This window comes from Chiloscyllium plagiosum, unplaced genomic scaffold, assembly GCF_037043375.1.
Source record: "Chiloscyllium plagiosum isolate Xiang-an unplaced genomic scaffold, Cpla_swu_hap1 HiC_scaffold_7, whole genome shotgun sequence".
Lineage (NCBI taxonomy): Eukaryota > Metazoa > Chordata > Chondrichthyes > Orectolobiformes > Hemiscylliidae > Chiloscyllium > Chiloscyllium plagiosum.
The window spans coordinates 58,544,722-59,121,437 of record NW_028270145.1 but is presented as its reverse complement, the minus strand read 5'-3'; the positions used below and the strand labels follow the sequence as shown (position 1 = coordinate 59,121,437).

Here is a 576,716-nt window from a genome sequence, read left to right as displayed (position 1 = left end):
CAGACTAGAGACTGTCATGCGGAGGTAAGTCACAGACTGGAGACTGTCACGGGGTGGTGAGTCCCAGACTACAGACTGCCACAGGGAGTTCAGTCCCAGACAAGAGACTGTCATGCAGAGGTAAATCCCAGACTAGAGACTTTCATGGGGAGATAATTTCCAGACTAGAGACTGTCGCAGGGAGGTAAGTCCCAGACTAGAGACTATCGAAGGGAGGTAAGTCCCAGACTAGAGACTGTCGCGGGGAGGTAAGTCCCAGACTAGAGACTGTCGCGGGGAGGTAAATCCCAGACTCGAGACTGTCGCGGGGAGGTAAGTCCGAGACTAGAGACTGTCACATGGAGGTAAGTCCCAGACTATAGACCGTCGCGGGGAGGTAAGTCCCAGACTAGAGACTGTCGCGGGGATGTCAGTCCCAGACTAGAGACTGTCACAGGGTGGTAAGTCCCAGACTAGAGACTGTCGCGGGGAGTTAAGTCCCAGACTGGAGACTGTTGCGGGGTGATAAGTCCCAGACTAGAGACTGTCACAGGGAGGTAAAATCCAGACTAGAGACTGTCACGGGGAGGTAAGTCCCAGACTAGAGACTGTCGCGGGGAGGTAAGTCCCAGACTAGAGACTGTCACAGGGAGGTAAGTCCCTGACGAGAGACTGCCACGTGGAGTTCAGTCCCAGACTAGAGACTGTCGCGGGGAGGTAAGTCCCAGACTAGAGACTGTCGCGGGGAGGTAAGTCCCAGACTAGAGACTGTCGCAGGGAGGTAAGTCCCAGACTAGAGACTGTCACGGGGAGGTAAGTCCCAGACAAGAGACTGTCACAGGGAGGTAAGTCCCAGACTAGAGACTGTCGCGGGGAGGTAAGTCCCAGACTATCGACTGTCGCGGGGAGGTAAGTCTCAGACTAGAGACTGTCGCAGGGAGGTAAGTCCCAGACTAGAGACTGTCACAGGGAGGTAAGTCCCTGACGAGAGACTGCCACAGGGAGTTCAGTCCCAGACTAGTGACTGTCGCGGGGAGGTAAGTCCCAGACTAGAGACTGTCACAGGGAGGTAAGTCCCTGACGAGAGACTGCCACAGGGAGTTCAGTCCCAGACTAGAGACTGTCGCGGGGAGGTAAGTCCCAGACTAGAGACTGTCATGCGGAGGTAAGTCACTGACTGGAGACTGTCAAGGGGAGGTAAGTCCCAGACGAGAGACTGCCACAGGGAGTTCAGTCCCAGACTAGAGACTGTCGCGGGGAGGGAAGTCCCAGACTAGAGACTGTCATGCGGAGGTAAGTCCCAGACTAGAGACTGTCATGCGGAGGTAAGTCACAGACTGGAGACTGTCACGGGGTGGTGAGTCCCAGACTAAAGACTGCCACGGGGAGTTCAGTCCCAGACGAGAGACTGTCATGCAGAGGTGAGTCCCAGACTAGAGACTGTCGCGGGGAGGTAAGTCCCAGACGAGAGACTGTCGCAGGGAGGTAAGTCCCAGACTAGAGACTGTCGCGGGGAGGTAAGTCCCAGAGGAGAGACTGTCGCGGGGAGGTAAGTCCCAGACTATCGACTGTCGCGGGGAGGTAAGTCTCAGACTAGAGACTGTCATGCGGAGGTAAGTCACAGACTGGAGACTGTCACGGGGTGGTGAGTCCCAGACTAGAGACTGTCATGCGGAGGTAAGTCACAGACTGGAGACTGTCACGGGGTGGTGAGTCCCAGACTAGAGACTGTCGCAGGGAGGTAAGTCCCAGACTAGAGACTTAGGCGGGGAGGTAAGTCCCAGACTAGAGACTGTCGCAGGGAGGTAAGTCCCAGACTAGAGACTGTAGCGGGGAGGTAAGTCCCAGACTAGAGACTGTCGCGGGGAGGTAAGTCCCAGACTAGAGACTGACGCGGGGAGGTAAGTCCCAGACTAGAGACTGTCACAGGGAGGTAAAATCCAGACTAGAAACTGTCACGGGGAGGTAAGTCCCAGACTAGAGACTGTCACAGGGAGGTAAAATCCAGACTAGAGACTGTCACGGGGAGGTAAGTCCCAGACTAGAGACTGTCGCAGGGAGGAAGGTCCCAGACTAGAGACTGTCGCGGGGAGGTAAGTCTCAGACTAGAGACTGTCGCAGGGAGGTAAGTCCCAGACTAGAGACTGTCGCGGGGAGGTAAGTCCCAGACTAGAGAATGTCGCAGGGAGGTAAGTCCCAGACTAGAGACTGTCGCAGGGAGGTAAGTCCCAGACTAGAGACTGTCGCGGGGAGGTAAGTCCCAGACTAGAGACTGTCGCAGGGAGGTAAGTCCCAGACTAGAGACTGTCGCGGGGAGGTAAGTCCCAGACTAGAGACTGTCGCAGGGAGGTAAGTCCCAGACTAGAGACTGTCGCGGGGAGGTAAGTCCCAGACTAGAGACTGTCGCGGGGAGGTAAGTCCCAGACTAGAGACTGTCGCGGGGAGGTAAGTCCCAGACTAGAGACTGTCACAGGGAGGTAAGTCCCAGACTAGAGACTGTCGCGGGGAGGTAAGTCACAGACTAGAGACTGTCGCAGGGAGGGAAGTCCCAGACTAGAGACTGTCGCAGGGAGGTAAGTAACAGACTAGAGACTGTCGCGGGGAGGTAAGTCCCATACTAGAGACTGTCGTGGGGAGGTAAGTCCCAGACTAGAGACTGTCACAGGGAGGTAAAATCCAGACTAGAGACTGTCACGGGGAGGTAAGTCCCAGACGAGAGACTGTCGCAGGGAGGTAAGTCCCAGACTAGAGACTGTCACAGGGAGGTAAAATCCAGACTAGAGACTGTCACGGGGAGGTAAGTCCCAGACTAGAGACTGTCGCAGGGAGGTAAGTCCCAGACTAGAGACTGTCACGGGGAGGTAAGTCCCAGACTAGAGACTGTCGCGGGGAGGTAAATCCCAGACTAGAGACTGTCGCGGGGAGGTAAGTCCCAGACTAGAGACTGTCGCGGGGAGGTACGTCCCAGACTAGAGACTGTCGCAGGGAGGTAAGTCCCAGACTAGAGACTGTCGCGGGAAGGTAAGTCCCAGACTAGAGACTGTCACAGGGAGGTAAGCCCCAGACTAGAGACTGTCGCGGGGAGGTAAGTACCAGAGGAGAGACTGTCGCGGGGAGGTAAGTCCCAGACTATCGACTGTCGCGGGGAGGTAAGTCCCAGACTAGAGACTGTCATGCGGAGGTAAGTCACAGACTGGAGACTGTCACGGAGTGGTGAGTCCCAGACTAGAGACTGTCATGCGGAGGTAAGTCACAGACTGGAGACTGTCACGGGGTGGTGAGTCCCAGACTAGAGACTGTCGCAGGGAGGTAAGTCCCAGACTAGAGACTGTCGCGGGGAGGTAAGTCCCAGACTAGAGACTGTCGCAGGGAGGTAAGTCCCAGACTAGAGACTGTCGCGGGGAGGTAAGTCCCAAACTAGAGACTGTCGCGGGGAGGTAAGTCCCAGACTAGAGACTGTCACAGGGAGGCAAAATCCAGACTAGAGACTGTCACGGGGAGGTAAGTCCCAGACGAGAGACTGTCGCAGGGAGGAAAGTCCTAGACTAGAGACTGTCGCGGGGAGGTAAGTCTCAGACTAGAGACTGTCATGCGGAGGTAAGTCACAGACTGGAGACTGTCGCGGGGAGGTAAGTCCCAGACTAGAGACTGTCGCGGGGAGGTAAGTCCCAGACTAGAGACTGTCGCGGGGAGGTAAGTCCCAGACTAGAGACTGTCACAGGGAGGTAAGTCCCAGACTAGAGACTGTCGCGGGGAGGTAAGTCACAGACTAGAGACTGTCGCAGGGAGGGAAGTCCCAGACTAGAGACTGTCGCAGGGAGGTAAGTAACAGACTAGAGACTGTCGCGGGGAGGTAAGTCCCAGACTAGAGACTGTCACAGGGAGGTAAAATCCAGACTAGAGACTGTCACGGGGAGGTAAGTCCCAGACGAGAGACTGTCGCAGGGAGGTAAGTCCCAGACTAGAGACTGTCACAGGGAGGTAAAATCCAGACTAGAGACTGTCACGGGGAGGTAAGTCCCAGACGAGAGACTGTCGCAGGGAGGTAAGTCCCAGACTAGAGACTGTCACAGGGAGGTAAAATCCAGACTAGAGACTGTCACGGGGAGGTAAGTCCCAGACTAGAGACTGTCGCAGGGAGGTAAGTCCCAGACTAGAGACTGTCGCAGGGAGGTAAGTCCCAGACTAGAGACTGTCACGGGGAGGTAAGTCCCAGACTAGAGACTGTCGCGGGGAGGTAAATCCCAGACTAGAGACTGTCGCGGGGAGGTAAGTCCCAGACTAGAGACTGTCGCGGGGAGGTACGTCCCAGACTAGAGACTGTCGCAGGGAGGTAAGTCCCAGACTAGAGACTGTCGCAGGGAGGTAAGTCCCAGACTAGAGACTGTCACGGGGAGGTAAGTCCCAGACTAGAGACTGTCGCAGGGAGGTAAATCCCAGACTAGAGACTGTCGCGGGGAGGTAAGTCCCAGACTAGAGACTGTCGCGGGGAGGTACGTCCCAGACTAGAGACTGTCGCAGGGAGGTAAGTCCCAGACTAGAGACTGTCGCGGGAAGGTAAGTCCCAGACTAGAGACTGTCACAGGGAGGTAAGCCCCAAACTAGAGACTGTCGCGGGGAGGTAAGTACCAGAGGAGAGACTGTCGCGGGGAGGTAAGTCCCAGACTATCGACTGTCGCGGGGAGGTAAGTCCCAGACTAGAGACTGTCATGCGGAGGTAAGTCACAGACTGGAGACTGTCACGGAGTGGTGAGTCCCAGACTAGAGACTGTCATGCGGAGGTAAGTCACAGACTGGAGACTGTCACGGGGTGGTGAGTCCCAGACTAGAGACTGTCGCAGGGAGGTAAGTCCCAGACTAGAGACTGTCGCGGGGAGGTAAGTCCCAGACTAGAGACTGTCGCAGGGAGGTAAGTCCCAGACTAGAGACTGTCGCGGGGAGGTAAGTCCCAAACTAGAGACTGTCGCGGGGAGGTAAGTCCCAGACTAGAGACTGTCACAGGGAGGTAAAATCCAGACTAGAGACTGTCACGGGGAGGTAAGTCCCAGACGAGAGACTGTCGCAGGGAGGAAAGTCCTAGACTAGAGACTGTCGCGGGGAGGTAAGTCTCAGACTAGAGACTGTCGCAGGGAGGTAAGTCCCAGACTAGAGACTGTCGCGGGGAGGTAAGTCCCAGACAAGAGAATGTCGCAGGGAGGTAAGTCCCAGACTAGAGACTGTTGCAGGGAGGTAAGTCCCAGACTAGAGACTGTCGCAGGGAGGTAAGTCCCAGACAAGAGACTGTCGCAGGGAGGTAAGTTCCAGACTAGAGACTGTCGCGGGGAGGTAAGTCCCAGACTAGAGACTGTCGCGGGGAGGTAAGTCCCAGACAAGAGACTGTCGCAGGGAGGTAAGTTCCAGACTAGAGACTGTCGCGGGGAGGTAAGTCCCAGACTAGAGACTGTCGCGGGGAGGTAAGTCCCAGACTAGAGACTGTCACGGGGAGTTAAGTCCCAGACTAGAGACTGTCGCGGGGAGGTAAGTCCCAGACGAGAGACTGTCGCAGGGAGGTAAAATCCAGACTAGAGACTGTCACGGGGAGGTAAGTCCCAGACTTGAGACTGTCGCGGGGAGGTAAGTCCCAGACTAGAGACTGTCACAGGGAGGTAAAATCCAGACTAGAGACTGTCACGGGGAGGTAAGTCCCAGACGAGAGACTGTCGCAGGGAGGTAAGTCCCAGACTAGAGACTGTCACAGGGAGGTAAAATCCAGACTAGAGACTGTCACGGGGAGGTAAGTCCCAGACTAGAGACTGTCGCAGGGAGGTAATTCCCAGACTAGAGACTGTCACGGGGAGGTAAGTCCCAGACTAGAGACTGTCACGGGGAGGTAAGTCCCAGACTAGAGACTGTCGCAGGGAGGTAATTCCCAGACTAGAGACTGTCACGGGGAGGTAAGTCCCAGACTAGAGACTGTCACGGGGAGGTAAGTCCAAGATTAGAGACTGTCACAGGGAGGTAAGCCCCAAACTAGAGACTGTCGCGGGGAGGTAAGTACCAGAGGAGAGACTGTCGCGGGGAGGTAAGTCCCAGACTATCGACTGTCGCGGGGAGGTAAGTCCCAGACTAGAGACTGTCATGCGGAGGTAAGTCACAGACTGGAGACTGTCACGGAGTGGTGAGTCCCAGACTAGAGACTGTCATGCGGAGGTAAGTCACAGACTGGAGACTGTCACGGGGTGGTGAGTCCCAGACTAGAGACTGTCGCAGGGAGGTAAGTCCCAGACTAGAGACTGTCGCGGGGAGGTAAGTCCCAGACTAGAGACTGTCGCAGGGAGGTAAGTCCCAGACTAGAGACTGTCGCGGGGAGGTAAGTCCCAAACTAGAGACTGTCGCGGGGAGGTAAGTCCCAGACTAGAGACTGTCACAGGGAGGTAAAATCCAGACTAGAGACTGTCACGGGGAGGTAAGTCCCAGACGAGAGACTGTCGCAGGGAGGAAAGTCCTAGACTAGAGACTGTCGCGGGGAGGTAAGTCTCAGACTAGAGACTGTCGCAGGGAGGTAAGTCCCAGACTAGAGACTGTCGCGGGGAGGTAAGTCCCAGACTAGAGAATGTCGCAGGGAGGTAAGTCCCAGACTAGAGACTGTTGCAGGGAGGTAAGTCCCAGACTAGAGACTGTCGCAGGGAGGTAAGTCCCAGACAAGAGACTGTCGCAGGGAGGTAAGTTCCAGACTAGAGACTGTCGCGGGGAGGTAAGTCCCAGACTAGAGACTGTCGCTGGGAGGTAAGTTCCAGACTAGAGACTGTCGCGGGGAGGTAAGTCCCAGACTAGAGACTGTCGCAGGGAGGTAAGTTCCAGACTAGAGACTGTCGCGGGGAGGTAAGTCCCAGACTAGAGACTGTCGCGGGGAGGTAAGTCCCAGACAAGAGACTGTCGCAGGGAGGTAAGTTCCAGACTAGAGACTGTCGCGGGGAGGTAAGTCCCAGACTAGAGACTGTCGCGGGGAGGTAAGTCCCAGACTAGAGACTGTCACGGGGAGTTAAGTCCCAGACTAGAGACTGTCGCGGGGAGGTAAGTCCCAGACGAGAGACTGTCGCAGGGAGGTAAAATCCAGACTAGAGACTGTCACGGGGAGGTAAGTCCCAGACTTGAGACTGTCGCGGGGAGGTAAGTCCCAGACTAGAGACTGTCACAGGGAGGTAAAATCCAGACTAGAGACTGTCACGGGGAGGTAAGTCCCAGACGAGAGACTGTCGCAGGGAGGTAAGTCCCAGACTAGAGACTGTCACAGGGAGGTAAAATCCAGACTAGAGACTGTCACGGGGAGGTAAGTCCCAGACTAGAGACTGTCGCAGGGAGGTAATTCCCAGACTAGAGACTGTCACGGGGAGGTAAGTCCCAGACTAGAGACTGTCACGGGGAGGTAAGTCCAAGATTAGAGACTGTCGCAGGGAGGTAAGTCCCAGACTAGAGACTGTCGCGGGGAGGGAAGTCCCAGACGAGAGACTGTCGCAGGGAGGTAAGTCCCAGACTAGAGACTGTCGCGGGGAGGTAAGTCACAGACTAGAGACTGTCAAAGGGAGGTAAGTCCCAGACTAGAGACTGTCGCGGGGAGGTAAGTCCCAGACTAGAGACTGTCGCGGGGAGGTAAGTCCCAGACTAGAGACTGTCGCGGGGAGGTAAGTCCCAGACTAGAGACTGTCGCGGGGAGGTAAGTCCCAGACTAGAGACTGTCACGGGGAGGTAAGTCCAAGATTAGAGACTGTCGCAGGGAGGTAAGTCCCAGACTAGAGACTGTCGCGGGGAGGGAAGTCCCAGACGAGAGACTGTCGCAGGGAGGTAAGTCCCAGACTAGAGACTGTCGCGGGGAGGTAAGTCTCAGACTAGAGACTGTCGCAGGGAGGTAAGTCCCAGACTAGAGACTGTCGCGGGGAGGTAAGTCCCAGACTAGAGAATGTCGCAGGGAGGTAAGTCCCAGACTAGAGACTGTCGCAGGGAGGTAAGTCCCAGACTAGAGACTGTCGCAGGGAGGTAAGTCCCAGACTAGAGACATTCGCGGGAAGGTAAGTCCCAGACTAGAGACTGTCGCGGGGAGGTAAGTCCCAGACTAGAGACTGTCGCGGGGAGGTAAGTCCCAGACTAGAGACTGTTGCAGGGAGGTAAGTCCCAGACTGGAGACTGTCGCAGGGAGGTAAGTCCCAGACTAGAGACTGTCGAGGGAATGTAAGTCCCAGACTAGAGACTGTCGCGGGGAGGTAAGTCCCAGACTCGAGACTGTCACGGGGATGTGAGTCCCAGACTAGAGACTGTCACGGGGATATGAGTCCCAGACTAGAGACTGTGGCGGGAAGGTAAGTCCCAGACTAGAGACTGTCGCGAGGAGGTAAGTCCCAGACTAGAGACTGTCACGGGGATGTGAGTCCCAGACTATAGACTGTGGCAGGAAGGTAAGTCCCAGACTAGAGACTGTGGCGGGAAGGTAAGTCCCAGACTAGAGACTGTCGCGAGGAGGTATGTCCCAGACTAGAGACTGTCGCGGGGAGGTAAGTCCCAGACTAGAGACTGTCGCGGGGAGGTAAGTCCCAGACTAGAGACTGTCACGGGGAGGTAAGTTCCAGACTAGAGACTGTCACGGGAAGCTAAGTCCCAGACTAGAGACTGTCGCGGGGAAGTAAGTCCCAGACTAGAGACTGTGGCGGGAAGGTAAGTCCCAGACTAGAGACTGTCGCAGGGTGGAAAGTCCCAGACTAGAGACTGTCGCGGGGAGGTAAGTCCCAGACTAGAGACTGTCACGGAAAGGTAAGTCCCAGACTAGAGACTGTCGCGGGGCGGTAAGTCCCAGACTAGAGACTGTCGCGGGAAGGTAAGTCCCAGACTAGAGACTGTCGTGGGGAGGTAAGTCCCTGACTAGAGACTGTCACGGGGAGGTAAGTCCCAGACGAGAGAATGTCATGCGGCGGTAAGTCCCAGACTAGAGACTGTCGCAGGGAGGTAAGTCCCTAACTGGAGACTGTCGCAGGGAGGTAAGTCACTGACTAGAGACTGTCGCAGGGAGGTAAGTCCCTAACTGGAGACTGTCGCAGGGAGGTAAGTCACTGACTAGAGACTGTCGCGGGTAGGTAAATCCCAGACTAGAGACTGTGGCGGGAAGGTAAGTCCCAGACTAGAGACTGTCGCAGGGAGGTGAGTCCCTAACTGGAGACAGTCGCAGGGAGGTAAGTCACTGACTAGAGACTGTCGCGGGTTGGTAAATCCCAGACTAGAGACTGTGGCGGGAAGGTAAGTCCCAGACTAGAGACTGTCATGCGGAGGAAAGTCCCAGACTAGAGACTGTCACAGGGAGGTAAGTCCCAGACTTGAGACTGTCGCAGGGAGGTAAGTCCCAGACTAGAGACTGTCGCAGGAAGGTAAGTCCCAGACTAGAGACTGTCGCGGGAAGGTAAGTCCCAGTCTAGAGACTGTCACGGGGAGGTAAGTCCCAGACTAGAGACTGTCGCGGGGATGTAAGTCCCAGACTAGAGACTGTCGCGGGAAGGTAAGTCCCAGACTAGAGACTGTCGCGGGGAGATAAGTCCCTGACTAGAGACTGTCACGGGTAGGTAAGTCCCAGACTAGAGACTGTCACGGGGAGGTAAGTCCCAGACTAGAGACTGTCACGGAGAGGTAAGTCCCAGTCTAGACACTGTCACAGGGAGGTAAGTCCCAGACTAGAGACTGGCGCGGGGAGGTAAGTCCCAGACTAGAGACTGTCACGGGGAGGTAAGTCCCAGACTAGAGACTGTCGCAGGGAGGTAAGTCCCAGACTAGAGACTGTCCCAGGGAGGTAAGTCCCAGACTAGAGACTGTCGCGGGAAGGTAAGTCCCAGACTAGAGACAGTCACGGGGAGGTAAGTCCCAGACTAGAGACTGTCGCGGGGAGGTAAGTCCCAGACTAGAGACTGTTGCGGGGAGGTAAGTCCCAGACTGGAGACGGTCGCAGGGAGGTAAGTCCCAAACTAGAGACTGTCGCGGGAAGGTAAGTCCCAGACTAGAGACTGTCGCGGGAAGGTAAGTCCCAGACTAGAGACTGTCGCGGGGAGGTAAGTCCCAGACGAAAGACTGTCGCAGGGAGGTAAGTCCCAGACTAGAGACTGTCGCGGGGAGGTAAGTCCCAGACTAAAGACTGTCGCAGGGAGGTAAGTCCCAGACTAGAGACTGTCGCGGGGAGGTAAGTCCCAGAGTAGTGACTGTCGCGGGGAGGTAAGTCCCAGACTAGAGACTGTTGCAGGGAGGTAAGTCCCAGACTAGAGACTGTCGCAGGGAGGTAAGTCCCACACTAGAGACTGTCGCGGGAATGTAAGTCCCAGACTTGAGACTGTCGCGGGGAGGTAAATCCCAGACTAGAGACTGTCACGGGGATGTGAGTCCCACACGAGAGACTGTCGCGGGAATGTAAGTCCCAGACTTGAGACTGTCGCGGGGAGGTAAATCCCAGACTAGAGACTGTCACGGGGATGTAAGTCCCAGACTAGAGACTGTGGCGGGAAGGTAAGTCCCAGACTAGAGACTGTCGCGAGGAGGTAAGTCCCAGACTAGAGACTGTCACGGGGATGTGAGTCCCAGACTATAGACTGTGGCAGGAAGGTAAGTCCCAGACTGGAGACTGTGGCGGGAAGGTAAGTCCCAGACGAGAGACTGTCGCGAGGAGGTAAGTCCCAGACTAGAGACTGTCGCGGGGAGGTAAATCCCAGACTAGAGACTGTCACGGGGATGTAAGTCCCAGACTAGAGACTGTGGCGGGAAGGTAAGTCCCAGACTAGAGACTGTCGCGAGGAGGTAAGTCCCAGACTAGAGACTGTCACGGGGATGTGAGTCCCAGACTATAGACTGTGGCAGGAAGGTAAGTCCCAGACTGGAGACTGTGGCGGGAAGGTAAGTCCCAGACGAGAGACTGTCGCGAGGAGGTAAGTCCCAGACTAGAGACTGTCGCGGGGAGCTAAGTCCCAGACTAGAGACTGTGGCGGGACGGTAAGTCCCAGACTAGAGACTGTCGCAGGGAGGTAAGTCCCAGACTAGAGACTGTCGCAGGGAGGTAAGTCCCAGACTAGAGACTGTCGCGGGGAGGTACGTCCCAGACTAGAGACTGTCACGGGGAGGTAAGTTCCAGACGAGAGACTGTCACGGGAAGCAAAGTCCCAGACTAGAGACTGTCGCGGGGAAGGTAAGTCCCAGACTAGAGACTGTCGCAGGGAGGTAAGTCCCAGACTAGAGACTGTCGCGGGGAGGTAAGTCCCAGACTAGAGACTGTCACGGAAAGGTAAGTCCCAGACTAGAGACTGTTCGGGGCGGTAAGTCCCAGACTAGAGACTGTCGCGGGAAGGTACGTCCCAGACTAGAGACAGTCGTGGGGAGGTAAGTCCCTGACTAGAGACTGTCGCGGGGAGGTAAGTCCCAGACTAGAGACTGTCATGCGGAGGTAAATCCCAGAATATAGACTGTCGCAGGGAGGTAAATCCCACACTGGAGACTGTTGCGGGGAGGTAAGTCCCAGACTAGAGACTGTCGCAGGGAGGTAAATCCCACACTCGAGACTGTTGCGGGGAGGTAAGTCCCAGACTAGAGACTGTCGCGAGGAGGTAAATCCCACACTAGAGGCTGTTGCGGGAAGGTAAGTCCCAGACTAGAGACTGTCGCAGGGAGGTAAGTCCCAGACTAGAGATTGTCGCGGGGAGGTAAATCCCACACTAGAGACTGTTGCGGGGATGTGAGTCCCAGAGTAGAGACTGTCGAAGGGAGGTAAATCCCACACTAGAGACTGTCGCAGGGAGGTAAGTCCCAGACTAGAGACTGTTGCAGGGAGGTAAGTCCCAGACTAGAGTCTGTCGCGGGGAGGTAAATCCCACACTAGAGACTGTTGCGGGGATGTGAGTCCCAGACTAGAGACTGTCGCAGGGAGGTAAGTCCCAGACTAGAGACTGTCGCAGGGAGGTAAATCCCACACTAGAGACTGTTGCGGGGATGTGAGTCCCAGACTAGAGACTGTCGCAGGGAGGTAAATCCCACACTAGAGACTGTCGCAGGGAGGTAAATCCCACACTAGAGACTGTTGTGGGGAGGTAAGTCCCAGACTAGAGACTGACGCAGGGAGGTAAGTCCCAGGCTAGAGACTGTCGCGGGGAGGTAAGTCCCAGACTAGAGACTGTTGCGGGGATGTGAATCCCAGACTAGAGACTGTCGCAGGGAGGTAAGTCCCAGACTAGAGACTGTCACGGAAAGGGAAGTCCCAGACTAGAGACTGTCGCGGGGCGGTAAGTCCCAGACGAGAGACTGTCGCGGGAAGGTACGTCCCAGACTAGAGACTGTCGTGGGGAGGTAAGTCCCTGACTAGAGACTGTCGCGGGGAGTTAAGTCCCAGACTAGAGACTGTCATGCGGAGGTAAGTCCCAGAATATAGACTGTCGCGGGGAGCTAAGTCCCATACTAGTGACAGTCGCGGGGAGGTATGTTCCAGACTAGAGACTGTCGCAGGCAGGTAAATCCCAGACTAGAGACTGTCGCAGGGAGGTAAGTCCCAGACTAGAGACTGTCACGGGAAGGTAAATTCCAGACTAGAGACTGTCGCGGGGAGTTAAGTCCCAGACTAGAGACTGTCACGGAAAGGTAAGTCCCAGACTAGAGACTGTCGCGGGGCGGTAAGTCCCAGACTAGAGACTGTCGCGGGAAGGTAAATTCCAGACTAGAGACTGTCGCGGGGAGTTAAGTCCCAGACTAGAGACTGTCACGGAAAGGTAAGTCCCAGACTAGAGACTGTCGCGGGGCGGTAAGTCCCAGACTAGAGACTGTCGCGGGGCGGTAAGTCCCATACTAGAGACTGTCGCGGGGAGGTAAGTCCCAGACTAGAGACTGTCGCAGGGAGGTAAGTCCCAGACTAGAGACTGTGGCGGGAAGGTAAATTCCAGACTAGAGACTGTCGCGGGGAGTTAAGTCCCAGACTAGAGACTGTCACGGAAAGGTAAGTCCCAGACTAGAGACTGTCGCGGGGCGGTAAGTCCCAGACTAGAGACTGTCGCGGGAAGGTAAGTCCCAGACTAGAGACTGTCGTGGGGAGGTAAGTCCCTAACTAGAGACTGTCGCAGGGAGGTAAGTCAGTGACTAGAGACTGTCGCGGGGAGGTAAGTCCCAGACTAGAGACTGTCGCAGGAAGGTAAGTCCCAGACTAGAGACTGTCGCAGGGAGGTAAGTCCCAGACTAGAGACTGTCGCAGGGAGGTAAGTCCCAGACTAGATACTGTTGCGGGAAGGTAAATCCCACACTAGAGACTGTTGCGGGAAGGTAAGTCCCGGACTAGAGACTGTCGCAGGGAGGTAAATCCCAGACTAGAGACTGTCGCGGGGAGGTAAGTCCCTGACTAGAGACTGTCGCGGGGAGGTAATTCCCAGACTAGAGACTGTCATGCGGAGGTAAGTCCCAGAATATAGACTGTCGCAGGGAGGTAAATCCCACACTGGAGACTGTTGCGGGGAGGTAAGTCCCAGAATAGAGACTGTCGCAGGGAGGTAAATCCCACACTGGAGACTGTTGCGGGGAGGTAAGTCCCAGACTAGAGACTGTCGCGGGGAGGTAAATCCCACACTAGAGACTGTTGCGGGAAGGTAAGTCCCAGACTAGAGACTGTCGCAGGGAGGTAAGTCCCAGACTAGAGACTGTCGCGGGGAGGTAAATCCCACACTAGAGACTGTTGCGGGGATGTGAGTCCCAGAGTAGAGACTGTCGCAGGGAGGTAAATCCCACACTAGAGACTGTTGCGGGGAGGTAAGTCCCAGACTAGAGACTGTCGCAGGGAGGTAAGTCCCAGCCTAGAGACTGTCGCGGGGAGGTAAGTCCCAGACTAGAGACTGTTGCGGGGATGTGAATCCCAGACTAGAGACTGTCGCAGGGAGGTAAGTCCCAGACTAGAGACTGTCGCAGGGAGGTAAATCCCACACTAGAGACTGTTGCGGGGAGGTAAGTCCCAGACTAGAGACTGTCGCAGGGAGGTAAGTCCCAGGCTAGAGACTGTCGCGGGGAGGTAAGTCCCAGACTAGAGACTGTTGCGGGAAGGTAAATCCCACACTAGAGACTGTTGCGGGAAGGTAAGTCCCAGACTAGAGACTGTCGCAGGGAGGTAAGTCCCAGACTAGACACTGTCGCAGGGAGGTAAGTCCCAGACCAGAGACTGTCGCGGGGAGGTAAATCCCAGACTAGAGACTGTCGCAGGGAGGTAAGTCCCAGACTAGAGACTGTCGCGGGGAGGTAAGTCCCAGACTAGAGACTGTTGCGGGACGGTAAATCCCACACTAGAGACTTTTGCGGCAAGGTAAGTCCCAAACTAGAGACTGTCGCAGGGAGGTAAGTCCCAGACTAGAGACTGTCGCGAGGAGGTAAGTCCCAGACGAGAGACTGTCGCGGGGAGGGAAGTCCCAGACTAGAGACTGTGGCGGGACGGTAAGTCCCAGACTAGAGACTGTCGCGGGGAGGTAAGTCCCAGACTAGAGACTGTCGCAGGGAGGTAAGTCCCAGACTAGAGACTGTGGCGGGAAGGTAAATTCCAGACTAGAGACTGTCGCGGGGAGTTAAGTCCCAGACTAGAGACTGTCACGGAAAGGTAAGTCCCAGACTAGAGACTGTCGCGGGGCGGTAAGTCCCAGACTAGAGACTGTCGCGGGAAGGTAAGTCCCAGACTAGAGACTGTCGTGGGGAGGTAAGTCCCTAACTAGAGACTGTCGCAGGGAGGTAAGTCAGTGACTAGAGACTGTCGCGGGGAGGTAAGTCCCAGACTAGAGACTGTCGCAGGGAGGTAAGTCCCAGACTAGAGACTGTCGCAGGGAGGTAAGTCCCAGACTAGAGACTGTCGCAGGGAGGTAAGTCCCAGACTAGATACTGTTGCGGGAAGGTAAATCCCACACTAGAGACTGTTGCGGGAAGGTAAGTCCCGGACTAGAGACTGTCGCAGGGAGGTAAATCCCAGACTAGAGACTGTCGCGGGGAGGTAAGTCCCTGACTAGAGACTGTCGCGGGGAGGTAATTCCCAGACTAGAGACTGTCATGCGGAGGTAAGTCCCAGAATATAGACTGTCGCAGGGAGGTAAATCCCACACTGGAGACTGTTGCGGGGAGGTAAGTCCCAGAATAGAGACTGTCGCAGGGAGGTAAATCCCACACTGGAGACTGTTGCGGGGAGGTAAGTCCCAGACTAGAGACTGTCGCGGGGAGGTAAATCCCACACTAGAGACTGTTGCGGGAAGGTAAGTCCCAGACTAGAGACTGTCGCAGGGAGGTAAGTCCCAGACTAGAGACTGTCGCGGGGAGGTAAATCCCACACTAGAGACTGTTGCGGGGATGTGAGTCCCAGAGTAGAGACTGTCGCAGGGAGGTAAATCCCACACTAGAGACTGTTGCGGGGAGGTAAGTCCCAGACTAGAGACTGTCGCAGGGAGGTAAGTCCCAGCCTAGAGACTGTCGCGGGGAGGTAAGTCCCAGACTAGAGACTGTTGCGGGGATGTGAATCCCAGACTAGAGACTGTCGCAGGGAGGTAAGTCCCAGACTAGAGACTGTCGCAGGGAGGTAAATCCCACACTAGAGACTGTTGCGGGGAGGTAAGTCCCAGACTAGAGACTGTCGCAGGGAGGTAAGTCCCAGGCTAGAGACTGTCGCGGGGAGGTAAGTCCCAGACTAGAGACTGTTGCGGGAAGGTAAATCCCACACTAGAGACTGTTGCGGGAAGGTAAGTCCCAGACTAGAGACTGTCGCAGGGAGGTAAGTCCCAGACTAGACACTGTCGCAGGGAGGTAAGTCCCAGACCAGAGACTGTCGCGGGGAGGTAAATCCCAGACTAGAGACTGTCGCAGGGAGGTAAGTCCCAGACTAGAGACTGTCGCGGGGAGGTAAGTCCCAGACTAGAGACTGTTGCGGGACGGTAAATCCCACACTAGAGACTTTTGCGGCAAGGTAAGTCCCAAACTAGAGACTGTCGCAGGGAGGTAAGTCCCAGACTAGAGACTGTCGCGAGGAGGTAAGTCCCAGACGAGAGACTGTCGCGGGGAGGGAAGTCCCAGACTAGAGACTGTGGCGGGACGGTAAGTCCCAGACTAGAGACTGTCGCAGGGAGGTAAGTCCCAGACTAGAGACTGTCGCAGGGAGGTAAGTCCCAGACTAGAGACTGTCGCGGAGAGGTAAGTCCCAGACTAGAGACTGTCACGGGGAGGTAAGTTCCAGACTAGAGACTGTCACGGGAAGCTAAGTCCCAGACTAGAGACTGTTGCAGGGAGGTAAGTCCCAGACTAGATACTGTTGCGGGAAGGTAAATCCCACACGAGAGACTGTTGCGGGAAGGTAAGTTCCAGACTAGAGACTGTCGCGGGGAGGTAAGTCCCAGACTAGACACTGTCATGCGGAGGTAAGTCCCAGAATATAGACTGTCGCAGGGAGGTAAATCCCACACTGGAGACTGTTGCGGGGAGGTAAGTCCCAGACTAGAGACTGTCGCAGGGAGGTAAATCCCACACTGGAGACTGTTGCGGGGAGGTAAGTCCCAGACTAGAGACTGTCGCGGGGAGGTAAATCCCACACTAGAGACTGTTGCGGGAAGGTAAGTCCCAGACTAGAGACTGTCGCAGGGAGGTAAGTCCCAGACTAGAGACTGTCGCGGGGAGGTAAATCCCACACTAGAGACTGTTGCGGGGATGTGAGTCCCAGAGTAGAGACTGTCGCAGGGACGTAAATCCCACACTAGAGACTGTCGCAGGGAGGTAAGTCCCAGACGAGAGACTGTTGCAGGGAGGTAAGTCCCAGACTAGAGACTGTCGCGGGGAGGTAAATCCCACACTAGAGACTGTTGCGGGGATGTGAGTCCCAGACTAGAGACTGTCGCAGGGAGGTAAGTCCCAGACTAGAGACTGTCGCAGGGAGGTAAATCCCACACTAGAGACTGTTGCGGGGATGTGAGTCCCAGACTAGAGACTGTCGCAGGGAGGTAAATCCCACACTAGAGACTGTCGCAGGGAGGTAAATCCCACACTAGAGACTGTTGCGGGGAGGTAAGTCCCAGACTAGAGACTGTCGCAGGGAGGTAAGTCCCAGGCTAGAGACTGTCGCGGGGAGGTAAGTCCCAGACTAGAGACTGTTGCGGGGATGTGAATCCCAGACTAGAGACTGTCGCAGGGAGGTAAGTCCCAGACTAGAGACTGTCGCAGGGAGGTAAATCCCACACTAGAGACTGTTGCGGGGAGGTAAGTCCCAGACTAGAGACTGTCGCAGGGAGGTAAGTCCCAGGCTAGAGACTGTCGCGGGGAGGTAAGTCCCAGACTAGAGAATGTTGCGGGAAGGTAAATCCCAGACTAGAGACTGTTGCGGGAAGGTAAGTCCCAGACTAGAGACTGTCGCAGGGAGGTAAGTCCCAGACTAGAGACTGTCGCGGGGAGGTAAATCCCACACTAGAGACTGTTGCGGGAAGATAAGTCCCAGGCTAGAGACTGTCGCGGGGAGGTAAGTCCCAGACTAGAGACTGTTGCGGGACGGTAAATCCCACACTAGAGACTTTTGCGGCAAGGTAAGTCCCAAACTAGAGACTGTCGCAGGGAGGTAAGTCCCAGACTAGAGACTGTCGCGAGGAGGTAAGTCCCAGACTAGAGTCTGTCGCAGGGAGGTAAGTCCCAGACTAGAGACTGTGGCGGGACGGTAAGTCCCAGACTAGAGACTGTCGCAGGGAGGTAAGTCCCAGACTAGAGACTGTCGCAGGGAGGTAAGTCCCAGACTAGAGCCTGTCGCGGGGAGGTAAGTCCCAGACTAGAGAATGTCACGGGGAGGTAAGTTCCAGACTAGAGACTGTCACGGGAAGCTAAGTCCCAGACTAGAGACTGTCGCGGGGAAGTAAGTCCCAGACTAGAGACTGTGGTGGGAAGGTATGTCCCAGACTAGAGACTGTCGCAGGGTGGTAAGTCCCAGACTAGAGACTGTCACGGAAAGGTAAGTCCCAGACTAGAGACTGTCGCGGGGCGGTAAGTCCCAGACTAGAGACTGTCGCGGGAAGGTACGTCCCAGACTAGAGACTGTCGCGGGGCGGTAAGTCCCAGACTAGAGACTGTCACGGGGAGGTAAGTCCCAGACTAGAGACTGTCACGGAAAGGTAAGTCCCAGACTAGAGACTGTCGCGGGGCGGTAAGTCCCAGACTAGAGACTGTCGCGGGAAGGTACGTCCCAGACTAGAGACTGTCGTGGGGAGGTAAGTCCCTGACTAGAGACTGTCGCGGGGAGGTAAGTCCCAGACTAGAGACTGTCATGCGGAGGTAAGTCCCAGAATATAGACTGTCGCAGGGAGGTAAGTCCCTAACTAGAGACTGTCGCAGGGAGGTAAGTCAGTGACTAGAGACTGTCGCGGGAAGGTAAGTCCCAGACTAGAGACTGTTGCGGGACGGTAAATCCCACACTAGAGACTGTTGCGGGGATGTGAGTCCCAGACTAGAGACTGTCGCAGGGAGGTAAATCCCACACTAGAGACAGTCGCAGGGAGGTAAATCCCACACTAGAGACTGTTGCGGGGAGGTAAGTCCCAGACTAGAGACTGTCGCAGGGAGGTAAGTCCCAGGCTAGAGACTGTCGCGGGGAGGTAAGTCCCAGACTAGAGACTGTTGCGGGGATGTGAATCCCAGACTAGAGACTGTCGCATGGAGGTAAGTCCCAGACTAGAGACTGTCGCAGGGAGGTAAATCCCACACTAGAGACTGTTGCGGGGAGGTAAGTCCCAGACTAGAGACTGTCGCAGGGAGGTAAGTCCCAGGCTAGAGACTGTCGCGGGGAGGTAAGTCCCAGACTAGAGACTGTGCGGGAAGGTAAATCCCACACTAGAGACTGTTGCGGGAAGGTAAGTCCCAGACTAGAGACTGTCGCAGGGAGGTAAGTCCCAGACTAGAGACTGTCGCAGGGAGGTAAGTCCCAGACTAGAGACTGTCGCGGGGAGGTAAATCCCACACTAGAGACTGTTGCGGGAAGGTAAGTCCCAGACTAGAGACTGTCGCGGGGAGGTAAGTCCCAGACTAGAGACTGTTGCGGGACGGTAAATCCCACACTAGAGACTTTTGCGGCAAGGTAAGTCCCAAACTAGAGACTGTCGCAGGGAGGTAAGTCCCAGACTAGAGACTGTCGCGAGGAGGTAAGTCCCAGACGAGAGACTGTCGCGGGGAGGGAAGTCCCAGACTAGAGACTGTGGCGGGACGGTAAGTCCCAGACTAGAGACTGTCGCAGGGATGTAAGTCCCAGACTAGAGACTGTCGCAGGGAGGTAAGTCCCAGACTAGAGACTGTCGCGGGGAGGTAAGTCCCAGACTAGAGACTGTCACGGGGAGGTAAGTTCCAGACTAGAGACTGTCACGGGAAGCTAAGTCCCAGACTAGAGACTGTCGCAGGGAGGTAAGTCCCAGACTAGATACTGTTGCGGGAAGGTAAATCCCACACTAGAGACTGTTGCGGGAAGGTAAGTCCCAGACTAGAGACTGTCGCAGGGAGGTAAGTCCCAGACTAGAGACTGTCGCGGGGAGGTAAGTCCCAGACTAGAGACTGTCGCGGGGAGGTAAGTCCCAGACTAGAGACTGTCGCGGGGAGGTAAATCCCACACTGGAGACTGTTGCGGGGAGGTAAGTCCCAGACTAGAGACTGTCGCGGGGAGGTAAATCCCACACTAGAGACTGTTGCGGGAAGGTAAGTCCCAGACTAGAGACTGTCGCAGGGAGGTAAGTCCCAGACTAGAGACTGTCGCGGGGAGGTAAATCCCACACTAGAGACTGTTGCGGGGATGTGAGTCCCAGAGTAGAGACTGTCGCAGGGAGGTAAATCCCACACTAGAGACTGTCGCAGGGAGGTAAGTCCCAGACGAGAGACTGTTGCAGGGAGGTAAGTCCCAGACTAGAGACTGTCGCGGGGAGGTATATCCCACACTAGAGACTGTTGCGGGGATGTGAGTCCCAGACTAGAGACTGTCGCAGGGAGGTAAGTCCCAGACTAGAGACTGTCGCAGGGAGGTAAATCCCACACTAGAAACTGTTGCGGGGATGTGAGTCCCAGACTAGAGACTGTCGCAGGGAGGTAAATCCCACACTAGAGACTGTCGCAGGGAGGTAAATCCCACACTAGAGACTGTTGCGGGGAGGTAAGTCCCAGACTAGAGACTGTCGCAGGGAGGTAAGTCCCAGGCTAGAGACTGTCGCGGGGAGGTAAGTCCCAGACTAGAGACTGTTGCGGGGATGTGAATCCCAGACTAGAGACTGTCGCAGGGAGGTAAGTCCCAGACTAGAGACTGTCGCAGGGAGGTAAATCCCACACTAGAGACTGTTGCGGGGAGGTAAGTCCCAGACTAGAGACTGTCGCAGGGAGGTAAGTCCCAGGCTAGAGACTGTCGCGGGGAGGTAAGTCCCAGACTAGAGACAGTTGCGGGAAGGTAAATCCCACACTAGAGACTGTTGCGGGAAGGTAAGTCCCAGACTAGAGACTGTCGCAGGGAGGTAAGTCCCAGACTAGAGACTGTCGCAGGGAGGTAAGTCCCAGACTAGAGACTGTCGCGGGGAGGTAAATCCCACACTAGAGACTGTTGCGGGAAGGTAAGTCCCAGGCTAGAGACTGTCGCGGGGAGGTGAGTCCCAGACTAGAGACTGTTGCGGGACGGTAAATCCCACACTAGAGACTTTTGCGGCAAGGTAAGTCCCAAACTAGAGACTGTCGCAGGGAGGTAAGTCCCAGACTAGCGACTGTCGCGAGGAGGTAAGTCCCAGACTAGAGACTGTCGCGGGGAGGTAAGTCCCAGACTAGAGACTGTGGCGGGACGGTAAGTCCCAGACTAGAGACTGTCGCAGGGAGGTAAGTCCCAGACTAGAGACTGTCGCAGGGAGGTAAGTCCCAGACTAGAGCCTGTCGCGGGGAGGTAAGTCCCAGACTAGAGAATGTCACGGGGAGGTAAGTTCCAGACTAGAGACTGTCACGGGAAGCTAAGTCCCAGACTAGAGACTGTCGCGGGGAAGTAAGTCCCAGACTAGAGACTGTGGCGGGTAGGTAAGTCCCAGACTAGAGACTGTCACAGGGTGGTAAGTCCCAGACTAGAGACTGTCGCGGGGAGGTAAGTCCCAGACTAGAGACTGTCACGGAAAGGTAAGTCCAAGACTAGAGACTGTCGCGGGGCGGTAAGTCCCAGACTAGAGACTGTCGCGGGAAGGTACGTCCCAGACTAGAGACTGTCGTGGGGAGGTAAGTCCCTGACTTGAGACTGTCGCGGGGAGGTAAGTCCCAGACTAGAGACTGTCATGCGGAGGTAAGTCCCAGAATATAGACTGTCGCAGGGAGGTAAGTCCCTAACTAGAGACTGTCGCAGGGAGGTAAGTCAGTGACTAGAGAATGTCGCGGGAAGGTAAGTCCCAGACTAGAGACTGTCGCAGGGAGGTAAGTCCCAGACTAGAGACTGTCGCAGGGAGGTAAGTCCCAGACTAGATACTGTTGCGGGAAGGTAAATCCCACAATAGAGACTGTTGCGGGAAGGTAAGTCCCAGACTAGAGACTGTCGCGGGGAGGTAAATCCCACACTAGAGACTGTTGCGGGGATGTGAGTCCCAGAGTAGAGACTGTCGCAGGGAGGTAAATCCCACACTAGAGACTGTCGCAGGGAGGGAAGTCCCAGACTAGAGACTGTCGCGGGGAAGTAAATCCCACACTAGAGACTGTTGCGGGGATGTGAGTCCCAGAGTAGAGACTGTCGCAGGGAGGTAAATCCCACACTAGAGACTGTCGCAGGGAGGGAAGTCCCAGACTAGAGACCTTTGCAGGGAGGTAAGTCCCAGACTAGAGACTGTCGCGGGGAGGTAAATCCCACACTAGAGACTGTTGCGGGGATGTGAGTCCCAGACTAGAGACTGTCGCAGGGAGGTCAGTCCCAGACTAGAGACTGTCGCAGGGAGGTAAATCCCACACTAGAGACTGTTGCGGGGATGTGAGTCCCAGACTAGAGACTGTCGCAGGGAGGTAAATCCCACACTAGAGACTGTTGCGGGGATGTGAGTCCCAGACTAGAGACTGTCGCAGGGAGGTAAGTCCCAGACTAGAGACTGTCGCGGGGAGGTAAATCCCACACTAGAGACTGTTGCGGGAAGGTAAGTCCCAGGCTAGAGACTGTCGCGGGGAGGTAAGTCCCAGACTAGAGACTGTTGCGGGAAGGTAAATCCCACACTAGAGACTGTTGCGGGAAGGTAAGTCCCAGACTAGAGACTGTCGCAGGGAGGTAAGTCCCAGACTAGAGACTGTCGCAGAGAGGTAAGTCCCAGACTAGAGACTGTCGCGGGGAGGTAAATCCCACACTAGAGAATGTTGCGGGAAGGTAAGTCCCAGACTAGAGACTGTCGCGGGGAGGTTAGTCCCAGACTAGAGACTGTCGCGGGACGGTAAATCCCACACTAGAGACTTTTGCGGCAAGGTAAGTCCCAAACTAGAGACTGTCGCAGGGAGGTAAGTCCCAGACTAGAGACTGTCGCGGGGAGGTAAGTCCCAGACTAGAGACTGTCGCGGGGAGGTAAGTCCCAGACTAGAGACTGTGGCGGGACGGTAAGTCCCAGACTAGAGACTGTCGCGGGGAGGTAAGTCCCAGACTAGAGACTGTCGCAGGGAGGTAAGTCCCAGACTAGAGACTGTCGCGGGGAGGTAAGTCCCAGACTAGAGACTGTCGCAGGGAGGTAAATCCCAGACTAGAGACTGTCGCAGGGAGGTAAGTCCCAGACTAGAGACTGTCGCTGGGAGCTAAGTCCCATACTAGAGACTGTCGCGGGGAGGTAAGTCCCAGACTAGAGACTGTCGCAGGGAGGTAAGTCCCAGACTAGAGACTGTGGCGGGAAGGTAAATCCCAGACTAGAGACTGTCGCGGGGAGGTAAGTCCCAGACTAGAGACTGTCACGGAAAGGTAAGTCCCAGACTAGAGACAGTCGCGGGGCGGTAAGTCCCAGACTAGAGACTGTCGCGGGAAGGTACGTCCCAGACTAGAGACTGTCGCAGGGAGGTAAGTCCCAGACTAGAGACTGTCGCAGGGAGGTAAATCCCACACTAGAGACTGTTGCGGGGATGTGAGTCCCAGACTAGAGGCTGTCGCAGGGAGGTAAATCCCACACTAGAGACTGTCGCAGGGAGGTAAGTCCCACACTAGAGACTGTTGCGGGGATGTGAATCCCAGACTAGAGACTGTCGCAGGGAGGTAAGTCCCAGACTAGAGACTGTCGCAGGGAGGTAAATCCCACACTAGAGACTGTTGCGGGGAGGTAAGTCCCAGACTAGAGACTGTCGCAGGGAGGTAAGTCCCAGGCTAGAGACTGTCGCGGGGAGGTAAGTCCCAGACTAGAGACTGTTGCGGGAAGGTAAATCCCACACTAGAGACTGTTGCGGGAAGGTAAGTCCCAGACTAGAGACTGTCGCAGGGAGGTAAGTCCCAGACTAGAGACTGTCGCGGGGAGGTAAGTCCCAGACTAGAGACTGTTGCAGGAAGATAAATCCGACACTAGAGACTGTTGCGGGAAGGTAAGTCCCAGACTAGAGACTGTCGCGGGGAGGTAAGTCCCAGACTAGAGACTGTTGCGGGAAGGTATGTTCCAGACTAGAGACAGTCGCAGGGAGGTAAATCCCAGACTAGAGACTGTCGCAGGGAGGTAAGTCCCAGACTAGAGACTGTCGCGGGGAGGTAAGTCCCAGACTAGAGACTGTGGCGGGACGGTAAGTCCCACACTAGAGACTGTCGCGGGGAGGTAAGTCCCAGACTAGAGACTGTCGCAGGGAGGTAAGTCCCAGACTAGAGACTGTCGCGGGGAGGTATGTTCCAGACTAGAGACTGTCGCAGGGAGGTAAATCCCAGACTAGAGACTGTCGCAGGGAGGTAAGTCCCAGACTAGAGACTGTCGCTGGGAGCTAAGTCCCATACTAGAGACTGTCGCGGGGAGGTAAGTCCCAGACTAGAGACTGTCGCAGGGAGGTAAGTCCCAGACTAGAGACTGTGGCGGGAAGGTAAATCCCAGACTAGAGACTGTCGCGGGGAGGTAAGTCCCAGACTAGAGACTGTCACGGAAAGGTAAGTCCCAGACTAGAGACTGTCGCGGGGCGGTAAGTCCCAGACTAGAGACTGTCGCGGGAAGGTACGTCCCAGACTAGAGACTGTCGCAGGGAGGTAAGTCCCAGACTAGAGACTGTCGCAGGGAGGTAAATCCCACACTAGAGACTGTTGCGGGGATGTGAGTCCCAGACTAGAGGCTGTCGCAGGGAGGTAAATCCCACACTAGAGACTGTCGCAGGGAGGTAAGTCCCACACTAGAGACTGTTGCGGGGATGTGAATCCCAGACTAGAGACTGTCGCAGGGAGGTAAGTCCCAGACTAGAGACTGTCGCAGGGAGGTAAATCCCACACTAGAGACTGTTGCGGGGAGGTAAGTCCCAGACTAGAGACTGTCGCAGGGAGGTAAGTCCCAGGCTAGAGACTGTCGCGGGGAGGTAAGTCCCAGACTAGAGACTGTTGCGGGAAGGTAAATCCCACACTAGAGACTGTTGCGGGAAGGTAAGTCCCAGACTAGAGACTGTCGCGGGGAGGTAAGTCCCAGACTAGAGACTGTTGCGGGAAGATAAATCCCACACTAGAGACTGTTGCGGGAAGGTAAGTCCCAGACTAGAGACTGTCGCGGGGAGGTAAGTCCCAGACTAGAGACTGTTGCGGGAAGGTAAATCCCACACTAGAGACTTTTGCGGCAAGGTAAGTCCCATACTAGAGACTGTCGCGGGGAGGTAAGTCCCAGACTAGAGACTGTCGCAGGGAGGTAAGTCCCAGACTAGTGACTTTTGCGGCAAGGTAAGTCCCATACTAGAGACTGTCGCGGGGAGGTAAGTCCCAGACTAGAGACTGTCGCGGGAAGGTACGTCCCAGACTAGAGACTGTCGTGGGGAGGTAAGTCCCTGACTTGAGACTGTCGCGGGGAGGTAAGTCCCAGACTAGAGACTGTCATGCGGAGGTAAGTCCCAGAATATAGACTGTCGCAGGGAGGTAAGTCCCTAACTAGAGACTGTCGCAGGGAGGTAAGTCCCAGACTAGAGACTGTCGCAGGGAGGTAAATCCCACACTAGAGACTGTTGCGGGGAGGTAAGTCCCAGACTAGAGACTGTCGCAGGGAGGTAAGTCCCAGGCTAGAGACTGTCACGGGGAGGTAAGTCCCAGACTAGAGACTGTTGCGGGAAGGTAAATCCCACACTAGAGACTGTTGCGGGAAGGTAAGTCCCAGACTAGAGACTGTCGCAGGGAGGTAAGTCCCAGACTAGAGACTGTCGCAGGGAGGTAAGTCCCAGACTAGAGACTGTCGCGGGGAGGTAAATCCCACACTAGAGACTGTTGCGGGAAGGTAAGTCCCAGGCTAGAGACTGTCGCGGGGAGGTAAGTCCCAGACTAGAGACTGTTGCGGGACGGTAAATCCCACACTAGAGACTTTTGCGGCAAGGTAAGTCCCAAACTAGAGACTGTCGCAGGGAGGTAGGTCCCAGACTAGAGACTGTCGCGAGGAGGTAAGTCCCAGACTAGAGACTGTCGCGGGGAGGTAAGTCCCAGACTAGAGACTGTGGCGGGACGGTAAGTCCCAGACTAGAGACTGTCGCAGGGAGGTAAGTCCCAGACTAGAGACTGTCGCAGGGAGGTAAGTCCCAGACTAGAGCCTGTCGCGGGGAGGTAAGTCCCAGACTAGAGAATGTCACGGGGAGGTAAGTTCCAGACTAGAGACTGTCACGGGAAGCTAAGTCCCAGACTAGAGACTGTCGCGGGAAGTAAGTCCCAGACTAGAGACTGTGGCGGGTAGGTAAGTCCCAGACTAGAGACTGTCACAGGGTGGTAAGTCCCAGACTAGAGACTGTCGCGGGGAGGTAAGTCCCAGACTAGAGACTGTCACGGAAAGGTAAGTCCCAGACTAGAGACTGTCGCGGGGCGGTAAGTCCCAGACTAGAGACTGTCGCGGGAAGGTACGTCCCAGACTAGAGACTGTCGTGGGGAGGTAAGTCCCTGACTTGAGACTGTCGCGGGGAGGTAAGTCCCAGACTAGAGACTGTCATGCGGAGGTAAGTCCCAGAATATAGACTGTCGCAGGGAGGTAAGTCCCTAACTAGAGACTGTCGCAGGGAGGTAAGTCAGTGACTAGAGAATGTCGCGGGAAGGTAAGTCCCAGACTAGAGACTGTCGCAGGGAGGTAAGTCCCAGACTAGAGACTGTCGCAGGGAGGTAAGTCCCAGACTAGATACTGTTGCGGGAAGGTAAATCCCACAATAGAGACTGTTGCGGGAAGGTAAGTCTCAGACTAGAAACTGTCGCAGGGAGGTAAGTCCCAGACTAGAGACTGTCGCGGGGAGGTAAATCCCACACTAGAGACTGTTGCGGGGATGTGAGTCCCAGAGTAGAGACTGTCGCAGGGAGGTAAATCCCACACTAGAGACTGTCGCAGGGAGGTAAGTCCCAGACTAGAGACCTTTGCAGGGAGGTAAGTCCCAGACTAGAGACTGTCGCGGGGAGGTAAATCCCACACTAGAGACTGTTGCGGGGATGTGAGTCCCAGACTAGAGACTGTCGCAGGGAGGTCAGTCCCAGACTAGAGACTGTCGCAGGGAGGTAAATCCCACACTAGAGACTGTTGCGCGGATGTGAGTCCCAGACTAGAGACTGTCGCAGGGAGGTAAATCCCACACTAGAGACTGTTGCGGGGATGTGAGTCCCAGACTAGAGACTGTCGCAGGGAGGTAAGTCCCAGACTAGAGACTGTCGCGGGGAGGTAAATCCCACACTAGAGACTGTTGCGGGAAGGTAAGTCCCAGGCTAGAGACTGTCGCGGGGAGGTAAGTCCCAGACTAGAGACTGTTGCGGGAAGGTAAATCCCACACTAGAGACTGTTGCGGGAAGGTAAGTCCCAGACTAGAGACTGTCGCAGGGAGGTAAGTCCCAGACTAGAGACTGTCGCAGGGAGGTAAGTCCCAGACTACAGACTGTCGCGGGGAGGTAAATCCCACACTAGAGAATGTTGCGGGAAGGTAAGTCCCAGACTAGAGACTGTCGCGGGGAGGTTAGTCCCAGACTAGAGACTGTCGCGGGACGGTAAATCCCACACTAGAGACTTTTGCGGCAAGGTAAGTCCCAAACTAGAGACTGTCGCAGGGAGGTAAGTCCCAGACTAGAGACTGTCGCGGGGAGGTAAGTCCCAGACTAGAGACTGTCGCGGGGAGGTAAGTCCCAGACTAGAGACTGTGGCGGGACGGTAAGTCCCAGACTAGAGACTGTCGCGGGGAGGTAAGTCCCAGACTAGAGACTGTCGCAGGGAGGTAAGTCCCAGACTAGAGCCTGTCGCGGGGAGGTAAGTCCCAGACTAGAGAATGTCACGGGGAGGTAAGTTCCAGACTAGAGACTGTCACGGGAAGCTAAGTCCCAGACTAGAGACTGTCGCGGGAAGTAAGTCCCAGACTAGAGACTGTGGCGGGTAGGTAAGTCCCAGACTAGAGACTGTCACAGGGTGGTAAGTCCCAGACTAGAGACTGTCGCGGGGAGGTAAGTCCCAGACTAGAGACTGTCACGGAAAGGTAAGTCCCAGACTAGAGACTGTCGCGGGGCGGTAAGTCCCAGACTAGAGACTGTCGCGGGAAGGTACGTCCCAGACTAGAGACTGTCGTGGGGAGGTAAGTCCCTGACTTGAGACTGTCGCGGGGAGGTAAGTCCCAGACTAGAGACTGTCATGCGGAGGTAAGTCCCAGAATATAGACTGTCGCAGGGAGGTAAGTCCCTAACTAGAGACTGTCGCAGGGAGGTAAGTCAGTGACTAGAGAATGTCGCGGGAAGGTAAGTCCGATACTAGAGACTGTCGCAGGGAGGTAAGTCCCAGACTAGAGACTGTCGCAGGGAGGTAAGTCCCAGACTAGATACTGTTGCGGGAAGGTAAATCCCACAATAGAGACTGTTGCGGGAAGGTAAGTCTCAGACTAGAAACTGTCGCAGGGAGGTAAGTCCCAGACTAGAGACTGTCGCGGGGAGGTAAATCCCACACTAGAGACTGTTGCGGGGATGTGAGTCCCAGAGTAGAGACTGTCGCAGGGAGGTAAATCCCACACTAGAGACTGTCGCAGGGAGGTAAGTCCCAGACTAGAGACCTTTGCAGGGAGGTAAGTCCCAGACTAGAGACTGTCGCGGGGAGGTAAATCCCACACTAGAGACTGTTGCGGGGATGTGAGTCCCAGACTAGAGACTGTCGCAGGGAGGTCAGTCCCACACTAGAGACTGTTGCGGGGATGTGAGTCCCAGACTAGAGACTGTCGCAGGGAGGTAAGTCCCAGACTAGAGACTGTCGCGGGGAGGTAAATCCCACACTAGAGACTGTTGCGGGAAGGTAAGTCCCAGGCTAGAGACTGTCGCGGGGAGGTAAGTCCCAGACTAGAGACTGTTGCGGGAAGGTAAATCCCACACTAGAGACTGTTGCGGGAAGGTAAGTCCCAGACTAGAGACTGTCGCAGGGAGGTAAGTCCCAGACTAGAGACTGTCGCAGGGAGGTAAGTCCCAGACTAGAGACTGTCGCGGGGAGGTAAATCCCACACTAGAGAATGTTGCGGGAAGGTAAGTCCCAGACTAGAGACTGTCGCGGGGAGGTTAGTCCCAGACTAGAGACTGTCGCGGGACGGTAAATCCCACACTAGAGACTTTTGCGGCAAGGTAAGTCCCAAACTAGAGACTGTCGCAGGGAGGTAAGTCCCAGACTAGAGACTGTCGCGGGGAGGTAAGTCCCAGACTAGAGACTGTCGCGGGGAGGTAAGTCCCAGACTAGAGACTGTGGCGGGACGGTAAGTCCCAGACTAGAGACTGTCGCGGGGAGGTAAGTCCCAGACTAGAGACTGTCGCAGGGAGGTAAGTCCCAGACTAGAGACTGTCGCGGGGAGGTATGTTCCAGACTAGAGACTGTCGCAGGGAGGTAAATCCCAGACTAGAGACTGTCGCAGGGAGGTAAGTCCCAGACTAGAGACTGTCGCTGGGAGCTAAGTCCCATACTAGAGACTGTCGCGGGGAGGTAAGTCCCAGACTAGAGACTGTCGCAGGGAGGTAAGTCCCAGACTAGAGACTGTCACGGAAAGGTAAGTCCCAGACTAGAGACTGTCGCGGGGCGGTAAGTCCCAGACTAGAGACTGTCGCGGGAAGGTACGTCCCAGACTAGAGACTGTCGCAGGGAGGTAAGTCCCAGACTAGAGACTGTCGCAGGGAGGTAAATCCCACACTAGAGACTGTTGCGGGGATGTGAGTCCCAGACTAGAGGCTGTCGCAGGGAGGTAAATCCCACACTAGAGACTGTCGCAGGGAGGTAAGTCCCACACTAGAGACTGTTGCGGGGATGTGAATCCCAGACTAGAGACTGTCGCAGGGAGGTAAGTCCCAGACTAGAGACTGTCGCAGGGAGGTAAATCCCACACTAGAGACTGTTGCGGGGAGGTAAGTCCCAGACTAGAGACTGTCGCAGGGAGGTAAGTCCCAGGCTAGAGACTGTCGCGGGGAGGTAAGTCCCAGACTAGAGACTGTTGCGGGAAGGTAAATCCCACACTAGAGACTGTTGCGGGAAGGTAAGTCCCAGACTAGAGACTGTCGCAGGGAGGTAAGTCCCAGACTAGAGACTGTCGCGGGGAGGTAAGTCCCAGACTAGAGACTGTTGCGGGAAGATAAATCCCACACTAGAGACTGTTGCGGGAAGGTAAGTCCCAGACTAGAGACTGTCGCGGGGAGGTAAGTCCCAGACTAGAGACTGTTGCGGGAAGGTAAATCCCACACTAGAGACTTTTGCGGCAAGGTAAGTCCCATACTAGAGACTGTCGCGGGGAGGTAAGTCCCAGACTAGAGACTGTCGCAGGGAGGTAAGTCCCAGACTAGAGACTGTCGCGGGGAGCTAAGTCCCATACTAGTGACTGTCGCGGGGAGGTATGTTCCAGACTAGAGACTGTCGCAGGGAGGTAAATCCCAGACTAGAGACTGTCGCAGGGAGGTAAGTCCCAGACTAGAGACTGTCGCGGGGAGCTAAGTCCCATACTAGAGACTGTCGCGGGGAGGTAAGTCCCAGACTAGAGACTGTCGCAGGGAGGTAAGTCCCAGACTAGAGACTGTGGCGGGAAGGTAAATCCCAGACTAGAGACTGTCGCGGGGAGCTAAGTCCCATACTAGAGACTGTCGCAGGGAGGTAAGTCCCAGACTAGAGACTGTCACGGGGAGGTAAATCCCAGACTAGAGACTGTCGCGGGGAGCTAAGTCCCATACTAGAGACTGTCGCGGGGAGGTAAGTCCCAGACTAGAGACTGTCACGGGGAGGTAAATCCCACAGTAGAGACTGTTGCAGGGATGTGAGTCCCAGACTAGGGATTGTCACGGGGAGGTAAATCCCACACGAGAGACTGTCGCGGGGATATGAGTCCCAGACTAGCGATTGTCACGGGGAGGGGAGTCCCAGACTAGAGACTGTCACGGGGAGGTAAGTCCCAGACTAGAGACTGTCACGAAGAGGTAAATCCCAGACTAGAGACTGTCACGAAGAGGTAAGTCCCAGACTAGAGACTGTCACGAGGAGGTAAGTCCCAGACAAGAGTCTGTCACGAGGAGGTAAGTCCCAGTCTAGAGGTCACGGACTGGAGGCAATGACTCCAGCTTAGAAACCTGGCGTGATCTCAAGATTTGACTTGGTGGTTTTGAGGCTCGTTGCTGAGATGGACTTGCCTGAAAAGGACTGTAATTCAAGTGCATTTTTTTTCGTTTTTATTGTTATGCTGGACTTTTAATTATTATTTTTTCACTCTTGTACTTAATATGGTTTCATAAGTGGTGACATTGTAGACTTTTCACTGCACTCATTTGAGTGCACGTGACAATACAGCTAATTCAATTCAAATCCATTCTGGGATGTTGGCTAAGACTGGGCGTCTGTCTGGTTAAGACAGGCAGACAAACCGTGGAAGGATGAAATGGCCGGTTGTTTTACTGCAGCTGTCCTGAATGATGATCTCGACTTGAAGACACCTGCTGAGGTCTCTTTCATTATGTGATCAGGCATATGACCCCTCAATGTAATAATGGGAGAGTCGACTCCATGCCCGCCCTGCCAGTCGGCTCACTATGCTCCATACCTGTGCATATATAATGAGCTGAGAATTGGGTAATTCTGCAAGAAACTTGACCCCGACTCAAAGAGAAGTGATGTTCACTTCCACACCCACAACTGAGCTCGGACTGCAATAATGCAGAATTTTTACCATAAACTGTAAGACCTGGAAACTGCAATGGGAAGTTTGTAACCCCTTCGTTAGACATCTTTCTTGCATCTTTCAAACAAAAAAATTCTGCTTGTTACTCTTAGATCACTTAATTTAATCATTGTTTGATCAGTACCAATTTTGTCCCAAATCCATTTCCAGAATCCTCGTGGATTTTGTCCATGGGAATCATCTTGCCTCTACTTTTCCGGGGAAGTGGATTACAAGTTAGAACAACCTACATTGGCAATATTCCTGACCCATCTGCTTGCACTGTCATATCTACATTTCATGACCCAAATGTAAATAACACCATCTATCAGACGATTCATGTTTGCACAGACTGCATTTCTCAAGCTGCAATAAGGTATGCAGCTGAATCATTCCCAGGTATGACAACGTCAGTGACTGTCCAGGTCTTAAAAAGTTGATTTCCTATGTCTCTGATGTCACTGAGAGCATCACTTCTTGTTAGTCCATTCGAATTATATAGACATGCAAAGAAACTGATCTACAGTGTCAGTGTAACTCGACTCAGTGACTAAGCTCAGAACCTGGCTCTGGCACATACTTACCCTTTTGTTGCAAAGCTTTCCAGACACTACCAGTGACCAGTATGAATCTGATTGCATTACCTTTTAAAAAAATCATTCAGTCCATGTTGATTTCGCTGGCCAGATCAGCAATTATTACCATGCAGCATTTCTTTGGCAAAAGGACCCACTGCATTTAACAAGATTTTGACCTGGAGCTGTTGTTGCTTGAAGTGGAGACCTGAGACAACTCTGTACCTGTGGCACTGCATCTTCCGTACCCAAATGCTGATACTGGGCTTTTGACTGCAGCCAGTCGGGACATGCAGCCAGTTTGAAATATGTCTCTTTTTACCTCGCGTTGGGTAAGTCTGTAACTAGGAGAAAGTGAGGACTGCAGATGCTGGAGATCAGAGCTTAAAAATATGTTGCTAGAAAAGCGCAGCAGGTCAGGCGGCATCAAAGGAACAGGAGAATCGACGTATCGGGCATAAACCCTTCTTCAGGAATCTGAGGGTTCCGTAGACAGGTGCTGAGGAAAGAGATGTGGCTGTGGTAGCGAGTCTGTTTGAGGACGTGGCTGAAGAGCTTCAGGGCAGAGGAGATGACCTGGGGGGTGCAGTGAGAGAGGGACTCACTGAGATCCTTGTAGAGGGAGGAGGAGAACTTCTTCAAGGAAGGCATCCTTGCAAGAGGATTCGCAGTAGGTTAAAATCAACTAGGAGAAAGTGAGGACTGCAGATGCTGGAGAAGAAGGGCTTATGCCCGAAACGTCGATTCTCCTGTTCCTTTGATGCTACCTGACCTGCTGCGCTTTTCCAGCAACACATTTGGCAGTGGCAATGGTGAATAGCATGGGCAGTGCAGAATAGCATGGGCAGTGGTGAAGAGCATGGGCTGTGGTGAATAGCATGGGCAGTGGAGAATAGCATGTGCAATGGTGAGTAGCATGGGTTGTGGTGAATAGCATGTGCAGTATTGAATAGCATGTGCAGTGGTGAATAGCATGGGCAGTGGAGAATAGCATGTGCCGTGGTGAATAGCATGGACAGTGGAGAATAGTATGTGCAGTGGTGAATATCATGGGGAGTGGTGAATAGCACGGGTGGTGGTGGATAGCATGTACAGTGGTGAATAGCTTGGGCAGTGGTGAATAGCATAGGTGGTGTTGGATAGCTTGTGCAGTAGTGAAGAGCATGGGCAATGGAGAGTAGCATGGGCAGTGGTGAGTAGCATGGAGAGTGGTGAATAGCATGGTTGTGCTGAATAGCTTGGGCAGTGGTGAATAGCATGGGCAGTACTGAATAACATAGTTAGTGGTGAATAGCATGGGCAGTGGAGAATTGCATGGGCAGTGGTGAATAGCATTGGCAGTCGTGAATAACATGGATAGTGGGGAATAGCATGCGAAGGGGTGAATAGCATGGACAGTGGTGAATAGCTTGGGCAGTGGAGAATAGCATGGGTAGTGGTGAATAGCATGGGGAGTGGTGAATAGCATGGGCAATGGTGAACAGCATGGGCAGTGCAGAATAGCATGGGCAGTGGTGAATAGCTTGGGCAGGGAAGAATAGCTTGGATAGTGGTGAATAACATGGGCAGTGGTGAATAGCATGTGTAGTGGCGAATAGCATGGGCAGTGATGTATAGCTTTGGGAGTGTGAATAGCATGGGTGGTGTTGGATAGCTTGGGCAGTGGTGAATAGCATTGGCAGTCGTGAATAACATGGTTAGTGGTGAATAGCACGGGCAGTGGAGAATTGCCTGGGCAGGGGAGAATAGCATGGGGAGTGGAGAATAGCATGGGCAGTGGTGAATAGCTTGGGCAGTGGAGAATAGCATGGGTAGTTGAGAATAGCAAGGGTAGTGGTGAATAGCATGGGCAGTGGAGAATAGCAAGTGCTGTGGCGAATAGTGTGGGTAGTGGTGAATAGCTTGGGCAGTGGTGAATAGCATGGGCAGTGGTGAATAGCATGGGTTGTGGTGAATAGCATGTGCAGTGGTGAGTAGCATGGGTTGTGGTGAATAGCATGTGCAGTGGTGAATAGCATGGGCAGTAGTGAATAGCATGGGCAGGGTGAATAGCTTGGGCAGTGGAGAATAGCATGGGAAGTTGAAAATAGCAAGGGTAGTGGTGAATAGCATGGGCAATAGTGAATGGCTTGCGCAGTGGTGAATAACATGGGCAGTGGAGAATAGCCAGTGCTGTGACGAATAGCATGGGTAGTGGTAAATAGCTTGGGCAGTGGTGAATAGCATGGGCAGTGGTGAATAGCATGGGCAATGGTGAATATCATGTGCAATGGTGAATAGCATGTGCAGTGGTGAGTAGCATGGGTTGTGGTGAATAGCATGTGCAGTGGTGAATAGCATGGGTGGTGGTGAATAGCATGGGTGGTGGTGAATAGCGTGTCCAGTGGTGAATAGCATGGGCAATGGTGAATAGTATGTGCAGTGGTGAATAACATGGGCAGTGATGAATAGCATGGGCGGAGCTCAATAGCATGGGTAGCGGTGATTAGCATGGGCAGTGGTGAAGAGCATGGGTGGTGGTGAATAACATGGGCAGTGATGAATCGCACGGATTGTGGTGAATAGCATGGGTAGTGGTGAATAGCTTGTGCAGTCGTGAATAGCTTGGGCAGTGGTGAATAGCATGGGCAGTGATGAATAACATGGGTAGTGGTGTAAAGCATGGGCAGTGGTGAATAGCATGGGCAGATGTGAATAGCTTGTGCAGTGGTGAATAGTTTGGGTGATGGTGAATAGCATGGGCAGTGGTGAATAGCATGGCCAGTAGTGAATAGCAAGGGTAGTGATGAAAAGCTTGTGCAGTGGTGAATAGCATGGGTATTGGTGAATTGCATGGGTAGTGGTGAATAGCATGGGTAGTGGTGAATAGCATGGCCAGTAGTGAATAGCATGGGTAGTGGTGAAAAGCTTGTGCAGTGGTGAATAGCATGGGTATTGGTGAATTGCATGGGTAGTGGTGAATAGCATGGGTAGTGGTGAATAGCATGGCCAGTAGTGAATAGCATGGGTAGTGGTGAATAGCTTGTGCAGTGCTAAAAAGCATGGGAATTTGTGAATCGCATGGGTAGTGGTGAATATCATGGGCAGTGGTGAATAGCATGGGTAGTGGTGAATAGCTTGTGCAGTGCTAAAAAGCATGGGAATTTGTGAATCGCATGGGTAGTGGTGAATAGCATGAGTAGTGGTGAATAGCATGGGTAGTAGTGAATAGCATGGGCAATGGTGAATAGCATGGGCAGGGTGAATAGCTTGGGAAGTGGTGAAAAGCATGGGCAGCGGAGAATAGCTTATGCAGTGGTGAATAGCATGGGCAGTGGTGAATAGCATAGGTAGTGGTGAATAGCATGGGCAATGGTGAATAGCATGGGCAGGGTGATGAGCTTGGGAACTGGTGAAAAGCATGGGCAGTGGTGAATAGCTTATGCAGTGGTGAATAGCATGGGCAGTGGTGAATATCATGGGTAGTGGTGAATAGCATGGGCAGTGGTGAATAGCATGGGCAGTGGTGAATAGCATGGGCAGTGGTGAATAGCATGGGCAGTGGTGAGTAGCATGTGTAGTGGTGAATAGCATGGGTAGTCGTGAATAGCATGGGTAGTCGTGAATAGCATGGGCAATGGTGAATAGCATGGGCATGGTGAATAGCTTGGGAAGTGGTGAAAAGCGTGGGCAGTGGTGAATAGCTTGTGCAGTGGTGAATAGCATGGGCAGTGGTGAATAGCATGGGTAGTGGTGAATAGCATGGGCAGTGGTGAATAGCATGGGCAGTGGTGAATAACATGGGTAGTGTTGATTTGGTTGTGCTGTGGTGAATCGCATGGGCAGTGGTGAATAACATGGGCAGTGGTGAATAGCATGCGCTGTGGTGAATAGCATGGGTAGTGGTGAATAACATGGGCCGTGCTGAATAACATGTGTGGTGGTGAATAGCATGGGCACTGGTGAATAGCTTTTGCCGTGGAGAATAACATGGGCAATGAATATAATGGGCAGTGGTGAATAGCATAGGCAGTGGTGAATAATTTGGGTAGTGATGAAGAGCTTGCGCAGTGGTGAATAGCTTGTGCAGTGGTGAATAGCATGGGCAGTGGTGAATAGCATGGGCAGTGGTGAATAGCATGGGTGGTAGTGCATAGCATGAGCAGTGGTGAATGGAATGGGCAATGGTGAATAATATGGGCAGTGGTGAATAACAGGGTAGTGTTGATTAGGTTGTGCAGTGTTGAATCGCATGGGCAGTGGTGAATAGCATGACAAGTGGTGAATAGCATGTGCAGTGGTGAATAGCGTGGGCAGTGGTGAATAGCATGGGTAGTGGTGAATAGCATGGGTAGAGGTGAATAGCTTATGCAGTGGTGAATAGCATGGGTAGTGGTGATTAGCATGGGCAGTGGTGATGAGCATAGGCAATGGTGAAGAGAATGGGTGGTGGTGAATAACATGGGCAGTGAAGAATAGCATGGGTTGTGGTGAATAGCATGGGTAGTGGTGAATACCTTGTGCAGTGGTGAATAGCTTGGGCAATGGTGAATAGCTGGGGCAGTGGTGAATAGCATGGGCAGTGGTGTATAGCATGGGCAGTGGTGAATAGCATGGACAGTGGTGAATAGCTTGTGCAGTGGTGAATAGCGTGGGCAGTGGTGAATAGCATGGGCAGTGGTGAATAGCATGGGTAGAGGTGAATAGCTTATGCAGTGGTGAATAGCTTGTGCAGTGGTGAATAGCATGGGCAGTGGTGAATAGCATGGGTAGAGGTGAATAGCTTATGCAGTGGTGAATAGCTTGTGCAGTGGTGAATAGCATGGGCAGTGGTGAATAGCATGGGCAGTGGTGAATAGCATGGGTAGAGGTGAATAGCTTATGCAGTGGTGAATAGCTTGTGCAGTGGTGAATAGCATGGGCCGTGGTGAATAGCATGGGCAGTGGTGAATAGCATGGGTAGAGGTGAATAGCTTAGGCTGTGTTGAATAGCTTGTGCAGTGGTGAATAGCATGGGCAGTGGTGAATAGCATGGGCAGTGTTGATTAGTTCGTGCAGTGGTGAATAGCTCAGGCAGTTGTGAATCGCATGCGCAGTGGTAAAAAGCATGGGCAGTGGTGAATAGCTTGTGCAGTGGTGAATAGCGTGGGCAGTGGTGAATAACATGGGTGGTAGTGCATAGCATGAGCAGTGGTGAATGGAATGGGCAATGGTGAATAATATGGGCAGTGGTGAATAACAGGGTAGTGTTGATTAGGTTGTGCAGTGCTGAATCGCATGGGCAGTGGTGAATAGCATGAGTAGTGGTGAATAGCATGTGCAGTGGTGAATAGCATGGGCAGTGGTGAATAGCATGGGTAGTGGTGAATAGCATGGGCAGTGGTGAATAGCATGGGTAGTGGTGAATAGCATGGGCAGTGGTAAATAGCATGGGTAGTGGTGAATAGCTTGGGTAGTGGTGAATAGTTCGTGCCGTGGTGAATAGCATGGTATAGTGGCGAATAGCATGGGTAGTGGTGAATAGCATGTGCAGTGGTGAATAGCTGGGTAGTGGGCAATACCATGGGCAATGGTGAATAGCATGTGCAGAGGTTAATAGCATGGGTAGTGGTGAGTAGCATGGGAAGTGGTGAATAACATGGGCAGTGGTAAATACCATGGGCGGTGCTGAATAGCATGGGTAGTGGTGATTAGCATGGGCAGTGGTGATGAGCATAGGCAATGGTGAAGAGAATGGGTGGGTGGTGAATAACATGGGCAGTGAAGAATAGCATGGGTTGTGGTGAATAGCATGGGTAGTGCTGAATACCTTGTGCAGTGGTGAATAGCTTGGGCAATGGTGAATAGCTGGGGCAGTGGTGAATAGCATGGGCAATGGTGAATAGCATGGGCAGTGGTGTATAGCATGGGCAGTGGTGAATAGCATGGACAGTGGTGAATAGCTTGTGCAGTGGTGAATAGCATGGGCAGTGGTGAATAGCATGGGCAGTGGTGAATAGCATGGGTAGAGGTGAATAGCTTATGCAGTGGTGAATAGCTTGTGCAGTGGTGAATAGCATGGGCAGTGGTGAATAGCATGGGCAGTGTTGATTAGTTCGTGCAGTGGTGAATAGCTCAGGCAGTTGTGAATCGCATGCACAGTGGTAAAAAGCATGGGCAGTGGTGAATAGCTTGTGAAGTGGTGAATAGCATGGGTGGTGGAGAATGGCATGGGTAGTGGTGAATAACATGGGCAGTGGTGAATAACGTGGGCAGGGGTGAATAACATGGGTAGTGTTGATTAGTTTGTTAAGTGGTGAATCGCATGGGCAGTGGTGAATAGCATGGGTAGTGGTGAATAGCATAGGCTGTGGTGAATAATTTGGGTAGTGATGAATAGCTTGCGCAGTGGTGAATAGCATGGGCAGTGGTGAGTAGCATGAGCAGTGGTGAATAGCATGGGTGGTGGTGAATAGCATGGGCAGTGGTGAATGGAATGGGCAGTGGTGAATAATATGGGCAGTGGTGAATAACAGGGTAGTGTTGATTAGGTTGTGCAGTTGTGAATCGCATGGGCAGTGGTGAATAGCATGGGTAGTGGTGAATAGCATGTGCAGTGGTGTATAGCGTGGGCAGTGGTGAATAGCATGGCTAGTGGTGAATAGCATGGGCAATAGTGAATGGCTTGCGCAGTGGTGAATAACATGGGCAGTGGAGAATAGCCAGTGCAGTGGCGAATAGCATGGGTCGTGGTAAATAGCTTGGGCAGTGGTGAATAGCATGGGCAGTGGTGAATAACATGGGCAATGGTGAATATCATGTGCAATGGTGAATAGCATGTGCAGTGGTGAGTAGCATGGGTTGTGGTGAATAGCATGTGCAGTGGTGAATAGCATGGGTGTGGGTGAATACCATGTGCAGTGGTGAATAGCATTGGCAGTGGAGAATAGCATGTGCCGTGGTGAATAGCATGGGCATTGGTGAATAGTATGTGCAGTGGTGAATAGCATGGGCAGTGGAGAATATCATATGCCGTGGTGAATAACATGGGCATTGGTGAATAATATGTGCAGTGTTGAATATCATGGGGAGTGGTGAATAGCATGGGCATTGGTGAATAATATGTGCAGTGTTGAATATCATGGGTGGTGGTGAATAGCATGGGTGGTGGTGAATAGCATGTCCAGTGGTGAATAGCATGGGCAATGGTGAATAGTATGTGCAGTGGTGAATAACATGGTATAATGGTGAATAGCTTGGGTAGTGGGGAAAAGGATGGGCAGTGGTGAATATCATGGGCAGTGGTGAATAGCATGGGCAGTGGTGAATAGCTTGTGCAGTTGGGAATAGCATGGCCAGTGGTGTATAGCATGGGTGGTGGTGAATAGCATTTGTCCTGGTGTACAGCATGGGCTGTGGTGAATAGCATGGGTAGTGGTCATTAGCATGGGCAGTGGTGAATAGCATGGGTAGTGGTCATTAGCATGGGCAGTTGTGAATAGCTTGGGTGGTGGTGAATAGCATGGGCAGTGGTGAATAGCATGTGCAGAGGTTAATAGCATGGGTAGTGGTGAATAGCATGGGAAGTGGTGATGAGCATAGGCAGTGGTGAAGAGAATGGGTGGTGGTGAATAACATGGGCAGTGAAGAATAGCATGAGTTGTGGTGAATAGCATGGGTAGTGGTGAATACCTTGTGCAGTGGTGAATTTCTTGGGCAATGGTGAATAGCTGGGGCAGTGGTGAATAGCATTGGCAGTGGTGTATAGCATGGGCAGTGGTGAATAGCATGGGCAGTGTTGATTAGTTCGTGCAGTGGTGAATAGCATGGGCAGTGGTGAATAGCATGGGTAGTGGTGAATATCATGTGCAATGGTGAATAGCATGTGCAGTGGTGAGTAGCATGGGTTGTGGTGAATAGCATGTGCAGTGGTGAATAGCATGGGCAGTGGAGAATAGCATGTGCCGTGGTGAATAGCATGGGCATTGGTGAATAATATGTGCAGTGTTGAATATCATGGGGAGTGGTGAATAGCATGGGTGGTGGTGAATAGCATGTCCAGTGGTGAATAGCATGGGCAATGGTGAATAGTATGGGCAGTGGTGAATAACATGGGCAGTGATGAATACCATGGGCGGAGCTCAATAGCATGGGTAGCGGTGATTAGCATGGGCAGTGGTGAATAGCATGGGCAGTGGTGAAGAGCATGGGTGGTGGTGAATAACATGGGCAGTGATGAATCGCACGGATTGTGGTGAATAGCATGGGTATTGGTGAATAGCTAGTGCAGTCGTGAATAGCTTGGGCAGTGGTGAATAGCATGGGCAGTGGTGAATAACATGGGTAGTGGTGTAAAGCATGGGCAGTGGTGAATTGCATGGGCAGATGTGAATAGATTGTGCAGTGGTGAATAGCATGGGCAGTGGGGAATAGCATGGATAGTGGCTAATAGCATGGCAGTGGTGAATAGTTTGGGTGGTGGTGAATAACATGGGTAGTGTTGATTTGGTATTGCAGTGGTGAATAGCATGGGCAATGGTGAATAGCATGGGCAGAGTGATGTGCTTGGGAAGTGGTGAAAAGCATGGGCAGTGGTGAATAGCTTATGCAGTGGTGAATAGCATGGGCAGTGGTGAATAGCATGGGTAGTGGTGAATAGCATGGGCAGTGGTGAATAGCACAGGCAGTGGTGAATAGCATGGGCAGTGGTGAATAACATGGGTAGTGTTGATTTGGTATTGCAGTGGTGAATCGCATGGGCAGTGGTGAATAACATGGGCAGTGGTGAATAGCATGGGCAGTGGTGAGTAGCATGTGTAGTGGTGAATAGCATGGGTAGTCGTGAATAGCATGGGCAATGGTGAATAGCATGGGCATGGTGAATAGCTTGTGCAGTCGTGAATAGCATGGGCAGTGGTGAATAGCATGGTCAGTAGTGAATAGCAAGGGTAGTGGTGAAAAGCTTGTGCAGTGGTGAACAGCATGGGTATTGGTGAATCGCATGGGTAGTGGTGAATATCATGGGCAGTGGTGAATAGCATGGGTAGTGGTGAATAGCTAGTGCAGTGCTAAATAGCATGGGAATTTGTGAATCGCATGGGTAGTGTTGAATAGCATGAGTAGTGGTGAATAGCATGGGTAGTAGTGAATAGCATGGGCTATGGTGAATAGCATGGGCAGGGTGAATAGCTTGGGAAGTGGTGAAAAGCATGGGCAGTGGTGAATAGCTTATGCAGTGGTGAATAGCATGGGCAGTGGTGAATAACATAGGTAGTGGTGACTAGCATGGGCAATGGTGAATAGCATGGGCAGAGTGATGTGCTTGGGAAGTGGTGAAAAGCATGGGCAGTGGTGAATAGCTTATGCAGTGGTGAATAGCATGGGCAGTGGTGAATAGCATGGGTAGTGGTGAATAGCATGGGCAGTGGTGAATAGCACGGGCAGTGGTGAATAGCATGGGCAGTGGTGAATAACATGGGTAGTGTTGACTTGGTATTGCAGTGGTGAATCGCATGGGCAGTGGTGAATAACATGGGCAGTGGTGAATAGCATGGGCAGTGGTGAGTAGCATGTGTAGTGGTGAATAGCATGGGTAGTCGTGAATAGCATGGGCAATGGTGAATAGCATGGGCATGGTGAATAGCTTGGGAAGTGGTGAAAAGCATGGGCAGTGGTGAATAGCTTGTGCAGTGGTGAATAGCATGGGCAGTGGTGAATAGCATGGGTAGTGGTGAATAGCATGGGCAGTGGTGAATAGCATGGGCAGTGGTGAATAACATGGGTAGTGTTGATTTGGTTGTGCTGTGGTGAATCGCATGGGCAGTGGTGAATAACATGGGCAGTTGTGAATAGCATGCGCTGTGGTGAATAGCATGGGTAGTGGTGAATAACATGGGCCGTGCTGAATAGCATGGGTAGTGGTGAATAACATGTGTGGTGGTGAATAGCATGGGCACTGGTGAATAGCTTTTGCCGTGGAGAATAACATGGGCAATGGTGAATAGCATGGGTAGTGGTGAATAGCTTGTGCACTGGTGAATAGCATGGGTAGTGGTGATTAGCATGGGCAGTGGTGAATTGAATAGTTAGTGTTGAATAGCATGGGCAGGGGTGAATAGCATGGGTAGTGTTGATTTGGTTGTGCAGTGGTGATTTGCATGGGCAGTGGTGAATAGTCTGGGCAGTGGTGAATAACATGGGCAGTGTTGAATAAATGGGTAGTGGTGATGAGGTTGTGCAGTGGTGAATCGCCGGGCAGAGGTGAATAACATGGCAGTGGTGAATAGCATGGGCAGTGGTGAATAGCATGGGTAGTGGTACATAGCATGGGTAGTGGTGAATAACCTGGGTGGTGGTGAATAGCATGGGTAGTGGTGAATATCTTGCCGATTGGATAATAACATGGGCAATGGGGAATAGCATGGGTAGTGATGAATAACATGGGTGGTGGTGAATAGCATGGGTAGTGGTGAATTGCTTGTGCAGTGGTGAATAACGTGGGCAGTGGTGAATAGCATGGGGAGTGTGAATATCATGGGTAGTGGTGAATAGCATGTGCAGTGGTGAATAGCTGGGTGGTGGGTAATACCATGGGCAGTGGTGAATAGCATGGTTAGTGGCGAATAGCATGGACAGTGGAGAATAACATAGTTAGTGGTGAATAGCATGGGCAGTGGAGAATTGCATGGGCAGTGGTGTATAGCTTTGGGAGTGTGAATAGCATGGGTGGTGGTGAATAGCTTGGGCAGTGGTGAATAGCATTGGCAGTCGTGAATAACATGGATAGTGGGGAATAGCATGCGAAGGGGTGAATAGCATGGACAGTGGTGAATAGCTTGGGCAGTGGAGAATAGCATGGGTAGTGGTGAATAGCATGGGCAGTGGTGAATAGCCTGGGCAGGGGAGAATAGCAAGTGTAGTGGTGAATAGCATGGGCAATGGTGAACAGCATGGGCAGTGCAGAATAGCATGGGCAGTGGTGAATAGCTTGGGCAGGGAAGAATAGCTTGGATAGTGGTGAATAGCATGGGCAGTGGTGAATAGCATGTGTAGTTGCGAATAGCATAGGCAGTGGTGAATAGCTTGGGCAGTAGTGAATAGCATGGGTGGTGTTGGATAGCTTGTGCAGTAGTGAATAGCATGGGCAATGGTGAATAGCTTGGGCAGTGGTGAATAGCTTGGGCAGTGGTGAATAGCATGGGGAGTGGTGAATAGCATGGTTGTGGTGAATAGCTTGGGCAGTGGTGAATAGCATGGGTGGTGGTGAATAGCTTGGGCAGTGGTGAATCGCTATGAGAGTGTTGAATAGCATGGGCAGTGGTGAGTAGCATGGAGAGTGGGGAATAGCATGGTTGTGCTGAATAGCTTGGGCAGTGGTGAATAGCATGGGCAGTGGTGAATAACATGGGTAGTGGTGTAAAGCATGGGCAGTGGTGAATAGCATGGGCAGATGTGAATAGATTGTGCAGTGGTGAATAGCATGGGCAGTGGGGAATAGCATGGGTAGTGGTGTAAAGCATGGGCAGTGGTGAATAGCATGGGCAGATGTGAATAGATTGTGCAGTGGTGAATAGCATGGGCAGTGGGGAATAGCATGGATAGTGGCTAATAGCATGGCAGTGGTGAATAGCTTGGGTGGTGGTGAATAGCATGGGCAGTGGTGAATAGCATGGGCAGTAGTGAATAGCAAGGGTAGTGGTGAATAGCTTGTGCAGTGGTGAATAGCATGGGCATTGGTGAATCACATGGGTAGTGGTGAATATCATGGGCAGTGGTGAATAGCATGGGTAGTGGTGAATAGCTTGTGCAGTGGGGAATAGCATGGGAATTTGTGAATCGCATGGGTAGTGGTGAATGGCATGGGTAGTGGTGAATTGCATGGGTAGTGGTGAATAGCATGGGTAGTAGTGAATAGCATGGGCAATGGTGATTAGCATGGGCAGGGTGAATAGCTTGGGCAGTGGAGAATAGCATGAAAAGTTGAAAATAGCAAGGGTAGTGGTGAATAGCATGGGCAATAGTGAATGGCTTGCGCAGTGGTGAATAACATGGGCAGTGGAGAATAGCCAGTGCTGTGGCGAATAGCATGGGTAGTGGTAAATAGCTTGGGCAGTGGTGAATAGCATGGGCAGTGGTGAATAGCATGGGCAATGGTGAATATCATGTGCAATGGTGAATAGCATGTGCAGTGGTGAATAGCATGGGTTGTGGTGAATAGCATGTGCAGTGGTGAATAGCATGGGTGGGGGTGAATAGCATGTGCAGTGGTGAATAGCATGGGCATTGGTGAATAATATGTGCAGTGTTGAATATCATGGGGAGTGGTGAATAGCATGGGTGGTGGTGAACAGCGGGTCCAGTGGTGAATAGCATGGGCAATGGTGAATAGTATGTGCAGTGGTGAATAACATGGGCAGTGATGAATAGCATGGGCGGAGCTCAATAGCATGGGTAGCAGTGATTAGCATGGGCAGTGGTGAATAGCATGGGCAGTGGTGAAGAGCATGGGTGGTGGTGAATAACATGGGCAGTGATGAATCGCACGGATTGTGGTGAATAGCATGGGTAGTGGTGAATAGCATGAGTAGTGGTGAATAGCATGGGTAGTAGTGAATAGCATGGGCAATGGTGATTAGCATGGGCAGGGTGAATAGCTTGGGCAGTGGAGAATAGCATGAAAAGTTGAAAATAGCAAGGGTAGTGGTGAATAGCATGGGCAATAGTGAATGGCTTGCGCAGTGGTGAATAACATGGGCAGTGGAGAATAGCCAGTGCTGTGGCGAATAGCATGGGTAGTGGTAAATAGCTTGGGCAGTGGTGAATAGCATGGGCAGTGGTGAATAGCATGGGCAATGGTGAATATCATGTGCAATGGTGAATAGCATGTGCAGTGGTGAGTAGCATGGGTTGTGGTGAATAGCATGTGCAGTGGTGAATAGCATGGGTGGGGGTGAATAGCATGTGCAATGGTGAATAGCATGGGCATTGGTGAATAATATGTGCAGTGTTGAATATAATGGGGAGTGGTGAATAGCATGGGTGGTGGTGAACAGCGGGTCCAGTGGTGAATAGTATGTGCAGTGGTGAATAACATGGGCAGTGATGAATAGCATGGGCGGAGCTCAATAGCATGGGTAGCGGTGATTAGCGTGGGCAGTGGTGAATAGCATGGGCAGTGGTGAAGAGCATGGGTGGTGGTGAATAACATGGGCAGTGATGAATCGCACGGATTGTGGTGAATAGCATGGGTAGTGGTGAATAGCTTGTGCAGTCGTGAATAGCTTGGGCAGTGGTGAATAGCATGGGCAGTGGTGAATAACATGGGTAGTGGTGTAAAGCATGGGCAGTGGTGAATAGCATGGGCAGATGTGAATAGCTTGTGCAGTGGTGAATAGCATGGGCAGTGGGGAATAGCATGGATAGTGGCTAATAGCATGGCAGTGGTGAATAGTTTGGGTGGTGGTGAATAGCATGGGCAGTGGTGAATAGCATGGTCAGTAGTGAATAGCAAGGGTAGTGGTGAAAAGCTTGTGCAGTGGTGAATAGCATGGGTATTGGTGAATTGCATTGGTAGTGGTGAATATCATGGGCAGTGGTGAATAGCATGGGTAGTGGTGAATAGCTTGTGCAGTGGTGAATAGCATGGGTATTGGTGAATTGCATGGGTAGTGGTGAATAGCATGAGTAGTGGTGAATAGCATGGGTAGTAGTGAATAGCATGGGCAATGGTGAATAGCATGGGCAGGGTGAATAGCTTGGGAAGTGGTGAAAAGCATGGGCAGTGGAGAATAGCTTATGCAGTGGTGAATAGCATGGGCAGTGGTGAATAGCATGGGCAGTGGTAAATAGCATGGGCAGTGGTGAATAACATGGGTACTGTTGATTTGGTATTGCAGTGGTGAATCGCATGGGCCGTGGTGAATAACATGGGCAGTGGTGAATAGCATGTGGAGTGGTGAATAGCATGGGTAGTCGTGAATAGCATGGGCAATGGTGAATAGCATGGGCATGGTGAATAGCTTGGGAAGTGGTGAAAAGCATGGGCAGTGGTGAATAGCTTGTGCAGTGGTGAATAGCATGGGCAGTGGTGAATAGCATGGGCAGTGGTGAATAGCATGGGCAGTGGTGAATAACATGGGTAGTGTTGATTTGGTTGTGCTGTGGTGAATCGCATGGGCAGTGGTGAATAACATGGGCAGTGGTGAATAGCATGCGCTGTGGTGAATAGCATGGGTAGTGGTGAATAACATGGGCCGTGCTGAATAGCATGGGTAGTGGTGAATAACATGTGTGGTGGTGAATAGCATGGGCAGTGGTGAATAACATGTGTGGTGGTGAATAGCATGGGCACTGGTGAATAGCTTTTGCCGTGGAGAATAACATGGGCAATGGTGAATAGCATGGGTAGTGGTGAATAGCTTGTGCACTGGTGAATAGCATGGGTAGTGGTGATTAGCATGGGCAGTGGTGAATTGAATAGTTAGTGTTGAATAGCATGGGCAGGGGTGAATAGCATGGGTAGTGTTGATTTGGTTGTGCAGTGGTGATTTGCATGGGCAGTGGTGAATAGTCTGGGCAGTGGTGAATAACATGGGCAGTGTTGAATAAATGGGTAGTGGTGATGAGGTTGTGCAGTGGTGAATCGCCGGGAAGAGGTGAATAACATGGCAGTGGTGAATAGCATGGGCAGTGGTGAATAGCATGGGTAGTGGTACATAGCATGGGTAGTGGTGAATAACCTGGGTGGTGGTGAATAGCATGGGTAGTGGTGAATATCTTGCCGATTGGATAATAACATGGGCAATGGTGAATAGCATGGGTAGTGATGAATAACATGGGTGGTGGTGAATAGCATGGGTAGTGGTGAATTGCTTGTGCAGTGGTGAATAACGTGGGCAGTGGTGAATAGCATGGGGAGTGTGAATATCATGGGTAGTGGTGAATAGCATGTGCAGTGGTGAATAGCTGTGTAGTGAGTAATACCATGGGCAGTGGTGAATAGCATGTGCAGAGGTTAATAGCATGGGTAGTCGTGAATAGCATGGGAAGTGGTGAATAGCATGGGCAGTGATAAATACCATGGGCAGTGGTGAGTAGCATGGGTAGTGGTGATTAGCATGGGCAGTGGTGATGAGCATAGGCAGTGGTGAAGAGAATGGGTGGTGGTGAATAACATGGGCAGTGATGAATAGCATGGGTTGTGGTGAATAGCATGGGTAGTGGTGAATACCTTGTGCAGTGGTGAATAGCTTCGGCAATGGTGAATAGCTGGGGCAGTGGTGAATAGCATGGTGGGTGAATAGCATGGTTAGTGGTGTATAGCATGGGCAGTGATGATTAGCATGGGCAGTGGTGAATAGCTTGTGCAGTGGTGAATAGCATGGGTAGTGGTGAATAGCATGGGTAGTGGTGAATACCATGGGCAGTGGTGAATAGCATGGGTAGAGGTGAATAGTTTATGCAGTGGTGAATAGCTTGTGCAATGGTGAATAGCATGGGCGGTGGTGAATAGCATGGGAATTGCTGATTAGTTCGTGCAGTGTTGAATAGCTCAGGTAGTTGTGAATCGCATGTGCAGTGTTAAAAAGCATGGGCAGTGGTGAATAGCTTGTGCAGTGATGAATAGCATGGGTGGTGGTGAATAGCATGGGCAGTGGTGAATAACATGGGTAGTGTTGATTAGGTAGTGCAGTGGTGAATCGCATGGGCAGTGGTGAATAGCATGTGCAGTGGTGAATATAATGGGCAGTGGTGAATAGCATGGGTAGTGGTGAATAGCATAGGCAGTGGTGAATAATTTGGGTAGTGATGAAGAGCTTGCGCAGTGGTGAATAGCTTGTGCAGTGGTGAATAGCATGGGCAGTGGTGAATAGCATGGGCAGTGGTGAATAGCATGGGCAGTGGTGAATAGCATGGGTGGTAGTGCATAGCATGAGCAGTGGTGAATGGAATGGGCAATGGTGAATAATATGGGCAGTGGTGAATAACAGGGTAGTGTTGATTAGGTTGTGCAGTGCTGAATCGCATGGGCAGTGGTGAATAGCATGAGTAGTGGTGAATAGCATGCGCAGTGGTGAATAGCGTGGGCAGTGGTGAATAGCATGGGCAGTGGTGAATACCATGGGCAATGGTGAATAGCATGGGCAGTGGTGAATAGCATGGGTGGTAGTGCATAGCATGAGCAGTGGTGAATGGAATGGGCAATGGTGAATAATATGGGCAGTGGTGAATAACAGGGTAGTGTTGATTAGGTTGTGCAGTGCTGAATCGCATGGGCAGTGGTGAATAGCATGAGTAGTGGTGAATAGCATGTGCAGTGGTGAATAGCGTGGGCAGTGGTGAATAGCATGGGTAGTGGTGAATAGCATAGGCAGTGGTAAATAGCATGGGTAGTGGTGAATAGCTTGGGTAGTGGTGAATAGTTCGTGCCGTGGTGAATAGCATGGTATAGTGGCAAATAGCATGGGTAGTGGTGAATAGCTTGTGCAGTGGTGAATAGCTGGGTAGTGGGTAATACCATGGGCAATGGTGAATAGCATGTGCAGAGGTTAATAGCATGGGTAGTGGTGAATAGCATGGGAAGTGGTGAATAACATGCGCAGTGATAAATACCATGGGCGGTGCTGAATAGCATGGGTAGTGGTGATTAGCATGGGCAGTGGTGATGAGCATCGGCAATGGTGAAGAGAATGGGTGGTGGTGAATAACATGGGCAGTGAAGAATAGCATGGGTTGTGGTGAATAGCATGGGTAGTGGTGAATACCTTGTGTAGTGGTGAATAGCTTGGGCAATGGTGAATAGCTGGGGCAGTGGTGAATAGCATGGGCAGTGGTGAATAGCATGGGCAGTGGTGTATAGCATGGGCAGTGGTGAATAGCATGGACAGTGGTGAATAACTTGTGCAGTGGTGAATAGCATGGGCAGTGGTGAATAGCATGGGCAGTGGTGAATAGCATGGGTAGAGGTGAATAGCTTATGCAGTGGTGAATAGCTTGTGCAGTGGTGAATAGCATGGGCAGTGGTGAATAGCATGGGTAGAGGTGAATAGCTTATGCAGTGGTGAATAGCTTGTGCAGTGGTGAATAGCATGGGCAGTGGTGAATAGCATGGGCAGTGTTGATTAGTTCGTGCAGTGGTGAATAGCTCAGGCAGTTGTGAATCGCATGCGCAGTGGTAAAAAGCATGGGCAGTGGTGAATAGCTTGTGCAGTGGTGAATAGCATGGGTGGTGGTGAATAGCATGGGTAGTGGTGAATTGCATGGGCAGTGGTGAATAACGTGGGCAGGGGTGAATAACATGGGTAGTGTTGATTAGTTTGTGAAGTGGTGAATCGCATGGGCAGTGGTGAATGGCATGGGTAGTGGTGAATAGCATAGGCTGTGGTGAATAATTTGGGTAGTGATGAATAGCTTGCGCAGTGGTGAATAGCTTGTGCAGTGGTGAAGAGCATGGGCAGTGGTGAGTAGCATGGGTGGTGGTGAATAGCATGGGCAGTGGTGAATGGAATGGGCAGTGGTGAATAATATGGGCAGTGGTGAATAACAGGGTAGTGTTGATTAGGTTGAGCAGTGGTGAATCGCATGGGCAGTGGTGAATAGCATGAGTAGTGGTGAATAGCATGTGCAGTGGTGAATAGCATGGGCAGTGGTGAGTAGCATGGGTAGTGGTGATTAGCATGGGCAGTGGTGATGAGCATAGGCAGTGGTGAAGAGAATGGGTGGTGGTGAATAACATGGGCAGTGATGAATAGCATGGGTTGTGGTGAATAGCATGGGTAGTGGTGAATACCTTGTGCAGTGGTGAATAGCTTGGGCAATGGTGAATAGCTGGGGCAGTGGTGAATAGCATGGTGGGTGAATAGCATGGTTAGTGGTGTATAGCATGGGCAGTGATGATTAGCATGGGCAGTGGTGAATAGCTTGTGCAGTGGTGAATAGCATGGGTAGTGGTGAATAGCATGGGTAGTGGTGAATACCATGGGCAGTGGTGAATAGCATGGGTAGAGGTGAATAGCTTATGCAGTGGTGAATAGCTTGTGCAATGGTGAATAGCATGGGCGGTGGTGAATAGCATGGGAATTGCTGATTAGTTCGTGCAGTGTTGAATAGCTCAGGTAGTTGTGAATCGCATGCACAGTGGTAAAAAGCATGGACAGTGGTGAATAGCTTGTGCAGTGATGAATAGCATGGGTGGTGGTGAATAGCATGGGCAGTGGTGAATCGCATGGGCAGTGGTGAATGACATGGGCAGTGGTGAATAACATGGGTAGTGTTGATTAGGTAGTGCAGTGGTGAATCGCATGGGCAGTGGTGAATAACATGGGCAGGGGTGAATAACATGGGTAGTGTTGATTAGGTAGTGCAGTGGTGAATCGCATGGGCAGTGGTGAATAACATGGGTAGTGTTGATTAGGTAGTGCAGTGGTGAATAGCTTGTGCAGTGATGAATAGCATGGGTGGTGGTGAATCGCATGGGCAGTGGTGAATAGCATGTGCAGTGGTGAATATAATGGGCAGTGGTGAATAGCATGGGTAGTGGTGAACAGCATAGGCAGTGGTGAATAACTTGGGTAGTGATGAAGAGCTTGCGCAGTGGTGAATAGCTTGTGCAGTGGTGAATAGCATGGGCAGTGGTGAATAGCATGGGCAGTGGTGAATAGCATGGGTGGTAGTGCATAGCATGAGCAGTGGTGAATGGAATGGGCAATGGTGAATAATATGGGCAGTGGTGAATAACAGGGTAGTGTTGATTAGGTTGTGCAGTGCTGAATCGCATGGGCAGTGGTGAATAGCATGAGTAGTGGTGAATAGCATGTGCAGTGGTGAATAGCGTGGGCAGTGGTGAATAGCATGGGCAGTGGCGAATAGCATGGGCAGTGGTGAATAGCATGGGTGGTAGTGCATAGCATGAGCAGTGGTGAATGGAATGGGCAATGGTGAATAATATGGGCAGTGGTGAATAACAGGGTAGTGTTGATTAGGTTGTGCAGTGCTGAATCGCATGGGCAGTGGTGAATAGCATGAGTAGTGGTGAATAGCATGTGCAGTGGTGATTAGCGTGGGCAGTGGTGAATAGCATGGGTAGTGGTGAATAGCATGGGCAGTGGTAAATAGCATGGGTAGTGGTGAATAGCTTGGGTAGTGGTGAATAGTTCGTGCCGTGGTGAATAGCATGGTATAGTGGCGAATAGCATGGGTAGTGGTGAATAGCATGTGCAGTGGTGAATAGCTGGGTAGTGGGTAATACCATGGGCAATGGTGAATAGCATGTGCAGAGGTTAATAGCATGGGTAGTGGTGAATAGCATGGGAAGTGGTGAATAACATGCGCAGTGATAAATACCATGGGCGGTGCTGAATAGCATGGGTAGTGGTGATTAGCATGGGCAGTGGTGATGAGCATAGGCAATGGTGAAGAGAATGGGTGGTGGTGAATAGCATGGGCAACGATGAATAGAATGGCAGTGGTGAATAGCATGGGCAGTGGTGGATAGCATGTGTAGTGGTGACTAGCTCGGGCAGCGGTGAACAGCTTGTGCAGTGGTGAATAGCTTGGGCAGTGGTGAATAGCATGAGTAGTGGTGAATAACATGGACAGTCATGAATAGCATGGGCAGTGGTGAATAGCATGGGGAGTGGTGAATAGCATGGGCAGTGGTGAATAGCATGTGTAGTGGTGAATAGCACGGGCAGTGAGGAATAGCATAGGCAGTGGTGAATATCAGGCGTAGTGGTTAATAGCATGGGCAGTGGTGAATAACATGGGCAGTGGTGAATGGCATGGGCAGTGGTGAATAGAATGCGCAGTGGTGAATAGCATGGGCTGTGATGAATAGCACGGGTAGTGCTGAATACAATGGGCAGTGGTGAATAGCATGGGTAGTGGTGAATAGCATGGGCAGTGGTGAATAGCATGGGCAGTGGTGAATTGCATGTGTAGTGGTGAATAGCACGGGCAGTGATGAATAGCATGGGCAGTGGTGAATATCATGGGTAGTGGTGAATAACATGGGCAGTGGTGAATAGCTTGGGCTGTGGTGAATAGTTTGGGTAGTGGTGAATCGCATGGGCAGTGGTGAATAGCATGGGCAGTGGACAATAGCATGGGTAGTGGTGAATAGCATGGGGCAGTGGTGAATAGCTTGTGCAGCGGTGAATAGCATGGGCAGTGGTGTATAGCATGGGAAGTCGTGAATAGCATGGGCATTGGTGAATAGCATGGGCAACGGTGAATAGTATGGCAGCAGGGAATAGCTTGTGCAGTGGTGAATAGCATGGGCAGTGGTGAATAGCATGAGTAGTGGTGAATAACATGGACAGTCATGAATAGCATGGGCAGTGGTGAATAGCATGGGATGTTGTGAATAGCATGGGCATTGGTGAATAGCATGGGTTGTGATGAATATCATGGGTAGTGGTGAATAGCATGGGTAGAGGTGAATAGCACGGGCAGTGGTGAATAGCATGGGCAACGATGAATAGAATGGCAGTGGTGAATAGCATGGGCAGTGGTGAATAGCATGTGTAGTGGTGACTAGCTCGGGCAGCGGTGAACAGCTTGTGCAGTGGTGAATAGCTTGGGCAGTGGTGAATAGCATGAGTAGTGGTGAATAACATGGACAGTCATGAATAGCATGGGCAGTGGTGAATAGCATGGGTAGTGGTGAATCGCATGGGTAGAGGTGAATAGCACGGGCAGTGGTGAATAGCATGGGCAGTGGTGAAGAGCATGGGCAGTGGTGAATAGCTTGGGCAGTGGTGAATAGCATGAGTAGTGGTGAATAACATGGACAGTCATGAATAGCATGGGCAGTGGTGAATAGCATGGGTAGTGGTGAATCGCATGGGTAGAGGTGAATAGCACGGGCAGTGGTGAATAGCATGGGCAGTGGTGAAGAGCATGGGCAGTGGTGAATAGCATGGGTAGTGGTGAATAGCATGGGCAGTGGTGAATAGCATGTGTAGTGGTGAATAGCACGGGCAGTGAGGAATAGCATAGGCAGTGGTGAATATCAGGCGTAGTGGTTAATAGCATGGGCAGTGGTGAATAACATGGGCAGTGGTGAATGGCATGGGCTGTGATGAATAGCACGGGTAGTGCTGAATACAATGGGCAGTGGTGAATAGCATGGGTAGTGGTGAATAGCATGGGCAGTGGTGAAAAGCATGGGCAGTGGTGAATTGCATGTGTAGTGGTGAATAGCACGGGCAGTGATGAATAGCATGGGCAGTGGTGAATATAATGGGTAGTGGTGAATAACATGGGCAGTGGTGAATAGCTTGGGCTGTGGTGAATAGTTTGGGTTGTGGTGAATCGCATGGGCAGTGGTGAATAGCTTGGGCAGTGGACAATAGCATGGGTAGTGGTGAATAGCATGGGGCAGTGGTGAATAGCTTGTGCAGCGGTGAATAGCATGGGCAGTGGTGTATAGCATGGGAAGTTGTGAATAGCATGGGCAGTGGTGAATAGCATGGGTAGTAGTGAATAGCATGGGCAGTGGTGAATAGCATGGGCAGTGTTGAATATCATGGGCAACGGTGAATAGAATGGCAGTGGTGAATAGCATGTGTAGTGGTGACTAGCTCGGGCAGTGGTGAACAGCTCGTGCAGTGGTGAATAGCATGGGCATTGGTGAATAGCATGGGTTGTGGTGAATATCATGGGTAGTGGGGAATAGCATGGGTAGAGGTGAATAGCATGGGCAGTGGTGAATAGCATGGGCAGTGGTGAATAGCATTGGCAGTGGTGTATAGCATGGGCAGTGGTGAATAGCATGGGCAGTGTTGATTAGTTCGTGCAGTGGTGAATAGCATGGGCAGTGGTGAATAGCATGGGTAGTGGTGAATAGCATGGGTAGAGGTGAATAGCTTATGCAGTGGTGAACAGCTTGTGCAGTGGTAAAAAGCATGGGCAGTGGTGAATAGCTTGTGCAGTGGTGAATAGCATGGGCAGTGGTGAATAGCATGGTATAATGGTGAATAGCTTGGGTCGTGTTGATTAGGTTGTGAAGTGGTGAATTGCATGGGCAGTGGTGAATAGCATGGGTAGTGGTGAATAGCATGGGTAGTGGTGAATAGCATGTGCAGTGGTGAATAGCATGAGTAGTGGTGAATAGCACGGGTAGTGGTGAATAGCATGTGCAGTGGTGAATAGCATGGGTAGTGGTGAATAGCTTGTGCAGTGGTGAATAGCATGGGTGGTGGTGAATAGCATGGGTAGTGGTGAATAGCATGTGCAGTGGTGAATAGCATGAGTAGTGGTGAATAGCACGGGTAGTGGTGAATAGCATGTGCAGTGGTGAATAGCATGGGCATTGGTGAATAGCATGTGTAGTGGTGAATAGCATAGGCAATGGTGAATAGCATGGGTAGTGATGAATAGCACGGGCAATGATGAATAGCATGGGCAGTAGTGAATATCATGGGTAGTTGTGAATAACATGGGTAGTGGTGAATAGCAGGTGTAGTGATGAACAACTTGTGCATTGGGTAGTGGTGAATACCATGGGCAGTGGTGAATAGCATGGGCAGTGGTGAATAGCATGGGTAGTGGTGAATACCATGAGTAGTGGTGAATAGCATGGGTAGCGGTGAATAGCTTGGGCAGTGGTGAATAGCTTGGGCAATGGTGAACAGCTGGGGCAGTGGTGAATAGCATGGGTAGTGGTGTATAGCATGTGCAGTGGTAAAAGGCATGGGCAATGGTGAATAGCATGGGCAGTGGTGAATAGCATGGGTAGCGTTGAATAGCATGGGATGTTGTGAATAGCATGGGCATTGGTGAATAGCATGGGTTGTGGTGAATATCATGGGCAGTGGTGAATAGCATGGGTAGTGGTGAATAGCATGGGCGGTGGTGAATAGCATGGGCAGTGTTGAATAGCATGGGCAACGGTGAATAGAATGGCAGTGGTGAATAGCATGTGTAGTGGTGACTAGCTCGGGCAGTGGTGAACCGCTTGTGCAGTGGTGAATAGCATGGGCATTGGTGAATAGCATGGGTTGTGGTGAATATCATGGGTAGTGGTGAATAGCATGGGTAGAGGTGAATAGCAGGGGCAGTAGTGAATAGCATGGGAAGTTGTGAATAGCATGGGCATTGGTGAATAGCATGGGTTGTGGTGAATAGCATGGGCAGTGGTGAATAGCATGGGCAGTGTTGAATAGCATGGGCAACGGTGAATAGAATGGCAGTGGTGAATAGCATGTGTAGTGGTGACTAGCTCGGGCAGTGGTGAACAGCTTGTGCAATGGTGAACAGCTGGGGCAGTGGTGAATAGCATGGGTAGTGGTGTATAGCATGTGTAGTGGTAAAAGGCATGGGCAATGGTGAATAGCATGGGCAGTGGTGAATAGTATGGGTAGCGTTGAATAGCATGGGCAGTGGTGAATAGCATGGGTAGTGTTGAATAGCTTGGGCTGTGGTGAATCGCATGGGCAGTGGTGAATAGCATGGGTGGTAGTGCATAGCATGAGCAGTGGTGAATGGAATGGGCAATGGTGAATAATATGGGCAGTGGTGAATAACAGGGTAGTGTTGATTAGGTTGTGCAGTGCTGAATCGCATGGGCAGTGGTGAATAGCATGAGTAGTGGTGAATAGCATGTGCAGTGGTGATTAGCGTGGGCAGTGGTGAATAGCATGGGTAGTGGTGAATAGCATGGGCAGTGGTAAATAGCATGGGTAGTGGTGAATAGCTTGGGTAGTGGTGAATAGTTCGTGCCGTGGTGAATAGCATGGTATAGTGGCGAATAGCATGGGTAGTGGTGAATAGCATGTGCAGTGGTGAATAGCTGGGTAGTGGGTAATACCATGGGCAATGGTGAATAGCATGTGCAGAGGTTAATAGCATGGGTAGTGGTGAATAGCATGGGAAGTGGTGAATAACATGCGCAGTGATAAATACCATGGGCGGTGCTGAATAGCATGGGTAGTGGTGATTAGCATGGGCAGTGGTGATGAGCATAGGCAATGGTGAAGAGAATGGGTGGTGGTGAATAGCATGGGCAACGATGAATAGAATGGCAGTGGTGAATAGCATGGGCAGTGGTGGATAGCATGTGTAGTGGTGACTAGCTCGGGCAGCGGTGAACAGCTTGTGCAGTGGTGAATAGCTTGGGCAGTGGTGAATAGCATGAGTAGTGGTGAATAACATGGACAGTCATGAATAGCATGGGCAGTGGTGAATAGCATGGGGAGTGGTGAATAGCATGGGCAGTGGTGAATAGCATGTGTAGTGGTGAATAGCACGGGCAGTGAGGAATAGCATAGGCAGTGGTGAATATCAGGCGTAGTGGTTAATAGCATGGGCAGTGGTGAATAACATGGGCAGTGGTGAATGGCATGGGCAGTGGTGAATAGAATGCGCAGTGGTGAATAGCATGGGCTGTGATGAATAGCACGGGTAGTGCTGAATACAATGGGCAGTGGTGAATAGCATGGGTAGTGGTGAATAGCATGGGCAGTGGTGAATAGCATGGGCAGTGGTGAATTGCATGTGTAGTGGTGAATAGCACGGGCAGTGATGAATAGCATGGGCAGTGGTGAATATCATGGGTAGTGGTGAATAACATGGGCAGTGGTGAATAGCTTGGGCTGTGGTGAATAGTTTGGGTAGTGGTGAATCGCATGGGCAGTGGTGAATAGCATGGGCAGTGGACAATAGCATGGGTAGTGGTGAATAGCATGGGGCAGTGGTGAATAGCTTGTGCAGCGGTGAATAGCATGGGCAGTGGTGTATAGCATGGGAAGTCGTGAATAGCATGGGCATTGGTGAATAGCATGGGCAACGGTGAATAGTATGGCAGCAGGGAATAGCTTGTGCAGTGGTGAATAGCATGGGCAGTGGTGAATAGCATGAGTAGTGGTGAATAACATGGACAGTCATGAATAGCATGGGCAGTGGTGAATAGCATGGGATGTTGTGAATAGCATGGGCATTGGTGAATAGCATGGGTTGTGATGAATATCATGGGTAGTGGTGAATAGCATGGGTAGAGGTGAATAGCACGGGCAGTGGTGAATAGCATGGGCAACGATGAATAGAATGGCAGTGGTGAATAGCATGGGCAGTGGTGAATAGCATGTGTAGTGGTGACTAGCTCGGGCAGCGGTGAACAGCTTGTGCAGTGGTGAATAGCTTGGGCAGTGGTGAATAGCATGAGTAGTGGTGAATAACATGGACAGTCATGAATAGCATGGGCAGTGGTGAATAGCATGGGTAGTGGTGAATCGCATGGGTAGAGGTGAATAGCACGGGCAGTGGTGAATAGCATGGGCAGTGGTGAAGAGCATGGGCAGTGGTGAATAGCTTGGGCAGTGGTGAATAGCATGAGTAGTGGTGAATAACATGGACAGTCATGAATAGCATGGGCAGTGGTGAATAGCATGGGTAGTGGTGAATCGCATGGGTAGAGGTGAATAGCACGGGCAGTGGTGAATAGCATGGGCAGTGGTGAAGAGCATGGGCAGTGGTGAATAGCATGGGTAGTGGTGAATAGCATGGGCAGTGGTGAATAGCATGTGTAGTGGTGAATAGCACGGGCAGTGAGGAATAGCATAGGCAGTGGTGAATATCAGGCGTAGTGGTTAATAGCATGGGCAGTGGTGAATAACATGGGCAGTGGTGAATGGCATGGGCTGTGATGAATAGCACGGGTAGTGCTGAATACAATGGGCAGTGGTGAATAGCATGGGTAGTGGTGAATAGCATGGGCAGTGGTGAAAAGCATGGGCAGTGGTGAATTGCATGTGTAGTGGTGAATAGCACGGGCAGTGATGAATAGCATGGGCAGTGGTGAATATAATGGGTAGTGGTGAATAACATGGGCAGTGGTGAATAGCTTGGGCTGTGGTGAATAGTTTGGGTTGTGGTGAATCGCATGGGCAGTGGTGAATAGCTTGGGCAGTGGACAATAGCATGGGTAGTGGTGAATAGCATGGGGCAGTGGTGAATAGCTTGTGCAGCGGTGAATAGCATGGGCAGTGGTGTATAGCATGGGAAGTTGTGAATAGCATGGGCAGTGGTGAATAGCATGGGTAGTAGTGAATAGCATGGGCAGTGGTGAATAGCATGGGCAGTGTTGAATATCATGGGCAACGGTGAATAGAATGGCAGTGGTGAATAGCATGTGTAGTGGTGACTAGCTCGGGCAGTGGTGAACAGCTCGTGCAGTGGTGAATAGCATGGGCATTGGTGAATAGCATGGGTTGTGGTGAATATCATGGGTAGTGGGGAATAGCATGGGTAGAGGTGAATAGCATGGGCAGTGGTGAATAGCATGGGCAGTGGTGAATAGCATTGGCAGTGGTGTATAGCATGGGCAGTGGTGAATAGCATGGGCAGTGTTGATTAGTTCGTGCAGTGGTGAATAGCATGGGCAGTGGTGAATAGCATGGGTAGTGGTGAATAGCATGGGTAGAGGTGAATAGCTTATGCAGTGGTGAACAGCTTGTGCAGTGGTAAAAAGCATGGGCAGTGGTGAATAGCTTGTGCAGTGGTGAATAGCATGGGCAGTGGTGAATAGCATGGTATAATGGTGAATAGCTTGGGTCGTGTTGATTAGGTTGTGAAGTGGTGAATTGCATGGGCAGTGGTGAATAGCATGGGTAGTGGTGAATAGCATGGGTAGTGGTGAATAGCATGTGCAGTGGTGAATAGCATGAGTAGTGGTGAATAGCACGGGTAGTGGTGAATAGCATGTGCAGTGGTGAATAGCATGGGTAGTGGTGAATAGCTTGTGCAGTGGTGAATAGCATGGGTGGTGGTGAATAGCATGGGTAGTGGTGAATAGCATGTGCAGTGGTGAATAGCATGAGTAGTGGTGAATAGCACGGGTAGTGGTGAATAGCATGTGCAGTGGTGAATAGCATGGGCATTGGTGAATAGCATGTGTAGTGGTGAATAGCATAGGCAATGGTGAATAGCATGGGTAGTGATGAATAGCACGGGCAATGATGAATAGCATGGGCAGTAGTGAATATCATGGGTAGTTGTGAATAACATGGGTAGTGGTGAATAGCAGGTGTAGTGATGAACAACTTGTGCATTGGGTAGTGGTGAATACCATGGGCAGTGGTGAATAGCATGGGCAGTGGTGAATAGCATGGGTAGTGGTGAATACCATGAGTAGTGGTGAATAGCATGGGTAGCGGTGAATAGCTTGGGCAGTGGTGAATAGCTTGGGCAATGGTGAACAGCTGGGGCAGTGGTGAATAGCATGGGTAGTGGTGTATAGCATGTGCAGTGGTAAAAGGCATGGGCAATGGTGAATAGCATGGGCAGTGGTGAATAGCATGGGTAGCGTTGAATAGCATGGGATGTTGTGAATAGCATGGGCATTGGTGAATAGCATGGGTTGTGGTGAATATCATGGGCAGTGGTGAATAGCATGGGTAGTGGTGAATAGCATGGGCGGTGGTGAATAGCATGGGCAGTGTTGAATAGCATGGGCAACGGTGAATAGAATGGCAGTGGTGAATAGCATGTGTAGTGGTGACTAGCTCGGGCAGTGGTGAACCGCTTGTGCAGTGGTGAATAGCATGGGCATTGGTGAATAGCATGGGTTGTGGTGAATATCATGGGTAGTGGTGAATAGCATGGGTAGAGGTGAATAGCAGGGGCAGTAGTGAATAGCATGGGAAGTTGTGAATAGCATGGGCATTGGTGAATAGCATGGGTTGTGGTGAATAGCATGGGCAGTGGTGAATAGCATGGGCAGTGTTGAATAGCATGGGCAACGGTGAATAGAATGGCAGTGGTGAATAGCATGTGTAGTGGTGACTAGCTCGGGCAGTGGTGAACAGCTTGTGCAATGGTGAACAGCTGGGGCAGTGGTGAATAGCATGGGTAGTGGTGTATAGCATGTGTAGTGGTAAAAGGCATGGGCAATGGTGAATAGCATGGGCAGTGGTGAATAGTATGGGTAGCGTTGAATAGCATGGGCAGTGGTGAATAGCATGGGTAGTGTTGAATAGCTTGGGCTGTGGTGAATCGCATGGGCAGTGGTGAATAACATGGGCAGTGGACAATAGCATGGGTAGTGGTGAATAGCATGGGCAGTGGTGAATAGCTTGTGCAGCGGTAAATAGCATGGGCAGTGGTGTATAGCATGGGAAGTTGTGGATAGCATGGGCATTGGTGAATAGCATGGGCAACGGTGAATAGAATGGCAGCGGTGAATAGCTTGTGCAGTGGTGAATAGCATGGGCAGTGATGAATAGCATGAGTAGTGGGGAATAACATGAACAGTCATAAATAGCATGGGCATTGGTGAATAGCATGGGAAGTTGTGAATAGCATGGGCATTGGTGAATAGCATGGGTTGTGGTGAATATCATGGGCAGTGGTGAATAGCATGGGTAGTGGTGAATAGCATGGGCAACGGTGAATAGAATGGCAGTGGTGAATAGCATGTGTAGTGGTGACTAGCTCGGGCAGTGGTGAACAGCTTGTGCAGTGGTGAATAGCATGGGCATTGGTGAATAGCATGGGTTGTGGTGAATATCATGGGTAGTGGGGAATAGCATGGGTAGAGGTGAATAGCATGGGCAGTGGTGAATAGCATGGGCAGTGGTGAATAGCATGGGCAACGATGAATAGAATGGCAGTGGTGAATAGCATGGGCAGTGGTGAATAGCATGTGTAGTGGTGACTAGCTCGGGCAGCGGTGAACAGCTTGTGCAGTGGTGAATAGCTTGGGCAGTGGTGAATAGCATGAGTAGTGGTGAATAACATGGACAGTCATGAATAGCATGGGCAGTGGTGAATAGCATGGGTAGTGGTGAATAGCATGGGCAGTGGTGAATAGCATGTGTAGTGTTGAATAGCACGGGCAGTGAGGAATAGCACAGGCAGTGGTGAATATCATGCGTAGTGGTGAATAGCATGGGCAGTGGTGAATAACATGGGCAGTGGTGAATGGCATGGGCAGTGGTGAATAGAATGCGCAGTGGTGAATAGCATGGGCTGTGATGAATAGCAAGGGTAGTGCTGAATACAATGGGCAGTGGTGAATAGCATGGGTAGTGGTGAATAGCATGGGCAGTGGTGAATAGCATGGGCAGTGGTGAATAGCATGGGTAGTGGTGAATAGCATGGGCAGTGGTGAATAGCATGGGCAGTGTTGAATAGCATGGGCAACGGTGAATAGAATGGCAGTGGTGAATAGCATGTGTAGTGGTGACTAGCTCGGGCAGTGGTGAACAGCTCGTGCAGTGGTGAATAGCATGGGCATTGGTGAATAGCATGGGCAGTGGTGAATATCATGGGTAGTGGTGAATAACATGGGCAGTGGTGAATAGCTTGGGCTGTGGTGAATAGTTTGGGTAGTGGTGAATTGCATGGGCAGTGGTGAATAGCATGTGTAGTGGTGAATAGCACGGGCAGTGAGGAATAGCATAGGCAGTGGTGAATATCATGCGCAGTGGTGAATTGCATGGGCAGTGGTGAATAACATGGGCAGTGGTGAATGGCATGGGCAGTGGTGAATAGAATGCGCAGTGGTGAATAGCATGGACTGTGATGAATAGCACGGGTAGTGCTGAATACAATGGGCAGTGGTGAATAGCATGGGTAGTGGTGAATAGCATGGGCAGTGGTGAATAGCATGGGCAGTGGTGAATTGCATGTGTAGTGGTGAATAGCACGGGCAGTGATGAATAGCATGGGCAGTGGTGAATATCATGGGTAGTGGTGAATAACATGGGCCGTGATGAATAGCTTGGGCTGTGGTGAATAGTTTGGGTAGTGGTGAATCGCAAGGGCAGTGGTGAATAGCATGGGCAGTGGACAATAGCATGGGTAGTGGTGAATAGCATGGGGCAGTGGTGAATAGCTTGTGCAGCGGTGAATACCATGGGCAGTGGTGTATAGCATGGGAAGTCGTGAATAGCATGGGCATTGATGAATAGCATGGGCAACGGTGAATAGAATGGCAGCGTTGAATAGCTTGTGCAGTGGTGAATAGCATGGGCAGTGGTGAATAGCATGAGTAGTGGGGAATAACATGGACCGTCATGAATAGCATGGGCAGTGGTGAACAGCATGGGAAGTTGTGAATAGCATGGGCATTGGTGAATAGCATGGGTTGTGGTGAATATCATGGGCAGTGGTGAATAGCATGGGTAGTGGTGAATAGCATGGGCGGTGGTGAATAGCATGGGCAGTGTTGAATAGCATGGGCAACGGTGAATAGAATGGCAGTGGTGAATAGCATGTGTAGTGGTGACTAGCTCGGGCAGTGGTGAACCGCTTGTGCAGTGGTGAATAGCATGGGCATTGGTGAATAGCATGGGTTGTGGTGAATATCATGGGTAGTGGTGAATAGCATGGGCATTGGTGAATAGCATGGGTTGTGGTGAATAGCATGGGCAGTGGTGAATAGCATGGGCAACGATGAATAGAATGGCAGTGGTGAATAGCATGGGCAGTGGTGAATAGCATGTGTAGTGGTGACTAGCTCGGGCAGCGGTGAACAGCTTGTGCAGTGGTGAATAGCTTGGGCAGTGGTGAATAGCATGAGTAGTGGTGAATAACATGGACAGTCATGAATAGCATGGGCAGTGGTGAATAGCATGGGTAGTGGTGAATAGCATGGGCAGTGGTGAAGAGCATGTGTAGTGGTGAATAGCACGGGCAGTGAGGAATAGCACAGGCAGTGGTGAATATCATGCGTAGTGGTGAATAGCATGGGCAGTGGTCAATGGCATGGGCAGTGGTGAATAGAATGCGCAGTGGTGAATAGCATGGGCTGTGATGAATAGCAAGGGTAGTGCTGAATACAATGGGCAGTGGTGAATAGCATGGGTAGTGGTGAATAGCATGGGCAGTGGTGAATAGCATGGGCAGTGGTGAATTGCATGTGTAGTGGTGAATAGCACAGGCAGTGATGAATAGCATGGGCAGTGGTGAATATCATGGGTAGTGGTGAATAACATGGGCAGTGGTGAATAGCTTGGGCTGTGGTGAATATTTTGGGTAGTGGTGAATAGAATGGCAGTGGTGAATAGCATGTGTAGTGGTGACTAGCTCGGGCAGTGGTGAACAGCTTGTGCAGTGGTGAATAGCATGGGCATTGGTGAATAGCATGGGTTGTGGTGAATATCATGGGTAGTGGGGAATAGCATGGGTAGAGGTGAATAGCATGGGCAGTGGTGAATAGCATGGGCAGTGGTGAATAGCATGGGCAACGATGAATAGAATGGCAGTGGTGAATAGCATGGGCAGTGGTGAATAGCATATCTGGTGGTGACTAGCTCGGGCAGCGGTGAACAGCTTGTGCAGTGGTGAATAGCTTGGGCAGTGGTGAATAGCATGAGTAGTGGTGAATAACATGGACAGTCATGAATAGCATGGGCAGTGGTGAATAGCATGGGTAGTGGTGAATATCATGGGCAGTGGTGAATAGCATGTGTAGTGTTGAATAGCACGGGCAGTGAGGAATAGCACAGGCAGTGGTGAATATCATGCGTAGTGGTGAATAGCATGGGCAGTGGTGAATAACATGGGCAGTGGTGAATGGCATGGGCAGTGGTGAATAGAATGCGCAGTGGTGAATAGCATGGGCTGTGATGAATAGCAAGGGTAGTGCTGAATACAATGGGCAGTGGTGAATAGCATGGGTAGTGGTGAATAGCATGGGCAGTGGTGAATAGCATGGGCAGTGGTGAATAGCATGGGTAGTGGTGAATAGCATGGGCAGTGGTGAATAGCATGGGCAGTGTTGAATAGCATGGGCAACGGTGAATAGAATGGCAGTGGTGAATAGCATGTGTAGTGGTGACTAGCTCGGGCAGTGGTGAACAGCTCGTGCAGTGGTGAATAGCATGGGCATTGGTGAATAGCATGGGCAGTGGTGAATATCATGGGTAGTGGTGAATAACATGGGCAGTGGTGAATAGCTTGGGCTGTGGTGAATAGTTTGGGTAGTGGTGAATTGCATGGGCAGTGGTGAATAGCATGTGTAGTGGTGAATAGCACGGGCAGTGAGGAATAGCATAGGCAGTGGTGAATATCATGCGCAGTGGTGAATTGCATGGGCAGTGGTGAATATCATGGGCAGTGGTGAATGGCATGGGCAGTGGTGAATAGAATGCGCAGTGGTGAATAGCATGGACTGTGATGAATAGCACGGGTAGTGCTGAATACAATGGGCAGTGGTGAATAGCATGGGTAGTGGTGAATAGCATGGGCAGTGGTGAATAGCATGGGCAGTGGTGAATTGCATGTGTAGTGGTGAATAGCACGGGCAGTGATGAATAGCATGGGCAGTGGTGAATATCATGGGTAGTGGTGAATAACATGGGCCGTAATGAATAGCTTGGGCTGTGGTGAATAGTTTGGGTAGTGGTGAATCGCAAGGGCAGTGGTGAATAGCATGGGCAGTGGACAATAGCATGGGTAGTGGTGAATAGCATGGGGCAGTGGTGAATAGCTTGTGCAGCGGTGAATACCATGGGCAGTGGTGTATAGCATGGGAAGTCGTGAATAGCATGGGCATTGATGAATAGCATGGGCAACGGTGAATAGAATGGCAGCGGTGAATAGCTTGTGCAGTGGTGAATAGCATGGGCAGTGGTGAATAGCATGAGTAGTGGGGAATAACATGGACAGTCATGAATAGCATGGGCAGTGGTGAATAGCATGGGAAGTTGTGAATAGCATGGGCATTGGTGAATAGCATGGGTTGTGGTGAATATCATGGGCAGTGGTGAATAGCATGGGTAGTGGTGAATAGCATGGGCGGTGGTGAATAGCATGGGCAGTGTTGAATAGCATGGGCAACGGTGAATAGAATGGCAGTGGTGAATAGCATGTGTAGTGGTGACTAGCTCGGGCAGTGGTGAACCGCTTGTGCAGTGGTGAATAGCATGGGCATTGGTGAATAGCATGGGTTGTGGTGAATATCATGGGTAGTGGTGAATAGCATGGGCATTGGTGAATAGCATGGGTTGTGGTGAATAGCATGGGCAGTGGTGAATAGCATGGGCAACGATGAATAGAATGGCAGTGGTGAATAGCATGGGCAGTGGTGAATAGCATGTGTAGTGGTGACTAGCTCGGGCAGCGGTGAACAGCTTGTGCAGTGGTGAATAGCTTGGGCAGTGGTGAATAGCATGAGTAGTGGTGAATAACATGGACAGTCATGAATAGCATGGGCAGTGGTGAATAGCATGGGTAGTGGTGAATAGCATGGGCAGTGAGGAATAGCACAGGCAGTGGTGAATATCATGCGTAGTGGTGAATAGCATGGGCAGTGGTCAATGGCATGGGCAGTGGTGAATAGAATGCGCAGTGGTGAATAGCATGGGCTGTGATGAATAGCAAGGGTAGTGCTGAATACAATGGGCAGTGGTGAATAGCATGGGTAGTGGTGAATAGCATGGGCAGTGGTGAATAGCATGGGCAGTGGTGAATTGCATGTGTAGTGGTGAATAGCACAGGCAGTGATGAATAGCATGGGCAGTGGTGAATATCATGGGTAGTGGTGAATAACATGGGCAGTGGTGAATAGCTTGGGCTGTGGTGAATAGTTTGGGTAGTGGTGAATCGCATGGGCAGTGGTGAATAGCATGTGTAGTGGTGAATAGCACGGGCAGTGAGGAATAGCATAGGCAGTGGTGAATATCATGCGCAGTGGTGAATTGCATGGGCAGTGGTGAATAACATGGGCAGTGGTGAATGGCATGGGCAGTGGTGAATAGAATGCGCAGTGGTGAATAGCATGGGCTGTGATGAATAGCACGGGTATTGCTGAATACAATGGGCAGTGGTGAATAGCATGGGTAGTGGTGAATAGCATGGGCAGTGGTGAATAGCATGGGCAGTGGTGAATATCATGGGTAGTGGTGAATAACATGGGCTGTGGTGAATAGCTTGGGCTGTGGTGAATAGTTTGGGTAGTGGTGAATCGCAAGGGCAGTGGTGAATAGCATGGGCAGTGGACAATAGCATTGGTAGTGGTGAATAGCATGGGGCAGTGGTGAATAGCTTGTGCAGCGGTGAATAGCATGGGCAGTGGTGTATAGCATGGGAAGTCGTGAATAGCATGGGCATTGATGAATAGCATGGGCAACGGTGAATAGAATGGCAGCGGTGAATAGCTTGTGCAGTGGTGAATAGCATGGGCAGTGGTGAATAGCATGAGTAGTGGGGAATAACATGGACAGTCATGAATAGCATGGGCAGTGGTGAATAGCATGGGAAGTTGTGAATAGCATGGGCATTGGTGAATAGCATGGGTTGTGGTGAATATCATGGGCAGTGGTGAATAGCATGGGTTGTGGTGAATATCATGGGCAGTGGTGAATAGCATGGGTAGTGTTGAATAGCATGGGATGCTGTGAATAGCATGGGCATTGGTGAATAGCATGGGTTGTGGTGAATATCATGGGCAGTGGTGAATAGCATGGGTAGTGGTGAATAGCATGGGCGGTGGTGAATAGCATGGGCAGTGTTGAATAGCATGGGCAACGGTGAATAGAATGGCAGTGGTGAATAGCATGTGTAGTGGTGACTAGCTCGGTCAGTGGTGAACAGCTTGTGCAGTGGTGAATAGCTTGGGCATTGATGAATAGCATGGGTTGTGGTGAATATCATGGGTAGTGGTGAATAGCATGGGTAGAGGTGAATAGCAGGGGCAGTAGTGAATAGCATGGGCAACGGTGAATAGCATGGGCAACGGTGAATAGAATGGCAGCGGTGAATAGCTTGTGCAGTGGTGAATAGCATGGGCAGTGGTGAATAGCATGGGCAGTGGTGAATAGCATGAGTAGTGGTGAATAACATGGACAGTCATGAATAGCATGGGCAAAGGTGAATAGCATGGGATGTTGTGAATAGCATGGGCATTGGTGAATAGCATGGGTTGTGATGAATATCATGGGTAGTGGTGAATAGCATGGGTAGAGGTGAATAGCACGGGCAGTGGTGAATAGCATGGGCAGTGGTGAATAGCATGGGCAACGATGAATAGAATGGCAGTGGTGAATAGCATGGGCAGTGGTGAATAGCATATCTGGTGGTGACTAGCTCGGGCAGCGGTGAACAGCTTGTGCAGTGGTGAACAGCTTGGGCAGTGGTGAATAGCATGAGTAGTGGTGAATAACATGGACAGTCATGAATAGCATGGGCAGTGGTGAATAGCATGGATAGTGGTGAATAGCATGGGCAGTGGTGAATAGCATGTGTAGTGGTGAATAGCACAGGCAGTGAGGAATAGCATAGGCAGTGGTGAATATCAGGCGTAGTGGTGAATAGCATGGGCAGTGGTGAATAACATGGGCAGTGGTGAATGGCATGGGCAGTGGTGAATAGAATGCGCAGTGGTGAATAGCATGGGCTGTGATGAATAGCACGGGTAGTGCTGAATACAATGGGCAGTGGTGAATAGCATGGGTAGTGGTGAATAGCATGGGCAGTGGTGAAAAGCATGGGCAGTGGTGAATTGCATGTGTAGTGGTGAATAGCACGGGCAGTGATGAATAGCATGGGCAGTGGTGAATATCATGGGTAGTGGTGAATAACATGGGCAGTGGTGAATAGCTTGGGCTGTGGTGAATAGTTTGGGTAGTGGTGAATCGCATGGGCAGTGGTGAATAGCATGGGCAGTGGACAATAGCATGGGTAGTGGTGAATAGCATGGGCAACGGTGAATAGAATGGCAGTGGTGAATAGCATGGGCAGTGGTGAATAGAATGTGTAGTGGTGACTAGCTCGGGCAGCGGTGAATAGCTTGTGCAGTGGTGAATAGCATGGGCAGTGGTGAATAGCATTGGCAGTCGTGAATAACATGGATAGTGGGGAATAGCATGCGAAGGGGTGAATAGCATGGACAGTGGTGAATAGCTTGGGCAGTGGAGAATAGCATGGGTAGTGGTGAATAGCATGGGCAGTGGTGAATAGCCTGGGCAGGGGAGAATAGCAAGTGTAGTGGTGAATAGCATGGGCAATGGTGAACAGCATGGGCAGTGCAGAATAGCATGGGCAGTGGTGAATAGCTTGGGCAGGGAAGAATAGCTTGGATAGTGGTGAATAGCATGGGCAGTGGTGAATAGCATGTGTAGTTGCGAATAGCATAGGCAGTGGTGAATAGCTTGGGCAGTAGTGAATAGCATGGGTGGTGTTGGATAGCTTGTGCAGTAGTGAATAGCATGGGCAATGGTGAATAGCTTGGGCAGTGGTGAATAGCTTGGGCAGTGGTGAATAGCATGGGGAGTGGTGAATAGCATGGTTGTGGTGAATAGCTTGGGCAGTGGTGAATAGCATGGGTGGTGGTGAATAGCTTGGGCAGTGGTGAATCGCTATGAGAGTGTTGAATAGCATGGGCAGTGGTGAGTAGCATGGAGAGTGGGGAATAGCATGGTTGTGCTGAATAGCTTGGGCAGTGGTGAATAGCATGGGCAGTGGTGAATAACATGGGTAGTGGTGTAAAGCATGGGCAGTGGTGAATAGCATGGGCAGATGTGAATAGATTGTGCAGTGGTGAATAGCATGGGCAGTGGGGAATAGCATGGATAGTGGCTAATAGCATGGCAGTGGTGAATAGCTTGGGTGGTGGTGAATAGCATGGGCAGTGGTGAATAGCATGGGCAGTAGTGAATAGCAAGGGTAGTGGTGAATAGCTTGTGCAGTGGTGAATAGCATGGGCATTGGTGAATCGCATGGGTAGTGGTGAATATCATGGGCAGTGGTGAATAGCATGGGTAGTGGTGAATAGCTTGTGCAGTGGTGAATAGCATGGGAATTTGTGAATCGCATGGGTAGTGGTGAATATCATGGGCAGTGGTGAATAGCATGGGTAGTGGTGAATAGCTTGTGCAGTGGGGAATAGCATGGGAATTTGTGAATCGCATGGGTAGTGGTGAATGGCATGGGTAGTGGTGAATTGCATGGGTAGTGGTGAATAGCATGAGTAGTGGTGAATAGCATGGGTAGTAGTGAATAGCATGGGCAATGGTGATTAGCATGGGCAGGGTGAATAGCTTGGGCAGTGGAGAATAGCATGAAAAGTTGAAAATAGCAAGGGTAGTGGTGAATAGCATGGGCAATAGTGAATGGCTTGCGCAGTGGTGAATAACATGGGCAGTGGAGAATAGCCAGTGCTGTGGCGAATAGCATGGGTAGTGGTAAATAGCTTGGGCAGTGGTGAATAGCATGGGCAGTGGTGAATAGCATGGGCAATGGTGAATATCATGTGCAATGGTGAATAGCATGTGCAGTGGTGAGTAGCATGGGTTGTGGTGAATAGCATGTGCAGTGGTGAATAGCATGGGTGGGGGTGAATAGCATGTGCAGTGGTGAATAGCATGGGCATTGATGAATAATATGTGCAGTGTTGAATATCATGGGGAGTGGTGAATAGCATGGGTGGTGGTGAACAGCGGGTCCAGTGGTGAATAGCATGGGCAATGGTGAATAGTATGTGCAGTGGTGAATAACATGGGCAGTGATGAATAGCATGGGCGGAGCTCAATAGCATGGGTAGCGGTGATTAGCATGGGCAGTGGTGAATAGCATGGGCAGTGGTGAAGAGCATGGGTGGTGGTGAATAACATGGGCAGTGATGAATCGCACGGATTGTGGTGAATAGCATGGGTAGTGGTGAATAGCTTGTGCAGTCGTGAATAGCTTGGGCAGTGGTGAATAGCATGGGCAGTGGTGAATAACATGGGTAGTGGTGTAAAGCATGGGCAGTGGTGAATAGCATGGGCAGATGTGAATAGCTTGTGCAGTGGTGAATAGCATGGGCAGTGGGGAATAGCATGGATAGTGGCTAATAGCATGGCAGTGGTGAATAGTTTGGGTGGTGGTGAATAGCATGGGCAGTGGTGAATAGCATGGTCAGTAGTGAATAGCAAGGGTAGTGGTGAAAAGCTTGTGCAGTGGTGAATAGCATGGGTATTGGTGAATTGCATGGGTAGTGGTGAATATCATGGGCAGTGGTGAATAGCATGGGTAGTGGTGAATAGCTTGTGCAGTGGTGAATAGCATGGGTATTGGTGAATTGCATGGGTAGTGGTGAATAGCATGAGTAGTGGTGAAAAGCATGGGTAGTAGTGAATAGCATGGGCAATGGTGAATAGCATGGGCAGGGTGAATAGCTTGGGAAGTGGTGAAAAGCATGGGCAGTGGAGAATAGCTTATGCAGTGGTGAATAGCATGGGCAGTGGTGAATAGCATGGGCAGTGGTGAATAGCATGGGCAGTGGTGAATAACATGGGTACTGTTGATTTGGTATTGCAGTGGTGAATCGCATGGGCCGTGGTGAATAACATGGGCAGTGGTGAATAGCATGGGCAGTGGTGAATAGCATGTGGAATGGTGAATAGCATGGGTAGTCGTGAATAGCATGGGCAATGGTGAATAGCATGGGCATGGTGAATAGCTTGGGAAGTGGTGAAAAGCATGGGCAGTGGTGAATAGCTTGTGCAGTGGTGAATAGCATGGGCAGTGGTGAATAGCATGGGCAGTGGTGAATAGCATGGGCAGTGGTGAATAACATGGGTAGTGTTGATTTGGTTGTGCTGTGGTGAATCGCATGGGCAGTGGTGAATAACATGGGCAGTGGTGAATAGCATGCGCTGTGGTGAATAGCATGGGTAGTGGTGAATAACATGGGCCGTGCTGAATAGCATGGGTAGTGGTGAATAACATGTGAGGTGGTGAATAGCATGGGCACTGGTGAATAGCTTTTGCCGTGGAGAATAACATGGGCAATGGTGAATAGCATGGGTAGTGGTGAATAGCTTGTGCACTGGTGAATAGCATGGGTAGTGGTGATTAGCATGGGCAGTGGTGAATTGAATAGTTAGTGTTGAATAGCATGGGCAGGGGTGAATAGCATGGGTTGTGTTGATTTGGTTGTGCAGTGGTGATTTGCATGGGCAGTGGTGAATAGTCTGGGCAGTGGTGAATAACATGGGCAGTGTTGAATAAATGGGTAGTGGTGATGAGGTTGTGCAGTGGTGAATCGCCGGGAAGAGGTGAATAACATGGCAGTGGTGAATAGCATGGGCAGTGGTGAATAGCATGGGTAGTGGTACATAGCATGGGTAGTGGTGAATAACCTGGGTGGTGGTGAATAGCATGGGTAGTGGTGAATATCTTGCCGATTGGATAATAACATGGGCAATGGGGAATAGCATGGGTAGTGATGAATAACATGGGTGGTGGTGAATAGCATGGGTAGTGGTGAATTGCTTGTGCAGTGGTGAATAGCATGGGAATTTGTGAATCGCATGGGTAGTGGTGAATATCATGGGTAGTGGTGAATAGCATGTGCAGTGGTGAATAGCTGTGTAGTGAGTAATACCATGGGCAGTGGTGAATAGCATGTGCAGAGGTTAATAGCATGGGTAGTCGTGAATAGCATGGGAAGTGGTGAATAGCATGGGCAGTGATAAATACCATGGGCAGTGGTGAATAGCATGGGTAGTGGTGATTAGCATGGGCAGTGGTGATGAGCATAGGCAGTGGTGAAGAGAATGGGTGGTGGTGAATAACATGGGCAGTGATGAATAGCATGGGTTGTGGTGAATAGCATGGGTAGTGGTGAATACCTTGTGCAGTGGTGAATAGCTTGGGCAATGGTGAATAGCTGGGGCAGTGGTGAATAGCATGGTGGGTGAATAGCATGGTTAGTGGTGTATAGCATGGGCAGTGATGATTAGCATGGGCAGTGGTGAATAGCTTGTGCAGTGGTGAATAGCATGGGTAGTGGTGAATAGCATGGGTAGTGGTGAATACCATGGGCAGTGGTGAATAGCATGGTTAGAGGTGAATAGCTTATGCAGTGGTGAATAGCTTGTGCAATGGTGAATAGCATGGGCGGTGGTGAATAGCATGGGAATTGCTGATTAGTTCGTGCATTGTTGAATAGCTCAGGTAGTTGTGAATCGCATGCGCAGTGGTAAAAAGCATGGGCAGTGGTGAATAGCTTGTGCAGTGATGAATAGCATGGGTGGTGGTGAATAGCATGGGCAGTGGTGAATCGCATGGGCAGTGGTGAATAACATGGGCAGTGGTGAATAAAATGGGTAGTGTTGATTAGGTAGTGCAGTGGTGAATTGCATGGGCGGTGGTGAATAGCATGTGCAGTGGTGAATATAATGGGCAGTGGTGAATAGCATGGGTAGTGGTGAATAGCATAGGCAGTGGTGAATAATTTGGGTAGTGATGAAGCGCTTGCGCAGTGGTGAATAGCATGGGCAGTGGTGAATAGCATGGGCAGTGGTGAATAGCATGGGCAGTGGTGAATAGCATGGGTGGTAGTGCATAGCATGAGCAGTGGTGAATGGAATGGGCAATGGTGAATAATATGGGCAGTGGTGAATAACAGGGTAGTGTTGATTAGGTTGTGCAGTGCTGAATCGCATGGGCAGTGGTGAATAGCATGAGTAGTGGTGAATAGCATGTGCAGTGGTGAATAGCGTGGGCAGTGGTGAATAGCATGGGCAGTGGTGAATAGCATGGGCAGTGGTGAATAGCATGGGCAGTGGTGAATAGCATGGGTGGTAGTGCATAGCATGAGCAGTGGTGAATGGAATGGGCAATGGTGAATAATATGGGCAGTGGTGAATAACAGGGTAGTGTTGATTAGGTTGTGCAGTGCTGAATCGCATGGGCAGTGGTGAATAGCATGAGTAGTGGTGAATAGCATGTGCAGTGGTGAATAGCGTGGGCAGTGGTGAATAGCATGGGTAGTGGTGAATAGCATGGGCAGTGGTAAATAGCATGGGTAGTGGTGAATAGCTTGGGTAGTGGTGAATAGTTCGTGCCATGGTGAATAGCATGGTATAGTGGCGAATAGCATGGGTAGTGGTGAATAGCATGTGCAGTGGTGAATAGCTGGGCAGTGGTGAATAGCATGAGTAGTGGTGAATAACATGGACAGTCATGAATAGCATGGGCAGTGGTGAATAGCATGGGTAGTGGTGAATAGCATGGGCAGTGGTGAATAGCATGAGTAGTGGTGAATAACATGGACAGTCATGAATAGCATGGGCAGTGGTGAATAGCATGGGTAGTGGTGAATAGCATGGATAGTGGTGAATACCTTGTGTAGTGGTGAATAGCTTGGGCAATGGTGAATAGCTGGGGCAGTGGTGAATAGCATGGGCAGTGGTGAATAGCATGGGCAGTGGTGTATAGCATGGGCAGTGGTGAATAGCATGGACAGTGGTGAATAACTTGTGCAGTGGTGAATAGCATGGGCCGTGGTGAATAGCATGGGCAGTGGTGAATAGCATGGGTAGAGGTGAATAGCTTATGCAGTGGTGAATAGCTTGTGCAGTGGTGAATAGCATGGGCAGTGGTGAATAGCATGGGTAGAGGTGAATAGCTTATGCAGTGGTGAATAGCTTGTGCAGTGGTGAATAGCATGGGCAGTGGTGATGAGCATAGGCAATGGTGAAGAGAATGGGTGGTGGTGAATAACATGGGCAGTGAAGAATAGCATGGGTTGTGGTGAATAGCATGGGTAGTGGTGAATACCTTGTGTAGTGGTGAATAGCTTGGGCAATGGTGAATAGCTGGGGCAGTGGTGAATAGCATGGGCAGTGGTGAATAGCATGGGCAGTGGTGTATAGCATGGGCAGTGGTGAATAGCATGGACAGTGGTGAATAACTTGTGCAGTGGTGAATAGCATGGGCCGTGGTGAATAGCATGGGCAGTGGTGAATAGCATGGGTAGAGGTGAATAGCTTATGCAGTGGTGAATAGCTTGTGCAGTGGTGAATAGCATGGGCAGTGGTGAATAGCATGGGTATAGGTGAATAGCTTATGCAGTGGTGAATAGCTTGTGCAGTGGTGAATAGCATGGGCAGTGGTGAATAGCATGGGCAGTGTTGATTAGTTCGTGCAGTGGTGAATAGCTCAGGCAGTTGTGAATCGCATGCGCAGTGGTAAAAAGCATGGGCAGTGGTGAATAGCTTGTGCAGTGGTGAATAGCATGGGTGGTGGTGAATAGCATTGGTAGTGGTGAATTGCATGGGCAGTGGTGAATAACGTGGGCAGGGGTGAATAACATGGGTAGTGTTGATTAGTTTGTGAAGTGGTGAATCGCATGGGCAGTGGTGAATAGCATGGGTAGTGGTGAATAGCATAGGCTGTGGTGAATAATTTGGGTAGTGATGAATAGCTTGCGCAGTGGTGAATAGCTTGTGCAGTGGTGAAGAGCATGGGCAGTGGTGAGTAGCATGGGCAGTGGTGAATAGCATGGGTGGTGGTGAATAGCATGGGCAGTGGTGAATGGAATGGGCAGTGGTGAATAATATGAGCAGTGGTGAATAACAGGGTAGTGTTGATTAGGTTGTGCAGTGCTGAATCGCATGGGCAGTGGTGAATAGCGTGAGTAGTGGTGAATAGCATGTGCAGTGGTGAATAGCATGGGCAGTGGTGAATAGCATGAGTAGTGGTGAATAGCATGTGCAGTGGTGAATAGCATGGGCAGTGGTGAATAGCATGGGTAGTGGTGATTAGCAGGGGCAGTGGTGATGAGCATAGGCAGTGGTGAAGAGAATGGGTGGTGGTGAATAACATGGGCAGTGATGAATAGCATGGGTTGTGGTGAATAGCATGGGTAGTGGTGAATACCTTGTGCAGTGGTGAATAGCTTGGGCAATGGTGAATAGCTGGGGCAGTGGTGAATAGCATGGTGAGTGAATAGCATGGTTAGTGGTGTATAGCATGGGCAGTGATGATTAGCATGGGCAGTGGTGAATAGCTTGTGCAGTGGTGAATAGCATGGGTAGTGGTGAATAGCATGGGTAGTGGTGAATACCATGGGCAGTGGTGAATAGCATGGGTAGAGGTGAATAGCTTATGCAGTGGTGAATAGCTTGTGCAATGGTGAATAGCATGGACGGTGGTGAATAGCATGGGAATTGCTGATTAGTTCGTGCAGTGTTGAATAGCTCAGGTAGTTGTGAATCGCATGCGCAGTGGTAAAAAGCATGGACAGTGGTGAATAGCTTGTGCAGTGATGAATAGCATGGGTGGTGGTGAATAGCATGGGCAGTGGTGAATCGCATGGGCAGTGGTGAATGACATGGGCAGTGGTGAATAACATGGGTAGTGTTGATTAGGTAGTGCAGTGGTGAATCGCATGGGCAGTGGTGAATAACATGGGCAGTGGTGAATAACATGGGTAGTGTTGATTAGGTAGTGCAGTGATGAATAGCTTGTGCAGTGATGAATAGCATGGGTGGTGGTGAATCGCATGGGCAGTGGTGAATAGCATGTGCAGTGGTGAATATAATGGGCAGTGGTGAATAGCATGGGTAGTGGTGAATAGCATAGGCAGTGGTGAATAATTTGGGTAGTGATGAAGAGCTTGCGCAGTGGTGAATAGCTTGTGCAGTGGTGAATAGCATGGGCAGTGGTGAATAGCATGGGCAGTGGTGAATAGCATGGGTGGTAGTGCATAGCATGAGCAGTGGTGAATGGAATGGGCAATGGTGAATAATATGGGCAGTGGTGAATAACAGGGTAGTGTTGATTAGGTTGTGCAGTGCTGAATCGCATGGGCAGTGGTGAATAGCGTGAGTAGTGGTGAATAGCATGTGCCTTGGTGAATAGCGTGGGCAGTGGTGAATAGCACGGGCAGTGGCGAATAGCATGGGCAGTGGTGAATAGCATGGGTGGTAGTGCATAGCATGAGCAGTGGTGAATGGAATGGGCAATGGTGAATAATATGGGCAGTGGTGAATAACAGGGTAGTGTTGATTAGGTTGTGCAGTGCTGAACGCATGGGCAGTGGTGAATAGCATGAGTAGTGGTGAATAGCATGTGCAGTGGTGATTAGCGTGGGCAGTGGTGAATAGCATGGGTAGTGGTGAATAGCATGGGCAGTGGTAAATAGCATGGGTAGTGGTGAATAGCTTGGGTAGTGGTGAATAGTTCGTGCCATGGTGAATAGCATGGTATAGTGGCGAATAGCATGGGTAGTGGTGAATAGCATGTGCAGTGGTGAATAGCTGGGTAGTGGGTAATACCATGGGCAATGGTGAATAGCATGTGCAGAGGTTAATAGCATGGGTAGTGGTGAATAGCATGGGAAGTGGTGAAAAACATGGGCAGTGATAAATACCATGGGCGGTGCTGAATAGCATGGGTAGTGGTGATTAGCATGGGCAGTGGTGATGAGCATAGGCAATGGTGAAGAGAATGGGTGGTGGTGAATAGCATGGGCAACGATGAATAGAATGGCAGTGGTGAATAGCATGGCCAGTGGTGAATAGCATGTGTAGTGGTGACTAGCTCGGGCAGCGGTGAACAGCTTGTGCAGTGGTGAATAGCTTGGGCAGTGGTGAATAGCATGAGTAGTGGCGAATAACATGGACAGTCATGAATAGCATGGGCAGTGGTGAATAGCATGGGTAGTGGTGAATAGCATGGGTAGTGGTGAATAGCATGTGTAGTGGTGAATAGCACGGGCAGTGAGGAATAGCATAGGCAGTGGTGAATATCAGGCGTAGTGGTTAATAGCATGGGCAGTGGTGAATAACATGGGCAGTGGTGAATGGCATGGGCAGTGGTGAATAGAATGCGCAGTGGTGAATAGCATGGGCTGTGATGAATAGCACGGGTAGTGCTGAATACAATGGGCAGTGGTGAATAGCATGGGTAGTGGTGAATAGCATGGGCAGTGGTGAATAGCATGGGCAGTGGTGAATTGCATGTGTAGTGGTGAATAGCACGGGCAGTGATGAATAGCATGGGCAGTGGTGAATATCATGGGTAGTGGTGAATAACATGGGCAGTGGTGAATAGCTTGGGCTGTGGTGAATAGTTTGGGTAGTGGTGAATCGCATGGGCAGTGGTGAATAGCAGGGCAGTGGACAATAGCATGGGTAGTGGTGAATAGCATGGGGCAGTGGTGAATAGCTTGTGCAGCGGTGAATAGCATGGGCAGTGGTGTATAGCATGGGAAGTTGTGAATAGCATGGGCATTGGTGAATAGCATGGGCAACGGTGAATAGTATGGCAGCAGGGAATAGCTTGTGCAGTGGTGAATAGCATGGGCAGTGGTGAATAGCATGAGTAGTGGTGAATAACATGGACAGTCATGAATAGCATGGGCAGTGGTGAATAGCATGGGATGTTGTGAATAGCATGGCATTGGTGAATAGCATGGGTTGTGATGAATATCATGGGTAGTGGTGAATAGCATGGGTAGAGGTGAATAGCACGGGCAGTGGTGAATAGCATGGGCAACGATGAATAGAATGGCAGTGGTGAATAGCATGGGCAGTGGTGAATAGCATGTGTATGGTGACTAGCTCGGGCAGCGGTGAACAGCTTGTGCAGTGGTGAATAGCTTGGGCAGTGGTGAATAGCATGAGTAGTGGTGAATAACATGGACAGTCATGAATAGCATGGGCAGTGGTGAATAGCATGGGTAGTGGTGAATAGCATGGGTAGAGGTGAATAGCACGGGCAGTGGTGAATAGCATGGGCAGTGGTGAATAGCATGGGCAGTGGTGAATAGCATGGGTAGTGGTGAATAGCATGGGCAGTGGTGAATAGCATGTGTAGTGGTGAATAGCACGGGTAGTGAGGAATAGCATAGGCAGTGGTGAATATCAGGCGTAGTGGTTAATAGCATGGGCAGTGGTGAATAACATGGGCAGTGGTGAATGGCATGGGCAGTGGTGAATAGAATGCGCAGTGGTGAATAGCATGGGCTGTGATGAATAGCACGGGTAGTGCTGAATACAATGGGCAGTGGTGAATAGCATGGGTAGTGGTGAATAGCATGGGCAGTGGTGAATAGCATGGGCAGTGGTGAATTGCATGTGTAGTGGTGAATAGCACGGGCAGTGATGAATAGCATGGGCAGTGGTGAATATCATGGGTAGTGGTGAATAACATGGGCAGTGGTGAATAGCTTGGGCTGTGGTGAATAGTTTGGGTAGTGGTGAATCGCATGGGCAGTGGTGAATAGCACGGGCAGTGGACAATAGCATGGGTAGTGGTGAATAGCATGGGGCAGTGGTGAATAGCTTGTGCAGCGGTGAATAGCATGAGCAGTGGTGTATAGCATGGGAAGTTGTGAATAGCATGGGCATTGGTGAATAGCATGGGCAACGGTGAATAGAATGGCAGTGGTGAATAGCATGGGCAGTGGTGAATAGCATGAGTAGTGGGGAATAACATGGACAGTCATGAAGAGCATGGGCAGTGGTGAATAGCATGGGAAGTTGTGAATAGCATGGGCATTGGTGAATAGCATGGGTTGTGGTGAATATCATGGGCAGTGGTGAATAGCATGGGTAGTGGTGAATAGCATGGGCAGTCGTGAATAGCATGGGCAGTGTTGAATAGCATGGGCAACGGTGAATAGAATGGCAGTGGTGAATAGCATGTGTCGTGGTGACTAGCTCGGGCAGTGGTGAACAGCTTGTGCAGTGGTGAATAGCATGGGCATTGGTGAATAGCATGGGTTGTGGTGAATATCATGGGTAGTGGGGAATAGCATGGGTAGAGGTGAATAGCATGGGCAGTGGTGAATAGCATGGGCAGTGGTGAATAGCATTGGCAGTGGTGTATAGCATGGGCAGTGGTGAATAGCATGGGCAGTGTTGATTAGTTCGTGCAGTGGTGAATAGCATGGGCAGTGGTGAATAGCATGGGTAGTGGTGAATAGCATGGGTAGAGGTGAATAGCTTATGCAGTGGTGAATAGCTTGTGCAGTGGTAAAAAGCATGGGCAGTGGTGAATAGCTTGTGCAGTGGTGAATAGCATGGGCAGTGGTGAATAGCATGGGCAGTGGTGAATAGCATGGGTAGTGGCGAATAGCATGTGCAGTGGTGAATAGCATGAGTAGTGGTGAATAGCACGGGTAGTGGTGAATAGCATGTGCAGTGGTGAATAGCATGGGTAGTGGTGAATAGCTTGTGCAGTGGTGAATAGCATGGGTGGTGGTGAATAGCATGTGCAGCGGTGAATAGCATGAGTCGTGGGGAATAACATGGACAGTCATAAATAGCATGGGCAGTGGTGAATAGCATGGGAAGTTGTGAATAGCATGGGCATTGGTGAATAGCATGGGTTGTGGTGAATATCATGGGCAGTGGTGAATAGCATGGGTAGTGGTGAATAGCATGGGCAACGGTGAATAGAATGGCAGTGGTGAATAGCATGTGTAGTGGTGACTAGCTCGGGCAGTGGTGAACAGCTTGTGCAGTGGTGAATAGCATGGGCATTGGTGAATAGCATGGGTTGTGGTGAATATCATGGGTAGTGGGGAATAGCATGGGTAGAGGTGAATAGCATGGGCAGTGGTGAATAGCATGGGCAGTGGTGAATAGCATGGGCAACGATGAATAGAATGGCAGTGGTGAATAGCATGGGCAGTGGTGAATAGCATGTGTAGTGGTGACTAGCTCGGGCAGCGGTGAACAGCTTGTGCAGTGGTGAATAGCTTGGGCAGTGGTGAATAGCATGAGTAGTGGTGAATAACATGGACAGTCATGAATAGCATGGGCAGTGGTGAATAGCATGGGTAGTGGTGAATAGCATGGCCAGTGGTGAATAGCATGTGGAGTGGTGAATAGCACGGGCAGTGAGGAATAGCACAGGCAGTGGTGAATATCATGCGTAGTGGTGAATAGCATGGGCAGTGGTGAATAACATGGGCAGTGGTGAATGGCATGGGCAGTGGTGAATAGAATGCGCAGTGGTGAATAGCATGGGCTGTGATGAATAGCAAGGGTAGTGCTGAATACAATGGGCAGTGGTGAATAGCATGGGTAGTGGTGAATAGCATGGGCAGTGGTGAATAGCATGGGCAGTGGTGAATAGCATGGGTAGTGGTGAATAGCATGGGCAGTGGTGAATAGCATGGGCAGTGTTGAATAGCATGGGCAACGGTGAATAGAATGGCAGTGGTGAATAGCATGTGTAGTGGTGACTAGCTCGGGCAGTGGTGAACAGCTCGTGCAGTGGTGAATAGCATGGGCATTGGTGAATAGCATGGGCAGTGGTGAATATCATGGGTAGTGGTGAATAACATGGGCAGTGGTGAATAGCTTGGGCTGTGGTGAATAGTTTGGGTAGTGGTGAATCGCATGGGCAGTGGTGAATAGCATGTGTAGTGGTGAATAGCACGGGCAGTGAGGAATAGCATAGGCAGTGGTGAATATCATGCGCAGTGGTGAATTGCATGGGCAGTGGTGAATAACATGGGCAGTGGTGAATGGCATGGGTAGTGGTGAATAGAATGCGCAGTGGTGAATAGCATGGGCTGTGATGAATAGCACGGGTAGTGCTGAATACAATGGGCAGTGGTGAATAGCATGGGTAGTGGTGAACAGCATGGGCAGTGGTGAATAGCATGGGCAGTGGTGAATTGCATGTGTAGTGGTGAATAGCACGGGCAGTGATGAATAGCATGGGCAGTGGTGAATATCATGGGTAGTGGTGAATAACATGGGCCGTGGTGAATAGCTTGGGCTGTGGTGAATATTTTGGGTAGTGGTGAATAGAATGGCAGTGGTGAATAGCATGGGCAGTGGACAATAGCATGGGTAGTGGTGAATAGCATGGGGCAGTGGTGAATAGCTTGTGCAGCGGTGAATAGCATGGGCAGTGGTGTATAGCATGAGTAGTGGGGAATAACATGGACAGTCATGAATAGCATGGGCAGTGGTGAATAGCATGTGAAGTCGTGAATAGCATGGGCATTGATGAATAGCATGGGCAACGGTGAATAGAATGGCAGCGGTGAATAGCTTGTGCAGTGGTGAATAGCATGGGCAGTGGTGAATAGCATGAGTAGTGGGGAATAACATGGACAGTCATGAATAGCATGGGCAGTGGTGAATAGCATGGGAAGTTGTGAATAGCATGGGCATTGGTGAATAGCATGGGTTGTGGTGAATATCATGGGCAGTGGTGAATAGCATGGGTAGTGGTGAATAGCATGGGCGGTGGTGAATAGCATGGGCAGTGTTGAATAGCATGGGCAGTGGTGAATAGCATGTGTAGTGGTGAATAGCATGTGTAGTGGTGACTAGCTCGGGCAGTGGTGAACCGCTTGTGCAGTGGTGAATAGCATGGGCATTGGTGAATAGCATGGGTTGTGGTGAATATCTTGGGTAGTGGTGAATAGCATGGGTAGAGGTGAATAGCAGGGGCAGTAGTGAATAGCATGGGAAGTTGTGAATAGCATGGGCATTGGTGAATAGCATGGTTTGTGGTGAATAGCATGGGCAGTGGTGAATAGCATGGGCAGTGTTGAATAGCATGGGCAACGGTGAATAGAATGGCAGTGGTGAATAGCATGTGTAGTGGTGACTAGCTCGGGCAGTGGTGAACAGCTTGTGCAGTGGTGAATAGCATGGGCATTGGTGAATAGCATGGGTTGTGGTGAATATCATGGGTAGTGGGGAATACCATGGGTAGAGGTGAATAGCATGGGCAGTGGTGAATAGCATGGGCAGTGGTGAATAGCATGGGCAACGATGAATAGAATGGCAGTGGTGAATAGCATGGGCAGTGGTGAATAGCATGTGTAGTGGTGACTAGCTCGGGCAGCGGTGAACAGATTGTGCAGTGGTGAATAGCTTGGGCAGTGGTGAATAGCATGAGTAGTGGTGAATAACATGGACAGTCATGAATAGCATGGGCAGTGGTGAATAGCATGGGTAGTGGTGAATAGCATGGGCAGTGGTGAATAGCATGTGTAGTGGTGAATAGCACGGGCAGTGAGGAATAGCACAGGCAGTGGTGAATATCATGCGTAGTGGTGAATAGCATGGGCAGTGGTGAATGGCATGGGCAGTGGTGAATAGAATGCGCAGTGGTGAATAGCATGGGCTGTGATGAATAGCAAGGGTAGTGCTGAATACAATGGGCAGTGGTGAATAGCATGGGTAGTGGTGAATAGCATGGGCAGTGGTGAATAGCATGGGCAGTGGTGAATTGCATGTGTAGTGGTGAATAGCACAGGCAGTGATGAATAGCATGGGCAGTGGTGAATATCATGGGTAGTGGTGAATAACATGGGCAGTGGTCAATAGCTTGGGCTGTGGTGAATAGTTTGGGTAGTGGTGAATCGCATGGGCAGTGGTGAATAGCATGTGTAGTGGTGAATAGCACGGGCAGTGAGGAATAGCATAGGCAGTGGTGAATATCATGCGCAGTGGTGAATTGCATGGGCAGTGGTGAATAACATGGGCAGTGGTGAATGGCATGGGCAGTGGTGAATAGAATGCGCAGTGGTGAATAGCATGGGCTGTGATGAATAGCACGGGTAGTGCTGAATACAATGGGCAGTGGTGAATAGCATGGGTAGTGGTGAATAGCATGGGCAGTGGTGAATAGCATGGGCAGTGGTGAATTGCATGTGTAGTGGTGAATAGCACGGGCAGTGATGAATAGCATGGGCAGTGGTGAATATCATGGGTAGTGGTGAATAACATGGGCCGTGGTGAATAGCTTGGGCTGTGGTGAATAGTTTGGGTAGTGGTGAATCGCAAGGGCAGTGGTGAATAGCATGGGCAGTGGACAATAGCATGGGTAGTGGTGAATTGCATGGGGCAGTGGTGAATAGCTTGTGCAGCGGTGAATAGCATGGGCAGTGGTGTATAGCATGGGAAGTCGTGAATAGCATGGGCATTGATGAATAGCATGGGCAACGGTGAATAGAATGGCAGCGGTGAATAGCTTGTGCAGTGGTGAATAGCATGGGCAGTGGTGAATAGCATGAGTAGTGGGGAATAACATGGACCGTCATGAATAGCATGGGCAGTGGTGAATAGCATGGGAAGTTGTGAATAGCATGGGCATTGGTGAATAGCATGGGTTGTGGTGAATATCATGGGCAGTGGTGAATAGCATGGGTTGTGGTGAATATCATGGGCAGTGGTGAATAGCATGGGTAGTGGTGAATAGCATGGGATGTTGTGAATAGCATGGGCATTGGTGAATAGTATGGGTTGTGGTGAATATCATGGGCAGTGGTGAATAGCATGGGTAGTGGTGAATAGCATGGGCGGTGGTGAATAGCATGGGCAGTGTTGAATAGCATGGGCAACGGTGAATAGAATGGCAGTGGTGAATAGCTTGTGTAGTGGTGACTAGCTCGGTCAGTGGTGAACAGCTTGTGCAGTGGTGAATAGCATGGGCATTGGTGAATAGCATGGGTTGTGGTGATTATCATGGGTAGTGGTGAATAGCATGGGTAGAGGTGAATAGCAGGGGCAGTAGTGAATAGCATGGGCAACGGTGAATAGCATGGGCAACGGTGAATAGAATGGCAGCGGTGAATAGCTTGTGCAGTGGTGAATAGCATGGGCAGTGGTGAATAGCATGGGCAGTGGTGAATAGCATGAGTAGTGGTGAATAACATGGACAGTCATGAATAGCATGGGCAATGGTGAATAGCATGGGATGTTGTGAATAGCATGGGCATTGGTGAATAGCATGGGTTGTGATGAATATCATGGGTAGTGGTGAATAGCATGGGTAGAGGTGAATAGCACGGGCAGTGGTGAATAGCATGGGCAGTGGTGAATAGCATGGGCAACGATGAATAGAATGGCAGTGGTGAATAGCATGGGCAGTGGTGAATAGCTTGGGCAGTGGTGAATAGCATGAGTAGTGGTGAATAACATGGACAGTCATGAATAGCATGGGCAGTGGTGAATAGCATGGATAGTGGTGAATAGCATGGGTAGTGGTGAATAGCATGGGCAGTGGTGAAAAGCATGGGCAGTGGTGAATTGCATGTGTAGTGGTGAATAGCACGGGCAGTGATGAATAGCATGGGCAGTGGTGAATATCATGGGTAGTGGTGAATAACATGGGCAGTGGTGAATAGCTTGGGCTGTGGTGAATAGTTTGGGTAGTGGTGAATCGCATGGGCAGTGGTGAATAGCATGGGCAGTGGACAATAGCATGGGTAGTGGTGAATAGCATGGGCAACGGTGAATAGAATGGCAGTGGTGAATAGCATGGGCAGTGGTGAATAGCATGTGTAGTGGTGACTAGCTCGGGCAGCGGTGAATAGCTTGTGCAGTGGTGAATAGCATGGGCAGTGGTGAATAGCATGTAAGTGGTGAATAGCACGGGCAGTGATGAATAGCATAGGCAGTGGTGAATATCATGCGTAGTGGTGAATAACGTGGGCAGAGGTGAATAGCATGGGCAGTGGTGAATAGCATGTGTAGTGGTGACTAGCTCGGGCAGCGGTGAACAGCTTGTGCAGTGGTGAATAGCTTGGGCAGTGGTGAATAGCATGAGTAGTGGTGAATAACATGGACAGTCATGAATAGCATGGGCAGTGGTGAATAGCATGGGTAGTGGTGAATAGCATGGGCAGTGGTGAATAGCATGTGTAGTGGTGAATAGCACGGGCAGTGAGGAATAGCACAGGCAGTGGTGAATATCATGCGTAGTGGTGAATAGCATGGGCAGTGGTGAATGGCATGGGCAGTGGTGAATAGAATGCGCAGTGGTGAATAGCATGGGCTGTGATGAATAGCAAGGGTAGTGCTGAATACAATGGGCAGTGGTGAATAGCATGGGTAGTGGTGAATAGCATGGGCAGTGGTGAATAGCATGGGCAGTGGTGAATTGCATGTGTAGTGGTGAATAGCACAGGCAGTGATGAATAGCATGGGCAGTGGTGAATATCATGGGTAGTGGTGAATAACATGGGCAGTGGTGAATAGCTTGAGCTGTGGTGAATCGCATGGGCAGTGGTGAATAGCATGTGTAGTGGTGAATAGCACGGGCAGTGAGGAATAGCATAGGCAGTGGTGAATATCATGCGCAGTGGTGAATAGCATGGGCAGTGGTGAATAACATGGGCAGTGGTGAATGGCATGGGCAGTGGTGAATAGAATGCGCAGTGGTGAATAGCATGGGCTGTGATGAATAGCACGGGTAGTGCTGAATACAATGGGCAGTGGTGAATAGCATGGGTAGTGGTGAATAGCATGGGCAGTGGTGAATAGAATGGGCAGTGGTGAATTGCATGTGTAGTGGTGAATAGCACGGGCAGTGATGAATAGCATGGGCAGTGGTGAATATCATGGGTAGTGGTGAATAACATGGGCCGTGGTGAATAGCTTGGGCTGTGGTGAATAGTTTGGGTAGTGGTGAATCGCAAGGGCAGTGGTGAATAGCATGGGCAGTGGACAATAGCATGGGTAGTGGTGAATTGCATGGGGCAGTGGTGAATAGCTTGTGCAGCGGTGAATAGCATGGGCAGTGGTGTATAGCATGGGAAGTCGTGAATAGCATGGGCATTGATGAATAGCATGGGCAACGGTGAATAGAATGGCAGCGGTGAATAGCTTGTGCAGTGGTGAATAGCATGAGTAGTGGGGAATAACATGGACAGTCATGAATAGCATGGGCAGTGGTGAATAGCATGGGAAGTTGTGAATAGCATGGGCATTGGTGAATAGCATGGGTAGTGGTGAATATCATGGGCAGTGGTGAATAGCATGGGTTGTGGTGAATATCATGGGCAGTGGTGAATAGCATGGTTAGTGGTGAATATCATGGGATGTTGTGAATAGCATGGGCATTGGTGAATAGCATGGGTTGTGGTGAATATCATGGGCAGTGGTGAATAGCATGGGTAGTGGTGAATAGCATGGGCGGTGGTGAATAGCATGGGCAGTGTTGAATAGCATGGGCAGTGGTGAATAGCATGGGCAGTGGTGAATAGCATGTGTAGTGGTGACTAGCTCGGTCAGTGGTGAACAGCTTGTGCAGTGGTGAATAGCATGGGCATTGGTGAATAGCATGGGTTGTGGTGAATATCATGGGTAGTGGTGAATAGCATGGGTAGAGGTGAATAGCAGGGGCAGTAGTGAATAGCATGGGCAACGGTGAATAGCATGGGCAACGGTGAATAGAATGGCAGCGGTGAATAGCTTGTGCAGTGGTGAATAGCATGGGCAGTGGTGAATAGCATGGGCAGTGGTGAATAGCATGAGTAGTGGTGAATAACATGGACAGTGATGAATAGCATGGGCAATGGTGAATAGCATGGGATGTTGTGAATAGCATGGGCATTGGTGAATAGCATGGGTTGTGATGAATATCATGGGTAGTGGTGAATAGCATGGGTAGAGGTGAATAGCACGGGCAGTGGTGAATAGCATGGGCAGTGGTGAATAGCATGGGCAACGATGAATAGAATGGCAGTGGTGAATAGCATGGGCAGTGGTGAATAGCATGTCTGGTGGTGACTAGCTCGGGCAGCGGTGAACAGCTTGTGCAGTGGTGAATAGCTTGGGCAGTGGTGAATAGCATGAGTAGTGGTGAATAACATGGACAGTCATGAATAGCATGGGCAGTGGTGAATAGCATGGATAGTGGTGAATAGCATGGGCAGTGGTGAATAGCATGTGTAGTGGTGAATAGCACGGGCAGTGAGGAATAGCATAGGCAGTGGTGAATATCAGGCGTAGTGGTGAATAGCATGGGCAGTGGTGAATAACATGGGCAGTGGTGAATGGCATGGGCAGTGGTGAATAGAATGCGCAGTGGTGAATAGCATGGGCTGTGATGAATAGCACGGGTAGTGCTGAATACAATGGTCAGTGGTGAATAGCATGGGTAGTGGTGAATAGCATGGGCAGTGGTGAAAAGCATGGGCAGTGGTGAATTGCATGTGTAGTGGTGAATAGCACGGGCAGTGATGAATAGCATGGGCAGTGGTGAATATCATGGGTAGTGGTGAATAACATGGGCAGTGGTGAATAGCTTGGGCTGTGGTGAATAGTTTGGGTAGTGGTGATTCGCATGGGCAGTGGTGAATAGCATGGGCAGTGGACAATAGCATGGGTAGTGGTGAATAGCATGGGCAACGGTGAATAGAATGGCAGTGGTGAATAGCATGGGCAGTGGTGAATAGCATGTGTAGTGGTGACTAGCTCGGGCAGCGGTGAATAGCTTGTGCAGTGGTGAATAGCATGGGCAGTGGTGAATAGCATGTAAGTGGTGAATAGCACGGGCAGAGGTGAATAGCATGGGCAGTGGTGAATAGCATGGGTAGTGGTGAATATCATGGGTAGTGGTGAATAGCATGGGTAGTGGTGAATAGCATGGGCAGTGGTGAATAGCATGGGAAGTTGTGAATAGCATGGGCATTGGTGAATAGCATGGGCAACAGTGAATAGAATGGCAGTGGTGAATAGCATGGGCAGTGGTGAATAGCTTGTGCAGCGGTGAATAGCATGGGTAGTGGTGAATAGCATGGGCAGTGGTGAATAGCATGGGAAGTTGTGAATAGCATGGGCAATAGTGAATAGAATGGCAGTGGTGAATAGCATGGGCAGTGGTGAATAGCTTGTGCAGTGGTGTATAGCATGGGTAGTGGTGAATAGCATGGGCAGTGGTAAATAGCATGGGTAGTGGTGAATAGCTTGGGTAGTGGTGAATAGTTCGTGCCGTGGTGAATAGCATGGTATAGTGGCGAATAGCATGGGTAGTGGTGAATAGCATGTGCAGTGGTGAATAGCTGGGTAGTGGGTAATACCATGGGCAATGGTGAATAGCATGTGCAGAGGTTAATAGCATGGGTAGTGGTGAATAGCATGGGAAGTGGTGAATAGCGTGGGCAGTGATAAATACCATGGGCGGTGCTGAATAGCATGGGTAGTGGTGATTAGCATGGGCAGTGGTGATGAGCATAGGCAATGGTGAAGAGAATGGGTGGTGGTGAATAACATGGGCAGTGAAGAATAGCATGGGTTGTGGTGAATAGCATGGGTAGTGCTGAATACCTTGTGCAGTGGTGAATAGCTTGGGCAATGGTGAATAGCTGGGGCAGTGGTGAATAGCATGGGCAGTGGTGAATAGCATGGGCAGTGGTGTATAGCATGGGCAGTGGTGAATAGCATGGACAGTGGTGAATAGCTTGTGCAGTGGTGAATAGCATGGGCAGTGGTGAATAGCATGGGTAGAGGTGAATAGCTTATGCAGTGGTGAATAGCTTGTGCAGTGGTGAATAGCATGGGCAGTGGTGAATAGCATGGGTAGAGGTGAATAGCTTATGCAGTGGTGAATAGCTTGTGCAGTGGTGAATAGCATGGGCAGTGGTGAATAGCATGGGCAGTGTTGATTAGTTCGTGCAGTGGTGAATAGCTCAGGCAGTTGTGAATCGCATGCGCCGTGGTTAAAGGCATGGGCAGTGGTGAATAGCTTGTGCAGTGGTGAATAGCATGGGTGTTGGTGAATAGCATGGGTAGTGGTGAATAGCATGGGCAGTGGTGAATAACGTGGGCAGAGGTGAATAACATGGGTAGTGTTGATTCGTTTGTGAAGTGGTGAATCGCATGGGCAGTGGTGAATAGCATGGGTAGTGGTGAATAGCATAGGCTGTGGTGAATAATTTGGGTAGTGATGAATAGCTTGCGCAGTGGTGAATAGCTTGTGCAGTGGTGAAGAGCATGGGCAGTGGTGAGTAGCATGGGCAGTGGTGAATAGCATGGGTGGTGGTGGATAGCATGGGCAGTGGTGAATGGAATGGGCAGTGGTGAATAGCATGGGCAATAGTGAATGGCTTGCGCAGTGGTGAATAACATGGGCAGTGGAGAATAGCCAGTGCAGTGGCGAATAGCATGGGTAGTGGTAAATAGCTTGGGCAGTGGTGAATAACAGGGTAGTGTTGATTAGGTTGTGCAGTGGTGAATCGCATGGGCAGTGGTGAATAGCATGTGCAGTGGTGTATAGCGTGGGCAGTGGTGAATAGCATGGCTAGTGGTGAATAGCATGGGCAATAGTGAATGGCTTGCGCAGTGGTGAATAACATGGGCAGTGGAGAATAGCCAGTGCAGTGGCGAATAGCATGGGTAGTGGTAAATAGCTTGGGCAGTGGTGAATAGCATGGGCAGTGGTGAATAGCATGGGCAATGGTGAATATCATGTGCAATGGTGAATAGCATGTGCGGTGGTGAGTAGCATGGGTTGTGGTGAATAGCATGTGCAGTGGTGAATAGCATGGGTGTGGGTGAATACCATGTGCAGTGGTGAATAGCATGGGCAGTGGAGAATAGCATGTGCCGTGGTGAATAGCATGGGCATTGGTGAATAATATGTGCAGTGTTGAATATCATGGGGAGTGGTGAATAGCATGGGTGGTGGTGAATAGCATGGGTGGCGGTGAATAGCATGTCCAGTGGTGAATAGCATGGGCAATGGTGAATAGTATGTGCAGTGGTGAATAACATGGTATAATGGTGAATAGCTTGGGTAGTGGGGAACAGGATGGGCAGTGGTGAATAGCATGGGCAGTGGTGAATAGCTTGTGCAGTTGGGAATAGCATGGGCAGTGGTGAATAGCATGGGCAGTGGTGAATAGCTTGTGCAGTTGGGAATAGCATGGCCAGTGGTGAATAGCATGGGTGGTGGTGAATAGCATTTGTCCTGGTGTACAGCATGGGCAGTGGTGAATAGCATGGGTAGTGGTCATTAGCATGGGCAGTGGTGAATAGCATGGGTAGTGGTCATTAGTATGGGCAGTGGTGAATAGCTTGGGTGGTGGTGAATAGCATGGGCAGTGGTGAATAGCATGGGAAGTGGTGATGAGCATAGGCAGTGGTGAAGAGAATGGGTGGTGGTGAGTAACATGGGCAGTGATGAATAGCATGGGTTGTGGTGAATAGCATGGGTAGTGGTGAATACCTTGTGCAGTGGTGAATTTCTTGGGCAATGGTGAATAGCTGGGGCAGTGGTGAATAGCATGGGCAGTGGTGAATAGCATTGGCAGTGGTGTATAGCATGGGCAGTGGTGAATAGCATGGGCAGTGTTGATTAGTTCGTGCTGTGGTGAATAGCATGGGCAGTGGTGAATAGCATGGGTAGTGGTGAATAGCATGGGTAGAGATGAATAGCTTATGCAGTGGTGAATAGCTTGTGCAGTGGTAAAAAGCATGGGCAGTGGTGAATAGCTTGTGCAGTGGTGAATAGCATGGGCAGTGGTGAATAGCATGGTATAATGGTGAATAGCTTGGGTAGTGTTGATTAGGTTGTGAAGTGGTGAATTGCATGTTCAGTGGTGAATAGCATGGGTAGTGGTGAATAGCTTGTGCAGTGGTGAATAGCATGGGCAGTGGTGAATAGCATGAGTAGTGGTGAATAGCACGGGTAGTGGTGAATAGCATGTGCAGTGGTGAATAGCATGGGCAGTGGTGAATAGCATGTGCAGTGGTGAATAGCATAGGCAATGGTGAATAGCATGGGTAGTGATGAATAGCACGGGCAATGATGAATAGCATGGGCAGTGGTGAATATCATGGGTAGTTGTGAATAACATGGGTAGTGGTGAATAGCATGTGTAGTGATGAACAACTTGTGCATTGGGTAGTGGTGAATACCATGGGCAGTGGTGAATAGCATGGGCAGTGGTGAATAGCATGGGTAGTGGTGAATACCATGAGTAGTGGTGAATAGCATGGGTAGCGGTGAATAGCTTGGGCAGTGGTGAATAGCTTGGGCAATGGTGAATAGCTGGGGCAGTGGTGAATAGCATGGGTAGTGGTGTATAGCATGTGTAGTGGTGAAAGGCATGGGCAATGGTGAATAGCATGGGCAGTGGTGAATAGCATGGGTAGCGTTGAATAGCATGGGCAGTGGTGAATAGCATGGGTAGTGTTGAATAGCTTGGGCTGTGGTGAATCGCATGGGCAGTGGTGAATAGCATGGGCAGTGGACAATAGCATGGGTAGTGGTGAATAGCATGGGCAGTGGTGAATAGCTTGTGCAGCGGTAAATAGCATGGGCAGTGGTGTATAGCATGGGAAGTTGTGAATAGCATGGGCATTGGTGAATAGCATGGGCAACGGTGAATAGAATGGCAGCGGTGAATAGCTTGTGCAGTGGTGAATAACATGGGCAGTGGTGAATAACATGAGTAGTGGTGAATAACATGGACAGTCATGAATTGCATGGGCAGTGGTGAATAGCATGGGTAGAGGTGAATAGCACGGGCAGTGGTGAATAGCATGGGCAGTGGTGAATAGCATGGGCTACGGTGAATAGAATGGCAGCGGTGAATAGCTTGTGCAGTGGTGAATAGCATGGGCAGTGGTGAATAGCATGAGTAGTGGTGAATAACATGGACAGTCATGAATAGCATGGGCAGTGGTGAATAGCATGGGTAGTGGTGAATAGCATGGGATGTTGTGAATACCATGGGCAGTGGTGAATAGCTGGGGCAGTGGTGAATAGCATGGGTAGTGGTGTATAGCATGTGTAGTGGTGAAAGGCATGGGCAATGGTGAATAGCATGGGCAGTGGTGAATAGCATGGGTAGCGTTGAATAGCATGGGCAGTGGTGAATAGCATGGGTAGTGTTGAATAGCTTGGGCTGTGGTGAATCGCATGGGCAGTGGACAATAGCATGGGTAGTGGTGAATAGCATGGGCAGTGGTGAATAGCTTGTGCAGCGGTAAATAGCATGGGCAGTGGTGTATAGCATGGGAAGTTGTGAATAGCATGGGCATTGGTGAATAGCATGGGCAACGGTGAATAGAATGGCAGCGGTGAATAGCTTGTGCAGTGGTGAATAGCATGGGCAGTGGTGAATAGCATGGGAAGTTGTGAATAGCATGGGCATTGGTGAATAGCATGGGCAGTGGTGAATAGCATGGGCAATGTTGAATAGCATGGGCAACGGTGAATAGAATGGCAGTGGTGAATAGCATGTGTAGTGGTGACTAGCTCGGGCAGTGGTGAACAGCTTGTGCAGTGGTGAATAGCATGGGCATTGGTGAATAGCATGGGTTGTGGTGAATATCATGGGTAGTGGGGAATAGCATGGGTAGAGGTGAATAGCACGGGCAGTGGTGAATAGCATGGGCAGTGGTGAATAGCATGGGCAACGGTGAATAGAATGGCAGCGGTGAATAGCTTGTGCAGTGGTGAATAGCATGGGCATTGGTGAATAGCATGGGTTGTGATGAATATCATGGGTAGTGGTGAATAGCATGGGTAGAGGTGAATAGCACGGGCAGTGGTGAATAGCATGGGCAGTGGTGAATAGCATGGGCAACGATGAATAGAATGGCAGTGGTGAATAGCATGGGCAGTGGTGAATAGCATGTCTGGTGGTGACTAGCTCGGGCAGCGGTGAACAGCTTGTGCAGTGGTGAATAGCTTGGGCAGTGGTGAATAGCATGAGTAGTGGTGAATAACATGGACAGTCATGAATAGCATGGGCAGTGGTGAATAGCATGGATAGTGGTGAATAGCATGGGCAGTGGTGAATAGCATGTGTAGTGGTGAATAGCACGGGCAGTGAGGAATAGCATAGGCAGTGGTGAATATCAGGCGTAGTGGTGAATAGCATGGGCAGTGGTGAATAACATGGGCAGTGGTGAATGGCATGGGCAGTGGTGAATAGAATGCGCAGTGGTGAATAGCATGGGCTGTGATGAATAGCACGGGTAGTGCTGAATACAATGGTCAGTGGTGAATAGCATGGGTAGTGGTGAATAGCATGGGCAGTGGTGAAAAGCATGGGCAGTGGTGAATTGCATGTGTAGTGGTGAATAGCACGGGCAGTGATGAATAGCATGGGCAGTGGTGAATATCATGGGTAGTGGTGAATAACATGGGCAGTGGTGAATAGCTTGGGCTGTGGTGAATAGTTTGGGTAGTGGTGATTCGCATGGGCAGTGGTGAATAGCATGGGCAGTGGACAATAGCATGGGTAGTGGTGAATAGCATGGGCAACGGTGAATAGAATGGCAGTGGTGAATAGCATGGGCAGTGGTGAATAGCATGTGTAGTGGTGACTAGCTCGGGCAGCGGTGAATAGCTTGTGCAGTGGTGAATAGCATGGGCAGTGGTGAATAGCATGTAAGTGGTGAATAGCACGGGCAGAGGTGAATAGCATGGGCAGTGGTGAATAGCATGGGTAGTGGTGAATAGCATGGGCAGTGGTGAATAGCATGGGTAGTGGTGAATAGCATGTGCAGTGGTGAATAGCGTGGGCAGTGGTGAATATCATGGGTAGTGGTGAATAGCATGGGTAGTGGTGAATAGCATGGGCTGTGGTGAATAGCATGGGAAGTTGTGAATAGCATGGGCATTGGTGAATAGCATGGGCAACAGTGAATAGAATGGCAGTGGTGAATAGCATGGGCAGTGGTGAATAGCTTGTGCAGCGGTGAATAGCATGGGTAGTGGTGAATAGCATGGGCAGTGGTGAATAGCATGGGCAGTGGTGAATAGCATGGGAAGTTGTGAATAGCATGGGCAATAGTGAATAGAATGGCAGTAGTGAATAGCATGGGCAGTGGTGAATAGCTTGTGCAGTGGTGAATAGCATGGGTAGTGGTGAATAGCATGGGCAGTGGTAAATAGCATGGGTAGTGGTGAATAGCTTGGGTAGTGGTGAATAGTTCGTGCCGTGGTGAATAGCATGGTATAGTGGCGAATAGCATGGGTAGTGGTGAATAGCATGTGCAGTGGTGAATAGCTGGGTAGTGGGTAATACCATGGGCAATGGTGAATAGCATGTGCAGAGGTTAATAGCATGGGTAGTGGTGAATAGCATGGGAAGTGGTGAATAGCGTGGGCAGTGATAAATACCATGGGCGGTGCTGAATAGCATGGGTAGTGGTGATTAGCATGGGCAGTGGTGATGAGCATAGGCAATGGTGAAGAGAATGGGTGGTGGTGAATAACATGGGCAGTGAAGAATAGCATGGGTTGTGGTGAATAGCATGGGTAGTGCTGAATACCTTGTGCAGTGGTGAATAGCTTGGGCAATGGTGAATAGCTGGGGCAGTGGTGAATAGCATGGGCAGTGGTGAATAGCATGGGCAGTGGTGTATAGCATGGGCAGTGGTGAATAGCATGGACAGTGGTGAATAGCTTGTGCAGTGGTGAATAGCATGGGCAGTGGTGAATAGCATGGGTAGAGGTGAATAGCTTATGCAGTGGTGAATAGCTTGTGCAGTGGTGAATAGCATGGGCAGTGGTGAATAGCATGGGTAGAGGTGAATAGCTTATGCAGTGGTGAATAGCTTGTGCAGTGGTGAATAGCATGGGCAGTGGTGAATAGCATGGGCAGTGTTGATTAGTTCGTGCAGTGGTGAATAGCTCAGGCAGTTGTGAATCGCATGCGCCGTGGTTAAAGGCATGGGCAGTGGTGAATAGCTTGTGCAGTGGTGAATAGCATGGGTGTTGGTGAATAGCATGGGTAGTGGTGAATAGCATGGGCAGTGGTGAATAACGTGGGCAGGGGTGAATAACATGGGTAGTGTTGATTCGTTTGTGAAGTGGTGAATCGCATGGGCAGTGGTGAATAGCATGGGTAGTGGTGAATAGCATAGGCTGTGGTGAATAATTTGGGTAGTGATGAATAGCTTGCGCAGTGGTGAATAGCTTGTGCAGTGGTGAAGAGCATGGGCAGTGGTGAGTAGCATGGGCAGTGGTGAATAGCTTGTGCAGTTGGGAATAGCATGGGCAGTGGTGAATAGCATGGGCAGTGGTGAATAGCTTGTGCAGTTGGGAATAGCATGGCCAGTGGTGAATAGCATGGGTGGTGGTGAATAGCATTTGTCCTGGTGTACAGCATGGGCAGTGGTGAATAGCATGGGTAGTGGTCATTAGCATGGGCAGTGGTGAATAGCATGGGTAGTGGTCATTAGTATGGGCAGTGGTGAATAGCTTGGGTGGTGGTGAATAGCATGGGCAGTGGTGAATAGCATGGGTAGAGGTGAATAGCTTGTGCAGTGGTGAATAGCATGGGTGTTGGTGAATAGCATGGGTAGTGGTGAATAGCATGGGCAGTGGTGAATAACGTGGGCAGGGGTGAATAACATGGGTAGTGTTGATTCGTTTGTGAAGTGGTGAATCGCATGGGCAGTGGTGAATAGCATGGGTAGTGGTGAATAGCATAGGCTGTGGTGAATAATTTGGGTAGTGATGAATAGCTTGCGCAGTGGTGAATAGCTTGTGCAGTGGTGAAGAGCATGGGCAGTGGTGAGTAGCATGGGCAGTGGTGAATAGCATGGGTGGTGGTGGATAGCATGGGCAGTGGTGAATGGAATGGGCAGTGGTGAATAGCATGGGCAATAGTGAATGGCTTGCGCAGTGGTGAATAACATGGGCAGTGGAGAATAGCCAGTGCAGTGGCGAATAGCATGGGTAGTGGTAAATAGCTTGGGCAGTGGTGAATAACAGGGTAGTGTTGATTAGGTTGTGCAGTGGTGAATCGCATGGGCAGTGGTGAATAGCATGTGCAGTGGTGTATAGCGTGGGCAGTGGTGAATAGCATGGCTAGTGGTGAATAGCATGGGCAATAGTGAATGGCTTGCGCAGTGGTGAATAACATGGGCAGTGGAGAATAGCCAGTGCAGTGGCGAATAGCATGGGTAGTGGTAAATAGCTTGGGCAGTGGTGAATAGCATGGGCAGTGGTGAATAGCATGGGCAATGGTGAATATCATGTGCAATGGTGAATAGCATGTGCGGTGGTGAGTAGCATGGGTTGTGGTGAATAGCATGTGCAGTGGTGAATAGCATGGGTGTGGGTGAATACCATGTGCAGTGGTGAATAGCATGGGCAGTGGAGAATAGCATGTGCCGTGGTGAATAGCATGGGCATTGGTGAATAATATGTGCAGTGTTGAATATCATGGGGAGTGGTGAATAGCATGGGTGGTGGTGAATAGCATGGGTGGCGGTGAATAGCATGTCCAGTGGTGAATAGCATGGGCAATGGTGAATAGTATGTGCAGTGGTGAATAACATGGTATAATGGTGAATAGCTTGGGTAGTGGGGAACAGGATGGGCAGTGGTGAATAGCATGGGCAGTGGTGAATAGCTTGTGCAGTTGGGAATAGCATGGGCAGTGGTGAATAGCATGGGCAGTGGTGAATAGCTTGTGCAGTTGGGAATAGCATGGCCAGTGGTGAATAGCATGGGTGGTGGTGAATAGCATTTGTCCTGGTGTACAGCATGGGCAGTGGTGAATAGCATGGGTAGTGGTCATTAGCATGGGCAGTGGTGAATAGCATGGGTAGTGGTCATTAGTATGGGCAGTGGTGAATAGCTTGGGTGGTGGTGAATAGCATGGGCAGTGGTGAATAGCATGGGAAGTGGTGATGAGCATAGGCAGTGGTGAAGAGAATGGGTGGTGGTGAGTAACATGGGCAGTGATGAATAGCATGGGTTGTGGTGAATAGCATGGGTAGTGGTGAATACCTTGTGCAGTGGTGAATTTCTTGGACAATGGTGAATAGCTGGGGCAGTGGTGAATAGCATGGGCAGTGGTGAATAGCATTGGCAGTGGTGTATAGCATGGGCAGTGGTGAATAGCATGGGCAGTGTTGATTAGTTCGTGCTGTGGTGAATAGCATGGGCAGTGGTGAATAGCATGGGTAGTGGTGAATAGCATGGGTAGAGATGAATAGCTTATGCAGTGGTGAATAGCTTGTGCAGTGGTAAAAAGCATGGGCAGTGGTGAATAGCTTGTGCAGTGGTGAATAGCATGGGCAGTGGTGAATAGCATGGTATAATGGTGAATAGCTTGGGTAGTGTTGATTAGGTTGTGAAGTGGTGAATTGCATGTTCAGTGGTGAATAGCATGGGTAGTGGTGAATAGCTTGTGCAGTGGTGAATAGCATGGGCAGTGGTGAATAGCATGAGTAGTGGTGAATAGCACGGGTAGTGGTGAATAGCATGTGCAGTGGTGAATACCATGAGTAGTGGTGAATAGCATGGGTAGCGGTGAATAGCTTGGGCAGTGGTGAATAGCTTGGGCAATGGTGAATAGCTGGGGCAGTGGTGAATAGCATGAGTAGTGGTGAATAGCACGGGTAGTGGTGAATAGCATGTGCAGTGGTGAATAGCATGGGCAGTGGTGAATAGCATGTGCAGTGGTGAATAGCATAGGCAATGGTGAATAGCATGGGTAGTGATGAATAGCACGGGCAATGATGAATAGCATGGGCAGTGGTGAATATCATGGGTAGTTGTGAATAACATGGGTAGTGGTGAATAGCATGTGTAGTGATGAACAACTTGTGCATTGGGTAGTGGTGAATACCATGGGCAGTGGTGAATAGCATGGGCAGTGGTGAATAGCATGGGTAGTGGTGAATACCATGAGTAGTGGTGAATAGCATGGGTAGCGGTGAATAGCTTGGGCAGTGGTGAATAGCTTGGGCAATGGTGAATAGCTGGGGCAGTGGTGAATAGCATGGGTAGTGGTGTATAGCATGTGTAGTGGTGAAAGGCATGGGCAATGGTGAATAGCATGGGCAGTGGTGAATAGCATGGGTAGCGTTGAATAGCATGGGCAGTGGTGAATAGCATGGGTAGTGTTGAATAGCTTGGGCTGTGGTGAATCGCATGGGCAGTGGTGAATAGCATGGGCAGTGGACAATAGCATGGGTAGTGGTGAATAGCATGGGCAGTGGTGAATAGCTTGTGCAGCGGTAAATAGCATGGGCAGTGGTGTATAGCATGGGAAGTTGTGAATAGCATGGGCATTGGTGAATAGCATGGGCAACGGTGAATAGAATGGCAGCGGTGAATAGCTTGTGCAGTGGTGAATAGCATGGGCAGTGGTGAATAGCATGGGAAGTTGTGAATAGCATGGGCATTGGTGAATAGCATGGGCAGTGGTGAATAGCATGGGCAGTGTTGAATAGCATGGGCAACGGTGAATAGAATGGCAGTGGTGAATAGCATGTGTAGTGGTGACTAGCTCGGGCAGTGGTGAACAGCTTGTGCAGTGGTGAATAGCATGGGCATTGGTGAATAGCATGGGTTGTGGTGAATATCATGGGTAGTGGGGAATAGCATGGGTCGAGGTGAATAGCACGGGCAGTGGTGAATAGCATGGGCAGTGGTGAATAGCATGGGCAACGGTGAATAGAATGGCAGCGGTGAATAGCTTGTGCAGTGGTGAATAGCATGGGCAGTGGTGAATAGCATGAGTAGTGGTGAATAACATGGACAGTCATGAATAGCATGGGCAGTGGTGAATAGCATGGGTAGTGGTGAATAGCATGGGATGTTGTGAATACCATGGGCAGTGGTGAATAGCTGGGGCAGTGGTGAATAGCATGGGTAGTGGTGTATAGCATGTGTAGTGGTGAAAGGCATGGGCAATGGTGAATAGCATGGGCAGTGGTGAATAGCATGCGTAGCGTTGAATAGCATGGGCAGTGGTGAATAGCATGTGTAGTGTTGAATAGCTTGGGCTGTGGTGAATCGCATGGGCAGTGGACAATAGCATGGGTAGTGGTGAATAGCATGGGCAGTGGTGAATAGCTTGTGCAGCGGTAAATAGCATGGGCAGTGGTGTATAGCATGGGAAGTTGTGAATAGCATGGGCATTGGTGAATAGCATGGGCAACGGTGAATAGAATGGCAGCGGTGAATAGCTTGTGCAGTGGTGAATAGCATGGGCAGTGGTGAATAGCATGGGAAGTTGTGAATAGCATGGGCATTGGTGAATAGCATGGGCAGTGGTGAATAGCATGGGCAATGTTGAATAGCATGGGCAACGGTGAATAGAATGGCAGTGGTGAATAGCATGTGTAGTGGTGACTAGCTCGGGCAGTGGTGAACAGCTTGTGCAGTGGTGAATAGCATGGGCATTGGTGAATAGCATGGGTTGTGGTGAATATCATGGGTAGTGGGGAATAGCATGGGTAGAGGTGAATAGCACGGGCAGTGGTGAATAGCATGGGCAGTGGTGAATAGCATGGGCAACGGTGAATAGAATGGCAGCGGTGAATAGCTTGTGCAGTGGTGAATAGCATGGGCAGTGGTGAATAGCATGAGTAGTGGTGAATAACATGGACAGTCATGAATTGCATGGGCAGTGGTGAATAGCATGGGTAGTGGTGAATAGCATGGGATGTTGTGAATAGCATGGGCAGTGGTGAATAGCATGGGCAACGATGAATAGAATGGCAGTGGTGAATAGCATGGGCAACGATGAATAGAATGGCAGTGGTGAATAACATGGACAGTCATGAATCGCATGGGCAGTGTTGAATAGCATGGGTAGTGGTGAATAGCATGTGTAGTGGTGAATAGCATGGGCAGTGGTGAATAGCATGTGTAGTGGTGAATAGCACGGGCAGTGAGGAATAGCATAGGCAGTGGTGAATATCATGCGTAGTGGTTAATAGCATGGGCAGTGGTGAATAACATGGGCAGTGGTGAATGGAATGGGCAGTGGTGAATAGAATGCGCAGTGGCGAATAGCATGGGCTGTGATGAATAGCATGGGTAGTGCTGAATACAATGGGCAGTGGTGAATAGCATGGGTAGTGGTGAATAGCATGGGCAGTGGTGAATAGCATGGGCAGTGATGAATTGCATGTGTAGTGGTGAATAGCACGGGCAGTGGTGAATATCATGGGTAGTGGTGAATAACATGGGCAGTGGTGAATAGCTTGGGCTGTGGTGAATAGTTTGGGTAGTGGTGAATCGCATGGGCAGTGGTGAATAGCATGGGCAGTGGACAATAGCATGGGTAGTGGTGAATAGCATGGGGCAGTGGTGAATAGCTTGTGCAGCGGTGAATAGCATGGGCAGTGGTGTATAGCATGGGAAGTTGTGAATAGCATGGGCATTGGTGAATAGCATGGGCAACGGTGAATAGAATGGCAGCGGTGAATAGCTTGTGCAGTGGTGAATAGCATGGGCAGTGGTGAATAGCATGAGTAGTGGGTAATAACATGGACAGTCATGAATAGCATGGGCAGTGGTGAATAGCATGGGAAGTTGTGAATAGCATGGGCATTGGTGAATAGCATGGGTTGTGGTGAATATCATGGGCAGTGGTGAATAGCATGGGTAGTGGTGAATAGCATGGGCAGTGGTGAATAGCATGGGCAGTGTTGAATAGCATGGGCAGTGGTGAATAGCATGTGTAGTGGTGAATAGCACGGGCAGTGATGAATAGCATAGGCAGTGGTGAATATCATGCGTAGTGGTGAATAACGTGGGCAGAGGTGAATAGCATGGGCAGTGGTGAATAGCATGGGTAGTTGTGAATAACATGGGCAGTGGTGAATAGCATGGGTAGTGGTGAATACCATGAGTAGTGGTGAATAGCATGGGTAGTGGTGAATACCTTGTGCAGTGGTGAATACCTTGGGCAATGGTGAATAGCTGGGGCAGTGGTGAATATCATGGGTAGTGGTGTATAGCATGTGTAGTGGTGAATAGCAAGGGTAGTGTTGAATAGCATGGGCAGTGGTGAATAGCATGGGTAGTGTTGAATAGCTTGGGCTGTAGTGAATAGTTTGGGTCGTGGTGAATCGCATGGGCAGTGGTGAATAGCATGGGCAGTGGACAATAGCATGGGTCGTGGTGAATAGCAGGGGCAGTGGTGAATAGGATGGGTTGTGGTGAATATCATGGGTAGTGGTGAATAGCATGGGTAGAGGTGAATAGCACGGGCAGTGGTGAATAGCATGGACAGTGGTGAATAACATGGACAGTCATGAATAGCATGGGCAGTGGTGAATAGCATGGGAAGTTGTGAATAGCATGGGCATTGGTGAATAGCCTGGGTTGTGGTGAATAACGTGGGCAGTGGTGAATAGCATGTGTAGTGGTGAATAGCACGGGAAGCGGTGAATTGCTTGTGTAGTGGTGAATAACATGGGCAGTGGTGAATAGCATGAGTAGTGGTGAATAGCATGGGTAGTGGTGAATAGCATGGGCAGTGGTGAATAGCATGGGTAGTGGTGAATACCATGAGTAGTGGTGAATAGCATGGGTAGTGGTGAATACCTTGTGCAGTGGTGAATACCTTGGGCAATGGTGAATAGTATGTGCAGTGGTGAATAACATGGTATAATGGTGAATAGCTTGGGTAGTGGGGAACAGGATGGGCAGTGGTGAATAGCATGGGCAGTGGTGAATAACTTGTGCAGTTGGGAATAGCATGGGCAGTGGTGAATAGCATGGGCAGTGGTGAATAGCTTGTGCAGTTGGGAATAGCATGGCCAGTGGTGAATAGCATGGGTGGTGGTGAATAGCATTTGTCCTGGTGTACAGCATGGGCAGTGGTGAATAGCATGGGTAGTGGTCATTAGCATGGGCAGTGGTGAATAGCATGGGTAGTGGTCATTAGTATGGGCAGTGGTGAATAGCTTGGGTGGTGGTGAATAGCATGGGCAGTGGTGAATAGCATGGGAAGTGGTGATGAGCATAGGCAGTGGTGAAGAGAATGGGTGGTGGTGAGTAACATGGGCAGTGATGAATAGCATGGGTTGTGGTGAATAGCATGGGTAGTGGTGAATACCTTGTGCAGTGGTGAATTTCTTGGGCAATGGTGAATAGCTGGGGCAGTGGTGAATAGCATGGGCAGTGGTGAATAGCATTGGCAGTGGTGTATAGCATGGGCAGTGATGAATAGCATGGGCAGTGTTGATTAGTTCGTGCTGTGGTGAATAGCATGGGCAGTGGTGAATAGCATGGGTAGTGGTGAATAGCATGGGTAGAGATGAATAGCTTATGCAGTGGTGAATAGCTTGTGCAGTGGTAAAAAGCATGGGCAGTGGTGAATAGCTTGTGCAGTGGTGAATAGCATGGGCAGTGGTGAATAGCATGGTATAATGGTGAATAGCTTGGGTAGTGTTGATTAGGTTGTGAAGTGGTGAATTGCATGTTCAGTGGTGAATAGCATGGGTAGTGGTGAATAGCTTGTGCAGTGGTGAATAGCATGGGTGGTGGTGAATAGCATGGGTAGTGGTGAATAGCATGTGCAGTGGTGAATAGCATGAGTAGTGGTGAATAGCACGGGTAGTGGTGAATAGCATGTGCAGTGGTGAATAGCATGGGCAGTGGTGAATAGCATGTGCAGTGGTGAATAGCATAGGCAATGGTGAATAGCATGGGTAGTGATGAATAGCACGGGCAATGATGAATAGCATGGGCAGTGGTGAATATCATGGGTAGTTGTGAATAACATGGGTAGTGGTGAATAGCATGTGTAGTGATGAACAACTTGTGCATTGGGTAGTGGTGAATACCATGGGCAGTGGTGAATAGCATGGGCAGTGGTGAATAGCATGGGTAGTGGTGAATACCATGAGTAGTGGTGAATAGCATGGGTAGCGGTGAATAGCTTGGGCAGTGGTGAATAGCTTGGGCAATGGTGAATAGCTGGGGCAGTGGTGAATAGCATGGGTAGTGGTGTATAGCATGTGTAGTGGTGAAAGGCATGGGCAATGGTGAATAGCATGGGCAGTGGTGAATAGCATGGGTAGCGTTGAATAGCATGGGCAGTGGTGAATAGCATGGGTAGTGTTGAATAGCTTGGGCTGTGGTGAATCGCATGGGCAGTGGTGAATAGCATGGGCAGTGGACAATAGCATGGGTAGTGGTGAATAGCATGGGCAGTGGTGAATAGCTTGTGCAGCGGTAAATAGCATGGGCAGTGGTGTATAGCATGGGAAGTTGTGAATAGCATGGGCATTGGTGAATAGCATGGGCAACGGTGAATAGAATGGCAGCGGTGAATAGCTTGTGCAGTGGTGAATAGCATGGGCAGTGGTGAATAGCATGGGAAGTTGTGAATAGCATGGGCATTGGTGAATAGCATGGGCAGTGGTGAATAGCATGGGCAGTGTTGAATAGCATGGGCAACGGTGAATAGAATGGCAGTGGTGAATAGCATGTGTAGTGGTGACTAGCTCGGGCAGTGGTGAACAGCTTGTGCAGTGGTGAATAGCATGGGCATTGGTGAATAGCATGGGTTGTGGTGAATATCATGGGTAGTGGGGAATAGCATGGGTAGAGGTGAATAGCACGGGCAGTGGTGAATAGCATGGGCAGTGGTGAATAGCATGGGCAACGGTGAATAGAATGGCAGCGGTGAATAGCTTGTGCAGTGGTGAATAGCATGGGCAGTGGTGAATAGCATGAGTAGTGGTGATTAACATGGACAGTCATGAATTGCATGGGCAGTGGTGAATAGCATGGGTAGTGGTGAATAGCATGGGATGTTGTGAATAGCATGGGCAGTGGTGAATAGCATGGGCAACGATGAATAGAATGGCAGTGGTGAATAGCATGGGCAACGATGAATAGAATGGCAGTGGTGAATAACATGGACAGTCATGAATCGCAGGGGCAGTGGTGAATAGCATGGGTAGTGGTGAATAGCATGTGTAGTGGTGAATAGCATGGGCAGTGGTGAATAGCATGTGTAGTGGTGAATAGCACGGGCAGTGAGGAATAGCATAGGCAGTGGTGAATATCATGCGTAGTGGTTAATAGCATGGGCAGTGGTGAATAACATGGGCAGTGGTGAATGGAATGGGCAGTTGTGAATAGAATGCGCAGTGGCGAATAGCATGGGCTGTGATGAATAGCACGGGTAGTGCTGAATACAATGGGCAGTGGTGAATAGCATGGGTAGTGGTGAATAGCATGGGCAGTGGTGAATAGCATGGGCAGTGGTGAATTGCCTGTGTAGTGGTGAATAGCACGGGCAGTGGTGAATATCATGGGTAGTGGTGAATAACATGGGCAGTGGTGAATAGCTTGGGCTGTGGTGAATAGTTTGGGTAGTGGTGAATCGAATGGGCAGTGGTGAATAGCATGGGCAGTGGACAATAGCATGGGTAGTGGTGAATAGCATGGGGCAGTGGTGAATAGCTTGTGCAGCGGTGAATAGCATGGGCAGTGGTGTATAGCATGGGAAGTTGTGAATAGCATGGGCATTGGTGAATAGCATGGGCAACGGTGAATAGAATGGCAGCGGTGAATAGCTTGTGCAGTGGTGAATAGCATGGGCAGTGGTGAATAGCATGAGTAGTGGGGAATAACATGGACAGTCATGAATAGCATGGGCAGTGGTGAATAGCATGGGAAGTTGTGAATAGCATGGGCATTGGTGAATAGCATGGGTTGTGGTGAATATCATGGGCAGTGGTGAATAGCATGGGTAGTGGTGAATAGCATGGGCAGTGGTGAATAGCATGGGCAGTGTTGAATAGCATGGGCAGTGGTGAATAGCATGTGTAGTGGTGAATAGCACGGGCAGTGATGAATAGCATAGGCAGTGGTGAATATCATGCGTAGTGGTGAATAACGTGGGCAGAGGTGAATAGCATGGGCAGTGGTGAATAGCATGGGTAGTTGTGAATAACATGGGCAGTGGTGAATAGCATGGGTAGTGGTGAAAACCATGAGTAGTGGTGAATAGCATGGGTAGTGGTGAATACCTTGTGCAGTGGTGAATACCTTGGGCAATGGTGAATAGCTGGGGCAGTGGTGAATATCATGGGTAGTGGTGTATAGCATGTGTAGTGGTGAATAGCATGGGTAGTGTTGAATAGCATGGGCAGTGGTGAATAGCATGGGTAGTGTTGAATAGCTTGGGCTGTAGTGAATAGTTTGGGTCGTGGTGAATCGCATGGGCAGTGGTGAATAGCATGGGCAGTGGACAATAGCATGGGTCGTGGTGAATAGCAGGGGCAGTGGTGAATAGGATGGGTTGTGGTGAATATCATGGGTAGTGGTGAATAGCATGGGTAGAGGTGAATAGCACGGGCAGTGGTGAATAGCATGGACAGTGGTGAATAACATGGACAGTCATGAATAGCATGGGCAGTGGTGAATAGCATGGGAAGTTGTGAATAGCATGGGCATTGGTGAATAGCCTGGGTTGTGGTGAATAACGTGGGCAGTGGTGAATAGCATGTGTAGTGGTGAATAGCACGGGAAGCGGTGAATTGCTTGTGTAGTGGTGAATAACATGGGCAGTGGTGAATAGCATGAGTAGTGGTGAATAGCATGGGTAGTGGTGAATAGCATGGGCAGTGGTGAATAGCATGGGTAGTGGTGAATACCATGAGTAGTGGTGAATAGCATGGGTAGTGGTGAATACCTTGTGCAGTGGTGAATACCTTGGGCAATGGTGAATAGCTGGGGCAGTGGTGAATATCATGGGTAGTGGTGTATAGCATGTGTAGTGGTGAATAGCATGGGTAGTGTTGAATAGCATGGGTTGTGGTAAATAGCATGGGCAGTGGTGAAAAGCATGTGTAGTGGTGAATAGCACGGGAAACGGTGAATTGCTTGTGCAGTGGTGAATAACATGGGCAGTGGTGAATAGCATGAGTAGTGGTGAATAGCTTGGGCTGTGGTGAATAGCATGGGCAGCGGTGAATAGCATGGGTAGTGGTGAATAGTATGGGTAGTGGTGAATAGCATGGGCAGTAGTGAATAGCATGTGTCGTGGTGAATAGCATGGGCAGTGATCAATAGCATGGGCAGTGGTGAATATCATGCGTAGTGGTGAATAACGAGGGCAGTGGTGAATAGCATGGGTAGTGGTGAATAGCATGGGCAGTCGTGAATAGCATGGGCATTGGTGAATAGCCTGGGTTGTGGTGAATAACGTGGGCAGTGGTGAATCGCATGTGTAGTGGTGAATAGCACGGGAAGCGGTGAATTGCTTGTGCAGTGGTGAATAACATGGGCAGTGGTGAATAGCATGAGTAGTGGTGAATAGCATGGGTAGTGGTGAATAGCATGGGCAGTGGTGAATAGCATGGGTAGTGGTGAATAACATGGGCAATGGTGAATAGCATGAGTAGTGGTGAATAGCTTGGGCTGTGGTGAATAGCATGGGCAGCGGTGAATAGCATGGGTAGTGGTGAATAGTATGGGTAGTGGTGAATAGCATGGGCAGTAGTGAATAGCATGTGTCGTGGTGAATAGCATGGGCAGTGATCAATAGCATGGGCAGTGGTGAATATCATGCGTAGTGGTGAATAACGTGGGCAGTGGTGAATAGCATGGGTAGTGGTGAATAGCATGGGCAGTCGTGAATAGCATGGGCATTGGTGAATAGCCTGGGTTGTGGTGAATAACGTGGGCAGTGGTGAATAGCATGTGTAGTGGTGAATAGCACGGGAAGCGGTGAATTGCTTGTGCAGTGGTGAATAACATGGGCAGTGGTGAATAGCATGAGTAGTGGTGAATAGCATAGGTAGTGGTGAATAGCATGGGCAGTGGTGAATAGCATGGGTAGTGGTGAATACCATGAGTAGTGGTGAATACCATGAGTAGTGGTGAATAGCATGGGTAGCGGTGAATAGCTTGGGCAGTGGTGAATAGCTTGGGCAATGGTGAATAGCTGGGGCAGTGGTGAATAGCATGGGTAGTGGTGTATAGCATGTGTAGTGGTGAAAGGCATGGGCAATGGTGAATAGCATGGGCAGTGGTGAATAGCATGGGTAGCGTTGAATAGCATGGGCAGTGGTGAATAGCATGGGTAGTGTTGAATAGCTTGGGCTGTGGTGAATCGCATGGGCAGTGGTGAATAGCATGGGCAGTGGACAATAGCATGGGTAGTGGTGAATAGCATGGGCAGTGGTGAATAGCTTGTGCAGCGGTAAATAGCATGGGCAGTGGTGTATAGCATGGGAAGTTGTGAATAGCATGGGCATTGGTGAATAGCATGGGCAACGGTGAATAGAATGGCAGCGGTGAATAGCTTGTGCAGTGGTGAATAGCATGGGCAGTGGTGAATAGCATGGGAAGTTGTGAATAGCATGGGCATTGGTGAATAGCATGGGCAGTGGTGAATAGCATGGGCAGTGTTGAATAGCATGGGCAACGGTGAATAGAATGGCAGTGGTGAATAGCATGTGTAGTGGTGACTAGCTCGGGCAGTGGTGAACAGCTTGTGCAGTGGTGAATAGCATGGGCATTGGTGAATAGCATGGGTTGTGGTGAATATCATGGGTAGTGGGGAATAGCATGGGTAGAGGTGAATAGCACGGGCAGTGGTGAATAGCATGGGCAGTGGTGAATAGCATGGGCAACGGTGAATAGAATGGCAGCGGTGAATAGCTTGTGCAGTGGTGAATAGCATGGGCAGTGGTGAATAGCATGAGTAGTGGTGATTAACATGGACAGTCATGAATTGCATGGGCAGTGGTGAATAGCATGGGTAGTGGTGAATAGCATGGGATGTTGTGAATAGCATGGGCAGTGGTGAATAGCATGGGCAACGATGAATAGAATGGCAGTGGTGAATAGCATGGGCAACGATGAATAGAATGGCAGTGGTGAATAACATGGACAGTCATGAATCGCAGGGGCAGTGGTGAATAGCATGGGTAGTGGTGAATAGCATGTGTAGTGGTGAATAGCATGGGCAGTGGTGAATAGCATGTGTAGTGGTGAATAGCACGGGCAGTGAGGAATAGCATAGGCAGTGGTGAATATCATGCGTAGTGGTTAATAGCATGGGCAGTGGTGAATAACATGGGCAGTGGTGAATGGAATGGGCAGTTGTGAATAGAATGCGCAGTGGCGAATAGCATGGGCTGTGATGAATAGCACGGGTAGTGCTGAATACAATGGGCAGTGGTGAATAGCATGGGTAGTGGTGAATAGCATGGGCAGTGGTGAATAGCATGGGCAGTGGTGAATTGCATGTGTAGTGGTGAATAGCACGGGCAGTGGTGAATATCATGGGTAGTGGTGAATAACATGGGCAGTGGTGAATAGCTTGGGCTGTGGTGAATAGTTTGGGTAGTGGTGAATCGAATGGGCAGTGGTGAATAGCATGGGCAGTGGACAATAGCATGGGTAGTGGTGAATAGCATGGGGCAGTGGTGAATAGCTTGTGCAGCGGTGAATAGCATGGGCAGTGGTGTATAGCATGGGAAGTTGTGAATAGCATGGGCATTGGTGAATAGCATGGGCAACGGTGAATAGAATGGCAGCGGTGAATAGCTTGTGCAGTGGTGAATAGCATGGGCAGTGGTGAATAGCATGAGTAGTGGGGAATAACATGGACAGTCATGAATAGCATGGGCAGTGGTGAATAGCATGGGAAGTTGTGAATAGCATGGGCATTGGTGAATAGCATGGGTTGTGGTGAATATCATGGGCAGTGGTGAATAGCATGGGTAGTGGTGAATAGCATGGGCAGTGGTGAATAGCATGGGCAGTGTTGAATAGCATGGGCAGTGGTGAATAGCATGTGTAGTGGTGAATAGCACGGGCAGTGATGAATAGCATAGGCAGTGGTGAATATCATGCGTAGTGGTGAATAACGTGGGCAGAGGTGAATAGCATGGGCAGTGGTGAATAGCATGGGTAGTTGTGAATAACATGGGCAGTGGTGAATAGCATGGGTAGTGGTGAAAACCATGAGTAGTGGTGAATAGCATGGGTAGTGGTGAATACCTTGTGCAGTGGTGAATACCTTGGGCAATGGTGAATAGCTGGGGCAGTGGTGAATATCATGGGTAGTGGTGTATAGCATGTGTAGTGGTGAATAGCATGGGTAGTGTTGAATAGCATGGGCAGTGGTGAATAGCATGGGTAGTGTTGAATAGCTTGGGCTGTAGTGAATAGTTTGGGTCGTGGTGAATCGCATGGGCAGTGGTGAATAGCATGGGCAGTGGACAATAGCATGGGTCGTGGTGAATAGCAGGGGCAGTGGTGAATAGGATGGGTTGTGGTGAATATCATGGGTAGTGGTGAATAGCATGGGTAGAGGTGAATAGCACGGGCAGTGGTGAATAGCATGGACAGTGGTGAATAACATGGACAGTCATGAATAGCATGGGCAGTGGTGAATAGCATGGGAAGTTGTGAATAGCATGGGCATTGGTGAATAGCCTGGGTTGTGGTGAATAACGTGGGCAGTGGTGAATAGCATGTGTAGTGGTGAATAGCACGGGAAGCGGTGAATTGCTTGTGTAGTGGTGAATAACATGGGCAGTGGTGAATAGCATGAGTAGTGGTGAATAGCATGGGTAGTGGTGAATAGCATGGGCAGTGGTGAATAGCATGGGTAGTGGTGAATACCATGAGTAGTGGTGAATAGCATGGGTAGTGGTGAATACCTTGTGCAGTGGTGAATACCTTGGGCAATGGTGAATAGCTGGGGCAGTGGTGAATATCATGGGTAGTGGTGTATAGCATGTGTAGTGGTGAATAGCATGGGTAGTGTTGAATAGCATGGGTTGTGGTAAATAGCATGGGCAGTGGTGAAAAGCATGTGTAGTGGTGAATAGCACGGGAAACGGTGAATTGCTTGTGCAGTGGTGAATAACATGGGCAGTGGTGAATAGCATGAGTAGTGGTGAATAGCTTGGGCTGTGGTGAATAGCATGGGCAGCGGTGAATAGCATGGGTAGTGGTGAATAGTATGGGTAGTGGTGAATAGCATGGGCAGTAGTGAATAGCATGTGTCGTGGTGAATAGCATGGGCAGTGATCAATAGCATGGGCAGTGGTGAATATCATGCGTAGTGGTGAATAACGAGGGCAGTGGTGAATAGCATGGGTAGTGGTGAATAGCATGGGCAGTCGTGAATAGCATGGGCATTGGTGAATAGCCTGGGTTGTGGTGAATAACGTGGGCAGTGGTGAATCGCATGTGTAGTGGTGAATAGCACGGGAAGCGGTGAATTGCTTGTGCAGTGGTGAATAACATGGGCAGTGGTGAATAGCATGAGTAGTGGTGAATAGCATGGGTAGTGGTGAATAGCATGGGCAGTGGTGAATAGCATGGGTAGTGGTGAATAACATGGGCAATGGTGAATAGCATGAGTAGTGGTGAATAGCTTGGGCTGTGGTGAATAGCATGGGCAGCGGTGAATAGCATGGGTAGTGGTGAATAGTATGGGTAGTGGTGAATAGCATGGGCAGTAGTGAATAGCATGTGTCGTGGTGAATAGCATGGGCAGTGATCAATAGCATGGGCAGTGGTGAATATCATGCGTAGTGGTGAATAACGTGGGCAGTGGTGAATAGCATGGGTAGTGGTGAATAGCATGGGCAGTCGTGAATAGCATGGGCATTGGTGAATAGCCTGGGTTGTGGTGAATAACGTGGGCAGTGGTGAATAGCATGTGTAGTGGTGAATAGCACGGGAAGCGGTGAATTGCTTGTGCAGTGGTGAATAACATGGGCAGTGGTGAATAGCATGAGTAGTGGTGAATAGCATAGGTAGTGGTGAATAGCATGGGCAGTGGTGAATAGCATGGGTAGTGGTGAATACCATGAGTAGTGGTGAATAGCATGGGTAGTGGTGAATACCTTGTGCAGTGGTGAATACCTTGGGCAATGGTGAATAGCTGGGGCAGTGGTGAATATCATGGGTAGTGGTGTATTGCATGTGTAGTGGTGAATAGCATGGGTAGTGTTAAATAGCATGGGCCGTGGTGAATAACATGGTTAGTGGTGTATAGCATGGGCAGTGGTGAATAGCATGGGTTGTGGTGAATAGCATGGGCAGTGGTGAAAAGCATGTGTAGTGGTGAATAGCACGGGAAGCGGTGAATTGCTTGTGCAGTGGTGAATAACATGGGCAGTGGTGAATAGCATGAGTAGTGGTGAATAGCTTGGGCTGTGGTGAATAGCATGGGCAGCGGTGAATAGCATGGGCAGTAGTGAATAGCATGTGTCGTGGTGAATAGCATGGGCAGTGATCAATAGCATGGGCAGTGGTGAATATCATGCGTAGTGGTGAATAACGTGGGCAGTGGGGAATAGCATGGGTAGTGGTGAATAGCATGGGCAGTCGTGAATAGCATGGGCAGTGGTGAATAGCTTGTGCAGGTGGGAATAGCATGGGCAGTAGTGAATAGCATGGGCAGTGGTGATAACATGGGTAGTGGTGAATAGCATGGCCAGTGGTAAATAGCATGGGTAGTGGTGAATAGCATGGGCAGTGATTCATAGCATGGGCAGTGGTGAATATCATGGGTTGTGGTGAATAACTTGTGCTTTGGTGAATAGCATGGGCCATGTGAATAACATGGTTAGTGCTGAATAGCACGGTTAGTGGCGAATAGCATGGGCAGTAGTGTATAGCATGGGCAGTGGTGAATAGCATGTGTAGTGGTGAATGGCATGGGCAATGGTGAATATCTTGGGTGGTGGTGAATAGTATGTGCTGTGGTGAATAGCATGGGCAGTGGTGAATAGCATGGTTAATGGTGAATAGCTTGGGCAGTGGTGAATAGCTTGGATAGTGGCGAATAGCTTGTGCAGTGGTGAATAGCATGGGCAGTAGTGTATAGCATGGACAGTGGTGAATAGCATGTGTAGTGTTGATTGGCATGGACAATGATGAATAGCATTGGCAGTGGTGAATAGCTTGGGCAGTGGTGAATAGCATGGGTAGTGTTGAATAGCATGGGCAGTGGTGAATAGCTTGGGTAGTGGTGAATAGCATGGGCAGTGGTGAATAGCTTGGGCAATGGTGAATAGCATGGGTAGTGTTGAATAGCATGGGCAGTGGTGAATAGCATGGGTAGTGGTGAATAGAATGGGTAGTGGTGAATGGCTTGTGCAGATGGGAATAGCATGGGCAGTGGTGAATAGCACGGGCAGTGGTGATAACATGGGTAGTGGTGAATAGCTTGTGCAGTGGTGAATAGCATGGGTAGTGGTGAATGGAATGGATAGTAGTGAATAGCATGGGTAGTGGTGAATAGCTTGTGCAGTGGTGAATAGTTTTTGCAGAGGTGAATAGCATGGGCTGTGGTGAATAGCATGGGTAGTGGTGAATAGAATGGGTAGTGGTGAATAGCTTGTGCAGATGGGAATAGCATGGGCAGTGGTGAATAGCACGGGCAGTGGTGATAACATGGGTAGTGGTGAATAGCTTGTGCAGTGGTGAATAGCATGGGTAGTGGTGAATAGAATGGATAGTAGTGAATAGCATGGGTAGTGGTGAATAGCTTGTGCAGTGGTGAATAGTTTTTGCAGAGGTGAATAGCATGGGCTGTGGTGAATAGCATGGGTAGTGGTGAATAGAATGGGTAGTGGTGAATAGCTTGTGCAGATGGGAATAGCATGGGCAGTGGTGAATAGCACGGGCAGTGGTGATAACATGGGTAGTGGTGAATAGCTTGTGCAGTGGTGAATAGCATGGGTAGTGGTGAATAGAATGGATAGTAGTGAATAGCATGGGTAGTGGTGAATAGCATGGCCAGTGGTGAATAGCATGAGTAGTGGTGAATAGCATGGGCAGTGATTCATAGCATGGGCAGTGGTGAATATCACAGGTAGTGGTGAATAATTTGTGCAGTGGTGAATAGCATGAGCAGTGGTGAATAACATGGGTAGTGGTGAATAGCATGTGCAGTGGTGAATAGCATGGGTAGTGGTGAATAGCATGGGCAGGCTGAATAGCATGGGTAGTGGTGAATAGCCTGTGCATTGGTGAATAGCATGGGCAGTGGTGAATAACATGGGCAGTGGTGATTAGCTTATGCAGTGGTCAATAGCTTGTGCATTGATGAATAGAATGTGCAGTGGTGACTAGCATGGGTAGTGGTAAATAGCATTGTCATTGGTGAATAGCATGGCAGTGGTGATAACATGGGTCATGGTGAATAGCATGGGCGGTGGTGAATAGCATGGGCAGTGGTGAATAGCTTGTGCAGTGGTGAATAGTTTGTGCAGTGGTGAATAGAATGGGCAGTGGTGAAAAGAATGGGCAGTGATGAATAGCATGGGTAGTGGTGAATAGCATGGGCAGTGATTCATAGCATGAGCTGTGGTGAATATCATGGGTTGTGGTGAATAACATATGCAGTGGTGAATAGCATGGGCCATGTGAATAACATGGTTAGTGCTGAATAGCACGGTTAGTGGCGAATAGCATGGGCAGTAGTGTATAGCATGGGCAGTGGTGAATAGCTTGTGTAGTGGTGAATGGCATGGGCAATGGTGAATATCTTGGGTGGTGGTGAATAGCATGTGCTGTGGTGAATAGCATGGGCAGTGGTGAATAGCATGGTTAATGGTGAATAGCTTGGGCAGTGGTGAATAGCTTGGATAGTGGCGAATAGCATGGACAGTGGTGAATAGCATGTGTAGTGGTGATTGGCATGGAAAATGATGAATAGCATGGGCAGTGGTGAATAGCTTGGGCAGTGGTGAGTAGCATGGGTAGTGTTGAATAGCATGGGCAGTGGTGAATAGCTTGGGTAGTGGTGAATAGCATGGGCAGTGGTGAATAGCTTGGGCAATGGTGAATAGCATGGGTAGTATTGAATAGCATGGGCAGTGGTGAATAGCTTGGGCAATGGTGAATAGCTTGGGCAATGGTGAATAGTATGGGTAGTGGTGAATAGCATGGGCAGTGGCGAATAGCATGGGTAGTGGTGAATAACATGGGCAATTGCGAATAGCATGGGTAGTGGTGAATAGCAGGGGCAGTGGTGAATAGCTTGTGCAGTAGTGAATATCATGGGCAGTGGTGTATAGCATGGGAAGTTGTTAATAGCATGGGCATTGGTGAATAGCATGGGCAGTGGTGAATAGCTTTTGCAGTGATGAATAGCATGGGTAGTGGTGAATAGAATGGGCAGTGGTGAATAGCTTGTGCAGATGGGAATAGCATGGGCAGTGGTGAATAGCACGGGCAGTGGTGATAACATGGGTAGTGGTGAATAGCATGTGCAGTGGTGAATATCATGGGTAGTGGTGAATAATTTGTGCAGTGGTGAATAGCATGGGCAGTGGTGAATAACATGGGTAGTGGTGAATAGCATGTGCAGTGGTGAATAGCTTGGGCAGTGGTAAATAGCATGGGTAGTGGTGAATAGCATGGGTAGTGGTGAATAACATGGGCAGTGGTAAATAGCATGGGGAGTGGTGAATAGCTTGTGCAGTGGTGAATAGCTTTTGCAGTGATGAATAGCATGGGCAATGGTGAATAGCTTGTGCAGATGGGAATAGCATGGGCAGTGGTGAATAGCACGGGCAGTGGTGATAACATGGGTAGTGGTGAATAGCTTGTGCAGTGGTGAATAGCATGGGTAGTGGTGAATAGAATGGATAGTGGTGAATAGCAAGAGTAGTGGTGAATAGCATGGGTAGTGATTCATAGCATGGGCAGTGGTGAATATCATGGGTAGTGGTGAATAATTTGTGCAGTGGTGAATAGCATGGGCAGTGGTGAATAACATGGGTAGTGGTGAATAGCATGTGCAGTGGTGAATAGCTTGGGCAGTGGTAAATAGCATGGGTAGTGGTGAATAGCATGGGTCGTGGTGAATAGCATGGGCAGTGGTAAATAGCATGGGTAGTGGTGAATAGCATGGGCAGAGGTGAATAGCTTGGGTAGTGGTGAATAACATGGGCAGTGCTGACTAGCTTATGCAGTGGTCAATAGCTTGTGCATTGGTGAATAGAATGGGCAGTGGAGACTAGCATGGGTAGTGGTAAATAGCATTGTCAGTGGTGAATAGCATGGGCAGTGGTGAATAGCATGGACAGTGGTGAATAGCATGTGTAGTGGTGATTGGCATGGAAAATGATGAATAGCATGGGCAGTGGTGAATAGCTTGGGCAGTGGTGAGTAGCATGGGTAGTGTTGAATAGCATGGGCAGTGGTGAATAGCATGGGCAGTGGTGAATAGCTTGTGCAATGGCGAATAGCGTGGGTAGTATTGAATAGCATGGGCAGTGGTGAATAGCTTGGGTAATGGTGAATAGCTTGGGCAATGGTGAATAGCATGGGTAGTGGTGAATAGCATGGGCAGTGGCGAATAGCATGGGTAGTGGTGAATAACATGGGCAGTTGCGAATAGCATGGGTAGTGGTGAATAGCAGGGGCAGTGGTGAATAGCTTGTACAGTGGTGAATATCATGGGCAGTGGTGTATAGCATGGGAAGTTGTGAATAGCATGGGCATTGGTGAATAGCATGGGCAGTGGTGAATAGCTTTTGCAGTGATGAATAGCATGGGTTGTGGTGAATAGCATGGGTAGTGGTGAATAGAATGGGCAGTGGTGAATAGCTTGTGCAGATGGGAATAGCATGGGCAGTGGTGAATAGCACGGGCTGTGGTGATAACATGGGTAGTGGTGAATAGCTTGTGCAGTGGTGAATAGCATGGGTAGTGGTGAATAGAATGGATAGTGGTGAATAGCAAGAGTAGTGGTGATTGGCATGGAAAATGATGAATAGCATGGGCAGTGGTGAATAGCTTGGGCAGTGGTGAGTAGCATGGGCAGTGGTGAATAGCATGGGCAGTGGTGAATAGCTTGGGTAGTGGTGAATAGCATGGGCAGTGGTGAATAGCTTGGGCAGTGGTAAATAGCATGGGTAGTGGTGAATAGCATGGGTAGTGGTGAATAACATGGGCAGTGGTAAATAGTATGGGTAGTGGTGAATAGCATGGGCAGAGGTGAATAGCTTGGGTAGTGGTGAATAGCCTGTGCATTGGTGAATAGCATGGGCAGTGGTGAATAACATGGGCAGTGCTGACTAGCTTATGCAGTGGTCAATAGCTTGTGCATTGGTGAATAGAATGGGCAGTGGTGACTAGCATGGGTAGTGGTAAATAGCATTGTCAGTGGTGAATAGCATGGCAGTGATGATAAAATGGGTCATGGTGAATAGTTTGTGCAATGGTGAATAGCATGGGCGGTGGTGAATAGGTTGTGCTGTGGTGAATAGTTTGTGCAGTGGTGAATAGAATGGGCAGTGGTGAATAGAATGGGCAGTGGTGAATAGCATGGGTAGTGGTGAATAGCTTGTGCAGTGGTGAATAACCTGTGCAGTGGTGAATAGCATGGGCAGTGGTGAATAGCTTGGGTGGTGGTGAATATCATGGGCAGTGGTGAATAGCATGGGCAGTGGTGAATAGCATGGGCAGTGCTGGCTACTTGCAGAAATCATTATAATGAGCGTGCAGCAAGAAGTTGGCTTCATGCACCTGAAAGAGAGTGAGATAATCATACTTTGTGATCTGTCACTATTCTGGTCTAATCAATTTAATCCCCTCTTCTCTGTTTGCTTTTTAGATTTGTTGCACATCCTGCCCACAGGCCACCAGAACCAGCTTATGAAGGGCACAATGTATTACAAAATGACAGGATTCCTGAAATTGTAAGAAGTATACAGATTATACCAATGAACCAACAAATATTCCATTGGTATTCCATACCAATTCAAAAAGGAGTCCGCTCTGATCCCTCAGCTTATTTGCAGCATCATTAGTGGGTTAGGCAGATCAATGCACCCTTTCCAGCTGTCATAAAGCCTTCATTTTAATACCCTTATTACTCTCTATTACTTTATTGTTATTTAATCCACAAAGACAAGGTTGAATATAGCTTTCACACAGTCAGACAATGTGAATGCAGTGATAATAATGTACTGGCATCCATCAGAGTAGTCCCTCAATTAACTATTTATGCTGAAGCCTTATTCTAAATATCTGGATAACTCTCAGAGCATTCTGTAAATATTTCATTGTAATATCTTTCCTAAGAGGAATGTGAATAGTATCTAGTTGATTGTTTGTATGTACAATTGTCTTGGGATTGAGGAGGTCCTGTTGTCTGAGAGTTAAAGCTGTCAACTGTGCAGTGTCTTCAAATGAATGGACAGCATGGATTATACGCTTTCTACTGCTGCACAATAAGTTGAGGACGGATGGAGGGTAGGGTATGTCAAACAGAACCATCATCCACACATACATCTAACATCTATTACTTTGTTGAGACTTGTTTCATAATGACATGCAAATTCTTTGCGCTTAAATTTGATTGTGTTCTCTTCCTGCACCATGTCATTTCCAAATGGGCTTAAATCCAATCAGAAGATTCATTTTACAGGTACAGAATTTATTTTTATGAATATGAAAGGGAATTGGTAACAAGTGATTTAAATGTCCTTATAATACTATTAAAAGGTTTTGATCACTAGATAACATTGGTATGTAAGATGTTCAGAATGACAAATATAGGGTTTCACCACAACTTCAAAGATCATGGCCTTGGGTTTGTGATTGCAATTTTTGTGAAACCATCAGCATTCACCATCAGTTCAAACGTGAAACTGACAGCAACTCCTTTTGTTCACACATGTGCCATTAGACATAGAAATCTTGTGTTGTCAGCGAAACATTTTTCCTTCACTGTTAAAAGAAATTGCAAAATACATTGGTAGAACTTTTCACTCAATCATTTACATTGACATGTACTTCATCTTTTACCCTAGTCTCACTCTAAAAATCCTTGAAAATGTTAGACTTTGTTGAATGAGGTATGATCGGTCTTTAATGGCCTGCTAAGTTTATAATTGTCACTAAACTCCTCCTGAATAAAATCATTTTATATTGGTAGTGTGATTAAAAACAACAGATGTTTAGTGCAATGAAGGCTTCTCCATGATATGTCAGCTTCTATCTTAATTCACTATGTTTGTCCTTTTCTTTAATTTTGCCCTTGTTAAAATTATTAAAATGTGAAGGATAATCGCTGTTTTTACTTCCTGGATCTTTGCCTGGCATTTCTGGAAAGTCTTTTCTTGATTAGGCACCTTGGTAACAACTTTATCGATGGATGTTGGAGATGGCATTTGATCTGTCACAGGAATAAGAGAACATTTTGAGAAAGCAGAAATCCACATCACAAAGGTGCTTCATAAGAGCTCAATGGTAAGTGTCATCACTTCACTGCTGTACAAAATCCAGATCATTGTAAAAATAGGCAAAAAATTACATAAAAGAGTGTGAAAAGCAAAGGCCAATATACTTGTGTGGCATTAACTGACTGACACATAAAATGCTTTTGGAATTCTTTATGCATATGGTTTCTGTGGTGTTTGTTATGAAGTTCAGTTAATAGCAAACGAAAGACTTTAAACTTTAATGTATATTTGAACTTACTGTGACTAAAGGAAGAGTTAAGACACTCATACTGCTGAAGCTTGGGGCAACTGCCGCCAAGGCGTAGTGGGGAAAAACCACAGTGTAAAGTCCTTCTGCCAAAGGATAACAGGGGTCCATTCAGTAACTGATTAGATTAAATTCCCTACAGTGTGGAAACAGGCTCTGCGGCCCAACAAATCCACACTGACCCTCTGAAGAGTAACCCATTTCCCTCTGACTAATGCACCTCACACTGTGGGCAATTTAGTGTGGCCAATTCACCCGAGCTGCACATCTTTGGACTGTGGGAGGAAACCGGAGCACATGGAGGAAACCCACACAGACACGGAGAAAATGTGCAAACTTCACACATACAGTTGCCCAAGGTTGGAATCGAACCCAGGTCCCTGATGCTGTGGGGCAGCAGTGCTAACCACTGAGCCACCATGCCGCCAGGGCCCTGAGGTAGCCTCAGCAAAGTGCCAAGAAGTTGACTGTAAATATAGAGAATAGTGACCATCAAGGTTTAATTTGTTCTCTGTCAGTAAAGAGATATAGATTTGAACAGCTTCATTAATAATGCATGTACCAAAGATTTCCTTCTATGAGTAAAGTATATTTTTGCAATAAAAAATACTAAGGGAATTCAGATAGGTCTCTGCCCTCTTTTCTTCTCTTAGCAGGACAATCGGATAGACCCCATATATTAGTAAGAGCAATATTGGGGTTTGGTTGTATCCTAATTGTATCCTAGTTACCAATTGTGGAAATATTTCCAGCTCAGATGATGTTTCAGTCAGATTCTTACATGGAACTGTGGGTACAAAAGTTTCACTCGTTCCTCCTAAATGCAGTCCCACTCTCAGCTATTATGTCTGACTATATATTACTCATTTACTGTTTTTCTTTAGAAAGTAAATGTTGCCCTTTACCTTTTGTTTTTATTCATTCCTGGAATATAAGCATTGCTGGCCTATCCCTAATTGCCCAGAGGGCAGTTAGGAATCAACTACATTGTTGTGGGTCTGGAGTCACATGTAGGCCAGACCAAGTAGGGACACAGATTTTCTTCACTGAAGAGTGGTAGTGAAAAGATAGGGCCAACCAATCTGTTGGCTGAACTGTGCCAATGTTCCTTTCTATAAGACTATCAAACTATAAAGATCTTTTGTAGAATGCCTGTAAAGCTTTTCCTTTATGTCACTTGCATCCCTCAGTTTCTGCAGCTGGTTTGCTATTGGGTAGAGTGTCTTGGTTCATCTTCCAAATTGTCTTTGAACTAGTGAGTTGTTCAGGATTTCACTTGGTGTTTTGTAAATCAGTCAAGCCATTTGACTGTGAATGTCTTGTCAAATTGGTGATATGCTTGAAATCATACAATGATGCAGATTGTAGGACTTGCCTTGAGTTAACTAGCAGTGCCACATAATAACCTCATTTGTAACACCATGATGGACAAAATCAGGTTATAATTTACTGTATTTTCTGTTTTTATTGTACTCTGTGTATTTTCAAAAAGTCAGAGTAATAGCTTGAATATATGAGATAATTGATTTTGTTTGCTTAAACCAGATCACATTTTAGTTTCCTCCTGTGGGCTTGCTGGTATTTCATGGTACGAAGGTGAAGAGATGATCTTGAAGTTATTTAACCAATGTTAGGTTCAGAAGTGCCATGTGTTTCATCTGTCTGAAACATTAGTCAGGATATAGAAATATATGGGCTAATTAGAACTGTCAGCATGGATTCCTTAAAGACATGCTAACTTTGGCATTTTCACACTTCTTGAAGAGGTTACTCATTTTCAAATGAGCTTGTTATAATGAGCTCAATTTGGTGCAGGTGGCAGAAGCCTCGCCCCCAAAGTGCAGTGGGCATTGACCTCACTTTGGCCAGTGGCATGACCTGGTAGTAACCAATTATCTCTCTGCCACCAGGGCCACTATCCAATTGAATCCCACTGTTGGTAGCCAATACCAAGGCAGCTGAATGGAGGGTTCACCTCAAAGATAGAGCTCCTTGAAAAATAGTAAGAGTATGGTTCAGCCAGGCACTCAGGTTATCGAGCAGGCTGGCAGTTCCTGGGGACAGCTGTTGCTGTGGTCAAGCTGCCAAGTGTTTGAGTGGTGGGTGGTTCTTTCGTGGACCAAGGAGTCCTCAACAAGGAGACTACTTGAAGGCTGACAGAATTTATTAGATGGTCTCCAGTTCTCTCCTACAACTTAGGCAAAATACGTGCAGGCGCAAGAAATGGTTCTAGTGGACCACTTCAGGAGCTTAGATAGTTGCTGATTGGACATTGATATGCCCACTTGCTCACCAATGGCAAAATAGCATCAAAGGAAGAGGACATTAGTCAGTTCTCCTCCACCAATCTCCGTTCTTTTTAAAATTTATTCATGGGATGTAGGTTTCTCTGGCTAGGCCAGCACTTTTTACTCAAACCAAATTTAGCTCAGGAAAGAGAAGACCCACCCAAGGATAAGGGAGGAAGGTTATGTATGGAGCCAGAGGAAATGCATGAGATCCTTAATGAGCACTTTACATCAATATTCACCAAAGAGAGGGACATGAGGGATGTCGAGATTAGGGAAAAATGTGTGAATACTCTCGGGCAGGTCAACATCATGAAAGAGGAAGTATTGAGTGTTTTATACATTAAGGTAGAGAAGTCTCTGAGGTCAGAATACTGTGGGAGGCAAAGGAGGAAATATCTAGAGCCTTAACAGATACCTTTGCATCCTCTTTGGCCTCAGGTGAGGTTCCAGAGGACTGGAGAATGGCCAATATTATTCCTCTCTTTAAGAAGAGAAACAGAGATAATCCAGGTAATTACAGACCAGTGAGCCTGATGTCAGTGTTGGGGTAGTTGTTGGAGAAGATAGAGAGTGATGGGATTTATTCACATTTGGAAGCAATCAGACTTGCTAATGATTGTCAGTATGGGTTTGTGCGGGGAAGGTCATGTCTCACCAATTTGATTGAGTTTTTTTTAGGTGACAAGAATGATTGATAAAGGAAGAGCAGTGGATGTTGTCTGTGTTGAGTTTAAGAAGGCATATGACAAGACAGGCCATGGCAGGCTGGTACAGAAGTTAGAGTCTCATGGGCTCTGGTGGAGCTGGCCAGATGGATACAAAACTGGCTTGGTCATTGAAGACAGAATGTAACGGTGGAAGGCTGGTTTTCGGAATGGATTTCAGGAACTAGTGGTGTTCTGCAAGGATTAGTGCTGGGACCTTAATTGTTTGTAATATATGTAAATGATCTGGAGGAAAATGTAGGTAGTCTGATTAGTAAGTTTGTGGATGACACCAAAGTTGGTGGAGTTGCAGATAGTGAAAAGGTTGTCAAAGGTTACAGTGGGATATAGATAGATTGCAGATTTGGGCAGAGAAATGGCAGGTGGAACTTAATCCAGATAAATGTGAGATGATGCACTTTAGAAAAGCGAATTTAGGTGTGAATTGTACAATAAATGGCAGAACCCTTCAGGAGCACTGACACACAGAGGGATCTGGGCATTCAGGTCCACAGATCCCTGGAAGTGGCAACACAGGTGAATAAGGTGGTCAAGGTGGCATGCAGCATGCTTACCTTCACCAGTCGGGACATCAAATACAAAAGTTGGCAAATTATGTTACAGTTGTCTGGTCTGGAATGTTTGTTATGAGGAAAGGTTGGATAAACTCGGCTTGTTTTCACTTTAAGTACGGCTGAGGGGTGATCTGATAGAGATCTACTAAATTATGAGATGCATAGTTGGTGTGGATAGTCAGAGGCTTTCTCCCATGAAAGGTTAACTACAAGAGCACACAGGTTCATGGTGAGAGGGGACGTTTAGAGGAGAAGTGCAGGGTAAGTTTTTCACTCAGAGGGTGCGGAGTACCTGGAAAGCCCAGCCAGTGGAGTTGGTGGAAGCAAGCATATTAGCAATATTTAAAGAGTATCTACATGAACACATGAATGGGAGATGTATAAGGGATTGAAACCACGTCTAGGCAATAAGTAGCAGGTCTATGTAAGGGTTAAGAATCGGCACAGGCTTGATAGGCCAAAGGGCCTCTTCCTGTGCTGTATTGACTTGTATAAATGTATTGAATTGCTCTTGAAAAGTTGGTTGGAAGCTGTCTTCTTGAACCATTCCAGTTTTTAGAGTCTACATACATCCAACTTGCTGCAGTGAAGGGAATTCCAAGAGTTTGAACCAGGTAAATTGAAGGAAAGGCAATATATTTCTCATTAGGATAGTGAATGGTTTGGAGGAGAACTTGCAGGTGATGATGCTTTCACGTATTTGCTGCACTTGCCTTTCTAAGTGGTAGAGGTCATGAAGTTGACCAAGCCAAGGTGAGTTGTTGTAATTCATCTTATTGACTTAGTTAAAAATCACACAACACCAAGTTATAGTCCAACAGGTTTAATTGGAAGCACACTAACGTTTGGAGCGCCGCTCCTTCATCAGGTGCATAACAGTATGGTCTTGAGTGATTTTTAACTTTGTACACCCCAGTCCAACACCGGCATCTCCAAATCATCTTATCAACAGTACACATTGCTGCTTTTGTGTCAGTGGTGAAGGGAGTACTTCTGTGTCAATCTTATCTTCATCAATCTCACACTGAAGATCTGGAAACATTTTAAAGTACTTCTCTGCCCATAGAAATAATTAATGAAATACTGATTGTTTGGTGAGCAATCTCTTAATTTTATTATATTTTGCTACTGGAGTATTTTCCATCACTAGCTAATGGACAATGGTGGATTTTGTCAGGTTTCACAATTTAATAATAGCTGAATCTCGAGCACGTAACATTTTAATTTGCATGCTAAAATGATCTTTGGTTGTTATATCCATATATGCTATATACTGTACTGTTATGCAAAAAAGTATAATCTCTAGATTTTATTCACTGAAGACATATTTAAACTGCTTAGCTGAAAGAGCTTGAATCTGTACGATCTTACATTCCCAGTTTCAGGTACTATCATATTTTTTATATCTCTTAAGACATTTATTGGAGCACATCTGGTGACAATGCTGTTTAAAGCAGATTTTTTCTTTAACTCTAACTAAGAACTCAAACCACTAACCATAAACTTAACTTCTAGTCCTAGTCTAATCATTAATTCTTACACCCTGTGGCTACTCTGGTAAATTCACTGTTTTTTTTTTCATTCTGGAACCATGTAGTGTTTGTTATTAAATTCAGTGTGTAGCATACTCAAAATCTGAAAAACATGTGGTATGTATTCATTAGGCATTTCAGTGAAGATGTCAATCACACAAATAAATCCCAATCAGAGAGAAAATCTGGGAATTTTGAGTACCGAGATCAGATACAAAATTATGCCAGTATTGAGGCTCAATCCCAAATTTGTGCATAACCCTTCTAAAAACCTTGCAGGAGGAGAAGAAATAGGACCTGTGATCTCTATTCTCCTCCAATCTCTTCATTACATTATATAGTTAAGTTTATTTTTCACAGTCTGTTCTTTCCTACATTGCTCCATAATGAAACAGTCTGGATATTGTGGTGAAGAGATGGCATGTAGCCTGCCCTGTAGAATTGGCTTTGGATGATCATGACCTCAATGTTGGTGCTGCTAGCTGCTTCAAGGATATTAACATTAGTACTATGTCCTCCCAGCTGATGTGGAGAAGCTGTCTCCAATAGTATTGATGGTACTTCTCAGTAGTCTTAAGGTGGTGTCTAAATATAGTCCAAGTTTTGGAGTCGTAAAGAAGAGTCCGCAGGAGGACTGCCTTATACACAGCACAGATATCATGGACATCAAAGATTGTCATCCTTAGGTGTCCAGTGGTGGTGCTCACAGATTGGATGTGATGTTGAGTCTCTGCATCAATGTCAGCCTTAGATAAGGGGTAGCTTCCTAGTTATGCTTCTATTCAGATCTGTGATAATGACCTTTCAACCAGAGATGCATTCAAACACATATTTTGTTCTAAAATATTTTGTCTGTGGCTTGACATATGATAGTTAAGCACATTCCTTGATACAGTGGTACATGGAGGACCCCCTATTGAAGTTTCTACATTGATCTTTGACATAATGACCTTATTCTGATTAATGCCATATCATGCAAATACAATAGAAGATTCTAAGTGTGGTAGCATTACTTAGACATCATTCCCTCCAGCCTACCTCCACCCGATATCACTCAAAAAGGCAGCAATGCATATAAAAGCATGTTGGGAGATCAGTCCTTGTGCAGCTAATGCAACTTAGATTGTCTTTATGAATTGGCCTGCAAGTTACCTGCGATTACCTCTGCTTCACAGTTATAACTATATTCAATCTGTAAGAACCAATGACATAGGCAAGACTGCTTATGTCCCGCTTTTGTAACCTACATAGTTGACATGGTTGGTCACTGCATGCATTTCACATTCCAGATATTTTAAACCTGTACCATGAAAGTGCTTAATTAATGTAATTTCTCCTTGAAAGTCATCACATTTCTCATAAGCGAAGCCCAGGTCCACTGACTGAAAAAAAATACACCTTCTCCATCCTCACTTTGTGTGGTGGCAGCCATTTCTCATTTCCACCATGAACTTATGATTCAGATGAAGTTGGAATGCAGCAGACGTCAGGTTTCGGAGAGCAAGTCACAGCCTCAGCGTGTTAGTCCAGGTGACACCAAATCTTCATTATCCTTTCATCACTGTTGACCCCATCAGTTCTGAACTTCCCCATGGACTCACCCAACAATTGTCTCTCAACCTTACATATTGAGTTGCACCACATCCCACCCATCACAATTATTATCTTCTCTGTACCCCAGTGGTCTGCCTCCGATCTCCTCAATTTGCCCACTACAACAGTGGATCCTAATAACCTTCCCTGACTTTCAGTGAATGGAAACATTGAGCTTTGTGACTGACTTGGGAGGACAGTTGTGACTAACCAGACTTAGGTCCCAACTGAGCTACCATTAATCTCCTGCCTGGGTGCAGCAGACCTGCAGAACTGACCAGGGCCCACTTCCTGGACTGTAATGATGTGGAACCTTTGGCTGTGAATACCTCAAGTGACTGACTGGTCATGTCCAAGGCTCTGATGTGAGATTGGACACTGTCCTCTGACTGTGTTGGGACCCCCTGACTAAGAACAATCCGTCTTGACTTGACTGAGGATTATTCCCAATAGGCATTGAATCATGATTATTTTATGAAGCATATGCAGTACATTTGCTATTTGAGCTTCTGGCACATGCTATAGTTATGAGATTGACTTAGCATAATGCACTAAAGCAAATGTCCACCCACTTGACAGATCAATGCTGACAATCATGACAAGCTGTCGAGCTATGGTGTGACAAGATTGAAGTACTGTGAGGCTATAAATTCTGAACATTATGGCAATATGCAAAAAGACAAAGCAAGGCCGAAATGAAGTGAGCATCCAAGTAAATACAAAGCAAATGAACACTAAGGGAGCATGCTATGAGCCCTGAAATGCACCTTGTTCCAATGCATGAGCTGTGTGACTGATGGTGATGGTGCACTCCAAAGTGCAGTATTAAAATGGTGAACTTATTCTAAGTGAGTCAGAGATGTACCATGATAAAGTGGTGAGACTGGGACATGACAGATGTCAACCTCTGTGGACAGGGGTGTGTCCTTGGAGTGTGTCCTGAGGTGTTAGTCACTGCTGGTCAAAAATGGAGGTCCAGAGAAGGAAGTGGTGAGGTGGAGTTGCTAGATTCCTGCTATGACTTTCATGCTACAATTATTGGTGTTTCATTTTTTAATGTATATAAAGAAAGTGAAAATAATGAGATGGAAAAGCATGTAAATTAGACACTCGCTGCTCACTGGCGAGATTCCTATTTCACTGTTGAAATCTTGAGTGGAAATTGGAGTATATTTTGAAGAATCTCGTCATATTTTCCCAACTGACTCATCATTAGCCATGTTCATCAGTGGCTGGAAACATTGCACCTCAGCTTTTTATATTTATTGAGAAAGTTAAGAAGTATCATGAGGACCTCTAGTGGATTTTAACTGTACAGACAAGCTTAATCAAGGTCTGCCTGGATAATTTGTAATTATTTACCAGTGTGCACTATGAACAGAAGAAAGTTCAATGATTTTATGACTTTCCATTTGTCTTTCATTCTTTCTTCTAGCACTGTTCTCTTTAACTAGGTAATATTCTTGGATAGTCAGCCAAAAGCGTTATCATGTAACATACTAACTCTGGAAGTATTGGAAGACATGAACAATATCCCACCTTGGATGCTGCCTGACTGGCTGTGCTTTTCCAGCACCACACTTTTTGACTCTGATCTCCAGCATCTGCAGTCCTCACTTACTCCTCCATGAGTAACATCCCAAAGATTTAAGAGAGTGAGGGGTAGAGCTGAGTATGGTGGCCATCACCGAGGAGAAAGTGCTAGAAAAACTGCAAGCTCTGAAAGTGGATAAATCAACTGGACAAGATGGACTACATCCTAGAGTTATGAAGGAGATATTTGAATAGATAATGGAGGCTTTAGCATTGATCTCTCAGGTACCACAGGAGTCAGGGATGGTCCGAGAAGACTGGAAAATTGCTCATGTAACCCCCCTGTTTAAAAAGGGAGTGAGGCAAAAGATGGGAAATTACAGGCCAATTAGCCCAACCTCATTTGTTCGTAAGATTTTGGAGTCCATTGTGAAGGATGAGATTTCTGAATATTTTGAAGTGTATATTAGGGCAAGGTCAGCATGGTTTCATCAAGGGAATGTCATGCCTGTCAAATCTGTTAGAATTCTTTGAGGAGGTAACAAACAGATTAGACCAAGGAGAGCCAATGCATGTTATCCATCTGGACCTCCAGAAGGCCATTGATATGGTGCCGCACAGGAGGCTGTTGAGTAAGATAAGGGCCCATGGTGTTAGAAGCCAGGTACTAGCATGGATAGATGTTTGGCTGTCTGGCAGAAAGCCGAGAGTGGGTATAAAAGAGTCCTTCTCAAGATGGCAGCCGGTGACAAAGTAGTGTTCTACAAGGGTCAGTATTGGGACCACAACTTTTCACTTTATACATCAAAGATCTGGATGAATGAACTGAGGGCATTCTGGCTAAGTTTTCATATGATACAAAAATAGGTGGAGGGGCAGATAATATTAAGAAAGCAGGGAGGTTGCAGAAGGATTTGCACAGGTTAGGAGAAAGGACAAAGAAGTGACAGATGAAATACAGTGTGGGAAAGTGTGAGGTCATACACTTTGGTAGGAAGAATTGAGGCATGGACTATTTTCTAAATGGGGAGAAAATTCAGAAATCTGAAGTGCAAAGGGACTTGGGAGTTCTAGTCAGGTTTCTCTTAAGGTAAACCTACAGGTTGAGTCGGAAGTTAGGAAGGCAAATACAATGTCATTCATCGCAAGGGGACTAGAATATAAAAGCAGGGGATGTACTTCTGAGGCTTTCTAAGGCTCTGGTCAGACCACATTTAGAATATTGGGACCCATACCTCAGGAAGGATGTACTAGCCCTGAAGTGGGTCTAGAGAAGATTCATGAGAATGAACCCAGGAATGGAAGGCTTAACATCTGAGGAACATTTGAGGACTTTGGGACTATATTTGATAGAGTTAAGAAGAATGAGGGGGGATCTAATTGAAACTTACAAAATACTGAATGACCTGGACAGAGTGGATGCTGAGAAGATGTTTCCATTGGCAGGAAGGATGAGGACCCAATGACTAAGCCTTCGAGTAAAGGGAAGACCCTTTAAGAACAGAGATAAGGAGAAACTTCTTCAGCCAGAGAAGGGTGAATCTATGGAATTTATTGCCACAGAAGGCTGTGGAGGCCAGGTCATTGAGTATATTGAAAACAGAGATAGATAAGTTCTTGATTGTCAAGGTGATCAAGGGTTATGGGGAAGAAGTGGGCACAGCAGGAGTTGTAAATTCTATCAGACATAATTGAGTGGTGGAGCAGACTCGATGGGCTGAATGACCTAATTTCTGCTCCTATATCTTACTGTCTTATCGTCTTAATGCTAATTTACTGGAATTGTACCAAAGTGTAAAGAGTTAAATCACAGCAGGGGCGAAAAAAACATTGTTTGTTTGGCCTTGAGTTTGGAAGATGGGATGGGGGAGGGTGGGCTGATTTCATTAAAGCTTTTTGCTATGGCAAAGTGATTTTGTAAAGAACATGGGAAGAATACATTTCCTCTGATGGGAAGGTTCAGAGAATCCCAGGTGTGAAAGCAAGCCATTCAACTCATTGAGTCCACATCAACCCACCGAAGAGCATTTCACCCTATCCCTGTAACCCTGCATTTCCCCTGGCTAATGCACCCAAACTACATATCCATGGACACTATGGGCAATTTAACACATCCAATCCACCTAGCCTACACATCTTTGAAATGTGGGAGGAAATTGGAGCATCCCGAGGAAACGCACAAAAACACATTAGTTGAAAGTTAGTTCAAAAGGTCATAAATTTAAAATTAGGACTAGATGTGTAATTTGGAAGTGAGGTTGTAGTCTCGATTTTAATAATCAGCCCTCATTAGTGTGCTGTTTGCTGACTTACTGACCACAATGCAGGAGGTTGGTGGGTAACAGACGCCGATCCAATAAAATTGGCCAGCAGGAAGTCATTCTTTGGTGCTTTATGTGACAAGGAACAGGGGATGAGGAGTTCAGTTAGAACATCCTCTGCTCAACTACCCTGCTCAATCATCCAGACTCTTTCCCCAGCTCCCATTTTAAAAATAAATTTCAACATGAAACTGTGCAAAGTAAAGAACATTTTTGTCTTGTTGATGCTGCTGTTATTTTCTCACATGTAGCTTGTGGCTATGCCCTAGATCTTTAATCCAAAGTGACTCCTGGTGCATCCAGGTACATGCTGCCAATCTGCTAACTTACTCAGGCCTCCTAAAATGGAAGATTAGCCTTCAATGACATCAGATGTCTGCACATTGAGAAGAACTCTGCAAGTTTAAGATGAGTGCCCTTGCCACCTGTAATTTAAACCAAAAAATAATATAGTGTAGTGAACTCTTTCAGTGAAGAAGAATGAAGCCTGATGATAGTCCCAACAATTTCTGTCTTCGCACCTTATGGTAGTCTAAATCATTTCTCAAAGCTTCCACACCACTGAGCTTAAACGGACTGGCCTGTAGTTGCTGAACTTAGAATTCCTACAGTGTGGAAGCAGGCCATTCTGCACAGTTAGTCCACACCAACCTTCCAAGAGCATCCCACCCAGAACCACCCCCTACTCTATCCTTGAATGCCTGCATTTCCCATGTCTAATCCACCCAGCTTGGACATTATGATGGATTTTAACTTCCCCAACATTGACTGGAAATGCAATAACTCTAGGATGTCGGATAGATCAGTTTTTGTCCAATGTGTACAGCAGGGTTTCCTGACACAGTATGTCGAAGGGCCGACAAGAGGGGAGGCCACACTGGATCTGGTGCTTGGTAATGAACCAGACCAGGTGTTTGATTTAGTTGTCGGTGAGCACTTTGGAGAGAGTGACTATAATTCAGTTATGTTTAGGTTAGCGATGGAAAGGGATAGGTACATATCACAGGACAAGAATTATTAATGGTAAAAACAATGACTGCAGATGCTGGAAACCAGATTCTGGATTAGTGGTGCTGGAAGAGCACAGCAGTTCAGGCAGCATCCGAGAGGCAGTAAAATCGACGTTTCGGGCAAAAGCCCTTCATCTCTACAAATCCTCTTGCAAGGATGCCTGCCTTGAAGAAGTTTTCCTCCTCTGTCTACAAGGCCTTTATTCCTGATGAAGGGCTTTTGCCCGAAACATCGATTTTACTGCTCCTCGGATGCTGCCTGAACTGCTGTGCTCTTCCAGCACCATTAGTCAAGAATTATTAATGGAGCAAGGGCAATTATAATGCAATTAGGTAAGACTTAGGATGCATAGAATGGGGTAGCAAAATGCAGGGGACAATCGAAATGTGGAGCTGCTTTAAGGAACAGATATTGCATTTCCTTGATAGGTATGTCTCTGTCAGGCAGAGAGCAAGCGATAAGATAAGGGAATCGTGGTTTACTACAGAAATTGCATCTCTTGTTAAGCAGAAGAAGATGGCTTATGTGACAATGAGACGAGATGGTTCAGATGAGGTGATGGAGTGTAACAGTTTAGCTAGGAAGGATTTAAAGAGAGTTAAGAAGAGCAAAGAGAGGACATGAGCAGTCTTCTATAGGTATGTGAGGAATAAAAGGATGACTGGGGTAGGAATCGGGCCAGTCAAAGATAGAAGTAGGAAGTTGTGTGTGGAGATCGGAAAGGTGCTTAATGAATATTTCTCATCGGTTTTCATTCAAGAAAAGGATAATATTGTAGAGGAGAAGAATGAGATATGAGATATTAGACTAGAAAAGATCAAGGTTAGTAAGGAAGAGGTGTTATCAATTCGAGAAGGAGTGAAGGTAGACAAGTCCCCTGGGCCGGATGGGATTTCTCCAAGGATCCTCTGGGAAGCTAGGAAGGAGATGGCAGACATCTGATGTCATTGAAGCCTAATCTTCCATTTTAGCCTGAGGTTTGAGTAAGTTAGCAGATCTTTTGGCTTTGATCTTTGAATCATCATTGTCTACTGAGGACTGGAGGATTGTAAACGTTGTGCCCTTGTTCAAGAAGGGCAGTTGAGATGACCCAGGTAATTATAAACCAGTGACCTTTATGTGTGTCGTAGGAAAAGTTTTGGAAAGGATTATAAGAGATAGGATGTATAATGATCTCGCAAGCAACAATTTGATTTCAGATAGTCAACATGGCTTTGTTAAGGACAGTTCATGTCTCACAAACCTCATTGAGTTTTTTGAGAAGGTGACCAAACATGTAGATGAGGGTAGGGCAGTTGACGTGGTATACATGGACTTCAGTAAAGCCTTTGATAAGGTTCCACATGGTAGGCTACTGGAGAAAATGCAGAGACATGGGATTGAGGGTGATTTAGCAGTTTGGATTAAAAACTGGTTTTCTGTAAGGAGGTAACGAGTGGTGGTTGATGGAAAATATTCAGCCTGGAGTCCAGTTACTAGTGGTGTGCAACAAGGATCTATTTTGGGACCACTGATGTTTGTGTTTTTTATAAATGACTTAGACGCAGGCATAGGTGGATGGATTAGTAAGTTTGCAGATGACACTAATGTCGGTGGAGTAGTGGACAGTGTAGAAGAATGTTGCAGGTTGTGGGCGACTTGGATAAACTGCAGAATTGGGCTGAGAGGTGGCAAATGGAGTTCAATGCAGATAAATGTGAGGTGATGCATTTTGGGAAGAAAAACAGGAAGGCAGAATACTGGGTCAATGGAAAGATTCTTGGTAGTGTGGATGTGCAGTGGGATCTTGTAGTCCATGTACATAGATCCCTGAAAGTTACCACCCAGGTTGATAATGCTGTTAAGAATGCATATAATGTGTTGGTTTTTATTGGTAGAGGGATTGAGTTCCGGAGCTGTAATGTCATGCTGCCACTATACAAAACGCTAGTGCGGCCGCAATTGGAATATTGTATACAGTTCTGGTCGCCTTATTTCGGGAAGGATGTGGAAGCATTGGAAAAGATGCAGAGGAGATTTATCAGGATGTTGCCTGGACTAGAGAGAAGGTCTTTTGGGGAAAGGCTGAGAGACTTGGGTCTGTTCTCATTGGAAAGAAGAAGGCTAGGAGGGGATTTGATAGAGACATGCAAGATGATCAGAGGATTAGGTAGGGTAGACATTGAAAGTCTTTTACCGAGGATGATGATGTCAGCGTGTGCAAGAGGGCATAACTACAAACTGAGGGGTGATAGATTTAAGCCAGATGTCAGAGGCAGGTTCTTTACTCAGAGAGTGGTAAGGGCGTGGAATGCCCTGCCTGCCAATGTAGTTAACTCAGCCACATTTGGGAGATTTAGCAATCCTTGGATAAGCACATGGATGATGATTGGATAGTGTAGGGAGATAAGCTTAGATTAGTTCACAGGTCAGCGCAACTTCGAGGGCCAAAGGGCCTGTTCTGCGCTGCATTGTTCTATGTTCTATGAGCAATTTAGTGTGGCCAATCCACCTAACTTGCACATCTTTGTTCTATGGAAGGAAATGGGAGCATCCGGAGGGAACCCACGCAGACATAGGGAGAATGTGCAAACTCCACACAGACAGTCGCCTGAGGCTGGAATCGAACCCAGGCTCTTGGCACTTTAAGGCAGCAGTGCTAACCACTGAGCCATCATTATGTTTATACAATGTTTTGAACACGTTTATAACATTTTCAATTCTCCAGTCTTCTGTAAAATTATGACTGTGCATCCAAAACTTTCATCTTCCACCGCTGTCTTCAGATACAACTTATCTGGTCCTGGTGATTAAGCACCTTAAACAGATAGTCTCTCCAATGTCTCCTCTTCATTGAGTAATTTTATTTCTTTACTTTTTTTTCTAATTCATTCCCATATTTTGTACTTTTGTACTTAATAATGGACTTTTTATTTTTATTTTCTAATTTAAATATCTGTACCGGGGTACCTTACGACCAAGATGGCATCGTAAGTGGCGACTTGTAAACTTTTTATTATACTCATGTGAGTAAATTTGACAATAAAACTAATTCTAATTTTTAAGCCACTTACAATGTTTAAAAGGGATTTACATAAGTACGTAAATAGGAAAGGTTTGGAGGGATGTGGACCAGGAGCAGGCAGGTTGGATTAGTTTAGTTTGGGATTATGTTTTGACACTCTCCAAGTGTGTCAACTATCTTTGTTTTGCCATGACCTGGTCAGCAATTTCTTCCTTGGTAAAGACAAATGCAAAATGTTAAGCGGAACATGGAAACATAGAACATAGGAGCACCAACAAGTAATTGGGCCCTTTGAGATTACTCCACCATTCAATAAAATCATGGCTGGTCATCCAACTCAGTAGTTTGTTCCTGTTTTTTCCTCGTACCCTTTGATCCCTTTAGTCCTAAGAGCTATATCTGATTTTTCCTTGAAAACATTCAATGATTTGGCCTTAACCATTTTCTGTGGCAGAGATTTTCACGGACCCACTACTCTCTGGGTGAAGAAATTTCACCTCATCTCGGTATTAAATGGCCTGCTCTATATCCTGGAACTGTGACCCCTAATGCTGGACTCTGTAGTCATTGGAAACGTCCTTCCTGCATTTACCTATCCAGTGTGGTTAGAATTTTATAGGTTTCTATGACATTTCTTTCATTCTTCTAACCTTCAGTGAATAAATCCTAAGTGATCCAGTCTCCCTCCTCATTTCAGTGCTGTCATCTCAGGAATCAGTTCAGTATACTTTTGTTACACTCCCTCCATTGCCAGAAGATCCTTCCTTAGATACTGAAACCAAAACTGCACAGAGTAGAATTTGTTTAAAATTATAGACCAGTGGGCCTGATGTCAGTAGTGGGGAAGCTGCTGGAGAAGATACTGAGGGATAGGATCTATTTATATTTGAAAGAAAATGGACTTATCAGTGATAGGCAGCATGGTTTTGTGCAGGGAAGGTCATGTCTTACCAACTTAATAGAATTCTTTGAGAGAGTGACAAAGTTGATTTATGAGGGAAGGGTTGTAGATGTCATATACATGGACTTCAGTAAGGCATTTGATAATGTTCCCCATGGTAGACTAATGGAGAAAGTGAAGTTGCATGGGATCCAGGGTGTATTAGCTAGATGGATAGAGAACTGGCTGGGCAACAGGAGACAGAGAGTAAGTGATGGAAGGGAGTTTCTCAAAATGGAGACCTGTGACCAGTGGTGTTCCACAGGGATCTGTGCTGGGACCACTATTTGTTTGTGATATGTTTGTGATATACATGAATGATTTGGAGGAATGTATAGGTGGTCTGATTAGCAAGTTTGCAGATGACAATAAGATTAGTTGGGTAACAGATAGTGAAAACGACTGTCAGAGAATACAGCAGAATATAAATAGATTGGAGAGTTGGGGAGAGATATGGCAGATGGAGTTCAATCCTGGCAAATGTGAGGTGATGCATTTTGGAAGATCCATTTCTAGAGCGAACTATATGGTAAATGGAAAAGCCCTGGGAAAAATTGATGTACAGAGAGATTTGGGTGTTCAGTCCATTCTACTCTGAAGGCCGATAGAGTGGTCAAGAAGGTATACAGCATGCTTTCCTTCATCGGGCAGGGTATTGAGTACAAGAGTTGGCAGGTTATGTTACAGTTGCACAGGACTTTGGTTCAGCCATATTTGGAATACTGAGTACAGCTCTGGTTACCACTAGAAGGATGTGGATGCTTTGGAGAGGCTGCAAAGGAGGTTCACCAGGATGTTGTCTGGTATGGAGATCTGAAGAGAGGTTGAGTAGATTAAGATTATTTTCGTTAGTTGAGGGGGTTTTGATTGAGGTCTACAAAATCATGAGAGGTATAGACAGGGTGGATAGCAAGAGGTTTTTTCCCAGAGTGCGGGACTCAATTACCAGTGGTCAAGAGGTCAAGGTGAGAAGGGAAAAGTTTAGGGGAGATATGTGTGGAAGGTTCTTTACGCAGAGGGTGTTGGGTACCTGGAACGCATTGCCAGAGGCTGTGGTAGAGGAGGGCTCAATAATGTCATTTAAAATGTATCTCGACAGATACATGAATGGGGAGGGAGCAGTGGGATACAGATCCTTACAAAATAGGTGACAGGCTTTGATAGAGTCATAGAGTCATAGAGATGTACAGCACGGAAACAGACCCTTCGGTCCAACCCGTCCATGCGAACCACATATCCCAATCCAATCTAGTCCCACCTGCCAGCACCCGGCCCATATCCCTCCAAACCTTTCCTATTCATATACCCATCCAAATGCCCTTTAAATGTTGCAATTGTACCAGCCTCCACCACGTCCTCTGGCAGCTCATTCCACACATGTACCACCCTCTGTGTGAAAAAGTTGCCCCTCACGTCTCTTTTATATCTTTCCCCTCTCACCCTAAACCTATGCCCCGACCCCAGGGAAAAGACTTTGTCTATTTATCCAAACCATGCCCCTTATAATTTTGTAAACCTCTATAAGGTCACCCCTCAGCCTCCGACACTCCAGGGAAACAGCCCCAGCCTGGTCAACCTCTCCCTTTAGCTGAAATCCTCCAACCCTGGCAACATCCTTGTAAATCTTTTCTGAACCCTTTCAAGTTTCACAACATCTTTCCGATAGGAAGGAGACCAGAATTGCATGCAATATTCCAACAGCGGTCTAACCAATGTCCTGTACAGCCGCAACATGACCTCCCAATGCCTGTACTCAATACTCTGACCCATAAAGGAAAGCATACCAAACGCCTTCTTCACTATCCTATCTACCTGTGACTCCACTTTCAGGGAGTAATGAACCTGCACTCCAAGGTCTCTCTGTTCAGCAACACTCCCTCGGACCTTACCATTAAGTGTATGAGTCCTACTAAGATTTGCTTTCCCAAAATGCAGCACCTTGCATTTATCTGAATTAAACTCCATCTGCCACTTTTCAGCCCATTGCCCCATCTGAGGTAACCCTCTTCACTGTCCACTACATCTTCAATTTTGGTGTCATCTGCAAACTTACTAACTGTACCTCTTATGCTCGCATCCAAATCATTTATATAAATGACAAAAAGTGGATCTGGATTAGCGCAGGCTTGGAGGGCTAATGGGCCTGTTCCTGTGCTGTAACTTACTTTGTTCTTGTTAATTTGTATCTTGGATTGATTTCATATCTTGGCTGTGCTCTCTGCCTCAATGCATAAATTCCCTTTTAAGTCCATAATTAACTCCACACTTTCCTTTGCCACCCATTTACAATTTATAGCTGAGCGAAGACTTTTGGATTTCTTTTTTAAGTTAGCTGCCAGTCTTTTAGATTAGATTCCTACAGTATGGAAACAGGCCCTTCAACCGTCTGAACAGTAACCCATCCAGACCCATTCCCCTATCCTATATTTATCCCTTACCAATGCACCTAACACTATGGGCAAATTCGTTAGGCCAATCCATCTAACCTGCACATCTTTGGATTGTGGGAGGAAACTGGAGCACCTGGAGGAAACCCATGCAGACACGGGGAGACTGTGCAAACTCCACACAGACAGTCTGCTGAGGCAGGAATTGAACCCGGGTCCATGGTGCTGTGAGGCAGCAATACTAGCCATCGTGCCACCCCTCTCATTATGTTGTTCAGCTTTAATAACCTTTTAAAAGATTTTTAAATTGAGCCTGATTCTCAATTGTATTATTCACTCTACCCCTATCATCTGCCTGTTTCTGACTCATTTTTAATCTCTTTTGACATCCAGGGAACTCTCGACTTGATCTCCATGTGCTAACATACCTTGACTGTACCCCAACCATCACTTCTTTAAAGGCAGCCCAAATGTTCATTTACCATTTTGCCTGCCAATCCATGATCAAATTTACCTAAATCAGATCCATTCTCACCACATTGAGATTTGCCTTTCCCCAATTAATTAACTTTACTCTGGATTACTCCTTGTGCTTTTCCATTGCCAACCTAAACCTTATACAATGTCACTGCCTTAGTGACATGACAATGTTCCCTGACACTTAATTCACTTGGCACATCTCATTCCCAAGTGACTCCTTTCTTGTTGGACTGGAACCATCCTGATGTGAAAAACTCTCCTGAGTTCCCTCTCAGAACTTCTGCCCCCTCTGGCAATTTTTCTCCAATAACATCACAGTGTAAATTAGGACAATTAAAGTCTTTCCATTACAATCACTCCATAATTCTTACATTTCTCTCAAATTTGCTTGCAAATTTATTCTGCTTCATCGCTTCTCCTTATTTGTTAGACTGTAATGTACAGCAAGTACGTGGTACCTTTGTGGTTTCTTAGCTCTAACTAAACAGATTCTGTCTTTGATCAATCTGGGAGCTGCTTCTGTTTCTGCTCTGCTCTGATTTGCGTAGCTCATAGATGGCCTCCAGTGGTTAATACCTGGTACTGCAACATCACAGCATGGTAAATAAGCACGCAATATTTTCATAGCAATTTATTGGCAAAAGTAACTTGACAATTAATTTAGAAACGTGATGCTTTATTGTTATCAAGTTTATCTTCCTTTCTGAGCACTGTCTTGGAGTGAATCTGACTGTTGTCAAATTCAGTGATTTCGTTGACCAGAATGAACTTTTTTCTTTATTCATTTGTTGCATGTGAGCATTGCCGGCTGAACAGCGTTTATTGCCTGCCCGTAGTTGCCCCTGAGAAGGTGGTGGTGGGATGTCTTCTTGAACCGTTGCAGACCATGTACTGTAGGTAGACCCACAATGCCGTTAAGGATGGAATTCCAGGAATTTGACCCACCATGCCCTCTTGAATTCTTCATTGAATTGTTGATCCCCTGGCTTGTTGGTAATGGTTGAATGGGGCATATGCTGGGCCATGAGGTTACAGATTGTGCTGGAGTACAATTCTGCTGCTGTTACTGCCCACAGCGCTTCATGGATGCCCAGTCTTGAGTTGTTAGAGCTGTTCGAAGTCTGTCCAACATGGTGAAAGTGCCACACAACACGATAGTGGTTATTCTCATTGTGAAAGTGGGACTTTGTCTCCACAAGGACTGTGTGGTGGTCGCTCTTACTGATACTGTCATGGACAGTTGCATCTGTTGCCGACAGATTGGCAAAGATGAGGTCAAGTATGTTTTTCCCTCTTGTTGGTTCCCTCACCCCCTCTGCAGACCCAGTGTAGCAGCTATGCCCTTAAGGACACGACCAGCTCAATCGGTAATACTGCTGGTAATCCACTCTTGGCATTGATATCCCCCACTAGGGTACATTCTGCACCCTTGCACCCCCCCCCCCCCCCCCCCCCCCCAAGAGCTTCCTCCAAGAGTTATTCATCATGGAGGAGTACTGATTATTTAGCCGAGAGAGCGCGGTAAATGGTAATTAGCAGGAGGTCGCCTTCACCATGTTTAACCTGAAGCCATGAGACTCCATGGAGTCCGGAGTCAATGTTGAGGACTCGCAGAGCAACTCCCACCCGACTGTATACCACTGTGCTGCCACCTCTGCCCAGTCCATCCTGGTGGTGGGACAGAACATATCCTGGGATATGATGGGTGGTGTTTGAGACATTGTTTATAAGGTATGATTCCATGAGAATAACTATGTCAAGCTGTTGCTTGACTAGTCCATGAGACAACTCTCCAAGTTTTGGCACTAGCTCCCAGATGTCAGTAAGGAAGAATTTACATGTTGATTGGGCTGTTTTTGCCATTGTCTTTTCCAGGGTCTAGGTCAATGCCAGGTGTCTGGTTTCATTTCTTTGTTGAGACTTTGTAGCAATTGATATAAATGAGTACTATGCCACGGCCAATTCAACGGGCAGTTGAGAGTCAACCACATTGCTGAGGGTCTGGAGTCACATGTAGGCCAGACTAGGTGAGGATGGCAGATTTCATTCCCTGAAGGACATTTGTGAACCAGATGGATTTTCCCCCAGAATCAGCAGTGGTTTCTTGGTCATTATTAGATTCTTATTTCCAGATATCTATTGAATTCATGGCATAACAGGATTCAAACGTCTGTCGCAATAACATTCACTGAGTGTTTGGATTAATAGCCCAGTGACAATGCAAGTAAGTCATCACCTCCATCCCCTCTAAATTGAATTTCATTTACCACCAAGATGTCCTCCATAATAACACCAGTCTCTTCTCCATCTGCAGTCTGCCACAGAAAAGTGAATTTTGGAACCACAAATTGATACAATTGACAGTGGGAATTTCCAGATTAACTAGTATTGTTTTCAGAAGAATAAAGGAGGAACTTCAAGTCACACCAGCTCCTTCATCTCCTAGATTCTTGGAAAACCAAGAAATTTAAGATAAAAATGATGAGTTGTTTTATTTTCAAACAAGAATCACCATGGATTGACAAGTGATGTAAATTCCTCATGAGAAGATTATGTATTTAAAAATCCTGAAAAAAATCTGCTTGTTCTATCAGGTCAGTTTTACTATAATCAAAAAGGATTCTCTAAGAATAGCGCTGGTCAGAAATATGGAACATGTTCAGATGCAAAACTTCAAATCTGTCATTATATTTAAAATTATATTTACAATTTATAGATGTGTATGTATTGTCTGATTCGTTGCCTCTAACAGGTGTTTGGAAAAATAGTCAAAAAACGCATGTGTCTGGTTTCCCCTGAGCTGTGGAATGCTGGGAGGCAGATTGACCAATTTCTGAAAAATATTCATTAGAAACAGCCTCACCTCATAAATATTAACTTCTTTTAAGTTTAATGCATTCTTGCTGAAGGACTGGCCACAAAACTTAACCACCAAATAACTGATGGCTGACTCATTAGATTATCTGTCACTTTTTGCCACTTCTCCTGCTTCTTTCTACACCATGACCTGGAACATTGACTCTCACTGTCTGTTTTTAAAGTTGAATACATTTTGACTGAAGGATTGGCTGCAGAAGATGGTTATGATGTTCTGGGGGCAGTGATTCCATAGTGTCTATAGTCCAACCAACTCCTTCAGCCCCTTCCCACTATCTTAAGGTCAGAAACAGATGTTCATTGGGAATTGTATGAAGTTTAGTTCCATTTGTAAAAAAACCTCAGATCCCTAAGCAGTCAATGTCTGATGAAAGATGATGGATAATTTGGGCTGACTAGTGTCAAGTAACATTTGCATTACACAAATGTCAGCAATGACCATCTCCCCAAAAAAAAGAGTCCAAGTTCTTCCCCTGAAATTCAATGGCTGCCCTTAATACAATAGTTCCCTCAGCTTCTCCCCATCAGCTCGTACATCTCTTGACAAATCCCGGGGTTCTCAGACCCTACTTCAACTGCACACAGTCACTGAATCTCTCTTTTCTTTCAGGTGCAGCTTCAGTAATGGCCACCATTAGTGATGGTATTACTGAGGCTTGCTGAGCTGCTGGCCTTCGTGTTAAAGCCTACTGCCCACTCAGATGGGACTGACCCCTGCTGATTTAAGCCATAGTGTCATAACCACCTCCCCTCACCCAATTCTTTGCATTCACAAAATACAACTAGTTCTAGTCTCCTCAACCACTGTAAATCATTTCGATTTACTCAGATTGCTCCTGATTGTGTCTGGGAACCTTCAATCAACTCACTGGTGAAGCTTTGGAATTCCAGGCACTACCACTCTCATTTATGTAATTTCTCCATCTAAGTTAACCATTGAAGTCATTCTTCTGGTAAATCTACACTGCACTCTCTCCAAGGTCAACAAGCTGAACCAGCTCACAGTGTCCCAGGTTTGGTCAACTCAGGATTTGCGTAGCTGCAGCATGACTTCTGCCCCTGAGTACTCAGCTATAAATCTCCCTTAGCTATAAAGGCAAGCATTCTATTAGCCTTTTTGATTTTGTAACTCTGTAAATGTTCATGATATTTTAATGATCAATATACTGTGATACACAAGTTTCTTAGGAAGTCCACTGTTTTAAGATTTTGACATTTTGAAGGAATAAATCTGATCAAAGCTGATGACTTCACATTTTCACAAAACTTCACTTGGCATTTGTGTAACTACCAATATGACTTCGTACATTACATTTCCATCTGCACTGCTTCTAATACCACCTTACTTTATGTCATCAACAAACCCGGATATGTTATTTATTTTTTCACAGAATGTGATCATCACTGACTAGACCGGCATTTATTGGCTATCCCTAATTACCCAAAGAGCAGTTAAGAGTCAATTCCATTGCTGTGGGGCCAGATCAAAATGACATATTTCCTGCCCCTAAAGGTCATTAAAAAACCAGATATCTTTTTTTACAACAATTGTCAATGGTTACATGAAGCTAACATTTTTTAAATTCCAAATTCTTAATTAATTTTAAACTACACTAATTGCCATGGTGGGATTTGAACCCATATCCCCAGAATATTATGCTAAGGGTCTGGCTTATTAGTCCAGCAACTCTACATTGTATCACCACCACCCCATGTTTAAGGATGTGACTCTCTAATTAAGAAACAGGCCCAGAAGCAATGCAATTGCATAGATATTTTCCTGATTAACCTGTTCAGAGATGTTATTACAGAAGTCCAGAAGAGGTGAGACTTGAATCCAGGCCTGTTGGCTCAGGGTTACTGGCACTACCAGCACTACCACTGCATGACAAGATCCCTAATGCAATTGCATTTTCGATGTTGCCTAAAGAGGTTGAGTTTGTGAACCAGCTGATTTGGAGTAAGAGGTGAATTATGTGATACTTAAGTCTTTTGCTGCACATAGTCTTTGAGAGAATCTGCCTCTGAATCTCTCTCCATTCTTCCTTTGTTGTATGGTGGCCTGGGTTCCATTCCCAGGAATCTCCAAGGCTTTTTGGTTGTCTTCTGACTTGGAGACAAACAGAGCCCAGAGATGGGAGATCCTTCTATGGCAGTGTGCTATGGAATGACACTGTTACAAAGATTCATTTAGATTTTGGAGAATAGCTGCATTTGCTTCATCGCCCACATTTAGAAGCTTAGTGATATGTTAAGGTTCATCAGGAAATTGTCAATTCATGGACAATATAGAGGACATATTATGGGATGTTTTATTATGTCATTGGTCAGCTGCCAGAACCCACAGGTTAACTGCCTGGGATCAATTTGAGAGCTGGGCGAATGGACCTATCTCAATATAGTTTCTAGCATTTGACCTGATACAATATTAAGCTTTGATAAGTCACTGGGTAAGAACCATTGGGGAATTTGCAATTCGTGAATGGAGAGATTGCGTAGGCTAGGAGAAGCAATCCTATCACTCAGCATCACAATAGTATACTGATTCATGCAGTGTGAGGTCCCTGTTTTCCTTAATGACACGTTCTATTGAGTAGAGTCTTCTCCCAGTAAGTCAGCTTTGGGCCCCTATTGACATGATATTTTAAATTCATTCAGAATGCTCATCCCTGAGCCAGGCAGGCACTCACTCACCTGTTGAACCACAGACAGCAGCCTACCACCTTGAAACGAACCTATCCAAGTCTGGTTACTGTCAGGAAGAGGGAGTTAAAAATTCTCCCTTTAAATGCATTACTATACACCACAGAAAGAAATGACTGAAGCAGGAATTCACAACATATTCTGCATCTTATCAGAGATCGAATAATTCAACTCAAGTCCAAAATAGTTTTATAACCTCCTACAGAGTGGTTACTGCCAGCAGAAGGACCGAGCCAAATTTGGCTGTGTTTAAATGGCATTAGCAAACATGATGCCATGCCTGTGCTGTTCTGCAGCCATTTGTTCAAGAAGGATGTGGGAAATCATCTGACTCCTACGTTGAACTGGTTTGAGTGGGATCTGCGGGAGGAGATGATTCCAGTGGGAGGGGCCTTAAACCTGCTGGAAATGGTCTGGAGGGTTTCTTGTCTGTGGCCACAAGCAGGACATCTCCTTACAATGCATAACATGTGTGGCATAAGCAGATCAAAATAACACGATCTTAATTGACAAATTTAAAGAGTAATTACATGTTTCAAGTGAGAGCACTTGAAGAAGAAAAACTATCAGAGTCAATATGCAGCCTGCTGTATGTCTGATAATGTTTGATGCAAAAAATTGTCAGATGCAATTCAAAGGCTCATGTAATGTTTGGAATGAGGTCAGCCAGGTGGAGCTCTCAGAACATGAGTTTCCTGATTGGGGCTGTTAACCTGGTGCAATCAGGGAGCCCTGGCTGACAGATATAAACAGGAGTGTCCTCACCCCAGCCCGGACGGAATTTCACATTGGCCCCAAGGTCCCGTACTTCCCGCGGGAGCCTGTGCCCCACAACCTGAGCCGCCTCCGAAATTTTAATTTTGTCCCTTTCAAAGATGTAAAAAGGAGGGCTGCTGCTGCACACTGTCCACCTCTTCTCCCTTGGCGTACCCATTTGCCACCGGGCGGTGGGGATCCCCAGTGGAGGGCTCTCTACGCGGGAGTCCTCCCCCTTTCTCTTGGGGATCTGGGGTGGAGGGTGCTGCACGCAACAGTCCCCTGTAACTGCAGATTGCGGTGGTTCACGGACTCCCAGCCCAACTGCTTGTTCTGTGGCGCTGTGGAGTCCGTGGACCATGTATATATTGGGTGTGGGCGTTTGCACTCCCTTTTTGATTTTCTTAAAAACCTCCTCCTCTGCTTTTGGTTGCACTTCAGTCCCACGCTCCTGATCTTTGGGCACCCGGTACGGAGGAGGGAGGGCAGGTCTGAAGACCTCCTCGTGGGTCTGCTGCTGGGCCTGGCCAAACTGGCCATCAACAGGTCCAGGCAGCGGGCCGTGGAGGGGGTCGTTAGGGCCGACTGCCTGCCCCTCTTCCGCGGTTACGTTAGGGCCCGGGTGTTCTTGGAGAAGGTGTACGCGGTGTCCACCAACACCCTGGAGTTGTTCAGGGAGAGGTGGGCGCCGCAGGGAGTGGAGTGCATCATTTCTCCCTCCAACTCTATTTTGATTTAGTCCCGACCCTCCCCCTCACTGGTTTGATCACACAGCACTGCCCTTTGATGTGAAGGGCAGTGTTTGTCACTGGCCACCCAGGTGTTTTCCTATCTTCCTGATGGTGGAATTTGAATAAAGATTTGTGCACTTTGTGTCTTTCACTGTGTCTCACACCTGCACACACACAGCATGGGTGCTGGGGATAAAATAAGCACTACCGCACTTAGGTGGTAGTGTGGGGGTTAAATTATTAAAAAAAAGGATAAACAGGAGTGTCAGACACCCTGTTTACTCCGAGAGCTGGCTCTGAGGGAGCTAGATCAGTGTCAAGCACTTTCTTCATGGAAATAAAAGTTTACTTGGTGATAGGAGACTGGCCTCTGTGGAGTTATTTCAGGGACGATGAGAGTGGGATTAATGATGTAAGCATGCAAAGATGCCTACTCACTGAAGCCCAGCTGGGCTTCAAACAGGCCCTTCAACTGGCTTTATCATTGGAAAATGCAGTAAATGGAGCATGAATTGCAGGGAATTCCGATGGAAACGGATACCTTCGCCAGTCGATGTTGCTTGGGGAACACCACTTGAGTGAAGGCAATTGCAATGCCTCATTCAGGACATATCCTGAACAGAGCGACTCTAGGCCAGCTCACAGGGCTTTGAAGACATTGGTCAGGTCTTTTTTTTATAGCTCCTCTTGGAGCATTTCAGTACCAGGTTAGATTCCTCCAACTCTGCCTCTGATACAGGTGGCGTGTAATGCAGAATAGCTAACGTTTTGTGCCTGGAGCATCTCAAGAAATTCATTCTCCTCTCTATAAAGGCGTCAAGATGATGATATCCACCGTGTCCATCTCAGATTTGGAGGTATCTTCAATGCTTGATGGAGGGGGAGTAGTCGCAAAGGCAGTCGGGGAGCTAGGCATGTTTTGCTCTCGCACCGTTTGTGAATTTGTAGCTTTCCTATGGTCCACGTGCTCATTCAGGACAGTCATACCTACTCGAACTTCATATGTCACTGGACATTGTGTCAACCATGCCTCTTACCCATGCTGGGCTATTCCAATGGGGTTTCTACACCAAACTTTCATCCCCTGAAGTAGCAGAATCTTGTGTCCAACATTGCCGTTCCTGATGACGTTTCACCCTCCCCTCTCGGTCCTGGAAGATCAAATTTAACCTGGTGCAGTGTCTTCTCCCCATTAGCAACTCTGGCGGGTACTGGCCTATGTGTTTTCTTAATCAGTTTAGGTCTAATGGGACTCTTTTGCTGTCATGAGTCAGCATACTGGCGGCAACTACAATGGCTTGCTAGCCCAGATTCTTAAGGCAATGGTAACACTTTGGCTGAAGCTTGGCTTTGATTTGGTATTTTGCTGTGGGCTGACCTAGAGTCTCTCTGTTCAGGATATGTCCTGAGTGAGGCTATGCAGTTGCCTTCACTCAGCTGGTGTTCCCAAGTTCAGTCGGACTGGCAGAAGTATCTATTTCCATCAGAATATCCTATGTCTTCAGACTCAGAGGTGGATGAGTGTATGATTGAAATGAGGTCAGCTAGGAGTTTCCTGATTGGGGCTGTTTATCTGGTCCAATCAGAGACCCCTGGCTGACAGATGAGAACAGGTCCCTAAACCTTCTCCTCTGTTTTTGGCTGCACTTCAGTCCCACGCTCCTGATCTTTGGGCATCCGGTACGGAGGAGGGAGGGCAGGTCTGAAGACCTCCTCATGGGTCTGCTCCTGGGCCTGGCCAAACTGGCCATTAACAGGTCCAGGCAGCGGGCTGTGGAGGGGGTCGTTAGGGCCGACTGCCTGCCCCTCTTCCGCGGTTACGTTAGGGCCCGGGTGTCCTTGCAGAAGGAGCACGCGGTGTCCACCAACACCCTGGAGTTGTTCAGGGAGAGGTGGGCGCCGCAGGGAGTGGAGTGCATCATTTCTCCCTCCAACTCTATTTTGATTTAGTCCCTACCCTCCCCATCACTGTTTTGATCACACAGCACTGCCCTTTGATGTGAAGGGCAGTGTTTGTCACTGGCCACCCGGGTGTTTTCCTGTCTTCCTGGTGGTGGAATTTGAATAAAGATTCGTGCACTTTGTGTCTTTCACTGTGTCTCACACCTGCACACACACACCATGGGTGCTGGGGAAAAATAAGCACTACCGCACTTAGGCGGTAGTGTGGGGGTTAAAAAAAAATAAACAGGGGTCTCATTCCCCTTCACAAAAAAAGGAAGAAAAAAAAAGAAAAAAAAAGAGAACGGGTCCCTGTTAAATTATATTAAAAAAAAACAGGAGCTTCACCCGGTACATAGGAGGGAGGGCAGGTCTGAAGACCTCCTCGCAGTACTGCTCATGTGCCTGGCCAAACTGGCCAAGAAAAAAAAAGAAAAAAAGAAGAAAAAAGAACGGGTCCCTACCGGCCACCCGGGTGTTTTCCTGCACACACACACACCATTGGTGCTGGGGAAAAAAAAAAGCACTACCGCAGTTAGGCAGTAGTGTGGGGGTTAAATTAAAAAAAAAGAAGAAAAAAAAATAAACTAGGGATTGAGTGTTTGTCACTGGCCACCCGGGTGTTTTCCTGGAGGCACCGGCCCTTGGAGGGGACAGACACTCCAGCAGCGCACCGGACAAAAAAAAAGAACGGGTCCCTACCGGCCACCCGGGTGTTTTCCTGCACACACACACACACCATTGGTGCTGGGGAAAAAAAAAAGCACTACCGCAGTTAGGCAGTAGTGTGGGGGTTAAATTAAAAAAAAAGAAGAAAAAAAAATAAACTAGGGATTGAGTGTTTGTCACTGGCCACCCGGGTGTTTTCCTGGAGGCACCGGCCCTTGGAGGGGACAGACACTCCAGCAGCGCACCGGACAAAAAAAAAGAACGGGTCCCTACCGGCCACCCGGGTGTTTTCCTACACACACACACACACACACACCATTGGTGCTGGGGAAAAAAAAAGCACTACCACAGTTAGGCGGTAGTGTGGGGGTAAAAAAAAGAAAGAAAAAAAAACAGGAGTGTTGGGGAAAAATAAGCCCTACCACACTAAGGTGGTAGTGTAGGGGTTAAAAGATATAACCAGGAGATTAAAAAAAAGAACGGGTCCCTACCGGCCACCCGGGTGTTTTCCTATCTCCCTGATGGTGGAAATTGAATAAATATTCGTGCACTTTGTGTCATTCACTGTGTCTCACACCTGCACACACACACCATGGGTGCTGGGGAAAAAAACAAGCACTACTGCAGTTAGGCGGTAGTGTGGGGGTAAAAAAAAAAGAAAAAGAAAGAAAAAATAAACGGCTGGGCCTCTGAAGATTGAACACCTGTGTGTGTGAACTGGGAAGTGAGCAGTTGCTGTATCCTGGAGTTTGGGTGAAGACCTTTCCTTCAGGAGTGGACTAAACCCTTGTGAGTTAACTGCACCTATACTATGTACTATGTTCCTGTGAGTGGGCCTGGTTTTCCAAGGCTGGGCCAGGACTCCATGGAGACTGAATACCTGTGTGCTGTGGGGTGTGCATTTGCTGCCTTCAGAAGTGGACTCTGCAGTTTGGAGTTGACTCCATTTTGGACAATGCACCTCAAAAACTGGAGTGGACTCCATTTCAAGGAATGGACTCTGTATTCTGAAGACTCTATATCTGGACGCTGGCAATTAACTGTATTGTGGTGTTTGTTGGGTTATCACCTACACTGTCTTGTGTGTCCCTGGGTCTGGCAGGCCTTACTGTGAGCTGGGAGGCTCATGGGTCGTCCTGAAAGCTGTCACCCCGAGAGCCGGAGGATGGGTAGGCCATCCTGTGAACCTGAAGGTTGGTAGGCTGTCCTAAAAGCTGGAGGGTGGGTAGGCCACCCTGATGCCAGTTGCCCCGAGAGCCAGATGGTAGGTAGGCCGATCTGAGTGCTGTTGTCCTGAGAAGGGGTGATCGGGACAGGCTGTCCCAGAGCTGGTCGAAAGGTTTGTCACAACAGCCGAGAGCCAGAAGGCGCGTAGGGGCAGGCTGAGATCTGGAAGGCTTGTGGGCTACCCTGCACGCTGTCGTCCCAGGGAAGGAGACGGGCTGTCCTAGAGGTGGCCGAAAGGTGTGCCAGGATAGCCCACTGGCCGGACGGTGCATTGGGGTGGGTGAGAGCCCAATGGTATGTAGCGGCAGACCGAGAGCCAGAAGGCAGGTGGCCGTCCTCAGCGCTGTCACCCCGGGAAGGTACCGGGGCGAGCTGTCCTAGCGGTGGTCGAAAGGTGCTGAGGGTGGTTAGTGAAGCCAGAAGGTGGTAGGCCATCCTGACCGCTGTCACCCTGCCCGGGTACTGGGGCGGGCCGTCCTAGAGGTGGTAAAAAGGTGTGTCAGGGCGGACTGAGAACTGGAAGAGGCATGGGGTGGGCCGAGAGCTGGAAGGTGTGTAGGCGTGGGCTGCCTTAGAGTGGTCAGAAGGTGGGAGGGACAGGGGCTTGCTGTGTCTGTATTGTATGCACTTTTTTATGTAACTGGATTGTCCTTTTATGTACAAATGTCATTGTCACTGTCTTTTATATGTGAAACTGGGATTTGAGGTTTGTCCTCATCTCCCTGTAAACTGGTTGAACTGTAGGGTTTGGGGCCTAGCTTTGCTGCTCCTCTCCCTTGTAAAATTGTGTTGTACACAGCTGTAAATGTTAACTGTTTTTTGTAAACTGTTTTGTAATTTGTTTAATAACATAAAAAAAAGAATAGGTCCCTGATGTGAAGGGCACTGCTTGTCACTGGCCACTCGGGTGTTTCCTTTCTTCCTGGTGGTGGAAACTGAATAAAGATTCGTGCAACTTGTGTCTCTCACTGTGTCTCACACCTGCACACACACAACATGGGTGCTGGGGGAAAAGATAAGCACTACCACAGTTAGGCGGTAGTGTGGGGGTTTTAAAAAAAAAGAACAGGTCCCTGGAGAAGGAGCACGCGGTGTCCACCAACACCCTGGAGTTGTTCAGGGAGAGGTGGGCGCCGCAGGGAGTGGAGTGCATCATTTCCCCCTCCAACTCTATTTTGATTTAATCCCTGCCCTCCCCTTCACTGTTTGAACACACAGCATTGCCCTTTGATGTGAAGGGCACTGCTTGTCACTGGCCACTCGGGTGTTTCCTTTCTTCCTGGTGGGGGAAACTGAATAAAGATTTGTGCACCTTGTGTCTTTCACTGTGTCCTACAGCTGCACACACACAACGTGGGTGCTGGGGGTGAAAAATAAGCAAAAAAAAAGAAAAAGAAAAAGAACAGGTGAGTCAGAGGTTCTGTTCACTCTGTGAGCTGGCTCTGATGAAGCTGGACCAGTGTCAAGGATTCTCCATGTGGAAATAAAGGGTGACTTGGTGATGGGATACCAGCCTCTGTGGAGCTATTTCAGTCCAAACCCCTTCTTTAATTGAGAAATGCCAGGAGGCATTAAATTCCTCCCTCAAAAAGTGTTGTTTTCCACAAGCAAGAGCAAGAAAATTGGTAGATAAACACACTTGAGACTATGTTCACATAAGCCTGGTGAATACATCGTTAGTGGTATTGGCGTATGATTAGCAATAGCCACTTTTCTATCTTCTTGACGAGAGAATGCAGTGCAATCGTTGAGAAGAAAATCAAACCATGAAAATGGAATGTCTTGGTGACTGGGTAAGTGTGTATACCTCATTGTGCAGTTTTGCAAAATTCGAGTGAAGAGTATAAAGGAAGTAGGAGTATACTTAAGAGGGAAATCAGGAGGGCAAAAAGGGGACATGAGATAGCATTGGCAAATAGAATTAAGGAGAATCCAAAGGGTTTTACAAATATATTAAGGACAAAAGGGTAACTAGGGAGAGAATAGGGCCCAGTTTTTCAGACTGGAGGCCCGTGACCAGTGGAGTGTCACAAGGATCGGTGCTGGGTCTACTCTTTGTCATTTACATAAATGATTTGGATGCGAGCATAAGAGGTACAGTTAGTAAGTTTGCAGATGACATCAAAATTGGAGGTGTAGTGGACAGCAAAGTGGGTTACCTCAGATTACAACAAGATCTGGACCAGATGGGCCAATGGGCTGAGAAGTGGCAGATGGACTTTAACTCAGATAAATGCGAGGTGCTGCATTTTGGGAAAGCAAATCTTAGCAGGACTTATACACTTAATGGTAAGATCCTAGGGAGTGTTGCTGAACAAAGAGACCTTGGAGTGCAGGTTATAGCTCCTTGAAAGTGGAGTCGCAGGTAGATAGGATAGTGAAGAAGGCGTTTGGAATGCTTTCCTTTATTGGTCAGAGTATTGAGTACAGGAGTTAGGAGGTCATGTTGGGGCTGCACAGGACATTGGTTAGGCCACTGCTGGAATATTGCTTGCAATTCTGGTCTCCTTCCTATCAGAAAGATGTTGTGAAACTTGAAAGGGTTCAGAAAAGATTTACAAGGATGTTGCAAGGGTTGGAGGATTTGAGCTATAAGGAGAGGCTGAATAGGCTGGGGCTGTTTTCCCTAGAGTGTCGGAGGCTGAGGGGTGACGTTATAGAGGTTTACAAAATTATGAGGGGCCTGGATAGGATGAATGGACAAAGTCTTTTCCCTGGGGTCGGGGAGTCCAGAGCTAGAGGGCATAGGTTTAGGGTGAGAGAGGAAAGATATAAAAGAGACCTAAGGGCAACGTTTTCACGCAGAGGGTCGTACGTGTATGGAATGAGCTGCCAGAGGATGTGGTGGAGGCTGGTACAGTTGCAACATTTAGAGGCATTTGAAAGGGTATATGAATAGGAAGGGTTTGGAGGGATGTGGGCTGGGTGCTGGCAGGTGGGACTAGATTGGGTTGGGATATCTGGTTGGCATGGACAGGTTGGACCGAAGGGTCTGTTTCCATGCTGTTTCTATGACTCCACTGAATCTTGTGATCGCAGAATTGACCACTGGCATATGCTGAGTTAGCTGACCTCAGATGGCACAGTGGTGTAGTTTGGGACCCCTGAGGGCAGGAAGGGTTTAGCCAAGATCCTGGCAAGAATTGAAAACCGGCAGCAAGTGTGTAGACATTGGTAAAGTGTTGGATCAAGGTTTTCTCTGACAGCTTTTTACTTCAAATAACTCACTGTCTACATTTGCATCTGAAGAAAGGTCATATATGAATGAGATATCAAGGACCTCACACTTGATTGTAAGCTGTAGCCTAATCTGAGGTGACACCTTCAGGAGAAGACAAAATGGTATAAAAAGTTGTTTAAAAAAAAGATGGAAGTGTTGTCCATTTCTTTAATTATTGCTTTCCAAAATACAAAGATTTGGTAGTTGCTAACATCATAAATGTTATAAAACTTGTCTATACCTGTTTCACCAGCTATTATTACGGAAAAGCTATGACCAAATCTAAAACGTGGTTCATTATTGCTTATAGTTGAAATAATTTGTTGGCATTTGGCTGAATTGAATTTATTTTGATAGAATAGCATGTATGTTTTAAAATCCATATTTGCATTCATTTATCAATATGACAGCAGTGGGAATTTAAAGTTGCTATTAAATTGATCATTTGTTGAAACCTAAAACCTGGTATATTTTAGTGATGGCTTGGAGAATGTTCTGGCCTCATGAACCACAGTACACTTCAGTTAAATCTGAAACAAAGGCCTTTCAACTCACATCTCCTAATGTCTCAGTTTTAACCTATAATATTTAAGATAATGCCATACTACGGTGCAGTATTATTGTGTTAGAGTGCATGAGATCTGTTAAAACCTAACCAATTCTTAAACAAAAAAAAATTTCACTATAAAAACTGGCTAAAGTTGAAAGAGACACACACACTAACATCACAGAATTGGTGTGTTACTGAATATAGTGGAGTTGATATTGGATCATAAAATGTTTGCACACATAAAGGTCTGTGTTTAATACAGCCATCCCTGTCTCTCCAACTGTCACAACCATTCATGTTTCTTATGGAAGTCTTCAAATTCTGCATTCACTTTAAATTTCAGTACAAAAATATCAACATTTTGTGACTTAATTAATATAAATTGTGTGCACATACATTGACATACTCATGGATGTATGTATGGGAGCATGCATTTAGTTTAAGCCAGATGCCTGCTATATGTGAAACCTATTACTTTGACAGAGTCTTACAATTCTTTTACACTTGTTCAGCAGAAGCATTGCTTTTAAGGTTACCATTTTTTGCCCATCCCTTATTGCTCTTAAGAAAATGGTGGTGAATTGCCTTTGTGAACCTGGAGTCCATATGGTGTATAGGTACATGCACGGTATTGTTTGACAGGGAGTTCCAGATGTTTAACTCAGCAACAACGAAGGAACAGTGATACATTTTCATGTCAGGATAATGTGTGACTTGGAGGGAACTTGCAAGTGGGAGTGTTTACATGTGTCTGTTGCCCTTGTCCTTCTAAGTGTTAGAGTTTATGGCTGTGGATGGTGGTCAAGAAGGAACCTTTTGAGTTTCTGCAGTGCATGGTACACACAAATATCTTTGTGTGCTTGTGGTGAGGGGAATGCAAGTTTGAGATGGGTAATATGGGATGATCAGCCGGCTGCTTGTCCTGGATGGTCTCCTGAATAATGCTAGAGCTGTTCAAAATATTCTTTCATACTTCTAGCTCATGGACAGATTTTGTGGAATCAGGTGGTGAATTACATGCTGCAGATTTCTCTGTCGAGGACCTACTTTTGTAGTATTTCGGTCCAGTTCAGTTACTGGTCAATGGAAACCCTCAGAATGTTGATGGTATGGTGTTCAGCAATAGTAATTTCATTGATCATCTGTGGAGATTTGTTAATGTTCTTTTGCTGGAGATGGTCACTTACATGGCATGAGTATTGCTTGCCACTTATCAGCTCAATCCTGAGCATTGTCTAGACCCTACTGCATATCGACACAGACTGCTATGCTATCTGAGGAATTGTGAATGGCAATAAATGCTGTGCAGTCATTTTTGAACCTTCTCTACTTCCTAGTTTGGAAAGCAAGATCATTGACAAAGCAACTAAAAATGGTTGGTCAATGGTGAGCAGGTTATTTCAAGAATACCAAATTTCAACAGGAAAAATGATTCACATTGCATGAGAAACAAGATATTGAGTAGTTGGCAAGAGGGCTCTGATTGGTCGAGGTGTTGCCATGAGAAATATACCAGAGTGCAATTATCCCAAAGCCTTTGTTTAAATTTAAGTAAAGCTAAGTTTGAGATTCTGGTTGAGATATTGCCATGTGGTCTGCAACAGAGGATGGTTATAACCCAAGCTTTTGCTTTGTTGAAAAGGTGCAAAGCCTGAACAAATTCCTTTTACCTGAGGAGAACTGGGTTCCTCTGTAGTTTACAAGTGCAAGTGAATCAGATTTCGAGCCTGACTGAATATATTGGATAAACAGAAATCAGATGAAGCGTGCATAGGGATGCAGTATATTTATTCAGATGCAGAAAGCTTAATCACAAATTGGAAAAATTTAGAACCAACTGTGCACACAAGTGTTCCTGAAATTTAGCCAATGAAAACATTTCATACTAGTTTACAGCACTGGTAAGACTCCCATATTTGGTGTGCTAGAATCACTCGACCCATTACAGCATTAGAACAATAGACTTGGTGTCTTTTCAAACTACAGAGGAACCTTGATTATCCAAAGGACACGGGTGGGGAGTATTTCATTCCGTTAATCGAATGCCAGATAACATAGTTTAGCCAAGCATCGGGACCTTGCCAGATAATCCAAAATTCCGATAATCAAATTTCAGATAATCGTGGTTCCTCTGTATATTACTGAACTATGTTGGCTAGTCAATCATTTATATGCCATGAAGTATTCTGGATGGTTCAGGTATTCTATTATGGGTTTCCTTGGTTCATCAGGCCTCATATCATGAAGCCAGTTCAAACATGATGAGATCGCACTTACCTCTCCCTGTCTTTCAATTTGGATAGCATCTAGTCGGTTACACTCATAGGAATGCAATTGACAATGTTAGGGTTATGATGTTCAAAATTGGAAACAATCAAAGCTTCTTGATTTTGTAGAAGTTGCTACTTGATGCAAGGATCAACATTATTATCATTTCAATGTGTATCGCTAAATAATTGCTTTGAATCCCATTAAAAAATGTAACTGGTAAGGATACAAATCTCCAGTTCCAGCTTCAAAGTGGAAATTTCAGTGGAGGTTAGTGTTTTTTTAGCAAACAACAAGAAAAAAAAGTTATAATTCTTGAAAATATCTGAATAAATATATATTACAGGGTGAAATAAGTCAGTTGAATAATTCAGCCATTTTCTGAAAAAAAAATAACTTAGTGAAGTCAGGATAACTTATGGTGTGCAGGGTTTCAAGATTAGTTTAACCGTCTGAAACAGGGATCCAACTGTATTCATACAATAGAAGATTTTTTCAAAAATGCTGTTCTTTGGAATATAGCAAGGATAATCTGCAAATATATCAATGAAAGATGTAACTGAATTATGATTTTATAAGCACAGTGAAATTTGTAATAATTAATATACATATTAATTATATCAATTTTCATGCTACAATTTGGAACAGTTTATTGATTTTACTATAAATTATTGGAAATTAGGATAATTACCAAATTAAAACTTGGTTGCCAATCCAACTCACTTAAAATTTAAAATGTTCAACTATTTCTCTATAGAGGGAAGCAGTGAGACGTGACTGAGGAGAATTCTGGGAGAAATCGGCTGGTTAACCACAACTGTGATGGGGATCGTGGAGGACCCGGTGTCAAAGAACAATGAAGGTCCAAACATTACATTAATGTTTCTCTCCCTCCTTGAAGCAAAAAAGAGAGGGCGGGGCTGTTAGAAAATTTAGTTGCAGCTAAGAAACAGCAAATCCTCAGCAGTGAGGTCAAAGTATTGCTGCTGTGGTCAATGTACAGGCTTTGGTGAGTGTCAGACTTCACTGAGGAGGTGAGTGACATTAAGGGACTGCAAGATAAGGTTTTTACTTTTGTTTTAATCCAGTAGTTCCTAGAGTGGCAGTAAGGGCAGTTAGTGGAGCGGTATACTCATCCTGTGAGATGTGGGAAGTCATGGAGAAGTCAAATGTTCCTGACAACTATTTCTACCTACAGCTCCTCTCAGACCACATGAATCAGTTGGAGTGGCAGGTGACTCACCGAGGAGCATACAGGAGGCACAGATTTTATAGATAGGAGTTTCAGGGATGTGGTCACATCAAAGGCTCAGCCAGATAGATGGGTGACCACCAGGAACAAAGGAGACAAAGGATGAGACTGTCACTATCTATAACAACTCAAGGAGATTCTGTCATTCAGTAGAGAGTATATCTCTTTTCCACTGAAAAAGTGATTCATTGTCCCTGTTCTGATGCAGGAGAAGCTCACTGGGATAGATTAGAAACCTGAAAACAATAACACAAAATTTAACTAAAAGTACAAAAAAGAAATTGAAATAAATAATTTGGATGTGAGCATAAGAGGTATAGTTAATACGTTTGCAGATGACGCCAAAATTGGAGGTATAGCGGACAGCAAAGAAGGTTACCTCAGATTACAATAGGAGCTTGATCAGATGAACCAATGGGCTGAGGAGTGGCAGATGGAGTTTAATTTAGATAAATGCGAGGTGCTGCATTTTAATGGGAAGGTGCGAGGGTGTGTTGCTGAACAAAGAGACCTTGGAGTGCGGATTCATAGCTCCATGAAAGTAGAGTCACAGGTCGATAGGATAATGAAGAAAGCATTTGGTAAGGTTTCCTTTATTGGTCAGAGTACTGAGTATAGGTGTTGGGAGGTCATGTTGCAGCTGTACAATATATTGTTAGGCCACTGTTGCGAGATTGCGTGCAATTCTGGTCTCCTTCCTATCAGAAGGATGTTGTGAAACTTGAAAGGGTTCAGAAAAGATTTACAAGAATGTTGCCAGGGTTGGAGGATTTGAGCTAGAGGGGAGAAGCTGAACAGGCTGAGGCGGTTTTCCCTGGAGCTTTGGAGGCTGAGGGGTGACCTTATAGAGGTTTATAAAATCATGACGGGCATGGATAGGATAAATAGACAAAGTATTTTCTCTTGGGTGGGGGAGTCTAGAACTAGAGGGCATAGATTTAGGGTGAGGGGGTAAGATATAAAAGAGATCTAAAGAGCAACATTTTCACACAGAGGGTGGTACGTGTATGGAATGAGCTGCCAGATGAAGTGGTGGAGGCTGGTACAATTGCAACATTTAAAAGGCATGTGGATGGGTATATGAATAGGAAGGGTTTGGAGGGAAATGGGCTGGGTGCTGGCAAGTGAGACTAGATTGAGTTGAGATAGCTGTTTGGCATGTATGAGTTAGACCGAAGGGTCTGTTTCCATGCTACACATCTCTATGACTCTAAATGAGACCCAAATTGCACACTGAAATGTTCAGCACAATTAGCATAAAGCGATAAGGCAAAGCTGGTATTTCCAATCTTGCTCATTGTCAGCTAACATTCATACCATGAGGTTACTCAGAGGTTCTGGGCTTTTGAGTTTAAGTGCAGGCTCTTTCTAATGTATCATAAACAAATAGATTTGATGCTGCTAAATTGTCTATGAATTTGTTGTGTAGTTAATTTTTTAAAAAAGTTCACCAATGTATTTTCTCAACTTGAATTTTTAGTTTAGTACTATGTAACAATACACTTTGCGATGTCACATGTCATATGTCATATTATCCTTACATTCAGGTTGTATGAAGTGAATTATTTTTGAGTTCCAATCTCAATCTTGGGTTTAGATTCAAAGTGCACATTGTAATGTGAGACAGCACATTAAAAATAATTTTAATCCTCAAACAGCAGGATTTGGAACCAATATTATTTTTCTGTGATGTTTACATTCTTCGAGTTTTATTTTAAATCAGAAATCAAGCTGTATTTTTGTGTAAGTAATAACAATTAATAGATATTTGGTGAGAAGAGGTTGGGTGCTGAACTCCTGTCTGAGATCATATAACAAAACAAGGAAAAGCATCAACTGTATTATTGACAACACCATAAACTAAAGTGACACATGAAAAGCAATGTGAAAACATTTTTAAAAAGGTGCAGTGTAATGTAAACAAAATATGTGTTTAAAATATTTTAGATCACAGAAGGTTCCATACAGCTACAAGTGAGACAGGCAGCTGGGATCCATACTTAAAATGTGTGGCTGGAAAAGCGCAGCAGGTCAGGCAGCATCCAAGGAGCAGGAGAATCGATGTTTTAACGTCGATTCTCCTGCTCCTTGGATGCTGCCTGACCTGCTGCGCTTTTCCAGCAACACATTTTCAGCTCTGATCTCCAGCATCTGCAGTCCTCACTTTCTCCTAGATGAGATCCATAAACAAAGATTCATCAGCCTCTCATACATGCAAACAGAGATGCACAAAGGACTGGGTCAATGAACCAATGGTTAAATGGCAGGTTTCAAAATAACTGGTTTAGAAGCACTGAGTCCAAAGAATTCTGAAAATCTTCTGAGAAAGTTAGTGATTATTGCTCTAAATTGGTAAATGTGGGTGAAGTTGAACCATTAAAATATAGTACATATGCTGTGGTGTTCACATGGAAATATATCATCGTTAGGTAAGTGGGTGGATTCTAATCTTAAATTTCTGCACACAACTGCAATATTCAATGGTGATTTCATAGGTATAGAATACATATATCCATAAACACCTTCCATTCCTTGGAAATTAACAAAGAACTTTGAGTAGTCAACTCATTTTACATGAGTTCTAGCAGTATAGAATCTAACAACAGACAAATGCACCTCCTAACAAGCAACACTTTTAATTTGATTCAATATTACTCATCCCGCCTTCTTCCATTGTTTCCACAATGAGCTCGGATGTCCAGGTTGCCTCTCCTAGGCTGTTGATGGCCTTGCAAGTATATTTGCCATCATCATGTGCAGATACATCAGAAATAATCAAAGAACAGTTTCCGTCTTCATCATATTCAATTTGATAGTGGCGAGACTCCTTGATGGGCTGTTCACCCTTGAACCACATAACTTCAGGATCTGGGTAGCCTATGAAAAATATACAATTACACTGTTAGAAATATTCATAGATATTAAATAATTACCTGTTGTGCGTGATGGATTGATACTCCAATTTACAATAATTCTTATCTGAAAATGATTAAACTTTTGGCTATAATGTTCTATTTTAGCATATCTATTCTATGATGAAAATGCATTCCAGAATCCAGCACCCTCACCCTTGAGGCTTGGAGCAATACTTCTTTTGGTCATAAATTTGGCCTGCTGTCTTAATGAAATGAATTAATCTTTTTTTAAATTCACGGTTACCCTAAGAGATTTTATATTTACAGTATTTACAGATATGAACGGCAAGATTAAGCATTTAATGCTCCACTCACTTTTGCTCAGAGTTTAACACTTTCACCTGTTGGTTGTTCATTTTGGTTGAAATACGAATTGTGTAAATTGGAAAAGAATAATATTTGTCAGAAGAATACTTGTTTGAATATAGGTAGACAGATCATGGAATGATTTAAAAACATTAGAGTTGTTGTTATGGGCAATTTCAACTTCACCAAGATTGACTAGGACTCCCTTAGTGCCAGGAGCAGAATATGTTAGGTGTATCCAGGAGGGATTCTTGAAACAGTACGTAGGTGTATCCAGGAGGGATTCTTGAAACAGATGCTTTTCCTTGTTTTGTTACATGATCTCAGTCAATACAAATACAATAGACTTTGTATTGAAGAAAAAGCTTGGCCAGGTGATTGAAGATTCAGAAGGGGCTGAATTTAAGAACAGTGATCAAATTCCACTAGTTTTAAGATAGTTACAGATAAGGATTAGACTGCTCCACAGATGAAAGTGCTAGATTAGGGGAAGGCTAATTACAACAGTATTAGGCAGGAACTGGAGAAGTTAAATGGGGATGGTACATCAACATACACCATTTGGAGTCTTTTAAAGGCCAGTTGTTTATAATTCAGAACCAGCATGTTCCTTTGAAAGTGAAAGATAAGGATGGGCAAGTTCAAGAATCCCCTGAATGATATGAGTGTAAGATTAGTCAAATAGGAGAAAAGGAAGCATATGTAAGGTTTAAGAAAATGACATCAGACAAGGTCCTTGAGGAACATAAAGGAAGCAGGTAAGAATTTAAACAAAGAATTAGGAGGGCTAAAAGGGGTCATTAAAGTCCTTGGTGAGTAGGATTAAAGTGAGTCCCAAGGCATTTTATGGATATTAGATGCAGAAATGTAGCTAGGAAAAAAGGTAGGTGCATTTAAGGACAACAAGTGAATTTATGCATGGAACCAGCAAATGTGAGTGAGGTCCTTAATGAGTAGTTTGCATTGGTATTCACCAAGAAAAAGGATGTGGATGATGGTAAGATTAGGGAGGGGCATGTTGATATTCCAGGGCATGCTGATATTAAGGAGGAGGAAGTTTTGGTTGTCTTGAAAAATGTTAGGGTAGATAACTACCCAGGACCTGATGGGATCTATCCCAGGATACTGAGGTAGGCAAGGGAGCAAATTGCTGGGGCCTTGACCGAGATTTTTGTATCCTCTTTAGCCACATGGAGAATAGCCAATGTACCTTTGTTTAAGAAAGGCATCAGGAATAATTCAGAAAATTATAGACCGGTGGGCCTTACATCAGTGGTGGGGAAATTAGTGGATAAGATTCTTAGGGACAGGGTTTACTTACATTTGGAAAATAATGGACTTATTAAAGGTAGTCAGCATGACTTTGTGGGGGCAGGTCGTGTCTCACAAATTTGATTCAGTTTTTTGAGGAAATAACAAAGATGATTGATGAGAGTAGGACAGTGGTTGTTGTTTACATGGACTTTACTAAAGATTTGACAAGGTCCTTCACGGTAGGCTGGCCAGAAGATTAAATCACATAGGATTCATAGTGAGTTGGAATTATCATAGAAGACAGAGGGTAGTTGTGGAGGTTATTTTTCTGTCTGGCTATTCCCCAAAGATCAGAGCTAGGACCTCTGTTGCTTGAAATATGTATATAAATGACTTGGATGAAAATGTACGTGGTCTGATCAGTAAGATTCCAGACAACACGAAAATAGGAAGGTAGATTGTCAAAGGATACAGCAGTATACAGATCAATTGAAAACTTGGATGGAGAAATGGCAGATGGAGTTTAATTTGGACAAGTGTGAGCTGATACATTTTGGGAGATCAGATGCTAAAGGAAAGTATACAGGAAATGGCAGGATCCTTTGGAGCACTGATATACAGAGGGGAATTGGGGTGCAAATCCATAGCTCACTGAAAGTGGTAACACAAATGATAAATTAGTAAAGATGGCATATACCACGCTTACCTTCATCAGTTGGTGAACTGAGTATAAAAGTTAACAAGTCATGGTGAAGTTATATAAACTTTAGTTATGCCACAATTGGAGAATTGTGCGCAGGTCCTGTCACCACATTATAGAAAGGATATGGAGACTTGGGAGAAGGTGCACCAGAGATTTATTAGGATGTTGCCTGGATTGGAATGTATTAGCTCCAAAGAGAAGCTTGGATTGTTCTTGCTAAAGGTGAAGGGTGACCTGATAGAAGTACATAAAATTATGAGAGGCATGGATAGGATGGATAGTTGGATTCTTTTTCCCAGGGCGAAAATGCCAAATACTAGTGGGGCATAGGCTTTAGGTGAGAAAGGGCAAGTTTAAAGGAGATGTACGAGGCATTTTTTTTTCTCACAGAGTAGTAGATATTTGAAACATCCTGCTGGGGAGGTGGTAGAAGTGGATACAACAGCCACATTTAGGAGGCATTTAAACAGACACATGAACAGGCAGAGAGTAGCGGAGTACAGACCATGTACAGCCAGATGAGATTAGTTTAGAATGGCATCTTGGTTGGCGCAGATAAGATGGGCTGAAGGGCAAGTTCTTGTGTTGTACTGTTCTATGTTCTATAAGGAAATATAGCAAGTTAGCAGAAGTGGCACATCAACATTGCAATAGAGAGTTAGATCCAGACTAGAAATGGTTAGTTTTCATGATGTAATTGCAAGGGAGGAGTTCCCGAACATTAAGATTAGATTACTTACAATGTGGAAACAGACCCTTCGGCCCAACAAGTCCACACCGACCCGTCGAAGCGTAACCCACCCAGACCCAGTCTCCTACATTTACCCCTTCACCTAACACTACGGGCAATTTAGCATGGCCAATTCCCCTAACCTGCACATTTTTGGATTGTGGGAAGAAACTGGAGCACCCAGAGGAAACCCACGCAGACACGGGGAGAATGTGCAATCTCCACACAGAGAGTTGCCTGAGGCGGGAATTGAACCCGGGTCTCTGGCGCTGTGAAGCAGCAGTGCTAACCACTGTGCCACCATGCTGCCCACAAACTTCCATTAACGCCCACAAACTTCCTCAAAGTTCACAAATAGATAGTTAAGTGGGACATTCAGCACTACTGAGCAGCATAACAGGCACGAGGAGCCAAATGGTCTTGCTCCTGCTCCTTGTTCTTACATACAAAAAACTAAGAGAGCAAATAAACATTTTTCAGATTGAAGAAGTTATTTTCTATTTACCAGGGTGACACAAGGGATGGAAAACTGTAGTTCTAAAGTAAGGCATGAGCTAGTGCAGCCATTTCCACTCAAGCAACATATGTGAAGAAGAGATTGACTAGAAGTGTTTAAAATTACAGATGTTTTATTTAGTATGAATAAGAGAACTATTTCCTCTGTTTAGCCTTCTGTGCCAATGGTTATAAAGGTTAAATTGTCACTAAGAGACGGGGGATGAAATTGAGAAGTTTCTTTTTACAATTGACTGTGAGATTATTGAACACATTGCTGCAGAGAGTGACTATGGAAGAGATTGCAAAACCTTTTCAGAGAAAACTGAATAAAAATGTAAACTGTGGATGATGCATTGTTATGGGGTGTAAGTAGGGTGTAGGGATTAGTTTTGGCTTGCTTGGGTAATGGATTATATGGTCTCTTCTGCATAAGCTTCTCAGGTTAAATTGCATTATATTATTCATCAATTAAAAAAACAAGTAGAGCTTTATAACAGGAATGGTAATTTAACATTTTTATATTACAATGTACTTTGCATTGTATTTCAAATTTGTTGCCAACAAAATTCATTGCATTCACTAATCTGGATAAAGGTTCCATGATATAGAATGGCTTTGATCTCAATGTATGGATTTGAGAATGCAATTGTTCCTCTTAAAAAGTTTCAGTTATTCACCAAAGTTGATCCAAATAGAGTGGTTTTACATGAACAATGTACTCTTCTGCTTCTTAATGTAAGATAATACAAACTTCTACTGACGTATTCTGAATCTCAATCAGAAACTGAATTTACCATCAATCTTGCAGTCAAAGCGAGCAGCACTCCCTTCTACAACTTCAGTGTCTTCAAAAGTCTTGGAAAAATAAGGCTTAAAACTTTGCCGTTCTTCGGAAACTGCCTCGAGAAGCATCTTGGCTTCATCAGCTGAGATAAGGAAAGACAAAACATTGAAATAGAATGTCCATTTTAGGTCACTATGTGAAACCATAATACCCACACATACTGGGCAAATGCCAATGTTGAAGTAGCTGAGATATGTTTTATACTTTATACTAGTTGTCAAGAGACTGACCTAAAAACAAAGATTGTCACTATTAATGCATGCTTATTGAAACACAATGTTCTTACACTAATTTGTATTGAGGCTTGTTTGGTAAGTTCTCCCATTTCCCACTGGTTGAAGGTTAAATATCAGCTAAATGGTAAATATACAATAGTCCCAAGTTTTTGAAATTTACAAACTGAATCTCCAAATGGTGCTATCTCCGAACCTGTTGATACAATTATGTTGCGCATAAAACTGTTTAAACTGTTGGCAAATGAGCAAAAGGGGGATTAGAGGGATTAACACTCATCCCAGTTTAATGTGTCACTGCTAACAAGAAAATCTATGCATGTATCATTTATGTCATTTATTGATGGAAGTACAAATGCCCATACATACACTTATCACATTCTTCACTAACAAGAAGTTGTAAAGAACATGTAACAACACAATAGTCTTCATTAATACTGCAGATTGAATAGAAGTAGGGTTGCTTGTATGATTTAAGTAGTAACATGATCATTATTCTGTTATTTGTATAACCATGTGATAATAAAAGTGCAGAAGATACGTTTTATGATACTGCAATACAATGTCAGGAGTAAGGTGTATTTCAGCATCACAGTTGACAAAACTGTTTTATCATTTTGATAGACAGTAGAAATCCTGTAGCATTTTCTGTTCTGGATCAACATCTGTAGCTATGTCCCCATTTAGCCTTGTGCTGTGCTCCAAATGAATTCTGGTATTTCTATTCAGACACATTTTCAGAAATTTTCCTCAGTATTTAAATATGAAGTGCAAATGCCATCATACTTCATTCTGAAACACTGTCACTGGAAATTAGGGGAAGGCATGTCAAGGTAGGCTTCCTGTCCATATCCTGCCACTGGGGAATTTTATTGACAGCAAACTTAAATCTTGAAAAACCCTTTTAAGGGTCATTTTCTCAGGCTGCCAACAAAATGTTGGATTGTGAATCAAATTCTTCACTGGGTTGGGAGGCCACAGCTGAATGCAGGAATTCTGCATTTTAAGAACAGGCAAGATTCTTGGATCATCATGCCAGATTTATTATTTTACAGCAACATTTTAGTTCTAATGAGCTTATTGCTCAAACTACATTGTGTATTTTTGGGAGGAATGTAATAATTGAAACATAAAGAAGTAACAAATGTGTTAATTGCCTGGCTGCAGTACTGATTTATATTCTTCATGTAAACATGACTGAAAAATGTCAAAAAGCCCTAATTTTTATTACCTTCGGCTTCTGGCTTTTCAGCAGAATCTGGAGGACTGGTGGGCGCGTTTCCCAGTGAAGTCTTCCTCCCACTCAGACCAGATAACATTGCCATAGAAGACAGCCGTCCTATTGCTCTGACTGCATGTCCTGTTTTCTATAAATCACAAAAGAACTTAATGATTTGAAATTTTGTCTGACAAAGTGTGATATAGACTATGAGATTCATGTATATTTTTACGATGTTGTGTGTTAAGTTTGGAATTTTGTAATTTGAAGTAGTGGCAAGAAAGGAAAGCTAGGTTTGTTAACACTAGATTATCTTCAAGTAAGGAGTTAGTGATAGTCCCAGACTAGAAGTGTTTGGATAACATCCTGAAGAGGTTGTTTCAACCAAGAACATTTACGCTCAGGAGTATGATAGCTCTTGGGATAAGCAATCAGAATTTCCAGACTGCGAGTTAAAGCAAAATTAAACTCATGGATGTGCTGGAGAGTGATTTTCTGCTGTGGGTCCTGTACAAGGGCTGCTTTTGGATACTGTACAGGAGTGTTTTTGGTAATGATTAGGTTATGTTGTGTGTTTTAACATCTTTATATTTTGATACAAGTAGTCTGGTTTATTCTATTTTTTTCATTACTTTTACTTAACAAACTTCTGTTTTATTGTGAAAAGCAAACCTGCAACATTGTGTGCTTATGTTTCAGTAAGGCACCACCTCATTAAAAACAAACCAAAACAAAATATGATCTATCAAGCTATATTTCAGCCTGCGATCTGACATGACTCCTTCACTAACTTGATAGAAATTTCAGGTAGATCTGTAAATGGGAAATCTGCCTGCAACAGGCAGGAGGAAGCTTAGCTGTGCAAATCAGAGAAATACACTAGTTGTAGAACTAAAACCAAAGATGGTTTTGGCCTTAAAATGTCAATTGGTGTTATTGAAACTCCAGTCATTCTGTATCGATTACAGGCAGAAGCTAGAGAACAATCTCATGAGCTTCTTTTAAAAATAAATATAGATTAGATTACATTACAGTGTGGAAACAGGCCCTTCGGCCCAACAAGTCCACACCGACCCGCCACCCACTCATATAGCAATTTAGCATGACCAATTCACCTGACCTGCACATCCTTGGACTGTGGGAGGAAACCGGAGCACCCAGGGGAAACACACGCAGATACGGGGAGAACATGCAAACTCCACACAGTCAGTCACCTGAGGCGGGAATTGAACCCGGGTCTCCGGCGCTGTGAGGCAGCAGTGCTAACCACTGTGCCACCATGCCGCCCACTAAAATATGTTTTAAAATCTGTGGGGAGAGAAACAGAATTATGGGCTGGGATTTAAATTCCTGCTGGGACTGGTGTTGAAGAAATGGAAAATAAAAATAAGAGTTCCCTTCACAGAGTGCAAGCAGCATGAGAGTGCAATCACTGGGAGTTGAGCAAGTGGGAGTGTCAGCAAGTGAGGGAGGGAGGCATTGCTGTGTTTTGTTCCAGCCACTTTTGGAAGGCACTGCTGGTTAGATCTAAGGTGAATACCAGGCTTTGTTGAGGAGGATGAGCATCAACAAGGTAAGACTAAGACCTTTCTCCCCCAACAAAGTCCACTAGCTATCAAAGAGGCAGAGATGGCATTCAGTGCAGTGGTATGCTCCTGCTGTGAGATATGGGAGGTCAGGGAGCAGTTAGTGTCCCCAGACTATGTCTGCAAAAGTGTGTCTGGCTGCAGCACCTCTCAGACCAAATGGATCAGTTGGAACTGCTGTTGGAAGCATTGAGGAGCATACAGGAGGCAGAGAGTGTGATAGCAGGTGGTCACACTGCAGGTACAGTTAGCTAGATGGGTGACCGCCAGGAGAGGTAGGCAGGTAGTGCAGGAGTCTCCTGTGGCTAATGCTCTCTCATACAAGTTTACCGTTTGAATATTATTGGGGGTAGCCTCTCATGTGAAAGTAGCAGCAGCAACTAGGCCTTTGGCACCACGACTGGCTCTGCTGTAAAGCAGAGTGTGGCAAAGTCCAAACGAGCAATTGTGATAGGGACTATCCAGTCAGGGCACAGGCAAGCATTCCTGCGGCCACAGGCGAGACTCCAGAATGGTGTGTTGTCCCCCAACTTTGGGACCAATGACCATCATTCTATTCTTCTTTTAAAATAAAAGAAAGAGGCTATGTCATATATAGACATAGACAGTTGGGATCAAGTGAATTCCTTGAGGAATATTGGTGTCAGAGTATAATTATAGGGAAAATCAGGAGGGCAAAAAAGGGAAATGAGATAGCTTTGGCAGATAAGATTAAAAAAAAATTAAAAGAGATTCTACAAGTATATTATGGCCAAAATGAGGCAGAGAATAAGGCCCCGTAAAGAGCAATGGGGCCATCTATGTTTGGAAACACAGGAGATGGTGAGGTTCTAAACAACTATTTCGCATCAGTATTTACTGTGGAGAAAGATATGGAAGGTAGGGGACTCAAAGAAATAAATGGTGATTACCTGAAAAGAGTTCACATTACAAAAGAGGGAGTGGTGGAGGTTTTGATATACATAAAGGTAGAGAAATAGCCAAGACCTGAGCAAGTCTATCCCAGGTCATTGTGGGAAGCTAGGGAAGAAATTGTGGGTTCCTAACAGAGATATGTGTATCACTGACCCCCATGGGTGAGGTGCTAGAAGACTGGAGGGTAGCTAACGTTGTGCTATTATTTAAGAAAGCTGCAAGGAAAAGCCAGGGAACTACATATCCGTGAGCCTAATGTCAGTAATGGTGAAGTTGTTGGAGGTGATTCTGAGAGACAGGATCTACATACATTTAGAAAGGGGAGAGGGCTCATTAGGGATTGTCAGCATGGTTTTGTGCATGGGAGATCATGTCTCACAGACTTGATTAAGGATTTTAAATAAGTGACCATTCAGACAGATGATGCAGAGAGGTAGACATTGTTGACATGGACTTTAGCAAGGCCTTCAAAAATGGTAAACTGCTTAGTAAGGTTAGATCACATAGGATCAGGGAGAGCAAACAACTTGACGGTAGGAGTCAGAGGCTAGTAGTTGAGGCTTGTTGTTCAGACTGGAGGCCTGTGACCAGTGGTGTACTCCAAGGATTAGTGCTGGGTCCATTTTTGTTCATCATTTATATAAGTGATTTGGATGAGAATATTGGAGGCATGGTTCATAATTTTGCAGATGACACCAACATTGATGGTATATGGACAGTGAAGAAAGGTATCTAGAGTACAATGGAATCGTGATCAACTTGGCCAGTGGGCTGAGGAATGGAAGATGGAGCTTAATTTGGTAAATGTGAGGTGTTGCATTTTGGCAAGACAAACAATGGCAGAACTTATATTGTTAATCATAGCATCATAGAATCCTGACAATTTTCCATGACTTCTCCACCTAGCCTGACATCTCTGGACACTGTGACAAAGCTGCTCCTTTCACAAGGTTGTAAACAACACAGACTCCGAAAAGTCTGGAGGTTGAAGAGTTTTAGGGCCAATTTGATCGTAAATAACACAGACTGCCTCCGGCAGAAGGCTTTCAAATTTAAAAAAACTGGTACAATGAATGGGGTGTGGTCAGTTCTCCAGCTCAGATTTTCTCTGGTTTGGTTTTTTTAAAGCAGTAGTGAAAAGAAAGGCTGCTGGACCCAGAAGCAGGTCCAGGCTGGTAACCTCTCTCTGACTTCTATCCAGGCTGGTACCCGACCACTATCCTGTGGTTGAAAAGCCAGTGGAAACTCAGGCAACTAAACTATTGCAGGACACATATCCTGGAATTTTTCTTGACTATGTGGTAATGAGTTCACAAAGTCACCAATTGGAACAGGAGAGATCAAAAAGTACAGATAAGAAATTTGAAGTGAAATTAGCAGAGACCCTGTTTGATCAGATGGTTGAGACAAACCAGGAGCAGATAGATGACAATGTAGACACCTTTAGCTCAGATAAGTTAACTGATTTATAGCAGAAAGATGAAAACTTAAAATTGTACCAAAAGGCATACATAGAAAACAAATCCAAAAGTGTCCCTGAATGCTATTTCTTAAAAATGAAGTCTTAATGAAGAAATGGAGACCATCATGTATTCAGGCAGATGAGAAATGGGCAGAAGTTCATCAAATTATATTGCCAATGGGGTATAGGAAGGAAGTGTTGCAAGTGGCGCATGAACTAACGCTTGGGAGTCATTTAGGAGTGAGAAAAACACAAGCTAAAATACAAAAACACTTTTACTGGCCTGGACTACGTGTAGCTGAATTTTTCCAGACATAGCTGAATTTTGTCATACATGTCAGGTAATTGGAAAACCACAGGCAGTAATAAATCCTGAACCTTTAGTACCAATTCCTGCATTTGAGAAACCTTTTACAAGGATCTTAATTGATTGTGTAGGTCCCCTACCTCAATCAAAATTTGGGAATCAATATTTGTTCTCAATAATGGATGTGTTGACTAGATTTTCAGAGCTGTTCCATTACACAATGTCACAGCTAAAAGGATTGTCGAGGAGTTACTCAAATTTTTCACTAGATATGACTACCGACAGAGATACAATCAGATCAAGGGTCAACTTCACATCAACATTATTCAAGTAAGTTATGGAAAGCTTAGGAATAAAACAATTCAAATCTACTGCAGCCCATCCAGAATCGCAGGGAGAGCTAGAAAGGTGGCATCAGACATTAAAGACCCTGTTGAGGGCTTCTAGTCAGGACCATCCAGATGACTGGGGTAAGGGGATTCCATTTGTGTTTTTTGCAATCAGAGATGGATCAAATTAATCAACCAAATTCAGTCCATTTGAATTAGTTTTTGGGCATGAAGTGAGAGGACCATTAAAATTGATTAAGGAGAAATTGGTAAGTCAGTATTCACAGACCACATTGTTGGACTATGTGTCAAATTTTAGGGAACGATTAAATAGAGCTGGGGAGTTGGCTGGACACAGCATTTAGAAGTATCACAGCATAGAATGAAACAGGAAGCAGGCAAGAAATCAAACATTCCCAATTTTGCTGTTGGGAATAAGGTATTAGTGTTACTTCCAGTGATAGGTGAACCTTTAAAAGCAAGTCGAAAGGAAATTGAGTGAGGTGTACTACTTGATAGGGACTCCAGACAAAAAGAAATCTCAAAGAGTATGTTGTGTGAATATTCTGAAAAAGTATTTGATAGGGAAGGAAAGCAAGAGGAGAAGGTGTTAATGATTACAACACAGAAGGAAGAACCAGGTTCAGAGGCATCTGAATTGGACATTCCTCAAATTAAATTGGACAGTGAGGAAGTTGTCAAAAATTGGGATAAATTATTGAGTTACCTTCCAGAGGAAAATCAAAATGACCTGACAGAGTTATTAACTCTCACATAGGGAGATAAGTGGAAATAAGCTGGGAAATATTAACCTAATTATGCAGGACGTAGATATAGGAGATTCTGTTCAGATCAAGCAACATCCTTTATAAGCATAGCCCTCTAAAGTTGGCACAGGTTCAGATGGAGATTGAACGCATGCTCCAAGACAATGTAATCAAAGTGAGTTACAATGACAGGAGTTCAGCCATCGTAATGGTGCCAAAACCAGACTGTACCCAATGGTTATGTGTGGACTATTGCAAAGTCAGTGCAGTTACAAAGACTGATGCATATCCAATTCTGCATCTGGAAGACTGTATTGAGAAAGTGGGACAAGCAACTTACATTTCTAAGTTGGAGTTGCTCAGAGGATACTGGCAGGTACCTTTGTCAAAAGAGCAAAGACAATTTTGGCTTTTGTAATGCTGAATGTGTCAGTTTAAAGTCACGCCATTTGGCATGAAAGATGTTTCAGCCACATTTCAGAGACTAATCAATGAGGTCATTGCCCAATTACCCAACCGTGTCATGGATATAGATGACCTGGTGATTTTTAGTCAGACATGGAAGGAACATTTACAGCATTTATCAGACCTGTTTAATCGACTTTGGAAGGCAGGCTTGGTGATAAACCTGGCTAAAAGTGAATTTGCCAAAGCCCAAGTCACCTTCCTGGACTATGTTACTGGACACGGACAAATGGCCCCATGGTTTGCAAAAACAAAGTTAATTAGGGAGTTTCCCATACCATCAACAAAGAGAGCACTTCTTGGGATTGAGTAGATTTTATCGAAAATTTGTACCAAATTTCAACAGTATGACTACTCACTCACTGGATTGCTAAAGAAAGGCAAGAGGTTTCAGTGAACAGTGGACAGTCTGAAGGCATTTGACAGCCTGAAATCTGTGTTAACCAGTGCCCCAGATTTAGCCAGATCTAATTACGCAAAACCATTCAAGGTGGCTATCGATGCAAGTGAAGTGGGTGTTGGTGCTGTGCTCTTGCAAGAAAATGATAAGAAGATAGAAAGACCTATTGAATATTTCTCCAGGAAGTCGAACATTCATTAGCAGAAATATTTGACCGTTAAGAAGGAGACTTTGAGCTTGGTGTTGGCATTACAACATTTCAGTGTTTATGTTACCAGTAATGCATCTGAGTCAATCATATATACTGATCATAACCTATTGTGGAGAAATTTAAGGACAAAATTTCCAGCGTGTTTAGATGGAGCTTGTTGTTACAGCTATTCAATTTGAAAATTGTGCATGTGGCAGGACGCATTGTCGAGACTCGAAAGAGAAGTGGAGGCATTTATGAACAAGAGTACAACAGATTGAAGCAGAATGTAGTTTTGCATGTTTGCACGTTTATAGTCAATGTAATGTATATATGTGTTTTAGAGTATTAACAAAATTTCAAGGATTTTAAAATTAAGGCACCTTTGAAAATTGATGGTTTATTTGTTTTTAAAGGGGGGGGGGCAGGTGTGACAAAGCTGCTCCTTTAACAAGGTTATGTGAATCCTTGTTTTTTTTCAGAGAGGTTGTAAATGACACAGACTCTGAAAAGCCTGAAGGTTGAAGGGTTTGAGGCCAATTTGATAACAGCTAACACAGACTGCCTCAGGCAGAAGGCTTTTAAGGTTTTATAAAAAGACACTCATATAATGAAAGGGGTGTGGTCAGTTCTCCCAGCTCAGCTTTTCTCTTTTTTTTTTAGCAGAGTGGTGTAAAAGCTGTTGGACCCAGAAGCAGGTCCAGGCTGGTACTCTCTCTCTCTGTCTTCCATCCCCGTAAGAACCTGTGTTTGATAATACCTTTTGTGCCAAGGGGTGTTTGTGGGGCTTGTTGTAAGTATTTGGAACAGCATCATTAAGTTGGGATGATCTGTTGGGCTTTCGTATAGGTTAAGTGATTCAGTATTCAGTATTCTGTTGTTTGTGTTTCATTCAGTAATCTTGTAAATAAATTCTGTTTTGTTTAAAGCTAAGTGGTTTGACTAGTTGATTCTCTCCTGAAATGTCTACTTTACACCTGCTTAAAATAACTTGCAAAGTTGGGGTCTGGGGCTACTTTCTTGCAATGTTTTGAGGGGGTCTGGCCTGGTCCATAACAACACTACAGGGCAAATTAGCATGGCCAATCCACCTTATGGGAGGGTCCTGGGCAGTGTTATCTAACAGAGAGACCTTGGCTTGCAGGTATATAATTCCTTGAAAGCGGCATCACAGGTAGACACAGTGATGAAGAAGGTCTTTGGCATGCTTGCCCTCATTGGTCAGAGCACTTAGTACAGGAATAGGGACGTCATGTTCTTTCTGTACCAGACATTGGTCAGGCCACATTTTGAGTATTGCGTACAACTCTGCTCGCCCTACTGTAGGATGGATGTTATTAACTGGATAGGATGCAAAAAAGATTAACAAGGATGTTCCAAGACTGAAGGGTCTGAGTTATAAGGAGAGGCAATGACTTGTTTCCACTGGATCACAGGAGGTTGAGGGCTCACCTTATAGATATTTATAAAATCATGAGGGGAATAGATAAAGTGAATAGCCAAGGTCTTTTCCCCAGGGTAGAGGAGTCCAAAACTAGAGGGCATAGTTTTAAGGTGAGAGGGGATAGGTTTAAAAGGGATCTGGGGGGCAACTTTCTCATACAGAAGGTGGTGTGTTTATGGAACGAGCTGCCAGTGCAAGTGGTAGAGGTGAGTACAATTACAACATTTAAAAGACATTTGGACAGGTACATGGATAGGAAAGATTTAGAGGGATATAGGCCAAATGCAGACAAATGGAACTAGTTTAGGAAACCTGGTCAGCATGGACGAGTTGGGCAGAAGGGTCTGTTTCCATGCTGTATGACCTTGTGACTCTCTTCATTCAATTCAGAAGGCAATACTGATAGAAATAGGGAAATCGTTCCAAAAAAATCAGCAGACGATGGACAAATCAGGAGAAAATAATCCACCTTATGGTGGATAATCCAAATCAGGAGAAAATAATCCCCAATGGGGAAGAAGCGCAATTTGTTGCTGATGACTGGAAAATAAAAATAATTGTATTCTAAGTGTGGTGTACATTGAAATAAGTTTTCAATCTCAGCCACTATATAGTAAAACGAATGGTACTTTGTTGTTTCATTGTTAGGATCGGGCATGGTATCATCTCTATAATAATGATTTGAAAAAAGACTATTCTAAATGCATTTCAGCAGTTTCAACACCACTTGTAGTTGGTAGTACAGCCCATCTCCTAAAGTATGAAATTACAAAGAAAGTACCCATTGTAAACACCACAGTGATGTGCTATGGTGGTTAAGAAATACATTCCTGATGAAGGGCTTATGCCCGAAACATCGATTCTCCTGCTCCTCGGATGCTGCCTGACCTGCTGTGTTTTTCCAGTGCCATACCTTTTGATTGGATAAGAAACATTCCATGGATAGACTGAAATCAGCCTTTTCATGCACCTCACTAGCTTATGCTTGAGTTGACTGCTAACACTGCATGCTAACATGGATGTTAAAAAATGGAAGTGCTTTGTTCAGCAACAGTAACGTTTCTTGCCATAAAGGTCAATACGTTCTCTGCTTCAAATGTTTGGTTTACAATAGATTTGGCAACAAATGCTGATCCAAAGTAGGGAGGGGGGAAACATACACTCACTTGGGTTTGTTTATCTAGTGAAAATATCAGGTGAGGGTAGTTCTTATGCCAACCCTATTTACAAAAACAGTTCAGGGGCCTCTGTATACTGGTCACAAGAGTGATGGCTGCAATACTCCACTGTATTACTTTGTTTAGACGAATACCTGGAAGCAGCATCTTAAGGAAGGAAGGAGAAAAGAAGGATTCAAATAAAAAGAATAAAAATGCTACTTTACTGAATTTTATTTAATGCCTTGTGAGATATTTCAGATGGGTAGGTATGTCTGAGTGACATTGTAATTACATTTATCTCTGTTTGCGTTTGGTTAATTGTACCTGCCATTTCCTCCTGGCCATGTACTTCTTCATTCTTTCCTTTGAAAGTTTTTTCACTGCCATGTTGTTAACATCTTTTTTCAGCCATTTATGCTCAAGGCACTGATCACAGTTCATACGATGTCTGGTGATGTAGGAACATAATATTAAGACATTGATTACCTTTTGCAATGTGATATTGATATCTCAATTGGCATTTAAACAGCAATGTAGTAACGAAAAGAAAATATTGTAAAATCTTTACTTCATGTCTTTTTTCAGAAGATGATTGATGAAGTCTTTGGCATCATCAGAAATTTCATCAAAAGCATCATCATCGAAGTCCCAGGTAGCAGATGTTACATTGGCAAGAGTTTCATTGTCATTATCACCCATGAATGGAGACAGTCCACTGACCCTAATGTACAAAATGAAAATCAGACTATGTAACATGTTTAAGATAGAAACTTAGCAAGATTAGTCCTTTATAAAGACTTGTTACCTTGCTTGCAGATTTGCAAAACTTCTCGTTATTTCTAGAAAATGACATAATCAAATGAAATTCCAAATGCTGTTCTGAGACGATTAGCACAACATATATACGTTGCAACACAAACTATAGTATTTATGTTCCAATAATTTACATTGTTTCACTTACAAACAGAATCATCATTACAAACATTTTTTAACAAGAAACAAATTGCTGTATGAGAAAATTTGTTGTTGATGATTTTTTTAGGCAAGTCAATATTTTGACCACAGAATTGGAGACTGCACAGCATTAAAATTGATAGACTATCATTATTTTGTTTTACTAACTAAATGATTAATACTTTCTTATTTTGCCACAGGTCTTCCTAAAGCATGTTATTGCAGTGAGAAATGATAATCATGAGCAGACATAGCGGTACTTCTTCATAAGGGTCCTGCCTATTTTTTTTTTACCAAATACAGCATTGGATGTTGACTGATACAAATGTGGCCAAAGCTCAGTTTATTAGTCAGAATTGCCCATCCCATTTTTACCTGGGTAGGTTTCCTTTGTGCATACTGTCAATATCTATCAAATATTGAGGAGGATAAGATTTCAAATTAATGAGGAAACATTAAAATTCTAAATGTGGAATCTATACTTTTCTGCCTATATTTTCTTGTCTTTTTTCCACCACGTTTTGCTTGGGGTCATTGTACATGATGGATCTCCCAGAGAATAGGCAAAGTTTCAAAAGTGATTCAATGATGATAGTGGAGGCAAATAGAATGAGATAGATATTTAAAGATCTTTCTTTTTAACAGCAAACCATAAGAAAATTGAGACTGAGAAACAGTGTAAAACTGTGCATCATTTGCTTCAGATGTCAGCATTGTGTCTTGGAATTTTAGCATGCTTGAAGACACAGTGGCTCAGTGGTTAGCACTACTACCTCACAGCGTCAGGGACCCGTGTACGATTCCAGCCTTGGCTGACTGTCTGTATGGAGTTTGCATGTTTTCCTCCTGCCTGTGTGGATTTTCTCCAAGTGTTCTGCTTTTCTCCCACAGTTCAAAGATTTGCAGATTAGATGGATTGATCATTCTAAATTGTCTGTTGTGTCCAGGGATGTGTAGGCTAGCTGAATTAGCCATGGTAAATGTGAGGTTATAGGATGGATCTGCGTGAGATGCTCTTCAGAGACTCAATGAGCCGAATGGCTTTTTCCAGCACTGTAGGGATTCTCTGACTTCTATAGCAATAATAAAGAAATTGATAATAGTCTTAACGAATACTGCCCTGAGAAAAACCTCTGGTCTAATCCCACTTTTAATAATTCCATAATTTTGTAACTACATTTTTACAGTAGCAAATTTGACGTTCTAACCATACTTTTCATAAAGGTCTTTTTTGTGAACTTCCTGTTAGTTGATATTATGAAATTCTGAAATTTGTTTTAATTTATTTCTGTCTCATTGATCAATGTGAGTCATCTATCACCATTTATCCCATCTCAGATCTTCATTAGCTTGAAAATCTCTGTCATATCAACCCTTAGCCTTTTTGGTTCTGGTGAAAAAGTACCAATTTGAAATTTGGGAGCTCTCTAGCAGACACAATGGCTATCACAATATGTTATGCCACTTCTAAACCTGGGAAGTACATTAAATCTGTGACCATGTCAATCTTTGGTGTTACATTATTTAATCACAACCACCAAGTTATATTTGTGCAACTTAAATCAGGTTCTTTTAAAACAAAACCATCAAACTGGAAGTATAATATGTGTGCATAATCACAGAACATAATTTACAGAATGCTCCTTGCATAACTAATTTATTAGGTGGACTTATTCTGATATAAAAAGTATTATTTTACTTATAAATCATTTAATATGTAGATTTATAACATTAGTAGCATGTACATTTAAAAACAACTTTATTTTTCTTTTTGCAGTCTGAAAAATGACCTAAAATACATTGAGGGAAGATTTGACATTGTTATTTACATGTAAAAGACCACTCTAATGATTACTTGCAGCTTGCTACCTAATCAGATCTCGGAAACCCTTTGTAATTGGAAGTGGTTCAAAAAGGGATAGATTTTAGGAAATAGCTTGATGACAACTCAATTTATTACAATTCAGGATTCTATGCTGTCTTCCTGGATTCAACTTAAAACAAAATTGATAAAATACTTGTGACTGAAAACTTTTCTAACAATGTCACATTGCCTTATCAAGGCTGTGAGTGTCCCTTTACTCCAAAGACTGCAGCAATTCATGAAGGCAGGTCACCACCATCACCCTAACCACAATCTAGGATGGATAGTGAATGTTGGCAGCCCTGTAATCCTGTGATTTAAAAAAGTTGTTATCACAAGCTGGAGAAACAAGTCAAATTAGAATGATTTTATAACTCAAACATCCAGAAAGAGCCCATGGTTCTTTCATCATGGCACTTAATTCCTTGCTGAATGTTTCCATGGATTGGCGTTTTACAGCCCCTGATGATGTGCGCAGTGATGACTCAATTGGGATAACGTGGTGAGATTCAGAAAATGAGATTCTTAATGTCAAGAATTTTTCACACACAAAGTTTGAATGGTAAGATGAGAATCTCACCAGTGAGAGGCCTATTTCCATGCACTAACATCTCATTATTACCTATTCTTACCACATTTATATGTAATTTACTATTCGTCCATGTGGTAGACAGAAATTAGATAGAGACAATTCCCAACATGAAATTATAAGCAGGTATTCGGCAGCTAGAGTATGCCCCCTATTCCTCCAGGCCACCACCTTGGCCAGCAGTGCTGAATATTTCAGGCAGAAGCCACCAGAATCCTTCTTTCACAGAGGTTAGCATCAGCCACTCACTAGCCTCACTACATCAATTATGGCAAAACATCGACTCACTTATACAGTTATCCACTTCAATACTGCACTTTGGAATGTAATGACACCTTATATTGCAATGTTGCTGTCACGCCACTTTGGGTGTAAGGAAAGCACCTATCTCACGTATTGAGGCATTTCAGCTCTCAACTTGCTCTTTTTGTGTTCACTTTCTTTGTGCCTACATGGATGAGCACAGTATCTCTGCCTTGCCTCACCATCGCATTCAGAACGTATAGTCTCACAGTAATTCTGCCTTGCCTGCTAATGCAAACACAACTCCAGGCAGCCTGAGATAGACATTGACGTACAGTATCAAGTTATGTCTATATCACAATTGTCAGCATGCATTAACAGATTATATGGCAAATGTACTATATGTTCTTCAAACAAATAGACATGTCTCAAAGTCAATGGGAAGTAGAACTCAGTCAATTCACGGGGGGGGGGGGGGGGGGGGGGGGGGGAGGTGGTGGTGGTTGTCGTTAGCATAGAGATATCTAGTGCATTATGTCAAGGTTACCACTCAATCTCACTCCAGGGACATGGACACAGTCAATCAGTTTGGGCTCAGAATCAGACAGTCGTATCATTACTGTCCTGGGATTGAGCCATGACCAATCCTGCAGGTGCAGTACAAGCAATCCAGGGATTAGTGCTAAATCAGTTCAGGAGCTGAACAAAGATCAGCCAGGGGTCTGATAACTCATCAATTAGTGTTTTCTTCCAAGTCAATCGGGGAGTGGGCCACGTCAATCCAGGGGCTTGTTTATTGAAAGTCAAGGGGTGTTATCATGGGCCAGTGCAGTGGTGGGGAAACTGGGCAAGTTAGTGCTGGAGAAACTCAGCATGTTAGGCAGCATTTACTGAGCTTCGTATTTCCAGTATCAACAGTATTTTGTTTTTATTACGTTGGCGCCGTGGATTGAAGGCATCGTACTGGAATGCAGAGGGGGACAATAATTGAGAATCGGGCAAGTTCAACATACAAGGCTGTGAGATGAGACAGTACGGAAGGATAAGGGGTACTGTTTGAAGAAGGGGCTTACTGACAATCACCACCATTCCAACTTCAATGAGGGGGTGGAGTCACTGAATAACTATATATAGCCGACAATGCAATATACCTGGGGCTTGGTTGAAGTATGAAGAAGCATCAAACGATTAATGTGGAAGAGAAGAAGTTGTTTGGCCTATCATGCCTCGTGTCAAAGTCCTGCCTTTTCCTCATCTCCCTGCACAACATTTCTATCTAAATAATTATCCAATTCCCTCTTGAATGCCTCTACTGAACCTGCCTCCAACACATTTCCAGGCATTGCATTCCACACCCTAGCTATTTTCTCACATCACCCTTGCTTGGTTTGCATGTCACTTGAAATCCATGCCCTCTCATTGCTTTTTCCTTTTATGAATAGGAACAGTTTCTCCATACCTACGTTATCCAGCTACGCTAATGATTTGAAAATCTTTATCAGATTCCCTCAGCCTTTATACTCTCCAAAGAGAATAGTGTTGACTTCTTCAATCTATTCTTGCAACTGATATTTCTCATCCTGGAACCATTTTATAAATCGCTTCTGCACTCTCGCCAATGCATTCATGAATTTTCTTGAACGTGGCGTCACAGCTGAGTACAACACCCCAGCTAAGGTCTAACAAGTGTTTTATACAATTTCAAAATCACCACCTAGCTCTTGAATTCCGTGCCCTTATTCATAAAGCCAAGGATACTGTCTGCTTTACTTACTGCTCTCTCTGATTCTAGAGTTGAGAGGGTTGGCTTATGAGGAGAGACTGAGTAGACTGGAATTATATTCATTGGAATTTAAAAGAATGAGGGGGGATCTTATGGAAACATATAAAATTATGAAGTGAATAGATAAGATAGAAATACAGAGGATGTTTCCACTGGGAGATTAAACCAGGACAAGAGGGCATAGCCTCAAAATTAGGGGAATCAGATTTAAGACTGATTTGAGAAGGAACTTATCCACCCAGAGGATTGTGAATCTCTGGAATTCCTTGCCCAGTGAAGTAATTGACGCTCCTTCAGTAAATGTTTTTAAAGCTAAGATAGATTGTTTTTGAACAGTAAAGGAAATAAGGGTTACGGTGAGAGGGTGGGTAAGTGGAGCTGAGGCCATGAAAAGATCAGCCATGAAATTATTGAATGGCGGAGCAGGCTCAAAGGGCCAGATGGCCTACTCCTGCTCCTGGTTTTTATGTTCTTATGTACTTGTCCTGCCACTTTCAATGATCTGTGTACATATACTCTGCTCTCTGCTCCTGCACATCCTACTTTTAATTGTCTTTCAATGTTCTTTTGATAAAAATGCTCTCCCTCACACTTCACTGCATTGAACCTCATCTGCTAACTATCCATCTGCTCCACCGACTTGTCCGTGTCCTTTTGGAGTTGCGCACAATTCGCCTCACAGGTCACAATTTTTCCAAGTTTTGTGTCATATCTCCTGCACATGAAAGCTGGATCATTAACGTAGATCAGGAAAAGTAAGGGTTCAACACCGATCCCTGGAAAACTCCAATATAATGCTTTCTCTAGTGAGAAGAGTATCAATTGAACATTGCTCCATTTCCTATCACTCAACCAATTTTGTATTCTTGCTGCTATGGTCTCTTTGAAATCATGACCAACAACTTACTTCACAGGTCTGCTGTGTGCCACTGTATCAAACCCCTTCTGGAAATCCCTGTACGCCACAGCAATAGTGTTCCCCTGTTGTTTGATTAGTGGTCCCTGCTGGCCTTGGGGTTTTGGGGCAGGCATCACTGGGGGGATGGGGCTGAGAAGGAGGGGTAAAGTCCCCAGACATGCTGTGTGTGTCCTGGCCAGATGAATTTTCACCTAGGCTTGAACTTGAACTTTGGTTTGCAGGTGGGGTGGAGGGGTGTCCTGAGAGGAGACTCTGGGAGAAGGGGGAGAGGATGCGGGAGGGGTTTTCTCTTCTGGCTGGCTGTCTAGTGGTACCACCCTGTCTCCATGCTAGAAAGAGGCAGCTGGAGTATGAACATGCCTGGAAAAAAGTGCATGCCACCATCAGGACCTTCAGGGAATCATGCTGCTGATGTCATGTTAAAATCCAAGCAGTGCATCAGGTCAAACACTGCCAGCCAGGAACTGCTGCTGTCCACACCATGTTCTAAAGAGCACGTCTGCCCAAAGGGAAATTGGTACCCGCTTTGACAACAAGGACCTGGAAATCAGGGTGGTGGAGACTGGGGCCATCCTTTCATCTTAGGACTGCCAGACGAGAGATCAGCAGCTGCCTGGTCCATAGCTGTCATGAGTCAGTGCAGTGTCCATGGTCTGGAGGAACACCCAACATAAAGGAGGTTAATGACTCTCTGTGCTCCACAAGTGTAAGTGTGACCCTCCTCTTTCTGTTACTTCATAATCATTCTAACTCTGCCATTGCACCCCCCCTCCAATCAAAGCTCATGGTCTGCCATTGTTATAATTTCAAACAACAGCTACCTTCAGTCACTCTCACCCCTAACCCAATCCTCTTGACTATTAATGCTGCATGCCTTCTGCAGTGCTTCGTTACTTAGTGGAGACACTTCACTACCTTTCAACTCTTGCACCAACATTAACAGCTGTGCAGTGCACAAAGAATGTTTTTCCGTGTCTCATTCCAGCAGAAAATAGCCTGACAACAGGACACAGACAGACAACACAGGTGTCCACCATCCAGCTCCAAACCCGCACAAAAAAAAGAGATCCTTACTCTAGCAGGAGAGGACCAAGGCCATTCAATGTGGTGACATCGAGACCTCCAAGACAGAGTTATTATCATGTGCGATACAGTTTTCCGATCACTGCCACCGTGAACATGTATGTGACATTCTCAAATGTCTACCCCTAATTTACAACTCATTCCTGCTCTTGTCTCCTGCAATCTCCAGCAGAATCCACACAGTCTCAGTCCTGTAGAGAGCAGTCCCTCAGGACACCATCTCCACCTCCACCTCTGAGCAAGGAGTCACAAGTCTCAGGGAAAGCACCCTCCTGTCTCCAGCACCCTCCAACAGCCCAGATCCTGCCACATCAATAGTTACATTAACTAGATTAGAGGTGAGAACATGTTCTGGTGAGCACAGTACTGCCATGTCTCTACAGCTGCCAAGGGAGAAACATCTCAGGTCATTGGCATTCAGATCAGGCAACTGATTAGCTCCAGACAGTGGGAACTCCCATGGTTTTGACCATTAATAACTTTATTCAAATTCACAACCAATACAGATGCAGCATGCAGGATTATCAGAGGTACTGTACTCGATAAACTGATTCAGGTCAGAGGAGTCTACCAACACAACTGTACTGTGCTGTCTCCCACATATGTACACTTGGCTGCCTCCATTGGCAGGTTGGCAGTTGCCATGCAGACCCAGGTCCAGCACACTCAATACTTACCGGATATGTGTACAGACCTGCAGACAGCTGCATTAGCCATTGGTACTCAGCACGAACAGGTGACAGAGGGACTAGGCATCTTGGCATCATTCTGAGTGCCCCCTCCTCACAGGCAGACAGGATGGTGCCAGTAGACTTCCAGCTGGGACCTGTTCCAGAGGTACCAGGTCCTCCAGCTCTACACTGACTGTGACCCTCAATCCTCTGGAAGGGTGAATCTGGCCAGCACACTCAGCATGTCTGAGTCCTCTAGTTACGAACACTCAGGGATTGCTCACCCAAAAACCCAAGGCCAACAGTTTAGGGCAAGTTGTGGACCCCAGGACTGAACCTAAAGCTTGTGGGAGGGAAAGGAAAAAGAAAACAGTATGATGGCACATAGATTGTATGAGTTAAACCTGATTGTTAATACATTGTCACATTTGTAAATTTATGTTCACTTTTTATCATCAGCTGTGAGTGAACGCCATTTTAGGTGCAGCTACAAGAGTAGAGAGTAGAGAGGCAGTCATTCTTTGTGTAAAATTCATACTTTCACTTGGTAGTGTGTCCTCCAGTTGTCAGGAGATGACAATCCAAGGATTAAGCAGTATCCTCTATCTGTACCGTATTACAACAAAATCCTAGAAATGGAATCTGATGTGGAGGAGAGATCTTATGGCCCTTGTTGACTTCACACTGGGCACGTCTAATAATGAATAGACACCATTTCCAGGCAGTGTAGTGTTGCGGACCTTCTCTCAATCCTTCAAAAATGAGTGATTGTAAATCTCCTGCATCTTAGTTGCATCACGAGGCCAGCTTTGGCAGGAACCTCTGCAATAGGAGGCTGCTCCTCATCCACTGGGGGTCGATGCCGATCTTGGGCTTCCATATGCATCTGCTTCTCATTTATACTTGAGGACACTCCTACAGCAGCGGCTACAACTGCTTCTGTATTTGGATCCACTAGGGATGGTTCCAAAGAGCCTACGTGGGCATTATCAGAAACAGAGAGCAGCTCCTTGGCAATGGGATTATTTAGCAGTTGCAGCACACATAAGTAACTTGTGTCCTCAAAACATTGTGATATAGAGTTCTTCAACAAGGAAGGTTAATGGGTTCCCCTACAAGGACCTTGCGCACTGATGATCTGACTCAGACCTAAGTTTCTTTAAACGATTTGGCACAGATACATTGTACATGCAGAAATTTTAGGAACTTTTCCCTTCACTCCAACTCCTACATTACCCAAAGGCAGAATTGCATATCGAATAATGATACTTAGGGAAGGAAATCTGTCATCCTTACCTGGTCTGATCTACACGAGACTCCAAACTCACAGCAATGTGGATGACTGTTAACTGCCCTCTGGACAATAAACGCTGGCCTAACCAACGACACCACATCTCAAGATGATACATTTTTTAAAAAGTTGGATTTTTGTACGCCTAGGTATGAAGTGGACAGTACTTGTATCTGGTACAAGCTAGGAAGGTTTGGAAGGTAATTGCAAATAAGATAAATCTTTACAACTTGCCTGACATTACTCGTGTTTTAGGGACATTACTAGGATCAATTTGCAGTGTTAAATAATACGAACAAGATTACTTGTGGCCAGGTGTTTCAGTTGACAAAGTTGGTCGATGCATGAAGTCCACATATAGGATTATGTGATACACAGTACAGGTTATGGATACGTGTTAAGTGCCAGTAAGTGTTAATGTCATTCCCCTTGAAAGGTCTCACTTTACTCACATTTAGAGCCTGTGCTCTCAAAGGGAAGCAGAACTAAACACTTTCTGTATTTCTTATCCTGACTGCACATTTATGCTTTGGATGAGGCTGGAGGGCAACACAGATACATGCTTCGTGGAGTGTTTCTCAGGTTCATTCTACCTAGGTAACCCTCTCCACCCTAGAAAAATGTTCCTTTCTGCCTTACTCTTCCATTGGATTGGTCTTATCCATGTTCCTACCCAACTACTTTATTTAATTGCTCATCACTCCACTTTACTCCTTGAGCCCCAGACAAACAGCTTAGTCATTCAAACATGGTTATCAGCTGACCCCCATTGGTGTCAGAGTAGTGATGATTGTTGATGATCCCGTCTTTTCTACAGTACCATTATCCTCCCATGCTCTACCAACTCCCAGGTAAAAACAATGACTGCAGATGCTGGAAACCAGATTCTAGATTAGAGGGATGCTGGAAAAGCACAGTAGTTCAGGCAGCATCTGAGGAGCAGGAAAATCGACGTTTTAGACAAAAGTCCTTCATCAGGAATAGAGAAATATTCCTGATGAAGGGCTCTTGCCTGAAACGTCGATTTTCCTGCTCCTCGGATGCTGCCTGAACTGCTGTGCTTTTCCAGCAACACTCTAATCTAGAATCTACCATCTCCCACCCTTATATGCTGAGCTTCCCCGATTCACGACCTGTGTATTCCACTGTACAGCCTTTGATCTCCACACTCCACAACTGACTTCCCCAGAGTCCCCATCATAACACAAGATCCTAAACATTCACCTTGACTTGCAGTAATCTAAAACCCTGGAATGACCATGGCTGTACTCCCTTGACTGACTTGCAAAGACAACCCTGACTAATGTGTGACCAGACCCTTGGTTGACTTCTGTGCACCAGTCAGACTCATGTCTTCTGAATCCCCACATTGACTGCATTGGCTCTGCAGCACTAGCTGTTGCCCACTGTCCGGATTGTACAGGCATGGACCCCCTTAGCTGTTTGGTCCAAATGATCAACTTACTGCAGCAAATTCCTGGACTGAGATTGGATGATGACCTTGACTTACTGTGATGGTAGCCCCTGACTGATGACTGTGACCCTGGAGTTGACAAATGACTACTGTCCTTAGATTTTGAGATATCATCCACTCCTCAACAGCTCTCATGGAAGAATGATCTGCATTTTATGTACACGTAACTTGAGTCAAGAGCTTCTACAATGGAGTTACCAACCATGATTGAAAGGTAGTCCCATGTCATCTAGTAACCACCCTTGGAAGGTAGCCGGCTCTTGAAAAGAAGGAACATGGGAGTTCTCAAGGATATAGGCATCAGGAAAGCTCCCACGTTACTTGGCATAGACTCCTAAAACTGATGATTACAGATGATTTGTACTTGCACACTGATGCAATAGAACTTTTCTCTATTAAAGACATCTGCTGCAATTATAATATGGCTCACTCAAGGTGTGTGCGTGTGCATGTGTGTGCGCGTGTGCATGTGTGTACTATACAGTGTCCTGCACATGGTGGAAGCTGGCTACATTGATAAATCCGACAAGTCAGTGCTGCAGCACTGACCTCACCATAGGGAAAAAAGATGAAGCACAGCTATGACTGGCACAAACTGCATCAGTAACTTCCTTGGTACACTTGTGGGTTATGCGATTGCATACAGGTCTACACTGGGTCCTTGGAAGCAATCCCCAGTGGATTCATGGAAGCAGCCCTTTGCATATAAATTTAAATGTCTTGTTAAATGGGACAGGTTGCAGGTCCCAGTCCAGCAAGTGGTACAGTTCTGTGATGGCATCCTGGGACATCTGCAGTCTGTGGTATCAATGCACCTTACCCATCTGGAGGAAATGGCATCAAAATAGTAGACTCTGGGTCTCCAGTAGGTCCTCCTCCTCACTGTCCTTCATCGGTGACTTCTTTATGCAAAGGCTGTTTAGCAGCTGCTGGAGGTTGCTGAGGGTCATTTGTTCCTCCTCAATATTTCAGCATCTTTGTTACACTGCACCCAAACTGACAACAACTTCTGCTGTCACTGTATCTATTAGTTATGCTTCCAATGAACCTGTGTGGGGAGTTATCAGAAATAGGATGCATTCTTCGTAATTTGAGCAGTCAGTATTCACATCACTGACAAATGATGGTTTATCAATGTTGTCCATAATACAGTGGGACATGGAATACCCTGACAAGGACAGCCAAGGAATTATGCAACATGAATCTTTGACATAGTGCAACTTATTCTGATGTATAAAGCAAAAACGATGTCACGCAAATATAGGAGAAGAGTGTAAGTGTGATAGGTTTATTGAAACCTTGCCTCTCATTTTCACCCACCCAAGGAAGGCAGCACTGCATCTCAGTACATATTGATGAGTTCAAGGTGAGAGGAAATCAGCTCCGTGCCCTTTTGCAGCCTATAAGATCTTGGATTATCTTTGCACATTATGGACTGCAGAAGACACTTTTAAGGGTATCCATGATTTCTTCTGGTTAACAGCTATGATAAGATCCATTTATTATGACCAATAACATGGTAAAGATTGTTTGTGCCCAGGATTTGTATTCCACACAGTATTTCATGCACTCCATTTGCAAGTTGCTTTGATCACAGATATCTTCAACCTGTACTGTGAAAGTGCCTGATTAACACAGTTGCCCCTTGAGGGTTCCCACATCACTCATAAGCAGAATGCTCAGGCAAAATAAAACACTGGCTCTTCTCATTCTGATTTGGAGGAGCCGATGCTGAACTGGGGTGGACAAAGTTAAAAATCAAACAACACCAGGTTATACTCTAACAGGTTTATTTGGAAGCACTAGCTTTCGAAACGCTGGTTCTTTATCAGATGGTGAAGGCCCACCTGACGAAGAGGCAGTGCCTCAAAAGCTAGTGCTTCCAAATAAACCTGTTGAACTATATCCTGGTGTGTGTGATTTTTAACTCTGCTCACTCTGGATGTAGTTGCAATGATTTTTGATTTGTAGTGTACTTACTTATACACAAGTATGGAAAGCAACGCAGGTCGTAATTGCCTCGTTTCTGTCTGGCACATAGGAGGTTAGGAAAGCGCATGTTAATGAGGTGTAATTAGGCAGTAATGAAATGCAAATGCATGCAATAAACCTCTCGCTGCTCTCTAGCAAGATTAACATCTTACTGTTCAAAACATAGTTACAAAATTGGACTTCTTTCTTCTTTGGCATCTGATTTTTCAAGCACGCTATATGCTCCCAATTGACACACCATTGCTCATAATGTTCAAAGTTGGGAAAATGTATCCACTAATTTTACTTTTGCTTCACAGTAGTCATTTTGTGCTGCATTGTTGCAGAGTTGCCTTGCATATATATATATTGTAGGAGAAAGTGAGGTCTGCAGATGCTGGAGATCAAAGTTGAAACTTTATTGCTGGAACAGCACAGCAGGTCAGGCAGCATCCAGGGAACAGGAGATTCGACGTTTCGGGCACAGGCCTTGTAAACTTGCTCCGAAAATGATTGCAATAGTTTGTTTTCAGTTACATACTATGTACACATGAAAATTTAATATAATTCTTTCTCAAATTTATAAGGGTGGATCCAAATTTAGATTCCACAGGAAGTCTCTCTCGAGGGGATGTTCATGTGTACAACCACTGAATGAAAAGGCTACCATGCAACAGACTTTCCCATCTAATTCAATAATTCAGTTGACTCAAAAACACTTGAAATATAGTGTTTTAAAAATGAGAAACCAATGTAGCCTAGTATTAAAACAGGAGAAAAGCTGCAAAATATTTATGGCATTAAAATTGATTTTCCATATAACAAGTAGAGTTAACCTTCATTTACTTTATCAGGTTCGTTAAATCTGCTTCAGCATGGAGTGTATAAATTTGGAATGGGTACTATGCTCCTTTTTATATCCTTTTAAAGTTAATAACTGGTAAGAGTGGATCTACTTACTATGGAAACAATTTTCCATCCGGAATGCAAAAATAAACTGATTTATCTTCAGACAGTCAAAGGAGCAGATGGCACTGGGTGCAAGCCAATGGCTCCTTACTAAAACACTCTGAATTCTTTATGGTTCCAGCTTGTTTTAGAATAATCTTAAGTTTATTATCATCTTTAGTTGTATTTACATGATTTCCCTTTATCTGAGCTCTTACACCCACTTAATTAAGTTTGGCTCTTTTTCAGACACAAAATCATAAACACTGTTTTTTTGGGGATTAAAAATATATCAGATGCATTCATAAACATCATTTCCTTTTGGTTAAAGTGTGCCAAGATTTTTAAACTCATCTGTCAAAGCCAAAAAAAATGTTTTATATGTAAACTACTTTTTGCTTAATATTTGAGGCACACAGTATAACATTCATTTCCCATATTTTAACATGCTTTATCTTGCACTAACATTAATTTTATTATATCATCAATATCCAATCATTTTCATATCATTCATATTATTACATAATAATATTCATATTCATATACCTGATGATAAATAAAAGGCTGGTTTTCTTCTACCTGATTCTTCCAAAAATAATATTGGACACAATGTTCAATTTATGACTGAAATAGTTTAACAAAATCATTGATATTTCAAATCTAATTGCTGTCAAATAGTGGCTTCTACTGAGCTATTATGAGCCCAACTGATGCTATTACTGGATAAGTCAGATTTCAGATTTTAACAAGGTGGTCTCTTACTGAAACAAAAGCATGCAATGTTGGAGATTTGCTTTAAACAACAAAATATAAGCTTATTGTGCATAAGAAAAATATGAGAAAATAGCATGAATCAAACAACTTGCACATAAAACACAAACATTGCAACAAACATAATCACACCAATCTTAATAGCATCCCATTACAGTACTCAAACAGTAGATAGAAATCCCTCGTTTATCTTACATAAGTTTTGACTTAGCTGTGGCTTCAATTATTGGTCATGAGAAACTGATAGTCTCTTCCTTGATTTGTCAGAAATGGAATTAAAATTTTCTTAGCTTTAAATATCTCCTTCATGTTTTAAACCAAACACTTTTGGTCTGGAACTTCAACTTACATGAAGGTAATCTATTCTTAACAATTCTAAACTATCTTTTCTCTTTCTCGGCGATACTGTTTACACATTTGGTTCCAGCCATGACTTCTGTAGAACAGAAGTTAACTGAAACCAAAAAAAACTTCTTATTCTAAGCTATGGGTATTTTCCTAAGCCCTGCAAAAAGTCTCAATTCTTGAAAATTTAAAGCTCTACCCTGTTTGTTCACGCAAATTCTCCTAAAGGAAATCAATTCTCATTCACCTTTAAAACTACTTTTCTCAAACCTTTTTTGGAAGAAAAGCATAATGGTATAAAAATGCTTACAAGTTAATCATTAAACCCCTTCAGGGATACAGAAAACACAAATGTTGTGAGTTCAAATTTAAAAAGCCAAACACAAAAATAAACAAAATGAAAATATTAAGAAATCTCACACCTTACTTTTATTTACTTTTCCACACAATATGCTTCGTGGCATGAATAAAGTTAATAACATCTAGTTGTATGAACTAACTGCTTCTTACTAAATTATTTTGCTCAATATAAATGGAGTAAGAATTTATTCTCTTTTCAGTTCAACAAACAGATCAAAGGTGGATGGATAATCAATTCAAAAGCTGTGAAGGTATTGCATTCAATTGAGCCAGCTGGGTTTGAGCTTTCCTAATTGAAAATCACTGCCTGCCTCCGTTCCTTTAACAAAAAAGTAAGATACACCAGAAATGAGGGGTGACAGGGATCCTTCTGGATCCAATGTTCTGATGCCACTATGGATAAGCTGTAGGGTCTTTACATAGAGTCATAGAGATGCGCAGCATGGAACAAACCCTTGAGTCCAACTCATTCATGCTGATCTAATATTCTAAGTTGATCTAGTCCCATTTGCCAGCATTTAGCCATTATGCATCTAAACCCTTCCTGTTCATATACCCATTCGGATGCCTTTTAAATGTTATAGTTGTACCATCCTCCACCATTTCCTCTAGCAGCTCATTTCACACATGCACCATCCTCTGTGTTAAAAAGTTGTCCCTTAGGTTCCTCTTATTTCTTTCCCCTCTCACCCTCAACCTTTGCCCTCTAGTTTTGGACTCCCCCAACTATGGGGAAAAGATCTTAACTAATCATCCTATCCATGCCCTCCATAAGGTCACCCTTCAGCCTCCGATGGTCGAGGGAAATAGCCCCAGCCTATTCAGCCTCTATAACTCAAAACCTCCAGTCGCAGCAACATCCTTGTAAAATCTTTTTTGAACCCTTTCATGTTTCACAACATCTTTCCTATAGTGAGGAGACCAGAATTGAACTCAGTATTCCAAAAGTGGTTTAACCAATGTCCTATGCAGCTGCATCATAACCTCCTACCCCTGTATTTAAAGCACTGACCAATAAAGGCAAGTGCACCAAATACATTCTTTACTATCATGTCTAACTGTGACTGCAAAAATCTAGGTCATTGTCACTCAACTCAGATACTCCACTGCATGTAAATCAGAGGGTGATAACTCGGAGACATGAATTGCTGAGAGACTAGGCACCAGAGGGGTGAAAGAATAATTTAGGTGTCAGCTTCCTGGATAGTGAAGTCAAACACAAATCCTGGTGCAAAAGACTCATATGAGCACTTTGATGAGCAGTCTTCAGAGGAAAATTAATGCGCATATACACCAGAAAATGAATGCAATGAAATTGGGAGCTGGCATTTGAAGTAAGGCAGCTTCAGCTCTGGACATTGAAGCTTGAGCGGTAACTAGAGTAACTGAGGAGCATCTGTAATGCTGAGACCTTAGCAGTTGGGAACAAAAGTCACTATCTAAGGCCTTTTAGCCTAACACACTCAGGGGCTGAAACTGTAGAACCCCTCAGGAAGTGTACCTTTCAAAGAATGTACATGGGAAATTATAAGTATTAAAAATGCATGAAGGCACCTCAGGCACGTTATGCAATTTCCAACTTGAAATGTTTTGCTAATCAGCTGTATACCTGACATTAAAAGTATTTTGAAAATATTAAGACTATCACAATCACATTGCAAAGGACATGGTGTGTGGAGACAGGTTAAAATTTATTGCAATTTCTGTAATATTCAACTTGAAATGTTTTCTGATTTTTAAAAAAATTGTGAACAAAGTATACTTTTAGTAAAAAAAATTAGTATTTTTCTGAATGTGGTTACCCTGCAAATTAAGACTGTTGTTTCCTGAACAAGTACGAGGCTATCAAAAAGAGTGGGATTTACAAATCTAGCAACTACCCAACAACTCCTAGCACTCTGAGATGTAACATACCATATAAAGTAAGGCAAAAAAAAAAGCTCATGTGAGATGCCTAGAATTCAAAATTGCAGGAAGATTAGAGTAGTATAGAAGTTGCAGGATGAAATTAATAAGGAAATTAGTAAAACAAAGAGGCCATGAAAAGATACTGGGAAGCAATTCAGTAAAGGCTTAAAATATAAAGATCGATAAGAAAGGGTTGGGACAATAAGAATCCAAAGGTATTGTGTGATTCTTGATGAATACTATCCATCCATTTTCATTAAAAAAGAGGATGAAGCTATCTTTGCAGTTAAGGAGTGAACCATTGGTTGGGATATTAATAGTGAAAGCAAAATATTAAGATGTCTAGCATCATTAAAATGAATAAATAATCAGGTCTGGATGAAATGTATCCTGGGTTGCTAAGGGAAAGAAGAGGAGAAATAATGAAGGCTTAGATTATTGTTTTCCAATTCTCTCTGTCTATGGATTTGGAGTGGGAAGACCACAACAGTCATACTGTTGTGTAAAAACAGAAGATGGCATAGACTTAGTAATTTCAGACCACTCAATATAACCTCAATGGTTGCCAAATTTATGAAAGTATTCTGAGGCACAATATAATTTAGAAAGGAATAGAAGGCAAAGTTCTATCTGACGAACCTGAAATAATTTTTTTGACAAAGTATAGAGGAGAGTCAATGAGCATAGAAACTTGTACATACTTTATGGGAATTTTAACAAAAGTCCTGACAAGGTTTTGTATGGCAAATTTATGGTAAACTAAATGCCCATGGGATCCAAGGGAAGTTGGCAAGTTGGAGACAAAATGTCAGGAAGTAAAGGGTCATGACTGACAAGCTAGAAGGCATTCAGTGTGGTTTCACAGAACTCAATTCGATTCATCTTGTGTGATATCAAAAAACAGCTGAAGGCACAGGATACTGAAAAGACCATGGGATCTGATAACATTCTGCTCGAGGTCTTGGGATCCAGAACTCGCTGTAGTCCTAGCCAATCTGCTCCAATACAGCTACAACATGGCAGCTACCTGACAATATAAAAATTACACAGGTATGGCCTGGACATAAGCAAACAAACTCAACCAAGTCAATTACTGTCCCATCAGTTTACTCTCATCAAAGTGATGGAAGGGGTCATCAATAGTGCTATGGCAGAGGCTGCAAAGAAATAAACTGCTCAGTGATCCCGAGGTTGCAGCTATGTCTGCAAGAGGTGCCATCTTTTAATGAAAAGCAGAGCAGTTACTCATTGTTTCTTCGTGAGTTTCAGGTAGGAAATTTTCTCCTTGGAAACTGTGCACAGAAATTACTTTCTCCTGAAAACCCATTTCTACCACTTCATCCTCCCTTGTCAATCAACTTGCTCATTCTCCAAGTTTTGACATATCAGTAAGGAATACCTCTTTCAATTCATGGCACAGAATTCCGTGTAGATTTTTACACCTTTAAACTAGTACAGAAAGCACCAAGCACTTCAGATTTATACCATCAACTAAGAGAATCAACTAGTAACTAATGTGAAAGTAGATGTCAAGTTCTTTAAATATTGCTGATGTGGATCTTTAGGTTGCTGAGCAATGCTCAGTTGTGTGAGGCTAAGAGTAAGGATCTAGCTTCAGGGTTGAGCTTCATATGACACTGCTGATCTCAAATCAGCATTGCATACTAATCAATGTCATAATCTGCTTGCTGTGTGTAACTATAGAAGTTGTACAATGTGCATGCATTAATGCCCTGACCGATATGGCATCTCACGCAGTTTGTCCCAAAATGTGTGTGCACATTGAGAACACTGTTTTGGAGGACTAAAGGACCATAAATTAACAAATGCAAAAAATTCCAATTTCTTGTCCCATAATTTCTAAAACTAATTCACCCAGCTAACATGAACAATTCAAGACAGGGTAACAACATTAGTTTTGTTTGTGATGGATTCCACATCAGAATTAATCTTAAAATGGCCAAACACGTTGATTTTAAATTAGCTGGGAAAGTGATAGTGAATTTTACGTAATCACTGTCATTAGTTTGTAAATAGCTAGGAACTTGTGCTGAGAAAAAAAAGGCCCATGAGTTTTAAGTCACCACAAGTTGGTGGATGATTTACACCAATTTGCCTTTAGCATCCCATATATGGGAGCTGACGATTAATGCCCAAAAGGACTTCAAAAAAAAATTACGACATTTGATCTACTAAAATTAATTAAACATAAAAAAAAAATTAGTTCTGGTAACTGTAAACTCAAGATCTCTTCATGATAAGATTTATATACCTTCTGTGCTGTTTAACCTCTCTGCCTCAAAAAATGAACAACTGAAATTATAGAGACATATTCCTGACAGTAGCACGTCATTCCTAAAGATATTAAAAAATAAGCAATGACAACTTTAAATTTAAAACAAAATTTTACTTTATTTTCTGACTCTGTGTTGTGGTTCTGTTCGCCGAGCTGGGAATTTGTGTTGCAGATGTTTTGTCCCCTGTCTAGGTGACATCCTCAGTGCTTGGGAGCCTCCTGTGAAGCGCTTCTGTGATCTTTCCTCCGGCATTTATAGTGGTTTGAATCTACCGCTTCCGGTTGTCAGTTCCAGCTGTCCGTTGCAGTGGCCGTTATATTGGGTCCAGGTCGATGTGCTTATTGATTGAATCTGTGGATGAGTGCCATGCCCCTAGGAATTCCCTGGCTGTTCTCTGTTTGGCTTGTCCTATAATAGTAGTGTTGTCCCAGTCGAATTCATGTTGCTCGTCATCTGCGTGTGTGTTATTATAGGACAAGCTAAACAGAAAACAGCCAGGGAATTCCTAGAGGCATGGCACTCATCCACAAATTTAATCAATAAGCACATCGACCTGGACCCAATATACCGACCACTGCAACGGACAGCTGGAACTGACAACCGGAAGCGGCAGATTCAAACCACTATAAATGCCGGAGGAAAGATCACCGAAGCGCTTCACAGGAGGCTCCCAAGCACTGAGGATGTCACCTAGATAGGGGACAAAACGTCTGCAACACAAATTCCCAGCTCGGCGAACAGAACCACAACAAGCACCCGAGCTACAAATCTTCTCACAAACTTTGAATTTTCTGACTCTATTAATTAATTATTTATTTTCTTCTTCTTAGTTTCCCTTTCTGCTTCCAATATTACCCAGATTCACTGAATTCGTTTCTCTACCATGTCTTTATTTCTCTATCCTTATATCTCATTGGTCAGGGAGAAGAATTTTTGACTTTACCATTCATCAAGACCCCAGGGACACTGTTGATCTCACCATGCCATTTTTAGTAACATCTCCAACAATATACAGTCCAAAATGGTTTTGAGCTGAAGATAAGGAAAATAATCTGACAAATAGAGCATGCCAGATAATGTCCTACTCTTATAAATTCTAGGCCATTAAGGTCTTATGGATACATGTAGTTAACTAGAAGTAATGCATTGACAGCTGGAATGTGAACTTCAACAACAGAAAAAATGCATCCTAAGCTCTAATTAAATTTATAAAATGCAACTTATTTACACCATTATTACAGCAAGCACTTTATCCAAAAGTGAGACAAATACAGGTGTATTTGACAGTTTTCTTCTCAAACTGACGCAATAATTAGCTAATGGAGAGAAGGAGGAAGAGAGGAGACCTGATCGAGGTGTACAAAATAATGAGGGGAATAGATAGAGTGAATAGCCAGAGACTTTTCCCTAGGGCAGAATTGACTGGTACGAGAAGTCATAGTTTGAAGATATTAGGAGGTAGGTATAAAGGAGCCGTCAGAGGTAGGTTCTTTACGCAGAGAGTTGTAAATTCATGGAATGCGTTGCCAGCGGTGGTGGTGGAAGCAGAGTCATTGGGGACATTTAAGCGACTGCTAGATATGCACTTGGATAGCAGTGAGTTGAGGGGTGCGTAGGTTAAGTTACTATATTTTACATTAGGATTAAATCTCAGCACAACATAGTGGGCCAAAGGACCTGTTCCGTGCTGTACTTTTCTATGTTCTATATTAGCTCCATCTTCTCAGAAAGGTATAATTGTAATTTTGTATGATGCAATATCAAACAATTTTGCCTCTTCAGTGAATTTTCTTTTGCTCGAAACAAAGTTTTGCATTAAACATGTCCTATGCAATTGCAGGTATTTAACTTTGATCAGATTGCACAAGCCACAGAACTAACTTTACTTACAATAAAAGAAAACATGACACAAAATATTCACAGTTATAACAGTATAAACGATACATGAATATGTTCAAGAAAAGTTCATAGTTGTTTAATTTCCTTAAAAATATTTCCTGAAGATGTTGTTTGGTACTGAAAGCTATTCAACAATAAAGCCCTGATAACTTTAAAGGACTTCAAAATAAGACTTCTTTCCAATAAAGTTGCACATTTTTGGATTAACTGAGAAGAATACACTTAAATCTTTTGCAGTCACATTCTCTGATTAGATTTACAGTATTCTATTCACAAACGAAGAAAAATATGCTCAAATACCAACTTGGCAAATTGCAAAATTGAATTCAATAAGACATGATAGTTATGGCTGCTCCTCCCTGCAAATAAAGTGACAATGAGAGCTGCTTATTTGCAAAATCCTACTGGTTGTGAAGGACGTGAACTTGGTCAATTGTGACTCCAGTCCAAAACTATATGGGTGAGTCTTCGCGCCCTCAGGGGCATAAATGTTTTACAGCCAGTGCCATCTAAAGTCTGAGATCAAAGAAAGAAAACAAAATTGCAACTAAAATGGTAATAGAATGTATTATTACAATGCAAAACAAGATAGAGCTCATACAGCCCAGTTAACAGAAAATACAGAATCGTAGAGGTTCACGGAGCACAGAAACAGAGTCTTCGCTCCAACTCATCCACACTGACGAAGTTTCCTAAACTGAACTAGTCCCATTTGCCTGCTTGGCCCATATCCCTCTACAGTTTTTCTATCCATGTACCTGTCCAAATGTCCTTTAAATGTTTTAACTGTACTTGAATAGGCCACTTTCTCAGGCAGTTCATTCCACATATGAACAATGTTCTGTGTGAAAACATTGCCCCTCAGGTCCCTTTTAAATCTTTCTCCTCTCACCTTAAAATATGCACTCCAGTTTTGAACTTTCTAACTCTAGGTAAAAGACTTTGCCTATTCATCTCATCTATGCCCCTCATGATTTTAGAAACCTTTGTAAGGTCACCCCTCAAACTAAAATGCTCCAGTGAAAAAGTGCCAGCCTATCCAGCCTCTCCCTGTGTTTATAAGATTCAGCAAGTTCCCAGAAAGATATGCCTATTAATATACAATCAGAAATCAAAGATAGATCCCGAATTAGGTTGTTAGTATTAAGGTATCTACTCCTATTTTCATCAATGCATTAATTAGTAATTTAAATAAACCTACTAATCTACTCTAAATTCAAAGACACCAGAAAAATTTCCACTTTTATCATCTGCCTCTTGTAAAACACATCAGGTTTTCATTCCACTTATTTTGATGTAATAAAGATTACATGTGGTTTCTGCAAAGATATGGGATCTGTTGGATTATTGGTCAGGCACTATTTCCTTTGGTTAAAAAATATAAAGAAATGTTTCTGCAATTAGTGATAAACATTTAATTAAATATATGTGAGATGATCCATTGAAAAATGGATATTTACTTTGGCAAAAATATAAGTGTTATATCTATGCGAGTTTTCACATATTCATGATATAATTAAGTTCACGTCACAGTTGCAATTGACTTTACTTACAAGATATAGCAGATGACTCCTATGCTCCACATATCTGTTGCATACCCAATTGGTTCATAGTTGATAACTTCAGGAGCCACAAATTCAGGTGTACCAAATAGAACCTTTAATGATGTTGCACTTTCTGGAAGAAACAGCATAAAAAACCCAAGTTATGCTCCAACCCTACTTCTGAAACAATTGAGCTCAGCAAATTAGTACCTCATTGCAAAAGCAAGCTAGTTAATTTCCAGCCTTAACAGAAGATTACAGCTAGCTATCTAGATTGGGCATTTGCCAAAGAGTTGTTCCATTTCGTGAGGAAGGGCTGAGATCAAAGGAAGGGGCAAAGTACTCAAAGGACAATGAGAGAAATGAGATCTCAGTTTGGAGCACAAATGGGAAGGTGAAGCACTCAATTAATTCATAAGTGAGTTCAAAAGGAAATGTATTAGAAAGCCTAACAAATATCAATGAAATTACATTGGCAGCAATTTACAACTGCTGCCTTCCTACTTGATTAATGCACATGAATATTAATATGGGGAGCACCTTAGCTCTCCCTTGAATCCCCAAGTACCATTTGACATTTTTCTCAGGTGGGTTTTAATTAAGCACACAGAAATTCCACCCCAAAATAAAGAGACTCGCATTTATATCATACCACTTATGACCTCAGAACTTCACTAATCACTTGGTGCAGTGAAGTACTTTTGAGCCAGTGTTGTAAAGTAGGAAATGTAGTACAGCAAAATCCTGGAAACAGCTATTTAACAATGAACTGTTCACTGGTTGCGGAGATATTTTATTTGCTCATGAGATGCGGGCATCACTGCAAATGCAAGCATCTGCTGACCATACTTAATTGCTCTTTAAAGGCAGTTAAGAGTCAACAGCATTGCCGTGGATCTGGCGTTGCATGCACACCAGACTGAGAAAGCCTTGCATATTTTCTTCCCTAAAGGACATAACTGATTGGTTGGGTTTTTTGAACAATGCTTGTTTCAAAGTTACTATTTCTGGGACCAACTGTCATTTCAAGATTTTATAAATTTAACTTAAATCCCACTAGAGACATTGGTTCAGAGATAAATATAGACTGGGACACCAAAGGTACCTCTCTTCCTCTTGTTTCTAATAGTGTGTTGGGATTAAGTGCATTTGCTTGGGAGATAAGATGGAAGGCTGCCATTATTTGTGCTGCAACCATACCTGACATCAGTAGGAGTTACACTGTAGACTGAAGCTCAGTTTAATCAGTCATTCTTTGAATATGCTAATGAGGCCTTGAGAACTCACTTGAGAAACATTAAAAGCTGTCATTAAAAGAGCCATTCCTACCCATTGCCTGTAGCTGCAAGTCCCTTCTAACTGTCAGTTGCAAACATGCACAATTCTGCTGTTCCCTTCCCCAGTTACCCTGAAGTGCTGGTATGGAGCAAGCCTGAACGTCATGGCAGTGATAATGAAGATCAACATCATCTGCCATTCTGCGTATTAGCTGGAAAGTGACCCAGTCTCCTTCTGGTGAGCGCTCACTTGAGCAGATGCTGCTTTAGATAGGAATAAGCAGGAGGCTGCTTACAGACACAAGTTGGGGTATCACCTGGTCAGAGAAGCCAAGTTACAATTTTTAAATACAAATGGGCATGATGTGTACTGTGCATGCTCTATCCATTTCTACAAAGCAACAAGTAGCAATAATCAATAGTTTTTAAAGATATGTCAATCTAACCTTGTTTGACAGAATTCTTGTGATGGCAGAAGTGCAGGTCCTTGTGGACCATCAAAAACAATGCAGCTCAATACCAGCCATTGGTTCGATATTTTCCTTCCTTTTTTACTTTCATTTAATGGTTCAAATTTCCCCAGGAGCCATGGATTTGTCATTTTAATTTATATAAATGCAAGTGTTTTGTTTGTTTTACTATTAAAAGTCAAGGAAAAGTTTGTGAATAACTTATTCACGCACGTAGAATGTCTGTCTATGTTAATTGTGAGGGACTAGGAGAAGGATGGGCAGTGGGAACAGGGGAAGACCCTGGACAGATGAGAAGGGGAAGCCTAAGACTTTTGCATCATGGCACATTCTTTCCAGTTACCTGAAAACTGAATTGGCAGTCCCTGGAAGCCTATTGTATAAAAGAGCTATCATAAATCACTTTGACTAACAAGGATTTAAAAAAAACTGTTTCAGCCATATGGATCCAGCGGGGTGACTAATTCATACGAAACAAAATCACATGACAATAATAGAATATGACAAAGTGGTATTCTCGTAAACTCATTACCTAATCTTCTTGCAAGTCCAAAATCAATGAGTTTTATCCTTGCTCCTGTTTTGTTGACACACATGATGTTTTCTGGCTTTAAGTCCAGATGTACAATCCCCTGTTTGTGGATGAACTGCACACCTTCATTAATTTGGAGCATGTATTTGATGCATTCTCTCTCGGTCAACTCAAAGTCCTCATCGATTATTCTCTCAAATAGCTCCCCACCTGAAACTCTGAGAGACACAAAGTTATGTTGGATAAAACAATGAGATAAAGCACAGACATTTAACAGCATACTAATAAATAGATGTGTATTTAACGTGTGGGTTTAGACTTTTAGCTCCTGTCTTTCTGATCAAGCAGACTCTTGTTATATACATCCCCGTTAGGCTTCTCATGTAACTTCTGCTGTTCCTATATCCTGTGTTGGGGGATAAGATTTTCTATCGTCCTTTTTGACATCTTACTTTCCTTTATTCCATCCAAGTTGTTGCTTCTTCTTCCCATTATGATGCATAGACACACAAGGATATCCCCATATGACATTCCTACTGTTGAGAGGCCTTCACTGAATGGAGGTGGGTTGAAAATTTCCTACTGGCATCGCACTGTCAGAAGGGTTAAGAATATGTCTGGGTAGGGAAAATGCCTTCCAAAGCCATTGAAAGAAAGTCATGCAAACTGCAGAAACAGCTACTGAAACTCTTCAGACCGACCAGCACCTCCCCGGAACAATTGTGGATAACCCTGCTCCTAATCATTCTCAATCTAACTTAACCCTAATGTACTGTTGAACTGCATGATAATCAGAAGTATAATGCTACAAGCCATAACTTGTTATGTATAATTGGATTACTTGGAACTGTGTACGTTGATCACAAGAAAGGTGATGTGAAAGTGAATAAATCATCAAGCTGAGATGAAATGTATCTCAGGCAGCTAAGGGAACTAATAATGGAGTTTCTGACTATTGTTTTCCAATCATCTTAATCTACAAACCTGGTACTAGAGGATGGCTAATGCTGGGCTATTATTTAAAAAGGGAGGACACAAGAACAAAGTAATTGCTAGTCAGTCAATTTAACCTTGGGTGGGCATGTAATTAAAAAAAAACCTTGAAAAGCAGAACATTATCATCTAAAGAGCATTTGTTTATTAAAGACAGCATGGATTGATTAAGGGAAGGTCATATACAAATAACTTGATTATATTTTGAGGAGGTTACAGGGAAGGTCAATGAAGGTAGTATGTTTGACATAGTTTAAATTGACTTTAGCAAAGTACTTACAAGGCCCTATTTACAACAAGGAGAAAGTGAGGACTGCAGATGCTGGAGACCAGAGTTGAAAAGTGTGGTGCTGGCAAAACACAGCAGGCCAGGCAGCATCCGAGGAGCAGGAGAATCGACGTTTCAGGCATAAGCCCTTCCTGAAGAAGAGCTTATGCCTGAAATGTCGATTCTCCTGCTCCTCGGATGCTGCCTGGCCTGCTGTGTTTTGCCAGCACCCCCCTATTTACAACAAGTCAGCAAGTGAAAAGCTCATTAGATCTAAGACAAAGTTATGGGAAGAATGTTGTGAAACCTGAGAGGGTTCAGAAAAGACTTGCAAGGATGTTGCCAGTGTTGGAGGGTTTGAGCTATAGGCAGAGGCTGAACTGACTGGGGCTAGTTTTCCTGGAGCATCAGAGGCTGAGGGGTGACCATATAGAAGTTTATAAAATCATGAGGGGCATGGGTACAGTAAATAGAAAAGGTCTTTTCTCTGGAGTGGGGGAATCCAAATCTAAAGGGCATAGGTTTAAGGTGAAAGGGGAAAGATTTAAAGGGACCTTAAGGGACAGCTTTGTCACACAAAGGGTGAAACGTGTATGGAATAAGCCCGCCAGGTGGAGGCTGGTACAATTATAGCATTTAAAAGACATCTGGATGGGTATATGAATAGGAAGGGTTTAGAGGGAAATGAGTCTAATGCTGACAAATGGGACTTGATTTATTTAGGATATCTGGTCAGCATGGGCAAGTTGGACCAAAGGGTCTGTTTCCGTGCTGAACCACTCTGACTACGATTATATGACAAAGTGGCAAATTGAAACAAAATGTTGCTTGGGGGGGAGAAGCAAAGGGTTATGGGTGCAGGATGTTATGATAACAGGAATGATATAATTGTAAATTGAAAGGATGGGTAAATATACCCTGACTAAACTTGCCCAGTATGAAGTAACCCTTTTTAACCCAGGTGCACTACATGATGAGATAGACGAAGGGGACAAGAGTCAGGTAAAGGTCCAACACAACTTTATTGAATACTTTATCAAGGAAAAAGAATATTTATCAAACTCTACTATTACATTTTAATTAAACTCTATGAAACTCTATTGATCTCTTTACAGGAGTCTTCAGTAAACAATCTCAAATCTACACTAGCTTCTGAGGATTTGCTCTACTCTATTTACAGGTCCCTACTGCTTTTTTTGAACTGGTTGTCTTTAAAGATTGGTAATACTTGTCCAATAAGGCTGGGTCTGGCCAGTCCTCGGTCTTTTGAGGGTTGGCTGATGTTTCAGGATCTACAGTGATTGACTTGGGTCTCTCATCTAGTATGTGATTCTGGTCTTTGGGTCATCTCAACGAGTTGGTCTTCTGGGACTGGTCAATCTAATGATCCTCACCACGAGATGGAAGAAGCTGGAGATACTGTGCAGCTCAGTTGCCAGTTGAAGGTGCTCTCTGGGGTTGCCATTAAAGTGCAAAAAGCAAAACAGCTGGGGCTCCAGACTGACCCTTTTATCCCTTTCTTTGTGCCCTTCTCAAAGATTCTGTGGTTTGTGTCCAATACTAGCATTGGGCAACAGCAGGAAGACCCAATGTGGTGGTGACTTTCAATAACGTAGTTTTTCAACCTTCAGCTGTTAAATGCTGTCCTTATCATTCTCTGGCTCTGGCCTCCTACTGAGTTGGGTACCACAAGTCTATGTAGCATTCTTCTAACAAAGCAGGTTCACTGGAGGTAGAAACAATGGTTCATTCTGAAACAATGTGGCTGTTAACACCTGACCAGGCCTGTCTGGTTTCGACAGGAAATTTATTGTTTAAGGCCTGGCTGCGTGAGTACTGTGTGTTCCAGCTCTGCAGTTTGCAAATTTCAGAATCTGGATAGTTTTTATCCGTGCTCATGTAAAAATGTCAATACTTCTGTTACAACCCTGGAGGTCATGGGTCATGTGAACACATTGTTTGCATTATGAGCCATTCATGTACAGGTGCATGATGAAGCAGTTTGCAGATGATACGAAAAAAGACTTTGAGATTGATGGTAAGATCAAAAAATGTAGCATTGGATAAGTCTTATAGACATAAACGTGGCAGAAGCCATTCTCTCCAGAGAAGTGTGAGCCAATGGGATTTGTGAAGGGCAAACAAAGCACAGGAATGTAGTCATACCAAATGATGGCAGATTGCACACCACTAGTGTCTCAAGGCCAATCAAGGATTAAGAATAAATCTGGTCTCTCCAGCAAAGCTTACATCCCATGGAACAGTGGAAAAAAATAAACAGTAGGATGCTGACGAGTGTTGACGAACAAAGGGACTTTGGACTTTGTGCTGCATACCCCTGAAGATAGCTCAAAAGATAGATAATGTATCAAGAAGGCAGACAGTATACTTTAGTTTGTTTGCTGGGGCCTAGAGTATAAGAGAAGGGAAGCTCTGTTGGAATTGTATAAACATATAAAACACTATAGTCAGCTGTTTCAGTACTGTGCCCTGTTCCAGTCCCTGCATCACAGGATGTGATTTCACTCGACAGGGTGCAACAAAAGATTTACAATGGCATTGCCAGGAATGGAGACTTTTAGCCATGAGGAAATATTTCATGGGCTGGAGTTGTTTTCTTTGAAACAGAGAAAATTGAGGGAAGATTGAATTCAGCTGTATAAATAGTCAATATGAAGGACCGATTTCCTTTCAGAGATGTCAATAAGCATGAAGCATAGATTTAAAGTAAATTTTAGAAGGATTAGAGAGGAGTTGAGGGTTAATTGTTTTCATCCAGTGGATGGTGATCATCAGGAACTCACCGCCTGAAAAGGTGTCAGGGACAGCAACCTTACTGCATTTGGATATGCATGTGCGATTTGTCACCAGCAGGGCTCTGGACCAAGAGATAACCAGTCTTTTTTGGCTGGTTATGCTTCTGTCATTAATGTTTCTACATTTCACAGTGGAGGATGTGGCATAGTAGTATCATTGCTGAACTAGTAATTCAGAGACCCAGGCAATGTTCTAGAGGTCTGAGTTTGAATCCCACCACAGTAGGGGATGGAATGTTAATTCAAAGAATTTGAAAGGATGACCATGAAGCCATTGTTGATAATTAAAGAAACACACGACTGAAGAAAATCTGCTGTCCTTGCCTGGTCTGCTCTCTATGTGCCATTATGCCCAACAATGCTGGTATTTTTTCGCTAGAAGTTTACTCTGATCTCACAATTGGAAGAAGTGAAGTTCCACGAAGAGGTGAAAGAGATTATAAAAATGGACAAACCACATGTACTTGTTCTTCTATATGTACATTGGAAATCAACTGACAATGCACTTAAGACAATGTGATTGCACTTGTAAAGCGTTGGTACATTGATGCACTCAGCATGGTCAGATGCAAGAGCAGGTTTCTCATAGTCTAATTGAAATTTAACAGTTCAGTAATGTAAAATTTGATTACTAACAGGAAATAACTCACAAGAATTTCAGTGTAGAGTTCTGGCAATGTCATTTAAAGGGATGAAACATCTAAGAATTATACCTTCTCTACTAAATAAACTGTTTTCTGCTTCTGAAGAAAATAAGGATGAACATTTTTGTCTCAATGATATTATGAAAGCATTGCAGATCAAAAGCATTTTTTTAAAAATTTGTTCAGAGGATATGGGTATTGGTGGCTCGGACAATATTTATTGCTCATCCCTAATTGTTTGGAGGGTCATTGAGATCCAACCACGTTAATGAAGACTGAAATTGAATTTGGCTGACTCATACCAACAATACAGATCAAAACAAGGTAAAGTAGGAAAGAAGGAGTTTGGTTGGATCACTTGTCAATTAGTTTAACATTTACAAATCAACATTGATATTGTATATTCCATAAGATGATGCATATAAGGAAAGGTAATTTAACTGCAACTCAACAAGTGAAGCTTCATGCACTTTTTGTTGTATTGTGGATATTGTAGACTTATAGATAATAGCATTAGGAAATGGAACAAATTGTTTGCAGTCAATGCTGGTGCTACATCAAACATTCCTCTATTTGATATTGAATAACCCAGATACTTCACAGAGCCAACCTTCCACTATCCTGACAGAATACATAAATACCATCCTCCGAAGATCATTCCACTTTCAAACTGTGTGACTTCATCAGCTCACAGCATGGCTGCCAAATTAGTGCCAAAATTGGGATGGCCTCATGGATGCTGGGTAATCCAAGATGGAGGACGGGAAAAATTTCTGGCTGTAAGAGCTGCTCCTTTGTTTGAGGTATTTTAGGTGCTGGAGATCATTTCCTTGAATTCCAGGAGCAGCAATTACTGTTTTATATGCTGTTGCATTGTTTTGGAACTTTGGGAAAAAAAGGTCAAAACAACAGCAGTTTAGAAGGGAGAAGAGCAGACAAAGGAAGCACATGATGAGGACAGTGCAGGAGAGAGAGAGAGAGAGAGAGAGAGAGAACCTGCACAGTTACCGCCTTTGCAGTTTGAATTCGTGTATCGCTGGACAGCGGTGTGCATCTGGGAAAATTAACAAACAGTGAAATTCACAACTAATCTTGGAGGAACTGTTGGGCAAAGTTCACAGCACAAAATCAGATAAGTTAATTGTTGTTTTAAGTCTGTCCAAGAGAAAGGCTCTAGTGAGTATAGTGGATTCTTTCTTGATTATAGGTTTTTAGAGATAAGACTCTTGATTAGACTTAAAATATAAGCCATAGCTATTAATTTAACCTGGGGCAGTGTATGTAGAGGAATAAGACAGTGTTATTTTCTGGGTCTGTAGATTGTGAAGGAGCAAAAATGGCCTTTGCAGTGATATGTACTTCTTGTCAGATGTGGGAGTTTAAAGAGAGTTCAAGGGTTATTGCGGATTATATCTGCCATAAATGCTGTTGGATGCAAATCTTATCAGATCAAGTGGATCGGTTGGAGAGACAGATAGAAGTGATGAGGAATTTGCAACAGCAACAGTATGTGATGGATGGCAGTTATAGGAAGGGGGGAAAGTCTCAGATATAGTCACATGGATGGGTTAACTCCAGGAAGGGTAAGAGAGGTAGGTACCTAGGGCAGGAGATTTTGAGGATATACCCATTTCAAAGAGGTATGTTGTTTTGGAAAATGTAGGGGGTGATGGATGCTCAGGGCAACGTAGCACGAACAGCCAAGTTTCTGGTATTGAGACTGGCTCTAATGCAACAAGGGGTATGTCGGTTTCCAAGAGATCAATTGTGTTAGGTGATTCTGTAGTCAGAGGTACAGACAGACGTTTCTGTGGCCAGCAGAGAAAAAGCAGAATGGTGTGTTGTTTCCCTGGTGCCAGGATCAAGGATGTCTCTGAGAGGGCGCAGAATGTTCTTACGGGAAAGAGGGGACAGCAGGAGGTCATTGCCCACATTGGAACCAATGACATTGGAAGGGAAAAGGGTGAGACTCTGAAGGGAGATTACAGAGAGTTAGGCAGATATTTAAAAAGGAAGTCCTCAAGGGTAGTCATATCTGGATTACTCCCAGTGCTATGAGCTAGTGAGGGCAGGAATAGGAGGATAGAGCAGATGAATGCATGGCTGAGGAGCTGGTGTATGGGAGAAGGATTCACATTTTTGGATCACGAGAATCTCTTTTGGGGTAGAAGTGACCTGTACAAGAAGGACGGATTGCACCTAAATTGGAAGGGGACTAATATACTGGCAGGGAAATTTGCTAAAACTGCTTGGGAGGATTTAAACTGGTAAGGTGGGGAATGGGTGGGACTCAGGGAGATAATGAGGAAAGAGATCGATCTGAGACAGCTGAGAACAGAAGTGAGTCAAACAGTCAGGGCAGGCAGGGACAAGGTAGGGCTAATAAATTAAACTGCATTTATTTCAATGCAAGGGGCCGAACAGGGAAGGCAGATGAACTCAGGGCATGGTTAGGAACATGGGACTGGGATATCATAGCAAATACAGAAACATGGCTCAGGGATGGGCAGACTGGCAGCTTAATGTTCCAGGATACAAATGCTACAGGAAGGATAGAAAGGGAGGCAAGAGAGGAGGCGGAGTGGCATTTTTGATAAGGGATAACATTACAGCTGTGCTGAGGGAAGATATTCCCGGAAATACATCCAGGGAAGTTATTTGGGTGGAACTGAGAAATAAGAAAGGGATGATCACCTTATTGGGATTGTATTATAGACCCCCCAATAGTCAGAGGGAAATTGAGAAACAAACTTATAAGGAGATCTCAGCTATCTGTAAGAATAATAGGGTAGTTATGGTAGGGGATTTTAACTTTCCAAACATCGACTGGGACTGCCATAGTGTTAAAGGTTTAGATGGAGAGGAATTTCTTAAGTGTGTAAAAGACAATTTTCTGATTCAGTATGTGGATGTACCTACTCGAGAAGGTGTAAAACTTGACCTACTCTTGGGAAATAAGGCAGGGCAGGTGACTAAAGTGTCAGTGGGAGAGCACTTTGAGGCCAGCGACCATAATTCTGTTCGTTTTAAAATAGTGATGGAAAAGGATAGACCAGATCTAAAAGTTGAAGTTCTAAATTGGAGAAAGGCCAATTTTGACAGTATTAGGCAAGAACTTTCGAAAGCTGATTGGAGGCAGATGTTCGCAGGTAAAGGGATGGCTGGAAAATGGGAAGCCTTCAGAAATGAGATAACAAGAATCAAGAGAAAGTATATTCCTGTCAGGATGAAAGGGAAGGCTGGTAGGTATAGGGAATGCTGGATGGCTAAAGAAATTGAGGGTTTGGTTAAGAAAAAGAAGGAAGCATATGTCAGGTATAGACAGGATAGATCGAGAGAATCCTTAGAAGAGTATAAAGGAAGTAGGAGTACACTTAAGAGGGAAATCAGGAGGACATGAGATAACTTTGGCAAATAGAATTAAGGAGAATCCAAAGGGTTTTTACAAAAATGTAAAGGACAAAAGGGCAACTAGGAAGAGAATAGGGCCCCTCAAAGATCAGCAAGGCAGCCTTTGTGTGGAGCCACAGAAAATGGGGGAGATACTAAATTAATATTTTGCATCTGTATTTACTGTGGAAAAGGATATGGAAGATATCGACTGTAGGATAATAGATGGTGACATCTTGCAAAATGTCCATATTACAGAGGAGGAAGTGCTGGATGTCTTGAAACGGTTAAAAGTGGCAAATCCCCAGGACCTGATCAGGTGTACCCGAGAACTCTGTGGGAAGCTAGAGAAGTGATTGCTGGGCCTCTTGCTGAGATATTTGTATCATCGATAGTCACAGGTGAGGTGCCGGAAGACTGGAGGTTGGCAAACGTGGTGCCACTGTTTAAGAAGGGCGGTAAAGACAAGCCAGGGAACTACAGACCGGTGAGCCTGACCTCAGTGGTGGGCAAGTTGTTGGATGGAATCCTGAGGGACAGAATGTACATATATTTGGAAAGGCAAGGACTGATTCGGGATAGTCAACATGGCTTTGAGCGTGGGAAATCATGTCTCACAAACTTGATTGAGTTTTTTGAAGAAGCAACAAAGACGATTGATGAGGGCAGAGCAGTAGATGTCATCTATATGGACTTCAGTAAGGCGTTCGACAAGGTTCCCCATGGGAGACTGATTAGCAAGGTTAGATCTCATGGAATACAGGGAGAACTAGCCATTTGGATACAGAACTGGCTCAAAGGTAGAAGACAAAGGGTGGTGGTGGAGGGTTGTTTTTCAGACTGGAGGCCTGTGACCAGTGGAGTGTTACAAGGATCAGTGCTGGGTCCTCTACTTTTTGTCATTTACATAAATGATTTGGATGCGAGCATAAGAGGTATAGTTAGTAAGTTTGCAAATGACACCAAAATTGGAGGTGTAGTGGACAGCGAAAAGGGTTACCTCAGATTACAACAGGATCTGGACCAGATGGGCCAATGGGCTGAGAAGTGGCAGATGAAGGTTAATTCAGATAAATGCGAGGTGCTGCATTTTGGGAAAGCAAATCTTAGCAGGACTTATACACTTAATGGTAAGGTCCTAAGGGACTGTTGCTGAACAAAGAGACCTTGGAGTGCAGGTTCATAGCTCCTTGAAAGTGGAGTCGCAAGTAGATAGGATAGTGAAGAAGGCGTTTGGTATGCTTTCCTTTATTGGTCAGAATATTGAGTACAGGAGTTGGGAGGTCATGTTGCAGCTGTACAGGACATTGGTTAGGCCACTGTTGGAATATTGTGTGCAATTCTGGTCTCCTTCCTATCGGAAAGATGTTGTGAAACTTGAAAGGGTTCAGAAAAGATTTACAAGGATGGTGCCAGGGTTGGAGGATTTGAGCTATAGGGAAAGGCTGAACAGGCTGGGGCTGTTTTCCCTGGAGTGTCGGAGGCTGAGGGGTGACCTTATAGAGGTTTACAAAATTATGAGTGGCATGGATAGGATAAATAGACCAAGTCTTTTCCCTGGGGTCGAGGAGTCCAGAACTAGAGGGCATAGGTTAAGGGTGAGAGGGGAAAGATATAAAAAAGACCTAAGGGGCAACATTTTCACACGGAGGATGGTACATGTATGGAATGAACTGCCAGAGGAAGTGGTGGAGGCTGGTACAATTGCAACATTTAAGAGGCATTTGGATGGGTATATGAATAGGAAGGGTTTGGAGGGATATGGGCCATGTGCTGGCAGGTGGGACTAGATTGGATTGGGATATCTGGTCGGCATGGACGTGTTGGATTGAAGGGTCTGTTTCCATGCTGTACATCTCTATGACTCTAAGATGCATTCTGCTGTCGACCAGACTAGGAGCAGCCAAATATATTTTGTTCATGACCCTTGCCTTGTCATAAAATGTTCACCTTGAATCAAATTTGTACTTAATTCCCAATGATGAAAACTACTATTTTTTACTGCAAGCAATCCATCTCTGCTGCCCCCTCATTTAAATGAGTGTTGTTTTTGCGTTCAGCTCTTTCAAAAATGTACATTTTTTGGAGGCTTGTTTTGGACTTGCATTTGTTTAGAAATTAAACATTTCTCCACTTTGTTCACCCTATGTTGGCATCAACCATTCTTAATTCTGATATTGTGCAATGAGATACAGAGCTGCATTTTGAACTCTAAACTCTGATTTTAAACCACTCCACTGAAAAGGGAAGGTGAGGGACTAAGTTGTTAAAATGGTTGTGGAATTGCATTGCATTCCCAATAATTCCCTGCCATCAACAATTATAATAAGATAGGATGGGAGACCCTCCTTCCAAGGAAATGCTGAACAACAGGACCAAATGACAATTGTATCAGTCCTTTAACACAGTAACAAGTAACCCGAAGTGTTTAACTTTCGAAAGCTGTGGCCTGATGATGCTCTCGGCACATCAGAGATATTTTAAGTTCAGGAACTAAGAGGCTTAAATGAAGCCAAGATCTCTAGTAAAAGTGCAGGAAGCAGCAGGGTGACCCGAAAAGGCCAGTGTAGGTTCCTATTTGCTTTATGTCATATTTCTTGAAGATTGAGATCAGCACGAGTGCTTCTCAAGGACCCTCAGGAGATCTTTGGGCTGCCTGAGCTCTAGCTGTTGCCATTCCTCCTCGCACTATCGTCAAGAGTGTCCTCTCATGTTGATGCCACTTTACCCAGTCTCAGGTAGGAGAAGCACAGCACAATTTAACTGCGACTGATGCCTGAGTTTTTGTAAAGTCATAATAGCTGAACCAAACTGGCACTGGAATCCTGATTCCAGATGCCCTGACACTTAAACCCTGCACATACTATTTTCACTACAGGTGCATTGTACTTCACACATCCATGGTCCATTGAAACATCTGCACATTTAAACATGCAACTGCCTTCCAAGAGGAGCAATTCAGATTGCCGGGATTGCTGAAACATAAATGTTAGACTTTAGACAAAGTTAAAGAAAAGATCCGAAGCTGCTGGAATTATTTGGAGGGTAAGATGACCTTTGGGAGAAGTCAGATGCCAGTTTGGGTTGTTAAGAATAGACGTGAATGTGCATAAGAATTGGTGAGCTCTATTGAACTGTCAAGTCATTAAAATCCTTAGGCTTTTTAAAAATAAATATATCGAGCCTTCAGTTGAAAAAAAGGGATGGTTTCTATTTAACTGTTTCTCAACAGAAAAATTGACGTTTCCATAATCTATCACAATCTCTTTTAAGAACATAAGACCATAAGAAATAGGAGTGGAAGTAAGGCCATTCGGCCCATTGAGTCCACTCCGCCATTCAATCATGGCTGATGGGCATTTCAATGCTACTTATCCTCACTCTCCCCATAGCCCTTAATTCCTTGCGAGCTTAAGAATTTATCAATGTCTTCCTTGAAGATGTTTAATGCCCTGGCCTCCACTGCGCTCCGTGGCAATGAATTCCACAGGTCCACCACTCTCTGGCTGAAGAAATGTCTCCTCATTTCCATTCTAAATTGACCCCCTCTAATTCTAAGGCTGTGCCCACGAGTCTTAGTATCCCCGCCTGATGGAAACAATTTCCCAGCGTCCACCCTTTCTAAGCCATGCATTATCTTGCAAGTTTCTATTAGATCTCCCCTCAACCTTTTGAACTCTAATGAATACAATCCCAGGATCCTCAGCTGTTAGGCCTACCGTTCCAGGGAACATCCGTGTGAATCTCCGCTGGATACGCTCCAGTGCCAGTATGTCCTTCCTGAGGAGTGGGGCCCAAAACTGGACACAGCATTCTAAATGGGGCCTAACCAGAGCTTTATAAAGTTTTAGTAGAACCTCACTGCTTTTACATTCCAACCCTCTTGAAATAAATGACAACATTACATTTGCTTTCTTAACCCTAGACTCAACCTGCAAGTCAACCTTTAGATAATCCTCTACTACCACTCCCAGATTCCTTTGAATCCCTTTGGTTTAAGAATTTTCTCACCATTTATAAAATAGTCCATGCCTGTGTTCTTTTTTCCAAAGTGCAAGAGCTCACATTTGCTCACATTGAATTTCATCGGCCTTTTCTTGGACCATTCTCCTAAACTGTCTAAATCTTTCTGTAGCCTCCACACCTCCTCAAAACTACCTGCCTGTCGGCCTAACTTCGTATCATTGGTGAACTTCACCAGAATGCCCCCAGTCTCTTCATCCACATCATTTATATATAAAGTAAACAGCTGGGACCCCAACACTGAACCCTGTGGAACACCACTTGTCACTAGCTGCCATTCTGAAAAAGAATCTTTTATCCCAATTTTCTGCCTCCTGTCAGGCAACCAATCCTCAATCTATACCAGTCGCTCACCTTGTACACCATGGGGCCTCATCTTACTCAGCAGCCTCCCATGAGGCACCTTATCAAAGGCCTTTTGGAAGCCTAAGTAGGTAACATCTACTGGGTTTCCCTGGTCTAACCTACTTGTTACTACTTCAAAGAACTCTAACAAGTTTGTCAGGCATGACCTCCTCTTACTAAATCCATGCTGACTTGTTCTAATTCAACCCTGCACTTCCAAGAATTTAGAAATCACATCCTTAACAATGGATTCTAGAATTTTACCTACAACTGAGGTTAGGCTAATTGGCTTATAATTTTCCATCTTTTGTCTTGGTCCTTTCTTGAACAAGGGGGTTACTTCAGCGATTTTCCAAGCATCAGCGACTTTCCCTGAACCCAGTGATTTTTGAAAGATTACAACCAATGCCTCTGCTATTTCTTCAGCCACCTCCCTCAGAACTCTGGGATGTAGCCCAGTTTTTAGACCATTTAGCTTATCAAGTACTTTTGCCTTTGTAATGGCCACCATGCTCAACTCTGCCTCTTGACTCTCCTTAATTTTTGGGATATTACTCACGTCTTCCACTGTGAAGACTGACACAAAGTATTTATTAAATTCTTCAGCTATTTCCTTATGTCCCATCACTAGCCTTCCAGCATCAATTTGGAGCAGCTCAATCTCTACTTTTGCCTCTTGTTTGTTTCTTCTGTAATGAAATAAACTTTTACTATCATTTCTAATATCATTGGCTAGCTTACCTTCATATTTGACCCTCTCCTTGCTTATTTCTCTCTTTGTTATCCTCTGTTTGTTTTTGTAGCCTTCCCAATCTTCTGATTTCCCAGTGCTCTTGGCCACTTTATAGGCTCTCTCTTTTTCTGTGATACATTTCCTGAGTTCCTTCGTCAGCCATGGTTGTCTAATCCCACACTGCCTCCACCTCCACCGCCCTTGTGCAGTCCTTTTGTGCACTGCACAAAACACTATATAGGACAAACAGGAAGACAGCTAACGATCCGCATCCACGAACATCAACTAGCCATGAAACGACACGACCAGCTATCCCTAGTAGCCACACACGCAGATGACAAACAACATGAATTTGACTGGGACAACACTACCATTATAGGGCAAGCGAAATAAAGAACAGCCAGGGAATTCCTAGAAGCATGGCACTCATCCACAAACTCCATCAACAAACACATAGACCTGGACCCAATATACCGGCCACTACAGCGGACAGCTGAAACCGACAACCGGAAGCGGCAGGGACAGGCCACTATAAATGCCGGAGGAAACACCACAGAAGCGCTTCACAGGAGGCTCCCAAGCACTGAGGATGTCACCTAGACAGGGGACGAAACATTTGCAACAAAAACTTCCAGCTCGGCGAACAGAACCACAGCATTACTCCAGAGACCCAGTTAATGTTCTGGGGTCTAAGGGTCGAATCCCACCATGGCAAATGGTGCAATTTGAATTCAATAAAATTCTGGAATTAGGAACTTAATGATGACCATGAATTGTCATTTGTCAGGAAAAACCCATCTGGTAAACTGATGTTTTTAAGGAAGGAAACTGTCATTCTGACCTGTCTGTCCTACTTGTGACTCCAGACCCACGGCAATATGGTTGACTCTTGACTGTGCTCTGAGCAATTAGGAATGGGCAATAAATGCTGGTCTAGCCAGCGACACCCTCATCCTATGAATGAATAAAGATGTAATCTGATGTCTTTGACACAGGGCTATGAAGACAGATTATTGTTTTAATAAGGGATGCGTTGGAAGAAAATATTTGTTTTCATAAGGGATTAAGTAATTACAAACATACAAATTAGGAGCACGAGTTGGCCAATCAGCCCCTCCAGCATGCCCCATCATTTAATAAGATAACTGTTGATTTATTTATTCCATATTCTCACTTACACCAATAACCATTTCACGCCTTGCTTATCAAGAATCTATCCACCTCTGCTTTAAAAGTAGTCAAGGACACTGCTTTTACCACCTTCTGAGTAAGAGGGATCAAAAAACTCATAACCTTCAGTGAGAAAAAAATTCTCCTCCTCTCTTTTAAATGGGTGACTTCTTATTTTTAGATAGTGAATCCTAGTTTTAGATTATTGGCTAACAGAAAACATCCTTTCCAAATACACCCTGTCAAGATCCTTCAGAATCTTATAAGTTTTAGTCAGGCTGCTTTTTACTCTTCAAAACACCAATAGGTAAAAATCCAAGCCTGTTCAACATTTCCTCGTTATGAAAACTCATCCATTCCATGTACTAGATCTAGTAAATTTTCTCTGAACTGCTACCAATGCATTTATTTGTCAAATGAGGGGAGCAATACAGGACACTGTGCTCTAGAAATGATCTCAGCAATGCAGTGTTTAATTGAAGCACAACTTCCCTAACCTTTTTATTCAATTTCCCTTGCAACAGACAAAAAACATTCTACAAGCTTTCCTATCTACTTTCTGTGATTGCAAACTAACCTTTGCAATTCACACGCTCGTATACTCAGATTCTTCTGCGTCTTGAAACTTAACATTCTCTCACCATTTCGATAATATGCTTTTTCAAAATTCTTCTTGCCAAAAGGGACAATTTCACATTTTCTCACGTTATGGCCCATTTATACTCAATTCTTTTGCCTTTTTTCTAACATGTTCACATTCTTTTGAAGCGTCCTTAAGTCTTCATCACAACTTAGTTTCTTTATGAGCAAATTTAGAAACCTTACTTTCAATCCCTCCAAACAAGTCATGCATGCAATATATAAAAACATTGATGCCCCAGCACTGATAAATGTAGTACACCACTGTTACCCGATTATACCAATCCTCCGTTTCACTGGTACTTGAAGGGGTTTAAATGTTATCAGTGTTTTGTTTTGCTGATATAGTTAAGTCTGTGATATAAACTTAAAGCTTTATTTTATTTCATCCCACCATGCCTTCAGAGATCTGTCTCGGGGGGCAATAGACAGTGAAAGAGCAAAGGGTAATGATTGGGAAGTCATGTGTTGATATATATATAGAAATTTTACTGGCATTGATTGGCTCCACTCTTGTGTGCTTGGCTTACCCTCAGGACAACAAAATGGGAAGATTGGGGGCTAGAGTTAAAATAACATAGATCTTGCACTTTGGCAAGCTCTATGAATGGCTGCTTATATTCAGAATTGTCATTCTAGGTTTCATGCAGGGCACAATAATCTCTATTACCCCAATCTCAAAATACAAGCATGACTCTACTGGTGTAAACGTATTCACTTAAAAACAATGTTTAGCCTTGTCTTATATTCCAAACAAGCTAGTTATCTGAGAGACTGTTCACTGTCAATCCCTCAACTTTTTAAAATCAAACAATCACTTATTGATCATTCATAACAACATGCACAGAAATAAAAATCAAATGAAAGAATTAGTTATTACTCACATTTCCAGGACCATAACTATGTCTGACTTTGATTCAAAGGCATCAACACATTGAACAAGCTTTGGGTGGTGCAGACAATTCATAATACTGATTTCTTGCCTTACATTTTCTTTATCTTTCGCGGAAAAGGCCTTGAAAAACTTTCCTGCCCAAACTTTTCTAGTTTTCTTTTCAACAAGTTTAAAAACTTGTCCAAATTTTCCCCTGTAGAGAATACCACAACACTTTTCATATAAGTTTGTGCTGTTTAATGGAATCTATTATTGATTTGTAATCGGTTACTATTGTCATATTATCAGGGGCACTCACGTTCCTATTTTTTCCAATATATCATAATATTCTGTGGCCTTCTCATTTGTGTTGATGTTAACGTCACGATAATCTGGTTCACCTTCTTTTTCATCTGAAAAGTAAGTTTTTTGGTATTAAATAATAATACTGATTTTATTCTAATTAGTAAATGAGCAAAATATAAAATAATATTTACCATCGTCAGACAGATCAGCTTCATCTTTGCGATCTTAAAATTAAACAAAACTAAGTTAGACCAAAATATGAGATGATGATTTTTGTTCTAAAGGAAAATATTTCAAAGTATGAAAGGTTGACAGCTAATACATTTTTTCAAGCATTTTATTTAAAACACATGTAAATGTTGACAGAAATTCCATTAAATTTGTATGAACTTCCTTAGTTTTAGTCCACAGTTTGAACATCAAATGGTTTTTTGGTCACTTTTATAGCTGTCAACATCTCTGTAAAATCATGACCATGAATGAAGCATATGGTTCACATTAACAACTTACATTTTTATGAAATAAGAAACATGATTTTCTTTCATTGTGAGGTGAGGGGTCAAATTTGAGACAATATAGTAAATCAAAAAATAGAGACAAGAGAAAAAGGTATCAACATGAGAAATGACAAATAATTCAGGACAGGAATGTTAGAGAGTACAAATCTAAGAATCAACAAATAAGATTATAGGTTACAAAAACAATAAAAGGACTAAATTAAAGGTATCTGAATGCATTTGAATGAAAATAAATGAACTGACAGCACAATTAGAAATATAAAAAAGTATAATCTGATAATCATTCCAGAACATGACTGCAGGATGATATAAATTGAAATCTGAATATTGAAGGATCCAAGATATTGAGGAAAGATTGAAAGCGAGGAAAAGATGGAGGGATGGCTCTGTTAGTTAATGATGGTATTAGCACAATAAAGAGGGTTGACATAAATTCAGAAAACCAGGATGTAGAAGCAGTTTGAGAAGAGATGAGAAATAATAAATTGAGAAGTCACTAATGAGAATGATGTACAGGCTTACTAACAGTAACCCATACGGTAGGATGGAATATCACGAAAGAAAGAATAGAATCCCTATAATGTAGAGGCAGACCATTTGGACCATCAAGTCTACACTGACCCTCCAAACAGCATCCTACCCACATTTTTGGACTGTGGGAGGAAACTGGAGCACCTGTAGGAAACCTATGCAGACATGGGGAGAATGTGTAACTCCAGGCAGACAGTCATCTGAGGCTGTAAGCAAACCCGGGTCCCTGGTACTGTAGGGCAGCAGTGCTAATCACTGAGCTACTGTGCTCCCTAAAGTTGTGCAGGTTAGGGGGATTGGCCATGCTAAATTGTATCCAGGATGTGCAGGGTAAGTGGATTAACCATGGGATAGCAGCGTTACAGGGGTACAGTAAGGCGTGCATCTGGGTGGGATGTTCTTTGGAGGGTGAGCCTAATGGCCTGCTTCCACACTATAGGAATTCTATGATCCTATAATGGAAACTTGTTAGAAAGGCATGGTGATAATCCTGGAGGAATTTAGTTTTACAAACTTGAACAATCACATGAGCAAATTTGTCCAGGTGAGTATTAAGGAAATTGTACAATGGGATAGGATTAATTACTGATTTAATTGTGAAGGCACCCAAGGGTAGCAGCAACCATAATAAGACTGAATTTTACATTTAGTTTGAGCGAGATAAGAGGGGGCCCACAATGAGTATTTTAACTTAAATAAACGCAATCATGAGGTCTCACTTAAGTCCTGTGTAACTGACGTGTAACATCTGCACTTTGTATTCAATTTCTTGTGCAATAAATAGTTAGTTGCTGTCATATCTGCTTACTAAGCGTTTGCAATTCACGCAACAGTACATTCAGATCCTTCTACATCTCGAAGTCCTGCAATCTCTCAGCATTTAGATAATACATTTTTAAAAATTATTCCTGCCAAAATGGATATTTTTCCAAATCTTTCATTTCACATTTTCTCACATCCCTTTGTAGCCCCCTTATGTTCTCTTCACCACTTTTTTTCCCATCTATCTTTATGTGATGAGAAAAAAGTAGCAACTCTACCTTTGGTACCTTCATCCACTTCTTTTATATAAATTGCAAAATGTTGAGACCCCAACACTGATCCCTTTGGCACATCACGCATTACATCTTGCCAACCTGAGAATGACCCCATTGTATATTCTATAAATGCCGATACGTTACCCCCTACACCATGAGGTTTTATTTTCCCTTGTAACCTTTGATGTAGCACCTTATTAAATAACTTTTGGAAAGTATAGTACATTCACCAGTTTCCTCTTTATCCACAGTACATGTTACTGCCTCAAAGAATGCCAATAAATTGATTCAACCTGATTTCCCTTGTACAAGACCATCTAGATCCTGCCTGATTATCTTGAACCTATTCAAGTACCTTGCTGGAATATCATTAATAATAGCTTCTAACATGTTTCCGATAAGAGATGTTAAGCTAAAGGCCCGTATTTTCTTGCTTTGAGTCTCCATCCCTTTTTGAATACATGAGATACATTTGCTGTTTAGAAATTTCTTCTCCAAATCTAGGAAATTTTGGAAAATTAAAATCAATGCATTAACATCTCACTAACCATTCCCTATTAGGACTCTATTTAGTCGGGACTCAGGACTGGTCACATTGCAGTTTCAATAATTTGTTCAATACTATTTCCCTGATTATTCTAATTTTCTTGAGTTCCCCCATTTCCTGATTAATCACTATTTCTGGGATGACATTTGTATCCTCAGTAATGAAGGCCATTGCAAAATATCTATTGAGTTAATCTGCCATTCTTAATTTTCCATTATTAATTCCCCCAAACTCACTTTCTATAGGACCAATGCTCCTTTTGTTTTAGGTGCTTTCAATTTTAAAATGTCCAATAGAAACTTTTGTTTATTTGTTCTTAAATTCCCAGTTAACTTTCCTTTGGACTCTAAATTTTTCTCTGTAGTCATCCTGTGCAGTTTTTTCTGCCAAATCTTCTGACCTGCGACCTGACATAATTATGTGCTTTCTCTAAGTTTGATACCACCTCCAGTGTTCTTAGATGGCAGGACTTTCCTTGGGAATTTTCTTTCCTGATAGAATGCATCTATTTCATTTGTTCTGAAATATCCCCTTAAATGTCTGCCACTGCATTTCTATCTAAATATTAAAATGTTGCAGACCTCTGAGATGCGAAGAGACTTGGGTGTTCTATAGCATAAAATTGCAACAGATTCGTAAGCAGGTACAATAAATTATGTTTGTACACAGGGAACTGAATACGAAAGTAGAAACTTTTAACTTCAGTCACATGGTGCATTGGTGAGACTACATAAATGCAATGGAAGTAGTTAAGAAAAGATTTACTGGACTAATACTTGGAACTGGCAAGTTGTCTTACAAGGAAATGTTGGACTGACAAGTTTAGAAGATTAAGAGATGAATTGATTGAAATATATGTGTACATATGGAAAAGATGTTTTTTGTAGAATTTAGAACAAGGTGTCACTGTTGTGCGTTTAAGGAGATAAGAAGAATTTCTTTTTCAGAGAGATTTGAGAGTCTTTGGATCTCTCTTCCCCAAAGGGACACAGAATCCTTAAATATTTTCAAGATGGTGACGTGCAGACAAGTTCTTGACATGCCAGAGGTGAAAGACTATCGTGATAGGTGGAAATGTACAGTAATCAGATCAACCATGATATCACTGAAGGGTTGAGTGGCCTGGCCTGCACGTTCCTGTAGCATTAACCTCAGATTTTGTGCACAATCGTTCTTACCACAGCGCAGCATTTAGAGACCAACATAATATAAAAAAAGTCCAGCTTGAAACAATATTATTTAACAGGGTTAAACAAAGGATGATAATGAAAAATCTTTAAAACATTTAATGTGCCATCTGCCAGCTATGTTCCAGTGAAAGGTGAAAGCTTTGTGTAGGTTAGTTTATTTCCTTCAGGTAGAGCTAACCTTCTTTGACCCCCAATCTGACCAAATCAGATTCTTGACTTGGTTCACTAGTTCCATAAACATTTACAGCTCGAACACGGAATTTGTATTCTTTGTCAGGATTTAGATCACACACTGTGCAGGATGTGCTGCGACAGGTAGTTAGATTTGTCCATTGTGTCTCCACGGAATTCCAAGTTTCCACATTGTAGGATTGAACAATACTCCCACCATCATATGTGGGACCATACCATGACAGGGTCAGGGTAGAATTACGAATATCAGAAGAGCATGGTTTTCCAGCTGGTGGTTCAGGTCTGTCTATGTATAGAAAAAGAAAATATTAACAGAAAGATTTTTACAAATCTAAATGGAAGAAGATCAGTTTTCGGTGTACTTTAACTACTATATTCAAATTTAACATTTTGCCTTATGTACCTCATTATAGTTTTAATTTTGTAAATTACAGAAGTATGAGAGTGCAGAATAGACATAGATAGAAGGTTTGTGGCCTGAAAATAATGTTGAGTGACTTACTGTCCTTTCAATGCTGGATCTCTGACAGCTGCCTTACTGAAAATGGGTTTCAGGACATTCAAACTTTGTGGCTTCAGGTAGGAAACTAATTGAACCATCCAAGTTTGATTCACATAATACAAACAGGATCAGATGGCAATTCTGATGTACATATAACTGGAATGTATAGTACACATGCTTCACCCCATGTGCAGCTAGAGAGCAATCCAACAGGTGAATCTTGTAGGGACTCCTGGGAGGTCCTTAGAAAATGGCTCAATCAGAAATCTATAATACTATTCAGTCCATATGCTGGATAGACCTCTTCCCCACAGCCTGACTGGCAGTTGACTCCGCATGGGGTCACACCAATTTCCTGCTTTCCCAAAACAAGGAGATGTAGCAGGGTACTCCTTTGATGCCAGCAGCTTGCTCGATTTGCTGCATTTACAGGAGAAGCGTGTGTAAACATAGGTAAAGCTTAAGAGTAGAAAAGGTTGGCGTGGGGCACTTCAAGTTAAATCACACTTATTATTCTATTATCATTAGAAGTGAAAGCAAATTTGTGAGTGCTGGACAGATCTATCATTCTGGGAATCATCACATGAAATACTTTAATGGCTTCATTTCTTATTTCTGATTGCATTTCGTTCTTTCAAAGGGTTTTTGTATCTCCAAGTCAAACAATATAACTGTAAGACATCGAATTCTAAGCAGGTTTCTTTATGATTTTCGAGATACACTATGTAAAACAAAGCACATATGTTAGGCTAACAATAAAACAAGCCATAATCTGATATATTGTCCTCTACTTGAAACTTTAGTCTGACTAATAAAAGAAAATCAAAATTTCTGTAAATCAACCTAACTGGAAATTGTGTTTGACAGATGTGCAATGTATCTCTAGCATTTTTTGATTGACTACTGTTAACTTCCAAAATTCCTTATACAATCTGTAGAAAGAAAATCATGAGCTCCTAATGAAAGAATTTTAAAAGGGAAGGACTGACAAAAAACAAACAGCTTAGATAATTAATTGATAACTATTCTTGCAGCCAAAATCTGAATGGATTTTCTCCTCATATTAAAGTTAATATAGTAGATTAATTTTGAGCATCTGTCAAGAAACTAGCTCATATCCTGAGGAAAGGATAATTAACTTCAAAGCTCTTGGAATGGAATTATCTGACGGTTGATTAATTGTTGAAGACAAGTTCAAATGGCTTCAGTTTACTTTGTGCCAGTTAAGAGGAATAATTGGCCTTTATAGCACCTGTTACGTAAGTGCAAACAAGTTTGAAGGTCGAATCCTCGGGCACAATAGCTTGTTCTCCAAAGATCCTGAAACCAGGTCACATTTCAGCCTCCTTGGAGAGGCTTCCTAATATAAGGTTGCTTCCAAATGCTTGGTTAAATACCCATTTTCGAAGGTAGGTTCAGATCTGTTTTGTTCAACTTTTCTGATTATAGATGCAAGCAAGCAGTGGCAGCCATTCAACAAACATATACTTTTTGGTTCTGGCTAATGGAGTGCTTTAATGGGCCGTATGGCTTTTTTTGGCTCCGCAGTACACCTGACAGCTATGATCAATCCATTTAGCACTATCTCCTATCCTGAGTCATAGCTGAGCTTGACGAATAACAAGGCAAGTCACCCAAAGATTCCCTTGGGTAATGTGGTTGTGTGCTCTGGCAGCTTGTTCTGAACATCTGAGTGTTGGTTGAGGATGACTTGTCAGAATTTCTCTCAGATTTCCCAATACCTCTTCAGTAGAGTGAAAATGAATCCAACTAATTTTTAAAAAATAATTACTTGGAATATATAGCTCAGAAACAGGCCATATTAAACTTTTGGTGTTGAGATATGAAGTAGGAAACCAGGGACCTATCTTTTACTTAATATTATATTTATTCATAAAATGCAACCTGCCAGCTCTCTAAGTTACACCCAGCAAGTCTCTCTTCATAGTTAATAGCCAATTACAAATGAGCAGGGTACTTTCTTGGTGGTATGAAGTTAAATACAGTTGGTGTCCAAAAAGATTTGGGGGTTCAGCTGCATAGATCTTTATAATGCCACAGAGAGGTGCAGAACATAATCAAGGTGGCTAATGGAATGCTGGGCTTTTGATCGAGAGGATTTTGAGGGCAAGGACATAGATGTTATGCTGTAACTATACAAACACTGGTTAAATCCCACTTAGATGTACTAAGCAGATGCAGGCACCAGACCGTTGGAAGGATATATTAGCCTTGGAAACAGTACAATGTAAGTTTACAAGAATGATACCTGGACTTCAATTATGAAGAGAGATTATCTAAATTAGGCTGTTTTTTCTAGAATTTACAAGGTTAAGGGTGATTTGACCGAAGTCTTCACAATGTTAACAGGAAAAAAGATTACACAGGGTAGACAAACTAGTTCCATTGGTTGGAGATTCTAGAACCAGAGGGCATAGTCCTTGACTTAGGGCCAGACTGTTCAGGAGATATATTAGGAAGCACCCTGCCACACAAGGGGTGATGAATGTTTGGAACTCTCTTCCACAAAGGACAGTTGACGTTAGATCAATTGTTAATTTTAAATTTAAGGAAGAAAAATTTTTCTAAGCAAAAGTATTAAGGGGTATGGGCCAAAGGTAGGTATGTGAAATTAAGCTACAGGTCAGCCTTGACCTCCCTGAATGGTGAAACAGACATGAGAGGCTGAATGGCCTTCTCTTGTTCCTATGTTCCTACAAATTACAGAATTTCTGCTTTATAATAAAATATGCAACTCTTATAATGAACCACATAGCATTAAAATGTAAAGTGAATGCGACAACCATTATCTTAATTGAGCTTGATGCCTTCCAGCTCTTACTCCCTTCAAACTGCAGCCTTGTGGAAGGTTCCTTGCATGCCATGTGTGTGGATGGATGCATTGATTTTCAGTTCTGGAAATAACTGTCATGCACGGCCCTCAGAAGTCCAGCAGCAGCAGGACAAATGAGAGGGAACACTGCCTCCATTTATATCCCTAATCTCAATAATATAATTAACATGTCACTAAATGGCCAATCTATTCAATCATTGTGAGGTTTATGTTTCATACAAGCTTTGTCTCATCTAACTTCCCAGCATATCACTAATCCTTTCTCTCTCACATCTTATTTAACTTCCACTTAGATGCTTTTATACTATTCACATCATTTATGCACCATGACCTAGATTTTTCCAATGACAGAGAATAACCTTTTTGATCCCAAAATGTTAGAGGCATTTCACGGAGCCAACTACCCTTAGAAACAGCAACTGCCTCCACTTAGGTATTATTTTGGTGACTTTTTAAAATTCATTCACGGGATGTGGATGCTGCTGGCCAGGCCAGTACTTATTTCCCATCCCTAATTTCCCCAGCGAGCAGTTGAGAAGTAATCAAATTACTGTGGGTCTGGAGTCTTGTGTAGGCCAGACTGCAAAAGGTGGCAGATTACCTTCCCTAAAGGACATTAGTGAACGAGGTGGCAATTAGCAATGGTTTCATGGCCATCATTAGACTCTTATGACACATATTGAATTCAAATAGCACTCTCTGCCATGGCAGGATCTGTACCTTGGTCCCCAAGACATTATATCTCTGGATAAATAGTTTAGTGATAATACAACTAGGCTATCATCTCCCCAAACAACTAGGTATGGAATCCATAATGAAAACAGATTAGAACTGGTACAGCAGGTCTGGCAATGGTTCATTTGTTTTGATAGCCGGGGTATTTTTTTGGAGAGGCAAGACATCTTTTTGGATATGGTCCCAGGACATATTATGGAGAAGTAAGTTTGGCTTTGGGAGAAGTTGTCCTTTGGAATTGTTAAAAAGCAGGCATGAAAGTGTGTTAAAAAGTAGATGAACTCATTGCAACTGTCAACAGATCTATTAAAAATAAAAGTCAGAAATATGGAAAACAACAATCAAAAGGACCTGCCAAAGGGAATAGTTTAAATTTTCAACAAGAATACATTTAGATGGCCTGCCATACATGGGTCCTCCTGTAATTGCATTTGGGTGGATTCAGTTACTTACCAGGGTTCCCATTTGCCTGATTAAAAGATCCTCCCACCAAGCTTGCTGTAGAGAGACTACAACATTCTGCCTATTATGTGCAGTGTATAGTTGATTGCATAACAGAAGAAATAAGAGTGGGAATATTGCCACATGACCTTAACGTCAATTTCACCAATCCAAAAGGTCACGGTTGATGTTTAACCATAATTCCATTTTCATGTGTGATCTCCAATGCCTTGATTCTCCAGAATCCAAAAATCTGAAATCTATCTATCTCAGCCTTGAGTGTCCTCAACAACTGAGCAACCACTGTCCTAGGAGTTAGAGAATTCGAAAGATTGTCAACCCTCTGGGTGCGGAAATTCCATAATGATCAATGACGCACTCTGAGGATAAACCTCTCTAAAGAAAAGGCTTTCTACATTCCAAACTCTCGACATGCTAATGTATCAGTGTGTGGATGTAAATAGATACTGAAATAGATCAGATATTCACAGAGATACAACCTCTTCTACTCTCTATCTGAACCTGCATTGGACAATTTTGTTCCTTTAGAAATTAAACCACAAGAACATAAAAACACAACAACTAGGAGATTGGATAGGCAATTCAGCCCCTTGAGCTTGCACAGTCATTCAATACAATCATGACTAATCTCATCTCAGCCTCAACTCCACTTTCCTATTTGCTCTCCATAATCCTTCGACCCATTACTAATTAAAAATCTGTCTATCTCCTCCTTAAATTTACTCAGTGCCCTAGCATCTATCTCACTCTGGGGTAATGAAACCATCAAACAACATTTTGAAGATTACATAGTTTTCCCAAAAGCAGTTAATGTGGGTTTTTTTGGCAACTGCCCAGATGGAGAATTTGAAAACTCTCAGAAGAAAATAGCACAGTATTATTTTTCATTGGAAAATAACTTTCCACATGAATGTATTAATGAGTCTACAAATAGAAATTTCTTTTGATGTTTATAAAATACAGCCTGAAAAAGACATTCCTAATGGATTAAGCATTTTTAACCTGATTTGGCAAACACGTAGCCTAAGTCATATTGTATTTCTACACGATGGTAACAAATGTTAAAAACAGACAACATAATTTGTTGAACAAGGATATAAACAGCATTGCTCATAAACAACCCAAATTACTACTTATCACATGTCAGCTTAGATTACATTCCACTTAGTTTGGTTCCTTCTCACTTCCCTATATGCTATTTCCACATGGACATACAAAATATTAATTGAGGCTTTTACAATTTTGGAGTTCCTTTTCAATTAAATTTCTGGACAACAAAATATTGTACTACTCTGAAGGCACATTAAAAATGCTGAAGAATTAGATACAAAAATAATGGGGTCTTAGATGCTGTTTCATCAATGACCTTCCTTCCATCACAAGGTCAGAAATAGGGATATTCACCAATGATTGCACAATATTCAGCATCATTCGCGACTCCTCAGATCGTGAAGCAATTCATGTTTAAATGCAACAAGATCTGGAAAATATCCAGGGTTGGGCTGAAAATTGGCAAGTAACATTTGCGCCTCACAAATGCCAGGCAATGGCCATTTCCAATAAGAGACAATCTAATCACTGCCACTTGACATTCAATGGTGTTACTATCACTGAATTCCCCATTATGAATGGGGTTACCAGACCAAAATGTCATGTAAATACAGTGACTACAAGAGCAGGTCAGAGGCTAGAATACTGCAGTGAGTAACTCATCTATTGACTCTCCAAAGCCTGTCCACCATCTCCAAGGCAAAAGCCAGGAGCATAATGGAATACCCCCCACTTGCCTGGATGAGTGCAGCTCCAACAACTGTCAAGAAACTTGACACCATTCAGGATAAAGCACCCCTCTTGATTGGCACCACATTCACAAGCATCCACTCCCTTCACCACTGACACTCAGTAGCAGCAGTGTGTGCTATCTACCGAAAGACACTGCAGAAATTCACCAAAGATCTTTAGACAGCACCTTCCAGACCCACGACCACATCCAGTAGATTTATGCGAACACTACCACCCACAAGTTGCCCTCCACTCATCGTCCTGACCTGGAAGTATATCACTGTTCCTTCATTGTTTCTGGGTCAAAATCCTGAAATTCCTCCCTAATACATTGCTTGTCTACTTATGGTTCAAGAAGGCATTTACCACCACTTTCTCAAGGGCAGCTAGGGACAGGCAGTAAAATTCTGGGCCAGCTGGCAACACCCACATGCTACAAGTGAACTTTAAAAATGAATAAGATAAAATAACAAATTAAAACAAGAAAAGGAATTTTCCATGGTTGTGAAAAATGATGCTAATCTACTCACATGAAATCAATAGAGTACTGCAATCAAAAAGAGAAAACATTAAAAATACTTCTTAAATAGATACTATTATTCTGGTAAATTTATCAGTATCCATTTTCTCCAAGTCATCATAATACTGTGTATCACTGATTATATCTTCATTGATGTAATCTCTTTAAAAATTCTTTAATAAAAACATATAAATCAGTGAATTTCCATGGCATTGCACATCATGGACAAATGTTGACTAAATGTGACAGCGCAAAATCGATCTGGAGGGCTGCTAACTTGTTATATGCCTATCATTTTAAAGATTATTGTTTCTGTCTTGGATGCCTTGATTTTGCTTTTCTCTCTGCCTTTTCTTTCTGTGGCTCTTTTCTTCTTATGTTTTTCCAACTTACTGTGCAATTTGCTTCTCTTGCTGTCCTTCCCTGCTTTTGCTTAGCTGATTTCTTCTTTTCTGATAGATGGGAATTATTGATTTGTGGGATATTTTGTGTAAGGAGCCAATAGAGACTGCATTTTCTGGTGAGGATTGCCAGAAAACAATGGCCTGTCGTTCCAGTCAGGATCGTGTCCATCCCATTCCCCATTATGTGCACTTGTTGTGTACTACACTTCTCAAATTACTTAATCAACAATTTAACAACAGTAAGTTACATATATGTGGTACCTTTAATGTAATAAAACTCAAACTTTATAAAACAAAGTCTGATATCTCATGAGAGATTAGAATACATGATCAAAACCTTGGGCACACACAACCACTTCGGATTAAAAGATGTAAAGAAGGAAAAAGTAGAGAGGTTTGGGGAATTGGGAAAGCAACAAAGGCAATGAAGACGTGAAGACGTCAAAACTTGGGGAAGCAAGTGGTGATATCTTGGAGACAGTCCATATCACAGTAGCGGAGGTGTTGGATGTATTAGAATGTATGAAGGTGGATAAATCTCCTGGTACTGACCAGATGTATTCAAGAACACTACAAGAGGCTAGAGAAGAAATTGCAGGGGCCCTGGCTGGTACTTTTGTATCTTCATTAGCCACGGGTGAGTTCCTAGAAGTCTAGAGAGTAGCGAATGTTGTGCCCTTATCAAGAAGGGCTGCAAAGAAAAATCTGGAAACTACAGACCAGTAAGCCGAACATCTATGGTGGGTAAGTTACTTGAGAAGATTCTGAGATAAGATATACACACATTTGGAATGACGGGAATTGATTAGGAGTACTCAGCACGGCTTTGTGCATGGGAGATTATGCCTCACAAATTTGTTAGAATTCTATGGTGAAGTAACTAGGAAGGTTGACGAGGGCAGGGCAGCAGACATAGTGTATATAGATTTTAGCAAGGCCTTTGATAAGGCTCCACATGGTAGGCTGCTCTGGAAGGTTAGATTGCATAGAATCCAGGGGGAGCTGGCAGATTGGATACACAATTGGCTTGATGGTAGGAAGCAGAGGGTAATAGTGGAAGGATGCTTGTTAGACTGGAGGCCTAGTGGCTAGTGGAGTGCCTCAGGGGTTGGTGCTGAGTCCATTGCTGTTTGTTATCTGTATCAATGATTTGGATGAGAACATACAAGGCACGATTAGTAAGTTTGCAGATGACGTTAAAATAGGCAGCATTGTGGGCAATGAGGAAGGTTATCCAAAATGGCAGCAGCACCTTGATCAGCTGGGGAAGTGGGCCGAAAAATGGCAAATGGAGTTTAATATAGATAAGTGTGATGTGTTGCATTTTGGAAAGTCAAATCAAGATCGAAGTTTCATGGTGAAGGGTAAAGCCTCAAGGACTGTAATGGAACAGAGGGTCCTTGGAGTTCAGGTGCACGGTTCTCTGAAAGTGGAGTCACAGGTAGACAGGGCAGTGAAGAAGGCTTTTGGCACACTGACTTTCATTGTTCAGGGCTGTGAGTATAGAAGTTGGGAAGTTATCCAGGACGTTGGTGAGGCTGCACTTGGAGTATTGTGTTCAGTTTTAGTCACGTTGTTAAAGGAAGGATGTTATTAACCCGGAAAGAGTGCAGAAGAAATTTACAAGGATGTTGCCAGGACTCAATGGTCTGAGTATAGGGAGAGATTGGACAAGCTAGGTCTTTTTTCTTCAGAGCGTAGGAGACTGAGGGGGATTCTTACAGAAGTGTATGACATCATAAGAAGGATGGATAGGATGAATGCACTCAGTCCTTTTCCCAGTGTTGGGGAATCAAGGACTAGAGGGCATCAGTTTAAGGTTAAAGGGGAAAGAATAAAAGGGAACCTGAGGAGCAACCTTTTACACAGAGGGTAGTACTCATGTGGAATGCTAGCGGAAGTGGTTGAGGCCAGTACATTAACAGCATTTAAGAAGCATTTGGACAAATACATGGATAGGAAAAGTTTAGAATGATATGGGCCAAGTACAGGGAAATGGGGTTAATATGGATGGACGTTTTGATCGACATGGACCAGTTTGGGCCAAAGGACTGTCTTTGTGTTGTAGGACTCTATGACTCTAAATTATCAAATGATCTCATCATTAAGTGATAAAAGCATCAATGAACTCCTCATACTTATTGTTGGAGGTGAGAACAGAATAGAGGAATGTAAGAAGATAATTAGGTCCAGAAAAAAATTTATCAAAGGAATATTTTTGCATGTCAGGATGAGTCTGGAATAGAGTAGTTCTTCCAGATAAGAACCAAACCTAAACACTTTTCTGGTCCAATCAAATCTATTACTGAGTGTCTCGATCAATTATTTGCATTTTTGGACTTAAAGGAAAAGAAGAGGCCGATGTTGGGGCCGATAATTAAGGCAACGATCAGTGGATAGTAGATTCAGAAGAGAAAGACCATGATAAATTGAGGGAGATGAGAAACTTCAAGGATGAGTTGTCACTTGGTGTAAGGGCAAACAGTTAAGAAATTTTGTTGAAAAAATGTTTGTTTACTTGGCTTTGCAGTAACATATATTCATATAATATCCCTTAACCTATGACCTTACCCTATGCTCTCCCCTCTAAACCATCTACTTAGCTTCATCAGGGTCCATATTGTTATCCTTCTGTATCCACCTTATTGGCACATTAGTGCAATTAACAAGGCTTAAGTGACCAAATATTACTGGACAAATATTTAATGATGAAAAGCCTTAATTTGTGGTGCTATTGGCATGCTGTTAGGAAATCCTTTAGGTTAGGATCGCTTTAAATGACAATTACTGTCCTGCAGCTTTAAAACAACACTGGACCAAAATGAACTTGTGCCAAGGACCTTTGCACCTTTGTGCTCCAGTGAGTGTGACATTAGCAGTGAACAGGAGCCAAATCTACAATACTGATTAAATGATCTGAGGGATATAGTTTACCAGAGCCTCCAGAAAAAAGGGTAGATAAGAACATAAGAACTAGAAGCAGGAGTAGGCAATCCACTCTCTTGAGCCTGCTCCACCATTTAATACAATCATGGGCTGATCTCACTTCAGCCTTAATTCCACTTTCCTGCCCATTCTCCATAATCCTTCAACCCAGTAGTAACTAAAAATCGGTCTCCTTAAAATGATTCATATCCTGACTTCTACCATACTCTGGGACAGCTGAATCCACAGATTCACAACTTTTGAGAGAAGTAATTTCTCCTCATCTCTGTTTAAATCTACTACCCCATAGCCTAAAACGATGACCCATAAGGGGCAACATTAACTGCATGTCTAATGATCCATCCATTTCAACACCTTATATACCTCAATTAGATGTTGTTTCATTCTTTTAAATTCTAGTGAGTATAGGTCTAAACTGCTCAATCTCTCTTCATAAGAAAAATCTTTCATCTTTGGAATTAATGAATGCTCGGGCTTGACTACTGCAAGGAAGCCAGGAGCATTCTTTCTATTGCTCAAGAGGTACAAATATTTAGTTAGAATCTGTTATCTACATTGACTTAGTTGTACATGCTTTAGGTAAAGGTTGCAAAGGCTACCTGCAAAATGAATATAAAATAGATAAACTTACTGAGGACTTTGCACTTGTCAAATGATAGCCTTTTCAGGGGGAAATTTATTGGGAGGGAGAGTTTGGAGACAGTTATAAAAGTTTTCTAGAAAGTTGGCATTTGTGTGGTACATTATCAGTCAACAAGTGTTTGTCATTAGTTGAGGGCTTGTAAAAGAACTCAGTCGTAACATAGGTAACTGTCACATATTGAGGATTACTGTAAGAATCGATTGTAGAGATCAGAATTAAAATCCAGTGTTATCAGCTAACAGTTTGAGAACACAGTCTGCACCAGAGAGACAAACAGTACAGTACACAGCAGCAATCAACTGTGTCACGTGTAGGTCAATTAGAAAGTTGGGGGTCAAGAAAGGATCCACTAAAGTTGAAGTCTTAAAACTGCAAATGAGATGTGTATCAAAGTGGCTAAACTAGAAGCTTGAAGGATGGCATGAGCCAATGACTGAAAGAACCAAGAAGACTGCAGAAATCCTGTTGGCAAAGACATAGTTCTGACATAGTTCTATGTTTGACTATTGAAATGTTAAGTATTAATCTTTATTGGTTAATAAACCTTGTTTGTTTGCACTCTAAATTAACAATTGTCTGTTTTTCTGGTAATGTTACATCCTGAGAAGAATTTTCTTATTCTGGATTTTAGAATAGCATTCAAATCCAAGAACTGATTGCTCAGACCTTGCATTCTCTCCTCCTGCCTTTTGCCTCAGAGTCACTTCACCCTTATCCCTGATACTTTGTTACATCACTGAAGGATAGTTGACAAAAGGCCCAAACCCACAATCTGTTTCTTTTCTCCCATCTTCTTAATTCCTCCAATAAGGGTTTCATAGAGTAGAAACCACAGGCTGTTTGTCTCATTTTCTTGTGCTGAATTTTATTTCTATATAATAATAACAAACTTGAATGAAGAAAGACTGTTTGGCTATCTTTACTACATCCCTATGTCGAAGACTAGCATCTATAATTATACCATTTTGTAAAAGATAAAAATCCAAGGAACAAAATATTTGTAAGAAGATATTTACACTGATAAAGGGAGAAAAATACTTAGTGGTCATATTTTTCACACCACCGAAACCAGCAAAATTTTGTTTTCATTCCTGTTCGAATGATGATGCCTGAAAGGCAGATTTGGTCTGGAAATCTGAAGGAAATTGATTCCCTATGACTCATGAACTTACGATGAAGGCACTTTCTTCTGTGTCTTTGGCAGATTCTAATTTCCTCTCCAATTGCTCCATCATGGCATTCTAACTAAGATGTGTAATTGGTGTCAGTTACATCTAGAAAAGCGCAGCAGGTCAAGCAGCATCCAAGGAACAGGAGAATCGACGTTTCGGGCATAAGCCCTTCTGAGGAGATGACCTGGGGTGTGCAGTGAGAGAAGGGCTCACTGAAATCCTTGTAGAGGGAGGAAGAGAGCTTCTTCAAGGAAGGCATCCTTGTAAGAGGATTCGCAGTAGGTTAAAATCTTCGAGGAGAAAGTGAGGGCTGCAGATGCTGGAGATCAGAGCTGAAAATGTGTTGCTGGAAAAGCGCAGCAGGTCAGGCATTTCAGTGAGTCACTCTCTCACTGCACACCCCAGGTCATCTCCTCAAAGATTTCAGTGAGTCCCTCTCTCACTGCACACCCCAGGTCATCTCCTCAAAGATTTCAGTGAGTCCCTCTCTCACTGCACACCCCAGGTCATCTCCTCAAAGATTTCAGTGAGTCCCTCTCTCACTGCACACCCCAGGTCATCTCCTCAAAGATTTCAGTGAGTCCCTCTCTCACTGCACACCCCAGGTCATCTCCTCAAAGATTTCAGTGAGTCCCTCTCTCACTGCACACCCCAGGTCATCTCGTCAAAGATTTCAGTGAGTCCCTCTCTCACTGCACACCCCAGGTCATCTCCTCAAAGATTTCAGTGAGTCCCTCTCTCACTGCACACCCCAGGTCATCTCCTTAGAAGGTCTTATGCCCGAAACGTCGATTCTCCTGTTCCTTGGATGCTGCCTGATTTGCTGCGCTTTTCCAGCAACACATTTTCAGCTCTGATCTCCAGCATCTGCAGCCCTCACTTTCTCCTCGAAGATTTTAACCTACTGCGAATCCTCTTACAAGGATGCCTTCCTTGAAGAAGCTCTCTTCCTCCCTCTACAAGGATTTCAGTGAGTCCCTCTCTCACTGCACACCCCAGGTCATCTCCTCGAAGGGCTTATGCCCGAAACGTCGATTCTCCTGTTTCTTGGATGCTGCCTGACCTGCTGCGCTTTTCCAACAACACATTTTCAGGTCAGTTACATCTAGCTTGTTACGTGTCATGGAATTTAACAATAAATTCGAATCCATCACATGCGATTTGAAATTGTGTGTCTTTTTTAAAGTATTCAACATATCTACAGTTGTGGGAACTGTAATTCTTTTGGATGGCATTTGCTGAGATTCAAGCAAAATCTCAAGATTGGGAAAGAACAGATTTAACCACGCTGCTTTATTAAGTGGTTCAATTGAATGAATGATTTAATTTCAAGGTGTTTGTCCAATCCTAATTTTAGGATTCTAAGGCAAAATGTTTTGCTTTCTCTGTCACTAGGGTGGGCACAGTGGTAACTTTTGGATTTAAGCCTTGATACTTCTTTTTAAAGAAGATTAATCGAGCATTGTTGGCAATGAAAGCCTCAAGTGGATCAGCATTTAATTTTAATACAAATTTGGTTGTACGTCAAAGCTTGCATGCCATTGTTCTAATGTACAGGACTACTGACATGAAAAACACCAAATGTAGATGGATGTTCGCAATTTATAAGTGGCCATAAACAATCAGGTCACAGAAAGGACGCAGTATAAACAGAAGCATACTCTCCTCATTTCTGTTTCCTACCAGCCTGCAAGATTAGATCCATTTCACCACTTCACTGCCAATATAGTGTCTGCTTATTTTCTGAAGTAACTTAATTTCTGAATGTCCAAGTGGATCCAAAGTGGATTTTTAATTCTCGCCCTTGTACATGGGATAATAAGGTGGCTATAGAACATAGAACAGTACAGCACAGAACAGGCCCTTCAGCCCACGATGTTGTGCCAACCATTGATCCTCATGTATGCACCCTCAAACTTCTGTGACCATATGTATGTCAAGGAGTCTCTTAAATGTCCCCAATGACCTTGATTCCACAACTGCTGCTGGCAACGCATTCCATGCTCTCACAATTCTCTGTGTAAAGAACCTGCCTCTGACATCCCCTCTATACTTTCCTCCAACCAGCTTAAAACTATGACCCCTCGTGTTAGCCATTTCTGCCCTGGGAAATAGTCTCTGGCTATCGACTCTATCTATGCCTCTCATTATCTTGTATACCTCAATTAGGTCCCCTCTCCTCCTCCTTTTCTCCAATGAAAAAAGTCCGAGCTCAGTCAACCTCTCTTCATCAGATAAGCCCTCCAGTCCAGGCAGCATCCTGGTAAACCTCCTCTGAACCCTCTCCAAAGCATCCACATCTTTCCTATAATAGGGCGACCAGAACTGGACACAATATTCCAGGTGCGGTCTAACCAAAGTTTTATAGAGCTGCAACAAGATCCCATGACTCTTAAACTCAATCCCCCTGTTAATTAAAGCCAAAACACCATATGCTTTCTTAACAACCTGTCCACTTGGGTGGCCATTTTAAGGGATAAGGCTATGTTTTAATCTGTCTCCTGTAATTCAAAGTAAAATAGAATAACGGAGAAGGGCATATGATTTCTTACCAGTTCTATATGACATAAAGCCTATGTGACCTGGTTATCATGGGCACCAGTGATATGGCACAATTCCTATTGAATCCCAATTGCCAGCCTTCACATCGGACAAAAAGAAAAGAACATCTGGCTTTGCTGCAGAGAAATTTTCTGACAGAGAAACCCTGGAGAGAGAGTGAGACAGAGAAAGAGTCAAAGAGAAAGATTCAAGAAAACAGCAGTAAAAAGACTTTCTCTGTTGGCTACCAGCAGAGTGTGGGTGGAACCTTGTTCTCTGGTTGAAAAGACAGAAACTAGATTTTTAAGGACACTGGAAAATTTTCCCTGGTGTAGTTAGGAGCCAGGAATTCCGCAAATGATCAGTTTGAGGATTCTCAGAAGATTAGGGGAATTTCTAAGAACACTAGATTTTGTGAATTAGTGAAATAAAAATAATCAAGCCTGTTAGAGGCTGGGAGTAATTTTGGACTGGAACCTGTAAACACTATAATGCTTCAGAGTGTGGTGTAATGTGTATACACATGGTGGGGTTTCCAGTTCTGTGAAGTTAAAAGGTGCTTAGATTTTCTGTAGTTTACTGTATTAGTTGCTAAGTAAGCAATGTTTAGTGAATGTTGCTTTTTAGAAAAATGTTAGAATCTATTAATAAGGAAGCCCTAACAAGGCACTAAAAGTGTGGTTGGTTAGAATAAGTAGCTCAGAGTAGCGGGATATGGATGTTAGGGCAGTTGCATGTTCCTCCTGCAGAATGTGGCAGGTAAAAGACACTTCACATGTCTCTGCCGACTACATCTGTAGGAAGTGCACCCAACTCCAGCTCCTCGAAAATCAAGTTAGGGAACTGGAGCTGCAGCTGGATGAACTACAGATCATGCGGGAGGCTAAGGGGGAAATTGAGAGGATATACAGGGAGGTGGTCACTCCCCAGACACAGGATAAGGACAGCTGGGTTACTGTCAGGGGGAGGATGATCAGAGCAGGGATCCCCTGTGGCCGTTCCCCTCAGCAATAAGTATACCATTTTGGATACTGTTGGTTGGGACAGCCTACCAGGGGAAAGCCATAGTTGTCAGGTCTCTGGCACTGAGCCTGGCACTGTGGCTCAGAAGGGAAGGGGGGAGAATAGAAAAGCGCTAGTGGTAGGGGACTCAATAATTAGATGGATTGACAGGAGATTTTATGGTCAGGAACGGGACTCCCGAAAAGTATGTTGCCTCCCTGGTGCCAGGGTCCGGGATGTCGCCGATCAGGTTTACAAGATTCTGAAGAGGGAGAATGAGCAGCCAGAAATTGTGGTACATATTGGCACCAATGATGTAGCCAGGAAAGGGACTGAGGATCTGAAAAGTGACTACAGAGAGTTAGGTTGGAAGCTGAAGAGCAGCATAACTGCAGCTTAACACGTGGCTGCGAGGCTGGTGCAGGAGGGAGGGCTTCAGATACCTTAACCATTGGGATACTATCTGGGGAAGGTGGGACCTGTACATGAAGGACGGGTTGCACCTGAACTGGAGGGGCACAAATGTCCTGGGTGGGAGATTTGCTCGTGTGATTCGGAAGGGTTTAAACTAGTTTGGCAGGGGGGTGGGAATCAGAGCCACATGTCTGAGAGGGGGTCTGTTGCAGATGGGACAGTGACAGGATATATTGAATCTATTAGGAAGGTTTCTCACGCGATGAAACAAAGGGATCGGTTTAAGTGTATCTGCTTTAATGCAAGGAGGGTCCGGAATAAGAGTGATGAACTTAGAGCACGGATCAGTACTTGGGGCTACAATGTTGTGGCCATAACGGAGACGTGGGTTTCACAGGGGCAGGAATGGTTTCTTGATGTTCCAGGGTTTAGAATGTTTAGAAAGAACAGGGAGGGTGGAAAAAGAGGAGGGGGTGTAGCATTGCTAATCAGACAGTACGTCACAGCTACAGAAACGAAAGTTGAGGAAGGTTTGTCTACTGAGTCAGTATGGGTGGAAGTTAGGAACAGCAAGGAAACAGCCACCGCATTGGGGATTTTCTACAGACCACCTAATAGCAGTAGAGAGATTGAAGATCTCATAGGCGAACAAATTCTGGAAAAATGCAAAAGAAGCAGGGTTGTTGTTATGGGTGATTTCAACTTTCCCAATATCGACTGGAACCTCCTTAGTGCAGATGGTTTGGATGGAGCCGTTTTTGTCAGGTGTGTTCAGAAGGGTTTCCTTACTCAGTATGTAGACAGACCAACGAGGGGAGAGACCATTTTGGATTTGGTGCTCTGCAACGAGCCAGGACAGGGGTCAGATCTCACGATGAGAGAGCACTTTGGTGACAGTGATCACAACTGCCTCACATTTACCATAGCCTTAGAGAGGGAAAGGAGCAATTACCAACGGAAGATATTTAATTGGGGAAAAGGAAATTATGACACTATCAGACAGGAGTTGGGAGGTACAGACTGGGAGCAATTGTTCCACAGAAAGGGCACATCAGACATGTGGAGACTATTTAAGGTGCAGTTGTTGCGAGTGAAGCACAAATTTGTTTCTCTGAGACAGGTAAGAAAGGATAAGGTTAAGGAACTTTGGATGACAAGAACAGAGGAACTTCTTGTCAAAAGGAAGAAGGCAGCTTACGTAAGGTGGAGGAAGCAAGGATCTAGCACAGCTTTAGAGGATAACAGGCTTGTGAGAAAGGAGCTCAGAAATGGACTGAGGAGAGCCAGGAGGGGGCATGAAAAAGGCTTGGCAAGAAGGAATAGGGAGAACCCAAAGGCATTTTACTCATACGTGAGGAATAAGAGAATGATCAGGGAGAAAGTAGGGCTGATCAGGGATAGTGTAGGGAACTTATGTGTGGAGTCTGTGCAGATAGGGGAAGCCCTAAATGAGTTTTTTGCTTCGGCTTTCACCAAGGAAAGGCAACTTGTAGTAAATGAAAACTTAGAGGAGCTGGGATACAGTCTTGACCAGATCAAGATTGATGAAGCTGATGTGCTGGAAATTTTGGCAAACATTAAGATTGATAAGTCCCCAGGGCCAGACCCAGATTTATCCTAGGCTGCTCCGGGAAGTGAGAAAGGAGGTTGCCAAACCGCTGGAGAGGATATTTGCCTCCTTACTCTCCACAGGAGTTGTACTGGAGGATTGGAAGGAGGCGAATGTTGTTCCTCTTTTCAAGAAGGAGAATAGGGAAATCCCTGGCAATTACAGACCAGTCAGTCTTATGTCTGTGGTCAGCAAAGTTTTGGAAAGAATTCTGAGGGATAGGATTTGTGATTATTTGGCAAAGCATAGCATGATTAAAGGCAGTCAGTATGGCTTTCTGAGGGGCAGGTCTTGCCTCACTAATCTTATTGAGTTCTTTGAGGATTTGTTAAGACAGGTCGACGATGGTCGAGCAGTGGATGTGTTGTATATGGACTTCAGCAAGGCATTTGATAGAGTTCCCCATGGTAGGCTCATTCATAAAGTCAGGAAGTATAGATACAGGGAGATTTGGCTATCTGGATTCAGAATTAACTGGCTGACAGAAGGTAGAGAGTGGTTGTAGATGGAAAGTATTCTGCCTGGAGGTCAGTGTTGAGTGGGGTCATGCAGGGCTCTGTTCTTGAGCCTCAGCTCTTTGTAGTTTTTATAAATGACTTGGACAAGGAGGTTGAGGGGTGGGTTAGTAAATCTGCAGATGACACAAAGGTTGGAGGTGTCGTCGATAGTATAGAGGGCTACTGCAGGCTGCAACGCGACATAGATAGAATGCAGAGCTGGGCTGAGAAATGGCAGATGGAGTTCAACCTGGATAAATGCGAAATGATGCTTTTTGCAGGATCAGTGTGGATTTGACGAGCCAAATGGCCTGCTTCCACACTGTAGGAGTTCTATAATTCTATGTGAAACCTATAAACGTTCAGGTTCAGAAAGATTTGAGTGTGCTGGTACCTGTACAAGGAACACAGAAAGTTAGCATGAAGGTACAGCATGTGATTAGGAAGGCAATTAAATGTTTGTCTTTATTGCAAGGGACTAGAGTTCAAGAACAAAGAAACATGCTTCACACGTACAGAGTTTTGATGAGACCTCACTGGAAATACACTGGAATTGTACCCTGGGATGAGGTGATTGTCTTATGATGACATGCTGAGCAAGTTCGATCATATTGTCTGGAGTTTAGAAGAATGAGAAGCTAACTTATTGAAACATGTCATGTTGAGGATGTTGGTGAGACTTCTTCGGGAGTACTGGGTACAATTCTGGACACCCTGCTATAGTAAGGGCATTATCGAATTAGAAAGGTTCAGGAAAGATGTACAAGGATGTTGCTGGGACTGGAGGGCTTGAGTAAGGAAAATCTGAATATGCTGGGTTTTTTGTTCACTGGAGTATAAGAGATTGAGGGGTAACCTTATAGAGGTTTATAAAATCATGAGGGGCATGGATAAGGTGAATAGCAAGGGTCTTTTTCCCAGGGTGGGTGAGTTCAAAACTAGGGGCCATATTTTTAAAATAGTTTTAAAAAGAGTGGTTCGTGGGTGGAATGAACTGCCAGAGGAAGTGGTGGATGCAGGTACAGTTGGGATTGTTTAAAAGACTTTTGGATAAGTAAATGAATAGGAAAGGTTTGGAGGGTTATGGGCCAAACACTGGCAAGTGGGACTAGTTTAGTTTGGGAACATGGTTGGCATGGATTAGTTGGAACGAAGGGTCTGTTTCAGTGCTGTATGACTCTAAGACTCTATTAGACTGATGGGTGTTGTTAGGTTAGATACTGTGTGGTTGTTTCCACTGGTCAGGAAAACTGAAACAAGGGGGCACAGCGTCAGGATCTGAGTCCAATCATTAGGACTGAGATGAGCAAAGATTGTTTTGCTTAAAGGGTTGCAAATCTTTGGAACTTTCTAATAAACAAAATTGTGAATTCTTGCTCGTTAAATACATTGAAAACTGAGGCAGATGGGTTTATTGGTCTCTCCATAAAACAAGGGATTTTGGCAGTGGGTGGGAAAGTGGAATTGAATCCAAAGATCATCCGTAAACATACTGAGTTGAAGAGCAGGATAGATAGGCCATATAGTTGACTGCAGCACCTGTTGCTTGCTTGTTTATTAAGTGAAAATCTTAAAACCTATAGTCTTGTCAAGTGTGCCTTTAAATCCATCACTGGGAATTCAAATCTCTTTTTAAGTATTGTCAGTCATAAAGTCATACAGTCGTACAGCATGGAAATAGACACTTTAGTCCTCCTTGTCCATGTCGATCTGATTTTCCAAACTAAACTAGTCCCACTTGCCTGTGTTTGGCCCATATCCCTTCAAACTTTCCTATTCATGTACTTCTCCAAATGTCTTTTAAATGTTACATCAATACCTACATCTATCATTTCCTCGGGCAGTTCATTCCACCCATGATCCTCTGTCTGTGTAAAATATTCTTCTTAAAATATTTTCCTCCCACCTTCAAAACACGCCTCTTAATTTTCAACTCCCTCACCCTAGGGAAAAGATCTTTGCTATTCACCTTACCCATGCCCCTCATGATTTTATAAATGTCCATAAGGTCACCCCTTAATCGCCTATGCTCCAGTGAAAAAGTCCCAGCCTATTTTTATAATGCAAACCGGCCGGTCCCAATAACACCCTGGTAAATCTTTCTGAACTTGTCCAATTTAATAATATCCTCCCAATGGCAGGGCGACCAGATCCGTACACCATACTCCGAACGTGGACTCACAATGTTCTGTACAACCTCAGTATGATGTCCCAACTCCTATACTCAATGATCCGAGCAGTAAAGGTAAGCATGCTAAATGCCTTCTTAACCACCCTGTTTCCTGTGATGCAAGCGTTCAAAAAATTCTGTACCTGAGCCCCTAGGTCTCTCTGCTGGACAACACAACTCAGAGCCCTACAATTCCATATAATATATATAGTTAGAATAGATAATAGAATCCCTACTGTGTGGAAACAGGCCTTTCAGCCTTAACAAGTCCACACTGACCCTCGAAAGAGTATCCCACCCAAACCCCTTCCCCTAACTAACACATCATTGAGCACTATGGGCAATTCACCTAACCTGCACACCTCTGGACTGTGGGAGGAATCTTGAGCATCCAGAGGAATCCCACGCAGACACGGGGAGAATGTGCAAACTCCACACAGACAGTTGCCCAAGGTTGGAATCAAACCCAGGTCCCTCGTGCTGTGAAGCAGCAGTGCTGACACTGAGCCACTGTACTGCCCAGACTTCTGCTCATTAAAAATAAGGCTACTATATTACACGATTTTCATTTTGTAACTCTGTGTCCTTACTGCATACTCCTCCAAATTTCTCAGTGTCATTGTTTCCTTTGTTAACCACCACCACTCTTTCTAACTGAAGGGCTCATCATTTATTTCACGATTCTGTGGATTATTAGAACAGAACAGCAATGAGGGAGGTAATTTGGCCCATCGTGTCTGAATTTTTAGTTTTCACTCAATTACACTTTGACTAAATCCTGCATTTCTTTCTCTTTCTCTATTAACCCAATTGCCTTTCAAAGGCTACTACTGAATCCTATCAGATAGTGCATTCCATCTCTGAACAACTGATTGATGAATATCTTTCCTGATGCCACCTCTGGTTCCTTTGCCAATCTGTCTCTTCAAGTTATTAGGGACAGTTGTGCTTTCTCTCATTCTTTCATATTGTGTTTCATTGTCCAAGGGTTACTAATGATGATATAACCATGGGACAAGGAAAGGAGACAGTAACAACCTGAATTACCTCAATTCACAAAAATTATTTCAGCTGGTACCCAGGCTGCCGGACGTATTCAGCATCACACAACGTTAAAGTTAACTGGCCCCAATCTAATTTTTTACAAGATCAGAATCCTTTGTGATTTTAAACATGTCAATCAACTCTCCCCTTCACCTCTCAGAAGAACAACCTTAACTTCTCAACTTTATGCATATAATTACAATCCCTCATCTTTGGAACTATTCTATTAAGTGTATATTGTCCTCTTCCAAAAGCAATCAAATATTAAATTATTCACATATTAACAGTACAACTCATTCTATACAGATGCCATCCATGCTTCTATCACATTCATTTGATATTACAATAAACTATGGGGTCAAAATAACAAGAAAGCCACATATAAATGCAGCATTGGCTGTCTATAGGATTTCATACAAATTGTGGAAGGGGTCTTTAATATGGCTAGATAAACTGGAGTCAGTGTAAACCCACTGCCGGATTGGAATGTGAGGTGCTCCATGCTGCTCTAATGCATCATGGGAACAAAGTTGACCCAAATAAGATATAGATCCATCTCTGCAAGACTATCAGTCCCTTCTAGAACTGAAAAACCCTTACTTTAGCAGACCGGATCCTCTTTATGTCAATGTTCGAATGAACATCTATTTTCAGCAGGCAAAGGTTTCACTGGGCCTATAGTATTGAATCTCCCAGGAGATTTTTCTGTCAGCCACACCTCTTTGACTCTGGTGAACATTTGCCAATCTGTCTCGACTGAAATTTCTCAAAATCCTCTCCAAGGGCTGTCTCCTTTACTGCACTCATTTCTCTTCTTGACAGAGCATGCACATGATAAAGACAGAATTTCAGTCTCCAACTAACATCTTCTCAGGCTTATTCCTTGCCAACCATAAAGTAATATCCCATTTTGCTAAGAAAGCAATCTAATTGGGGCCACAGACCTTATAAGAGTCACTAGCAATATTGCATTATTTGACCAACTGAAAACAGACAGTTTTCTCCAGGGTGAAATTATTTCCTTGCTTCCTTACTTCACATGACTCCTGTTATTGGACCATTTGAAAATCAACTAAATTCAATCAATGAGAGTAGATAGATTCTAATGTTATTTGAAACTTTGGATGTAACTTGTAATCATCTGGTTGGGAATCCAATAGTCAACTGTATCATGTCAGCTAATAATTTGTTGGGAAAATAATAACTCACTTTCTTCCTTAATTCAACTTTCTTTCCATCTCTTCATTTCTCAGTTAACTATAATAACCCCATTTCCTTCTCCATTATTCCTTTGTTCTTTTATTCTTAAATTTTGTTGGTTAAAATGGTAAGGTTGTTGCTTCAATCATCCACCAATGTGCCAGATGCCTCTTTGACCTCCCTGTGCAATTATTAGCTCATGGAGCTAAAGGGTGTGGCAAAATATTTAGCACACCGCGCTTGCTGTGGGATTCCTCATTCCTGCAATTTTGTGGGCAATTTTTACTTTGGTGCTGTAAAGCAATGCCAAAAATGTATAAATCCATACTTTGATGGCAAAAGTTGTTGCTAAACTATTATAGATTTTATTTAGAGAACTGCATTTCCTGCATTTTTACAAGAAATATACAATTAGATGTTTAGATGCCTGAGTGACAGATGAAGAACAGACACACACTAATTCAACTCTCCTCCTCGGCTTCACAGCCACCAAAGCACTTAGCAATCAACAAGCCAACTTGGATAAAATCCATGTTGAGACTATTGACAGCACCATTCTTTTTAAATAAATCATTTGAAGAAACTGAAACCATAAAAGGCTATAATTGAAGTTTCCCTCCAACAGGAAAAGCATACAGCCACTAATTTTCAATGTTTCTGTAAGAGTGTTTTAAGCATTTTACTTTTTATAGGACAATCACTTTGTGGAAGCATCTCTGTTATTTGAACAGCAAATGAGGGCTTTAGAAATGTTTTAACAATCTTACTATAAAACATAATCAGTTATATTTAAAAAGAATAAAGTTGAACAAACTAGTTAACCAGATCCATCAAATACATATCACACTAGAAAGTGCTGAGCATGTTACTAAATGTTCTAGGTACAGACTCCATCGAAAGGATTAATGAAAGCAGACTATGCAAACAGAGATTTTTTTAAATTTACTTTCTGAACCTTTTTTGTTTCTTTTAAAATTAAATTAAATTAAAAAGTGGTCATGACTGAGACGGAATCTGTTTCATATTATACTATCGCCCTGGATAGACTCCATTATCTGTCTGTATTGTGTAACCCTATCAACTTGTGGCATTGTATGAACTCCTTTTACTATTCAGATCAAAAGGTAATAGTCGTGGTGACATATTCACAACCTCTAAACCATGCCCTTGGCTGCATTGCCTCCATTCTCCTATGATTTTGAAAAGGAAGAGAAACTAAACAAAAAACTAAACTAAACAGAAAGGAAACTAAACAAAAAAAGGGACAAGGAATGTGAGAGACATATGGAAAGAAAGAGAGAAAGACTAAAGCTAAAAGAGTGAAAGTGAATTATACTTAGGGAGATAGATATGAATGTGTGCCCATGGCAAGGAAAATGGCAGCAACTGTGAGAGAAACTGTGACAGGAAAAGAGAGAAGGATAGAAAAATTGCATGACCCAGAGGATGGGACAAGTGTACTAGCTGTGACCGTGTCCCACATGTCAACCCTGACATCCCCACCCCCCAACCCCCAATATTCTTGCCATGCTGCTTGACCTGTACCTGACCATGTACTCCTAGCCCTCCTGCCTCTGCCCATCATCAACCATACTCCACTCCTGGCCATGAAAGAACATGTCTTTCTTCATCAAGAAAATCCAGAAATAGCCTTGGGTAGTAGTACCAGGAAACATTAAAAAGTTCTGAAACGCCCTCCTGACTCTTTTTATCATTTCCTTATTTTGATGTCCTTCTTCCTTCACTTTTATACTTCTCTTCACTGCTGTTCCCCTGCACAGTCATGACATGAAACCAATTCTATGAATGAAAGATAAACTAAGATGAGTTTTTACTCTCTGGTGGAAAACTTGGGGAAACTGGAAACCACCTAGCCTGAGAGAGTTTAGTCTGGCAGGAAGAATGGAGTTACCAGAAGTCCTTCAGAACTTAACTATCAGGTTCTTTTAAATATTTTCCAGTGGGGCTCTTATCAAGAGGTCTTTTCGGTGGAGAGCCTGCTTTATCAGGACAAAGCCAATGAGATTAGATTGGTTTACTGGGAAGTGAGAAGGATATTGTAAATGTGCCTGTCCAGTGTAGAGGCTCTCTTGGTGGCTAGGGGCCTGGATGCTGCTGCACATCAGCCATCTTCAGATCCTGACTGTCACAGAGACACATAGCACAATGTCCCCTGGGGAATTTCACTGGAATTAAGTAGATCAGGAAGAGAGGTTATGTTTTCTCCTTCCAGCACTAACTGTATTTAAAGGTTCAATATTTCCATTAATATGAGTGAATGGCTGAATGGTGAACCAGGCAAGAGGGTATGATGGGTAGGTGGATGAGGTGAGTGGGTATATTGGGTAAGGTGGATGAGGTGAGAGGGTAAGAAGGGTAGGTGAGTGAGGTAAGTGGGTATGTTGGGTAAGGTGATGAGGTGAGAGGATAAGTTGGGTAGGTGGGTGAGGTGAGTGGGTATGCTGGGTAAGGTGGCTTGGTGAGAGGGTAAGATGGGCAGGTGGGTGTGCTGGGTAAAGTGGTGATGATTAGTGAGATGAGGGTGTGTGTAGTCATATTGGGTGGTGATTAGGAGTAGGGCAGGCAGGCGGGACTAGTTTAGTTTGGGATTATGTTTGACATGGACTGGTTGGACCGAAGGATTTGTTTCTATGCTGTATGACTCTATGTCTGTTCAGTTAAAGGTAGCTGGGTCCAGTTGGGGGAGTAGTCAAGTGGTTGGAGTGGGGTGTAGTTGGGTAGGAGTGGAGAGTAGATGCATGGTAATTGAGCCAGAGAGTAGTTGAGTGGTAGCTGGTTAAGTCTGATGGAGTGGAGGAGGTTAGTTGTTCAGACATATTGTCAAGTCTGGTTGGGAGGATGTTCAGGTTTTCAGGTAGGGAAAGTCTGGCTGGGTTATGGGGGTGGTCATCTCAGGTCAGGACAGGAGCTTCAACGTATGGCTGGAGGACATAACCCAGGTGTTAGACTAGGCCCTACTTTGTCCAAAGTTTCCTGGATAATTATCCAGGAAGGGACCTTGGAACTGTCAGAAGTCTTCAACATTAACATAGAGTCAGAGACATTTGTGGAGGGCATGGACAGAGAGGAACGGTCTAATAGAAGTTTAAACTTCCCAGTCAATACCCATGAAAAGACAGAAGTACTGACTTCCTCAAATGTATCTTCCAACATATCTCAGTTCTCCAATGATCCAAAGACCAGATTACTTGAAACATTGTCACCAAGGGTTAATAAAGAGTGACTAAGACACCCAAACCTTGTTCCATCTCCATAACATTGGAAGTGGGCAGGTTTGAGATGGAATGAGTCTTGTTCCAAACTTTGCCATTTTAACCTCATTGCAAAACCAAACCACCCAGTTTTGAGTGATAAGATTAAATCCAATATTGTCTTTTGGTTAGTTAGATTGCTTTGTTTAACAAGATTTTTTAGAACAAGGAATATAGATGATTCTACAAATCTTGCTTGATACAAGTACCTAGCATCTAACTGCAAAACAGTGCAAAAATTGCTCTGTCATAGCAATAATTTGGAAGAAGGATGCCTTTTCTTAAAATAAGGGTTGAAGCAAATCACTCTTACATATATATCCCAACAGTTTTCTGAGTAAATTAGTATTAATTAATTCAAAAACATCTTAACAAGCAATGATTTTGCTAAAATTACACATTGAGCAAAGTATCAACAATGACTTAAACAACTTACCGACAACTGTGAGGTTAACTTGAACTTGTTTGCTTCCGAACTTATTTTCTACAAGTAAATTGTAACAGCCACAGTCTTCATGCTTAGCTGAAGAGATGATTAGCTTACTGCTGCTGTCTGTATTCTCTATTTTTATGTGATCACTTTCCTTAATCTAATAAGAGGACAAAATGAAGGATGGATTTAGAAAACTTATTATTTTGATGTGTACAAAATATTGGCAAGTAAACTGACATGACTGGTTTAATCTCTATTTTGGAGACAATTTCAGAAAACATCACAGGCTTCCCAAACCTTGAGGACAATTGCTTGAGCACGTTGGTAATAGGGTGCTTCAGGTTTTGCTAATGCATGTCAGTCAACACAGTCATGATTGTTTGAAATGTGTTGCAGCAATGCAAAGCTCATGATCAGCAAGGTACCCTCAGAAAATGGCTATTCATACATAGATTTACTACATCACTATATTAATCATTTAATTTAAAGGCCAGTGTAATGCAGAGAGTTAAGCTGCTTTCTTTATCACTTCTGGTGTCTGGGTTTCTGATTCTACTCAAACTGATTACACCAAAAATTATTTTCTTTGCTAGCTATAAGGTAATAGCCTGAAACAAATTTATGTTTTCTTAACCATAATGAGATTAAACATTTGATAAAATAACTAATCTTTACAAGTTCAACTATATAAGGAAAAATAGTTCAATACAGATTACCAACAATATTTCAAAGCAAAACTTAAATTTATATTTATTTTAAATAGTACAATGACTTGGCACAAACATATTATTGTGAAAACTATTATTTGTTCTGCAATTTTGTATCAAAAGAAATCATTTGTTTTTGGATACTTCACGTAATACACTATCTAGAACTCTGGAGAATAAAGGCGATTTCAGACTCCATTTCTTGAAGACAAATCATCTCAGCTGACATTTTCCTTTTTTCCTGTTGCCTGCCAGCTCTCTCTATTTCAGTCCCAACCCCATATTACTTTACTTTACAAATTATTTCTGTAGTCCGCAGTTCTTACAAGGTCTCCCACTTCCTCATCCTTGCCCCATTTAACTTATGAGCCCAGTGTTTGCTGATAGCACAAGGGTTCCCTTGTGCATTATAATGCTTTGGGATATTTCAGAACACAACTGTTAACTGATATAAGTTATTGCTGCAATTAGATACATTCTGGAGTTGATTATTATATGGATGTTTGTTGATCATTTACAGATCATCAAAATTCAGAAACTTTCAAAAGCGCGATGTCTATAGAACAGCTTTGCAAACAATACAACCTGTGCATTTTTAACAATGCACAAGAAAACTGTATGGCATAACTGTTGAGAAAAGGAAAGTACACAAGAGAAATATTAATGTTTACATGTAGACGAAGTAAAGTAATGAGATTAAAGGAGCTAACTCTGATATGGAACAATAACTCGCACAGGGTTGATAGTATTCTTTCTGGGCTAAAACTATTCCATTTTTACATTTTAAAAATATATTATGAAGGAAAGCTATAGCATAATGGTAATTTCATTTGATTTCATGGGTCCAGAAACCCATGCTAATATCTTACAGGTTGAGTAGGTTCAGCTTGTACTCACTGGAATTTAGAAGAATGAGCGATTAACTTATTGAAACATATAAGGCTTTTAGGGGCTTCTTAGGGTAGATAGGAGGCGGTTGATTCTCTAGGTGGTAGAGTCTTGGATCTGAGGACAGAGTCACACAAGTAGGACAAAGATGAGGCGGAATTTCTTCTCTCAAAAAGAATCTGTGAAATTCTTTACCACAGAGTTATTGAGGTTAGGTCATTAATTTAATAAGGCTGAAAATGGCAAATTTTCAGTCAGTAAAGGAATTAAGAGTAATCAGAAAAGCCAATGAAGTGAAATTGAGGATAATCAGATCGGTCATGATCTCACTGAATGGCAGAAAATACTCAATGGGCTGAATGGCCTATTTATGTTCCTCCATCTTGAGGTCTAATGGCCTTGTTGGAATAGATATCCATGTGGGCTAATATTTTCCTTCTAAAGAGAACTCAGCTGCTAAGCTGTTTCTGACTGAAAATGTCAATACAAAATAAATGGATAAAACATTACCTGTTTTCTAAACTTTAGCCATGTATAGCTGAGTGGTTGTGTTCCGGTGAGCTTGCAAAGCAGTTCCACAGATTCTCCTGCACGGACTTTCATGCTTCCTGGACATTGAAGTATCTGTGGTGGAATAGCTGTTGAAAATGAACATCACATTGGAAGATAAAGAAAGGTTGTTTGCTTTCTATCACCAGGTCAATTTTCATAAATTTGGAAAGATACTTTTTTGCGTTAATAAAACTGGAGAAGGTTATGAAAGATTGAATATGTTTTGATTTTTAATTCATGCTTTAAAAACTGACAATTATGCTGTAACTCAATCTTCCAGTTGGACAATTTACTCACCAAAACATTGTGTTCTCAGAAGAAGTATTCACAATGATTATGAAACGATTTCATGGAAGTTTTATTTAAAATATTAAACAACAGAATGAGAAAATGCTTGATGATTTTGTCTGACAGTTTTATTCAAAATAGAGAGTTTGATCTGTTAATGAAACAATATAGTCTCATGCTACTTAAATGGAGAAGCCTAAATCAGTATCTGTACAGGCTTATTAACCTGAAGATGTGTAAATTGCCTTTGAATATTTTACTGACACCATAACTGGTATAATTTTTGCTTAATAAAACAAAATTCACCACGTGCTTTCCTTGTCAAAATATAACAAAAATCTGACATTTTGTGACATTATACTGATAACATAAACAATCCAATTTGGCACTGCTTTACATACTTGCCAAAACTGTATTATATATCAACTTTATGATGGAAGACCACATACCTTGTATGAAAATATATGACTGAGCAAACATGTGTTTGTAACAAAATAAATTATAATTATATTTAGCAGCTCCCTCTTAATAAATAATTTACTATACTTAAGTTATGAAATTACACTATTCATAATCTCTTTCAAAATACTGATGGGTTCTTCAGGCTTTGCTCAGTAGAGATATGAGTTTCTGATTTTTGGTAGGTCAGTATTTATTGCCCTAATTGTCCTGGAACTGAGTAGCTTGCTGGACCATTTCAGAGATTGGTCAGGAATCACATGTAAGCCAGACTGAAGTCACATGTAGGCCAGACTGGGTAAGGATGACAGATTTAATTGCCTACAGGACTGAATGGTTCACTAATTTCTGCACCTAATACGGCCTACATGAAACTTCAGTCCCACACAAATGTGGTTACATACCCCCTGAACTGGCTGATCAAGTTGGTAAAAACAATGACTGCAGATGCTGGAAACCAGATTTTGGATTCCAGTGGTGCTGGAAGAGCATCAAGTCATCCAGTCATATCAACTTGCCTTCAAATGAAAGAACCACCAACTCAGACTAACACAGACTGGTAATAAATACCAGGCTTGCCAGTGTTGCCTATATTCAATGAATTAAAAAAATTGAAACTTTGCCAAAAACAAAGCGATCCTCAAGAGCTAGGTTGTGCATTTTTAAAAATTCTCTTACAAGCTTTGAGTTACAACTGAAAAATATTAATTCAATTGAACTTCATTAGCTCTGACAAAGCTAATATTCCCAAACTTTGAACTTGTCTTTTCTCTTTCAGATACTAACATGCTGTGCAGTTCCATATTCACATCAAATTTCCAGTTGATGCAGGTTTGTTTTTTTTATTTCAATAAGCTATTCATTTTGCTCCACTGTTCATTAAATTCATTAACTATAAAACAGTTGCATGACTGATCCACATACCTGTGCTGAAGTGTTTTAATTTAGTCTCAATAGACTTACGTTTGAACTTGCTGGCTTCACTCCCTTAAGTTCAAAAGCTCATGGTAGATTGAATAAACAAATACCCCAGAGAGTCCCAGCTGACTGTCTGAGGATATTTTTGTTGATCTGATAACGAAGATGAGGAAATAGTTGGTGAAATTTAAGTTTCTTGTTTAATCAATTGTAAATTATTCACCAGCTGGGATATGTTAGAGTCAATTTTCCTCAACAAGTACAAACGTGGAAAGTAAGAAACAAGCTCTTCACTGGGGGTCAGGTTATTGGAGTTCTTTTACTTATACGGTTGCAGACTGTAGCAAAGAGAGGGAAATGGTACCAAAAATTTGTAATAACACCAGTTGCTACATGTTAGTTTAGCAAAGAAGAAAAGGAAACAAAGTTAAACTTACCCTCTTATTAAGAAACATCTTACCTGGTTTGGGAGGAGTTTTTGGAGTTGGTTTCTTTTTTATGGTGGCCTGAACTAAAAGAAAGGACAAAGGATAAACTGAGGACACCAAGACAATCATTTTAGCATCGACTGAGTGACTGTTTCAATGATTGCGCAGCATTTAAAAGTTAATTCACTTGAAAATATTTGAGCAAACAAATATCATTCCTCACTGTGATGAAACATATAATTCTGAACAATTGAAGTCTTGTTTTTGGGTTCTATTATTTATTACATTTATACAAAACAGAAGATTAGAACAGACTCGCCATCCAAAAGATCAGTGTCAAAAGGTCACGTTAAACTAAATTTGTAGCGTGGTTCAGACTTCTCAATGACCATTTTTTCTTTCTGTGATGTGAACTGATTCCATCCAATTCATATGTTGTTTAAAAACATCAAACACAGGACACAGGGAGGATATAATGACCTTCATAAAGTTGTCGCTGACTGACTTAAAACCGTGATGCAAACACTGCCATCAATGACCTCTCCCTTCAAGTGATAGGTACGTTAGCACATATATTCTCTTATCATCCTATTACTGTAACCTTTGTTAAAAAAAAGTGTTAGGAGAAATGGAACAATGGTGGGCATAAGGATCTAAGTTAAGGATCAGCCATGATCTGATTGAAAGGTGGAACAGACTCAAGGGCTAAATGGCCTAATTGTGTTCTCTTTAATTAGTAGTATTTTACTCATTAATTTATCTCAAAATATTACAGAAAGCATAACGGATTTTAAAATCCAACGCTTTTAGACTGATTATCCCTTACTGTTCCTACTAAATGAACTAATGTTATCTCATGACATTCCCTGCAAAAAGTAAATTAGTAAACAAAAAGTACTCTATTTTTTGGTGTACTTTTTTGATTCTTCAAAAAAATGAGGAATTAGTGATAAATGTTAGATATTAAAACAAGGAATTAAAGTTACTACATAAATGTTTACATTTCTAGTCATGGCAGAATCAGTATTTTATGAAGATTTGGCATTATTTCCTTACATTTGTACTCTAAGGCCCTTTCCTGGGTTAACAGCCCAGAGGAAAAGGAATTCCTGGATACTTGGATCTGACCTTCAAAAATAGCTGCCCGCACTCCCCATTTTTCGTTTGGGTGGGGGAGCCAATGGGCTAAGTTGAAAGTTGGGTCAGGTGACTCATGAAGAGTTGAGAAGGCTGCCAGTTGCTGAGGTAGGCTGGTTGGAATGCCTGCCTTGGGGCTCCAGCACTCTGTCCAAAAATTAAAATAAAACCATAAAGTGTAAAAGGTCCTCCAGCCCTCACCCTACCATTTCCTCACCCAACCAGTAAACTCCCCATGTCAATCCATGCTACCTAATGCCCTCTATCTGTCCCTATAACCCCATATACCTCCTTTGCCATCCGATGCTTCTCTAGACAAAGACCATGGCCCCTTATACCCTCATGCCAACATACTGCTTACCACTTCCTTCACCTACGAGGCCAGCTTACCTAGTATCCAAGAGTATCCATGTGCACAGCCTCAATTTATGAAACTCAGGATCCCATTTTTTTTTCCTTAACCGCTTTCTCTACTTGTCGTGCTACCTTCAATATGTAATCCCTGACTCCCTCTGTTCCTGCACCCTTTTTTGATCTGAACCCTTTTGTTTATATTGGTTTTCCTCATTCTTTCTCCAAAAGCCTACTATCTCAAACTTTACTCCATTATCCTTTCTTTGATCATTCTGTCAACCATCCTTTGTCTATCATCACCATCCCGAGTGTTTACTAATTCCAAAATTTGTTTTATCTGCAAGTATTGAAATTGCTCTCTGTACACCACGTCCAAGTCTTTAATGTATAGTTTGGAAAGTAGTGGAGCTTGCATTGATTCCTAGGGAATACCACTGCATATCTTCCTTCAGTACAACAAACAATCATCCATCACTAATGTTTATTTTCAGTCCTACTTAACTAATTTTATATCCATGCTGATACTACACTATGGTCCATGGTCTTCAATTTTCCTTCAAAGCCTAGTAAGTAGCACTTTATCAAACACCATTTGGAAGTCCATTTATTCCACACCAACTGTATTGTCCTCATTCAATCTCTGATACCTTATCAAAAACCTTGATCAAGTTGGTTAAACTCAATTTGCCTTTAAAACATTTATGCTGGCTTTGCTTGATTTACCTATAATTGTCCAGGTGTCTTTTTTTTTTTCTGGGATTACTGTTTCTAGATGTTTTCCCACTACAGAGGTTAAACTGACTGACCTGTAGTTGCTGGCTGATTATTAAAGGCAAATTGAAGAAGGTGTTTGAAGAAGGCTCCACTCGTCCATATCCAAGGAGGATTTGAAGATTATGGTCTGTACCTTCATAATTTTCATCCTTACTTCCCTCACTAAGGGACGATGCAATCCTTCAAATCTGTTGATTTACTTGTACCGTAGCATCAAACTGACATCAGTCATATGCTCTCCTTTTTTCATGTTTTATCTTACTCTCTAATATTCTTTTGTAATCCAGGAAGCTCTGAATTTGAAAAACTACCAATGCATCAGTTCCAAAAGCCTTTTTCTTGGTCTCTTGCTGTAGCATTATGTATCTACATCTCTGTCATCTCCATTTTCAAATACTTCAATTTTCTTACTGATTTCCCAAGTACCACATGGATTATTCAAATTCTACAGATTAATTGAACAAACTGCTGCTCAAAGCCTATCCTGCAGTAGGTGCTACCACCCTCTCACTCTTGTCTTTCTCATACTTTAGTGGTTATCCATTTATAAATTTATATTTCAAGATCTATAACTTCAACTATTAGCTGAAGAAGCTTTGTCCCTCTTAAAAGAAATGAGGGGACCTACAGACTCAAGAGTTAGAGTGGACTCTAGGATTCAGTCCAGAGAAGCTGGACAAGTAAATCCTTTCAGGTAAATTCTGCAGTGTGGCAGAAAGCTGAGGTGGGTGAAGAGAAAAAAAGTGGTGGCAAAAAAAAGTCATTGGGATAAGGTAGCTCAGGGTAAGGTCTGAAGCATTGAAGCTCTGCTACTGAGGCTAACACAGGGGAGTTGAAGCACATAGAGCTCAGTCAACCAATGAGTGTCTACCACAGGGTGGAGCTATTTGAGTGTAACCAGGAGGGATCAGGTGAGAAAGAGGGACTGGAACAGTTCCCAATTGAAACAGCAGCTGTCTGGCTGGTATACCATGCAATTGTAAATGCCAGGTTGGCACGCCTGACCCAAGAGCAGTGGGAGAATATGGACACTGTCCTGAGGAAACTTATAACATTTTTCAGTGGGGGGTCAACCAGAGAGTAACCCACAAACAGTCCAAGATGTAGATGAACAGAAGAGCCCATGCTGACAGATCAAAAGGTATACCAGCTGATCTCTGACAAGCTAATATGGATCAGGGAAGAAATCCAACCCAAGTGGGGACCCCAAAATACTGGAGCTAGAAGTTCCCCAATGTACTGAGCCTGGAGCCTGCAAAACAACGTGGCTCCACTTTACTGACTGTGTAGTAAAGTTATGATCAGGACAGACTCCATTCTCAATCCACAGATTGAAGAGTGTAACAACAGGGTAGGCCATTCAGCCTACCCAGGCAAACATTGGTCAGCACACCTAAACCAACCTTGTTAGCTGAACCCTATATCTTAGGCACATGTTTGAATCTGCTGGTTTATTTAAATTATACCCTTTAATTATACACCTATGGCTTTTGTTCAACCATCTGCTTGCAACATCAGAAGACAGCACGCTTTGGCAACCAGCTCCAGGTTTAACTAAACTCCTGGCTCCGATCTCAATATCTCACAACAGTATGAAAGAAACCCATATTTTGCCTGTGAAATGGACCAACTCCAGCTTACACCTCCACCAACAATTTGACTGCATCTGACCCCCTGCAAAAGGGAGCCTTCTATGCCTAGCCAACTGAAAGAACCTTAATTGGCTGCCAATTTATTAGATTTTCTAATTCATGTGAACTCATTCTGATAGCTTAAGTTGTAGATTTTCTCTGCAGAATCAGAATGCTCTCCCAGTGGACTCGATAGAATATGAAAAAGGACTTCAAACCCCATAGATATAGTGCTGTAAATTAAAACCATCCCTCAGCACAAATACATACAAGAGCTCAGCATGAGGGTTTCAACATTGTCTGAAGACTATTGTAGTGCAATTCTGCCATTGCCTCATGCAATCAAGAGACAGATCTCCTAATACAATAGTTTTTTAACCTAGCCACTGTTACTTTAATGAATTCCCATTGAGAAGAGTCGTGGATATTTCAAACCTTTGCCCATTTGAGGGCTAGGTGCTGTTGTCATGTCATCTCCAAACCAAGAGGAGAAATGTAAAACTGATCAGGTTGTCAGGACTGCATGGAAAAGGATCGCATTGTTTCACTTATCATACCTGGCTAGACTGTCTGAAATACACAAAGGAGAATTTACTCTTAGCTATCTTGATCATTGGGAAAATGGTTGACATGGTTGTGATATGTTTGATATGAAACACTATAAAAAGGCGCAAAATTGAAGCAACTTTTACTAGAAGAAGGGTCAGAACTGGGTAATTTCACACAGGCCAACAATCAACGCCAGACCGACCTGCCAAAATGAGAACTGTAAGTGTTCCACCAAATCATTTTAATCTTGGTCTGGTGGGGACAGGGTTCTGCAGGCACCAAGGAGGATCAGTAATGCTTGGCCTGGCTTGTGGAGCTTCAGTTATCATCAGAAGTACCAACCATGTGGAGGATTGTAAGTTATTGGTCAAAGTTGAAGGGTTTTGGAGCTGAGAGGGTTACGGTGACTTTAGCTTAACAATCAAATCCAGCTTTGAGCAGAAACATGAAGTTCTGCCTTTGGTTTATCTATTAAGTTTTCTTTCCTACTACACGTGGTGGGTGGGCGCTGAGGTTAAACAGTGGAAGGATTTAAATCAGACAAACTCAGCAAGGTGGCAACTAGGCAAAAGTGACAACTGCAGATGCTGGAAGTCAGAGTCTAGATTAGAGTGGTGCTAGAAAAGCACAGCCGGTCAAGCAGCATCCGAGGTGCAGGAAAATCAATGTCCTGAAACGGCTTTTACCTGAAACGTCGATTTTCCTGCTCCTCGGATGCTGCCTGACCGGCTGTGCTTTTCCAGCACCACTCTAATCTAAACTCAGCAAGGTGTGTCATTGAGACAAGTTAAGAGGCTTAGTATCAGGACATGACGAGGTTTATTTTATTAAATATGTTTGTGGTTGAGCTAAGATCTGTGTTTGCGTGATTTTGTTCTGTATACAATCCTAAATCCAAGAACCATTGTGAAAGTTTGGGGAAATACATGACAGCCTATACTAGACGGGAAAGCAAACAAGAAAAACATTATAAAAATCAGCCCTTTTTATGGACTGGAGAGGGGGACAGTAAGAATAATTCAGTTCACCTCTCCCTCCTATCCACAAAACTAATCAGAATCAATAATTAGATTAGTTGCCTATTATACATTTCAATACATTTCAATAATTTGGTATCCTTTTTGCAAAGCATAGCCAAACCTTTTAGATTTACAGCTATCCACAGACATATCCCATTAGAGCATATGGATTCATTAACAATATAATAAGAAGACATCTGTAAGAGTAAAGAAGGGCTAATGCCCGAAACGTCGATTCTCCTGTTCCCTGGATGCTGCCTGACCTGCTGCGCTTTTCCAGCAACACATTTCCATCTCTGATCTCCAGCATCTGCAGACCTCACTTTCTCCATCAGTAAGAGTAAGTCATGCACACTCTTAAAGTGATGACCAAGTTTCATCGCCACATTGTAGCAATGTTCCCTAATGTAGGGTGGCACAACCATCAATCCAAGTGGCACAAATTAGAAACAGGCCTAAAATACTAAAAGCAGGCATCCCTGAACTGCAGCAAAATTGTCCATTGATCTGACTTGTAACATAGGCTCTAAACAGAAGATTGAAGGTGCAAACAAGAATGGAAGTGGTGAAAAATTCTCTGGATTACCTGAGCATTGTGAGACCACCGTAGGTGTAGCAATTCAAGGATAAAGCCCACCAGCACATCTGAATGTTGCCCACATTCAGAAACCAAAAGAATGATAGAGAGGGCCAGCTGAAGTTCCATGAGGTTGAGAGGGAGATTTCTGGCCAAACTTCATCCATTTGAATAGGTCTTCAGCTGGCCTATTCCTTTTAGAGATTATTGTCAAATGCCAAGTCTTTGGTTTCTTGGTAAGCTGAATTGGCTCAGTCTCCAGTACTTCTTGTTAGAAGATTATAGTATCGAATGAGGTTATACTGCCTGATTTGTGTTAGTTGGTTCTATGAGCAGTCATGCTTAGCTCCACAACCCATTTATTAATGTAATCCTGAAAATGCTCAAGTACCTGCGGAACTACTCTTAAATGGAATCAGTTTCTACCACCATTTCACATGCAACAGTCTAGATCCTGACAACTTGACAAATGAAAACTTTTATGCTTATCTAAATGTTTTTTGCCATGATTATAAATCTATTACTTATAATTTAGATCTACTAGTTAGAGGTAATAGTTCTTCTTCATCTACTCATCATCTTGAAAACCTATAGAGGTTACCTTCTAATTAATAAATTAAGGAAAAGATAATTACAAAAAATCAAATATGACATCCAAACTTTGGGTATTTAATCAGCTGCAAAAAGTGGTTTTCCATTTGTTTAAAATCCCCTCAAAGGCAAACCAATCCATCAGGATCCACAGTCAGTATGACTGATGCTGCCCATGCCATGAACTGGACTGGTTTGATGATTCCTTCACAGCTAATGGCACCGGGCGGGCCTTGCAGAATCGCGGATTGCTTCCTGGTCAACAGGCAAGTTGGCCTTGGCTCCTTTGTCCCGAGGAGAAAGTGAGGATTGCAGATACTGGAGATCAGAGTTGAGAGTGTGGTGCTGGAAAAGCACAGCAGGTCAGGCAGCATCCGAGGAGTAGGAGAATTGATGTTTCGGGCAAAAGCCCTTCATCAGGATTCCAGCACCACACTCTTGACTCCTTTGTCTCTAGGCCTTCCTGATAAACGCCCCAGTATTTAATTAATAGAAGATCATAGAATTCATTCAGGCAGACATTTGCTCAACAAAAAATGTTGAGCCAATCTTGGTGAATTTTTCTCAACCAATTTCTCCCAATTTCTCGCCCGAGCCTTTTACTACAATCAACGGTATCTGAACCAGTTGCTTCTCATAAGAGACTGGAACTGAAGTTGTATCCTTAATCTGTAAAGATTCCCCAGTATAGGTTCTCAGTGTAGCCAAGGTCTTGCACAAACCTAAAGGTTGGAGTCCAGAGTGAACTTTCTTAAGAACTGGTTTTGTGATCACTGAAACAGCTGCATTGATATTGACCTCCGTTAGAACCAGGTGACCATTTAACCAGATGTTTATTTTGATTGATTCTTATTTGGATGTTGCTAAGCAAGTTAATCAAACCAAATGTAGGTGGACTTTCCAGAGTATGTATTCTCCTGGATAATGACCGATAAGTTCTCTTATTCAATTTAGGTCTAGTAGAACTCTTTTGCTGTCTTGAGTCTGCATAATGGCAACACCTACAATGGCTTGCTGGAATGGATCCTGAAGAAAATTTTAAGCATTTGGTTGAGGCTTGGCTTTGATTTGGGGTTTTGCTGTGGGCTGACCTAGAGTCCCTCTGTTCAGAATATGTCCTGAGTGGGGCTACACAATTGCCTTCACCCAAGTGGTGTGCCCCAAGTTCAGTCAGACTGGTGAGGGTGTCCTCTTCCATTGGGATACCCTGCAATGTGTGCTCTGCTTGCCAAACTTTCCAATGATAAAGCCAGCTAGTAGGTGCTTTTATATGTTTCCATCATTAATGCTACTCTCATCCCCACTAACTCTGCAGATGCTGGTATCCCATTACCAAATAACTTTCTATTTACACATGGAGTGTCTGTGATACTGATCCAACTCCCTCAGAGCCAGATCTCAGAACGAACAGAATACTAGCCTTTGACACTCCTATTCTTAACCGTCAGACAGAATTTCCTGATCGGACCAGATTAATAGTCCCAATCAGGAAATCCATATTCTATGAGGTCCAACTGGTGGACCTTGTTACACTCACTATAACACTGTCAAAGTAGAAACAGTTAATTATTAAGCTATTCATGCCCGAATGCTAGGCACGCATCCACACAAATTCAGAATATATTTTTCACGAGACTGTATTGGGTATTAAATTGAAAGCTTATGAGTCTTGATGAAAATAATTTCATTCCAAGCCTCATTCTATAATTTAAAGCTGTACAAGAACAAAATTTGCCATGTTATTTTTTGATTATTCCATGCGTCTTAGTTCATGTACTGATGTTGTGCCAACTGAAAGAACATCTGAAGAGCCACTGCTATTAATTAGATCTTTTAAAGTTTTTGACTTTACTAGGTTTTCCATCTGACTAACATAGTTAGACTATCACCTGATGAAGGAGCATCACTCCGAAAGCAAGTGTGCTTCCAATTAAACCTGTTGGACTATAACCTGGTGTTGTGTGATTTTTAACATAGTTAGAGTATGCTTTCCTCAAAGGGAATCCTTCTCATCAGCCCATAAGGGCAGGTATAAGGTATGTTTGTGGGTGCAAATGTTGTTGACTGAGACCATTTCTGTTCTCTTACGTTTGCTCAACCTGTTTCAGAAATTCAACAGGAATATTGATCAATTTATTTGACAATACAAAAAACACAATGTGGATTGCAATTCCTTTTGATAAGTTGGTTAGTTAAGGCCTTCTTTCCACATGGCACATGTTACCAGTACTTCCAGGGTTCATGCAGGTGAGTCAGATGTTCAGTGTGATGTTCCCATCAGACCTCAAAAATGTCATCTAATGATTGTGACTAATCCTCATATAACCTGCTTATATGAATTTTCTCAGACAGACAAATCTAAAAGCCTGATGAATCAACTTTGGGTTTTTTTTGAATAACAATTGGCCTTTGGAACGAAGTAACAAGATCTCCTAATGCTATATGATTAGCAGTCATAAACTAGAATGTTTATAAAAATAGTGACATTGCCAAGAGCAAAGTGATCCAAAGATTAACTTCTGGTTTCACTTCATCAAATTTCCTCTTCTCAAGTTCAGTAAAATATTGCTGCATTTTTCTACATATCTTTTTTCAGGAGAAACTCTATAATTTGTCATTTTGAAATTAGGAAAATCTTTGTGAACACGGCTGAATTGTGACATCATGCAGTGCCCAAATAAAAACTGATATAAAACATCTGACAGTAGGTGAAAACTGAACACTTGTTTCTGATGTTAATGTTGAAGTTAGGCACACTTTGTGTTTTGCTTGCAATACATTGTTTGTCTCAATTAAAATATTTAACTGAACACTCATTTTCCATCTCAAGTGTTCATGTCTTCAGGCTGTACAGTTTCTTTGGAATATTTTACTGAACAAAAGTCTGCTGCTTGTTCATATTTTGTGGGGGCATGTAAAGGTTAAAGCTACAATTTGAGAGATGCCCTTTTTTGGTAATATTGAAAATGGCTATAAATATCTGTCAAGGAAGTGGCTGAATACATAGGTTGTTAAACTGTCATCATAAATGATTACTGTCCAAAATGTCACTGACACTTCATAGGAATTGTTTTATGGCCAACTGCTATCAATTGATTAAGTAGCCAGGTAGACTGGATATCCAAGTGTTACCTATTCCAATTTAATAGCATTGACTTTTGAACTACCGAGTATTAAGATGGATAAACTCATTTGTTTACAAGCAGACATCTGGAAAAAGTACTACACTATGTGGGTGTAAAACTGAAGTGAAGCTACACCAATGTTTTAAGCAGACAACACAAAATGTTTTTCATCAAGGTTAACGATAAGTCAACAGTTTTAACAAAAGATACAGAGAGACAAACATACAAAAGCATCCCTTTACAACATTTAGCAATCACACATATATTTATGAGCTATAGTCCCTTTTAACAAAATAATATTGTCTTGAAATTGAGCATTCTGTTCAGAGCGGTGATATTGCTATTAGTGGTCTCAGATTGTTTTAAATCATTTCTGTCTACTCTTTGACATTGCTTCATACAAATTATGCAAATGGTATGAATACATTTAAGAGACAGCTAGCTAAGTACATGAAGGAGAAAGAAATAGAAGGAGATGCTGATAAGAGCAGATGTAGTTAGATGGAGGAGGCTCACATGTTACATTAATATTAACATAGGCTTCTGGGGTCAAATAAACACAGGCTGCATGACGTAAAATCCTTTATAATTCGGTGAATTGAAATCATGTAAGAAATTCTTTTAAAGTGTCTGTGTTAAAACTGCTAGATAATTGAAATTGGAATTAACTAGATTTGAATTGTATAACATTAACTTGACTAATTTGTTCACCTCTTCCATGCTGCGTGTGGCTCCTTGACTTGGTAGGAGAACTGTCCTAAGTTTTCTACTTTTGTAGGTAATTACTGAAGAGACAGCAGTTGGAGATCAGCAAGACAGCTAGGGATTCTCTGGGTAAAGGCATAATGCTCATGTATGAAGTTGTCAATCTCTTTCCAAAAGTGGACCCATGTAAAGGAGAGATGAGATGGAACAGCTTCTCTCAGTTGTTGGTGTTTGGAATTCTCTTCAACAGTGAGCAGTGGACACTAGATCACTGGACATACTCAAGAGTACAAGAGTACAGAAGTCTTACTGCAACTGATACAGTGCTGGTGAGACCACAGCTGGAGTACTGAGAACAGATTTGGTCTCCTTATTTAGGGAAAGATATTAATGCATTGCAGGCAGATCAGACAAGGCTTGCTAGGATGATCCCTGGTATTTCAGGACTGTCCTATGAGCATGGATTGAATAGGCTGGAATTCTATTCATTGAAGAATGAGAAGTGATTGAAACAATTAGGATTCTTAAGAGTCTAGGTCAAGGAGGGATTTCTTTGGAATTCCTTGCCACAAAGAGCTGTGGGGGAAGAGTACTTGTGAATATTTAAGGCTGAGATAGATGGATTCTTGATCAGAAGGGGAATCAAGGGTTATGGGGAAAACACAGCAAAGTGGACAGGAGGAATGGGGGATCAACCATGATCCTACTTAATGGTGGAGCAAGCTTAGGGGGCCAAATGGTATATTCCTATCCCTAGTTCTTATGGTCTTATTCCTTTATCACTTCTTCAGGTTATACCTGAAACCTAACTTGCAAGTTTGAAATATAGGAAAATTCTATGTATTATAATCATAAAATCATTTCCATTAATACAAAGCAACTAAATTATACCACAAAATTGCAATCTTGCAAAGTTTTGGAAAGTATATTCAATATGAAAAAAATTGCTGAATTAACACTGTATAATAAACAGCTCTTTAAACACGAAAGGATTTGGAATAGATTATGGCCTGGGCTTCTTCTGGCATCTCACAACTAACGTGCACAAATTGAGAGGAGGTTGCTCTGCAGGCTTTATCAAATATAATAATATGAAGGCTTGTGGCTGAACACCAAATGTTTTATTGAACATAACCATAATGATAAATCAGAGAAGATGCTCTCTAGAGTTATGCCAACCTAGACACCAGTTTCCTGTGATCTGACTGTGACGTAGCAACTAACTTAAAGTTAAAGGTATTATTCCTTGCTCTCAACATCACCCCAAAGTTCTTTTATGGTACTCCTTCCAATCACCAACATTTGGTAATGAACACCCAAGGTCAGGAAGAACCAGTAATCCACCAATAATACCTTGAAATGAATTTACAGGCTGTACTGGAGATCCATTTTGAGGTCTACAAGCCAGTTGGGGTGAATCTAATGGACACAAGGAAGATTGAAGGGCATTCTGAGGGTGAGGGAACAAAGACACCCCCATAACCTCCAAACTTGGAATTTCTCATTTCGTAGATAGTGGTATCACTGACACTTGCGTTGGAGTTCCTTCATGGTATGAACCGTACTCTGCTTCTTCATACATTTTCCATTGGTGAATTTTCAGAGAGCACATTTCTTCCCAAACTCTGCAAGTGCCTTTGATTTTCTGTAATAGTTTCCTGAACTGTGGTTGATTAATTTCCTGTGTATTCTGCCCTGGGAATTCTCCCATACTGTTGCAGCTTCTGTGCGGGCTTTCTTTTTCAGTAGTTCCAAGGAAGTGTCATATCAGACTCAAAATGTTAACTTTGTTTCCCTGTTCACTGATGCTGCCAGATCTGCTGAATTTCTCCAGCACTTTCTATTTTTTGTTTTGTTACAACTACAACCTCTTTCTTTTATAAAACCCTTGAATGTGTTGTCTCTTTCCAAGTTTGTTCCCATGTGTGTCCTAAACTTTTATGTTTGAATCCCTTCAATTAGGTTCCCTACCCTGTCACAGTACTAAGATGGCACTTAGCTGAAAAATGTGTTGCTGGAAAAGCGCAGCAGGTCAGGCAGCATCCAAGGAGCAGGAGAATCGTGTTACGGGCATAAGAAGGGCTTTTTCAGCTCTGATCTCCAGCATCTGCAGTCCTCACTTTCTCCTAAGATGGCGCTTAGCCAGGATACAAATGCAAAGACAAATAATTCCCTTCATATCTTTCTCAACGTATCTTCAGTTTTTGACACAGTTAATTACACCTTTCTCCTCCAAACCCTCTCTATTGCCATCCGGCTGAGTGGGACTACACATGCACTGTTCTGACCTTACCTACCCAACAGGAGCAAAAGAATCATCATAAATAGCTTTCTTCCCAGTCCCACACAATTACCCTGATGCTTCCCAAGGTTCTATTTAAAACCCCTCTGATTTAGGACGACATGGTGGTGCAGTGGTTAGCACAACTGCCTCAAAGTATCAGGGACCTGGTTCAATTCCAGCCCCGGGTAACTGGCTCTTGTGGAGTTTGCACGTTCTCTCTGTGTCTGTGTGGGTTTCTGCTGGGTGCTCCGGTTTCCTCCCATGATCCAAAGATGTGCCGGTTCGGTGGATTGGCCATGCTAATTCGCCCCATGGTGTCCAGGGACATGCAGGTTAAGTGGACTATCCATGGTAAAACATTGATATGTAGGGTTGGGACGGTCAGTACGGGTGGGATACTCTTTGTGCGGGGCGGGGGGGTGGGTGGGAGGGGTGGTGTCAGTGCAGCTATGATGTGTCAAATGGCCTTTTTCTGCAATGCAGGGATTTTATGATTCTCATCTCCATGCTGCACCTTGGTAACACCATTCAAAAACATAACAGCTTCCACATTTTACCCAGCCCTGTGTCACCACCACCTCACTTGGCCTGACCACCAACAGTATACTATCAAACTGCTTATCTGTTATCTTGTATTGGATGCGTAGAAATTTCTCCAATTAAGTACTGGAAAGAGTAAAGATATTATCTTTGGTTCCCACTCAAAGCTCTGTTCTGCAGTTACCAACTCTCTGGAAGTTATCTAAGGATGAACCAGTTTGTTTGCAATCTCGATATATCACTTGACAATGGATGGGATTTCAAACACATATCTATGCCATCACTTACGCCACCCATTTCCACCTTTGTAGTACTGCCTGACCCTGCCACCCACTGCTGAAGCTCTTATCCATGCCCTTGTGACCTCCAGAACTGACTGCTCTAATGCACATCTGATCCGCTTCCCAGTTCTTACCCTTCATAAACCAAAATTCTGCTTTTTCAATGCTCTACTAATTCCCACCAAATCCAGATCCCCCAACACCCTGGTGCTCATTGACAGAAATGTCCTTGTTAAACAATACTTTGGTTTTAAAATTTTCATCCTTATTTTCAAGTCATTGCACAGCTTCTCCCCTTCCTAAATTACCCCTTTCACTCCAAATTGCATCCAGGTATATGTGCTCCTCTAATTCCTGCCTCTGAATCACCACCATTTTAATTACTCTACCATTGGCCCTTAATTACTCTACTTGGGCCCTTAATTCTGGAATTGTCACCTTGAAGGGTTCTGCCTCGACCTCTTGGCATTCTATCTTTAAGACAATGCTTAAAATTAACCAGGTTTTTTTGGTCACCTTCCCTAAAATTTCCTGTGAGAATCAGTGTCTTATTTTGTTATGTAATGTCTCTAAAGCACTTTTATTATATTGAAGGCACTACTTAAACTATAAGCTGTTGCTCTAGTGGTGGTGATCACACACCCTGCATATAGTGATGGAATGGAACCCTGTCTTCTTCACATAAGCAATAATATTGATATTTAACTGTTAAAGGTTGTGAAGGCAAGTTACAAAAACCTGAATTGCTGCAGTGTTCAATGGTTTATGCTTGTTTTGTGCATATTGTGTATTTCATTGCGAATAGAAACATTTTTTTAAAGATCTTATTTAAAGCTTGCAGGGTTGTGGATTAATTCTGTAACCCCAGGCATTCAGCAAATCAAAATGTGCACTAGGGGAGTTTTGGTTGAAGATTAAGCTGCAAAGTAGAAAAGTCACCAGATAGTATGTACCCTAGATTGCTGAGGGAAGTAAGAGTGGAAGTTATTGAGTATGTGGCCAATTTTTCTAATTCTCCTTTGTAATGATGGTAACAAGGTCAGCCAGGTGGAGGTCATAAAACATGAGTTCCCTGATTGGGGCTGTTAATTGGTCATATCAGGGAGCTCTGGCTGACAGATAAAAACAGGAGTGTCAGAGGCACTGTTCATTCTGAGAGCTGGCTCTGAGTGAGTTGGATCAGTGCTTAGAACTTTCCATGTGTAATTAAAGGGTGATGAAGGGATACTGGCCTTTGTGGAGTTGTATCATCTTTATCAATGGCAGTGGTTCAAAAGGGCTAGTGAATTAGAAATGTTAAATGCTATTCATAAACAAGGGCAGAGGGATAAACCTGGCAATTACAGCCATCCTGACATTGGTAATGGTAAACTTTTAAAGGCAATAATCTGGGCCAAAATTCATTGTCAGCTGAAGAGGTATGGTCTAATTTCTGCAAATCTGTTAGGATTTGTTAAAGGCATATCAGTTATGCAGAAGTTGATGGAGTTATTTGCTGAAGTAATGGTTTATGAGGATAGTGCTGCTGTTAAAATATTCAAAATAAATTTTACAAAGTACCACAAAATTAACCTATTTGAACAGTTAAAGCCTATGGAAGCAAAGGGAGAAGGGCAGTGCAGATGAAAAATTGGCTAAAGGACAAATAGCAAACAGTTATTTTCTTGGGGTTCCACAAGGATTGATATTAGGACCATTGAACTCATTCTCATTTTGGCTGTTCCCATGCCACATGTGATTGCCTTGATATTGGTTTATCACCTTTCATCATATCATTCCATTCATATCAACCATTACTGTGTAATTTGCCCATTGTTTTTCCAGACAGATGCCCTTCCTACTTATAACCTTTCCCTATTTCTCTGGGCTGGGAACTGGTATCGATACATGCAGGCTAGCCTACAACATTGGCTGAGTCCTTCTGCAGTCAACAAGTTCCAGACTTGTTAGTGCCTGACCAACAGACAAATCTCCAGTGTAAGGACCACTGTTTTAATAAATATGTACGAATAATCTGAACCTGGGTGTACAATGCAAATTAACAAAGTTTGCAGATGCCTCAAAACTGAGAAGTGTAATAAGCAATGAATAGGATAGGAACAGATTTCAGGAGGACACATACAGAGTGGTTAAAACAGCAGACACTTGACAGTTGCTATTAACGTCAAGAAAGGAGTGAGAAATGATACATTTGCGAGGAAAAATAAGGAGGCAATACAACTGAGTGTGAGATTTGAGAGGAAGTGCAGAAACAGAGTCCTGAGAATGTCCACAAATCTTTGAAGGTGGTAGGATGAGTTGAGAAGGCTCTAAAGGAAATAAAATCAGAAATTGCTGGGAAAACTCAGCAGATCTGGCAGCATCTGAGGAGAGAAAGCAGAGTTAACATTTCAGGTCTAATGACCTTTCTTCAGAACTCTGAGCTTTGAACCATTCTGCAGTTCTGAAGTCACTGGATTCAGGTCTAATGACCTTTCTTCAGAACTCTTTGAGTTTTGAACCATTCTGCAGTTCTGAAGTCACTGGATCCAAAATGTTAACTCTGCTTTCTCTCCACAGATGCTGCAAGACCTGCTGAGTTTTCCCAGCAATTTCTGGTATCGTTTTGATTTCCAGCATCTGCCGTTTTTTTGGTTTTCTGTTAAGGAGGTATATATGATCCGTGGCTTTCGTAGTAGCGGCAAAAAATGGATTATTGTGTTTACTTCTTGTGTTTACATTTGGATTATTGTGTTTACTTCTGCACATCACATTTTAAAAAGGACATCAAAGCCTGACAGGGAGCACAGAAAGGATTCACGAGGATGGCTCCAGGAATGAGTAACTTCAGTTGTGTAGATGAACTGGAGATGCAAGGGCTGTTCTTACAGCTGATGGTTAAGCTGATGGTGTTTAGCCACCTGGGAGAATTTTGATTCACAAAATGGAAGGGACTATTTGCATGGAAGAAAGATAGACAATTGGAGGATGTGGATTTAAAATGATTGACAAAAAACCTGAAGTGAGATAGGGCATTTGCTATAGGCAGGAAGCTATTATTGAATACACTTGTATGCATGCTGGTGAAAGCAGATTTAATAATAATTTTCAGGATGGAAATGAATAAGTACTTGAAAGGTAAAAAGTAAACAGGGCTATGTGGAAAGATCAGAGGAATGGAAATAACTGATTGTTCTGTGAAATACAGGATTAAGAGGCTGAATGGCCTCTTTCTATGATGTATCATTCCATACATAGATTAATAGGTTCAATTCTTAAACTCATATTCCATTCAAACAAGACTGTCTGGTGGGAGTAATTGACCTTATTAGTGACCTTCATTTATCAGAAAGATATAATAGAGGGTAGAGTTTATTGTGACTGTGATATCAATTTTATTTAAGTTTCAATGACAATATTGCTTTTATTATTGCAGAGAGGCAAATTATACTATTATTCTCTTTCTTTATAAAAGTTCTGTTTTGGATTATTCATCATTTTTGATTTAAAATGTTCTGAATTAAAGTTCTTTAAAAGAAACTAAGTTTGCACATTTCAAAAGTCTGTCAAATTTATCAATTGTTTAAAAAAAATCTTAATTCATGATGAAGAAGAATATTGCACTATTAACTTCAAACTCCTTTACATTAGCTTTTAATATTTAACATTCATAGCATATTTTGTTTTATAAAGGAGAAAATCACATATCCTGTTCCAAAGGTTAAAACAGCATCATACATCAACATTGAAGATAACAACTTCTTCAGCGAATAGCCTCTAACTAATGGGAAAAGAGCTGAAAGCATAATCCATTCCTTATTTGGAAACTGGCTGGATAAATGATTGTGACTTACCACCGTCTGAAGTGGGACTAAGGGTGGACGTTGCCTTCTTTGATGTTTTCTCAGCAGTTTGGGGAGTCTTCGGGGCAGCTGCATCTGAAGAAGAATAATTTTAAAATAACTTGATTTATAAATATTTATTTTCTGTTGCAGGTCAGAGAATTATATAAGAGTAGTAAAATTGTATCTTTTTTAAGATATCAAAAACTTTTCTGTACATCCAATGCTGCTTAATGGTTTTAGTTTTAACTGGCTCTTTGGTGAATACATTAAGTTTTTATAATGATAAGAAATTGCTTTGGTCTCTGTTAATTTAAAATCTTATTATGATATTATCATAAAATGAAATTATTCTGATAAATATGTATAGACTAATCAACAGCCTCGTTCATTTAGAACACAAAGGGTGAGATTTTAACTTATACAAAAACCTACCAGTTCTGTATTGTTAACATCAGACTTGAATATTTTTCAGGCTTCTTTATTCAACTCTTGGAGATTATTTTCATTTTGCTTTGTGCTATTAGATATTTGTTTATCTGAGAGAAACCATGCTCTAACTTTGTGTAATAAGTTGTTTTTGCCACAGACTGGTGGAAGGAATTTTGTTTTTAATTTTGCAGTTTAATGACAGGAAGAAAAGACAAACAGCGTTGCATGTAGAGGAATGTTTTCCATTGTGAGTTTGCATGCTGCTGAATACACTTACCAGCCACAGTAACTGAGCAAGAACATTCCATTTTCCCTGTAGAATTCTCAGCTATGCACTTGTAAAGGCCTTCATCTTCAGGCAGGACCTCCTCAATTGCAAGTATACAAAGTGATCCTGACATAAATAAAAGCTTTTGAGAGTTCACAATCCATATGAAAGTTTCAAATAACTTAACCCTTTATACACAACTTTTTAGAACCAATATTCATCAACTTCAACTTAATAAAAATATGTTATAAACTTTTCTTAGATCTTTATTATTCAAATGTCACATATTACAAAATAAAAGTTGGTTGAAGGAACATTTTGACATTTGTAATACTGATGTGCAGTTATATCAAAAATCATTACTGAACAATAAATATGACTTGGAGGTGCCAGTATTGGACTGGGGTGGACAAAGTTAAAAATCATACAATGCCAGGTTACAGTCCAACAGGTTTACTTGGAAACACTAGGATGATAACCTGGTGTTGAACACTAAATATCTATAGTCTTCAGGGTTCTAAAAACTTGAATAGAGATGAAAGTTTCCCAAGTTCAACAAGTAACTGAAATGTTATTAATAAATTTTAGTGAACAATTTTTCATATTAAGTATAATATACTGTGAATGTTTATTAAGATTTAAATTAAATCTCCATTCATCCTTGGAAATCAGTTACCTTCTTGTGATATATTAATGAACTTGGATGACTTGATGGCCTTTCCATTTATAGTCCAGGTGACTATTGGAGCTGGTTCAGCAGTAACTCGACACTGCAACAATAAACGTTCACCATCTACTACCTGAGTATCTTTTAATGTTTCCTTAAAAACAGGTGCATTTCCTGTGCTTTCGGATTTCTGATCAATTATTCCACCATCGATACATGAACATCCATTTTTACAATCGCCATTATCATTTAAGTCCACTTTTACAGGTTGAAGGTTTCCAGCGTCATTATTAGCATCTTTGCCAGTCGAATCTTGTTTATCTGAGCTTAGAGCACTCCTGATGTCAGGCTGCATTTGCTTTAGTGTGATCATGTCTTGTGATATTTTAGGACTGTTCTTTTTACCAAGTACTGCCCGAAAATCTACCTGCTGGGGACTAGAAATCTTTTTCTCTTCTTCAAATGCATTAGTTGTTTTGACATGTCTGGAAAGTGAGTCTCGGAAGTTCATTTGTTCTGCTGATTGTTCCTTCAGTTCTTCCTCAGAAAAGCTTTTGGTGATCACTTTCTTCCCCAGCACGCAACGGAAGTCTTTTTGCTCAGCCTCTTGCTGTTTGAGTTGCTCTGCTGACTGTTCTTTGGTTTCAACTTTTCTCCTAAGCACCCCCCGGAATGTTTTCTCCTCCTCTGTGTTTCCTTTTGTTTCAGCTACGCTCTTTTTGGCACTGTCTGGTCTCACAAAATTCTCTATGCCATCACCACTAGACTCCTTCGCTTCAACGATGCTGGCATTCAATTGCTCCTTACTGTTACCAGCAAAAAGGGGAGAGAATTAACAAGAGGTTAATTTAAAAGCTAGAGAACAGCTCCGGGCTGAAGAATGTTTATAAAAGGGAAAGGCTTATGAAATGAACACGATCTATTACTGTACTGCATCACTGATGACTTCAGTGACCATGTATGGGCATGAGAAAAAGTGAAACAGACTCTGCCTGGCCCATGTATTATGGTACAGCTGTGTGATGTAAACAATTTGTTTGGTCACTTCTGGGGATTAATTTTGAATCTTTTCCAGATAAAACTGGCTGACCTTAGTACAGTCATGCAAAAATAGAACACTCCCAAGTAATGTGGGAAACATACTTACTCTTCCTTGGCTTCTTCTCTGGAAAGGGAGCATTCTTTGACCAGTAGAGACACGTGGCAGCTACACTTGCCAACTTGATTTCTGATATTTGTGAAAGAAAGAGATTGAGGGTGTAGGGGTTAAGTTAAATAATACATGGATAGTTTTTAAAGAAGTAAAATGACAATTATGAATAACTATATTAGTAAATACATTAAAAAATGTAGCAAATGCTAGCAATTTTAAAAAAGTTATATTGTTTATTCATTTTGGTTATAAATAATTGCTATCTGTCCATCACAATCCGAGCAACATCCGTGCACAGCGGTTCACATATGACGAGTGAACTGTTTATCAAAGCATAACAAGCCTATTACAATTAGCTGGGTTAGATTGTAGGATGAGATACAATCTGGCTGCTAACGCTTCCTCTGCAAAAGAAATGAACTCTTTGTACTTATTAATGCGGCGTCCGAAAGGTTTGAAGATTGAGGTTGTCAGTAACAAAGCAAAGACCATTAACAACCTGCAGGAATTGATCAACTCTTCCTCAAACTTCCTACAAAGCCATAGCGAGTGACAGGGCAGCATAGTCACGGAGAGCCAGCTGATGAAGGAAGAATCCAAAACCAGTCTTTACTTGAATAGATTTATTCACAGAATGAAACATTAGTGGTAGATATCTCCTGACTCAACTCCTGAGTTTCCAAGGGATAAATTTTATTAAAAATTGGCCAAGAGTCAGGTTTGGGAAGTTTTCTGCAGGCTTTCAATCTGTGACATCTAGCGTGTTTTATCAGTACCTCATCTGATTGGTTCTGCCCCATGCCTCTATGACAACCAGCTTGCACTATTGTGCAATTGCCATAGGCAGAATTACTCACCATTGCCATGATCTCCCAGGATTCCTGGCACAATGTTTAAACTGCAGCTGTGCACCAGGTCAGCCAGGAACTGCCCTGCATGGTTCCTTCTGGGAAGAATTGTCCCTGAGATGGTTGAGAAAGGAAAGTTAGTTCCCTGTTTCACCAACAGGGACCTGGAGGTCATCCTCTTTCCTCAGGACCAGTAGAAGAGACCATGAAACCAGACATTGCTCGCCTGGTCTGAAGGTGCCACCTGAGTCAGTGAAGTGTCCACAGTCCAGAGAAATGGTCAGCAATGTAGAAAGAAGTCGAGAGTGTGTTGCTGGAAAAGCACAGCAGGTCAGGCAGCATCCAAGGAGCAGGAATTTGACGTTTTGGGCCGGAGCCCTTCATCATTCCTGAAACCTCTTCCAAGGATGGCTCATTCCTGATGAAGGGCTCTGGCCTGAAATGTCGATTTTCCTGCTCCTCGGATGCTGCCTGACCTGCTGTGCTTTTTCAGCACCACACTCTCGACTCTGATCTCTAGCATCTGCAGTCCTCACTTTCTCCTAATGTAGAAAGAAGGTTAATGACGTTTTGCTTTCTGCAAAGGTAAGTGCCATCATTTTCCTCCTGGTCTCTTACACTCATTCTAACTCTGCTATTGCCCCCACTTTCCATGAAGGATCATGCTCGACCACATTCACTGTTGCCTGCAGCATCTTGCACCGGTCACTCTCACCCAGACCAAACTCCCCACACTACTAACCCTGCATTCTCCCTGCACTAGCTAATTCTCTCATAGGGAAAACCTCACCATCTTTTTCCCACTTGCACCAACAGCTGTGCCAGCCACTTTCAACTCACTAAATTCCTCTCTTTGTTTCCTACCAGGAAAAAAATCACCCACAATAGGATAGAGAGAAATTGGAGATAGGGAGCCAGACATCTGTCCTCTCACCTCTACATGGAGTGGATCCTTGCCTTAGCGGGAGAGGATAGATCCCACTCATGCTGTGATGCCGAGAACTCCATGTGTTGTGCTGTGTTGTGCTGTGCTCTGTCACTGTGCACGTATTTTTAACATGCCCAAACATCTATCACTACTTCACAACTCATTCTCTCTTTTGTCTTCTCATGGCACCAGTGGGTTTTGCACAGTCTCCATCTTCAAGAAAATGGCCTCACAAGTCATTGTCTCCTTTTTCACCTCAGTGGGTACATTAGCTCGATTAGAGTTGGAAGCACGTTCTGGTGAGTACATTACTGGCACACCTCCAGGTCACTGACACTACTTAGAGGAGTGCGGCAGGCCAGTCAATTGCGCGACTCTATTCAGGAGATGGTACCAGAATGATGATCATTAAAAATTGCATCCAAATGCACAGGAGCAGCAGGCAGGGCTGTCAGAGGCACTGGGCAAACTGACTCAAAGTTTGAAGGACTCCACATTTGTACTGTGCTCCCTCTGGGCATGGCGGTGTCTCGCTGCCTCCATGGACAGGTTGATGGCTGCAATGCAGAGCCAGGTCCAAAATACACACTGTTTGCTAGATACGCTCATCAGCCTGCACTCCATCATTCTAGTCATTGGTCTCAGCATCCATGTAAGGCAAAAGGGGAATGAGGGACCTTGACCCCACTCCACGTGCCCCTTTTTCACAAGGAAGCAGAATGATGTCATTGGTTGTGGAATCTTTATCTATCACCTGCTTTTTAAATTGTTGGCATGCAAGGTGTCCTGTGTTGTAGCTCACCAGGTTGACACTTCATGTTTAGTTATGCCTGGTGCTGCTTCTCGCATGCCCTCGAATGATGGTATTACTATAGTGGGGAGGAATATGTCCAGTTGTGAGATTCCAGATTGTGTGTGAGTACGATTCTGCTCTTGCTAGGGCCCATGGATGATCAATCTCGAGTTGCTAGATCTGTTTGAAGTCATTTCACACGGTCAGAGAATCACCCAACACAATAGTGAAGCAGATGGGGTTTTCTGACAATGGTTTCATGGTCATCATTCCAGATTTTATCGAATTCAATTCCATCATCTGCCATGGTCCTTAAAACCTTACCTGGGTCACTGGATTGCTAGTCTAGTGACAATACCAACATATAATTGCCTCCCCACTGGTGAAGGCACTGAAGGTCTGGTACAATTAACTAGAGTTGACCCAGAGAGATTCACTGGCAGTGCCATCTTAGTGAAGCTAACTGTCTGTGGAGGAGCTGGCATTTTGCCCATTAGTAGGTACCAAATAACAGAATCCAGTGGAACATAGTTCCAGGAAAAGAAATTGAACCCAGGACATAAGCAATCACCAATACAGTCAGGATGGAATGGTTCTGAAAAAAAATCAATTTATGAGGGTAAGTAATAAATTCAGTAGGTCAGTTGTCTTTATATAAAAATAAAGATAACTGCAAGAGAGACTAAAGACAAGTAAAGATGTATTGCAGTTGTTATAGAACACCCGATATAATGAGCCTTCCCTTTACCAGACCCTCTAGAGAATGCAGGGGGTACTGACCAGGCAATGTGTGGGTAAGCTAGGTGTTCACCAGTTACCAAATTGCTTCAGGAATTGACAAAAAGCCAGTCAAAGACCAGGTCAGTGCATTGTTGTCTAAGAGATGAAACCATTCTCACCAAACAGGACACAGCAGAAGAATCTGGAATTGAAGCAAATAATGCTTTTGACTTCAGTTTACAACGAAATCCCATGATAGACTGGGCAAAGTTTAACCGGTGCAACCAGGAGCCAGGAAAAACATCAGTTCTTTTAAAAATGATTTTTAATCATCTTGCAGATATTTGCCAATAGGGAACCTTGAAAAACGACACTATATAGAACTACATTGTAATAGAGGTGCAGGATGAAACCTATCAGAGGTTTTACAGTCTAAAGATGATGTTACATTATCACAAGCAGGGCAGAGCACCAGAAATTTCATTATCTCAGGATGCAGAGAACTTTCCGAGGATCAGCCTGCTGAATCTGAATCAATCCTCATTATTAATCAGTGGGCAGGGAAGACAAGAGCCACAAAGTGAAGAGAGTGCCACTCCTGTGGCATGAAAGCTTCATATCGGTGCCAACCCTGCCTAGCCAGCAAAGCTGAATGTTACTCTTGCCACAGAATATATCATTTTTACATGGTTTTGTAGAACAGTAACAGGACCTGTTAACCTAAAGCAAGGAAACATCGCAACAAACCACTGGAATCTGCAACTCTCGATGGAGATGGCCAAGATTTGGGATTAATGTTAGTTTAACAATGACAAGCAGCTAATAAAATGTTATCCAAATATTCAACATTCATAAATTGCTGATCTGCAGAGATCCAACAATCCTATGTGGAAAATGAAATGTTCTCATACAATTCACACGATAAAGAGATAGACAGATGGAGGAAATATTCCGAATACCAGGAGTATCATAAAGCAATAGCTCAGGAAACCTTCTGCTATAATTGCTGGGTGATCTCATGTATGAAAGACAACATGTTGAGAGAGAATAACAACCTTTGTTTAAGTTTGCAGAAGATTATCAGACAAAAGCAAACCCTTGTTAATTATGAAGATCATCTGCAGAAGAAGGACAATCTTTTGTTTAAAAAGAGGGCTTTGAAACACACGGGGAAATAATGCCAATTGTCATCCAGCCTGCAGACCACAGTGCTACCCTGAAACTTCTTAAAATATCTTCTGATGGAGTTATTCTGAAAAAAGATGGAGCTCTGAAAAGATGGAGTTCAGGAAACAAACCTGCCTGCAGAGGAGCTGCCATCCCACTGCACTTCTGCCTTCACATTGTGGATTTGGAGTAAAGGGTAACTGCACCTTTACTTTGGTATGGAGATGCGGAGTTGGACTGGGGTGGTCAAGGCCAAAAATCAAACAACACCAGGTTATAGTCCAACAGGTTTATTTGAAATTGGAAGCTTTCAGAGCTTTGCTCATTCCTCAGGCGTGGTATGATAGAGAGGCATAAGACACAGTATTTATAAGTAAAAAGTTAATAACTTTGAAACTAGCTGACCTTGTTGAATCCTTTAATCGGTTAGGAGGTAGACTGCTGATTAGAATGCAAAATCCAGATTCCTTTTAAATCTTTGTCCCTAGATAATTAAAGGCTTTATCAATGTACATTGATTAAAGTGCATTGTCTAACCTGAGATATCACCTCTTGGTCATTGATAAAGCCTTTAATTATCTAGGGACAAAGATTTAAAAGGAATCTGGATTTTGCATTTTAATCAGCAGTCTACCTCCTAACCAATTAAAGGATTCAACAAGGTCAGCTAGTTTTAAAGTTATTAACTTTTTACTTATAAATACTGTGTCTTATGCCTCTCTATCATACCATGCCTGAGGAATGAGAGAAGCTCTGAAAGCTTCCAATTTCAAATAAACCTGTTGGACTATAACCTGGTGTTGTTTGATTTTTGACCTGTATCTTAGCTCCTGAATATGCATAAGGAGCTTTGGCAAAATAATATTAGTTCACATAGAACTGGATATTTAGTTTGTAGTCTGTATTTTAGTCTATATCCAGAGTATATGCGGATTTATTAAGCCTTGTATATAGTTATGTTTAATAAAGCTTTAATGTTCACTTACATAAATGTAGACCTGATCTGATTACAAGTTCCTTGAAGGAATTTTCTTGGGAAGCATGAGAATTCCCACTGATTTGTCCTTTTGAATTACTAAAAATGTACAAGACCAAGCTTCTACAATAATTACCCTGACCTTGGGAGACCTTGTACCGAGAATTGTGAGATTGAATGGAAACTGCAGGCCACTGCGCTAGTATAAATAAATCATAGAAAGCACTATGGAACACATAGTATGCATCATGGCTTGGTACGGCAAGTGCTTTGCCCAGGGCCACAAGAAACTACAGAGAGTTGTGAACACAACCCAGTCCATTACATAAGCCAACCTTCTATCCAATGATGCCACGTACACTTCTTGTTGCCTCAGGAAGGCAGCCAGCATAATTAAAGATCCCTCCCATCCTGGTTATAAGCTCTTCCAACCTCTTCCATCAGGCAGAAGATAGAAAATCATAAATACACAAACCAACAGATTCAAAGACAGCTTCTTTCCTGCTCCTATTAGTCTTTTGAATGGACCTGTCAAATTTTAAATCTACTGTTGATTTTGCTCTATGTGCACCTTCTCTGCAGTTGTAATATTGTATTCTTTGCTCTGTTCTATTACCCTAATGAACTTTATATGGTATGATCTGCCTGTACTGTATGCAAAACAGAATTTTTCACTGTACCTAGGTATATGTGACAATGGTAAATCAAATTTAAAAAAAAATGTTCAAGATTTAGACAAATTTGCTAAAGGCAATATTCTGTGGTCAAATAATTGAGTCAGATCAAATGAATAAAATGGACTGCAATTCATAAAGATAACATATTACAATTATAAATAAAACTTGATGAACATATATATGGTAAGTACAAAATAAATTAAATAGCTAGAACTTATCTACAATTTGCAATTTATAGCGAACACATTAATATTTTCTTTAAATACATTTATGATCAATCTATAAAGTGAATGCCAAAACACATTGAGATTGTTGCATATGTTGTATGGATAACAGAATAAATACTTAAAGAGAATGCAATTTAAACATACTTCAGCCTTATTTCATATTGCCCAGCATGATGAAGCTGGACATTCTTGATGAACAGTGTAAACACATCCTCATTTTGGAGGACTTTGCAGCCTTCATCAATGATAACCTCCTTCCCATCTTTCAACCACTGCACAGTTGGGAATGGATCTCCAGCGATGGCACATGAAATGAGGGCATGTCCCCCTAAAGTTGAAGTCACAGCCTTTGGCTTGCTGATGAACCAGGGTTGTATCCCATCCTGGGGCTCTACAGAATCATAAGAGACTTCTATATGATTTTTGTCTGATAAAAACACTTTGGACTGTGCACAGCATTAAATTGATTCCTGTTTCGCAATATACTTCCAAGTAGGGCTGCCAACCTTCCAGCATTGTCCTGTAGTCACAGGAATTGAAACTTCATAAGCAACCCCAGGAGAAAAATGATAGGGGATATGAACATGTTGTGCTTACTTTTCTTTTTCCTTTTAATTTTTCATTTTATTAATTATAAAAGTGTTAGTGATTGGGTAAAAAGGCCAGTTGACTAACAATTAAGCATTGACTAGTTGGATAATCGAGACACATTCGGCTTTCCAATAACCTGGAGTGAGAACAACAGGAAGTTATTACCCGGTGAGGGTGGTAGTAGGAGTGACCTTTTGTACTTTTTGAAGGGAGGAAGCAATATGCTACAATCGCCAGAAATATATACAGCCAGAGCTGGCAACCCTACTTCCAAATTCTTCATTATAGATAAACCTCTGTGACTCAGCAAGGTAAGAATTATATTACGATTGCGGAGACTCTTTAGAACAATGAAATTTTACCTCCATTGGAGGTAAAAATCTGAAATAGTTGTCTGAAAATTAATTGCCACTGTGATACTCACTTGGAAGCATCAATGGAGCATAGGTGTCATCACTCAGCAAATTGAATCAACTCAACACCGCCCTCCTGACCTGTCCATCACCTTTCTCATCTACCCACTTCACCTTCCTCTCCAACCTATCACCTTCTCCCCCACATCCATCTACCTATTGCATTCTCAGCTACCTTCCACCAAGCCCAACACCCCTCCCATTTATCTCTCAGCACCCCCTCCCCGGCCCACAAGCTTCATTCCTGATGAAGGGCTTATGCCCGAAATGGCGATTCTCCTGCTCCTGGGATGCTGCCCGACCTGCTGTGCTTTTCCAGCACCACACTCTTGACTCATGGTTCATGTGTTTTGGTGTTTATAAAACAATAATTTCTAAAATTAAAATTAACAGTGGACAATAAGAGAAATGTAGGGAGAAAGTGAGGACTGCAGATGCTGGAGGTCAAAGTCAAAAAGCGTGGCACTGGAAAAGCACAGCAGGTCAGGCAGCATTCGAGGAGCAGAAGAGTCGACGTTTCGAGCATTCCTGATGAAGGGCTTTTGCCCGAAACGTCGATTTTCCTGCTCCTCGGATGCTGCCTGACCTGCTGCGTTTTTCCAGCACCACACGTTTTGACTCTGAATAAGAGAGATGCAAATGATGCACTTTGAAGTCTGATACATGTCAAGGTTCAAGGGCTTTGTTTCTTGAAGATCGAGAAAGGCAAAGTAATTAAATTGTGCTTTATTGATAGCCAGAACATGTAAAAATTGGCAGTTCAGAGGGTTCATGTTTGTTAAATAGAAACGAAGGACAAAAGATGAAGCCATAAAACGTAAATAGCTTGCTTCGAGGTGGAGATGCGGCATCTGCACTAAATTAGGGTTAAGTGCATTCAGTAAGCCCTGAAGTTCAGATTAAGGACAGTCCAGGTCAGGTTATGTCATTCTAAGTATGGCTGGAGCTTAAGAAGGTTTGCTGGTTTTAATTTAGGTACATGCTTTCTGTGAGAAATTAGTTACATTCTGAGAGAGAGCAACAACAGAAGCGGCTCTAGACAGAATCTAGTTAGCAGTTCTGCTGATGAGGAGATATCCTTGAGAGTACTGGCTCTGTGCTAAGGAAAAAGGTTAGGGCTAAAAAAAAAATCCCTGCAAGCCATTGGTAATTCAATGCAGCTGAGAGATGGGAGAAGAAAGCCCAGAAGCAGTATTTGCTTGTTGTAGCTGGGAAAAGTTGTAGCTTAAGAGAAATTTTGTGATTAAAAACTGAATTTGTACTGGTGATTAGACACTTGGGAATCTTGGGATTTCTTGGTCTCTGGAGAAGAGATCATGCTACTAAAACATGAGTAGTTGTTGAGGCAGTTCAAGTCAGAGAGGTTTTGATGATGTTCCAAAGCTAAATCTTCAAAAGTGGAAAACTGGAACTCTTTGCAAAGGAGACAAAATCTTAAAGAGATTTAGTGATCCACAAAACCAAATTTAACTCTGAGCCAAATAGAAGAGGGTCAGGAAAATGATCTAAAATTTGGTCAAAGAGGTAGGTTTTAATGAAATGACTCAAAGAGGAAAAAGAAGTTGAAAAGTGGTGAGGTTTAGGGACTGAATTCCAGTGCTCATGGCTGAACAATTAAAACCATGAAGCTGAAGAGGCCAGAATTTGAGGAGCCCAGATTGCTCAGTGGGATTTAAGATTATAGAAACAGGGAGATATAGGCCATGAAAGGATTGGACTACAAAAATGAGAACTATGAATGAACTGAAAAAGTTAAGTTGTTGCTTAAGCAGGAGCCAGTGTAGTTCACTGAGAACGGGGGTGAATGGGATTTAGCTGAGTTAGGTCACAGGCAACAGAATTTTGGAAGACCTCAAGTTTATGGAAGATCAACCTTGTCAGTGCCCCATGTTCTGTGTTGAAATAGTCAAATTTTGAGGTAATAAGGATATGGATAACAAGAGCATCAACTATAATGTTATTTATATATCATCTTTAATGGAATAAAATCTCCCAAGGTGTTTCACAAGAACATTATAAAACAAAGTATGAGACCAAACCAGATCAGACATGTTAGGTCGGTGACCTGTAGCTTGGTCAAAGAGAAGTCTTAAACAGTGTCTTCAAGGAGGAGAGTGAAGTAAAGTGGCAGAAAAGTTAAGGGAGTGTCTTGTAGAGTTTGGGCCCTATGCAACTGGCCACCAATGATGAAGCAAATTTAATTGGGAATGCACAAAAGGAAATAAAAGAGAACAGCAATTTCAAATAGCTATAGGACAAGAGAAGATTACAGAGACAGGGAATGGCAAGGAAATGGGATTTGAAAACAAGGACAAAAATTTTAATGAGAGATTACTTCTTCAGGAGCCAATGTGAGTCAGGAAGCATAGTACACAAGGGGAACAGGAATTGTTGTGAGTTAAAAAAAACAGGAAACAATGTTTTGGAATATCTAATGTTTATGAAGGGATGAGGTAACAAGTAAACTGAACCACGGTCATTCATTAACTTGCTAAATAGCAATTAACTTTAAATATAAATAATTCTGGTGGTCCACTTTGGTAAGAAGAATAAGGAGTCCACATATTATTTGGATAATAAATCTAAAGGGTAAAAGAGCAAAGGTATAGAGTGATAGAGGCATACAGCAGGTAAACGACATTGCAGTCCAATTTTGTGGGCAGCACGGTGGCACAGTGGTTAGCAGTGCTGCCTCACAGCGCCAGAGACCCGGGTCAATTCCCACCTCAGGCGACTGACTGTGTGGAGTTTGCACATTCTCCCCGTGTCTGCGTGGGTTTCCTCCGGGTGCTCCAGTTTCCTCCTACAGTCCAAAAAATGTGTAGGATAGGTGAACTGGCCATGCTAAATTGCATAGTGTTAGGTGTAGGTGTAGGGGAATGGGTCTGGGGTGGGTTGCGCTTCGGCAGGTTGGTGTGGACTTGTTGGGCCGAAGGGCCTGTTTCCACACTGTAAGTAATCTAAAAAAACTTATCCATGCTGACCAAGTTTCCCAAGCTAAACTTGTCCCATTTGCCTGTTCCTGGCTCATTTCCTTCCAAACCTTTCCTACTCATGTATCTGTCCAAATGTCTTTTAAATGTTGTAACTGTACTTCATCTACCACTTCCTCTGGCAGTTCATTCTACATACAAAGCACCATCTGTGTGAAAACGTTGCCGCTCAAGTCCCTTTTAAATCTTTCTTCGCTCACCTTAAATTTATGCCCTCTAGTTTTGAACTCCCCAAATCTAGAGAAAAGACCTTTGCTATACACCTTATTTATGCCCTTCATGATTTTATAAACCTCTATAAGGTCATCCCTCAACCTCCTACACTCCAATGAAAATCACTAAAAGTTGCAACACAGGTTTATAAAGCCATAAAAAAGATCAAATTGAAAAGCTGGGAAATCATGTTAAACTTATGTCGTAGGTTAGTGAGGCCACATTTGTCAATTGTGTGTGTAGTTCTAGATCTCCATTTACAAAAATAACATAGTGGCACTGGTGAAAGCACAGAAATTAATAATAGCTATGATACCAAAAGAAGAGGTTAGAACTAGCCCAAAAGACCTAACAGGCTAGATTTCTTTTCTGTTGTAGAGAAGGCTGACAGCTGACAAGTGACCTGGTAAAGATGTTTAAATTAATGAAATAGTTGGCTAGGGTAGATATGGAAAAAATACTTTAACAATTTCATTTACTCATGTCATGTGAGTGTCATTTACTGATAATCCCTAATTGTTCTTGAGAAGATGGTATTTAATTGCCTTCTTGAACCGTTGCAGTTTCTGTGATGTAGATAAAGCCCAATTTGTAGGAACATGGGAGAAAGACCAAAAGCAGGGACCAAAACATAGAAATAGTTACTAATAAATCTAACAGGAAATTCATGAGAAAACCCTTTACCATGGAGTAGGAAAAATATGGAATGTGCTATAGAAAGTAGTAGGTGAGGCAAATACCACAGGTGTATTTAAAGGTAAGCAAAGTACATAAATAAAGGACAAAGGATGGGCTTATAGAAGGAAGAGGTTAATTTGAATCTAAATGCAGGTCTGAATCAGTTAAGCCAAATGACTTATTTTTATGATACAGATTGGATCTAAAAATCAAATTCATCCAAGACCTCAACTGTTTAAAATGTAATCAAAATTACGAGTCACTGCTTGTATATGCTCTTTGTACCTGTTTTCCGTTTCCTTGTGCTTTTATAATGACAGTATCCATGAATGCAACATATCAGGTGCAAGTAACTCAGCTTCAAATGAGGGTATGTGAGATAGCCAAGATAGGTCACCCTGAGAATTTTGTACCTTTAGGATTTGGCTGCAGAGTGTAACTTTATATTCTTGATGGGAATAGTCTGATCCAACTGCCTCCATAGCAATAAAGTAAAAAGTAAGTCTGCTGTAGACCCAGAGGAACACAGGAGTGCTCTATCTTTAGAGAAGGTCATCACACCTCAGGCTAGGGGAGAGTTTAGGGAACATCTCCGGGATATCCACACCAATCAACCATACCGCCCTGTGGCCCAACATTTCAACTCCCCTTCCCACTCTGCCGAGAACATGGAGGTCCTGGGCCTTCTTCACCGCCGCTCCCTCACCACCAGACGCCTGGAGGAAGAACGCCTCATCTTCCACCTCGGAACACTTCAACCCCAGGGCATCAATGTGGACTTCAACAGTTTTCTCATTTCCCCTTCCCCCACCTCACCCCAGTTCCAAACTTCCAGCTCAACACTGTCCTCATGACTTGTCCTACCTGCCTATCTTCTTTTCCACCTATCCACTCCACCCTCCACCCCCCGACCTATCACCTTCATCCCCTCCCCCACTCACCTATTGTACTCTATGCTACTTTCTCTCCACCCCCACCCTCCTCTCACTTATCTCTCCACCCTTCAGGCTCTCTGCCTGTATTCCTGATGAAGGGCTTTTGCCCGAAACGTCGATTTTACTGAACCTCGGATGCTGCCTGAACTGCTGTGCTCTTCCAGCACCACTAATCCAGAATCTGGTTTCCAGCATCTGCAGTCATTGTTTTTATCTGTTTTTACCTTTGTACCTGAGCCCATACAGGAATTGAATCTATTGTTTACAAATAGGACAAAGAGGCAGAAAATATTGTGTTTAAGTTTGCTGATGAAATAAAGCTAAGTGGAAATGAAGAATGTGCAAAAGAAAGCTGGAAAGATATATAGGAAGTCAAGTGTGTGGGAAACAAAATGCAGTATAATGTGGGGAAATGTGAGATTAATTTGAGGTTGGAAGAATAGAAGAGTGGCATTTTTTTTTAAAAAAGATATGAGACTTGTTACATTTTGCTGAAATTTAGGTGTACTTGTACAAGGACCACAAAGAGTTTGCATGCAGGTACATCAGCAACTCAGAAAGCAAATGGCATGTTGGCCTTTATTTCAAAGGGATTGGACTGAAAGAATAAAGAAGACTGGCTACAATTGCACAGGGCTTTTTTGAGATCATGCCTGAAATACAATTTTAAATTCCATATTTAAGGAAGGATATACTTGCATTGGAGACAGTGTGATGAAGGCTCACGAGGTTGGCACAATGGAGTTGAAGCCAAGAATAGCCATGACCACATCGGTGGTGGAGCCAGCTTAACAGGTTGTATAGTTTTCTCCTACTTCTAACATTCCAAACATCTTTTGTAATAAAGTTAATGTACTGTTATTAAGAATTACAGTCAAAAAGTATAGCGTTGGAAAAAGCACAGCAGGTCTGGCAGCATCTGAGGAGCAGGAGAGTTGATGTTTCAGACATAAGCCCTTCATCAGGAATTTATAAAGGGCCTATGCCTGAGATGTAGATTCTCCTGCTCCTCAGATGCTGCCTGACCTGTTGTACTTTTCCAGCACCACACACGTGACTGATCTCCAGCATCTGTAGTCCTCACTTTCTCCTATTACTAAGAATTAGTTGAGTAAGCTTTTGTCTTTACAACCTGGACATAAAAATCTATCTGCAGAGAGTGTTCAAAGAATGATCTTGTAGGTGGAATGTCATCTCATCAATATTAATTTGGTTTTTCTGCTATTTAAATTAATTTTTGACAGTTCAGACAGGCTCTGTAGTCTGTGCGGGATCCTTCTTATGTAATGTTGCCCCTGACCAGGATGTGGTTAATGTCTAGATTGTAAAAATAATGAGAGTGAATATATTTTCCAGTTGTTTACAATAGCTGTCTTAGGTCAGTTCATTCATTAAATGAACTAACAAAAGGAATCCCTCAAAATCCCAAAACGTATGTACTTCTGTGACATGAATATGATATGGTGAGTGCATTGTTAAAAGTTTCCTATGCTTCCAAAATATTGTATCACTTAAAGCAATTTATTCTGTGCTGGCTGAACATAATTATATTGTATTTTGAGGTGACCTTACAAGACATGGAGTGGTTCATATTTTCAAATCCATTCTATAGACTTCCAACTTAAAGTAGCTTTAAACATTGCCTCCTTTAAAAAAAAGTTGCAAAAATATTTAAAGCTAATAAGTAGCACAATAAATCATTTTCTCCACATTTTCAAATGCATACCTTTAAGGCTACCATCCTCTTTAAATGCAAAGGACAATGCTTGCAGTGTAGCCTCCACATGAAAGCATGCTCAGTTAGTACGTCTACAATTGGAATACAAATCAGGAAGAATAGTACCTTGCACAGTGAGTATTGCCTGTGACTGCGCTTCCCCAAAGTCATTCCAAGCTTCACATGTATACTTTCCTGTATCTTCAGGAAAAACCTCCTGAATAAAAAGACTGAATTCATTTCCATTCTTCTCAAACTGAAAGTCTTCTGATTCCTGAATTTCTTTCCCATTATGGAGCCAGATAATTTCTGGAGGTGGATTACCTGATGGATTGAACACGCCTATTAGTGTGAACAAACAGCAGACAGGAAACCTTGCAACTAAGAAATGATTTGTATATTTGAACTTTCCAGCTGCCGAAATTCTTAGTAGTGACAAAGCTATTAAATCACAAATAAGTATGAGTTAAAATATTTGTTACAAATACATTAATTTTACAGCTAATGATAGAAATTTAACACAATTTTGCCAAAGGAGCAGAATATAGTCTTTTTTGTTTTTTTTCGTGACTTGGTTCTTGCCTCGTCAAGAATCAAAAAGTTGTGGATTCAAATTTCACTCTAATTTCCAGGCTGCCATTCCAGTGCAGTACTGAGTTTAAACTTTTTTTTACCTTCTCAGGTAGAAAAAAAAATCCCATGCCACAATTCTGAAGAAAAGCAAGGGAGTTATCAATAATGCATTTGTCAGTTTTAATCCCTCTTTTAATGTCATATAATTATATTATCAGGTCACAATCATTTTGTTCTTTGTTGAAGCTTGCTGCATGCAAATCAGCTGCCATTTCAAAAGCACTTCTTTGGCTGTGGTACCTTCTGAGGCTGTAAAAGGTGCTATATAAATGTAATTTACTATTTCTTTCCCTTAACTCTACAAATTAAAGGCTGTTTTTCTTGTGAAACTGGTGCAAAACACAAAAGTATTTGTATAGAAATTACACACTCAATTTTAAACATTATTTTAATAATTGATGAGTAATAGTTGTGATATACTGACTAATCAATGATCTTTCACATTAACATTTTCTTGTATTTTTAAAAATTTAAGTGCCATTTCAGGCTACTCACAATTTGCATGTATTATTTCTTTCTCTGCATAGTGTTATATCATAAGGCCACAAGATATAGGAACAAAATTAGGCCATTCAGCCCACTGAGCCTGCTCCAACATTTGATCATGGCTGATTTGTTTCTCAAACCCATTTGCCAAACTTCTCACCCTAATCCTTGATTCTTTACTATTCAATAACCTATCTACCACTGTCTTAAATACACCCAATGACTTGGCCTCCACAGCTCTGTGCAGCACTGGGTTTCACAGAGTAACCACCCTCTGGCTGAAGAAATTCCTCCTCATCTCAGTTGTAAAGGTTTGTCCCTTCACTCTGAGGCTGTGTTGTTAGATCCTAGTCTCTCCTACTAGTGGAAACATCTTCTCCATGTGCACTCTGTCCTAGCCTCTCAGTTATTCTGTGAGTGTCAATTACATCCACAATAGAGGGATTCTATGATTCCCCTCATTCTTCTAAACTCCATTGAATACAGACCCAGAGTCCTCAACTGTCCTCATATGACAAGCCCTGCATCCCAGGGATCATCTCATAAACCTCTTCTGGACCCCCTCCACTGCCGGTATTTCATTTCTTAAAATTGCTCACAATATTCCAAATGTGGTCTGACCAGAGCCTTATATAGACTCAGCAGTACATCCCTAATCTTGAATTCTACTCCTGTTGAAATTAATGCTAACATTGCATTTGCCTTCCTAAATGCCAACTGAACTTGCAAGTTAACCTAAAGAGAATCCTGAACTAGGACTCTCAAGTCCCTTTGTGCTTCAGATTACTGAAGCCTTTCCCCATTTAGAAAATATCTACACCTCTATTCTTCCTACCAAAATGCATAATCGCACACTTTACCACATCATACTCCATCTGTCACTTCTTTGCCCACTCATCTAGCATATTCAAGTCTTTCTGCAGCATCCTTACTTCCTCAACACTACCTATCCCACCACCTATCTTTGTGTCATCTGCAAATTTAGCAACCATGCCCTCAGATCCTTCTTCCAGATTATTATTGTAGAATGTTAATAGCTGTGGTCCCAACATAGACCTCTGTGGAACTCAGCTAGTCATCAGCTGTCATCCTGAAAAAGACCCATTATCTCTACTCTCTGCCAGTCAGCCAATCCTCTATCCATGGCAGTCCCATGCCGCAAACACTATCTTAGTTAGCAGCCCTCTGTGCAGCACATTGTCAAAGGCTATCTGGAAATCAAAATAGATCACACCAACTGGCTCTTCCTTGTCGAAGTTGTTTATTACCTCCTCAAAAAATTCTAAACGATTTGTCAGGCATGACCTCCTCTTGATGAAGCTGTGTCTATTTAACCATGCAGTAACAAATTCTCAGCAATCTCATCTTTAATAATGGACTCTAAAATCTTACCAACTACCAAAGTCAGGCTAACACCCTATAGTTCTGTCTTCTGCCTCCCTCGCTTCTTAAACAGGGTGTTACATTAGTCATTTCCCAAACCTCTGGGACCTTCCTTGACTCAGTCATTCTTGAAAAATCATCACCAATTCCTTTACAATTTCCTTGGCTACCTCAGTCAGAACCCTGGGGTGTAATCCATCCAGTCAAGGTGATTTATCCACCTTCAGACCTTTCAGCTTCTCTCAGTGATGGCCACGACACTCACCTCTGCCCCCTTGACTCTCAAAGTTCAGGTATGTTGTTGGCACCTTCCAGTGGGAAAACAGATACAAAGTACATGTTCAGTTCCTTCCCCATTTCTTTTTTCCCGATTACTACTTCTCCAGCCTCATGTTCCAGCGGTCCAATGTCCGCTGTTGCCTCTCTTACCTTTTCAATACCTAAAACACTCCTTTTTGTTTTATATTACTAGCTAGCTTACCTTCATATTTCATCTTTGCCCATCTTATTACTTTTTTTAGCGTTATGGTATAGGGAGCCATCCAAGAGAGGGGAGAAAAGAGAAAGGTAGTCGTAATTGGGTCATTGCCAGGTATTTGTGTGGCTCACATGTTGCGTGCGGGATTAACAATGGAGTTCTGTTGCAGATGCATTGCCAGTAGACGTTTTAGGGTGTGATCTCTTACATCATGTGGTCCTGTGGGACAGTTAGGTCAGTACTATCTGCTCACAATGCTTGCCTCACCTGCCACTTCCACTGTCATTCTTACTTGGCTACCATCCATAACCTGCAGGTCAGTCAACTCCTTCAGGATGATCGGGGCAAATGTCCTTTTGGAATCTTCAACACTCGTACTCTCAGTCTTCTTGGCAGTCTTCTTTTCTGTTTACAAAAAATATGTGTATAAAACAACTTTAAACATTTACATTAATTTACTTTATGATGCTATAACAGAGATTTTTTAATGGGTGAAATCTTGAGGAAAATAAGCCATGCCCTCCCTCAGTGAAGTGGCCTGGCCTTACTATAATTTTGATGTCAGCCTAATTTCAATATTTGGAGCAACTCGTTGGGAGCTTGTCTATTTAGGGCTGATCTAACATGCTGTAGCAGGATATAAAGGCCTGCAGTTTCTCAAAGAGGAACCATTTATCAAAACATACTTAGCACAGAATATAGTCTCGAAAAGATGTGTAGGAATGTTGGAGCCTCTACTATCACCATCCAGGCTACAACATGCTTGTAAAAATGTATGCTGCCACAATAACTTGGATCTACACAGTAATGTAACTACACAAATGTAGCCCTTCTAAGAAGAAAAGTGCCAACTGGTCAGAGTGTTTTGCCAAAATAACAGAGTCTAATAAAATTATCTTTAATGTGTAAATTGACCAGCAATTCGTACCAAGATTTGCATAGCTCTGTCATTAACATTGTAAAAATGCCAGCTTACTACACATCTTTCCATGCGTTTCAGGAAATTGTTGCACTTCAGCTTTAAAGATTAATCAAAATAACTACAGAATGTGAGTAATGCTGTTGAACAGCCTAGAACAAGTTTAATGATTTTATGGATTGGATCAATTTTTTCAATATCGCTGGGCCTGGGCCTGAACAATTGGATCTATGCAGTCTTATTTCTGCAAGCAGTAAAATGTTCTTCAGGATTTTTATCAGTTTTTTTTAACTTTTCCTTTCTGTGTCTTTGAGTTTAGGAGTTGGGACATTATGTTGAGGTTGGACAGGATGTTGATGAGGCCTCATCTGGAGTATAGTGTGCAGTTCTAATTGCTTTGCTACATGAAGGATATTATTAAATTGGAGAGGGTTCAGAAAGATTTACCAGAATATTACCAGGAATGGAGAGTTTGATTTATAAAAATAAGATGGCTAGGCTAGAACTTTTTTCTCTGGAGTGTAGGAGGTTGAGGGAGGTTGAGGCAAGTGGGATATGTTTAGTTTGGGAACATGGTCGGCATGGATTAGTTGGACCTAAGGGTCTGTTTCTGTGTTGTATATCTCCATGACATTCTGTATCTATGTTTGACTTTAATTCAACCTATATCCTTGTTCATTGTGCATTCCTTTATTACCCTTAAGTCTAATTGTAATCAGTGGGCCACTAGGCACGTCGTTCATCAAGACCTAGATGCCCTGATCCTGGTATCAGTTTGCACTTTCAGTAATTTGTGATGGAAAATTATTTTCAGCTGAAGTATGAGGAATAAAATCTAATGAAATATTCACTGGGAAATACCTTGCTCATGTTAAATGTGGGCTATTGCCACAAAATGCACAAGACACTGACAGACACTTCATGATAGATGTTGATTGGAAAGTACCATTCTCTGTAACAAACTATTATTTAATCACAATTCATAAATAATGCGTGAATAGGAGGAATATGAAAAGTAAGCTGGTGAATAGGATAGGACTAGATGATTTGATTAGAGAATACCTTAAATAGTCTTGAAGGGTTAAAAACTTGCTACTCGACTGCAAAATTCTATAATCCAAATTTACATCTTATAGGCCAAAAATAAATAAAAAACTGTAGATGCTTGATATCTGAAACAAAAAAAAAGTAATATTTGGAGAAATTCAGCAGGTCTGGCAGCATCTGTAGAGAGAAAGCTACTCAGTTCTGAAGAAGGCTCACTGGACCCGAAACATTAACTCTGGTTTCTCTTCACAGATGCTGTCAGACCTGCTGGGTTTCTCCAGCTATTTCGGTTTCCAATACATCTTGTAGGCTTTATTAATTTCAGAGATTAAATCAGACTAATGTTCATCTGAAGAACTGATTTATGGACTTCATTTTTGTGCAGGTATATCTAGACCCAGTTCAGAGGTTGATTTCATAAAAAGAATCATCCCTTCTTTAATCATAATTGTCAACATCAAAATTTAAACTCAAAATTCAAATAGTTTTGAATATGCAGCCGTAACAAAATTAATGTTCAAAGTGCACTTAGACAGTTTCAAGATATATAGGAATGTTTGACTGGATGCTCACACAAGGAATGGGAATATGATACAGAAAGCCACCTACCAGTGTTATCAGTGTTAAATGGCATTCATCAGGGAAAGGATATTTCAGGCTAAAAAGTTTGACTTTCGTTTATTATTCTATATCATGATGTGGTTCTTTAATGCCAGTTGGTGCGGAACATGTCTTTTCTCAGTATGGGAGTATTTTAATCTTATTTTCAGACTATACTAGTTTGTTTTTGTTTATGGTTTGAATATTTATACAATATTTGAAGAGCAGACTATTTTTCCAGTGTGTGGATGAGAATAGATATTTAAGGCATATCTCACAGATGACTGTATAGAATTGACCTTCATTACAGGAAATGGTGTTCCCCCTCCCTATCTAAATTTTAACCATGATGAGCCACAAATTGTGACGAATTAAAGGTGAATTAAAGCTGAAGAATTAAAGAATTAAAGCTGAATCAAAAAATGAAATACTTTCCCTTCCAACTAGAATTTGCAAATCCTATCTTCCCCACATGAAACCTGCGCAATCTACTACTCCCCAAACCTGGATAAATGTTCACTCATCAATTGCCCTTACCAAAGGCCAGGCAGTTGGTCTGATTGAATTGACCGAGGAATGTTTGTGTGGCTCCGGTCAATGATGTATAAGTGACAATCTCTGGGAGGAGTTTATCAGTCTGCAGTTAGATTCTAGGTTATGAGTAGCTAGACCCAGCTACTATCGTGAAGGAGATAATGTCTCTCATCTAGTCTTCATATGGTTTTCTGTTCTTTCGCTGTTGTAACTTGCAATCTTATTGATGATAAAAAACCTACCAAAGGAGATCCGAACAGAACCAGGAAGTAGCTGCAGATATCCCTTACAACATGCTGGCAATGTGGTGTGAGCTACTTCTAAAGATAAGAAATCATCAGCAGTGCAATAGTCCATAGCCATGCAAAGTAAAAATTGAAAAAAAAATTAAAAATGTGATTGCCTCTTGAAGAATTCAGAAGCTTTTTACAAAGGAGCACAGATCCAGCCAACAGTTGGTCAGCCTGGACTGGAAGAGCTACTGCAGCAAGAGCTGAATTGCAAAACACCAGAACCATGGAAGGAAATTCAGAAAAAAAAGTGTAAGGACCAGAAGCAGAATCACTAAAGATAGAAGATGGAAAATCTGAATTCCGAACTAAAGAAAAAACATCAGACTCATTCCAGAAGTATGCTCCGTTCTTGAGAGGAAGGATGAAAATAGTTATCGTTATTGCAAAAATTCTGGACTGGAAAGCTGAGATGAGGTTTAAATTGTTCTATTTATCTTAAGAGTAGTCTTAGCACTGATCAAAATTGTTACGATAAGCTGGAGTAAAATTTCTTTAAAATTGGGATTACTCCTTAATTTTAAGAAATTCTTCAAACCAGATAGATGATTTGAGAGATTAGAATGTAGAAGCCAAAGATAGAAAAACATTTTTTATTTAAAATAGCCAATTTCATTGCTTAACCAAAAATATTTAAAGATGTGAAAATGTGCAATTCAATTTTCTTCATCTAAAATGGGCGTGACCCAGTTGGAATTTGGTCTTTGCAATTTAATGATTGTAAAAGCATTAACAATTTAAAATCCAGAAAATTTTCCAAAGAAGAATATCGAAAATAGAATTTATTTTTCTTCATTCATAGGACGTGGCCATTCCTGGCTAGGCCATCTGCAGTTACCCACAAGGCAGATGAGAGTCAACCATATAGCTGTGGGTTCGGAGGCCAGACCAGGTAAGAACAGTAGTTTCCTTCCCTGAAGGATCACAGTGAATCAGATGGATTTTTCCTGACAATTGATTCATGGTCATCATTAGATCCTTAATTTCAGATTTTTTTAAAATTCAAATTCCACAAACTGCCATGGGGGATTCAACTAGGCGAAAGTGAAGACTGCAAATGCTGGAGATTAGAGTCGAGAGTGTGGTGCTGGAAAAGCACAGCAGGTCAGGTGTCACAAAGCTAGTTCCTTCTTTTTCTAAATGCTGTTTCTTGGCTCAAGAAGACTCTGTCCTTGATTTTTTTCAGAGGGGATAATAAACCGGGCCGGGCTCCGATCAGTCTGGTTTGGTACAGAGGTGAAAAGGATTTTCAGAGGCCTTTAGTTTATATGTAAATAGATGAGACTTCAGGCCAAAGTGGTTATGTTTTAGAAGTGACCTGAATAAAGAAAGGTGAGTAGTCAGCTCTCTAGCTGAGCTGAGCAGTTTAGTTCAGTCTGACCTAGTGAGGAGTTCAACATGAAACCGTGTGGAAACTCACTCTCTCTCTTTCTGCCCTTCAACTTCAACCTGTAAGCATGTGTTCTATTTATAATGGTTTTTAAAGGGAGTTTGCCTATTGGGACTGTTGTATATATTTGGAACAGCATAATTAAGTCTAGTTGAATAGGCTAAGTTCTGTAGGGGTTCTTTATTTTTTTTTGTGTTTCCTTGTGTAATTTTGCGAATAAATGTTTGTCTGTTTTAAAATCTAGTAGTCAACATAGCTAACTTACTCTGGGTAATTTTCACTGTACACTTACCGAAACAAATTGCAAAGATGAGTTGCCTGCTTAAGAATGTTTTGAGTAGTCTGGCTTAGTCCGTAACACAGGCAACATCTGAGGAGCAGGAGAATCGACAGTTTGGACAAAAGCCACAGGAATGGCGGGATTCAAACCCAGGTCCCTAGAACATTACCTGGCTCTCTGAAATGATAGTCTAATGATAATACTATTAGGCCACTGTCTCCCTAATACTCTTAATATTGCAACAGCTTCTGAAAACTTTAACAGTTTATAAGATGATTCATCTTGCTTTATGAGTAATTGAAATCTTAATTTCAATGACAAAGGCTTAAAGCTGGAAATTCTCCAACAAGCTTTATTGCAATTGAATTGAAACTACAATTCAAACTTAGAGAAATGCTGAAGATACAGCTGAATTATGCATGACATTTTGAAAACTTTCAAAATTTAAAGTGAACGATTTAATTTAAGCAATGAGGTAGATACCATTTTTACACTTGCAGGCAGCTTCAAGGTTACATCAGATTAATAATTAAATTGGTCAGCATGAAAGAAACAAATTCTGTATGATGAAGGTTTATAATATAATATTGTTTTATGGGGAATTGGTTTTAAAGTGAAGGAAACGGATTTTGGTTTGCAGTGCTGATAAGATCCAAACTGTTCTTTGTTTCAAAAAGTTTGAAAATTCATTTTGAAAAATGAGATCAAAAATCATTTACTGAAAGCCAGGTGAGTTTGACTAATTGACCAGCAACTTCCTTAGGGGTAACTGCTAATATGTTTGCTGACTAGAGCTTTACAATGTCCAGCGAGATGTGGTGTTGATGGTGGTGGTGGTGTTGGTGATGAAGAGAAAGAATTCTACAAGGTTGTTGAAGGCACGTGTTGGGGAATCCATGTTAAATAATAAATGAGCTCAGTTATTTTGTTTAAAGAATCTTGATGAAAGATATTTAACTAAAGGTGATAGTTTCAAGTGAATGTACTGCAGAAATCTGTCAAAAGAAACCAATTACACCAATGCCAGTTGAGAAAAAAGCTTTATCATAGAGAGATGGGTGACTCTTCAGGAGATTTGAATACCTGTAATTATACTACTGAGAAATAACTGCATGAATCTTTCTTTCTGATGTTTGTAATGAGATTATTCCCAAAGTTTTAATGCAATATCTTTTGTGGTTTACTTTTGTATAATAAACTTTTATGTTGCTTTGCTAAAAATACATTAGCAGCTTCTTGTGATTCTGTTCAACAAATCATCATGGTAAACAAAACTTACAGTCTACCCAGGCAAGTTCCACCCTAGGATCTGACTTGTCCGGTATTACTATCAGCTGAGAGCATAGCATGAAATACAGAATTGTTTCAGGCATAAATGCCAAATCACAAGCAGAACAAGTTAGTACACTTCATTGTTCTGTGGGAGCATTTGCAGACCATGTTATTTATGACTGAAAGTAGAAGAAGTATTCGTACTTTTAATGATATCTTAAAAGCATTTGACATTTATTTTCAGAACCAATTGTATTATGGAAAGAGCAAGATTAAAAAAAATACTGTCTCCAGGAGAACCTGTTTCCAAGGTCACCAATGATCTTTATCCAGTGTGTGAATCTTGCATTACAACCAGAAATAATTAGAGACAGATTGTTCATTGGAATTTCTGATTAAAACTTTTGTAGACCTTTCACAATAGAAGGAAGTAATCATACTGGAAATGTGTATCCTAATTGTGATAGAAGTTGAAATTCAGAAAAGAACAGATAAAAATCTGGGGAATAGAAGACATTTATTCCACAGGATGATCAGAACCTATAAACTTCATAAGGCACTCTAATTACATGACAAACAAGTGCAAATTGTGCAAATCTTTTGACATTAAGCATCACTGTACATCAGGAATGCTCATTCCTGATGAAGGGCTTTTGCCCGAAAAGTCGATTTTCCTGCTCCTCGGATGCTGCCTGACCTGCTGTGCTTTTCCAGCACCACTCTAATCTAGATTCTAATCCCCAGCATCTGCAGTCCTCAGGTTCGCCATCACTGTACATCAATGTATAAGTTGTGAAACTCGAAAGGGTTCAGAAAAGATTTCCAAGGATGTTGCCAGGGTTGGAGGGTTTGAGCTATAGGGAGAGGCTGAATAGGCTGTGGTTGTTTTCCTGGACCATCAGAGACTGAGGGGTGACCTTATAAAGGTTTATAAAATCCTGAGGGGCATGGATAGGATAAATTGACAAGGTCTTTTCCCTGGGTTAGGGAAGTCCAGAACTGGACTTAAAAAAGGGACTTAAAGGGTGACTTTTTCATGCAGAGGGTGTTGTGTGCATGGAATGAGCTGCCAGAGGAAGTGGTAGAGGCTAGTACAATTACAACATTTAAAAAACATCTAGATGGGGTATATGAATAGGAAGCGTTTAGAGGAATATGGGTCAAGTGTTGGCAAATGGGACTAGATTAGTTTAGGATATTTGGTCAGTGTGGATAAGTTGGACCGAAGGGTCTGTTTCCGCACTGTACATCTCTGTGACTCTATGATGATGTGAAACAAAAATTCACACAGAATCAAATGACAAGCTCTATTGCAAGAATATTAGTTTGGAAGAAAGTGGGGATATTTACAGAATAATTCGAAAAAAAAAGAACCAACATTGGTTACATTCATAAATAAGTCAATACTTTATACCAAACACCACTAAAAAAAATTGTGATTCCTAAGATATACTTTCAGTAGAACGTATATCCTTAGACGATGACATTCCTCTTTCAGAAAATAAGCCACAGCTGCTCCTAGGGGAAATAGGCAGTTCATCTGAATCGACAAGGCAAAAGTGAGGACTGCAGATGCTAGAGATCAGAGTCTAGATTAAAACTCTAATCTAGTTCATCTGACAGAGCTCAGCTATATCATAGGAAAGGAGGTGGCCATTCAACACCTCAACTCTGCCCTGCTATTCAACATGATCATAGCTGATCAAATAGAGCAATGTACTTTACCCATCCATTCTCATAACCTTGTAAACAATTTGCAATTGTAACCTATTAACCTCTTCCTTAAATATACTGAAGGAATATACTGAGCTTCCAGCCCTCAGTGATAAGGAATTCCAAAGGCTCACAATCCCCTGAAGTAAAAGAAATTCTCCTTATCTCAGACCTACACGTTTTAATTTTTTAATGGCGCTTCCTCTGGGAGCCTTTAATCAACAGCCTTCTGAAAATCTAAGTATACTACACCCATCGGCTTTCCTTTATCAGTTCTATAAGCAATATCTTAAAAAAACTCAATTTATCAAACACAATTTCCCATTCACAAATCCATGTTGATTAAACCCAATCAGATCATCATCAACGAGGTTCCCAGTCCGGGTCACCATGAGTCTGTAATAGCAGTTACACCACCTCTGGGTATCTCTATTTGTGCCTTTGATTCATTTATCTTGTTGTGAAATGCTGTGTGCATTCAGGTAGTGTTCTTGGCTTTGTATTTTTGACATCATCGCTCTTTCGATGTTTCTCTTGAATTCTAGTTTTCCTGGTATATTTTTAAACAGTCGTCTACCAACTTCACTTACTTCAAATTTGTGTTACACTTTAGGGACCCCCCTCACTGCCAGGATGGTTTAAATCGACCTCAACAGCACTCGCAAATCCCTCTGTGAGGATATCAGTACTATTAAGTTGTAACCTGTCCAGTCTGTACAGATCATACCTGCCCCAGATTTTTTTAATTGATCAGAAATCTGATGCCCTCCCTTTCATGCCAGTTCTTCAGCCACCCATTGAAATTGATCTATCATCCTGTTCTTCTGCTCACTAGTTCATGGCACTGAGAGAAATTCTGAGATTACTACTCTTGAGGTCCTATTTTTTAATTTCCTTACTAATTCCATGAAAACTGCCTTCAGGACCACATCTCTCTTTTACCTTTGTCATTGGCCCCAATCTCCTCAACTTATGGTTAATTTCCCCCTTTCTTCTCTTTCAAGAATAATGTCCTTCAGTAGCTCTGATGCGTAACTCTGACAACAGGGAGTCATATTTACTGTCACAGGAATGACTATGTGATTCATGACTTTGGAATTCCCTACAACTAGTGTTTTTCCAATCTTCTTCCTCCTCCCCTGAGTCACTTGTTATGCCATAGACTTGCATCTGGTTTCACTCCCCTGAGAAACCACCGACCTCACTTGTCACCAAAGCGCAATACCAATTAGCAAGCAAGGTAGACCCAGCTATTGTCCAACACTACCTGTCTGGTTTTCTTAGACGGCCTGGTAGTCCCCCGTTCCCTCACTGCCTGTACACTTCTCATCCATTGTGTGACCCCCTCCCTATACATGCTATCCATATAGAGTTCTGACTCATGGGTACACAACAAAGACTCTAGCCACTGCTCTAGTTCTGAAAGCCAATGCTTAATCATACGCAGATGGTGACATTTCCTGTAAGTGTGCTTGTCTGGGCGACACAACATGTCCAAGACCTCACACATACTACAGTATATACACTCAACTTGGCCCTTCTGACCTGCTTTCTTGTTACTCTAAAAAACTATTTGTTAGCTTTAGAGTAAATATGGATTCCTAATGAAAACTTAACAAGTTAGTTCTCAGGAAAAGAGAGACGTAACATTTAGGGACTTACCACAAACTAAATAAACAAATTTCACTCGAAACATTGGAAACACTGGCCAAATCTAATCCCCAATTAGCTACTTTTCCTGCAATCATGATGTCACAGTGCCACTGGTCTCAGTACAGGTAGGTTTCTCAATCCACACCTTATTTCCTCCCCTACTCACCTCTTGCTTTGGAGATTTCTCAGACTTTAATTAAAGTAACTCTTTCCCCCACCCCAAATTCCCATTTTGACACGAATTCCTGGTTACGCACTCTGTCTCAGTCTCACTTTGGTGCAATCTCCCTCTCTCTGACCATATGGTTCACTCTGGGCCATATCATTTCAAGCTTAATACAGGACTGAATGCCATTGAATAGATGAAAAGAATAAAGATACAACCTACTGACCAACTTATCTGTTATTAAATGAGACAGATGGAATAATTTCTATGATTCAAGGAATGTTTAAAAACTTTTCTATTGAAATGACCATCTTGCAGACCACACTCTTGTCATCCAGCATCAAATCACTTCAGCCCGAAAAAAGAAAACATGTTTCATTCATAAATCTCTTCATGGATTGAAGAGCAACATAACAGAGAGAAAAGTACTTTTGAAAAAGGCACAGTCAAAGTTGTTCACAGGGCTGGGAAAACTCAGTACAAAATATAGTATCACACCAAGAAAATAAATCAAACCATTATAGTTCTACATACCCAGCAAAATTCCTCACTCTCTGAAAGTCAAGTTCAAAACAATGATCAGAAATGCCCAAGATGGGCATCAATTCACTAATGACAAAGCCAAGAATGATACTTGAGCATTGTTACTGTACCAAAAAAACACAGAATCCATTAGGATATATTTTAGAATATATCCAAATTGTCAAAAGGCAGGAAATATAACCAAAACTTGAAGGCTTCAGTGGGTTTTGGCAGCTCATAATGGACAATGATTGAGAATGCTCACCACAACCATTATCTCATTTGGTAGATATTATTTTAAGAGGCCACCATTTGGGATTGCCTCTGCCTCAGAAATCATCCAACATACTACATCCTATATTATAAAGATTGAATTGCACCATCTGTCACATGGACAACACAATAACATATGGTGAATGTACGAGAATATGCAACCAGAGTATTAAAACACCCATCAGCTAGAGGGCTATTCTTCATGAGAATTGTCAATTTTCCAAAGAAACTAATTGCGTCCTGAGACATTCTATTGACAAAAAAGTGTGGTACAAGGCTAAATCCACAGAAGATGAAAGCTCTTAAGGAGGTTCCTACCCAAAAGCAGAACATAATTTGCCATGATCTTTAGGTAGGCTAAATTAGATGGTCAAATTCTTGCCTCAAACTACAACCATGATTGAACTCTTGCCTCAGTTAAAAAAAATAGATAACTGACTGGTTTTGGGACACAGTTCAAGAAAATGTTTTTTAAAGAATCAAAGCCATGTTGATTTCCACAGATGAACTGTAGACATTCATTCATTCCCAACTATTGTTACATTTGTTTCAGCCATGGGTACAGACCAAACAGAGGGTTACAGGAGACCAGCATATGATGCATTGTCTGACTTTAAAACAAGTTTTGCAATCATTGAGAATGAGGCTCTCTCAGTCAAAAGAAAATGTGAGAAATCTTCACATTGCATAACTAGTCTCAAAGTTTTTATACAGACTGATCATAAACCATTCGCTTCCTTCTTAGATAAGAAAGAGTTGGCAAAGGTGAATCCATGGAAACATCTTTGTCTTTTGAGATTTGCCTATGAGACCAATTACATGCAAATGAAGCTGTAAATGTCAGCAGTTGTCTTCTCCAGTGTAACCATGGACAGCTTTACAATGACAGATGAAATTTGCTGTTGAACTTAGTTCACACACACAAGCCACAGAAGCACAGAGACCAGCAAAAATACTGATTCAATCAAATCATAGTACAAGAAAGCTCAGAATGCATGGCCGTCCATCAATATTGTGCTGAATGTAGCGAGTTAATAAACTGAATGGCTTGACTATGATGACTTAGTACAAACATTCATAACATTTCACTACTATAAATGAGTTATTCATGTCTGATGGCAAATTAGCCATTTTGTCTTCACTCAGAGCTGACGTCCTTGACAAATTCTGCAAGAGACATTTAGATACTACCAAATGCCGAGTCAGAGCTCAAGCTTCTGTATGGTGGTCAGGGATCTCAAAACAAATCGAAGGTCTCAGAGCTAATTCTGCAATACACAGAAAGCCATTAGTTTTACTACCTTCTGTACTGAAACATGGGAGCAAGTGAGAGCTGATGATCTTATCCCATTGCATGGTGCCTCATAGTAGATTGAGGTAAAAATAATTATATATTGCCAGCAGATATCCAAGGCCTGACTTATTCCCAATGACAGGATCCTTGATGTGGTCACATAGGACAATGGATCATATATTACTAATGAGTACTTTGACATTTTCAGCCATTTCGGGAAATGCAACGACTTGCCAAGTATGCCACATTCAATAAGAACATATATTTAGGGAATAAATTGTTAAATTTCTTTTGAAAAGCAACACAGTCTTGTGTGAGGCTTTGCTGAACTACCTGTTCATTCCACTCCAATGTGGCTTATCACCGTCAGAAATATTATATGGGAAAAAGCTGAAAGCTCAACCCCTTATCCTTGCAGAATGGTTGACTCCAAAGACTGTAAACATAGAACAAAGAAAAGTACACCACTGGACCAGGCCCTTCAGTGTACCATGCCTCTGCCAACCATGATGTCATTCTAAAATACTCCCATCTGCTGGCACATGGTCCATATCCCTCTATTGCCTGTTCATGTGCCTGCCTAAGTGCCTTTTAAATGATTCTACTGTATCTGCTTCTACCACCTCTCTGGAATCTATGACCGTCTAAAAAAAATTTCCTTGCACATTCTCAACTTTAAACCGATACCTACTGGCATTTGGGATTTCCAGCTTAGAAAAAAAGACTCCTACTCTCCACCCTATCCAGGCCTCTCATAGTTTTATGTACACCTATCAGGTCACTCTTCAGCCTTCAGCACTTTCGTGAAAACAATCCAAGTTTGCCCAACCTTTCCTTATAGCTACTACCCTCCAATCCAGACAAATCCTGGTAAACCCCTTCTTCACCCTCTCCAAAGCCATCATGTCCTTTCTATAGTGTGGTGACAACTGCACACAATTTAAAATGTGGCTTGCAGTTGTGTAAGTCATGCTGCAGTCTTATACAACTGCAACATGACTTGCCAACTTTCATATTCAATGCTTCGACTGATGATGGCGAGCACGCTGTATGCTTTCTTTACTACCTTATCTACCTGTGCCATTTTCAGGGACCTATGGACTTGGATCCCAAAATCCCTCTGCTTCTGTGTTGTAATGAAAACTGAAACAGCAGCCAGAAGACTGACCATCATTGTTCAGTCCAGCAGGGTTACCATGGATGTTCCCACCACTTTCATTGTGCAAAGAAGGTTCTATAAGCTCTGTGTTATAGCCTCTGACATGGAGGCTATTAGGCAGGCTTGTTGATGTACCAAACTTCTGAGTGCATTGCTGCAAGAAATATTCCAATGAGGTCTTTGCATGACAGCTCAGTGGTTAGCACTGCTGCCCCACATCACCAGAGACCAGAATTTGATTCCAGCTTTGGATGACTGTCCTTGTGGAGTTTGCTATCCTTGTATCTGCACTGGCTGCCTCCAGGTGCTCCAGTTTCCACCCACAGTCAAAAGATGTGCAAGTTGGGTGGATTGGCCATGATAAATTACCCCACAGTGTCCAAGGAATGTGCAAGCTAGGTAGGTTAGCTATGGTAAATGAGGGGTTACAGCGATAGGGCTGGGGTATAGGTCTGGGTGAGATGCTTTTTGGAGAGTTGGTGAGAACCGAAAAGGTAAAATAGCCTCTTTCTGTACTGTACAGATTCTCATGATTTTATATCAATGCTCTTAAGGGTCTGTATACTACACTGTTTCATTTCACATCCCAAAATACATCATCCCACACTTGTCCAAAGTAGACTCCATCTGTCATTTCATCACCCACCTGTCCAACTGATCTATATTCTGCTGTATCCTTTGATATCATCCTCACTATCTCCAAGTCCACCAATTTTCATGTTGTTTGCAAACTTACTAATCAGACCACCTACATTTTCATCCACATCATTTATATATATTACAAACAACAGTGGTTCCAGCACTTATCCTAGCAGAATACCACTGGTCAGAGATCTCCAGTCAGAAAATACCCCTCCACAACTCCCTCTGTATTCAGTGATCAAGCTAATTTTGGTATCCAACTGACTAACTCACTGTGGATCCCATGTGACTTAACCTTCTGGACAAGTCTACCATGCGGGACCTTGTCAAATGCTTTACTAAGTCTACACAGGCAACATCCACTGCCCTGCTCTCCTCAATCACCTTCGTCACATACTCAAAAAACTCAATAAAATTTGTGAGACAAGACCTCCCCTATCCAAAGCCATGCTGACTATCGTTAAAAGTCAATTATTTTCCAAATGCAACCAACTGTTGTTCCCAAGAATCTTCTCCAATAATTTCCCTCCCTCTGATATAAGTCTCACAGGTTTATAATTTCCTGGATTATTCTATTTCTCTTCTTAAACAAAGGAATGACATTGGCTATTCTCCAGTCTCCTGGTGAATACTGATGCAAAGTACTTAGTAAAGACCTCACTCACTTTCACTAACTCATGCATAAATTCTCTTCTTTGTCCTGTGTGGACCTATACTTTCCTGAGCTACCTTTGCTCCTTATACGTGTACAAAATACCTCGGGAGTCTCCTTAATTCTACTTGCCAGGGACATTTTATTGCCCCTTTCAGTCCTACTAATTCCTTGTTTAAGTTTTGCCCTGCTTGCTTTATGTTTCTCAAGGATCTTTTCTGATTTCAATTTCCTAAGCCTTGTATACGCTTCCTTTCTCTTTTTGACTAAACTTTCAATATCGCTTGTCATCCAAGATTCCTGAATCTTGCCATCATTATCTTTCACCCTCACAGGAACATGATGGTCCTTAACTCCAATCAACTGGCCTTCAACAACCCCCCACATGACAGATGTGTATTCACCCTCAAAAAGCTGCTCCCAAAACAACAGCCACTGACCAATACCGATCCAAACTCAGACAGATACCCAGCCACTATGGCAAGGACTGAATGACATCACAGGTTCTAAAAAGAGACAGTACAAGATAGCAGATGATGACATATCCCTCCCAGATCATCTCAATGCTTTCTATGCTCGCTTTGAGCAGAATTGCGGCGGAGAGGTAACACCTATTCCAACACGTCCTGACCAACCTATTCCAACAGTCACTGCATCAGAGGTCAGATCAGTTTTCCTTCAAGTGAATCCAAGGAAAGCGATGTGACCAGATAGAGTACCAGGCCGTGCACTCAGAGCATGCACAAATCAACTGGCAGAGGTCTTCTCAGATATCTTCAACCCCTCCCTGCAGCAGGCCACTGTCCCTGCCTGTTTCAAGAGGGACAACATCATCCTGTGCCTAAGAAGGTTCATGCAGGATGTCTCAATGACTGCCACCCAGTGGCCCTAACTTCGGTGGTAATGCAGTGCTTTGAAAGACTGGTCATGGCACCGACCTCCCTCACAACGTATGGGTCAAATCAAAATAATAAACAAAATGGTTAGATTTTACTCATACATGCCCTCAATTACTAGCCCAAGTCCAACTTCCAATCATTAATCTAAAGCAATGAACTATGGAAAAAAAATGTTAACCATTTTCCAGCAATATGAAGCTTTAAGAAAATATGGCCATGTGGTTGTAAGTTCACTGCTTGACTCCATGCTGGGTTTTGCTGTACTGTCATTCACAAGGGGATCTGGCGCTTTGGAAAATACAAATCACATAAAAGATGATATCACATGGGAAAGTCAACAACAACGTATGGGACTTCAGTAACTTAATCTCTAGATGTCAAATTTGACCCTTCATAAAAGCAATCTGAAGTAACTCAACTAGCTCATGCTGTCTCACTGACCAATGTGTTCCACAGCACAATTGGTAACCCTGACCATTGAGAAACATTATGATCCTTGAGAACATTTCAACTCAGTGAAGACAGGATGGGAAGATTAATATTTTACTTAGAGTAACAAACCAAAGTCCACTCAATATAAACAATTCCAAGTTCAACTTTCATTTGCATTACATATAACAGAAAGCAAAGAAAATTACACTTCAACAAAAAAATTAAAATCAATTAAAACTCAAGAAGCAGAAGATTCACTCCCTGACATGAACGGCTTAAATAAAATCTCTTCATTAAATAACAGTCACCACTATACACAAATATTGACTGTTACTTCAAATTAGTTTTCAATACATCATCTTTCTTCTTAGCTAAAAAAAATTAATTACAGTCAAAATTGAAGAGAGGAAGGCCAACCACAACAGAAATTTGTATTTACATAGCACCTTTAACAGTAAAAGTTTGAATGTCGCTTCATCAGAGTATTAAGAACAAACTTTAAACCAAGTAACATAATAAACTATTGGGGCCAAAGACCAAAGGTTTGGTCAAAGATGTAGGCTTTAAGGAGCACCTTACAAAGTAGGGAGAGAGAGATAGAGACTGAGAGAGAGGGAGAGAGGGGCGAAGAGAGACCTAGGGAGGGAATTTTACAAATAATTTTCCTCTGCACAAGTATTGTATGCAAATTTGTGGTGTGTTCCATATTGTTTTGTTAAGATGGCCTTGTGCCCCAATGACAAATGTCCCTATCTCTGAGTGACTAAAGTGTTGTAATGTGCCTGAAATGGTTGATTAGAAATTATTTTAGTACTTTAACTATAACGGATAATACTGCACTGTGACAGTTGACATATTTATACTTGGTAGCAAAGAGCTTAATTATCATGTCTTAAATGGACAGGATGCATATTTACTATTCCCAAACTCCAACACATCAACATGTGTCTATAAAAGTTGCCAGTCTTACACCCACCTCTCTCTGCCTCCGCATATGTTCAGCTATTCAACAATGGCATGAACATCATCTAAGCATGGGGTCGTACAATGACTGGCACTGCCCTTTCTCTTGTAAGAGAGGTTTACTCCAACGCCAAGGAGAGGCAAAAGACAGGAGGAGAGGCTCTTTGAATGCACTTGTGGAGAGACACCTGCAATGTACGTTCCAAGAAGTGCCCCCTTTGCAGACCAAGTGATAGACTAATTATCTAAAACTTAGCAATAAGGAGGGTATGTCATGCTTTAGACACATTTTGGTCCCATTCCTGGCTAAGTTCTCTTCTTCTTGGCTGGAATGCTAAACCAGCAGAAAATACCTCGTGGAACCAAGCACATAGCTCTCACTAACTCGGTCAAAAGGAGAAGATACTGAAAACCACTATTTGTGGAATGACCATTTATTTAGCACAGGTTCAGGTCTTCCCCCACAGCTACCATCTGATATTTAATGTGTAAATTTGTGGGCTATACTTTGATCACATGTAGTAAGTGGTGTAAGATTGCTGTAGCATCACTTATACAAACCAATTGCCAGTTCTAAGAATTTTCAGCAGAGGAAAGGGAAGGTTAGATCTCTAACTACACTGTGCTTGAAATAGAGTTGCACATTACTTACAGTAGCTGTAAGATTCTGAACATATTTAAATCACTACCACTTCTCAAGATGTTTCTTCATTTAGTAAGTGAAAGAGGCATTAAAAATGTAGATGTTTGAAAAACAAAAACAAGCGTTAAATTGATAATGCATGATAATACATCTTATTCACTGACAATAGCATTTTCAATTTCAATACACACTGTCACATTAAAATAGAGCTACTAAAAAGCCTAAAGCAAACTCCTACAACACAGCAAACATATTGTCTAGAGATCCTGTTACTTGCAACCCAAAATCTTGTTTGGGTTAACTTCAAGCACTTATTATACATTAATTCAGTATTTGAAATCAAAACATATTCTCAATTTAAAGTATTCATCTACTGAACAATGGCAATAGCTGAAAATTCAAGGGGAATGTTATTTTAATACTGGAGAGGCCATGTTAAAAAGATCTAAGGACACCCTTCCTCAGTAGTTGAAACTTACCATTTATGGTATTTGAATGCAGTCTTGGCAGCTAGGATAATAAGTGTTATGTAGTGAGCATAAGGATTTAACTCCTAAGAAATTCTTTTCAGAACAGGTCAGTCAGTAGAAGCCGGAATATCCAAACTGCTCCTAATCTTTAAAGTAAAGTAAATATTCATAATATTTTTTCAAATTAATTTTTAGCTTTAAGTGGAGTATTTGTTTAAAGTACTTCTTCAAAATCTGTATAAATGTAAACAAAGACAAATGTATGTATTTGTAAATACACAATTCCAGAAGTATTTGTTATGGGCTTTTTAAAAAGTTATTTTTGTTGGCAGAGTATGTGGTTAACTTTCCGAAGGGCATCTTCTACTGGACCCAGATCGGTTCCAAGACCAGTGCAAAGTTGCTATCTGTACAATGTCTTCTTAAAGCCCTCCTCCATGGCCTTCCATCCTCACCTCCATCAATAGGTGTGAGGAGCTTGTGGGCTTCTTTGTTACTAGGTTCAAAACCACCTGAAAGCTGCCTGTGCAGCTTTCCTTCCATCAACCAAACTTCCTCTGAAGTTAGTACCTTCACCATGCAGTAAGCTCGCACGACCTCTCTGATCTCAACTTGTCCATGAGAACCATCACCTGTTTATCCTACTTCCACTAATCAGCTAACCCAATTTCTCTTCTTGGTTCTCACATTAGCCAATAAACAGTTCTTTCTTTTTAGGTGTTTCCCTTCTCCTTTAAATCTGCCATCATCAGCTCTCTCCTCAAAGAAACAACCTACCACCCCACTGTTTCTTCCATGTACTCCACCCAACCCAATCTGCAAACTCCCTTTCCTCTCCAAAGCCTTGAATATTACCTTCCTTCCTAAACTGTAGTTCATCTTTCTTGGAAGTCCATGTTTGTCTCCTTTCAATTAGGTTTCTGTCTGGCTACAGTTCCAAAACACCTCTAATAAAGTCACAAATGACATCTCATAATGAAACAGTAAAACATGTAAACTTTTCCTCCTCATCCTTGCCTGCAGCCTTTCACTCAGCTAAACAATCATTCCTCTATGCTTCTCCACTGTCATTTACGTGAACGGAACTACACTCACATGCTCCATATTTATCTATCACATTACATCTTGAGATTTTTATTATTTATTCATTTTGAGGGATGTAGACATCGTTAGCTGGGACTGTATTTATTGCCCATTCCGAGCTGCCCTTGAGAAGGTGATGGTGAGCTGCCTCCATGAATCTCTGCAGTCTACCTGCTGTGGGTTGACCCACAATGCCACTAGGGGCGGGATTCCAGGATTTTGATCCAGCGACAGTGAAGGAACAGCCATGTACTTCCAAGTCAGGATGGTGAGTGACTTGGAGGGGAACTTGAATGTGGTGGTGTTCCCATATATCTGCCACCCTTGTGGGACTCGCAACAGATTATTTCTCTTTCCCTGTACCATTAGCTCTTGTGTTTCCCAAGGATTTATTTCTTATTTCCCAACTACATGCTTGACCCCCATCAACATAATGCAAAAATTAAAGCTTAGTCTTACATGTATGCTGGCAAAACCCAGCTGAACAACTCATCAGTGTCTCATTTGATTCCTTCACTGATGCTAAATGATCATGCAGCTTATTTGATTAGTATTACTGGATTAGCAGAAATTTCCTTCACATGAATATTGGGAATACTAATGCCAACATTTTGAATTCCTGTTCCAAACTCCATTCCTTAGTTACTGGCTCTATGCTTCTCCCTGGCAATAGTGTGGGGTTAAACCAGCTTCTTCACAATTCTGATGTCATTTTTGACCCTGTGCTAAACTTCTGACCAGATATCACACCAATACTAGAAATTTTGCCTTTTGCTACACCCAGAATATCATCTAAACTTATTCTGTCTCAGCTCATCTATTATCACACCCAATTCATAGCTTTGTTACCTCAAAACTTGATTATTTCAATACATACTTGATTGATATCCCACATTTTACCCTTTGTAAATTTGAGGTCATCCGAAAATCTGCTACATGTGTCTTAACTTTCACCAAATTTCACTCACCTGTCTCTTGAGCTCACACTGGTTACACTGAGATGAATTTGATGCTAAAATTCTCATCCTTGCTTTCAAATCATTTCATCTCTCACCCTCCCCTATCATTCTAATCACCCCCAGCTCACAATCCTCTGTGATCATCTAACTCTGCATTCTTAAGCTAACCTGATTTTTGCTCCACCATTAGAGGCTGCAATGTCTAATTGTCTGGGCTCCAAGCTCTGGAGTTCCTTTTGTACAATGCTCGACCTCACTTTATTCCTATAAGACAACTTTTGTGATTGGAATGAGATTGGCCACGTGGATTTCATTGAGTGTGTTTCCCCAATTGAGGATATTAACCTGGGCAAATCAGGGAGCCCTGGCTGACTGATATAACCAGGAGTCTCAGAGATTCTCCTCATTTGAGGGACTGACTCTGAGCTAGCTGATCAGAGTCCATGCCATCTGCACATGTAGATAAAGGGCAACGTGGTGACAGGATGTTAGCTTCCATGGGGTTATTTCAACACCGTTTGACTTAAGCTTTTGGCCATTTGCTCTAATATTTGGTGTAACTTGGTGTCTTAATTTATTTCATAATGTTGCTGTGAAAGACCTTGGGAGGCTTCATTATGTCAACAGTGCTATATGAATATAAGTTGTTGCAAAATAAAAATCAGTCCCTCTGGATGGCAGCCTATTGGTCATTTAGTCAGTAATATCCTCAAGTGGCTTGGAGGGAAGCAGAGTTGATTTTGTGGGTCCCTGGTGAGGACAGGAAATATTAATATGTGTAATAAATTACAATCATAAAAATGAGTGTTTTCATAATCTTGGCACAGATATTCGCAAAGTACCATGATCAATAAGCTGCTGTCTGTAGACTTTTCCCTGTAGTTAAACAGTAGAACCAAGGCATGATCAAAAATCAATGTAGAGCCATACCTTCCACTAAATATTTTCACTAAAATATTCAATAAGAAAAAAAAAATTCTTAATACTTGAAACCTAACCTGAAACACTACAACTCTTCTTTCTTGCAGTTTACTAAACTAAATCTTCAGTGATGACATTAAAATAAACATATTGAAAGTCTCCAATACTTCTGTTATTCTTAAGCTCAACTATTAACACTATCCCGGTAATAACAAGTGTGGGTGGCTGAACTAAATCTTCATAATGTGTTTCTGGGTTAAATTTATATCTTCATTCCTTAGTGCAACTGATGATATTTAATATTATGCACAAAATGTAATGCATTTCTTGATGAAAATAATTCAGCTCATTTCAAAACCAATGTAACTGAAGCCTTTTTATCTGTTAAATTCAAGCAATAACTTGTAACAAGCAATAGCAGAGAACTGCAAAATATCAGCTCCAATCATTGAGTTTAACACTCCTTATGATAAATTAGTGCCAATCTCCTACATCAGCATTCTCTCGATTTTAGGTATTTCATGATAGATTCATGTTTTTCCCTCTTGCATTACATGTCTGTACCTCCTTACCATAAGTGCAGAGTGACAAGAGAAAGACAGCTAAAAAATACACTAAAGTATTTGTGCATTGGTCACAATATCTATGCTGTTCAGGAGAAAACTGTAGCATGTTGATATGTAGAAATTAATAGGGGTTATTGCCATCTACAGGCTAGAAGAAGTAATAGCCAGTTAGATAGTTGGGGAAGAAGTACTGGTTTCTTCTGGTAGGGTCTGAGACAATGTTTCTCCTCAGCAGTGTGACAACCAAGAAGTCCCCACACGGGATACTTACAAGTTGGATGCTCCAAGGTATCACACACATGAGGCTGTGCAACAGAAATGGGACAGAGGCTCATAATCAAATCAACTGACATGTCTAAAAATAATCAGACAATAGGCTGATCTGAGGCTAAGTTTTTATGACTTTGAGCCTTATTTTTGTGTTCTGATTTATCAGGACAATATTGAACAGGAACTGCACCTGAATTGAAGTGGCCTATTCAATTTTCATTGGCTATCACTTGGGAATGAGGATTAAGGATGAAAGTATGGTAGACAAGTTGGTTTCAAATGACCATTGCACAGGTAACATTTTGGAAAGAGTGAGGAGTACTGGATGTTTCGGTCAAGGCTTTCTTAACATTTATTAGTCCCAAGTTTTAAAAACAATTTAGGGAATGAAAGAAAAAAAGAAATGTAAAACATTTTGTACATAAATCTTTGGTTGTGACTTATAAAAATCTGGAATGCCCTATAATTGCTGAGTGGTTCTAATTTCACAGGCAGGCTGAAAACAAAATTAAATTAGGTACACAATGTTCCCACATACATTGTCCTGGACTTTGCAGTAATAAAGACAGTGAAAATGTGAGCATTCACATCACTGTTCCTTCGAAATTTAATGCAACTTCTGGGGCAAGACTTGTGTCTCTATGAGGAGATGGAAACAAGTTTCCAAATACAGGAGAGAGGTTCAGATTGTTATTCTGGGTCCGGGTTTTGGAGATGGAAGAAATCTCAGATCCGCAAACTCGATCTTTCAAAATAGCTGCCTGCGCTTCCCATTTTTGGATTGGGTTGTGGGTTGGGAGTGGCTGCATTGGACAGACTGCGCAAGGCTGCCAGTTCCCAAGTTGGATTGAATGGACAGCCTGCCTGGGAACTCCAATGTCATTGAAGTTTTAAAAGAAAGACTACGATCACATGAATTTGTAGCAGATGTGAGCCATTTAGCTCCTTGAGCATGTCCTACCATTCAATAAAATCATGGTTAATTCACATTTCCATCTACCATGCTAATTTTGATTCCTTTGTCTGACAAGAATCTCTTCATTTTAAAAATATTAAATTTCCTCACCTTCTGAGAGAGAGTTTCAAATTTACACAACTCTCTGAGAGAAAATAAAACTTATTGAGTGACGTCCATTTCTTAAACAGTGAAGCATAACGCTTTTAATCTTGAAATAAAAGATAGCAGTCAATTTGCTTTCTTAATTATTTGCTCAACCTGTGTACTAACATTTTATTACTCATGCATTAGAACACCTTGATCCCTCCACACCTCAGAGTTCTGCAGTCACTTAAATCATTTGCATTTTCTTGTTAAAACTTCACATTTATCATCTTATACTCCATCAGCCAGATTCACTCACTAAGCCTATTGATATCATGTGCAACCTCTTTATGTCTTCTTCACAAAATACTTTCCTACCCCTCTTGGGATCATCTGCAAATTTAGCTACCATGACTTTTCTCCACTCATTGAAGTCCTTGATACGAATTGAAAAGATTTTAGACCCCAGTACAGACCCTTCATTATTAAAACATTAACATATACCTCCTGCTCTCACCCCCTCACTCTCTGTGCCCCATCAATGTCAACCAATGCCATCTATCTGTATACATCTTAAATTCGCTCTGCCCAACTACTCATTCCCCATCGCCATATCACCTATGCCAGTCTGGACCCATTTACCCACCTCCCATGGCCACTGATACACCCTTTGCCAACTTAGTGTCAACTTGTACCCCTCCATCCACAACACTTTTTTTCCTTCCCTCTCTATGCCAACTCACCTGGTATCTAACATGGGTATACCTCAGGAGTCCTTCTGGCATAAGATAAAGTTTATTGATGATTTCACTATTGAAAGAAAACCACTCAATGACAGAAAATAAACAGTTGATACATTAATATTGTTCCCACTAGTCCCGAAATGTAAACAAACATTTCAGTTCCATGTTGAATAACTTCTATGCTTCACCCTTTACATAAATGAACATTTCCATCCCATAAGTAGTTATCCATCAAAACGTTTATTTAATAGACATCATTTTGTGAAAAAACATGCATCAGGAAATCAGTCATGGAGATTGTATCCCATCATAGGTTTTTGTCAATAGGAGCAATGAAAGAATGAGTACTATTTTTCAAAAAAAAAAGACATTTTTTGGACAATTCCTGAACAGCTGATTGGCAATTACACAATCATCATCCCAGTCATCAGCAAAGCAATGGAAGGAGTCACCAAAAGTGCAATCAAGCAATATCCACTCAGCAATAACATACTCACTGACGCTTAGTTTGACATCCACCAGGATCACTCAGTTCTTGATCGCATTACAACCTTGACCCAAACATGGACAAAAGAGCTGAACTCTAGTGATGAGTTGAGAGTGACCACCCTTGACACCAGGCTGCATCTGATTAATTAGTGACATCATGAAGCCTAGCAAACCGGAGTCAATGAGAATCAGGATGAAACATTCTGATGGTTGGAGTCAGACCCTATCACAGAAGAAGATAGTTATGGTGGTTGGTCATCAGTCATGTCAGCCCAGAACACCTCATCCACCTCCATCAGCATTCACACGTTTCACCACTGATACACAGTGGCAGCAGGACTAGATGCAAAGAAGGATCCAATGGGAACGCTGGCTATCCAAAAAGAGTGTACTGAGAACACAGCTGCTCAAACCTGGTCTAATCTCCAGACTCCACATTCCATACTCTCGGATTTCAGAGTTCAATTTGACGAGATGTAGCTGATTACTTAAGTAGTCAGCTGCCTCTGTGAATCACGTATACATGAACTATGGATTATCACCAAACCTGCTCCCTGCGAAAATGAGAGATGCTGGGTTTGAGAGTGAGACTTGGAATTTCCAATTTCTTCCAGCATTTTCACATTGAAGGAAACCCTCTCTGTCATGGTGAAAATCTGAACAAAAGTTTTTGTTAAGAGAAAGCTATTTTCCTGTGCCTTTTTTGACTCCAAGATATTTTTGAGAGGCTTTTTGCAGCCAAGTAGATCTTGTGTTCAAAATGTACTTGCTGCCCCATCATATGAGGGCCACCATCAAAAACAATAAAGGGAAATTGCTTGTCCTAATGCTCACCACTTTCCTTTCCTGTGACATTTCTTACAAACATGGCTCCTCACTCAAGGCGGGGGCCTCTCTGCCAAGTTGGGAAGAGGACAGAATTGGAGGGTAGCAACTTTTCTCAAGGGGTTTTCTCATTTTTTACAATTGCAAAACTGAGGTATTCTCTGCCAGGGAAGGGATGTACAAGGAGGAGTTTCTACACGTAACAGCCAGCACAGCTACATATCTGCCAACAACAGATCTCTACTTCAGCCTCCAAGTCTTCAGCAATTAAGTAGCCCCCTTACGAATCTCCTTCCTGTCATGGGTGTCCATTGCCTTCAGTACACAGAGGCACAGGTGCAGCAATAGCGGCAGCAGCCTGAAATCCCTCAAGCTCCAAATGCACAGGTCCAAGGACAGGAGGAACCATGACACCAAGTATCTGGAAGGCAGAGGTATTGAAGAATAAGGCAATGCCCACCCAAAGGCGGTATTGTGGGTGGCATGATGGCTCAGGGATCCGGGTTCAATTCCAACCTTGGGTGACTGTCTGTGCGGAGTTTGCACATTCTCCCCGTGTCTGTGTGGGTTTCTTCCGGGTGCTCCGGTTTCCTCCCATAGTCCGAAGATGTGCAGGTCAGGTGAATTGGCTATACCAAATTGCCCATAGTGTTAGGTGCATTAGTCAGGGGTAAATATAAGGTGAAGGAATAGGTCTGGGTGGGTTGTTTTTCAGAGGGTCGGTGCAGGCTTGTTGGGCTGAAGGGCCTGTTTCCATACTATAGGGTATCTAATCTAATCAAAGGTGAACAGGATAAATGCCTGAATATGATTGACAGGTAACATCAGAGTGTCTTACCTGAGAAATGGTTGCTGAATTTTACATTCTTCTGCAACTACGGGCAAGAGACACTATACTCCCTCAATGGCTTCAAAGGTGACAGTGCTCTTTGCTGGTGAGTCACTTCAAGGTTTCAGATTGGTTTCACAGGGTGGCATAACATCGAGGGCCAAAGGGCCTGTACTGCGCTGTAATGCTCTATGTTTCGCAGCTGACAGAATCTACAGTCACCACTGTCATCAATATTCTTTTGGCAGGGTGGCACAGTTTAAGCTGTTCACGACATGCAGTGCACCACAGTTACAGTAACAGGTTACAGCTCTCCTCCATATTTAGGTGCAGTCTAGGTGCATGCACTGGCAATATGGGTACACATGCAGAATTCAGAGAGCGACATTCATTGAAAGAGGTACCACTCTTTAAATGTCAATCTACGACAACTTTACAATATAGATATGCCATTATTTTCTCAACATTAACTCATTACAGTTATGAATTTAGCAACCCATGCTGTCATGTTCAGTTTTAAGGACACGATGTATGCCTAAATAGATGATGTAGGCAGGAGATCCCCTCTTGTTTCAGTACTCGCTAACATTTTCTACAATTTCCATGTTCAATATATTTTTGTTAGAATGGGCTCCACCCTTGAACCTTCTGCATATTTCTAAGGCATAGATAATACATTCATGATCATCGAATCTGAAAACAAAAATATATTCCTTCCCTTGCTCGACGTCACTTTTAAATAAAGCAAACCAATGAGCTCCCTTTCTTCGATGAGCTCATGGAGAAATCCAGTAATGGGTTTGCTATAGAGGACCTTCACCTGAAAATATACCATTTGGGATTTGTGCTGATTGGCATGTAAACTGAGCTCTAACCACTTGTTCACCGTGCAAGTCTCATATACAAAGAAAATTGTGAGCATTAACACTATCACACAGGACAATATCTATCCTGACCAGATCATTATTCACAGTGTGTCATGCAAACTTGCAAATAGGCCAAAGTCCTGAAAAGTACCTGGTCAACTTCAGATTACTCCAGAAAGGCAAAGCACCTCAAAACAGCTTGAACAACAGATTGAGGAAACTATTTAATATTGCTACTCGTGTGGTTCTTTCCACGAACATAATGTTGCCATCAGTCCATAAAGGCCTGCATATCACACAATCAAGCAATAGCATATATGAATTCCAGGGCTTGTACAATGACAGGTACGTAAGCCATATGTCCCAACTGATGCAATCAAATAGCTGTGATCCAGATCGTGCACAGCCAACCAGCACTTGCAAAACTGCATTCCACAACTTCTACAGTTGGATGTGAATTTGTGATTGGGTAGCACATACTAAACAGAGTCAAAAAGTGTGGCGCTGGAAAAGCACAGCTGGTCAAGCAGCATCCGAGGAGCAGGAGAGTCGCGTTTCTAGTATAACCTTTTCATCAGGAATGTGGGAGGCTAGGGGACTGACAGATATTTGGGAGGGGGTGGGGCTGGATGGAGGGCAAGTGGGCTGACAAATAATTGGGAGGGGGTAGGGCTGGGGGTTAGGCAGCTGGGAATGTGATAGTTTGATGAAGGTGGGGGTGATGATGATAGGTCAGAGTTGAAGGTGGAGCGGGTGGGAAGGAAGATGGACAGGGAGGACAGTTCAAGATCTGGGATAAGGTGGGGGAAGGGGAGGTCAGGAAACTGGTGAAATTGACATTGATCGCATATGGTTGGAGGGTCCCAAGGCAAAAGATGAGGTGTTCTTCACCAGGTGTCGGGTGGCTACAATTTGTTCCAATGCTCCAACTCGGCACCGCCATCTTGAACTGTCCTATCTGTCCATCTTCTTTCCCACCTATCCACTCCTCCCTCCACTCCAACCTATCAACATCACCCCCACCTTCATCTACCTGTTGCATTCCCAGCTACCTCCCCCACCCCCAGCCCTCTCCCCTTCCATTTATTTTTCCTGCACCATACTTTTTAACTCTGATCTCTAGCATACTGAACGATCTTGAGCTCACTTAAAGGTACATTAAGAACCAATAAGCAGTCAAGCTTGTAACATTAATCATTTATACTTGTTAGAAATTACATACAATCAAATGCAGTAAAACTTTTCTGTAAACAAAAACAATATGTTTCGCCTTGTGCATATTTGAATTATCCAGGAACTTCAGCAGTCTTTTCTTTATGGCAATATCTGATCCAATCAACATTTTTTTCCTGGAGTATAAATTGTTGTGATTGTTTAGTATTCTTGCATTTATCCTGATGAATGCAGAACAAAATGATTTGGCCGCATGTCGTTCCTTGCAGAAAAATCTACTAATATGCAGAACTTTAATACGTGATATTATTTTGATTGCAAAAGTTTGTAGTGAACTTATATTTCAATATTGAAGTTATCTGCTCTGGTCGGAAAAATAAAGAAGTGTGGAATAGTTTTCCAAAGGGTGCAGAGGCGGAACATTCTCTCATTCCAGGACTAGGAGTGAAGGCCATGGCACTAAACCATGCCAGTCTAGTCTGGAGATGCCAGCCTGTTCCAAGGTTGCCAGCCTGGTCTGAGATTTTTGGCACAGTGCAATCTCAGTTGTCTGAAGGAATAGGAGGACTGGGGTGGGATAGATAGTAAATCAGACAAGTTTGGAAAGGTATGGCAAGTAAACTCACGAGACCTTGCAGTGAAAACTTCTCCAAAAAACTCAATCCAACTGGCACTTGGTTAAAAAACAAGTAACATTCAGCCTATTGTGTGGGAAAGTGCTGGAATTCTGAGAATCTTCGGTAGATATTTGAAGCAGAAGCAGGCTGCCAGAAAACTGTAACTATAAATAAGTATAAAAAAGAATTTCAAATGATAAACAAGGTGACTGTTTTTATCTACACTCAAAATGTTTGCAGCTTTGACCTCAGTCTGTGGGATGCGTTTTTGAAAGTTTATATAAAGGTACACATTAAGTTACTGAGCCATCCAACCAAGATAATACATACAAAACCTCTAAATATGGTCTTTGGTCATTTTGGGAGTAAGCTTAGTGCTTAGATTCTATAAGTTGCTGCTACAATGCAAAGACTTAAAAATGTTTACATGTTTAAATTGATGCATAAATGAGGAAGACCATGAGGAAGGGAGTAGCCAGTGTAAAAGGAAGGGTCAGTCAATGATGTCTGTCAGTCGGCTGCATTACATTGTATCTTGCAGGAGCAGAATGTATTTTTTTCCCTTGTGATTTCTTTTTAATGAAGTTTCTGATCTTTCCTCTTTACAACTTGCAAGAATATTAACTAAAATTAGACATTTCCCCAAATGGAAAATCAAATCAATTATATACTAACACGCTGATGCAATACACACAATGAATGGTGACTAATGTAGAACTTGGCATTGAGTTACCTATCTCCACTCTCAATGCAAGCAACTGAGGAATCCAAGACTGTGAGTGACGTAATTTTTTTCAAAATTTGATGGCAATTGCAAAACTAAACTATACAAAATACTCAATGCCTAACTTCATTGACAATTCAAGCAGCTTAAATGCACATAACATTTTTTATGCAAAATTGGTTCAGCACATCGCATTGAGACAATGCTCACAATGATTTGTGATTTGACCAAATTTGCTGCCTCCATTGTTCCCTGAGGTTGGTTTTGCTACTCTGGTCATGTTAATACCTAGCACTTCTAGAACTTTATAAGCCAGATGTTTTTCGAGCTGAAGGATTAAGAATAAAATCTAACCTATGGACCATGTTGTCACACTTTAGAAAATTCTAGACCAATGCTTGCGCAGAATTAAACCATTAAAAGAAATTGAATAAAAGGGTGATGGTACAACTACTATTACATGGAAAGCTCAAGTGAAATAGTTCATGAGTTTACCATATTAATTACATCTTTTAGTTTAGATATTTAATGGTTATCTTACCTTTAACTGTCACTTTAGCACAGCAAGATGTCCTTCCAAATTTGTTTTCTGCTACACAGGTATAAATAGCATCATCTTCTGGCAAAGCATCTTGTATATAGAGTTTTGCAATATCATTTTCAAATGAGCTGTGAGCATACTGAATGGGTGTATCTGTAGATTAAACAGGGAAATAGAAACCGTAAAAGACCATCCTCGAACAATATCGTGTAGCTGTTTCGTTAAATTACCATCACACCCCACTGGGATGTCTTCACAAAGCTCATTCTCCTCCATGAACAATTAAGCACATTATCTAATTTCCAAACATCCATGATCTGAGTGTCTGAACACACTGCTTCAAAATATGTATCTGTAAAATTGTTTACAAGGTTAGACGGTAAGATTCTTCCTACCTCTCTCTGTAGCCTGCAGCTTTGTTTTGGAAGATGATCAGCCTGCAAACCCTTCAAAATCTATTACTTGGAGCTGTCTGCAGTATACCCAAGAGGAAAGTCTGTACTGAACTGCTTTGACCTCCTCTTTCTTGAGCAAACTATCTGTAATCCCCTCTGTTTCTAAGAAATTCCTATTAAAATACTGAAGAACTCAGGAGAATGAAGTTCCTCATTGCTGATCCCCGCAAATTTAAAATAGTCCAAACTGTAGTCACAGATAGCAGAACAGGAACAAGAATTGCCATTCAATCCCTCAAACCTGTTTGATTATTCCAACTGATGTGCACATTAATTCCACATTCACACCTTAGTTCTATAAATCTTAATATCTTTGCTGAATAAAACAAAATGTTAACATTCAGTTTTAAATTCACAATTTACTCAGCTTCAGAAGCTGTTGGAGAGAATTACAGATTTCCAAGACACTTAATCACTTCCTGACATCACTTCTGAACATTCATAATAATGTGATGTGTCTTTGTTCTGGATTCTCCCAACAGAGGAATCATTATCTCGCGATCTCCACATTATTGTACCTGCCTATCCCATCAAATCCTTTCATCATTTTAAACACCTTGATTAGATCGCTCCTTAATCTTCTATACTCAAGGGAATATAAACCGAGTCTGTGCGTCTTGTTTTTATAACATATCACATCTATTGTGTTGCCTAACTTATTACTGGCAGTAAATTTGATTGTATGGCTTTCTATTCCTTCATCCAATTCGTTTAAAAATCTAATGAAAAACTGAAGGCTAAGGACAGGTACTTGGGTTCCTGTCAACTGGAGTACATACTTAGTATCCATACTCTACTAAACATATATCCTAACCAATAGCCAATCCATGCTAATATATTGTTTCCAATTTTATGGGTTCCCTTTGTACAAGCCCTTTATGTGTAATACTATGAAATGTTTTTGGAAATATACATTAGTAACATCCATCAGCACTCCCATTTTTATCATATTAGTTAGTTCTTTTGTATCCCAGTCCTCTTGAGGTAAAGCCCCATGTTCCACTAGCCTTTTGCATTATTTTTATATTTTTCTTGTATATGGATCTCTGCATACGGACATGTACATACTTCTGTGTGATCAGCTGTGTAATCACAGAATGTGGACAACTTTGTTCTTCACAGGATCCTCACCATTTGCCATTATTACTGTGACTTGGAAGCCAGTGTATTGTGTGTGCATGTGTTTGGTAGCTCCTGGGAACGAAGATGACCTTTGCTCATGGTGAGAATCTGTACATCGAGTCTGTTGATCTGGAGCTACTGCATGGTTGTGGCTGATGAGAAAACTCACCCACTCATACTGTCTGCCATTGGTGTAGCTGAATTTACAGGTTTATAATCAACTAGCTTGGCCATGATATGAAGTAGGATTTGAACTGGCAGTTGTCAAACCAGAGGTAGTGACAGTGCCACTGAGTCACAAGATGTCCTGTACCCAAGTGTTCATGCTGCTTGAGTGATCGGAAGGAGTCAATTTGCCTACATGAGCTGTCATAACATAGCTGAACATCTCATATGGGCGGCACGGTGGCACAGTGGTTAGCACTGCTGCCTCACAGCGCCTGAGACCCGGGTTCAATTCCCGCCTCAGGCGACTGACTGTGTGGAGTTTGCACATTCTCCCCGTGACTGCGTGGGTTTCCTCCGGGTGCTCCGGTTTCCTCCCATAGTCCAAAGATGTGCAGGTCAGGTGAATTGGCCATGCCAAATTGCCCGTAGTGTTAGGTAAGGGGTAAATGTAGGGATATGGGTGGGTTGCGCTTCGGCGGGGCGGTGTGGACTTGTTGGGCCGAAGGGCCTGTTTCCACACTGTAAGTAATCTAATCATACCTAAATGAGCTTGTGTGGTCATTTAATTTGCATCTTGGATCCCAATAAGATGATTATGGTTCATCTCATGTTGTCACACATCACATTTAAAGCCAAACCACAGTGCTTTTCCCTCTACAGATGCTGCCGCACCTGCTGAGTTTCTCCAACATGTTCTGGTTTTTGTTTCATATTTAAAACTCTTGGCTCCACCGTCATTAAACCTCTGATTTCTGTTTTGCTGCTGTCCTCTAGCCTCACCCTGTCCATGTTAAGAATGTGATTCATTAAAGAATTTATATGTGAGCACAGAATGAGGTTTTGTTATTGTGATCCTCAGCTTACAACCCTGGAAAACAATCAGAGTTTATGCAGCTGCTCAACATTTAAACTGGTCATGTAATTTTATTAAATCGTTTGGAATACCTCCAGAAATCTGTGCCTTAACATTAAATAGCAAAGTCTTTCATTTCTGTTATGTCCTGATTTTTAAAAACGAATGTCTATCATATGTCTTTAAATTGGGAAACCATTTTTCTGACAGTACTGTCTTGATTTCATCTTTCTTTTTCCATTTTCCTTTTGGTTGGCCTCTGCTACCGCCCATTTTGCATCTTTGCTATAATTCAGGTTTAACCCTCCTATCTTTAAAATGATCGTTCATAGTCCAGGCTCACAACACTTGCTTTGCATGATTGTAATTTGTTTTATATTCTTGTTTGCATCTAAAAACACAGCCATCTGCTATTGTAACGTCCCTCTAGTACTGCATGGGTTCAACTAAACCATTTAAGTGAACTGCTGTGAACTACTAAAATATTCTTGCATTGAATAGCGGAACTATCCAATTTACTTCTGGCAAACACTATTGTTCTGAATAAACTGTTTCATGTGACCAGAACATTGAGAAAAAGCTTCCTATTGGTGCCTAAAGCAAAGGAATTTAGGGGGGGGGAATCAAAGTCAAACAAATTTAAAACTATTTTTGAAAAAAAAATGCCAGTTCAGAACTTTGAGAGAGGAAAACTTGAATTTGTGGAGGAGGATCAGTCTGTAAGTACGTAAACTGCTGAATTTGTTTTATGTGTGGCTTGCACATTGTTACGAAAATTAAGAAAAATAAGACTGCTCCATAACATATACAGATATTAGATTAACTTCAGGTTTCTTAGATTTAAGAGTGAATTTAAAAACTACAGAAGGCATGTTGCACTAAAAGTACAACCAAACCATAAGAAGGAAGTTTTATGAAAATAGAATAAATGTATTTATAAAACTTAATGCCCAGATTTTGCTGTACACAAGAAAGATCAAGGTGGTTAGCTGTTATATTTATATTCAATAAAACTGACAGCAAACTTTGCCACTCCACATATGTACAGTCAAATGTGAATGCTGGAACAGGAATAAGCAACTAATCGGCCTTTTCCTGCTGCTATGTGCTTACATAATAAGCTTCCAACCACAAATCCATCTCATCACCAAGCCCACTTACCTTTACTTCCATGACATTGTCCAACTCTCAGTTTATGTGCTGCAAAAACCCACATGTATGCCTTTATTACCTTTAGCTTTGACAAATCTAATGTTCATCTGGCTGGTTTACCCATGTTTCGCAATTCATACACTTGAACTCATTCTAAACTCTGTTGGCCATGTCCCAATTTGCAAAGTCTCAATGATACATTACCCTTGTGCTTGCTGACCTTCGGTGACTCTGTGTTCAGCAATGCTTCAACTTTAGAATTCACATTCTCATTTTCAAATACCTCCATGACCTCATCCCTCTCTATCTCCTCCAGCCCTCCAAATCTCTCAGATATATACAGACCTCTCCAATTCTGACATGTTGAGCAACCCCAGGTTTAATTATTCTGATCACCCCCCCATCACCAGACCATACAGAACCTCATCACCTCAGGAGATCTCCCACCCACAGCTTCCAACCTCATAGTCCGGGAACCCCGCACTGCCCGGTTCTACCTCCTTCCCAAGATCCACAAGCCTGACCACCCTGGCCGACCCATTGTCTCAGCATACTCCTGCCCCACTGAACTCATCTCTAACTACCTCGACACAGTCCTATTCCCCCCTAGTCTAGGAACTCCCCACATACGTTCGAGACACCACCCACGCCCTCCACCTCCTCCAAGACTTCCGTTTCCCCGGCCCCCCATGCCTCATCTTCACCATGGATATCCAATCCCTCTACACCTCCATCCGCTTGACCAGGGCCTCCCAGTCCTCCGTTTTTTCCTCTCCAGACGTCCCCAACAGTACCCTTCCACCAACACTCTCATTAGTTTGGCCAAACTGGTCCTCACCCTTAACAATTTCTCCTTTGAATCCTCCCACTTCCTCCAGATCAAAGGGGTAGCCATGGGCACATGTATGGGCCCCAGCTATGCTGTCTCTTTTTTGGCTTTGTAGAACAGTTGATCTTCTGTAATTACACCGGCACCACTCCCCACCTCTTCCTCTGCTACATTGATGACTGCATTGGCGCCACCTCGTGCTCCCGCAAGGAGGTTGAGCAATTCATCAACTTCACCAACACATTCCACCCTGACCTTAAATTTACCTAGACCATCTCTGACACCTCCCTCCCCTCCTGGACCTCTCCATCTCCATTAATGACGACCGACTTGACACTGACATTTTTTACAAATCTACCGACTCCCACAGCTACCTGGATTACACCTCTTCCCACCCTACCTCTTGTAAAAATGCCATCCCGTATTCCCAATGCCTCCGCCTCTGCCGTATCTGCTCCCAGGAGGACCAGTTCCACCACAGAACACACCAGATGGCCTCCATCTTTAGAGACCGCAATTTCCCTTCCCACGTGCTTAAAGATGCCCTCCAATGCATCTCGTCCACATCCCGCACCTCCGCCCTCAGACCCCACCCCTCCAACCGTAACAAGGACAAAACGACCCGGTGCTCACCTTCCACCCTACCAACCTTCGCATAAACCAAATCATCCGCCGACATTTCCACCACCTCCAAACAGACCCCACTACCAGGAATATATTTCCCTCCCCACCCCTTTCCGCCTTCCGCAAAGACCGTTCCCTCCGTGACTACCTGGTCAGGTCCACGCCCCCCCCTACAACCCACCCTCCCATCCTGGCACTTTCCCCTGCCACCGCAGGAACTGTAAAACCTGCGCCCACACCTCCTCCCTCACCTCTATCCAAGGCCCTAAAGGAGCCTTCCACATCCATCAAAGTTTTACTTGCACATCCACCAATATCATTTATTGTATCCGTTGCTCCCGATGCGGTCTCCTCTACATTGGGGAGACTGGGCGCCTCCTAGCAGAGCGCTTTAGGGAACATCTCCGGGACACCCGCACCAATCAACCACACCGCCCCGTGGCCCAATATTTCAACTCCCCCTCCCACTCTGCCGAGGATTCAGCACTGTCCCCATGACTTGTCCGGACTTGTCCTACCTGCCTATCTCCTTTTCCACCTATCCACTCCACCTTCCTCCCTGACCTATCACCTTCATCCCCTCCCCCACTCACCCATTGTACTCTATGCTACTTTCTCCCCACCCCCACCCTCCTCTAGCTTATCTCTCCATGCTTCAGGCTCACTGCCTTTATTCCTGATGAAGGGCTTTTGCCCGAAACGTCGATTTCGAAGCTCCTTGGATGCTGCCTGAACTGCTGTGCTCTTCCAGCACCACTAATCCAGAATCTGATTTCCAGCATCTGCAGTCATTGTTTTTACCTACCTGATTCCAGGAATTCAGTTCCAGGAATTCAGTTTGTTGTTGGGAATGATTTGGCAGGATCCAAGGTGGAAGTGACACCCATTGTTGTGGAGAAACCCAAGGAAGACCAAGAAACTGAGGAGTTAAAACCAAAATATCCTGGCATTTTCCTAGTCTGAGTGGTAACCTGATCCCACTATCATAAGTCACAACATGAAGTGAAAAGTAAAGAGAAAGATGAAGGTGTTGAGTTCAGTTAGCGGACACCCTGTTTGATGTAATGGTGCAGGAAAAACCTAAACAAGCAAAGGGTCAGACAGAAGTGTTTACTCCTGAAAGACTAAGAGACTTGCAACAGCAAAACAAGACGATAAAAGATATATATTTGGATGTGTACTCTGAAAAGGAGGCAGACAATATTCCGGAGGGTCATTATCTGAAAGATAGCATCCTTAGGCGGAAATGGAGACCACAGCAGGTTAGTGCAGAGAAGAAATGGGCCAAACTGCATCAGATTGTGTTGCCGGTAGCATACAGTCAGGAGGTGTTATGGGTCGCACATGAACTAACTGTAGGAGGACACCTAGGGCTACAAAAGACTCAGGCTAAGGTACAAAAACATTTTTATTGGCCTGGAATGCACAAGATTGTGGTGAACATTTGCCATACGTGTCATACATGCAAAACGGTAGGTAAGTCACAGGCGGCAATGAAACCAGCACCTTTGTTGCCAATTCCCACATTTGAAGAACCTTTCATGTGGGTTATAATTGATTGTATAGGTCCCTCCCAAGAACTAAAAGTGGGAACCAGTATTTGTTAACCATAATGGATGTGTCTACCAGATTTCCGGAGGTAATTCCATTGCAGAGTATCAAAGCAAAAAGGGTAATAGAGGAGTTAGTAGCTTTCTTCACATGGTATGGGCTACCTAGAGAGATTCAGTCAGACCAAGAGTCAAATTTTACTGCTCAGCTGTTTAAGACGATTATGGATAGCTTAAGTACACAGCACTTTAAATCCAGTGCGTATTATCTTGAATCCCAGGGAGCTTTAGAAAGGTGGCATCCGACCTTGAAGACCATGTTGACAGCAAACTGTCAGGATTACCCGCATGATTGGGATAAAGGCATCCCATTCATATTGTTTTCCATTAGCGATGGCCCAAACAAATCTACTCAGTTTACTCCCTTCAAGTTAATATTCGGGCATGAAGTGAGAGGCCCTTTGAAATTAACTAAAGGGATATTGACAGTACCAAAGTCAGAGGTTTTACACTTAGATTGTGTATTGGAAGTGAGGGAGAGACTAAATCGAGTAGGTGAGTTAGCTAAACAGCACTTAAAGAGGGCACAGTATAGAATGAAACAGATGGCAGATAAAAGCTCTGATACGTAGACGTTTTCCTGAGATACGTAGACTGTTACAGTGATAGGAGATCCCTTCAAAGCCAAGTTTAGTGGTCTCTATCAAATTGAGAAAAAGTTGAGTCAGTTGAACTATCCAGTAAAGATGCCAGATAGAAAACAAAGGTATCAGGTATGTCATGTGAATGTGTTGAAACCATATTATACTGGAGAGAAAGAACTGGAGAAACAGGTGTTACTGCCCCACAGAGTGAGGAATCAAATCCAGATGATTTGGATTTTGATGTGCCTCAAAGTAGATTAAGAAATGAAGAAGTCCTTGAGGAGTGGGATAGGTTAGTAAGCTCTCTGTCTCAGGTGCATAGAACGCAATTGAAAGATTTGTTACTGCAGTACAAGGCTATACGTAAGAATCAGATGGGGAGGACTAATGCTATTGTACATAAAGTAGACGTAGGCAATACTACTCCAATAAAACAACACCCCTATCGGCTTAATCCTTTCAAAGCCAGACAGATCCAGAAGGAGGTGGAGGCCATTCTCGACGAGGGCACCATCGAACCAAGCCAGAGCGAGTGGAGTTTGCCGATCGTCTTAGTTCCCAAACCGGACGGGACTCAATGATTCTGCGTGGATTATCAGAAGGTCAATGCTGTCACAAATTCGGGCTGATATCCAATTCCTAGCTTGGAGGACTGTATTGAGAAAGTTGGACAAGCCAGTTACATCACCAAATTGGACTTCATGAGTGGTTACTGGCAGGTACCTTTGTCAGAGTTGGTGAAAAGAATTTCTAGGTTTGTAACCCCAAATGGCCAAATCAGTTTAAAGTGATACCCTTTGGAATGAAGAATGCACCAGGCACATTCCAAAGACTCATGAACAGAACTGTGGCTGGGTTAACAAACTGTGCAGTTTATCGATGATGTAGTGATCTTAAGCAGTCCTGGAAAGATCACATGGTACAGTTGGCAGAGCTCTTTGAATGACTATGAGAAGCAAATCTAGTGATAAACTTAAATAAAACAGAATTTGCAAAAGCAGAGGTGACGTTCTTGGGACATAACATCGGTCTTGGAAGGTTAATCCCACTGAACGAAAAGATGAAGACAATAAGGAATTTCCATGACCAACCTCAAAGAAAGAGGTGCTTCAATTCTTAGGACTCAGCAGATTCTTTCGGAAGTTTGTTCCAAACTTCAGCAGTGTAGTGGCACTGTTCACCGATTTGCTGAGGAAGAACACAAAGTTTCGGTGGACAGAACTACGCCAGGAGGCATTCGACCATTTGAAATCGATACTAACCACCAAACCAGTTTTAGCTACACCAAACTTTTTAAAACCCTTTAAAGTCGTCTTCGAGCTAGCGACATTGGAGTTGGAGCTGTACTCCTACAGGATTTTAAGGATGGGATTAAACTGCCAGTTGGTTACTTTTCGAAGATCAACACCCACCAGAGGCAATACTCCATGATCGAAAAAGAACTATTGAGTTTGGTACTGGCCTTACAACATTTTAATGTGTATGTCACGAACAATGTGTCGGAGATGGTTGTGTACACGGATCACAATCCGCTTATATTCTTAGAACACTTTAAAGACAAAGTTTGATTTAGATTTAGATTACATTTAGATTACATTACAGTGTGGAAACAGGCCCTTCGGCCCAACAAGTCCACACCGACCCGCCGAAGCGCAACCCACCCATACCCCTACATTTACCCATTACCTAACACTATGGACAATTTAACATGGTCAATTCACCTGACCTGCACATCTTTGGACTGTGGGAGGAAACCGGAGCACCCGGAGGAAACCCACGCAGACACAGGGAGAATGTGCAAACTCCACACAGTCAGTCGCCTGAGGCGGGAATTGAACCCGGGTCTCAGGCGCTGTGAGGCAGCAGTGCTAACCACTGTGCCACCGTGCCACCCACAAAGTGGGCGAAGATTTGTAGCTCGGGTGCTTGTTGTTGTGGTTCTGTTCGCCGAGCTGGAAGTTTTTGTTGCAAACGTTTCGTCCCCTGGCTAGGCGACATCATCAGTGCTTGGGAGCCTCCTGCGAAGCGCTTCTTTGATGTTTCCTCCGGTGTTTATAGTGGTCTGTCCCTGCCGCTTCCGGTTGTCAGTTTCAGCTGTCCGCTGTAGTGGTTGGTATATTGGGTCCAGGTCGATGTGTTTGTTGATGGAGTTTGTGGATGAATGCCATGCCTCTAGGAATTCCCTGGCTGTTCTCTGTCTGGCTTGCCCTATGATAGTAGTGTTGTCCCAGTCGAATTCATGTTGCTTGTTGTCTGCGTGTGTGGCTACTAAGGATAGCTGGTCGTGTCATTTCGTGGCTAGTTAATGTTCATGTATGCGGATTGTTAGCTGTCTTCCTGTTTGTCCTATATAGTGTTTTGTGCAGTCCTTGCATGGTATTTTGTACACTACATTAGTTTTGCTCATGTTGGGTATTGGGTCCTTCGTTCTGGTGAGTTGTTGTCTGAGCGTGGCTGTTGGTTTGTGTGCCGTTATGAGTCCTAGGGGTCGCAGTAGTCTGGCTGTCAGTTCTGAGATGCTCCTGATGTATGGTAGTGTGGCTAGTCCTTTTGGTTGTGGTATGTCCTCGTTCCGTGGTCTTTCTCTTAGGCATCTGTTGATGAAGTTGCACGGGTATCCGTTTTTGGCGGATATCCGTTTTTTCCTCGATTGTTGCCAGATTTGAAATAACCATAGATGCAGGAAAAGTCAATAGTTTTATCATGTTTCTTCAAGACTGAGGAAAATTTTAGCTAATCTGGAAAACCAGATTAAAAAACATTCTATAACATTCTGTTACATTGTCAGAGCAAAGTATACATTGTTAATGAGGGTAACTAACATAAATGTTGGGTGAGGACAGCCCAAAGCTGGCCAAATCCTCATGGAAATGGATGGAGCTTAGGGCGCCTCCCCAATTTCTGTTCATCTCGCTGGGACCAAATCACAGTTTGGATCGCATGAGATGTGCAGATCACTGACAAAAGTTAGCCAAAGTGAAAGACCTGCACCAGAAGCAAAATAAGCCCCTAATGGCACCATTGACCAGAGGGAAGCGGATAAGACTTAATCTGATTTTGAATCTTGTGATGGACAGAAGCTGGAAGATTGCTTAGTTCAGCACTTCATACACTCAGCTCAGCTCACGACCCAACTTGGAGTCCTGCTCCACACGTTTGAGAAGCCCTGAACTAGTTTGAAGCCAGTGGGACAATCTCCACAGGGCCTCACAGTGTCTGACTGCAAAAAGTTACCTGGAAAATATTGGGAAGGTAAACAGAACAATAAATTCATGAAGATGGTAGCCATGATGTGGAGGTGCCGGTGTTGGACTGGGGTGGACAAAGTCAAAAGTCACATAGCACCAGGTTATAGTCCAATAGGTTTATTTGAAATCACAAGCTTTCAGAGCACTGCCCACTTCACCTGACAAAGAAGCAGTGCTCTGAAAGCTTGTGATTTCAAACAAACCAGTTGGACTATAGCCTGGTTTCATGTGACTTCTGACCTTGTCCATAAAGATGAGTAGCAGTTCAGGAAATTGGACAGAATATGAAGAACAATAAAGATTGGGATAAAAGATTAATTTTAAGGGAAACAGCAGAGTGAGGGAAAGCTAGCTCAAACACAAAAATAGATAGTAAGAATTTTTATAGGTTTATAAAAATAACAAAGAATAAATATAGTCAGTGTTGGTTCTCTCTCTTGAGACAGAGAGTCTGGGAATTAATAATAGAAAATAAGGGAATGACTAGTGAATAGAACAGATGTTTTATGCACTGTATAGGATATAAATAAAATCCCCCCAAAATTGTAAAGCAGAATGTGAGAGCGAGGAGCTTAAAACAATTACAATTACAGAGAAAGCGCACTGGGAATACTATTAGGACTAAAATCTGACAAGTCCCTGATTCTCAGGTGTGCTGATATAGTAGATGCATTACTTTTAATTTAAGAATCATAGAATCCCCACAGTGTGGAAGCAGGCCATTTAGCCCATACCAACCCTCCAAACAGCATCCCACCCAGACCCACCCCTCTACCCTTTTACTATAACCCTGCATTTCCCATGACAAACCCACTGAGCCTGTACATCTTTGTACTGGGGGAAGAAACTGGAGCACCTGGAGGAAACCCACGCAGACACGGGGAAAACGTGCAAACTCCACATAGACTGTTGCCCGAGGGTGGAATGATATCTGGGTGTGTGGCACTGTGAGGCAGCAGTGCTAAACATTGAACCACTGTGCTGCCCCAAACTCTAGAGAATTTTGGAAAATGTCCCATCAGATTGGAAAATAATGAACGTGATTCCTCTACTTGAGAAAGAAGGGAGACATAAAGAAACCTAAATGTCATTAACATCTGTCAGAGGCAAAATGTTAGAACATGTTGTTGAAGAGCTTAAAATAGGGCACTTAGAAAATATTAATGCGATCAGATAGACCTCCCGTGGTTTTGTGAAAGGGAAATTATTTAGACTGATTAGTTAGAATTCTTTGAGGAAATAATAAGCCATATAGATAACCAGTGGCAGAGCTGTACTTCAATTTTCAGAACGTATTTGACAAAGTGCCACATCAAAACTTAAGATACAACAGAAGAGCTCATCATATGGGAATAGCATTTTAGCCTGGACTTATTGGCAAATAGGAAGCAGGAGGTGGGGATAAATGGATCATTTTCAGGTTGGCAAAGGTGTGATGGTGGTATGCATAGTGATCAGTGTTGGGGCCTCAATTATTTATGATCTTTAGGAATGACTTTGATGAAAGGGCTGAATATACACCCGACACATTTGCTGATGATACAAAGTTAGGTGGGAAAGTAGGCTGGAAGTAAGAAGCTACAAAGGGATACATAGGTTGTGTCAGTGGGCAAAAATGGTATATAGAATTTATGTGGTATAATGTGGGAGAATGAGAATTTATTCACTTTGTCAGGGTGAATAGAAAAACAACATATCATTTAAATGGAGAGAGATCGCAGAAATCCGAGGTACAGAAGGATCTGATTGTACATGAATCACAAACATTTAGTATGCAAGGAACAAGAAATGATTAGAAAGAAAAATGGAATGTTGTCATTTATTGCAAGGGGAATGGAAAATAAAAAGAGATGTGTTTTGCTACAGTATTTAGAGCATTGGCAAGTCCACATCTGATGTACTGTGTACAGTTTTAGTCTCATTTACAAAAGTATGTAAATATATTGGAAGTAGTTCAGAGGCTGTTTCTCGGCTGACACTCAGGTGGAAGAGTTGTGTTACGAGGAGAGATTGGACAGGCTGGGCTAATAACCACTACAGTTCAGAATAATGAGAGGTGACCTCATTAAAATTGATATGATTCTGACAGTGCTTGACAGGTCATGTGCAAGGATATTTGACCTTGTGGATGAGACCAGAGACAACACAGTTTAAATATAAGGGACCAAAACAGAAATTGCTGGAGAAACTTAGTAGGTCTGGTCACGTTTATAGATAGAAAACAGAGTTAATGGGTCGGGTCTGACGACCCTACTTCAGACCTTTTATCCATTCTGACGTGATCTCACCGGACTCAGAACTCTCTGCATAGATGCTGCCAGACCTGCTGAAATTCTCCAGCAATTTCTGTTTTTGGTTCAGATTTCTAGCATCTGCAGTTCTTTGTTTTATTAAAAATGAGGGGTTTTCCAATAAAGATTGGGATGGGGATTTTGTTTGCTCTCCCATTATGTGTCTTTCAACTTTTCCCAAGGAAGTGGTTAACTGAATCCTTTGCAGGGTAACTGAATCTTTTTGAGACAGAAGTAGATAGATTCTTGATTAACACCACAGGTAAAGGTTAATTGTGGCAGTCAGGAATGTGGCGTTGAGGTCACAACCAGGTCAGCCATGAGTTAATTGAATGGTGGAATGGACTGGAAAGGCCAAGTGGCCTACTGCTGCTTTTACTTTGTATGCTCGTATAACCAATGATTTTTTTTTGACTATCAAAAATTCTTACTAACTCAGCCATGAATAAATTCAATGACCCAACCTCCATTGCTTTCTAGAGAACAGAATTCCACAGAATAACAATCCTCAGATAAAAAGAAAAACTTTCATCATTGCCTTAAAAGTGAGGCATTTTTTGTTAAAAAAAGTCCCCCACAGTTTTAGGCCCATATGGAAACATCCATCTGTTATTCACCCTATTAAGTCCCACTAGGATCGTATATGTTTCAATAAGATCATCTCTCATTCTCTTAAAGTTGGTACTTTATTGGGTAATGATTTTAACCCTTTCAGATTGATTCCTAACATCTCCTGCCCAAAGAATTTTCCAATTATTAATGTATGATTGAGTATAGAATTATTTTTACCAATACCCCATACTCCACACAGCATCCCCGACTCCCTGCCACCCCAACCCACCCACTACCTACCCAGTCCTGACCGTAAAATATAGGAAATCTAGAGGCTTCACTATTCTCTTGGAAGATGTTCTCTCCAGACCTGAAAAATTGGTACTTTAAAGGGACAGCGAAGAGAAGGTCATTGATTTTAATCCTTTCTCTTGATAGTCTGAGGTCCGTACACCTCTTTCATTATCAAAGCCCTCATTGGGTTCATCTCAATCAATAATTGATAGACAATTAACATATAATTAAGTAAAGTTCTTGCAGTTCCTTAGTATGACCTCTTTGTTAGTACGAACAATACACAATCCCCAGCCTGCAACTATTCGGATGAGTGTACTTTTTCAGTTCAGATCCCTGATCAGTGCCTAAGACCAGAAGAAATAGGAACAGGAGTAGGTCATTTGGCCCCTTGAGCCTGTTTTGCCATTCAGTAGGATCATGGCTGATCTGGCATTCCACATATCCATTTTCCTGCCCATTCCCTTTAACCACTAATTTTCACAATGATCAAGAACCTATCCACCTCAACATTCCCTGGAGTGTCGAAGGCTGAGGAGTGTATAGACTTGTATAAAATCATGAAGGGCATGGAGAGGGTGAACAGCCAAGGCTTTTTTCTCCCCCCAGGATAACTGAGTCCAGAATTAAAGGGCATAGGTTTAAGATGAGAGGGAAAAGATTTAAAAGGGACATAAGGAGTCAACTTTTTCCACACAGAGGGTGGTACATATATGGAATGAGCTGCTGGAGGAAGTGTTGGAGGCTGGTACAATTACAGCATTTAAAAAGGCATCTGGATGGGTATATTAATAGGAAGGGTTTAGAGGAATATGGGCCAAATGCTGGAAAATGGAATTAGATTAATTTAGGATATCTAGTCAGCATGGACAAATTGGACCAAAGGGTCAGATTCCCTGTGACTCTATTAAATATACACAAAGCCTCTGCCCCACAGCTCTCTCTGGTAAGGAGGTCCAAAGACTCACAACATTAAGAGAATAAATTCCTCCTCGTCTCAGTCCTAAACTGATGCCCTTTTATGTCAAGCCCTTTAAGAATCCTTGTGGTTTCACTGAGATCACCTTTCATTTGTCTAAATTCCAGTGGGTTGAGTGCCAACTTGTTTAGCTTTTTGCTCATAAAATAATCCCTCCATACCGGGGATTATCCTAGTGAACCTTCTCTGAACTGCCTCCAATGAAATGATATCTTTCCATAAATAAGGGTAACAAAACTGCAGCACAGTACTCCAGATGTGGTTTCCCCAGCATCTTGTACAGTTCAAGTCCCTACTCTATACCCCTATTAGTCCTATCCTAATTGTGACAACCATCGTGCAAGGTATAAACAACTATGAGTCGAAAAGTGAGGCGCTGGAAAAGCACAGCAGGCCAGGCAGCATCCAAGAAGTAGGAGAGTCGATGTTTCAGGCATAAGTACTTCATCAGGAATGTGATCGAAATGTTGAATCTTCTGCTCCTTGGACGCTGCCTGACCTGCTGCACTTTTTCAGCACCACACTTTTCACCTCTGATCTCCAGCATCTGCTCCTCACTTTCTCCCAATTATGAATGTCCTGTTGTGTACAATAACACTGATCCTTAGTAGATGTCCAGACGGTCTTGTAAATGTAAATATGAAAGCAACTTCCTTAGTAGAATGAGGAGCTGAATTGTCAGTTTCCTGCCCAACACCAACCTGATGATGCCAAACCACAAGGGAATGGGTTAGATCCATTATTTAGCAGCAACCCCAGACAGAAATAAATATTCTTCAAGAGTGAATTAACTGTCCTGATGCTATGCTCAGCTTTCCCATTCACTTGTGGGCAGGCAAGCACATTCAAATCTAGAACTGGTGGCTCATTGCCTGAAGTAACTACATCATAGTTACTATGCTGTTACTCAGGCAAGTCTGAGACAACCACTTCTGTATTCATGGTGTGCTATTCTTAACTTCCAACCATTGGGAGAAATAATCAATGACAATGAGACCAATAATATTAATAGATCTGTGGACACATGTGCCAATGGTCTGGTGAGGAATGTGCTGGGTATCAACAGCTCTCAATGTTTTGTGCATGGCATGGGTCTTGCAATTGGTGAAGACATTCTCAACACCCTCAGGGACCACTACACTAACTGAGCTCCGGCTCCGCACTTCGGTGATTTCTGGTGCAGCTTCCCTGGGGCATCATTCCAAAGTGGAGATAAAGTGACCAGGCATTCGTCATATGTTAGCATGACATCCACATTTGTAAAGTGCTGTTGGTTTAATGATGTGTTTTCCTGGCCAACCAGCTAGTCTTTTAGTCTGGACAATATTCAACATAAGACCAACAGATGTGGAGAAATGTCTGGTCCCTCAACTGCTCCTATTGGATCTGGCTAAATCAATTGCAGCTTGCTGGCCCCCAATGGCACTTTGTGCTTAATGTATGAGTCAGTTTTGTGAATAAAATTCAATCTCATGCTTGTTGACCATTGCTAATTTGCTGTCACTTGCTGTCATCACTGTATGTATTCTGATCAACCCATTGTGTTTTCTAAAGAAAGATTTATGAATTCTATTCAAATAAGGTGCTTGATCTGAAATAGCCTCAGCAGATGATAGAAAGCTACCACCTGAACTGGTGGAAGAAAGGATAGTGAATCTATTGATATATTTAATGATTGTCCTCCTTTAGGGTATTTCTGCAACAGTCTCTTTTTGCTGACAAGGTCCCAAAAGAAAAAAAAGCCAAGAGTGAGAACAGCAGATAGAAGCTGGTCAAACACAGATGATAGTTTTGATAATCCTGATTGAAAATGTCAAGCTTGCCTGAAATTTGCTGAGGTGAGTTATGGATCGCAAGTAATACCTGGTTCTGGTATTCTTTCATTTGTACTTTCCAGTCTTCATATTTCTGAATGGTCACTAGTTTGCAGAGCTTCTTGCTTTACATGGGTGAGAGCAGCAATGATGTTAGTAATTCCTTCCTGCAATCGTGGTCATTTTCCTTGTGTTTTGTGTTGTTTCCTCCAGCAAGAGAGGGCAAGAGTTAATGAATTACTGTTTATAAAGGGAAGTGGAAATGTGTAAGGCTTATGTATATGATGCACATATTGAGAGGTGCAGAAGAAGCAAGGTGGAATCTGGATGGGGAGGTAATGAAACTGAAAGGCAAGTGCACAGAATATGAAGAATGAGCATTACGAGGAACTAATCTTGGATGAAGTTGTACTTTGAGAAAGAGATTGTGTTGTACCTGATGTGCAGATAAGAAAGTAAGGAAAGTTTGTTTGGAACTGAAGTAGAGATGTGGCAGCGTTCCCTTGTAACCTTAAGCTGAACGATGTGAAGGAGGTGAGAGAATGGTGGAGCGTGGTACAGGAGGTCTGAGAGATGTGTTGCCAGCTGCAATTTAGAGAGGTGCAGGGGTGAAGGCATGTACTTGCTGGACTTGGCATCAATGCACCTTGTACATTGAGCCCAGATCTTGGGTGTGAAGCTAGTGGTACAAATTCCTCAGGCATTTTTTTGGGCCTGCTTCATGCTGATCATGAATATACTTCTGCTGCTGCTCAGGAACAACAGCTTCCCTCCTTGTGCACATTCCTCCAGTGCAGTCTACAGGGCAACATCAAAAAACCTGGGAATGGCCCTCGACTCATAGCTGCACAAATGTGTTCTACAGTTTGGAAAGGAAAAATCCAAGTAAGCAAATTTAACCTTATATTCAGAAGTGTATTGTCACTTTAAGGAGGAGTTGCTTCAGAAACTCCATGCATCCTGCCGGTAATTTGCCTGATTTCTGACACAAATGGGAGGCAGGTCCATTTGCTGAATGGAAATGAGTTGTGGGAGATAACATTGCCTGTATCTTCCCCACTTTGCTTCAGATTGAATATCAGGCTTTCTTACCTTTCCAAATTTTCTTCCAGATTTCTTCCCCTGTCTCCCTAAGGTGCTAAGGAAATGAAACAAGACATTTGTATCTAGACTTTTTTTCTTGAACCCCATAATGTATACATTAAGAATTGAAATGTGAACTAAATGCTGAGAGAAAAGTAAATATCAACATGCAATATTTAGTTCATTGTTGCCAATGAAACTGAGGGGTGAAAGTCAGCTGTTAATAGTTCAAGTCACAAAATTGCAAGATAGGCTTTTGATCTCATCCTTTGAGGATATTAACTGTGTGAGTTTCCTGTTACAGCGTCTGTATATTAAATGACTTCAATGTGTTGGCTTAAAAAATCATTTTTGGCAACCAATCGCAGCTTCTGATCACACTCTCCCAATATGGAAATGCTTCCTAACATCTGTATTAAATTAGCTTTTCGCAATCTTTGTCCTGTGCCCTTTTGTCCTGTTGTTCCACTATTTATGGAAGTGCCAACTCCTTTATAATATCTTCTGGAATACTATTTTGAAAGGCAAAACAAATAAAATGCTGAGCAACATAACCAGAACATGTAGGGAGGCAACAACCTAGTGGTATTGTTGCTGGCCTTGTAATCCAAAGACCCATGTCATGTTTTGGGGAACTGGGTTCGAATCCCACCATGGCAGATGGTGGAATTTTAATATAATTTTTAAAAAATCTGAAATTAAGAGTCAAATGAATTCAATGTTGATTGTCAGGGGGAAAATCTATCTGGTTCATTAATGCCATTTAGGGAGGGAAACTGCCATCCTTACCTGCTCTAGCCAACATGTGATTCCAGACCCACCATGTAGTTGACATTTAACTCCCTACTGGGCAATTAGGGATGGTCATTAAATGCTGTCCTAGCATTTCATCCCGTGAATGAATGAAAAAAACAATTAGACCAAATGGTTGAGAAAATCAATCTCAAACTAAAAGTGACCAGTAATAGTAGACAAGTCTTGTTCATGGCGACACAAAAATATATTTGAATGCTGTAAAGATGACTATTTGATCTCCGATCTTAGTTCTAGAGTCATTGAGTTATACAGCATGGAAACAGACCCTTAGGTCCAACTCGTCTGTGCCAAACAGATATCCTAAGCAGATCGAGTCCCATTTGGCAGCATTTGGCTCATACCCCTCTAAATGCTTCCTATTCATGTATCTGTCCAAATGCCTTTTAAATGTTGTAATTGTACCATATTCCACACCATCTCTTCTGGTAGCTCTTTCCATGCATGAACCACACTGCTTACTGAGAAAAAGTTGCCCTTAGGTCCCTTTTAAATTTTTGCCCTCACCTTAAACCTATGCCTTTTGATTCTGGACCCCCCTACTCAGGAGAAAAGATTTCCATAATTCACCCTATTCATGCCCCTCATGATTTTATAAACTTCTACAAGGTCACCCCTCAGCCTCTGACACTCCAGGGAATCATATCCTCAGTGTATTCAACCTCTCCCTAAAGCTCAAACACTGCAATCTAGGCAACATCCTTGTAAATCTTAACTAAACCCATTCAAGTTTAACATCTTTCCTATAGCAGGTAGATCTGAACTGAACACTGTATTCTAAAAATGAACTCACCAATGTCCGTACAGCTGCTAGATGATGTCCCAGTTCCTACACACATTGCACTGGCCAATGAAGGCAAGCATGCCAATGCTTTCTTCAGCACTCTGCCTACTTGCAACTCCACTTTCAAGAAACTGTGCAAAGGATTTTTTCAGAAACTATGGGGATCTTATAATCATTACAGAGAAATGTGACATTTGTTATGGAATCAGTCAGATTACCAAATTTATGTTATAACCTGACTAGGGACCAGTAACGTTTTTATTAAGCTAGACAAAACGTTGCCTACCAGGCACTTACTGAAACAATATCATGCAAATCCATGCTTTTTTAACAAACAAAAATAAACATTATTGTACAAAGTTAGAAGAGCAATGCGATCTAATATAAAAATAAGATTTATATTCTAATACCCAATACGAACATGAGGTAAATATGGATAATAGACATAATGTAATCAGATTCAAAAGGAATGCATCAAACTTCAAAAGTGGTCAAAACAAATCTCATGGATTTCAAAGAAACTCCAAGAGGTTGACGAAATTGTAGGTTTTATTAAAACTTTAGATGGAATTTCTTCACTTTTGAAATCCTAATTTTGGAGTTCTCACATAAACCACTCCAGCATGGATAATCTCAATGATTGCTCACATCCATATCTTTTCCTGGGACTGCACTTCCTTAGATTTCCTGCGTTCCCCTACCAAACTAGCCATTGAGTAACCCATACCATTCTGAATTATGAAACGCTAGAGAAAGTTAGACTTTCAGATTTGAGTGACGTTACTGAGGTATTTAAGAAAGTAAATGGCATGAAGAAGGTAAACCCTAAATATTATCTTAGCCAACACAGGTCCCCAGAGGGAAAATGAAATTTAAAAATAAGAATAGGACATGATCCCTTTGGATGTACTATTTTGAAGCATATCAGATGAGTCAGAACTGTATGTGTTATTCACAAGATTTATTGGTTTTTCCTTCTTGTTGATAAGAAGGCATACTTAGGATGAAAATTTCAGGGAACTCTTCTTCTCATGTAAATTGATACATAGAATAGATGCTGAAATAAAATCATGAAGCCTGCTTCACTCCTATGTCACAGCAGCCAGAACCATCTGCATTTTCCCATGTGTCACCTGACCAACTATTATTACAAACTACTTTTATCTGTTCTCCCAGTAATTGGAGTCAACTTATTCGACCAGACAAGTCACCGCAAAAATTTTTTCTTGCTACCTGATATGATTTGGACATCATGATGAAAATATTCAATTCCAGCAATGGAAGAGTGATGGTGCATAATGATTACCTGTCCTAAGGATATATTGATTGCTAGCCTTTTCCACAAATATTCCAGTATGATAAAATGCTTAAACATACACATGATTTGGAGATGCCGGTGTTGGACCGGAGTGTACAAAGTTAAAAATCACACAACACCACGTTATAGTCCAATCAGACAATCACCTGATGAAGGAGCGTCGCTCCGAAAGCTAGTGTGCTTCCAATTAAACCTGTTGGACTATAACCTGGCGTGTGATTTTTAACTTTAAACATACATAGTGTATGTGTAATAATAGATGATATAATTTTGACAATATCCCAATTTAAACTCCCAAGTTTTCATTTAACACATTAACTGTTTCTCGTTTGCTTGCATGGCAAATAAATAAGGATTTTAGATTTTAACTTGCTCTTTTTGTTGTTATAAATTTGGAAAAGATGTATTCTCATATGATTTATTTGGTATACGCTCTCCTTCTACTTTCCTCTTGACCTCCTTTATCTTTTGACTTGCCTTGATTCAATCTGATTCTTCAACTAAACTTCTCTCCTTTCTTGACAAAATTTGTGAATTGAACTTTAACACCCCCAACTGTTTTTAGTAGAAACCCAAAAGGGTTAGTTAAAATGGCAAAGAGGTATTCCTTATCTATTGATTTCCCACCATAAAGTAGCCATGCTGAAGCTTTTAAATTTCAAGCTGTGAGGACACCAATCCAAAATTGTCTGGCTTCTTCTCATTAACATGTAGCTCAGGACCTGATCATCTTTGGACATGAGAAAGTGTTAGGGTTTTGGATATAACAACAATAACTTGTATTTATGTGGCACTTTTAAGGCAATAAAATATCCTAAGGCACTTTGCAGGAGCCATACCACACAAAATTTGACAACAAAGCAATTACTGAAATATTAGGTTGAGTGGTCAAAAAGTTAGGTTTTAAGGAGAGACAGCAAGGGAAAAAGGTAAAGGAGCCAAGGGGTTCAGGACTGGAACACCAGAGGTGGTTCAAGGGCTAACCACTAATACTGGCACTATTATAATTCAAGAGAAAAGAGTTGAAGGAGCATTGATATTTCAGATGCTTGTAGGGTCAAAAAGGGGTTATGGAGATAGCAACTGGTGAGGCCATGGAAGGATTTGAAAATAGTAGGAGATTTTTAAAATTGACCCATTGAAATACTGTGAGCAAATAAAGATCATCAAGCACTGGGGTGATGAGTGAACAGGGCATGGTATAAGGTAAATCCACAAAAGCCCAGAAAAACAAGTTAAAAAAAACCTTTTGTTATACAATATTAGGAGCAGGTATATTCCAATGGGCTCCTCAAGGTAACCTTGAATCTGCCTTCATTTTCCCTCACTGTGGGCGGCATGGTGGCACAGTGGTTAGCACTGCTGCCTCACAGCGCCAGAGACCCGGGTTTAATTCCCGCCTCAGGCGACTGAATGTGTGGAGTTTGCACATCCTCCCCGTGTCTATGTGGGTTTCCTCTGGGAGCTTTGGTTTCCTCCCACAGTCCAAAAATGTGCAGGTTAGGTGAATTGGCCATGCTAAATTGCCTGTAGTGTTAGGTGAAGGGGTAAATGTAGGGGAATGGGTCTGGGTGGTTTGCGCTTCGGCGGGTCGGTGTGGACTTGTTGGGCCGAAGGGCCCATTTCCACACTGCAAGTAATCTAAGTCTAAAAAAAAGTAATCCTCGTGACCACCTTCACCCCTACCCCCTCTCCCTTTAAAACCAGCCGCCTTTAAGACTATCTGGGCCCTGTGCCCCTGCTTTCAGATGTCTTTGCCACTTATCAGATCACATTCCTACCCGGTGCTTAAACTGTTACTTTAGTATTTCTGTTCGTTTCTGTTGTCTTTGCAAGTAGCTATGTTCTTTTGAAGCATCTCCCATATGATGTTTTTCAAGAACTTCACTTTATTATTGAAAGGTTCAGTTTTCAATGGTAGATTCCAGTATACATTACCCTTATAATGAGTCATAATCCTTGTGTTTGCTACAATTAATACCGATAAGGGTTTTAACTTTATGGACACAATTCCAGTCACAGCTGACCATATCAGACTTTAGATGCCCTGAAAAACTGAAACATCTGGTGGTGGTGGGCGAAACTAAAAGGCCGTAACAAATAGATTTGAAACCTTTTTGGACCCAGAGATACCACACCACAGTAGAGGATGGCATATTATTATGGGGAGCAAGAGTGATTGTCCTGAGTAAAGGTCAACATCAGATACTGGCTGAACTCCAGCAGCACCATCCAGAGATTTCCGAAATGAAGATGTTGGCGAGGTATTATGTCTGTTGGCGATAATTGGGTGCAGACATAGCCAAGTCAGTGGGGCAGTGCTCAGGGTGGCAACAAAGACAAAAATTACTGGCAGTAGTAAAACTGCATGCATCTTTTGCAATACACAGACACTGGAAGCGGACAACAGGCCATTGTTTACCAGCAAGGAATTTGCATATTTCCTAAAGTCAAATGGCATTCGACATATAGGGTCAGTTTCATACCATCCATCATCCAATTGTCTGGCAGAAAGCACAGGTCAAAATTTGAAGGCAGGCCAATCTTTGAAGACAGGTTTAAAGAAACAGTCGACAGCTTCACTAGATACCAAACTGTCCTAGTTCCTATTTGATGATAGGACCACCTCTCATGCAATGACAGGGATAGCTCTAGCAGAATTGCAACTGTGGAGAAGACTCTGCCTCAGGTTAAACCTGATCTTCCCGGTCCTGGTGAGGGAGGGTGAAGCAGCATCAGGAACACCAATGCCGGATACAAGACTGCTAAGCGAGAGAGACAGTTTACTTTGGGGATGAGGTTGGGAATGGTCCTGCATGGGTAACAGGTATGGTCAGCACAAGGTCAGGTCCAGTGATGTATACAGTTCGGGTAGGTGTGACAGTCCTGAACAAGCACGTGGATCATATGAAAACTGCCCACTCACAAACGGTGTGGGAGCAAATTATGCCTGGCTCCTCGACAGCCTTTCTAACTGTTCTGGAACCCATGATTTGCAGATGCTGATGTTGGACTGGGATGTACAAAGTTAAAAATCGCACAACACCAGATTATAGTCCAACAGGTTTATTTGGAAGCACTAGCTTTCAAAGTGCTGCTCCTTCTTCAGGTGGTTGTAGAGAATAAGACCATAAGACACAGAATTTATAGGAAAAGTTTACAGTGTGATGTAATTTAAATTATGCATTGAAAAACACCTGGATTGTTTGTTAAGTCTCTCACCTTTTAGAATGAACATGTTGGCTTCAGTTCTTTCATATGTAAATCACAGAACTTTTTTAAAAGTTACATTTTCAAGTGAACTTTAACAATTGGAGTCATGACAGCCCAGATAATGCATTGAAGGTGTGACCTGTCCTGTGTGAGACTGTGTGTGTCACAATGGTCAGACTGATTCTAATCTAAAAAAACGGATTTACAGAATCTTACATGGATTCATGCAATTTTTAAGCAAAATAAAATGTAATGTGATGACTGTTCCGCTTCCTCGGTGGGCTCACTGGGATCACTGCTGGCATTTTGAAAGAATTTCCGGACTCTCATTTGTCTGATGAATTCCTCTGGGTCTGCTGCAAAAACCATGGGCTCCTACAGACCCAGACACTCGTGCAGACCCTCTGTCATACGCTCACACATACACTCCCACACACAAACATGCACCCGCACCCTCTCACAGACTTATACCCCTTTTCACTCACACTCACACACATGCACACACTCTCTTACAGACACTCATAGCCCCCATGCACCCCACCCCCACCCTTGTCTCACACACGCATATGCACATATACACATGTAAGTTTGTGGGATGAATTTGTATTTGTAGAATTATAGAACATAGAACATAGAAGAATACAGTGCAGTACAGGCTCTTCGGCCCTCGATGTTGCGCAGATCCAAGCCCACCTAACCTACACTAGCCCACTATCCTCCATATGCCTATCCAATGCCCGCTTAAATGCCCATAATGAGGGAGAGTCCACCACTGCTACTGGCAGGGCATTCCATGAACTCACGACTCGCTGAGTAAAGAACCTACCCCTAACATCTGTCCTATACCTACCCCCCACTTAATTTAAAGCTATGCCCCCTTGTAATAGCTGACTCCATACGTGGAAAAAGATTCTCACTGTCGACCCTATCTAAACCCCTAATCATCTTGTACACCTCTATCAAGTCACCCCTAAACCTTCTTTTCTCCAATGAAAACAACCCTAAGTGCCTCAGCCTTTCCTCATACGATCTTTCTACCATACCAGGCAACATCCTGGTAAACCTCCTCTGCACCCGTTCTTCCTATAGTATGGCGACCAAAACTGCACACAATACTCCAGATGCGGCCGCACCAGAGTCTTATACAACTGCAACATGACCTCAGTACTCCGGAACTCAATTCCTCTACCAATAAAAGCCAGTACGCCGTATGCCTTCTTCACCGCACTATTTACCTGGGTGGCAACTTTCAAAGATCTGTGTACAAATATATTTTATTTTGCTCAAAAACTGCGTGAATCCATGTTAGATTCTGTAAATCCGTTTTTAGATTAGAATCAGCTTGACCATTGTGGCATAGACAGCCTCACACAGGACAGCTCACACCTTCAATGCATTATCTGGGCTTCATGACTCCAATTGTTAAAGTTCACTTGAGAATGTAACTTTTAAAAAATTTCTGGGATTTACATATGAAAGAACTGAAACCAACATGCTCATTCTAAAAGATGAGAGACTTAACAAACAATCCAGATCTTTTTCAATATATAATTTCAGTTACATCACACTGTAAACTTTTCCTATAAATTCTGTGTCTTATGATCTTATACTCCACAACCACCTGATGAAAGAGCAGCCCTCTGAAAGCTAGTGCTTTTAAATAAACCTGTTGGACTATAACCTGGTGTTGTGCGATTTTTAGCGTTCTGGAACCCGTGGGTCCTCTCTCTGTCAAGTGTTGAAGATACCTCAGATTCTGAGATGGACATAGCAGATGTCGCCCACGTTGATGCCTTTGCCACTTGAAGAGGAGAATGAATTTCCTCCCAAATGCTCCGGAAGCAAGAGGTGAACTACAGTGTGTTACACGCTGCTTGTATCAGAGGCAGAGTTGGATGAACCTGACCCGGTGCTAAAATGCATCAGGAAGATTGACAATAAAAAAGAAATGGTTTATGCCCTCGGACTCAGAAGAGGAGCACTGTAGTGATTGCAATGAGGTCAGTCAGGTGGACCTCATAGAATACATACTATACAAAGTATCCTTAAATAATTCTGAATAGCTCTATTAAATCTACCCCTCTGGTGCACAATCCCAGTTTCTCTCAGATTCGAAATGTTAACACTGTTTCTCTCTCCACAGATGTTGCCAGACCTGCTGAGTTTCTCAAGCACTTTTTGTTTACATCCCAGTTTGATAAACCAAGAATCCCTGATACATGTTCAGATTCCAGTAAATCTCTTCTGCATTCCTGCCAAGGCACTGATAACTGTTCTAAAGTGGGGAGCCTGGAATTGGAAAAAATACTCTAGCTGCGGCCAAATCAATTAGTTATACAGTTTTTGCATAACTTCCTTGCTTCTGTGCTCTATATCTCTAACGATAAAGCCAGGATTTCATTTTTGTTCATCCACTTGTCCTACCAACTTCCAAAATTTAGATTTGTTGACACCCATCCCTCACTGTTCCTTTATGGTTGTGCCATTTTTTTTACATTGACTATAATTGCAATCAATTAGTCAGTAGCTGGAGACAAGTTAAGACAGCTGAATTAACATCAAAAGCTTTATATCACTTGTATCAAATTCCAAACACAACATTTTCAAGCTGTGTGCACTGAGCCAGAAAAGGAAAATGCTGGAACCTGCCTTTCCCTTTTTCAGAATTTACAAGAATTTGACTCCAGGGTATATCTTATGGAAATCTTCAGTTCAAGTCTCACAAATCAGTGCTTCATGAAACAACAACTTGTTTTTATACTGCTGTTAACATGTGAAGTGCCAGAGGGCATTTTACTATGGTACTGGCAAACAAAATTTGATACAGAGCCAGAAAAGAAGATATTACTGCAGATGATGATAAGGCAGTTTTTTTTTAAGGAGTACCCTAAAGAAATAAAGGGAGGAAGTGATGGTTAGTGGAAAATGTGGTGCTATTCCACTTAATAACTTTACAGCTTTCTCTATTCCACACTAAGTTCAACAATTTAAGAGCATGAATTCTGTCCTCCATTCTGATTACCACCTTTCTCCCCAACTCCCCATGTCTCATTTGCTGTCAGCAGAGCTGACCTATTTTCTGCTTCATGGCATTGACATAAACTCTTCATTTCTATCATTTCTCTATGAGATATTTTTAATCAAAATGTTTAAGTTTGCTATGATACGGTAAAGCGGGTGGCAACTGAACCTAGAACTTCTGGCTTTGAGGTAAGGGCACTACCATTGAACCACTAGAGCCCTCTTCTCTCCTACCATTAGTGTGCCCATTGCCTTTTGCTCTGTCACACTTTTACAATTACATCTTGCCCCTCCATGTCCCTTTTCTACACCATAATACCCATTGCTTTTCCAGACCTCTTTAGTTCTGAAGAGGCCATATTGAACTCCAAACATTAAGTGTTTGTCTTTCCATGGATATTGCCAAATCTGTGGAGAATCTTTTGCATTTTTGGTTCTTCCAAGAGCTACTGAATGGATGTTGCAAACCAGTCTATTACGCTTCACAGCATGATCAGATACATAAATACAGCAAGCACTGAATACAAAGAAGGTGCTCTCAGTTATATGGGTTTGCGAGAGATTTTCAAAACACATCCTTCATCTAAAGGTAGTCATAGAATGAATTGCAAGCGTTTAGCATCTCTACTAAACGAGAAGAAACTAACAAGGATGCCTCCAACAAAACAAAGATATCAACTTCACCTCATGAGGTTTGATCACAAATCAGTAAGTATGCAGGGAAAACAGCATGGGACTTACTGCAGAGCAATGGTCTACAGCCCTTACTCACCATGATATTAGGTTTTACACTCAAAATCACATCAGTCCACTGAGGCCCAATGGCCAGCAAACCACAATTAGCAGAGCCAGATGTGACAGAAGCAGATAAAAGACCAGGGGTATCTCAATATCTGTCAACTGAAGACTTATTTTGAAGACTGACCAGACCAAAGTGACACCAGGTTGGACATGAAAACATACTTGGAGCAACAACAGTACTTTATCATTGTGGATGACACACAAGTACATTTCAGTTTCACTTAGAGTCATAGAGTTATTCAGCATGGAAACAGACCCTTTGGTCCAACTCATCCATGCTGACCAGATATCTTAAATTAATTTAGTCCCATTTGCCAGTATATCCATCTAAATTCTTTCTATTCATATACCCATCCTAATGCCTTTTAAATGCTGTAATTGTATCAGTCTCTACTTTTTCCTATGGCAACTCGTTCCATACATGCATCAGTCTCTACATGAAAATGTTGCCCCTCAAGTCCCTTTTAAATCTTTCCCCCTCACCACAAACCTATGTCCTCTAGCTTTGAACTCTCCCACCCTGGGAAAAAGAGCTTTACTATTCACTCTAACCATGCTCTGCATGATTTTATAAACCTCCATAAGGTCACCAGGTAAAAAGGCCCCAGCCCATCCAGCCTCTCCCCACAGCTCAAACCCTCCAATCTTGGCAACATCCCTGTAAATGCTTTCTGAACTCAAGTTGAACAACATCCTTCCTGTGGAAGGGCAACCAGAATTGAATCCAGTGTTCTAAAGATGGCCTCACCAATGTCCTGTGCAGCCGCAACATGACGTCCCAACTCCTGTACTCAGTGCACTGACGAATAAAGGCAAACATGCCAAATGCCTTCTTCACCACCCTGTTGACCTGCAACTCTACATTCAAGGAACTGTACATCTGCACCTCTCAGTCTCTTTGTTCAGCAACACTCCCCAGGCCCTACCTTTAACTGTATAAGTCCTGCCTTGAATTGCCTTATTGAAATACAAGATCTCACATTTATCTAAATTAAACTCCATCTGCCACTCCATTGCCCACTGCCCCATCTGATCCAGGTCCCATTGTCCACTGAGATAACTTTCTTCGCTGTCCACTACACCACCAATTCTAGTGTTATCTGCAAACTTATGAACTATATCTCCTGTATTCACATCCAAATCATTTACACAAATGATGAAAAGCAGCAGACCCAGCACCAATCCTTGCAGCACCTCACTGGTCACAGGCCTCCAGTACAAGAAATAGCCCTCCACCACCTCTCTTGGTTTCCTACCTTCAAGCCAATTTTGTGTCCAATTGGATAACTCCCCCTGGATTAAATGTGATCTAACCTCGCTAACCAATTTACCATGCAGACCCTTGTCGAATGCCTTACTGAAATCTACAGAGATGAAGTCTACTACTATGCCTTCATCCATCTTCGTTGTCACTTCTTCAAAAACACGATCCAGTTAGTGAGAGACGACTTCCCGTGCAATAAACAATGTTGACTATCCTTAATGAGTCCCTCCCTTTCCAAATGCATGCAAATCTTGTCCCTCAGGATCCTTTCCAACAATTTATCCACCACTGACATCAGACTCACCAGTCTATAGTTCCCTGGCTTTTCCTTACCACCTTCCTTAAATAATTTCTTTATTCTGGGATTGATTCATCACAATAATGAACTGCAGCACCAACTATAATGTACAGTGGAAACTGAATCATTACAAGAACAAGATTACTTCAGTGTCAGGTGGCACTAAGAGATGGAATGAAACGTGTGCATAACAAGGTGATTGGCAGGAATGACAGTCTACCAAACCTATCTTAATACTCATGATCCCTGGAATATGATAACTACACGCTCTCCACTCCGCCTATAAAGAGAAATACACGTGTGCAGACCTGTATGTATGCTTTTCACAATTAATTCATCTCCCAGGACAGACAGAAGAGTTTCCCTGCAACAATACAGGGGAAAAAAAATTCAGAAACATTTGTCTCTGACTGCTCCAGATAATTAGAATGTTGCAGTGATCTCACATGGATGTTGTCAACAATTACCTGTCGATCCACTTGCCTTCCTGTGCCGTGATCACTATCCAGCCTGTTGTGAGTGCCTTCTTATGGCCTGAGAGTTAGCACACTCTCCACACCAGAGTGAAAACGTACTCCTTTGGCTGGGACTTTCTTGTTCTCTCAGCCTCCCAAGAAGACATCTCTAAGGTTAAATTTTAAGTTTGTGCAATGCTTACAATGGCTAGGGGACAAGATTGCAAGCTGCTTCAGGTCATACCACTTTCTTTGGCTGAATACAACTTCCATAACTGATTGTGACATTACAGCAGTCTGGAATCTCTGGACTGAATACAGCATTGGGCTCTCCCGGCCAACCCTGTTTAGACACAATGTCAGAATCAACTAACCCCATTGTGAAAAGAGAAATATTTACCTCATCCTCAGCTCTTATTTTATTCACTTTCAGCCAAAAGTAACGCCTTCACTAGTCATTACTCTGTTTCTTTGTTCTGTTTAAAGACCCCTGTCCCCAAACATGCCTTTTGTGCCTTCTATTTCATTGAGGTACTGTGTGGTCTCACTAAGCTGCACCAAAGTGAACATAACATGCAAACTGTTCAAATATTCTCACCTTCAACTGCAACACTTCCAAAACAAACATTCTTCACTTTTTAATTTGTCTCCTCACTTTAGGCTCCTCTCCATCCCTGAGGATGATGATGCTCTTTAGCCTGGCACTGGACAGGTAACACTTCTGCTCTTGACTGCAGAGAGTAATGCAATCATAGAAGATAGGAGTAGGAGTAGGAATAGGCCATTCAACCCCTTGTGCCTGCTCCACCATTCATTGTGATCATGGCTGATCATCCAATTCAATACCATAACTCCCTGCACCCCCAAACCCCATCATATCTTTTGATTCCTTTCACCACAAGAGCTATATTTAACTCCTTCTTGAAAAGACACAATGTTTCGGCCTCAGCCACTTTCTATAGTAGCACATCCCACAGGATAACCACTCTCTGGGTGAAGAAATATTTTTTCATCTCAGTCCTAAAAGGTTTACCCCTTAGCTTTAAACTATGAACCTTAATTCTGGACTCCAACACTATCAGAAACATCCTTCCTGCAAGTAACCTGTCTAGTCCTGTTAGAATTTTATTCTCTAAACTCCATTGAATATAACCCAAACTCATACAATCACTCCTCATATGTAAGTCCTGCATTCCCAGGAATCAATCTGGTAAGCCTTCACTGCCCTCCATCTATAGCAAAGCATTCTTCTTTAAAGGAGGAGACCAAAACAATGCACAATAGTCCAGGTGCAGCCTCTCCACGGCCCTGTATAATGCAGCAAGACATCCTTGTTCAATACCTTTATTTCCAACTGCACTGTCCCATACTACTACAACAACCCTTGATACAACCAGCATTTGAAGGGCCCCTTATACTCCAGTGCTATGGTCACTTTGTTCATTCATCTTGCATTTCTTGGCTACACAAGGTGCAAGAACCTCAAAGCATTGGACAACAGCTAAAGGTTCCAAACTCCAATCGTACATTTTGCTCTTTGTCCTTAGTACATCCTTACGACTCAGTACCAAATTTTGTTTGGTAATGCGCAATTCTCAGTCGGACATTTTATGCATGAAACGTGCTATAAAATGTCAACTTGTTTAATAGTCAGACGGATGGCTAAAGTGACTTGTACATATTTATGATTTGTGCTCAGATTACAGTTTAGAACATGGAAAAAGCACAGACTGCTATCCATTACCCCTTCACCAACCTTGAACACATATAAGAAAGATGTGTTTGCACTAGAGAGGGCGCAGCAGGGATTTACCAGGATGTAGTCTGGGCCAGAGTATTTCATCCATGAAGAGAGACCGGGCAGGCTGGGACAGTTCTTCCTGGAGCAGAGAAAGCCAATGCGGCAGCTGATTGAAGTGTACAAAGTTCTGAGGGGTACAAACGGAGGGAGAAACTATACCCCTTCATGGAAGGATCAATTTACAGAGTAATTTGGGGATATGTTATGGCCAGAAACCTCGAGACATTTAAGAACTATTCAGCTGAACACGTGAAACACGAAAGAATATCAGGCTGTGAGCCAAATGCTGGAAAATGGGATGAGAATAGATGGATGATTCACGGCCAGCACAAACACAATGAACCAAAGGATCACTAAGTGTACTGTACAAACTTTATGATTAAATAACCCATCTCCTCAAAATGACAGCTTGTTTCCTTAAAATAGTGACCTGTCCCTTTGGGACTCAGCCTGTCTCTTTAGGATCATGGCCTATTCCTTTTGAACATAAGACCAAGGAGCAGAAGGAAACCATTTAGCCCCTTGAGCCTGCTTCACCATTTAATATATCATGGGTGATCTCAACTCGACCTCAACACTCCATAATTCTTCAACCTCTTACTAATTAAAATTCTTTTTATCTCCGCCTTAAATTTAGTCAATGTCCCAGCATCCACAACACTCTGGAGGAGTGAATTCTACAGATTCATGACCCTTTAAGAGAAATTATTTCTCCACATCTCTGTTTAAATTTGCTAGCCCTTATCCTAAGATTATAACCTCTCATTGTAGATTGTCCAACATGTGGAAACACCTTTTCTACATCTACTTTGTCAATTTCCTTTAGCATCTTTTATACTCCAATTCTTCTAAACTCGAGTGAGTACAGGCCTGAACTGTCAATCTCTCTTCATAAGACAAACCCCTCATCTTTGGAATTAATCTAGTGTACTTCCACTGAAGTGTCTCCAATTTCTCCAACTACATCCCTCTTCAAAGAAGGGGAGCAAACTTGTATACAATACTCCAGATTTGGTCTCACTAATACCTTGCACAGTTGCAGTAAGACTTCTATACTTTTATACTCTATTTATTTTGCAAAAGATGCTAAATTTCCATTTGTCTTTCTTATTACTGTTGTAATAGCATTCTAGTTTTCTGCAATTCGTGCACAAGGACACCCAGATCCCTTTGCACTGAAGCAACTGGGGTTTCTCTCTATTTTGATGATAAATTGCCTTTCTATTCCCCTGGCCAAATGGATAACCTCATATATGGACGCACCATTAAACTTCATTTCTATTTCTTCATTGCAACATACTTTCCCATTTATTTTATTGTCATCTGTAAATTTGGCTACAGTAAATTTTTAACACTGCATCCAAGTCATTAATATAGTGTGTGAATAGTTAGGGCCCAAGGATCAAACCCTGTGACCCACCACTTACTACTTGCCAACCAGAAAAGGACCCATGTATCCCGACGTTTTGCTTTCATGAAGATGTCATAGGACTGCTACACAGGAACACTTTGTCAGCAGCGTAGCGGCCTGAAATCTCCAATGACTTTAAGGATCTCATCACCAACTGCAAGACCTGCACTATCTGCAGACCACAGCAATAAGAATTATAAATACCCACCACCTTTCTCCCTTTATCATGGGAATATATGGCCACAGTTCTACTTATATTCGATGGAAGATCTGAGCTCATCACACTGATTATTAAGCCCAATGGATAGAGGTTAAGCAGCTTCATAGCACAGCAACAGATGCAGTTATCAGAGTCTTGTATGAAATATTTGCAACACATGGTATCCCTGATGAGCTGGTTCGGATAATGCGCCACAGTTTGCTGATGGGCGCTTCTGCTAATTTGCTGCCAGTTCTGTATTGAAACATATCACAAGCTCAACAACATGGCCACACTCAAATAGGGAAGTCAAGTACAGGGTCAGGACTATTAACTCACTCAGAGATAATGCTTCACCCAAAAAAATGAGACCAAACATCTGGTCATCTCAAAGTTTCTATAGCATTGTAAATCACATAAGCTGAGACTAGTTGCTGACATGTAATGGACTGTATCTTGTTAACATCAAGAGACCCTTTAGTTAACCTAGGAAATGACTTTTCTCTACCATACTAGACCAAGCAGGCCCTATAGTTCCCACATTTTAACAGTATAGTAATTGCAACCTTCATCATAGAATGTAGTGAGCTGGCATGGCCACATAACTTGCATGAATTTTAAAAATCCAAACATATAAAAGTTCTGAAATATGTATGTTGTATTCAACAACGCTCAAAAATTTTGGTTTAGAAAGGAATTCCAATCATTTCTAATGTACAATACTTCCTGAGGAAAAGAGTTCAATTGAATTCAAGAATCGCAGCATCATTTTCAGCTCCCTTCTTCTGATCTTTAATTGATTCTATGATTTGCTCAAAATAATTAACCTCTAATTGTCCTCAAGAAGGCACAGCAAGAGAGACCTGGTAGCCTGAGGGAAATACAACTAAACATACTTGCACTTCAATAATAGAATAATAACTTCTGTGTAACATGGGATAATATTCCTGCCCTAATTAAAGCGTTAATCCCTTGACTAGCTATAAATAACACCAAGCAAGATTAATTTGAAATGGTCATACACTTGAATACATGGTATAGGGAATTTAGGAAGAATACATCCTATTCAATTTGAGGTTTATTATCATAAGCCAGAAAAGAACAACAATGTTTTTTAAATATAAATATTGCTAAACATTGGGTATGGCTATATTAATGGTGTTACAGGTTACATTTAATTCTGAATTTTAAAAGGCCGATTTTTGACTTGTGTGCTGGAAGAGCAGAAGTATCGAATAATAGTCTGGAGACTCCTTCTGGCATTGTTTTAGAACTGCACCTTAAGAATAGATGAAATTCTACACTAACTTCAAACCTTATGAAAATCCATAGATACTGCTATTGTAGGTAAGGATTTAAAAAAATCAGAGGATATTGTGTATTACTTTTAATAAAATAAAGTGGAATAAGTCATTTAACTGTCCACTTGAACTTCCTGAATGGAAATCTCAATCTATGGAACATTGAAAAGCTCCAAGGAAAAGCTAAAGAATGTGATGTTAAGATTGTAGCTCGATTTAAAAGGAACAATTATGACAATTACTTCTGATTTGGTGTATGGATGGAAAAAGAATGGCTCATCAGCATAAGATTATGAATTTGGTGAAAAACTATCAATGTGTAATATGAATGGTTCTTATACAAAATAACTATGACTTGGTACCTAGGAATACACATGATAGAAATCACTTTATTCGTATATCTTAATTTTCTAAATGTAATAAATTTTCCAAGGCTAACCATTAATGCCCCAATTACAGATTTTGAGAAATAAGTTTCTTATTCACTAGAACAAGTAACTCCACAGCAATCAAAGAAGGTAGAAAAATGGTTTGTAACACCCATATTATGAATTAGTATTTTTCACACGCAACTTACAGATTTCATGAGAACACTCCCATATATTAAATCACCTGGAATTATTTTTGGCAGCTTCATTGATACTAATTTTGGAGCAATTTTGTGTTACGAATATTGGCACAATGTTGCAGTTATCCAACCATTACAAGTATGACTTTAGGAGATCAGTTGGCAACTACTTGCCAGTTTGTTCTGATAATGTTTGGGAGAAGATTTGTAGCTCGGGTGCTCGTTGTTGTGGTTCTGTTCGCTGAGCTGGGAATTTGTGTTGCAGACGTTTCATCCCCTGTTATGATAATGTCTGACACAAGTCAAATTATTTTACTACAATAAATACCCATATGCACACATTTCAATGACTTAATTGATGCACAGAAATATATTAGCAGCTTTATACAAAGAACCTTACAAATCATAAGCTACCCAAGTGCATATTAATTTTGAACTTTGCAGATTGGCTATTATTAACTTACTAACGCTTGAACTATATACTCCTTATGAATCCCCATCAGGAGATGCTTTTCTCACCATTCACAAGCCAGGTAATCCGAGGCTGAGGTTTGCCGTCCACTGAGCACTGCAGAAAGAAATCGTCACCCTCGCTCACTCTGCATTCCTTCAATACGTTAGTGAAAAATGGTGGTACCTCCTCTTCCTTGGAGCCTTAAATCGATTAATCAAAAACAGCCCATCATAATTTGTACATAGATTCTTTACATTTGCATGCTTTGGATATATAATTCAGCCTTCCTACAATTATTCCAAAATAATTTACTTGGTTAACACTTCTCACTTTAATAAAGTATTGGGGTAGGAATAATTGTAATACTGGCAGGAAGTAATTTCCAAGTTGCCTCATTTCAGCTAGTTGACAGCTTCCTGAATTCAAATAATACAATTAAAATCTTGAACTTAAAGTGGAATACAAGTATGCTAAGTTTAATTAATTTGTCAGATACAACTTTTTTTTCTCAAAGCAGAAGCATTAACTAACTTATTTTAAACAGCCTGTCTCAGCTGAAGCAAGCATTCATGCAGATATATCCCACAGCATTAATTTAAAGGACCAAACAAGTTGTCTGCCAGTCAACTTAATTTGGGAAATATGAAATCATATAACTATGCTGTAAAATCAGGAAACCTTGTCTATAGTTTAGAAATTATTGTTGTCAACATTATTGCATGAACAGATTTGCCCAGATGTTATTTTAATGCAGGGTTTAACTGAATTATCACTAATACATCTACAAATATAGTACACATGGTAGTGTCATGTGATCACATCAATATTCATCAAGAAATGTGACCAGGGATTTCTTTGTTTATATTTTTGTCTGTCTGAACTGTAATGGTTCCACTAATGAATAACTTTGTTCAAAACTTACACATCAAAATTAGTAGACTAATGCAGTTCTGGTGCGGCTGAAGTTATGAAAGCATTTGGAAAAACAGCCAACAAACATTGAACTGAATGCTTGTTTCCACTAATATTGCCATACAATTTAACAATCATCACAATAAATAATTTATCCTGAAAGGAACACATTTTAACTGAAGTGAGAGCATGAGATAACCAGTAATATAAGTATTCATTAACATATATTTGCTGTAGTAATAGCCTTTATTCCTCAGAGCTACTAGTAGGCTGAAAAATCTATGAAACCAAAACAATAATTTGAAGGGAAAATACTCAGAATTAGTATGCACGTGAAATTACCTCATTTTACCTCAAAGACGAATATGCAGCTCAGCTTTAACAGGCTGCTACTCTACTAATTACTATCTATAAAATCCACAATTAACCACCAAGCATTGACCATTCTATATTAATTACTGCATTATAAATTATAAGTGAGGAAATGAGGACTGTAGATGCTGGAGATCAGAGTTGAGAGTATGTGGCTGTGAAAACACAGCAGGTTAGGCAGCATCCAAGGAGCAGGAGAATCAACATTTTGGGCATAAGCCCTTCATTATTCCTGATGAAGGGCTTATGCCTAAAATGTCGATTCTCCTGTTCCTTGGATGCTGCCTGACCTGTTGTCCTTTCCCAGAAACACATTCTCGACATATAATTTACAATAATTGCTCATGACAGGTCAACATTGTAAAATATAGCATTGCTGTAAAGGCAAAGTCTCATGAAAATGTTTTAGCTGCCGTTAGGGTAATGGGATGATGACCCTTGAAGAGTACACAGAATATTTATTTAAATAGTCCTTTTAGTATTGAGTAGCAAGGACAGAATGTGATAAGGTTGTCCAGGTAGCACTTTACTGAAGAGACAATTTGTATGTAAATCCACTGAAAAGTGCACAAGGGAAGACATTAAGGACCAACCTTGTCAGGGTCAGGAGAAGGAGCAGCAGTCTCACAGACACCAAAAGGAAAATGTAAGTCTCCCCTGTCAATTCTCTTCCCCAATTATGACACCTTGCGAGACAGTCCTGACTACAGTACTCTCCAGTCATCTGGGTCTTGGCAGGCAGTTTCTGTGCCTCATGGTTTTTCATCACTTCCTAGCAGGTGAAAATTGACTGGAAATGTTTAATTGAGGCTAGTCAGCTAAATAGTCTGAGCCTCAATCCTGGAGAAACAGACTGAAATTCTACCTCCACAACCAAGGTACAACCAGAACTAAAGTTCGGACTAAAGTGTTACTCATGAGGATTTTGCAGGTTTGCCTGAACTGAGTTGGTAATAGGAGCTGAAGATTGACCCCTGAATCAGAAGCGCAGAGTTATTGCTGGAGCAGCTGCTGACTGGAGGCAGGCCTGTCACTGCCAGAAACAGTCTGGAGGCTACCTCATCAGATGCCTGATGCTAGGCAGTCTGTTTAAAAGCCCTACTTTTGTGACCTGGATATAGTTTCAATAACAGCAACAAAACTATAAATAGCTCTCTAGCCCTCATTCCTTACACACCGTCAAACTCCTAATGCCTCATTAATGCTAACACATGCCATCCCATGTCACACTAACCTCAGATGGTCCCTCACACCCTCTATGTCAACTGATGCTCCTCCAACACATTCATGGATCCTCAAACCCTCCATATCAACCTATATTCCTCTATCCACCTCATGTGCACTTATACCCTCTATGCCTACCCACACCCCTCTATCAAGCATTCTTAACCCTTACATCTTATAAATGAATTTGTCCAATATCTACAATGGGCAGGCCCAGGAACCATGATGAGATGAAATAAAATATCGGCCCAAGTATCTGTTGCAGACTATAGTTTTAAAAAACACGCAATGTCAAAACTTTAATTCCTTTAAGTACTTCATTCTTTATATCAACAGGCCTTTGTCTTAACAGTTCCACATGAATGATAGTTGATCACCTTAAGACACTTGGAGGAGGTAATAAAACTGAACTTACAGAAGCAACCTCTGCCCCTCACTCTGTGGAAGCAGTCAAGAAGCACTAATTTTCATGAGAAAAAAACAGTGAAAGAGAAAACAATTGCAGGTTGGATGTTTATGTTCTAAAACTTTAAAAGGCAGAAATGTAAATGATGACAGCTTTAAGACTGAATACAGCTTATCCACTTTACCTGAATATTCATATCTACTCTGAATAAATCCAAATATTTACCTGACCTATCCCAAAGGGCCCCTGCCCTCTCTCTGAAAGTAGTGTTTTACCTCTCCAAAAGCACAATACTTTTCCAAATAACTCTTGGCAGCTTTGCTTCGAATGTCAAATACCCGCAAATTGTGCTTTGGAAATCTCAATAATGAAAGTTTTTCTGTTTGAAGACATATGAAGCTGCCTCCATGAATCATGGCTATACATATTACAAGTCACCCCTGATTTCTCTCCTACTCCCTACTCCACTCCTCCGCTCCCCCACATCCAAACCCCATGACAAAATGGTGGTTCAGTGGCAGAACCTTTGGAATTGGGGTTCCAATGCTATTCTGGCTAAGGCACAGCACCATTCCATCTCTGTGAAAATTTAGGCCATTAAAAATTGAAGTGCTGAAGAAGGGCCATTCATCAAATGGAGTTGTGTTGGCAGAAATGGAATTGTGTAGCTCAATCCCAATTTCCAGCTCCTGTTCCATAGTCCTGTATGATGTAACACTACATGTGCATATCTATGGGTAGTGATTGTAATGAGGTCATCATTGAATATGAGTTCTCTGATTGGGGCTGTTAAACTGGTCCAATTTGGGAGCTCTGGCTGACAGATAAGAATAGGACAGTTAGAGGTTCTATTCACTCTGAGAGCTGGCTCTGAGGAAACTGGACCAGTGTCAAGCTCTCTCCACATGTAAATAAGGGTGACTTGGTGACAGGATACCAGCCTCTGTGGAGTTATTTCACTATGTATTTATTAATGAGATGAGATTGCCTATATTGCTACATTGATATGAATTCGGGGTCAAAGTTATTTGCATCTGTCCAATTTTACACATTAGTTTTGCACTTTGAACCAAACTGCTTTTTTAATATTTTCACACGCATTATCAGTTAAGATCATAAGATATAAGAGCAGTTAGGCCATTTGGCCTATCAGGTCAGCTCTGTCATTCGATCATGGCTGATATGTTTCTCAACTCCACTCTTCTGCCTTCTCCCCCTTGATCCCCTTCCTAATCATAATCTATCCATCTCCATCTTAAATACACTCAATAACTTGGCCTTCACAGCCATCTGTGGCAATGAGTTATATAGATTCACCACCATCTGGCTGAAGAAATTTCTCCTAATCTCAGTTTTCTAGGGTTATCCTTGCATTCTGAGGCTGTGCCCTTGGGTCCTAATCTCTACTCCTTGTGGAAACATCTTCTCCATGTCCACTGTATCTCAGTATTCTGCAAGTTTCAATCTGATCCCCCCATATCCTTCTAAACTTCAGTGAATTCAAACTCAGAATCCTCAACTGCTCCTCATATGATAAGCCCTTTATCTGCGGAATCATTCTTGTAAACATCCCCTCCAAGACCAGCATATCCTTCCTCAGATATGAGGTCCAAAACTGCTCACAATATTCCAAATGCAATCTGACTAGAGTCTTATACAATCTCAGCTGGACATACCTACTCTTGTATTCCAGCCTTCTTGAAATGAATGTAAACAGTGCTTTTGCCTTCTTCACTGCTAATGAACATGCATCTTAACCTTAAGAAAATCCTGAATTAGGTCTCCTATGTCCTTTTGTGCTTCAGAATCTTAAGCCTTTCCCTATTTAGAAAACAATTTACATCTCTATTCTTCCCCAAAATGCATAGCCTCATACTTTTCCACATTGTATTCCATCAGGCCAGCGCAGGCCATCCACAATCCCCTCGTTTACATATGCTGCCAATGAGCTGCCAAAGGAAGTGATCAAGGCAGGTACAATTACCACATTTAAAAGGCATCTATGGATGTATGCATAGGAAGGGTTTAGAAGGATATGGGCCAAATGCCCGGCAAATGGGACTAGGTCTGATTGAGATATCTGTTTAGCATGGATGAGTTGGACCGAAAGGTCTGTTTCTGTACTGTCTCACCCTATGACCCTTTCTCTTTCTCTGGGCTCCACCCACCCATCCTCATACCTTTTCCCCTTTCTCTCAACTTTGACTTCAACATAAATACCATTTTCCCTAGCTGCTAACAGTTCTGGTTAAGAATCACCAGACTCAAAAAGTTAACTCTGATTTTCTCCCACATGCTGAAGACCTGCTGAGTTTCACCAGCGATTTTAGCTTTTGCTTCTGATCTCCAGCATCCACAATTCTTTGTTTTATTTACCTTCTTCTTAGTGACAGACATTACACTCACCTCTACCCCCAACTCTCTTGAAGTTCTGGTCTGTACTGGGATCTTCCACTGTGAAGACTGATGCAAAATACCTATTTAGTTTCTCCATTTCTTTATTCCCTATTACTTCCCCTCTAGCCTCATTTTCCAGTAGTGCAGTATCCACTCTTGCCTCTCTCTCTTATTTAAAAAAAACTCTTGCAACCTTCTTTTATATTACTATTTATCTTATCTCCACCTTCCTTGGGATGAATTTCTGCTGTACCTCCCAAATGATCCTCAGAAACACCGAATCTTGCTCCTTCACTGTCTTCCCTGCTAGGCTCCCTTTTGAATCAACTCTGGCCAGCTCTTCCTTCATGTCATTGTAGTTACCTTTACTCAATTGTAATACGATTATATCTGAGGGAAAGCTTGCCAATTAGATACAAAATTGGCTTGATGGTAGGAGACAGAGTGGTGGTGGAGAGTTGTTTTTCAGACTGGAGGTCTGTGCCCAGCAATGTCCCTCAGGGATCAATGCTGAGTCTACTGTTATTTGTAATTTATAGAAGTGATTTGAATAAGAATTTAAGAAGCATGGTTAGTAAGTTTGCAGATGGTACTAAAATTGTGGTATAGTAGATGGTGAAGAAGATTTTCTACAATTACAAAGGGATCTTGATTAATCAGGCTAATTGATTGAGGAGTGGCAGATGGAGTTTAATTGTGCTAAATGTGAGGTGTTGCATTTTGGTAATTTGAACAAGGGCAGTTGGGGAGTATTGTTGAATAAAGACATCTCGGAGTTCAGTTACACAGTTGCTTTAAATTTCCATTACAGATAGACAGGGTGGTAATGAAAGCATTTGGCATGCTTGCCTTCTTTGCTCAGACCATTGAAGAAAGGAATTAGGACGTCATGTTGCAGTTGTACAGGATGTTGGTGAGGCCACTTTTGTCATACTGTGCACAGTTCTGGTAGGTGTGCCATGGGAAGGATATGATTAAATTGGAGAGGGTGCAGAAAAGACTTACAAGGATGCAGCCGGGACTAGAGGATTTGAATTATAAGGAGAAGCTGGATAGGCTAAGACTTCTTCATTGGAGCATGAGAGGTTGAGGAGTAACCTTTTAAGATTTATAAAATCATAAGGGGCATAGATAAGTGAATAGCAAAAGTATTTTTCCCTAGGGTAGGAGAGTTCAAAACTGGAAGGCATAAATTTAAGGTGAGAGAAGAAAGATTTAAAAGGGACCTGAGGGAAAATGTTTTCACACAGAGGGTAGTTCATACATGGAATGATGATGTGGTAGATACAGGTACAGTTGCAGCATTTTAAAGACACTTGGACAAATACATGAACAAGAAAGGGTTAGAGGGATATTAGCCAAACACAGGAAAATGGGACCAGTTTAGATTGGGAAACTTGGCTTGGACAAGTTGGACTGAAGGGTCTGTTTCAATGTTGTATGATTCTATGACTCTATGATTCAAGCCTCTCCCTCTCAAACTGCAGGGTGATTCTGTCATATTATGGCCACTGCCCCCTATGGGTTCCTTCACCTTAAGCTCCCCAATCAGGAATGCCTCATTGAACATCATTAAATCCATAACTGCCTGTTCCCTCACGGGCTCTACCACAAGCTGCTCTAAAAAAAACTCAAAGACGTTTCACAAATTCCTTTTCTTAGCATCTGCTACCAGCCTGATTTTCCCAATCCACCCATATACTGAAGTCTCCCATGAATATTATAGGAGAGTCTTTCTTACATTCCTTTTTTATCTCCTGATTTGTTTCCTGCCCACATCCTGACTAATGCTAAGGGACCTGCACACAACTCTCATTAGAAACACTTTCCCTTTGCAGTTCCTCAACACTATCCACACAGGTTCTATGCCTTCCAACCCAACATCGCTTCTTGCCATCGATTTAATTTAATTTCTTCCTGTAAAGCCAAGTAACGTGGGATCAAGTAATATGTAGGCAAGACTAAGTAAAGATGGCATGCCTCTTTCTGAACTGAGCATACATCCGTAAAATAGTTGGATCTTTTATGACAATCTGAAAGTAGTTGGGGTCATTTTCTGGTACAAGGTTATGGATTAACAAAAATCCTCTAAATAGATTTTGCAATCTAGCATGATGGGATCTGATTGCATGACCTAATATATGAATGTAAGAATACTATTCCAATATCACACGAACGTATTCCTAATTCTTCCTGTAATAATAACATTACAGGAAATTACTTAATTGAACAAGGCTACTTGCCTGTAACACTTAATGTCCAATTCCTGGAAAGCTGGCCTCTGCGGTTTGTCACTGTGCAGCTGTATGAGCCACTGTCAGCCATATTTACGCTGCTAATGCAAAGAAATTGAATCTCATCCTTTTCATACATTTCAAGACCACCTGTTTGATTCAGTAAAACTCCATTTTTTGTCCATTTCACTTCTGGTTTTGGATATCCTGTAACTGTACAATAGAAACTTAAATCAAATATCGTAATACAGTAAATGAAATCGGAAGGAACTTTGAGAAAAACAAATAATAAATCTGTCATTATAACCCTGCTGGATGATCATTTAAATCATTTTGGAGATGGTGTAGCAAGGAAACCAAGGTATAACAAGGAAAACAAAGGAAAGGATTGTATTGCTACTTGCATTTGCCACTTTAAAAGTGTCGATGACCTGCAGTTATCAAAAAAAAAGCCACTCACAGTGAATCTCACAGACAGCTGTTCTTGAACAACTTCATAAATAATCTATAGAGATAAAATTGCACTTTGCCCCTAAAAGGTACCCAATCATTGGCATCTAATTCATTTGAAACAAACCAGCTCTTTTTAACTTGTCACTGAATGATGTAACAATCCAATATCATAGCACTCTCAAACTGCGAGATGTATTTATCCAAGCAGGTCCAGAATGAGATGCCCACATCAATTCTATTTTGGAATGAGCTAATAGCCTTCTATACATGTTTCACTAACTGAAATACAATTTCCTCTCAAGCAGAACTCTCGTCACTATTTCCACATTTTATTCGTCCGATATTGTACATGGGACTCCTGTTCCCAATCACAAAACAGCAATACAAAGTAATTGAAAATGTTCAGAAAGGGCTTGCAAAGTCACTCTTGGCTCTAGTTAATGTAATTACTCAGACACTGCACATGATTGTGGCCTAGAGACACTCTCAAACTGATGTAATAAATTCTGCCATTCTTTTGCAAGCTTGCAGTCAAGCTACAAAATTCATTATTTGTTACCTGCAAATAGATCCCACAGTGGCTACAGAATTCACACTAACTGAATTAAGGTTTTGCATTATTAAATTTGTGAAAAAGCTAATGCTATATCTCCTCTGCACAATAAAAGCTATAATAGTTGTTAAACTTTGAACACTTGATAGTGAGGAGTCCCTAGTCTGATAGTACATTATTCTACTCGGTTCTTTCTAACAATCTTTGAATTTTATACATTACTTGGTATGATTGGTTGTAAAATTTATGTCAATTTGGCTTTTTACTGAAGTTCATTTCCAAATAAATAAACCTCTGATGATTACTAATCTACACCCATTGATTGTGATGCAAGTATCATGAGAACTTCACAGAACATGTTCACTTGAATTATCTTGAGATCCAATTAGTGCTAATCACATTGGTCATTGGCAGTATGCATCCCTCAGGGATGAGTATCTTGAGTCGCTGGCATCACTCAAAATTATCCTGTACCTCTTAAAAGAGCATTATAGCATGAGCAGTGGTTGAAGACAATTTGATCTGGAGAAAAAAAGTGAAGAATGGCACAACATAGGGAATGGGTTTGCACTAAAGTCTTCAGATGCTGCACAGGAGGTCTTACTGGAGGAGATGCAAAGGAATAAAGATGTCCTGTGTCCATAGAATGAAGGAGACCTTCCAGATTGAGGGTCAAAAGGCAGTGGGGGCAGGCTGACTTAGAGTTGAATATTGGAGCTCAAACTCCAAGGACCTGTCTGCAGAAAGCTCCAGAACTTCAAAGAAGTGATCAAGGTCAGTGATTTTTAAAAAATTTTAACCTTTTTTCTAATTAACCTGTTTAGAGATGTCATTGTACATCTCTGGAGCAGGTGGGGCTTGAGCCTGGGCCTCCCAGCCCAGCAACAGGGACACTACTGCTATGTCACAAGAGGGCCCTTCAAGGTCAGTGAATCTACCCTTACATGTCATATCCCATTGACTGCATTAACAACATCAGGCACAAATAAATACATCACTTGGCTACCAAAGATCCTTATCAATCAGGACTCAGTTGCAATGCTGACATGTTTCACATTATCCTCACTCACGGGGTACTGCAGTAAACCTCACACGCATACCTCACAGGTTACACAAACAACCAGCTATTCAACTTTGACAGCCGCATTAGCAAAACAGATTGCAGAACACTTACTGTCACAATTCCCCGTCTCCTGCAAGGCAAGATGGTGAACAACCAGAGGAGGCAGGAGCTAACCTAAAGGAAATGCATATGCTGCTATATCTGCATATTCTGATCTTTACAGAGAAGGTTGTGTTTGTCTATACTAGGATGCCCACTGATCAAGCTGTGTCAATGGGCTGTAACTAGTAAAGGTGACGATATGCTTAAAACTAATCCTGCTTCTCATTTCTCACTTCGTCCTCATCCTGTAATCTTATCTGATTTAAACTGCAGAAACAGCCCCGCCTCTCTTACTACAACTTTATCCTTGTGCCTTCCTCCTTTCAGACAGCCAATGAGTGCACCCCTGGTTAGGCAGTGGAGAAAATCCAGGAAGCCAATGATGATAAAGGCATAGCTACATAACTTAGTTTCTCACCATCAGTCTTTGTTCAGATACTGACAGTGTGTGTGTATTTAAAGGATAGCTTCACAACAGAATCTAGACACTAGAACATCTGTGGTCAGTGTTAAAGAGCATAGGGAAATTTACAGTTGTGCTGATACAGGAATGAAACAAATTCATAATTTCCATTGTTCACTTACTTTTACATCTGAATATAACCTCTTCACCCGCCAGTACTGTCTGGCTTTGAGGATAAATAAGAAAATCAGGAGGTGATCCTCTGGTCATTGATTTTTGTTCTGCAATCTTTCTGCTTTCTGCTGGCAGTTTCCCAGCTCCTGATTGTGAATTCTGCATAGTTCTGCAACCTTCAACATTCAACTGCGGGATAACCTTCGGACATTCTTCCATCTGCCCTGCCGGCTCCTCTTTTCTTTCAATAATTGCCGGTTCCTCCATCTTGTGTGATTGGAGTATGAGAGTACGCTTAGATTTCTGGTTTGTTATCATACTTGGTGCTTTCTGTTCGATAGAGCCTGTTGGAATTTTTTGGGTTTTCTGCTGGGTGGAAGTTCTTGTAAAGATTTGAGCTTTCTCTTGGATGGAGGATGTAGCAATTTGGGTTTTCAGTACGGTGGGAGCTGGAGTAGTTTGGGATTGCTGTAAGGTGGGGGCTGTTTTGGTGTTTTGGGATTTCTGTAGGATGGAGGATGTTGTGCTAATTTGGGATTTCTGTAGGGTGGGGGCTGTTGTGGTGATTTGGGATTTCTGTAGGGTAGGGGCTGCTGTGGTGATTTGGGATTTCTGTAGGATGGAGGATGTTGTGGTAATTTGGGATTTCTGTAGGGTGGGGGCTGTTGTGGTGATTTGGGATTTCTGTAGGATGGAGGATGTTGTGGTAATTTGGGATTTCTGTAAGGTGGGGGCTGTTTTGGTGTTTTGGGATTTCTGTAGGATGGAGGATGTTGTGCTAATTTGGGATTTCTGTAGGGTGGGGGCTGTTGTGGTGATTTGGGATTTCTGTAGGGTAGGGGCTGCTGTGGTGATTTGGGATTTCTGTAGGATGGAGGATGTTGTGGTAATTTGGGATTTCTGTAGGGTAGGGGTTGCTGTGGTGATTTGGGATTTCTGTTGGGTAGGGGCTGTTGTGGTGATTTGGGATTTCTGTAGGACGGAGGATGTTGTGGTAATTTGGGATTTCTGTAGGGTAGGGGCTGTTGTGGTGATTTGGGATTCCTGTTGTATTGGAGTTTTCTTTATTTCTACTTTTGATTCTTGATGTGTTGCAGCATTTAAATATTTTTGTTGGAGTGTCACATTTTTTACTTCTGACTTCAGTTCTGGATGAGACTTGTTTTCTTCAGTTCTTTTTTCCAGTCGCTCTTCACTCTCTGGCTTCTGTTTCTCAGGGGCTGCTAGAATGCATTTCATCGCTTTCTGATTCTCCTTGGATTGAACAGTGACTGCACTAGCCTCTTGCTTTTCCATTTGAATGCCATTTGCAGTTGTCTGTTTAGTTTCCAGAGGTTCAACAGTTTTAGCAGCATTGCTTCTTTGTTGCACCGAAGAACTATTAATTAAAAATAAAACTCATTACCTAATTGATCTTTTCACACACAGATGAATTTACATTGTACAGTATTAAATTGATAAAGAACGAAACATCAGCGTCCTGACAGACTTAATACATATAGGACATTTATTTTATAACTGGATTAACAATGTTGTTTAAAGCATATACTTACATTTCAGATGTTGAACACATATCTGAAAAGAAAACCAAAAAAACAATTTGAATAATGATTTATAATAAAACATTATTATTAATAATAGTAATAAATTAATAATAATGACAAACCTATATGCTTTTTCACCTGTAAGGTTTATCTCACAGAATCATGCCGTACAGAAGAGGCCCTTCAGTCCATCACCAAAACTATACTATTCCTAACATTACTCCCATACTGGGCCCATAGCCTGGAAGGTTATGACACTTCTTGTGCTCATCCACATACTTTTAAAGGTTCTGCAGTCTCCTGCCTCAACTACTCTCCCAGGCAGCGCATACCAGACTCCAACTACCCTCTGGCTGAAATCCCTCTGGGATTTTCCTTAAATCTGCCCTAAACCTCCTGCCTTTCACTTTCAAATTATGTTCCCCTGTTATTGACCCTTCGATCAATTCGACCTTTCGACCCTTCGAACAGTTGCTTTCTATTCACCATGCCCATGCCACCCATAATCTTATTCACCTCTGTCAGGTGAATTGATAAATAGAGTCATAGAGATTACAGCACAGAAACAGACCCTTCGGTCCAACCCGTCCATGCCGACCAGATATCCCAACCCAATCTAGTCCCACCTGCCAGCACCCGGCCCATATCCATCCAAACCCTTCCTATTCATATACCCATCCAGATGCCTTTTAAATGTTGCAATTGTACCAGCTTCCAATACTTTCTCTGGCAGCTCATTCCATACACGTATCACCCTCTGCATGAAAAAGCTGCCCCTTAGGTCCCTTTTATATCTTTCCCCTTTCACCCTAAACCTATGCCCTCTAGTTCTGGACTCCCCCTTCCAGGGAAAAGACCTTGTCTATTTATCCTATCCATGCCCCTCATGATTTTATAAACCTCTATAAGGTCAACCTTCACCCTCCGATTCTCCAGGGAAAACAGCCACAACCTATTCAGCCTCTCCCTATAGGTCAAATCCTCCAACCCTGGCAACATCCTTGTAAATCATTTCTGAACTCTTTCACGTTTCACAACATCCTTCCGATAGGAAGGAGACCAGAATTGCATGCAATATTCCAACAGTAGCCGAACCAATGTTCTGTACTACTCCTGTACTCAATATTCTGTACTCCCAACTCCTGTACTCAATACTCTGACCAATAAAGGAAAGTATACCAAATGCTTTCTTCACTACCCTATCTACCTGCGACTCCACTTTCAAGGAGCTATGAACCTGCACTCCAAGGTCACTTTGTTCAGCAACACTCTTGAGGACCTTACTATTAAGTGTATAAGTCCTGCTAAAATTTGCTTTCCCAAAATGCAGCACCTCACATTTATCTAAATTAAACTCCATCAGCCGCACCTCAGCCCATTGGCCCATCTGATCAAGATCCTGTTGTAATCTGAGGTAACCCTCTTCGCTGTCCACTACACCTCCAATTTTGGTGTCATCTGCAAACTTACTAACTATAACTTTTATGCTCATTTTAAAAAAGGCTAATATGATTAGATAAAGTTTTCCAAAAATACAAATATCTGTGAGATGCAGTTCTATCTTTATGATAAACTCTTGTAGGTCATGGGCAGTTTCTCTTTCCATAACAGGAGCCATTCAGAAGCGAGTGTAGAAAAGGAGAAGACACAAAAGTAAAGCACACTGTAAATGAAGTTGGCAGATCAACTTCAAGAAATTTAGATTCACAAAGAGTAGGTTTATAATTTAACTTCTAATTCTAGTAGGAAATTCTCAGTAGGGAAGATTTCTTCAAAATTATCAACACTACTTATTGCGATTAAGAACATAAGGTAATTCAAAATACCAATAAGACCAATTTTCATTTTAGATTAAAGAGGGAAGCTATGTCTGTTACAGTAGTGTGTACCTGCTAGTGTTGTGCAAGATAACACACAAAATTATTTAAACAACTGTGAGAAAGAGTGGGATTTTGGATATCATGTCTACAAAACCTGCGTTTGAAGTCATTACAGTGGTGACAGCCCAGAAGGAGGTCATTCGGCCCATCATGTCTACACCAGTTTCCTGTGATATCTACTGACTAGTACCATTCCTTCACAATTTTCCTGTAGCTCTGCAATTTTTCTATTTGATAATTACCCAAACCAGCTTTGAGCACACACTCAGGCATTGCATTCCAAATCCTAACCACTCATTGCACCAAAAGCTTTTTTCCTCATGTTGCCTCTGGTTCATTTTTCGATCACTTTAAATATTTGCCTCTTTTTTGTTTAAAAAGGCTGAACATGAATTTTAAAACATTGTATCCCCTAGTTTTGGTCTCACCCATGAGAGGAAACATAAATTCCACATCCACCTTGTCAAGACAATACATAGTCTTCAATAATGTCTCACTTCATTCTTCGCAACTCCAGACAAACCAAGCCAGCTGGTTCAAATCATTCTTCACAAGACAATCCGCTCAATCCAAGTGAACTTCCTCTGAACTGCCTCCACGCATTTACACCCTTCCTTAAGTAAGGACACTGAAACTGCACACAGTATTCAAGAGGTGATCTTGCCAATGAATAACTGAATATGACATCCTTGTTTTTATGTTTACATTTCAGAATAAAGCAGAGCATTCCATTCGCCTTGCTTACTTACTTGTACCTGCATGTTAGCATCTGGCGACTCATAGAGTCACAGCACAGAAACAGACCCTTCGGTCCAACCTGTCCGTGCCGACCAGATGTCCCAACCCAATCTAGTCCCACCTGTCAGCACCCGGCCCATATCCCTCCAAACCCTTCCTATTCATATACCCATCCAATGCCTCTTAAATGCTGCAACTGTACTAGCCTCCACCACTTCCTCTGGCAGTTCGTTCCATACCCGTACCACCCTCTGCGTAAAAAAGTTGCCCCGTAGGTCTCTTTCACATCCTTCCCCTCTCACCCTAAACTATGCCCTCTAGTTCTGGACTCCCCAACCCCAGGGCAAATACTTTGTCTATTTATCCTATCCATGCCCCTCATAATTTTGTAAACCTCTATAATGCCACCCCTCAGCCTCTGAGGCTCCAGCGAAAACATATTCCTTGCAAAATGTTAACACAAATGCAAGATAAAAAGCTTCAACAAATGTGCCTATTTTCAGTAATGCATATGTTTCATTGTTCTCTATATCCACACTTTTATTGCACTAGAGAACCTGGATTCCTTTGCAGTTTGGGATTTTGCAGTCACATTCTGTTTAGGTAATACTTTTTTTCTGTTCTTCTAACCAAAATTTAAACTTCACATTTCCGCACATTATACTTCACAGGCAGATCTTTGCTCTCTCAATTTATAGTTATCAGTCTGCAATCTCATTATAAAAACCAAAAGAACTGTGGATGCTATAAATCACAAACAGAAACAAAAGTTGCTGGAAAAGCTCAGCAGGTCTGGCAGCATCTGTGAAGGGAAATTGGAGTTAACATTAGGGGTCCAGTGACCCTTCTTGCAATCTCGTGATGTCCTTTTCAAACATACTTTCTTACTATCTTTGATACATCTGCAAATTTAGCCACCATGCCTTCACTCCCCTTATCTAAGTCATTGATGTAAAATGTAAAAAGCTGGGGTCCCAGCAAAGATCCCTTCAGCACCCCCTTCGTACACTCTACCAATTACAAAAACATCCCATTTCTGCATACTCTCTGTTTCTGCCAACTAATGTTCTATCCAACTGATAGGTTATCCATAACACAATGTCCTTCTACTTTGTGCAATAACATTTTATGTAGAATGCTGTCAAATACTTTCCAGAAATCAAAGGAATTTATGTCAACGAGCTCACAATAATTCACAGCAAATGCCATTTCTTCAAAAGAACTCTAATAAATGTTGCCAGCATTGGAGGATTTGAACTATAGGCTGGGGTTGTTTACCCTGGAACGTTGGAGGGTGAGGGATATTCTTATAGGGGTTTAAAAAATCATGAGGGGCATGGTTAGGGTAAATAGACAAGGTCTTTTCCCTGGAGTGGGGGAGTCCAGAAAGAACTAAAGGGCATGGGTTTAGGGTGAGAGGGGAAAGATATAACAGGGGCCTAAGGGGCAACTGTTTCATGTAGAGGGGGGGGGGGTGTGTTTGGAATGAGCTGCCAGAGGAAGTGGTGGAGACTGGTACAATTACAACATTTAAAAGGCATCTGGATGGGTATATGAATAGGAAGAGTTTAGAGGGATATGGGCTAAGTGCTGCCAAATGGGAATAGATTAGGTTGGGATATCTGGTCGACATGGACGAATTGGACCAAGAGTCTGTTTCCTTGCTGTACGTCTCCATGAGTCTAAATTGTTAAAATATGATTTCTCTTTAACAAAAATTGCTGACGCTTCTTTATTACCTTGTTTTTTTTCTGACAGCCCAGCTATAATGTACTTATGGGTTGATTTTAACACCTTTCCCATAGCAGTTTCCTCCTCACCTCCTTCCCTTCTGGATTAGAAGGGTCATATTTGCTAATTTTCACTTTGATGGTCATGGGAATGGGTGTGAGGGTAAAAGAGTGTGGATCAGTGGCAGTTTTCTCACCAGCGCATCTTAGCACTTACCAACCTTTGTGACTGTGTCTAAGATCTGTTTCAGACTGTACACCTGACTCCCCAGTGTGAGGACTGAGTCTCACAGTAGCCTTTAGAAATATAGGAAATAGGATCAGAAATATGCCATTCGGCCCTTCAAGCCTGCTCTGCCATTCAATAAGATCATGGCTGATCATCCTATTCAGTACCATGTTCCTACCTTCTCCTCCTTTCTCCTCATACCCTTTGATCTCTCTAGCCGCAAGTATGACATCTAACTCCTTCTTGCAAACATCCAAAGATTTGGCCTCCACCACTCTGTGTAGCAGAGAATACCACAGACTTACTTCTAACTCTCTAACTAAAAAGGTTTCTCCTTATTTCATTCCTAATTAGCCTACCCCATATCCATAAATTGTGACCAATGACTCTGGGCTCCCCAGTCATCATGAAAATCCTCCTGCATTCACAATAATTAGTCCTGTTAGAATTTTATAGGTTTCTATGAGATACCCCCTCATCCTTGCTATTTTTATGGCACACTTGTGCATTGGAGTGCACACAAACATAGTTATTCAACCTTGATCAAAAACAGAAATGGCTGGAGAAACTTCGTGGGTCAGACATCATCGCTGTGGAGAGAAAGCATGAGCAATCCAGTGACTCTTCATCAGAAAGTAAGATGTTGCCAGATCTGCTGAGTTTGTCCAGCAATTTCTGTTTTTGTTTCAGATTGCCAGCATCCGCAGTTCTTTGCTTTATTTTATTCAATCATGATGTTCACGTGGTCCACCTTATGTCAATACAAAACAAGCTTTCTGAAGTTTATGATTACAAACCCAAAATTAAAAGAAAAAAAAAATGTTCTGTATTGGCTGAATGTGGTTGTGGATCAGGCTTAAAACACGTACTTAAATGAAATTGTTCAGTGACAATATAATGTCTGATAAAGATATAGAATTATTTAAACTTTTACAATTGGAAACCGTTTTATACTACTCAGTAGTTTATCAGTGCATATTGTAATCTCAATGTTTACAGTGATGACCAAGTGGTCTTGTTTTACCCCTAATTAAAAAAATAATTAGGTGAAAATGGTAAATAGATTAGGATTTGCAAAGTCAAATTTTCTGAAAAGTAGCCCAAAATAGCATTCATACTTTGAAGTATGAGTTCCACAGATGCCATTGCTTTTCCAGAATTATTCATTACTAAACACACATAGTTTCCAGCATCCTCTGCCCGTGCAGCTCGGATTTCCAAGAAGTGAATCCCAGACTTCTCAAACATGTTGAAATGATCACTTTGCTGCAACTCTGCCTCACCCTAGGGGGGAATAAAAGAGTATTCTTTAATCAACTAAATTGTTACTTTCTAAAAGCATTTTTTAATTCCAAAAAAAACTCAGTGAACAACATTTCAATTGCATTGCTACAACAATTCTCAATTCAGCCAGTCTTCATTCTTACTATTGTTAGTCTCAGTTATAAGCCTATTCTTCAGTTGGATTGCTCAATAAGGAGAACTGACTCAATAAGGAGTCAGCTATTACGAGGGGGCATAGCTTTAAATTAAGGGGTGGTAGGTATAGGACAGATGTTAGGGGTAGGTTCTTTACTCAGCGAGTCGTGAGTTCATGGAATGCCCTGCCAGTAGCAGTGGTGGACTCTCCCTCTTTATGGGCATTTAAACGGGCATTGGATAGGCATATGGAGGATAGTGGGCTAGTGTAGGTTAGGTGGGCTTGGATCGGCGCAACATCGAGAGCCAAAGGGCCTGTACTGCGCTGTATTTTTCTATGTTCTATGTTCTACTCGTCAAGAGATTGATTTATTTGCTGCACAACAATACACCAGGCACCTGCTCTGTTGAATGGAGTTTTCTGCTTTATGGCACTGGGTTCTATTATTTATTTTATGGACATCAAACTTCTACTGCCCTCAATCTTAATTTCAGATAATCCCTGATGTGCTAGATAGTTTCATTAGCACTATAACTTGCAACCAACTGTAGACAAGGTTTTCATTCCAATCAATAATGTCTTTGTTACACAAGGAGCATTTGATTAGTTGAATGTACTGATAAACAACAAATTTGTGCGTGACCTTACTTTATACTGATGTGCTATTTGTACTCCATCTTCCTTGAGACAAGATTCCTTATTCATTAAGGTTTGCTGCATAAATTTGAATGTTCAACACATTTGAAACAAATTGAGCAATGTCAACTTTCCTCAACTCGCTGGTCAAATTGTGTGCACAGCACTCTCCTAAGGATAAGAAATACTTGCACAATAATGTTCCCTCTGAAAGTCTGCATTCTGCCAATGCAGCGTGGCTGTGGGGTCATTGGCAGAATGGAAGCAAGAGTTAATAAAGTATTTAAAGCAATAAAATACAAATTACAAGATAAAATGAAACTTATACTCGGATTTCGGTTATAATTGTTTTGGAAACACTATGTATTTTTTCCAACACAAAAGACATAACAGACAATTTAATTTGCAATAAAAAGGAAAAATGGAATCCTGATATATTGCTCATTTAAGAGGTATGTTTTGCTTAGATTAGAATTTCTATCTTGCAGGAATGAAGAAGAGAGAGATGCTTTGATAGCTAATGTGACGCTCTTTGATGAGTTGATGAGTTAACTCTGTTAAATGAGAAGGACATGTTAAGAAGCTCTTCTTGTTCAACAAAGCGAAAAAAGTCTACATTGAATTTGTTGACTTTGAAGGAAATAATGTAAATTTTTTAAGTTTTAAAGAGACATGCAAAGTCCCTGCTATGCTATTGCATGACAACACCAACTTGGAAAGTCCTTATTTGTGATAAACATGGTTCCATTGTAAACAAATTGTAAACCTCAGACTGACGTAAAAATCATTGGCTACCTTTTGGTAAGGGATACAGAGAGTGTCTATAGACACTGCTGTGACAATTCAGATCAAGCTCTTGGGTGATTTAAAGATGCTATCCTGGAATGGAACCATTATTGACAATAATTCTTGCTCTTTCCCAGCTTTTCCCCAGCTCAAAGGATATTGAGGTTACAGTAACTTTTGGCTCATTTTTCTGCTGGATGAGTGCAAGATGTAAAATCCAAAAATAAGCTGCACTTCAACCCTGCAGTTACCATAGAAGAACAATGGGTGGAAGAAAAGTTCTGTTTCTATCTAACAATAGAAGTATTCATAAATATGATAGCAGCAGCCCTGAAATAAGAATGCTGAGATTATTGGACCCAGGAACATTACCCGAACATGCTGACCTGCTAACTTTAACAATAGTATGCATCTGCATTTGTTCTTAATAGTTTTTTCCCCCATCCCAACCCTTTCAATAAATTCCTTCCCTCAATCATATTCTTCACTACCAATCGTAAAATAACAATGCTCTCTTAGTTCAAACAGAGTCATATCTTCCTTGGTCCTTTCACAAGAAATGCTAACAATATTGTCTTCTTACTTGCTAGCCTTCTCAGAATCAACAACTTCTTTCATGGCTCACTTCTGACTCCCTATACTCAAACATGTGCTTTTCATTTAACTGTTGGTCACCCTGTTCTCATTTTGCAGTTTCTCTTTGTCAGCACATACAAACTCACACATTTGCACTCTCCAACTCTCACACTTTCATAATGGAGGTCAAAATAATGCACATGGTAAGGAGGTTGTGTGAGAGGAGTTGCCAACGTCATTGAGATGTACAGCAAGGAAACAGATCCTTCATCCAATTCGTCCATGCCGACCTGATATCTGGACCTAATCTAGTCCCATTTGCCAGCATTTGGCCCATATCCCACTAAATGCTTCCTATTCATATACCCATCCAGATGCCTTCTAAACATTGTAATTGTACCAACCTCTACTATTTCCCCAGGCAGATTATTCCATACATGTCCCACCCTCTGTGCAAAAAAGTTGCCCTTTCGGGTCCCTGCTATATCTTACGCCTCTCACCCTAAACCTATGCCCTCTAGTTCTGGACTCCGCCACCCCAGAGAAAAGACTTTGTCTATTTATCCTATCCATGCCCTTCATGATTTTATAAACCTTTATAAAGTCACCCCTCAGCCTCTGATGCTCCAGGGAAAACATCCCCAGCCTATTCAGCCTCTCCCTACAGATCAAATCCTCCAATCCTTGCAATATCCTTATATATCTTTTCTGAACCCTTTCAAGTTTCAACAACATCCTTCTTCTCTGAACTGCCATCAAAAGTGCTCATCCAAAGCAGTCAGAATAGCAGACCTTTAGACCAGTGGCTTAGCTGGAAAGGGTTTTATTATATTATGATATGACCCCCAGTGAAACACACTTCATATATCTTGACATCAAGCTGCATTGTGACATCAAGGGAAGGATTTTCCATGTTTACTTCAGAATGTTACCATGATACTCATATGGGAGTCGGAGCCCACATTCCATGGATAACAGTCAGCTGGCTGTGATCTTCTCTCCCACATTAGCCAATTAATGGCCAGAGGGAGAGCTTGCCATCTGATTAGAGATAGAGGGCCACAGAAAGCCAATATGAGAACTCTTAAATACTATGCAATAATCTCTTGTGCCACTAAAAATTAACAATTATCAATGTGAAGTCTCATTATTTCAGATTATTAAAGATTTAAAAATGCTTCTTGAACTAGAGTCATAGAGTCATAGAGATTACAGCACAGAATCAGACCCTTTGGTCCAACCCGGCTATGCCGACCAGATATCCCAACCCAATCTAGTCCCACCTGGCAATACCCGGCCCATATCCTTCCAAACCCTTCCTATTCATATACCCATCCAGATGCCTTTTAAATGTTGCAATTGTAACAGCCTCCACCACTTACTCTGGCAGCTCATTCTATACACGTACCACCCTCTGCATGAAAAAGTTGCCCCTTAGGTCTCTTTTATATCTTTCCCCTTTCACCCTAAACCTATGCCCTCTAGTACTGGACTCCCCCATTCCAGGGAAGAGATTTTGTCTATTTACCCTATCCATGCCCCTCATGACTTTATCCACCTCTATAAGGTTACCCCTCAGCCTCCAATGCACCAGGGAAAAGAGCCACAGCCTATTCAACCTTTCCCTATAGCTCAAATCCTCCAACCCTGGCAACATCCTTGTAAATCTTTTCTGAACCCTTTCAAGTTTCACAACATCCTTCCAATAGGAAGGAGACCAGAATTGCACGCAATATTCCAACAGTGGCCTAACCAATGCCCTGTACAGCTGCAACATGACCTCCCAACTCCTGTACTCAATACTCTGACCAATAAAGGAAAGCATATCAAATGCCTTTTTCACTATCCTATCTACCTGCGACTCCACTTTCAAGGAGCTATGAACCTGCACTCCCGAGTGCCTTACCATTACGTGTATAAGTCCTGCTCAGATTTGCTTTCCCAAAATGCAGCACCTCTCATTTATTTAAATTAAACTCCATCTGCCACTTCTCAGTCTATTGACCCATCTGATCAAGATCCTGTTGTAAACTGAGGCAACCATATTTGCTGCCCACTACATCTCCAATTTTGGTGTCATCTGCAAACTTACTAACTATACCGCTTATGCTCACATCCAAATCATTATATAAATGATGAAAAGTAGTGGACCCAGCACCGATCCTGTGGCATTCCACTGGTCACAGGCCTCCAGTCTGAAAAACAACCTTCCACCGTCATCCACTGTCTTCTACCTTTGAGCCAGTTCTGTATCCAAATGGCTAGTTCTCTCTGTATTCCATGAGATCTAACCTTGATAACCAGTCTCCATGGGGAACCTTGTCGAAAGCTTTACTGAAGTACATATAGATCACATCCGCCACTCTGCCCTCATCAATCCTCTTTGATACTTCTTCAAAAAACTCAATAAAGTTTCTGAGACATGGTTTTCACACATAAAGCCATGTTGCCTATCCCTAATCAGTTATTACCTTTCCAAATACATGTACAGGGGAACCTCGATTATCTAAACAAGATGGGTGGGCAATATTTAGTTCGGATAATCGAATATTAGGTTAATCGATTAAATGCCTTTCCTCTTTTTAAAATCTGCTCCCCGGTCAGGAGACTGCAGCAGCGCAGAGTGCGCGAGGTTCCACCCCAACAACCCCCCCAGCAAAAAGCGCATGAGCTCCCGCTCCCAACACCGCGCCCCTGCCCACCCCCAGACTCCCGTTCAACCTCACCCCAATCCCGTTCAATCGCCGCACGCCTGCGCCCATCCCTCAACCCCGTCCAACACCGTCCACCTGCCCACCAACCCCATCCCCGCCCATCAAACCCATCCAACACCGCCCACCCAGCCCCAACCCCGTCCAACACCACCCACCCGACCCCAACTCTGCTCCCGCTCCCCCAACCCCGTCCAACAGCATCCACCCACCACCAACCCCGTCCAACACTGCCCACCCGACCCCAACTCTGCTCCCGCTCCCCCAACCCCGTCCAACACCACCCACCCGACCCCAACTCTGCTCCCGCTCCTCCCCAACCCCGTCCAACACCGCCCACCCACCACCAACTCCGTCCAACACTGCCCACCCACCACCAACTCCGTCCAACACCGCCCACCCACCACCAACTCCGTCCAACATCGCCTACCCTACCCCAACTCTGCTCTCACACCCCCAACCCCGTCCAACACCGCCCACCCGACCCCAACTCTGCTCCCGCTCCCCCAACCCCGTCCAACATCGCCCACCCACCACCAACCCCATCCAACACTGCCCACCCGACCCCAACTCTGCTCCCGCTCCCCCAACCCCGTCCAACATCGCCCACCCACCACCAACCCCATCCAACACTGCCCAACCGACCCCAACTCTGCTCCCACTCCCTCAACCCTGTCCAACACCACCCACCCGACCCCAAATCTGCTCCCGCTCCCCCCAACCCTGTCCAACATCGCCCTACCACCACCAACCCTGTCCAACACTGCTCACCCACCACCAACTCCATCCAACACCGCCCACCCGACCCCAACTCTGCTCCCTCTCCCCCAACCCCATCCAACACTGCCCACCCGACCCCAACTCTGCTCCCACTCCCCAACCCCATCCAACACCACCCACCCGACCCCAAATCTGCTCCCGCTCCCCCAAACCCGTCCAACATCTCTAACCTGACCCCAACACTGCTCCCGCTCCCCCAGCCCTATCCAACACCACCCACCCGACCCCAACTCTGCTCCCGCTCCCCTAACCCCGTCCAACACCACCCACCCGACCCCAACTCTGCTCCCGCTCCCCTAACCCCGTCCAACACTGCTCATCCACCACCAACCCCGTCCAACACCGCACTCTCAACCCCAACTCTGCTCCCATTCCCCAACCCCGTCCAACACTGCCCACCCGACCCCTAACTCTGCTCCCACTCCCCCTAACCCCGTCCTATACCGCCCACCCACCCCAACCCTGCTCCTTGCCGCCCCCCCAGCACTGCCCAGCAGCCCCAATCCTGACCCCTGCCCCCAAACCTGTCCATCTGCCCCAACCCCACCACGCCCCCTGCCCCCAAACCCATCCTCCGCCCCACCACCCTCAAACATGTGCCCTGCCCCCAACCCTGTCCAACCCCGCCCCCTGCCCCCCAAACCCGTCCAACACCACTCCCTCTGCCCCCAACCTCGTCCCCCGCCCCACAACCCCATCCAACACCGCCCTGCCCCCAAACCCATCTGCCACCCCCAACCCTGTCCCCCACCTCCTAACCCCGTCCAACACCATCCCTCACCCCCAACCCCATTCCCCTAAACCCGTCCAACACCGCCGCCCACACAGGACAATGTTGGAGAGATTATCTGGGCAAGTGGGTGGGGTGATTAGGGTACACCCCTTTGTAGAACTCCAGAGAAGGTGTGGGGAGAGAGAGATGGCAGGAGGTCAGTCATTTGGACACGGTGCCTGTTTAATCACTGTAAACAAAAGATGCAATCAGTGTTAGAAACTGATGTAGTTTTTCTATGGGGACTTCGAACTCTCCTTTGGATAATCCGATTTTCGGATAATTGATATTCAGATAATCGAGGTTCCTCTCTACATCCTGTCCCTCAGGATTCCCTCCAACAACTTGCCCACCAATGACATCAGGCTCACTGGTCTATAGTTCCCTGGCTTGTCTTTACCATCCTTCTTAAACAGTGGCACCACGTTCGCCAATCTCCAGTCTTCTGGCACCTCATCTGTGACTATCGATGATACAAATATCTCAGCAAGGGGCCCAGCAATCACTTCTCTAGCTTCCCACAGAGTTAATGGTACACCTGATTAGGTTCTGGTGATTTACCCCTTTTTATGTGTTTTGAGACATCCAGCGCTTCCTCCTCTGTAGTACGGACATTTTTCAAGCTGTCACCATCTATTTCCCTACATTCTATATTTTCCACGTCCTTTTCCACAGTAAACACTGATGCAAAATACTCGTTTAATATCTCCCCATCTCCTGTGGCTCCACACAAAAACCGCCTGATTCCCCTCTTGTATACTCCTAATGTCTTTATACTCTTCTAAGGATTCATTTGATCTATCTTGTCTATACCTGACATATGCTTCCTTCTTTTTCTTAACCAAACGCTCGATTTCTCTGGTCATCCAGCATTCCCTATACCTACCAGCCTTTCCTTTCACCCTGACAGGAATATACTGTCTCTGGACTCTCGTTATCTCAGTTCTGAAGGCTTTCCATTTTCCAGCCATCCCTTTACCTGCGAACATCTGCCCTCAATCAGCTTTTAAAAGTTCTTGCCTAATACCGTCAAAATTAGCCTTCGTCCAAATTAGAGCTTCAACTTTTAGATCTGGTCTATCCTTTAAGTTTAAACTGTTTATTTTTTACCATTTTTGTTCTGTCTCTTATTTTTCAATCCAAACTTCCTTTTGCTCTCTTTTTTCATTCTCTTCTGTATCTGATTTGACTCTGAATTCGATATTCAAACTGACACTCGCTCATTTTAATCAATCAAAATGAAGATGTGTGAGAGATACATTGTTGCTTGCCCTGTTCATCGAGGTCCTGGATGCCCCATAGAGACAACAAAAGTTTTTTGAACAGGTGGATGGCAAGGGCCTCAAGTACAAAATACCACAGGAAGTCAATGGGAAAGTGCAAATGGAACAAACTATTTACGCATACTCTTGCTGCTCAGAGCAACATCTGATCTGAATACTCCACCAGAGTGAGTCATCATGCTAGCTTAAGTGATACTTCCCCTCTTCATTATTCCATCACAGGGCTTCAGTGCCTGTTGGCTTCCCATTTGTTTTTAAACAGTCTGACTCATGTCTGTTCTTTAATCAACTAAAGCTCCCCTGTCCTCCTCCCTCCAAACCACCAACCCAAAGCATCAACACAACTTGGCAGTGACCCCTGCTGAGTTCAAATGAACAGCCTTGTCAAAGGAAGAATAAGTGTGATCGGGGGATGTCAAACTATTTTTTATTGCTTCTAGGAAATGGGTCAGATACACAGCCATCCATTTCAGAGAACTCTGAAGTCCTGTAGTGTTAACTCTCTGTGGGTCAGCTATGTTGGACTCAAACAGGACTATAGACATGCATTGCACTCATGTCTCCCCATGGCAACATAGACTGAAATTGTGAATGGCAATAATAACTCAAATGAATATTACACATAGTGAAAGCACACAAGTGCAACTTGCAGTAAACTGCAAAATTAACCAAAAAATCTAATTTCACTATGTTTGTGACTGAAGGACATATGTTTGTGATATAATGAGGAGAACTCAGGGATATATGTTAGAGAATCAATAAACGATAAATTCCTTCTCATGAATTTTTTCAAAGGAACAGCTGTCATTATTTTCACATTTTGTTACTTCAGATCAGGGATCATTAACATTTGTGGATATGAAAATAAATGAGATGCTCTTTTTCCACTGAGTTATGGAATATTGTGTTAATTATCTTAAAATATTTTTAAAATTCTGAATAGATGGAAGATTAGAAAGTTAGAATAGACCTTTAGGCCATGTCCATCCAATGGAGGAGATTTTAAAGACATGCAGCTTTGGGCCACACAATCATCCAGGAAGTGATACAATTCCCACCTCTTCCTGACACCAATTCTACCTGCAGCCATGAGGCTATCACAGTGTGGGCACTGCCAAGGAAAAGGCATTGAATTTGTCTGTCCTCTTCATGAGGGAAGCCCTTGTAACCAGGCACTCTGTGCCCAATGAAGGGATTTGGATTCAGCAAGGGAGGGAACTCAACCCACTTTTCTTATTGTCAGTCTCCCTGCTTCACTCACCTCTCTATAAAATCCATTGTCAATCCCTGGTGAAGCTTCCATTGCAGTCTCAGTGGTGATCATTGTTCTGTTAACCCAGCTGTTACTGCAGCACTGCTGCTAGAATCTGATTGGACATCAGCTTGTTTGCGGGGTTGGGGGGTGGAGGTTGGATTTCTGCCCTGCCACAGCTTCAAATATAATGAAAGAACCACACTATGGCTGATTGCAATAAATTATGTCAGGCCTCCCAAAAATGATCAATGCAGCAATCCCATCTCCCTTCCAGTTGGTATGCGGGAACCCCATTTCAAACATTGAGGCACATACTTTTACAGAGGCAGGAAGACTCTGTGGACATGGAACAGTGGCAAGAAAGATGCAGCTTTTGAAAACCTGTCTTCATTTGGGGTGGGAGGGAATGGAGATGAAGTATCACTCATATAAAGGAGAAAGTAGTTCATAGAGTCATAGAATCCCTACAGTGTGGAAACAGGCACTTTGGCCCAACAAGTTCACATCCACTCTCCGAAGAGTAACCCACCCAGACCCATTCACCTACTCTATTATCCTATATTGACCCTTGACTAATGCACCTAACTGACACATCCCCAAAAACAATAGGCAATTTAGTGTGGCTAATTCACCTAACCTGCAAATATTTGAACTGTGGGAGGAAACCAGAGCATCCAGAGGAAACCCACACAGACACAAGGAGAACATGCAAACTCCACACAGACAGTCGCCCAAGGCTGGAATCGAACACAGGTCCCTGGCACTATAAGGCAGCAGTTCTAACCACTGAGCCACCGTGTTGCCCCACCATTGAGCCACTGTGCCATCCCGTATGTTATGCAGTAGGTTAACAGACAATGATTTTCAAGGCAACTTAATCAGATATATATACAGAAGTATCTAATCGACTGTAAGCAACTTCTGGAATATACAAACAGGTTAACAGATTTGGCAAAGATCTCAGAACTTTAAATCAGTACTCAGTTTAAATCATTTATATTTTTAAAAAGTTCAGTTTATTTAAATCAGTGCTGTACAATATCAGAGTCAAACTTGATTTACCTTCAGCCAGATTACTTGAGGATGAGGTCTGCCTGTTATCTTGCAGGAGAATTTACCGCTCTGTCCTTCTTTGACAATTAGTCGTGTTGGTTTAGTGACAAACTTTGGTGGGCTTTCACCCCAAATACTCGGCCTGTTTTCCACTGATGGAGTAGAATATCGACTGCAATTAAAGAAATAAAGCCCTTTTCAAAAATACTTCCTTTAACTATTTTGCACTTTCTAAAGAAAATGATCACGGTAAAATTATGATACCATGCCACCACAACCAAGACTCAAATGACAAAATGTTTTCAACGATATAAACGTCTTTTGCAGCACTGCAATCATATTTGCGATATGGGTTTTCCACATTTAATGCCACCTATTTAGTATTGTTTTGCTTTAATTTCAGCATGTTCTTATGACCTGAAATCTTGTTGAGCACTGAAAGATTCTTTATGACATGTTTACAGGTGAATTTGAGTTCCATACAGTATCGGTGCCACCTTATGCTCCCAGGAGGAGATCGAACAGTTCATCAACTTCACTAACACCTTTCACCCCGACTTCAAATTCACCTGGACCATCTCGGACACCTCCCTCATTTTCCTGGACCTCTCCATCTCCACCTCTGACAACCGACTAACCACATACACCTACCACAAACCCACCGACACCCACAGCTACCTGGACTACACCTCCTCCCACCCTGCTTTCTGTAAAAACGCCATCCCTTATTCCCAATTCCTCCCCCTCTGCCACATCTGTTCCCAGGATGACCAACTCCCCCTCAGAAAATCCCAGATGGCCTCCATCTTTAAAGATCGCAATTTCCCCTCTCACATGGTCGACGATGCCCTCCAGTGCATCTCCTCCACTTCCTGCACCTCTGCCATTGAAACCCATCACTCACAATGCAGCAAGATCAGAAACCCCTCTGGTCCTCGCCTTCCACCCCACCAACCTCTGCATACATTGCATCATCTTCCGTCACTTCTGCCACCGACAAACAGACCCACCACGAAGGATATATTTTCCTCCTCACCCCTATCAGCATCCTTGACTCCCTTGTCAGATCCACACCTACCACCAACCCACATCTCACGCCCGGGACCTTCCCTGCCACCACAGGAAGTTCAAATTCTGTGACCACACCTCCCCCTTCACCTCCGTCCACGTCCTCAAAGGATCCTTCCACATTCAACAGACATTTACCTGTGCCTCTGCCAATCTCATCTACTGTATCCATTGCACTGATGTGGTCTCCTCTACATTGGGGAGACAGGACACTACTTGCAGATCGTTTCAGAGAACATCTCTGGGACACCCACACCAACCAACCCCACCACCCCATTGCTGAACACTTCAACTTCCCCTCCCACTCCACCAAGGACACGCAGCTTCTGGGCCTCCTGCCTGGACAAACCCTTACCAGCTGACACCTGGAGAAAGAATGCCTCATATTCCACCTTGGGAACTTGCAACCACACAGATCAATGTGGATTTCACTAGTTTCCTCATTTCATTTCCCCCCCACATTATCCCAATCCCCAACTCGGCACCGCCCTCTTGACCTGTCGATCACTTTTCCCATCTATCCGCTCCACACACACGCCCCCCCCAGACCCATCACCTTCCCCCTCACCTTCTTCTACCTGTCGCATTCTCAGCAACCATCCCCTCAACCCCACCCCCCTCCCAGTTATCTCTCAGCCTTCCAGCCCACAAGCCTCATTCCTGATGAAGGGCTTATGTCCGAAAAGTCAATTCTCCTGCTCCTTGGATGCTGTCTGCTTTTCCAACGCCATACACATAGAGTCATAGAGATGTATAGCATGGAAAGAGACCCTTCGGTCCAACCCGTCCATGCCGACCACATATCCCAACGCAATCTAGTTCCACCTGCCAGCACTGACCCCATATCCTTCTAAACCCTTCCTATTCATATACCCATCCAAATGCATTTTAAATGTTGCAATTGTACCAGCCTCCACCACTTCTTCTGGCAGCTCATTCCATACATGTACCACATCTCAGAACTGTCAGCCAGACTACTGCGACCCCTCGGACTCATAACAGCACACAAACCAACAGCCACGCTCAGACAACAACTCACCAGAACAAAGGACCCGATACCCAACATGAGCAAAACTAATGTAGTGTACAAAATACCATGCAAGGACTGCACAAAACACTATATAGGACAAACGGGAAGACAGCTAACGATCCGCATACATGAACATCAACTAGCCACGAAACGACACGACCAGCTATCCTTAGTAGCCACACACGCAGACAACAAGCAACATGAATTCGACTGGGACAACACTACTATCATAGGGCAAGCCAGACAGAGAACAGCCAGGGAATTCCTAGAGGCATGGCATTCATCCACAAACTCCATCAACAAACACATCGACCTGGACCCAATATACCAACCACTACAGCGGACAGCTGAAACTGACAACCGGAAGCGGCAGGGACAGACCACTATAAACACCAGAGGAAACATCAAAGAAGCGCTTCGCAGGAGGCTCCCAAGCACTGATGATGTCGCCTAGCCAGGGGACGAAACGTTTGCAACAAAAACTTCCAGCTCGGCGAACAGAACCACAACAACGAGCACCCGAGCTACAAATCTTCGCACAAACTATGTACCACCCTCTGCTTGAAAACGTTGCCCGTTAGGTCTCTTTTATATTTTTCCCCCTCACCCTAGACCTATGCCCTCTAGTTCTGGACTCCCCAACCCCAGGAAAAGATTTTGTCTATTTATCCCATCCATGCCCCTCATCATTTTGTAAACCTTCATAAGGTCACCCCTCAGCCACTGACGCTCCAGGGAAAACAGCCCCAGCCTGTTCAGTCTCTCACTTTAGCTGAAATCCTCCAATCCTGGCAACATCCTTGTTAATCCTTTCTGAACCCTTTCAACTTTCACAACATCTTTCCGATAGGAAGGAGACCAGAATTGCACACAATATTCCAACAGTGGCCGAACCAATATCCTGTACAGCTGCAACATGACCTCCCAACTCCTGTACTCAATCATCTGACTGATAAAGCAAAGCATACCAAATGCCCTCTTCACTATCATATCTACCTGCAACTCTACTTTCAAGGAGCTATGAACCTGCACTCCAAGCTCTCTTTGTTCAGCAACACTCCCCATGACCTTACCATTAAGTGTATAAGTCCTGCTAAGATTTGCTTTCCCAAAATGCAGCACCTCGCATTTATCTGAATTAAACTCCATCTGCCACTTCTCAGCCCATTGGCCCATCTGATCTGAGGTAACCTTCTTCGCTGTCCACTACACCTCCAATTTTGGTGTCATCTGCAAACTTACTAATTATACCTCTTATGTTCACATCCAAATCATTTAAATAAATGATGAAAAGTAGAGGACCCAATACCGATCCTTGTGGCACTCCACTAGTCATAGGCTTCCAGTCTGAAAAACAACCTTCCACCACCATCCTCCGTCTTCTACCTTTGAGCCAGTTCTGTGTCCAAATAGCTAGTTCTCCCTGTATTCCGTGAGATCTAACCTTGCTAATCAGTCTCCCATGGGAAACCTTGTCGAAAGCCTTACTGAAGTCCATATAGATCACATCTACCGCTCTATTTGGACTTCAGTAAGGCATTCAACAAGGTTCCCCATGGGAGACTGGTTAGCAAGGTTTGACTCCATAATGCACATTGTAGGAGTAAATTACTGCAGATGCTGGAATCTGTACGGAAAATAAAAAAAAGCTGGAAGTCACATTGGGTCACACAGCATCCATGACTCATCTAGACTTGAAATGTTAGCTTGCTTTCTCTCCACAGATGCTGTCTGACCCCCTGTGATCTACAGCATTTGTTGTTTTCTGTACGTAATATAGAGTACCTGGCCCATCTAGTACAACCTCACCATTTCTTACACCTGAGGCTGCTCACTGCCTTGACCTGTGCCATATTGTTGCGAGAGATTTGCAGCAGGGATGCCCCCTTCCCAGACACTGAGCCACTTTCCAAAACGGTACCCTAACCACCCAGGGTCCTCCCAGAGGCTGTCATTGCCCCCAGCACTTGTCTCGTCCTGACAACAGGGCCATCCCCTGCTTCATAGGGCGCCAGTCAGCTTGGGAGCTCAATAGCTTCTCTCCTACCCAGAGGATGGGGCACTGCCAGGACTGAGCTCAGCAGCAACTCCCAGCCCACAAGGCAGGGATGAATTCAACAGCTGACCTGCTCTAACCTGTGAAGGGACTGCTGCAACTAACCTCAGACTCCTTCTCCACAAGTCTGCCAGGTACCCAGTGAACTCTGTTCCCCAGCATTTATCCCCCTCAACCCTGAACAGATAGTGAAACAGAGAACCCCTGCAGCCACAAGGAGTATCCCCAATGACCAGTTGCCTCAAGTGGACCCAGCAGGTGGCGACAGCAAGTAAGAAGGGGCATAGTGCACCCCAAACTGACACTACCAAACAGTGTTCACAATGCCACAAAGAATGGGCAAGGGCTCCAGCAATTCTGGTCTCCCTCCTACAGAAAGGTTCTTGTGAAACTTAAAAGTGTTCAGAAAAGATTTACAAGGATGTTGCCTGGGTTGGAGGGATGCGGCTATTGGGAGAGGCTGATTGGCTGGGGCTGTTTTCCCTGGAGAGTCAAAGTCTGAGGGGTGGCATTACAGAAGTTCATAAAATAATGCGGGGCATGGATAGGGTAAACAGACAAGGTCTTTTCCTTGGGGTGGAGGAGTCCAGAACGAAAAGGCGTAGGTTTCAGCTGAGAGGGGAAAGATTTAAAAGGGACCTAATAGCCTGCTTTTGCATGTAGAGGGTGGTTGGTGTATGGAATAAGCTGATAGAGGAAGTGATACAGGCTGGTACAATTACAACATTTAAAAGGCATCTGGATGGGTATATGAATAGGAAGGGTTCTGAAAGAAATGGGCTAAGTGCTGGCAAATGGAACCAGATTAATTTAGGATATCTGGTCAGCATGGGCAAGTTGTACCAAAGGGCCTGTTTCTGTGCTGTACAGCTCTATGACTCTAAGAGGCTCACAGTCTGATGAGCATTGGCTCCCTAGCAATATTCACCCAGCTCCACAATGGAAGCTCTGCTGGAGGAGGTGCAATAAGTAACGTCTTACATTTTCCTCTTAAATCAGTATTTTCCAACTCACTTCCACAGTGATTCGATTTATCAATTGCAGGAAGTTATTCATTTCAAGTAGTCTATTTTGAACTGTAGGGCACCGATATAATGTCTTGATTTTGTTCCTGCTAAGAAAAGTTTAATGGAACACACTCTGGTTTTAACATAGATTCTATGTCTCATTTAAAGAATTTTCATATAAAGTCAGATTTCCAGGAACACATGTAGATTTTTGACGCCAGAATTTTTTGCTGGAGGTATTTTTATTCACTCAGGGAATGTGGAATTCACTGGCTGGATCAGCATTTAATGCCCAACTCTAATTGCCTTTGGGAAGGTGCTGTTGAGATGCATTATTGAATTGCTGCAGTCCATTTGCAAAAGGTTTGCAAAAGAATATTCTGTGAAGATATATATATGGAGGAAGTGAGGACTGCAGATGCTGGAGATCAGAGTCGAGATTATGGTTCTGAAAAGCACAGCAGGTCAGGCAGCATCCGAGGAGCAGGAGAATCGACATTTCGGACATAAACCCATCATCAGGAATGAGGCTCGTGGGCTGGGGGATTGAGAGATTGGGGAGGGGAGGGGTTGGGGATAAGGTAGCTGAGAATCCGATGTAGATGAAGGTGAGGGAGAAGGTGATAGGTCGGAGAGGAGGGTGGAGTGAATAGATGGGAAAGGTGAGAGACAGGTCAGGACGGTGGTGCCGAGTTGGAGGCTTGGGACTAGGATAATGTAGGGGGAGGGGAAATGAGGTAACTGGTGAAATCCACATTAATCCTGAGTGTTTGCAGGGTCCCAAGGCGGAATATGAGGCATTCTTTCTCTAGGCATTGGTTGGTGAGGGTTTGCTGATGGAGGAGTTCCAGGAGCTGCATGCCCTTGGTGGAGTGGGAGGAGGCGTTGAAGTGTTCACCATTGGACGGTGGGGTTGGTTGGTGTGGGTGTCCCAGAGATGTTCTCTGAAATGAACTGCAAGTAGGCTTCCTGTATCTCCGATGTAGAGGAGTCCACATTGGGTGTCATGAATACAGTAGTTGACATTGGTGCAAGTACAGGTAAATTTCTGTTGGATGTGGAAGGATCCTTTGAGGCCTTGGACGGAGGTGAAGGGGGTGGTGTGGGAGCAGGTTTTGTACTTCTTGCGGTGGCAGGGAAAGGTGCTGGTTGTGAGGTGTGGGTTGATGGGGGTGCGTGGACCTAATGCGGGAGTCGTGGAGGGAATGGTCTCTCTGGAATGCTGATAGGGATGGAGAGGGAAAAATATATCTGGTGGTGGGGTCCGTTTGTAGGTGACAGGAGTTGCAGAGGATGATGAGATGTATGCGGAGGTTGGTGGGGTGGAAGGTGAGGACTGGGGAGGGTTCTATCCTTGATGCGATTGGAAGGGTGGAGTTTGAGGGCGGAGGTGTGGGAAATGGAGGAGATGCGCTGGAGGGCATCATCGATCACATGGGAAGAGATATTGTGATCTTAGAAGAAGGAGGCCAGCTGGGATTTCCTCAGGGCGAATTGGTCATTCTGGGAACAGATAAGGTATAGGTGGAGGAATTGGGAACATGGAATGGCATTTTTACAGGAGGTAGGGTGGGAGGAGATGAGGAAGTATATGGTCTTGGATGTTTAACACAGCTGTTTGAAGAGCTTTCACCAGTTACCTCATTTTGCTTTTCTCAGGAAATACCACACTGCATCCTAAAATGTCTGCAAGATATTGAGGGTGAATTCTGGTACAGAGTTCCACACACCTAATGATTCTGGCCACAAGGTGAATAAATTTGTTAGTTTGGTCTTGCGAAAGAGAGAGCCAAAATTGGAAGGCTCTTCAGTCATAACTCATAAACATTCCAGAATGTTGATCCTGTTACTGGACCATTTATTGCATAACTGAGCAACAAGGCAAGGGTTGAGAGCTGAATACTTAAACTTATAAATAAATCTGAAAAACATATTTGAGAAGGTTTAGACAAAGCAAGGCTGAAAGTGGCTAAAATGTTTGCCAAGGATCTGCAAATTGTGTTTTGCTTCCAATATCCCAAGCTGTTGAAAAAGAAGCACTGAAATGTAACTTTACCCCAATGTGTGCCTCCAATGTACTTGGTCACCAATTTAATAGTCTGTGCAGCACCTGTGAAAATGCTATCACTGAATGCCTGTGTAAATGCCACGGGGAGACGTTCCATCCCAAGGGATGATGGGCTTGGAGGATGGTTGGCAGCGAATTTCTGTTACCAGCTGACATGCCAGTCTGCCTACAGGTTCCTAACTCCAGCTTATTTTCAGGGAGGTAGCTTATGAGGAGAGTGGGCAAGGTGGCAGCCACCCTCTTGCATTGGTGGGTAGACAATTGAAGTGCTAATAGAGGGACCCATCATATGCTATTTGGGTTTTCCAGATCACCCTCCCTGCTGCATGCCAGTGAAAGGTGGGTGGGGATGGGGGGGGGGAAATTGGTTGGTGGTGGTGGTGGGGGACACTCATGGTAGCTGATTTACATTCTTGATTGGTTGATTTATTGTTGTCACGTATACTGAGATACAGTGAAATGTGTTGTTTTGCGTCCTATACAGGCAGATGGTACCATACAAAGTGCATCAGGGTAGCAGAACAGAGTGCAGAATACAACATTACAGCCACAGAGAAGGTGCAGAGAGAGAGAGAGATCAGAATTAATATTTGAGAGGTACCTGCAAAAGTCTTATAACAATGTGAAAGAAGCTGTTCTTGAACTCTCACATATTCAAACTCTTATATCTTCTAGCCAAAGGCAGAAGCTTATATAAACAAACTTTTATATCTTCGGTTATACCTTTTTCTTTTATATTTTCATTTCAAACTTTAATGCATGGATAGATCCACCATGGTTCAGGCACAACCATGATCGCAGGCCATCCCATGGAGAGAATCCCTCTCTGGAACTATGACCTTATCCCATTAACAAGTTTTCAGAGGCCACTTCCATCTTGAGGTGTCCTTATGTTCGCCAACCTACAGAGGCATGCCCAATGCTCCCATCGGTCCAACATGGCCACTTTACAAGGCCACTATTCCTAATTAGACTGTGGTGGGATGAATTGTTTTGAGAGGAAATGTTTTGAATTGGCCATGTCCTCAAAAATCTCTTCTGGGGTCCGCTATGGCTATCTCTGGGTTTCTGACATAGAATCGAGCTCAGGGAGGTCAGGCTGATTATTCAAACTAAAATACAGCTCCATACAACGTGAAGATAAATTTTATTGACAGTTATCACCTTTAACAAATGCTTCATCTTTAACATGCCAATATAACAATCCCTGATTTACTTTATGCGATATAAGAAACTATCTCAATCATTAGGAGTTAAGTCATTTCCTAAATAGTTGATACATGAGTTAAAATTTACACAGCTCCTTGGAATTATTATTTGAAAAGTTTGAAATGCTTTGAAAAATTATATGGAATACTGGCATTTTGGTCTCTAGTACTTCTCTTGAAATTTCTGTTTCAGAAATAGAGCTGATCAACATGGGATCAACTGGTGACAGCTTTCTGTCAGCTGATCTGAAGCCAGTGTGACCACTGAACCCATCTTATCCCACCAATAAAAATTTCAAGGTCTAAGCCTCCTTCACTGTAAGGTGCAAGGTCACCAACTAAAAGGGGAGCTTACCTCTGCAAGGGTAAGAAACAGAACACTCACTGAAGCAAATAAAGAAATGAAAGAACATTTAAAAGAACCAAAAGAGACCTGAAAAAATATCTCAATAGGTAGAAAATCAGTTCAGGATTTGAAGGCTGAGAAGTGCTCATCATTGCGCATTCTCTGTGAAAAAGGAGCACATGCCTTCTGCCATTGTCCCAGAAACTATGTATTGTTCTATATTCTATGTTCTATGTAACCTCTTTCCTGGCCATCTCTTGATCCCTGGTGGTATGAATAGAAGTAGAAGTGACCTGTGGGTTTTTTTCTCCCACTGTCACTTGATTGTGCAAGACAGTAAAAGGCTTGCTGAGGAAATAAATGCAGGTTGAGGGCAATGAGCATCCTTAATGGATTTTTCCATTCTTTCCAATTAATTTGTACATGGGAGGTCCTGAAATGTTTTTCATAACATGAGCTGAAACTTCAAACACAACATTAGAGCCTATCATTCCAAATACTTAATACTTTGTGCTGTGCGCTTCTGATTCATAGCAAGATACAGTTAATATTCTTCTATGATATTACAAATATACAGTTTGAATGATGTGCCCAATTGGTACATAAAATGTGAGTATTTCTCTCAAATCTGGGCCATTTTCACACCACATGCTGGTTGGAAACCATATTTTTAACCACAAATCACAGGCATCAGATAAAATCAGTTCTTCCATGTAATAAAGCTGTTAGAAATGTAAATGAAGAACAGATCAGAAATTTATAATATTTCTAGATCACAATGTTCCACTTCTGCAAATAAAAGATTACAACTTAACCCTCTCTTCTGTGTTTTTTTGTAAATTCAGAAAGTTATCATAGTGATGTTTGATTTAGTAAATGAATGCACACTGTCTTAGAATCCTGTCACTTTGTACATTTGAGAATATTAATAAAAATATTGGATAAGTATGAAATAATGATCCTAAACTATTAAGGGCCTTTTAGTGTAGTGGCACTTTAATGAAAACATAAGATCTGGTATAACTAAATAGCCTAATACTCGCCCAGACACATCTCTACTTGTGAATGCATATAAAAGTCAGCTGTAATAAATGTCATACAGTCACAGAGATCTGCAGCAAAGAAAGTCATTTTTCTCCTCATTACATTTTGCTGGATTTATTATTTCTGTCCACCCAAATTGAGCACTTCTGTTCATTGCAAATGGGAAGGATAATTCTTTTCTCCTTAAGTTCAGACCATCTCTCTTATTTCCTGATGCTGAGGCAACTTCACTGTCGGCTTCCATGCATTTGAACAGCGGGTATTAAATATATTAACATCAGCATAGCCATCCACATTTAGATGAGACTGTACTTTATGCTATCAATTCAATGCTGGATTTGCTAACATCAAGCCAAGTTTTGCAAACACACTGTAATTTCCTTAGATCATTAACATACCTTCAGCCATAGAAACATTGCTGCCTCTCATAATACTTTAGATGGTTTACTTTCTGAAAGCAACTTGTACTAAGGCCAACAAAGAAAATGATTTCAAGGTAAATTCACCAGCCATGGTGTTAACTGATCTGAGCTGAGATGGAAGCAAGTGTGCCGCATAGCTTTGAAAGAAACATAGTCAACCTATTTGGACATGTTATGACACACCCCTGTGGTAATCACATCCCTTGGTGGGTCTTGAATTCAGACTAATTGGATCAGAGATAAGGACACTACTACAGCCCCACAAGATTCGTTGGATTGCTTCATGCCAATCTCATATATCTCTTCAATTCAGTGCGACATGAAACACATCACTAACATTGTTCTGGTTAAGAGATTAATTACGTTCTTTCTCATTACGATCATAATGTAAAATTTTCGCCAAAGCAGTAGAGTCAAGTTGGGAAATTTCCCAACTTAACAGGCCTATCTTAACTTAGAAGGGCCTAGTTAGACTCAATCTTTGCTCCAGGGATGTTGGAGCAGGATTGGAGCAGGATTGGAGCAGGATAGAATCAGGCCTGATGAATCTGGAAACAAATCCAAGGCAACTACTGGGATGGCAAGTGCAGAAACAAGTTGGCCTTGTTCTCTGGGACTTCATACCACTTGTTTTAGATACTGTATTGTCCTCAAAGACTTATACTCCACACCAAACATCCACCTTATGCTCTCTAAACCACTTACATGCCAGTTATTGCTCCACACCCACCCTCATGCCCCTATTGTGTTATGTCTCATGGTCAATATTCCAACATGCCTTTAAGATCCATGCTAAGGATATGATCAATCCATCACAGCATGTGACCTGGGGGTCACCATCTTAACTGGGACTATTTGAAGTATGGAGCACTAATGAAAACACAAAATCTGATATAACTGAAAGGCTTAATACAAGCCCAGACACATCTCAGCTTGTGAATGCAGATAAAAGCCCACTGTACTAAATGTCATAGTCATAGAAAACTCCAGCAGAGAAAAAGGCCCTTCAACTTATCGAGTCTGCACCAGTCAAAACCAATCACCAAACTATTCGAATTCCATCTTCCAGCACTTGGCCTATAGCCCTGTGTGCCTTGGCATTGCTTGTGTACATCTAAATACTTCTTTAATGTTACAAAGGTTTCTGCCTCCACCACCCTTACAGGCAGTGAGTTCTGGATTCCTACCTATCTGAATGAATAAGATTATTTTCATATCCCCTCTGAATCTCCTGCCCCTTACCTGAAATCTATTCCCCTGATCATTGATCCCTCCACCAAGAAAAATAGTTCATTCTCTCTCACTTGTTTGTGCCCCTCATAACTTTCATGCATCTCAATCATGTCCCCCCTCAGTCTCCTCTGCTCCATGGAAAACAACACCAGTCTGTCCAATCTCCTTTCATAACTAAGACTCTCCAGCGCAGGCAACATCCTGGTAAATTTTTCCTGCACCCTCTCCAGTGCTCTCAGATCTCTCCAAAAATGTCTGTTGAATCCTTCAATATCATGTTATCCGCATCTGGTTTCTTATGTTATGAGGAACAATGTAAACATTGTTGAATCTGGTAAAATGCCTGGTCAAAACCCACATTAACCACCCCTGCCATTTTGACACTCACCCACCCTGTGCCCCTCTCACCCCATGCCTCCATGGGAAGGCAGGAGCCCACAGGTCTCCCCAAATGAGAGTTAATGCAGGAATACTTCTGATGTAAGAAAGCTGGACATTCTGGATAATAGAAAGAATTAAATCCCTAGGAATAGGGTGCATTTATTCCAAAGTGCTAAAGGAAATTTAGAAGAAGTGAAGTTTTGACAATAAGCATGAAGGAGATTTTAGACATTGTAGAAGAACTATAAGATTGGAAATAGGTCAATATGATGCTTGTATTCAAAATGGGATGAGACTGTAATTTGAAACCTATGTGAAATAACAGAATTGGTTCTAGGTGTAAAACTGAAGATTATCTGTACAGAATAATGTAAGTAGTATTGGTGGACTCCAGAGAAGAAAATCTTGCCTGACCTACTTCCTGGATTTCTTAAAGAATGCAACGTCCCATGTAGATTATGGTAAACATGGTCTTCATTGGACTTCAAGGACGCACTTGACAAAGTTGCACACAAACATTAATTAATAATGCTCTGAATAGTGAACATTTGTGATACTTGCTAATTGTAAAAACGCAGAGGGTGGTGCATATAAGGAAAGAGCTGTGAGAGGAAGTGGTGGAGGCTAGTACAATTACAGCATTTAAAGGCATCTGGATGGTTATATGAATAGGAAGGGTTTGGAGGGATATAGGCCGGATGCTGGCAAGTGGGACTAGATAAGGTTGGGATATCTGGTCAGCATGGACGAGTTGGACCGAAGGGTCTGTTTCCGTGCTGTACACCACTATGACTCTATGACTTGACTGAAATATGTAAAACATTGGTCAGAATAGTTCTTTCTAGTTGCAAGAATGTATTCAGTTGGATTATGTAAAGATGTGTGTTGATACTATCACTAATTTACGTCAATAATTTGAATTCAGATATTCAATTTTCTATGTTTCCAGGAGATAGTAAACAAATTGAGAGTTGAACTCTGGTTGACAACTCAGAAATCATAGAATGAGTTGCAGAAAATTTGTAATCTGCAAAAAAATGAGAATAAATTGTATACAAAGAAATAGAATGTGTTATACATTGAAGGAAAAATGAGTGATAGGGATATAAATGATGTTGAACAAGGTGCAAGCAACAAAGTCAACAGAATTTTGACCTCCACAATAAGAACTGTGGAATATAAGTCAGACAAAATTAGACCATGCAATGGTTTGCTCAGAAAATATGCTGAGCACAATGTGCTCTCTTAGTCTTTAGACACCAGGGGACATTCACTCCAAAGCCAAGTCACCGGGCTGGTTTTCAGAACAAGGAACAAAGAAAATTTAGAGCCCAGGAACAGGCCCTTTGGCTCTCCAAGCCGTGCCGATCCAAATCCACAGTGGGGCAGCACGGTGGCTCAGTGGTTAGCACTGCAGCCTCACAGCACCAGGGACACGGGTTAAATTCCAGCCTCGGGCAACTGCATGTGTGGAGTTTGCACATTCTCTGTGTGTCTGCATAGGTTTCCTCCCGCAATCCAAAGGTGTACAGGTTAGGTGAATTAGCCGTGCTAAATCACCCATAGTGTTCAGGGACATGTCGGCTAGGTGCTTTAGGCAGGGGTAAATGTAGAGGAATGGGTTTGGGTGGGTTACTCTTCGAGGTTTGGTATGGCCACGTTGGGCCAAAGGTCCTGTTTCCACACTGTAGGGATTCTAATTCTAAACCTATCGTCCAATTCCTAAGGATCTGTATCCCTCTGCTTCCCACCTACTCATGCATCTGTCCAGATGCACCTTAAATGAATCTACCATGCCTCCCTCTACTATCTCTGCTGGCAACACATTCCAACACCTACCACCCTCTGTGTAAAGTATTTTCCACGTGTATCGTTTCTCCTCTCGCCTTGAATGTTATTGAATCCCTCACTCTGGGAAAAAGCTTATCTCTATCCACCCTGTCTATACCCTTCATGATTTTGTAGACCTCAATCAGGTTCCCCATCAATCTCCTTTTTTCTAATGGTTAGATTCCCACAGTGTGGAAACAGGCCCTTCAGCCCAACAAGTCCACACCAACCCTCCAAAAGGTAACCCACCTAGACCCATTCCCCTAACCTATATTTACCCCTGACTAATGCAACGAACACTATGAACAATTTAGTATGACCAATTCACCTGACCTGCACATCATTGGATTATGGGAGGAAACCCACACCGACACGGGGAGAACATGCAAACTCCATGCAGACAAGCACCTGAGGCAGGAATTGGGAAGCTTTTAAAGAACAACAGAGGATAACTAAAAAGAAAATACACAAAGAAAAAATAAGGTATGAAGGTAAACTGGCCAAAAATATAAAGGAGGATAGTAAAGGCTTTTTTAGGTATGTGAAAAGGAAAAAAATGGTTAAGACTAAAATTAGGCCCTTGAAGACAGAAACGGGTGAATTTATTACGGGGAACAAAGAACTGGCAGAAGAGTTGAATTGGTACTTTAGATCTGTCTTCACTGGGGAAGACACGAGCAATCTCCAAGATGTAATAGTGGCTGAAGGACCTGAACTGAAGGGAATTTATATTAGGCAGGAAACAGTGTTGGAGAGACTGTTAGGTCTGAAGGCTGATAAGTCCCCGAGACCTGATGGTCTACATCCCAGGGTACTGAAGGAGGTGGCTCTAGCAATCGTGGATGCATTGGTGATCATTTTCCAATGTTCTATAGATTCAGGATCAGTTCCTGCGGATTGGAGGGTGGCTAATGTTGTCCCACTTTTTAAGAAAGGGGGGAGAAGAAAGCAGGGAATTATAGACCAGTTAGTCTGACCTCAGTGGTGGGAAAAATGCTGGAGTCAATTATAAAGGACGAAATTATGACACATCTGAATAGCAGTAACAGGATAGGTCAGAGTCAGCATGAATTTATGAAGGGGAAATCATGCTTGACTAATCTTCTGGAATTTTTTGAGGATGTAACTCTGAAGATGGACAAGGGAGATCCAGTGGATGTAGTATACCTGGACTTTCAGAAAGACTTTGATAAAGTCCCACATAGGAGATTAGTGAGCAAAATTAGGGCACATGGTATTGGGGCAAAATACTGACATGGATTGAAAATTGGTTCGCTGACAGGAAACAAAGAGTAGTGATAAACGGCTCCCTTTCGGAATGGCAGGAAGTGACCAGTGGGATACCACAGGGATCAGTGCTCGGACCGCAGCTTTTTACAATGTACATTAATGATATAGATGAAGGTATTAAAAGTAATATTAGCAAATTTGCTGATGACACAAAGCTGGGTGGCAGGGTGAAATGTGAGGAGGATTAGGACAGGCTAGGTGAGTGGACAGATGCATGGCAGATGCAGTTTAATGTGGATAAATGTGTGGTTATCCACTTTGGTGGCAAGAACAGGAAGGCAGATTTATATCTAAATGGAGTCATTAGGTAAAGGAGCAGTACAACGAGATCTAGGTGTTCTTGTACATCAGTCAATGAAAGCCAGCATGCAGGTACAGCAGGCAGTGAAGAAAGCTGGCCTTCATAACAAGAGGAATTGAGTATAGAAGCAAAGAGGCCCTTCTGCAGCTGTACAGGGCCCTGGTGAGACCACATCTGGAATATTGTGTGCAGTTTTGGTCTCCAAATTTGAGGAAAGACATTTTGGCTATTGAGGGAGTGCAGCGTAGGTTCACGAGGTCAATTCCCAGAATGACGGAACTATCTTACGCTGAAAGATTGGAGTGACTGGGCTTGTATATGCTTGAGTTTAGTAGGCTGAGAGGGGATCTGATTGAGATGTATAAGATTATTAAAGGATTGGATACTCTGGAGGCAGGAAGCATGTTTCCGCTGATGGGTGAGTCCTGAACCAGAGGACACAGTTTAAAAATAAGGGGTAGGCCACTTAGAACAGAGTTGAGGAGAAACTTCTTCCCAGAGAGTGGTGGGTGTATGGAATGCTCTGCCCCAGAAAGCTGTGGAGGCCAAGTCTCTGGATACTTTCAAGAAAAAGTTGGATAGAGCTCTTAAGGATAGTGGAATCAAGGGTTATGGGGATAAGGCAGGAACAGGATACTGATTGAGGATGATCAGCCATGATCATAATGAATGGTGGTGCTGGCTCGAAGGGCAGAATGGCCTACTCCTGCACCTATTGTCTATTGTCCTTGTTACTATGAGGCAGCAGTCGTAACCACTCACCCACCATGTTGCCCTTAAATGAATGAAAACGATCCTAAGCTACTCAACCTCTCTTAATAGCTAGCACCTTCCATACCAGGCAACCTCCTCGTAAGCCTTCTCTGCACCCTCCCCAAAGCGTCCACATCCTTTTGGTAATATGGCGACTAGAACTGTACACAGTATTCTAAATGTGGCTGAACCAATGTCTTGTACAATTTTAACATGACCGGTCAGTTCTTATACTCAATACCCATCCGATGAAGGCAAGCATAACATATGCCTTCTTGACCACTCTATCCACCTGTGCAGCAACCTTCATGGTACAATTGACCTGAACTCCCAGACCTCTCTGTTCAGCAACTTTTCCCAAGGCTCTTCAGTTTACACTATAGTTTGCTCTAGAATTAGACCTTCCAAAATGCATCACTTCACATTTGCCTGGATTGAACTCTATCTGCCACTTCTCCACCCAACTCTGAAGTCTATCTATATTCTCCTGTATTTTTTGACAGTCCCCTTTGTTTTCTGCTACTCCACCAATCTTCGTGTCATCTGCAAATTTACTGATCAGACCACCAATGCCCTCTTCCAGATCACTTATGTATACCACAAACAGCAGTGGTCCCAGCACTGATCCCTGTGGAACATCACTGGTCACCTTTCTCCATTTTGAGAAACTCCCCTCAACTATTACTCTCTGTCTCTTGTTGCTCAACCAGTTCTTTATCCACCTAATTGGAACACCCTGCACATCATGCGACTTCACTTTGTCCATTAGTTTACCATGGGGAACCTTATCAAATACCTTACTGAAGTCCATGTATATGACATCTACAGCCCTTCCTATCAACTTGGTCACTTTCACAAAGAACTCTAGTAAATTGGTAAGGCACGATCTCCCCCACACAAAACCATGTTGCTTATCACTGATAAGCCCATTCTCTTCTAAATATTAATAGATCTGATCCATCAGCACCTTTTCCAGCAACTTTCCCACCGTTAAAGTTAGGCTGACTGGTCTGTAGTTACTTAGAATATCCTTACTACCTTTCTTGAACAGGGTACAACATTAGCAACCCTCCAGTCCAACGGCACCTCACCTGTGTTTAAGGATGCTACAAACATATCTGTCAGGGTCCTAGCTATTTCCTCTCTCGCCTCCCTCAGCAATCTGGGATAGATCCCATCTGGTCCTGGGGATTTGTCCACCTTAATAACCTCTAACACATCTTACCTACTTATGTTAACGTGATCCAGAGTAATCAAACTTCTATCTCTAATCACAACATTCATCATGTCAATGAACACTGATGCAAAGTAATCATTCTGATTTTCTCACACAGCCTTCCTTCCTTATCCTTTACTGGACCAATCCTTTCTCTAGTTACCCACTTGCTTCTTATATAAGAATAAAAAGCTTTGGGATTCTCCTTAATTCTACTAGCTAAAGCTATTTCATGACCCCTTTTATCCCGCTTGATTCCTCATTTAAGACTGGTCCTACTCTCCTAATATTCCTCCAGGGCCCATTCTGTTTTTAGCTGCCTGGAACTTATGTACGCTTCCCTTTTCCTCTTGGCTAGTCGTACGACTTCTGTCATCCATGGTTCACCAATCTTGCCTTTCCCATTCTTTGCTTTCAACAGAACACGCCTATCCTGCACTATCTTTAACTTATCTTTGAAAGCCTCCCACATATCAAATGTGACTTCCCTTCAAATAGCTGCCCCCAGTCCACATTTCTCAGCTCCTGCCGAATTTTGATATAATTGGCCTTGGCCCAGTTTAGTACTCTTCCCTTAGGAACACTCTCATCTTTGTCTACAAGTATTCTAAAACTTACAGAATTGTGGTCACTATTCCCAAAGAAATCCCCCACTGCAACTTTTACCACCTGGCCTGGCTCATTCCCCAAGACCAGGTACAATATGGCCCCTTCCCTAGTTGGACTTTTGACAAACTGCTCTAGAAAGCTTGCTTGGATGCTCTTTACAAATTCTGCCCCATCCAGACCTCTGACACTAAGTGTGTCCCAGTCAATGTTGGGAAAAATAAAATCACCCAGCACACCACCCTGTTGCCTCTACATCTTTCCATACCATGTTTACCTATTTGTTCTTCTTCCACACGCTCACTGTTGGAAGGCCTGTAGTACAGCCTCAACAATGTAAATGCACCCTTATTTTTTAGCTCTACTCATAATGCCTCACTGCTCAAGCCCTCCATAGTGTCTTCCTTTAGCACAGCTGTGATATCATCCCTGACCAGCAATGCAATTGCTTACCCCCATTTTATTTCCCTCCCTGTCCTGTCTGAAGCATCTATTTTCTGGAAAATTTAGTTGCCAATCATGCCCTTCCTTCAACCAAGTCTCTGTGATTGTAATAATGTCATACTTTGTGAGAAGATTTGTAGCTTGGGTGCTCGTTGTTGTGGTTCTGTTCGCCGAGCTGGGAATTTGTGTTTCAGATGTTTCGTCCCCTGTCTAGGTGACATCCTCAGTGCTTGGGATCCTCCTGTGAAGCGCTTCTGTGATGTTTCCTCCGGCATTTATAGTGGTTTGTCTCTGCCACTTCCAGTTGTCAGTTCCAGCTGTCTGCTGCAGTGGCCGGTATATTGGGTCCAGCTCGATGTGTTTGTTGATAGAATCTGTGGATGAGCGCCATGCCTCTAGGAATTCCATGGCTGTTCTCTGTTTGGCTTGTCCTATAATAGTAGTGTTGTCCCAGTCGAATTCATGTTGCTTGTCATCCGCATGTGTGGCTACCAAGGATAGCTGGTCGTGTCGTTTCGGAGCTAGTTGGTGTTCATGGATATGGATCGTTAGCTGTCTTCCTGTTTGTCCTATGTACTGTTTTGTGCAGTCCTTGCATGGAATTTTGTACACTACATTGGTTTTGCTCATGCTGGGTATCGGGTCCTTCGTTCTGGTGAGTTGTTGTCTGAGAGTGGCTGTTGGTTTGTGTGCTGTTATGAGTCCTAGTGATCGCAGTAGTCTGGCTGTCAGTTCAGAAATGTTCTTGATGTATGGTAACGTGGCTAGTCCTTTGGGTTGTGGCATGTCCTCATTCCGTTGTCTTTCCCTTAGGCATCTGTTGATGAAATTGCAGGGGTATCCGTTTTTGGCGAATACATTGTAGAGATGTTCTTCTTCCTCTTTTTGCAGTTCTGGTGTGCTGCAGTGTGTTGTGGCCCTTTTGAACAGTGTCTTGATGCAACTTCTTTTGTGTGTGTTGGGGTGGTTGCTTTCGTAGTTCCAAACTTGGTCTGTGTGTGTGGCTTTCCTGTATACCTTTGTGGTGAACTCTCCGTTCGGTGTTCTCTGTACCATCACGCCTCGGAATGGGAGTTGGTTGTCCTTTTCTTCCTCTCTAGTGAATCTGATTCAGGAAAGCCACACACACAGACCAAGTTCGGAACTACGAAAGCAACCATCCCAACACACACAAAAGAAGTTGCATCAAGACACTGTTCAAAAGGGCCACAACACACTGCAGCACACCAGAACTGCAAAAAGAGGAAGAAGAACACCTATACAATGTATTCGCCAAAAACAGATACCCCCGTAATTTCATCAACAGATGCCTAAGGGAAAGACAACGGAATGAGGACATGCCACAACCCAAAGGACTAGCCACATTATCATACATCAAGAACATTTCTGAACTGACAGCCAGACTACTACGACCACTAGGACTCATAACAGCACACAAACCAACAGCCACTCTCAGACAACAACTCACCAGAACGAAGGACCCGATACCCAGCATGAGCAAAACCAATGTAGTGTACAAAATTCCATGCAAGGACTGCACAAAACAGTACATAGGACAAACAGGAAGACAGCTAACGATCCATATCCATGAACACCAACTAGCCCTGAAACGACACGACCAGCTATCCTTGGTAGCCACACACGTGGATGACAAGCAACATGAGGTCGACTGGGACAACACTACTATTATAGGACAAGCCAAACAGAGAACAGCCATGGAATTCCTAGAGGCATGGCGCTCATCCACAGCTTCTATCAACAACACATCGAGCTGGACCCAATATACCGGCCACTGCAGCGGACAGCTGGAACTGACAACTGGAAGCGGCAGAGACAAATCACTATAAATGCCGGAGGAAACATCACAGAAGCGCTTCACAGGAGGCTCCCAAGCACTGAGGATGTCACCCAGACAGGGGACGAAACGTCTGCAACACAAATTCCCAACCCGCCGAACAGAACCACAACAACGTCATACTCCTAGGCACCAATCCAAGTCCTACGTTTGTCTGCTTTACTCACTATACTCCTTGCGTTAAAGCATATGCACTTCAGACCATCAGTTCCTTTGCATTCTTCTGCTCTTTGCCTACTGTTCCCCTTGGTAATGCTAATTTGATGATCGTGTTCCTAGTTTCCATCTCACTATCTACTAGTCTTCTCTTCTGGTTCCCAGCCCCCGCCGCATTAGTTTAAACCCTCCCAACCGCAGTAGCAAAACCTCCTCCAAGACCATTAGTTCCAGTTTGGTTCAGGTGTAGATCATCCAATTTGGAATAGTCCCACCTTCCCCAGAACTTGTCCCAATGTCCCATAAATCGGAACCCCTCCCTCCTACACCATCCCTCAAGCCACGTGTTCATCCTGCCTATTTCTACCCTGGCCATCACGTGGCACTGGTAGCAATCCTGAGATCACTACCTTTGAGGTCCTCCTGTTTAACTTCTCTCCTAGCTCCCTAAATTCTTTCAGGACCTCATCTCTTATTTTACTTATATCACTGGTGAAATCTCAGGTTTAGAGATTTCTATTACAAGGAAAATCTAGAAAAGCTTGGGTTTTTCAGTCTTAAAAGTAAATGTCCAATGCAGTAATGTTATACATGACAATAAATAATATTTAAAAAGTAAATTGGAAGGCCACTATAGATTACATGGCTTCATTTTTGTAAAAAAAGACAATGTATCATTGAAGCAAAGAATTGTTTTCTTTGTCTTATAATTTAACGTCTGATTCAGCAATCTTATATATGTCTATAAATAAAACGTGAAAGGTAAATCTGGAAGACCACTATAAATTACATTGCTTCAATTTTTAAGAAAGACAAATTTATAACTGAAATAAAGAATTGTTTTCATCACAGAGTATTCATTGCATTGAATACAGTAATACAGTAATTGCTGTGGCCCTGGAACCTCTTTAGAATGGCCTGAGTTGAACTGTTGGATCTTTCGACTCATTCTCAATAGATGAGATACTGAATTGCTGCCTTCATCAAGACGAATCTTGTAAATTGTAACTATAGCTGTGACATTGAAAGGATTAAATGATTGGGGAAAAAAAGAGATAAAACATAACATAAAGAGTTGAGTGGTGTACTGTAAAAGAGTACTTTGTCAAACTATAGCACCTGGTAACAGAGGTAAACTCATAATATCCACACCACTTGCTCAGTAATATAGGTAGCATTCCTAGTTTGTCAGCTTTTGGTGATAAATGCCCTGTGGATTTGAGCATCCAACCACACAATTCTTACTGAGAATATAGGGTCAAGATCAATTTCCAAACTTTGATTTCCATCCTTACTGCACACAATTAATTGACATTGTTAAATAAGTATATACCTGGAAGCATTGGAAGGCCATCCATATTTCTTTTCAGGATCCTCTGTAATATAAAAAAACACAATTCAGTAAAGTCATATTTGCTTTAGTCAAGTTTCTGGAGCACTTATCTGTTCAGTGTAACACACAATGAACTGCCGATTCTAACTCATGTTATAACAAGTTAAGTATACTGAGGCATGGCTAATATACAATTGTTCAACACTACAATTCTGCTCTCAGTTGATGGGAGAATTGAAGAATAATTGTTTCATTTAAATATTAATTTTGGATTGCCCAGTACAGCGTGACCTGTTGCAAAGAATCAGGTATAAATCATTGCAGTACCACACTCTTGACTAAATCATTCCCATGTCAAATAAGCATTGAAGACTTTTAGGCGGTGATAAGGAAAACAAGAAGAATATAAAGAATATAATGTAACTATTATTACATCTCAGAAATTTAGTTTTTCTTCACTATTATTGTTGTTAAGTTATCCATGTAGAGTTAGCTTGTCTGAAGCAGTTTTAAGAACAAGACCAAAGGGACAGGATATCAGGTAGTTCAAGCTACATGAAATGTGTTCTGCTTTCACTCACCCATTAGCATAGACAGAGATGAACAGATTAATTTGACAAAATATTAATAGAGGCAGAGATCTATGTTTCCAATTGAAACATGGAGAATGGATCCAATGACACTACCAAGATATGTGAATGCCTGACTAGCCATAAAAAATGGATGTTTCCTCAGAAACAGGCCAATCACATCTGCGACATGGAAGGAGAAATAATCAAAGCAATCAATATACAGGGGACCCTGATGACATCTTGTCAGGCACAGTCATTAACAGCTTCTTCAGTATCTAATTCAGCTATCTGAAATGAATGTGGGGAATCATAATCACAGAATCTGGGTCAGCAGACAGCCTGATTCAGAATTGTGCCAAACAATCTAAAGCAATCATATGAAGAAAGGACAGATATAAAACCTATATTTATACCATTTCACTTCAATATTTTAAAAGTATCAGTTCCCAGCTAAGACAATAGTTAAATGCTATTTAACTAAGTGCTCTTGCACTTCCAAACAAAATAAGAACAATCGTTTTGCACATCGATAGTACAGCAGAAATACAGTGTAAAATAGAAATATTACAATATCCTCAAAATGTGACATGGACATTATTAACTCAATTAAAGTAGATTAAGTGAAAATGAACACTTAAAAACATAAACAGACAGGGTAAGAAACTAAAAGCAGAAAAATGATGAAAAATCTGAAATTAATGAAAAAGTTAACCACAACCATGAGGAAGCTAAAGATTAACAAGATACAAGAAAAACAGAAGGCAGAAAGTGAATTAAAGAGAAAAATGGCAAATTGCAGAACTGAACTAAGCTAGGCAAAGCAGATGTTTTGGCTTGAAATGGGGTAAGTCAATTTATCAGGGGCATCCCATTTTAATGGCTACCTGGTGATTCCTGCAAAATGTTAGATGAGGACTGTTAACATTCAAAGCTTCAGTCAGGCTTACAGATACTGATACTGTTCTTCCCACCAAGCTCTCTGCATCTGTCTTCCTGTTTCCAAATTTTTAGTAACTGATTCAATGTTATTAATCCAGTAGAGGGCACTACTAAAGCAGATAGAAAGCCAGAGCACGGACCTTGTGAGGTGATTGCCTGAAGAGGAGAACAGCACAAAGGTTAAGTGCGTGATAACACAAGTACAGTGACACTTGTAAATGTTATAATGATAGTTAAAATTTTTTGAAGACATAATTAATAGAAAACTAATCAACCTATGTCAAGTTATGTTAATTAATACACTTCAAATGTATTTTTAGGATCCATTTTTTCTATTTATGTCATGCATTGTGATGGAATGGAGGATATAATGCTTAATGCATTTATGGAAAGCAAAAGCATCATCCTATTCAGTTTCAATCTATCCATTCTTTGCAGTGCTCACCCACACTGAGTTTATAATTTTCTCCCAGTCAGAATGCACGCACCCCACAAAACTGATGATATTAACAACAGACATTTTGAAAATTATGTCCATGACATCACTGAGGTGCTGTTGTGATCAAAGCTCCAATCTGCCACTGGTGTTCTCTTTAATGTTTAAAAGGGTGCTGTCGTATTTATAAAATAGTAATTGACTTTTCAAATCATTCATTTAAAATACATAATATATTTTACAATGCATTTATGAATGTTAAATGTATTTTTATATTTAAAAAAATTGATTAGACATGTTTCCGTAAGTATAACTGATCAGTTCAAAGACCTGGATTCATTAGTTTATCAATTAAGCTAGTCATTGTACCTATTGTTAAATTCATTTTACTTCACTGTCAACAGAAAGCCCTGCATGTAATTACTCTGCATTTAAAATTGCTGCTCACATCACAGTTTTTTTTGGATTAGATTAGATTAGATTCAATTCCCTACAGTGTGGAAACAGGCCCTCGGCCTAACCAGTCCACACCGACCCTCCGAAGAGTAACCCACCCAGACCCATTTCCCTCTGACTAATGCACCTAACACTATGGGCAATTTAGCATGGCCAATTCACCTGACCTGCACATCTTTGTGACTGTGGGAGGAAACCCACGCAGACACGGGGAGAATGTGCAAACTCAACACAGATAGCTACCCGAGGCTGGAATCGAGCCTGGGACTCTGGTGCTGTGAGGCAGCAGTGCTAACCACTGAGTCACCGTGCCGCCCTATAATTAGAAGTCCTACTGTGTGGAAACAGGCCCTTTGGTCCTTTAACATCAGCTGAAAGTACACTTATTTAGATTATTCCAGTGTGGAAACAGGCCCTTAGGCCCAGCAAGTCCACACCGACCCTCCAAAGAGCAACCCAGCCAGACCCATTCCTCTACATTTACCCCTTCACCTAACACTACGGGCAATTTAGCATGGCCAATTCACCTAATCTGCACATTTTTGTGTTTGTGGGAGGAAACCAGAGCACCTGAAGGAAACCCACGCAGACACGGGGAGAATGTGCAAACGCAACACACACAGTTGCCTGAGGCAGGAATTGAACCCGGGTCTCTGGCGCTCTGAGGCAGCAGTGCTAACCACTGTGCCACCGTGCCGCCCACTTATGAGCAGCTTCAACCTACTGCCACAGTCCCCCTGAATCTGAAACATCAAATTTCCATGATACTTACTTTTTTTCACCATTTTGAAACACCCTACATCATATGCCATGTCTAACACCAAGGGTTGGATTTCCCCCATGATGGTGATGTAATACGAGCTGGGATGGATTCTGATTAGAAACTCAACTCCAGTGAGAAACTAACTGAAGTTCACACTTTTGGTAGTCTGAACCCATAACTTAAATGATGAACAGTTTGTTGTTCACTTAGAGTCAGTGGATGTAGGAACACAGATGGGTCTGATGAAGTGTCAGATTCAGTTAGATACTGCATGGCAGCCACCATTGAGATTGGTGTCCTAGAGATCTGTGGTTGGCAGCAAAGCCTTCCACTACACCAATATGAAGTGAAATAAAATATAAGAACTGGAGGCTTAGCATACAGGGCAACATAGACATAATTTTGATGCTGTGTCAGAATGCCGGTGGTAATAACAGACAGGAGGGAAGCTCTCTTTCCAGAGGATGACAGGAGATGACCAGCTCATCAAGCAACAGAGACAACTCTATGTTCCTCTGATCCTTCCTTGCTAAGCTGCCCCTTTCCAGAGCCTCACTGTCCATAAGGACTACATCTCTCCAGGCAACCGTGTTATAGAATGCACAGACATTCATCATAATTACAGAGGCCCTTGTAGGAGGACACTTAAAGGTACCACTTGGCCAGTCCACAAACCAAATCACATCTTCAGAAGACTGAAGTCCTCTCAATAGTTACCCTGCCAAGTGGATGGCATTGAATGTACTGCCTTTGAATCTCTGTCTGGGGGCCATATAGAGGGATTAGCTGATTTGTCTTTGAGGGCCTTCGCTTTTCCCTTAGGAACCACCCATGCTCCGAGGGAGCTGGAGTGAAGGTCTGAGGCAGCTTCTGCAAGGAACATGGCAGGTCCCATGAGAAGGCCCCTTTGCATGTGGAGAAAAGTCTTGTTGTAGGCTGCAGACCAGCTGTACACTGAGGCAGTGCAAGTCCTTTCTGTTGATGGATCTCACTGGCCAGTCACTGTGCGCGCTGATGGCCACATGGGTGCAGCCAATAAAGTCCTGCTGCTGGGACAATCCAGCAATTTGTGGTAAAACCCAATAGCCTCTTTCAGCCTGCGATGTCCAACTAATTATAAATCTGTCACCTTGTTCAACCTTGGCACAGATGACACTTGTAATCTGGATGATGAACTAGTTTGGACTCAATGAAAGCTTGAAATCCTGGACTTAATAGTTGATTCAGGGGAACTGGACTCATACTTTCCAAAGAGTACTTAAGGATAGGTAATAAATGCTGACCTAGCCAGAGACATATACATTCTGTGAAAGAATTTGCCTCAATATTGCATCTAATTAATCAATGATAAAAGATTGAAGAATAAACAGTGGAAACATAAAAATGTAGGGAACTAGAGTCAATTCAAGTATAATAGAAAGGAGGGCAGGAAATGAACAATGATGAAATTAAGAGGGATAGAGAAAACAGGCAGGCAGCAAGGAAAACAAATGGCATTCATTAAAATCTCCAATGATTTACTTTTGAAGCAATGAAACTGCATTAAATTATTCACCTTCTGGGGCAGACAGGTTGGATAGCAGCCATTAACAATAATTTTGTTGTGTAAGGGATAATTACACTTTTAATTGTTAGACCTAACTTTTGGTTGGGATTTTAATAAGAAATAATGTTCAAATACAGCAACACTGTGAAACTGACAGAAGAATTAAATGTGAAGTGCTGTTTTTGTGATGCTAATGAATGTGCAGACAAATTGTCAGGGAAATTATGCTGATTTGCAATTCAGAGAGTATCTCTGCCTCACTACAAACTGCTTGATTTCCAAATACACAATGGCATATTGTTCATATGCTTTTTTACAGGCAGATTCTGGGCATTCAGCATTCATTCCATGAAGTGAAAATACCTGAAAATTTTCCAATGTTCAGTGATCCTGGTCACATATTCCTAATGGGAGACACCCTGGACTACTATGCACTATCATGTCTGTTCATTATCTAGAGGGAATTGCTGTAAGTGTAGGTCTGAAATTCATCTTTATCACTAACCTACTAATGCCATCTATCAATTCAGCCTCTATGTAATAGATCAGTAATTAGTGTAAGGCATGAAGACTGGCTGAATGCTAGACATATGGTTTTAATAGCAATTCATTTGATTCCAAATGAAACGATATATGCCAAACTACAAAACTCACAAACACTGACAAATAGCTACAACAAAGAAAATCTCAAATGAAAGGACATTACCTGAATAACAGTTGTGAGGAATGGCCTTTGACTTAGTCAATTACCTCATGGGGGTTAAATATTTATTTCCATTACATTGGATTTCAGGATTTTGGACTCATTTTTTGAATGCTGCAATTTAGTATGTGTGACTCTGAAAACTGAAAGCCTCACAATCATCAATAGCAGTTTCACACCTTCTGAAACAAAAGGCTTTTGATATTGATCAATGCCCATTCAGCAATAAGATTTATTCGATTGCCTGCTTAGTCATGCAGAGGTAGACAATACTTTCTGAAAGTACTATATCAACTGGGGACAACGTGTTACCTATGTTGTTGGAGAAGCACTACTTCAAATAAGCCAAACTTGAGTTGGTCTGACCATAAAGTCAGCGTGGATTGTTTGAATGTACATTGAAATTATTTTGAATACTTTGTGTAAATTATGCACTTTCTAGGTATTAGTCTTTGTATAGTGTAGCAGCTACTGTGTGTTGCAGAGTATCGCCTTTAACATTAAAAATATCCATAAAAGTGCTAGTTACAAGAGGAACACATACTAAAGATCATAACAATGAACTTTCATTGAAGTAGGTGCTATCATTACTATTCTCAACATCACGGTATCACCTGCAAATAGACTGAAACAACAAATGTTACTGATGTCATAATTGTGCATCCACATTGGAAAGGACCTCAGTGTTGCTGATGTCATTGTTGTGCGCCAATTGGTCCAGCTGTCCTCTTCACTGCGCCAATTGGTCCACTGCCTCCTGTTGTATCCCTCACCCTCCTATTCCTTGCTTCACTTATTGCACCCCTCAGTGAGGAGACAAGCAGCGAGTGGGAGGTGAATGGGCTGGCAAGCTCAACTTCAAGTGAGGCAGCAATCGACAAGCATTCAAACCAGATCAAAATCCCAAGCTGAGGGATTCGATGGAAATAGACAACACTTGCTTCTTAAAAAAGTGAGATGGTAATGAATTGTAGAAGATGAGGACAATCAAAGCAGCATTTTATTAAAGTGATGATGCAGGCACTGTAATTGTGTGCAGTGGGAGCACCTTGCAAATGCAGTGATAGCAAACACAGCCATTTAATATATTAACTATCCTATGGAAATTACGGCCCAGCACACAGATGGTCATTTGAATTTTTCCAAATGAAGCAGGTTGAGTGGAGTGGATTGGAGGAGGGGTTGAAGGGCAATATTGTTTAAGAGGCAACACTTTGATTAATTGAGCATGTTAATAGATGGAACTCCTGTGCATTCAGATACCTTGGCTGAGTTTCAAAAGATCCAAAACCACTTACCTCAGCAACAATACTGAGTTCACATTTTGAATGACAGATTTAAGAGGTTCTTAAAAGATCTGTCTGTCTTTTACATGATTGATGATGAGAAGTTTGTCTGCTTTTGTAACAATTCATCCACTTGATGGGATTTCAAATCTTTGACTGTGTTTCATGAATAAGAGGTTTATTCAGTAGCAAGTGTACGTGAGTATACCCCTGTTGATTGTTGGAAGCTAATTATTTAATCAGCACATGGCTTCGAAGGTCCAGCCTGTAAGAGATAGTATGCGAATGTCCATGGAGGTGACATGGGATCACATGGGGTGCCATGGAAATGGCTGAAGGATGAGAGACAAGGATTAAAGTGCTTGACAGCAATTTATAAAGCTGTGCCAGAGTCTTATTGAACCCAGGCGAGCCTTCGGACCGGTCCACCTTGGTACTCACCCACTTCTGAACTGTGTCCGGAGGAAGCAGATCTGACTCAATCATGCTCCTCAATTCCAAACACCTCCCTGGAGCAAAAGTCATGCACTTTCATGGAGACAAGCCCCCACTCAAGATTCCTGTCCCGATAGTGAAAATGCAACACTTTGTCTGCGTTCAGTCTGGTGGCATTGCAGTTCTACTTGTAAATGCAAATACTTCCTGTAGAACTTTCTGGAACTTTAGGAAACCACGTGGTTTCTAAGAAAGGAGTGATAAGTGACTCAACTTCTCAGCCAACATGTTTATGATGTGATCATTTTATCTTTTAGATTTATGTAGTCAACTCAGATACTCAAATAGGTTTAGGAAAAAAGTTTGAAGAACTTGATTGCTTCGTAAGTTGTTGATTAATACATTTTCCCCATTGTGGCTAAATTAATCTATACATTTTAAAAAAGTGATTTATTTTCCCTTATAGATTGAGGTTTTTGATAGGTGCACATTTTTTTAAAAAGGCACATGAGAAAACTCTTTTCACTGAACAGATTTGTTCTTTTTCAGATAGTAACATGAGCGAATCACACTTTTCCTGTCTTTCATATATTTTGTCTTTGCCATTAGAGTACTCTCATTCCCTCTGACAACTTTGACAACTGGCACAGTACTTGTTTGATACTAAGTTTTTAATGCTACAGATAATGCTACAGAATTGAAAATGTTCCTATCAGGATGATAGAATCCCTACAATGTAGATAGAGGCCATTTGGCCCATTGAGTCTGCACCAACTCTCCAAAGACCACCCTACCCTATTCGCACAACCTTGCATTTCCCATGGCCAATCCACCTAACCTGTACATCTTTAGACTATGGGAGGAAACCAGAGTACCCAGAGGAAATCCACATCAACACCGGGAGAATATGCAAACTCCACACACAGTCACTCAAGGCTGGAATCAAACCCGGGTCCCTGGCGCTGTGAGGCAGCAATGCTAACCACTGTGCGACCACAGTATAAAGTAAACTAAAATGGAAATTAAGGTATGTCTTACAAGGGAATCTGTTTAGCAGTAATATATTTAAAAGGTAACAGCTTGCAAACAATTAATCTTCCAATTCATTTCAATTGTTATGTAATGAGTCAGAATCATTATTCCACCCCATTAGTCATATGGACATACCTTGTACTGTTAATTCCACAGTGACTTGGCGAACTCCAGCAGCATTGGCAGTTTCACATGTGTACTTTCCAGCATCATCTTTTTGCACTTGTTTTATGACTAGGCTGAAGGTTCCACGCTTATTTTGCTCAGTAATGTACCGATCATTCTTTGGGACAAGCTGTCCATTCTTGTACCATGTAACATGAGGTTCTGGACGTCCCCTCACCTGAAAGAGAAAGAATTACTACTAATTGTGCTGATGAGTGGCAAAAACGTTTATTTTAAGTATGGGGAGCAACAGGGGATGAATTCTTCTGTTCATTTAGTGTTCTACAATCATAAATGTAAAGTGTTAACTGTACAAATAAAAAGGTAAAGTCACTTCCTGACTTTATAAATGAGCCTACCATGGGGAACCTTATCAAATGCCTTGCTGAAGTCCATATACACCACATCCACTGCTCGACCTTCGTCGACCTGTCTTGACACCTCCTCAAAGAACTCAATAAGATTTGTGAGGCATGATCTGCCCCTCACAAAGCCATGCTGACTGCCTTTAATCACGCTATGCTTTGCCAAATAGTCATAAATCCTATCACTAAGAACTTTTTCCAAAACTTTGCTGACCACAGACGTAAGACTGACTGGTCTGTAATTGCCAGGGATTTCTCTATTCACCTTCTTGAAAAGAGGAACAACATTCACCTCCTTCCAATCCTCTGATACGACTCCCGTGGAGAGTGAGGAGGCAAAGATCTTCGTCAGTGGCTTAACAAACCTCCTTTCGCGGTTCCTGGAGAAGCCTAGGATAAATCTGGTCTGGCCCTGGGGACTTATCAAACTTTCCCAATAGATTTACTACATCCTGTCACTGCCCCATCTGCAACTGCCCCCCTCTCAGATATGTGGTTCTGATTCTCACCCCCATGCCATGTGTAGATGGGCATCACTAAACATCGGCATTTGTCTGTAGGATCTTGTTAAAGACAGCCTCCCAAAGAAAATCCAGAATCAAAGATTGTTCATGATGTTTTTCTGAAAGATAATCAAATTTTACATTGGATTCACAACAAGGATTTTTCCAAAACAGGAAAACTCAGATAGTTCCTTTCCTTCAACAGACTGAACAAAATGACTTCAAATAGTACCCAACACAGGTGCTAAAACCTGAAAACTGTAAACCCATACATAGGATCTCCAGTAAACAAACAGTTATTGTAAGATTTGAGACTAAAAAAAATTATTTGTTTTTTTAAAAAAAAGTTCCATGAGGGTGATCCTTCACTGAGGTTTGAGTATCAGCCAGGTTGTTGTTGCAATAAAACTATTCAGTCTTTTTTTCTGATAGATATAATTAGATCGTCCAAATAATTTTTGCATAGTATAATGTAGCCCATGTTTTGCTTCTGTGTTAATAAACTTTTACGTTCTTATTAAAAAGTACATTGACAGTCTCTTGTACTTAACAATATTCAGTGACTGACAACCATGTAAACAAAAATAAAACTTGTGATCTATCAAGTTAAGCATCACTCTGGGCTCTGACTTATTCAGTTTTACCATAAGTTGAGATCATGGTGGCTCAGTAGTTAGCAGTGCTGCCTCACAGCACCAGGGTCCCAGGTTCAATCCCAGCCTCAGGTGACTGTGTGGAGTTTGTACATTCTCCCAGTATCTGCATGGGTTTCCTCCGGGTGCTCCGGTTTCCTCCCACAGTCCAAAGATGTGCAGGTTAGCTGAATTGGCTATGCTAAATTGCCCGTAGTGTTAGGTGCATTAGTCAAAGGGAAATGGGTCTGGGTGGGTTACTCTTCAGAGGGTTGGTGTGGACTTGTTGGGCTGAAGGGCCTGTTTTCACACTGTAGGGAATCTCATCTAATAACTTTACATACCATTTTGTACTACGAGCAGTCATCTAATAAGAAAACTCATCAAACATAGAATCTGTACAATCATCAGAAACTAAGCTTTTTATCCCAAATTTCCCAGAGGAGAATGCAAATCCCAAAGATAATATCTTGAACCATTTACATTTAAGCATTATTAAGGCATTCCATCACTCGAGCACACCCCACATCAAACATCAGTTTTAACAGCAAACATGCTTCTTTCTCACTAATAACCTAACAGTGAAACACATTCCAACATCCCAAAGACCGAATTAATCCTAGTTTGCTATATTGGATTTGCTGGGGAGGACAGACAGCCAAAAATATTCCAATTCTAACTGTTTTACAATATCAGAAGTAAGTGACAGTCTGACAAATTATGCAATTGTGTAAAGGAAGGTGAAGACCTCGTGGTATTATTGCCAGGCTCTTAATCTAAAGACCCAGGCAATGTTCTGAGGCTTTGGTTCAAATCCTACCATGGCAAGTGGTGGAATTTGAATTTAACAAACATCTGGAATTAACAGTTGTCCAATTATAGCCATGAAACTGTTGCTGATTGTTGGTGAAAACCTATCTGGTTCACTAATGTCCTTTTAGGGAAGGAAATAGCCATTCTTTACTGGTCTGGCCTACAAATGACTCCAGATGCACAGCAATGTGGCTGACTCTTAGCCCTGTGGTTGATAAAGGGTGAGCACTAAATGCTGGCCTAGACAGTCACACCCACATTCTGTGCATGAATGGAGAAAAAGTCTTAACAATGTAGTAAATATCAGCTCTTGTCTCTGGTACTCTGATTTCTGCTGTTGTAACCAACTTTGCTCTTGATCCAAATAAAAACGGAAATTATTGGCAAAACTCAGCAAGTCTGGTGGCATCTTGCAGATGGGTAAGCAGATAGGTAGAGATGGAGCCCAGTGAGAAATATGAAAGGGTTAAGTGGGTAGGTAATCCAGGGTATTATGTATGGCAGGCCAGGACAGAAGGGAAGCTGAATAAGTGATCATGAGAGCTGATAGTAACAGAAAATGGGTAGTCTCTGCTGAATGCAAATTCTGTAATGTGCTAATAGGTCTGAGAGTGGATGAAAATGGGCTCGCTGTGCTATAAGCAAGCCATGTCAGAACAGCACTGAATATTGGGGTGAATGAAAAACATAGAAGGTTGGCAGCTGGCTCTAAAGTGATTGAACTCGATATTGAGTCTCAGATGCTGGAGGGTCCCCAAAAGGAAGGTGGGATGCTGTTCTTCAAGCCTGTGCTAAAGTTTGTGCTGATGTTTTTGATCCAGTTAGGCAGCATGTAACTTTTACTGAAGGTTTTATATATCAGTTAAGGTAGGCTCGGAGATTATTACTATGCATCTACAATTCTCCAATGATGAGCACAATTGTGCAGGTACAAGAACGGGTTTCTGAGGATTTTCCAGTAGACTAGATGACAAAGATTCACAGTTTACCAAAGAAGTCAGTAGAACAGGTTGCAGGCTTGTTCACTGAGCTGGACGGTTTGTTGTCAGACATTTTGTCACCATGCTAGGTAACATCATCAGTGAGCCTCTGGTGAAGCGCTGGTTTTCTGTCCCGCTTTCTATTTATGTTGTCTTGGTCTGTTTACACTGGGTGATATCATTTCTGGTTCTTTTTCTCAAAGGTTGGTAAATAGAGTCCAAATCGATGCGTTTATTGATGGGTTTCTGGTTTGAATGCCTGTTTGTCTCAGGCATCTTAGCAGAAGCAATAATGCAGAGACTCAAACAAACAGCCACGATCCAACCCAAGCTTTGGGTCCGCTATGACCTTTGTCATCATGAAACAGAACAAATTAGAGGAAACCTACAATATCACCAACATCATCCTTACTGGCATAAACTCCACAAAAGAGGAAGAGAACAATAACAGATTCCCCTTCCTAGATGTCACAGTGGAACAAACAGTTAATGGAGAACTACACGCCAATGTCGACAGGAAAGCAACACACAGACCATATACTTAACTACAGGAGCAATCATCCCAAAACCCACAAACGGAGCTACATCAGGACATTATTTAAACATGCAGGCAACAACACACTGCAGCACCCAGGAACTATAAGCAGCAGAAGAAAAATACCTGTACAGCGTATTCAAGAAGAACGGGTACCCGATAAACACAGTCCCCCGATTCTTCAACAACAAACACAAACAAGAAGACACAACATGCCCAGAGCTAAACTACCACACATCAAAGACATTTCGGAGATGACCACCAGACTACTCCAACCCCTTGGCATCATGGTGCCCACAAACCTAAAACACTGAAACAGTTACTGATAAACCTACAGGTCCCCATACCAGCAACCATCAAAACAAATTTCATTTACAAAATATACTGCAAAGACTGTAAAAATCACTACATCAGACAGGCAGGCAGGAAACTAGCCACCAGGCTACACAAACACCAACTAGCCACATGACCCACTATCACTAGTATCCTTACACACAGATGAAGAAAGACATAACTTTGACTGGGACAACACATCTATCCTAGGTCAGGCTAAACAGAGACATGCACGGGGATTCCTAGAGGCCTGGCATTCACACTGGAACTCATAAATAAACACATCAATTTGGACCCCATTTACCAACCTCTGAGAAAAGGAAACGGAAATGATATCACACACCACAACACATAAATAGAAAGTGAGACAGAATACCTGCGCTTCACTAGAGGCTCATGATGTTACCTAGGATGGTGATGAAACGTCTGAGGAGAAAGTGAGGTCTGCAGATGCTGGAGATCAAAGTTGAAACTTTATTGCTGGAACAGCACAGCAGGTCAGGCAGCATCCAGGGAACAGGAGATTCGACGTTTCGGGCACAGGCCCTTCTTCAGAAACGTCTGAGAACAAACCTTCCAGCTCAGTTAGCAAACTTACAACCTGAATCTCAACTGAAGCTACAAATCTTCTCAAAAATTACAAGTTGGTGGAAGTTTATTTTTAGCTATTTCACAGATTTTAAAAATTCTTTCGAGGGATAGGGGGATCACTGACAGCATTTCCTGTCCATACTAATTGTGTTGGAGAAGGTATCATGAGCTGCCTCTTTGAACTGCTACAATTCAATCAGATTCAATCAATCAGCACATCGATCTGGACCCAATATACCGACCACTGCAGTGGACAGCTGAAACTGACAACCAGAAGCGGCAGATTCAAACCACTATAAATGCTGGAGGAAAGATCACAGAAGCGCTTCACAGGAGGCTTCCAAACACTGAGGATGTCACCTAGACAGGGGACGAAACGTCTGCAACACAAATTCCCAGCTCGGCAAACAGAACCACAACAACTTACATGTCATTTGATTTAAGCTCTGTTGTCACATTGACAATGCTGACGTGATGACGTTGCTATGCTTCTGCTGCTGTTATCCTTCTAGACAGTAGAGGTCATGAGTTTAGAATGTGCTCTTGAAGCAGCTTTGGGAATTTACAGCAGTGCATTCTGTACATGAGACTCACTGCTGTAAATGCACATCAATGGCAGTAGAAATGAATGTTGAAGTTGGTGGATGCAATGTCAATCAAATAAGTTGCTTTGTTCTAGAGATGTATTCGTTCCTGGAATGTGGGCAGTGTTTCATCACAATCCAGACTTGTGCCGCTTTAGATAGTGCTGTGTTTGAGGAGGCAGGGCATTAGTTACAACCTCTGACCTGCTCTTGTAACAATATTTATATAGCTCGTCCAGTTCAGTTTCTGATTAATGATAACTCCAAGGGTGCTGAGAGAGGGAATTCAGCAATGGTCATGCCATTGGGAAATTGTTGGATTGTCTCTTCTTAAAGATGGTAACTTAAGCAGCTGTGTAGTATGAAGGTTATTTGCCACTTGTCAATCCAAGCCTGAATGTTGTCTAGATTTTGCTCCGAATGGCCATGGACTGTTTCAATACCTTAGGAATTGCGAATGGCACTGAACATTGACCTTATGATGAAGGGAAGGTCATTGATGAAATGGCTGAAGATAGTTGGGGATAGGAACCCCTGTAGTGATGTCCATGGACTGAGATAATTGATCATTGATAATCATAACCATCTTCCTAAGCTAGGTATGATTCCAAGCTGCAGAAAATGTTCTTCCTGATTCTCATTTACTTAAGCTTTACAAGGATCTTTATTACCATACTCAGTGAAATCTCCCTTGATGTCATGGCAGTCAGTCTCATTTCATCTCTAGAGTTCAGCATCATGATGCATGTTTGTGTCAAAACTGTAATGAGGTTCAGAGCTGACTGGCCTTGGTGGAACCCAAACTTAGTGTCAGTCAGTAGGTTATCACTGAGCAAGTGTCATTTGACAGAATTGTCACTGATTCTTTCCCTCACAATGATCGAGAGTAGATTGATGGGGTAGTAACTGACTGTATTTGATTGATCTTTTTTTTGTGGACAGGACATACCTGCACAATTTTCCACATTGCTGGAAAGATAAACTTTAGTAACAATTCATAAAACAAAAATGCAAATAAACAATCAGATCTGCTCATTCTGGCTTGGCAAAATTTCCCGTCAAATAAAGGAAATTGGTGTCGCAGATTTTCTTATACCAATTGATATGATTATATGGTCACTATTGGATAAGATTTTTATTCCAGATTTTAAAGTTCCTTGTTCAGTGTGTAATGGCTGTAATTAGCAAATTTATGTGTTCATTTGATGCTATTTCTTTAGTTCTGTCTCTTCCTGAGACACTTAAAAACTGATAACACAGCTCACTAATTTCTTAATATAAATTCTTTAAACTCCTGTTTCTGGGGCTTTTCCCTGCTTTTAAGTCACTCGATTACTGCCTTCTGCTCTGACTGTTTTGGAGATCGCGAAGTTGCACTGCTACTATTACATATGTTTTCTCTCTGAATGACCTGCTTCTCTCTGAAAGGAACCTGCACACTCTGCCTGACCATCTGGATGGATCTAGCATTCTGTCTTCCTGTGTCAGGAAGACGAGGCAACAGCAGTTTGTTTTCTATTCTATCCTTTTTTCTAATGTGCTGAATTATTCACCACAAAGGTTTTAAAGACCTTATTTAGATGTACATAAGCAAAACTTGAGACAATCTGGCATCACTTATAAAACTCATAAAATTAACATTGAAATGCAGAAACATAAAAGATAGGAGCAGGAGAAGGTCATTCAGCCCATCGAGCCTGCTCCACCATTCATCACGGTCGCAGCCGATCAGTAGCTTAATCCTGCTTTCTCCCTATAACCTTTGATCCCACTGGCCTCAAATATAGAAACAAATGCCCTTCCTTCTTAACACATGCAATCTAGAAATACAAATTTAACTTAAAGCTATACATGTTTTGGTTCACTTTAAATCCCGAGTTTCCAAATATCATGACCCTTCATCACAAATAAATAAAGGAAAAAGAAAGGACCATATTGCAAAGCATCCCTTTAACTATCAAGGAAATAATGCTGTCCCTTTGCTCCTTCTATTCCCTATAACTGATAGAGGGTTTATGCTATGTTACAAGTCTTCTTGGATGTTATCTATTTTCCTAGAATAGCTAGTGGAGGAAAGAATGATGAAAAATTAGATGTTAATTCATAGTCCAAAAAGGCATGGGGTTCGTCAGGAGTATGATAGATAAAGGTCAAAACAGTCATTGTGAACTGAGGCTCATCAATTCAGAAACAGAAAACAAGTCACAGAAATGGTCCTTGCACTAATTTGCAGGCCTGAAATTGCCATATCACGATGGCCACCAAATAAGCCATTTAAAAAATTGGCATTTTAGGATCATAATTCATAATTCAATAAAATGGAATGGATTATAACTAAAACAAGTCAAAAGATTGCCCAGATTACAAATCGCCTTGCAAAGACATCAGGATACTCAAGCAGTGGCCGATCCACATCAAATGGAGTGCTCGTAAAAACATCCAGGAGAATGTTTTGAGGATAAAAGCCATTAATTGTTGTTCAATGAAAAATCTGAGGCAACTTGAGCTTAAAGAGAATATACAATCTAGTCTCTTGAAATAAAACATGTCAAGGCATGCTTTACAGAGTTTCAAGATTTACAGCTACCTTTTGAACAATGACTTTCATTATACACAACTTGTCCAGCTATACTACTGGGTAATGTTAAGGCTTTTATATAACCATTCATCTTTTCAGAGAAGACTTGTATTTCAAATTAAAATCCTAACCTTGTTACCAAGAATGGATCCAAGACTTATTTAATCAAACAAATAACAAGTTTTGTGATTAATGATCATTATGAAATCAAATGCCCTGATTTTTGATCCCAGGTCCAATTTGCAGAGGTGGAGGATTCCCAGCTCGGCACATCCCACCTTTAAAACTGGAAGCCCACTCTGTCTATTTTCGGTCGCGGGGATTGGGCTGGTTCAAGTCGGGCTGTGTGACCCGGGAAGAGCTGAGGAGGCAGCCTGTTTCCAAGATAGCCAGGTGAAAAGCCTGCCTTGAAGTCAAGCACTGACCAAACATCAAAATAAAAGAGTAACAAGTGTAAAGTAACTGCAGAGAGGCCAGTATCCTGTCACCAAGTCACCCTTTATTTACTTGTGCACAGTACATTGACTGTGAGCAGCTAGCGCAGAGTCAGTCCCCTGAACTGAGGAGATTGTAAATCTCCTGGTTTTATACACATATATATATATATATATATATATATATATTCTTTTTTTTCTTTATCTTCTTTTTTTTCTGTTTTTTTTCTCCTTTTTTAACCCCCACACTACCGCCTAACTAATTTTTTCCCCAGTACCCATGGTGTGTGTGTGTGCAGGTGTGAGACACAGTGAGAACATAAAGTGCACGAATCTTTATTCAATTTCCACCACCAGGAAGATAGGAAAACACCCGGGTGTCCAGTGACAAGCACTGCCCTTCACATCAAAGGGCAATGCTGTGTGATCAAACAGTGAAGGGGAGGGCAGGGACTAAATCAAAATAGAGTTGGAGGGGGAAATAATGCACTCCACTCCCTGCGGCGCCCACCTCTCCCTGAACAACTCCAGGGTGTTGGTGGAAATCTCCTGGTTATATTTTCTTTTTTTTTTTTCAATTTCCACCACCAGGAAGGTAGGAAAACACCCGGGTGGCCAGTGACAAACACTGCCCTTCACATCGAAGGGCAATGCTGTGTGATCAAACCATAATCACCTGTTTATTTTTTTTTCCTTTTTTTTCTTTTTTTTTCTTTTTTTAAAAATTTAACCCCCACACTACCACCTAAGTGCGGTAGTGCTTATTTTTTCCCCAGCACCCATGGTGTGTGTGTGCAGGTGTGAGACACAGTGAAAGACACAAAGTGCACGAATCTTTATTCAAATTCCACCACCAGGAAGATAGGAAAACACCCGGGTGGCCAGTGACAAGCACTGCCCTTCACATCAAAGGGCAATGCTGTGTGATCAAACAGTGAAGGGGAGGGCAGGGACTAAATCAAAATAGAGTTGGAGGGGGAAATAATGCACTCCACTCCCTGCGGCGCCCACCTCTCCCTGAACAACTCCAGGGTGTTGGTGGAAATCTCCTGGTTATATCAGTCAGCCAGGGCTTTCCTGATTGGTCCAGGTTAACAACCCTAACCAAGGAGTCGGTAATCAACAAGATCAACCTGGTTCCAATCACAACATGAAACTTCTTTCCAGCTCATCTCTCACAATCCCCTTATTTGACCTCATTCCCACATACTTCCCATGCCTCATCCATGCCTGCTAATACCATCTACCCATCTCCCATACCCTCTCATAAAACCTCTACCCCTCATAAACCCATAACCAGGGCTGTGGACAGGGTTTTAAACTAAATGGTCAGGGCGGTGGGGGAGTTGGGTTCAGCTGCATAGAAAATTATAGAAAAAGTCAAAGTAGAGGAGAGGTCAGCAGAGATTAGTTTTGTTTCCAGTACAAGTAATAGGGCAGTGAGCATGAAAAAGGTCATAGAACAATATATAACATAGAAAAGTACAGCACAGAGCAGGCCCTTTGGCCCATGATGTTGTGCCCACGATTAATCCTAATGTAAAATAAAATAACTTAACCTATGGACCCTTCAATTCACTGCTATCCATGTGCATGTCCAGCAGTCGCTAAATGTCCCTAATAATTCTACCACCACCACCACTGGCAATGCATCCCATGCATTCACAATTCTCTGCGTAAAGAACCTTCCTCTGTACCTTTCTCCTAATATCTTAAAACTATGACCTCTCATGCCAGCCGATCCTGCCGTGGGAAAAAGTCTCTGGCTATTGACTCTATCTATTCCTCTCGTTATCTTGTACACCTCGATCAGGTCTCCTCTCTTCCTTCAACTCTTCAGAGAGAAAAGTCGGAGCTTAGTCAACCTCTCTTCGTAAGACAGGCCCTCCAGTCCAGGCAGCTGGTAAACCTTCTTTGCACCCTCTCCAAAGCCTCTGTATCTTTCCTAGTGTAGGGCAACCAGAACTGGACACAATATTCCAAGTGTGGTCTCCCCAGGGACTTGCAGAACTGTAGCAAAGCCTCGCGGCTCTTAAACTCGATCCCCCTGTTAATGAAAGCCAAAACACCACTTGCTTTCTTAACAACCCTACTCACTTTGGTGGCAACTTTGAGGAATCGATGTACTTGAACACCAAGATTCCTCCGTTCCTCCACACTGCCAAGAACCATGTCTTTAATCCTATATTCAGCATTCGTGATCGAACTTCCAAAATGCATCACTTTGCATTTATCCAGGTTGAACTCCATTTGCCATTACTCAGCCAGGCTCTGCATCCTGTCTATGTCACGCTGCAGCCTGCAGTAGCCCTCGATACTATCAACGGCACCTCAAACCTTTGTGTCATTTGCAATGCACCCCTCAACCTCCTCATCAAGTCAATTATAAAAACTACAAAGAGTAGAGCCCCATGATCAGAGCCCTGTGTGACCCCACTCAACACAGACCTCCAGGCAGAATACTTTCCATCTACAACCACTCTGCCTTCTGTCAGCTAACCAATTCTGAATCCAGATAGCCAAATCTCCCTGTCTCCCATACTTCCTGACTTTATGAATGAGCCTGCCATGGGGAACCTTATTAAATGCCTTGCTGAAGTCTATATACACCACATCCATTGCTCGACCTTCGTTGACTTGTCTTGTTACCACCTCAAAGAATTCAATAAGATTAGTGAGGCAAGACCTGCCCCTCACAAAGCCATGCTGACTGCCTTTATTCACGCTATGCTTTGCAAAATAGTCATAAATCCTATCCCTCAGAACTCTTTCCAAAACCTTGCTGACCACAGACATAAGACTGACTGACCTGTAATTGCCAGGGATTTCCCTATTCCACTTCTTGAAAAGAGAAACAACATTCGCCTCCTTCCAATCCTCTGGTACGACTCCCGTGGAGAGTGAGGAGGCAAAGATCTTCACCAGTAGCTTAGCAACCTCCTTTCTCACTTCCCGGAGCAGCCTAGGATAAATCTGGGTCTGGCCCTGGGGACTTATCAATCTTAATGTTTGCCAAAATTTCCAGCACATCAGCTTCATCAATCTTGATCTGGTCAAGACTGTATCCCAGCTCCTTAAAGTTCTCATTCACAACGAGGTCCATTTCCTTAGTGAAAACCAAAGCAAAAAACTCATTTAGGGCTTTCCCTATCTGCTCAGACTCCACACACAAGTTCTCTATGCAATCTCTTTTTGGCCCTATCTTCACCCTGATCACTCCCTTATTCCTCACGTATGAGTAAAATATCTTTCAGTTCTCCCTACTCCTTCTTGCCAAGCCTTTATTATGCCCCCTCCTGGCTCTCCTCAGTCCATTTTTGAGCTCCTTTCTAGCAAGCCTGTAATCCTCTAAAGCTGTGCTAGGTCCATACTTCCTCCACGTTACGTAAGCTGCCTTCTTCCTTTTGACAAGAAGCTCCTCTGTTCTAGTCATCCAAGGTTCCTTAATCTTACCCCTCTTACCTGTCTCAGAAGGACAAATTCATACATCACTCGCAACAACTGCTCCTTAAACAGTCTCCACATGTCTGCTGTGCCCTTTCTGTGGAACAATCACTCCCAGTCTGTACTTCTGTAGAACATAAAACCGTACAGCACAGAACAGGCCCTTTGGCCCTCTATGTTGCGCTGACCTGTGAACTAATCTTAGCCCATCTCCTCCACTATCCCATCATCATCCATGTGCTTATCCAAGGATTGTTGAAATGCCCCAAATGTGGCTGAGTTAACTACATCGGCAGGCAGAGCATTCCATGCCCTTATTATTCTCTGAGTAAAGAACCTGCCTCTGACATCTGTCTTAAATCTGTCACCCCTCAATTTGCAGCTATGCCCCCTCGTAAAAGCTGACATCATCATCCTAGGAAAAAGACTTTCACTGCCTATCCTATCTAATCCTCTGATCATCTTGTATGTCTCTATCAAATCCCCTCTTAGCCTTCTTCTCTCCAATAAGAACAGACCCAAGTCTCTCAGCCTTTCCTCATAAGACCTTCCCTCCAGACCAGGCAACATCCTGGTAAATCTCTTATGCACCTTTTCCAATGCTTCCAAATCCTTCCTGTAATGGGGTGACCAGAACTGTACACAATATTCCAAGTGAAGCTGCACTAGCGTTTTGTATAGTTGCAGCATGACATTATGGCTCTGGAACTCAATCCCTCTAACAATAAAACCTAACACACCGTATGCCTTCTTAACAACACTATCAACTTGTGTGGCAACTTTCAGGGATCTATATACATGGACTCCAAGATCCCCCTGCACATCCATACTACCAAGAATTGTTCCATTGACCCAGTATTCTGCCTTCCTATTATTCTTCCTAAAGTGAATCACCTCGCATTTAGCTGCATTGAACTCCATTTGCCACTTCTCAGCCCAATTCTGCAGTTTATCCAAGTCCCGCTGCAACCTGCACCATTCTGGGATCTAAATATCCAAGGATATCCATCCTATCGAAAGGAGAGGTAGATGGGGGGGAAGAGGCAGGATTAGTAAGAAATGAAATTAAAATCAATAGTAAGTACTAATATAGAGTCAGAAGGCGTATAATCTGTATAGCTAGAGTTGAGGAACTGCAAAGGATAAAAGACTCAGATGGCAGTTGTGTACACGCCTCCTCGCAGTAGTCAGGATGTGGGTATAGTGACTGTAACCATAGAACATGAATTCCCTGATTGGGGTTGTTAACTTGGTCCAAGTTAGTTACGGGAGCCGTAACTAACAGATATAAACAGGAGTGTCACTTTGTGTTTTTCACTGTGTCTGAAAAAAAGACAAAAAAAAACAGGAGCGTTGCTGGGGAAAAATAAGCACTACCGCAGTTAGGCGGTAGTTTGGGAAAAAAAATATAAGTAGGAGTGTCACAAAGCCCTTTAAAAAAAATAAACAGGAGTGTCACTTTGTGTCTTTCACTGTGTCTGAAAAAAAGACAAAAAAAAGAAAAAAAAGAAAAGTAAAAAAATGAAAAAAAAAATAAACAGGAGTGTCAGACACCCTGTCCACTTTGAGAGATTGCTCTGAGGGAGGTGGATCAATGTCAAGGACTCTCCACATATAAATAAAGGATGACTTGGTGACGGGACACTGGCCTCTGTAGAGATATTACAGTGGCAATGAGAGTAAAGCATGCTCCTGAAGAAATTTGGTCACAACTGTTGGCTTTCAGTTAGGGTAAACATTGTTTGCGTCCTGCTGTTATTTGGGAAACTTAACTAGTTCAAAACCTCTGTAGAAGAGTGGCCCCAGTGTGTGGAAAGAATGCATTAATTTTTCCAGGCACATGTCACTGGGGCAGATGAAAAACAATGGGTAAATCCCCTGAAAGTGTGTGAACCCATAGCTTTTCCAGTTATTGGGAGCCTAACATTCCCTAAGGCACCAGATACTAAAAATTTCAAGAGCTGATGGATTTAGTTAAGTAATATTATGATCCCAAGCCTCCTCTAATTCTAAGACATCATCATTTTTACTTGGCAATTCAAGATACAGGAGAATCTGTATCAGGATTTTTGACAAGGTTAAGATGACTGGCAGAGGCGTGTGACTTTGGTTTAACTCTTAATTAGATGCTGAGAGACCCTTTGAACTTGAAAGAACAAAGGAGCCCCATCAGACCTAAATTGAGTTATCCCTCTACCAATAAAACCTAACACACCTTATGCCTGCCTTTGGATTCCTTGCTCTGAATTGAGAACTCTTGAGGCTGGTATCCAGGAGAGTGTGCTCCCTGGAGGTCCACCTACATTTGGATTGGAAGAGTTAAATTGATTAGCAACATCTAAATCAGAACCAATCATATAAATGTCTGGTTGAATGATCACCCGGGTCAAATGGAGGTCGATACCAGTATAGTCATTGCAATGATCAAAGAGCCAGTCTTTAACAAATTTCGCTAAGGACTATAACCCTTAAGTGCATACAAGACCTTGGCTATACTTAGAACCTACACTGGGGAACCATTACAGATTAATTTTGGTTCCAGTGTCTTATGAGAAGCAGCTAGTTCAGTTCCCACTGATTCTAATAAAAAGCTCAGGCCCAAGCTCGATGATGTGAAATTGGTTTTGAAAGATTACCTAGATTGACTTCACATTTTTTGATTAGAAAATGGTTGTCTGAGTAAAGTCCTAATTAAATACCCATTTCCTTGCATACAGTGTTCATATGCAAAGCTGGCAGGGGGCTGTCCTTCATTAAGCAATACATGAGCCATGTGTACTTGCAATTGCCGTTAGATGCGGATTACCAGAAGTATGCTACAATTAATGACCACTATGGATGTACCAATTTACAAGACTGCCATTTGGGGTCTTGTCAGCCTGTACAACGTTACACCAGATGATAGAGAACAAGGTTGCAGTTTATTTAGATGATATGCTTATAACAGAGAAGACCAATTAGGAAAACTTAGAGAACAGTCCTTAACTGTTTCTCCAAGGAAGGCATATGCCTTAGAAGGGAAAAATGTATGTTCCAGCCATCCTAAATGGCTTACATAACCGGGTTATACCTGTTGGAAGATAAAGGGAAGGCAATCAAAGGTACCCCAGCTTCCACATCTGTACTGGAGCTTGGTTATGTTTTTGGTCAGAGCTGAAAATGTGTTGCTGGAAAAGCGCAGTAGGTCAGGCAGCATCCAAGGACCAGGAGAATTGACGTTTCGGGCATGAGTCCTTCTTCAGGAAGGAGAAGTTTTTTTGGTCAGGAACAGTTTTTTTGGTCAGCTGAACTAGTGTGGAATGTTTATACATAACTCCATCTGGGCACCTTTGCATCAACTCCTAAAAAAGGGCCAGCCTAAGAAATGGTTGTGTAGCCAAGCCAAAGCATTCAGGGAAGTGAAGGAACAACTATCAGCCTCTAAGGTGTTGGCACACTATGATCTCAAGCGAGATTTGATATTGACATGCAATGCCTCCCTATATGACAGTATGGTAGTATTAGCTCAATAGAGAGGAATGTCCCATAGCATTGGCACTCAGGACTTTGGCTAATGTAGAGTGTAAATATGCCCAGATAGAATAGGAAAGTTTAGTGGTTATATCTGGTGAGAGAAAATTCCACCAATACCTTTACAGATGTAAATTTGTAATAGCAATAGATCAAAAATCCCCACTAGGCCTAATTAAAGAGGACAAGACAGTGACGCCCATAGGTTTAGGCCAAATTCAGCTATGGGCTTTAATACTAAGTGCATATAATCACAAGTTGGAATGCCGTCTGGGAGGCCAAGTCGCAAACGAGGGTGCATTGAGCTGCCTCCTGCTGGCAGATACACACTCGTGGTACCATAACCGAAAGAGTAACATAATGATTTAAAATTTTCTGGACACACTTCCAGTCACAGCTGACCATATCAGACTTTGGATGCCGAAAGATACAATTGTGGTAAAACTGAAACAGCTGGTGGTGATGGGGGAAACCAAAGGGCCGTTCCAATCAGAACTGAAACCATTCTAGATCCCGTGAGACCAGATCACAGCAGAGGATGGCATATCATTATGCGAAACAGAAGTGATTGTCCCAAGAATAGGTCACTGCCAGATACTGGCTGAACTCCACCAGGAACATCCAGGGGTTTCTACAATGAAAATGTTGGCGAGAAGTTATGTCTGTTGGCCAGAATTGGATGCCAAAAAAACCATATCGGTGGGCTGTGCACCAAGGACAAAAATTACTGCCAGTAGAAAAACTGTGTGCATCTTTTGCAAATCACGGACACCAGAAGTGTTGCTCACAGAAAATGGGCCATCATTTACCAGCGGGGAATTTGAGTACGGTAGCGCCTCAACATTCGAACGACCCCGTTCACGAACAAATCGGTTTACCAACAGGATTGTATGTAAAATTTTGCTTCAACGTACATACAAAATTCAAGGTACGAACGAAGGTACAAACGCAAAACCCCGTGTGCAACCACGTGGTTTCATTGTTCTGCTTTGCTATGCGCTTGTTGAATGCAAAAGCTCTCGGGCCCCGCGTGATCTCATTCAGTTCATCTTTGGCGCGAGCGCTGTGAACACCCGTCCAAGCATTCTTACGCTATCCGAACAATGGGAAAATTGATTCAGTTTGTGAACTTTTCAGTTCGCGAACCGGGTCCCGGAAAGGATTAAGTTCATAATTCGAGGCGCTACTGTATTACATATGTCAAATGCCATTTGGTATAAAGGGACAGCTCTATACCATCCATCATCCAATTGTCTGGCAGAGAGAGCAGTCCAAACTTTGAAGGCAGACTTAAAGAAACAGCCTATAGCTTCACTAGATACCAAACTGTTATGTTTCCTATTCAATTATAGGACCATCCTTCATGCCACTACAGGGATAGCTCCAGCAGAGTTGCGAATGGGAAGGAGACTCCACACCAGATTAAATCTTATTTTCAGACACAAGACTTCGCTAAGCGAGAGAGACAGTTTACTTCAAGGGATGAAGTTAGGAACTATGGGAATGGCCCGACGTGGGTAAGAGGCATGGTGGAAGCGAGATCAGGCCCAGTGACATATACAGTTCAAGTAGCAGTGATGGTCCTAAACAAGCACGTGGACTATATGAAAGCTGCAAACTTGCAAATAGTATAGGAGCAAAAGTTGGAAAAAGTGAGGACTGTAGATGTTGGAGATCAGAGTCAAGAGTATGGTGCTGGAAAAGCGCAGCAGGTCAGGCAGCATCTGAGGAGCAGGAGAATCAATTTTACAGGTATAAGCCCTTCATTAGGAATGAGTCTTGAGGGCCGGGGGTGCTGAGAGATAAATGGGAGAAATGTGTGCCCAGTTCCTTGAAACAGTCAGAAAGGCTGGCGGGACCCATGGGTTCTCCCTCTCCATCAAGTATTGAAGAGGCCTCAGAATCTGAGATGGACATATTGAATCTTGCCACCTCAATGTCTTTGCCACTTGAAGAATATAATGAATTATTCCAAGACACTCTGGAGATGCAAGAGGCAAGCTACTGTGTGTCATACTCTGTCCATATCTAAAGCAGAATTGGAGGAACCTGACCCATTGCTAAAATACTCCAGGAGGAGTTATATGAAAAAGAACCGTCCTTTGTCCTCAAGGGATGTAATGATTTTAACCAGGTCAACTAGGTGGACCTCACAGAATATGAGTTTCCTGACTGGGGCTGTTAACCAGGTCCAACCTGGCTGACACGTAAGAACAGGAGGGTCAGACATCCTGTTCACTCTGAGAGCTGTAAGGAAGGCATGTAAGAAAGACACTGTTATAATAATCATGAGGGACTTCAATATGCAAGTGGACTGGGAAAATCAGATTGGTAGCAGATCTCAAGAAAACGTATATATGGAATGTCTACAAAATGTTTTTTTCTCTGGAGCAACTTTTGGTGGAATTCTGTAGGGGACAGACAATTCTGGATTTAGTGGTATGTAATGAGGCAGACTTGACTAGGCAGCTAAAGATGAAAGAATCTTCTATGGCATTTTGTAACCCCTGGGGGCAAGTGACTGTAATAGAATAGAATTCACCTGCAGTTTGAGAAAGAGAAACTGGAATCAGATGTAATATTATTACAATTGAGTAAAGGTAGCTACAAAGACATGAAGGAGGAGCTGGCCAGAGTTGAACTGAAGGGGAGCCTAGTAGCAAAGATGATGGAGCAACAATAGAAGCTCCTCAGTGAAATATGAGGGTAAGCTAGCTAGTAACATGAAAACTATATCTATACATTAGAAAAATGCCTTCTGGAAATCCAAACAGATCATGCCCACTGGCTCTCTTTTGTATAATTTGCTCATTACCTCCCCAAAGAATTCCAACAGATTTATCAGGCATGGCCACCCCCTTGATAAAGCCATGTTGACTCAACTCAATTTTACCAGGCACTTCCAAGTACTTCACAATCTCATCTTTAATAATGGACTCTAAAATCATACCAATGACCAAAATCAGGCTAACAGGCCTATAGTCTTCTGTCTTCTGCCTCCTTCTGTTCCTAAACAGGGTGTTACATTAGCTATTTTCTTGTCCTCTGAGGGTCACCCCGACTCCAGTTTTTCCTGAGAGACCACCATCAATGTCTCTACAATGTCCTTAGCTGTTTTCTTCTGAGCTTTAGGATGTAGTCTATTTGGTCCAGGTAATTTATCCATCTTCAGATCCTCCAGCTTTCCCAGCACTTTCTCCTTATTGATGGCCACTGCACTCACCTCTGACCCCTGACTCTTTGAAGTTTTGTTATGCTGCTCATGTCTTCCACTGTAAACCTAGTCCGTTCCTTCGCCATTTCTTTGTTCCACATTATTAATCCTCCAGCTTCATTTTCCAGTGGTACAAAGCACTCAAGTTTCTCTCAGTTTCGATTATAAATTTCCTTTCTATTCTTCTGACCAAAATCAGTGACCTCACACATATCCATATTAAATTCCTACTGCCAAATTTTAGCCCATTCACATATCCATATCCATTTGTAACTTTCTTATTTCTTTATTACAACTTACATTCCCATTTATTTTAGTGCCATCTGCAAATGTGGCTTTTTAAAAATGCTTTCACAGTTTGAGGGTATTCCTGGCTCGGACAGCATTTATTGCCCATCCAAGAGAGCAATTAGAAGTCAATTACATTTACAGGGGAGGGAATGGCCTCCATGTATTATTAGTGGAATATTAACCCAGACACGCAGGTAATATTCTGGGCACCCAGGTTCAAATTCTGCCATGACAAATGGAATTTCAATTCAATAAAAGTCTGGAATTATGAATCTAATGATGACTATATTCTATTACCAATTGCCAGAAAAACCCATCTGGTTCACAGTGGTCTTTAGGGAAACAAATCTGCCATTCTTACCTGGTCTGGCCTACATCTGACTCCAGACCCAAAGCAATGCAGTTGAATCTTAACTGCCTTCTGGGCACTTAAGGATGGGCAATAAATGCTGGCCTAGCCAGTGATGCCCTCATCCAGTGAATGAATAAAAAAAATTGTTTGGTGCCACTAAAGAGCATTAGTGATCCAGATGGAGTTTTGCCAACAACAGACTCATAGTCATCATTAGACTCTTAACTCCAGATTCCTATTGAATTCAAAGTCAACCATCTGCCATGACAGGATTTGAACCCCTGTCCCAAAGGTCTCAGGATTAACAGCCCACTGATAATACCACAAGGCCATCACCTCCTTGGTGGCTATAGTATATTCTAAGTAATGTATCGTGTCAGCAAACACTACAGACCTGATTTTCCAATCTCTGACCCTGACTCTCAAAGTTCTGGTATGCTGCTGGTCTCTGCCACTGTGAGAAGTTTATTAAGAAATGCTGCTCACTCTAAGTCACTTCTTGACACAGAGGCATAACGAGTCAAAGAGTAATTCAGCATAGAAACAGGCCCTTTGGCTCACCAACAAACACCAACTCCACTCATCCTATTTACTGCTCTTAGCTTCCTCTGCTCCAGGAATGCAAACCCAAACATTTAATCCCAGGCAAAATCGTGGTGAATCTCATCTGTACCCTCTCGACGGCAATCATGTTCTTCTAACAGTATGACGAACAGAACTGCACACTGTATTCCACTGTGACCTGACTAATGTTTTATAAAATTGTAATAAAATTTCCAGGCTCCTAGGTTCTAACTCTGGCTAATGAAGTCCAGTATCCCACATGCCTTCTTCACCACCCTGTCTAGCTGTGCTGACACCCTCAGGGATCTATGGACATGTATACCAAGGTCTCTTTGTTCCTCAGTATTCCCTAGAGACTCACCATTCATTGTGTATATCCTTCCTTCATTAGATGTCTCAAAACGTATCACCTGACACTAATCAGAATTAAAATTATTCTGCCATTCCTCAGCACAGTTTACCAGCCAAGCAATATTAGACTATTGCCTGAGACCATTCTCCTCACTACCAACAACACCACCAATTTTTGTGTCAGCTGCAAGCTTACTAATACAATCTTCTACATTCACATCCAAACTGTAAATGTAGATAACAAACAGCAAGGATTCTAGCATTGATCCTTTTGGTGCACTGTTGTTCATAAGCTTCCAATTACAACAACAACCTTTTGCCTCCTATTTGTAAGCTAATCTTGGACATTGTCAAAGGCCTTACAGAAGTTGATGTAAACCAAACCAACTGATTTTCAATATATTTTGTCACCTTTTCAAAAACCTCGATTAAATTAATTAGACAGAATCTCCCTCTAACAAATCCATGCTGACTATCCTGATCAATCCTTGGCTTTCCAAGTGGTAGAAGTCACACGACACCAGGTTATTCAGCCTGACAACACTCCATTTACACTATATGTACAATCCTTTGATCTCTCTATCTATAATTCTGTGCCTGCGGCTTCTCTTCACATCACCTGACAAAGGAGCAGTCCTCTGAAAGCTTGGAATTTCAAATAAACCTGTTGGACTACAACCTAGTGTTGTGTGACTTCTGACCTTGTTCACCCCAGTCCAACACCTCCACACCATGGCCCACATTTCTAAGTGTTGATTAATGCTGTCCCTCAGAATAGTTTCCAATAATTTCCCTCGTACTGACAGCAAACTATCTGGTTTTTAACTGCTTGACCTATTCCTGCTACTGTCTTGAACAAAGGAACCACATTAGCTAACCTCCACTTATCTAGCACTTCACCTGTGGCTGGCACAGCACTAAATATTTCCACCAGGAACCTAGCAATCTCCTCTCTTGCCTCCCATAGCAGCCTGGAATACATCTTATCGGGCTTTGGGGATTCATGCACCCAAATGCCCGCTATAACATTTAATACCTCCCTTTATTCATCTTAAATTGTTAGAGAATCATAGAATCATACAGCACAGTAACAGACCATTTGGTCCAACCAGTCTGTGCCGAGCATAATACCAAACCAAACTAGTTCCATCTGCCTGTTCCTGGCTCATATCCCTCCAAACTTTGCCTGTTCATGTACTTATCCAAATGTCTTTTAAATGTTGTAATTGTCCCCGCATCCATCACTTCCTCATTCCAAACGCAAACCACCCTCTAAGAAAAAAGTTTGCTCCTCGTGTTTTTTTAAATCTCTCTCCTCTCACCTTAAAAATATGCCCCTAGTCTTGAAATCTCTTATTCTAGGGAAAAGATAATTACCATTAACTCTATCTATACCTCTCATTATTTTATAAAGCTCTATAAGGTCACCTCTCAACTTCCTACGCTCCAGTGAAAAAACTCCCAGATTATCCAGCCTTTATTTATCACTCAAACTTCCCATACCTGGCAACGTTCTGATAAATTTCTTCTGAATCCTCTCCAGCTTAATAATATCCCTTCTATAACTGGGTGACCAGAACTGGATACAGTTTTCCAGAAGAGGCCTCAACAATGTCCTGTACAACTTCAACATGACTTCCCAATTCTGAAACTCAAAAGAATGAACAAAGAAGGCAAGTATGCTAACTGCCTTTTTAATCACCCTGTCCATATGTGATGCAAACTTCAAAGATATGTACCTGAACCACTCGGTCTCTCTGTTCCACCCAAGGCCCTACCATTAATTTTATCAGTCCTACTCCTGTTTGTTGATCAAAATGCAATGCCTTGCACTTATCCAGATTGAATTCAATCTGTCATTTTTCAGCCCATTGACAGTTGATCAACATCCCTTTGTAATCTTAGAAAACCTTCTTCACTGTCTACTATGCCACCAATTTTGATGTTGTCCGCAAACTTACTAACCATGCCTTCTACGTTCTTCTCCAAATTATTTGAATGAATGACAACCAAAAGCGGACCCAGAACCGATCCCTGTGGAACACCACTGGTCACAGGCCTCCAGTCCGACAAAATAACCCTCCACTACCACACTCTGTCTCCCATTGTTAAGCCAATTATGTATCCAATTTACAAGCTCACCCTCAATCCCATGTGACCTAACCTTTCTGATTAGTCTACCATGCGGAACCTTGTTGAAGGCTTTACTAAAGTCCAAGTAAACAATGTCTACTGCTCTACCAAGAAATATTTTAATGGAAGTCCAGTCTGTGCCTGGGTAGGCCAATGAAAGCTCTGAGTAGAATCTTGGGAGCTGACATTGAATTTAAGAACAGGATAGTAAAAACAACACTATTATTAAATTACCAACATCCCATTCCTGCTAGGAAGTGTGAGGAAAAATCAGGCCCTGAATTTCTGAATACTTTTGAAAAGTATTTGTCTTTTTATTCTGTTGTACATCATACAGAATCCATTAATTAATTGGTAGCTTTATAACAATACTCTCCCCTCACCATTAATCAATTTGCATGAGGTAGGATGAAAAGTTGGAACGTACTTTTACTTATCATATACTCAGTGCAGCACAGTTTCCCAGCAAACAATTACATTGCTAACCCTTTTTAAGTTAATTTCCTTACAGTTAGAGATAAGGAATCAGCAAGAAATAACATGCCTGCTATTTACATTTTTCAAATGCTATACTTTATCATAGCCACACTGTCAATTGTCATCAAATATAAACAAGTGAGAATATAGTATATCTGTTTTACTTATCAATAGCACTGCATTTCTGATGCCAGATGTCAAGTCATTGATGCATTTTTAAATTCTTCTGTACAAAGATATGCTTTCATGAGAAAATGGCTTGTTAATTTGTTTTCCACATTTGAGTGGACCGGCATCAACAGTAGTTCAGTTGGCAGCATTCTCACCTCTGAGTCAGAGGCCTATGGGTCCAAGTCTCACTCTAGAAATTTGAGCATCACATCTAGGTTAACAGTATCCTGCAGGATTGTGGTACTCGGGGGGAAGAAGATGTGTTGCATTGTCACAGGTGACACATTAAGCCAAGATCTGTCTCCAAATGTACGTAAAGGATCCCATGGCACTACTTTGAAAAACAGCAGGGAAATTCTTTCAATGTGTTGGCCAATGTTTATCCCTTAACACTAAAACAGACCAAGTACTCAATGGCATATTGTTGTTTGTGGTAGCTTGTGTGGTGAAAATGGTTGCTGTGTTTCTGACATTGTACAGTGATTCATGACAGAAGGTGAAATGTAAATGCAGAAAGGTGCTCCATTCATCCCAAAAGTTATTTTATTAGCACGTGTAACAGTGCACTGCAAGATAATAGGGTTTCAGACGAGCTTTCACACAACATTCTTACCTTTCCATCAAACTTGGCTGTTCCACCAGTGGGAATCCGCAGATTTCTTGGAGGCAGTGTGAACGCTGGTACTTCAGGAGGGTAGGTATCAGCCTGGGGTCTTTCCAAAGTTAACGTTGTTTTGGAAATACGAGTGGCATTTTGAGCAATCTTAACATCGCCCATGGTTAATTATCCAAATCTGATGGGAAGGAAAAGTTTGGTACTATTTAGCATGAACACTTTGAAAAACATACAATTCACATTGGCAAACCGCCAGAAATGATAATCATTTAAAAATTAGATGACAGTAAGCTCTCACTTAAAGTTATGGTGGTTTTCTTGGAAATCACAACTTTTACTGAAGCATGGATTCCCATAGGAATGAATATTAAATCCAGAGAGAGATTCATCCAGTTATTTCTTGCCCAGAACAATTCAGGTGATATATAACTATTATATAAATGTGAAGAGCAGTACAAGTATGAATATATTTAAGGACAGCAACAATCTTCAGTTTCAAAAGTGGCGAAAATTGCTCCATGTCTACTTGCTTCATGATTTATTTCTAGAAGGAAGTGGCTGGTAATTTATTTTCAGCATTTGAGTGGAATGATGAATTATTATCCAATGAATTCCTCCACATGTTGTTTTGGATGGCAGCGGGTAACTGGTTATTTACATGCTGAAAGTATAACAATTTTCCAATGTTTAGCAATTGGCTCCTGAGGGGTAAGCACATTCTCTTGTGCAGGGATTATAGGCACTAGCTTATTTCAGCAAGTTAATTTTACACTGAAAAACATTGAGAATGTTTAATGACTGTTTTCTTCCTGTTCTCTTTCCAGAATCTTTATTCCAAGAGCCAACTCTGGTTGTTTATGCTATTAAATCTCTTTCATATAGTGACTGGGCAGACTTTTAGAGCTCCAAAATCCGTAATTATAGAAAATGAGGTCAAATTTTCATAATACTCTGGTCTTCCTTTGCACAAATGGAAAAAGCACAGATGCTGCTGAGATTTGGGTATGACACCTTGTTTGGTGAATTTTCAATGGCCATTTTTTAATAATGCAGAGCCTCCTCCCTTCCAAAACAAGTTCAGAAGCATATGACAGGGTCCCAGGATTACTATAGATGTTGAGCTAACTGGTCTGTATTTTCCCATTTTCTCTCTTCCTCCTTTCTTACTCAGTGGGGTTATGCAATGCATCCACTCATTTGACGTCTAGACGTTTTTAAAACCATGAGATACAGATTGTCAAGTCCAGGGAATTGGACACTATTTTAAGTCCAGTACTATTTCTTTACTTATATTGATTGCTGTCAGCTCGCCATTCTCGCTAAAACACAAAAACATAAGAACTGTTTAGACATTAATCTGACTCCACCAATCAACAGGATTCTTGATAACAAAGAGGATGAATCATTACTGGGGTTAAGCAGGAATTTAGAGTTGAGGTTGCAACCAGATCAGCCATCAATTTATTGAATGACAGAGCAGATTCAAAGGGGATGAGTGGTCTATCCTGCTCATAATTTATAAATTAGTGGAATGGTTTTACAGAGTCTTACAGCATGGAAACAGACCCTTTGGTCGAACTGGTCCATGCTGACCAGGTTTCCCAAACTAAACGAGTTTGGCCTGTGTTTGGCCCATATCCTTCTAAGCCTTTCCTATTCATGTACCTGTCCAAATGTCTTTCAAATGTTGCAAGTGTAGCTGCCTCTACCACTTCCTCTCGCAGTTCATTTCACATACGAACTACCCTCTGTATGAAAACGTTGCCCCTCAGGTCCCTTCCAAATCTTTCTCTTCTCACCTTACAAACATGTCCTCCAGTTTTTAATTTCCTTACTCCAGGAAAAATACTATTGCAATTCACCTTATCCGTGCCCCTCATGATTTTAGAAACCTTTATAAACCTCAATCTCCTAAACTCCAGTAAAAAATGTTATCTAGCCTCTCCTTACAACTCACACCCTCCAGTTCTTGTAAAACTTGTTTTCACCTTTTTTAAGTTTAATATCATCTTTCCTGTAGTAGGGCAACCAGAATTGTATGCATGTTATAAATATGTGGGTGTACTGTACCTTTAAGAGAATTAGAAGCACCAGAACTACTTGACAGAACCAAGTGTTCTGTAAAAAAATGTAAAATTTGGTGGAACAACTTGATTAGCTGGTTGCCTGGAAATGGCAAAACAGATTTGAATTAGGCCAATCAGTTCAAATTATACCCCAAAAACACCAGAATCAAATCCATTTTGAATTTAGTATATTGACAATCTTAAAAGCCAATGGCATGATCCGATGTTTGGGGGGTATAAATCCGGGGGAAATTGAACAGTTGAGAGGAGAACTGCCAAATCAATGACATCTGCACACTGCCCAGAAAAAAGCCGTCTTAAAAGGTACCTTTATCGATCAGTAACCCATGAAGCAGAATCCCCAAGAAGAAGAAAAGAAGACCGAAATACAGAGAAGAACGAAAGCTGCCTCGATCTGAGATAAGACGTTTCGTTTTATAAATTGTAATTGGGAGTTTTATTGGACTAGTATTATAGAAGGAAAGGTAACAGATAGCTTAGAGTAAGGACTTGTAAATAGTTGTTAGTTAATTATTCTCTGTTATACTTTAAGAAATAAAGTTGTTAATTTTTACCTGAAATAGTTCTTGGCCATTCAATTTTTTGCAGATTACTGCATGGGATAAATCTTTTCTGTGTTGCTGATTTTAAATTAAGCAGGAGGGAGTATCCCATGTTGAAACAGTTTGGGAGTACACTATCAGGATTTGAACTGGTTTAGATAGACTTGAATAGATTTGGGGATACAAAAACTCCCAGCAGATTTAAACACTTGCAGGTTAGTGTCTCAGATCTTTAAAACAAACATAGGTGAAACAATTTGTTTCAGTTTGGTGACTTGTGGTTGATTAAATTAAAAGTGAGAGAAATGCCTCCTAAAATTGCGAAAGAGGTTATGGGATTTGAAGATGATTCTCAAATTTGCCAAGAAATGTTAGAAGGAAAGTAAAAAAGGCCATACTTTTAGAATTCGCAAATAAGTTAGATTTGGGTTTAACTAAGGACAAAGGTAAAGCTGAAATTGTAAGGGAATTACTCAAACACTAGGTGTATCAGAGAAACAGACAAACGCAGTAGAGGAAGAAAAACTTAAATTACAATTGAGGAAAATGGAGTTAAAAGATAAACAAAGGGAGAACGAAAGAAAAAGAGATAGAAGAAAGAGGAAGAGAGAAAGAGATGAAAAAGAGAGAGGACAAAGAGGGAGAGAGAGAAGGTTCTTAGCTGAGCAAAGAGCGTGAGAAGAAGAGGAGAGACAAAAAGAGAGAGAATTTGAACTTGAGAAATTGTGACTTCATCATCAAAGTCAAGTTAACAGGATGGAGATTAAAAGAGCAGGTAGTAATATATATAAATATGTCAAAGCTCTGCCAAATTTTGATGAGAAAAATGTTGAAGCCTTCTTTATTTCATTTTAAACATTTGCTCAGCAGATGGAGTGGGCCAAGCATTTATGGGTAATGCTAGTTCAGACTAAACTGGTGAGCAGATGTAGTGAGGCTTTTGCCACACTGTCCAATGATGTGTCAAGGGATTATGAAGAGGTCAAATAGGCTATTTTAAATGCTTATGAATTGTTAGCAGAAGCATATAGACAGCAGTTCAGAAACACAAAGAAGGAAACAGGTCAGACTTATGTTGAGTTCAAAGAATTAAACATAGTCATTTTGATGATGGGTAAGTGCTTTGAAAATAGATAAGAGTTTTGAGGCTTTTAAGAGGGATTATTCTGCTGGAAGAGTTTAAGAACTCACTTCCAGAGATGGTAAGAATTCACCTGGAGGAACAGAAAGTTCAGGAAGTGAGAAGGGCAGCAGAATTAGCAGATGAGTATATGTTGGGGCATAAGACATGCTTCCGGCCAAAATTTCACCCTGTGACGGATAGAAGTTGGGAGAAGGGGAGATCCTACACTGCGAAACCAAGAGTAGAGAGCACTGGTAAGAATTTACTACAGAATAAAAAAGAAGCCCAAGAGGGTGGAAAGGAGGTGAAAAGCCTCAAGTGTTTCCATTGTGGTAAAGTGGGACACGTAAAGTCACAGTGCTGGTCGTTAAAGAAAGGCACTTCGGAAAAGATGTGGTAAAAGAAGCTCACCAGTGGCACTAGTGAAGGTAGTAAAGGCGACCCCAAGAAGAGCTGAGGAGCTTCAGGAGAGTGCACAGCCTAGGCAGGGGCTGGGTATGTGGTTAGTACCTGATCTCGACAAAGAATTTGCCTCTGTGGGTAAAGTTTACTCAGAAAGAACTGGGGGAGAAGGACAAGAAATTATAATTTTGAGAGGTACAGGATCTACCCAGTCGCTGATAGTAAGCGATGAGCGAATATGCACTGTTTCTGATCTGTTGCCCGAGAGTGTGATACTTTGTGGGATAGATGGACAGAAATCTTGCGTTCTCCTATGTAAGATCAAATTGGAGTGCCAACTCAAGAGTGGGGAAGTTACAGTGGGAGTGATTGACAGACTGTCAGTTCTAGGAATTCAGTTTGTTCTTGGGAATGATTTGGCAGGATCCAAGGTGGGAGTGATACCCATTGATGTGGAGAAGCCCAAGGAAGACCAAGAAACTGAGGAGTTAAAACAGAAATATCCTGGTATTTTCCCAGACTGTGTGGTAACTAGATCCCACTATCATAAGTCACAAATGAAGTGAAAATTAAAGAGAAAGATGAAGGAGTTGAGAGTCAGTCAGTGGACACCCTGTTTGACATGATGTTGCAGGAAAAACCTGAACAGGCAGAGGGTCAGACAGAAGTGTTTACTCCTGAAAGACTAAAAGACTTGCAACAGCAAGCAAAGATGATAAAAGATGTGGATGTGTACTCTGAAAAGGAGGCAGAGAATATTCTGGAGGTTTATAATCTGAAAGATAAAATCCTAAAACAGAAATGGAGACCACAGCAGGTTAGTGCAGAGGAGAAATGGGCCAAAGTGCACCAGATTCTGTTGCCAGTAGCATACAGACAGGAGGTGTTATGGGTAGCATATGAACTAACTGTAGGAGGTCACCTAAGGCTACAAAAGGCCCAGGCTGAGGTACAAAAACATTTTTATTGGCCTGGAATGCACAAGGACGTGGTTAACTTTTGCTAAATGTATCATACATACCAAATGGTAGGTAAGCCACTTACAGTAATAAAACCAGCACCTTTGTTGCCAATTCCCACATTTGAAGAACCTTTCATGTGGGTTATAATTGATTGTGTAGATATCCTTCCAAGAACAAAAAGTGGGAACCAGTATTTGTTAACCATAATGGATGTGTCTACCAGATTTGCTGAGGTAATTCCATTATGGAGTATCAAGGCAAAAAGGGTAATAGAGGAGTTGGTAGCTTTCTTCACACGGTATGGGCTACCCAGAGAATTCAGTTGGACTAACGTTCAAATTTTACTGCTAGGCTGTTTAAGGAGGTTATGCATAACTTAGGTATATAGAACTTCAAATCCAGTGCATATTATCCTGAATCCCAGGGAGCTTTAGAAAGGTGGCATCAGACCTTGACGACCATGTTGAAAGCAAACTGTCAGAATTACCCGAATGATTGGGATAAAGGTATCCCATTCATATTGTTTGCCGTTAGACATACCCCAAATGAATCTACTCAGTTCACTCCCTTTGAGTTAATATTCAGTCATGAAGTGAGAGGCCCTTTGAAATTAATTAAAGAAAAATTGACAGGACCAAAGTCGGAGATTTCACACTTAGATTATGTATCGGAGGTGAGGGAGAGACTAAATTGAGTAGGTGAGTTAGCTAAACAGCACCTAAAGAGGGCACAGTGTAGAATGAAACAGGTAGCAGATAAAAGTGATAAGAGGTCCCTTCAAAGCCAGGTTTAGTGGCCCCTATCAAGTTGAAAAACTATCTAGGAAAGATGCCAGGTCAAAAAAAAGGTATCGGGTATGTCATGTGAACACATTGAAACAGTATTAAACTAGAGAGAAAGAACTGGAGAAGGTGTTACTGCCCTGCAGAGTGAGGAGTCGAATCCAGATGATGCGAATTTTGATGTGCCGCAAAATAGATTAAAAATTGAAGTCGTCCTTGAGGAGTGAGATAGGTTAGTGAGTTATCTGTCTCAGGAGCATAGAATACAGTTGAAGGATTTGTTACTGCAGTATAAGGACAGATGTAAGAATCTGAAGAGGAGGACCAATGTTATTGTACATGAAGTAGATGTAGGAAATACTGCTCCAATAAAATAGCAGCCATATCAGCTTATTCCTTTCAAAGCCAGACAGGTCCAGATGGTGGAGGCCATGCTTGATGAGGACATCATCAAACTAAGCCAGAGCGAGTGGAGTTAGCCGATCATCTTAGTTCCCAAACTGGACGGGACTCAACGATTCTGCCTGGATTATTGGAAGGTCAATGTCATCACAAAATCGGACTAGTATCCAATTCCTAGAGTGGTGGACTGTATCAAGCAAGTCAGACAAGCCAGTCCCATCACCAAGTTAGACATGATGCGTGGTTACTGGAAGGTACCTTTACAGTTTAAAGTGCTGCCCTTTGGAATCAAGAACGCACCCGCCAAATCCCAAAGACTCATGAACAGAGTTGTGGCTGGGTTAACAAACTGTGCAGTCTATTTGGATGATGTAGTGATCTTTAGTAAGTCCTGGAAAGATCACATGGTACAGTTGGCAGAGCTCTATGGACCACTATGAGAAGCAAAACTGGTGATAAACTTAAATAAAATGGAATTCGCTAAAGCAGAGGTGTTGTTCCTGCAACATAACATCAGTCATGGAAGGTTGAATGCAAAGACAAAGGCTATTGAGGAATTTCCATGACCAACCTTGAAGAAAGAAGTGCTTTGATTCTAAGGACTCGGTTGATCCTATCGGAAGTTTGTGTAGTGGCACTGTTCACTGATTTGCTGAGGAAGAACACAAAGTTTCAGTGGACAGAACAATGCCAGGAGGCATTTGACCATTTGAAAGCCATATTAACCACCAAACCAGTTTTAGCTATACCAAACTTGTCAAACCTTTTAAAGTTGCCATCGATGCTAGTGATATTGGAGTTGGAGTTGTTGTCCTACAGGGAGATGAGGATGGGATTGAAGTGCCAGTTGGTTACTTTATGAAGAAGATCAACACCCACCAGAGGAAATACTCCACAATCGAAAAGGAACTATTGAGATTGGTACTCGCCTTACAATATTTTAATGTGCATGTCACGAACAATGTGTCAGACACGGTTGTGTACATGGATCACAACCCGTTTACTTTCTTAGAACGCTTTAAAGACAAGAATATGAGACTATTTCATTGGGATCTTATGTTTCAGACTTTTAATTTAAAAATCATACATGTTGTGAGTCGGAAGAATGTAATCACAGATGCATTATCGCGGATTTAACTGATGAGATTAGATGAGATTTGTCTTTATTTAATGTTGTTTCATATATGAAAGTTAATGTGAACTTGTATTAAAAGTTATCTGTATGTTTAGGTAACGTGTTTTAAAAATAGAGAAAAAAAATGAAGCCATCTTTTCATTATGATGGTTCATTTTTTCTTAAGAGGGGAGGTGTTATAAAAATATTGGTGTACTGTACCTTTAAGAGAGTTAAAAGCAACAGAACAACCTGACAGAACCAAGTGTTCTGAAAAAAAATATAATGTAACAGTTGGTCGAACAGCTGGTTACCTGGAAATGACAAAACAGATTCAAATTAGGCCAATCAGTTTAAATTATACCCCACAAAAATACCAAACTCCAATCCAGTTTGAATTTAGTATGTTGACAATCTTAAAAGCCAATGACACAATCCGATGCGTTGGGGGTACAAGATTGGGGAAAATTGAACAGTTGAGAGGAGAACTGCCAAGCTAATGACATCTGCACACTTCCCAGAAAAGAGCTCTCTGAAAAGATACCTTGATCAATCAGTAACCTGTGAAGCAGGATCCCCAGGGAGAAGAAAAGAAGACTGAAATACCGAAAGAACGAAAGCTGCCTGTTTTTGAGATAAGACGTTTCATTTTGTAAATTGTAATCGAGAGTTTTATCGGACAAGTATTATAGAAGGGAAGGGAAAAGATCGCTTAGAGTAAGAACTTGCAAATCGTTGCTAGTTAATTATTCTCTGTTATACTTTAAGAAATAAAGTTGTTAATTTTTACCTGAAATAGTTCTTGGCTACTCGAAGTTTTACAGATTGCTGCACGGGATAAATCTTTTCTGTGCTGCTGCTTTTAAATTAAGAGAAGGGTTTACCCCATGTTGTAAAAATGCAGTACTCCAAATGTGGCCTGACTAACATCCTGTACAGCTGCAATACAATGTCGCAACTCAGATACTCAAGGGTCTGACCAATGAAGAAGAGCATGCCATACACCTTCATCACCAACCATCTTGCCATTACTCCATTCTCCATCTCCCTCTCTAATGCACTCCTATACACTTTGACTTTCTGTATATAGAAAAAGACCTTTCCAACTCTGCTCTGAGCAAATTTGATGAGCAAATCTCCACTGCTCTCTGGACGAGGGAGAGCAGAAAATTGCAAAGATCAATGATTGTCAGAGAGAAGAAATCCCATCTCATTTTTATTTTAAATGGGAGACCACTTATTCTAAAACCATAGCCCCTAGTTCTAGATCCCATGTGAGAGGAAATATTTCTCTCAAAATCTATCCTGTCAATCCCCCTCAGAATTTTTGATTCAAAAAGATCACCTCTCATTCTTCCAATCTCCAATGTATCTAGGCCCAACTTGCTGAATCTTTCCTCACAAGACATCACCTCATCCAGGAGTCAACTGAGTTTAACCTTCTCCAAACTGTCTCCAATCCTAGAACTGCATATTATAGACAATAGACAATAGACAATAGGTGCAGGAGTAGGCCATTCAGCCCTTCGAGCCTGCACTGCCATTCAATATAATCATGGCTGATCATTCCTAATCAGTATCCTGTTCCTGCCTTATCTCCATAACCCTTGATTCCACTATCTTTGAGAGCTCTATCCAACTCTTTCTTAAATGAATCCAGAGAGTGGGCCTCCACTGCCCTCTGGGGCAGAGCATTCCACACAGCCACCACTCTCTGGGTAAAGAGGTTTCTCCTGAGCTCTGTCCTAAATGGTCTACCCCGTATTTTTAAGCTGTGTCCTCTGGTTCGGCACTCACCCATCAGTGGAAATATGTTTCCTACTGCCAGAGTGTCCAATCCTTTCATAATCTTATACGTCTCAATCAGATCCCCTCTCAATCTTCGAAACTCAAGGGTATACAAGCCCAGTCGCTTCAGTCTTTCAGTGTAAGGTAATCCTGCCATTCCAGGAATTGACCTCGTGAACCTACGCTGCACTCCCTCAATAGCCAGAATATATTTTCTCAAATTTGGAGACCAGAACTGCACACAGTACTCCAGGTGTGGTCTCACCAGGGCCCTGTACAGCTGCAGAAGCACCTCTTTGCTTCTATACTCAATTCCTCTTGTTATGAAGGCCAGCATGCTATTAGCCTTCTTCACTACCTGCTGTACCTGCATGCTTGCCTTCATTGACTGGTGTACAAGAACACCCAGATCTCTCTGTACTGCCCCTTTACATAAATTGATTCCATTGAGGTAGTAGTCTGCTTCCTGTTCTTGCTACCAAAGTGGATAACCATACATTTATCCACATTAAACTGCATCTGCCATGCATCTGCCCACTCACCTAACTTGTCCAGGTCACCCTGTAATCTCCTAACATCCTCATCACTTTTCACCCTGCCACCTAGCTTTGTATCATCAGCAAATTTGCTAATGTTATTGCTGATACCATCTTCTATATCATTAACATATATTGTAAAAAGCTGTGGTCCCAGCAAGGATCCCTGTGGTACCCCACTGGTCACTGCCTGCCATTCCGAAATGGAGCCGTTTATCACTACCCTTTGTTTCCTATTAGCCAACCAATTTTCAATCCAATCTAGTACTTTGCCCCCAATACCATGCACCCTAATTTTACTGGAGGAGAAAGTGAGGTCTGCAGATGCTGGAGATCAGAGATGGAAATGTGTTGCTGGAAAAGCGCAGCAGGCCAGGCAGCATCCAGGGAACAGGAGAATCAACGCCCCGGGCATTAGCACCCTAATTTTACTCACTAACCTCCTGTGTGGGACTTTATCAAAAGCTTTCTGAAAGTCCAGGTACACTACATCTACTGGATTTCCCTCATCCAACTTCATAGTTACATCCTCAAAAAATTCAAGAAGATTAGTCAAGCATGATTTCTGTTGAATAAAGGGAATTATGGAGCTATGAGGGAGGAGCTGGCCAAAGTTCAATGGTGCAATACCTTAGCAGGGATGACCATGGAGGAACAATGGCGGATATTTCTGTGTATAATGCAGAAGTTACAGGATCAGTTCATTCCTAAAAGGAAGAAAGATCCCAGGAGGAGGCATGGGCGGCCGTGGCTGACGAGGGAAGTAAAGAAATATATAAAGTTAAAAGAGAAAAAGTATAACATAGCTAAGATAAGTGGGAAAACTGAGGACTGGGAAGCTTTTAAAGAGCAACAGAGGATTACTAAGAAGGAAATACGCAGAGGAAAAATGAGGTACGAAGGTAAACTGGCCAAGAATATTAAGGAGGATAGTAAAAGCTTTTTTCGGTATGTGCAAGGCAAAAAAATGGTTAGGACAAAAATTGCGCCCTTGAAGACAGAAACAGGGGAATATATTACAGGGAACAAAGAAATGGCAGAGGAATTAAATGGGTACTTCAGATCTGTGTTCACTTGGGAAGACACAAGCAATCTCCCTGAGGTAACAGTGGCTGAAGGACCTGAACTTAAGGGGATTTATATTTGCCAGGATTTGGTGTTGGAGAGGCTGTTAGGTCTGAAGGTTGATAAGTCTCCGGGGCCTGATGGTCTGCATCCCAGGGTACTGAAGGAGGTGGCTCGGGAAATCGTGGATGCGTTGGTGATTATTTTCCAGAGTTCAACAGATTCGGGGTCGGTTCCTGAGGATTGGAGGGTGGCTAATGTTATACCACTTTTTAAGAAAGGTGGGCGAGAGAAAGCAGGTAATTATAGACCAGTTAGTCTGACCTCAGTGGTGGGAAAGATGCTGGAGTCTATTATAAAGGATGAAATTACTGCACATCTGGATAGTAGTAACAGGATAGGACAGAGTCAGCATTACCTTTAAATGAGGAGACTAAACCTATCCACTCAGTGTGTGTGGTGTCATCTCCTTGTAATAAAGACCAACAATCAATTTGTCTCCCTAAATACCTGCGTGCTTATTTTTATGACTGAACATCCACATTATTTCCAAAAAAAATGTTTTGCATTTTGTCCATGAAGACAGAAGCAGCATAATGATTTGATGTCTCTATGTCTCTATCATTTCCTTATTTGTCATTATAATTTCACTTGCCTCTGCCTCCAATCGATCCACATTTGCTTTTATATACCCACAGAAACAGGCAGTCCAAATAAGTGTTTCCCAACTATCTCTAAGAGGGAACATCCCTAAATTTTTCATCCTGACCTGATGTGTCTCATAACTGTCAGCTGGTATAGGGAACTAGGATGGTAAAGGGGAATTCCAATGTTTAAATCCGTTACCACATTCCCTATGGTGTCAATACGCTTGTAAACAGCGGACAGTAGCTTTCCCAGGGTTGTTCAGTGAATTCCGTATGCAGGATTGAAATTAGACTTCATTGGATGTTGGTTTTACTCTTTAGCCATTGCAGTTTAAAATGTGACAGTACTGCACAAAGTCATTCAAAAATCAATAGGGGATAGAAAATGAATAAAATTGATAAATGTCACATTTGGCATACCTCACAGTGAGTCAGGCAGCATCTGAGGAACAAGGAAATTGACGTTTCGGGCAAAAGCCCTTCCTGATGAAAGCGATGCTGCCTAGCCTGCTGTGCTTTTCCAGCACCACATTCTCAACTCTAATCTCCAGCATCTGCAGTCCTCAATTTCTCCAGGAGTTCTTTAGAAATGGTGGATAAGACTTGATTCTAGGATGCCACCCTCATTCTCACTGCTGGCCGTTTTCACTAACATATGATAAGCGCATTGGTTATCAGCACGCCCAACTGGTACATTGCGAATGCTGGGAAGACTAAAACACTCTGCAATTTTAGTGGAGTACATAAGAGAAGACATGAGCCCTGGAGGAATCCTAATCCCAAGTGAGGAATCACAAAAGAATGGTCAGCTTCTCCTGAAATTGTTTCACCTCCAGGTTTTATAGAGTTGGAGCAGCTTTCACTTCAAGAAAATGCTCCCACCTACTTCTGGACTGCATTGTTTGAGAGGGACATCTGGTGTATCTCAGGGAAAAAAAGCAATTTTTTTTTTCAGTATTAATAAATGCCACTGATTACATTTCTCAGGGTTTGTTACTATACTGAGCCTTCTTTTAATGCTTAGTTATGTTAATCCTACCTAATTTATCACAGCAGTGGACTGTGTTTTGATTGGCAGTTTTAGTAAGTTTTTAAAGATTATCTCCTTGTGGCTAGTGAAATAAATTTTTCAACAAAAGGTCGACAACTTGAAAGAATTTACATTTGTGAATGGGTCTTACAAATTAAAATGTGTCAGCAGTGAGAGTGAGTGAGATCTCTATTAGACAGACAATTTTTTATTAAGCAAGGGTGTCAAAGGATATTTGTCCAAGGCGGGCAGATAGAGTTAGGCCAAAGATCACCATTATCCTATTGAATAGCAGAGCAGTCAAGGAGCTGAATGCCCTACTCCTAATGTCAGAAAATTTGCAAATGTACTTACTAAAGAGGACGATGCTACGTAGGCCATGGTGCTTGGGGAGGAAACTGCCACCAGAAGGAGTCAAAATTGATAAGAAGGAAGTGTTGAATAGTTATCAATGCATAAAAGCTGACAAGGCACCATGACTGGATGGGACGCATCTAAGGATTTTGAAGGAAGTGAAAATGGAGATTGCAGGGTACTGACCGTAATCTTTCACTCTTGCCTAGACTTGGAAGAGCTTCCTGAAGACTGGAAAATTACAAACATTTATGGCCTTTTTCAAATAAGGTTGTATTGATAAGCCAAATGATGAGTCCTATCAGTTTAACTTCAGTGGAGCAGTAGCTTCTAAGGGCAATTATTCAGAACAGGATAAGTTTCACTTAGAGAAATGTGAGTTGATTAGGAAGAGTAAGCATGGAGTTCTAAAGAGGAAATTGAGTTTATCCAGCTTTCTGGAGATTTTCAAAGAGGTAATAGAAAGCTCAATAAGGGTGACACTGTTGATAATAATGTACATGGACTTCCAGAAAGCATTTGATACAATACAAAACAGAGTTATGAGGGAAGTTATAGATCATGGAATAAAAGGGTAAGTAGCAACATGGATACAAAATTAACTGAGCAATAGCAAACACAAATGGTCAATGGATATTTTTCAGGCTGAAGAAAGGTTTGTACCAGGGGTTGGTATTGAGAAACTTGCTTTTCATTTCATATACAAATTATCTGGATTTTGTGAAGGGGATAATTTCAAAGTTTGCAGATGTCTCAAAACTTGTAAGAATTTTAAATTGTGAGGTGGCCAGTGTAGAAGTCAAAAAGGACTTAGATAAGTTGGTGGAATGGACAGATGGGGTTCAATGCAGAGAGGTGCGAAGTGATGGATTTTGGTAGAAAGAACATTGAAAGACAATGTAAAACAGAGGATACAATTCTAAAGAGCAGCAGAAGGACCTGGCTGTATATGTGCACAGATCACGAAAGGGGGCAGGCCATGCTAAGAAAATAATCAATAAAGTAAGAGAGTAAGATTAGGGCCAATCAAGGATAGTAGTGGGAAGTTGTGTGTGGAGTCAGAGGAGATAGGGCAGCACTAAATGAATATTTTTCGACAGTATTCACTCTAGAAAATGACAACGTCGTCGAGGAGAATACTGAGGCTACTAGACTGGGTGGGATTGAGGTTCACAAAGAAGAGGTATTAGAAATCCTGCAGAGTGTGAAAATAGATAAGTCCCCTGGGCCCGATGGGATTTATCCTAGGATCCTCTGGGAAGCCAGGGAGGAGATTGCTGAGACTTTGGCATTGATCTTTAAATTGTCATTGTCTACAGGAATAATGCCAGAAGACTGGAGGATAGCAAATGTGGTTCCCCTATTCAAGAAGGGGAGTAGAGGCAACCCTGGTAATTATAGACCAGTGAACCTTACTTCAGTTGTTGGTAAAGTGTTGGAAAAGGTTATAAGAGATAGGATTTATAATAACATAGAAATGAATAATTTGATTAGGGATAGTCAGCACGGTTTTGTGAAGGGTATGTGACCAAACAGGTAGATGAGAGTAAATGGCGTATATGGATTTCAGCAAGGTGTTCGATAAGGTTCCCCACAGTAGGTTATTGTACAAAATGCGGAGGAATGGGATTGTGGGAGGTATAGCAGTTTGGATCAGTAATTAGCTTGCTGAAAGAAGACAGAGGGTGGTCGTTGATGGGAAATATTCATCCTGGAGTCCAGTTACTAATGGTGTATCGCAAGGGTCGGTGTTGGGTCCACTGCTGTTCGTCATTTTTATAAATGACCTGGATGAGGGCGTAGAAGGGTGGGTTAGTAAATTTGCAGATGACACTAAGGTCGGTGGAGTTGTGGATAGTGATGAAGGACATTGTAGGTTACAAAGAGACACAGATAAGCTGCAGAGCTGGGCTGAGAGGTGGCAAATGGAGTTTAATGCGGACAAGTATGAGGTGATTCACTTTGGTCTGAGTAACCGGAATGCAAAGTACTGGGCTAATGGTAAGACTCTTGGTAGTGTAGATGAGCAGAGAGATCTCGGTGGCCATGTACACAGATCCTTGAAAGTTGCCACCCAGGTTGACAGGATTGTTAAGAAGGCATACAGTGTTTTAGCTTTTATTAATCGAGGAATCGAGTTCCGGAACCATGAGGTTTTACTGCAGCTGTACAAAACTCTGGTGCAGCCGCACTTGGAGTATTGTGTACAGTTCTGGTCACCGCATTATAAGAAGGATGTGGAAGCTTTGGATAGGGTGGAGAGGAGATTTACTAGGGTGTTGCCTGATATGGAGGGAAGGTCTTACGAGGAAAGGCTGAGGGACTTGAGGTTGTTCTCATTGGAGAGAAGAAGGTTGAGAGGTGACTTAATAGAGACATATAAGATAATCAGAGGGTTAGATAGGGTGGACGGGGAGAGCCTTTTTCCAAGTATGGTGACGGCGAGCATGAGGGGGCATAACTTTAAATTGAGGGGTGATAGATATAGGACAAATGTCAGAGGTAGTTTCTTTACTCAGAGATTAGTAAGGGTATGGAATGCTTTGCTTGCAACGGTAGTAGATTCGCCAACTTTAAGTGCATTTAAGTCGTCATTGGACAAGCATACGGATGTACATGGAATAGTGTAGGTTAGATGGGCTTCAGATTGGTATGACAGGTCGGCGCATTGGTATGACATCGAGGGCCGAAGGGCCTGTACTGCGCTGTAATGTTCTATGTCCTATGTTCTAAAGTATACTGTATCCTTGGCTTTATCAGAAGAAGTACAGAGTACAAGAGCCATGAGATGATGCTCAACAGGTATGACATTTGTTAGATTTCAGCTGGAGTACTGTGCACTGAGTCCCACATTATAGCAAGAATATGAACGCCTCGGAGAGATTCACGAAAATAGTTCCAGGAATTAGAAATGTCAGTTATAAGAACAGATTGAAGAAACTGCAACTGTACTAGTTGAAGTAAAGAAGGTTAAGTGGAGATCTGATAGAAGTGTTAAAAATCATGAGGGGGATGGATAGACTAGATGAAGAGAGACTGTTGACCAAACTGTTAGGAGCAGATTCAACCCATTGAGTCTGCGCTTCCATTCAATCTTGGCTGATATGTTTTTTAACCCTATTCTCCTGCCTTCTCCTTTTAATTCTTGACCCCTCACTAAATAAGAACTTATCTATTTCTGCCTTAAACACACTCAATGGCTCGGCCTCCACAGCCTTCTGCAGCAATGAGTTCCACAGATTCACCAACATCTGCACACATTCCTCCTCATCTCAATTCTAAAGGGCCTTGCCTTCACATTGAGGCTGTGCCCCTAGGTCCTAGTCTCTCCTACTAGTGGAAATGTTTTCTCCACATCCACTCTATCCAAACTTTCAATATTCTGTTGGCATCAATCAGAGCTACCTTGATCCTTCTAAACTCACAGCACGGTGGCACAGTGGTTAGCACTGCTGCCTCACAGCGCCAGAGACCCTGGTTCAATTCCTGTATCAGGCGACTGACTGTGTGGAGTTTGCACGTTCTCCCCATGTCTGCATGGGTTTCCTCCGGGTGGTCCAGTTTCCTCCCACAATCCAAAGATGTGTAGGTCAGGTGAATTGGCCATGCTAAATTGCCCATAGTGTTAGGTGAAGGGGTAAATGTAGGGGTATGGGTGGGTAGCGCTTCAGTGGGTCGGTGTGGACTTGTTGGACAGAAGGGCCTGTTTCCACACTGTAAGTAATCTAATCTATAGACCCAGAGTGCTCAACTGCTCCTCATATGACAAGCTCTTTATTCATTTCATCATTCATGCAAACCTCTTCTGAAACCCCTCCTTCCTTCGGTGGGGGGCCAAAAACTTGTTTACACTATTCTAGGTGTGTTCTGACCACAGCCTTATACAGCTTCAGCAGTACATCTCTGCTCTTGTATTCTAGCCCTCTTGAAATGAATACTTTGCATTTGCTTTCTTGGCTGCCAACTAAACCTGCATGTTAACCTTAAGAGAATCCTGAACAAGGACACCTAAGTTACTTTGTGCTTCAGATTTCTGAAGCCTTTCCTCATTTAGAAAATAGCCTATGCCTATATTCTTCCTACCAAAGTTCATAACCTCATACTTTACCACATCGTATTCCATCTGCCACTTGTTTGCCCATCCTCCTAGTGTGTGTAAGTGCTTCTGCAGCCTGCCCACTTTGTCAACACTATCCATCCCCCCAAGTATCTTTGTGTCATATGAAAACTGAGCAATAATGCCCTCAGTTCCTTCGTTCATATCGCTAATATATAATGTGGATAGATGTGGACCCAATATTGACCCCTGCGGAACTCCACTAGTCACTGCTGTCATCCTGAAAAAGAATCCTTTGTCCCTATTCTCTGCCTTCTGCTAGTCTGTCAATCCTCTATCCATGCCAGTACCTTTCCCCTGATACCATTGACTCTTATTTAGCAACCTCCTGTGTGGTACCTTGTCGAAGGCCTTCTGGAAATCCAAATACATTATGTCCATTGGCTCTCCTTTGTTTAAGTTGCTCATTACCTTCTCAAAGAATTCCAAAAGACTTGTCAGGCATGACCTCACCTTGATGAAGCTGTTCTGACTCAGCCCTATTTTACCATCTCCTTCCAAGTATTCCACAATCTCATCCTTAATAACAGACTCTAAAACTTTACCAATGACTGAGGTCAGGCTAACCAGCTTATAGTTTCCCTTCTTCTGCCTCTCTCTCTTCTTAAACAGGAGTGTTACATTAGTCATTTTCCAGTCCTCTGGAACACTCTTTGACTCCAGTGATTCCTGAACAATCAATGCCAACAATCTCTTCAGCTATTTCCTTCTACACTGACACTTTCAAAGTTCTGGTATGCTACTGATGTCTTCTACAGTGTAGACTTATGCAAAGTATCTGTTCAGATCCTCTGCCATTTCTTTGTTCTCCTTTATACTTCCCCAGCCTCATTTTCCAGTGGTCCAATATCCACTCTTGCCTCTCTCTTACCTTATAGATAGCTAAAATAACTCTTGAAGTCTTCTCTTTTATTACTAGCTAGCTTACTCTCATATTCCATCTTCTCTCTCCTTATTACTTTTTTCATTGCTTTCTGTAGATTTTGAAGGGCTTCCCAATCTTCTGGCTTCCGAATAATCATCACCACCTTGTTTTATTTTGCTTTTGCTTTTATGCTGTCCCTGACTTCCCTTGTTGCCTCATCCTCCCCTTAGTATGTTTCTTCTTCGTTGGAATGAGTTTCTGCCGTGCCTCTTGAATTACCCCCAGAGACTCCTGTCATTGCTCCACCATCTTCCATGCTAGGTTCCCCTTCCAATCAACTCTGATCAGCACCTCCTCATGTCTTTGTGTTCACCTTTACTCAATTGTAATACCGTTGCCTCTGATTTAAGTTTCTCCTTCTAAAATTGCATTCTATCATCATCTGGCCCTGGGGGTTCATTTACCTTCAGTTCCCTAATCAAATCTACATCATTACACATCACCAAATCCAGAACTGCCTGTTCAATAGTGGACTCTATCATAATCTACTCCAAAAAATCATCTTGCAGACATTCCACAAATTCCTTTTTTGGGATATGCCACACCTGACTTTTCCGGTCCACCTGCATATTGAAGTCCAGCACCATTACAGTACCTTTCTTACATGCCTTTTTTATCTCATCTTAGAGATAGATCGATATTTCTTCCCCACATCCTGACTGCAACCAGGGCACCTGTACATAACTTGCATCAGAGTCTTTTTTCTTTTGGTTTCCAATCTTTACCTACATAGCTTCTACGTCTTCCAACTATCAGTTGTTGCTATTGAATTAATTTAGTTACTTATAACTCTGTTCCCTCTGCCCATCTGCCTATACTTTCAGTAGGACATGTATCATTGGATATTCAGTTCCCAGCCCTAATCCTGTTGCAACCATGCATCTGTAATGCCCGCAACATTGTACCTGCCAATTACATACTGCATACATTTAAGTACAAACCCCTCAGTCCTGCATTGACTGCCCCCTTCTCATAGTTGTCCCTTTATGTGCTGTGCCTAAATTTAGATATCTGACTCTTTCCATACTTTCTATTCTGTTACTTGTTCTGGAAAATTTAAAAATCTCTTCTGAACCCTCCTCCCCTTTAATTTTTTCCATAACTTTCTATGCAACTGAACCCAACCCACCACTATTCAGTTCAAAGCCCTATGGTTCAGATGCCCATCACACCAGTACTGTTGCCAATTTCTCATGAATTCAAACCCATTTCTCCCACATCAATTTTTGAGGTATGCGTTTACCTCTTTAATCTTGTTGACCCTGTGCCAATTAACTCATTTAGATTGTAATCAAAATATTATTACCTTTTTGATTCTGCATTTAATTTAGCCTTTAGCTACTCATATACCCTCAGCAGAACCTCTTTCCTCTTTCTACCTGTATCATTGGTAGTGATGCGGAACACAACAACTGGATCTTTGCCCTCCCACTACAAGTTCCTCTACATATCCTGAATTCAGGCATGAGGCAGGCAACACAGCCAGTGGCACTCTTGATCCTGCCCGCAGAAAACAGTGTCTATTCCCCTGACTATAATCTCCCCAATTGCTACATTTCTCTTTTGTTCCCCATCTTGAATGGTTCCCTGTACCAGGGCACTATCGTCAATTTGCTCTTCCTCCCTATGGCCCCAGCTCTCACCTCCACAGGAAGCAAGAATCTCAAACCGGTTAGACAAGTTCAAGGGCTGACTCACCTTCAGCACTACCTCCTGGATCTCTGTACCGATACCATAGTCACACCCTCCTGTCCCTGACCACTGATCCAATACGAGGTAGTCAATCGAAGGGGTGTGTGACTGTCTCCTGAAATGCAGCATCCAAGTCACTCTCCCTCTCCTTCCCTGGTGTATCACAGAGTTGGAAGCCAGAGTACCTAAAGCAACCAACACTTGCTATAGATGTGGTCACTATGAACCACAATGGGATCCATAAAAGGACGAAGAACAAGAAGGCATAGCTTAAAGAGATGTGGAAAGAAGCCAATGTGAGATGAACATACAACATAGAACTATACAGCACAGGAATAGACTCTTTGGCCCACGATGTTGTGCAGAACATGATGCCAAATTAAACTAATCCCTTCTGCCTGTCCGTGGTCTGTATCCCTGCATTCCATACATAGACACGTGCTTATCTAAATGTCCCTTAAATGCCTCCACCAGCACCCCTGACAGTGGTTCCAGACACTTACCACTCTGTGTAAAAAACTGTCCCTCGCAATGTTCTTTGAACTTGCCCCCTCTCATCTTGAACGTATGACCCCTAGTATTAGATATTTCTACTCTGGAAAAAAGATTCTGACTGTCAATTCTATCTATTCATCTCATAATTTGAGTATTTAAAAAAAAGCTTGTTAACAGAGCGAGCACTTGGAGAAGGCAGGTTCATTTGAGGTGACACTGACCCAGATAGCTCAGAGCCTGCTCCAAGAATGTGCAGAAACCCCTGACACGCTAGTTTATATCTGTCAGCCAGGACTCCCTAATTAGACCATATTAACATCTCCCATCAGCAAACTCATATTCGATGCGATACGCTTGACCTCGTTACAATTACTGCTTTAGGTATTACAAAAATGATGTGAGCCAGAACACTGGAAGATAGCTTAGTTGGCCTGAACCAATTTAAGAATTTAAATCCTAGGCAAGATAATATAATGTATGATGCAGTGATATAGGATCTGTTCTGAAGATGAGTCACTGTACCCAAAACATTAACTCTGCTTTCTCCATAGATGGTGCCAGAGCTGTTGTGTTTCTCCAGCAATTTCAGTTTTGTTTTAGATTTCCGGCATCCGCAATTTTTTGTGTTCATTTCTCTAACAGGGAGAGTCAGTAGGAGGTAGCTACATTTTATGGTGTGTATGGTTAATTGAAATAAAATTCTAACAGGAAAGTGTGTGCTTGGACTTTATTGAAAGGTCTGGTGTCATGACTCTAGCTAAGACAGTACTGAGGAAGTCAGATCCTGGATTGAAATCTGGCTTGATAGATTGTATTTTGTTTTTTTGAATTATTATTCATAACAAACTCAGAGACTGTATTAGTTCCTTGATTTGCTTCAATGTTCTCTCGGACAGCATGTAACCTGTGTGATGAAGTACTTTGTGCTCTTCCTACTGACTGTATGCTCTTAACAGCATTGGATATGTGAGATACCCATTGGGCTTCTCACTGTACTTCACTGAAAAGTCCATACACGGGAACAACTGATTTGCATGAAATCACCAAATCTGTACTCTCACCCTCATCTCTTACATGCCAGTGATTTAACCAAGTCCTAAAATGGAAATAATTTGACAGCAGACATTATAAAAATGCAACTGAGAAGTAATTGACAAAAGCAGTGACGTATGTACAATGATGTAGCACCTGCGCTTCCTATGTGCCCTCAGGATGATTTCTTCATCCTCTCCCTCCCACTATGTGGGGTGCAGTTCTGATTTCTGCAACTAGGATGGAGGGAGCTTAGTCTGTAATTGGTCCTGCTGACATGAAAGACTTGGCTCATCATGGCCTGAGGCTTTTGGTTGAGAGATCCAATGATTACTGGGAATGTCCCGCCCAAAGGCAGGCTCATTATCAAAAAAAGGTCCCTCTGAGTAACCTGAGAAGAGATGGAGTGCGTGTTTGTCATTCCTGCTCTCTGTAGGTGCTTGTTGGCATGATCCTGACTTCCTAAGCGGAAAGTTGTCTAGAGTTTCTGGTCTCCCCGTCACCACGCCAGTGATTCTGAGCACGAATGACTAAAGCCATCTGAGCACATATCTGGCAGTCACTGAGTATTCTGTTGGACCTGGGTCTCTCCAAGGTAGTCACCACCCCTTCAATGGAGACAGTAAAGCATTGAAGACAGTCCAGAGAAAATTCATTTGGTTGATCCTGGACATGGTAAGATCTTCTTATGAGGATAAATTGACCTTATTGAAATATATGAATTCCTTAGAGGCTTGAGAGGTTTCTCCTAGTGGGAGAGTCTTGAACCAGAGGTGGTAATCTCTGATTAAGGGAGGACCAATATAAGACAGGGATGAAGAGGAATTGCTTATCTGAGAAGATAGTGAACCTTTGGAATTCGTTAGCGTATTGGGCTGTTGAGACTATGCTGTTAAGAATATTCAAGGCTCAGATAGACAAATGTTTAATCAGTAAGGGAATCAAGGATTATGGGAAAAGGCAGGACCATAGAGTTGAGGATTATCAGATCAGACATGATCTCATTGATTGACGAAGCAGACTTGATGGCCAAATGGCCTACTTCCATTCTTGTGTTTTCTGGTTTTATAGATGTTTGTATGCCAGAGGCACAACAGTAGTGAGAACTTTGAAGGACTCCTGTACCCTTCATTCCAACGTATCCAGTGCCTTTAGCCTACTGCATAGTTTTCCCCTGCCAATCTCTGCAGGTTAAGTATGTCTAAACAGCAGGCGAGTAAGGAGCACCTTCTGCTCATGGCTGAGCAAGTATGTGGTCTCCAGCAGTCCTCTGACTGTCTGAGTCCTCAGGCATTCCTGCAATGGCTGGAGACTCATGTCAGTGATATGCTCACCAGGTCGTGCACCAAGTCTAATCGATTCAGAGCGTCTGCAATAAGACAAAGTGAAGGATTGAGTTAGATAGAAGTAGATTAGAGAGCAGTTAGTCATCATGCCTGAGCAGGAAAGGTGATTCTGATGAATAAGTAAGAGGCAGAGGGGCGGAAGGGTTTGTAGCTATTGAGGATGTGGTGGGTGCAAACCCTTGAGTGGACATGATGAATGTGTGTGCACCTTTGGTGAGATGAGTGAGCACTGGCGGATTTGGAATGAGTGACAGTCGTGTGCGTGTGTGAGACAGCAGAGAGAGTACCCTTGTGGAGCACAAGAGAACCTTTAAATTTTCAGGATCATCTCTTTCAACAGTCAAGACTGGAGTTACCCATTCTGCTATATCTGCTCAGGCTACTAGGGTCTGGGAGGTGTTCTCCCAGTCACCCCATCTACAAGCAACTCCAGATCTTTCTTCATAAAGCAGGCAAACAAGCCTATTTTTCATCTTCACATTGTGTTGAGAGTTTAGAGGCAAGCACAGAGTATGAGGGGTAGCTTCCTTGCCACATCTGAAGTGACGCCCAGCTGCACTTTAGATATAGCACCACATCATTAGGAGTCGGAAGGTCCCAGCAAGGGAGGACACTTCCATATTACGCACCTTGCAATTTGCTGAGTAACATGCCAACCATCTCACTTGGATAGTTAATTAAAAAGAAAAGACAATGAACTGACAGGTTGTGAGATAACTCACCCTGGGCCATGGTGGAAATGGCACTATGGAACTTACTCACCTCTAAACTTTTAAGTCATTGGGAAAATACCAGGCAAGGATTATTTTGTTATGAAAATAATAAAAATATTAGCATACTATAAGCAGACCACCCACAATAAGCATGGAACTCAAATGAAAGTTATGAATTCATGCCAGTAGCATGAACATCAGAGAGTAAGAAAATAATGGATTGGAAAACATTTTCTATTAACATTCACAAATTGAAATAAAAATGGTTTCAAGAAGACACTGGAAATTTAGTGAATATCATCTTCATGTCTCAAAATATAAGTGCATGTATTTTCCACTGTTCACTCACCTTAATGAAAATAACTGTCAAAACAAGAAGATGGTTTCCCTGTTGCTCATGTCACAAGTGTTTACAAGTGGAGAAAAATAGATCCTTTTGAAACTCGATTTCATTATCCTCTTGAAATCTCTGCCTAAAGATAAGTTCAACCCACCACACCTCAATCTCCACCTCATGTCGGGCAGGGAGGCAGGTGATGAACTGCACCAGTCAGAACAGGGACCTGACCTATGGAGGTTCTGAGAAAGGGTCACTGGACCCAAAACATTAATGCTGATTTCTTTCCACAGACACTGCAAGACTTGCTGAGCTTTTCCAGCAATTGTACCCAACCTGTGCTGTTTGCACCAACCTGATCTGCATCAGCTGTCTAGCCAAATGAGTTAACTAGCCCATCCAAGGTGTCTTGAGTTGCAGTGGCAACAGTTTTACATGTGCATTGTAGTCTGGAGCTCTGAATAGTGATGGTAGGCATGGCTGACCAGGAAACTCTCCCACTCTTACTGCTTGCCATTGTTGTATGTTGGAAAGATTTCCAAGTTGATAATGAACCCATTTGGCCAAAATATGAGCACACCTTCCTTGACCATCAAGTCCTGCGATGGGCCTTGAACCTGGAGCTTGACTCCAAGGCAGGGATACCATCACTGTGCCACAAGTCTTCAACGTGGTTATCCATAAAAGATAATTAATGAAAAGAAATATTTGACTGTAGCTTTGGCCATTACACTAAAAAACAAAAATGCTTGGAAAAGACAGAATGTTCTGATGTATTTGATATGGTTAGATTGCAAGATAGTTGTGGTACAAAATATGTCCAAACTAATGTAATAATGGAACAAAATGTCATGCCAAATATGAGACTGATGATCATTTCTAGAAAGAATACAAATATTTTACTGTATTACATTATCACAACACAAATCCTTGTATGGTCTTGCTTTCCCTATCTTTGTAAACTCCTCCAGTGCAGTAATTTCAATTATCTTCAGCTGCTTCATCAATGACCTTCCTTTCATCAATAAATCTGAAGGGAGGATATTCTGTTCCATTGACAATCTCTTAGATACTAAGTAGTCCATGCTTGCATTCAACAAGATTTGGACAACATTCAGTCTTGGACTGATAAGTAACATTCAATCCATAAAAGTACGACCATCTTCAACAAGGGAGTATCAAACCTTCTCCCTTTAATTTTCTACTGTATCACTAATGTTGAAACCTCCAACAGCAACATCGTGGGATCACCACTCATCAGAAATGTAACTGGATATAATGTACAAATCAGCAATGTGATGGAATGCTGTCTTTTGTTTGGATCAGCGCAGCTCAAACAACACTCAAAAAATGTCAGTGTTATCCATGACAAAGCAGCCTGTTTGATTAGCACACAATCAACCATTTTAAACATGTACTCCCTCCACCATTAATAAGATATGGCTGCAGCATGTGTTAGTTGTAACTATCGTTGAGCATTTATCATATTCAGTTGACGGGATTAAATGAGAATTCACTTGTGGCCTACATTGGAAAAGCAAGGGATAGTCAACATGGCTTTGCGCGTGGGAAATCATGTCTCACAAACTTGATTGAGTTTTTTGAAGAAGTAACAAAGGAGATTGATGAGGGCAGAGCAGTTGATGTGATCTATATGGACTTCAGTAAGACGTTCGACAAGGTTCCCCATGGGAGACTGAATAGCAAGGTCAGATCTCACGGAATACAGGGAGAACTAGCCATTTGGATACAGAACTGGCTCAAAGGTAGAAGACAGAGGGTGGTGGTGGAGGGTTGTTTTTCAGACTGGAGGCCTGTGACCAGTGGAGTGCCACAAGGATCGGTGCTGGGTCCTCTACTTTTTGTCATTTACATAAATGATTTGGATGCGAGCATAAGAGGTACAGTTAGTAAGTTTGCAGATGACACCAAAATTGGAGGTGTAGTGGACAGCAGAGAGGGTTACCTTAGATTTCAACAGGATCTGGACCAGATGGGCCAATGGGCTGAGAAGTGGTAGATGGAGTTTAATTCAGATAAATGTGAGGTGCTGCATTTTGGGAAAGCAAATCTTAGCAGGACTTATGGTAAAGTCCTAGGGAGTGTTGCTGAACAAAAAGACCTTGGAGTGCAGGTTCATAGCTCCTTGAAAGTGGAGTCGCAGGTAGATAGGATAGTGAAGAAGGTGTGTGGTATGCTTTCCTTTATTGGTCAGAGTATTGAGTACAGGAGTTGAGAGGTCATGTTGCGGCTGTACAGGACATTGGTTAGGCCACTGTTGGAATATTGCATGCAATTCTGGTCTCCTTCCTATCAGAAAGATGTTGTGAAACTTGAAAGGGTTCAGAAAAGATTTACAAGGATGTTGCCAGGGTTGGAAGATCTGAGCTCATGGGAGAGGCCGAACAGGCTGGGCTGTTTTCCCTGGAATGTCGGAGTCTGAGGGGTGATCTTATAGAGGTTTACAAAATTATGAGGGGCGTGGATAGGATAAATAGACAAAGTCTGAAAGATATAAAAGAGACCTAAGGGTGGTACGTGTATGAAATGAGCTGCCAGAGGATGTGGTGGAGGCTGGTACAATTGCAACATTTAAGAGGCATTTGGATGGGTATATGAAAAGGAAGGGTTTGGAGGGATATGGGGCGGGTGCTGGCAGGTGGGACTAGATTGGTTTGGGGATATCTGGTCGGCATGGACGGGTTGGACCGAAGGGTCTGTTTCCATGCTGTACATCTCTATGACTCTATATAAGAAAATGAAACTATAGCTATTGGGTTAAAAAGTTCATGTTTGCAATATATGTCTTTGTAAATAAAAACTTGTGCATAGGCTACAGTTCCACCCGTTATTACCCTGGCTATCTGGATTAGAACACTCTGTCCCATCTATAAAATTCATTGCAACAACTCTTGAAGTCTCCGCTGAAAGTACCTGTGAAACCCTCACGCTACTCTTAGAGCCAGCACATGAGATTACACACCACTAGCAACTTCATTTCGATTTGAACAGTGTACACCATCTTGACTCAAAAGTTTATTCTTTACTGAGGCAAAATTTTAGAAATTTCTCTCTCTGTTAGGTACACACTCACCACATGGATTTCAGCAAGTTTAGAAGGCAGTTTACCATCGCCTTCTCAAGGATAATTAGGGATAAGGAATAAATACTGACTTTTTCAATAACCCAGAGACAAAAAGCATAAAGGATTCAAACTCTGGATTATTCTTCCCCTGCATTATTATTAATCATCTCTCCTACTTTGGCCAAACATGAGCAGCTATTCCATCAGTAATTTAGGTACCAACATTTAGCATCCCTCCCTCTCTTCACTTTCCTCATCCTGTTAAGACTCTGTGAAAAGCCCACAGCTTTAAACACATTTTGGGTCAGTACCCCCTGCTTGGCTCAGTAACTATGTTGTTCTGACATACCTGTGATCTCTTTTGGGTGTTCGTGTATACTGAATAGACTGCATAAATTGTGGTAGTTATTAGTTATGCACTTACTTAGGTAGGTAGATACTTGTGCCAATATCCAAGCTAACTTCCATCCCTCATCAAGGAGAGAGATTAACTGGTTCACTTACTGTTTGTGGAATGTTTCTATGGGCACGTTGGCTTCTGTACCTGCCTACGTAACAGTGAATGCACTTAAAAGCTAAACCATTAACTGTAAAGTGTTTTTGGACATCCTGTGGATGTATTAAGTTTTTATGTAAATACATGTTTATTTGCCTGTCTTTCTTTACAGCTTCAAATGAACATAAGGGCTGATCAGATCAAATATTGCTGATAGTAGAAGTGATAAAGAAAGTGGGAGATGCACACAGAAATGCAAATGTACACCAGCAGAAGTCTGGAAAGGAGAAAGACATTTTAAGATACTCAAGGGAGAAAACTTATCTGATAACAAGCATTTTCTTTCTCAACAGAATGAGAGGCTTGAAAAGATTCTTTAAGATAAGTGAATTGTAGTCAAGCCTGGGATTAATACAGGCCTTATTGAAAGTGAATAGTTGTGAGGGGAAAATATGTCTGGCACATAAAAGGAAACCAATCATCTAAAAATGCAATAGTTCATCTAAGGTAAATGCTGGGCAGATATTTCTAAGCTTTCTGTGTGACATGGGGCTGATTTTACTGTGTTCAATGGGGTGGGGGATGTAGAATGGAAATTAAGTGTCACTCACCCCCTGCCATTATGGCACAGTGGGTTAGTAATTAAATCGCCAATTAACAGCTTCGTGCAAGGAAGCTAATCAATTAGCAGTGTGAAGGGGAATGCCACATCAATTGGACATCAGGCAGGAGAGAGGCTGTGTTGTGACTAGAGTGACAAACAGATCACAGGGTTCACTGATGGTGGGATAGGACCAATGTCATTGAAATACAGCACTGAAGTGGGACCTTAATTGCTTTAAATGCTTAACTGCCTCCAAGGAACAGACAGTCAACCCGTTCTCAGACCTCAGCAGGAAAGTCCCCATGAATTAAGAATGAGTGTGGGTCAGTTACCCTAATTTTCCTAGCCTCACCTTTTCTCGACCCTGCCCCAAACCCATCTCCATGAGACTAAGTTCTACACATTACTTCTTTCTCTTACCACAGATGCTGCCAAACCTGTTGATATTTCTAGCATTTTCAGTTTTTAGTTCAGGATTTGAGAGATCAGGAATTAGAATATACATCATAAAATATAGCATAGAGAAGGCAATTTAAATGCAATATAGTCAGTAATGCAATACGATAGAAAGTCATACAATAGAACTTGCTAACAAATGCACTTTAGTACACCCTTCCAAAGAAATATTGAAGGTAAAGACCAATGCATCAATCAAATGTGTACACAAACGTTATTAACGTAAAAAAGGAATTTATATTTATCGTGCACTTCATTCTCCAGATATTCAGAAGTATTTCATGGACAATAAAATACTTCTGATGTGACAACATTGCTGTCAAGATGCATATAGCAAAGTCTATCAAACACCAATGAGAAAAATGACGAAATAAATGTTTTGATTATTGTTGGTTGAGAGACAACTGTTTTCCAGAAGATGTCCCTTTCTTTTTAAAGAGTGACATTTTATGCCACCTTAGGTGATAGATGAAGCTCACATTAATACCTCATAACATTGGCAATAAATTCAGGGAACAGCTACATAGAATATTATATTGATCATCATTACTCATTAATAGATTCCATCAGCCAGTCAGCTCCTGAACTCATTACAGTCTTGGACTAAACAGGGCCAAAACAGCACATCACCAGAAATGAAGTGAGAGTGCTAGCCCTTGACATCAAGGCCACATTCTACCAGATGTGGCATTAAGGAGCTCTAGCAAATGGGAATCAGGAGAAAATTCTCAATTGGTTGAAGTCAGATCTCGCACTTAAGGAAAATGTATTTGTTGGAGGTCAATCGTTTCAGTCCCAGATCATCTCTGCAGGACATTTTCACGGTGTAACCTAGTCCTGATTATCTACAACTGCACCATCAATGATCTTCCCTCATCATAAGGTCAGAAGTGAGGATGTTCAATAATGATTGCATAATGTTTGGCACTATTTGCAATTCATCAGAAACTGAGTTGTTGAATGTGGTAGCTATGGAATTGGAGATCTGTTAGAATGGGAATACTGCTGTCATAACTCAGAGTTGCATTGTGCCCATTGCTGCCTCAGCGATCACAACCCAAAGTTTCAGCTTCAGCCCCATTTGGATCCTGTTCTACACAGCATAAATCAGGAATACTCTCTACTTTCTTGGAGTGTAGCTTCAACAATACTTAAAAAGCTCCACACTACCCAGGACAAGGCAACTTACTTGATTGCCACCCCATCCACCACCTTAAACATTTAATTCTGTCATCAGCAATGTATGGAGGCAGCAGTGTGCATGATCTACAAGATGCACTGTAGTAACTCAACAAGGCTGCTTTGACAGCACTTTCCAAATCTGCAACTTTTATCAATTAGAAGGATAAGGATAACAATTGCATGAAACACCACCACTTTCAAGTACCTCTCTAAACCACACACCTTCTTACTTGGAACTATATTGTCATTCCTTCATTGTCACAGGATCAAAATCCGGGAACTCCCTTGCCAACAGCACTGTGGGATTCTGTACACCCCATAAAATGCAGCGGGAGGACAATTAGTAATAGGTAATTTATGCTGACCTAGCCAGTGATAATCCTATTCATGAATGAATGAATGAATAATAAAACAAAATTTAAAGTGATAGGTGCATGAAAGATTGACGTTGGCTTTCCTAACTTTGGGAAGTTGAATGGGTCAATTACTTAACTTGATATCAAAGCATGAACAAAGACTGAGGTATGTTACAACAAACTAGTTTCATAGGCAATTTAAATAAATTCCTTAATTTACAAACAGCTTCTTCAGTAAACAATTAAAATGTAGCTTTATTTGTTTGAACATTTGTATTTTGTATATATTTTGCACTGTAATAGAAAAACAAGCTGCCAAGTAAACAGTTACCCCTTAGCATCAGATTAAGGGACTTAACAATGAAGTTGCTTCAATCTCAGCTAAGAACTAAGTACAATATAGATCCACGTAAATCTCCCAGGCAATCAGTCATAATGAATACTGAGATTTCAAAAGAAGAAATGATGAAAACATGAATGCACAAGTCAAAATATTGAGAAAAATGTGTTCTCAATATCCATTTCAAAGGAACTTGTCTTAATCAATTTACTTCTCTGAGCCAAGTGTAATAAACATAGGCTATGGACTTATTTAAGGAAAATGTGGCTTTGGAGGTGGTATGACCAAGTGGGCAAGGGGAAGAACAAGTGTGGCATAGCCAGATGATTATAAGATTTCAGGGGAGTTATCCCAGTGTCCTGGTCAAGATTTATCCCTCAATCAAGGTGACAAAAAATAGTCCCTTATTAACTTATTGCTATTTGTGGGAGTTTGCCACATGTAAGTAGGCTGCCACATGTTGTACATTGTCAGCCTTCAGATAACATTTCATGGCTGTAAAGTGCTTTGAAATATTCGGTGGCTATAAATAGCATTATACAAATGTAAGTCATATTTTAGGAACAAAGAAAACTATACTTCCTTGCAGTTATTGTTAAAGGCAAGGAGAACATCAGTTGGGTCCAAAAGAAGTCAAGAGTTATCTTTATTTTCCAGGCTGAAGACTGAATAAACAGACATTATTAATAGTAATTGACAGGGGAAGGCAATTGTGTCTTAAGGGATAACAAAACCATAAGACCATTAGAAATAGGAACAGGAGTAGGCCATTTTGCCCCTCAAGCCAGCTCTGCCATTCAATGGGATCATGGATAATCCGCCATTCCTCATATCCACTTGACTGCCTTTTCCTCAAAACCATTGATTCCCCGACTGATCAAGAATTTATCTACTTCAGTCTTAAATATACACAGAGATTCTGCTTCCACAGCTCTCAAGGAATTCCAAAAGCTCATAACCCACAGACAGAAGAAACTCCCCCTTAGCTCAGTCTGAAGTGGATGTGGCAAAAAATGTCAAAATCAGGTGTGCACCAAATACACTTAAATCTAAAGTTTAAAAAACGTTTTTAAAAATTACTGTCGCAAGTATATAAAATGATCAGGCATATTTTATTGGACTATAAAACTCTGTTTTTGATTTTTGTACAGCTTTGACATTTTTATGTTATATCTCTGATGAAAAACACCTGGAACATGAAGTCCCTGGGCAAATGGCTGGGAAGCAATCTGTTTCTGATACAGTGGAGGAATTTGTTCATATGTTTTTCATTCCTACTCTATCTGTAGGAAATGTATAACTTCTGTTAAGTATCTCGTCTTTGATAGTCCAAGCAGAGTCACAAACATTGTCTCCTAGTTATAAAGATCCATGTAGAAAGGCTACAAGTTATTACAATATCAACAGAACAAATCAATGCTGTACCCTAATCCAGTAGATCACAAAGTGTGGCAGGGGTCCTATAAGTGGAGTGTGAGGGTCCTCAGGTGGTCTGGTCCAAAATGCAAGTGGACTGATACACAATGACATAGCTGAGGCCCTTCAAGAGAACAAGCCAGAGCCCTCATCCACACCAGCTGTCTGACATCACACAGCAAGAGCCTTCTACAACGTGTGTGGCATGACTCATCATCAGCGTGGGCAATAGCACTGGCTTTTATCAGCAGGATTAATGCTGATCTTGTTTGAGTTAACAAAAGTGCTATGTATTAGTTTCTCAGAAGAATATTTTTAATGACATGTCAAAATGTTTCAAATAAACATAATCGCTTGTATTTGTGCTTATAGTTTAAAACAAACTACATTTTAGTTTCTGGAATGAATTCATAATTTTAGTTAGGATATTTTAAAAAAATTGTTTACATAAATTTGCTACATTTTGGCGAAAAATATAGTACAATATTGAGAACTTCCATTGGTGTACATGCTATACCCATTATTCCAAATAAGTTTGTTGATCTTTTTTGCAGGGCCAAGTGAAAATGAATGGGGCAGGACCAGTAGAGAATCTATGAGAACTTTGTTGCTGTTTAAGTGACTTGCAGAATTTTTTGCCATATTTGGAAGAAAAGCTTATGAACAAACGCCCTAATCTAAAAATGGCATTCTTATATAAGGTTACCATAATTTCATGCATTAGTGGCATTTATTAACTGTCCAGGAAAAACTGTTGCAATGTTGAAGAACTATATTGAGCTCAACTCAAAAAAATAATGACTATAGTACACTCCCACTGAGTGATGCATGGTGTGTGATTTACATATATTATAGGTATATATTATCATTTATTTTAAAGTTTGGAGTTTGAACTAACACCATGTGATTTTAGTCTTTGTGTACCAGGGTTTTAATGGTTAACTTATTAGTATTTCTGGAGACGTTTTGTTTCACAAACCAGTATGGGAGAGAGTTCCCGAAGTGATAATGAAAATTTATTTGCATTGTGAGACTAAACATTGAAAGTCACTAGGTTGCTTTCTGCTACACACAAAAAAACATTTGCTTAGAATCCTTTTTTGTTTCAGTTTGCAGAAGTCTTGGTTGAAGTTACATGCAAAAACATAGTTTCTCCTGGAGAAAGGAATTATTTCAGAATATTTAGGAAATTGCTTATCTCTATGTGAAGTACTTAGCAAAAAGTTCCATACCAAAAGTGTTTGGTTAAAACCCTGAATAAATTATTTGAAGTTGATAAAGTTCAGTCACATGACCAATAAAGACAAAGGTTACCAAAAACTATCAAGACAGAGCGTTAAAAATAAAATACAGAAATCAAACCTAGAGATGCTATCGAGAAGGGAACTCTTCTAGTGTTTGTGTACTATAAAGTGATGGTGTTGGAATAGGTAGGATTATATTTCTGCTATGTGTTTCAAAGTTTTCTAAAATTGTGTTATATGTAAATAACTTGGTTTAAACTATTTTATCTTCACTACTATGCTTAATAAACTTGTTTGATTCTTGAAACCAAAGCTAAAGCATTGCATGATTGTGTTTTAAGTGAAAGACAATCTCATCAGTTAAAAGCAAAGATCTATCAAGCCAGAATTCAATCTGGTATCTGACTTGCCCAGTAAAGACATCAGCTGGGATGATAAAAATGGAGCTCTTGTGTTATTTGAATTTACTGGATTTAAGAAACATCAATGCCATTCTTTTTAAACTAATGGACGCATGCTGCTTCTGGACATAAAAAGATGATGTTGGTGTGAAGTTTATTGCACAGAATTTGAAGATGGCTTTGAATGCTGCTCAGGAATTTTTGAAAGTGAAAGATATGGCAGTAGATTAAATTAAATCTTTGATCAAAGCTAAACTGAGAGGGGTTTCAGATAAGTGAAGCTAGAACTCACAAACTTGATTGAATTTTTTGAAGAAGTAACAAAGAGGATTGACGAGGGCAGAATGGTGGATGTGATCTTTATGGACTTCAGTAAGGCGTTCGACATGGTTCCCCATGGGAGACTGAATAGCAAGGTCAGATCTCACGGAATACAGGGAGAACTAGCCATTTGGATACAGAACTGGCTCAAAGGTAGAAGACAGAGGGTGGTGGTGGAGGGTTGTTTTCCAGACTGGAGACCTGTGACCAGTGGAGTGCCACAAGGATCAGTGCTGGTCCTCTACTTTTTGTTATTTACATAAATGATTTGGATTCGAGCATAAGAGGTACAGTTAGTAAGTTTGCAGATGACACCAAAATTGGAGGTGTAGTGGACAGCAGAGAGGGTTACCTCAGATTACAACAGGATCTGGACCAGATGGGCCAATGGGCTGAGAAGTGGTAGATGGAGTTTAATTCAGATAAATGCGAGGTGCTGCATTTTGGGAAAGCAAATCTTAGCAGGACTTATACACTTCATGGTAAAGTCCTAGGGAGTGTTGCTGAACAAAGAGACCTTGGAGTGCAGGTTCATAGCTCCTTGAAAGTGGAGTCGCAGGTAGCTAGGTCATTGGTCAGAGTATTGAGTACAGGAGTTGGGAGGTCATGTTGCGGCTGTACAGGACATTAGTTAGGCTACTGTTGGAATATTGCGTGCAATTCTGGTCTCCTTCCTATCGGAAAGATGTCGTGAAACTTGAAAGGGTTCAGAAAAGATTTACAAGGATGTTGCCAGGGTTGGAGGATTTGAGCTATAGGAACAGACTGAACAGGCTAGGGCTGTTTTCCTTGGAGTGGCGGAGGTTGAAGGGTGACCTTATAGAGGTTTACAAAATTATGAGGGGTATGAATAGGGTAAAAAGGCAAAGTTCTGGACTCCCTGGGGTCAGTATATGGAATAAGCTGCCAGAAGAAGTGGTGGAGGCTGGTACAATTGCAACATTTAAGAAGCATTTGGATGGGTATATGAATAGGAAGGGTTTGGCGGGATATGGGCCGGATACTGACAGTTAGAACTAGATTGGGTTGGGATATCTGGTCGGCATGGATGGGTTGGACTGAAGGGTCTATTTCCATGTTGTACATCTCTATGACTCTAAGTAAAAGCAGAATCTCATTCGGATGAGATGTTACAGGTGATTACCTCACACTTAGAACTTGAAGAAGGGAAACCTGAAATTATGATGTCACATCTGGCTCAAGTATAGTTATAAATAATTTTTAAAAATCTTTACGTATCAAGAGTAAGAGAAATAAAAATACTTGAATTATAGGAGAGAAAAACAGGGACACAAAGTTAAACAAACTTAAAATGGAAAGGGAGGAAAAAATGGAAAATGAGCAGACGAAGATAGATTTTTCTAAAAAGAAAATTGAACTCCAAATAAATAGGGAACTTACAGAGAAAAAGAATTGGCCAAAGAAAAGGTCAGATAAGAGTTAATAGCTCACAGGATGATTCTGACTCCAAGGAGGAATTTGATTTAACCAAAAATCTAGATTACATTGCCTACATGTACTCGAGATGAATTTGTAAGGTATTTTGCCTCATTTGAAAAGGTAGTTGGACAGATGAAGTGACCAAAATATCTGTTGACTGTAATGTTACAGAGTGTTTTGACAATTACAGCTATGACTATGCATGCCAACTTATCAAAAGAACAATATTTAGAATACAAAGCTATAAAAAAAGTAACAGTCAATGCCTAACTGCTTGTTCCTGCAGCTTATCAATTAACATTTAGGAAACATACATGTAAGAAGACTAATCAGACATGTGTAGAATTTGTAAGGGAGTAGAAATGCAGTGGGAACAATGGTTTAGATCACTAAAGCTGGAGAAATATTTTGAGAACGTAATGGAAATTATGATCATGGAAGAACTCAGAAATAGCATTTTTAGCTTAAAAATTTATTTAGATAAGTGCCATGCACTAATGATCAGACAAAGAGCATTTCTGGCAGATATCAATGATATCTTGCTCAGTCAATTGCAGGTGGGGTGATGGTCAAATGGAAATCCACAAGGAAATTGGAGGAAAAGAAGATCTGCAGATGGAAGAGATACAATGGCTAGAGAACAGATAGAAGATTTAGAAAGCAATAAACAAGAAAGGCTGAAACCAAAAAGTGATATTAAGAATCAACATGCTTTCATTGTAATAAGATTGGACATACCAAAGCCAATTGCTGGGTTAAATGGGAGACTGATTGCAGTAGTAGCGGCATCAGGAAGGGAAATAGGCACTAAAATGGTAGTGGTGGTACAAAGAAATGTTGTTTTAGAATGTACAAAGAAAGGAGAGACATTCATCAAGATCTTTTTTCAAACACTGACAAGGAGGACTAGATTGTCAGAGATTCTGAATATTTTATCTCAAAGGGGAAATATTTCCTTATGCTTCAAATCAAGGGAGAAAATCAATAAAGTTATTCAGTGACATTGGAACAAGTTAGTCCCTATGGTGGCTGATGATGCTACTACTTGACTTTCAGAGTGTTAAAAAAAAGAAAATTATAATTACTAGTCTGCATGAAGGTTACAAATCAGTTTCATTACACAGTTTTGACATAAAGAGTGGCTTGATAAATGTAGATGTTTTGGTAGGAGGAGTGAAATGAACTGCTATAGACGAAATTGACTTTAGTATGAGAAATGATGTGCCAGATTACAGAATATTGATCTCATCAAGGATAATGAAACAACAAGTCCAGGTTAAAGGAATAGAGATTTGACAGGAGGAATAATCTGGTTTGTTTCTGGACTGTATTGTGATTAGATCTCAGACCCATAGAATTAGACAGGAAGAAAAGGAGTCTATGAAACAGTGAGATGTTCTAGAAATTCAAATATCAGATACAATTTTGAAAACTTAACTAAAAGCAAAGTGGTAAGGCTGATATGTTGCCCCACACCTTTAAAAGAAGTGTAACAAACTGATTCAGAATTGAATGAGTTATACCAAATAGCCTACTCATAAATTTAATCAGAAACAATACCTGAGTATTATTTGAAAGACAAAATACTAAAGAGGAATTGGAGACTATTTCAAATACCAGAGCTTAAAAATGTGTTGCTGGAAAAGCGCATCAGGTCAGGTAGCATCAAAGGAACAGGAGAATCGATGTTTTGGGCATAAGCCCTTCTTCAGGAATGAGGAGACTGTGCCAAGCAGGCTAAGATAAAAGGTAGGGAGGAGGGACTTGGGGGAGGGGCGTTGGGAATACAATAGGTGGAAGGAGGTTAAGGTGAGGGTGAGAGGCTGGAGTGGGGGTGGGAGCGGAGAGGATTCTTTTAGAGGGAGGAGGAGAGCTTCTTCAAGGAAGGCATCCTTGCAAAAGGATTCGCAGTAGGTTAAAATCAACTAGGAGAAAGTGAGGACTGCAGATGCTGGAGATTAGAGCTTAAAAATGTGTTGCTGGAAAAGCGCAGCAGGTCAGGCAGCATCAAAGGAACAGGAGCATCGACGTTTCGGGCATAAGCCCTTCTTCAAGAATGAGGAGGGTGTGCCAAGCAGGCTAAGATAAAAGGTAGGGAGGAGGGACTTAGGGGAGGTGCGTTGGGAATTTAACCTACTGCGAATCCTCTTGCAAGGATGACTTCCTTGAAGAAGCTCTCCTCCTCCCTCTACAAGGATCCTCTCCACCACACCCCCTCTCCGGCCTATTACCCTCACCTTAACCTCCTTCCAACTATCGTATTCCCAACGCCCCTCCCCCAAGTCACTCCTCCCTACCTTTTATCTTAGCCTGCTTGGCACAGCCTCCTCATTCCTGAAGAAGGACTTATGCCTGAAACGTCGATTCTCCTGTTCCTTTGATGCTGCCTGACCTGCTGCGCTTTTCCAGCAACACATTTTTAAGCTCTGATCTTCAGCATCTGCAGTCCTCACTTTCCCCTATTTCAAATACCAGCAAATGAAGAATGGGACGTGGCCATCAGGTGATAGTCCATTATGGTGTTGCAGTGAAATGTTAGGAGAGGCTCAGAAAATTCCAATAGCAGGTCAGTTAGACATTAGAAAAACACATATCACTACTTTTGATTGGCCAGGATACATAAAGTTGCAGTCAAACTTTGCAAGGCATGCTATACATATCTAGTGTTGGAGAAATCCCCAACCCTCAATTAAAACTGCACTATAAATTCTGAGAAGAGCTTTCAATAAACAATGTATCAGGTTCCTAATAGATTATGTAGGACCCCCATCTAAAGGCAGGATTGGGAATCAGTATTTTTAAAGACTGTAGATGCTTCCAAAAGATTTTCTGAAGCAGTGTCTTCAGGAAAAAATGACAGCAGAAATGGTAATGGAAACATTAGTTCTTTTTTTTTCAAAATGAAATATAAATTACACAAGGAGTTAACATCAGATCAAGGTGCAAATTTTACATTGCAAATACTCGATGAAATGATGACTAGTTTGTGAATAAAGCAATTTACATCTTCTGCCTATCATCACAGTGTCAAGGTGTATTAGGAACAGACTTTGTTTTGAAATTCAGACAGAAACTGAGCAAAGCATACGAATGGGATAAAAAGCATTTAAAGAGTGCTCAATATAAAATGAAAGCTGGAGCAGATGAAGAGGCTAAAGCTGTGCTGCTCTAGACAAGATATTAATGTTGTTATCTAACACTGGGAATGAGTAAAGGTACGTTTCAAGGGACCTTATCAAATCAAAAGAAACTCAATTATAAACAAAATCAGATGACAGAGGAACTCTACAGGGCTGTCAGCATCTATGGAGAGAAAGCAACAGTTAACATTTTGAGCCCTGTGTTTGTTTTTCAGAACTGCAGACCCTTCTAAATAAGGGTCACTGAATTTGAAACATTAATTCTTGCTTTTCCCTACAAATGCTGCTAGATCTGTTGAGTTCCTCAATCAATTTCTGTTTTGCTTTCAGATTTCCAGCATCTGCAGCTCTTTGCTTTACTTCAATAATGCAAATTCTGTAGTGTTTAGTCCAGGCAGAAGAAAGAATCATTGATTGTGTCGTTATGGCAGAGACTTATGGTAATGAAATAAGTATAGAAGAAAACAGAAATATCAAAAGGAGATGAGAATGGATGAGAAACTAAAAATTCAAATGTTGACTCTTCAGCAATCAGACTGAATAGTACAGACATCCTTGAAACGTTAGATTACTTCAACAAAGCTACGACGTACAAATGGTTATTGCAGAATCGTATATTGTTTTGGCTGGAAAGATGGTTTTAGAAGTTGCTAATGTTTATGCAGGGGATGTGTTACCAACAAAACAACATCCTTACAGACTCATGCAGAGCAATTAGCTCAAGTGAGGGAAGAGATTAAGGTTCATGATGGGCAATTACAGTATTGAGAGGGGTCTTAGCACCTTGCCTACTATGATGACACCAAAACCAAAGATTCTGTAGTGATATCGTAAAGACAACATGGTAATAAAAGTTGACTCATATCCTATTCTATGATTGGAGGACTGCATTGAACAAATTTGACATGCACAGTTTGTCACAAAAATCGAATTGCTAACACGATATTGGCAAGTTCCACTGATTGATAAAACCGAAGAAATATAGATGCTTGCAACAGCGGGTGGACTTTATCAAAGTAAAGGCATGCCATTTGGCATGAAAATGTACCAGGAACATTTCAACAATTAACCATTAAAGGCACTGAAGAACTATTTTACTGGTATTTACCTCAAACATTTGGTTGTTTTTAGCTAAACCTGGCAAGAACCTCTACACCACTTTACTGGAGTGTTTGATCAACTACAAAAAGCCAATTTGGTAATATATTTGTCGAGGAATGAATTTGCCCATGCAAAAATAACTTATTCGGGCCACAGACTAGGACAAGGTCTAGTAGCACTTAAGAAGTGAAAATAAGGGCTATTTTGGATTTTGTGCCAAGACAAACTTAAACCGTTACGTTACATTAGCATGTGTCGTATTGTAATATTGATCCAAACTTCAGTACTACATTGTAGACCTAACAAATTTGTTAATAAAAGGCAATAACATTAAATAGATGCAGGAAAGTCAGAGTGTCTTTGAAAAGTTGAAAACCGTGCTGACACTCATACTGGTTTTAATCATGCTGAATACCTTTTCTCCAGATGTCATTTAATTGTGAGGTTTTTATAGATATTTATGAGGTATTTTGTCTAACATCGATAAAAGAAAATGATCCTTCAGGTGGTATATTCATTGATTCCTTTTCAAGTCATAGAGTCATGCAGAACAGAAACAGACCCTTTGGTCCAACCAGCCAGTGCCAACCATAATCCCAACTAGTCCCACCTGCCTGCTCCTGGTCCATATCCCTCCACACCTTTCCTATTCATGTACTCATGCAAATACCTTTTAATTGTATCCATATCCACCACTTACTCAGGAAGTTCATTCCACTTGCAAACCACCCTTTGTGTAAAAAATTTGCCCCTCATTTTTTTTAAAATCTCTCTCCTCTCACCTTATAAATAGTCTTGAAATCCCCTATCCTGGAGAAAAGATAACTACCGTTAACCCTATCTATGATCTTCATGATTCCATAAGGTCACCTCTCAACCTCCTATGCTCCAGTGACAATAGTTCCAGCCTATCCAGCCTTTCTTTATAACTCCAACCTTCCATACCCTCCAACATCCTGGTAAATTTCTTCTGAACCTTCTTCAGCTGAATAATATCCATTCTATAACTGCGTAACCAGAACTTCCAGAAGAAGCCTCACCAATGTCCTGTACAACCTCATCATGACTTCTCAACTCCAATGCTTAAAGAACTGAGCAATGAAGGAAGTGTGCCAAATGCCTTTTGTTGGAGAATGTAATTAAAACCAAGTCCCAATGAACTGCGTCTTCCCTCTTGGTACTCACTGACTACAATGGTGGTGAAGGCAGAGGTGATGAATGCCTTCAAAAGAAAACTGGATGGGCAAATGAGAGAAATAAATTTTGACCATAAGACCATACGATATAGGAACAGAAATAATGCCATTCAGCCCATCGAGTCTGCTCTGACATTCAATCATGGCTGATAGGTTTCTCAAACCTATTCTCCCGCTTTCTCCCTATAACCCTTGATCCCTTTACAATAAAGAAACTATCTATCTCTATATTAAATATACTCAATAATCTGGCCTCCACAGCCTTCTGTGTCAATGAATTCCACAGATGCACCATTCTCTTGCTGAAGAAGTTTCTCCTTACCTGCATTCTAAACAATCCCTTTACTCTAAGGCTGTGCCCTCAGGTCAGAGTCTCTCCTCCCAATGAAAACATGTTTCCAATATCCACTCCTCCAGGCTATTCAGTATTCTGCAAACTTAGATTAGATCCCCACTCATCCTTCTGAAATCCATCGAGTATCGTCCCAGAGTCCTCAAACGTTCCTCATATGTTAGCTTTTCATTCCTGGGACCATTCTCGTGAATCTTCTCTGAATACGTTCCAGGGCCAGTACATCCTTCGTGAGATATGGGACCCAAAATGCACATAATACTCCAAATGTGGTCTGATCAGAGTCTTTATACAGCCTCAGAAGTACACCCCTGCTTTATTATTCAATAAATACCATCTCAAAATAAATATCATCATTGCATTTGCCTTCTTAACTACGGACTCAACCTGCAAGTTTACCTTGAGAGAATCATGGACTAGAACTCCAAGTCCCTTTGCACTTCAGACTCCATGCTTCTATTCTTCCTATCAGAGTGCATGACCTCACACTTTCCCACATTGTACTCCATATGTCACTTCTGCGCCCACTCTCCTAATCTGTCCAAGTCCTTCTGCAGCCTCCCTGCCTCCTCAACACAACCTGTCCCTCTACCTATCTTTGTGTTGTCTGCAAACTTAGCCAGAATGCCCTCAGTTCCTTCATCTAGAGTGTTAATTTATAAAATGAAAAGTTGTGGTCCCAACACTGACCCTTGCGGAATACCACTTGTGGCTGCCATTCTGAGAAGGACCCTTTTATCTCCACTTTCTGCCAGATAGTCAATCTTCTATCCATGCTATCCTTGCCTCCAACATGATGGGCCTCCTGTGTTGCACCTTTTCAAAGGCCTGATATTACTTCCTCAAAGAATTCTAGCAGATTTGTCAGGCCGGCCTCCCCTTGAAGAAACAATGCTGGCTTTGCTCTATGTTATCATACACTTCCAAGTATTCAGAAATCTCATTCACAATCAAGGTTAGGCAAATCAGCCTGTAAATTTCTGTCTTTTGCCCTACTCCCTTTTTAAACAGGGTTGTCACATTAGTGATTTTCCAGTCTTCTGATTCTAACGATTCCTGAAAGATAACTACTAATGCCTCTACTATCTCTTCAACTATCTCCTTTAGAACTCTGGGGTGTAGTGCATCTAGTCCAGGTTATTTATCCACCTTCAGACATTCAGGTTTTCTAGCACCTTCTCATTGGTAATGACCAGCATACTCAGCTCTGCCTCCTTACTCTCTTGAACTTTTGGGATATTACTTGTGTCTTCCACTATGAAGACTGATGTGAAGTAATTATTCAGTTCCTCCGCCATTTCCTTGTTCCCTGCTACTATCTCTCCAGGGTCATTTTCCAATGGTCCAATGTTCACTTTTGCCTCTCTTTTGCCCTTTATATATTTAAAGAAACTCTTACAGTCTTCCTTTATATTACTGGCTTGCTTACCTTCATATTTAATGTTCTCCCTCCTTATTCCTTCTTTGGTCTTTGTAAGCATCCCAATTTTCTGGTTTCCCATTGTCCTTCACCACATTATACACTTGCTTTTTTGCTTTTATGCTATCCCTGACTTCCCTAGTCAGCCATGGTCGCCTCATCCTCCCAGTGTCATGCTTCTTTTTCCTCAGGATAAATCCTTGCTGTGTCACCTGTATTACTCACAGAAACTCCTGCCATTGCAGTTCCACTGTCATTCCTGTTAGGCTCCTCTCACAATCAAGTCTGCCCAGAAATCCCCTTCACAATCAAGAAATTATCTCCATCTTAAATATACTCGATAACCCGGCCTCTATAGCCTTCTGTGGCAGTGAATTCCACAGATGCCCCACTCTCTGGGTGAAGAAGTTTCTCCTTACCTCCATTCTGAAAGGTCTTCCCTTTACTCTAAGGTTGTGCCCTTGGGTCCTAGTCTCTCCTACCATGCCTCTGTGGTTGCCTTTATTCAGCTGTAATACCGTTACCTTTGATTCTACCCTCTCCCTCTCAAATTGTAGAGAAAATTAAATCATATTATGATCACTACCTCCTCAGGGTTCCTTCAACTTTAACTCCCTTATCAAATCTGCTTCATTGCACAATACTAAATTCAGTATTGCCTGTTCCCTAGTGGGCTCCATAAAGCCATCTCATAGACATACTACAAATTCCTTTTCTTGCAATCCACTGCCAGCATTCAATATACATCCTTAATTTCCCATTAGAAGATCATGATGAGCTGCCTTCTTCAGCCTCTGCAGTCCATATGGTGTAACAGGTAAAGGTAATGTCTCAAAGGACCTCATGAGAGAGAGATGGCTGGTGGTGTGTTTAACCTGAGGGTCACTGCCTCAGGTGAGGGGCAAAGTGGAGAAAGCAGGATCTTCACATTGACCTTAGCCAATATAGAAATTGAACTCACACTGTCAGCGTTACTCTTCATGGTAAATATGCCATCCAGCCAACTGAGCTAACCAATCTCCCAGTCAGTCCACATTATGTAGGTAGATCCAGAGTTTGTCACGAAGATTCCTACATGGTAAGATAGCAGTGATGCACTCCCAATACTTGAAAATCATTTTATTCTGTTGCTGCTTTCAAATAAAACCACTAATTTGGTGTAAAGTTTTGAAGTAAGTTTACTTTGCCGTGTTTATCTATATCAACCTTGTGTTGAAGTATTCAATTAGGAACATTTCAAGTGACCAAACAAAATAGCTTTTCCTTTTAGCTAATGTTTAGTCACAAGTAAATGGAGTGATTTACCAACATGTGCTGTTCATCTTTCAATAAATTGCTTGCATCTGTAGCAGCGGCACATTTATTCAAATAAGTCATGTGCAAGTCTGCTGTAACCCACTGATAAAACAATCCAACTATCAAATCACAACAAATACAAAACCACATTGCATGATGACTCAAAAGGTGGACTCTGCGGTAAATGCTCACCGTTTCCCCTTTGTCAAATGTGAGCATCGTTCAGTAGTTGTTAAAACCAGCCAAGCTCACTTGCCATCACTTTATCAGACAGTCTCTGTGTGGTGACATTTATCTTCACTGATTTTGAATTCAGTTAAGGCTCCAAATGCAGTCCATGAAAGACCTAACTGAGTTCTAAATGTCACCACCCAAAGCTGAGATCAGCATCACAAAAGCATTTTTCTTCATGGAGTCTGGAGACCCATAGTGGAATAACACTGAAAGGTTTATTATGACAGATGTTCATATACCCTCAGAAGCTAAGGTAAATTAACAAAATTTCCTTCATGTAGAATCTTTATAAGTCTCTCCGTCTCCTGGCTGGCTTTGATTCTCTATTACTATCTGAGCTGGCAGCTATTTCTTTGAGTCCCTGACAATGCCCAGTTGCCACCCACCGGCCGTGATGTCACTGTTGCCAGCTTAAAGGAGACAGATCTGAAAATTGAAGTGAAGCTTTGCAAGTAAAACCACCTGCTTCTGGCAATTTTCGAACTTTCAATGTACTACTCGCTTAAGTCTTCCAATGTAAACATCCAGGCCCAAGTTAAAAATTATTCCTGATTTGCAGATTTCAAAGAAGCAAGACAGTAATGCCTGAGATTCTGTCAGAGGGATTTTTAATCAGTCACAGAATGTGGGCATCACTGGTAGGCGAGCGTTTATTACCCATCCCCAATTGTCCAGAGGGCAGATAAGTGTCAACCACATTGCTGGGGGTCTGGAGTCACGTATAAGCTAGAACAGGTAAGGACAGCTGTTTCCTTCCCTAAAAGAGATTAGTGAGCCAGAAAGAGATTAGTGAGTCAGATAGGTTCTTCCTGGCAATCAACAATGGTTTTATGGTCATCATAGACATCTAATTCCAGATACTTATTGAATTCAAATTGCACCATTTACAAGGATATGAACCCACATCCCCAGAACATTATCAGAGTCTCTGGACTAACACTAGGCTATCACCTTCCCAAGGTTATTTTCCATATGAGGGTTCTCAGATCTGGCAGCAAGTTGTGCCTGAAAATATGTATCTTCCTCAGAGCTCAGGAGCATAGCTGTTGGTTATAATGTCACAACCTCAGTTTCATAAAATGTCATGGTTTTCTTTTTTGAATGAAAACTTGTAGCTATAGCCCTTACCGACTGCAATCATTTGATGGACATTTTTGCAATCCACCTAATCTACACATCTTTGGACCGTGGGAGGAAACCCACACAGACATGGGGAGAATATGCAAATTCCACACAGACAGTTACTCAAGGTCCTTGAACTCAGGTCCTTGGCGCATTTCTAACCACTGAGCCACCATACTTAATATCATACTTAACTCATTCTCCTTTGAATTCTAAGATATATATACATTGCAGTTTGTTAAAACACTATTATAATGACATTGCATGCGCACTTTGAGATGATCTCTTACTTCACGATCAGACTTACATATTAGATTGAGAAGGTGAATTAGAAGTATTCCTTTGATGTTCAATTGCTTACAAATAATTAATTAGACAAGCAGTTCATAGACTAATAACCAGAGACTGAAGATGAGTTTCATTAACAGCAGCTGATGGGACAGAGCTGTTGCTTTCAACCTCGAGAAAATTGTAGAACATAGAACAGCACAGGAACAGGCTCTTCAGCCCATGATATTGTGCTGAACATGATGCTAAATTAAACCAATCCCTTCTGCCGGCCCATGGCCCATATCCTCCATTCCTCGCATATTCATGTGCTTACCTAAAAGCCCTTAAATTCCACTATTGTACATGTCTCCACCATCACCCCACATAGTGCATTCCAGGCACCTACTACTCTCTGTGTAAAAAACTTGCCCCTCACATCTCCTTTGAACTTCCCCCCCTTACCTTAAATGCATGCCCTCTAGTATTAGATATTTCAACTCTGCGAAAAAGATTCTGACTGTCAACCCTATCTATGCCTCTAATAATTTCATAAACATCTACTAGATCTCTTCTCAGCCTCCACTGCTCCAGCGAGAACAACTCTCGTTTGTCCAGCCTCTCCTTCTAGCTCATACCCTTCAATCCAGACAGCATCCTGGTAAACCTCTTTGGCACCCTCTCCAAAGCTTCCACATCCTTCCTGTAATGTGATGACCAGAAATGAAAGCAACACTCTGAGTGCAGCTTTTAAATTTTAAATTTTTAGAATATATCTCTATTACCAGTTCAAAATAAAAGTTCAGCATTCAATATATTTAAAAATAATCAAACAAACAATACATTGAGAGTGAGCAGATAATTTAAGAGTTTTTAATCACGCATCTTATATTGGACTGAATTGGTGTCAAGAAAAGTTTTCCTGATTTTCCCTAAAAGCCTTGTGAACTTCACTACCTTATTACCACACATTTGTATTAGCGAGTTTTGAGAAGGTTTGTAGCTCAGGTTGAGGTTCTGGAGAAACCCTAGCCACCCTCCCCTACATCAAAGACATCTCGGAAATGACTACCAGACTACACAGACCCCTTGGCATCATGGTAACCCACAAACCCACCAACACACTAAAACAGCTGCTCATGAACTTGAAACACCCAATACAGACAAGCAAAACTAACGTCATTCACAAAATACCATGCAAGAACTGTAACAAACACTACATTGGACAAACAGGCAGAAAACTAGCCACCAGGATACATGAACATCAACTAGCCACAAAAAGACATGACCCACTCTCACTAATATCCTCACATACAGATGAGGAAGGACACCACTTCGACTGGGACAATACATCCATCCTAGGACAAGCCAAACAGAGACACACACAAAAATTCCTAGAAGCATGGCATTCCAACTGGAACTCTATCAACAAACACATTGACTTGGACCCCATTTACCACCCCCTGAGAAAAAGAACAGGAAATGACATCAAGATAGGAAATGACATCGCCACAGGAAATGACGTCACCCACCCAAATTAACCCAAACATATAAATAGAAAGCAGGAATCATCAGCAGTGCTTCGTCTGGAGGCTCACTGAAGATGTTACCTAGTATAGTGATGAAACGTCTGAAAATGAACATTCCAGCTCAGTGAGCAAACCTACATCCACACATTTGTATCTCGGTAAAGCTATAACTAGCCTTATTCATGTACTACTTCCAATTCTGCTCTCCTCCATCAAAAAAACAAATACCTGATAGGCAAGTCATAACAGGTACCTGGTAGCTGCAGCTGGCTGAATGACAGTCCCAACTGTCATCCAACTGCTTCTTCATAAGAAGCTTTCCAGGGTCAGCAACCTCCTTAACCTTTCATCCATACAAACCGGCATTGGCAAACCATCAGCCTTACTACATCAGCATGTTACCCTTGAGCCAACTCATACACCCCTTCAGCCCTTGAACACTTTACTTTGGACTTCAGAGAAACCTACACCTTGCTTTATTCTGCCAGCTGTTTCTGCAAGAACATAAAGATTTAATTCATCTATAAAACTATAAGGTGTAGGAGTAGAATTAGACCGATGAGCTCATTAAGTTAGTGCCACCAATCAATCATGGCTGAGATGTTTCTCAACCCCATTTTCTTGCCTTTTTCCTATAACCCTTGATCCACTTACTAATCAAGAAACTATCTGTCTCTGACTTAAATGCATTCAGTGACTTGGCCTCAACAGCCCTCTGTGACTGTAGGTCCACAGAGTACCACACCCTTTAGCTGAAGAAATTCCTCCACACCTCAGTTCCCCTTCAGTCTGAGGCTATGCCCTCTGCTCTTAGTCTCTCCTACTTGTGGAAATATCTTCTCCACATCCACTCAATCCAGGCCTCTCAGTATCTGAATAAAAACTGAAAGAATTGCTGATGTTGTAAATGTTTTGGGTTGAGTAACCCTTTGTCAAAAGGAAGGAAGGAAGGGTCACTCAACCTGAAACATTAACTTGATTCCTTTCCACAGATGCTGCCAGACCTGCTGAGCTATTCCAGCAATTTCTATTTTTGCTTCTCAGTATCTTGTAAATTTCAATTAGATTCCCTCTCATCCCTCTAAACTCCATCGAGTACAGACACAGAGTCCTCAACCGTTCCTTATTCCACAAGTCCTTCATTCCCAGTATCATTCTTGTAAACCTCCTCTGCATGTCCTCCATCGCCAACATGTCTTCCTTAGATACAGGGATCAAAACTGGTCACAATATTGCAAATGCAGTCTGACCAGAGCTTTATATAGCCTCGGCAGTACATCTCTGCTTTTTTTTTCTAGTCTTTCTTAAATTAATGTTAACACTGCATTTGCCTTCCTAACTGCCAATAAACCTGTCTGTTAACCTTAAGAAAATCCTGAACTAGGACTTCCAAATCATTTTGCACTTCAGATTTGCTGCTTTTGAAAAATAGTGTATACCTCTATTCTTCCTACCACAGTGCACAACTTCATTCTTGCCCACGTTGTATTCTACCTGCTACTTCTTTGGCCAGTTGAAGTCCCTCTGCAGCATATACTCTTTCTCGTCACTATCCATCCCTCCACCTATCTTTGTGCCATCTGCAAACTTAGCAACTATGCCCTCAGTTCCTTCAGCCAGATCATTAATGTAAAACATGAGTAGTTGTGGTCCCAATATTGAACCCTGCGAAACTCCACTAGTTGCTGGCAGCCATCCTGAAAAAGACCCCTTTATCCCTACTCTCTGCCTCTGCCAGTCAGCCAATCCTCTATCCATGCCAATACCTTGTCCCTAAAACCATGGACTTTTATCTTAATGAGAAGCATCCCGTGTGTCACCTTGCCAAAGGCCTTCCTGAAACCCAAATAGATCACACGCACTGGCTCTCCTTTGCCTACCTTGGTCATTACCCCCTCAAAGAATTCTAACAGAATTGATGAAGCCATGCTGACTCCAACCTATTTTACCATGCACTTCTGAGTACTCTGCAATCTCATCCTTAATAATGGACTATAAAATCTAACCTATAGTTCCTTCCCTTCTTAAACATTTTCCAGTCGTCTGAGATTCTTCCTGACTCCAGTGATTCCTGACAAATCACCACCAATGCCTCTACAATGTCCTGAGCTCAACCTGCAACATAGAGAGACAAAGAGCTAAATCTTACTTTTTTTGGCTATGCAAGTTGTTTTGACTTTTTGGGATGGATTCTTGCCATGAAAGCCTAGCAAGATTTCTCACTGTATCTTACCAAATACATTTCATTAACTACTTACCTTGCCCCATAGTACTCCTATGTTACTAGCCCCATCTTATCACACACGACTCCCAAAACAACTCACCATTCCATGAATATTTGCCAAAAGACTGTCATCCGTTGCAAGGACACCACTTTGAGAGGAAACTATGCACCGGAAAAGCATTGGTAATCGGAGATGTTGCCCCTCACCAGCAGTGTAATGGCACAGATGCCACAAAGCCATGCTACCCACATCATACATCTGGTATGGCTGGTACCTCCTCGTATTTACAACCCAATTCTCGTACCTTAGTTGCTGTTCAACTACCAAGCCATACACTTTACCTGTCCTAAGATACATCCCGTCTGAAAACTCTCTCTGAGTCCCCACTAATCTTTCCTCAGTGCCTCGTAGTCATGCACATCTTGCATTGCCCACTGGAGGAACATCATATACAGGCAAGCAAGAACTTTTATTGACATTAGCAAAAGAGAACACAAAAGAAACAAATGCAGACTGCCATTCACAAACTGCTTTGACAGTTCATGATGGCCTTCTGCACTCAGCTGGCATCCACTGCAATGCAATGGCAATTAGATCCTCTTGCAGCTGCCTGAAGCAGCCTCTGGACAATGTGAGAAGTGTGCCCCTGAGTGATAGTGTCAGGACCCTCCTTAGTGCATAGTGTGTACAGAAGCTCCTGTGATGCTACTATGGCATTAAGAGGTTTATTTTGTCCTTATTTTTAATAAAGAAGGTTGAGACAGAGGTAGTGAGCAGTCTGTTCAAAGCTAATAAAGGAAACAGCTTGTGGGGCCTTGGGGATTCTTAAAAAGTTAAAACTGTAGATGCAGCCGGATTGGGTGGGGCCCATCTTCCCCAGGACAAGGATTTTTAGTTTTAGCTTTCAGCTGTTGCTAAGGTCTTGAAGCTGGATGTAGAAGCTTTTATTCCTCACTGTGTTACAGTTAAAAGCTGGGGTTCTCTTCCTGCTGCTAGAATTGCATGTGAGATAATCTGTTTGAATTTCCGTTTACCAAGGCTGTTTTTTATGGGCTGTTACAATATTGGAAGTTAATTAGTAACAATTTATATATATCTATATATATATAATTTTGTTAAGCATTTTGATAGTTACAGTTAAGCCAATTATTTTCTCTTCTTTTTATTTTGTCTGTATTCTAACTGTAGTGTAAAAATAAAGTGTGTTTTGCTTAAAGTAAAGCAATTTGACCAATTGAATTGAATTTGGAATGTAACACCCTTACCCTTACCTTTACAATAAAAAAAATTAGGGTCTAGGCTACTTTCTTAATATATTTTGAGGGGATTTGATCTGGTCTACAACACTCCCAAAAGTTTCCCAGTTTAGATGGAACATTGCATGAATGCTGTGAGTATGCAGGTGGACACAAAATGAGCAAGCACTCAGGGAGCAAGTGAACATGCCTGCGATGCAAGCTGGGCCAATCTGTGAGTTGTGCCTCTGACTCTGTGTGCAAAATGTCCTGACAGTAGCTTTTCAACTTTAGTTGCTGGTGAAACCTGCAAAGCAAATCTGTGCTTCCTGAGAAGCTGGACAAGTGCCATGATGGTCATGAAGGGTTGACAAGTGTCAGGTGCCAATGCCCATGGATGAGTAGTGCATATTGCTGGTGCCCATGGTTTGAATCTCTTCAGAATTAGCAGTAAACTGTAGTTGCCAGGTACCCGCTCTGATTTCCATGCCGAGATTTCTTGACATCTAGCTCATTTGGAGTGTATGGTAAGATAGGGAGTTGAATACTAATGAGGAGATTTGTGGTACTAATAAGGCATTAAACAAGTTATAATCTTCCTTAATTGACAACTCACTGTTGTCTAGCAAGAATTTTGTCTCAGCCTTCAGCAAAAGCATAAACGATATAGCAAGATGCCCCAATGTTGAGATAGGCCTCATCTGACTTCTTATCTGACTCTACCAAACCAAATCTTGCCAGAGGTCATGTTTCTCAGACTCCTTTAAGGTTACATCCATCATTGCAAGATTGTAGCTTGAACATAACAAATAGTACAATCAGAATTTTCCTCAACTCATGTTCATCAAACTAAAGTCCTGTCTAAGTACAAAAATCTGAATTGGCTGTTATTTGCTGTTAGAATCAACATAGTTAATCAATATTGAAAAGAGGTACAATAAATATATAAAATGAAAAAACCTCTAGGAAGAAAGATGTCAGCAACTGTCTCTGACATTATTATGAAGCTAAACTGATGAACTTCGCAAAGAATCGAATGTAAACAATTTGCACTGGATGACAGAGTCCCTAGAAACTACACCACATAGATTATCATTGAAACTTTAAAAAAAGGAGATTGGAAGGGAGAGTTAATCACAAATGCTTAATTGCTGTGTTTATTTCTTCTTGTTCTTTCCTGTTACATGGGAACATGGATTTCTCTAACTGTGACCAACTGTACTGATTGCCACATAGGTGATCAGGCCCAAAATTTCTGCAGTAAAATCTAGCACAGAATTTGCAATCTAATTTCACCCCATTGAAAACTATGAAAATGTTGGGGTGTAAGAGAGTGACTTGTGAGTTTTTAATTATCCTTTCTCCAGCTCACCCCATTTCAAATGTGAAGTGACACCACCTGCAGAGAACACAACAGTTTGACTTCTAGTTGAAAGCATACTCAGATTGGATTGTTTGCAAAGCCACACCCATCTGAGGTAGAAAATGACAGATCCAAGCATCCTCCAGGATTAACCACATTTTATCGAATTAAGCTTGGGAAGTATTCATTGTCCAAAGTCCATATTTTGGATGCGATAACAAACTAAAGCTCCTTCCAACTGTTCAATAGGTAAAAGGATTACACATATTTATCTTAGCTTTCTAACCAATGTTCCAAACCAACCAAAAATAAAACTTAACAGATGATGCATCTAATTTGCTGGTATCTTGCTTGTGTAAAAATTGACTGCTCTGTTTTCACACAGAAAAATAGTCCTGCAATTGAGAAGCATTTCATAAATTGTGAAGTCTGTTGAGGTATACCGAAGATGTGTTAAGTAACATTATAACTGAAAACTCTGTCTTCTTTCTGATCTGAGTAATGCAGCTAATAAGAAAAACTAATTTCAGAAAATGTTTACAAGATTAATTGTTAACATTCAAAATGAAAACATAAAATAAAAATCCAATCCAGTAACATTTGCACAACCTCAATTCTTGTGTACTTCTATATGGAAGTTAATCAAACGCTGGATATCACATCACCAACATGTCTGGAAATGAATGATGGCAACACAAATCTGAGACAGCTTTGCAAAAACTGGAAATGTTAAAGGGCAAAGTGTGAAATGGACCAGTAAACTGCAATAGAGGCACCGCAGTGCAAACACTATCAGCAAGGACACAACCTGCACACATATTACTTTGATAACCGTAGCTGAATCATCCTCATTATACAATTTAACCAACTATTGAAAGCTTACAATACAGGGCACAGAAATGAGTATCTGGAACTGCTTTACAGACCTCTAAAGTTGACCATGTCAAAATACAGAGGATCTGGTGGAGCCTGTCTAATTTTAATAGTGTTAAAATTTCAAACTGATCCATCAGCTCTTTTTATGAAGTGGTTGATCAAGGCCACAGATCTGGATGAGAAAATTCATCTCCTGAATTCCCTTCTGGTCAATCTCGTCACGCTGCTATCCTCTGCATCAACAGTTATACCTATGTCCGGGCCAATTTGCTCTCTCACATTCCAACAGAAATGTCTCTAAAAGGCTGAAGATTTTGGCTCCATTGTATTTAGCTGCATGTGCTTTTTTATTAAATTGGTCTATTAGTCATTGATTCTCTGCATTCCTCCTCAACTGTTTTACCTTTTACTCATTAGTAATTTGTTTTCTTCGGCAAAAGTATTTTTTCATATCCTTAAAACAGCAGAAAAAGCCATTAGAGTTCCAACAAACCTTGCAGGAATACAAGGACCTGCAGCTCCTCTGAAGCTATTGTTGGATATGTCTTCAACTGCATTGAAAACATTAGAGCCCATGACAGTCTTTATGAATAAGAAAACAGATGGATCAACTAACTAGTAATTTATGCAAAGAATATGTACATATAAAAAGAAAAGGTTACATTATCTTTTTCAAAATAAATACATTAATTAATTCATATAGTTTATGACTACTTTATTAGCGGCAATGCAATAAATATTTTGGTTCTGCAGCAGACATATAAAACCAGTGCTTTTATTAATAATAATGAATGAAAACATGCCACATTTTATACATACACACTGTCTTTTAGAGAATTTGTATGCAGGCTTATATTCAGCAATACTCGGCTTCAATTTTCATTCATGTCTTGCATCCTGATGTTCTAATCATACATACAGAATCTCAGAAAACACCTACTTGGCCCAATTGTATTTTCTCATCAGCGCTGTTGGTGCCCTGCTGAACATAAAGTGAAGCCAGAGATGGAAGGAAATTTGATTCCATTAGTAGCTATTTGCTGAAATTGCAGTGATAAACTCCTGGTTAAATGCTAATATCACTCAGGGAGTCTGGGTTGCTGTGACAACACAAACTTTTGCATGGTATTTTGTAGTCTGGAGCTATGGATAGTGATGAAATTTAGTTGTGATGACTAATCTCTGACAAAGACAATACCTTCCTTCATATCTGGTATCCAGGCACTGGATACTTACTTTATTAGGCCTCCTTGGCATCTTAATGTTGAAAGCAGTTACTCTCACCTTTCCTCCAGTATTAAATTCCACTGTCGATATCTGCATCAAGGCTGTGATGTGTCAAAGCTATTATTGAATGCAGACCTGATTCAAGCTATTGGATGAAGAAAATTAAAGCCTGCTGCAAAAGGGTGTCACTCCATGCTATGACAAAGTGCTTAACAGGTCTTCACTGCTTCTAAAACAAAAACTGAAATTGCTGCAAAAGCTCAGCTGATCTGGCAGAATCTGTGGACAGAAATCAGAGTTAATGTTTTAGGTCAAGCAAAGGTCTCTTGACCTGAAACATTAACTCTGATTTCTCTCCACAGATGCTGCCAGGCATTCTGAGCTTTTGCAGCAATTTAAGTTTTTTTGTTTCTGATGTACAGTATCTGCAGTTTTTCTGGTTTTATTTCACTGCTTCTATATCATATTAATCCAGCTGGAGTACATATTGTTTTGTAATATATAACACTTGAGATTCTGATTCTTCCTCCAAATAAATATGCTCTGTACTTATTTTGGCATTTTTAACATTATAGACACAGTCAAATGTATCACATCATTCAAAATAATTTCTGAATGATCAGAAGTAACAATTTACCATTGTTTTGGAAATAAATTAATTCGCAATGGTTCTGCAAAATAAACACATGGGTCAGAACTTCACTACATGTTCTCAAACTCAACTGCACAGGCCAATTTACTGGTCAGGGTGGTCTGTAAAATCTTGCGTGATTGATCTATGGAATGGAAATCATGCTTGAAAAATCCATTGGAATTCTTTGATTATGTAACCAGTAGAGTTGATCAGGGGAGCCAGTGGATGCGGTTTATTTGGACTTTTCGAAGGCTTTCAACAAAGTCCCACATAAAAGATTAATATGTAAAAGTAAAGCACATGTGATTGGGGATAGTGTATAAATAGGTATTTTTCTGAAATGGCGGGCAGTGACTCTTTGTTATTCATTCACAGGATGAGGGCGTCATTGGCTAGGCCAGCATTTATTGCCCATCCCTAATTACCCAAAGGACTTTTAAGAGTCAACCACATTGCCGTGGGTCTGGAGTCACATGTAGGCCAGACCAGGTGAGGTGGCAGTTTCCTCCCTTAAAGAACATTAGTGAACCAGATGGAGTTTTCTTGAAAATTGGCAATGATCATCATTAGACTCTACATTCCAGAATTTTGTTTAATTCAAATTCCTCCATCTGCCTTGGCAGGATTCAAACTCTGGCCCCCAGAATGCTACCTGGGTATCTGGATTAACAGTCCAGCTATAATATCACTAAGTCATCACCTCCCTATAAGAATGGACTAGTGGGGTACCACAGGCATCGGTACTAGAACAGCAGCTATTCACAATATATGCTAATGATTTAGATGAGGGAACTAAATGGGAACCAAATCTTAAAATCTGCAGATAACAGAACTGGGTGGAAGGCTGAGCTTTGAGAAGGATACAGAGATATTGTAATGTGATTTGGCCAAGCTGAGTGAGTGGGCAGATGCAGTACAATTTGGTGAAAGTGAGGTGATCTGACCTTTACCTAGCCTCTTCACCCCATTCTCTACTCTCTTCACTGACCCTCACACCCCAAAATTGGCTATTCCCAAGTGTCCCCTTGTATACAACTCTTGGCTCTTCTTTGGGATTGGCTGCAGTCCCACAAGTGGCCATTCTTCCTGGTGGAGTTACTGAGACCATAAACATCCAGTCAATAAGTTGACTGCTAGCTCTCATCGGGGAATTTCCTCCCCAGATGAGCTGGTAAATTATTAAAGGCTGTGGGACTGCCATACAGTGTGAAGGGGAGTTCTCCTCTGACTTGTTCTGTGGCGTGATGTGAAATCCCACCACCTATTAAATACTTAACGAGAAAGAAAAGTGTACAAGCTGCCTCGACTTCTGCCACATCAAGATTCGTAAGATCTGCAACAGTATATTGTATAATCTGCATAAAATGATTCAATATGTTGATCCCATCAACAATTCTTAAGCTTCAGCTTAACCAAATAGTTGTAGCCTGACTTTCTATACACAGGCACTATGCTATAATGGCATACCAATTACAGCATTCTAAACATCAGCTGAAGTTTCATATACAAAGATGCATGATTTAGAGTTTTAAGAATGTTGGAAGTTCTTAACATTTGCTGCAGATACTGCTTCAGAGGACAATTGACTCATCTGGGTTGCAATTTATAACCAGAATGATAACAGAAGTACTTTGCTGCAGGGTGATTGATCCAGAGCTGAGAGTTCAAATCCTTCTAGAGTAGCTAATAAATTTAAATTCAGTTAATTAAATCAATTTATGGAAGTTTTTTGAAAAAATACCTTATGCCAGTCATGATGACCATAAAACTAACTGGGATTGTGTAATAAAGCCTTCTAGTTCACTTGTGTCCACATTTGGACCAGAAAGGGTCAGGAAAGAAAAGTTGTAATTTCTTTCATAGGACTGGTGTAATTACAATTTTTTTTTATATGACATTCTGATAAGAGTTTGCTTCAATTGTATTGTGATCAATTAAGATTCTCTTGGATACTTGGACTTACTTGTCCATGTGACCTGATGACATTAGACCTGGAAGTAGTACCAACAGGAAGGAAGCTAAGGTACAGATGGTATGTGGCTCGACACAAAGGAAAGCTGCAGGCAAAAAGAGGAGCTGCAAGGAAAGGTGTTTTATGGCTGTGGTGATCAATGCAGCCACAAAGATAAAGCAGTTGGAAACAGAAAGAGGCACACAGAGATTTCTGGTGATGAGAAGGAAAAAATCAGCCTGAGGAAGCATTGTATTTCTGTAGCAGAAAAGGAGACTTAAACTATTGGATGTACTATATGAACTAGCTAGAAAGCTCAAAAACCTGGAAGGTTGTATGAATAGCACAGAGGCTCGAAAGAGCTGAATGTTTTCCAAATGATCTGTGATGTTATTGATACCACTTTGATAATGAGCAGAGACGGTCTCCCTGATGGCCTGGCCAATATTTATCCCTCAGATTATTTGATCATTATCAGTTTACTTGTGTGAGCTTTATGTCGTAGTCACAGAGTTTTATAGCCCAGAAAGAGACCTTTAAGCCCACCATGTCTACACCAAGCATCAAGCACAAATCTACTCTAGTCCCATTTGTCAGAAATTGTCACATAGCCTTTAATACCATGGCCTTCGAGTGACCATATAAACACATGTGAAATGTTATGATGCTTCCCACCTCTTCCAACCTTTTAGGTAGTAAGTTCCAGATACCCACCATCAAATGAGTGAAAAGAATTCTTTCCTAAATGCCCTCTTGCCTTAAATCAATGGTCCTTGGTTATTCATTCCTCTATGAAGGGGAAAGGTTTCTTCTCAACTACACTATAGGAATGTGGACCTTATAATTTTGTGCATTGACTCTGTAATTCTGTACAACAATCAGGTTATCCTTCAACCTTCTCCGCTCTAAGGAAAACAACTCCAGCTTTTCTAGTCTCTCTTCATAGTTGAAATGCTCTATCTATGGCCTAACTAACATTAGGCTAACTAACTAACTAACTAATTAACTAACTAATACTCCACCATAGCTTCCTTGCTCTTGTATACTAATAAAAGGAAGTATTGCATATGTTTTCTTCATCATTTTATCTTCCTATCCTGCTGCCTTCAAAGAGCTGTGGACATGCACACGATGTTCCTTTTGATCCTCAGTACTTCGTGCCAGTTATCATGAACTCCTTTGACTTGTGAGACCTCCTAAAATTTTCATGTCACCTGTGAAGTTACTGATCAAATCTTTTACATTCATGCCTGGATCATTAGTGCACACTATACACAGCAACGGACTGAATATCAAACCCTGTGATAGACAGTGGCTTAGTGGTTAGCACATTGGGAGAAAGTGAGGACTGCAGATGCTGGAGATCAGAGCTGAAAATGTATTGCTGGAAAAGCGCAGCAGGTCAGGCAGCATCCAAGGAGCAGGAGAATCGACGTTTCGGGCATGAGCCCTTCTTCAGGAATAGCACATTGGTTAGCACATTGGTCAACCAGATGGAGTTTTCCTGATAATTGGCAATGGTCATCATTAGATTCTAAATTCCAGATTTTTGGTTAGTTCAAATTCCACCTCCTGCCTCTTGGCATAGGGACTTGGGTTAAATTCCAGCCCTAGGTGACTGTGGAGTTTGCACATTCTCCCTGCATCTTGTGGATTTCTGCTGGGTGTTCTGGTTTCCTCCAACAGTCCAATAGTGTCCAGGTTAGGTGAATTAGCCATGCTAAATTATCCCACGATGTGAAGGTTAGGTGCATTAGTCATGGTTAATGTGGGGTTACAGGGAACAGGTAGGGGGCTGGCTCTGGGTACTCTTCAGAGGCTCGGTGAAGACTTGATGGATTTCTATACCTATCATTCTTATCTATCATGAATTCATATAGAGTCATATAACATGGAAACAGATCATCCAGTCCATGCTGAATATAATTCCAAACTAAACTAGTCTCACCTGCCTGCCCTTGGCTGAAATCCTTCCAAACCCTTCCTATTCATGTACTTATCCAAACATCTTTTAAATGTTGTAATTGTATCTACATCCACCATTTCCTCAGGAAGTTCATTCCACATGCGAACCAACTTTTGTGTAAAAAAATTGCCTTTCATGTCCTTTTTAAATCTGTCTCCTCTCACCTTAAAAATATGCCCCTGGTGTTGAAATCCTCCATCTAGGGAAAAGACAACTACCGTTAACCCTATCTATACTCCTCATGATTTTATAAACTTCGATCAGGTCACCTCTCAACCTCCTTCGCGCCAGTGGAAAAAGGTCCCAGCCTATCCAGCCTTTCTTTATAATAACACAAACCTTCCATACCCGACAACATTGTGGTAAATCTCTTCCGAACACTCTCCAGCTCAATAATATCCTTTCTATAACTGGACACAGTATTCCAGATGTACAGTATCCCAGATGTAAAGTATTCATTTAAAACTCACCTCCCTCTTCCTATTCCACCCCTACATTGCCACTTAAGACCCTAAAAGGCCCCACTCTTTCCCTGGTTATTCTGTTGCCCCTTTTACATGGATGAAATGCGTTTGAATTTTACTTTATTTTACCCACCAGCCTTTTCTCATGTCCCCACTCACTTTCATAAATTTTCTTTTGATACACATCTAGTACTTCTGGCCTTGTAACAACTACAAGCTTCCCGCTTTATCTTTATCCAAACCTGTACATTCCTTAATTTCCAGGATTCCAGACCCCCTAATCACCTTTATTGGAATATGTTGAACTTTGTAGTTTCATTATTTCCCTTTTGAAAGATTCTCACTACTCCAATGTAGATTTTCAAACCAGTGGCCGCTTGCCCAGATCCTTCTGATCATATCGAAATCAGCCTTCTCTCAATTCAAAACCTTTATTTCTGCTCACCTTTGTCCTATTCCATGACTACCTTAACACTTAATGAATTATGGTCACTATCACCAAAATACTCTCCTAATGATACCACTTGTCCGGCTACATTCCCCAAAATTAAATTCCGCATTCTCAAATTTCTCATCGGTCATTCTAAGTGAGTATAAGAATGTAAGAAAGTAAGAACATGAGAACTAGGAGCAGAAATAGGTATTTCAGCCCATCAAGCCTCTCTGTCGCTTGATACAATCATAACAGGTCTCCACCTCATTCTCAACTCAACTTTCCAGTCTACTGTCTGTAACTCTTCAATCTGTAACTAATTAAAATCAATCTCCTTACATAGAGAACATAGAACATTACAGCGCAGTACAGGCCCTTTGGCCCTCACTGTTGCACCAAATTATGGAACCAATCTGAAGCCCATCTAACCTACATTATTCCATTTTCATCCATATATCTATCCAATGACCATTTAAATGCCCTTAAAGTTGGTGAGTCTATTACCATTGCAGGCAGGGCGTTCCATGCCCCTACTACTCTGAATAAAGAAACTACCTCTGATATCTGTCCTATATCTATCACCCCTCAATTTAAAGCTATGTCCTCTCATGATAGCCATCACCATCTGAGGAAAAAGGCTCCCACTGTCCACCTACCTAACCCTCTGATTATCTTATATGTCTCAATCACCTCTCAACCTTCTTCACTCGAATGAAAACAGCCTCAAGTCCCTCAGGCTTTCCTCATAAGACCTTGCCTCCATAGCAGGCAACATCCTAGTAAATCTCCTCTGAACCCTTTCCAAAGCTTCCACGTTCTTCCTACAAGGCGGTCACCAGAACTATACACAATACTCCAACTGCAGCTGCACCAGTATTTTGCACAGCTGCAACATGACCTCATGGCACAGGAACTCAATCCCTCTACCAATAAAAACGAACACACCGTATGCCTTCTTAACAACCCTATCAATATGGGTGGCAACTTTCACGGATCTATGCACATGGACACTGAGATCTGTTTGTTCATCTACATGACCAAGAATCTTAACATTAGGCCAATACTCTTTACTCCTGTTGTTCCTTCCAAAGTGAATCACGTCACATTTTTCTGCATTAAACTTCATTTGCCACCTCTCAGTCCAGCTCTGCAGCTATGTCCCTCTGTAACCTGCCACATCCTTCAGCACTATCCACAACTCCATCAACCTTAGTGTCATCCGCAAATTTACTAACCCATTCTTCTACGCCCTCATCCAGGTCATTTATAAAAATGACAAAAAGCAGTGGCCCCAAAACAGATCCTTGTGGTACACCACTCATAACTAAGCTCCAGGATGAACATTTCCCATCAAACACCACCCTCTGTCTTCTTTCAGCTAGCCAATTTCTGATCCAAACCGCTAAATCACCATCAATCCCATGACTCCATATTTTCTGCAATAGCCTAACATGGGGTACCTTATCAAACACCTTACAGAAATCCATATACACCACATCAACCACTTTATCCTCATCCACGTGTTTGGTCACCTTCTCAATGAATTCTATAAGGTTTGTGAGGCACAACCTATCCTTCACAAAACCATGTTCAATATCCCTAATCAACTTATTCCTTTCTAGATGATTATATATCTTATCTCTTATAACATTTTCCAACACTTTACCCACAACCAAATTAAGGCTCACTGGTCTATAATTACCAGGTTGTCTCTACTCCCCTTCTTGAACCAGAGGACAACATTTGCTATCGTCCAGTCTTCTGGCACTATTCCTATAGACAATGATAACATAAAGATCAAAGCCAAAGACTCCGCATTCTCCTCCTTGGCTTCACAGTGAATCCTCTGATAAAAATCTTTGAGGAGAAAGTGAGGTCTGCAGATGCTGGAGATCAGAGCTGGAAATGTGTTGCTGGAAAAGCGCAGCAGGTCAGGCAGCATCCAGGGAACAGGAGAATCGACATTTCGGGCATAAGCCCTTCTTCAGGAATGGGGAAAGTTTGTCCAGCAGGCTAAGATAAAAGATAGGGAGGAGGGACTTGGGAGAGGGGCGTCGGAAATGTGATAGGTGGAAAGAGGTCAAGGTGAGGGTGATAGATCAGACTGGGGGGATGCCTTCCTTGAAGAAGCTCTCTTCCTCCCTCTACAAAGATTTCAGTGAGTCCCTCTCTCACTGCACCCCCCAGGTCATCTCCTCTGCACAGAAGCTCTTCAGCCACATTCTACCTCTCCGCCCCCACCCCAGTCTGACCTATCACCCTCACCTTGACCTCTTTCCACCTATCACATTTCTGACGCCCCTCTCCCAAGTCCCTCCTCCCTACCTTTTATCTTAGCCTGCTGGACAAACTTTCCCCATTCCTGAAGAAGGGCTTATGCCCGAAAGTTCGATTCTCCTGTTCCCTGGATGCTGCCTGACCTGCTGCGCTTTTCTAGCAACACATTTCCAGATCCTCTGATAAAATCCTATCCAGCCCAGAGGACTTACCTATTTTCACACTTGCCAGAATTGCTTACACCTCCTCTCTGTGCAGCTCAATCCCATCTAGTTTAGTAGCCTATATCTCAGTATTCTCCTCGACAACATTGTCTTTTTCCAGTGTGAATACTGATGAAAAATATTCATTTAGCGCTTCTCCTCTCTCCTCTGACTCCACACATAACTTCCCCCTATTATCCTTGACTGGCCATAATCTTACGCGAGTCACTCTTTTATTCCTGATATATCTATAGAAAGGCTTAGGGTTTTAGAACATAGAACATAGAAAAGTACATCACAGAACAGGTCCTTTGGCCCATGATGTTGTGCTGAGGAATATTCCTAATCTAAAATATAATAATCTACCCTACGCACCCCTCAATTCACTGCTGTCCATGAGCATGTCCAGCAGTTGCTTAAATGTCCCCAATGACTCTGCTTCCATCACCACCGATGGCAATACATTCCATGCATTCACAACTCTCTGCATAAAGAACCTAATTCTGACGTCTCCTCTATACCTTCCTCCTAATATCTTCAAACTATGACTCCTCGTGCCAGTCAATTCTGCCCTGGGGAAAAGTCTCTGGCTATTGACTTTATCCATGCCTCTCATTAACTTGTATACCTTAATCAGGTCACCTCTCTTCCTCCTTCGCTCCAGCAAGAAAGGTCTGACCTTAGTCAACCTCTCTTCGTAAGGCAAGCCCTCCAGTCCAGGCAGCATCCTGGTAAACTTTCTTTGCACCCTCTCCAAAGCCTCTGTATCTTTCCTATAGTAGGGCGACCAGAGCTGGACACATTATTCCACGTGTGGTCTCACCAGGGACTTGTAGAGCTGCAGCAAAACCTCGCGGCTCTTAAGCTCGATCCCCCTGTGAATGAAAGCTGAAACACCATATGCTTTCTTAACAACCCTATCCACTTGGGTGGCAAGTTTGAGGAATCTATGTACTTGCACACCCAGATCCCTCTGTTCCTCCATACTGCCAAGAATCCTGTCTTTAATCCTATATTCAGCATTCAAGTTCGACCTTCCAAAATGCATCATTTCACATTTATCCAGGTTGAACTCCATCTGCTATTTCTCAGCCCAGCTCTGCATCCTGTCTATGTTGCGCTATAGCCTGAAATAGCCCTCAATACTTTCAACAGCACCTCCAACCTTTGTATTATCATCAAATTTACTAATCCACCCTTGAACCTCCTCACCCAAGTCATTTATGAAAACTACAAAGAACAGGACCCAAGAACAGAGTTTGCAGGACACCATTCATCACTGACCTCCAGGTAGAATACTTTCCATTTACAACCACTCTCTGCCTTCTGTCAGCCAACAATTCTGAATCCAGACAGCCAAATCTCCCTGTATCCCCTATCTCCTGACTTTATGAATGAGCCTGCCATGGGGAACCTTATCAAATTCCTTGCTGAAGTCCATATGCACCACATCCACTGCTCGACCATCGTCACCTCCTCAAAGAACTCAATAAGATTTGTGAGGCCCCTCACAAAGCCATGCTGACTGCCTTTAATCATGCTTTGTCTTTCCAAATAGTCATAAATCCTCTCCCTCAGAATTCTTTCCAAAACCTTGCTGACTACAGACGTAAGACTGACTGGTTTGTAATTGCCAGTGATTTCCCTATTCCCCTTCTTGAAAAGAGGAACAACATTTGCCTCCCTCCAATCCTCCTGTATTACTCCCGTGGAGAGTGAGAAAGCAAATTTCTTTGCCAGCGGCTTAGCAACCTCCTTTCTCACTTCCCGGAGCAACCTAGGATAAATCTGGTCTAGCCATGGGCAGTTATCAATCTTAATATTTGCCAAAATTTCCTGCACATCAACTTTATCAAACTTGATCTGTTCAAGCCTGTTTCCCAGCTCCTCAGAGTTCTCATTCACAACAAGGTCCCTTAGTGAAAACCAAAGCAAAAAACTCATTTAAGGCTTCCCCTATCTGCTCTGATTCCACGCACAAATTCCCTAGGGTATCCCTGACTGGCCCGACCTTCTCCCTGATCATTGTCTTATTCCTCACGTATGAGTAAAATGCCTTTGGGTTCTCCCTAATCCTTCCTGCCGAGCCTTTTTCATGCCTCCTCCTGGCTCCCCTCTGTCCATTTCTGAACTTGTTTCTAGGAAGCCTGTAATCCTTGATCCTATCTGCCAGAGACTTCTCATGTTCTCTCCTGGCTCTTCACTACCACCTGATGAAGGAGCAACACTCCGAAAGCTAGTGTGTTTCCAATTAAACCTGTTGGACTATAACCTTGTGTTGTGTGATTTTTAACTTTGTACACCCCAGTCCAACACCGGCATCTCCAAATCATGACCTATTTTGCGCACCCCAAACTACATCGCCCCAGATCACATGGATCCCAGCTACTGATATGACACACTTTTATCTGCCCCTGCACCCAACATCCCTTTCCCTAGCTCTGAATGTATTTCCCTTTTTCCCGAAGCCAGACCTGCTCTGCTTCACCCCGGAACCCGGTAACGCTCTCTTCCTCTAGACCTAACCTGCCGCACTCCCTGTACCCTGTTCCAAACTTGATCAGTCTTTGCCACCCTGGGACTTGCCCCACCCTCATACCCCCATTCCAGATCTGATATGCTTCCACCCTTCACCCCTTCCCGCCCCACCCATTATGGGCATCTACCCATCTCTCCCTGAGCCTACTATCTTCTACCCAACCTGACCTATCCTTTATTCTGCATTATTTACCTGGCCTCCTTGCCACCTTGCATCCTGGCACTCTACCCACTTGGCACGTTACCCTTTACTTACTTGATATCCTAGCATCAGGCTATATACCCCAAGTACCCCAACTCCACCTACTTGGCATCCGATCACCTCGCACCCTACCCTGTACCCATTTGGTATTGTACCCACCTGGCACCCAATCCTACCTGGCACGATGCTAACCTGGCATCCTGTCCCCTTACTCATCCAGCCCCCTAACCTTACACTTAGCTTAGGTAATAACCATTTGACAGCAGTTATTAAAGTGACTGCCTGTGATTCCTGACTGTTGTGAAAAAAAGGTATGGGCTGCCTTCCCCCAACAGTTTTGTACTTTGAGATAGCTGTTAAAATGAAAGTTCAGCTCCATATGTCTGAAGGAACCCTGATTGGAATCTCTTGTCAGAAATGTGGGCTTATAAACATAGAAACGCAGAAACATAGAAGATAGGAGCAGGAGGTGGCCATTTGGCCCTTTGACCCTGCTCTACTATTCATCCACCTCAATAGCCTAATCCTGCTTTCTCCCCTTAACTTTTGATCCCATTCAACCCAAGTGCTTGATCTATTGGCCTCTTGAATACATTCAATGTTTTGCCATCAACTACTTCCTATGGTAATGAAGTCCACAGACTCACCACTCTTTGGGCGAAGAAATGTCTCCTCATCTCTGTCCTAAATGGTCCATTCTGAATCCTCAGACTGTGATCCCTGGTTCTGGATGCTTCCACCATTGGGAACATCAGCCTTGCACCTACCCTGTCTAGTCCTGTTAGAGTTTTATAAGTCTCTATGAGATCCCCCTCATTCATCTGAACTCCACCAAAAACAATACTAATCTAGTCAATCTCTCCTCATATGTCAGTTCTGCCATTCCCGGAATCAAGCTGGTAAACTTTCACTGCACTCCCTCGAGAGCAAGAGCATCCTTCCTCAGAAAAGGAGACCAAAACTGCACACAATATTCAGGTTCCGGCCTCACCAAGGCCCTGTATAACTGCAATAACACATCCCTGCTCCTGTACTCGAAACTTCTCGCTCTGAAGGTCAACATACCATTTGCCCTTTTTACCACCTGCTGCACCTGCATGCTCACCCTCAGCGACTCATGCACAAGGACACCTTGGTTCTGCTGCACACTCCGCTCTCCCAATTTACAGCCATTCAAGTAGTATTCTGACTTCTTGCTTTTTGCTTCCAAAGTGAATAATCTCACGTTTATCCAAATTATACTGCATCTGCCATTAATTCACCCACTCACCCAACCTGTCCAGGTCAAGCTGAAGGATTTCTGCATCCTCGTCACAGTTCACCCTCCCACTCAACTTGGTATCATCGGCAAACTTTGAGATGTTACATTTTGTTCCCTCATCCAAATCATTAACATATAGTGTGAATAGCTGGGGTCCAAGTACCAATCCCTGTGACACCCCACGGGTTACTTCCTGCCAATTTGAAAAGGAACCATTCACTCCTACTCTCTGTTTCCAATCTGCTGACCATCTCAATACACTTGACTCCTCTTGAGCAAAGAGAAGGGAGGGAGTGACAATCTGCATCAGATTGCTACTCCTCACAAAACCTGGCCCTTTAACTAACACTCTATTCGTGCATTCAGGTGGATGAAAAAGATTCCATGCTACTATTAAAAAAAAGAGAGAATAAATACTCTTGTATTCTGGTCATATTTGTTCTTCAAAGATCATTTCGAGATAATCTCCTTGTTGTTTTTGGGATCTTGGCGCATGTAAACTGGCTGCCTTATTTCCTACATTTAACAGTGATTAAATTTAAAATGTACTCAATTGCACATAAAGGAATTTGAGTCATATTGGCATCATTTAACCAACTTAAAAATTGTAAGACTCCGCCCCTCCTTTATACAACAATTTGCTCATTGTAAACAATGCAAACCAGTTGATATTTCCTTGGTCAAATAAAAGTAAAATACTGTGGATGCTAAAAATCTGAAATAAACAGAGAATGCTGGAGAAACTCAGCAAGTCTCACAACATTATCTACAGAGAGAAGCAGGGTTAACGTTTCAAGTCCAGTACGACTCTTCTTCTTGAATTCTGAGGAAGAGTAATTCCAAAATTGAGGTGTTAACTCTGTTTTCCTCTCCACACACGCTGCTACTGGACCTTTTGAGTTTCTAAAGTATTCTCTGGGATATTTTCTTGGTATTAACTTATCTCAGCTGGTAATGTTGAAGCTATTGAGAAATTAATGAACTCTTGTCAGGTTTCAATTGGCCAAACAGAGTACACAAGTACTCACTTCAAGGACACATTCCTGTTTACTTTAGTCCTAAAAGCCGTAACGAAAAATTGACAGAGAAAAGACTCAGGAACTCTCAACTGGTAACTGAACAGGAACAAGCTGTTTAGCAGAACAGATCACTGATAAACTTATCATTGTCTGTCTGGCTAGGATCACCCTAGCTATTAATGGTGCACTAAGAAAAATCCAAATTCTATGTCAGAGGACAATTGAGTTAATATTCTGGTCGGATCAAATCAAAGAAAGTGAAATATCTTCTTTATACAAGCCTGGCTAATATCTGATAACATACATAAATGATCTTTAGAGCTGAAAATGTGTTGCTGGAAAAGCGCAGCAGGTCAGGCAGCATCCAAGGAGCAGGAAAATCAACGTTTCGGGCATGAGCCCTTCTTCAGGATCTTTAGCCTAGTGACAACTATAGCAATTTTCTTTCTGCTGCTCTCAATGCAGTGAATCATTAATACTCAGTTGGAAACAATTTCCTTAGGTACTCAGTGAGATGCTACAGCTATGGGTTTGCATGGTTAAAGAGTAGACAAGAAATGGGCTAAAATTATTTACCAGGTAAAAACAATGACTGCAGATGCTCCACTCCACCCTCTCCCGACCTATCACCTTCATCCCCTCCCCCACTCACCTATTGTACTCTATGCTACTTTCTCCCCATCCCCACCCTCCTCTCATTTATTTCTCCACCCTTCAGGCTCTCTGCCTGTATTCCTGATGAAGGGCTTTTGCCCAAAACGTCAATTTTACTGTTCCTCGGATGCTGCCTGAACTGCTGTGCTCTTCCAGCACCTCTAATCCAGACTAAAATTATTTACCTGTTGACAACAGTGAATTATAGACAAGACCATGTCGAAACATAGAATACAGTTTGGAAGCAGATCATGCAGCCCATTGGGTGCACACTGACCCTCTAAAGAACATCCCACCCACCCTGTAACCCTTAATTTCCCATGGCTAACCTTTAAAATGGCTTAACACCGACATCTATTTCAAACCAATTAACTCCCACAGCTACCTCAACTTCACCTCCTCCCACCACATCCCCACCCCCCCCCCCCCCCAAAAATGCAATTCCAGATTCCCAAATCCTCAGCTTCCACCGTATCTGCTCAAAGGATGAGTGATTCTACTCCAGGACATTCCAAACAGCCTCCCACTTCAAGGTCCATAATTTCCCCTCCCCTGTGATCAACGATGCCCATCTACTCCATTTCCCACACCTCTGCCACAACACCCCCCAGCCACCAGATCACCCACAACAAGGACAAAGTTCCTCTGGTCCCTCACATTCCACACCACTGATCTCCAAATCCAAAGCATCATCCTCTGCCATTTCCGCCATCTGCAATCTGACCCCACCACCAAAAGATATTTCCTTCCCTACCCCTATCTGCTTTCCATAGGGACTGTTTTCTCCACGACTCCCTCATGAGGTCCACACTCCCTACCAACCTCGCTTCCACATCTGGCATCTTTCCCTGCAGCTGCAGCAGGTGCAACACCTGCCTCACACCTCCCGTCTTACATCTGTCCAAGATCCCAAAGAATCATTCCAAGTCCAGCAGAGATTCACCTGCATTTCCTCTGACCTGGTTTACTGCATCTGTTGCTCCTGAAGTGGTCTCCTGTAAATCGGAGAGACTGAGCGCAAACTCGAGAACCGGTTCAGGGAACATCCATGGTCCGCACACTCCAATCAACCCCACCTCCCGTTGCCAGCCATTTCAACTCCTCCTCCCACTCCCCCAATGACATGCCCAACCTGGGCCTCTTCCACCGTCAAAATTAGGCCACATGCAAACTGGAGGAAGAATATCTCGTCATCTGTCTCAGGGGCTTACAAACCTATGGCCTCAACAAGAAGTCATTAAATTCCAAATCTCCCCCTTCCCACCTCATCCTAGGTCCAACCCTCCATCTCCACCCCACCCTCTTAACCTGACAATCTTCCTGACACCCACATCCACTTCACCCACCCCCCCACACACTGACCAATCTCACTTAATAACTGCATCCAACTATCTCTCCCCCAACCCCACTCTCCTCCCTCTATTTATTTCTCAACCCCTTCCCACCACCCCAGTCCTAATGAAATGTTGATTGTCCTGCTCCTCTGATGCTGCTTGACCTGCTGTGCTTTTTCTAGCTCCACATTTAACGACTCTAACCCACCTAGCCTGCACACCCCTGGACAAGATGAGCAATTTAGTATGACCAATCCACCTAACCGACACAGTTTTGGACTGTGGGAGAAAACTGGAGCAGCTGGAGGAAACCCATGCAGACACTAGGAGAATGTGCAAACTCCATATAGGCAGTTGCCTGTGGCTGGAATTGAAACTAGGTCTCTGACACTACGAGGGCAACTGTGCTAACCACTGAGCTACAGTGCCACACTAATAATAGCAAATTATTATCTGTGAACAGATGGGAACAGTGGAAAAACTCGTTGAGATATGGACTAAGACCATATTTTACACATATACCTCTTCATTCTCTCCAATGGGGAACATTTGGGGTGATGGCACTTCATAACAGTCAATATGCTCAAAATAAAGTTATATGACTCATTTAATTCAGTTTGTAAGACTTGTCTTTGACAAAATGCCTCACTTCCCCACATCAGTATGTTGTCTGATTTGACTACCTTCCCTTGTCTTCTGCCTTTTTCTGTTCTCTTTCTGCTTCATTACGTGTGCCTGTCTCTGTGTTTTATCTCTTTCCGTTCATGGCTAGAAAAGTAAAGCCTGCCAGATCCCCTGCTGAACACCCAGGACCAATGATTCTCCAACACAATGGCTAGAAGTCATTTATCAAGCATTAAGACAAGCTAGTGAAGACCCCGTCACCAGCAGTATGTAGGGAAACTACATCAAAGCTAGCTGATTAGCATAACTGCCTATCATTTCAAAGCCCAGTGGATTAAGCTTGTGTGAATACAATGCTTTAAAACAGTACTTTTAACATTAATGTTTTTCTTTCCAAATGGATTTAAATGGTCAAAAGATCACTTTGGCACAATTTAGTTAAACAGGAAAGAGGAAGCAAATGTGGTGTGGCACAAGAGGTTAATTGAAACTAACAGAACACCATTTTTAAGTCTGTAACTGAGATTCTGTTTTAATTGGAAAAGTATTGCTGTAATTGAATTCAGTGGACTTCTTTTCATACTGTTACAATTAGAAGGCTTTTTAGATTAGATTAGATTACTTTACAGTGTGGAAACAGGCCCTTCGGCCCAACAAGTCCACACCGACCCACCGAAGCGCAACCCACCCATAACCCTACATTTACCCCTTACCTAACACTACGGACAATTTAGCATGGCCACTTCACCTGGCCTGCACATCTTTGGCCTGTGGGAGGAAACCGGAGCACCCGGAGGAAACCCACGCAGACACGGGGAGAATGTGCAAACTCCACACAGTCAGTCGCCTGAGGCGGGAATTGAACCCGGGTCTCTGGCGCTGTGAGGCAGCAGTGCTAACCACTGTGCCACCGTGCCACCCACATATAAGATTGTTACTTGTAGGAATTGTATTTTTAAATTTAGAGTAAATGAAGAGCATCAAGAAAACTGGCCCACAGTCTGCCTGACAATAAACTTAGGTGCTTTGATTGTTAAAGATCAAAGGAAGGCTTGAATTGTTTTACTGAGAAGAAGATGAAAAATATTGGTGCTTTGAGACAGACACACTCAGTCCTGAGAATACCATGAGTAGCCAGTAAGACACCCAAAGTCACAGTAAATGCTCTTAGTATCAGGCTATAAACAGTTGTGCTATAAATTAGTCATTGACTTCCAAGAGGAAAAGGAGCTGACATCAAAGATAGTTAATTAGCTTTTCTACACAGATCTTGGATTAATTTATTTCATGTTGCCACGGGGAAGGGAGTAGAGGAAATCTTTTTGAGATTAGGCTACAGGTTTCCCTACAAATCCATGAAGATCACTGAAAGACAGCAGCTTTCGTTTGGGTACAATCTTCAGCCATCTGGGGAGCAGAGAACAAGCAGTAGATGCAGCAAGTCCTGCACTGAACCAAATAAACTGCTGACCTGATTATTCACAATGTAGAACCTGGGTAAGAGTTTGCACTCACACTGAGGAAACTGAGTTGAAGAGGCTAAAAATGGATTGAACCTAGCTTGGCTGGAATGAAAAAGTCTCCAGTGACAGCCAGTCTCCAGTCAGTTCTGGAGTCAGAGGTTACTCAGTTGACAAAGTGAAAAAGAAGCAATTGGGAGCAGAGAATCATTTTGAATTGGCACCTGGAGGATCATTAGTTCACTTAAGAAACCATGTAAAATATAAACATAGCAGAAAATTTTAGTCATGTTAAAAGTTAAATGGGAACCTCTCTGGAGTTTAAAAAAAAGTTGCCTACAAAAATAAATTGTGCTTAGTTATCATATAATAATAGTCAAATGTTTTTTGACTACTTTTTAAGGTTAAATTTATGGTGTCAACTATTACATGGATACTACTTTTGCTGTCAAATTCATACTGTATCATTAGCAGAAGCCCAACTGATCACTCAACAAATAAAGAGAGGAAAGAAAATATGGTAATTTTGAAAACCCGGAGCAGAACACTACAGCCAGCGGGCTGCAAGACCAGGAGCGGAGTGAAACAACCACCAGACTGGAAAGCTGGAGCAGGATGTGACGGCTGGCACACTGACTCATAAACATTGATCTGTTATCTGTGAAGAATTGGCGTCGACTTTTACACCAGATGTATGGTAAATTCCAGATTAATTGGCCAAAAATAGGGGGTTGACTTTTACATGAGATCGACTATTAGTTGAGTATTTGTGGTAATAGTGTTTTGTTAGGCATTTATCTCAGCAAGAATATTAAAATATCCTTCATTCAGCTATTAACTGGATGTTTGACTTTCTGTCAGTAGAGAGTGTAACAGGACGAAAGATGAATATTAACCCACCTTGCCAAGCCAAGAATGTATAACATTGCTAGGTTGAATGCTTAGATATCCATTAGAAAAAGCTCAACTCTGGGGAAAATATTGCTTTATTGACAGTTCTGACAAATGCACAAATGTATTTACATAAGATTTGAAGTGCTTGCAGTATTTCTTGTGGATACTGAAAGTGTCTGGATGATTGATACTTTTATTGATTTGTGGAAAATTGCATTATTTTTAAAGGTACATTGTGAACCAAGTTTGCACAGAAGTTAAGAAAGTTGGAAGTAACTAAATAGTGACTACTTTTATTAAAGGATTTTTATACATCCAATTGACACTACAGTGTTCATTGCTGCTATACAGTATACAGGGGGTGAATGGGCATTGAAGCGCCATAGCTTTTATGGGTGAGCATAAGGGTCTATCAGGGAGGTGGATGGCAGTCATAGTTTGACATTGGGAGGAAGACCATTTCAATTCATCTTTCAAACATTTCCCTTATGCAGACTATTGTTCACAATATGTAGATAGGAAGAAAGGAGAGTCGGTACTATCTGGTTTGGGGGACTGCCTCCAATAGGCAAAGAACATGCTCCAAAGACAGTACCTCTTCCTGGCTGAACTTGTAAACACGTTTTTAATAGGGTGCTGTAAAGATTATGCTGTTTTATTTTTTTGTGTTTTTTTAATAGACTGAAATTAGAAAGGAAATGTTTTAACCAGCGATTGCAAGGATTGCTGCATGGGTTGAAAGCAAACAATTTAGTTCGCATTGTGAACATAGTTTGTACAGCTGCTCACTCAAATTTGTGGTTGCAGACAAACTGAAGCCAAAGAATTTTGTACAAATGGAGCTTTTGTTGGCAACAAGTTATGATTGTTTATGGACTAGTGACCAGTGATTAGTGACAAAGGTCTTCTGGCTGTCAACAATGACGTGAATTGTTATCAGGTAGCTGAACAGCCTCAGGCTGTGAACAAGATACACGGAAGCTGTTCAGATGAGCACCAGCCCAGGACTCTCTTTCTCTGTTCCTTGCAAAAAGGCCACTTTAAGCCTGAAGAAAACTAGTTTATCTTTCCTTTAGCACTTGCTGTAAGCTGTGACATTTCGTCAAAAGTCAGAGAACTTTAATAAAAGGACCAGCCACCCAGTGCCTCTTGTGAATCAGTGCAAACATCTGCAGAAAAGAAGGCAGAGAATCAATGTTCTGATCAGTATAAGAACCAACTCACAAGGTCCTGTGAACAAAGACTGAAGGTATAGTCCCAGAGGACTATAAGGCTACTTTCTCATTAAAAGGACACAACTGGTGGTGGTTTAACAAAAGAGTGACCACACATCAGGCAAGGTCGATTAAGTAGGGCCTTTCATGGTAACTTCAGCTAGTACAGTCAATACATTCAACAGAACCCATTCTGTTGGTCTTACCCAGCACTGCAAACAAGCCATCCAGACAACTGAGCTAACTGACCAGTTGAACCAGCTTTTAGCAAGTTCAATTGACCCAGAGTTATTTATTTATTTACTTGTGGTGGGTAAGCTGCCTGCATCACATCTGTAAAATGGAAGCTCGCAGGTAGGTAAGAAGGTGGCATACTGGACACCCAAGGCATTTTACATACCATAACCCCCACCCATCCCTGCCAATAAAACACCTACCACGGATGTGTAATATCCACCCCATAGTTTTATTAAGTATTAAGTCATCAAAGGTAAAAGTGAGGGCACAGTTTTGCGAATGAATAGCTGCACAATTGTTGTGACAAATGGAATACCAAAGGACAAAGGTTTGGTTGTTTAAGAATGCAGTTATAAGTAAATTGAGGGGTTTTTTTGTTCATGGGGTGAGGGCATCACTGGCTAGGTTCGCTCGGCGAGCATTTATTACCCCATCCCTAATTGCCCAAAGGGCAGTTAAAAATCTGTCAAAAATCATTGCTGTGGGTCTGGAGTCACATGCAGGCCAGGCAAGGTAAGGATGACAGTTTCCTTCCTTAAAAGACATGAGTGAACCAGATGGGATTTTTTTCTGACAATCAGCAATAGATTTATGGTCACCATTAGACTCCAAATTTGTATTGAACTCAAATTCCACCACCTGCTGTGGCAGGATTCGAATCCAGATCCCCAAAATATTACCTGGGTTGCTTGATTTACAGTGCACTGATAATACCATGAGGTCATTACCTCCACAACACTGTATCACAATATATTTACAAGTTGAGCTTTGGGTCAATAGTGACACGATCAAGAGTGCATTGCTGGGAAAGCACAGCAGGTCAGGCAGCATCTGAGGAGCAGGAGAGTCGACATTTCGGGCATAAGCCCTTCATCAGGAATGAGGCTTATGGGCCGGGGCTGAGAGATAAATGGGGGAGGGGGTGGTGGGGATGGGGGGAAGGTAGCTGAGAAAGCGATAGGTGGATGGAGGTGAGGGAGAAGGTGATAGGTCAGAGGGTGGAGTAATGGACAGGTCCGGAGGGTGGTGTCGTGTTGGAGACTTGGGACTGGGATAATGTGGGAGCCTCCAACTCTGCAGTCCTCACTTTTGCCAAGTTAATAGTGACACCCATAAGATTACAGATGCTGAAAGTGTTGAAGCCATAGAGAAATTTAAAACGAAGGATGAGAATTTTTACATCAAATTATTGTTTGACCAGGATCTGATGAACATTAGCAAGCACAAGAGGATAGGGGATGAGGATGTTGATGGTAGGAATCAACTAAGTCTTTTCTCAAGACCAATGTTGTTGATCAGCAATTATGTAAACAAACATCTTTGTAACTATAATATATAAAGTTGAGGATCTTACCTAAATCATAAACAATATGCCTGCCCTCTTCTGCTTTGAATGCTGATATTTAACCTGAAGTAACTGGTGATTCTCCAAAATTGTAGCAGGGAGAAAGTTCAGGACTTTTGTTACTCCAAAGCAGCAGTTTGGATCAATGTATCTACCTGGTGCAGAAAATACAGCGAGTAAAGTTCCAAAAGCATTTTTCAGCAGCAAATTAAATCCAAAATACATGATTACAAAAATAAATGCCTGTTTCCCAAACAAAATACAAAATACATCGAGAAATTTGTAGAACAAATCATGTTTGTACTGTTTGATTATCTAACTTCCTATTATAAAAATTACAGGAAGCGTGTTTTGGTAACAGTCTTTAGTATTGCCCCTTGCGATTCAATCTTTAAATCTTATCATGTGAGCAGTGAAAACATGATGGAATGTTCTCAACTTGTGAAGTACATTTAGCCATTAATCAGGTGACTAAAAGCTTAAGATTAGTTTGAAGCCTGACAATGTCTGAAGATAGAGCAGGGATTTAATTGTGGATTTCATTGAAGACTCAGTTTAACTATGTAAATGACTGCATTTAGTTATGGGTGGCATACTTCCCTATCATTGTTTACGACCCCAAATAACTATTTTACTATGAGATTATATCACACTGGGGTTGAATTATCGGACCACATGTTTCTCACCAATTGTTCAAAGTGTTTGCTTTTTTATCATATTTTCTCAGTAATTTAGTGAAGTACACTTCTGCAAGAAAATAAGAAAATTAAAATATTTTTTGAATGGTAAATGGAAACATTTGCATTCAAAGAGATCTGTGTTCCTTGTTCATGTGTCACAGAGAGTTAGCATGCAGGTAGAGCAAATAATTAGGAAGGTGAATGCTTTGTTAGCTTTTTCCACAAATAACTTCTAGTATTAGACTAGCGTTACTACAGTTAGACACAACATTAGTGCGGCCAAGGAGTGAGTGGTCTGTGCAGTTCATTAGACTAATTCTTGAGTATTGTCCTGTACAGGGAGATTGATTAAGTTAGGTCTTTTCTTCAAATGATGTGTGCCATAAACTGCAAACAATGGCATTTACTCATTCGACACCAGGTTATAGTCCAACAGATTTATTTAAAAATACAAGCTTTTGGAGCCTCGCTCCTTCTGAAGAAGGAGCATCTGAAGAAGGTGTGAGACTCGGAAAGCTTGTGTTTCCAAATAAACCTGTTTAGACCATAAGTTTGTGTGATTTTTGACTTTGTTCACCCCAGTACAACACTGACAACTCCACATCAAAGGCACATATGGCAAAGGTAGAGGTCATATGACTACAGCAAGCCAGCCATTGCACGAAATATAATTGCATTTTTCAAACATTCTCTTCCTCATAAAAAGAGAAAATTTCATGTGCTATCATTTTCAGTTACAAGTTACCCAAAATATAGGGTCAACAATGAAAATGATCATTCGTTAACAAAACTTCATGATAGTTCAAGTCAATTTCACTTCGATCAGTTGATACACATACACAGAGTTTAAATCATGTGAGTCTCCTCATGGTCATGTGTGTGTATGGGTGTGTTGTCATTGGTTGGTCACCTGGTATCAGCTCATTCCTAGGGTGATTAATTTGCAATTCTGGAAACTGCCGTTCCCATGGCAAATGCTGTTGTCATTGTAATTTGTTGCTGATCTATTTCTGTTGCTGGATGACCATGATCCTCTGGGTTTGGTCATTCTGTACTCTGTGCTGGCGATGAAATCACATCCTAATGATCAACTGGCTGCAGTGAAGGCAGCTGGATGTCTGCAGTCATAGAGTCATAGAGATGTACAGCATGAAAACAGACTCTTTAGTCCAACTCGTTCGTGCCAACCAGATATCCTAAATTAATCGTGTCCCATTTGCCAGCATCTGGCCCATATCCCTTAAACTTTTCTTATCCATCTACCCATCCAGATGCCCTTTAAATGGTATAACTGTACCAGCCTCCACCACTTCCTCTGGCAACTCATTCCAAAAATGAATTACCCTTTGTATAAAGAAGTTGCCCCTTAGGTCCCTTTTATATCTTTCTCCTCTCACCCTAAATCTATGCCCTCTAGTTCTGGACTTACCCACCCCGGGAAAAAGACCTTGTCTATTTATCCTATCCATGCCCCTCATGATTTTATAAGTCTCTCTAAGGTCACCCCTCAGCCTCCAATGCTCCAGGGGAAACAGCCCGAGCCTATTCAGCCTGTCCCTATAGCTCAAACTCCAATCTTGGCATTATCCTTGTAAATCTTTTCTGAACCCTTTCAAGTTTCACAACATCCCAGTCATGATGATATATCTCATCGTTCATATTCACTATACACAGTCAAAGTGACAACTGCTCAACACAAGTTCTAACTTCCACATGGTCTGAATTGTTGAGCATGTTGAATGTTTGTGCATTGACTGGTTCTCCACTGTTCAGCTGTGGCAATGGCTCATCAGTTTCATCAAGGTAAAATATGGCTTTATGTCTAAAATCAAAATACTGCGGATGCTGGAAATCTGAAACAAACATAAAAAATGCTGCAGAATCTGAGCAGGTCTGGCAGCTTCTGTGGAGACAGTAAATGAGTTAGTATTTTAGTTTGATATCAATCGAAGACCAACTCAGTTTCTTCAGTGTTCTCTGTGTTTGTTTCTGTCATTGCATCTTGACTTTGTCACACATGCCTGCTAATATTTGTGGCTTCAGCAGTCTTTTCACTTTCAGAAGAATAGTTTGGATGTGGCATGGCATTCATCTTTGGACTGGACTATTTTCCAAGCCTTTCAGGACACATATTTCTCCATTCAAAGACTGGGTTTTACAAGTCTGTCCTGGATTAGTTTAATTGCTTTATAATCCCTTCACTGTTGCCTCAGCCTTTCTGTTTGATTAGGGATGGTGTGGAGATGATGTATAGTATTGAATTTCCAAACCCTTTATGAAGTACCTGAATTCTTCATTCACAAATTGTGGGCCATTGTTACTCATCACAATATCTGGAATGCTGTAACAAGAGAAGTGTGATTTCAGGCATTCGGCAATCTCACTGATAGTCTTTGACATCAGATGGTCTAACTCCAGGTAGCCACAATACTATAGTTCTGAGACACAGATACCTGTGATGGCAAAGAAGTCTATTACAAGCTTCATCCACGGTCTGACTGGGATGTCATATGTCGTTAGTAGCTCTTCAGCTTACTTAGTTGGTATTTATTACTGTATGGTTGATCTAGTCCTTCATCCCATTGTCAGTATCAGCTTCCTTAAACTAGACTTAACTCCTTGATGACATGTATGCTTCAATTACTTCAACAGCTCTTTCTTATCTTGCTCGGGATAATGTCTCTATGTCCTTTACACTAGGTGACAATTGTGCTATCTGCACCACCTGGACAACTGCATTTTATTGGATAGTTTGCTTGATTTGCACAAGATGTTTGTCTTTCAGAATAATGTCTATGATATGTTGATGTCTTCCGGAGATTATTTACCTTTTACTTGTTGGATTGAAGATTTCACGGTATCTTAGCATCCTTAACTTCATTCGTACGGAATATTGCTCTCAACAGCATGCTGATAATGTATGACTGTTCCCTTTGCTTGGATTTCACACCCAGATGATATCTTTGCAGCTATAGGAACAAGCTTGTAGATGTTTTTGAACAGATAGAAGCAGTTTGAGGAGCATGCTTTGAAGTGGGTTGCGGTGAGACTCCATTTTGACTTTGTCCCTCTTTAACCAGGCACTGTTTTGCAGCTAAGGACAACAGTTGGGTCCTTTTCTCAACACAGGTGTACAATCATTCAGTTTGCTTGATGTAACTGCACTTACTGCACAAGAGTTTCTCCAAGCCCCGCCTCACCGACATTATATTGCACAGTGACTTCATCATTGAATCTGTACTAGCATTGTCATGACTAATTGTTTGATCTGTGGAAAAGTTGCTTCTTGTACCACTGCACATACTTAGCAGTGAGTTTTCAGAGTTTACACCCAGATGATAAACTAAGTAAGAACTTTTCTAAATATCACATTGATTGATTGATTTATTGTCATGTGTACCTAAGTACATTGAAAAGTTTTGTTTACAAGCAATAGAGGCAAATCATAGTAAGCAAAGACATATAGATCATAGAGTGAAATAAAACTAGAAAGAGGCAAACCAGTTACATTGCACAGGACATGCATTAGACAAGATCAATATTAGCAAGGTCAGCATTATTTGAAGTTAGGCAGTCCATTCATCAGTCTAATTATGGGAGGGAAGAAATTCTTCTTGAACCTGCTGGTGCATATGTTCAGGCTTCTGTAAATCCTGCTGGATGGAAGAGGTAGTAGGAGAGCATTACAGAGGTGCGATGGGTCTTTGATAACATTGGCAGCCTTTCCATGGCATCGGGCCATGTAAGTGAAGTCCACGGATGGGAGGTTCATTTCCATGATGGTCTGGGCTGTGCACACAATCTCCTTTTTTATCTTATGGTCCTGGACTGTTGCCATACCAGGCCATTATGCTTTCTATGGTGCATCTGTAAAAGTGGACAAGCCACATTTCTGACCTGCCTCAGGAAGAAGAGGCATTGTGGTACCTTCTTGACCATCACATTTACGTAGGAAGTCCAGGACAGGTTGTCAGTTATCGTCACGCTCTCCTCCCTCTCAATATAGATGGGGACGTGTTCTCCTCCTTTCTTTCTGAAGTCAATGACCAGCTCTTTAGTTTTGCTGACATTGAGATACAGATTGTTATCATTGCACCACGGCACCAAGCCCTCGATCTCCTTTCTGCATTCTGACTCATCGTTGTTTGATACCCATCCTACCACGGTGGTGTTGTCGGCAAACTTGTAGACAGCATTTGTTTGAAATCTGGCAACACAGTCATGAGGGAATACAATAGGGGGCTGAGGACACATCTTTGGGGGGGGGCTCCAGTGTTGAGTGCGATCATGGAGGAAGTGCTGTTATCCATTTTCACTGGTTGCAGTCTTTGAGTCAGGAAGCTGAGGATCCAGTTGCAGAGGGTGGAGCTGAGACCTCGGTCTCAGAGTTTTGAAATCAGTCTGGAGGTGGAATGGTATTGAAGGCAGAGCTATTGTTGATGTGCAGGAGCTTGATGTAGGTGTCACTGTTTTTCAGATGTTCCAGGGATGAGTGCAGAGCTAAGGAAATTACTTCTGCTGTGAACCTGAAACATCAGTAGGCAAACTGCAGGTGATCGAGGCAAGCTAGGAGACCATAGTTGATGTAGGCCATGACCAGCCTCTCGAAGCACTTCATGACTATGGAGGTCAAAGTCACTGGGGGGTAGTCATTAAGGCACGTTGAATGTGCTTTCTTAGGTACAGGGATGATGGTGGCCCTCTTGAAGCAGATGGGGGCTTTGGCTTGTAGGAAAGAGAGGTTGAAGATGTCAGTGAATACATATCCAACAACTAATTGCCTTGCTTTCACTTTTGTCAGTTGCTGCATTATCTGCTATTGTTTTCACCTTGTCAGGACAAAGGTGAGGTCCTTTTGCTATCAGTATATGACCTACATACTTGACTTCAGAATTTTTCAATTGCCTCATTTTCTTTCTCATCTTCAGGCTCATCTATTAGCTTTCTCTAGTAAATGCACTCAATTCTGAGTGAGGTCTGCGATGGTTTCTTTTGTTGTGTCCCTGTATCCATCGGCTAGTTTCACTTTCACGCTGTCTACATTGAGACTGTTCTGGAATCATAGAAATAGGCATGTGCCACAATCTGTAACTGCTAAATGTAATCTAGAACATCGCTAAAAGAACTGCTTTCATCCATCTTTATTGCCAGTGACCATCAACTGGATCAATAAAAGGAAAAAGTATTTACATTGATGAGTCATGGTAAAATTTATTTAATAGTTGGCATAAAGTAATAATATCTCTTCAAAGCTTCATTGAAATATTTTCGTTTGCGTTTCTAAGGAAGTATTGAAGAATAGTCATAACAGACTCGAATCACTAACTCTGCTTCTCTTTCCATAGATGCTGCCAGAACTGCAGAGTTCCTCAAGTATTCTCTGTGCTTTTTCCCCTTAGTGTTCTAGTTTTATTTCATCACTAATCTGATCTAATCTAACCTGAAGGATTTGTCAGTTTCTTGGCTACTCCCTTCTTTTCCAGCTCTTCCATCTTGTCTTTCTGGCTGGATTTGAGGTAGATGAAACCCTCTTTGGCTGTATTGGTCTCACATTCTTATCCAATTCAAGATAATATTCAGCAGAAAGGCATCCAAGACCTGCAAATGCTCCTTATTTAAAAAAAACTCTTTCTACACTTTTAAAAGCAAGCTACCAGCAATTATTCTAAGTGCATTAATAAATGAGAAAGGAATAATTGATAATGTTGTTGTGGGAGACCTCTTGGGGATGAGGGACCATAATATGATAGAATTCTCATTAAGATGGTATTTGATTCTGAGATGAGGTTCCTGGATCTTAATAAAGGTAACTACAATAGTCAGAGGCATGAGTTAGCTATGACGGATTGGGAAGTGCTACTGAAAGGAATAACAGTGGATAGATAATTGCAAACATTTAAAAAGTGAATGGGTGAATTACAAAAACTGTTTATTTCTGTCTGACATAAGAGTACAAAGAGAACTGAGGCTAATCCATGGCTTACAAGGGAAGCTATTGACTGTATTGGATGCAAAAATGAGGCATACAAATTGGCAAGAAAATGCAATAGATCTGAGGATTACGAACAGTTTAGAAGTCAGCAAAGGATGATTAAGGGATTGATTAAGACGGGGAAAATAAATTATAAACTTGTGTTTAACATAAGAACTGACCATAAAAACTATCAGTATGTGAAGAGAAAAAGTTTGGTGAAAAATAATTTAAGTCCGTTACAGTTAGAAAAAGAGGAATTTGTAATGGGGTAAAAATGGCTGATGAACTAAATTCACACTTTGCTTCTGTATTGCAAAGAAGGACATGAATAACATACCAGAAATGATGGGGAATGCAGGATTTAGTGAGAGGAATGAACTGAATAAATTTGTATAAGAGAATGTATTGGAGATATTGATGGAATTGAAGGCTGATAAATCCCCAGTCGCAGAGTACTTAAGGAAGGGGCCCTAGAAATACTGGAGGCATTGCTGGTCATCTTCCAAAATTCTTTAGACTCTACAGATTGGAAGGGAGCTAATGTAACCCATTATTTAAAATTGGAGGGAGAGAGAAAACAGGGAATTACAGACATTATTTCAGTAATGACGATTATGCTAGAGTCCATTAACAAGGATTTCACAGCACAGCATTAGAAACCAGTGATAGAATCAGATGTAGTCAGCATGGATTTACAAAAGGGAAATCATGCTTGACAAATCTTCTGGAATTCTGTGAGGATGTACCTATTGGAGTTGATCAGAGAGAGCAGGTGGATGTGATTTATTTGGTCTTTCAGACTTTTGACGAAGCCCCACCTTAATGTGTAAAAGTAAAGTGCACAGGATTAGGGATGATGTACTGAGATGGATATAAAATTGCTTACCTGACAAGAAAAAAAAAGTATGAATAAATGGGTTGTTTTCCGAATGGCTAGCAGTGGCCAGTGGAGTACCTCAGGGATTGGTACTAGGAATCCAGCTCCTCACAATAAATGTTAATGATTTAGATGAGGGAATGGAATATAATATCACAAAATTTGCAAATGACACAAAATCGGGTGCAAGGATGAACAATGGGGAGGGTGCAGAAATGTTATAGTGTGATTTGAACAGGCAGAGTGAGCAGCCAAATGCATGGCAGATGCAGTATAATGTGGATTATTGCAAAGTTATCGAGTTTAGTAGAAAAAATAGGAGGGCAGATTATTATTTGAATACCGTAAATTGAGAGAGTGGAATGTTTAATGAGACCTGGGTGTCCTCATGCACCAGTCACTGAATGTAAGTGCACTGGTGTAGTAAAGAAGACAAAGTGTATGTTGCCCTTCATAGTAAAAGGATTTGCGTACAGGAACAAGAATGTCTTGCTGCAATTTTGTAGGGCATTGCTGAGGTCACACCTGGGATATTGTGTACAGTTTAGATCTCCTCATCTTAGTAAAGATGTTCTTTCTATCGAGGGAACGTAGCAAAAGTTTACAAAATTGATTCCGGGGATGGCAGGACTGACGAATGTGGAGCGATTAGGTTAAAATTGTATTCACAGGAGTTTAGAAGAATGAAGGAGATCTCATAAAAATCTATAAAATTCTAACAGGACCAGACAGATTAGATACAGGACAAGTGGTCCTGCTAGTGGGGAAAGTCCAGAATCAGGGATCGTGTTTAAGGATAAGGGGTTAGCCTTTTAGCACTGAGATGAAGAGGAATTTCTTCATACAGTGAAGAGCGTGAATTCACTTCCAGAAAAAGTGGTTGAGGACAAAACAGTATGCATTTTCAAGAAGAAGGCGGATGTAGCTCTTGTGGCTAAAGGGATCAAGGGAAATGGGAGAGGTGGGATTAGGATATTGAGCTTGATGACCAGCCATAATCATACTGAATGATGGAGCAGGCTTAGAAGGTCAAATGGCTTATGCCTGCTCCTATTTTTGTTTCTAAGTAAGTGCTGTTTACTCTGTTATTTGTGGAGTGGGGGAGGTTTAATTGCAGATAGACTAGCACCAGGAAATGTGCATAAAAAGAGATTTTGTTGGCAAAAAGTAACTGATTGATCTGTGAAGTGGTGACTAGTTATCAATAGAAGAGGCCTCCTGCCTGCCAGCTATGTGCTTGGTTCTCAGGCAGCTGCACAGCTTGTGGGTGTGAAGGTTTGATCTGAAGCCATCTGACCTCTGAAAAAAAGGATTCAACGCATTTTTGAATACCTTACATGTGGAATGGTCTGGAGTTGTTCTGATTCAATGAAATTCTGTGTCCAATATAAGAGTTTAAGCAAAATGAAAATGTTTGTAAAATACGTTTTTACAATTTCATAATTAAATGTCTTCATTGATACTTTTTGTGCATCTTTTAATGCTTTCTGCAAAGCTGCTATTTCAAGTGTGTCCAAGAACCTGAATTGTATTTCATTTCTTTGTCTATTGCTAGGAGTTTGTGAACTAAATGTGGATTGCGCACTGTGTGTATGCAACACATCTATTTTCCCAGGTGTATCAGATGACATCGTTTTCTCAGATTCTGATAGTTTCTTTTCAGAGATACATGGGGCTCTCCACAATTAATATTTATACATCAACAAACACCAATTAAACTGATTACCCAGTTCTTATCACATTGGGATTTGTGGAATCCCGACTACAATTCAAAGATACTTAGTTGGCTGTAAACTCCTTCTTCAGAACTGTGAGATGTGATATATAAATATACGTTTTTTTTCTTTATTCTCAAACACTACAGGACAAATTTCAATATCCTTATTCAGATGAAGTTTTGTGTTGAGAAGTCATTTAAGTAGTTGCCTGAAAGTGAATCAAAAGTAACTCTGAATTACAGTATATGCCTAAATGTATCTTTGTGTTGTCTTTCAAGAAAGGAGCAAAGGAGTTGACTCTGGTGTGATTCCCAAATATGTGCAAACCATGCTTCTTTCCTCCTTTAAGTCAATCCTTAAAACATTGGGAATTTAATACTCTTCTCCCCTAGCGTGGCCTAATGTGACTCAATGTCCAGCTACCTTTGCTAATTCCCCTACAAAGGGTAGAAATTGCTAGATCAACCTCAGCAAGTGGGGCAGCATCTGTGGTCAGAAAGCAGAGTTAACATTTAAGTATGGTAACCTTTCTTCAGAACTCTTCAAGGTTACGTGATTTAAAGCACTAACTCCACAGATGCTGCCAGACCTGTTGAGTTTCTCCAGAAATTTCTCTTTTTATTTCAGATTTTCAGCATTCACATTTTTTTTTATTCTTCTGTGAAAAGCCTTTGGTGCTTTCACTGTGTTAAAGGTACTAAATACATATGTGTTATTGATATTAATATTGTTGTTCTGTCTCTTACTGAATGGAAACAATGTTAATGGCCAATTTTGATTTCTTTCAACCAGCTGCTCGTGCATTCTCAGCAGTTCATTAATCGGATGGAGTGAGAAGTGTAATGCTGGTGAAATAAAGAGGAGGGCAGAGGAGAAGAAATCTTGAAACAAGCCACGTAGAGCTACCCACTAGAGAATGCATGGCTGATCTTTTTCTTAAGATGAAAAGGAAGATTCATTATTTTATAAAGATTTTTGGCAAGATCTTCATCCTTACTATTCCATTACAGTTACAGTTACAGAGGATAGTGAGTAGTACAAGTAATGGCCATAAGTACTTCAAAATTACAGTGGAACTTAGTAACTTCATAGCATCCCAAATTGCATGAGATGTTGAAGTTCTCACCCCTTTGTGGTGAGAGCCAGCACTAGGTAATTCAAGGTCTTGTCCAAATTGACGGTAGCTTGATCATCCTGCAAAGGCAACAATCTCAAAGGTAACTGCTGTACTATCAACATTGCCCTACCTACTCTTCACAAACAACCTACAGAGACTGATCCATATCAGTCTTCATGGAGGAAGATACAGAAAATCTCCAATGAAGACAAAGCAACCAAGAAGCTAAGGCATTGAAAAAGACCAGTATTAGTAAGTAGTCCAGCACTTGAATAGCTTCAGAGTGGTGATTGAGATGGCTAGAGAAATAATGGATGCATTGGTGATGATCTTTTAAAGCTCTACTGATTCTAGAAAGATTCCTGCTGACTGAAAATGTAAATATAACCCACTATTCCAAGATGGCGTTGGCATAGGATGCTTCAAATGGAGCCTGTCCACTCTGTCCATTTCTTTTTTTTTTTGCTATCTTTGCGTTTCTTTTCTTCACTGCAGGGCTCCTGTTGACCCAATGAGGCATCCCCACCGGCCCATGGCGGTGTCTTGACTCAGTCTCTCGCTGGCACATGGCAGTGACTCGGCAGCCCATGGTGGTCTCTCGGCCCGGTGAGGCGGTGTCTTGGCCTGGTCTCTTGGCTTAGCATGGCAGTATCTCAGCCCAATCTCTTGGTGGCCCATGGTAATCACTCGGTCAGGAATGGCAGTGTCTTGGCCTGGTTTCATTGCTCGGTGTGGTTATTTCGTGACGTATGCGTTGGTCTTGCCTGAGCATGTTCTGGAGATACCAGGAGGAGAACAGGAAGATGGCAGGTTTAGCATTGCGGCCCAACGTGGGCAGAGACAGCAGTGAGGGAGCTCCCCCGGTATCTGCGGCAGTGGCATTGAGAACTGCAGCTGAGGCCTCTCAGAGTCATAGAGTCATAGAGATGTACAGCATGGAAACAGACCCTTCGGTCCAACCCGTCCATGCCGAACAGATAATCCAACCCAATCTAGTCCCACCTGCCAGCACCCGGCCCATATTCCCTCCAAACCCTTCATATTATATATCCATCCAAATGCCTCTTAAATGTTGCAATTGTACCAGTCTCCACCACATCTTCTGGCAATCATTCCACCCTCTGCATGAAAATGTTGCCTCTTAGGTCTCTTTTATATCTTTCCCCTCTCACCCTAAACCTATGCCCTCTAGTTCTGGACTCCCCCACCCCAGGGAAAAGACTTTGTCTATTTATCCAAACCATGCCCTTCATAATTTTGTAAACCTCTATAAAGTCACCCCTCAGCCTCCGACGTTCCAGGGAAAACAGCCCCAGCCTGTTCAGCCTCTCCCTGTAGCTCAAATCCTCCAACCCTGGCAACATCCTTATAAATCGTTTCTGAACCCTTTCAAGTTTCACAACATCTTTCCAATAGGAAGGAGACCAGAATTGCACACAATATTCCAACAGTGGCCTAACCAATATCCTGTACAGTTGCAACATGACCTCCCAACTCCTGTACTCAATACTCTGACCAATAAAGGAAATCATACCAAACGCCTTCTTCACTACCCTATCTACCTGTGACTCCACTTTCAAGGAGCTATGAACCTGCACTCCAAGGTCTCTTTTCAAAGACTGTGCTCTTTAACTTTATTCCTTTATTTTTCTAGGTTACATTAAGAAGGATTTTAATGTTAACTATCGCCTTATTTCTTTATTTTTGTATTTATTCTACAAAAGTAATGCTTAACATTTTAAACTTTGCTTCTTTTACTACTTTGTACCTCAGTTTTTTGCACCTAAATACCTTTGTATCTAAGATCGCTTCGTGTGTGGCAACATTATACACTTTTCCCCGTACTCCTATACTTCTGTACTTGAGTACACGTGACAATAAAATCTAAATCTACTTTTGAAGTGAGGCAAAGGGAAAGTGGAGAACTACAGACCTATCGGTCTGATGTCAGTAGTAATAGAGTCTATTATAAAGGATGTGACAACTTCACCTTGAGAAAACAATGGTAAATTGGGCAGTCAACTTGAATTTATGAAAGGGAAGTCAAGTTTGACAAACCTGTGGAGTTATTAATAAGGCCCCACACAGAGGGTTCCTGAACAGAATTAGAGAATAGCATCTGGGGTAATACATCAAAATGGGTTGAGAATTGGATTGCGATCAAAAAGCAGAGAATAGGAATACTTATTCAATCTCAGGATAGCAGGCCAGTGGAATACCATTAGGGATAGTACCAAGACCACGCTATATCAATGATTTAGATCTGGACACCATGTGTAACATTTATAAGTTGTTGATGACCCAAAACTATATGGGAATGTAAGTTTAGGAGTTTTAGAAGGGGACTTGAATGGACAACAACATGGCACAAAAATACAAAGTGAGTATTTGATTTGGGACCACTTTGGTAAATGAAAACAAAAAAATAGAATGGGTCGTATAACCCAATGAGCAGACAGTCTTTGCAGAAGTACTAACTGGAGTCAGGAATTCAGATATGGGGAATCCCTGATGCAGATGAAATAGGAATTCCTGGGAAAATCTGACAGAAAATTCCCTTGCATGTGGACCCCTCCAAAAAAGCACCTAAAGTCAGAAATTTCAGAGGGTTCTGACTCAGTTAAACCTCAAAGTTACCCAGGGAAGTTGGAGGATTAAAAACCTAGTCTAACTCCTGGATATCTATGAAACTACTCCCCTTATTCATCACTAAGCCCTTCACCTACACTTCCCCTAACTCCTTACAGTCCCAGATCCTTGACATGACCCAATTCCACTTACTACTCCATCCACACTCAACATGACACATCCTCCCCCCCACCCCATGCTTGCCTGACCTCTCTCCTGACCAACCCAAGCAAACCAGCACATGACCAGAGCCAGAACTCCTGCCAATTGGCATTACCCCACCCCAGATCTGTCACTATCTTTTCACTGATCTGATGCCCAGGCCTAATGACCAAATCCCTCACCCTCAGTCTGAGTTACCCCTAATAACCTGACCGCTCTGGACAGGGCACCAACCCTATTCCAAATTGCCAGTCTAATGCCACCCCGAGCCAGACCTCTAATCTGTCAATACCCCTCTAGAAACCTCTAATCTGTCAATACCCCCCCCCACGATTCATCCCTGGCTAAATCCATTCAATCTATCATCCTACTTGGCAAACACCGCATCAAGCTTGCTACCCAAGTCACCCACTTGGCATCATACCCAATTGGCACCCTTATTCCTCCCTCACGTGTGAACTTACCATTGTTACCCTTTGTTAGGTGCTTCCAGAATAATTGACTATGATGTTGCAGATTTAAATCAAAACTTGTTGCTGCAAAAGATGATGTGATTTTTGAAAGATCTGTTGCACTTCTGGATTCCTGGACAGGTTCATAACAGGAGGGCTGTGGCCTAGAAATTTCCGGGGCAGAAGATATTTAAAAATAAGTGGATAATTTTAATCAGATCAGGGTCAGAAATACTTAATTCCTTAATTGGAATATCTGAGCCAATATTTCTCAAATGGTGAGTGTTTGAGAAGTGTTGAGTCCAAAGGAACCTGTGGGTCCTTGTTTATGAGTCACAATCGGTTAGTATGCAGGTGCTGCAAGCCATAGGAGGCTAAATAGTGAGGTGGCTTTCATCGGTAAGGGATTTGAGTACAGAAGTAAAGATTGTTACTGCAATTATATGAAGCTCAGACCTGGAGTGTTATGTACTCCATATCCAAGTAAACGAGTGCAATGGAGATTCACCAGATTAATCCCCTGAACAGCGTGATTTATTTATGAAAATAGATTGAGAAAGTGGGCCTGTATTCTTTCAAAACAATTTGCAAGAACTGTGAATGCTGTAAATCAGAAACAAAAATAGAGATTGCTGTAAAAGCTCAGCAGGATTGGCAGCATCTGTGGAGAGAAATCAGAGTTAATGTGTCAGGTGAGAAAAGGTCACTGGACCTGAAATGTTAACTCTAATTTCTCTCCACAGATGCTGCCAGACCCGCTGAACTTTTCCAGCTATTTCTGTTTTTGTTGCTGTATTCTTTGAAGTTCTAAGAATGAATAGTAATCTCATTGAAACCACCCCCCTATAAAAATTCTGACAGCATGTGAAAGGGTAGATGTAAATAGAATGTTTGCTCTGCCTGGTGAGTCTACTACCAGAGGACATTCCCTCAGAATAAGGGACAGATTATTTTAAAAAAGAGCTGAGGAACCTCTTCACTCAGACAGTGATTTAGAATTTAATTCCACAAATGGTTCTAGAAGCTCAATCATTGAACATGTTCAAGAAAGAAATCTGTAGATTTCTGGTGACCAATGACATCAGTGAAACAGCAGGAAAGTGGCACTGCAGTAGATGATCAGCCATCATCTAAATGATTGACAGCAGAGACTCAAGGGGCTAAATGCCTACTCCTGTTCCTACGATCCTAAAATGGCCATGAAGCTGTTGGAATCAAGTGCTGCTGAAATGACAAATAGTATAATCTAAGTTCTGCTGGTCTTTAAAATATTCCACTAGAACCTGATGTTAGATGTACAACTGGATAGTACAGAAACAGCCTTATCGTCAATGATGGGGTAAGAAAATCACAGTTGGTATCATCACTATATTGAAGTCAGTCTTATATTCTAGATGATGACACTGGAGCAGGGACTAGATGCAAGTGACAGCAACTACGGATAGAGAATATGGATCAGTGTCAGATCCCTGATGAAAAACTAAAGCTTGAGGTAATCACTGCAGAGGTGCAATAAGGAGAGGTTGCTGTCTAAGATTTTTCAGCCATAGTACACCTCTTGGGCTGTGTGCCTTAAAAAGAATGTACAGTATACAGTATATCAAGAGTATTAAAAATGTTTGAGGTACCTCAGCGTGGAACATAGTGTACAGAGGATATAGAATGTCTATTGCACTGTCTGTAATTTCCAATTTGAAACATTTTGTTCTTGGATTGTACAAGCTGACATACATTGTATTTGGTAAATACTAAGACAGTTACTGTAGTGCAACATGCTATTTTAGGACAAGATAAATCTTTCTGCAAGTTCAGTAATATTCAAGTCAAATGATTTTTAATTGTATTTGTTTATGGATTTTATGACTAAAGTATATTTTTGAAAATAAAAACAATGCTAGACCATTTCTGAGCATGAGAGGAGAAACTGAGGATTTGCTGGAATTGGGTATGGACAGCTGAAGGAGAGTCACCATACAGCATAAGCACTTAAACGATTCAAATGATCATGATGGTTTATGTGTATGGTGATTTACTGATGCTAAATGATGATGGAAAGACATGCTAGCATTTTAGCTACATCATGCCTAATTTAAATACATGCTGCTTTGAAGGGTTAAAGCACACACACACTCCTGCAGATCCATACACTCACACAGACTCTCTCTCATACACAAGCTCTCTCTCATATGCTCACACATACACTCGCACACTCACACGCACCCTCTCAGAGACTTATACCTCTTTACACTCACACACATACACACACTCTCTCACAGACACTCATGCTCCCCCACACACACACACCCTCACATACACACATATAAGTTTGTGGGGTGAAATTGTACTTGCAGAATTACATGTTATTTTGCTCAAAAACTGCATGAATCAATGTAAGATTCTGTAAATCCTTTTTTTAGAAATAGAATCAGTCTGAACATTGGGGCACAGACAGCCTCACACAGGGCACCTCACACCTTCAATGCATTATCTGGGCCAACATGGCACCCACTGTTAAAATTCACTTGAGAATGTAACTTTAAGAAAGTTCTAGGATTTACATGTGAAAGAACTGAAACCAACATGGTCATTCTAAAAGATGAGAGACTTCTCAAACAATCCAGGTCTTTTTCCATATATAATTTCAGAAACATCACACTGTAAACTTTTACTATAAATTATGTGTCCCACAAGCTTATACTCCACAATCACTTGATGAAGGAGAAGTGCTCCAAAAGCTAATGCTTCCAAATAAACCTGTTGGACAATAACTTGGTGTTGTGTGATTTTTAACTTTGTACACCCAATCCAACACCAGCACCTCCAAATCATGCTTTCAAGGGGGCATTGCTTCAGAGCTATTTTAGTGGTTCACTGAGTTAAAGAAATCACTCCAATAGTCATTTTCAATGGGATTGTGTCATAGGTTATTTCTTTTTGAATTGTTGCACTATCTATAGTATCTGACTGCTTAAGAGTCAAGTCATGCTTCTTTGAAATGCATCTCAATTTGCTTTTCAGATGTGACCTCAAAACTATTGAGTAGAGACAAATGTTGTAGAAAGACAATGGAGTATCGAAAGAAAGGAAACCCCAAACATGCACTTTCTTTTGAAGTTGTGATACAGACCAGTTACAGCGATGTGAAGTGGGAATACCAAGAGCTACAGCATATTACTCTGAACAGTGTTTGCCGATCACTTCCTTTCCAGCGTCAATGTCAATCAAGCCACAAAAACTAATCTCATCACCAAAAGGTGTCTTTTTAAAGCAATCTAAAGACGTAGGATTAATTCACTGCTTTCCCATTAAGCCAACTGGATAAAAGAGAAATCACTATGGAGATGTTTTCAGAACTCTGCACCTTATTATAGGTTTCAATTATTTCAACTCCCTTTCAATGTTGAAGGAGCAACACTTCTTTTCACAAATGTAAGCTATTTGATGCTGGTTCCTAAGGATACAAGAACATACGTGGAAGATGCTTTTACTCTCAGTAGGTTTAAATTGTAAATAGAACTAGTCAAGTTTTGCCCACATGAATTGAATACTCCTCTTTGTGTGAGTAGCAAAAGTTTATACAGATTGAATTTAGAACGAGTGCATCTGTCGTAATACTGGAGTGAGTGAAAACAGTTGATGTGGTGCAGATTTAGTAATAATCATCCTTAGTTGTAATTCGCTAAACTTGGAGGATGGAAAGTAAGTACATGCAATACTACACAACAGTCTGAACCCATGACCATTAACATAAATAGTTAAAACAAAACCACCTTTAAGTTCCAGTTCTCTTCTGCAACATTCCTACTGATGTTTGACAGAAAATCCACAACCTTTGGAAAGCAGATAAAACATTTGAACAAAGCATCCCTGCACTCATTCCACTTGAAGAATAATTGCTAGTGGAATGTTTGTGGCTGCTTACAGCTGGAAACCATTAAGCATCATCGCAACAATTTGTAGCCGTACAAAATAATTAAACAGACATTTTTCAAATCCTACTACTGTGTATGCCCACATTTTATGCTAAATAATGCATTCCTAAATTAAGAAAATGATTCTCTTTTAAACAGATCAATATACTCCATGAATCTACTCTTCTTCAGCAGTTCCTTAACATTAAGGATGACTTTCTTCCACTCTATTCTTGTGGGTCCTGAGGTGGCTAAACAGTTCAATGCGGGATTAGAACACCCTACCACAGTTGGTGATGCATGAATAGGTGGACCAGTGTGATGTTCGAGTTTTCACACACTCTTTCTACTGTTGACCCTGGCCTTTGCTTGGACCTGTATCGCTCTTGTCTTACATTCAGTAAATTTAAACACTCACTGACCAGAAATAAGGCATTTGGTAACTGAGTCAGCTTATCTCACTTGGCAAAATGCAACCACTGGCTTAAATTTCTAGCCTGGGATATTTTAATCCTGAACCTTATTAACTATCACTCATTAACTTGCAATGATGGCAGAAAGTTACAGGCAACAGGCTAGGCCTCGCTGCCTACCACCTCATAGTAAAGTGGCAGGGAGATGATGTCAGTAAAATCTTATGAGAGGGGAAGGTGGAAACAGCAGGGGAGGCCATGAGCTTCGGTTATGAGAGTTGAGGAGGATGCCTGCTCCTCTTGAAACCACAAGCAGAAACACTTTTCCTTTCATGGAGGGCAATCTTCTCACCTCCTGCTGACTTCCTCCAACAAGGCAGGAAATGCATGATTGATTCATGCCTCAAGTCTTTAAACTGATGAGGTCCTAATGAAATACTGAGTCATGCAAATTCACAGACTCTGGCTTCTTTAATGCAGCTAACTAGTCACATGAAAAGTACTGCATGTTAAGCAAATACAGGGAAGTCAGAACAATGAGAGAAATCATTGACCCAGATTTTCTTTGTGTATCAACATTTTGTATTTTATGTAACTCCTATAACGTAATAAAAGGATCCCAATTCACTTCATATGAACATTAAAATTCAAAGTATGACACCAAGGAAAATAGGGAGATATTAGCTCAGAGGTCTGGGAGCATCCATGAAGAAAAATCAGAGTTGACACTTTGGGTCTGGTAACCCTTCCTCAGAAGCGAAACGCTAACTCTGGTTTTTCCTCACGGATGCTGTCAGAACTGCTTAGCTGTTCCAGCAAATTCTGTTTTTGTTACTGATTTGCAGCATCCACCGTTCATTTGGTTTTTAAGGAGATATTAGGTTAAAAGACCAAATGCTTGAGCAAAGAGATAGGTTTAAAATGTCTTAAAGAAAGAAACTGAGGCAGAGAAGTGAAGAGGGGTAAAGAAGGAATCCACAGTTTAAGATCTAGACAACTGACAGACTGGACAGCATTGGTGAAGCTATCAAAATTAAGGATGCGCAACAGACTAGAATTAAAAGGAACAGAGACATCTTGCAGGGTTGTGGAGTTGGAGGAAATTACAGAGATATGGGGGAAGGCTAGACCATGGACGATTTGAACGCAAGGATGCTCCTGGGAACCAACATGGACAGCAGAGTTTCCGATAGCCTCAAGTTCACAGAAAATAAAATGTGACAGACCAGCTATGTTTAATTAAAATAGTCAAAATCTCGAGGCAACAAAGTCGAGAACAGAGATAAAGTTGGGTGATATCACATAATAGGAATAAGTAGTCTTATTGATTACACAAAGATAAGGTCAGAGTTCAAATATGATGCTAAGGTTACAAACAGACTTCCCTAATCCCAGTCTGTTACCAGTGAGAGAGATGGAGTTGGCAGTTAGAGAACAGCGTTTAGAGTAAGGAGAGAAAACAGTGGCATAAGTCTGTGATGTTTTATAAGATCAGCAAAAGGTCACCTTAGCAAACACTGTGGACACAGATCATGGATCACTTTTCTATCTGCCCATAACATCCATGTTTTCTGTGTCTGTGTTTGTCTTTGTGGGTTAGAGAGGGGCATGTTATAAGGAGGTCAGAATTTTAATTGTTACGATGGTTCAGAATTTTTCATCTGTATTTAGAAACTATTTATAATAAAAAGTCATTCTTGTTAAGCACAGAAACCTGGACCATGATTTGTTTTCACTATGGGTATAAAAAAGGAGATCATTTGTGGAATTTGTTATTCTTTAGTTTGTCATTTCTGTAAACGATTTGGATGAGAATTTAGGATGCATGGTTAGTAAGTTTGCAGATGGTGCCAAAATTGGTAGCATAGTGGACAGTGAAGAAGGTTATCTAAGATTACAAAGGAATTTTGATCAATTCAGCAAATGGAATGAGGAATGGCAGATCGAGTTTAATTTGGATAAATGCGAGGTATCGCATTTTGGTAAAACAAACAAGGTAAGACTTGTACAGTTAATGGTAGGGCCTGGGTAGTGTTGTCGAACAGAGACCTAGGGGTTCAGGTACATAGTTCTTTGGAAGTTGCATCATAGGGAGACAGGCTGGTGAAAAAATCTTTTAGCATGCTTATCTTCATTGGTCAGACCATTGATTTTAGGTGGTGGGACATCGTGTTGAGGTTGTACAGGACATTGATGACATTACTTTTGAAGTGCTGTGTGCAGTTTTGGTCACCCTGCTATAGAAAGGATATTATTAAATGGGAGAGAGGTCAGAAAAGTTTTATCAGGATGTTGTTGGGACTGGAGGGTTTCTGTTATAAGGATAGGCTGGAGCACAGGAGGTTGAAGGGTGACCTTATAGACATTTTTTTAATTATGAGGGATATACATAAGGTGAATAGCAAAGGCCTTTCCTTAGGGTGGGTGATTTCAAAACTAGGGGGCATATCTTTAAGGTGAGAGGAGAAAGATTTAAAATGTACTTGACGGCAACTTTTTCACACACAGGTGAGTTGAATGTGGAATAAACTGCCAGATTAAGTAGTAGATGCAAGTACAGTTACAACACTTAAAAGATATTTGGACATATGAATAGGAAAGATTTAAAGAGATATTGGCCAAATGCAGGAAAGTGGGTCTAGTTTAGGTGGAGAAACTTGGTAAGCATGGACATGTTGGAGTAAAGGGTCTGTTCCTGTGCTGTATGACTCTAATTTAACTTCTGTGATGAATTTGGAAATAGTGGAGCTTGATCTTCACCTAAACGATCCACTTACCTTTGCATTCACAGCCAGATGTCTACTTTGTTCTTTATTAAAAAAGTGCTTCTCAATAAGAGGGACCATGATAATATAAACGGTTCTTATGTACTGAATACTCTCAAACATGTTTTTGATTTTTTTAGGCTTTCTTTCACTTTTTGATGGAGTGCATACAGACTGTTTCCATTTGTGGGAAGGCATAGAACAAAAGGCACTCAAAATAAGAAGTTACCAATAAATCAAATAGGAATTTCTGACAAATCTTTACCCAGAGCAAGTAAGAACTTGCTACCATGGGGAATGGTATAATCAAATGTGTTTAAAAGAAGCTAGATATGTGACAGAATGGAATGGTGAATTGCACTGATGAAAGATAGATGTGAAAATATGGGCAGAAGCTTGAATTAGGAATAATCTTCGATATGGACTAGTTGAACCTAATGGCCTGTTTCTGGAACATATATTCAATGTAGTCCTTTGTATTTAGAACAGCAAGTTATAAAATTGAGCAGATTATTCACATTACTTATACAGTGTAGGCAACATTTTCTGCTAACAATTAGATGATGTCACAATATTGTTAGATGGTTTCTGCTTGGCAAGTGAAACACCATCAAAGCTCCCACTGAATCAATGATCAATTCAATACAGTACTAAAAGATTAATAAACTGGCTCCAATTTAGTTCAAGATATCTGAACATTTAAGCTGTAAATCTTTATACATTCCCTACTTCTACCAAAAAGGCTTACTAAATGCAAAGTAGAATATTAAAATGTACAACATTAATTTCACAGAATGTTAAAATCTCTCACTTAATATAAAGTTAAGGAAAGTACCCCATTTTATTAGCTGAACTGGGAATGAATTCTTCCATTCTACAACACTCATATCGCAGCTTTAGCTTAGGAAAACACCCCTAAACACCTTACGTGAGCATTGTCGCAAAGAATTTAACATCAAGCTACATAAAGATAGTGGATCACAAGTTTAGCCAAAGAGCTAGATTTTAAACTGTTTTAAACTAGGAGGAAAGAGAAAAGGATTAAAAGAGAAGAGAAAGAGACAGGCAGAGGGGGTAGAGTGATTTTGGGAGGGATTTCCGGAATCAAGGACCAATGTAGATAGAGCAGCTTTCTGCCAAAGTTGTTTTAAGCTCCTTGATGATATATTTAAAAAAGCTAAAAACAACCAATTCAGATCTCTTGAATACCAAGGCTCTTGCAAAGGAAAAATTCTAAGCTAAAATTTCCTCCAAAAACATACAGAGAAACTTTTCCCATTATGATGAAAGTATTTCATTGAGTGAGATGTATAGTGGCCAGTCTGTCACTGGCTGAGAGCAACTCTTCTCACACAAAATTGCCCTCTCCACATCATTAGTTATACAACTGCTCTTGGGCACCTTCCTCAGAGAATCGCTTGGCTGGAGAGGGAGAAGGGCTTACCGCTGCAGGAACCTTTGGGCTTCCATGCTGTTGACACCATGCCCAGCTGCACACCATTTCAGAAGCTGCAAGTCAGGAACTGGCCCTTCCACTGGGAACCTTGACGGTTAACACTGAGGACATGACTCTCTGACAGGAATGCTTGACTCCACTTCAAAGATAGAAGTCTGGAAGTCTCAGAGAACAGGGTGGTGCAATCACCACAGGACACCACACCACACAACCAAGTCAGTCTGCACCAAATTTGCATCCTGGCTCGGTGCTGTGTCCTGAATGAAGCACAATGTCCATCACTGCAGGCAAGTCTTTTGTGCTCCACAAGGTTAAGAGCCACCATCTTCTCTCTACTATCTCACACTCACAAAGCCAACACTTAGTCCAACTCTACACACATATCCTGTCATGGATCATAAACCGAAACTCTAAATATTTCATGCCTTATATCCATAGAGATACAGGCAGCTCATAGGTTAGTACATGAAATGTCAAAAGGCTGAAGCAGGATGTGAGTTTGACCAAAAACAGGCATGAAATGTGGTAAGGTTGGAAGTTTGCTAATGCCAGCTTTGCTAGATAAGGCATCAAAGTGGAGCATACAACAATGTCATTGCGAAGAAGCAATTGCATGATGGTTGGGGACAAACATTCAGTGAGCTGCAGTTACCAGGCGCATACTCTGTGGAAAAAAGGAGAGTTAACCTTTTGGATCCAGTGAGATCACTAACCCAAAACGTTAACTCTGATTTATCACCACAGATGCTGCCAGACCTGCTGGGTTTTTCCATCAATTTCTGATTTTGTATCTGATATTACACTTCAGAAGCTCTGAATTGCTTTGGGAGGTCCTGGGCTTGTGAAGAATGACATATTTCTTTAATTCTACTAAAGAGTAGTTTCAAATAAAAATAAGGAATAAAATACAGATGTAAGGAAGCAATGCAGCAATTGCATAGCACTTTGGCCAGATACCTGCTTGACAACTGCATTCAGGTTTTGGTACTATTTTGTTTTTGGATCTTTAGCTTCGAAACATGCACCATCCTCTGATGGATTATCTGTAAAAGTTATTTTTGGCCACTCAATACTAATTAGCAGAAATATTCAAAAGATTTGAAATGTAACCATTGTTTTACAAGTAAAAAATGCTCCTTCAACTCTTGGTGAATTAAAATGTTTAAATGCACTAAAAATGGAAAGAAGATGGGCCAATTGGCTGAGGAGTGGCAGATGGAGTTTAATTTAGAAAAATGTGAGGTGCTGCATTTTGGAAAGCAAATCTTAGCAGCACTTATACACTTTATGGTAAGGTCCCAGGGAGTGTTGCTGAACAAAGAGACCTTGGAGTGCAAACTCATAGTTCCTTGAAAGTGAAGAAGGCGTTTGGTATACTTTCCTTTATTGGTCAGAGTATTGAGTATAGGAGTTGGGAGGTCATGTTGCGACTGTATAGGACATTAGTTAGGACACTTTTGGAATATTGCCTGCAATTCTGGTCTCCTTCCTATCGGAAAGATGTTGTGAAACTTGAAAGGGTTCAGAAATGATTTACAAGGATTTTGCCAGGGTTGGAGGGTTTGATCTATGGGGAGAGGCTGAACAGACTGGAGCTGTTCTACCTGGAGCATTGGAGGCTGAGGGGTGACCTTATAGAGGTTTATAAAATCATGAGTGGCATGGATAGGATAAAGACACCAGGTCTTTTCCCTGGGATGGGGGGAGTCCAGAACGAGAGGGCATAGGTTTAGGGTGAAAGGGGAAAGATGTAAAAGGGATCTAAGGGGCAGCTTTTTCATGCAGAGGGCGGTGTGTGTATGGAATGAGCTGCCAGAGAAAGTATTGGAAGCTGGTACAATTACAACATTTAAAAGGCATCTGGATGGGTAAATGTGTAGGAAGGGTTTAGAAGAATGTGGGCCAAGTGCTGGCAAATGGGACTAAATTAGGTTAGGGTATCTGTTCGGCATGGACGAGTTGGACCCAAGGTTCTGTTTTCATGCTGTACATATCTATGACTCTAAGTAACTTTATTTGTTCCAGCTGAATGGAGAATAGGTGATTACAGCCATTTTCAATTAAAACTGCCTGCAGGAATTGTACACAAAGGCCATGCTATCTGTCCTCCAATATTAACCTGCTCTCCACAGCAATCATCAGGGTCAGCTTGATAGGCTCGTTATTAAATATGCAGATCAGTCTCCAATTATATTGCTATTTCAACCTATTGGGAAAGGTACTCAGAACCTGAAGGGTATCAAAAATATTAAGAGTTCCACTTTCTTATGGAATCAAGAGGAGCAGATGTGCTCCTACAATCCCAAGGAAACGGTTGTCTCCAACCTTTCTGTGATCCCACAAAGCATTCCCAAACATCTGTTGGCCTCAGTAATGGAGACAGCTCCTTTGATCATCTATTTATAGAACCAAGGAATTAAAATAATGCTTGTGCCAATACAGATGCCACACACAATGAAGTTCAAAGCTAAACCCTGCCAAAAATAAAATTAAAAATTATCATTCTTCCAGAATCAATGCACTGATAATAACACCAATAATAATAAAAATCTCATGATCTGCACTCATTTTTTTTATAATGAAAAAGTCTTAACATTTTAAGGCCATCTTGAATCCTTATGAATCGGTTTAAAAATTTGCAGAACATTTTAAGTAATCAACGTTGAGATTGCTGAAGTAACTATCCAAATGATGAACACGAAAACTATCTGCACTCTTTTATTTTACCTGGACCTTCACAATAGCCCTCATGACAAGTAGGATAAAGTCAAAGAAAGAACTTGCACTTAAATATCACTTTTCAAAGTCTGAGAATGTCTCTTTGCAGTCAAGGACTTTGAAGTGTGGTCACTATTGTTTTGTACAGAGATATTTTTCACATTATTTTTAATGGATTCTAATTAGGGAAGAAATATTTGCCTTGGACACCAGGAGAATTGTCTTATTTTTTTGAGAAATTGTTTTGGTTTGAGGAAGCCTACAAAACCCCTGTTAATATCTCATATGAAAAACTATCCTCTCACAACACAATGATCCCTAGCACAGTATTAAGCTATCGGTTTGGGTCATGCCCTTGCATCATCTACCTTCTGACTTGGAGGCAACAATGCTAATGTGGAGCTGGAAATGCATGGTTAGCAAATTAATACATTGAACATTAATCTCACAGACTAGATGCAGGACTAGCAAAACTAGTATTGAAACAATGCATATCTGCTTTTTTTTTAATTAAAAAAAGGAACATTCACTCCAAGATAAACCAAACTTGCAATAAATATCTGTAAAGGACTTTCAGATGTTGGGAGTGTTGCCAAAATTCTTTGAACTTTGTTTAGATATTCAGGATTCCAGAACAGTGAAGCTTCTTAATTGGAACAGGTCAAACTGCAGATTTGAAATAAAGTAATGGATAAATGTTTTAATTTAGAGCCAATTGAAAAATAATGTTGTTTCTCTCTTTTAAAGGAGTTTGTCCATTACCATCTCTTGCCTTAAATTCCTTCTTTGTAATAAAACAGTCACACTGCAAATTTCTCTCATATGTCCAACAGGATTGCTTTGCTATATTAATGAACAAAAACAAAAGTAAAGCAACATTTTTGGGCATCAATTTAATCCATGCAAACTGTGACAGAATGAGAGTCTTAAATTCGTGCATGTAAGTATGGGGAATAAGGGAAGGAAGAATTAACCACTATCTAATGCAGCATCAACGGAAGGCAGATAGATATAAATCAATTACTGCTGAACTTTCTTGTTTTTTTAGATGGAACAGCACTTAGAAGTGATTCATGTGTTATAATGTATACGGATTTATATCTATACTCACTATCCAAAATAATCTGCGAATATTTCACAGGACAGATGTGATGTTTTACATCATGGAACACTGCTTTCATCTCAAAGCAGACTCCAGCATCATCAAAGAAATCAGGCAATGCCAATGGAAAATAAACAGCAAATCTATTTTATGTGAAAATTAACTATCCACTATATATCTGTTAAATAATACCAGATGTTTCTCAGTGAATTAAAACAATAGTCCAGTCTCTGGAATCAGATGAAGAATATAAACTATTCAACCTTCGATTCACAATCTGCAGTGTCACTTGAACCTTGAGATTGAATTACTTTTATGTAAATCACTGAAATAAATCCAGCATATGTATCATCTTTCAAATAGTTTTACCAGTCTATAAGTAATACTTTTTCCAAACACATGATTGCCTTGCGATATTTCATGCATTTACAATATTTAGTACTAAATTTTGTACAGTAAGAGTAATATCAGCATTCTACTCGGCAATTAACCAGTGAAACTGACCAACTCAGAACTTTTGAAAAGGTACAAGAAAAGTTGTAAAATACATAGAAAATGACATGGAATAAGATTACCTTTACTTAAACCATTCTAATAGTTTTACAATGGCAATACAAAGATTCTCAATCGTCCATTCCAATAGTTTTGAGCCTTTCTAACATTCCATTACCAAACGGGTAGTCTTGTTAATATTCACACAACAGGCATTCGGTGCATGCATTTGAAACATCCATGAAGTATTGTCTGAAATCACAGGCAGTGAACAAACAAAAACAGTGACTGGAAAAGCGTCCAGCTCACTTTCCTCCCTGCAATTAGACATGGGCTCACCTCCCCCCCATCAACTTCACCAGATGCAGCAGCAATACTACAGGGATGCCTGGAAAGTTGGTGTGAATGGTTTTAAGTAAAGGTAACCTATTCCATCTTATTTGCTATATTATAAATCATATGCATATTAGTAGAAAAGCGATTTCATGTGTGAAGGGGAACTTTGGGAATAAACCATATGTGAAATGTTTAAATATTAGCATCTTTATTTTGTTGAGCCAATGTCATCTTTTTAGCTCTCTGCAGATGCATGTGTATAATAATTTCTGTAAGACAATTTTTATGCTTGTTATATCCCCAACATTAAACAGACAGGACTCACAGAGATGTACTAACTTTTTTGTTGAATGTCAGACATCAAGCTTTCCCAGGTCAAAGGACTTGGAAACTGGGTCTGAAGCCACACATAACCTGGATTTTCTGCCACCTAATAATACATCTGAAGCAAAGAAGCATATACAATCCAGCTGTAGGCCTAGCCACCATCCACCCACCCAGCCCTGGTACCAATGTACCAGTACAAATGTACCAGTGGTAGGAGGTGGCATTGTGTAGTCTGCTCACCATTAGGCAGATTGAAGCCCTTAAATGAGTGATTAATTCTTATTTAAGGGCCCAGTCCATCAGTGGCAGTTTGTCAGTGTCAGGAGTGGCCCTTTTCTTCTCTCTATTAATACATGAGACATGGGTATCACTATCACGGCCTGTCCCTAACTGCCCTTGAACTGAGTGGTTTGTAGGGCCATTTCAGTGGCAGTTAATAGTCAACGCATGGATGTGGATCTGGGGTCACATTTAGGCCAGACCAAGTAGGACTTCCCTCGACCCCGTACGACATTTGTGAACCAGATAGGTTTAAAACAGTGTCGTTGCACATTTTTAAGGTCACCGTTCAAAATAAAAGCATTGTTTGCACAGTTCTGAACAGAATCCCAGACTGCCAAGACAACAGTCAACCACCATTCTTCACCAGTGGAGTGCCACAAGGATCGTTTCTTGATCCTGTACTTTTTGTCACTTACATAAATGATTTGGATGCGAGCATAAGAGGTACAGTTAATAAGTTTGCAGATGACACCAAAATTGGAGATGTAGTGGACAGCGAAGAGGGTTACCTCAGATTTCAACAGGATCTGGACCAGATGGGCCAATGGGCTGAGAAGAGGCAGATAGAGTTTAATTCAGATAAATGCGAGGTGCTGCATTTTGGGAAAGCAAATCTTAGCACTTAATGGTAAGGTTCCAGGGAGTGTTGCTGAACAAAGAGACCTTGGAGTGCAGGTTCATAGTTCCTTGAAAGTGGAGTCGCAGATAGATAGGATAGTGAAGAAGGCGTTTGGTATGCTTTCCTTTATTGGTCAGAGTATTGAGTACAGGAGTTGGGAGGTCATGTTGCGGCTGTACAGGATATTGGTTAGGCCACTGTTGGAATACTGTGTGCAATTCTGGTCTCCTTCCTATCGGAAAGATGTTGTGAAACTTGAAAGGGTTCAGAAACGATTTACAAGGACGTTGCCAGGGTTGGAGGATTTGAGTTATAGGGAGAGGCTGAACAGGCTGGGGCTGTTTTCCCTGGAACGTCGGAGGCTGAGGGGTGACCTTTTAGAGGTTTACAAAATTATGAGGGGCATGGATAGAGTATATAGGCAAAGTCTTTTCTCTGGGGTTGGTGAGTCCAGAACTGGAGGGCATAGGTTTAGGGTGAGAGGGGAAAGATACAAAAGAGACCTAAGGGGCAACTTTTTCATGAAGAGGGTGATACATGTATGGAATGAGCTGCCAGTGGAAGTGATGGAGGCTGGTACAATTGTAACATTTAAGAGGCATTTGGATGGGTATATGAATAAGAAGGGTTTGGAGGGATATTGGCCAGGTGCTGGCAGGTGGGACTAGATTGGGTTGGGATATCTGGTCGGCATGGACAGGTTGGACCTGAGGGTCTGTTTCCATGCTGTACATCTCTATGCCTCTATAAATCATATTTGGGAAGAATAGTGAATTTTTAAACTCAAAGACATGAGTCAAGATAGGGGAATGGTAAAAGCAAATATGTAACAACAACAGTTATGAGGAAAACGCTTGGGGAGGTAGGTTTTTTTGTGTCTGAAATATTTCATTGAATGCAATAACTACCACTCATTGTGGTATGGCATGGCACGAGGACTCAGTACAAACGCAGGATCTCAGCAGGGATTGACCTAAGGCTAAGTCCTCCCTACAATCTTCATAATAGTGTAAGGGTTATTCTTATATCCTATAAACAATTGCAGAGAGGCAATAAACTTCATTATGTTTATACTCCAAGATTTTTCACGTTAGATAGAAGGACCCTTGCAAAGACTAAAACATGCAGGCCTGCTAAACCACGCACACACTTATAAGATATGGATGGCAACACACATAACACAGCTCATTTCTGATCACTGGTAGCAAGTCAAGCACATGAATGCCCTGTTTTCCGGGGAGCTGCCAGTTTGCATTTAAAATCAGATAGGCATCTAGCTCACAGATTTTCCTGAGTTCTAACTCAATGTGCATGGCTAGCTATGAGGAGACAAAGGCTAACCTCTAATACCATCACTGATGAACCCTCAGAGGAATCCAGAAATTCGCTGAACACTTTTACGAGATGCAGCCAGCCACCGCAAAAATCATTGACAAAACCACCAGGGCCTGCAAGCTGAGGTTTAGATGCTGAAGAATGTTTAAGAGCTGTCCTGCGCTACTTGGCTGAGAAGGATATCGAGAGACAAGGTGAGTTGTTCTCCACAAATGGTTGAATGTGAAATGCTAGCCATAACCTAATCATAACAGAATGTGTCAATCACACTCAGGAGCCACAAAAGGAGGAGAGAGCACAGGGACTCTGGGAAAACTTCACAGACTTTCAGGCCGATAACCCATTTCTGGGAGGAATGCTCACACCATTCAACTAAAGCACCATCTCCACCATCAGACTCAGGAGCCATGTCATTACATGATGTATCTTCCAGGAATTATAATCCTTTTGATCCCCTCCCATAAGGATCACAATGAGGAAGACAGCTTTCTCACCACCATACAACTATGACAATTATTGTTTATGTACTTGAAAACCAACTGTGAAAACAAAACAGAACCAAATGTCTGAGAAATACTAAAGTATTCCTCTTGGTTTTACTATTAGTGGTAACTATAAATGCAGTTGCATAACCTTGTGCTTCTTTGAAGTGCAATTCTAGGGACAGTTACAAACGTGGTTAGCTGCAGGGAAATTGAGGGGTCATAGTTATGGTGTCACCTCAGACTGCTCCCATCTCATTAGTCTAGGCCACCTGACTAACAAGGAACTGCAGGAACAAGACAAAATGTCAAGGGAGAGGGTAGCATTACTGCCATCCAAAGACAGGCAAATAGGCTCCAGCTTCATAAATTCCACCACAAGCTCGGGGACTTTGCTCAGCTCACTCAGTGATCTGATGGTGGATAAATCTTTGAGTACTTGAGATCCTCTGCAAACCCTTTTTAACTGAGGAGCCTAGAGATACAAGAACAGCTACCTGAGTTTTCACTGCAGTAGTTTGCTGTTTCACAAAAGCTGCAAGGACTGCATTTGATTCTGTGACTTCAGTCAGTAGATGTTCCATAGTTTATTGGTTAGAATTGACCAGCTTCTCCATACTAGGGAGAATGAATTCTGACCTGTGCATCAAACCACTGACCACAGATTATTTTCTTGTCACTTTGCCAGGATCGGTAAGTTTCAGGCAGGCTTTCCAGTATGTCAAGCGTTACTGCATCCTTCAGTCTTCTTCTGAAGCCTGACCATGTGATGTCCTTATCTGATTCTTCCACACTACAACTGGTGCCTGACTTTCCCCCTTCTTTAAAGTAATAACTGCGGTGTCCCTTCCACACTGTGTGGCTGCCGCTATACCAGTTTCAGACTGCTCCACGGGGATAAATCCTCTTTAATTTGCATATTGCAAGCAGTGCATGCAATGTTGGTAGTCACTGCAGCTGAGCATTCTTGATCATTCTCCTTCAGACATTTGTTTTTAAGTTCTTCACAATACAGGTTGTTCTGCTATAACGTACTTTTCATTAACACAAACTCGCTATAACACAATTGATGAATTGGAGACACTGTTTCTAAAATACGAAGTTTTAAAGCGTGTATTGGTTATAACGTGATTCCGACCCCATTAGTTTAAATGGTGCGCTACTATACAATTTTCTTACAATATGGGATTCCACAATAACGGAACTGCAGGATTATAGCAGAACTGACTGTATATCGAGTGCATGCTTTCTCTCTCTGACCAGAACAGACCCTTTGTCCCACAAAAGTCATGTTTATTGTAAAACAGTTATTATATAGTGATGTATTAGAAGGATGGATGCGTGTGGAGGATGGGATGAGTTAGTTGAGAGAGCATGTACAGAATCTTTGTTGTTTACCCTGCACTTGCTCCAAGGCAGAGCAATGTAATCCTGCTCCTAAGAGTCAGCAATAAAAAAACAGGAAGTGTTTGTGTGAAATGGACATGACCACTCTGAGAGGCTGTGTTCAGGAAATCATATAGAGCTTGTGAGTTAGGATAGTGTGAGGTGATTGAGCACGAGGAATACTTATGCAGAAACAGGAACAATCATATGCATCTGGGCAAGTTGTCCCTCTCCTGCCTGTAGTTAGTGTTCACCCATGCTGCTCCTGAAGACAGTCAGTGCTGACTTCTCAAAGAAAGAGATACTTTGCAGCTCTGGATGACTTTCTCCAACTAGGATCTTACTGCTAGTTTTATGCAATTTCTTTTCTGCACACCCTATTGTCTATTTTCACCCTGTTGCCAAATAGCCTACAGAGCAGGGCTACCATGTTTCCAGTGAGCATTGATTTCATCCTTCAATTGGTAAGGTACGGGGTTTTAATCAATTTTTTTTAAGCATAGTAGATACTCTTTTTTTTCTTTTTAACTTACAAGTAAAAGAATTTTCTAAAGTAATTTTTTTGATATTTTTCAGTCGACTGCAAGTGCTGATGAATTATGCATTGACTGCAATTGATTAATAATCTGAATAATAGTAAAAGTAATTTTGAGAGAAGAAAAACATACACACAATACACACAGCTGGAAACTGTAAGAAAAACACTTCATTTCGACCTGAGGTTAAGGGCTGAATCTTCCCAGGCCTTGAACCTTGTGAGCTTGAGCAAGACATTAGGGATGGAAATGTGTTGCTGGAAAAGCACAGCAGGTCAGGCAGCATCCAGGGAACAGGAGAATCGACGTTTCGGGCAAGACATTAGGGAAAATGGCGAGTAATCAAATGGGCCTTTCTCAACGTCAGGAGCAACAAGTTGCATTTTCCAACAATATTTCAGACACCACCACGAATGTTGCTAGTGAGCAGCAAAAGGCTTGTTTACAGGTATTATTGCTCACTATTACCATCATTATTACTTAATCTCCTTCATTAGCATGCATTCTCCTATTCTACCACCCACTGGATAGAAGCTAGATACTATGATTTCCCAAAACGAAAGGCGACAGGTAGCAGACAACTCTAGCTCACCACTTGCTCCTCAGAACCTCCATCTTGGACACTCAGCATCAACAGCTCAGGGTACTCACTTTGGCAACAACCACACACAGCCATCGCCCAAGATACAGGCATCTGACACATGTCAGCTTCTCCATACAATCATGGCACATTTGATCCATTTACAATGCACTGCACTTTAGAGCACACTGGCACTTTTCATTGGAATGCTTCAAGAATAGCTGAAGCACAGGAACACTTATCCAGCTCAGGGACTGGACCAGGCTGCAACTCAGGGCTGACAATTTGCTCTCTTCATGTTCACTCATGTTGATCCTACCTGGATGCTCACAGTCATAGACATCCACAAAGTGAGGCTGAAACATACTTGAGGGCACAACATGTTGTGTGAACCTCCGTGTGCTATTCAAATTCTTGCCTCACACACTCTTGACCATATCATGCAACATTACAAATCAATCCAACCAATGCCTTGATGCAAGATCAGTGTTTTCCAACCTGGAACAATCGAGCTTAATTGCCAAAATAACAAAAATTCACAATCTACTCACTGCCCGCACAGGTGGCTGGGACTGTTCACTTCACACCTTGGATCATTAAACACCTCATTGTGCCAAGTATGGGTGGGTTTTATACCTTCAACAGTGTAGCTGCAACTAGAGAGAGACTCACAGCCACCAGGTAATAGTGAAAAGTGAACATGAGTTTACAAATGCGAGAGGTATTTACAGTGACATGTCGCCCGTGAGGCTTTCTTCTTCCTTTCCCACCCGCTACATCTCAGTGCAGTCCTAGGATCAGCATAGAGTCATAGAGATGTACAGCAGGGAAACTGACCCTTCGGTCCAACCTGTTCATACTGACCAGATATCCCAACCCAATCCAGTCCCACCTGCCAGCACCCAGCCGATATCCCTCCAAACCCTTCCTATTCATATACCCATCCAAATGCCTTCTAAATGTTGCAATTGAACCAGCCTCCACCATTTCCTTTGGCAGCTCATTCCATACACGTACCACCGTCTATGTGAAACATTGCCCCTTAGGTCTCTTTTATATCTTTCCCCTCTCACCCTAAACCTATGCCCTCTAGTTCTGGACTCCCCCACCCCAGGGAAAAGACTTTGTCTATTTACCTTATCCATGCCCCTCATAATTTTGTAAACCTCTAAAAGGTCACTCCTCAGCCTCCGACGTTCCAGGGAAAACAGCCCCAGCCTGTTTAGCCTCTCCCTATACCTCAAATCCTCCAACCCTGGCAACATCCTTGGAAATCTTTTTTGAACCCTTTCAAGTTTCACATCTATGGAGGAAGGTAGCTCTACAGTGAAGCCTGTTGGCCTTGGAGATTTGTTTGGGTCCCTTTTGTCTCAAGGGCCCAGACTTGCTGAGTGTGTCCTAACCAGAGGTAGCTGTTACCTCCGTGAATCAAGCTCCCACAGGGCTAAGGATGGAGGTGAACAGACCAGCCACTTCCAGGCTTTCCTGAGGGGAGAGTTCAAGGGAGGCCTATGCGAGCCTCCTTCTCCTTCTCCTCCAGGTAGGTGCCGGCTGTCATTGCCCTGTCTGTTTGTGAGGAAGGATCAGCTGGTGTGACTTGAGGATTCCTCATCCTGGTCACCTTGCTGTTGGTGCTGAACAGTAATAGCGATGGAGTGCAGGTCCACACATACAACCAGCAGATTCTGAAACTGCTTCAGTAGGAATTCCATGGTAGCCACCAACCCATCAACAGAGGCAGCCTGACACTCAAAGTCTGAGACGGCAGGGTCCCAACCGAGGATGCCTGGATTCCGGCAGTTTACTGAGGGTCAGTGAGCTGGGGCCTTTCTCCCTGGGCTGCCTGTTGAGGCACAGCAGTGTTGTGTCCACCAGCAGCTACTCCTGACTCAAATCTCTCTAACATACACAGCACCAAGGCGTCAACATCGGAGTTAGTGCAGACGGTGCAGGGGGCAGCCTTGCCAGTGCTTCCTCTGAGGGACCAGTGATCCCTTCTTCAGAGGTGGAGCAGACAATATCTTGCGGGGTGGTCCTCTTGAAGGCGAATACTGGTGAAATGCCCCTGGTGCCTGCACAAGACAAAAGAGAGAATGTTGTGAGCAAGGGATAAGGTTTGTGGCAGGTTAACATGAAATGCACAATAGGGATAATTGTAGAGTAGCACAATGACCAAACTTCCTACTTGTTTAGTGAGACATGGAGATTACCGAATCCTCCCAGGAGCAGTCCCAGTCTTCACCAACCAGCACCAAGAACCACTCCTCATAGGGGGTGAGATGAACATCCAGCACCCAACTCACAGGGCCTGGTTCTTTTAATTCCGTTATGGACCACATTCCCCTGGCATGAGAGGAAAGGCAGCAATTGAGTGAGATGGAAGTAAATGGCACAGCCCTTTGTGCTGGTGCAGGGATGGTAGTGAGAGAGAATGCACAAGACAGAGGGCACATGAGCGAGAGATTGCAAGAGAGAGCAAGAGTACAAGAGAAAGAGAGATAGACAGAGCACGAGAGAGAGCAAGAACACTAAATAGTGAGAGCACAAGAGAGAGAACATGAGAGAAAGAGAGACAAGTCCTTAGGGTTAGCATAATTGTAGTTGGGGGGAAGAGGGAGGTGGGGTGGGGTTGTGGAGGGCCAGTGTAAACGTGGGAAGGTGCTGTAGGCAATAGTGAAAGTGGTAGAACATCAGTCTTGGTGGAAGGTGGGTGCAGTGGCAGAGGTAGAGTGAATGTGGGGTAGCAGGGGTGACACTTACCCTGGCAAAGCAGAGAAGGCTACTGACCCTCTTCTGACGTTGTTGGGCATTCCTTCATACCATGGAAACTCCACTGGCCCAGCTGGCAACTTCAGACCAGACTGGCAAAGTCTGGGCTCGTATCCTCCTCTGACAGTCCTGTGGCAAGATGATGATCTTCCTTTGCACCACTCCATCCACCAGAATCTCCAGCTGCCTGGCCACAAAGCAGGGCTCCAACTTCTCCTTCTTAGCTATACCCAGAGAGATGTACAGGGCAGCTCCAGACCTCTGGCACTTAACTGGGTATGCAAATCTTTTTAAATATAGCGTCAGTGTATGCCAGAGATGTCTGTATGTCCCAGAATATCCTTGCAGTTGTGACTATTTCCAACTATGGCAAATGGGAGACTCGAGCTCACATCAGATGAGAGGAACACCATTGAGATGAGGTATCAAGTTAATGAGGTGTGTTTCAGACAGTAACATAAAAAAAAACTTACTAGGTTGCACAGAGAGAAACCCTCCATGAAGCTTGATGAAACATTTAGCCAAACTTTGCAAGATTCAGCCCAATAGTTTCTATGGATGCTATACCATTTAACAACGGCCATAATATAGTCAAGATCCCCCCAAAGATTTTGCAGATTCACCTGAAGTTGCTAAATTTGCATTTTTGGAAAATGTAACTTTAAAATGCAAACTTACAAACGCAAGGGTCCTTTCTACATTTGAGACAATCACCGTGTAGTTTTGAAGGTTAAGTCAAAGCTAACAATTCTTTTTATTGGTTGAATTTGTCATGTTAAACAATCTTTTTCATTTCCTCCATATTATTTTGAAATTAGAATTGGAACTCAATTTTTGTTGCCAGATTGGCCCAGCACAATCCCTTTTTCAGCAACTGTTCAGACGATGGACACATCTCCTGCTGCCACATGAATCTGGCCTACCCCATCATGATGCCTGTGTGCCAGACAAAATCTCTCTTAGAATCCTCTGCCACCATCAATAGACTCACTCAGGTCTAATAAATCTCCTTGAACTGTAAACTCCTCTGAGTATCCAATAGACAGGTAGGAAATAGTCAAAGAACATCAAGAGGTTCTTCATTCTCAAAGGTGTTCAGAAGGTGAGAGAGATATGGGGAAAACTGTCGAAACTCCAGAAAAGCATGTAGAACCTACTCCTACTGCAGACGATGGGGGGGGTGATGTCAAGGAGGATCTCCAGGTGGTCAAGAGACAGCAAGCCTCGCTCTTTATCTCCAAGATAATCTTCCAGTCCAGGGTCCACACCATGGAGCTGGATGAAACATGTTCATGTTTCTTCTTCCAGAAGGTGCACAGGGAGAGCTCTGTGCTCAGCAGCCTGAAGGAAGAAAATGGCTCAGTAATGTCATCTCAGTCAGACATTCTGAGGATGAGCCAATCCTTTTAGGCCAGACTGTATGACATGAAGCCCACAGACAGCACGACCTCTCAGTCATTCCCATCCAGAAGTCTTAGATAACAGAACTCTGGAGAGGCTAGAACAGCTGTTATCTCTGGATGAGCTAACCAAGGACCTCAGAAAACAATGAAACTCCTGGAAGCGATGGCTTACCGGCCGAGTTGTATTCAGCTCTGTGTGACTTGTTTGGCCAGGAGCTACTGGAACTGCACAACAATATGTTTCTGGCAGGTACCATGTGTGAATCCAATCCATGAGGAAAGATGTCATCACCCTCACCCACATGTGGAAGGGAGAGAGGGAGGAAATTAGAAATTGGCAACAAATCTCACTGTTGAATGCAAGATTCCTGTCTATAGTCATCCCCAACCAGGTCAGGTCTGTTCTGGGATCGGTGATTCACTCCGATCAAAGCTGTGCCATACCGAGGCAGGACAATCTCTGAGAGCCTCATGCTCCCCAGCGATACGATTGCCTACGTGTAGGGCAGGAGGTTGGATGCCTGCCACGTCAGCCTGGGCCAGGTGAAGGCCTTTGACAGGATATCGCACACATATATGGGGACCATGCTGTTCAACATGGGTCTTGGGGAGAGAATCCACAATTGGATCTGACTGCTCTACACCAACACGGTTCGTGAAGTCTCAATCAATAAAGGTTTCCCGATCAGATCCGGAGTTAGGCAGGGCTGGCCATTCTCTCCTGCCTTGTTTGTGCGTTGTATAGCACCTTTTGCCAAGTCCATTATGAAGGTTGCAAGCCTGAGAGAGGTGACTATTTCAGGCAGCAGAGGCCTGCAGGTCAAAGTCTCCCTGTACATGGATAAAGTCGCTGTTTTCTGCTTGATCTGCTGTCAATAAGCAGACTCATGAGCAGCTGAGAACAGTTGGAACTGGCTTTGGGTGCCAAGATAAATTGAGACAATAGCAAGGCCATGTTCTTTGGGAACTGGGCCAATTGATCCTTTATCCCCTTCCCCAACAGGACAAATGACCCGAAGGTGCTGAGAAGATAGTTCAGAGAGGCCAGAGTGTGGATCAAAACTTGGGAGTAGCATATTGCCAAGGTGAGGTAGAAACTGGGCTGATGGGAGCACTGCTACCTCTCTAATGTGGGAAAACTCTGGCCATCAGCTCTGAGATACTTTTGGTGTTGTGTGTGATACAGGTCCGGCCTATTTCCCCAAGCCAGTGACACTGTTGTCACTCAAAAGTAAGATGGACTGTGTCTGCAGGGACACCATGTACGGGGCAGCACGGTAGCTCAGTAGTTAGCACTGCTGCCTCACAGCGACAGGGAGCTGGGTTCGATTCCACCCTTGAGCCACTGTCTGTGTTAAGTTTACACAGTTTCCTGTGTCCACATGGGTTTTCACTGGGTGCTCCGAATTCTTTCCACAGTGCATGTTCGGTGGATTGGCCATACTAAATTGCTTACAGTGTCCAGGATGTGTGGGTTTGGTGGATTAGCCTTGGGAAATGCAGGGATAGGGTAGGTGGGGTCAATTTGGATGAGATGTTCTTTGGAGGGTCAGTGCCAACTCAATAGGCTGAATGGCCTGCTTCCACACTGTAGAGATTCTATGATTCTGAGACCACTTGGTGTCCTCAAGACCCTGCAGGAAAAGGAGAGTGTTGATCCTGTCATGTGATTCCCTGAGCAGACTGTCAAAGTCATTTGGCAGAATGCCTCATTACCAATACTTTCCAACAAGCACCAAGACTTAGAGAATGGCACTACCTGTGAGATTTATGTTTGCCCATACTCTGTGTGCCATCACACGCTGCCCTCAGACTGTGCTGGTGAAAGTACTATCCTTCTAGAATGTTTCTTTGCAAAGAAGGTCTGGAGAGAGAGTCAGTGGTTTTCATCAAGATTGATCCCAACAGCTCCATGAGGCAGGACTATATGCTCTATGGTCTGTTTCCCAGGATGCACACCAAGACAAACATCAACTATGCCTGGAGAACCATCAACTTGCAAAAGACACCTTTGATTGTCCAGAAGAAGGAGTTGACCTGGACTGAGTATTGAAGACTAGCACATTCTAAGGTCCAGGACTACATGCTAAGAGATACACTAAAGCTTGGAGCAGCTGCTGCCAAGGTGCAGTGGGGAAAGACCAATGCCTACGGTCTTTCTGCCCAAGTACAATGAGGGCTTGTTTTGTTATCAGGCCTCTCACTGCCTCAGATGTATGTAAATAGTGTCCTGCATGAGTAGAAAACGCCTTTGGTTTTTGCAGCTGTAGGGAATATCAAATTCCAAAGTTTGTTTTTTTCTTTAGAGACAAAGACCACACAAACTGCTCGAGTACCTGTGTATGTACATAAAGATTTTTTTTTGAACAAAGTTTATTTTTGCAAAAAACAAAGTTCCTTGTTCAAGAGCCTGTTTTCATCTCAACCCACTGTTTCCATGGGAGAGAGAGAAAGGCAAAAAAAGTAAAAGAGAATAGTAAAGGGAAGCAAGGCAGAGTGCCCAAGGAAGCCAAAAAAGGGACTGAAAGTGAAACCATATCAGAAAATCAATGCAAAAGAGGGAAAACTAGAAGAAAAGCAACATAAACGTAAAATGGGGAAAAAAATGAACCATAAAAATCAACAAGGATTAAAGAGACTGAATGAAAATCAGGATAGGTGAGTGAGAGGAAAACAAACACACACTCTCTCCTCAGTTCTGAAGTCTGATAATAAAGCTGCAGTCCATAATGGGCTCAGTGCAGTGGCTAGGCCTGGCACAGCACTTCACATACTAATATACATCATAATGTCAAGTCAGGAACACTGAAAGCAGTCAACCTACTGTACCTGAGCTGCTCCATTCCATGCTCTGCACTGCCAGATCAGGAGGCTCAGCTGGGAAATTTTCAAAATATATGAGAAAGGATGAAATAATCAACACATTCAATGTAATCTAGAAGTGCATTACCAGAAGCACTTTACATTTTATTGTTACATTTAATACCATTTCGAGTTATGAACAGTGAGGGCAGGGAGGAAGGTGATCAGAAATTGAAGCAGGACATTGATAGCTGGGCAAATGGGCAGAGAAATGAGAAATGGGGCTTAACATAGATAAGTGTGAGGTCTTGCATTTTGTAAAGTCAAATCAAGGTCGGAGTTTCATGGTGAATGGTAGGGCCTTAAGGAGTGTATTGGAACAGAGGGACTTTGGAGTTCAGGTTCACAGCTCTCTGAAAGTGGAGTCACAGGCAGACAGGGCAGTGAAGAAGGCTTTTGGCACACTGGCCTTCATCAGACAGGGCACTGAGTATAGAAGTTGGGAAGTTATGTTACAGTTAATCAGGACATTGGTGAGGCAGCACTTGGTAGTACTGTGTTCAGTTTTGATTTGGAGATGCCAGTGTTGGACTGGGGTGTACAAAGTTAAAAATCACATAACACCAGGTTATAGTCCAACAGGTTTAACTGGAAGCACTAGCTTTCGGAGCGCTGCTCCTTCATCAGGTGGTCATCACAACCACCTGATGAAGGAACAGTGCTCTGAAAGCTAGTGTTTCCAATTAAACCTGTTGGACTATAACCTGACGTCGTGTGATTTTTAACTGTGTTCAGTTTTGGTCACTTTGTTATAGGAAGGAGGTATTCAGCTGGAAAGAGTGCAGAGGAAATTTACAAGGGTGTTGCCTGGACTCAATGATCTGAGTTATATGAAGAGGTTGGACACGCTCGGACCTTTTACTTTAGAGCATAGGAGATTGGGCAGGGGGATCCTTTTAGAGGTGTATAAGATCATGAGAGGCAAGGATAGAGTGAATGCGCTTAGTCCTTTTCCAGAGCTTGGGGAATTGAGGACTAAAGGGCATCAGTTTAAAGTTAGAGTGGTAAGAATAAAAGGAAACCTTAGGGGCAATTTTTTTTAGACAGAGGGTGGTACTATATGGAATGAGCTGTCAGAGGAAGTATTTGAGGTGGGTACATTAACGACATTTAAAAGGCATTTGGACAAATACATGGACAGGAAAGGATTTGAAAGATATCGACCAAGTGCAGGGAAATGGGGTCAGTGTGGATGGAATTTGGGTCAGCTTGGACCAGTTGGGCTTAAGGGCCTGTGTCTGTACTGTAGGACTTGATGATTCTAACTTTATATTAATCTATATCTCTAAAAATCTTAGGTAAATGCCTTACAAACATTATTATAAATAAGTAAAAACAATGACTGCAGATGCTGGAAACCAGATTCTGGATTAGTGGTGCTGGAAGAGCACAGAAGTTCAGGCAGCATCCGAGGAGCAGTAAAATCAGCTATGATCAGTTTTATGATTGAAACTGCCTAAATAAACTTGTCATGCTATAATTCCCAGGAAAGATACGCAGTTGGAGGGTTTAATTACAGCTTCACCTAAAATCTACACTGCTGTGGTTCTGTTCACCGAGCTGGAAGTTTTTGTTGCAAATGTTTCGTCCCCTGTCTAGGTGACATCCTCAGTGCTTGGGAGCCTCCTGTGAAGCGCTTCTGTGGTGTTTCCTCCGGCATTTATAGTGGCCTGTCCCTGCCGCTTCCAGTTGTCAGTTTCAGCTGTCCGCTGTAGTGGCCGGTATATTGGGTCCAGGTCTATGTGTTTGTTGATGGAGTTTGTGGATGAGTGCCAAGCTTCTAGGAATTCCCGGGCTGTTCTTTGTTTCGCTTACCCTATAATGGTAGTGTTGTCCCAGTCAAATTCATGTTGCTTGTCGTCTGCGTGTGTGGCTACTAGGGATAGCCGGTCGTGTCATTTCGTGGCTAGTTGATGTTCATGGATGCGGATCGTTAGCTGAAACTGACAACCGGAAGCAGCAGGGACAGGCCACTATAAATGCCGGAGGAAACATCACAGAAGCGCTTCACAGGAGGCCCCCAAGCACTGAGGATGTCACCTAGGCAGGGGACGAAACATTTGCAACAAAAACTTCCAGCTCAGCGAACAGAACCACAGCAACGAGCACCCGAGCTACAAATCTTCTCAGAAACTTTGAAATCTACACTTTTAGCTGATGTACCTGAAGGAGCTCACACAGTTCGATAAGTGTCGCAATTGTCAGGATCTGCTGTTGAAGGCAGGAGTGAAGAGTTCCTCACAAGACAACAGGCTGAAGGTCTACTAAAAACAGATTTTTGCAGGAATTAACTAATTGTGAAGCATGCTTATTTCCTCCTTTCTGCTTACAGACAATTCCACTTGCTTTGACTACTTCTCAGAGGAAGTGTGTCCTGGCAGATATTTGAACCTCCATACTAAGAGCTCAGGGGTACTCAGAAGTAATTGTGGCATTCCCTTTGAGCACTTACTCCTCTGCTGGATAGCATATTATGTTTCATGTAGCAGAACGTAGTTAATTTCTCATGCTACACAGAACCATCATGAGACTGATGTAGCCCGACTCCCTAGCAGAGGATCTTTGCATTGATCCATTGCTAGTTGCATTTCTGCAGGGCCGTATTCTGCTGGCAAGGTGCACAGAGCAGGATGGTCATCTAGGCCTGCCTTTGAAAGATGTGAGGGATTTAAGGGAATTATACAGCAGGAGAGGCGGGGCTCAAAACAGGAAAAGCAAAGTTAAAAAAAGGAAAGTGCTGTCTTAAAATATGTGGCTATGATCTGAAATGAACAAACTTGTTGAGTCTGAAAGCTATAAAGTACCCTATTGAATGATGAAGTACTTTTCCATCAGCTTCTGTTGAGTTCCGTTGGAACAGGATCACACTTGCTGAGAAAAAGTATTCTTCCCAGTTTGATATATCTGATGTTGTTGATTTGTATACATTATGGCCTGTGGTCACAACTAAATTAATTGGTTTACCTTTAGATGCATTGTATAAACCGTGAAGATTCACCCAAGTGCTAGAGAACTGCATCTTTAACTTTTTACCACAAACTCCCAATATAGAATTAACTATATGGGGCTCAGCATATCCAATAGTAACCAGTAACAATAACTTAACCCAGCAATTGCACATCCCCTCTGCTTTTCTGTTCCCCGCCTCCCCCACCTTGATAAAATGTTCGGAACGTTATTGGAAATAGGTAACTATCTTGCCTTTTTCCATCAAAGTGTGAGGAGCCCACTGAGCACTCCTTCAGGATTGTTATCAGGATTGCTACAATAAATTACATCAAACATTTTGAACAGTCTTATGTTTTCTGGATAATCACATTTAACCACAAAAATGTCTGCTCATGTTTCCCTTTACCAAATCTAAAGTCGAAGAATCAATGGGTCCAAGATTCAGCTTCATGCTGCCTAATTTTTCAGCACTACTGGTGTTGTTTCAGCTCCAAAATGATATTATTTCTGGTGCTAACCATTCCAAACACCATTTTGGTGTGGGCATCAGCATGTATAGTTGGAGGCACAAATGGAAATGTACACAGTAGGCAAATTATGGCTTTAATCAAGGCACAATAAAGATTTGATGTCAGTGTTATCATTTTGGATTTCAATGCTCCAGCTAACGCAATCTCTTAAACTTGCAGACCTGAAACCATGTCCCACATCAGGAAGGATCCCAACCTGCATTATTTAAAGAGATCATCAACTCACTGATTTCTACTAACACCTGTGCAATTGTAGAATTGTTTGGTCATTTACAGAGTTGTTTAGAGTTGCTGAATTAGCACATGCTTTAGGAATATGCTCTGCTTTTGAGGATTTGCACAAACCACTTCCTCTCAGATATGGGTATTGTACATTACACCTCCCTTGCCCTGTCACATGAAGGGAGAATGAGCAGAGACCACAAGACAGGAATAGGAAAGAAGAGCTCCCTGTTCAAGGCTATTTTCACCAAAGGTATTATTAAAATGATTTTCCTACTTCAAACTCAATGAGGAGTGCTCGGCAGGATTTTCTGTGTCTGCCTGAAGACGAGTTAAACTTAACTCGCAGGTGGCAAAAATTCAGTTTCCCGATGACTGATTAAGGACTTGCTAATAAGTTCTCACATCCTTTTAGGTGGATCAGCTGTCCTGACCAAACCTATTTTGCATTTATTTGCATGTGACAAACACTCAGTAATATCTCAGCCTGCTGGAATTGCTTTCATGGGCACATTACATCATAAGTACATGAGCCAAAAATGGGAAACCCACATGTTCCTATACCTGACTATTAATGCATCATGTCACTGGTGAAGCAGACTTCTACCTCCACTGAGGTCAAACTTCTTTACTAATATGGCATTTACATAACTAAGGCATTTATGCAAACACTTACAGTCTTAGGAATGAAGCTTCTCTCTACATTGACTCATGAAAACTCATGAAAAGTCTCAGTCATCTGCAATCAGACTTGTTGTTAAAGGAGTACAGTGTTGGAGATGAATCCTGACCAATTTGATAAACCTGCCCAAGGTGAGGCAGCCACACTGGTCGACACTAGCAAACATGACTAGGGTTGGTAGGTGGGGCTGAACCCAAAAGGGACTGCAATTTAAAAGGTGTCCCATGCAAGCCTTTGTTGAAAATCTCAGATGTGTACATTTTATTACTTTTGATGAAAGAACAGTCAGCTGTTAAGTTTGTTCCTTTTATGTTTTAAGTGAACCTTGGCAGATGGGACAGAGGCAGGTCACTGTGATACCAGTATTTTGTATCTACTTTGGAAGCTACAAAAAAACTGCAGACATTTATCATACATGCCCCTCATTACAACAAGACCCTGGGCAAAGTTCCCCAATATGTTACTGTTCCCAATGGAATATCCAATGTTAAGTTACCAGTGGCCATCATTCATTGCTCATACCTAAGTATCCTGGAGAAGGTGACAGTGAGCTACGTCTTGAACAGCTGCAATCCTTGTATCACAGTGACACCCACCATGCTGTTTGGAACAAAAGTAAAGTGCTGAATGAGTGTTTCCAAACTGAGGTGTTCTCCCTGACCCTACTCTCCTTTTTTTTTAACCTGTGTTGGCAATGTGCAGATTTTTCAGTGCTGGATTACCTCTCATTGGCTCTCTGGTATCACGAGTCCACCCTACCATTCTTAATTGGATGATGAACATAGCCTCTACCTCATAATTTGCCTTTCCTAAAAAAAACACTGTGTGCTTCTGAGACATGCCATGTGGGAGGTGATGCCTAGTGGTATTATCGCTCGACTATTAAGCCAGACACCCAGATAATGTTCTGGAGTCCTGACTTCAAATCAGGTCTGACAGTGGAATTTGAACTCAATAAATGCCTGGAATTAGGAGTCTAATGTTGACCATGGAATCATGTCGAAAGTCAGGAAAATCCTATCCAATTCACTAATGTCCTTTAGGGAAGGAACTGCCATCCTCATCTGGTCTGGTCCACATGTAACTACAGACCCACAGCAATGTAGTTGACACTTGACTGCCCTCTGGGCAATTAGGGATGGATAATAAATACTAGCCTGGGTGTGATGCCCACACCCTGTGAATGATTTTAAAACAAAAATGGAGTTATGATCTGGACGTTCTTCTCACAGGAGAATCTCAACGTGAGTGAAAATCTGGCCGATCCCCTAAATGTCCATGAGGCCTGGTGAGAATTAGGTAGTTCCGTGAGTTTAATTTGAAGATCCCCTAGGAGCAGGTTGGAGGTTGGCAGAGGGGCATAAAATTATCATGGATGCCATTCCTGACACTTACTTGCTCGTCCCTGTCCTCATTACAATTTTACTGGCAGCAGGCGGAGACAATGGCTGCCCTGCCCAACAGTGGACTAATGGAGACCAGTGCTTTGTGGAGTCTGCCTGACAGTTTTCACCACTTGGTTGTACCAGGAAAGCCTGAGATTACCACCAATATATTTCCCCTTCTCAAATCGCCCCTCAACATCTCAAACTGTCAAACCTAAATTTTGACTTTAAATATTAAATGATTTAATTGAATTATTGGGTCAATGACACTGATTTGTCTTAATTAAAGACTCTGACTCACTGTAATCTAATAGTAGACTCTGTAATATGAGCAACTTCCAGTTCATTTTTGACTTTCACTTTGAGCTGGAGGAGAAATTTTTAATCATGTGAGGTTCTCCCTGCATTCTCTCTCAAAGAGTTGTAGCACGTAAAGGATACATAAGTTGAGCAGGTGTTCAAAAGAAAAAACATGGGGCACTAACAGGAGTATGTTGAACATGTGTTGGAAAACAGCAAATAGATTATTAGAAAGAAAAATGGCAGAGGACAATACATATCATGAGGGTGCTGCTGATTGATACAGGTTGCATTTTCCCTCCAACTATCTCCAACCTACTGCCCTGGACTGTTCATATTTACTACTAGGCCATCACACTCATCACTTTTTTATCCAGAGAGAAAGAAAGAGGCAAATAAGGACAGCTACAGAAAAGAGTTAGGAGGACATAATGTGGAAAAGAGAGACCAACCAAAATAGATGAAGTTGGACTGATAGGGAACAGTCAAATGGCAAACAGTCAGTTAATATGGCTCAAGAAATAACAGATATACTATGTAGTTCTTCCACTTACCAGTAAGACATACGGCTTTAATCTTTACCAAAAAATTTAAAATGCAGCCACGTACTGATACAACTATTTCCTCTCAATTAATAAAATAAACAAAACAAAGCTCAATTCGAGTAAAAATCTTGTTCACACTTATATAGTGAAAGGTTGCTGGAGTAGTTTACGAACTATCAGGATTAAGTTGTCATTGTCCCACAGGACCACAGGGCTGCTCGCTCATTAATGAGTCATCACACCTCAGGCAAGGGGAGAGGTTGAGAACGAGAGTCATTCATGGTAACCTTAGTTGGTGCAGGAATTGAACTGACACTGCTGGCATCATTCTGCATTGCAAACCAACCATTCAGCCAATCAGTTAAGGAAGGAATAATAACTTGTACTTACACATTGTATTCAGGAGTTCCCAAAATGTTTTACAATCAATTACTTTTGAAACATGATCACTGTCATAGCGTAATTGAAATGTACAGCATAGAAACAGACCCTTCAGTCCAACTTGTCCATGCCAACCAGATATCCTAAATTAATCCAATCTCACTTGCCAGCATTTGGCCCATATCCCTCTAAATCCTTCCTATTCATATACCCATCCAGATGTCTTTTAAAATATTGTAATTGTACCAGTCTCCACCACTTCCTCTGGCAGTTCATCACATAGGTGCACCACCATCTGCATGAAAAGGTTGCCCCTTAGGTCCCTTTTAAATTTTTCCCTTCTCACCTTAAACCTATGCCCTCTAGTTCTGGACTCCCTCACCCCAGGCGTAAGGTCACCCCTTGTAGAGGAAACTGGCAGCTGATTAAAGTACAACAGTGTCCCCCTCCCCAAAACAAATATGAAGTAAGTGACCAATTAAATTGTTTAAAGCTGTTGTTTGAGAGATAAATGTATATTTATGTATATACTGGCCAGTATATAATTCCTTCATAACTTATAGGCCTAGACGGGAGCTTCACTCTGTACAATTGTCACCACATCCTTATCATGAAAATCTGTAAGCAATGACAGTTCACACTGCTTTGATTGGATTTTAGAAAATAAATTTTCTACTTTTAAAAGTTTTTAAAGGATTGATTTCAACCGATACCCAATCAAGAATTTAAGAGTATTGTTTTCAGCAGATAACAAAGCAAATATTCACCATGTGTGATTCAGTGGATTTATTTATGATGCTATAATTCCTTTGCATGCTGTGAAGTAAAACATTTGTTGCTAATGTTATTAATTGCTTGCAAGGACAACCTCTTAACATATTTTACTGTGTCCGTGGCTCAAACAAATGGAGTAGAAGGTGCTATTTCTCAATTTCTTTAGAAAGTTATGCATAGTTTTATTATTGTCACAACAAAACAAGAATATATATGACAATGGCATACAATGATGCATAATGTAACAAAGATCAGAATTCTGTTCCCAGCAAGACAGGTTGTAAAAGAAATGGATTTTTTTGATTTCTGCTTAACGGAACTCTCAATCTAATTTCAGGTTTTGGTTGCTATTGCAAAAGAACTTAACGTTTTGTGATTTTTTTTCAGTTTCTCTCAAAAGTCTTCAGCCACTTCATTTTCATTGTGTCCTGCTGGTGTTATTTGGCACAGTGCCATTAGTACAATTACAGTTGAGAAATATTCACAAAGTTATTACTGTAAATCAGTCCTGTAATTTAATATCTTCTGTGTTTAAACACTTTTATCCCTACAGTTTTCTGAAGGGAGTGACTTCATTATAACAAAAAAAGCACAGAAAAGCTGACAAACAACTGCATAAAAGCCAACACAAACTCAAAACAGCATTTCTTTTTAAAAAAAACCCTTAATAAAAACTCTGTAATCAAGGCCATGGTTTCAAGCTGATGACGGAAGTTAAATTAATTGTTAATACATCAGATTTCTGGATCTTTATTTGCATTTTAGGATTAAACTCCTTAATTGAGCTTGTTCTTGTCTATGGAAAAATGAAATCAAATACGTAGAAGTATGTTTACAACAGAACTTTGCTAACAGACTTGTTATAGCATCAACTCCAGCTATAATTCTAAACAAAGAAAAATCAAAGTGCAGATGCTGGGAATCAATAACAAAATCAGAAGTTGCTGGAAAAACTCAGCAGGTCTGGCAGCATCTGTGGAGAGAGAGCAGAATTAACCTTTTGGGTCCACTGACCCTTCTTCAGAGCCGGTTAACTTTGCTTTCTCTCTACAGATGCTGCCAGCTGGCTGAGTTTTTCAAGCAACGTCTGATTTTGTTCCAGCTATAATTTCATCAGTTGCATTACAGAAGGAAGGATAGCATGATGGATTTAAACATTTCAGAATGGACAAATGAACTGGGATAGTACAACATTCATCTCCAGGAGTGTCTAAGGGCAACCCCACAGGGGATTCTAACTTTAAGTGTATCGAATTTTAAAGAGAAAAAGAGAGGGAGAGATCCAAAGAAATGTTCCTTGCACAAAGGTAAAATTGAAGATTCTTGCTATCAGTTAACGTTTTGTTTTAAAGAATAACACAAAGCTACATTACATGAATAGGGCAGTGGGATTCACAGATCCACTTCTAGCATTCACATTAACTTCAATGTCTTGATTAATTTGATGTTGGAAGATTGAAAATATTCTGATTGGTAACAGGTGAAATTCAGCAAGCAAAATGCTGCTCCAAACATTTGTAAGAATTGTACACCACGTAGTACAAAAGGGTTTTTATTATTTTAGTCATCAGCTTCTACATAAGTTCAATTCTCTGCAGACCACTTTATTAGCAATGATAGTCACAGCATCATATATCACACTTACCGTCCAGCCGACTCTATGGTGGATTATTGGAACACAATTTTGAAGTACATTATAGGTAATAGGAACAATCTCAAACTTTCACTTTGCCATTTCCTGGCAGGAGAAGTGTCACTAATATCAAGCCAGCATATGTTCAATCTTACTCATACTCAAACTAAAATGAACAATACTCTCCACAACTGGGTAGCCACTTCCCACATTAAGCTTATTCCAATAATATCCATATCCAGCATTTGCCAAGGACAAACAGAAGGCTGCTGGTCTTAACCATTGCTCCAAATTTAACAGGCAGTTGGCAGATAGCCTGGGAGCCGTCAATGGCAATATGTGGAACCAATTGTGCTTGGTGACATTTTCTCACTGAAACAGCATTGCCTGACTCTCAAAGGGCAAAAACTCAGAGAGTAAAAGTGGATTGATAACAACTGAATTAAAAAGCCCAGTAGGATACTGAAGTGAGGTGATGTAAGTTTTCAGCAAACACTGGGTTGCTTTGTATTAGGACAGGCTAATTTCACATGCACTCATTTTGCCACCCAAGAGATCTATGAGTGTACATAAAATATATTTGACACATATCTACCACAATGGATGACAGTTGTGGTTGCTGAAGGCCAATCATTTCAGGCTGACAGTGCTGTTGGAATTGCTAAGGGCGATGCTCAACAATGGTGAGCTCTTTCACTCATGATCTCCCTGCATCATAAGATCAGAAGTAAGCATGTTCACTGATAATTGCACAGATTTTAATTCCATTTGTAACCCCTGACCCTGAAGCAGGATCCAACAACATTCAGACTAAGGTTGATCAGTTGCAAGGTTTATTCATGATTGGAGATGCCGGTGTTGGACTGGGGTGCACAAAGTTAAAAATCACACAACACCAGGTTATCGTCCAACAGGTTTAATTGGAAGCACACTAGCTTTTGGAGCCCTGCTCCTTCATCAGGTGGTTGTAGAGGACACAAATGTAAGACACAGAATTCATAGCAAAAGTTTACAGTGTGATGTAACTGAAATTATACATTGAAAAATACCTTGATTGTTTGTTAAGTCTCTCATCTGTTAGAATACCATGATAGTTTCACTTCTTTCATAGGTATATCACAAAGCTTTTTTTTAAAGTTACATTCTCAGGTTAACTTTAATAATTGGTGTCAGCCCAGATAATGTGTTGAAGGTGTTAGCCCCCTGTGTGCTGTTGTCTGTGCCATAATGTTTAGACTGATTCTAATCGAAAAAATGAGTTAGCAGAGTCTTACATGGATTCATGCAGTTTTTGAGCAAAGTACAATGTAACTCTGCAAGTACAAATTCACCCCACAAACATATATGTGTATGTGTGTTTGTGTGTGTAGGAGTGTGTGTGTGTGTGTGCGCGTGTGTGTATAGTGCAATAGTGGTCACATGTAGTGTGACATGAATCCAAGGTCCCGGTTGAGGCCCTCCCTATCGGTACCAAGCTTAGCTATCAGCCTCTGCTCGGCCACTCTTCGCTGCTATCTGTACCGAAGTCCGCCTTGGAGGATGGTTACCCAAAGGTCCGAGGTCGAAAGTCCTGGACCGCTGAAGTGTTCGTCAACTGGGAGGGAACACTCCTGCCTGTTGATTGTTGTACCCATTCATCCATTGCCGTAGTCTCTGCTCAGTTTCCCCAATGTACCATGCCTCAAGGCATCCGTGCCTGCAGCGTATGAGATAGACAATGTTGGCTGAGTCACATGAGTACCTGCCACATACATGGTGGGAGGTGTCCCCATGCGTAATGGTGGTATCCATGTCCACACTGACACGTCTTGCAGCGTCTACCTGCAACACATCATCTGGGCTGACACCAATTGTTAAAGTTAATCTGAGAATGTAACTGTTAAAAAAATGCTTTGTGATTTACATATGAAAGAAGTGAAACTAACATGGTCATTCGAACAGATGAGAGGCTGAACAAACAATCAAGGTATTTTTCAGTGTATAATTTCAGTCACATCGCACTGTAAACTTTTGCTATGAATTCTATGTCTTACAATTGTGTACTCCACAACCACCTGATGAAGGAGCAGCACTCTGAAAGCTAGTGCTTCCAATTAAACCTGTTGGACTACAACCTGGTGTTGTGTGATCCTTAACTTTATAGACCCCAGTCCAACATCGGCATCTCCAAATTATAAATTACTATCTCTTCATGTGATTTGGGCAACTTCAATTCCTTTTTTGGATATAGCTCTGGCTGTTGAAGATGTCTAAGTCCCCAAAAGAGTACATTACCCTTCCATCTGTAGCACAACATCACTCATTGTAGCTTTTTTCTGGGGGTTGTGGGTTGGGCTATGTACTCACGGTGATTGACTATCAATAATCTTTGGGGCTGCATATCAGGCAGTTCATTGCTGCTGCTGCTGCTGCTGCTGCTGTTATAGCTACTCCTGCCAAGAGAATCTGCTGTCACAATATACCATGCTCTTCTATCGTGTGCCAACCTCAGTCATCCACTACAGCTTAACTCTTCATTGCTCCCAAGAGTTTAATATGATATACATTTGAATTTCTGCGCAACTTATTAGTTTGATTCAGGAACTGGAAAACTGGTTTGGAAAGCTGCTAATAACATTCCATTATTTTAGAAAGATTGGAAAGATATATTAGGAAATTCCAGACATATTAGTACAATATCAGATATGGGAAATTATAGGGATCTGTTAGTAGGGACAAATTACTGATCATTTGAACAAAAGGGAGTGGATTTGACAAAGCCAGCATGGATTTTTAAAGGAGGCCTTAAATATACACTTTGAGCTTAAGAAAGATAGAACAAAGCATTTTCTAAATGGTGTTAAGCTGTGAACTGTAGAAATGCAGACATATTTAGGTCTGGATTTTCCTTATAACCATTTGGTCCAAAACAGAGGCTGGACAGAAAAATAAAAAGTGGCAGCCAAATCCTACATTCCTGATGCCGGCTATTTTCACCTGCACTGGGAAGGGAGTGGGTGGTGGCCACTGGCCAGATCCCCATGATATTCAAGGAGGTGACAATCAGGAAGGCCGAGTGACTGCTATCCGATAAGTGAAGCTTTGAACCTGAAGGCTTAAATTGCCCATTGTGTCTTGGGATGTGCAAATTAGTTGGATTAGCCATGGGACATGCAGGTTTATAGGGATATGTTGAGTCTGGGTGGGGTGCCCGATGGGCTGAATGGCCTGCTTCCACATTGTAGGGATTCTATGGTTCATCAGGAAATGCTGCAGTTTGAGGTGTGTCTGCGTTGCCCATAGTCAGAACTGACCCTGGCTATGGACTTGGATGCTAATGTGATGAAGTATTATCTTGACAGTTTTATGACCTCTTCAAAAGCGTTATGTTTCTTTCAAGTGGGTTTTGAAAAGTAAATTAGCTTGAAAGAATTATGATCTTTTGAGAGAAGTGCTTTCCCAATGACTTATTTTCACAGGATTTGGGGTATTTGAAGCAATAGCAACTAGACCCAATAATTTGAGTGGATGTGTGGGCTGTGGGGGAGGGATCTTTAATTTTGAGGGTGGTTCTAGGAGTGAGGGGTGGTGAAGGAGGGTTGGGGGATAAGTAGTCTGATCTGCTTTGCTTTATTTATTCTTTGATATTTAACATAGATATGGGCCTTGAAATCAGAGTGCATTAGAATTTGTCCAACTCCAATGCTGGGCGTGTTTCTGTCCTCAGATGGAGGTATGATCATGGAGACAAGAAGATAACCCACCTCAGCCATGAAAATCAAGGCTCAAGAGATTCACCTACACAATTGACTAAAGGTTAATAGATGATACAAAAATTAAATCATAAATCTCATGGAATATTGGCCTTTATATCAAGACGGCAGATTTGGTTAGACTCCATTAGGAACACTGCAATCAATTCTGGGCATCATTCCTCTGACACAGTACCTCGGGAAGGAAATTTTGTTTCTAGGAAGATGTTGGTTTATATGTAGAAGGTAGGGTGGGGAAGAAGGTAAGGAGTAAACGATAGGTAGGGATAGAGCCCAATGAGAGAGAAAAACGGCTGGACAGATGAAGGAGTCGATAACACAGTTCTTTCAGTTTTTGTTAAATTCGGAGGATTGGTTTTGTGGACAAGGTCAGCATTCTATTGAATATATAACAATAGAAGCTGATCTAATTGAATTGCTTAAGATGGGAGGGTAAACACAGAGAACCTGACTTGTTAAGGGTGGCATGGTGGATCAGTGGTTAGCACTGCTACCTCACAGTGCCAGGGACCTGGGTTCAATTCCCACTTTGAGCGACTGTCTGTGTGGAGTTTGCACATTCTTCCCATGTCTGCGTGTGTTTCCTCCCATAAGTCAACGATATGCAGGCCATGTTAATTGGCCATGCTAAATTGCCCATAGTGTTAGGTGCATTAGTTAGGGGAATGGGTCTGGGTGGGTTACTCTTCAGAGGGTTGGTATGGACTTGTTGGGCTGAAGGGTCTGTTTCCATACGGTAGGTAATCTAATCTATTTTCTTCAGATAGGGTGCAGGACAGGAGGATTTAGCCTAAAATTAGATGTACGTTAGGGGCAGAAAAATGGCTCAGTGGTTAGCACTGCTGCCTCACAGCGCCAGGGATCCGCGTTCAATTCCAGCCTTGGACGACTGTGTGAAGATTGCACATTCTCCCAGTGTCTGCCTGGGTTTCCTCCCACAATCCAAAGATGTGTAGGTCAGGTGAATTTGCTATGCTAAATTGCCCATAGTGTCAGGGGTGAATAAAGGGTAGGAGAATGGGTCTAGGTGGGTTACTCTTTGGAGGGTCGGTGTGGACTTGTTGGGCCAAAGGGCCTATTTCATACTGTAGGCAATGTAATGTTGTGGATGATGTCAGAAAGCATTCCTTCACACAAAGGGTAATAGGAATCTGGAAGGATATCCCTCAAAGTGTTATTTAGGCTAAATCAATTGAAAATTTTAAAACTAAGAAGGATAGTTCTAAAATATTGCAAATGCTTCAAATGTGAAGTAAAACAGAAAATGCTGGAAGTAGCCTGACAACATCTAAGGAGAGAAAAGCAACATTAACGAGTCAGGTCTATGAACTTTCATCAGAACAGCTAGATTTTTGTTAGACATGGGTATTAAAATGTTTTAAAACCAAAGGCAGTAGATTGAATTAAGCTATTGGATAGCAGGGAACAGGCCTGGCGGGCTAAATGTACTGCTCCTGTTCATTTGTGTCCTGTTTAAGAGGCTCCAAACAAAGGCATTCTTGTTTAATCAAAGCTTTTTGCTTTCAAATGGACTTTTGATTCAATTTATTTAAAATGTTGTTGGACAAAAGAATGAGCAGGGAGCTCAGATTTGATTCCAGATATACCTACACATTCAACAATCGCAGCAGCCAAATACTTCACAGATTCTGTCAGCCCCAGGATTTGAGACTATAGCCATCTGTAATCCAGGTCTCATCTGGTGCTCTGGCAGCATTAGGCTCCTCAAGATATTATTTTTCCAGCTCTTAATTTTAACCCTTTTTTGTGTTAATTCAAACCACTAAATCACTCAACTAATTCCGCCACAGATACTGTAATAAGCATTTTATTCAGAACATACAGAAAATGCTCAGTTCTGTACACAACAAATAACATTACATCCCTAATGCAGGACAACAACTACTTGTCAGTTGAGATAATGGACATTCATCAAAGATAAAAAGCAACCTTTTCCCTTTTTCTTAAAAAACTTACACAACCTTTAGTGGAAAAATTTAGTATAATCCACAAACAAACTTCAATAGTTGGGTGAAAAACCACGACCAGTTTCTAGATGCTCATGACAGATTAGGGCTGGAAACTACACAAATGAAAACGTGTAAACACTTATTCACAATTTACAGAGACATGGTTCAGCAGGACTCGGCCACAATCTTCTTCCCTCAGTTCCCATTTCCATATGATGTGAGATAATTGACAATGTACCCTAACTTTTAGCATGACAGCTATATCCCTTTTGACTTCACCTCACCCCAAATATTTAACTCCATCTCTTAACTACTTCTTATTGTTCTTCTATGTCACCCCACCCCCACCTCCACCCCCAAAGAACTAATGTCACTGTTGATTTAGGCAAATGTCCATGGCAGTTTTGAGAAGATTTGTAGCTCAGGTTGAGAAGCTTTGTAGCTCAGGTTGAGGTTCGAAATGTCACCACAGGAAATGACATCACCAATCCAAGGAAACCTAAACACATAAATACAAAGTGGGCCATGCCACCAGTACTTCATCCGGAAGCTCACTGATGATTTTACCTGATATGGTGATGAAACATCTGAAAACAAACCTTCCAGCTCAGTGAGCAAACTACATCCAGTTTTACACAATGATACCAGCTTCCTTATATTCAAAGTTTTGCTGCCAGATGTGCTTTTTAGATTATTGCTAATGCTAAAATATTTGACATTATTTATCCTTCTACATTTCTGGCCTTCTGCTATATTGTGAGGCTGCAGGTCAATATTAGTGTTTGTTCTGTCAGATTTTCTATTCTTACAAAAGATCAGTTGTTTTTTTTGTAAATAATAGACCGTAACATAAAGGAGCAGAACTAGATCATTCTGCCTATCCCATCCATTCCAACATTCAATTATGGCTGATATGTTTCCCTACCTCATTCTCCTGCCTTATCTCCATAATCCTTACTCCCCTTATTAATCAAGAATCTATCACTGTCTTAAATACGCTTAATAACTTAGCCCCCACAGCCTTCAGCAATATTGAGTTCCATAAGTTCATCACCCACTGGCTGAAGAAATTCTTCCTTATCTCAGTTCTAGAGTGTTATCCTTCACTCTGAAGCTGTGTCCTTGGATCAGAGTCCCTCCTACTAATGGAAACATCTTCACCAAGCCCACTATCTAGACTTCTCAGCTATCTGTAAGTGTCAATGAGATCCCTCTCCCAGTTTTCCAAACTCCATCAAGTACAGACCCAGAATCCTCAACCGATCCTCATTTGACAAGCCCTTCCTTCCCAGGATCATTCTTATGAACCTTCTCTGGACATGTTCCAAGGTCAGTACATCATTCCTTAGATACCGAGCCCAAAACAGCTCACAATATTCCATGTTACAGGAGTAATAATGCAGAGTCTTGAGCTATTTTGTTTCCTTTTTCAATTCTTAGGATCTGGCATCTCTGGCTAAGCTAGCATTTGTTACCCATCTCTCATTTCGCAATCAAGAATCAACCACTTTCTGTGTGTCTAAAGTCATATACAGGCCAGACCAGGTAAGAGATGGCAGTTTTCCCTTTCCAAAAGAATCTTAGCAAACCACATTTTTTTAAACAATGGTTATATGGTCACCATTAGGTCAGCTTTCAATGCCAGCTTTTTATTGAATTCCAATTTCACCATCTGCTTTGACAGGATTCAAATCCACACCCCCAGAAGAACAGCCTGGGTTTCAGGATTACTTGCCCAGACACATTACCACTATGGCACGTGCTTTCTTTAAACACAGTCAATTGCGGTTCAAATCCCACAATAGCAGTTTGGAATTTTTAATTCAATTGGGAATAAAAAGCTGTGATCAGTAAAAGTGAGCATAATGATGTCAGGTTTTTAATGACAATCTGACTAGTTCATCACCATCCTCCAGGCAAGGAAACCTGCCCTTACCCAGTCCAGATTTTTTTGGGACTCTTGTTTCATTCTAATGTAGGTAATTGGCTCTGGCATGGAGCATGATCAATATTGGCAGTTCATCTGCTCTACATAAAGAAGGTTCAATCACTGAAATCCATCAGAGATCTCCCTTGTATTAAAGTGACAGAAAGGAAAAAGGATTTCTACCTTTCATCTTCTCTGTGTACCCAACATGACAATCTAGCCCATTATATCCAAATTTTGATTTTTTTTGGTGATAATGTCGGAATTCAAATTGCTTTGTTTTTTCTAAAATGATCCTTTAACTTTGGGGACTAAAAACATCAACTGGAATTATATTTAAACATGGCCTTCTTTAAAGCTTATGTCACGGCTGTCACTATCATCGATACAAGTTTCTAGTCTCATAGTTTCACAAACAAATAATAGAGCTAATCCAGATTTCCATAATAGTTCAGTGATTTTATAAGGTGGGTCTTCACAGTGTACAAGCTGAGGGAGTTCAGCTTTGATGTAGAGTGGGTGACCGAATTAGTTTTGTCATTCCTAATTGAGCAATGGGAGGGGAGCAGAAACCGGAAATACCTTGGATTTTAATCTTTATTATTATCCATCCATCCTTGCTGGAAGTTGACATGAGTAGATTCCAAGACAGAATAGGTTTAGGCTCAACTATTAAATACACTAAGCCATGTTTGAATAACCTGTTAATCAAAAAGGCAAGCCTTGAGATGAGTAATTAGATATTGAAATGCCCAGCGGTTACTGAAATAACAGATGTTGAAATGACTGCTTTTCAGGAACGGAGGGAAATGTATATGAGAACAACAATTCAGAATGTGTGTTACATATGGCAGAGTTTCTGTTTAAAACATTAGCCATGGTGTGCATAAGCTGATCAGAATTGTCAGTGGATAAAATTATTAATTTAAATTCAGGGTTTCACTGTTGAGTTGTTGAAATAGAGCAATGCTCAGGGGCACTACTTGGTCTGTCTAAATTTCCTCTTCCAAGAGGACATTTCCCAGCAGCCAGGTCAATTATTAGGGGTCTCTGTCCATGCAATGTAAACAATCCACTATATTAAAGCACAACATTCTATTACATGCAAAACGTTCTTCATCACAAATACTGTATTCAAGTCAGAAATTTGGAATAGTGACAACAGTAGTTACCTTGACACATCAATTTTTGGTAGCTCTCCAATTTCAGCTGTTGCATACACAATTTGTTACTAAAATCCACCATTAAGGATCTGTGTTGAATACTGAAACACCCTATTTGGTTTGTTAAATGTCAACAGAGTGATTTATCAGCAACTTATCTCTAAAGGGAACAGTGGAGCAGAAGCAATGTAGACAGACATTACACACTTCAGTGAAATTCAGGAACACCAAGGGTAATTTTTCTTCCAGACATACCAACAAAGCTGTTCCCTGCCAGCAAGGAACTCAAATAATGGGATTAAGAGGTATATTCTGAATACAAAGTGCCCTTCTTCAATAGTTAAATCAAGTATATTTAAATATGTTTGGCTTGATTACCAATCAGGGATTAAAGAGTCACTACCATCCTGGTTGCTTAGGAGGCAGAACAGTAGGACAGCTGCATGTCATTTCACTATAAAGACATCAAATTAAAGCAGTACAATGACATATTTTATGCCATTACATCAGATTGTTTGGAAAAAATAAAAGGTAGGTTACAATTGTTGTACAACATGTAGTTGTGACAAATTACTAAAAATGAATCAAAACAAAGTACATACAGCATGAAAATACAAAATAAAATAAAGATGAATCCCATTAATACCAAGTTTCTAAATGGTATACTCCATATGTAACTCTTTGCATTTGCTTCAATCAAAGCTACTTTGCGAACAAGCATGTGTTTTCTCATTTAACATTCATGAACTGCAATTACAAGAATTGTGCGTCAAGTGCTTTTATCCAAGCAAAAAGTTGTCTTTTTATATCTGAGCTTTTCTGTTAAATGAATGAGTTAAATTCCAAGAACTATCACAGAAGCAAACATGTCAGCCATTTGCACACACAAACATCTTACAGGGAACAAAATTTTAAATGGCCAATTATTCAGTTCTCTATTTAACAGGATTGGCCAAGGAAGAAATTGGTTAGAATTTTCTCCTCTTCTTTCAATAACATCTTGAGATTATCAATGACCACATGTAAGTGCCATTAGGACTCGAACTCTCACCTGAAGGACATGAACAATACAGCAATCCCAAGGATAACTATTATCAACAATACCATCTCAAAACCAGTTTAGCTTATTCTGCCAACTTGACACATCTTCCTGTTGCACAAATATGATACTCACACCCAAGTCTAAGACCCAGGGCATTTTGCAGCGTTGCTAAATCTGTAAAACATCCTTGTTTAAGAAATTATGTTACACAATGTCAATTTCAAATTGTAAAAAACTACCTCAGGACAAGGCATTTCAAGATATGACAAATTTTGAAAATTGCACAATTAATCAAATTATCATGTGTGGGTTTGTCTGACAGAATTTAATGGTGGTGCCAGGATCTACCCCACCAGATGGAGACCGGGTGGGAGCCTCTGTTGTTCGCCTGCTGGAAAAAACAGTATTCTGGTAGACACTTGACAGACGAATGCCAGACCTTCCCAGGACTTAGGACCCTGAGGGTAGAAATAACACCAATGGGAGGGTAGGAGCTCTCCAATGTAAATCGGTGCCACTGGGAGCAGAGGTTACTGCACATTCACTAGAGCCATAAGATCAAAAAGGGATCCAGATCACAGGCAAGTGATGGTGGGATGGGAGGGGGGGGGGGTCGCAGGAAGGGATTTCACTGGCTGGGGAGGGAATTAGGTGGGTGGCTTCAGTTGGTTCGGTTTCCTGATGTCAGGGCTCTCTTTCAGGCTTGGAGCATGTTTGAACAAGGAACCACCCTGTCCCTGGAATCCCACAAGTCAACTCAAATGAGTTGGAATTTCAGGATCCCTGCCCACCTAACCCTGCTTCTCACAATCGCTCAGTACCACCAGCAGTGAGGTCAGCCCCTAAAGTGGCATGCAGGCTGAAATTAGTATTCAAACTGCTAGGCCATCCATGGGCCTTCTTGCCATGAATTGAAATGGGTGCAGGAAGGAAGGAGTGGAGTCTGTGCCCTCCAGCCTGATTAAATGACCCCACCTCAGACAATAATTCTTATTATCGACTGCTATAAAGTAATTCTCCTGGATTTATAATTTTGAGTTTCACTCTACTTTGAGCATAGTTACTAAAAATCATACTTTTCACTTAGAGCAATCTGATGCCATTATTGAAAAGTTGTCGAATTACAGCATTTGGAAAGGTGCAGACTTTATTTGTACAAGTATCTGCAGGCCAATTGGAAATGGAATGGATATCTTCTTCTTAGGAAATATTAGACAAATGCACTTGAATGGATAGATAAGAGTGATGATTTATACGAATATTGGAGAAATAGTACATTGTCCAATTTGTTGATTGGCTGGAAATCAGAACTACAGAGGTTAAGAGAAGATGAAATTAAAGTGGGGAAAACAGCAAGAAATCTCGCACCAAGAATTAATGAACCAGTGAAAAGCCTAATCCTTTCAAGATCAGCAAGGACAATGTTGCAATAAAGGTAAAGGTAAAGCAATTCTCTCAAAAACCATTTTGAAAATAAATTTCATTCACTACTTAACTGAAATTTCTAATCTTTGTAGTATGAAATAAACATTAAAACCACTGATTTTGCAGTAAAATTTGATCAGGTTGTAATCTGTCCTGGACTTCTCACATGGATGCACTGGTCAAGAAGGCACAACAATGCCTGTTTGTTAGGTGGTTTAGAAATTTGACATGTACGTAGGACCTTCACCAACTTTTACAGATGCACCATAGGAAGCATTCTATCCTGGTGCATAATGGTCTGGTATGGCAACTGCTCTGCCCAGGACAATGAGAAACTCCACAAGGTTGTGTGCACAGCCTGGACCATCACGGAAGCCAATCTCCCATCCATGGACTCCATTTCCGTTTCTCGTTGCCATGAAAAGGTTGCCAACATCATTAAAGACCCCTTCCACCCTGGTAATGCTCTCTTCCAATCTCTTCCTCAGGAAGAAGATACAGAAGCTTGAACATACACATGAACAGGTTCAAGAACAGCTTTTTCCCTGCTATTATTAGACTGGTGAATGGACCTCTCTAACTTAAAGTAATGTCGATCTTGCTTTGCGTACCTCCTGTGCAACTGTAGTCTTGTATGCCTCACTCTGTCTAAGCACCCTTTGATCTGTATGTCATTGTTTGCTATGATCTGCCTCTACTGCTAGCACAAAGCTTTTCACTGTACTTAAGTATGTGTGACTATAATAACTCAAATCAAATCAAAGAAATGATAGAATAGTTTTTTTCATCTGATACTTGGTTGTCCACTGTGGATGAATAGTTTTTTTCATCTGATACTTGGTTGTTTGTCAATTTAGTATTTCACTTTTAAGGCTTTGTACTTTTAAACAACATACTAACAGACTCTTTTAAGTTTTAGAAGTAAAGCAAGCATGATGCATATACATAGTTTTAATTTTTGAAAAACAGGGACTCCAGCATACATATTACATGATAAGGAGATCTAAGTAGTTTATGTCCAAACCACAGTCATATGGTGTAGAGGAGGTAATGGCTCAGTGGTATTATTGCTAGACTATTAATCCAGACACCCAGTAATTTTCTGAACACTTGGGCCCAGATTCTGCCATGGCAGATAGTGGAATTCAATTTTAAAAATAAAATCTGGAATTAGGAGTTAAACGGTGTTATTACACCATTGTTGATTGTCAGGAAAAACCCGTCTGGTTTACTTATGTCCTTTAAGGAAGGAAATCAGTGATTGACTCTTAGCAATTAGCGATGCTCACATCCTGCGACTGAATAAAGAAAAATCCTGTATGTTGAAGGGTTAGAGGATTTCATGCCATGTACAGAGATTTTTTTCCAGTTTCTGCACAAAAATGATTGTATGTCTCAATGTATGATCTGTCATTTCCCCGGAAGTCAGCAGTTTGGCTTCCTGTGGTGTTCAGCTGGTCAGACAAATGCAGTACATGCAACTGCAGAATGGTTGGAGGGAGGGAGATCACAAGTTCTCTTCTGTCCTACCAACAAATAGAGCTGAATTTTGTGGGTGGGTGGATGGGTGTGGAGAGGATAGAATGGAGGAAGGTATATTGCTTATCCACTAGAAAGAAGCTTGGTGTCACCTCAACTGACACTCAGTGAGGCCATATCAGAACAATAATGTCCTGCAAATGGCCTTAAGCAGATGAAGATCAGACTTCTGCCTCATTATACATCCATTAGAGTGTTAAAATAGCCCAACTCAATGGAAAACATTGCTTGATTGACAGGTCTGGCCATCTGAACTACTGTCATTTCACACAATGGATATTTGCAGAAGATAGAGGCATCAAGTACTTACATTTCTGCTACTGATCCTTTAAAATATCTGGGCGATTGACACAGTTATTGGCATGAAGTTAAGGGAACTTTTTAAAATGAAAAATTATGAATGAATGACTGTTTTAAATCTTATTTTGCAACCATCTCTTGTTGTCACAATAGAGTTAATTGATTCCATAGAGAGTCCACTGTGGATAAATGGGCATGTGCAATACCTTGGCATGAAGGGTATGAATGGCAACGGTGGTGGATGGGAACACAGCTTAGCATGGAGGGAAGGTCGAGATCTCTCAGACTTAAGTTCAAAAGGTTTGCTTGTGCAGGCAAAGGTTCATTATGAACTCCTTTTAAAAGCTCGCTAACAACAATTGAGAAGTTGTGGACATGTCTATCCCAGTGATGGAGCTGGTCAAATCAGGATTGCAGGTTGCCAGTTCACAAGCTGAATGGGTTTATATCCCGATCTCTGCACTGGTGGAAACTGGGATGTTGGGAATCCCAGAATTGGTCCTGCTGCTGTTTACACATCTCCGCAAACTCCATAAAAATCCAGCTACTGTGCCTGAATGTCTGTGAGGATATCATGGAACGTGCCATTCACACTCACCTAATGTGACTGTTCTGGTGGGCTATGGCTAAATCATATGAATCCTTGATATTTCCATAACTTGCAAAGTCATGAAAAACTTTTGCCATTATGACACTCCGCATTGTTGAGTTTTTTAAAATTTGCTCATGGGATTTGGACATCACTGGCGAGGCGAACATTAGAGCCCACTCCTGATTGTCCTTGAATAGCTCACTAGAACGTTTCAGAGAGAAGTTAAGAGTCAACCACATTGCTGTGCATTTGGAGTCACATTTAGGTCAGACAGGTTGATGTTAGCAGGGTTCCTTCCCTCAAGGCCATTGGTGAATCAGATGGTTTATTTTCACAATAATTGACAGCAGTTATATGGTTGCCATTAGACCAATTTACAATTCCAGCTTTATTACCTGCCATGGTGGGATTTGAACCCATGTCCTTAGACAATTAGCCTCTGTATTACATCATGGCAGAATGACATCACCACTATGCCACCAGCTCCTCAATCGTTTTTAAGTAATATCCTGTGGTTTCAGCCGACTCAACAAATAGTCGGCTTTTAAATTTACCTTTTTAGCCTTTGAACGCCTTCATTACAATTTTCTGCTCTTTTCAAATGCCCGGCTCATATGTAATGACCCATTAAATCCTTTGGCTGATTAATGAACAGCATCGCCATTTGTTATGCTTAACTGTGCACATGTAGGTTTTAAATGTTTTTTGTGGCAGGTTGCTGAAAATATGAACTGATAAAATTGCAGCCAAGGAAATAGTGAACAGGGCAGGTAACAATGCTCCTATCTGATTAGATCAGAGAGATACATTGCAAAATGAACAGTGCAAGGTTTGAATAAGGAAATGTAAATTTGATGTGTGATTTCAGTGTCAAATCAGATACTGTAAAGAGCTTCTCTTTCTACTTTTACCGTATACAGATAGTTCTCATATAAAGTGTACTTCAGCAGCACAATTTGGCTAAAATGTCGCTGAAGAATTAGAGAACGGTATTTTCGAGAATGCTTACCCCTGTTCGCAATAGAGGACTGTGGACTGATATGGGAAAAAGACAATTTTAATATTAAGGATTGAGAAAGGCATTGCTGAGCTTTTAAAAACCCGGATGACTGAAACTCATTGTAAGTTATGTTTATGTTAACACTACTAGTTGCAACAGGGAAGCTGTTTGTAGGTGGTTCAGCACCAGTTGGTGTATACAAAAGTGAGATTTGGCTGTCAAAAGCCTAACAAAAACTCTGATTAGTTCCTATGTAAGTGAACAGCTTGAGAACATGCACAATACTGTCAGATCCCTTTGGACTGCTGCAAGGGGCAGGTGGAGTGTCTTTCTCTCCTGTAAATTATCTAAAGCATAAAGAAGCCAAATTATTAAGTGTCACTAGTTACTGTAAGCTGTGGCCTTTAACCAAGAAAGAAGACATTTTGCTGTTAGAGTGCCTCCTACAATGAAGTGAAAAGGATATAGAGAAGAGATTGAAGAACAGAAACTCCTAGCAAGTGACAGGGTCATCACAGCAAACCATGTGAACGGGGGCCCGAGAACGGTTTTCCCAGTTTTAATATTGCTCACACTCAAAGCAATTTTCGTGGTCTATTTGCACATGTGGGGTTGAGAAGGACATTACAGTTTTTAAAGTTATATGTTGACAGTTCGTAGTTGATTATCTGTGGCTAGAATCTATTCATTTGTAATAAATAGCAGATCTTAGTAAGTACAGAAACTTGGTTCATGTCTTATGTTAACCAGAGTCTGACGACAAACTGGAGACTCTAAATAATTTGATAACATTTATTTAAACTTTGTGATGACTCTAGGTGCAGTAGGACTTGTTTTCCAGCGTGTTACCCCAGTGAGGCATGACAGTACAGATAACGAAATGGAGAAAGGATAAGAGATTGGAATAAATGACTGAACAATGTTAGAATTTTTCTTAAAGTCAGCAATTAAAGCATGACAATTAAACTTCGTTGAGCTGTGAAAGGGGTCATTAGACTTAAGAGTGACAATTTAAGTTCCAGAATTGATACTTCGCATTTGGCTCGCACTACATTTGAACGAGAATCTAGATATCAAGATGCCATTTTTGAAAGGTTTACAGCAGACCAGCCCATTTCTGACATACCCTCTTGAATTCTGCAGTTAGTATCCAGCGGGTCTCATCTGAAGTGTCCGTGGAGTTTCGCACTAGGTATGCCAAGCACTTTTAACCTCACCTTAATCTTCACAGCAATTTCTGGAGTGATTGTTCTGTCCTAAACTGTGACTCCTGGTCGAAGGCCTAAGCTTACACTGTATATCTAATTTCCTGGAATGTAACACTTTGTCAATTCAACAAGAAGGATGTTTCATTATCTCATGTAACAAGTCTGTTGAGTTGTTTTTTTTCAAATCAGGAAAAGTTTGTGACACATTTTAAAAGCTTTACTCTGATAAGCTGATATTGAAGATTTTACGTATTTCAATAGATAATTTGAGAAAAAGAGGTAAGCAAACAGAGATCTCTTAACCAAAGCAAAGATTTTTGGAAAAGCTCACCAGGTCAGGCAGCATCTGTGGAGAGAAATTAGCGTTAACATTTCGGGTCAGGTAACCCTTCCTGCACATATTCTGAGGAAGGATCACTTCACCTGAAACATTATTTCGGATTTCTCTCCACAGATGCTGCCAGACCTGCTGAACTTTTCCAACAATTTCGGTTTTTGTTTCTGATTTAAAGCATCCGCAATTCTTTCCGTTTTTAACCACTTAACCAAAACTGACCAACGTAAATATATTCAGACAGTACTGATTGTGAAACTGTGTTTTTGTTGACATCGCTTTACAATAGGATAAATGATGGTGACATGCAAAATTATTTTGATTTGTGTTTTTCGGGTCCATTTGAAAGCAAACTATATGATGAATTACAGCATTAAATAAAAGATGTCAATTTACTTATTAAGAAATTGTGACAGGCTAATGGAGTACAATTGCCCATTTGTTTGCATTTTTGCTTTTAAAACATATCACTGTTTAGAAGAAAATTGTTTATATATCTGCGAATTGTTATTGAAATTCTGATTACAGAGTGGAAAATTGTGACAAACAATGAGAATTCAGTTTTTATATCACGATGTGGTAAGAATAGAAAATATTTTGTCAACACATTGTTATCCAAAGTATATTTCAGACTCTTAAAAGTACTTAATATTTTCTGAGATAAATTCTAGTTTATGCCGACTGCAAGATTAACCTTATGGAAAGTGGTGATAACAAACCCGGCACCTTTGATCCACATTCCAAAACATACAAAACTTCCTGACTTAATTCTGTTAGTTAAAGTTAATATTAAATTAATGAAATAGCCAGTACAATAACTCTGCTAGCGAGGCACAGGAAATATTTGGGATAAACTTTCATGACATTCTTTCAATGTCCCAGTATAACCACAGATGCTGGAGAAATGGGTAAAAAGCATGATTATCCCTTGGTTGAGCATCCACTTCATGGTGTTTTTCCGACCAATGGAGCTGGACTATATTGTCACTTATTGCAGTCCGGCATACATGTGTATATTTTACATGTTCCCCAATGCTGACACACTCCAAGGATCCACCAGGGACCAATTCCAACATTCCACCATAGTTCTGAAAATCCTGAAGTTCCCCTACACAGAATTGCCTAACCTCACCATGCAAGTCCAATCCTGCTGCACTCATCATTGTCTGCCAAGGTTCCAAAACCCTATGGGTATGCTGTGGTGTAGCGAAATCCCCTTACTTTTCTCCTCAATGAGGCAAAGCAAAGGTACCTTCAGGGGATTCTCACTTAAAGTCAGAAATTTGCATTCCTGAAAATCCTGACTTTAATTGAAAAGACTTTAAATGAGGCATGGATTCCCAAAGGAATCAATGCTAAAACTGGAGTTAACTTCCATATAGCTTTTCTTCGAGGAAAAAAAATTAATACATTATATTTATATCCTACGTTGAAATACTTTACATGGCTGAAGTCCTACAGTGGTGAAAATAAATTTGAATTGCATAAAAGGCCATAACAAACAGGTACAGGCATTGGCCATTTGGCCCCTCAATACTGCTCTAACATTCAGTAGCACTATGGCTGATTCAACATTCTTTATATCCACTGTCCTGCTGTGTTTCCCTATAACCTTTATTTCCCCTACTGATCAAGACTCTAGTGCAGTCTTAAATATGCATAAGAGCTCTGTCCCCACAGTCTCTGGCAAGGAGTTCCAAAGGCTCATGATCGTCGAAGAGAAGAAATTCCTCCTCATCTCAGTCTTAAATTGGCACCCCTTTATCCGGAAAATATGCCCTCTGATCTGAGACTCTCCCATGAAGGGAAACATCCTCTCAACATTTACCCTCTTAAGAATGTGATATGTTTCAATTCAGTCACCTTCCAAATCTTCTAAACTCCAGTGAGTTGAGTCCCAATCTGTTTAGTGCTTGTTCATAAGACAATTCCTCCATACTAGGGATCATTCTTGTGAACATTCTCAGAACTGTCTCCAATGAAATTATATATTTTATTAAATAAAAACAACAAGCTGCTCTCAATCCTCTAGATGTGGTCTCACCAACATCTTGTATAGCTTCAGGAAAACTTTGGGGGCTGCACAGTGGCACAGTGGTTACCACTCCTGCCTCACAGAGTCAAGGACCCGGATTCAATTCCACTCTTGGATTACTATTTGTGTGGCATTTGCACATTCTCTCCATGTCTGCGTGAGTTTCCTTCCACGGTCCAGAGATGTGCCGGTTAGGTGGATTGGCCATGGGAAATGCAGGTTTATCGGGATACGGTAGTGGGGTAGGTCTGGGTGGGATGCTGTTTGGAGGGTCATTGTGGACTTGATGGGTCAAATGGCCTGCTTCCATTTTGCAGGGATTCTATGAAAAAAACTTTCCTACTCTTCTACTGTAACCCCTTGAAATAAAGATCAATGATCCATTTGCATTCCTAATGATCTGCGAAACTGTATGCGAGAAAAATGTAAAATCCTAATGACACTACTCGCTGTATTGAATGCTGAGAGTTCAGCCAAGAGGCTGCTGCACAGGCTTTGTGCTGAAGGGCCTTGTTAAGTCTTGGAGCAGACATGCTCATGGCACAGGACCAAATGGTATAGGTCTCTCAGTTCGGTCTATTTAATTGAGTTACTTGAAAGTGGAAAAACAAAATACTGATATCCCAACAGAATAACATTTGGATCATTGGAACAATACGTACAGGCCAAATCAAAGTTACTGAAAAGGCTGATAATGTAAAAGCAGTATCTGATGTACACTGGGAAACATATTTGTCTATTTTGGGGCATGGAGACCTGTGGTTACTGGACACTCCTGCATGGTGCATCCAACAGCAACCCTCAGCACAAACAGATTGTCGTTAAAGACGACATATAGCTTCGATAATTCAAGGTCACAAAGGATCTTCTCCAGTATATGATCTGGAAACCTAAGCAATGCATGATGGGTTAAGTTCCTGTGTAGAACAGACTGCTCCTGGTTAGTAAAGGTACATTGTTGTTTTCATTACATTTCTTGGTAACTGGTTATCTTTGTATTGTTTTGGGTCGATTTGGATAAAAGGTGTTATTGAAGATTGCTGGAGTCCTCTTGCTTGCTACTTAAAGTTACATTAATATTTTATTAGTCATTTTAAGTTGTTAGAGAATGTATTAATGTCCAGTAATAGGTATTTCCATCTCTATTTATTTATGCTGAGAAAGATTGGAGAATTCGAAGTGACACATCAAGCAGGTGAGGTTGCATTCAGGCATGTCATTATGTGAAATAAATCTATTAATAAAAGGTCAGGGTGTGGTATCCAAGCCAAAATTTGAAAAGTTGGATCTTGCACTGTAATAGCTATATGACAGTCAAAGTATTAGAAACTTTTACATGACATGTTTCTTCCAGGCATGTGGGGGCGAGATATCAGACACATCTTCTAACCTTCAGTTCATAATTGTATCAAGGAGGTAAACGATACATTGTTTGCCAGGAACAAAAGTTTCATCATGTTTTCTGTGGAAAGCAGCCAGCAACAAAAAAGATGCCTGCATTCCTACAATTCCTGCAAGTGCAGGCCATAACTGATTGCATTCACATGGCCATACATGATCTTGCCTGAACACAACACTATTATGAATAGAAAGGCTACCACTTCGTCAACAATCAGGTGGTGTGCAATCACAAATACAGAATTATACATTTAAATGCACATAAAGCTGATGCTCCCACTTTTCATTCATTTTCTGAAAGTCAGTAATGAAGGATTAAAGACTATAGTGATGTCTTGTCTGTGTTCAACGATATACAATTTCACTTGGCTCATGCACCAATGCTTTAGCCAAGGATGTGAGCACACAAAAAGCTATAATACAGCTCTGGTATCCATCAGGGTCACTGCGAAACATACCTCTACAACCCTGAATGAATGATTCTGTGACTTTGATTGTTCACAGGAAGCTCTGAAGAACCCAGTGAGATGAAATGACTCTCATTGATAACCAGTTATCAATGTTCGTTTCTAGAAATGGAAGCTTTGCAGTTGCTTCTGCTGCTGGATTTGAAGATCGTCAACAAGTGAACGTGCAATGACTAGAAATAAGTAAGTTACCCTGCTGTACAACGGGTAATGTGTCCACATTCATTTTTGTGGGGTGACAGAAATGTTGGAATGTGATATTTCCCTAAGATGCATCCTCATTCATACAAACTGCTGCGGGCTAATTAAACTCTTTTACCTCTTATGGCCACTGCTTTATTAAGTGCTGTCACTTGCAACTTGATAATACACTTCCCTATCCCCATCCCTTGAATACAGAGCTATCTACTCCCCCAGAGTAACCCTTTGTTGTAGGATTTCCAGAATCCAGCTGTTTAATTGGATAACTCTGCACCCAGCTTAGAAAACTGTCTCCCTCTTTGGAAGACAGCAGCCTTTGAAGCAAACCTCAATCATTGTGCCCTGCACCATGCACTGGGAGCACCCGAGAATTATGCCAATGAGCTAACTTTGGAAAGGACAATTTATTGGAACGCACATTGTATGCCAATCAGGTGCATGTTAAATGTGTATTGAAAAAAGATGGTATTAAAACCAGTGACTATATCATGTTTGAGATCCCCAGTGATATCAATCAATAAAAAATCAGAGTAAAAGGCAGTTGGAAAGAATGATCACTCAGTAAATTTTAGTGTACTCTGGACCTCATGAATGTAGTGTACTTTCCAAATGTTGTTACATGACTGACTTCTGGGCACTTGATCTGAAGGAAGGCCTGGAGTAGCTGTGACTTAACTGTAGTGAACAGCTGGATGCAGTATAGAATCAACTAGCAACTGAATGGATAAAGAAAAGTATTTCTCACGCATGGTTATATCTAGACAAACAATACACTAATACAGTCAATTACAGCTGGCCCTCATCTGCCAACTTTGTTTGCTATTTTGAAAGTTCACTCAGCAAGAATGAGCAGCTCAGGTGCTCTAAGTAGCAAAACAGACAGCAATGACACTTTAATGCTCCAACTAAACAGAATCACTGAGGGACACATTTTCCCTGTGACATTGCACTATGGTCTGACTGGGGGGGCGAGGGGGAGGCAGGTAGGATGCAGTTCACACCAGGCAAAGTGAAGATGCTGCTTTCTCGGCGGGTGCTGGACATTTCAGTTGTACTGCCTCTTAGACACACCGTAGGCTCAGACAGGTGTCTGCTCCAGCACGGGGGGAGTTATGAGAGAGGAAAATATTTTTTAAAGGCACAAAAATAAATCTAAAATCTAAGCTCCGTATCACTCTAATAAGCGACGTAATTGCTTCTTGGAAAGAAACATCTGATGTCCGTGTGATTCCAATTCAGTGTTCAGCAGGTTATCGGATTACACGCTCAAATTATTTCTCAGAAATGCCCGGTGAAATTCTTCTTACCCTCAATTGGTCAGTCTTCAAGATGACACGCATCGTTTGAAATAAGGGATGAAAGGAAGCTTGCACGACCCGCTTTAGAAATACTGGCGCGCCCTTCTGGCTTTGCAGGGGGGGTCCCTGAGTTTGCCGCTGGGGGGGGGGGGGGGGTGGAAGCTGAGGGAAATGCCAGCGCCAGCGGCGTGCTCTGGCCGGGTAGGGAACAGCGCTGTCCCTGCTCCACACTCTGCCCTCTCTCGCTGCACCTGACCGCCCCCCAGCACTGCGACCGTCTTCGGCTCAAATCGCCATTTCACAACATCGTTCCGTTCCCCTAATCGTTTTAAAGAGGGGCGAGGCTTCCCCAGGTCCACCTCTTCAGGTGATAAGTCTGTCAGCTTCATTGAAAACACGCCACACAATAATGTCAACGTGGAGAAGTATTATATTCCCGGAATTTTGAAAAATAAAAGTACACGCAGCTTTTCTAACCGATTGACAAATTCTGCCTTCATGAAGATAATGTAAGTGTGGTCTAAACACGACAGAGAAATAAACAGAGATCTGAACGATTAAAACAAACATTGATGGTTGATAGGTTTATGGCTGGGTCAATTAATCCCCAAGTTGTACTCCCGGTACCAGTGCAACCTTTCCTTAAAGTTGTTTAACAAAAGGGCTGTCCGAGCTAGCGCGCGGATGTTGTGTAGCGCGCGGTTTGCACTCGGAAACTTCAGGGAGTTCTTCAAGCAGCCGGACTCCTCTCCTCCAGCCCAGGAGCTAGTCATCTCTGTCAGAGAAAGCCGAGCCCCCCCTTCCACACGTTCGAGTTTACAAGGCACGACATGAAATGTTCCAGCATCCAGGCTGTACCGTCCTGCTCCCACTCCCGCTCCAGCACAACATGCCACTTGGTTTAACAGGTTCGGAAATCCTGGCGTCCCCTTGACACGGCCGGAAAGGTGACAGAACATGAACTGTCCAACATTTCACACACACGCACCTTCCCCCTCCCGCCTGGCAACACTGGGACCTCGGATTACAAGGTAGACCCAGTCTTACTTTAATCTTTACCATGACCCTCACGGAACTTAAAACCTCTGAATAAACGAATGCTTGCCCGCATTCCCAGCTCTGACTGGCTCAGGGGCATTGGGAAATGGTTCAAATGTTAAATCGGGTCCATTCATTCACAACTCGTCCATTCAACAGGTATCGAACTGGCTTTCTTTCAGATGGCTGACGCGAAAACAGACCGCAAACTACTTCATTTCAGCATGCCTGAGCTGCTCCAGATGAAAAATAAAACAAGAAGTTTCACTCGTTAATTATATATTCCCCCCGAAGTGGCTAAGGATCAGAACGATACTTACAGAGAGAGCAGATGATCACCGCTGCTGCTCCCAGTGCACGGCTCACCCAGTTTGCCGGTTTCTTGGAGTTACTCTCGATCCACTAACCTTGTGATTTGCTGCAGTCCAATTGCGACACGAAAAAGAATCACATTGTTGTGATATCTGGCACCCTGGACCACATTTTCACTGGTTTTGGTACATTAGCTACCGTCAGCCTTATTAGGTAATGTGGTCAACTTTAGGGGAGGGGAGGGGAGGGATGCTTCACAACGGATGGACGAATACTGTGTGAACTCCAGAGTACAGACATAAATGTGAATGCTGAAAATCAGAAAGAGAAACAGAAATGAATAAGCGTTCAGAAGAACGGTCACTGGATTGGAAACGCTAACTCTGGTTTCTCTCCACAGGTGCTGCCAGACCTGTTCAGCTTTTCCAGCAATTTCTGTTTTTGTTAACAAAAGAGTAATTCCCTCTGAGAAGCACACCATGCAGCAGACAGGAGACCGGAGTTTTACTCAGAACACA

General features: G+C 42.7%; 1 protein-coding gene across 3 annotated transcripts; it reads right to left on the bottom strand.

Moving 5' to 3' along the window:
* Positions 1–152,239: 152,239 nt before the first annotated feature.
* Positions 152,240–576,324, bottom strand: LOC122551600 (myosin light chain kinase, smooth muscle-like). Of its 3 annotated transcripts, XM_087989064.1 has the most exons (34): positions 576,207–576,324; positions 504,424–504,569; positions 430,287–430,467; positions 406,789–406,996; positions 398,486–398,528; positions 376,848–377,010; positions 366,685–366,850; positions 360,999–361,020; positions 359,454–360,823; positions 356,707–356,910; positions 349,218–349,352; positions 313,794–313,946; positions 284,600–284,737; positions 281,479–281,676; positions 273,957–274,203; positions 267,471–267,551; positions 266,333–267,129; positions 265,666–265,782; positions 264,969–265,052; positions 247,601–247,651; positions 245,434–245,561; positions 243,332–243,485; positions 217,113–217,412; positions 213,303–213,335; positions 213,125–213,218; positions 212,816–213,019; positions 196,911–197,128; positions 194,641–194,764; positions 172,286–172,438; positions 172,042–172,165; positions 162,705–162,840; positions 161,191–161,322; positions 159,674–159,770; positions 156,701–156,867 (listed from the first exon to the last, which is right to left on the bottom strand). In XM_087989064.1, exons 3-34 carry the CDS (start codon positions 430,449–430,451, stop codon positions 156,852–156,854), a joined length of 6,255 nt encoding a protein of 2,084 aa, XP_087845190.1. In that variant the 5' UTR covers positions 430,452–430,467; positions 504,424–504,569; positions 576,207–576,324; the 3' UTR covers positions 156,701–156,851. The 3 variants fall into 3 exon arrangements, with proteins under 3 accessions (XP_043549679.2, XP_043549678.2, XP_087845190.1); XM_043693744.2 differs by lacking the exon at positions 159,674–159,770 and having other exon boundaries at positions 152,240–156,867; positions 576,207–576,322; XM_043693743.2 differs by lacking the exons at positions 159,674–159,770; positions 576,207–576,324 and adding an exon at positions 574,858–574,949 and having other exon boundaries at positions 152,240–156,867.
* Between the last annotated feature and the right edge of the window lie 392 nt (positions 576,325–576,716).

Bases quoted from the DNA above. Each gene is read 5' to 3' on its own strand.
- LOC122551600 (XM_043693744.2), bottom strand. From the start codon at position 430,451: ATGGGCGATGTTAAGATTGCTCAAAATGCCACTCGTATTTCCAAAACA. The intron at 213,219-213,302 runs GTAAATATTATT...CTTACTTTTCAG, and splicing joins AGCTGATCTGTCTGACGATG to ATGAAAAAGAAGGTGAACCA. The intron at 161,323-162,704 runs GTAATAAAAATT...TCCTTATCTCAG, and splicing joins TGAAAAGCCAGAAGCCGAAG to CTGATGAAGCCAAGATGCTT.